This window comes from Schistocerca americana, chromosome X, assembly GCF_021461395.2.
Source record: "Schistocerca americana isolate TAMUIC-IGC-003095 chromosome X, iqSchAmer2.1, whole genome shotgun sequence".
Taxonomy (NCBI): Eukaryota; Metazoa; Arthropoda; class Insecta; order Orthoptera; family Acrididae; genus Schistocerca; species Schistocerca americana.
In genome coordinates, this window is record NC_060130.1 from 432,061,535 (window position 1) to 432,638,250 (window position 576,716).

The 576,716-nt window shown below is 41.7% G+C and overlaps 1 protein-coding gene across 1 annotated transcript; it reads right to left on the reverse strand.

Annotated features, from left to right (window-relative positions):
- Positions 1–55,377: 55,377 nt before the first annotated feature.
- LOC124554693 (membrane-associated guanylate kinase, WW and PDZ domain-containing protein 1) lies at positions 55,378–455,887 on the reverse strand. Its single transcript, XM_047128318.1, has 17 exons — positions 455,217–455,887; positions 184,746–184,979; positions 184,302–184,526; positions 180,571–180,721; positions 173,171–173,382; positions 152,312–152,428; positions 149,455–149,646; positions 148,782–148,970; positions 134,149–135,649; positions 131,709–131,865; positions 124,410–124,602; positions 119,682–119,804; positions 108,844–109,011; positions 94,944–94,978; positions 81,145–81,315; positions 66,836–66,983; positions 55,378–58,020 (listed from the first exon to the last, which is right to left on the reverse strand). Exons 1-17 carry the CDS (start codon positions 455,572–455,574, stop codon positions 57,779–57,781), a joined length of 4,416 nt encoding a protein of 1,471 aa, XP_046984274.1. The 5' UTR covers positions 455,575–455,887; the 3' UTR covers positions 55,378–57,778.
- Positions 455,888–576,716: the final 120,829 nt, after the last annotated feature.

Sequence of the window (576,716 nt, forward strand, 5' to 3'; positions counted from 1 at the left end):
TCAGTTGAATTCAAGAATAGTTGTAACAATTGATTTGATACCTCAGTTTACACTGGATACAAATGTTACACAAAAAAATAACAGAAGAACAGTCAGTTTCATAAAGAACATTTCCATGAGAAATACAGTAAAATGTAATTAGGTTTTACTGGTGAGAGCCTTGAATACTTACACAGTTTGTAGAAAATATTTCAACCAAATATTTTCAGTAATTTTAATAAGACTTATTTGTGTTGATTTAAGAGCAGAACAACTAAAGAAAAATAAAGTTACCCAGCTAGGGTACGAACACAAAACCATAGTGATCTTCCTATCCATTTCACATAATGATAAATATTTTCTGAACTGTCTAGGTCTTTTTTTAAAAAAGAAAAACAAAGAATTAAAAAAAATTCATTATGCCCAGTATTGGTACTGAAAAATAAGGATTTGTAAGACAAAATTTCAGAAACATGAGAAATCTTTAGGTATAATGGAAAATATTTCAGATTTAAGCAACAAAAGAGTAAATATTTTAATAACAATACATGAGAATTCAGTTCTTTTCAATACTATTAGTGCAGTTTTGATATAATAGTTTTCTATAATCATGGAAGTAGAAACATCAAATTATGAAACCGTAGTGTAACATTAGATAAAGTAGTAAGGATAAAAGAATTAAGATCATTAAGCTCAAATAATTTTTTAATATTGCACACAGTAATAATTCTCAGGAATCATGAACATATCTATATTTTTTTCTCATACATGTTTGGACAAAATAATATCACACTTCAGTAAAGTAAGTAATACACTGTACTTAGTTTCATTATTTATACTCTTTTTCACAATAATAATCACACATTTTGTTTTATGCTTTACAGTTGCCCACTTTTTAAGTATTTGCCATTGTGTCCTTAAAATGTCACACAGTTTTAGAGATTTTCTTAAGATGTTAACACTTTATAGTCAGGAATAGTAATATATTTAGCACTTCATACAAGACATTTTATACAAATACCTACTCATCACAAACTTGTTAACTGCAATTCAGATGCTACCCATATGTCAGATCCATTTCACAAACTTCATAAAACTCATCAACAGCACCACAGCAGACCAAAACTATATATCAACATTTCTGCAGTAGGCAAACACAAGCAGTTATAAAGCCCACTCCTTTAATGATTGCAAACATGTACAATACTATTTCTCCACATAGTACAAATGGCACATTAGACAATACAAAGAAAACTGTGTAAAAACATATCACACTTCACTGTTGTGGTCCCTTGTTGTTCATCAATCACTAGCTACTGTAAGTGCTACCAACAGGGAATCTCAAACTGATTCAATATTTCTAGATTTCCAGAAGAATTTTGTCACAGTTCCCCAAAAGAGGCTTTTAATCAAATTGCTTGCCTATGGAGGATCACTTCAATTGTGTGACTGGATTTGTGATTTCCTGTAGAAAGGCTACAGCACATAGTAACTGATAGAAAATCATAGAGTAAAACAAAAGTGATAACCAGCATTCCCCAAGGAAGTGTTAGAGACCCTCCGCCATTCCTAACTTATACAAATGATTTAGGGCACAATCTGAGGAGCCCTCTTAGTTTGTTTCCAGATGCTGCTATTTACCATCTAGTAAACTCATCAGAAGATCAAAACCAATTTTAAAACAGCATAGACATGATATATGTATGGTGCAAAAACTGGCAGTTGTCTCTGAATAAGGAAAACAATGAAGTTATCAACATCAGTACAGAAATAAATCCATTAAATATCAGTTACACAATAAATCACACAAATTTTAAGACTGGCAATTCAGTTAAATACCTACAAATTACAGCTACAAATAACTTAAATTAGAACACTCACAGAGATAATGTTGTGGGGAAGGCAAACCAAAAACTTCATTTTATTGGCAGAGCACTCAGAAGATGTAAGTCTACTAAAGTGACTGTATATACTATGCTTTTCTGTCATTTGCTATTGTTGATTGTGAAAATATTTTATTGTTACCAACCTACATAGGAAGAAATGATGATCACAATGCAATAAGAAAAATCAGAGCTTTTACAAAACGATTTAAGTATTCATTTTTCCAACACACTGTTAGAAAGAGGTATGGTAGAGAAAGAGTCTGAAGGTGCTTCAAAGAGCCCTCTGCCAAGCACTTACAGGCCCATATCATTAACATCGATATGCAGCAGGATTTTGGAACATATATTGTCTGTGATCAGAATGAATTACCTCAAAGAGAACAGTCCATTGGTGCACAGTCTACACGGATTTAGAAAACATTTTTGTGAAAGGTAACTAGCTCTTTAATAACACAAAGTGCTGAATGCTGTTTACAAGGGGTTTCAAATTGATTCCATATTTCTGGATTTCCAGAAGGCTTTTGACCCTGTGCCACACAAGCAACCTGTAGTGAAACTGCATGCTTATGGAATATTGTCTCAGTTACATGATTGGATTCATGTCTGAAAAGTCACAGTTCATAGTTCTTCAGTTTCACAGTAACTGACGGAGCATCATCTAGTAAAACAGAAGTGTTATAGTCCCTCTGCTGTTCCTCATCTATGTATACAATTTAGGAGACAATCTGAGTAGCTGTCTTTGGTTGTTTGCAGATGATGCTGTCATATATCATCTACTAAAGTCATCAAAAGATGAAAAAAATGCAAAACAATTTAGAAAAGACATTTGAACGGTGTGAAAATTGGCAATTGACACTAAATAATGAAAAGTATGACATCATCCACATGAATGCTAAAAGGAATCCATTAAATCAGTCAAATCCAAAGGCCATAAATTCAACTAAATTTGTGGGAATTATAACTATGAACAACTAAAATCAGAAATAACACATAGAAAATGTTGTATGGAAGGCAAACCAAAGACTGCATTTTATAGGCAGAACACACAGAAAATGTAAAAAATCTACTAAAGAGACTGCCTACACTACAACTGTTCATCCTCTTCTGGAGTACTGCTGTACAGTCTGGGACCCTTACCAGATAGAATTAACAGAGTAATCAAGAAAGTCCTCTTTTGAAGTACTGCTGTGTCACCTGGGATCCTTACCAGATAGAATTAACAGAGTACACTCAGAAAGTTCAAAGAAGAGCAGCATGTTTTGTATTATCGAGAAATATGGGAGAGACTGTCACTGATATGATACAGGATTTGGGGTGGACATCATTAAAACAAAGGCGTTTTTCATTGTAGTGTAATCTTCTCACAAAATTTCAGTCACTAACTTTCTCCTCTGAGAGCAAGAATATTTTGTTGTTGCTGACATACATAGGGAGAAATAATCATCATAATAAAATTAGAGAAATTAGAGCTCACACAGAAAGATATAGGTGTTTTTTTTTTTCTGCATGCTGTTTGAGATTGGACTCATAGAGAATTATAGTGAAGGTGGTTTGATAAACCCTCTCCCAGTCACTTAAGTGTGATTTGCAGAGTATCCATGTGGATGTAGATTTATTGCAGAGTAATCATGGAGATGTATATGTATGATTATCTGTGTTAAGGAACAGATTGGGCTGCATTACCTTGATGTACACTGCATCATTTCACCGATGTACCCCTTTGAGAGATTGGTATACTTAAAACAACAGACATTGTACAAAAGAAGTCTAAGCTAACATTATCTTCTATTTTCTCCCCATCTTCCCTCACTAATGAAAGTTGTTGTGTTTCTTGTACAAACATGAAAAAAAGTTTTGCATCACTGTGGTTCCCAGAACTCTTGAAGATAGCCGTTGACTGTGGATATTGTATCACAGACACAGTCCCTTTGACTGTTCAGATGCCACTAAACCCACCCATAGATGTAAACAATCATGCATGAGCAGCACCTATTAGATGGAGGGGGTCCGAAAGCCCATCAGTTCGTCATTCCACCAGGAAGGTGGTACATGGCTTGTGTTGTCTGTAGTTCAGCCATGCCTAGATGGTCAACACCACAGTTCGGTCACATCTGCATTGATACTTTGTGCCAGGAGGGACTCTCAACAAGGGAAGCATCCAGGCATCTCAGAGTGAACCAAAGTGATGTTGTTTGGACATGGAGGAGATACAGAGAGACAGGAACTATCGATGACATGCCTCACCCAGGCCACCCAAGGGCTACTACTGCAGTGGATGACCACTACCTATGGATTATGGTGCAGAGGAACCCAAACAGTAACGCCACCGTGTTGAATAATGCTTTTCATGCACCCACAGTACGTCGTGTTATGACTCAAACTGTGTGAAATAGGCTGCATGATGCGCAACTGCACTCCTGATGTCCATGTGAAGGTCCGTCTTTGCAACCACAACATCATGCAGTGCAGTACAGATGGACCCAACAACATGCTGAATGGACCACTCAGGATTGGCATCATGTTCTCTTCACTGATGAGTGTCGCATATGCCTTCAACCAGACAATTGTCAGAGACGTGTTTGGAGGCAACCTAGTCAGGCTGAACACCTTAGACACACTGTCCAGTGAGTACAGCAAGGTGGAGGTTCCATGATGTTTAAGGGTGACATTACGTGGGGCCGACGTATGCCGCTGGTGGTCATGGAAGGTACCGTAACAACTGTACAATACGTGAATGCCATCCTCCTACCAATAATGCAACCATACCGGCAGCATATTGGTAAGGCATTCGTCTTCATAGATGACAATTCACACCCCCATTGTGCACATCTTGTGAATGCCTGCCTTCCGGATAATGACATCGCTTGACTAGAGTGGCCAGCATGTTCTCCAGACATGAACCCTATTCAACATGCCTGGGATAGATTGAAAAGTGCTGTTTATGGATGACGTGACCCACCAACCACTCTGAGGGATCTACGCTGAATCGCCATTGAGGAGAGGGACACTCTGGACCTACAGTGCTTTGATGAACTTGTGGATAGTATGGCACGAAAAATACAGGCATGCATCAATGCAAGAGGTCATGCTACTGGGTATTAGAGGTACCAGTGTGTACAGCTATCTGGACCCCCACCTATGAAGGTCTCTCCGTATGGTGGTACAACATGCAATGTGTGGTTTTCATCAGCAATAAAAAGGGCGGAAATGATGTTTATGTTGATCTCTATTTCAATTTTCTTTACAGGTTCCGGAACTCTTGGAACCGAGGTGATTCAAAACTTTTTTGATGTGTGTATACTAATTTACTTAATGGGATGTTAAGCGCATGTAATACTTACATACAGGTGCCTGGGAATATTCGACTTTCATATTCATATTCATGTTAATATTGATCTAGCTGAAGACTTTATTTCTGCATCTGTATGCTTTTGTACAATGCCTCATTGCTGAAGAGAACCATTCTATGTAGCTCTCATTTTGTCTCATGACTGATTTTTGTTAGCATGAGTCACTGGAGGAGGATATTATGGCTGCTATGATATCTATAGTAGGAAACCTCTCACCTCTTTGTCAGTTAAATCCTGAAGATAAGATTCATCATTTTGCTATACTTAATTTATTCCATCTATTGCAAAAGAGACCATTCTAATGCCCACTTGTTTCCTTGGTCTAGTTTAAAGTAGTCAACTCAGAGTCTACTGAAGCACTTGGAATGTGTAGCTATTTAGGTGATTTAATTTGCCACATTGTGATGAATCAAGAAGATGCAGCTTATGCCAGTTTTTCACATTTCACAATTCCCAAAGAGACATATGAAATACTTAACTTTGATTTCGAGATTGCTATTCGTAACGCAATAATATGCTGTATTTTATTCTCAAAGCAAAAAAGTTAAATCCAGAGTAATCACTGCTAACTTCTAACATTTCCCAGTCACTATGCTCATATGAGCTGCATGAGTTTCAGCTGATTTTCATGTACCCACCAGCATGGGTATCACCACTGGGGAGAACAGGGAAGAGGGGGGGAGAGGGGGGGAGAGGGGGGGAAGAGAGGGAGGGGGCAATGTGTCCCTCCCTCCCCCCTAATACTTTTTTAAAAGCAAATAAGCAATTAGTTTTTTTTTGAGTCTTAGTTGACAAAAAATGACACTGTTGAATGGACACACCCAAGCTTAACTAAGTACACATACTAAAAAGTAAGAATTAATGGTTTTCAGGATTTGCTAATGTGCTGGTTAATCAAATCCACTAACATTTTCACTAAAAATACAATATTCTAAGTCTTATTGCATTGTGTTGGTACAGCTATGAGTGATGAAGGAGTGGTGTAGACAAGCACAAATCTGCTTGGTTTAGTTATAAACCTGTAGGAGAGGTGGCTAGGAGGCAGACAGCTAACAATTGAATGCCACATGACAATCACTTACAGTCTAGTGTTGTTATAATAATTAAGTAATAGTCAGTGTATGTGTCAAGAGGAATTTCTACGATGGGCATTCAAGACAGTTAATTAATATTGTCTTTTTTTAAGGCAAAGGAATGATGGTTAGTAAATGTTTCTTACAAAACGTATTCCAATTTACTCAGTTTTGCCACTACAATGTACTATAATGCCTAGGTTATAAGAATTTATGAACTGTTTTTTAAACTTCTCTAACTGTTGCATATAGCCTGTTATGTCTATACCTACAGAATCGTTTAGGACATTGAAATGGACACTCCATTAAAGTCTTTAGGCCATTTGAGCAGGTTGGTCAGGTGGCAGGATTCCTTTGGTGAATATTGCCGAACCATCTCTCAAGATATTAGATTTATTAACACAGCCTTTATTACAATAAAGCTTTCATTCCTTGGTACTTAAGACACAAATTAGTAAGACTTCAGTTTAGCAATGACATTCATTTAAAGAAAACATACTAAACCAAATCCCACTAATATCAACAATGATGTAAAAGGCAATAAAATAACCGAAGAAAACTATTAGCCTGCAGCTACCTTTTCCTCTTTTCTTAATAAAAAAAGGACAATTTCTTTTAATTGATTGTACATCATACCACATAAGACATGTTAACATTAAGCAACCATCATGGTACCTCTGATCATAATATGAAATTACTGCCAGAAGTTCAAGCCATTCTCCTAAAATCTTTATCACCAACAAACATCCACACACCATCTTGTGAGACAAGCATCAATCATCTTTTAAGTAATATCTTACTTAAGAGTTTAGAAAACACATAAATATCAGTCTAAAAAGTATATACTAGCATTAATCAAAACTTCTGATCACTAACAAATAGTTCAAATAACATTAAAGAAATATGAAGCAAAAAAAAGTCTTTCAAGAAATTTTAATGCTGGGGAATTTGGGCCCCCCATTATAGAACTGCAGCCAGAAAATGCACCATTCTATTGCCTGCACAAGAGTGATCAAACCCACCCCAGGCTGATCCAATGCACAGAGTATAATCAGGCTTCTACAACAAACAGAAAAGTTAAATTAGTTAACTGAAATGACATACTCTTCCATACCTGCCCTTATTATCAGCTGCAGTGTGCCCAATGGACAATAACACAGGAAACAAGAACAGTCTTATAACTATTTTTACAAATTTAAACTTGGTAGCTAAATATATCCATGCTTCCACAACAGTTTTTTTTTCTGAATTTCATAACTTAGCAAAGAAATGTACCCTTGACTACTTCAACCAGGCATGAGGTGAGATTAACACTAAATTCAAAATTCAGTAGCTGCAGCAAAGGTACTGTATAAAATCTAAACTGAAGCACCAAAGAATCTAGTATAGGAATGCATATGAATATACAGAGATATGTAAACAGGCAGAATACAGCACTACGGTCGGCAGTGCCTGTATATGACAACAAGTGTCTGGCACAGTTGTTGATTGGTTACTGCTGCTATAATGGCGGGTTATCAAGATTTAAGTGAGTCTGAATATGGTGTTACAGTTGGCACATGAGTGATGGGACACAGCATCTTCAAGGTAGCAATGAAGTGGGGATTTTCCCGTACATCCATTTTACAAGTGTACCGTGAATATCAGGAGTCCGGTAAAACATCAAATCTATGACACCGCTATAGCCAGAAAAAGATCCTACAAGAATGGGACCAATGACAACTGAAGAGAATCACTCAACATGGGAGAAGCGCAACCCTTCTGCAAATTACTGCAGATTTCAATGCTCGGCCATCAACAAGTGTCAGTGTGCAAACGTTTCAACAAAACATCATCAATATGGGCTTGTAGAGCCCTTAATGACTGCATGACACAAAGCTTTACACCTTGCCTGCGCCTGTCAACACCAACATTGGACTGTTGATGACTGGAAACATGTTGCGGGGTCGAACGAGTCTCGTTTCAAATTGTATCAAGTGGATGGGCGTGTATGGGTAAAGAGACAGCCTTATGAATCCATTGACCCTGCATGTCAGCAGGGGACTGTTCAAGCTGGTGGAGGCTCTGAAATGGTGTGGGGTGTGACATGTGACATGTACGTAAGCATCCTGTCTGATCACCTGCATCCATTCATGTCCATTGTTCATTATGATGGACTTGGGCAATTCCAGCAGGACAATGTGACACCTCACACATCCAGAATTGCTACAGAGTGGCTCAAGGAACATTTTTCTGCGTTCAAACACTTCTGCTAGCCACTAAACTCCCCAGACATCAACACAATTGAGCATATCTGGGATGCTTTGCAATGTGCTGTTCAGAAGAGATCTCCAACCCCTCACACTCTTACGGATTTATGGACAACCCTGCAAGGTTCATGGTGTCAGTTCCCTCCAGCATTACTTTAGACGTTTGTCAAGTCCATGCCATGTTGTGTTGTGGCACGTCTGTGCACTCGCGGGGGCCCTACATGATATTAGGCAGGTGTACCAGTTTCTTAGGCTCTCCAGTGCATTATGAGCTGCAACCCCAATGCAGTCCCCCACAGTTCGGTGTTCTAACTCACCACATTAACTTTCATCCAAAGGTGTTGCCAAATGTCCCGCATCTCACCTGCATGTCTGCACACTCCATTTCATTAAAATGAGGGTTCTCAATTGGTGCACATTGCTTGCTTAGTGGTTGTATGTTGCACTTACTCCACACTGCCGCAGAGCCGTTGTCAGCACCACAGTCTCCCGTGTCACCTAGCACCTCATTTGCCAACTTCTCCCACATTCTCTGTAGCACACTGCATAAGAAAACTCCACCATGGGGCATCTGTACTCAAGTCACTTACAGTAATGTCGCTGGAATCAATCATGGTCAAGGAAAATCAATTGGGATGCATCAGACATAATATAATATGCACACACTGTTGGTAAACTTAAATGTTAATATTATATAACTTTTTGCAACTTGGTAATCACAACATACATTTTAATTGGTGTGATGTAGAAGTGATATGTGCAATTGAAATACACACATCAAAAAAAGTTTTGCATCACCTCAGTTCCCAGAGCTCCTGAAGATAGATGTTGACTGTGGATATTTTATCACAGACACAGTCCCTTTGACGGTTCAGAGATGTCACTAAACCTGCTGAAAGATGTAAACAACCATGTGTGAGCAGCACCTATTAGACGGAGGGGGTCTGACAGCCCATCAGTCCCAGTCATTCCACCACGAAGGAGGTACACGGCCCATGTTTTCTGTAGTTCAACCATTCCTAGATGGTCAATACCACGATTCAATCGCGTGTGCATTGTTACTTTGTGCCAGGAAGGGCTCTTAACAAGGGAAGTATCCAGGTGTCTCGGAGTTAACCAAAGCGATGTTGTTTGGACATGGAGGAGATGCAGACAGACAGGAACTGTTGATGACGTGCCTCGCTCAGGCCACACGAGGGCTACTACTGCAGTCGATGATTGCTACCTACGGATTATGGCTCAGAGGAACCCTGACAGCAACGCCACCATGTTGAATAATGCTTTCCATGCAGCCACAGGACATCATGTTACAACTCAAACTGTGCACAATAGGCTGCATGAAGCACAACTTCACTCCCAACGTCCATGTTGAGGTCCGTCTTTGCAACCACAACACCATGCAGTGCAGTACAGCTGGGCCCAGCAACATCCTGAATGGACCACTCAGGATTGCCATTACATTCTCTTCGCATATGAGTGTCACATATACCTTCAACCAGACAATTGTCGGAGACATGTTTGGAGGCAACTCAGTCAGGCTGAACGACTTAGGCACACTGTCCAGCGAGTACAGCAAGGTGGAGGTTCCCTGATGTTTTGGGGTGGCATTATGTGGGGCCGATGTATGCCGCATGAAGGCGCCGTAATGACTGAATGATACATGAGTGCCATCCTCCAGCTGATAGTGCAACCATCAGCATATTGGTGAGGCATTCGTCTTTATGGATGACAATTCACACCCCCATTGTGCACATCTTGTGAATGACTTCCTGCAGGATAATAACATCGTTTGACTAGAGTGGCCAGCATGTTCTCCAGACATGAACCCTATCAAACATACCTGGGATAGATTGATTATGGATGACGTGACCCACCAACCACTCTGAGTGATGTACGTCAAATTGCCATTGAGGAGTAGGACAATCTGGACCAACAGTGCCTTGATGAGCTTGTGAATAGTACGCCATGATGAATACAGGCATGCATCAATGCAAATGGATTTGCTACTGGGTATTAGAGGTACCGTTGTGTACAGCAATCCGGACCCCCACCTCTGAAGATCTCTCTGTATGGTGGTACAACATGCAATGTGCAGTTTCCATGAGCAATAAAAAGGGCAGAAATGATGTTTATGTTGATCTCCATTCCAATTTTCTGTACAGGTTCCGGAACTCTTGGAACCAAGGTGATGCAAAACTTTTTTTGATGTGTGTATGTGGTCTGAGATACCCAGAATCCTCCAAGTGATTTTAGCTCCTAATTTTTTTTCAAGGTGATCTCCCATTTAGGCCCGCCCCCCTCCTCCAATAATTTAGTGCTTGTGATGCTGGTGCATACCAGTACCAGCCTAGCAGCTAGTCTACCATGTCTACTGCCTGTGTCGTGTCAACACATCACAACCACTACTTGTCAGAAGGTCAGTCACATAAATGATATTGTTATTGTTTTCATGACCTTCAAGAATATCATGAATGTAACACCATTAAAAAACTTTTCTTTTTCTTTAATCATCCCTCCATTAGTAATAAGCCCAATCAGAGCAAACTCACCACGTCACATTGTAACGAATCTAGTCCCATCAGAACTTCTGTTCAGTTAATGAATTGTATGTTAGCATTTAAAATTTAGGCAGACTTGAGTTGATTTTCCTGTGAAAATTATATATTTCTTATCTGTGGACATCATAGAGTTTTCTGATTGTCAGATACACTTTTTCGATAAACATATTTTTATTATTAATATATCGATATCCTGCATCAATTATACGTCACAAAAATTAGTGGACATTATTAACAACACTTGCTCTGAAAGTAAATCTTTTTCATTTACAGTATTTTTGCTTTTCAGTTTTATATAAAAGCAAACTATCTGTTTCCACTTATATTTTTATTTATTTTAGTAGTGATATGAAATTGATATTTTTAAGTAACAGAAAGTGTGTAATTTTATATTTATAAATTTTGCAACCTTTGTCATTTGATATTACCACTAAAAATCTTTATATAAATATAAATGTAGAGAAAAAATGTGTAATTTAAATCTGTTTGACAGTCTAAAGAATGTAAGTTGTCTGAACAATATTTTGACTTACGGTATGTTGTCAAAGCTTCTGAAACATCTATACATTCTATATTATACTGCTTATGGCACCAAGTGCATCAGATTGTTTTGAGACTTACTTCAGTTCAGGTCAGTTTTGTGACAGATCGTTTACAGACCATTTCAATCAAGAAAATGTCTTTGGAATTCTCATTGAGTTTGGAAGTGTTATGTATGGTGCTTTGGAAAAACTGTGAATGTCCATGAAGGGATTAATAAACTGCAGATGTTACTACAAAGCTATTAATCTCTCAGTCTGTTCATTTAAAAGATGCCTGCACCCTGTAATTGAATGTTATAATGTAATATGTACCCAGACAATGAAGCCATCTTGGAAAGCTGATTACAGTTTCTAAGTTGATATGTAAAGTTGTCTGCCTTTAATGTAGGAAATCATTGCTTACATAATGATGAACATTATTTAACAGAGTTATTATATAGAATACTTATCAGCAGTGAAATCATGGAATATTAAAGACAGGGGCATTATAGCTGTGGTCATCAGCTAGGATAAGCAATATTTATTAGCCATGGGAAATGCATTAAAGGAGGGGCATTACATGTGAGGTCTGATGCTGGGATTAGAGATTGTGTTGGCGAGAGTGTTAATAGTCTTTCTGTTACACAAAAGTGTCATGCAAAACCAAAATCCCAAAAATATTGACTCTGGACTATGAAGGAATATTGATTGGAATTTGAAAGAGGAAAAAGGAACCTTACATATTTGAAGGCCATGAAACGAAAATCAAGGAACAAGCACCAGGAATGAAAGGTAATTGCATCAACCAATAATTAATTACCAAGTTTGACTTATGCATAAGGTCACATTGTGTTAGTCCAAGAACAACACTTATTTCCGAGATAACACTGTGGCAGGGAGGAGGAGGGGGGGGGGGGGGAGGGGAGGGATTCATAGATACAACTCAAGATACTATTTACTTAGGATATAATGGCAACCTTGGCTCTAACAATGTGTTAAGAAAACTTACAATCTATTATTAGAAGTGAAATCAAAAGTAAATGGTTCCATACTAGACACTAAAAGTTCATTAGTATCACCAATTAATTCCAGTTGTGAGCATTTAAATGAACAAATTAGTGACACATTAACAGTAACAAAACATTGTTTTGTTAATATGGTAAAAAGAATCACTTCTAAAGTCCAACCTGTTGTTAATTAAGTGTCTTTAACTGAGACAGACAGTGACTTCTCTGTGGTGTGGGAAACTCATGTGGAGCTAATCTGTGGTCTTACCTGCGGCAGTAAACAAGGCAAGTTGGAACATATTTACAGATATTTTAGAACTAAAAGCAGATGCTTTCATAGAAAGTGTGTACATGGAAAGCAATAGATATAACTTTATGTTGACAATCACCAATAACAACAAACTTGTGACTACAACAAGTCATTGGGAGAACTATGATCAATGAGTGTTCAAGGTATTTTGCAATCTGAAATGTGGGGAAACATGTGTTGGGAGAATTATTAGCAGCACATCATGGTACAGGGTCACAAACAGTCCTCGGGGAAGGAAGCTTAAATGATGTTACAGTTGACGGGAACACTAGTCAGAGTGATGACAAAGTTAAATTTTGCAACTGACATCATCTGTGAAAAAACTGGAATCCAAAAAAGTAAACCATGATAATAGTGTTCTCATTGGGTCACAATTACATTTTGTGACATAGGCTTAGCTAACACAGAACCATGTGCTCTTGCAGTATTTCTTCTCAATTTCCAATTTGTGCACTACATGTTTTCTCCTTCCCACTTTTTTATCTTTTTGTAACTAACTCTTACTATCAAAGTATCTTCTTCTTTTTACTAGTCCAATAAATATGATGCAGTCATATTATGTTCAAATGATCTCACTAAAGCCATTAAATACACTCTAAAGAGAAAGGAAAAAAGATGCACCATGAAGGAATTATACTAATGGGACAGAAATAAGTAAATGTGATGTACAAGTACAGACAAAAAAAATGATCAGAATTTCATAAAAATTGGATGATTTATTCAAGAGAAAGAGCTTCACAAATTGAGTAAGTCAGTAACACATTAGTCTACCCGTGGCCCTTATGCAAGCAGTTATTTAGCTTGTCATTGACTGATAGAGTTGATGTCCTCCTGAGGGATATCATGCCAATTTCTGTCCAATTGAAGTGTTAGATCATCAAAACACTGAGTTGGTTGGTGGGCCCTGCCCAGAATGCTCCAAACATTCTCAACTGGGGAGACACCCGATGACCTTGCTGGCCTAGATAGGGTTTGGCAAACAAAGAGACAAGCAGCAGAAATTTTCGCCATATGGGGGCAGGTGTTATCTTCCAGAAATGTAAGTCCAGGATGGCTTACCATGATGGGCAACAAAATGGGATGTAGAATATAGTTGACATACTGCTGTGCTGTAATGGCTCCACAGATAACAACCAAAGGGATCCTCTTATGGAATGAAATGGCACCTCAGACAATCACTCCTGGCTATTGGGCCATACGGTGTCTCCAGACAGATTTTCACTGGTTATCAGGGTTCAGTTTGAAGTGGAATTTATCACTGAAGAGAATTCTACTGCAGTCAATGAGACTCCAGGCTGAAGACATATCTGGAGATGGCCAGGACAGTGGTGGGATACCAACCTGACTGTTACCAGACATATGGCCTGCTGTTTTGTTGCCCTTTATGGCTTACTTTTCAGCAAGATAATGCCCACACAACATGGCAAGAGTTTCTACTGCTTCTCTCTGTGCTTGGCAAACCCTAACTTGGTCAGAAAGGTTGGCAGATCTCTCCCCAATTCAGAACATTTGGAGCATCATGGGCAGAGCCCTGCAACCAGTTCAGGATTTTGATGATCCAACACTGCAGTTGGACTGAATTTAGTATGATATCTCTCAGGAGGACATCCAACAACTCTGTCAGTCAATGACAAGCCAAATAATTGCTTGCGTAATGGGCAGAGGTGGACTAATGTGTTACTGACTTGCTCAATTTGTGAATCTCTTTCTCTTGAGTAAATTTTTATAAAAATGTAATCATTTGTTTCTGTACATGTACGTCACATGTACCAATTTCCATCCTGTTTGGATAATTCCTTCATGCTGCATCATTTTTTATGTCTTAGAGTGTATAATGAATGGAAAATGTATAAGAGGAATTGAAACAAATATTAGATTTATCAGGTTTACTGTTTACATTAGGAAACTTCTTACATATGAAGAATTATTTGTGCTAAAAGTATCTTCAAAGAGAGAACAACATTACTTCCAAGTAATTTAAAAATATCTGTTGTATTTGATTTTCATTATGTTCATGTAAAAGTATGTTGGGAATATCTTAGCAGATTTGGATTCATTAATTTTACGATGATTTCTGGTCCTGAGAATGAACGGCATCGCAGAGAGGTAATATGATTTACCCATAACTCTGTTGTAGACCTCTGTGATATGAAATGTCCAATAAGCAATGATATCCTGGCTGTTAAAACTTTCTAGACATGTAACTTTATCGAGTTTTGGTCCATGGATGAGGGCCATGGTTATCCAGCCATTACCCTGCTGCAGGGTATCATTGTTGCTAATGGTAAAGTTAGGTACTCCACCAAAGAAAACTGTTGGACCATGCAGAACGACTTGTGCACCTACATAGTTAGAAGTATTAATAGCAATATTGTCTATTGCTTTATGGACTGTAAGGCGGGTATGCCTTGTCCTCATATAATATCTTAGCATGTTCTGTGTGAGCGATCCAATGCTGTTACTCACGCGGCTGCACGAAGACTGACACCTTCTTCCCAGATTCATTACTTATATAGACAAAGCTGTTGCCTCCTTGAGCCCCCGGTTCTCGATGTAAACTTAGCAGTTCTCAGCTGATGCTGTGAATGAGAAATTTTCTAAGTCCTTATCCTGTACGCATGGATCGGCGTTATCCCGTACGTGCACACTAGTAGTTTTGTGTGTGCACGTTGCTGGCGCAGTTGTGTAATGAATAAGGTCAACGCTCACACAGAGTATCTCGCATGTGGCTAACACAATAGGCTAATTAACTATTTTTATTTGTTTAATGTCATATTTTTCTTAAGGATAAAGAAAAGGAAAGAATTTATTTACTTTCTATAATAGCGGGTGAGGTCGCCAATGAGTTTAATATCTTTACGATTGTCAACACCTTTAACCCACACTGACAAGATTCAGATTCATTAATTTTACGATGATTTCTGGTCCTGAGAATGAATGGCATTGCAGAGAGGTAATATGATTTACCCATATCTCTGTTGTAGACCTCTGCGATATGAAATGTCCAATAAGCAATGATGTCCGGGCTGTTAAAACTGAACTATATCGACTTTTGCTCCATAGACAAGGGCCACGGTTATCCAGCCATTATCCTGCTGCAGGGTATCATTGTTGCTATATTGCTTGATGCTTTAAGCACAATTTACTTTTGGTCTGGTTTACTTAAACCATGATATGCTTTATTGAATTACTGCTGTTTTGACTTAGTTGAAGATAAACAGATTGAAATTACTGTAATGTTGGACAACTTATGTGCATTTTGAAAAGAAATTTAAACGTCTACATAAAGGAAAGTCAGACTGAGAAAATTTTACTGTTTATTTGATTATAGTCAGATGGTATTAGTGACAACAAACCATCTGGTGTCTTATATAGTTGAAAATTGTTTAAAAGAAATGAAAATGTTATACGATATGTCAGTTCAGTCATTACTGTGGTGTATTTGTGAGAGGAAGGTATAATGGAGATTGGTGTTTCTCAAACTAACGTAAAGTTAATGGTTATATGAAGTACATAAAAGATCACTTATAATACAATATATATTTTTCTTTGTTTCAAACATATGCTGTACTACACACATCAAAAAAAGTTTTGAATCACCTTGGTTCCAAGAGTTCTGGAACCTGTACAGAAAATTAGAATAGAGACCAACACGAACATCATTTCCGCCCTTTTTATTGCTCATGAAAACCACACATTGCATGTTGTACCACCATACAGAGAGACCTACAGAGGTGGTGGTTCAGATTGCTGAACACACAGGTACCTCTAATACCCAGTAGCATGTCCTCTTGCATTGATGCATGCCTCGATTCATCATGGCATACTACCCACAAGTTCATCACGGCACTGTTGGTCCAGATTGTCCCACCTCTCAACAGCAATTTGGCGTAGATCCCTCAGAGTGGTTGTTGGGTCACATCATCCACATGCAGCCCCTTTCAATCCATCCCAGGCATTTTCGATAGGGTTCATGTCTGGGGAACTTACTGGCCACTCTGGTTGAGTGATGTCATTATCCTGAAGGAAGTCATTTACAAGATGTGCATGATGGGGGCGAGAATTGTCGTCCATGAAGCCGAATGCTTCGCCAGTATGGTTGCACTATCGGTCAGAATATGGCGTCCACATATCATACAGCCCTTACGGCACCTTCCATGACCACCAGTGGCATACGTCGGCCCCACATAATGCCACCGCAAAACAGCAGTGAACCTCATCCTTGCTGCACTTGCTGGACAGTGTGTCTAAGGCATTCAGCCTGACCGGGTTGCCTCCAAACACGTTTCTGACAGTTGTCTGGTTGAAGGCATATGCTACAGTTATTGGTGAAGAGAATGTGATGCCAATCCTGAGCAGTCCATTCAGCATGTTGTTGGGCCCAGATGTACCTCCCTGCATGGTGTCATGGTTGCAAAGATGGACCTCGACCTGGAAGTTGGGAGTGAACTTGCGCATCATGCAGCCTATTGTGCACAATTTCAGTTGTAACATAATTTCCTATGGATGCACAACAAGCATTATTCAACTTGGAGGCATTGCTGTCAGGGTTCCTCCAAGCCATAACCCATAGGTAGCAGTCATCCACTGCAGTAGCAGCGCTCAGGCGGCCTGAGCAAGGCATGCCATCAACAGTTCCTGTCTCTCTGGATCTCCTCCATGCCCAAACAACATTGCTTTCATTCACTCCAAGACACCTGGGCACTTCCCTTGCTGAGAGCCCTTCTCGGCAGAAAGTAACAATGCAGGTGTGATTGAACAGTGGTATTGACCCTCTAGGCATGGTTGAACTACAGACAACATGGGCTGTGTACCTCCTTCCTGGTGTAATGACTGGAACTGATCAGATGTTGGACCCCCTCCATATAATAGGTGCTGCTCATGCATGGTTGTTTACATCTTTGAGTGGGTTTAGTGACATCTCTGAACAGTCAGTGGGACTGTGTCTGTAATACAATATCCAAAGTCAATGTCTATCTTCAGAAGCTCTGGGAACCAAGGTGAGGCAAACCTTTTTTTGATGTGTGTATTATGACTGGAATATAATGACTATATTCAGAGCATTTTTCTCCTTGGGGGTAAACTAGTGAGATTTATGACATTGTGATGATATTATGAAGATGTTTATGGAGATTCTGTGAGACCAATGAAGTTTATGTTGAGATGAAATTTTGTGAAGTATTTTTATCATCGTGTGTATGATGACGATGATGATGATGATGATGAAGTATCTGTAGTTATGATGATGATGTCAGGAAAATGATGTGTTAGGGACTTCTTATGCTCTGTTCTGTAAGTTATTGTACACTTGTTTATGATGACATGATGTGCAAGACTCTGAGGAATAACTAACGGAAATGACAACAAATGGATGCATAATTTTGGTCTGTTGTGTTGTAGTTGATGAGTTTTATGTAGTTTGCAAACTGGATCTCACATATGGGTAGTGCCTCAATTGCAGTAAACAAGTTTGTGATGAGATAGTCATAGTATCAAATGACTTAATATGAAATACTACATATATTACTGTTGCTGACTATAAAATGTTAATATCTTATGAACATTTTTAAAATTCCAGAATGAGATTTTCACTCTGCAGCGGAGTGTGCGCTGATATGAAACTTCCTGGCAGATTAAAACTGTGTGCCCGACCGAGACTCGAACTCGGGACCTTTGCCTTTCGCGGGCAAGTGCTCTACCATCTGAGCTACCGAAGCACGACTCACGCCTGGTACTCACAGCTTTACTTCAGCCAGTATCTCGACTCCTACCTTCCAAACTTTACAGAAGCTCTCCTGCGAACCTTGCAGAACTAGCACTCCTGAAAGAAAGGATATAGCGGAGACATGGCTTAGCCACAGCCTGGGGGATGTCTCCGGAATGAGATTTTCACTCTGCAGCTGGAAAATTTGGAAGGTAGGAGTCGAGATACTGGCAGAAGTAAAGCTGTGAGTACCGGGCGTGTGTCGTGCTGCGGTAGCTCAGACGGTAGAGCACTTGCCCGCAAAAGGCAAAGGTCCCGAGTTCGAGTCTCGGTCGGGCACAAAGTTTTAATCCGCCAGGATGTTTCATTTTTAAAATTGTCTGATGATTTAAGGGCATAGCTGCAAATAATTAAAATATGGGGGATTGTATTATACAAGATAAAACTGTTGGATTACTATTGTGAATAAGGGTATAAATAATGTAACTAAGTCCTACATATTACTGAATTTACCGAAGTGTGAGTGTTTTCTAAGGAGCATTTCTACAGTGGTGACCAAGCTTTGAACAGAAAATGACTCCACAAAGCAACATCTGGGTAAAACAGGAGAACAATGATAATGCTCAGCTCCAACTCTTAGCAGCTGGATCAGGTACATCCGACGGCCTAAAACCGCAACTACAACAGTCTAGAGCACAAGGTAGGATCGCACATCACATGAAATTGCTGTTTGGACATCCAGACCTCAACTTTGGTCCTTGTATGCAGAGAGCACTTTTCAACCAGTAGGACATTTACAGTGACATGGCACAGTTCCACTGCATCATAACACACCTCAGCAAATCAAAAATGATTCTCAGAGAGGAAGTTCTGAACTCTTGTAGTTACGTAGCACTTAATAGCTGCTTAATTAACCATTTCACCCCAACATCCAAAAACAGACTAAAGAGGTTATCACTTGGTGAAGATTTAAGTAACAAACTACCCTTTCGCCTTATGCTTTGGCTTAAAAGACTACCAGAAAATATGAGAAAAATTTTAGCTGCAGACAAAGACATTCCCCTTCAAGTGTTGGTAGAAAACACTGAGGTTATGGTGGCATTCTTAGAATTAAAAGATGGCAGCTCTGTCGAGTGCATCACTTCAGCTGATGGCCCTGAAATGAGCATTTCAGAGACAGACACATGCAACAGCCCCAGAGCAAGCATCAACATGGAAGCATCGGTTCCTACTACTGAGCAGCTACCAGAAACATTCACGTTCTGGCTGCACATGTGGCAGTCCTGCAAAACAAGCAGTGTGCATCACATCCAAAATCCAGCAGTTGACAACAGAAAGGGAACAGACAGTATGACAACAGGCTTTTAAAGGATAAAAGTTACTGGTGCCACTTCCATCAAATGTTCAGACATATGGCATCAAATTGCATGGCTCCATGTTGGTACCCAATTTTGTCAATGACCTCTAAAGGGTGCAGCAGGATATTGGACAAGATTTCTCAGTTGTTCTCCAGTACTGTGGCTACTGTGCTGAATTCAAAGGTGTCATTTGCAAATGATATTTTCTGCAGTGCATGTCTGGACATGCAATGCAAGAAGATCCCCATAGCAGAGATGTCAAATCATCATTCTTCATTCACCCACAACTGTTCAAATGGGTATATGTCCTTGAAGTCAGTGACAATAACACCAGTGGAGAATACTGAATATTGGAGTACATTTAATATGCAGGATACAACACACCGGCTGTGATTCTGTGGTTACAATCCAAAAAAGAATAACTTCAAGCCTGAGGAACAACATCTGAGAGTCAGATTGACAAACATCACAGACCATTCCAAATGACTGTTCATGAGAGATAGGCAGTCAGAAAAAAGGACTTTTTGGTCAACACAGTATTGGATATTAGTGTTTTACTGAGAGACTTAATTCACTCAGGTGGTACGGCAGCAACAGAAGTGTATTGTAAAATGAAGAGCATGTTAGCTCTCCATTTACAAGGGCACTTATCGTGGAATTTTTTGGTTGTGTACATCACTGGGCCCAACCTGGGAGCAGATTTTTTGCATTGTTTTGTCCTTGTCACGGACATCAGGAGAGGTCTACTACAAAAGGCAACAGTAGCGACAACTAGTCACAAAGAAGAATGGTATGACATTCTCAATGAATTCCTAGGCATTTCTTATATCGTAGAGTCTAAAGCAATTATTCAGCGTAACACGCAGCATATCATATGCACCACTCCAGGAACTCTGTTGGCAGCTAAGCTGTGCTGCCTCACCCCCAAGAAGTTTGCAACAGCAAAAAAGGCATAAACAGACAGATAAATGAGGGAGTGACTACGCCTTCACAAAGCCAGTGGGCTTCACCATTGCACATGATACAGAAATGCAACAGCACATGGAGAGTGTGTCAAGATCACTGGGTATTAAATTCAAGGATGACCACAGACTGGTATTCTATGCAACATGTGATAGATGTAAAGAATTCAGTGGCAGGTGCTACAATCTTCTCTGTTACTGGTTGAACACATGCACACACTTAAATTCAGGTAGCAGCATATGATGTAGATAAGATGACAATCACCACATCCTTGGGGTTACTTAAATATTGTTACATGCCACTTGGTTTAAAAGCGTTGCCCAAAAATGCGGCATTTGATTCACCTGATGTTCCATGATCTTGACTGCTTATTCTGTTATATGGATTGTGAATTGTGTTATATTCATCTCATGACGTACATTTGCAATCCATTTGGTTTGTGTACAGGAGACATGTCAAAAATTTATAAAACAATTACAATGATTTTTACATGAATAAATAATAGCACTATAATAAATAATGACACTATAAGGAGAACGCATTGTACCCAGGTCAAATTTCCAGTTTGTCCTGCATGAATTCATCCACGGAGTAATAACACTTCAGTGTCAGTACCTCATATAGCTTTCTTTTAAGTGAACCTAAATTCATCTGCATCAACTTTTTCCCTTTTAATTTATTGCAAATTTTCATTCCCATGTATTGAGGTCCCTGGGCATATAGTCTGAGGCAGTGGGTGGGGAGCATAAAATTTCCTTTGTTTCTGGTATCATGTGAATGGACAAAATGGTTCCCCTCAAATAATTCATGTCTGGTGTACAAAAATATAATAATCTCATATATGTATAAGGATGGCAGAGTTAATATTCTGAGTTTTCTAAATAATGGTCGACATGGTTCTTTGTGATTTGCAGTGCACATATTTTGTATGATGGACAACATCATAGTCTCTTCGCTGTCAAGAGAACAGCACAAAAAACACCTTTGGGGAGTTTTTACAAGCCATTGTCATGGTCAACAAAGACAAACTTGTTTTGCCAACGTGAAATTCCTGGCTTTTTAAGTGTCAGCAGAAGGAATCACACCTCTTGTGGAATGAGTAAAAGACATTCAGAATGTTCCCAGGCCTAAAATATTCAAAGACCTGGGAAGATTCCTAGGTATGTTGAATTACTATTGCTGGCACTTATCCCAGGCTGCAATATTGTTGGCACTACCAACAAATCTGATCAAAGGTAAAGACACAGTGGGATCAAAAAAATGTACCTTTGAATCTGGAACAGGTGACAATGTTTGAGAAAGCGAAGGTATGTGCTGTGGGATCAGTTCTGCTGGCACATCTATGTTCCAGGCACTGTTGGCTGTTATAGTTGATGCATGTAAGGTGGCTGTGGGGGTGGTACTCCAGCAATTTTTTGAAGGCATCTGGCAACCTTTAGCCTTTTTTTTTCCACCTACTCATAGACATGCCGAGTTCTTGGAGTGCTACTGACAGGGAGCTGTAGGCAGCAGTCTGGCACTTCAGGGGTTCAATTGAAGGAACAGCCTTCACGATTTATAAAGACCTCGTGCTGATCACAGTTCTATTCAAGAAAGGATAGCCTAGCAGCTCATTCAGGGTGATTATAGATGTGATCTTCACATCAAAATCCACAACAGATGTGCATTACATAAGCAGCAGCAAGAACATAGCCACCGACTGCCTGTCAAGATGTCGCACAACCATGAAGACTGTACATGTCGCACACGACATGACACACGTTTTTGTACCCAAGTTTTTTCAGCATGGCGTTTTTGAAGCATTCCATAGCCTGGCACAACCAAGAGTATGGGCTACCACACAGCTGCTGACTAAAAAGTTGGTGTAGCCCAGAATCAACAAGTATTCTGTAAATGGGCACAGCAGTACGACTGCTGCCAGAGATGCAAAGTGGGAAGGCACATGTCTGCTCCAGCAGGACCCACAATGCCAACAGTACAGTTCAGACACATCCACAGGGATCTGATCGGGCCGCTATCATATTCCAGCTGCTTCACAGGATGACCAAAGGCTTTCCCATTTGCTGATATCACCACTAAAATCATGGCGAGGACACCACTCAGTGGGTAGATCGCAAGGTTTGGCACACTCTAAGCAATAACTACCAACAAGGGCTGACAATCTGAGGCCCCATTATTCCAGGAGTTGCCTCAACTGTGCAGCTGCAACCACATTCATACAATGAGTTACCACCCATCCAGCAACAGGATAGTGGAAAGATACTACCGCACCCTGAAGACGGTGTTGATATATAAGGAAGTTACATGAACAGAGGCTTTACCAATGGTATCATTAGCAATGCTGTCAGTCTTCCAAGAAAACGTGGACCATTCGCTGGCACAGTTGGTTTATGGTAAAGCATTAGGCCTACCTGCTGAATTAATCGCAGACAAGTCTGTAGATATCCCGTTGATGCAGTCAGTCTTGGGGTTTGGCAGACAGTTCTGCAATACTATGGGCCTCCTTTGACCATCTGCTCCCAAACCTTGTGGACACCAACCCATCTGCGTCAACAAGGGCCTGTTCAGCTCATTGTATGTGTGGTATTGGATGACTCTGTTCAACTCTCACTATCGTCTCCTTACATAGGACCATTGAAAGTGGTGGAAAGGGGGCCACACACACATCTAAGATTCGCTGGAATGTACAAGAGGAAGTCGTGTCTATTGAGTGATTTAAACTGACTCGTCTGGATATGAAGACAGGGGACAGGGCGACTGCCTACCCTTCACCTCAGGTGTGAGTTCTTCTGGGGGTGAGCACACAGCCAAATGTCGATCCACGCGACAGCAGCACATCAGACTCGAGGCTCTGCAGCCAAATAAATAGGGATTTCCACCAATGAAAACATGAGCCAGATGCATGATCAAACATCAGTACCCTGACATTCCTAGAGCTCCAGGATTTTTGTTAAAAAAAAAAGGGGGGGGGGGTTCAGGTGTAGCGGCTATCGATCACCAAATAACAAGTGACTGCCAGTGTCGGATTTACATAAAGGCCCACTAGGCACGGGCCGAGGGGCGGCATCTTAAGGGGGGGCCGCATTTTTTGCTCTGTACTCGTTTTAACCATTTACGTTTTAAAACTGCACTTACAGACGACAACTATTTTTAATATTGTTAAACAACTTGCTAGTTTAAATAAGCCTTAAGAACGAAATTCAACAATACAAGCTTGGAAATATACATAGTTTACTTGGTGACTGAATGGAAATTTAACATTGGGTTTCTGTCTGATATCATCTTCATGATAGTTCAAAATATTTTGAAGTAAACTGTCAGGACAGTAATCTACAGCACAATGTGTGAAACATTATTATTGCGAGAATGTTGTCGGTTTCTGCTTAACCCTACCGTATTTTCCCCGTGAAAATACCGGGACTCCTGAGAAGCTGTGATAAACTAATCAGCAATTTCTTAAATACTGTAACATGTGTGGGCCTCAGTATGTAAAACCCGACTCTACTTCAATTTCCTGTACAAATTATGGGGAAGTATCAAGTCAACTCTACATGACAGTAATTAATGTGAAAGCTCTGTGGTCTTCAATATGTGAGCTTTGATTTAATGACACCTGTTTAACAAAACATGTTGATACTGGGAATGTTTTATATCTTTAAACACATGTATATACGAAAAGAACATAAGCAGAAAATGTAATAATATGTTAAATACACTTCACAACAGTCTAAAAATTTTATTTATTTATTTACTTAGTTACTTTTTTTTACGTAAAAAGAAGAAGAAACCAACTTTCGTTTGTCTCATTTGTGCTGCAGCCTGCACGATATCAAACTTCCCACTCTGTGCAGTCGATTAGTACGTGGCACTGCAAATTTTATATTAAACTTCTTAACTAAGCTTTTTTTCTTCGAGGAAAGGTTATTTTTATTTTATGTTGGAACAAAAGGTGGATTTGTGTGTAGACATAACAGCAGCGTTCACACAAATGACAACACAGCACATTAACTGCCAACAAGACTACTTGAGCTTGTAGTCTGTCTTCTCTGCCCACACAAACCGCTAAAATGTTATAAGAATAAGTGGGATAAGAGTCGATCCAGCACACCTCACTGCAAGAAATTGCAAAAATTATTTGATTTTGAAATTAGAAAGACAGTGACAAGAATATTCAGAACATATTTGCGCCCCAGCTAAAATTCCGGCGACGCGGGAAACAAAAGCTAAAAAATAGACTGTCCTTTTCTTTACGAGACGAACTCTGGCAGGCAGATGTGCTTCTACTGTTCACTGACAACAGAGATACAACGGACAATCAAATTAAATTATTCTGAATTGTCGTTCTTTCGTAGCACAGTTATGTCGAGTAATCCGAGTTGGTCAGTTCATCGCTCAGTGTTTAAAGGAAAAATCTTTGTGCTCGTGTGCCGTGTTTAAAGTAAAAAGCTTTGTGCTCATGTGCGCTGTAGTACGACTGGAACTGGATGCAAGCTTTCTTTCTTTCCTTTTACATTTTTTTCTTTTGTTTTGACTGTTGGTTGACAATTTTGTAAGTAAAATTGAAATTTGTGATAAGGTCTTATGGGACCAAACTGCTGAGGTCATCGGACCCTAACTTTACGCACTACTTAATCTAACTTACGCTAAAGGCAACACACACATCCATGCCCGAGGGAGGACTCAAACCTGTGACGGGTGGTGTCGCGCGGACCGTGCAAGGGGCCTGAGACGACGCGGCTACCGCGCGCGCCTTTTCAAGTGCCTTAACATGAATAACAGTGAAAAAAGCAAACATGCAAAATTTAGTGGGGCGGCATTTCGGAAATTTACGAAGGAAAGGCGAGAACAAGAAGCCAACGTTTTAAAGACGCTTGACAGAGTAGATAAATTTCTCGCAAGAAATGTTGCTGGTTCGACTTCGAGTTCAAGTAGTACGAATGATATTTCTGGCACTGCAGCTGTCGTAAAAGAAGTAAATACAGACGAAACAAAAGTGAAAAACGATGAAAAGCAAATTATTCCTGATTTCGAGTTTCACGAAAAACTAAGTGTCGAGTCAGACATTACAAAAAGAAATAACCTCGTTAGTGATGATCCTGCAGAATGGTGTGACAGTGATTCAACAATCGACATTCTCTTACAACGTGGCATTAATCAAAATGATTTTTCTAACTCAAGATCAACAGACGACGAAACCAGATATTTGAACAAAAACGTATTTTACCGTAAACTTTTAAATGGTGAATCAACTTTGCGTGATTTTCTAGTATACTCCTGTAGTACCGGTGCTGCTTTTTGTGCATCGTTTAAATTGTTCGGAGTTAACGCCGCGATTGCTACTAACGGTATTGCAGATTGGAAAAATATCATCATGAGAATTCACTTGAACACAAAAATTCTGAGTTATCACTCTTACCAAGAAAAAAGTCACTTGGAACAATAGGTAGCCGTTTCGAGTCATATGTTGAGACAGAAAAAATGTACTGGCGCAGTTTGTTGAAAAGGGTGTTTGCAGCAGTGAAGAAGCTAACAAGTCGTGGACTTCCCCTACGTGTACACGTTGAAAGATTCCTTTCATTACATAATGGTCAATTTATTATGTCTCCTGAACTTATAGCCGAGTTTGATCCTTTTCTCGCAGAGCACATTGAACGATATGGAAATCCATGGCAGAGACACACAAGTTATCTTTCCTCAAAAATCTGTGATGGAATAATAGGGCTTCTTTCTGAACGAATAAAAAGAACTATCATAAGTGAAACAAAAGAGGCCAAGTATTTCTCCATAATAGTAGATTCTACTGTGGACATTTCACATATTGATCAATTATCTTTCATATTAAGATATGTTAACGAGATTGGTGAACCTGATAAACGTTTCCTTCTGTTTTTACCAAGCCCGGGACACAAGTCGGAAAACTTAGCCGAGGCCGTACTTAAAGTCATGTCTACAAATTCCATTGATATTACTGACTGTAGAAGCCAGTTATATGAGAACGCAAGCAATATGTCAGGAACCTACATTGGTTTCCAGGCATGCATTGAAGGACGAAATCCGAAAGCGCATTATGTGCCTTGTGCAGCACATACTTTGAATTTAGTCGGCACTAGTGCTGCAAGCTGTTGTCGGGAAGCATGTTCATTTTTCAATGTAGTGCAAAACCTTTATATTTTTTCTCTGTTTTTACAAAGCGCTGGGATAAACTTCTTTCTTTCTTTCATGAAACCAGGAAGCAAAACGGTAAAAAGTTTATCAAAAACACGTCGGTCAGAAAGAGAGGAAGCCTGTATAAGTGCTGGGAGGGCGTTATCAATTCCCTAACACATACTACCAACAATACGCTTGAAAAACCACTTGTGCGAAATGAGGCTTCAGGTTTATTGAATCAACTCAGCAGACTAGAAACAGTATTCATGATGACGGTTTGGAAGCACATACTCCAGAGATTTAATAGTGTAAATCTGAAATTGAAAAGTGTAAATATTGATAGTACATGAATTATATGAATCACTTGTAGGATTTATTGCATCTATTTGTGGCATGTTCGACTGTTATGAAAATAAATTCATAGAGATTGCGGCTGATATAGATTATGAATGCATTTATAAAAGATCACGAAAAAGCAAACATCATGATGACGAAGAAGCGGACTCTGTAGACGTTTTTCTGACTGGGAGGGAAAAATTTAGAGTAGAAACATTTCTTGCAGTACTCGGCAACTTGTACGCTGAATTAGTGAGGAGGAAGGATAGCTATGGAACACTGTTGGACTCCTTCACAGTATCCAGTAACCTTAAGAACAGTTCACCTGACGATATTTCTGAACGTGCAGCAAAACTCCAAGAGTCGTATGACACAGATTAAGAGCCTACCTCCCCTAGTGAATATGTACATTTTGTGGAACTTTTGAAATCTTCTGGGATTAGTGATATATCAGTAGAAATGAATTTTTACGAAAAGAGAGGTTATGGTCCGTGTTTCCGAGTGTTGACATTGCTCTTGGAATATTTCTATGTATGGCAATTACAAATTGTTCAGCAGAACGCTCGTTTTAGGCTCTTAAAAGACTGAAATCGTACCTACGTTCTACGTTGTCTGAGGAGAGATTGAACGCCTTGTCCATTCTTCACATCGAAGCTGACCTCCTAACTGGTAACCGTCTGAACTATGAAGATATGATCAACGAGTTTTCTGCCGTCAAAGCCAGACGCAAACTTTGCTCACTGGTGAGTCTGTTTATTTATTCATACTAGTTTTAAAAATTTAAGATTATAATGTGATTTTCATTATAAATTAGAGCACATTCATTGGATTTAGGAACTGAGTATTAGGGGAGAGTGGGGGAAATACACGCACCTAAGGAAAAATCGATGTGAACCATTCGTTACGTCATTAAAACCTACGAAAATAAGTACATACCATACAATGGACATTTCTCCACATATTCCAATCGTCTGTAAATAGTTATAAACAGTTCCTTAATTTTGAACATTAAAATAAAAAAAAGTGCAAATGCGTGGTAGTCCCCACCCCTGAGGGTAATGACTCGCAAAGTACTGGGTAATAGCACGCAAAACAAACAAACCATAAAAATGTACAATACTTGCTATTTTTATTTGCTTATTAGTTACTACAAATAGTAAACAGTATATTTAAGAACGAAATAATGTAATTCTACAAATATCTTTTATAATTTTCGTTTTTTACATTTTTATTGATGTGAAAAGAGTTCATTTTCTCATACAGCAAAAATCGCACTTGTAACCTTTTGGAGTGTTCCAGCCACTACATTCTACATGACTCCATCTGCTACAAGAAATACATCGATACTATAGATTTCCTTCTTTCCCAAACTCTCCACAAACTAAACAGACATCTTCTGAAATCGCCAATGGATCAATATCATCCATTTCATCGTCATCACAAAAGTCCTGCAAGTCCAGATTTAGGTCATCCTCGCTGCTACTTTCACTTTCTTGGCGATGTTTCTTTTTATATAATGTCTGTTTCTTCTTCGAGACTTTTTTAAGTTGCAGATTTCTCCACTTATCTGCTTTCTCCTTATGATTTCTTTTCTTGCTTCCTTCAGCTTTCTTTTTCATGGCCTCTTTTTATTTCTTTATTGATAAGTCTGTTAGCAGTTTATTCTTCTCTGGAGTTGCTGTAAGGATCACTGACTTTCCCTTAGGCTTTCCCTTGGCTTGTTTCGTCTTAGGAAGAAGTTGGTTTTGTTTTGGAACAGGAGATATGTCAAATACACTAACATGCTTGAAACATGCACTTTTAGTTGATGTTGTTGTGACCTCTTCTAGGCCTACAAGAAGTGGAACATCTTCTGCTGGAGATCCAGGAATCTGTTCTTGACTCATTTTGGCGATATGTGGCTCGTTTGTAGATGCAACCACTTCATTTCCATTTGTTGCATCGGAACCTCTTCATCTTCAAGGACAACATCTCTGAAGATCTCACATTGTTGTAAGTCGTCATGCTGAAATTTGTTTGGATTGAAAGAGCAAATCCGACCTGCCTTAAACCCTGACTGCCCTTTGTCCATGGTAGTGACCTTAATATATGCCTTATTAAAAAGTTCTGCTAACTCACATGGTGTAATTTTTTGATACACCTGTGACTTCATATACACGTCACATTCATGACAGAAGGCTGATTTCAAAGAAGAAAAGAATGGAACATCTAGTGGTTGAGGCTTGTGAGAAGTGTGTGGAGGTATGGTTACCATGACAATAGAACGTTTTTTACAAAATTCAAAAATTTCAAGTGAAATGTGGCTGCTGTGATTATCTAAAATCAGCAGCACAGGGTAATCAATAGTTGATTTTACATTGTTCAGAAAATGTTGGATCCATTTGAAAAATAATGACTCATTGGACCAGCCATTGACGGAACAACCATATATTGTTCCAACTAGTCCACCTTTACTTAAGAGATATGACATCCTCTTCCTGGGGAAGATAAACATAGGGGGGATGTAGGTACCAACAGTACTGAAACAACATATCACAGTCACGTTTTTCCCCCTTTCCCAAGACGTGGCCCCACCTATTAGTTTAACACCTTTAGGAGCCAAAATTCTCTCGGGCTTTTGTACAGTATTTATGCCCGTTTCATCGACGTTGAACACTCTCCCCTCTTTAAATTTATATTTTTCAAAGACATGTTCTAAGTTTTTAAAATATGTATTAACCTCTTCTTCATTAAATGCCTGTATTCTGTTAATGCTAGTTGCTTCAGGTTTTCCCATGCTAATACTTGGGTTTCTTTTTAAAAATAGAGTTAGCCAATCCTTTCCAGCTAACCTAGATGACTTATCAAATTTGTTTGCAATGTTGTTAGCCTCTGCATACTCAAATGCAATCTTTCGCAGCTGGGTGCATGTAGTGCCATAGAGCAGCTTGGCCATTGTAATAAAATGATCCGTAATCTCATTTTCCTGTTCTGTTGAAAATGTTGGGTTTCTTCCAAGTTTGGGACCCCGGTATTTTTAACGTTCATTCTCGTTCACAGAGTAGCTTCATGAATTCTCGAAAGCTCTTGATACTTCTCGTATTTTTCTTCCAGATTTGACGGCATCAAGAGCCTTACAAAGTTCCTCTTGCGTCCATTTTGCTTTCTGAGTTTTTCTTTTGTAATATCGACCCATCTGAAATTAAAAAAAAAAATTAGTATCGAAAATATAACCTGCAAGGGGGAATACCTCGCACTTCAGCATCTGCGTGGCATTACCCCACTGTAAGTTGGATGACTAACCTAAGCATAACTCAGCACCTAATTCAAATAGCGGGACAAATCTACAATGAAATTAAAGGTTTCATCTAGGGTTAGTAGTTGATAAGCAAGAATTACATTAAAGCAACTTATACACACACCGGTGTGTCAGACCCACCATACTTGCTCCGGACACTGCGAGAGGGCTGTACAAGCAATGATCACACGCACGGCACAGCGGACACACCAGGAACCGCGGTGTTGGCCGTCGAATGGCGCTAGCTGCGCAGCATTTGTGCACCGCCGCCGTCAGTGTCAGCCAGTTTGCCGTGGCATACGGAGCTCCATCGCAGTCTTTAACACTGGTAGCATGCCGCGACAGCGTGGACGTGAACCGTATGTGCAGTTGACGGACTGTGAGCGAGGGCGTATAGTGGGCATGCGGGAGGCCGGGTGGACGTACCGCCGAATTGCTCAACACGTGGGGCGTGAGGTCTCCACAGTACATCGATGTTGTCGCCAGTGGTCGGCGGAAGGTGCACGTGCCCGTCGACCTGCGACCGGACCGCAGCGACGCACGGATGCACGCCAAGACCGTAGGATCCTACGCAGTGCCGTAGGGGACCGCACCGCCACTTCCCAGCAAATTAGGGACACTGTTGCTCCTGGGGTATCGGCGAGGACCATTCGCAACCGTCTCCATGAAGCTGGGCTACGGTCCCGCACACCGTTAGGCCGTCTTCCGCTCACGCCCCAACATCGTGCAGCCCGCCTCCAGTGGTGTCGCGACAGGCGTGAATGGAGGGACGAATGGAGACGTGTCGTCTTCAGCGATGAGAGTCGCTTCTGCCTTGGTGCCAATGATGGTCGTATGCGTGTTTGGCGCCGTGCAGGTGAGCGCCACAATCAGGACTGCATACGACCGAGGCACACAGGGCCAACACCCGGCATCATGGTGTGGGGAGCGATCTCCTACACTGGCCGTACACCACTGTTGATCGTCGAGGGGACACTGAATAGTGCACGGTACATCCAAACCGTCATCGAACCCATCGTTCTACCATTCCTAGACCGGCAAGGGAACTTGCTGTTCCAACAGGACAATGCACGTCCGCATGTATCCCGTGCCACCCAACGTGCTCTAGAAGGTGTAAGTCAACTACCCTGGCCAGCAAGATCTCCAGATCTGTCCCCCATTGAGCATGTTTGGGACTGGATGAAGCGTCGTCTCACGCGGTCTGCACGTCCAGCACGAACGCTGGTCCAACTGAGGCGCCAGGTGGAAATGGCATGGCAAGCCGTTCCACAGGACTACATCCATCATCTCTACGATCGTCTCCATGGGAGAATAGCAGCCTGCATTGCTGCGAAAGGTGGATATACACTGTACTAGTGCCGACATTGTGCATGCTCTGTTGCCTGTGTCTATTTGCCTGTGGTTCTGTCAGTGTGATCATGTGATGTATCTGACCCCAGGAATGTGTCAATAAAGTTTCCCCTTCCTGGGACAATGAATTCACGGTGTTCTTATTTCAATTTCCAGGAGTGTAGTAACCCTTACCTTTCAAAATACAGCTGACCAAAATTACATGAGACACGCCGAAAATAAACAATACTTCACTGCTCCAACAATGTCACTGGAAAATGGCTGGCGTAAGCCGTGTAGTAGTTGTTACTCCTGCTGGCAGGGTGTAGCACCAACTGGGAACAGCTTGCGCTATTCAAACTGCGTAAATCAGCCTGCGTGGGATTACCCACATGCGTGTAATTCCCCCACCTTCCCCTACATACTGTAGTATATTACAACTGATGCTCATTCTTGGCGTCTGCGGAAATATACGTTGTCGGAGAGTACGCTCAGATGAAAAAGTGTTAATAAGTAACGTAGTTCAGTTCTGTCGATAAATACGTAAAAGCTTTTCGAATACGGTTAGAAAGAGCTACAGTGAGAGCAGTAGCTGCACTATAAAACTGTTTAGCCCTTACATGGATTAAAGGTATTGTGTAAACTTATTATGCAGCATCTAGCTACACAGACTCTAATGATTTACACGTAACTATTAGAGTATAAAACAAATATGATTTTTCCACACTAGTCTGGAAAATGATGTAATAGCAAATCCAGTTCTGTGTTTGTTCGTCTGTATTTAGTTATTAGTTCGTGCACCGAAATCTGTGTTTCAATTTAATTTCTTACGCTTTCGTATTGATTCACGTATCAATACCGAATGTGTTTTTATAGCTGCTACACATTCAAGTTATTAGATCGGAAAAGCGACAGTTTAATTTTAATTTTGAACGCATCTCTGTAAAGTACATAGGCCTATTAACTTAACTTCTAATGTATGATACGTTCGCTTCAATTTTTAGATCGTAAAAAAAACTTTTTTATTTTCATTTTCAACGGTTTCGTGTAAAAAGGACATATTAAAAGTGAATGTATAACAAAAATCCGTTATCTCCTAGACGCTCTGCTGATTTTTTAGGCCGTAAAAGAAAAGTTATTTTCCTTGTGTTCGTTTCTGTTGTCTTTCGACAGAAGAATGTGTTAACACAATTCAGTTTTAAGTTCGTTTTATACGCTGCTGTACACCAAGTACAGTGCAGGAACCATATTACACTTTGATTGAGAGCGACTAGACCGCTGACGCGTCGTTCAGAACGACGAATAGCAGAGTACGGAAACAGCTCACAGCCTTCCCACCCAAAACGGCAATTGCGAAGAGACCGGGTAATGGTAATTATTTAAAACATGTCTTTTTTTGCGGTGGGGGGGGGGGGGGGAGGAGGAGGGGGCAAAATTTTTAAATCCGCCACTGGTGACGGCAACAGTGGAATGTTTACCTAGTTTTCTTTGTATTGTTTTGTTGCGCCTTTTGTACTGTGTGGTGGATTCATATTTTATGTGTCTGTGTGTGTGTGTGTGTTTTTTTTTTTTTTTATTCTTAGCATAAGTTAGTTTAAGTAGTGCGTAAGTTCTAGGGCCCCATGACCACAGCAGTTTGGGCCCTTAGGAATTTACACACACATTTGAGCATGCCTTCGACTCCCACTCTCGCTTCCTTGGACAGGACCATTTGAAGTGGTGTAAAGGAGGTCACACTCATTTAAGATTCACTGGAACGGAAGAGAGCAGGCGGTGTCTATCAAACGACTTAAACTGGCTCATCTGGACATGGAGACAGAAGACACAGCGACCGCCACTCCCTCATCTCGGGGACAAGTTCTTTCATAGATATGCACAACGCCGAAAGTCGGCTTCTTGTGAATCAAAACCTAGACGTGTTTCACAAGAACGATATTTTTTTGAATCCACGTTGGGTAGTTGGCTATTTGTCAATAAATCGTTTCCTTCAAGGTAATTCATAATTTTCTAACACAGTATACCTTCCAAAATCCTACTGCACATTGATGTTAGTGATGCGGGACTGTAATTCAGAGGATTACTGATATTTTCTTTCTTAAATATTGGTGTGAGTTGTGTGACTTTCCGGTGTTTACGTTCAGGTCTTTCAACAAGCGAATGGTTGTATATGATTGCTGAGTATTGTATCAGCATACTCTGAAACGAACCTAACTAGCATGCAATCTGGAACAGAGGCCTTGCCATTAGTAGGTGATTTCAGCTGCTTTGCTATATCGAGGATATCTACGTTTAAGTTACTCGCTGGCGGTTGTTCTTGATTAAAATTCTAAAATATTTACTTCATCTTCTTTGGTCAAAGGATTTGGCAAAATGTGTTTAGCAATTCTGCTTTAGTGGGACCGTCATCAGTAATATTGCCATTGCTATCACAATGTGAGAGTATTGACTGCATCTTGCCGCTTGTGTACTTTGCATATGATCAGAATCTCTTTGGATTCTCTGTTAGATTTCGAGGTAGATTTTTATTGTGGAAGCTATTAAAGGCACCTAGCATTCAAGTTTGTGCTAAGTTTCGAGCTTCAGTAAAACATTGTCAATCTTGGAGATTTTTTAAATTTGGCGTGCATTTTTCGTTGCTTCTGCAATACTTTTCTGGCCTGCTTTGTGTACAATGGGGAGTCAGTGCCATCTTTTATTAACCTATTGTTGCACTGGCGAGTCTCCCTACAACGACTATGTGCTCACTAATCCCTGCATCCATCATGATGCTCCTTATTTACTAAGTATTATTTGTTGCTGAGGCCAAGTATTTTTTCGCAACCACATACACTTCGAGTGGACTCCTGATCTAATTGCTCAAAATAATTTGTGGAGAAGGCATTTAGTACCATTACTGATGATGTTTTGTACCTATTAGCGGCTTCAAATATGTATTTTCGCCGGCCGGGGTGGCCGAGCGGTTCTAGGTGCTTCAGTCCGGAACCGCGTTTCCTGTATGACCATTTCTCGAGTGTACCGTGAATATCAGGAATCCGGTAAAACTGACTGCACAATAAAAAACCTAACGCCTCGCCAGGGACCATCAACACTGACATGGGACTGTTGATGGCTGGAAACATGTTGCCTGGTCGGACGAGTCTCGTTTCAGATTGTATCGAGTGGATGGATGTGTACGAGTAAGGAGACAACCTAATGAATCCATGGACCCTACACGTCAGCAGGGGCTGTTCAAGCTGGTGGAGGCTCTGTAATGGTGTGGGGCATTTGCAGTTAGTGTGATATGGGACCCCTAATATGTCTAGATACGATTTGGACAAGTGACACGTATGTAAGCATCCTGTCTGGTCAGCAGCATCCATTCATGTCTATTGCGCATAACGATGGACTTAGGCAATTTCAGTAGGACAGTGCAACACCTCACTAGAACTGCTCCAGAGTGGCTCCGGGAACATTCTTCTGAGTTTAAACACTTCCACTGGCCAACAAACTCCCCAGACATGAACATTATTGAGCACATCTAGGATGCCTTGCAATGTGCTGTTCAGAAAAGATATCCACCCCGCCGTACTCTGGGGGATTTACGGACAGCCCTGCAGGATTCATGGTGTCAATTCCCTCCAGCACTATTTCAGACATTAGTCAAGTCCATGCCACGTCACGTTGCAGCACTTCTAAGTGCTCGTAGGGGCCTTACACAGTATTAGGCAGGTGTACCAGTTTCTTTGGCTCTTCAGTGTATGACATGTTATACTGAGTGAAATTTCAGCATTTATCTTAAATAAATTTTCTGCACAAGTCTGGTGCATAACACTTCCTTCATTTATGTTTATCACAGCACTGGCATCCTCATACTTGGGTTGTATATTCTGCTTTGCAAGCAGGTTAATAAGAAATCATCAGACTGAATGTGAACCATAATAATGGGGAACAAAATCTGAAAACCACACACACACACACACACACACACACACACACACGCACACACACACAGACTATAATTAAAGTAAAAATTCAGCTGCCCTTTTTGGAATAACCTTCATGTTATTATGTGTACCACTTGATTAACAGGCATAAAATATTAGTATCTAAGACGCCATCAAACTCTGTCATGTGTCATTGTCCACTTGCCTTCATGCTGTTACGTAGTCTATGCCTCAACAAATGACACTGAGAAGCTAAAATAAATGTTATGGAGGCAACAGTATGTAAGTTCATGCAGTCTTCAGTGTGTTTGGGAGATGGGGAAGAGAGGAGAGTGAAATGTGTGATATATATTGTTAGTATTTGGGATGCATATGGCTTTGTAGCACATTTAACCAGCGATCGGTATTTTTTTTTGAGTTCTACTTAGACTGTAATGTAGTGGGATTATTTACATGAAATGCACTAAATAAATATGTCAAAGCGTAACCAGTAAGCAAAACTGCTCCCTAGCCAACAGGAGTATTTTACTTTTTTTATTTTATTTGCATCCTGATATCTTTGAGGTACATATATTATACCCTAGATGTTGGCCGAAGTTGCACAAATGTAAACATTCTTGCAAGGAAAATAAACATAAAAAAGATGGAAAAAACCAACAAGGAAGCTAGTGGTATAACCTCCAACGTGCGGCAAGTTCAGTATTTTTTGGGACACTTTCAAATGTGCTGGTTTTCTACTAAGCCGTTTTGAAATGCTCTCACAGGAAAAATTTTCCACAATAGACTTGGCAAAATGATAAAGATCCGTATAAAATCCAAACATAGCGGTGGCTGTCCCAGATATCAAAAAATTAGTTCTTATTGGCTGTGAGACTTGCCGTAAAGAAGGAAAACTGATTCTTTATTTTTCTCTTCAAAGATGAAGAGTCCGGTTTATTTGAGGTATATCAAATGCAAACGTTTATGATGTGTCTATACCAAATCCATGACACCTACGAACAGAATCTGAGTATACTAGCAATGTAATGACATTGTAAATGTACAAGGCACTTTACAGACAAAGCTATGGTGTCCCGAGATCAGGTCACCAGGGTGGCTTTGTATTCTGGCAACACAGAATCTGTTTTGTGCATCCAAACATTCACTCCAGAGATATTTGTATCCTATTGTCGCGACGGCTGTCAGGAGGTGGTGGCTCCACGGACATCTGCTCAGGCTGCTGGATTGGTGGTGGCAGCTGTGCAACACCCATCTCCAGCACCACTCTGAATGACACAAACTGCGAAGTGGAGAGGACTGCTTTTGCAGATCCCAGTGGAGTGCTGGATGTGAGGACAAACATTATGTGCCAGAATCACTAACATAAGAGCGCTGCAGCTTATTCAGGTGACGACATTGGTGCCCAGAGGAACCTTGAACGACGTAAGTCTAACAGCAGAATACGTGTGTGATGACACCATGCTCCCGAAGGTGTTTCTTACCAAAAACTTTAAAGAAAACGGCCCTGTGGAACAAACTGGTTCTGCAGCAGCTGCAGAAGATGCATCAGGGCACTGTGACAAAGACCATGTAATAATTCTGCCGGCGACTTTCTGTCACGTGGCAACAAGGAAAAGGAGAAAAGAAAAATCTTTAAGGCTTGCTCCCGTGTGTGAGAAGAATGGCCTTTCTACATGTGCGTTTCGAACGAACCGTTCAGCTTCATTGTTAGATTGAGGATGAAAAGGAACAGTAGTTACATGGTGTATGCCATTATCAGCATAAAACTGGTGAAAATCGGCTGATGTAAACCGTGGTTCATCATCTGAGACAAGGACCTCAGGAAGACCTTTGACACAAAAAATAGAGGACAAAGCTGATATTGCACTAGTAGTAGTGGTGGATGTCATAGGGGCAAGAAATGGAAATTTACTGTATGCGTCTACCACTAACAACCATTGTGTGTTCCAGAATGGAGCCACGAAATCAGTTTGTATGTGTTGAGACGGTCTGGATGGACAGAGTCGGGTGAGTTGCTTTGTTCGAACTACCCCCCAGTGACCTTGGAGCAATAAAGACAAAACTTCCTCAGATGATCAAGTGCTGTGGCCGTACCGTCTGCTTACCAAAACATCAAGTCAGCGTTTGAATGTTAAGCGGTGCGCCTGTACAACATCTCGTACTGATAATTACTAACAGAGCCCAATGTTGCAATTTTTGCGCTTTCCATGGAGGGACAGCTTCGAAGGATTGAACAAAGCCATTAATGGCTGATGACCTGTAATCATATAGAAATGTTTGCTGTACAAGTATTGGTGGAACCTGGTAACACCATAGACAATGGCAAGCGCCTCTTTTTCAAGTTGGCTATAATTGCACTGTTGTTGAAAGTTTACGATGGAAATGCAATCGCCCAATCGGATGAGCCAATTCTATGGGAGAACGCAGCCCTAATCCCATAAGAAGATGCATCCACAGCTAACACAAGAGGCTTAGCTGGATCAAAATGAATCAGACAATGACAACGTTGACAACGCGTCCTTCAACTCCTGAAATCCCTCCTGACATTCTTAAGGCCACACAGAGGGTATAGGCCTACCTTTCTTGTGCATCCAGTTCAGAGGAACAACTATTTGTGCAGCATTAGCAATAAACTTAAATGTAAAAAGAAACAGCTTTGCATTTTATTGTAAATAAAACCAATGTACGTATATGACAACGGGAATATTTATAAAAATGACTTTGAAATTTACTGTAAATAGGTCATTAGAAAAAAATTTATTGTACATTACATTTGTAATTAAAGCCATAAAAATTGTTGATAGACAACAAGAAATTATTGTAATACAATTGTACTGCAAAAAATTGTTATTAATAGACCATACATAAATTTGTTATGTCATTGTTATTATTTCCTGATCCTTTCGCTATTGAACCACAGAAAAAATTATTGCTGGTAACAATTTGTTTAAAACAAACCTGATTCTCTCCCTAGCATGCACAGACATTGAATGAGGAGCCCTATGCAGTTACTTAGTTATAAAGAATGGGGAGGGAGAGGGGCAGCTTGAATCTTATTGGACTAGGATGCAAGCTCCATTTTCCCAATTTCATGTCACACAAGTGCCCAGAGACCATATGACTGGTATCGGATTACGTCATGACTTTTAATGTACTACATAGAGTAGGTTATTTGACTCTTCTCTAGAAATCATCTTAGATAGTTAATTACGTCATTTTATGCTCGTAACATGCTTTCTTCGTTCTTGAACATCAGTATTCTTTTATAAAACGGAAATGAAATTCAAATAATTTGAAAGCCAGCTAAAACGCTCCATTCGAGTCATTTGATGCCTGTGACCTCAACGGCTAGGTTACTCCTCCTATTGTCATAAGGCAAATTCACAGTGATGTCTTGTTTTGGAACTTACATCTCGTAAAATGGATTACAAATTGTGTGTAGTACCACACTGTACAAATACATCCACTAAAAACTCTTGAAAAATTGTTTTTGTGTGTTGCCGAGAAGGTGCGTAAAAATTGGCTGCACTGTACTGGCAAAATGCCACCACATCGATTTCCAAGTTCCCTTACTCACTTAATTAAAAATGTGTTGTACTATGAAGTTAACATTAATTTACCTCCAAGATACACTTTCCCACTGTTAAGCCCATTCTACATGGGATGTATGAGCTTGCAAGATGATGCACCATTTCCGCCAGCACATACCTTGTAGATGAGGCCACTTGCACAATATTCACGCGTACGATCACTGGATGGTGGAACAGGAATGATCTTATTCCCGCACGTATGTAGGCGCTTCATGCATATGCAGACGACCAATTGGGGAGCACACCTGACAAACATCATCAATTTCTACGTGAACTGTGTACCTTGCTCCTGCTCAGCAAAACGCAATACAACAAGTTGTTCATCTCACAAAAGTTAACGTGTGAAATATCTGCAATTTTCAGTAGGTATTATTTGAAGCTTATCTTGGTTACGCAATTCATCAAAAGTTGCTACTGTTCTAAACCATTCCTCTTCAGCTGTTGGAACCTGTATGAAAGTAGAAGTTCTCACTTTTTTTTATTCAGTAATACAGGAAACAAATACCTTCAAATACTTACACCTCAGAGAGTTACGGATTTCACACCATACATCTAATATTGGTAATCTGTCATCATTTACTATAAATTTTAACAAAAGAAGTAACAAAAACAAACAATTTATAGCAAATAATGAACAACAATCAGCTGATATCAACCACAAAAACTACGATGAAACAAAATATGGAGATCTGCCCATGGCCGTGTATTGGGAGGAAATGAGCTTGTGGGTCATGTGATCAGCAATGGATGGATGGCATCGGCCATCAGAACTTTCCTCCAGAGAAACCTTGAAGTGATGTGATGTGGTGTGACGGGACGGGATGACCAGTGTGGATGTTGCCATTTGAAATGCATTGCAGAACGTTTTGACAGGATGGGGCATGACGTGACATGATGGCCATTGTGAATTGGCCTTAATTAGGGCTAAGGCTATGTTAATGGCATAGGCAATGTTTGTCAGATTCCATTGCTACAGGTCACCCAATGACACTGGACAATGGCTTGGTCACAGTGCGTCTGATCTCATTAGCCATCTTTTGGCGGAGCTGACCAGGTTAGGTTAGGTTAGGTTAGAATTTAGTCTGAAGTAGGGTGGATTTTAACCTCCATGCATGAGATGGATAATACCATGATGCCTCTGTGCTCGGAGACGAGTTCTGCAATGCAGCGTTTGCTATTAAATAGATGCCAAATGAGCTCGAAAAGAACAGATCAAATACTGCACAGACTGTCCTCAGTTATTGGAATTATCAGACAAGTTTTACAAAATACCCATGTATTATGAAAATATGTAGCTTCAGTGATACACCGCACTAAGGATCTCTCCAAAACACATTGTTCAGAGTATGGTTTATTACACTACATTGGTGACTATGGTGTATAAAGGTTTTGCAAGTAGTTATGAGCACATAACAGTTAATTTATGTGGTGAAAGTAGATGTTTCTATTATGTGATGAATGGATGAAATTTGTGTGGAGTAAGCAGGTATTATTTAATTAATGAAAAATATATTTGTGGTTTCACAACAGCTCACTTTATTCTAAAAATGGTGTATATTCATGCAATACTGGCAATAGGTATATTCAGATAATCAGATTCTAGTACTGAAAGCTTGACTGTTCTTTGTACACTTCCCCAAGTGGATTTGAGAAAGGATGTAACAAGATTTCTGGAGGCAGTACTATTTCAGATTCAGTGTAGCTTTTAACAAAGAAAATCAACTATTTTACAATGTATTTTAGGACACTTTCACTAAGCATAGCTCCAAAATTCAATATAGAATAAATTAAAAATTTCATAGAACTTGTGGTGCAAGAGTGAAAATATTAGCTTTTAAATTATGCTGACACTATATCGTGGCAGTTTTTCATGGGGAGTGTTTAGAACTATGGTTGTGTAAGTTACCGGTAGAGGTCGGGTGTGAACTACTTCTGCTAACTGCAGTAAACAGTTTCGCTGTAGCCAATACTAAATGCTTTGTGTTCTCCAATTTGCATTATGCGTGCGACTCTCATCACATCAAAAGGAATCAACGATCCTGTTGACCATTATGTCAGTTTTGTTTCTGTGGAAGCACGGAATGCAGACATAGGATGGCAGCCCTTCCAGAGGGAGGCAAAGCTTATTCCCTCGCACCACTTCTGTACCCTCAGGCAGTATAAGTTCTTGTTTGTTTATGGTTGCGGCCGACTGCCATGATACAGAGTCCACATTTAATAGTATTTAGGGCATGGTAAATAAAATCCAACATATCACACAGAAACTTTTAAACCGTAATTTTCAGAACACGGTATAGGCCTAATCATTGGAAAGATGTCATCACTAGATGACGAAGTGTCACTTCTCATTTTACTTGAGCCAGAATTGCATCTTTAAATGAGTACAGTATCAATTTTTTAACAGATCTCAAACCACACCTCTAGACTAGCAGCAGAAATCTGTTTGGCTGAATTTATTTGAAGTTATGCAGACATATGTCAGTTAACCTTCAATTAGTGTCATTCAGCATTTGTGTGAAAGACAAACACTTAGTCTGGAATAGGATACTCTGACAGCCAAAGTACTGTAAAGTGGAAAAGCATACATGCACCACATTTGCAAACCACTTCATGGAACAGAATAACCATCCTAATAGCATAAAAATGCTAGTAAGCGGTAACAGAAATTTGTAGACAACTAATGTCCACCTACCACAACCCAAAAAGATCCACTACAGTAACTTTAATCGTGTGACTATAATCTACACGTAAAATTTTCAATAAAGATTTTGCTACTTGTGGTTTCCAATAAACCAATGGTTTCAGTTCACAGATTCCGAGCTATATCCTGATTATATTTTTCATCCTCAGGATGCCACAAACTACTCCTTTGACTAAAGTTATCAGTTTCCCACAGTCCATGTTTCTTGCCGTGTCGGCCATTATGACGGAAAAAAACTGATTTGAATTTCACCGACTGTCATCCCAAATCTGTCCGTTGGGGTATCAGCTACATTGTGACTGCACATGTAGTGGCGTACTAATTTGAAAAGACTGGATGATGTTGGTTGTTGGTGGAATTCACAGATACCTGTGCCACTGTGACCACTGCCTAGCCGGCCGCGGTGGCCAAGCGGTTCTAGGCGCTACAGTCTGGAACCGCGCGACCGCTACGGTCGCAGGTTCGAATCCTGCCTCGGGCATGGATGTGTGTGATGTCCTTAAGTTAGTTAGGTTTAAGTAGTTCTAAGTTCTAGGGGACTGATGACCTCAGATGTTAAGTCCCATAGTGCTCAGAGCCATTTGAACCACTGCCTAAAGACAAATACTATCTGATGAAAAAAATGCACTAATTCCTTTTATATTTTTCAAAAAAAAAAATCTGTGTCATGCAATAAGTGCTCAATAGTCTGATAAATGGCTTTTACAGCCATTTACAGTAAGCGCTCAAAATAAGCATCCGACATCCGCGAAATTAAAAATAAACACAAAACCAAAGTATAGCACTTCCCTGCGCTATTTCTCATTGCTCCTCTTTTGAAGTTACTTATTTCTGCCATATATTTTTATAAACACATTAGTTTGTGCACCAAGAGAACATTGGTGGAGCTACTGTCTAAATCAGAACGACCACTGTACTTCACGATGCTCAGAAGCAATCTAATCATTTCAGTACCCTTCTCTCCCATTTGGGACTGCAGTGTTTCCAAAAGCATGGCAGTGGCTACACCAGTATGTTAGGTTAGTATTGCCCAAAACTAGGAGATAACTCACACTTTGACACAAGTACATTATTGCAACTGTAGTTAGCACATCTGCTTCGCAAAGGTCCTCTCAGTGCAAACATATTCCCTCAAATCCATTGTGGGTAAAATACCCATTACGAAATTTTTGATTGGGTGCAACTACACACTATACTCATACTAACAGCTGCCCCTGCAAGCAGATACAACGCCAACACCTTGAGGAGAAGACAATACTTCCTCCAGACACTTACGCATCCGACAGTATTGCAAGAGGCGAGGAGATGACCAGACTTAAAATTCTTTGGGGAGACCAGTTTTATTGGCACTTTAACTGAACAACTCTGGCTTAGCCTCTGCAGTGGCTAGGTTTTATGTCTCAAGCTGTGCCTCTCCAACTTCCAAACGCCTGTGTGTAAACGCATGTGTGTACACAAAAGATGTATAATTTAAATGGGCCTGATAAGTATTGTGCTAAAAGACGTTTTAAAGCAAGCCATTAATTCTTGACCAATGAACCTATGAAATAAAGTCCCTAGAAATTAAATTCATCTATCCCATGAAGTAATTATTTAAGATCTCATTGTCATAGAAAGTGACACATTCTTTGCTACCTCCACTTACTTACAGGGATTCCATGGGTCCACGTACTTGTACTGTTTTACTCTTTGTAATAAAACTCAAATTTACGTATGTGTGTAAGAAATGCATAGGTTTCAAGGGTTTTATACAGTTTTCCATAGCAGTTACAGTGTTTCATATTATTAGAAGAGTTTTGGTGGTTACACCCAGGATGCATTATTTTAATTAATATTAATTTGTTAATTTATCAGTAGTGGGCAAGGCCCACAACTACTTTTTGTAACCGTTGTAGATGTAATTGTAAGAAGAAACACTCTACTAATGGTAAAAGTAAGGAATGAAAATTCTTCTCTTCTCATAACGGTGTTTTCCTGATCTCCAGGTGCACACGGGCACACAAATACCATAGGATTTATCAATGTCTCATTGTGGGGTGGCGGGTGGAAAATTACAATTATTATTTTCTTTTGTATTGCTGTTCTCAACACAGACTCTCTAACTACAATGCTGGCAACCAGAAAGTGATTAGCAAAATTGTGAAGCCTGCAATTAAAGTTCACTGTGCCCACTCTGATGGAGGATAAAAGTTACTGATTATTGAAGTTCATTACTCTCAGGATTTAGGATGATGTCTGGGATTCATAGAAAATGCAGTTTACTATAACAATTTTCACTATATTCTAAAAACTATAAGCATAAAATTCCAGACAAATGATTACCCATATCAGCTATTGTGCTATCAGAGCTGTTCAGAGTCTATTGGGCGGATCCTGTTATCCCTAGATAACGAAACTGTTCAATAATCATTATCAATGTAAATGTTCAAAGTGAATGCTCGACAAAATTAGATATTAATACTCATCAAACGCCACGCTAGTAATGGTAGAAAGTCTGTCCTGCAGCAACATGTGAAAATACGACATATGCAAACTGAGACTAAATCACTGGAGTCGTTCCATAATTAACACTTTACCCCTATGCGAACTCATTGTTAAGTGCATATTGAGTTACGTAATATGGCATCCAAGGCTGTTCCTGGCAACTGCACAAACGTGATGTGGCTTCTGACACAGAGTGCACGCTAATATTAATCTAGAAGAGAACTGGGGCCTTACTCTAGCTCCCACGCTTCTATTTATATAGCCACGGTGCAGACCACTGAAGCCGCTGGGGTAGCAAAGCACCACTTCAATTTACTATATAATTAATTGCTTCATTTGCTGAAGGCTAATGAAGCTCTCAATTTAATTGTGCAATAATCACACAGGTAAGTATTTATAATAAAATTCTAATGTGGGTGGGTTAAATACTTTTAGCGAGAGAATTATTTTAGTTGTACTGCATGCAATAGATGAGCTCTGAACTTGCCCTTTGGAGAGATGCTGCAGCTATAGTTTTATAGCTACCTTTTTGAAACTTCTCACATCTTTGTTATTATAGTGTATCTCCATTCTACCTAAATATAAACATCCTAGCTTTATCTAATCACTTACTTAATCTAACTTGCTTCTGAACTTTTAGGACACAAAAACAGATAATCATGAATTTCAACCAAAATATTACTTTGAGAGATCCAGCATGCTGTTCCCATTAAATTACAATGAAAAAGGAATCTGATTATAAATTTTGAAGTTTCTAGCTCCATTCTGTTGTGCCGATGATTTTTACATAAAATGTCCAAATTTTGAAAACTGTTGAAGTTACTAAACTGAAACTTAACACATCATCATTTTAGCATAACTCCTGACATGCTATTAACTTTTCAGATTATTTACTTTATTTTTAAGGTATTGCACAACATTCGTGATGTCATAGCTAGTTACAGCGGACTAGGCTGGCACACAATGGAAAGCATATGAATTTTATATGGCATGAGTAGGCTGCTTCCCTACATTATGTAGCAAAAAAATCATTCACAAAATTAGGCAAGTTACAATGTGATATGTTGACACTGTAACAGAATAAAATTTTAGATTAGACTACCCTCATCATTTTGATAATTCTTGCAATATATTTGACATTACAAAACATCTCTTCCTACTTTTTAAGTCTCCATAAGGGGTAACCCCTAATGAACATGGGACTCGCAGAAGGGAAAGGTTTGTGTGGGATGACTAGCTACTCTGGGTTACTTACTTTAATAATTTATTGACGATCTAAAATTTTCTTTCAGATTTGAAGCTGTGACCAGCTATCAGCGTAAGTTCCCGCAGTGCCTACTACGTGCCTTGTAGAACTGTGGCATTAGTATCATACCACTTTCTCTGGTACTCTGCTGACAAAACCAGCTACATGCACCACCATAGCTAGTTAATAGGAGGCATGAAAAAGGAGTCACATGGCAATTTCTGGCTGCGTTTTGAACTGCGGAATACAAGGTGGTCGATTTCTTGTACTTCAGCTATGATTCAGAGCAGGTGGGTTTATACCATCTGCCTCTGTCTCTCTTCTCTGTTAGCTTTTCTACTGAGTGGATTGCTTAGGACACCTGTCTCTGATTTTGTTCCTCTTGGCCAGCCAACAGTTAACTCAAAACTTTACAGCATTCTCTTCCTCTTCCTGTTACCCTACTCTACAACCACCTAGACTGGCTGACACCCTTACAGTCCAGCCTAGACATGCCCACAAGTATCCCGAATACCCAAAGTATATTCATACTGCGCTTTATTTCTCTCATTTCAAAAACTCCATCCTGATGTTTATCCTCCTCCATGCAGATCAAGCTCCACTTCTGCACCTGTGAAAAACAACCCAGCTTTGTGGGAGCTATTGCATGGTGATATTCTCAAAATTCTCGATGAACAAATTAGCTATGGTTGACGATAAAGGGCACCCTGTCACAACATCACTCGTTTGATCAAAATTGTCTTATTTATTTGTATGGTGGAGACTATGTTAGGGTTTCATTGAACAGCTCCACCACTGTGTTATCCAAGAGTTGGGATAGCAGACAAGAGTGATTCACTGATGGGAACAGACGTAAGTAATAAGACCACATTAAAGGTGACCATCGTATTACTTTTTCCAAGATGCAGAGCCTCAGTTTGGCTGGCAAAGTCTTCCATATTACATGTGTGATGTGTGCAGCACTACACCTGCATAGCCATTCTCATTAGTAAGAAGACACATGCTGGATGTGATATTCATCATATGTGTTCAAGGTATTATGATGACAGACTGTGTCCAGATATAATGAATATAAGCACTTGATAATGGGGATATGAGCTTGAAACTGGCTGAGACTACATAAATAAATAAAATATAACTGTAGAACAGTTATTTTCAGAGACCCCACAACTTAGCTAAAACACCATTGACATTGTTTATATCAAATATGGAGCTGACCAGTGATAACAGTTATTTGTATCAGGAACAATAAGATATTCTCATATAGCAAGCCAAATGGAAATGGTTTCAAGTTTGCAAAGATTTAACATTAAATTTATCCTCGTAAAAAAAAAAAAAAACTGAACAATACCTTTGAGCCATATCAGTGATAAATATGCTACTTTGATCATGATTTGCTTGTTTCTGTGTGTGTGTGTGTGTGTGTGTGTGGTGGAGGGGGGGGGGGGGGGGTTGATATATTTATTACTGGCATGGAAAATACTGTTGGGATAGATTAAATATCACTCCCAAATCATACACTAAACTGAAATGCTGCTTCAAACATTTCACATTGACATTGCTATTGACTATCATCATTTGTGTGTAAGAATACTTATTATGGAGTTATTTAATAAGTTCACCACTCAATGAACTATGAACTGTTCAACATTAATAGCCACAAGTTTAAATACAGATCAATATTAAAAGGACTGTTGCCCTACTACACATGCTTGCTTAAATAATGATATTTTTATTCATCTGAAAAATGTAGATTTACGTAGTTCATTTATACGTACAGAGGAATTAACCTTTCATTTGCTCACAACACAAACATTACTACAACCTCTCCTATAATAAGAGAAAATGATACACAGGAGTAAAAATTCCAACAATGTCCTTTAAGAAATTCGTTGAAATTAGATGTATATTTCATGGATGATGTTAATGACAGTCACAATATAATTACATGTTGGTTAAGTTTATAGAGTGTCTTATGGCTGACATCCATAAATATACAAATGATGAGCAGTAAATATTATATATACTCTACAAACTTCCTTCTATGAAGTTGTAAAAGGTACATTCTGTTGTCAAGGAAAAATGACTTCAATCTGTTTCAAACTTTTTTTTTCCCTCTTAAGGCTGCATTCCCAAAGTACAAATACAACTGAATCTCAGTAGTGGTGTGCGTATAAACAGTCTTGTGGAAGAATTCTCGTCACACATCCTACATAATGATTTTATTTTTAAGTACTTTAAAATTTTGCATAAAACATTACTTACATCCACACATTAAATTTATATCTACACATATTTCTGTGAATCTACATTATTTTTTAAATGCAGGTATACTTAGAATTAAAAAAATCCTGTAATTTCTGAAATAATACAAAATCCAAGTCATCACCATGCCCTTGCGTGTGTGTGTGTGTTTCCAGACAGTCCGTTATTGCAGCTAATAAGTCAGCATGTCTAAAACCATAAGGAGTATCTGTATTCTGTTCCTACTATTACTAAGTAATTTTCCTCACTAGGAGGAGTGGAACACAATTTACTCACAAAAACAATTGAGGAACTATCTGAAACAGAAACAGCATTTCTTGTGTCAAAAGCCGACATTAACAGCCAGAAGGATGGCACACTTAATACGTAAGTCTGAAATATTGTCATCAAGGAAAAAAGAGTAGGCCTTTTGAAAGAAATGTATAAAGCAGGGAAGAATTCTAGAAACCAACACTGTACGTGACTGCCAAAAAAATGTTGTTTCTATTATGTTCGTTATTGCCTTCTGTGGTATATCTATTATTTTACATGTATTTTGTGATTTTTCTTTCGAGAAATATGAGTACATAGCATACAAACTGCCATTGACTGAAACAATTTTCTTCCTCTTGTCGTCCATACTTTTTTACATATAAACTAATTTTGAAGTGCTAAAATGTACTAGAACAAATAAAATGTCTATAAAACAACACACTGTAGAATGTACTTGTGGTGAGACAGTCGCAATTCCTGAAATCCATCGCCCATCGCCTCTGGCCTGCTGAGGAGCACCACAGTCCTGAGTCCATGGATAAACCATGAAAATCCACTGCATTACGCTACACACAGACAGACCCACCTGCAGGCAGGTCAATGAAACTAGATCCGATGGGCAGGGCCTGCACTTTAGTGCCTGCTAGGCTAGTGGCAAAAAGTGGTGGCAGCAGTGACTGCAAGCTGAGGAGAGTGGTAGGAAGGAGAGAAGCAGAAGTAATGAGGGAGTAAGGAAGCAGTCCATGTACTCAGCTGCATTTTTTTTCCAAATTTCCCTGATGTGTTTGAAATTCCCTGATTTCCAGAACCTGTGGCAACCCTGTTCATGTTATGAAAGTGCAAGTACAACTTCTACCGACACAGAATACGATGTAGTTTCATAAATAACCAAACACTGAACCTATTGTTCTGAATGAAAGTCTATGCAAACTACATTTTATTAGGAGATTCTCCAACACTGTTCTCTTTCCACCTTCGACATAACAAGAGTTATGTCTCATATGTACTCACAAAATGCGTGACTTCCAAATCTTCCCACATCATCAGCAGAACCTATTTGAAACTGATTTTGGTATGTGGCCAAACCAGAATTTTAAGACACATTGGTAGTATTCACCACTGATATTCTGTAGCTGAAAACATTCAGATGACATGGACAAATAACAGCACCAATGTTTCTAAACTTTATTCTGCAAGTCCATAATATAGCACTTCAAGTATTAACACAACAGGAAAGACTGTTAGCTAGATGAGAGAAGTCTGTGACTCAGTAACAGACAACCACTGAATTCTTTGTGCATGCTGACAAAAAAAATTGTAAAACAAGTTTGGAAATATGGAACACATGGTGCATTTGACTTACTGCACACTCTTGTAGAATGGGGTTTGTAAAATTGCAAATGAGTGAAATAATCATTTAGTAATGAGAAGCATAAAAAATTAATGTTGATTATTCAAAATGAGGAACACAAAATATCGGATCTCTTCATCAAGAAACTTAACACAATGTATTCATACATTGCTGGGAGGAGAGAGGAACAGTAGTACATCTGAAAAGACAAGGGCAATTTTGATACGTTGATGGCCTATAGCGTAGTGGCATAACTACCAGAGTGTCATCCGTGTCTACCCATTGATAGGGAATGCTCATAACCAGAAGGCTCAGTGTGGCGCAAACGTGTGAAGCAAGCAGACAAACATGCTATGGAGATGCACTTGTGGTCACGTGAACATTCTCACACCTGCCGACGAACTTCTGTCTGTCCATACAGCACAGATGCCCGCCCAGATTGGCATATTGTAAGGGCAGCAGTAGCAGATTGTACAGCTAACACAGCACAGATAAGAAGGCTTGTGAGCCCAGACACATCAACACAAACTGTTGCAAGCTGGTTATTAGCCATGGGATTTAAGGCATGCACATCTCTAGCCCCTCTTCCAGTCACGCCACAGCATCAAAATGCACAGTGCCATAAAAGAGGCTCACCTGGAAGATGGAATGGTGCACTGCAGTTTTCAGTGATGAAACGACATATACCTGGTGAGCACTGTCTCGTAGAGTGCATTCGGCCAAGACACATTGGCCACACCTCAGGTAACCACTCTCATTCACCTTTGTGTGTTTCTGGGGGTGGAGGGAGGGTGAGGGGATACTAACCAGCACTCAGTGCGTGCAGTATGTTGTTACACCTGTTCTTTTGGGATTCTTGCAACAGGAAGGGGATGTGTTGTTTCAACACGATATTGCTCACCGACACACTGCCCATGAAACTCAACATGTTCTGCAAGATGTGCAGCAACTTCCCTGGGCAGCACAGTCTGCAGACTTGTCTGTAATTGAGCATGTGTGGGATATGATAGGATGATGATGAAGATGTTTGGTTTGTGGGGTGCTCAACTGCGCGGTTATCAGTGCCCGTACAAATTCCCAACCTTTGCTCAGTCCAATCTTTCATGAATGATGATGAAATGATGAGGACAATACCCAGTCATCTCAAGGCAGGTGAAAATCCCCAACCCCGCCAGAAATTGAACCCAGGAGCCCGTGCTCAGGAAGCGAGAATGCAACCACGAGCTGCGGACGTGACGGGACAAGAAATCACTCGTGCAACTCGTCAACCGACAACTCTTACAGAACTACGTGATCAGGTCGAGCAGGTGTGGCATAATGTATCCCCATCTGTATAGTTGACTGGACACCAGAGGCAGCACTTGAATTGCTGCCCATGAAGGCTACAACACATGCTAAACTAATATGGGTTTTTCAGAATCGGTCGACACCCGGTACCAGACTGCTTGTGCTATTGATCTGTATATGTAATCATTTCATGTACTCCATCTGCACTGTTGCAACAATAAATCTTGAGTGAATTGGAAACCTCTACAATGATGTACTTATTTCTTTTCTGGCAGTGTATGTAATGGAGAAAACAATTAGTTATTAATGTTACAGTCTAGTTACCAGACACATTTGTAAAAGAACGTGTAGTAGTAAACTACTTTTTCTTCTAGACTGTGAAAGATGCCACCCTGACCTGCCATTATGGTTCACACGCTACAGTGAACACATTAGCAATGTTCTATAATGTATATGGCACACATCATTAATACAGGATGAAAAGTATTTAAACTGACAAACTCTGGGAGGCTGTAGGGTACATCAAAATAAATATTTTTCCCTAATGTCATTTTTTCCTATGAGGAGTATTTAAACCGGTAGAGGAAGATTTCTCTGGCGGCAAATTAATTAAACCAACAAACACTTTTCCATTTTTTTATGACCAATAGGCAACACATTAACACAACCCAATTTCAAGTTTCAAAAATGCCTCCATTGACACGTAAACAAAGGTTACACCGTCGGATCATGTTCTGTCTGACACGGGCGAAAACCCAGGAGTATCCTGAATTGTTCCTGCTGCTGCTACTATCCGGGCAACCAGATCCTCTTCTGATGCAACAGGAGTTGCTGAAATAAGGTTGCGCATCTCTCCCCCCACAAAAAAGTCGAGAGGGGACATATCTGGGGATCGAGCAAGCCATGGTACAGGACAACCTCTGCCAGTCCGTTTCTGGGAACTGTCAGTCCAGGAATCGACGCACACGACTGAAATGTGCCAGCGTCCTGTCGTGTTGGAACCACATGCATTGTCTTGTAGGGAGCAGGACGTCTTCCAGCAATTCTGGCAATGCTCTGGCAAGAAAATTGTAATAGTGCCTGCCATTTAATGGCCTAGGTAGCAGATATGGCCCAATTAAACAGTCCCCACCAACACCGACCCACACATTAATGAAGAACTGCACTTGATGAGCGCTAGTAACTGTGGCATGGGGTTATCCTCACTCCAAACATGCGAATTGTGCTTATTGAAAACTCCATCACACCCGAACGTTGCTTCATCGGTAAACAACACAGAGGATGGAAATGTAGGATGCATTCCACACTGTTCCAGGTACCACTGCGAAAACTGTGCTCTGGATGGATAATCAACTGGTTCCAGGTCGTGGACACACTCTAAGTGAAATGGACATAACAATTGCTCTCAAAGGACTGTTCTTACATTTGTCTGATTCATCCCCATGTTACGTGCAATTGCACGAGTGCTGATTTAAGGATTCCGCAAGACAGCTTCCTCAAATTGCAGCGTTCTTACCATGCGATGGCGTCCCTGTCCAGATAATCTGCTACATGACCCGGTCTCACGCAGACGTTGGTACACAGCAGCAAAGGTCGTATCATGTGGGATACGGCGATTAGGATATTGTTGTTAATAAACCCGCTGTGCAGCTCGTCCGTTGTGGTGTGCTATGTAGTACGCACCAACCATATCAGTGTACTCACTCCAGATGTATCGCTCCATTAGTAAACAGAGACAATGCACCTCTACGCTGGTGGACAGCAGTTGCCTACAATTGAAGAGCGTAATATGCCCTCTAACAATGAAGACCGTAATACGGCCTCCACTGGTTTAAATAATCCTCATAGCAAAAAATGACATCAGGGAAAAATATTTGTTTTGATGTCACCTACAACCTCCCAGAGTTTGTCGGTTTAAATACTTTTCACCCTGTATATACAAACACCAGTAGAGCTTTTTCTCTGTGCTACCTAAAGTCACATATTGGATAGTTTCTTTTTAACAGACTAAATTAAAACATTCGTGTGTCTTTCATAGTTGTCACACACACACACACACACACACACACACACACACACACACACACACACACACTCTCTCTCTCTCTCTGCAATGCTTACTCTCTTGTCGTCTGGTTTTTGTGTAAGTGCATGACTGAAGACATTTGCCAAACTGATAATTACTAAAATATAAAATAATTATCTGAAAATCTTACAATAACTCCTGATTATATGCTGAAATAAACTTTATTTTGCCTGAAAGAATACATAAATGGAGCAAATGTAAACAAAATAATGGCTCACTACAAATAGTTATCATTAACACACACAATATTCAGTGGCACTTACTTATTGTCTTTACTCATGTAACAAGATGAAATTAATGCGCCTTCACAACTAAGATGACTCCTTTATGATAGTGTGTGAGGTTATACTTCGTTTACTATACCTATACTATCCAATCTGCTTATTCAATTTTTTTAGTGTTTCTCGTTGTATAGTCCCTACATTTTGCAGGCAATAGCAGGATACTGTCTAAACAAATTGTAAGGTGAACCAGTACTTCACTGTATTTAAAAAATGGTAGAATGGTAATATACACTTTTAACTGCAATTCTCGTTTGTTGTCTAAATGAAATGATTAAGATACACACAAACAATTTGATGATAATCATTAAGTTTCATGATGCACAGCTGAGTGTGGCTGTTGTTTAAAGAAAGAAATGCCAATGTGAAGTCTCCATGACACCACACAACAGAACACATCAGCATTCTCCTGAAAATGTCCAGTCATTCTTGTAATATCACGAAAGGACAAAATTCTAACAGCATAATTAACAGTATACCTATCTCGCAATGTTACAGGAGCTTACATTGAAATAGTATTACAGACGGGGATAACCAAACATATACTTTTTCGATTTCATTCACTATGTGAAAATTTCAAGAATTAGAAGGGAAAGATAAGCTTCATTGGAGATTTTTTTTATAATAATGTATTACCATAACTGACTGCAAAATTTACTTTTTTCCTTTTCTTTCTTTTTCTGACATTAAAATGCATCTGGCAAAAAAGAAAACTTTCAAGAGTAATAATATGGAATCCAAAGGGAACTACTACATATGCCATATTATTGAATAGAGAAGGCACGTTTACTCAAGGATGTCTACAATTCACATTTTTTTTTTAAAAATATAGCTCTCCATTTAATACTGGAGGATCTCTAACAATTTTAAAGGCACTTCAACTTACTCAAGAATTAATGAATTCTTTCATTTTATTTCAATGACTGAAAAAGACATTTTTAAACACACTTAGCTTCACAGCTCAACACCAACACAATCTCTAATAATGTCAAGTACATCATCAAATCAGTACATTTCAGAACTGCATTGTACCAGACATATGATACAAAACAAATATAAATTATACTTTCAAGTTTTCATACGCAACATCAGTACTGCAATGTCACAGCATCTTTTCTGAAATAAAGCACTCATGCAAGAAACTTGGTGTTTTGTTTTGTATATTCTGTCAAAACTTAGTGTATCGAATAGCAGGATTTCCAAATTTCATGAGAACCGTATATAGAAATACTAAAAGCCTTTAGGGAAAAAAATCATGTGCCATGTTACACAAAATTCACCCAAGTATATTTATAAAAGCCTCCTCATCTGGAAGTCAAGTACTTTGAAATTAATGCCCCACGGACTTTAACTCTTATAGAAGATGGGCTTTAAAGCAGTAAACAATGTTTTGAATTTTGCTCAAGGAGCAAAATATGGTGTTTTAAATATGATAGGTGAAACATTCATTTTCATAATCAGAACTTTCATAAAGAGACAAACTCTTATGCAGTGCAAAAAAAGTTATGAAATAATTCTTTATGCAAGTATCTCCAATGAATGTTAAAGCACAGAAATATTTTAGGATTAAAAGAGACACCTCACCAAATAGCAGAACGCTGAGTTGTCGACAGGCACACACAAAGGAGGAGGATGGGGAGGAAAAAAAAACTCACTAGCTTTCAGAACAAATCCCCAGATTTTATTCCAAAAGATAGCATGTTTTCTCTCTCTTTTGTGTGTGCCTGTCAATGAATCAACATTTCTGCTATTCTTCGAGAGGTTTCCTTTAGTCCTAAATTATTTATATTCTGCCATAACTTTCCTTATAACATTTAAAGCGTATAAATATTCACAGACACAGTACAACAAGTAGAAACAAAAAGTACACTTCATGTTTTATTTATTAATACCTGATGCTTGATTAACAGCCTCAAAGTGAGTCCGGCAAACGTAGCCATAACATCATACTCAGTTATGCAATATTCACTCCACCTGTGAATTTAACAAACAATCTGGAGCTCAAATTATCTTTATCATCAGTAAAGGCTACAATACAATGATTGTTACAGTAGCTGTGGTAGCACATGTGCTCGGCTACAAAATGAATAGTAGTGGGAGGGTGCAGAGGTAACACCCCAAGCTTCCCATTCACTTCAGTGTTTCTGCTCCAAATCATACAGACAGATCCACTCCTCAAACTTTCATAAAATGTACTTATAGATGTAGAATGCAAGAGGATAAGGCAAATATGCAGTTATTTATTCCAAGTCATGGGAATGATTATTGCAATGTTTTTCTGCATTTAAAAAATTGTAACACGTCTACACAAAATACCATTTTAATCCATCATTGAAAACTGTGTGTCACAAACATAATTTGATGTTACCACTAATGTGATGCCTGAACATAAAATGATTCTCCAAATGGTTCCCCACAATGATTAAAGATCTAAGATTGGAAAATAACATAGAAATGCAATGTTCTCTCAGTCTTTCACATGACCCACTTGATTACAACAGAGTCTATAAAATGCAAATAAAGTACTATCCCACAATGTTTAATTTAGAAAATTCAGTATACAGCAGTTAGCACCTACATTATTTGGATTTTCCAGAATCAGATGAAGCAGTCTAGAGGTTTTTAACTGCAATCAAATAAAATTATTTTCACAAACTGGAAAGGAAATGTAGATACTAACAGCAAATCTTTGGAAAATATTTATATGAAAGATGAGGGAAAATACTCTTAAAAACAACTGTTACAATATTTTCTCATAGTGCTGAATTCAAAAATTTTTTGGAACTGTCAAGGGCCACTGCGTGCAAGTGTCATTAAATATCATGGTCCATGAATGACAATCTCAAAGTCCTGCGCAGACTTTGATTGATCTGTGTCAAAAAATACAATATTTTTTTTTAAATAACTAAGGATACACGAGGGAAAAACTAAGATTTTTTGTAATGACATTTCAACAGTATGTCTTCCCACAGCAAAAAACTAAAAATACAATGAATTGCTTTAACAAATGTGAATGATAAAAGACTAGAATATTCTCTCAGTTATGGCAGTCAGCAAACTAATTACTCGCATTTACCATCATTTAAAATGCTATAAAACTCAATAATAACAATGTCACTATGCACCAAACAAAAATCTGAAGAACATAATGCAAAGATTTCACTGTATAAGAAGTAACCTGAACATTAACTAAGTACAACTTACATTTAATGGATTACAACAGACACAAATCACACAATATTTTCAGCATCATTCAGTATAAATTCATAATAATAAAAACCACACAACTTTCACTGGCACCCATCAACCATTCTGTGTACAAAAAGCAGGCAGGCAACTTTTCTGCCCATTGTACTGCAGCTAGTAACTCTATACATGATTGTACAACAAAGATATTAAATTAAAATTTTGAATGTTGGATATACATTAACAGTAGCAGTTTTAATATGTACACATATTTACAGATAACAGTCACAGAGAAATGAAATTGACATACACAGAATTCTCTATTAAATTTTTAAACACTCTGAATAAAAAATAAAAAAAACAAAATCTACAGAAAGCATTTTTCTTACAAACAACAACTTGAGTAAAATTGTAACAAAGTTCACAGAACAAATATACTTAAATTTATTGTAAGTGCTCTTTGAAAAGCCTGGTTCTTTGCCTTACAGGACTTCTTATTCTTTATTACGGTATAATCAGAGTGTACAGCTAAGGCACAGATCTCTAAACAAAAAGAACTGAAATTCCTTTTGAACTTCAGGTACATCCTTTAACACACATCCTCTGCAGATTATTTGATATTTCACAGGCTGCTCTGCTCATTTCTGTAGTAGTCTTACAATCTTTTTACAGCCTCTCTCTTTGTGATATCAGCACAAACAGTACAGTCTGTTTCTTTTGACGCTGCCAGAGAGAGAGTAGCAAAGCACCGAAAGCAGCAGCAGCATGTTTATACAAACTACAGCTACAAAGGCAAACAGCAGATCCTGTCTGCGAACATTTTACGGGCAGAGTATGCTCCTGTTTATTTTAAGAGGAATCTTCTTCTCTCCACAGTCACATGTGAGATTCGATAGCATAAAAATGTGTCCCATCTTAGCATACATGAGATCAACGTGGACAAAAAAAAAAAAGCATCCACAGCTAAGGAAAACATTCACATCTGTAGGTGATCCCTCTTTCAAGGACAAAGAGAAACATAAATGAACTGAATTAGGCACCAAAGCAAAGCAGCTGGCAGTGACATGATCGAATTACTGTCAGCTCTGGTTGTAACGGTGGTCCCAGTAAACTGGGTCCCCATTGCGGCCCCCATTTTGCTGTTGTTGTGGCTGCTGTTGCTGTTGCTGCTGCTGAGAAGGTGGCTGAGATGCTGGTTGTGCTGGTTGTTGTTGCTGCGCCAGTACACTACTTGGCCTCAGACCGGCAGGCTGCCCATGGGTGGGTGGGCATCCAGATGGGGGTGACGCAGCAGCTCCACTACCCAGACCACCTGAAGGCTCTGCACAACACATAAAAGGGCAAATTTGAGTCCTAAGACCACAAATATTTTGCAGCTTTCAGACAGGTACAATGACTTCACAATGTGAAATTAAAATGCAGCTCTAGTTTATACATGAAAATTACATGTGTATATTAACAGAAATAACCCATCTGGTATCTGATTATATTATCTCAATGTACAGGAAAACTGTTAAGATCAAATATACTACTTAAAGTTTCTACAATGTGCACAGATTTTTGGCCACACCTCATTAAATTAATGATATTGTTGATTTACATAAGCCATCTGTACATAAAGATACCTTTCTCCTTAAAGTGGAGGATATTCAAGCTCATGTGAGCTGTTTCTCTCACACTATGATGTAAACAGTGTCAGTAGCATCTGATGAAAAAGTCAAAAAATCTATATAAAAAGCTTTCAACTGAAAGGCATAGGCAATACTATACTGGACCTGATGAAAATGATTACATGAGCACATCCACACAATAAATCAAAGTATAAATTACATTTTGTTAAAGTAAACAATGAGAGTTTTAGATCTGACACAACTTATGTGATTGTTCACAGAAACATTGCTGGGAAAACATCCAGAAATTCTAGAAATGTGAGGTTCCCTTCAAATAAACTGCTGTTTTCACAACAAACACACAAAATCAGTATGAATTTGTATGAAACTGAATCGCATCAAATACAGAATGCACATTCAACTGTTTCTTGACAGAAAAATTCAAGCCTATGTACAAAATGAAGAGGCCATTAGAAAGTCCATAATGACAGCCACAAAATTTATGGGATATGAGAAATAGCTTGGTATCACATTATAAAGTTTATTCTCAACACAAAGGAGGACAGCTAGAAGAAAAGGCAACCAAACATTTAATTGCACTGTATGGCAATAATGACATGGGTATTGGTTCATGTTTGTTACTGATATACAATTCCAAAAGCAAAACCTCATAAAGACACACTAAAATTTTAGCAAATATGTATAGACATAAGTTATTTCAGGAATGATAATCTGGAACTGTAAACCTTTCTAGAGATCTTGAGAAACTGGTGCTCTGCAGTTTGCAAATACTATTTGTTAACTGACAATTTTGAAACACCATGGGCTGCACATAAAATGCTTAGTGTCTAAACTGGTATTTGGGTGTATAGCCCATCATCAGTGGTACATATGCAAAGGACAACAAATAACTGCATGACGTCAATCTCTACAACATAACAGTTGTATTCCTGCATGTACAGCTCTATGTTCATCTAGAAAGCAAAACACCAGGTGGATACCTAGAATACCTAGAATCCAATTATAACCATGTCTGTGTTAATATGATAAGGTATGAAATCTATCCTACCTCACTGTATACAATTTTATGCATCTCTATACTAATGAGATTTGTGTCAATTATAAATTATTTGTATGTACAGCTCTATGTTCATCTAGAAAGCAAAACACCAGGTGGATACCTAGAATCCACTTATAACCTTGTCTGTGTTAATATGATAAGGTATGAAATCTGTCCTACCTCACTGTATACAATTGTCACTTACGTTACAGCTGTCCAATATTAAACAATGACATTTCTTGGTCTCACTGGACACAACTGTTATAAAATGTAAATTCGGAACTGACAGATAGGCCAAAGAGTCTGTATTACACATCTCTTGTTACTTCTGAAATCATATAAATATGCACTGTGACACACATTCATACATGTAAAATTACCATGTTTGGACAGTAAGTATAAAAATGCAAAATGCACTCTAAGACATAATGACGTGCACCACGGATGAATTATCCAAATGGCATGGAAATCGGTAGATGTAATGCATTATGTACAGATGAACAAATGATTACATTTCCAGAAAAATTTGATGATTTATTCAAGAGCAATCATCAAAATCTCAATCTGATTGGAAAGCCCTGCCCACAATGTACCAAACATTCTCGACTGGGGAGATATTGGGTGACCTTGCTGGCCGAGGTAAGATTTGGCAAGCCTGAAGACGAGCAGTAGAAACTCTCACCATCTGCAGTCAGGCTCAGTTCACAAAGGGACTCACCACTGAACAGAATTCTACTCTGGTCAATAAGATTCCAGGGTGAAGATGTGTCTGGAGACATACTGGACAGTGGTGGGATTCGGAAGCCCACCATATAGCCCAACTACCAGGAGTGATGTTCTGGAGTACCATTTCATTTCACAGCAGCAGCCCTTTTGTTGTCATTCACGCCATCCTTACAGCACAGTGGTATGTCGACAGTATTCTTCACCCCATTTTGTTGCCTTTAGTGGCAAGCCATCTGGGGCTTACATTTCAGCAAAATAATGCCCTTACATGTCACGAGTTGCCACAGCTTGTCTTCAATGCTTGCCAAACCTTCTTGTGGCCAGCAAGGCTGCCAGATCTTTCCCCAATTGAGAATATCTGAAACGTTTATGGGGAAGGCCCTCAAACCAGCTTGCAATTTTGATGATCAAATCCGCGAACTGAAAAGAATTTGGCATGATATCCCTCAGGAGGACATCTAATGACTATCAACCAGTGCCAAGCTGAATAAGTGCTTGTATAAAGGTCAGAGGTGGAGCAAGATATCACTGAATTGCTCAATTTGTGAAGCTCTTTCTCTTGAATAAGCCGGCTGTTGTGGCCGAGCGGTTCTAGGCACTTCAGTCCGGAACCGCACTGCTGCTACGGTCGCAGGGTTGAATCCTGCCTCGGGCATGGATGTGTGTGATGTCTTTAGGTTAGTTAGGTTTAAGTAGTTCTAAGTCTAGGTGACTGATGACCTCAGATGTTAAGTCCCATAGTGCTCAGAGCCATTTGAACCATCTCTTGAATAACTCATCATATTTGTCTGAGATTGTAATCATTTGTTTGTCTGTACATGAGCATCAAATCTACCGATACCCATCCCATTTGGATAATTTATTCATGGTGCATTTTTTGTAGTACAGGCTCCATATATATGTTAAATGACAATTGTGTCCAACGTGACCAAGAAATGGTACCATTTAAGATTTGACAGCTGCAACACACACAACTTGTGCACTGTGAGGTAGTATAGATTTCATATTCTATCATAAAACACAGATATGGTTGTAAATGGATTCTAGGTATCTACGTTGTTGTTTGCTTTCTAGGTGAACATTGAACTGAACTACACAAATAATTTACAATTGACATGAATATCACTGATATATGGTTTCATAATGTACATAGACTTATGTTTCAGCTGTTATGTGTACAACTGTTACATTGTAGAGACTGGTGTACAAACAACTGTTTGTTATCATTTGTATCAGTTGCTGCTGACAATGGGTTATATGCCTGAATGCCAGTTTAGCTAGTAAACATTTTAAGTGAAGCTCTGGTGTATAGAAGATGCTCTTTAACAATTAGTCCTCTTTGATAGTACTCCACATGTGTATGAGCAGTGAAATAAATCTCACTGCCCCATTTCCATGCACATGTGAAACACACTGCTGACTTGGCAGTATTCACATGTACTATGTGACAGTGTTATGGAAATCTGAACTTTAGATATTAGGTAATGAGTATCTGCTTTCCCCTGTATATTCGATAGATAAAATGTTGCAAGAAAGTGGAATGTTGCACGTCAGTTAATGTCTTGTGAGCCACCTCTCGACATTGTATAACTTATCTAAAATGTTGCACAGAATTAAACTCAATGTTCAAAACCTCTTAATACTTTCCATTTCACTGCTGAAAATAATAATGTTTGGTGTTTTTGATGCTGTGACATTAGACAGTGTAAAAAGTAGCATATCATTTTACAGAAGTGAGAGATGATTACTCAACAAGAGATGCTCTGATCAATAAAGAAATTTAAATTAAGAATAACAGTTATCAATATTTTATCACAATGGATTTTTCGGCAGAGTCGGACAGCTGGGTCTTTAATAACGATATTGAAATGTGACAGACAAGGTTAAAATACATAAAACAGTTTGAGTAACCTTCCTCAATTCCACAGAGGCATTATCTTACTAAACAGTGACACGTCATTATGCAGGAGAATATCAAATTGTTTGGATCTGTAACCTAAGCAGGCCTTCTTAACTGCTGTAACAGTTTGCTTCTTTACCTGAATTCCAACATACCCTTAGTCCAGCAGCATGATACCTCTTTCCCCTTCATTTGTGCAAAACAAAGAATTCCTGTATGTTTCAAACCATTTTAACTGCTGAGTATACTTCCTGAAGGGCTTTGTGAATAGCAGAAAAGAAACTTCTCAGTTACACCTCATCTGTTCCACTGGCTTCAGAACTGCATATACCTTTGAACTGAGAACTGTATATGCATTAAGAGAAGAATTCTGAAGACAATGTCAAAGGCAGTTAACTTTTTTTCGATCTCTTGGCACATACAAAGTTACGCATGCAGATCTAAATGACTTATAAAACACTTATTTAAGAAGTGTACTATTCACTAAATTAGTTAATTACATTAATAATGGACATTCTTTGCCTGCAATGAATGGATGAAAAGGTCTTGTTGCTAACAGACTGTTGTTGAGAATTCATTCCATTTGAATGCAGGCAGCAGTATTGTATTCTGGTGTCTGAGGTACAGTATACATTTTGCATGCTTGTCACACCATGACCAGCTAATGTTTAATGTAATATGGTGGATAACTTGTCTCAGTACAAAGTTTACAAATAGTACCAGTCCTAAAAGCTGTCATGGTCAGCCTTGTTACCTCGTGCTGGAATGCATCCAGTACCTTCACATATGACAGTCTATTAGATTTGTGCACTGCCAATTTATAATGAAGGTGCTCAGGTACAAAGGCACACTACAGCTGGAAGTCAGCTCATCATCATTCACAGATGACAAATTTTAAAATGCTGAATACTTTTGAAAACGTCTTATGTCCTTCAGATGTGGCAAACACATATGTTCAAGATTGAAAATGAGGCCCATAAACCTCACGGACACCTTAAAATTGAGAACAGCAGACTTCATTCTAACTTCTGGAAAGCCAGAAGAAAGTTCTCAATGTTTTGAATACTTCCCAGGTATTCAGCTGGGTGGTGTCATCCAGAAGTTGCAATATTTTGTCAAGCCGACTACTTGCCATCTTCAGGCATTAATGATGTCTTGATTGTTTTCTGTTGGTGCCACCTCTATAACCAGTCCCCCACCTCCTCTCACCGGCAGCCTCTGCACGTGAACATGGCAGACTGTGTGTGGTGGTGCAGGAAGTGCGACGTCAGGACTCGACCCAGGTTTCTAGTTGCCTCACGGCCAGCACCAGACACTGGCCTCTGTTGGCATGACAAAACACATTCTTGTCTTTTTCAGTTACCGTGAAGGGAGCAGATTTCCACATGGCTTGCCACTGTGCTTTGATCTTGTTCAAGCCTCAGTCCCTGGCTTTGCTTACTTAAAAGCCATTACTTTACTTATTAGTTTGTCATGTAGTTGGATCTCTACAGTCTCATCGAGAATACACTTCCTGAAGGTTTTCAGTTGCTGTACCAACTTGGTGCCATTGTAATTCATGGCAAGTCCATAGAAAATGCAGTGTCTACTACAGAAGACTGTCAGTTGTTTGTTGTCTATGCAGTGTTAAAGCTCAAGTACATCTCTCGTGTCCTGTCTGGATACTTGGGCCTACATAAATTTTCCTGCACTGGAAGGGATGTGGCAGACTCCTTATATCTGAAGTCCTAGGTCATCCTCAACTGTTCCCAACAGTGCTTTCATCTTGAGTAGTGGGCGGCACAAGAACTTGACATTACTTTCCCGGAGTATCCTTCCGAATTTTGCTGATACGTTCCAGACATATGGGACGATTGCCATGAGAACTGGTTTCTCTTCATCCTCAGCAGGCTGTGTTTTCGGCTTCTTACTGCATGCCTCCTGCTGTCATACCCATTCACAACAAGATGTCCTAAGCGCACTAATCCACAGAGAACACAAAATTTCATAACATGGAAGTCTAGCAGCCAAATCGCAGCATCTAGAGGCCATGTTCCTTACAGCAGTCACCACCTACAACAAGCCTTAAGACCAAAGAAGCCAATCGTCAAAAACAATAAACCAGTTCGCATTGCTGGGTACTCTCCTCACTAAATGTCGTTTAATCTCGTGAGTGACAACTCTTAAGGTACCCACAAAGCAGGCTACACAGTAAACATGTGAAGCCTTAGAAATATCTGTGGCTGGATGACATTTGGCCCCTACTACTCCTCTATTTGAAATACCAATCACAAATTTATTTTAATCAAAATACACCCATTTTTACCATTTTAATTTTCTGTGTTATTTTTAACTTATTCTACAGAGAATTTGAAGGTTTCTGATGGTATGCAAGATTTCGAAGGATGCACACATTTTTGCATGTATATGAAAAGCGAGCCCAATTCGGTATGGCATAAAGCTGTTTATTGTTTGTAATGCTGTGATTTGGCATATACCCAGGAAGAAAATTTGTACATGACAATAGCCCCAAAAACCACATGTTACGAAATTTTTGAACAGATTTCTAGAAAATTATTCTGAAAGATGTTGCATGGTATACATGCATCACCATCGTGCATCACATTTTGTATTTGACTACTTATTAGAGTGCAAAATACCAACAATAGGTGTTTGCATGGCTAACAGAAAATATCTTCCTTAATGTACATTTGTCAAACTGAGAATGAGAAAAGAAAAGATGATTTTTGAGAGAAGGGAATATCTGGTCTACATGCTCTCAAAATATATGTTCTGGATTATAATAATCAAAAACTAGAAGTGGATAACTTGAGATCAAATGATTGCTTGCAACAGAAAGCAATTGAAATAGTGGAACAAATTTTACTTTTCATGTTTGTGATGCCTATTACTATTTGTACCTCATAAGGGAACATATTGATGGAAGAATCAAGTATGCCCCCTATGTGGTTTCATGTAGAATACGGGAACTCTTTTGTAACACAAAGGTATGAACATCAATAAATTATTTCTCCTCCATGTCATGGCTTGTTAACAGACTTAGTACCAGCAATTTTGATGGAAAGATACTACCTACTGAGAAAAAATTGCACCTGTCATACATCCAAAAAGTGTGTGCTGATGTATGAGGGTAATCCCAGAAGTAAGGTCTCCTATTTTTTTTTATAAGTACATAGACCTGTTTATTTCTACAATGGTTTACATCAGTTTACAGCTTGAACATTTAGCTATTTTTTGACATAATCACCATTTCCGTTGATGCATTTTTGTAGACGATGTGTCAGTTTTTGTGTGGCTATGTCATACCAGCTCACCGCCAGGCTGTTCAGAAAGTTATGAACCTCTTCTTTCACCTCGCCGTCGGAGCTGAATCGCTTTCCAACCAAATGTTCTTTTAACCTAGGGAACAGGTGATAGTTACTGTATGCCAAGTCAGGAGTATAGGGCGGGTGGGTGATTATGTTCCAATGAAACTGTTGCAGGAGAGCAACGGTGTGCCGAGCAATGTGTGGGCGAGCATTTTCATAGAGAATGTGTACATCCTTGCTCAACATTCCTCTTCTACAGTTCTGAATTGCCCGTTTGAGTTTTTCAGAGTCTCATAGTACCTGTCAGCGTAAATTGTGGTCCCAGTGGGCATAAAGTCGACCAACAGTACCCCTTTCTGATCCCAAAAAACAGCTGTCATGACTTTACTGGCAGACTGTGTTTGTTTGAATTACCGTGGCTTTGGCAAAGAAGGATGCCGCCACTGGCGTGATTGTTGAATGGTCTCAGGTGTAAAGTGGTATGCCCAGGTTTCGACACCTGTGACAATTGAGTCCAGAAAGTTGTCCTGTTCTGCTGAAAGGTGGTGAAGAAATGCGCGGGAAGCATCAACTCATTGCCGCATGTGGTCCTCAGTCCGCATGTGTGGCAACCATCTTGCGCACACCTTACGGTAGTTCAATGTTTCCGCTAAAATTCTGTGAGCAGTGGTTCCGGAAACCTCAGGAACCAACATGCAGAGATCATCCAGGGTGATCCGCTGATCTTCACACATGCTTTGCTCAACCTTCAACACTGTCTCCTCAGAAATGACAGTCTCCCACTCCTTTGTTCATTGTGAATTTCGGTCCAACCAGCTGCAAACTCTGCACCACGTACAAACATTTTTGACATCCATGCATGACTCACAATACACTTCCGTCAATTGGCAATGGATTTCAATCGGCGCGGTGCCCTTTGTGTTAAAAAACCGAATAACTGCGCGCAATTCGCACTTGGCAGTAACATCCAACAGGAGCTCCATTCTCAATGGCTGCCAAGCCAAGACCGAGCGCCTCAGCGCAGTGTGTGCATGTTTACAAACAGCGCGTGAAGCACTCTTCACAACAGTGTGACCAACTGCCACACAAACAGAGTTCTGTACTTATAATAAAATAGGAGACCTTACTTTTGGGATTATCCTCATATGTAAGAGTCTGAAAGGAAAAGTATTAAAAAATACACATCTTGGCAGTGTCTAAATTGTGAAGCTGTTTTTGTATGCTTGATTCAGTACATACCACACTAAAGCAAATTATGTACAAAAATAAATTGCACAAGACTTCCTTTCGAATTAAAACATGACTTGGTAAAACATATCTTCGTATGCCTCTTATTTTAACTTATTATTACAATACCCTGATGAACAAGTAGACAATATTTGCATCTTTCACAGGATACCACATACAAATTTACTGAATTCACTGTTACAAAGCTATCATTTTCAAAAAATATGATAAAATCAGCAGCCCAGGTGTATCTGTCCCAAGTGTTTCAGGTCAATCTTGAATGTTTTAATAGGATAGCAATTTACCTCCAACAGGTGGTGGTGGCGGCACCTTGCCACCACGCCTCACCAGCAGTCTCACTGAAGGTCCTCCATTTCGAATAATTTCTATAGCCTCAGCATGTGTCATATTCTTCGTGTTGATTCCATTGATTTCTATTATTTGATCTCCAATCTGAAACAGAACAAAACAAATAAGAAATTTCATTTCACTTCTCCTCTTCATCCCCCCCCCCCCCCCCCTCTCTCTCTCTCTCTCTCTCTCTCTCTCTCTCTCTCTCTCTCTCTCTCTCTCTCTCATACACACACACACACATTCACTTTACTGAATACTCATACGGCCTGGTGCAATGCAGACAAAGGACTTAACTATGGGTACACTTTCTATATTAAATGAGGAGTACTCAGCGGGTCTGAGCAGATAAAAATTTCACAATATGTATAAATCCCATAGATTTAGTCCCCTCGAGGATGCACACAGCCCTGCAGCAAATATAAATGATTTTAATACAAACAAAGTAGGTAGCTATTGTTCCAAAAGCTAGGAGTGCTCAACGTCATCTGTATGTGGTGAACAGTCGCCTTTCCACACACCAATCGTATATTTTCCATCATATTACTGTATCCACTAATATTTATAAACGTTGGTCGGGGCCGGTGGCCATTGAAGGAATGAAAATGAAGTATAAGGCGCTACATGTACATTATTACTCCACAAACCACCTTATGGTGTCTGATGGAGGTTACTTCTGGTGCCACTCGCCTTCCTCCCTTCATGTTTCATTCGAAAATGATGGATGGGAAGAATAACTGTTAATAAACTGCCATATGAGCTCTAATTTCTTTGAATTCTCTGATTTTCTTGTAGACATTTCACAAGTCATATGTAAGAGGAAGTAACATGTAGCCTGACTCTTCCCAGGATAACCACTCTCAGAACTTCAGCCGTAAACTTCTACATGATGCACAAAGCTTCTCTTACAGCATTTGCCATTGGGGTTTGTCGAGAACCTCTGTAATGCTCCCCTCCTTATGAAACAGTACCAATATGAAATGTACCACTCTTCACTGCATCTCCTCTACATCTTTTATTAAAGAAACCTGGTAAAGATTCCAGACTGAGGAGCAATACTCAAGAATTGGTGTTACAAGTGTCTTGTAAGCCACTTCTTTTATGGATTAATTACATCCCTTTACGATTCCTCCAATGAATCTCCACCTAGCATATGATTTTCCTGCGATTAGTTTTATGTGGTGATTGCACTTAGATAACTCCGGATCATTATTTATAGATACTTCACGGTTGTTAGTGCTTTCAGCAAATTATCATCAATAGTATTACTGAAAAGTAGTGGATCTCGTTCTCTATTTATGTGCAATACATTGCATATACATATGAGATGAACATCAACATCAGCAAAATGAGGATAAATGAATGTAGTTGAATTATATCAGGTGATGTTGAGGGAATCAGATTAGGAAATGAGACACTTAAAGTACTAGATGAGTTTTGCTATTTGGGCAGCAAAATAACTGATTATGGTTTAAATAGAGAGGATATAAAATGTAGACTGACAATGGCAAGAAAAGCATTTCTAAAGAAGAGAAATTTGTTAACAGCAGTGCAGATTTAAGCTTTTCTGAAAGTATTTGAATGGAGTGTAGCTATGTATGGAAGTGAAACATGGACTATAAACAGTTTACACGAGAAGAGAACGGAAGATTCTGAAATGTGGTGCTACAGAAAAATGCTGAAGATTAGATGGGTATATCGTGTAACTAATGAAGAGGTACTGAATAGAATTCGGAAGAAAAGAAATTTGTGGCATAACCTGACTAGAAGAATGATTTTCGACTGTACAACAAAGCACGGAAGTTGACACACATGATGTATAGTGGACCTGATATTATACCATTTTTAGGTTGAAGAAAAAATATGGAATTGTTTCTTATGTGTCTTATCAATCAATCTCAAAAGATCCGATATATTAATACACTGGACAAAATTAAATAGTTATATGGTGACTGCACTTAATGAACAAATGGCTGTGGAAGTGAAAGACATCCTAGTTTCACAACCAAATACTGAGAGATATATCTCTATGAAGTATGAGGTTGTAATGCACTTGTTGCAGTCAGAAGTCAAAAGACTCCAAAAATTGCTTCACAATGAAGAATTTGTTACCACAAACTATCTCCATTACGTTATCTTTGCACAATGGCAGGTTATGAAATTAATGACTATATTTCGTGCAATATATGGCTGACATGGTTTCCTGAGGATGCACAGAAAATACATTTTGCACTGGTGACCTCAAAGTTCTCACTCAAACTGCTGACCAAATAGACAAGATGTATCCACATAAGGGTACCACAACCATTTCCATCAGAACAGAGAATCCTCTGCAAGTGCTGCAGATAAGTAGCTAAACTGTCTAAGCAATTTATGGTCTTAAAAATATGGCGCTCCACCTGTGTGTCACAACATGAATGCTTTTCCAGCAAAATCAAATGTCTGTCCAACAGCGAGAATATCTGCTGGTATCAAAGAAAACTTTGAGCTGCAGCCCATCAGTAGTAACCACTTTGTGTCAAGAAAAATGCTGCCAGAAATCAAGTGGTGGTGGTGACCAATTTTAAACTGGGCAGTTACCGACTGTTCATAAGGGAGCACTCTACCAAGCTATAATTCCCTATTGGTACAGGCGCTGAAGTCTCAATTTACCCTTATTCTCATCTTCTCCATGAAACACTGATGGTAGTTACCTGTACACTGCAAATGGATATTTCATAAAATCCAACAAGCACATAAATTTTCATCTCAACTTCAATCTTCAACATGAATTCATGTGGAGGTTCACTGTAGCTGACATGTTATACCCAATTGGGGGGCAGATATGTTAACATTTTACGGCCTCTTCATCAATCATCACTGTCTGCTTGACTCTACAACATCTTTTTCTATTTGTGGACACCTAAGCCATGCCAACCTTGCTGACATCACAGGGACTCCAGGTGATTCACTATATTATGGCTTACTTTGCTGGTTCCCTGAAGTCAAACATTCATCACCTACTCTAGCAGTAGTAAATATCTCAACAGTATATCACACTGTCAGCAAACCAGAAACACCTGCCCATGCAAGGCCGCATCATCTACCTCCATACAAACTCAAGATTGCAAAGCACGAGTTACCTTTCATGTTAGCACAGCGGATCTGTTGTGCTTCGGATGGTAGCTGGGCCTCGTAACTCCGTATTGTCCCTTATGAGATCAACAGGTGGCATCCTTGTGGCAAAAATCATCAGGTTAACACCAGAACAATACCCAGTCACTAGCCTTTGCCACAAATCAAAGTTTGCTACACACATTCATGGCAAGACAGTTTTCTCCACGATCAACATGTCATCTGTGCTTTCAGTCAGATACCCATTGCACTAGAAGATATACCCAAAACCACTGATTACATGCCTTACGGACTCTCAGAATTACAGCAAATGCCATTTGGATTGTGTAATGCTGGCCAGGCTTGTCAGCACTTCAAGGATGAAATAAGTAGAGACTTAAGAGTTCTGTTACATCTACACTGATGAACTGCTTGTCGTTCGGCAAGTCAAACCATCTAGCCCATCTACAACCATTATCACTAGACCACAAAAAACAGCTCAGTGATTAACCCCTCAAAATGTGTCATTTTTGGAGCAACACAGTAAAATTCTTAGGGTATCTTATCAATGCACAAGGAATCTGCCACCTCAAATCAAAATGGAAGCTACTTCTCAGTTTGCACAGATCACGACAACACGTGAATTACACTGTTTCTTGGACTGGACCAATTTTTATTAACATTTTGTACACAATGATGCATTGTCGGCAGCTCCTCTCTAGGAATTTCTAAAATATTCATTGAAACCTCGCGACATACTGCAGTACACTGATGAAAAGAAAGCATCCATTACTAAAGTGTAAACTGTATTAGCTCATCCTCAGCCTGATGTGCCTTTCGCTGCTATAGTGATGCATCAACAACTATCACTGGAGATGTATTACAACATGAGTGGCAACTTCTAGCTTCCTTCAACACCAAATTACCACCACTACAAGCAAACTGATTAACTTACATCTGTACCCTCCACATCAATCAAAAAGTTTACGCACAAGCTTGAAGGTAAACCATGAACCACCTGCATTCACCTTCTGAAAGAAGTCACACAATGCACTAACACACCAGTTGCAATATTTTGGCATTGTAGGACAATTTACTATGGGTATTCAACATTTTGGTGGTTAGCAGAAAGGATCAACAGATGCTCTCTCTCTGCACTGATGCCATTGTGAAGGAACTTGATTCCATAACACTTGTCAGTCCTATACTGCAACATATCAACATCACAAGTGCTAGTGTTTGTTAATGTGAGACAAGAGGTAAAAAGCAATCTGAGATAAAATCACACTCACTCTCAGCCAGTGTCACCCACGATCACATGCACAATCACACTAGCCCATACCACGGAAAAAAGCGTTAAAATTGTTCAGATGTTGTGAAACTATTAAGTAAAACTAAGTAAGACAAGAGGGAAATGAAAATAAATTCATAGCAATGTGTGACTGGCTGATCAGTTGCCAAAAAACCCCTGATAAGACACTAAAAACGTAACCCTATAATTTTAGGGAACAAGTTGGACACATCACTAAATTTTAAAAGTCGTACCCAATTCATTTGATAGTCAATTAAAATCGAAGGCAAATCTTTCACCAGACGAGCTGCTGCCCTTTCGTCTGAAAATAAAACACAGTCTAGTAAAATGTGGCACAGTGTGATCTGTATGCCACAAGCACCACAAACTGCAGGGTCCTCCTGCATGAGCAAGAAGTCATGCATCATAGCACTGTGGCCTATACAAAGACAAACGAGGAGGACCTCGTCCTATCCGTGTGGCTGGGCGAAGGTATGTCACAGCTGTGTTTTAGACTTTACTAGACATAGCTTATTGTCTGCCACTTCCAGTCACTTTTCTACCCATCTGTGCATGACTTCATACCTCAACTGTGATGCGATAGCAGGCAGGGGGATGGCACAGTGAACGAACTGAGGATCGTAACATGTCTCCTTGGCTCTTACATCCACCCTTTCATTCCTCACAATACTCATGTCCCCTGGCATTCAGCACAATGACACCTCCTTCCCCAGCCTTTGTAGGTGGAGGTGGGCGTCCTGGACAACTTTATCTACTGGGTACAGGCATTGTACGGAGTCAAGAGCACTCAGGGAATTGGGGAATACAAGGAATTTAGCATTTTAAACATGTCTCATCTGCTCTAATGTCCACTAGATTGCATATAATTCTGCGTCAAAGATGGTAAAGTCTTGAGGCAGGCAGATCTTGAGGACACAATCAGGGAGCACAACAGAGCAAACAGCGTTCCCCTGTTTACCTGTAAATACAGCTAGAGTTGTGGTGCTTAGTTAAAATGTCATAAAATAATATATTAAAAATATAAAGTATATGCAGGAGTGCAATCTCTCCTGCACTGCACTAGTTCTAAAATTACTGGAGTAACCAAGGTGGCAGGCAGTTAAAACTGTGGATTTGGAATTGCACTTGCTCCATGGCAAGTGACTCTAGCACATGCAGCACACAGATCCCGAACAGCCTTGTTGCTCAGGGACGATTGGAGAAAAGGCATTCCAGAGACAGACAAGCAACAGTATGGCGTGCTGATAAATTTTGAGCAGCGAGGAACTTACACACCTGATGCACCATGAGGAACTGCTGCCAGATGGTGAGTGGTGGTTCCTCACCCTCAGCACAGAGACTGGGTATGGGGCTGGTCCTATATGCACCAGTGGCCAGCCTAACCCCTCGTGGTGGATAGTGTCAATCATCTTCAGATGAGAAGGTCTCATTGATGCATGCACTGTGCACCCATAGTCTAGCCGCGGTCCCACAAAATCCCTATAAAACTGAAGCAGACATGCCCTATCTGCTTTCCAAGACCTGTGGCTAATACACTTTAGGATGATTCAATGCCTTCTGGCATTCAGATCTCTCAGGTGTGGTAAGCACAATAGTTTGGAAAAGAAAATGAGGCCCAGAAACCACCGGGTCTTTAAAATGTTGAATAGTGTCCCTCATATGCAAGTCAGGTAAATTGAAAATACGACAAGAATGATTAAAATGAACACACACACACACACACACACACACACACACACACACACACAGGCGCGCGCGCGCGCGCATGCCTCTGCACTGTAATTTGCAACTGATGAGTTGCTATTGCAACACTGGAGGAAGAACAGAAATCAGCAAAATCATCCACAAATAAGAAGCACTGTATGGGACTTCTTACAACAGACTTAATATTGTTTATGGCTATGGCAAAGACATTAACACTTAAAACACTGCTGCTCAAAATGATCCAACAGCACATCATCAACTCGGGATAAAAAAAAGTGCTTGGGCAGGAAGGTCTGTATGATGATTAGGAGGAGGCTATGAAAGCCCCATTGGTTGAACAGCTCTAAAATACTGTAGTCTCCATGTAGTGTAATATGTCTTACTCATGTCAAAGAAAATTCTGATACAGTGATGCTTACATAGGAAATCCCGCTTAATACCCGCCTCCAGCAGGGTCAAGTTGTTGACAGTGGATCGAACTGTCCTGAATCCACACTGAGAGCGACTAAGGAGTCGCCATTCATTTCAGTTCAAATGGCTCTGAGCACTATGGGACTCAACTTCTGAGGTCATTAGACCCCTAGAACTTAGAACTAGTTAAACGTAACTAACCTAAGGACATCACACACATCCATGCCCGAGGCAGGATTTGAACCTGCGACTGTAGCGGTCTTGCGGTTCCAGACTGCAGCACCTAGAACAGCATGGCCACTTCGGCAGGCTTCATTTCAGTCTTTTTCTACACAACTTGTTAAGTTAACACTCCAATAACTACTGGGACATGTTTGGTCCTTTCCCGGTTTGAATTGTCACTCACCACAAATTGGGAAAGTAACCTGTCAGCTATATCAAATTAAGACATTTGAGGAGGACTTCCTTAGACAGCTGCTTGCAAATGCTGAAGCATATTGTGCTGGATTTGGTCATGACTGGGTGCAGTATCACGAGGTTCAGAAACCACAGAATCTAGCTCCCACGTAGAAAATTGGCAGTTGTAAGACTTGGAATTTTTGTATCTGAAACCCAGCTGGTCCTTCTCTACAGTCTCATGGTAGTGGCAGAAATCCAGATTCTGACTTGCATTGGCACTAGAAACTGCAAAATGCTCTGCCATCACATGGGCAATGTCCCCAGGTTTTGTTTAAACATGTCCCTATTTTAGCACTGCTGCTATTGGTGAATGACAGTATTTACCAGAAATCATCCTGACAGTTTCCCATACTTTTGCAGAACAAGTGGAATGGTTGATTGAGTCCAAGAATGCTTGTCTTGACCTTTTCTTTTTCTCCTTACTTAATCATTGACCCTTGGCTCTCATGACTCAAAAGGCTGCCAGTTTACCTGCTGTTGGCCATCGTAGAGCTGCGCACCTGTACGGATTGCTGATCTGCACTCATTGGTCCACCAAGGTACACAATGTCTCCTAAGATGACCAGAGGACTTTGGGATGGATATGTCAGCAACAAGATGGATCACTCATGTGAAATGGTCCACCCATTCCTGAACACTGCCTCAGTGATCAAACACAGCCAGCTGGTGGAACAGCATGCAGTTCGCTCTGCTAACCATCCATTTCAGTGGCTTCCTTTCTAGTAATGCTCCACAGTGAGAATTGGTCACTAGAATGAAGATCATTGGTTGCTTCCCTCTGAGCTGAGTCTGCAATGGCTGGAGAGCAGAAACAGAAGTTGATGGCTGAGGACACAACCTGTTATCAGTCAAGTAATGAGGGGGACTGCCTCTGTTGAAGGTACACATCTCTCGAGACATCACAAGGCTCTACAAAACTTGACCCCTACAGTTTGAGCCCCATAATAAATTACGAGACTGAAGTCACTAAATAGGAGAAATGGGTGGAAGAGTTGTTCTATTAGGCCTGTAAGAGCCTCAGAGGCTATCGCATCCTGTGGAGGGAAATACAGTGAGCAGACAGTGACCTTCTGACCCATATGAACTTCAATGGCTACTGCCTGTAGATCAGTAACCAAGGAGAGAGCAGAGGAGTGGTGTGTATCACTGACAAATACTGCAATCTTTCCATTGGCTCTTTTCCCAGTCAGGTTATCCTTGTGGTGGAGGGTATAGCCCCATAGCACAGGGATATCAGTGGCCTTAAAATGTGTTTCTTGCAAACAAAAGGACAAGGGGTGCACCTATGCTAGGAGTTTCAGTTCCTCAACAAGAGACCTAAACCCATTCATGATCCACTGTAGTATGGTCGCTATTTACTGTGGGGTGTTGCACTTTCGCCCTGTCTCTCCACTGGGTGCGGAGCCTGAAATGGGTGGCAGTTAAGTCTTGGGGCGATATAATTGACCCTGGCAGACTTAACATTCCACTGGCTCTGAAGCAGACTCACGATAACCATCAGGCCAAATGATGTCAACGTGATCTGACAGTTTGTTACCTCTTTTTGCCTGAGTTTGAAGCTTCTTGTTTGCTTTTTTTGGTAGGGAAGGCTTTGTAGAAACTTCCACTGCAGCAGTAGAGGCAGTGCTGGACAGTTTACTGGACTCTGCCCTGGCTCTGAAATTACTACAGCTTTACAAGTGCATTGACAAATGCAGGGAGTAGTGCTGACACTAGCAACTTTCATTTGTGTAGAGGTATCAGCTGTTGGAAGAGGCTTTTGAAGAGCTGAAGTGAAATATGTAGTGAATATGGGAGGCTGCATGGCCTTATACAAGTTTTTGGCATCACCATATGGGTGCGCTTTCTTGCTTGAAGCTCCTGTATCTTCCTCTCTTTAAGGTAGATGCTGCAGTCTCAACTCCAGGCAGGGTGATGCCCAGAGCAATATACAGACTTGGGAGTAGATGAACAAATGACATCTTCGTTGGCAGCCTTACCACATTTGCCACAAGTGGTTTCTCCCTTACATCCTAGAGTGGTGTCCTCAAAGTGCTGGCATTTAAAACAGAGCATTAGGTTGGGAACACAGGGCCGCATACTTACGCAAAGCAAACCTGCCTTGATATGCTCTGGGAGTTTTGTGCTATTAAAGGTAAGGGTAAAGGAGTTCGATTTTATCAGATCCCCATTTACACTTTTCACAATATTCTTCATGTTGACAGTACCTTCTTGAGCCCTTCATCTTTCAGTTCTTCTTTGAGAATATCATCAAGCTATCTACTTGACACAATACCTTTGCTGTAGTTCATGGTATTGTGGAGGTCCATTTTGATAGCATATTCCACGAGACATTTAGCTTTCCAGAGGTTCGGCACTTGTTGGGAACTAGAAGTTTCAACCACCAGTGTTCCATTTCACAATCACTTGACTGATTTTAAATTGCCAGCAATGCCCTCTAAATCTTTATGAATATAGAAATGTTAAACTTTCACAACGCTGCCTTTCTTTCCTTTTAACAATCGAAAACACATTCTGACCAGAAGCATACATTCTGTTATAATAAACTGAAGAACTCTGAATAATCCTTGAGTCAGGAAAACTGGCTACACGAGATCACTGGTCAAATTGAGTACTGACACCCACCAGTGGTACACTCATTACTCTGGAAGTTACGAAGTTTAATTTAGAGGGTTCCATTTTGGTCCCACAAGCAGCTAGGAAAATAAGGGTCCACTCAGAGAGAGCCCCGTTTGCCTTAGTGAGCCTTATGCAAGTGAAGTGCTGTAGGTTTTTCAGAGGTTGCCCGCTAATGACTGTTCCACCTCAACAGCCATCTGTCCAACTGGCACAAACAGAGATTCTGATCATCTTCATGATCCAGGAAGATAAGCGAAGATCCCCAGCCCCTGTGACACACAAAAGTCCCTGCTGCACCATATGGTGGTCTCTGAAGCATGCTTCAGAGCTTAATGAATGATTCAAGCATGTCTAGATTAACATCAATGGACTTTTACTACTGCCAAAATAATACCAATATTGCCAGACAGCAACTGACCATTTCTCTCATTGGCCTGTAGTCAACCTAATGAAGGATGCAACAGATATGGGCCAACAAAGTTCGAATAGTTTGCACTGGAGATGGTCACACAGTGACTGACATCGATCTGTAAAATAAAGGATTTCAACCTTTATGACCAATGCTGCCACAGCAGCAACTGTAGCAACAGCCCTCTTTCGTTAGTGGATTCCCTGCTTCAGCATACCCCTATGCATTGCTTCTGACCAGGGCAAACAGTTCAAGTCATACTTCTTTCAGGTACTTTCAACATTGCTTGACACACCAAATTCGTACTGCGACTACTAACCTGCCCCCAATAGCCTCATAGAACGTCTCCATCGACAATTTAATACCTCTCTCAGATGTCATGCCATAGAACACTGGACTGAGCTTTCCTAATGTCCTACTAGGCCTCTAAATGGGTTTGAAAGAAGATCTCAATGTGACAATGGCTCAATTAGTGTATCAACAAAGACTATGTTTGGAGAATTCTTCACTGATACATCAAATAATATTACTGAAGCCTCAGAATTTGCACTAAATCTGCACTCACAAATCTGTAGGCTTCACATGGCTATTACAAAGTAATGTAATATGCTGTGGCTATTCATTTTCTACAAACTGCATTCCTGCAAACAGATTTTTATCTGAAACAATGCCACTCTAAAACCTCTACAACCAGTGTATGACAGTCTATATATGCTACTGGCATACTGTGACAGAACAGTTGATGCTGTCATCAGTGGCTCTTCCACCACAATATCCATCAACAGATTTAAGCCAGTCTTTACCCTAGATGTAACTTGCAGCAGTTCAAAGTCAGCAGCTAACACCAAGATGTTACCTACATGTGATTTCAAGAGGTCACTGGATTACCCCACTCCTCTACTGCAACAGCCTGTGCCTCTGAGTGAAGTTCTAGTCATCATTCATTCTGTTACATTCTATGTACAGTGTAGAGTCTGAGTTTTTATGTTATCTCTGGACTCAGAACAAACTAATGCTATATAGATGTTCTTTGCAGTTTACGATTATGCAATGTAATTAACTATTATATTTTGTGTTGAACAAACTGTATTTCCACATGACAGACACCAAGAGAATCCAGTGAGCCTCTATTACCTAACTCCAGTATGTTACCTACAAGACGTGACCCTATTTATTTGTGGAATCCAGTTTATGGTTTGGTAACTTCCATAGAAAGCTAAGATGTGGAGATATTCCAAACACTTTCTACAAAACATCTAGAAGGACCACATAAGTCATCAACAGAAGGAATATCAAATAAACATTAAATGTCACAGTATTACTGCCTCTGATAAAAGATAATTTCACTCTACTCTCTACTCAAAAAGTGTAGAGGTGACAATTACACCAAGTCTAGATTCCCAAAACACAAAGAAGCATAGCTGAAAGACAACAGCTTTAACATGATCTTAAGTAAGGTATCATCCGGAGTTCACAGTGCCAGCCAAAGTTGGCAATGCAAACCAGTCCCACAGACATTGGCAAGTGCTAGCTACAATCTGCAAAAATCTATCAGGACCATCACAAATTTAAGAGGTAATATAATAGAGATATAATTGTTGAGATGGGGAAAGGATTCCTATGGAATAAAATTCTTAAATTTTAGATAAGTTTCTACTCAGACTTGACTCTTTACATTAGAGGAGGGGATGGGAAAATGTGACAGTGAAGTGAAGATTGCACAACAACCTTTGCAAAGTACTTCAACATACAAGGTAGAAGGTGCACAGGAAAAATTTCATTTCCACTCCAACAATGTCACTAACTTTGACTCTATCCCATGTGTCTAGTGCAATATCAAGCAAATCTTCTCCAGGTCAAGTCAGCAACACAGAATTGTGGAATATACATACGAGGGGCGTTTGAAAAGTCCGTGCAAAAATAAAAACTACTTACGTGTTTGGGGTAAACCTTTTTTATTTTTTGACATACTCTCCTTTTAGACTTAATACACTTTGTCCAATGCTGTTCTAATTTGTTGATCCCTTCTGAATAATAGGAATTGTCAAAGTCTGCAAAATAGCTATTAGTTGCTGCAATCACCTCCTCATTTGAATAAAAGCTTTGTCCCGCCAGCCATTTCTTCAAATTGGCGAACAAATAGTAGTCTGAGGGGGCCAAGTCTGGAGAATAGAGGGGATGTGAAACAAGTTGGAATCCTATTTCCATTAATTTTGCGACCACAAGTGCTGAGGTGTGTGCTGGTGCACTGTCGTGATGGAAAAGGACTTTTTTACTGTCCAGTCGCCGGCATTTTTCTTGCAGCTCGGTTTTCAAATGGTCCAATAACGATGAATAATATTCATCCATAATAGTTTTACCCTTTTCCAGATAGTCGATGAGGATTATACCTTCAGAATCCCAAAAGACAGTTGCCATAAACTATCCGACCAAAGGAATGGTCTTCGCCTATTTTGGTGCAGATTCTCCCTTGGTAACTCATTGTTTAGATTGTTGTTTGGTCTCAGGAGTATAGTAATGTATCCATGTTTCATCCACAGTGACGAAACGATGCTTAAAGTCCTGCGGATTCTTCCTGAATAGCTGCAAACCATCCTTGCAATACTTCACACGATTCCATTTTTGGTCAAGTGTGAACAATCGTGGAACCCATCTTGTGGATAGCTTCCATGTGTCCCAATGTTTATGCATAATATTATTTATACATTCATTTGAGATGCCCACAGCATTAGCAGTCATCCATAACTATAACATGGATTTTACCAATGATTTCTGGAGTCGTAACCTCTACAGCGTGTCCAGAACGTTCAGCATCACTTGCGCCCATACGGCTTCTCCGAAAATTTTGAAACCACTTATAAACTGTTCTAATCGAAGGTGTAGAGTCACCGTAATGTTTATCAAGCTTCTCTTTAGTCTCCTGAGGCATTTTGCCTTTCATAAAGTACTGTTTAATCACAACACGAAATTCTTTTTCGTCCATTTTTTGACAATCACTCACCTTCCTTGATACACACGAATGCCAAACACAAAGAAATAGACCAATATGGCTGAAACTTGGTGTGCGTTCTTTCCAAAGATGCTACTAACTGAACATGACCTCTATACGTGCTGGTGGTGCCATCTCTCGGACTTTGCACGGACTTTTCAAACGCCCCTCGTAAAAAGAGTTAATCTGCAAGATAATATCAAACAGCAGGTTGCAGAAACACTATCACATGATTAGCATGAGCTATCGTTAACGCACTACACAACAAAGAAGACAAATCAGCCCTTAACACCTAAAAAGATCTCCCTACTACTGATAAGACACATCTTTTCTAAGGGATTACTCAAGAGAGTAGAAGCATAATAGGACCAATGCACAGGAGAATAGCAAGCTGGATTTACGAAGTCAGGGTCATACGCATAACAAAAGCCAATGCTCAGAAGTATTCTTATGAAGGTAACCTTAACATTTCACTCTACATTGTAATTTTCATAGGCTTCCAGAACAGCTATGATTCTGTAAACAAGCAACCAGTTCTCAAGATACTCACTGAACTGGTACTTGATAACAAAACACTGAGTCATGTGTGAAACCACTGTAAATAACACCATAGCCAGTACTAATTCCAGGAAGGACTGAAACAGAGCTTTGGGATTATAGCTGATGTTCGATGAGGGGACAGCTTGATTTGTCTGGATCATTTTCTTTGCCCTCACAAAGCAGAGTTTCTGCTAAAACGCCAGTAAATGAAGCATTTAATCTCACATATTTTGCAAGAAGCTGATAAAGCTGAATACTTTATGTTGTATGAAACTATTAAATCTTTCCCGAGAACTTGTAATTTGCATGGAGAAGCCAAAGTAGTAATACCCATTCTTCATTTTTTAAACTGTGTTTTAAACTGCCAAAGTTAAAAGTAACATTATTACTTTATTTACAAAACCATCCTCCATGCCTTACTAGATCCCTTTGGGAGGTGGGGGATAAGGGAAGGGGGTTTCTAACATGCATAAATGACAGAAGTCTTAAGATAATCAGCACTCACTTCTAATTTTGCATGCAGTGGAAAAAAGTATCTAACAAGAAATCCAGCTAACGACAGAGATTTTAAAATACTACATCACTTTCCTGAAATTAGTACTGTGACAGGAAATGCAGGACATTACATCAATATGGCCACATTTTCATAACTCAATATTATGATAAAAATAATGCAATGGTAGATATCATGAACACTGTACCATTCACTATAACACTCACTACTTACTTTTAGTCTATTGTCCAATGCTGCAGGCCCATTTTCAGCAATCTGTAGTACAAACAATGGCATATTCTGGAATTCACGGCCACCTCTGATACTAAAGCCAAACCCTCTAGTTCCTCGGCTGAGCTCCACAGCATGATATTGTTCATCTTCGCCTCCTAGTACATCATCATCCTGCAGCAGTAATAGAACAATAAAAACTAAGTTATCCTTTAAATATTCTGGCAGTTTTGCATTACACAGGAATAAACCAAACAGAAATGACAAAATGAGAACTGTGAATATTTCTATAAACAGCTGACCATTTTTCCTGGTCCTTACAATGTCCATGTATCATATATTGACTGTACCCATTATCCAAAGGCATGCAGAGGTCTGTAGCTCTCTAGTATACGAACATCACCCGTTGTAAAGGGCTGAGGAGATTGGAACTTTCACTTACTTCTCACTCCAGTAGATTGAGGTATGTACACACCACTTTACTACCCATGAAAGAGGGTACTTTGTACCAATGTTCACAACCTCTTGTATTATTTAAATCAGCTATAAAGGGCCAAAATTATGATTGTTGTTTATATGTAACAATATTCATCCTGATTTCTTCTATTATTCTCATTATTGCTATGTGAGATATGCAATAGGACCAAAAGAATTGTCATCCAGACTTCCATGAACATCAGTTCTTTGAATTTACAAAGCAGAGACCTATAAAAATGACAGCACCTTTCTTCTAAGGATTCCCATTTACGAGTGTACTGAATATTACTGGTTTATTTCTGTGTTTTATGGTATTTGTGTTACATTTCTCCACTGAAGAACCAAAGAAACTGGTTCACTTGCCTAATATCTCGTAAGGCACCCGCGAGCATGCAGAAGTGCCACAACATGATGTGGCATGGACTTGAATAATCTCTGACGTAGTGCTGGAGGGAATTGACACCATGAATCCCCCCAGGAAATTCCAAGGCATCCAGACATGCTCAATAATGTTCATGTCTGGAGAGTTTGGTGACCAGTGGAAGTGTTTAAACTCAGAAGAGTGTTCCTGGAGCCACACTGTAGCAATTCTGGACGTGTGGGGTGTCACATTGTCCTGCTGGAATTGCCCAAGTTCGTCGGAATGCACAATGGACATGAATGGATGCTGGTGATCAGACAGAATGCTTATGTTTGTGCCACCTGTCAGAATCATATCTAGATGTATCAGGGGTCCCATATCACTCCAACTGCACACATCCCACACCATTACAGAGCCTCCACCAGCTTGGACCGTCCCCCGCTGACATACAGGGTCCATGTATTCATGATGTTGTCTCCATACCCGCAAATGTCCATCCACTTGATACAATTTGAAACTAGACTCATCCGACTAGGCAACATGTTTCCAGCTATCAACAGTCCAACATCAGTGTTGACAGTCCCAGGCAAGGCATAATGCATTTTGTTGGCAGTCATCAAGGGTACATGAGTGGGCCTTCAGCTCTGAAAGCCCATATTGATGATGTTTTGTTGAATGGTTCACACACTGACACTTGTTGAAAGCCCAGCATTGAACTCTGCAGCAATTTGTGGATGGGTGGCATTTCTGTCATGTTGAACGATTCTCTTTTCGTTGTTGATCCCGTTCTTGCAGGATCTTTTACTAGCCACAGTGTTGTCTGAGATCTGATGTTTTGCAGGATTCCTGATATTCATGGTACACTTGTCAAATGGTCTTACAAGAAAACCCCCACTTCATCACTACCTCGGAGATGTTGTGTCCCATTGTTTGTACACTGACTATAACACCACATTCAAACTCACTTAAATCTTGATAACCTGCCATTGTAGCAGTAATAATTGATCTAAACACTCCGTGAGACACTTGTTGTCTTATAAAGGCACTGCTGACCGTGGTGCCGTATTCTGTCTGTTTACATATATCTGTATTTGAACACGCATGCCTATACCAGTTTCTTTGGTGCTCCAGTGCATATCTTTACAAAGAGTTACCATACATTGCACAAAGGGGGAACTTTGTCAAAGTTATTCTGTATTTCCGTATCATCTAGCATGATTCTTTTCTAAAAATGAGAGCACTGTCAGGCAATCATTTGCTAACGTTGTGGACCCAATTCAATGAATTAAACAGCTGCTCAAAAATTTTGGTTACTATTGTTGTTGTTGTTGTTGTTGTTGCTAGTGCTATTGGTTGTCGTCAGTGCTCTTGTTGAATATTAATGTATGCTTTTTGTGAACTGAATAACAAATTCTTTCACTGGAAGCCATGTTACTGTATGGTGTCACATGGAAATATAAGCACACCAGACAAGAGAAGATTAGTCACTTTAGAAGACATGAGGCTAATAGCAGCTGCCACTGCCTTTAGCCTTAACAGTGGCCTGAATTGCCATACCCAGCTGAAGCCAGTTGTTGTTGACCAGATCCTGTACAGCTACCAGACTGTGGAGATGTTCATTGCTACATTTCATTTCACCAATTATTCCAAACTATCCGGGCATTTTTTACAAGCTTGACATCAGGTGATTCAGTGGACCAGTTGAGGTGCAACATAGCAGCTGAGTGTTCATCAAACTATAAATGTACATATTCAGCCCTGTAAACATGACTGATGTAACATTGAAAGCCTGGAGTATCCGAGAGCATGTTTATAATAAAGATATAGAAAAAAGGGCAACACTTAGTCACTGAGAATTCTGAAATAAACATCTTGGTTCATGATTACAGTGACCTGAATGAGTGGATCCAAGTAATGGTAAAAAATACACCCCCAAAACATCAGTGAATCACCTCCACCCTGAAGTACACGTTCATTAACTGCAGGTTCATTGCCTCATAAAACCAGTGGTGCACTCAGAGCATTGCAGGATTTGGAATGAGGCACAATTTCTACTCGTCAGACCATATTAAAAGCCTCCAGCTAACTATGTCCAGTTTCTGTGTTGTTTGGCACACTGGAGAGGTGCAGCTTTATGTGCAGTTGCAAGCAACAGCATTTTGCAACCTACGTTCACTCAGAAACAGGTTGAAAGGGGCTTGAATTCAATGACAGCAACAATTTCAGTTAGGTTTGAAACTGCTTCCCATTGACAAGGCACGACACGTGTCTCTAGAATATATCAATTAGGACCTTTTCACAATCACTGTTCTTATGCTGTGTTACATAACTGGAAGTAGTACACCATTCCTTGTAGACATGCTGGATAGTATGTGATTATGCACCACAAAATTGTGTAATTTCATTCATAGTGTGGTCATGGCACATTCAAAACTGATAGTTACTTTCTGCCATTCTATCACATCTCCAGATGGTTTTAGCTTACTGTGCTGATGCCATACAACACATTGGTATGTTCTTAGTGCACCAGGTATTAGAAGTTTTCAAAAGTTTTTACTGCAGATACTGGCAAAGTGCCTTTTTTCTGTGCAAGAAGCCTGAGCTCCTTCATGTAAAATCTGAGTCTTTTTATGTTACATTAAATTGTGGGAGCCATTGATCAGTGAGTGTTTCCTTCTTTCCCCTTCCTTTCTGGATTCATGATGCGCAGCAAGTGATGAGGAAAACAGCATTTGGGTTACTTGACTCTTCCGAGGGGAGAATGGTGGACAAAATATTGCCTTCACCATCAGACAGTGACAGTGCTCAATAAAGCAAAGGTCTTTATCTGATTTCCCCCTCCTTCATTTGGTGACTTTTGGCTGAACATTTGTCTCTTCTTCAGGGACAGCCAAGAACTCCATAAGTATGTAGAGCTCTCACATGCGTGCCCATCTCTCTTGCCTGACTCAACACTTCCTGCCCCCCTCCCACCACTACCACCACACACTGTGATACCTGGGCAGGTAGATGGGGAAACTATGAACATACTGCATAAGATGACACTGCAGTCACGCACAAAACACTGAACAGCTTGTACAAGGGTTGTTTCCATATTTCTCAACAACAATGATGATCACAAATAAAACAGATTTTCAGTACTATTTAATTACTTTTGGCTCACTGAAGACATAATAAACTTGATACCTTGTACAAACTGTTGGCGTAAGGACAGATGCAGACAGTTTTGCAGATTTTTGTCACTGAAGTTAGTACATAATCATGAGACTTATCTAGTTTTGTAATCAAGAAATGCCTTTCATACACATATGTTGATCGAAATATTGATATCACATTTGTTGTTACCGGGACATGGAAACTCTTCCTGAGGAAAACTTTATAGAACTCCTGGAGAGTTTACACTGGAATTACAATGCAGTGATCAATTCCATCTGAAAATCCATAGGGTCACTTAATGATGAAACAGCAAATGATCTCGAAACCACCTCAAAAACAGATGTGAGACTGGCAATATCATGAAAACATTTAGAAAACTGTTCTTATAGTTTATTCACCACTACATTGAAGTTTTCAAGATTGTCACTAATGAGTCATGTGAGGTACTGAGAGTGAGCAGTCAGAATTGTTATGATGTACAATGTGCATGCACAGAAGGTCAACTTAATGTTAGCAGAGACACTAAGGAGCAGGAGACTATGTGACTGGTTGCAGAGGAGCTCCTGGAAGAAACAGAGGTCAGGAAGACAGTCTGTGATTGCATGGGAGGCACACCAAATGAGCCTTTCTAACCAGCAGTGCCAGTGCTTCTAGAGATCCCAAACTTATGTCTCCCTCAGATGTTGAATCCGCATTACTCAGACCCTAGGATGGGATGTAGTTTCTCATGGCACTTAGCTGCACATGGCACATACAGGCTTGCACAATATAGGCAGTGTGTAAGAATCTTGTAGGATTCAATAGTAATTTCCTACCCTACACACTCAATGAGTCTCAGTTATTTATCAGAGTTCCTTGTTCTTTTCCCTGTGAGTTTCCTTTCCTGAAAATATTTTCAAATTGTATTCTCAGGCACCACGTCTATGAGTTAGATGAGCCACTTTACAACTGGAAATAGCATCAGCTCCTATCCTGATCCACTCGCAGAACACTACAAGGTTCACCTTGTCTTTAACTCCTATGAGCTTAGGAAAACGGATGACGCTCTATGTACATCATAAATTGTCCCTTCGACATTGTGATTTTCTCTTTAAATGCATCCACTTTCCCTATCAAATCAGAAGAAAGTTGGTTATCACCTTGCAACCCCTTACTGAGGGCAATGTTCAGTCAAGATCACTTAAAATGAAAGGTCAGCAATTCCTTCCAGATCTTCTAATTTTGGTTCTAGCTTTTGTTTTTCCTTTGAAAATTCAATAATAGTGGGTCTTAAAGTAAAAAATAGTTCCAGGCAAACCTCTTCAGTTAACCAACGTACTTTGCAGAAATACATAACGATTCCATATTCTTCATGCAGTTCCATCAAAAACTAGAAACTGAAAGAGCAGCAATGCGTGCAACTTCAGAAAATTTGTATCACCAATTTCATCATGCTCCATGCCTGCGAATTTAGCACAATGTGCATTTTAATGTAGAGAGCAAGGAATCCTCCACAAATCATTTGTTGATCATTGCAACTTTTTGCTCTTTCATTGTAAATATTTTGTGCATCATGTTTGCCTATAGCAGATCTGTAGCAATCATCGATTATTCAATTGCATAATAGACTCTGAGAATTCTCACCCTTATCTTCGAAACAGAACTGTGGTTCCCATTAATTTTTAAAGGCTTGGGATGATAGATCATTAGACAGTCACTGGATCTGTGAACTTCATTTATTCCAAGAGCAAATAGCAAAGGATAGACAGCACTGCCACTACGTTTCTGCCAAACAAAGTCATTCCAAATGAAAAATGCAGCACCAAATGACAGAAGAAACAGAGCTGCATCAGATTGCTAAATGAAATGTCATGTTGACCCGAGTGTTTCTGAAAATGACCAAGGAAATAAAAAACTTAGCAAATAACGGCACACACTGCACGTTGTGGTTGACTCTGCTTTACTTGAATTTGGTGGTGGTGATGGTGGTGGTGGTAGTGGTGGTGACATTTTAAGAATGTCCTTATTTGAAGATCTACTGGCTTTGGAATATTTAAGGGTTCTGAGGAGTTGTTCTTTTGGAGGTACACCTGTAGCTGCAGGTACATGTACTCACATCTAACCAGTTTACATTGAGAAGCTGTATTTGACAGCATGATTTTTATGTATTCTTGCAAAAGATTTAGCGAATGCTGGCAACTGCTTCACTCTGAAGGTGAATTAGCCTCAATATATGGGATTTTTCTTACCATCTCCAGTTCCTGAATCCACCTCATGGCATTAACATGGCAATCCCTGCTCTACAACTAATGACCACTTCAGTAATTTATGCACGTCTGCAGAGGTGTGTGCGATTAATTTGCTTCATATGTCTCTGATGTACATCTGTCACACACAGCTTCACCGTTACAAGCAATACTCATACGTCCAAACTTGTAGCATTAAAAATGTCTTCTAGGGTTTTGTATATGGGGTTTAACTTTTGGGTCAGTGCAGCCATCTGTGTTGTATTTTGGTGATATGTCAAATATTAAAATAAATGACACAGTTTCTTCTACTGAACCATTTATGTTCTTCATAACACTCTTTATAGCTGTGATGTTCACACTTTTCAACTCTTCCTCTGGTTCTTCAGGGGGAATTTCAATCTTATTATGGCAGATAACTAGTCCCTAGCTGAAATTATGGGTGTTATATATTTAATTTACTAAAGGGGGGTTGCCTGGACCCAAAAGCTCAGACAGGTGTTGTGACATAGTTGTCTCTATCATCAGAGTATTATTTCAAAGTCAATTTACTCCTCTGTGAGGTCCAGCTACTGGCTCGAAACCTTTGTGACAATAGAATGGTGAAATTATCTTACAAGATCTCTCCTCTCTTTTGATTACCAGAAATGAATTTTGGCAAACTTATGTACAATCATTCCCTTTAATATAAATCTTACACTGTGCTTCATCAGAGTGACTATCCACCCAAGGTCTCTTTGCTGACTGGGTGTTTCTGCTCCCTGATGGTCCACCCTTTCCACTGGGAACTTGAGCAATTAGAACCATTCTGTTCACATCAGGCACTTGTACAAAAATGCCTAACCAGACAGAGCCCTCCTTACCTGGATAATCCTAATAAAAGTGGGGTGTGGTACGATCCCAAGTGATTGCGTACTCGAGTCTTTTTTTCCCCAACAGTCATCCATGCCACCAATACACAGCTAACTTAAAGCTCAGGGTTATATTATTTTCTATATCATAGTCTGGGCAGTTAAATGAAGAAAGGTAGTACAAAAGACAGCAAACTTGATATTTATGCAGGACACTGTTTCAGATTCCTGTCCATCTGTGTAGGCTTAGGTTTGCCATTGTTTCCCTAAATGAGTTAAAGTCAATCTGGGTATGATTCCTTCCAAAACAAACTGACCAGTTTCCTTCCTCACCATTGCCCATTTGTTCTCTGACCAATGTACTTCCCCATCACTCCCCATTTGTTTTCTATCTCTGAAGACTTCATTGTCAATAGGACATTAAGTCTCAATTTTCCTTCCTTTCTCCCTTGTTCCCACTGGGCAATTAAATCAAGATCGCCACTCTCCAGAACACACAATGTTCCACTGCCACAAATGAGGATGGCTGTTGGCATACACCCTGAGTTTCAATAAAGGAAAATTGGTGGTCATGATCAGCCCATGGCTCAGAACCTCTGGATCTGTTAACTTGTACTCCAAAACCTATGGCTTGGCTCCCATGTATGGAGGGGGAGGGGGAAATATATAGCACAGGTAGAGGTTAGACTTGGAAAATGCATAGGATAATAGCACTGCAAAATTTGGGTGGGGGGGGGGGGGCTGTGTGTAAGAATTACATGCTCACAAAAAGAGTTGTGTGCCCAAGTAGTTGCACCAAAGTGTTTCACCAAGGCAGTAGCAGGTTTCAGCTGGACTGAGCTAGTTTTTTTTTAATCATGAAAGAGTCCAGTCCCTGCACACCTACACCTGCAACTATGTCTACATTTAATATAATGGAAGGAAACATTCCACGTGGGAAAAATTATATATAAAAACAAAGATGAGGTGACTTACCGAACAAAAGCACTGGCAGGTCGATAGACACACAAACAAACACAAACATACACACAAAATTCAAGCTTTCGCAACAAACTGTTGTCTCATCAGGAAAGAGGGAAGGAGAGGGGAAGACGAAAGGAAGTGGGTTTTAAGGGAGAGGGTAAGGAGTCATTCCAATCCCGGGAGCGGAAAGACTTACCTTAGGGGGAAAAAAGGACAGGTATACACTCGCACACACGCACATATCCATCCACACATACAGACACAAGCAGACATATTTAAAGACCTTAAATAGGTAGACACAAGCAGACATATTTAAAGACCTTAAATAGGTCTTTAAATATGTCTGCTTGTGTCTGTATGTGTGGATGGATATGTGCGTGTGTGCGAGTGTATACCTGTCCTTTTTTCCCCCTAAGGTAAGTCTTTCCGCTCCCGGGATTGGAATGACTCCTTACCCTCTCCCTTAAAACCCACTTCCTTTCGTCTTCCCCTCTCCTTCCCTCTTTCCTGATGAGGCAACAGTTTGTTGCGAAAGCTTGAATTTTGTGTGTATGTTTGTGTTTGTTTGTGTGTCTATCGACCTGCCAGCGCTTTTGTTCGGTAAGTCACCTCATCTTTGTTTTTATATGTCTACATTTACATTTACATCTACATGGATACACAGCAAATCACACTTAAGTGCCTAGCAGAGGCTTCATCGAAGCACCTTCATAATAATTCTCTGTTATTCCAATCTCAAACAGCACACAGAAAAAAACCAACACCTATATCTTTCCACATGAGCTCTGATTTCCCTTATTTTATTATGATGATCATTTCTCCCCATGTATTTTTGCATTCGGAGGAGAAAGTTCGTGATCGAAATTTTGTGAAAGGATTCCACCACAATGAAAAATGCCTGTTTTTTAATGATGTCCACCTGAAAGACTGTATCATGTCCATGACATTCTCTCCCCTATGTCAGGATAATACAAAACATGCTGCTCTTCTTTGAACTTTCTCAATGTACCCCTATCTGGTAAGGATCCCAGACAATGTGGCAGTAGTCCAAAAGAGGACTGTCCAGCATAGTGTAGGCAGCCTCTTTAGTAGATCTGTTACATTTTCAAAGTGTTCTGCCAATAAAATTCAATCTTGGGTTTGCCTTCCTTGCTCCATCTTCAATGTGTTCTTTCCAATTTAACTTGTTCGTAATTGTAATTCCTAGGTATTTAGTTGAATTTACGGCCTTTAGATTTGACTGATTTACCGTGTAACCAAAGTTTAATGGATTCCTTTCAGCACACTGATGTGGATGACCTCATACTTTTCATTATTTAGTGTCAATTGCCAATGTTCACACCAAACAGATATCTTAACTAAACCATTTTGCAATTTCTTCTGATCTTCAGATGACTTTACTAGATGATAAACAATAGCATCATCTGCAATCAAGCTAAGACAGCTCTCAGATTGTCTCCTAAATCATTTATATAGATAAGAAACAGCAGAGGGACTATAATACTGCCTTGAGGAACACCACAAATCACTTCTGTTTTACTTGATGACTTTCTGTCAGTTATCACACACTGTGACCTCTCTGACAGGAAATCATGAATCCAGTCACATAACTGAGATGATATTCCATAGGCACGCAATTTCACTACAAGCTGCTTGTGTGGTACAGTGTCAAAAGCTTTTTGGAAATCTAGAAATATGGAATCAATTTGAAATCTCTTGTCAATAGCACTCAACATTTTGTATAAGTAAAGGGCTAGTTGTGTTTCACAAGAATTATGTTTTCTAAATTTGTGTTGACTAATTGTCAACATACTGTTCTCTTTGAGGTAATTCACAATATATATTAAAAAATCCTGCTGCACATTGACATTAACAATATGGGTCTGTAATTTAGTGGCTTAATCTTATTGCTTTTCTTGAATACTGTTGTGACCTGTGCAACTTCCCAGTGTTCGGGTACGGATCTTTCATTCAGTTATATGTGATTGTTAAGTAGGGAGCTATTGCATCAGCATATTCTGCAAGGAACCTAATTGGTATACAGTGTGGGCCAGAAGACTTGCTTCACTACTCTGAGGATATCTACTTCTAAGTTACTCACATTGGCAGCTGTTCTCGATTCAAATTCTGGAATATTTACTTTGTCTTATTTGATGAAGGATTTTCGGAAGGCTGTGTTTAGTAATTCTGCTTTAGCGGCACTGTCATCGATAGTATTTCCATTGCTATCGCAGAGAGAAGGCATTGATTGTGTCTTGCTGCTAGCATACCTTACATGTGATCAGAATCTCTTTGGGTTTTATGCCAGGTTTACTGAAAGTTTCATTATGGAAACTACTACAAGCATCTCACACTGAAATCTGCATTAAATTTTGAGCTCCTGCAAAAGATCACCAACCTTTGACATTTTGTGTTCATATAAATCTGGCATGCTTTTACTGTTGTTTCTGCAACAGTGTTCTGGCCCGTTTTGTGTACCAAGGGGGATCAGCTCAGTCGTTTGTTAATTTATTTGGTGTACATATCTCTATTGCTGTTGATACTATTTCTTGAACTGAAGCAACAGCTGGTCCACACTTACATTGTTAATTTGGAAGGATGGAGATTGACTATCAGGTTGGCGTCAAGTGAATTTTTATCTGTTTTTTTGAATAGGTGTATCTTTCATTTATTCTTGGATTCTGCAGTTTCCCTAAACAAATCTGTCACTGAGCAGTTCATTTCTGAACACGATACCGTGTGATGTCTCTGGTACTAACAAATTCTGTTCCTTTATGCATTATTTCCTCACAGTATTTCAAAACGCAAAATTTAATTTGTGGGTCTGTAAATGGTCAAGTATTTTTCCATGGAAATAACAGTTCCACAGCTAAAATTTTTATTTCTTTGATTGCTACTATTTTCAGGGTCACAAGCCTGTTCTCACTCAAAACAGCCAAATGCTGCAACTTGGCATCAAAGCACTTTCATCCAAATAGATCACATTTGTGTAAGTGAAAATTCCAAAGGCATTACACTGACATGCTCTCCACCATCTGCATTATATCAGAGAACTTTCTAGTTATGCTTATATGAACATTTTTATCTATATTTCTACCAATATTTTCTCTTCAGATTAACAACAACCAAAAGAATGCCCAACATTGCTGAAGATATACATGGTGCTTGCCCTTCATTATCAACAATTAAGAAATGGACGACTGCATTCAAATGTGACTACACCTCTCTGTAAGATGAGCCCCGCAAGAGATGCCCCAAACATGCAAGTACAGTTAAAACATCAAGAAAGTGAACAACACGGTATTGGGTAATCAGGGCTTAAAGATGTATGAAATAGCTAACACTACAGGAACATCAAAATATAAAGTACAGTACATATTACACAAAAAATTAACTATGAGAAAGCTTTGGGATGAATGGGTGCTGCGTTTGTTAAATTCTGAACAAAAGCAAATTTTAAAACTTATTTTTCAGCTATGTCTATACCAGAAACACTGACCTAAGACAAAACTAATTTGAAAAGGAAGTGCATTTTTTGCCATAATGAGAAGTTTTCACTTTGTCCTAGGTTATCAATCAAAGACCTACCAAATCATGATAGAAAAAAATTGAGAACATTTAAGAACAACTATTGATTCCTGGTGTTTTACCTGTACATAAAAAGAACACTATAACGAGGCTCAACAAACTTCAGTAGCAGGCTGTACAACAAAGGCATTACACATCACCTTACAAGTCATCTGTATAACTTCAAAATCCTGTGTTTACACACCTTGCCACTTGAAAAATTTATCTTCATGTGACACCTGTTAAACACACAATGAAGCTATGCCTTAAAGTTGTCTCTGATATCATGCACCAGAAATTGTCTTTTATTCCTCATATTTTACAATTCTGATACAGGAAGAAGTTATTCCTCATCTGAATAAGTCATTTCCATATATATTTCTACCTTACAATACTAAATAGCAATGAAATCACACTATAAGAAAATTAGCACACCCTTTATAGAAAAGCAACCAGACAGGATTGCTCCTACAAAGATACACACTCTATTTGATGTTGCCAAATCATATACTGCCATAACATTCACACTATGATCGTGTATTGCTACCGACTGTAGTTTTGGCCACTTTCACAGCTTTAACATTGTGACAGATAATAAAGCAACAGCACCCACTATCCCTTATAACTCATTTTATCAGTTCCTTATAACTCATTTTATCACATGTAATGAAAATACACTTCCTGAAGAAAAAAATCAAGTTTCCAGAAGACACCGTCGAAACTCTGTGTAATTTTGTACACATAAAGATTATGGGCGGGTATGTAAATCATCAGAGCTGCATTTCTCTGCGACAAGTAGAACGGCCACCAGAGTGCATTACTTTTGTTCATGTTTAGTTTTGTTAGAAAGCCTGGCAGGATATATAAGGAGTACGAACAGTGCCACAAACGGAGCAATCTCTGTGAAGGACACAGAAATGCTGAGTAATTGTGTGTGACAGCATTATCACCACTTGCAGAGATTGAAAGGGGCCCCATTGTGATTCTCCATTTGGCTGGCTGGTTGAATCATGCAAAATCCAGATTTGTGTGTAACTCTGGTCTGATGGTGGTCTGCACGACAATATGAGGGTAGGTATATTTGTTGTTCTGGTCAATTACATCTGGCTGGCACACGGGAGGACCACTGTCTTGTGCATCGAGTACACTGTAGCCCCATCACAGCTGTGCCTGCTATGCGAGAAAAAGTAATAGACTCCTTGCAATGTTTTTTGTTATCCCTCACGATTCATCAGAGACCATCAGCAGCCAGACTAGGGAATTATCACACCATGTGTAGGCTGCCGTTAATACAAAACAAACAGCTGCATTTCAAGTGCTGCCATGACTAGGAAGCATGGACTGCTGACAAATGGCATATCATTGTCTTCAGCAACGAATCGTGATTCTATTCTACTCCTTATGACTATCGTCAGCAAATACGGTGGCAATCTGGGGAGGGGTCTCATTCTTCCAATGTTTTGGAGTGGCACAGCAAGCGTTACTCCTAGTGTCACAGTTTGTGAAGCCATCAGGTGTCACTTTGGGTCGTGACTGTAACTTCCATCCGAGAACAAGTAATGGACAGTACGCAACAATCGTGTCATCCCACACCATTGGCCCCTGATAGAACATGTGTGGCAGCAGTTGGACAGCAAATCCATCCCAGTACCTACATCCAGGATATCATGGACCATTTACAACAGTTGTAGGCCAGCTTGCCTCAGAAAAGGATAGAACAGCTCTATGAAAACCTTCTCAACTGAATCGCTGCATGCATCGTGGCCAGAGAGGGCACAACATCATAGGGATAAGTGGGCTCACACTGCCAAGTTCTTTTTAATTTTGACTCCATTTTGTAATCACTGAAATAAGATCACATACTGTCTCTCAAAACATGAAGTTTCATTTTGTTTCCTCCTCCCCTTCTGGGTGCTCTGCTGTTCTCTGTCAGGCAGTGTATCTGATTTAGGTAGTTTAAAATTACTATCCTGAAGTTACCTGTGCAAATGTAATTGTTGATGTATGGAAGGTCTATTTTTCTATTGTAGCTTAGATACAAAGTATTGTCATATCACCTATACAATATATTAACTTCATAAAAAGAGAGAATGACACAATTTAAACTGCAAATAACTTTACTTTCAAACACACTTTAATGCTTTTTCAAGTAGCTAAATATTAAAACATTTCCATTATGTAATAATGAGCATATTTACTTACTCTTTGTGAAACTGAGGCTGTGCTTGAGGTATCATCTGAAACAAATAAAATATCTACATAAATTCGGTTTTCCCAAAGTAAAAGATATTAACTGAATACTGTTCTCATTATAATTGACTCTGTGACTAAATAGAATAAAAATGTACTGTCTTCTGACTAATTTGGCAAACTTTTTATTACAGATTTCTAAGAAAGAGAAATATTCAATACATATTTTAAGTCACAGTATTACACAGTATGAGAAGTACCAACAATATTGTTGGATACAGAAAATGTACCATCCTTTTTCAATATCTAAAAATTTGTTAAACAGTTAAAGGTTTAAAGATAATTTATATATAAGAAGTGATTTGCCACTCAGGTATAACTTAAACTGTGCCAAAAACCACAAACCAAGTGTTAAATATACACTTCACAGTCATAGATGAACAAGGGGTTGCATTAAAGATGTTACAAATGGTATTCACAAATCTACTCCCAATTCTTCTTACAAAGCTAAGTAGATATATCACTGTGAAGTGGTTAAATTATTGGATTCACATTCAAGAGGAATAAGATTCAAATTCCTGTCCAGACATCTGCATAATTTTACTAAAACAATTAAAGTAAGTGGCACGATGGTATCTTACAATCATCCAAGGGGTAATCCATCTGGAGTTAGTGACATCAGCCAGAAATTGATCAGAACTCCAACAGTATGTAGGAGTGGTAAAACTGAAGCAATTTCTCAAAAAAATAATTGGTATGTTGGATGTCTAGGAATCGTATGGAGATTGTGCAAGTGAGGAGGAGTTGGTACTATTGGAACTGAAGAGGTAAGATCCCCACTTCAGCGAGGAGACTGTCTACGAGGCTATTCTGAAAGTTGTCAGTGGCCTGCTTAACTCCACAATGATGTACTGGGTCCAATAATTTCAAAACTGAAGGTGCCAATGAGCCATAAACATGGCAACCATAATCCAATCGGGATGACATCAGGGCACGCTAAAGAGGGAGTAGAGTAGTGTGACCCACATCCCATGAGGTGTTGGGAAGCAGGGAGCATTTTTTGCATGTAGCTAGTCTTCAGTTGAGATATATGGGAAAACCATGTCAACTTTTTATCAGAACTGTCCCAAAAAATTGTGACTGTGCAACATGATCCAATAGCTATTAGGACAGTGCAACAATATCTAAGTACTGGGTAACCGATTAGAGTTCCGGGTCAGGATGGACAATGGTACAGTGACAGAAATGGACAAGTCGCACTCTTGCAGGAGAAAATTGGAAAACAAGAGAAGAGGTCCAACTGGAGGCCCTCTGTTTGTCTCCTTGGAGCTGGTGTTCAGCCAAGGGTACAAATCAGGAGCTATACTGCATGCAAAAGTTGTCAACATATAACATGGGCATATTCACTGGTCTGACAGAGGTCACCAGCTCATTGATAGTAGTGAAGAATACAATAACACTCAGCACAGAGCCCTGAGAGATGCTGTTCTATTGGATTTTCAGGGAGCTGTGCAGCTTGCCAACGAAGCCGACATGATTGGGAGGAGTGGGGAGGGGAGGGGGCAGGGGGGAGGGGAGGGTGGGGGTGGGGTGGGGGATAAAAACTGACAAAAATCTGTATGGAGCCTTGAAAGGCGCCAAGTCATGGAGGGGAATTAAAATGTGATGGCACCAAATGAAACTGTATGCAGTATGTAGGTAAAAAATGACTGCAATGAAATGTTGGCATTAGAAAAAGCACACTGCCATTTCCAACCTGAACAGATGGTCAGCTGTGGATCCTCCCTTCCAGAAACCACAATGATAGGGGGACAAAAGGTTCCATAGATTAAGAACTAAGCATAAGCACTGAATTACTATCCTTTCAAGCAGTTTGAAGAGCATGTTAGTGAGTCTAACTGGTTGGTAGCTGATGACGAATGTTGGGTTTTTGCCCAGTTTATGGACTGGAACGATGACACTACCTTTCCAATGTAAAGGAAAAACACCTTCTAGCCAAGTCCATTTGGAGACCCTGAGTAGATGGAGTTTACGAGCTGCTATCAGACCATTTGATCATGTAATTATGAATCAAATCAGCTCATGGGGCCATACTGGGAGATAAGTCAAGAGCCCGAAGCAGTTCCCAGTCAATGAAAGGTTCATTATATAATTCATGGTTTGGAGGATAGGGGGATGAAATTAGCTTTTGTGTGTTCCAACAATCGTGAGGTGTTCAGCAAGAACCAATGTACTGGTAAAAATATCAGCATGAAGGAGGAGATACTGATCTTTGGCAACCCAGTAGGTTATGGAGCTTACCCCACACCTACGATAAAGAGGTATATGTTCTCAAAGAGGACACATAGTACTCCCACTATTCCTTTCCTTGCATTTATTTAGGTAGTGAGCCTTTTCAAGGAGCCAATAACATTGATGAGGGTGGTCTGTGAAGGATGTCAGTTGAGGCACTGCATGGCCCTTCAACAGTCCTGAATAGCTGTTGCAATGTCTTTGGTCACCGTTGTACTGGCAGCTGGTGGAGGGGGCACATAGAGAGGGGAAATGTAGTTTCAGTGGTGCCATCTGATGGAGGGGAATCAAAGGTGATAGCAGAGATGTAACTGCCAGTAGGCCCTTCACAGAGCTCAACATGGCAATTAGCCCATCAGGTGGTGTCAAGGAAGTGACACGATCACCGGAAGGTGATCACTGTAACAAAGATCATAATATAGCAACCATTGTAGTGAGGCCACAAGATTGGGGGAAGAAATCACAAAACCAAAAAGATGCCGTGAGCAGCACTTAAGTGGATAGGGATATTGTCATTGAGAAGAAACAGTTCAAAACCAGAAAGAAGTTGGTCAACTGGAAGGTCTCTATGAGATGATATAGTACTCCCCCCACAAATGGTTGCGTGCACTGAAATCCCCAAGTAGTAGCAGAAAGTCGAGGGGGGAAGGGGTGGATTGTCTTCAGATTACAGCAGGTAACTGTCTCAAGATATGGAAGTGCCCTACTTGGGGTTGAAAAAATGTTGGAACTGTGATCACTGGGATTGTTTGCACTGCTTCCCATGTGGTATGGACAGGAATCCACTCATGGACATCTATGTGAAACAATGTACAGACACCTCCAGATACTCTCTCTGTGCCAGTAAGATTCCAGAAAAATTCACAATAACCTTGAAGAGTTGGAGGATGTTCATCTGTGAATGTGTTGCTTGGAGAGCAACACAGATCAAAGACAGGACAACATCAATTCTGGTGGAAGTCACTAATATCCATCGCAATTCCACTGAATTTTCCAGTTAAGAGCACCCTGGCTAGGCGTGGATGGACCAACTTGACAGGTCACATCCCAAGATCACTGTCTGGCACTATTGGGTTGTTAAATAACATTGATCAATATATTTTCAGAGCCCAATGGCATGAAGAAAGCTGACACCTTTGGGGCCACTAGAGAAGCCTTCTCCCAAGAATTCTTCCTTTTCTTCTTAACTACTTTAGAGGGTCATGACTCTTAGGAGGACTTCTTTGTTGCAGGGCTAGGAGCTGTAGAGGTGTAGGCAGCCCTGGGACCCACAGCCCATGGCTCCTTCATCCATTGGCTGGCACTGATTAACTAGTCTGCAGATTTCTGGTGAGAGGTCACTGGTAGATGCTGGAGGAGGATGCTACTTCTCAAGCTGGGTGTGGGGAGCTGCAGTCCCTCAACATCGTGCTGCAGGAATCACAAGGGGGAGGAGCTTGTCTCTACATGGGCCAATTAACTTGAGGGAATGGGGAGAGTAAGTATTCGGCATCTGTCAATGACCTGGCCACTGTCTTTGCAATTTTCACATACAGGTTGTGAGTTTTCATGAACTGACCAACAACAATCTTGAAAAATTGGGTTGTTCATACACCACGACTGAAATATTGGCATTCAAAGCACCACTTCAGAGATGGGAAATATGGCTTCATTTTTCAGAAAGCAAAATCCCCTCAAAAATACGGAAGAATTCTCCAGTGTCAACCTCACTGTCTGGTGGACCTCGATATACACAAGTACGAAGTGAACCCTCTCACTTCTCTAAGTTATTATTTAAGTCCTCATCTGTCTGTAGTGTTATGCGCCATTAAAAAATTAAATCCTTCACCAAGTCCTTATGAGGCATTATGATATCAGGTACATCACCAAGTTTATTTTACAAGAGGGTCATATTTGGGACGGACAGGATTTTCTGTTTTAATTAAGAGGGAACTGAGTAAAGAGAGGTCTCCAAATACATTTTCAATACTCTCCACAAATAATATCAGCTTAGTACATAGAAAGGATCCTACATCAGTCTGAGTGCAAACTGGGAAATAAGAATGAGTAGGTTTCTGCAGTTTGCTTGGTTTTGCTTTCCTTCCACGGCATGGCCAAGGAGGGGAAGTTTTTAGGGTTGTAATGATATGAACTGAAGAATTCAGGTTTTCCTGAAGAGAGTGGTGAAGCTTCACAGCCATCAGCTGTAACTGATCTTCTCATTGTGCCAGATGAACCTGAAAAACCCCACATGGATTTGCTACCCCATTGGGTATTGGGCAACCTTCCTCACACAGCCTGCAGTAATGTAAAGAAGTTTTGAAAAGGTGGAGATCAAACCTACATGTGGGGACCAAACATGAGTTAACTGAGATAAATTGTTTGAAATAAAAATGTGGAAAATGGTGTTATCAATGTCCAGTGAGCAAGCTAGATTGTCAATAGATATTCTGTCCTAGAGACCAAATCTGAAGAGAGATACAGTTGGAGAGTAAAACTGCATCACAGGAAAGGAAGACGTACTGCAATAGCTTAGATCCTCATGTTCGCCGTACAAGTACTCACAAAATAGTGGAGGCCTTTGCGAACACTGATTTGGGCGGACACCTCAGACCATTTCACTTAAGTGTTTTACATAGGGCAAATTCAGTTACCGAATATATCAAAGAAAGGCATTTAGTTTTACCGGAGTCTGTTGACTGAAATAGACCATACTTGTATGAATGTAATAGCGTTACTTTTATTTAGTGGGTATTAGTTTCAGGAATTACTAATTTATAAACCATCTGCAGATCATGTTGTAATGTTGTTTCCATGGTGTCACTTAACATATCTTTGATTTTACGCCCATATAGCAGACATAATGAAACACACTTGTGACTTCTGCACTTTTAAACCACAGAATGTGGCAATTATCTATGGAGTATGAATGATGATAAAAACAGTTTCTCAGTATTAATGTACTGAAAATGGAGAACATTCTTCTTGCAGATACTTCATATGTTTTCCAAAACTCATGTAAAGGAAAATTTCTTACATATATTGAGGATGTATGATGAACTGAGGCAGTCAAGAGCATTATTGAGGGTCATATGAATCTGTGGAAAGGTCATACTCTCCGAAAATGTGTTAAGCCAGCAGAGCAGACTCCACAGCGGAAATCATAAAATCAACTAATTGCCTCTTTGCATGTACTAAGAAACTAATATACCCCGCATTGTAGTTGAAAAAAATATATGATTTTATTTATTTATATTTTTTGTAATGCAACTGCTAGAAGAGAGCACGGCAAAGCTGTTGAAAGTTAAAATGCATTATACAAAGGGGTGAACCAGAAAAATAATAATATGGCACAAGGAAATAATTATATTAAAAGACTGCTTTGCTAAACAGATGCAATTATAGCACTGTCAGATATCTTACACAGAGAACAACTGTCATATGAAGTGAATTACTGATTGCTTGTGTGAGGAGAAAATCTACTAAATTTTTATGAAAATTTGCTTATGATTATAGTAAAATGGGTGTAACTGATACAGTGATAAAATAAAGATATAGTACATTAATACAGTTGAAAAACTTCTGTAGGTTTAAATAATTCATTACAACTGTTTATAACTTACTGTGATGTCTGAATATTTCAGTATGACGTATTAGGTGAACTATTGTTTTCGAGGTTGAAAATTATGTAGTAAGTAGATGTCATGGAAATGTTGTGTATTATAGAAAAATTATGCAGTTTTCTGTAACAACACCCTTATATTTTCTTATTGATTTTACTGGAACTAAATTCATAAGGCAGATAATTTTAATAAGAGTTTGTGGACAGGACTGCAGTTAGGCAACTCTTCCTACAGAGACAGACACTGGTGTTGCAGTACACAGTGGCATCTGTGCGCTGGGGGATAACAGGCACACAGTATGAGGAGAATCTGAAGTTTAATACCCAAAATATTAGACTGTTGTTATGAAACATTAAGCACAAATAATAATGATCACTCACAATGAACAAAGGGAAAGTATAACATTCAATCACTCATGTTGTACTACAATGCAATTGCAGTAAACTTGTTTTTTGAACAACTGCCATTATATCATAACTCAATACCAAGAAACAGCTTCCAAGTGTGTGCAAATACAGACTTAATATTTTTCAGTGTGCCCCCAAGAGTCTGTCGGCACTAAAATCATTTTTAGGTTGAACAATAGAACAATAAGAGCTAACTGTATGATCAGAAATGATAATTCTTTGTTCAAGTATATGATATGGTAATATTTGGGTGATTTGTTTATTTCATCATTTTTTTCACCAGTTCCAGTGAAATTTGCTGCTTCAAATAAACAACATAATACGACATCCTAAATTACTTATTTCATAGTTAGCTATACCTGCACTCCATCAGAATGCCACCTATCTAAAACTAGTTAATTTGCACATTAATTATAAGATAACTAAACTCCGTCTATTTGACTATCAAGAGATCTGTTATCATTACAAAGTGATCTGTTACAGTAAAATTGAGTGACAATTACACATCTGAAGATGGTCATATTGACTTAAACCAGTTATCTTGTAACTGACATGCAACTGTGATGACAAACTGTTGTCACTGTTGTTGTGGTCTTCAGTTCAGAGACTGGTTTGATGCAGCTCTCCATGCCACTCTACCCTGTGCAAGCTTCTTCATTTCCAAGTAACTACTGCACCCTACATCCTGCTGAATCTGTTTAGTGTAGTCATCTCTTGGTCTCCCTCTATGAGTTTTACCCTCCACACTGCCCTCCAATACTAAATTGGTGATCCCCTGATGCCTCAGAACATGTACTACCAACCGATCACTTCTTCTAGTCAAGTTGTGCCAAACAAATTCCTCTTTTCCCCAATTCTATTCAGTACCTCCTCATTAGTCACGTGATCTACCTATCTAATCTTCAGCATTCTTCTGTCACACCACATTTCGAAAGCTTCTGTTCTCTTCTTGTCTCAACTATTTATCGCCCATGTTTCACTTCCATACATGGCTACACTCCATACAAATACTTTCACATAAGACTTCCTGACATTTAAATCTATACTCGATGTTAACAAATTCCTCTTCTTCAGAAACACTTTCCTTGCCATTTCCAGTCTACATTTTATATCCTCTCTACTTCGACCATCATCAGCTATTTTGTTCCCCAAATAGCAAAACTCATCTACTACTTTAAGTGTCACTTCCCAATCTAATTCCCTCAGCATCATCTGATTTAATTCGACTACATTCAATTATACTCGTTTTGCTTTTGTTGGTGTTCATCTTATATCCTCCTTTCAAGACACTGTCCATTCTGTTCAACTGCTCTTCCAGGCCCTTTGCTGTCTCTGACAGAATTACAATGTCACCGGCAAACCTCAAAGTTTTTATTTCTTATCCATGGATTTTAATTCCTACTTCAAATTTTTCTTTTGTTTCCTTTACTGCTTGCTCAATACACAGATTGAATAACAACGGAGACAGGCTACAACCCTGTCTCACTCCCTTCTCAACCACTGCCTCCCTTTCATGCCCCTCGACTCTTATAACCACCATCTGGTTCCTGTACAAATTGTAAACAGCCTTTCGCTCCCTGTATTTGTCCCCTATCACCTTCAGAATTTGAAAGAGAGTATTCCAGTCAACATTTGTCAAAAGCTTTCTCTAAGTCTACAAATGCCAGAAACGAAGGTTTGTCTTTCCTTAATCCATCTTCTAAAAGAAGTTGTAGGGTCAGTATTGCCTCACGTGTTCCAACATTTCTACGAAATCCAAACTGATCTTCCCCGAGATCGGCTTCTACCAGTTTTTCCATTTGTCTATAAAAAATTTGTGTTACGATTTTGCAGCCATGACTAATTTACTGATCATTTGGTCATTTTCACACCTGTCAACACTTGCTTTCTTTGGGATTGGAATTATTGTATTCTTCTTGAAGTCTGAGGGTATTTTGCCTGTCTCATACGTATTGCTCACCAGATGGTAGAGTTTTGTCAGGGCTGGCTCTCCCAAGGATATCCGTAGTTCTAATGGAATACTGTCTACTACCGGGGCCTTGTTTTGACTTAGGACTTTCAGTGCTCTGTCAAAATCTTCATGCAGTATCATATCTCCCATTTCATCTTCATCTACATCTTCTTCCATTTCCATAATATTGCCCTCAACTACATCACCCTTGTATAGACCCTCTATATATTCCTTCCACCTTTCTGCCTTCCCTTCTTTGCTTAGAACTTGTTTCCCATCTGAGCTCTTGATATTCATACAAGTGGTTCTCTTTCCTCCAAAGGTCTACTTAATTTTCCTGTAGACAGTAACTATCTGACCCCTAGTGATATACGCCTCTACATTGTTACATTTGTCCTGTATGCATCCCTGCTTAGCGATTTTGCACTTCCTGTCAATCTCATTTTTGAGATGTTTGTATTCCTTTTTGCCTGCTTCATTTCTGCATTTATATATTTTCTCCTTTCATCAATTAAATTCAATATCTCTTCTTTTACCCAAGGATTTTTTTTTTACCTATTTCATCCTCTGCTGCCTCCATTGTTTCATCTCTCAAAGCTACCCATTCTTCTTCTACTGTATTTCTTTCCCCCATTATTGTCAATTGTTCCCTAATGCTCTCTTTTAAACTCTCTACAACCTCTGGTTCTTTCAGTTTATCCAGGTCCCATCTCCTTAAATTCCCTCCTTTTTGCAGTTTCTTCGGTTTTAATTTACAGCTCATAACCAACAGATTGTGGTCAGAGTCAACATCTGCCCCTGGAAATGTCTTACAATTTAAAACCTGGTACCTAAATCTTTGTCTTACCATTATATAATCTACCTGAAACCTTCCAGCGCCTCCAGGCCTCTTCCACATATATAACCTTCTTCCATGATTCTTGAACGAAGTGTTAGCTATGATTAAGTTATGCTCTGTGCAAAATTCTATCAGGCAGCTTCCTCTTTCATTCCTTACCTCCATTCCTTATTCACCTACTAATTTTCCTTCTCTTCCTTTTCCTAATATCAAATTCCAGTCCTGCATGACTATTAAATTTTCATCTCCCTTCAATATCTGAATAATTTCTTTTATCTCATCATACATTTCTTCAATCTCTTCGTCATCTGCAGAGCTAGTTGGCATATAAACTTGTACTACTGTGGTAGGCGTGGGCTCCATGTCTACCTTTGCTTCAATAATGCGTTCACTATGTTGAACATAGTAGCTTACCTATGCTCCTATTTTTTTTTTTGTTCATTATTAAACCTACTCCTGCATTACCCATATCTGAGTTCGTATTTACACTCCTGGAAATGGAAAAAAGAACACATTGACACCGGTGTGTCAGACCCACCATACTTGCTCCGGACACTGCGAGAGGGCTGTACAAGCAATGATCACACGCACGGCACAGCGGACACACCACGACCCGCGGTGTTGGCCGTCGAATGGCGCTAGCTGCGCAGCATTTGTGCACCGCTGCCGTCAGTGTCAGCCAGTTTGCCGTGGCATACGGAGCTCCATTGCAGTCTTTAACACTGGTAGCATGCCGCGACAGCGTGGACGTGAACCGTATGTGCAGTTGACGGACTTTGAGCGAGGGCGGAAGGTGCACGTGCCCGTCGACCTGGCACCGGACCGCAGCGACGCACGGATGCACGCCAAGACCGTAGGATCCTACGCAGTGCCGTAGGGGACCGCACCGCCACTTCCCAGCAAATTAGGGACACTGTTGCTCCTGGGGTATCGGCGAGGACCATTCGCAACCGTCTCCATGAAGTTGGGCTACGGCCCCGCACACCGTTAGGCCGTCTTCCGCTCACGCCCCAACATCGTGCAGCCCGCCTCCAGTGGTGTCGCGACAGGCGTGAATGGAGGGACGAATGGAGACGTGTCGTCTTCAGCGATGAGAGTCGCTTCTGCCTTGGTGTCAATGATGGTCGTATGCGTGTTTGGCACCGTGCAGGTGAGCGCCACAATCAGGACTGCATACGACCGAGGCACACAGGGCCAACACCCGGCATCATGGTGTGGGGAGCGGTCTCCTACACTGGCCGTACACCACTGGTGATCGTCGAGGGGACACTGAATAGTGCACGGTACATCCAAACCGTCATCGAACCCATCGTTCTACCATTCCTAGACCGGCAAGGGAACTTGCTGTTCCAACAGGACAATGCACGTCCGCATGTATCCCGTGCCACCCAACGTGCTCTAGAAGGTGTAAGTCAACTACCCTGGCCAGCAAGATCTCCGGATCTGTCCCCCATTGAGCATGTTTGGGACTGGATGAAGCGTCGTCTCACGCGGTCTGCACGTCCAGCACGAACGCTGGTCCAACTGAGGTGCCAGGTGGAAATGGCATGGCAAGCCGTTCCACAGGACTACATCCAGCATCTCTACGATCGTCTCCATGGGAGAATAGCAGCCTGCATTGCTGCGAAAGGTGGATATACACTGTACTAGTGCCGACATTGTGCATGCTCTGTTGCCTGTGTCTATGTGCCTGTGGTTCTGTCCGTGTGATCATGTGATGTATCTGACCCCAGGAATGTGTCAATAAAGTTTCCCCTTCCTGGGACAATGAATTCACGGTGTTCTTATTTCAATTTCCAGGAGTGTATAACCCTGTATTCACCTGACCAAAAGTCTTGTTCCTCCTGCCACTGAACTTCACTAATCCCCACTGCATCTAGCTTTAACCTATCCATATCCCTTTTTAAATTTTCTAACCTACCTGCCTGATGAAGGGCTCTGACATTCCACATTCCGATCCCTAGAACACCAGTTTTCTTTCTCTTGATAATGACGTCCTCCTGAGCAGTCCTCACCTGGAGATCTGATTGGGCAGGGGGGGGGGGGGGCTACTGTACCTCCAGAATATTATGTCCAAGAGGATACCATCATCATTTAACCATACAGTAAAGCTGCATGCCCTCGGGAAAAATTACGGCTGCGGTTTCCCATTGCTTTCAGCCATTTGCAATACCAGCACAGCAAGGCCATTTTGGTTGGTGTTACAAGGCCAGATCAGTCAATCATCCAGGCTGTTTCCCCTGCAACTACTGAAAAGGCTGCTGCCCCTTTTCAGGAACCACACGTGTGTCTGGCCTTTCAAGAGATACCCCTCCATTGTGGTTGCACCTACGGTACGGCTATCTGTATCGTTGAGACACGCAAGCCTCCCCACCAATGGCAAGGTCCATGGTTCATGAGAGGAGGGACTAACTGTTACGGGACACAAAAGTATATGACCACTCTGGACAATGTGTGTTCCTTAATTAAGTCACCTACTTCCACCTTATGCTTTGATCACTGCATCCATCTACAGGGACAGGAAAAGAAGAAAGTAATCATCAAGATCACCGAGTCCTGTTTAACACACATTTTAGCGTTGCACACAGCACCCCGTGATGTGTCAGTCACATACAAATTACAACAGTTTAAGCATGGCCTACAGGTATGTGATGGTGTCAAATTTATAACAGCATGGATGGAGTTAGAAAGTATAACTGGTTGCTCTCAAACTTCAGCCTGTTATTCTCCCACTGACACATGGTCTTTCTGGTCCAGTTAGTGTATGCAGACAGAGCACTAGTTTGGATAGGGCAGGAAATCAGCCATCTTATTTTCAGAGAAACCATTGTGACATTTGCCACTGTATGGAAGAAATTAGCACAAAGTTGCAAATTATGTTTTCTACTCAATTTCTAGGCTGTCGAATCATTAAGATTGCAGCTTTGACTCCGGTTTATTGGATCCTCTTAACACAGATTTAGTGTTGTAGATATAATGAATCACTCCACCTGGCAGGTATGTTTCTTGGATGGCATTAAAGCATTGTATAATGTATGAAATTTTACAGCACAATGACATATGTACTATAGCACCCTCACATCATTTACAACTGTGCATTGAAAGCATTTGCAATACACATCTGAAGATTAACAATTTGAGAAATAGATGGGGCAATAAATTGCCCCCCCCCCCCCCCACTCTAACACACGAAGAAGCAAGCACTGAGAAAATGTAGTGTACAGTGCATATTTGTTGATGTGGTTTAATGTCTTTGGCACAAATATTACCTGTAAGGCAAGTCTGGTGATACCATGTGGCAAATGCATGAGGTGCTACTCAAGATGTCTGAGGATTTCATTGTACCGGTAAAACTAGTAGCAGTATGATGTTCCACTGCTAGATGTCTCGAGATACGCATCCAAGCTACTGTGGCACAAAGTTGTGTCATCTTTGGTGCACACAGTCAAGAGTTGTAATGGTGCAAGTCAGGTTTGTGAAATTGATAATGTGAAAGAGCAACACATTTGCATCAAATTCTATTTGAAGGTGAAGAGAGCTGCAGCTGAAACCCACCACATGGTGCCAGAGGCATTTGGTGAAAGTGCATTGAGTTATGCAAGAACTTCTGAGTGGTTCAAGCTCTTCAAGGAAGGCCAAAAATCTGTGAAAGATGACAATCAATCTGGTTGACCATAAGTGTGTGACATGCTTCACAAAGACTGAAGGCAGACAACTAATGATGTTTGTACGAACTCAGGCTGTTGTACGGTACATGTCAATGAATTCTAGCAGATGAACTGAACATGAGATGAATAGCAGTGAAGTTTGTCCCTCGCCTTCCAGCATCGAGCAATGCCACTTCAGCTTCAGACGTGCACTGATCTACAGCAAAGAGTTCACGAGTGTCAAAAATTCTTATCTACAGTAATAACAAGTGATAAATCTTTTGGTTATGACCCTGAAATGAAGCAGCAATCATTACAATGGAAATCATCATCTTCTCTAGGGCCAAAAAAAGCTCGACAAGTTCGCTGCAGCACGAAGTCAATGCTGATAATTTTGTTTCACATTCAGGGAATAGTGCATATGGTGTTTGTTACATCTGGTCAGACGGTCAGCAAGTAGTTTCACTGCGAGGTTTTGATGTGACTGAGGGAAAATGTTCTGAGCAAATGCCCAGAGTTGTGAAAGAAGGAAGACTGGTTGGTGCCCATCACAAGGTACCTGTGCACACCTCACTTATTGTGAAGAAATTCCTGGCCGAAAACAGCATGGCAACAGTCCCGCACCCTCCCTACTCACAAAACCCAGCTCTGTGCAACTTCTACCTGTTCCCAAAGATGAAAATCGTTTTGTAAGGGTGACATTTTGACTCAAATGAAGACAACAAGTGGAATGGCAATGGGTCCTGAACACCCTTCACCCTGCAGATTTCCAGAAGTGCTTCCAAAAATGGGAAAAACACTGGAATCGTACATGCCCCAAGTGACTACTCTGAAAGAGACAGAGAACATTGTGACGTAAGAATAGTTTTATGATTTTTACAGTGAAATTCTCAGATATTTTGGGTATCACGTCATGAGCTGAATTATAAATATGTCTCATCATAATCAGTGTACAGCACAAATGGACACCACAAAAACTGTTTTGCTTAGTAATAGACTAAATGGCAGTGTAACAAGTAAATGAAGTTTCAGGAAACTACGTCACCAACATGTGCCCTAATGAGCATCCCACAAATATTTAATTTCTTCCTAAAAAATTCAAGACAAACTTGATATCATAAAATTCTACTTTTCTGTCAGTACTTGCAAAACAGTAACACACAAAAGTTGCTCACCAACTGGTGGTCCAATAGTTAAGGTGACAGTATAACCAGAATCCTTTATCAGATTTACAATGTCTCCATGATGCATATTCATTATATCAATATGATTCACAGCCAGAATACGATCACCAACGTGTAGTTGTCCACACCTCTCTGCTGGACTGCCTTCAATGATTCGACCTTTAAAGAAAACACACTTCTGTAAATTCAACACTTTTACCACATGTTAGACTACAAGACAGTTACAACATAACAGTAAGCATAATAATAGAACAAACTTGACAAAAATTTATAAAGGTGCCAGAAAATGATGGAATTTTAGCAGCTGGGTGCGTATCACTAGTAATTAGCTTCTGCAGTCACAATCTGGGTGTTATAAATATGGTTTAAACTTGAAAATGCAGAAATGCATATGTGATTCCTGTTAGGAATTATCATTCATTTCATATAATGTGAGCAATTTATTTAATGTTAAGTTTTTGTTAGCAATGTAAGTAATTAAAATGTACCAAGCCATTTCCTGAAAGCTCACAGATTCAAACTGTTAATGCAGTCACAAATAAAAATATGAAGAAAAAAATTTAGAGAGGCTCAACACTATTTTGAGGATTTTGCTTTCTACATCAAACACCTTTTTCTTGCTGCAAGAGTAATATTTAATTTTAAGATGTGGTTTTTTCATGTTAAAGACATCTTGACTTTTCTGTAATAACAGACATTTTTGTTTTTACCCATGTTACTTCTAGATTTGAAACAGTCATCCGATAATTTTTACATCAATAAAAACAAATTGTTAGGTTGGTGACAAACCTGTAAACAAATGAGACAAGTTAAGAAAAGGTCCATTCAGAAGAAATTGTAATGGTTCTTGGGTTACCAGTCGGAAGTAATGCCAGATCATCAGTAAAAGTTTCACGTCATATAATGCATGCAAAACAAAGGTGAAAAACAAGAAATTGGAAAATGTTGACGCAAGCATGTAAATATTTTTTTATCCGAAGTGAAAAGGCATCTGTTATCTTATGAACACATGAGAGAAAATACTGATACTCTCATGTCAATCCAAAAGTAACTGTAAGAAATATTTTATATACATAAAAATTATTGAATTAACTGTTTTAAATGTAAAAGCAACATGTGTAAACAAAACTGTATACTATACCAGAAAAATCCATTGAAAATGGCCTTAATATAAAAGGCAGAACATGTCTGATAGTTATACAGGGTGATTCTTATTAACATTTAAAGATCCCCAAAGTGACATAGATGACACTGAGACAAGTAATTTAATACAAGACACACGGGAGTGAAAATGTTGAGAAATACCCCAAAAGTGGAAGAGAAATGCTGAATACATGTCATCAAGCGACATACCTTGCCACAAGCAGAGCGATTAGGCTTGGACATGAAGGGATGATTCAGCGAAGCAATACTTGCATTCGAGCAAATGGTGCAAATTTTGAACACTTTTGCAATTGTGTTCTGTTGTAAACACAAAAGTTCCAAAATAATTGCCCTTACTGTAATCAAGGAAAAACTGTTATTATTTTATGTGTCTTTTCTTTTGTCCCTTCTTTTTTTGTTTATGGACATTATTTTGTAAAGAAAACATAGGTCATTTACTAGTAAAGATGCAATTAGGAAGCTTACACTCATTTACTTGTGATGCAATATGGTAGGTTTTTGCAATCAGTGAAGACCGTGAGACCAGTGAATAAAATAATAAATCTTACCTCAATGTAAACACACAACTATCTAGCTGAATGGAAAAAAATACTGCCTGTCAGACACAAAACTCAAACCCTGAACCCCATCCGCTGAAGTTGTGCATGTGGGGCTGGAGCCACAATGGCATTAATACTCGACTAGTGTCGAGATGATAAGGTGCGACATACCGATGGATCCAACACTTGCTGGTGGACTGAGGTACATTATCTGGTGACATCACATGTTTGATATTTCTCATCAATTTTTGGGATATTTCCCCTACATCTGTGGCCTCATGTGTCTTATATTGTCTCAGTGTCATCTATATTACTTTAAAGGTTTTTAAATGTTAATAGGAATCACCCTGTATATTACTGATACAGCAAGAAAAGACATGTAATTTATAAAACTAATATTTATACGATTGCTGCAGAAAATGGCCACACTGACAAACTTACCATACGAGGAATATATGGTCGATTGATCACTTAGCTGAGGTGGTCATATGACTTATACTACATTTCCCTTTGGAAATCAGTTTGTTGCCTTCTAGTCACAAAATGACACTAAGTTAAAATACAGCATCTAGATATTACAAGCAATTTACATTGGCGGGTCCTGAACCCACACCCTATCTGCAGGTGTGAGATAAACTTTATATTATTTCAACTGTTAGAAGGCGAAATACTATGCTTGCATCATTGGCTTAAGTGAGCACTGTTTATTTCTCACAATCTTAACCAATTATTCTTCCCACTCGCATATTTTCCTATGCCTCAACAGTGAGGACAGTGAACTGTGTGACAGTGGATCTCATGGACACATCATTAACTGTTCCATCTGCAGCCTCACACCCTTAAATTTCCACATACTCTAGTGTACATAAGAATGACAAACTTTCTTGCTTCTGCAGGCAGAAAATGGAGCACTGCATGGTATAAAATTATCTGCAGCGCAGATGCCCTAGATAGTTTGGACACTTACAGAATCCAAATTAACGAGAGATTTCATAGACTAAATTAGCCTTGTCTGCTCCACGGATCAGGATGCCATATAACTCTGCGTTCACTTCGTAAGCATTTCATTCACACCTCCTGTGTGCCTCTGTGTGAGCTGTTATTTGCCTGATTTTATTTACATGAACTCTGTAGCATGGTGTTCCAACTCTGTTAAATGGGAGCACAGGTGCTCACAGATCAGCCATTGGGCAGGGGCAGGTGCAGGTGATTGCGTATCTGTCAAGTGGGCCTACCGCAAAGCATACACACCTTGTTCTGTCACAAGCACACAGCCTCTCCCATTAGTATTATGAGACATTTAAATAACTTAAATATGACAATTCAACAGGACACTTCAAGTGAAGGGTCAACCATTCATTAACATGTTCAATAAACTAATGCATTGTATGACAAAATGTGTGTATTTAGACAGCAGCTACATATAGGAAACACAACTCTTTCACAATTCTTTCATTGCTATAGTTGCCTCAGGACACACAGTCCATGGTTTATTAGGACATGGTGCAACTTTGTCAGAATTGAGAGACAAAGAATTAGGATCTCCATAATTTAGAAAATTAATTGAAATTATTTAGCACACTGTTTTCTGTTTCTCTATAGAGGGGGTAGACAAAAATATGGAAACATCACAAGAAATGTGCGCTTGAACATACATGCCAATGATAGCCACATCCGCTGGTCCCAACGTTGTAGTTAACCACAAACAGCACCTGTGCAATGTCCTCAATAGGTTGCAAGTGTCAGTCATGGTCAGAAGAGTGTTCTGTGTAGTTGTGAGTGCATTATGTTGGAACTCAGAGCATATGAAAGTGGGTAAACTGTTGGCGCTCTTATGGTGAGTGCTTCCGTAACCAAGGGAGATGAAGTGTTACGTGTTTCAAAGAGGCATTGTATTGAAGATTTATATCGAGCACATGGAAAGCTGAAAAACATGATCCGCTAAATCACATTGCAGATGAAAGTGTATTTTGAGAGATCATGGTGGGCAGACATTGAAAAGGATTGTGATGAAAAACAAGAGTACAATGGCTGCAAAAGTCACTACAGAACTGAATGTCGCACTTGCAAACCCTGTCATTAACAAAAACACGAAAGGAGCTCCAGAATCAGTGAACTGCAAAGTGAGCTGGAATTCCAAAACCACTCATCAGTGATGCAAATGCCCATAAACAGAAAACCTGGTGTCAAAGCCATAACTTCGACTATGGAGCAATGGAAGAAAGTCACTTGGTCAGATGAGTCTTGTTTCACATTATTTCAAACTTCTGGTCATGTTTACATCCCAAGAATGAAATACAGCGGTGGTTCAGTGATGATCAGGGCAGCCGTAACTGGTATTCCTTGGTTACTTTACAAGGTCATGTTGCTGCTAAGGATTATGGGACCTTTGGGTGATCAGATCCATCCCACGGTACAGTGTTTGCTCCCCAGTGGTGATGCTGTGTTCCAAGATGACATGGCCCTTGTTCACACTGCTCACATTGTCCAGGACTGGTTTTGTGAGCACAGGGATGAATTGTCACATCTCCCCTAGTCACCACAGTCACCAGATCTCAGTATTATTGAGTCTTTGTGATCTACTTTGGATAGGGGAGAGTGTGATAGGTATCCATCTCCATTACCTTTACCTGATCTTGCTACTATTTTGCACAAAGACTGGTGTAAGATTTGACTGAAAAACATACAGGACATATATTTTACCCTGAGAAATGTAATTACAAGTAATTTATCTACAACACTCCACCCTGCTAAAGTACAACATGAATTTTTTGAGATGGTATCATGATGTAGATTTAGAAGAATTTCTCAAGCTACACAGAAATGTATTGGACACAAAGTCTATGAGTCAACGTTTTATTGTTAGATTTTTCTCTCATGAAAATTATAAGAACTGCAAACTGCTCCTAACTTCACAGTCCAGCACTGACAAGTATTCTGTCTGCTGTGACAATACATGGTCTGAGATCAGAAATGTCAAACACCACATACTTAATAAAAGTTGTGGTCAACTGACTAGCTGGCTCTGATATGTGCAAGGTATTGACCAACTGCACGCAAGCCATTTGCCCACCTTTGCGCATGGATGCTCGTCTCTCTCTCTCATTGCTCACACATTAGCATTTTCCCCCAACCCTGCCCCCATCTTTCTCTTGGGTACCAAGTTGCCAGTGAGTAGTAACTCCAGCTTAAACAGCTTGCTTTGTGAGGTAGATACATAGGGAGCTGAAGCATAATATTACCATCTGCCCTGAAAGACAGTTCTTGAAGTTTTCTATGCAGGATCTTATAATATATCCACTTCTTTGTTTGAGAGTCAGAAATTTCAAATTTTTCACCATTTCTGTTTTACACTCTCTCTCTCTCTCTCTCTCTCTCTCTCTCTCTCTCTCAACAGTGAAACAAACTTGTGACCATTTACACCGCCATCCTTTGCATTTGCTCGATGACCCCTTTTCAGAGCAACATGATATGGAACCCATATACTTGAACCATATTTAAGTATGGGCTGTACAACTTTCTCCATGCAACCACTTTTGTAGACAAACTGAATTTTCTGTGACCTACCGATGAGTCATGGTCTTCTATTTGCTTTACCTACAATGTACCTATGTGTCCACTGCACTACATATATCTATACATTGCTACTCCCAAATATTTCTATGGCATGAATGACTAGTTGTGACTCACTAATCCTGTAGCCAAATGATACCACACTTTTACATTTTGTGAAGTGTGCAACTTTACATATCCCTATACTAAGAGCTAGTTTGTAGACCTTGAACCAGCCTGATACTTTGTCAGGTTCTAAATTGATTTTACTGCAGTTTTTACATAATAGAATTTCCTCACAAACAGCAGCATCTGTGAAAACCCTGAGGCTGCAACTAATATGATCTGCTGCATTAGCATGTAACGTGAACAGCTATAGTTCCTATTACACTCCCCTGGAGCACAACAGATGTAACTTCAGTGTCTATTGATGACTCACCATTTAGGATAATGTACTGTCCTGAATGTTATAAAATTTTCAGTATAGTCACAAATCTGCATAGCTATGCAATGGCAACGTATTTTGTCTTTTTTGGGGGGAAAAAATTATGTAGTACTGTACCAGACACTTGTCAGGAGTCTAAGAACACAATATCACCGTGGTTTTGTCTCTCTAAGGCACAGAGAATATTGGTATGATGGCTGATCTGAGTCAATAGTTGAACATCCTCAAAGACATTGCATCTCTCTGTAGCCAGAAAGTTTAGAATATTTCTATCATAGGTAAGAAGCCAGACCACTTGTTCTACATTATTTTCTCATAAATCTTTTATAATTATGTCATGGGAAGTTCTCACTTATCTGTTATTTATGAACTAATTTTCTAAATCAATAATGGAGTGATTAAAACCTTCTCTAACTATTATAACATGACTTGGAAACATCTTTAAGTTTATGTTATTTTTGCAGCTCAGCAAGATGGCCAATAGAAGGATCCAAGTACAATTTTTATCCCATTCGTGATTGTTCGTGTTCAAATAACTTCGCATTTTATATCTCAGATGATTTAAGATTCTTGTTTGCTGATACAAAAGAATAAACTCGCATCACTTTCAGTAAATGTTCAAATTTCTTTTTGAAGACTTTGCTACTATCTGTTTCAGCCTTTAACTAACTCTTAGTGCCAAGTATTATGCCAGCCACACTAGTTGTTAATAGCCCTTTAAGCTCCAGCAGTTTTGCAAATACTTCAAAAACTTACCACTATCATCTTGATATTTAGATTATTTGGGGCATTTCTTAATGTCCAAGACAAGTTTTTGGACCCCTCTACAACGATGTTTACCTTCACTGAATGCAGAGTTGCCTTTTCTTAAAAACCGTTGTACGCATTTCACGCACAGGATCTAGATAGCTTTCTGATAATAAAAAATGTATTAAAGTTTCAGACAGAACTTCATATGCTTTTTGGTTAAGGGGGATGAGAGTTTTAGCTCAGAATCTCTGATTGCACCATTTCACCTATATATAGAGTCTGATACGCCATTTACAGTCAAGTGGGACAGGCAAACTGAACACTTGTCTCTTCTTAAGAGGAAACAGCATCCGGAGGAAGCAGATATGGTCACTATAAGACTGCTAAAGCCCCAAGCTACCTCCTAGATGGACGTGGGTGCACACGTCGAATGGTGCTGTGCTCAGTCATGTTGGAAACGAGAAATGGAGGCTTCAAAAGAAGAGATAGCAGAAGGTGTGCATGGAATGGATTTTCATCAAAGAATGACAAGCATACACAAAGCAACACATCTATTTCAAAGGTCAAGGCACGGCACAAGCGATTCAAGGAATGACGGCTGTCGCTGACCAATGACGCAATCTGCAATGCCAGACAGCATTACTGATACCCCTGTCTGGCACATGGGTGTTCTCATTATTGAAGAGCAGCAAGTTACGGTGGCAGCCATTTCCCCAGGGGTCTGATTGAGTGTTGGAACTGCAATAAACATTCAGTGCTCTCTGTGTGCTTGTGCCATTCTTTATGGAATTTCTGTTCCCTGTACATTTTGCTGTAAGGAAATGCACCACACTCAACTTCTCTGTTTCCAGCATTACTGAGTGCGTAGGACAGTCGGCGTGTGCACATGCTCACTCTGTTATCAAATTGGTGTACACCCATGTCTATCTAACAGTGAGTCTGGGGTCTCAGTGTCAGTGCTCTTATAGGGACCACACATTCTTCCATAGGCAATAGCATTATGATACACGCACTTGTAGCAGCTTTCAGCTGTTCAATGGAAAACAAAGCAACTTTCCACTGTGCATGAATTTCAACCAATTCATTCCAAACCTGGAAACAATATTCACAATGCAGTTTCCCTCTAGTTTAGATCAACTAACATATAGTCCATAGTTATACCCATAAAGGAGATTTAAGAGCACACACTGACAAGTGAAATTTTAGGTCTGTGACAACAGCAAATAAAAGTGAAACATTATGACACAAAGTATAATAAAATGCAGATTTTTTTAAAGAATGCTTTAGCTATGGTTTATCCCATTAATAAAAATAAAAAAAAATAAAAAGGAGCAAATCCTCAGTTAACATATAAATAATTCACTGATTTCAGAATGCAGTTTTGATTACAGAACTTTCTGTCACTCAGTGATTCACAATTATTCTGGGCCTCTTCAGAGGCCAGTGCAGCAAACTGCTTGCAAATCTGTGGTGAGGTGAGCCACTAAGCTATGATTTCCATCACTAACAAATACAGCTATGCACCCTGTAAGGCTGGAGAGGTGGGAGGGCAGCATTCTGACTGTAGTGTCACAAAGTTGGGACACAAGCTAGAGATTTTCCTTCCAACAGATACATCTAATTGCAAGAAGATGACCATCACAACAGATTCTGAGCAATGGAACACCCAACACATAAGGTCTGTTCAAAAAATTCTGGAATTTTGTCCACACAATTTTTCTATGCCTTCCTTTTACTTATTGTGCATGGTCTCCTTAAAATACTCTTCTCCACAATTGATACACTGCTCCCAACACCGTTTCCATTTCACTGGCTGAAAATTTTCTTTTACCAAGACTATTGTTGCAAATTGTCATTTTTTCAATGGGATTTTCAACTTTTGCAAATAAAAAAAAAAAAAAAAATCCGCAGGGGCTAGGTCTGGAGAGTACAGAGACTGAGGCAGCACAGTGATTTCGTTTTTCGTGCAATAGACATGCACCAACAGGGATGAATGTGTGGGTACATTATCATGATGCAAGAGCCGTGAACTGTCTCGCCACATTTCAAGCCGTTTCCTTCTGACGTTTTCTCGCAGGCGTCGCAACACATCCCAAATAATACCATCAATTAACAGTTTGTCCCTGTGGCACAAATTCACAATGAACTAATCCCTCTCAGTCAAAGAAAATTATCAACATAGCTTTGACATTTGACCTGACCTGATGAGCTTTTTTTGCTCTTGAAGAACCTTTTCTGACCCACTGTGAAGACTGAAGCTTGGTCTCAACATCATAACAGTAGACACAAGTCTCATCAACAGTTATGATTTTCTTAAGGAACATTTCGTTCTCATTTGCATGATCCAAAAGCTCTTCACAAATTGTGAGGAGACAGTATTTCTGGTCTTGAATCATGAGCTGTGGGACGAACTTGGTAGCAAATACATGCATTCCAAGATGCTATGTCAGAATTTCATGATCTGATCCAACTGAAATGTTACTTTATTCTGCAATCTCCTGGACAGACAGTCTTTGACTGGCACACACAATTTCGTTGACATTCCTGACATGAGCATCATCAGTACACGTCGAAGGGCGTCCTGAACGAGGGTAATCTTTAACGTCCGTCCAGCAATTTTTAAACTGTGTTAACCATTCCTAACACTGAGTCGGCTTAAACACTCATCACTGTAGGCTTTCTGCATCATTTGTTGTGTCTCTGTAAAGTTCTTATTGAGTTTCACGTAAAATTTAATGCAGACATGTCGCTTCTCTAACTCTGCCATCTCAAAATTCACAAACTGTGCGACAACTTTCTACTCAACACAGCACTGAACAATAACTAATAGACATGCAACAATTAAACTTCTGGCAGTTACACATTAAACACAGCGAATGTTCTGGAATTTTCTGAACAGACCTCATATAATCCAAATCCAACTAATCCCTCTTGAAAGTCAAAGTGTTAAGACATCCGTGGTCACTTTCCCTTTACTATAACCCTACTGTAGTACACCATGACATGATATATTAATATGGATTGGTCTTAGGGGAAAATCAGTGAGTGCAGTGGAGAAAAATGGAACACTGTAAAGGTGAGGGCATAAAGACTGAAACTGAAGGATGCAAATGAGTATGTGTCACTTGTAAGGTGTACTCAAAAATTAAAAATGAAGATGCATGTAACAGTATGTAATCCATTAGACAGAAAGAACTGCTATATCCTCTTTTAAAAAACTGATCATGATGCAAATTGGTACAACAAAGTCTTAGAGAAGTAAAAATAATATTATAATTAGTAGTTATTACTACAGATAGTTACAGGTCATTTATTTGAATACATAACGTATTGGTGTACAGTACTTTCACCTTTGCCTTATAGTGGTATCCCATATCTGGTCTGAACTGTTATATTGGCTATTCCATGGTTTCCCTAAGTCATTATGAGTGACTGCTGGCATGCCAACTTTGAAAAGGCAACAGCTTACTTCCTGTATCATATCTATTGAATCTTCACAGGGAGTCCCACAATCACAGGAAATGATTTTTACCAGGGTAAATAAGCAAAGGCTGCACACCAGGAAAAAATTAAGGTGGTGCAAGGAAGTGTCAGCAAAGGCCAGGGCTCTTGTTTACAGTGTATAGTGCTGATCTAAACACATTTTGACCCTCCTGAAGATGGATGTTAAATACCCTTAAGTGGTAAAGGATAATAAAGTTGAATTTCATAACTCAAGTGATGACTGGTTGCTATAAATATTTATATCTGAAACTATCAGAAATGAATTTCTTAGTTTATCTCTCTGGATGCCTTTCTGCCATCCTAATTTCACAAGCTGACAATACAGTCAAGTTGTACTGATATCTCAACCTGCCTGATGGGACTGAGCAATTTTTAGTAACAATTTCACAATGTGCTAATGAGCAATAACCATCCAGAATACCCAGACCAGTAACAGTGCTTTCTCTGTAAAATGCCAAATAATTCACAAAGACTGGCTGAAAAGCAGTTTTATACATGGACTCCCCCTGTCCCCAAGAGTATGATCACACATAGTAGGGTCTTTACAAAATGCATGTGGAATGTTAACAGCTATTTGTGTCCACTCAGCTATCTGTTTTTGAGTGTTTGATGTTGCTATCTGTATCTCACAAAAACTAGCTTAGAAAACATGTACAGTAGTTCCTGAATTCATTCCTTGTAAACACACAAAAAGAATGAAGTTTAATAAAAGACAATAGACTTCTCCAACTGTAGAAGACCTGCCCTGAGTCATTAACAACTACACCATATGAGCAATATATCATACGGTGCTTCTCTCAGAAGTTAGAGGACTAATGAGCTGAAAAAGACAGAAAGCAGCAAAATAACTATTATATCATTTGCAAATGGTTTACCTATAGTTGAACCAGCTTTATTCACTGATGAAATTATAACAAAACCAAAGCCTTCATTTTCTCGTCTTGTAACAGTGACATCGTATGGGTACCCAGCTTCCGGCCTGGAATGAGCAGCAACATCTGAAATTGGAAATAAACTGAATCATGAGTACACTATGAAGAAGTAATCCATCAGACAGAGATTAACTGTTTACTAAATTAAAATGACAAAAAGAAAGGAGGAAAGAAGATTAGAGTTTAATGTCCCATTGACATTGAGGTCATTAAAGAAGAAGCACAAACTCAAACTGTGTCAAGACTGGGGAAAGAAATTGATCATGCCCTTTCAAAGGAACCATCTCAGCATTTGCCTGGAGCAACTTGCCTAAATCACGGAAAACATAAATCCGCATGGCTGGACACAGATTTGAACTGTCATCCTCCTGAATGCAATTCCACTGTGCCACCTTGAGGTGTAGCGCCGTATACCGATCCTGCCTTGGAGGCAGTTAAGTGGGAGATGTGTCTCAGAGATGGATAGTGACAGATGGTGACGCAAGACTGGATGCGCACGTAGTTTATGTATCAGCCGATAGAGGACAGAATTGGATAGGGGACTGTGATTTAGTTTCGATTGTGCCCACTAGAGTGCACTAAAGTAATAGAATGTTTTTCATAAACTGTTCTAATATCTTCATAAAGTGTTATTTTGTCTTTTTGTGTATGTAAAATGTTATAAATGTGTTTTAGCAGTATGAATGATGTGCGAGTGTGGTTTAAGATTAATATGAAGATAATTGTTTAACGAGTTATGTAGTGGGATTTAGTGTGGGAACATTTTGAAGAAGTATGGATGTGGACAAAGGGGATTTTTGTGGAATAGATTTGTCAAGTAAGTTCATGGTAAAGGGAAAGTTAATTCAGGTATAAATAACAACAGTAAATAACTTTATGGATAAACAAAACTTCAGCATATTAGGTAATTACGTCGGTAAAAAGCACAGTCATTAGGTTTACTATTTTGCGAATGCTTATTGATGAAAAGCGTGGACTGATGCGGGAGAGTGTTGTTTTGCTATTGGCTGTTGAGTAAACTGACCAATGGTAAAGCAATATTCTTCGTGCGCCTTTCTCTGCTGGCAGAGAAGACAAAGTATTCTAGAGAAGAGTCGGAGCCTAACCATGAAACAGTTTGGACGTGTGTAGTAGTAGTTCCAATGGAAATGATAAGCTGCCAGATCTAGCAGTGTTTCATACATCGAAAGTGTTGTAAAGTGACGGCATAATTATTCCAATGGGTGTATAGAAATTTCAGAATTTTTAAGTGAATTTTGTGATGAGAAAAGACATAAATTCTGCATGGCGTATAGAGCAGGTCGGTGACTAAAAACTGTGACTGCATTAGGTACTGACAGACTTAATATTTGGCGAGCATTCTCAATCAAAAACAATCCGTATTTTTGTAGCTATTACATTTTCGGGAAATGCGACACCATAAACTTGCTAACGTGAGTGAAAGGGATTGTGAGTGACTGTGTTAAGACTAGCACGGGCTTGGCAGTGATACTTGTTCACCTAAGTTTCAGAGTATATTAATTAAGGACAAAATTTCCAACCTTTCATTTCGTGTGAAAACTTTCTCCCGAAACGTAGATTAGTGACTTTAATTGCAGCCTGGTTCATGTCAAAGTACAGTAGGTTTCACTCGGCTTCCCTACTGATGATCTGCTGAGACAATGTTCACAGGTAGGTGCAGGTTCGTTGTAAAGGGACAGAAGAAACCGCGCCGCCGCAACCTCACTTCATAAAATGACAAAAACACCTCATAACCAGTCACTAAGAGGTGACTGTTTTTGGAATGCTATTACCACTTTAAGAGTTTAACATACAGTCATGGACTTATCCATCAGACATTACTGATGTGTAAAATAAATTGTTTATAACAAAACTTTGAAACATGTTTTTAAAATTACAATGATTTACAGTTTGTATTAGTGTGTGAAACTCCATTTCTCAATACTGAATACGTAGTAAATGAATATATAATATTAAAGAACAATTAAAGTACACACTTTGGAAATCTTCTAAGACTTATATTTTTAGTTTTTGTGCAAAAAGGAAAACAATGGACTACTCTGAAGCTTCTTACACTGCATATTCCCACTCTCAAAAATGTACTTGTGTATAGCATATGTACAGTAGTATACAAATATTCTCCCATCGTAACCACAAGCAAGTTCAAATTCAACAGCAGGGTCTTCACTGAAGTACAAAGCTTAGGAATGACAGCATTTATATTATGGACACCAATGTACAGACATGTCTGTACCCTCCTGGATGGAGGGTCCGGCTATTTATAAGAATACTGAATATTCCAGAATATGCAAATATTACAAACACAAGAAGTTTGAGAACCTTCCAGAAATGATAAATATTAAATAAGAAATATTTGCTAGTGATTGGATTTGAACTGGGTATCCACAGTACAGCACCCAGCAACATTAACTGCTACTCTAACATTACATACAGCACAGCTCACAGCAAAATATTTTTTAATTTAAATTTAGTACATAATTCAGTCAGCTGTTTAAAAATATTGATATTCTAGGAATTCATTCTTCGACGTAGAAAAATTTTTGGAGATTCTACTCTATTGAAGCATGTGTCAAAAGAGATTTGCTTGAAGATTGTAACAGCTTCCAGTCACACTGAAGGGGTGAAAAAATTAAAAACTTTGAAAAGCAGACTTTACTTCAAAAATCAAGACTTTCTGTTCACATTTTTGTTACTTTTTTGATGACAACACACACACACACACACACACACACACACACACACACACACACACACACACACACACACACACGGTGACAACAGCAACGTACACTTCTAGGTGGAAATAGACACGTAGTCCACGATGAAACTCCTGTTAAAACTGCTGTTGGGTTTAACATCGAACACAATGCACATTCATGGGGAAACCTTTCATTTAGCAAACAATGGTTTGTGAATGAAGGGTAATTAGGGTTTAGGATGCCACCAGTGGCAGTAAATGCAGTCCTTACACACAGCTCAGTGATGTAAACATTGATTATTCGCATCTTAATGTGGCTTCAAAATTATGGATGTGATGTAAGAGACTACTTTGACGTATAATTTGGGTAACAACTGATTGGTTGATATGATCCTGTTCCATGGACAGCTCAGTCACCTGATACAATACCAGTGGATTGCTACTTCTGTGACCATGTTAAGATTTTAGGTTATGGGCCTAAAGTCAGCACTCACATGAAGGTAGTTTTTAGGATTTGTTGCGATTATGGCAATCAACAATTTGAACAGGTACTTTAAAGTAGGCCTGTTCACCATGTGACCGTGCAAGCTGGCTCACGCTCACACTTCGGGAGAGAGTAACTGGCCGGCTCACAGTGAGTAATGGTAGTGGAAGGGCAGGGGAGAGGAGGGGAAAAGGAATTGGAACAAGGCAGCTCAACATGAGAAACTCTTTTCAAAATATCTACTCTAGGACTGCTAATGTTGGTTGAATAGAAATGTATTGCTGTACTGTGGCTAATTAATGACCTTTGTGGAAAATTGATTGCCTAAGACTGTTGCATTGATGAGAAATGACAATGGAATGAAACTTACATTTCTTTTAATTGATGAGCCAAAGAACATGGAGCAACTAAGTAAAAGACATGATACTTTGTACGACTGATGCAGCCTTAGCATGAACATAATTTTTAGACAAAGTTTAAATTGACTTCAACTCGTGTGACTATTTTACTCGCATGTTAAATATAAAAACACTGCATGTCAATGAATTCTACTTATTTTGCTTTGCACTAAAGCATTAGCATCTGGTACCACTTTCTGAGTACTGCTAATTCAAAGATGAGCTTTTAAGTTGTTGCCTATGAGTAAGTTTCTGTGGGTAGATTTCGTTCTCTTCATTGTTGAAAAAAGTTGCTCGTACAAGTATGTATGTCCAAACATCGACATAACTGTAGCTGCGGACTAAGTCATAGAAATTTATGAGAGTAAAATATTTATACAAGGCTACAGGACACGTTTTATTATGGAATTTATCATGCAACTTCCTGTCATATTGTAGGTCTTTAAGTTATAACTGTAGCTAGCCATCCTGCATTGACCTTCACGAAGTTCCTAACCCAGTCACAATGCAGATTTAGCTAAGGCTATGGCGGACATAACATATGATCATTCCTGTGAAAACAGGGCACAGTTTGAAACTTCCTGGCACATTAAAACTGTGTGCCAGACTGAGACTCAAACTTGGGACCTTTTCCTTTTGTGGGCAAGTGCTCTTGGAGAGCACATGCCCACAAAAGACAAAAGTCCTGAGTTCGAGTCTCGGTCCGGCATACAATTTTAATCTGCCAGGAAGTTTCATATCAGTGCACACTCCACTGCAGAGTGAAAATTTCATTCAGTACACAGTTTGCACTTCCCCTGCACTACATAGTGACAGTTGACCAGTGCATTACACCACGAGTGCTCACTACCCAAGCAGCAAGTGAGCATGAGCACTTGTACTCATCTAGCCACCTCTGGAACAGGTCTGCTTTAACGAAACTATGAGTTCTATGTTAGAAAAGTGATCAGACTGGCAACACTGTGCATGAATGACAATGCTGTTTGCCTCCCCACAAACAGGGTAGTTAAGTAAAATTGAACCTTTGACTCGGTACCAGTTTTAACATCCTTACTGCAAGCTTTACCCACCTTGTGAAGGTATTCTCCTGCGTATCCCCAAAACAACTCTGCCATTTGCAGCTGCCTTCCCCATAAGCTGTACAACATGATGATGTGATGTACTCAACACAGACTGTGAATCGACACTCACTATCTCATCTCCAGTACACAGCCGTCCGTCAAGATCAGCTGCACCACCAGGAACTATGTGGCCTATAGACACCTGCAAAATTGTCAAAAACTCTTGCAATTATTAATATACAGAATTTAACACATTTCTAATCAACACAAATATCAGAATTCAATCTAATATTTTTCATTGACAAACTGTTATTAAGATGTAATGATACCTTTCACTTTCAGTCTTCAGGAACTATTTTTTATCATTCGTATTATTTTTAAAGTAAAAAAACATAAAGAAGTAACAAACTCCTCAGAGGCCTTACTAGTATTAAGAATGCAGCCTGCCACATGAGTTACTAACATTCAATCAGTTCAGAAATAGACATAACTGCAACTTTAACTTAAAATTTAAGAATATGATGAATTGCTGGGAGGGTATAACTAAAATTCCTCTATATAAAAACTTTTGTACATACATTGAAGAGCATCTGACCAAGATATTTCCCATGTTATAAAAACAGTGCTCATTGCTTTGATGTTTGATAGTTTCATGTTCCATTGATCATTTGCACGATAACATCACAAGCTTTACCCACCTTGTGAAGGTATTCTCCTGCGTATCCCCAAAACAACTCTGCCATTTGCAGCTGCCTTCCCCATAAATTGTAAACATGGCTACATGCTGAACATTTATAAGGATTTTTTTCATTTTTAAAAAATATATACAGATGTGAATAAGTAATTTCTGCCCACCACTTTTTACACATTATAATAATAGAAATTCTTCAACAGAATAGAAGGAATTGTCAAAGAGAAAATTTTTCACTTTTTTTTTTTTTTCAAATTTTGTTTTGCTGTCTGTTTTACTCTGGGCAGGTCAGTATATTTCAGGAACATTATTGCTCACAGAGCATTGCCTCATAACTGCTGCTGTTATGACAGGTGCACTGTCATACTGATATAATCAATAATCATCTCCAAACTGTTCCTCTACTGTGTACAGTACAAAACACTGTAAAATGTGTTTGTATTCTTGCATACTTAGTGTTCTCTTAATTTCAATAGGAGGACCACACACTAATCACAAAAACATCCCCTTACTGTAACACCACCCCTTCCATATTTCATTCCCTATTTCACTGTTGGCACTACACATGATGTCATGTAACATTCTGTAGCCATCTGGAAAATCCAAACCTTTCCATCGGATTGCCAGAGGGTATAGAGTGATTCATCACTCCAAATTATTCATTTCCAGTCATCCACTGTCAAGTGGTGTTGCTCTTTACACCACCTCAAATGTCGCTTAGCATACAGAAATGTGTGGTTTATGACGAGATGCTTGGCCACTGTAACTCATTCTTTTTAACATCCTACACACAGTCAATGTGCTAGCTGGACTGCTGGTAGCACTTTGGAACTTATGAGTGATTACTGCAGCTGATTTCACGTGAATTTTTACAACCATCCTCCACATGCTCAACAGCTTCTGTCTGTCAGTACATGAGGTCTGATTGGTCTTAGTTTGGGTGTGGCTGTTCCTTCACATTTCCATTTCATGATCAGGTCACCAATAGTCAACCTGGGCAGTTTTGGAACTAAAATTACTTTGCGAGTGACATTTCGGTGAGCTGAGTGGTTGGGGCCAGGCATCAGCCAATCGCAGCTGTTTCTCAAGTTCCAGGTGCTTGCTGTTTTGCCTCCTCTGTCTGCACAAGCCTTTCCAGGTGATGTGAACGTGCTTGCAAGTTTGGGAGAAGGCAAAGTATGGCTGGCAGCAAGGGTGAGAGGTGTGGGGAAGCGGTGCCCAGTATGCAGTGATATTCATGTTGTGCCACTATAAAAATATTTTTATGCAGATAAGGCAAAAGTATGTCTGCTGCTGAGGTTAGTCATTGGTAAAGTTTTAGTTTCTGCACAAAACATTGAAAAGCATGATGTCAGGTCAACAAAACTTTATTACATGAACATGCATAAACTATTTGGTTATAACATTGGATTCTTTCGCACCTTATAGTCTGACATTGTAACTTTAGTGGACATAGTTGTTATGATGTTTTGAAATTAAGAAACCTGCAGCACTTAAGTAGGAGAGGTTGCAGTAAGAAATGTGGTTGCTTTACATTCAGTATATTTTTAGGTCATATATTACTATATATGTAATGCAGTCATCAAACCGAAATTGTTTTCAACAGTGGAAGGAGAGCCATATCTCACTGCACTGTGGAGTAAATACAGTTTTTATACTCACTGTACACCACTGCACACCACATCAAAGTTGTCCCTGTACACTACGCTGAATTCATGTTTCGTGTTTCTATTTCTTATGCAATTTATAACATCAGTCACATTCAAAATCTAAGTTGACATTACAGCTTAAGTGTACTTTAACAAGATTAAACGAAACAAAATTGTCTATTTGACACATTAGTATAAAAGCAAAGGACTGGTCTATCAATGGAAATGTTTTGAGTTCAAAGACACAGTCAACCTTATTTTAAGCTTACTGTTATTTTTTGCTATGAAAACAATGTTCTCATTGTTATGTGGTCATAAAATTAATAGCTCTTATTTTAGTTAGTACAGTACTTTTATCATTGTACTAAAATGTTTTGTTATTTTATTTTTACACCCATGAATGCAAAAAGTTGGGAATTTACATAAATCATAATTCCTAAGTTTTAGTCATTGATCGATGCATTATAATGCATGAAGATTTGTCTCGTACTAAATACATACAGAACTGGAATCTGTAAAATTTTCTGTACTTCCTTTTGACATAGAACCATAAAAAACAACTTGAGCAAACCTTCAGTAATAGTCATCAATTAACTATCCTTGGGGGAGGGCAAACAAAAACATTACCATATCAGACGACAGTAGAAAGGGTGAATTAATGAACATTGTGGCTCAGAATAAACCCCTTTACATCATATCACTGCCATTTCAATTCCATTAAACTCATATGGGCCTAACTTAAGGGTAACGTAGCAAGGACCAACAAAAAATGGGTGCTGGTAAAAGTGGAAAGATTGACAAAGGATGTTACAAACCAAACTTTGTCATCAGATTGGCTTAATGTTGTGAGAGAGACGAAAAAAGTAATAATGAAAGCATGGGATAATGAATGTGTCATGGAAAGTAACATAGAACAACTCATTACTTCATTAAATTCTGACAGTAGCTGTAACGACTACACAGAAGATAGTGAAAGCAATTCAGGTATAACTAGAGTGCATCCGTTAGTAGTATGGCATGTTACCAACCATTCAATTGTGTTCAGCTCTTAAAATTTTCTCTGCTTTTTAGATAATTTGTTGCTTTGCAACAAGTGTGTGGCTGAATACTCATCTTATTGCTGTAACTCGACTATGGTTACAGTATCGTAGTGCATCGCTGTACCTACAGAAGCAGTGGTCTCCACTACTGCCCTTCCTGCTATCCACCGAGAGGTTATAAGTTAAGTACAGCTACTCACGGAGGTGGACTGTAATTATCATATGGCAGCGAAACTTGGTAGATATGCTAATGTATTAATGCAAACCAATTTACCCTGGAAAACAGTTTTGTCCCATAGGAACTTACCACAACTCCGGAAAAAATAAGTTCCAATTTTGGCCACCAGGTGCAAATCTGGTGCTGTACAGCATCTCCTCAACATCTCCAGAGTTCATATTGAACAAACTGTGTAAGCAGTGGTTTATAATAAAATCATTATGCCCTTCCCAATTGTTTGACCATTTCTGCCTATGTTCTGTTCCTAATCCATTACACATGGAAACATTTATATATATGCCTTTCTTGGATTCACAGCACCAGATTTGCACCTTGTTGCCAAAATTGGAACTAATTTTTTTGAGCTTAAATTACTTACACATTAACACACTACAATATCTAACAAGTTATCCTGCCATACGTTAATCACAGCCCACACTGGACCTCTGTGAGTAGTTGCACTTTATTCATAACAATCCGGTAGAAAGACATAAGCAACAGTCGGTAAGAAGGCAACTTGTTTCTTTTTTTGTGTGCACTCAGTTATTGACCACATGGGCATGTGGCATGTTGTGTACAAGACAGCAACTGTGCCCCACCTCTGCTGCCATCTGTCAATCACAAAGTAATTTTAATCAGAATATACCTTCTATGTGTGGACCGTAACATCAGACAGACGGAAGTGCAGCAGTCATTCAGAAATTCAATGGTGGGCAACGATAGCATATGACAGGCCATACTACTCACAACAGACACATGATAATGGAATGCTGAAGCCACAACCTTATGCTAGGTCTACTAATCCATATCAAGATAACCATCATCACTGGATGATCATGGAACAGCAAGAGGATGCCTAAGAGGGTTAAATCACATTAAACGTTAATAAAAACCAAAGATCAGATACACAAGGCTATATTTCTTCTTGTTAAAAGGAGACAATCCAGACTTGTGGTATTATCCTGGCATGGTGAACATTTACAATGGATCAGTAACATTCTGTTACAAATCTGTATGTAATGCAGGACACTATTCCTCTCACAACCTTGCTTCCAAATTGTGTGACAGTAGAGCAGTTAAAACTCCACATTTCCTTGGCCTTCTATTTCACATGACCACAACGCTATGATGCATTTCTGGAAATATATCAAAAAGGATGCAAAAATTTTTGACCCACCTTCAATCAATTTCCATGCCTTGTATGCAGTGACGGTGTGACCATGAATCACCATAGCTTCCCAAAACACCTTTGATTTTATTCAAGTTGATGCCACAGTAGGGTCCTCCATAAACATGCCAGATATTTGCAGACATACTGAACAATACAATTGTCAAACCTCTTTAAACAGAAGGTAGTAAGACAGATGTTAATAATTACTGACCAATTTCCCTACTTATCTGCTTCTCAAAGGTACTGAAAAAACTATGTATGCAAGAACTGTAACAAACCTTTCTCAAAATAAAATGCTTAGTCAGTCTCACTTTGGATTTCAAAAGCGTCTCTTCACAGAACATGCTATTTTTCAAGTCACATACCAGATTACACAAAATCTGAATGAAAAAATATTGTCAACTGGTGTCTTCTGAAACTTGTCAAAAGTACCAGACCGTGCAGTTCACAGTATTCACCTACAGATGCTCTTAAAAGATGTTGTTAGTAACAGGTTTTAATCATGTCTGACTAAACTGATGCAGAGTGCTACATTAAGAAACTCAAAGAATTCACACAATGAAACATCCATCTTCAAATGGGGAATAAGCAGTACCGGTTTAGCCTAGGGATTGATTAGGGTCAACTCTGGTTCTTATTATAATAAATCATCTACCATTGTGTATCCAAGATGCAGAAACAGTTCTCTTTGCTGATAATGTAAGTATTATAATGAAGCCTAAAACAGTAGTTTCAACACTTGAAAATCTATAGCACACTGGACTCGCATTCGGGAGGACGACGGTTCAATCCCGTCTCCAGCCATCCTGATTTAGGTTTTCCGTGATTTCCCTAAATCGTTTCAGGCAAATGCCGGGATGGTTCCTTTGAAAGGGCACAGCCGATTTCCTTCCCAATCCTTCCCTACCCCGAGCTTGCGCTCCATCTCTAATGACGGGACGTTAAACACTAACCTAACCTAACCTAACCTTGAAAATCTAAATAATATTGTTTCAAAAATGAATAACTGGTTCTCTGCAAATTGACTGTCACGGAATTTAATTAAAACATAGAACATGTAATTCAGTACTGAACAAGGCCTGACCACACCATTATAAATAAAGCATGAGGGTAAATCAATAAATGAAACACAATATTCTGAATTATTATGGGTTTATATTGATAAAAACCGAACTGAGAGTCACATGTTACAGATCATTGTAAATGTTTTAGCTCTGCATGTTTTGTGTTACGGATAGTATCAGATTTTGTAGACGAAAATGTAAAATAGTTGATTTACTTTTCCTATTTTCATTCACTAATGTCTTACGGCATCATATTCTGGAGTAACTTGTCATTGGGGAGAGAGTATTTCTTGCACAGAAGCATGCAATAAAAATAATGTGTAGTGTCCACTCTAAAACCTCTAGAACATAGCTCTTTGGACAGTTGGGCATACAGGCAATAGCCTCACAGAACATTTATTCCCTAGGGTCTAGAAAAATTTCCACTACCAGTCTAAATAAAAGATTATTTATTCGTCACATGACCGGTTTCGGGCTTGTGCCCATCCTCAGGTGTTTATACATTCATGTACGTGTTTATATTGCTGGAGATCAATAAAGGTGAAGCATTATTATTATAATTTTGACAGTTTTCCCATTTAGTTGCAGATTTGTTATCATATTCACATTCATGTTCCAGTTTTATAAAATTTAGAAGCATATTTCACTCTTGCGACCTGCACTCGTGGCATACACTGCATATAAACACAGTGTATATCATGAGTGCACATTGCAACAGTGAAATATGCTGCTAAATTTTATAAAACTGGAACATGGATGTGAATATAACAACAAATCTGCAACTAAATGGAAAAACTGTCAAAATTATAATAATAATGCTTCACCTTTATTGATCTCCAGCAATATAAACACGTACATGAATGTATAAACACCTGAGGATGGGCACAAGCCCGAAACCGGTCATGTGACGAATAAATAATCTTTTATTTAGACTGGTAGTGAAAATTTTTCCACACATTATAAAGGAACAGCTACAGAGTTCGACATCATCCACTATGGATAAAATCCACTTTATATTTACTCCCTTATTAAGTTTTCTGTCAACAATCAATCACAGTTTGAAAACAGTAGCATTCATAAATATAATTCTAGTTGAAGAGATGATTTACACTATCAATCACTCAGCCTTTGTGTGGCATAGGAAGGAGTAAGGTACTTGGCCATAAAAATCTTTGACCACCTAGCAGTGATACAAAAGACTTCGTGGTCACTTAGTCGCTTAAGAAACCATGGAGAAATGGTCAGTATGTTGCTACATATTCCTTTAAGAACATGTGCTATAAGTGTAAAACTGATTCATTCCATATCAGGTAGTTAAAATTATCCACACAACACGAAAATAACTAATAGGGTGCTATAGCGTGTTACATGTTACTACAAAGGTATGGGTAATTCAGTTGCACACCAGCATATATTAGCAATATGGGAAAGCAGCCAACTTGCTTAATTGTTGCACATTACACTATATATTTATACCTGAGAGCCTTCTTCTGTACCACCAACAATTCTGAATCCAAAACCAGTTTCTTGGCGAACTAAAGTCACCAGTGTTTCCACCCATTCCATATCTGGACCAGCTGGATAGATTCGAACTCCTTGTCCTAAACCTACCCATCTTAAGTCTCTTGGGTATCTAAAGAAGAAAATAAAGAAAATTATCCTAATAACAGCACATGTGGCCTTTGAATGTAACAATGCATTTATGTTTACTGTCTAATGCAATTTTGCAAAATTTTAGTGAAAAATGTATAAAACATATGAAACACTTAAACAAGTCCAGGAACTGTATTTGCTTTCTTTTAAAATTTAAAATAATTCTGAAAACAAAACACTGAGTTTGGCAAGGAATACACACCAAAGATACATAAATAATATAATTATTTTAACATTCATAATCTTCCTCTTCAAATAAATTAAATGTATTCGTAGTTGCAAAATGAACAAATGTCAGCTGTAGAATAGAATGACGCCAATGAAAATTCATACTGGACCGGGACTTGAACCCGGATTTCCCGCTTATTGTGACTGGTGGCCTTACTATTTCGCTATCCATTCATGACTCGTGGCCAGATCCAAATTTTTGTATGTTGTCAATCATGCGTCTACAACCTGTACTCGTACATTCATTGTGTATATTCCCATACAGGTGAGACATTTTACTTGAAAGTCACTTAACCTGTGCAGCAGATAAATACAATATTTCAGTGCCTGTGTTATTCTCAATTAGGATACAAAGTTCCTTTGGACATGTCATCATTCCATTCTACAGCTGAGGGTTTCTCATATATTCGCAATTGCGAATACATTTATTGTTTTTCATAAAGGCTATAGTCACCAGCTTGCATCATAATTCAGAATAAAATAGGCACTGCATATTCGTCTTCAGACTTATAGAAAAATAAAAAACCAGTAAATGTACAAAATTTACATCAGAAATAGTGTCACTATAAATTTTAAATATCTACATAAACAGTGTAAGCTGGAGAAATGGTCATCTTTTCCATATTCTGTAACTCAAATCTCAGTCACACAGGTGGCTACAGCCATTCTATTGACCTATGTGCAAGCACCTCCACACTTGCCATGAAAAGAAATCTGCTAATGATACAGTCCAAGAAAATGTTGTTGTGAGGAATACATTCAAAAGCAGCTACATGCAAAGATGTGAAAAAAGCAAGAGATGTCAACATTTTACTGTAAATTACATCTATGTTCTGGGTAAAGTGAATGTAGATGCTAAGACAAGTCCACAAATACTACCGAGCGAGGTGGCGCAGTGGTTAGACACTGGACTCTCATTCGGGAGGACGACGGTTCAATCCCGCGTCCAGCCATCCTGATTTTGGTTTTCCGTGATTTCCCTAAATCACTCCAGGCAAATGCCGGGATGGTTTTTCTGAAAGGGCACGGCCAACTTCCTTCCCCATCCTTCCCTAATCCGATGAGACCGATGACCTCGCTGTCTGGTCTGTTTCCCCAAACAACCAACCAACCAACCAACCACAAATACTCTATAAATTAATATCCAGACACAAGGCCAGGGAAAAACTGTCTGGATCTCCCACATGGTAATATTCACCTTTCAGTAATGAATACTGCTGTAATTAACATTTATCAATATCTAGAAAAGCACATTCCCTGCCCACAAATTAAATACACTGTAATGGAAATCATAATAGTACTTATAATTATGTTACGTCATTTAGAAAACTAAAAAATAGCTAAGAAATTAAACACACACACAACATTTTACATTAAGTAAGATTATGTCGTGAGGGATGAGGTCTATTTTGGTGAAAGGGTTTAGGTTGGGCTTAGTGTCCTGACACTAAGTCTTGTAGGTCAAAGTACCAAGAAGCTGGTAGATACATGTTGCCAGATAATCAGTTAAGTCACTGTGCTTCATTACAGCACTGTGGAAACTACTGCAGGAAGAAATGTCAGTTCTGAGACTGCAAACAGCTGTTTTTCATCCACCGTTAGATTGACACAATGTGAAAGGACCCAGGGAAGGAAAGCAACGTCAAGTTGGTTGTGCAGATAGGACATTGTGAATAAACAATGGCAGTACCTTGCTGAGCAGAGGTGGTCCACAGACCTTCTGTGCTACGGTTATCTGTTTCTGAGAGACTTTGTTAGTGAACAGGGATTAGCAGAATTTGAAAACCTTGAAAGTCTTTGTGCCAGCGGCAGCAGTAAGAGCAACAGCAACAGTGTAAAAAATAAGATACAATTTACAATTTACAAGTTTTTATTTACATGGCTATACAGCTTTCAGTGCCTTTCCTATATGGTATGCAGTTAACTTTACTTTTTAAACCAATGAAACAACACTTTTGAGTGCAGACATTTTGTTGGGAACATTATGAACTTAATACAACAAGAACATTAACTACAAACACTAATTGTCAATTACCTTGTAACATTGCTAGGATGTGGCTGTTCATGCTCGAAACTGGTGCTCTCCTTTCTCTTGTTGGCAGGGTCAGATGTGTAAAATGCTGGATGGTGTATGGAAGTCCCAGGTATCAGATGCGACTGCGAACTGTAGCCAGACATTTGCTGAGAATATGCAAAGTCTTTGTGTTGAAGGTACGCACTTGTTGTCTGCACTTCCCCATAACCATAACTGTATCCCTGATCGTATTGTCCTCCACTGTACCCATTGTAATATGGGTGTGAAACATAATGTCTCAAGTAGTCAGAAGAGGGCGAGCAGTCGTTCTGTACATCACCGACACTAGAACTAAATACCCCTGGAGAGTGAGGTGAATTCTCTGAATAAGAATCCCCACTGTTTTTGTAATCATAATGTCCATGCAGTTTAGCCCACACCTCTCTCTGCTGAATCTGATCAACATCAATTTCATTCCCAGGACTCCTACTTCGAGAATAATCTCCAGGACGAATTGATCCCGATTCCTGTAGTGTTGTTGAAATGAGGTGATCACTTAAGTTTGTTAAAGGACTCCTAGCAGCTTCATGACGTGGGTCATAATGTTCAGGATATGGGAAAGCAGTTTTATAGTTCTCCTGGAGATAAGGTGTGAGGGGAGATGATGGGCTTTGCACTGAACTGGATAAGTCCACACCATTTTCATCACACTTCCTTTCATTTGTAAACCTGGAATCATCTACATTGTTGGCACTTGGGTCCACAGCACTTCCGTCAGTCTCTGATGGTGACCACGGTCTTCTATCAGTTGGAGTCTTAGGACGGTTCCTTGTGTCAACAAGAGGCGTTTTTGGTCTGTTAGGAATAACTTCTTTTTGCTGAGTACTGTATAATTCAGCTGTTGGAGTCTTGCTACGGTACATACCTCCTACCGTGTCTTTATATACATTTTTCCTGTTGCCTACAGCATCATCTTTTTTCCTGGACTTGTTTTTTGTTGGAGATCCAGGTCCCCCTCTCTGCACAGTCACTGTTGCCTCTTGATTACGAGCACAATCTTTAAGAACCTGCACCACTTCTCCGTGGCTCATGTTGCGAAGATTAATACCATTAATATCCACTAAGATATCCCCTTCCATAAGATTTTTACATCTTTGCCTATCGAGAATCTTTTTCACTTTCTGACCATACGCACTATCTGCAATTGTAAAACCAAACCCCATAGCACCTTTTACAATCATTATAGTAATGTATTCTGGTTTTGTAGAGTTCTCATCAAAATCAGCAACACCATCACCCGACATATCACTCAGGAGCACATCTGTACTGCTTGGTCTCTGGATATTTTTTATTTTTTCAGAGGAACATAAATCTGGCACAGACTTCACAGAACTATTCACAAGGTCTTCAGAACCATTATGGGTATGAGTTATATCTGAAGAAACATCTAAAAAATTGTAACCTTCATTCTTCAAATTGCCATCTTGATCCATATACACACTGGCGTCAACAGCAAATGTATCTGTAAAATACAAAAACCACTCATATTCATTTAACAGCAACTTCCTTGCATGATCATAACATGAATGAAATCTCTCTTAATTTCCCTTCCCCTCAGCATTCTCTTAAACCCCTGTTTACTTAAAACAGAAATGAACTAAAAGTACACAGTATAACCAACTATAAAGTCACAACAAAAGACTTTTTTTCTCTTAGTATAATGACTAGTTTTTGAACATCATATGTATGAATTTTTTTCCTTGTATCTGTCAACTTCAGGCACAGTTAGCTTTCACTGAAATCTTCATAATTGTTAAAGAGATACAACAGAAATAAAAACTGAATAATAACAGTAAAACCAGAGAGCAGAACAAGAGGTAGCATGAAAATTTTCTTCACTTTTTTAATATATAACAATACATCAATGTTTAAATTAGAATTCTCTTTAATAGTGTCACAACAGATGTCATAATATTCATGTGTTATAGCAGCTCAAGGACTGTCAGTAGTACCTTTTGAGCAAATTAGGTGGTTCTTGTGGACAAGAACATTCTACATTCGATAACCTACTCTCTCACACACTAGTTCGAAGAACTGTTATTGCAAAGTAGTAGTGACATATTGGCTGAACGGAGTGAACAGCTCCCTTGCAGAACTGCTACTGTTTGAAGCCTAAAATGTGGTATCTTTTTTGTGTATCTACGCTGGTAATGACAAGAATTGCCTATAAAAAACAATCTTAATATGGAGAAAAAATGAACATAAAATTAATACATAAAATGATCCTTGATGTAACACTATGAACAAAAAATGAAGCAATATAAAATAAGAATAAAGAGGAAACAAGAATTTTTACAACTCTCATAAGTCATATGACACCACAGCTGTGGAACTACAATAAAACAAATATAACCACATCTCATACCTGTTCACAATAGCGAGACGAAATAATGTAACACTGGAAAATATTGACCATCACCAATCATTTTGTACCAGTCAACACTAAAGGGGACAGGCTCAAAGTCAAAGCAACAAAGACATCAGCAGGGGTATCTATGGTCCTATCACTCGCAGTGCTTCTGGCTGGACAGGATCATGTGGTCCAATCAATAAGCAAACACCTAGGATAAGCCTGTCCACTTTGTGAAGCTCTAACACATACTTGCATTTACTGGCACGTACTTCGTGTCTATGCTACCTGGCAGATTTTTGATTATGGCTACTACTATTGAAGTGAACCTGATTGGATGTCATGGTTCAGTCCGTGTTACACCAAGTACACTGCAGCAGTTTTGCAAATCTTAATTGTATGCACTGATTTTTGTGCTTGTGGTTGTCTTGTTATTCATAAATTCACTTATGGTTACTGCTGTTTCTTCTGAACAGAAGCCTTTCACAACAATTGGTGACAAGATTCTACGAACTTGTATTTTCAGAGACTGCAGCAATACTTCCAAGCTTTCAAAGCAAAGTGTCCTTCCAAGCAGCATGCATTATTTTTGTCATGGTCAACCCAGAAAGCAATACAATTGTATTGCATTCACCAGGGATCTACCTCCAAGCAATACATGTGTGTACTGGGGGCTGCCGCCTCTTGGCACTGGTTACACCATCACGAAAGATGCAGGAAACAGCCCGACAAAAACATAAGCACTCCGAGTTGTCAACTGCACCTCCTGCAGCCATTATGGTTACATATGGCATCAGCTTTGTGACTAGCAACTCAAGTAGGAACTCTACCAGTGCAATGTCAGTGACTGTTGGTGGATTGGAGCCCAGTAGTACTTGGTTACGTCCAAATTACTGTTTTGTTGCATCTGTTTATGAGAGTAAATGAAGTTAATTTATTCTTGCTGGAGAACATTAATTGGCAGAGTTCTCTCTTCCACAACACAAAAAAATTGCTTACAAACTTGTGCCCACTAGAGAATCTGGATAAGCTGTGATTTTCATATATGGGTGAAGTGTTGGCTGAAAATTGAAGTCAGAAAATTATTTAGTAACATCTAGTTTAGAAACTGTCCAACATCAGAAGACACACAAGTAGGCCATCATTGGAAGAGATGCAAGAAATCATATCAATAATAGATTACTGATATTTCAAACAAAATTGTCATTGCTAATTTCAGTGGGAAAATCTGCAGGGCCAGCAATCCTATGCAGAATTTCTAATCTTGGATGTAATGATTAGATCAGTCCTGGAAAAAGAGGTTAGATCATAAGTGCTATGTCAACATGATTCTTCACAAGCAGATGTGTTAAGGATAGCTTATAGTTTTGCAGAAAAGCTTCTGGCAAACAGGAAGTATCCACACTGCACACACTGTCATGTCATGTGGGTAAACCCTGACTGCCAATGGGCACAGCAAAGCCAAATATACCGAAAAGTTTCGTCATATTAAGAGGCAGCTATGTTCAATAGACTAGAGTGATGAGCAGCAAGAAAACTTGGTGTTTACAAACTGGCAGCATTCAATAAAAGGAAAGTTGTCCGATTCTTCCTTCTCAGCCCACTTCACAAAGGAACGCGGCAAGATTATGCTCCTGTCCTCAATTTGTGCCAAATATCCACATTTATAAATACAATTTGTTTTCAATGTGAAGCACACAAATACGTCAAAATTTTTTGCATAGATAAAAAGGTAAAGACACAGAAGTGTCAGCATGTAAACAGAATCAGAGCCTAGTAGAACTGAGTGGTAGGCTTTCCACAAAAGCTGTTATTACAGCAAATGACAGGTAAAAATTGAATGTCGTAAGGCAATGTTGGCTGGGATATCCCACAGGATAGGTTCTGGTTCTGCTGTCTGTCGGAAAGGGTGTTCTTCCCCCGTGCACATTGGCCCTTTTCCTTGTGGATATATGAGAGTTGTTTCATGTGTGTATTTGCTGAGTGTAGGTGAATGTAGTGGATGCACATATAGTGAGGTATTACGTTTGTGTTGTATGGTGATGATAGAAGGGAGAGAGTGAAACCTGTTGATGGAACATAGCTTACTCCTGTAGAATAGCACTAAGGGGGCCATCAAGCTTAACATCGCCATCCAATGGATTGATCACTGTCAGCAGTGTCATGTATCATCACTTCATGAGACACTGAAGGGGTCTGGAATTTAATCCATGATAATGGTGGAAAGATTGTTGATCAGGAACTTTATGCCACCACCTCTTCTCCCCTTGTTCGTCAAATACTGACAGTGAAAATTTCATCCACCACCACGATTCCCACAGGCTCCGCGTTGAGTGACACTACACAGGCATGCGTTAGTGACCTCAGCTGTGGTGGTGGGTAACTAATAGGTCATTGCAAGGTGTTTTATGAAGTTGATATAGGTAACTCAGGATCATAGCTTAATTGGAATACATATCTGTCATTAGCATCACAATCATTACCAGCAAATAACAGAGAAATTATGTTCTATGGTGGTAACAGAATTCCAGAAGCAGGTCAGCTCAGAAATTATGTTTCTGAGAAATAATATTACCGGTTGTTGAGGCAGCAAGTCTAGAAAATACATTTGGGGCGTAAACGTTCAAGGCATTGGACTTCACCATACGAGAATCACTGAACACACTATTATCAGAAATCCATTACCAAGCTGAGGAAAATCTGTGGGACTCGTTAACAAAATTGTTTACTCTTAGGTGGCTTCTCCAGTGGTTGGAGCAAAAAACTATTATCTATGGTTAAATTTAGAAGAAGACTCTCAAAAGTTTCTAATGCTTACCACTTCATTTGGACTTGGTCTCTACAAATATGTATGTCTACTTTTCAGTATAGCCTGCATTCCATTGGTGTCTAGAACAATTAATCAGTGTTATTCAATTATGTTGTAATTATATTGACTCCATTACTACTAGGTGTGAAAATACTCAACACAATATTTAGAATCTGAAAAAGGTCAAAGTGCAACCTCAAAAAGTACTAATTCTTTCAAGAATCAGCCCACGTACCTAGGGTTTGTTATAAACAAAAATAGAATACTCCCCACACAGTAGCATATCAAAGCAATCAATGAAATGTCACCCCCAAAATCTTAAAGAAGTCCAAGTGTGAAACGTTAATTATAACAATCATCCCATTGTGAGTGTTGTCCAGATTTCAAAATCATTAAACACATTGTGAGAGAAAGGTGTGGCAATCATGTGGTCTGCAGTGTGTGACAAAGCTTTCATAGGGCTAAAACAGATGCTTTGTTAAGATCATTGCCTCAGCACATATTTCCCAGGGAAACCCCTGGTTTTTGCAATAGTTGCTTTCAATCATGGCGTTAGTGCAGTTCAGTCACATAAAGACCAAAATGGAGCAGAGAATCCCATTCTGAAGAATCAAACTCAGTCCAAGTTAACTACTCATAAAGTGAGCAGGATGTGAATATAGAACAGTGATAAAAATGGTAGTGTGACCTCCAGACCAAGTGTGAGGAAACGCAGATCAGCAAATCGTAAGTAATTACATTTTTACAAAAAATCGCGAAGTGAACTGTTTGATAATCTATAACTAACAAAACTGTATCATTATAGATCCCACTGATGATGCCTTAGAAAAGGAGAACATGAAATGCTATGGGATAACTAGCAGCAGGAAAAGGCAGTTTGATTTGCAAAACAAGTATTTATATGCTTGCTGCGGAGGATGGCCACACAAACAAACTTGTTGAACAGGAGCCATTTAATGATTACATGTACAGTGCACAAGTTCCATACATACTCGTATGGGGGTGAAATTTATTAAAGCAGATGTGTTGTCTGACTCTCCACGAGGTCCAGAAGTTGTGTTTGACAAGCAAAGAGGTTGTGTGTTTTCAGTTAGATGAAGCAGCGAGTCATGCAGAGGCAGTTTTCCATATACACATGTAACGCATACTATGGACCCTCTGCTGTCAGCTGTCCTGCAACTGTACTACCTAGGTTTTGGTAAGAAAATTAACTGTTAACAGTTTTCAATTACAAATTATAAAACTGTTTATTATTTTGGTATGATTGTGCAGTAGTTTTAAAGTGCTGGAAATAATGGATCACTCACACAAAATTGTGTGTATTTTTGAACAGTTCAAGGCTACATTTGTTATAATTCCACTTTACTACATCACATTTTATGTATTAAAAATTGGAACAAGAGGCTTATTTACATGTCCTGTTCCACCCTCGTCTGTGGTACATTTTATGAATTTACACCATGATATTTTTAACAAAAATAGTTTACTGCAAATTATTAATACACTCAACTAAAAATCATATGTTGATACACTCTTGCACCAACTGACATAGGTTGCTTATACTACCAAAGTCTCACACCTAGAACTAATGTTAGTGATAATCTCCCTTGTGTAGTCCTGTTTCTGCAAACCTATTTTATGTTTTGTTCATTAATTTTAAATTGTCGCTCCAGGCTTGTCTGCTGTGTTTTAATGTAGTACAGTGAGGAGAGAACAATTTTTTTTTATCACTCTGCAACAGAGTTGCATGCTGATATCAAACTTCTTGGCAGATTAAAACAATGTGAAGGTAGTAGATGAGGTACTGGTGGAAGTAAAGCTGTGAGGATGAGTTGTGAGTCATGCTTGAGTAGCACAGTCAGTAGAGCACTTGCCTACAAAAGGTAAAGATCTCAGGTACAGGTCCTAGTCTGGCACACAGTTTCAAGCTACCAGGACATTTTACACTTACGTGAATTTTCATGTGTGCTTCAAAGTTAATGATCTGTTGCCCAAGTTATTTTTTCACTTAGATATATAATAATTATATGATAACTTGATTAATATTGGTTTAAATTTTTGACATTGATTTCAGTATAAGATTTGCTTTTGTGGTGGTGGAATATGGTATTTTATGAGTAAGAGCTAATTCCTTAGGAGAGAGTTGAGATTGATGATACAAATTTCTGAGATACAGAGTCTGATGTAGTCATCTTTTTGTGCAAATCTCCTGAGGGTGTTTTATCTAAACAGAATGACTATGGTTACATCTTTGCATGGATACACAGATGCTTAAATCTATATACATATTAGTGTTCTATTGAAATCATGTTCCTTCCCCCTTCCCCCATTGGAATAAAATGTCACTGTCCACCATTGCCTAAATGACTGGGATTAACCACCCGAAAACCATGAAGAGATTGCCCAGCTGAACAAACTTCCAACTTGCACTGACTTGGGGTGAAAGTGAGACAGCGCTCATCTTAATGACATACTTCTATCCTTACCATTTGTGAAATAACTTTTGTTAAATAACTGTCTACATTTTTATAATCTTCATTTCCAATAATGATGAATTTCTTTCATAGATTGATATGGTGTATCTCCCTACTGTTCAAAAAATTCTCATAATACACAATTTTGACTTCCTGCCTGATCAGTTGTTTCGACCTATTTTTACTACGCATCTTGTGAGCCTATGATAACTTGCCATTTGAAAGAGGTTTAGAATTCTAACTTTACATATGATTTCATTATTGTTTGATAAAATATACACTGCCTGATGAAAGAAGTGAAGCACACAGAAGGGAAGGAGTAACCAAAATCAAACATCAAGGGTTGAGAGGATATGAAATGTTATTTCAGTGTCTATAAAATTGAGTCAAACTGACAAAGAGCTTAGAAGGATGAGCCCACTTATCAGTATGACATTGTGCCCCTCTGGCATGAGTCCATACACTGATCTGGTTAGGAATTGTGTTGTAAAGTCATTGTATACTCTCCTAAGGCAAGCTGGCCCACAACTGTTGTACTGGGTCCTTGACATCCCGGATATTGGCACTGGGATGGAATTGACATCTGAGCTGGTCTCACACGTTCTATTGGTGACAGCTCAACCTCATGCAGACAGTTCACAGAGACACATGTCACGTATGGAGAAACACTGACCTACTGAAAAATGGCACCACAATGCTGTCGCATGAGAGGTAACATACGAGGATGCAGGATGTCGGTGATGCAATGTTGTCCCATCACAGTTCCCTCAATCACTACCATACATGATATGGAGTGATATCTGATAGCTAACCATACCATGATGCTGGGAGTAACACTGCTGTGCCTCTCCAAAAGATGGTAACTCTACCCAGATGCCACCACACTCACCGGTGACGGTCATCTGGCACAGAAGAGTACACTATTCGTTGCTGTACACAATGCGATGCCATTCATCGGCTGTCCACAATTTCCACTCATAGCACCACTTGAAGTGTAGCCACTTGCGTTGTGGTGTTAATGGTATTCTACACAAGGCAGTGATATCCTAGTGTGGCTGCTGCTAGTCTCTGACTAATGGTACAAGATGACACAGATTGTTCCAAGGAGTCCATTACTTCTTCTCAGACACCAGGTGCAGGTGTGAAAGAGTTACTACGTGATTGGTGCACAATACAAAGATCCTCACTAGTGGTGGTCAGACAGGCTTGACTGCAGCCTTCACGGTGAGTATACCTCCCCTCACGTTCCCATGCAGTCCACTGCCCCATCTGAATGCCCCACAAACCTAGATATTGCACAATTCGACCAGCCAGCCAAATAGAGACCCATAATGAGGCCCCTTTTAAACCCGGTCAGGTCCTGAGTTATCTCAACACGAGTGTGTGGCAACTCCGTGTCCTTCACTGTGATCATTCAACATCTGATTCTACTCACACCCCTTATATACTCCACCAGGCCTGGTAACAACACTAAGATTGAACAACACTAATGCACTCTGGTGGTCATTCTACCTACCTATCACAGAGAATTGCAACCTTAATCATTTATACATCCACTGACATTGTTCACATGTAGGAAGTTTACATTGACATCCTACCATTTCTTCCAGGTGCTTCACTTTTTTTGTCAGGAAGTGCACTTAATTTTATTTTTAGTTAATTTGGTCTTTCCCAAGTTCATTTTTGGTGTCATTTAGAAGAATGTGTGAATGTAATATCGTTTCCCATTTTTTTTGTTTACAATATAGCCTACTGTTTAATTTCGTCTCTCTTCTGTTCCACTGTAACAAAACACGTGTCCTGTCTAATCCTATTTATGGCAGATCCGGGTTTTTTCTAGTGGAATACAAACACTATACACGCTGAAGTGGCAAAAAAACTGGTATAGGCATGTATAGTCAAGTACAGATATATGTAAACAGGCAGAATACGGAGCTGCAGTCGGCAAAGCCTATGTAAGACAACAAGTGTCCGGCACAGTTGTTGGATCGGTTACTGTTGCTACAATGGCAAGTTATCAAGATTTAAATGAGTTGAACATGGTGTTATAGTTGGCACATGAGCGATGGAACACAGCATCTCTGAGGTGGTGATGAAGTGGGGATTTTCCCTTAATGGCCATTTCATGAGTGTACCACAAATATCAGGAATCTGGCAAAACATCAAATCTCCGACATCGCTGCAGCTGGATAAAGTTCTTGCAAGAATGGAACCAATGACGACTAGAGAGAACTGTTCAACGTGACAGTAGTGGAACCCTTCTGCAAACTGCTGTAGATTTCAATGCTGGGCCATCAACAAGTGTCAGTGTGCGAACCATTCAATGAAACATCATTGATATGGGCTTTTGGAGCCGAAGGCCCACTCGTGTACCCTTGATGACTGCACGACACAAAGCTTTATGCCTTGCCTGTGTCCGTCAACACCGACAATGAACTGTTGATGACTAGGAAACATGTTGCCTGGTCGGACGAGTCTTATTTCAAATTGTATTGAGCAGATGGGCGTGTACAGGTATGGAGACAACCTCATGAATCCATTGATCCTGCATGTCCGTAGGGAACTGTTCAAGCTGGTGGAGGCTCTGTAACAGTGTGGGGTGTGTGCAGCTGGAGTGATACGGGACCCCTGATATGTCTAGCTATGACTCTGACAGGTGACATGTACATCAGCATCCTGTCTGATCACCTGCATGCAGTTGTGTCCACTGCACGTTCCGACAGACTGAGGCAATTCCAGCAGGACAATGTGACACACCACACATCCAGAATTGCTACAGAGTGGCTACAGGAACACTCTTTTGAGTTAAAACACTTCTGCTGGCCACCAAATTCCCTAGACACAAACATTATTGAGCGTATCTTGGATGCCTTGCAACATGCTGGTCAGAAGAGATTTCCACCTCCTCATACTCTTATGGATTTATGGACAGCCCTGCAGGATTCATGGTGTCAATTTCTTCTAGCACTACTTCAGACATTAGTTGAGTCCACGCCATGTCATGTTGTGGCACTTCTGTGTGTTCATGGGGGCCCTACACAATATTAGATCGGTGTACCTGTCTCTTTGGCTCTTCAGTGTATTTAAGGTATACACCACTAGTGAACACTGTACTTCACCTTTCAAAACAATATTCTTCTTCAGAGAATGCAAACAACTTAAATTTAAATTCTGAGCTTCAATGTTCAAATTATTTTTAAGTGTTTATTGAATATGCAAACTGATTCCATATTTTTTACATTTCCAGAACACTTTTGACACCATTGCTCACAAGTGACTTCTAATCACATTGTGTGCCTACAGTGTATCCCATCAGTTGTGTGACTGGATTCGTGATTCCCTTTCAGGAAGGTCACAGTTCATTGTAACTGATGGATAGTCATCAAGTAAAACAGAAGGAATATCTAGCATTCCATGAGAAAGAGTTATAGGCCCTCTGCTGTCCCCGGTTTAAATAAACGATTTAGGAGACAATCGGAGCACTCCTCTTAGATTGTTTGCAGATGATGCTGTCATTTACTGTCTTGTAATGTCATCAGATAACCAAAACCAACTGTAAAATAATTTGGACAAAATTTCTGCATAGTGAAAAATGTGGCAATTATCTCTGAATAACGAGAAGTGTGAGGTCCTGCACAATAACCTTGTCTGACCTCTTCTGCAGTGTAGCTCTGTGATGTGGGATCCACATCAGATATGATTGATGGAGGACATCAAAAAAGTTCAGAGAAGGGCAGCTTGTGTTTCATTATTGTAAAACAAAGAAGGGAGTGTCACAGATATGACATGTGAATTGGGGTTGGGGTGGCAATCATTAAAACGGAGTCTTTTTGTGTTGCAGCAGGCAGGATCTTCTCATAGAATTTCAATTACCAACTTTCTCCCCTGAATGTGAAAATATTTTGTTGGTAACCACCTACATAGGGAGAAATGTTCATGATAATAAAAAAACAGAGAAGAGCACAGATGGAACGATTTAGGTGACTGTTTTTCCCACATGCTGTTCGAAAGTGGAACAGTAGAGAAATAGCTTGAAGGTGATTTCATGAACCCTTTGCCAGGCACTTGACTGTGAACTGCAGAGTAATCATGTACAACATGTAGATGTAGATCCCAAGCCTCGAGCATGCAGTGAATGTTTATCATCTATCCCCTAACAGACAGGCTGTAAGAAAGCAATAAAATATACTTTTTGTGACAAATGACTAAAGAAATAACAAATCATAAACAGAGTACCTTTCAGAGTTCTGATTTAAATAGTAATCTAGGCAAACAATTATATGATTCTAGTTGACTATGAAACAAAACAAGATATAGGTAATTTTATATGTAAAGACAAAAAAATCTATCATAGTTATTACAAGTGCAATCAATACAACTGCCAAGGAAATAACAATAGCCAAGAAAATTGATGAAACAAATATAAACAAGCACCTTGTTGCAATATCTTCCGAAGAAAACCATAGATAGAGGAATGAAAGATGACTTGAACATTCTGCTTCAAGATAAACTTGGTCCTTTCAAAGTGAAGGAACCACAACAATTAGTTGACACAGAGGACATTAAATCTGTTCATGCCTAACTTAATACTGTAAAAAGAAACTAATAATGATATGCAAAATATTCTGAAAACTTCAGCATAAAAAGTAGGAATTTCAATATACGAGGGAGATCAGAAAATGACGCGTAATAATTTTATCATCAAAAAGTTTAATAGGTCACACACAAAAAAAAAAAAAAAATCACAAATAAACTAACATCTTTTACCCACTTTTCCGCATAGTCAATAATGTTCTCAACACATGCTTCCCACTGTGCTACCAGTTTCTACATGCTCTGTTTGTAGAAGTCTATTTGGTTGGAGCACAGCCATCTGTGGACTGCCGATTTCATTTCCACATTTGTCAGAAAACACTGACTAGCCAGAAATTTCTTCATGGGACCGAACATATGAAAGTCAGAAGGTGCAAGGTCTGGACTGTATAGTGGATGTTGGAGCACCTCCCACACAAATCTGGCAATTTCCTCACAAAAAGGAACAGGAATAAGGGGATGAGATTGCCATGAAGAACTTCATCACTTCAGCATTAATGTTGTGGGTCTGTCATGAAGAGCACGATGCAGCTTAACCAAAGTTTTAATGTAGGCTGCAGCATTTACAGTGGTCCTGTGTTCTGCAAACTCCACCAATAACACACCATGTATATCCCAGAACATTGTCACAAACACTTTCCTAGCAGATTGAGTCACACAGGTTTTTTTTTATTTTTATTGTGTGTGTGTGTGTGTGTGTGTGTGTGTGTGTGTGTGTGTGTGTGTGTGTGTGTGTGTTTTGGGGAACCAACATGTTTCCACTCTGCAGAGGCCTGCTTGGTTCTGGGTGTGTAGTGGTATGGCCACAACTCATCACCAGTGATGATTTCTTTCAGAAAGTCATGACCTTCTGTGGCGTAACGTGTTAAGTGATCCAAGCTTTTTGTCATTTGCTGGCCTTTGTGGTTGTCAAGTTCTTAGACACCCAGTGAGCACTAAATTTATGAAATTTCAACATGTTATGAACAATATCATACACCAGACCATACGAGATGTTGAACTGTACAATAAAGTTCACAGTTGCAAATGGTAATCTTTCAAAATTGCTTCCTCAGTGGCTCCGACATTCCGCGAGGTTGCAGCTGTTACCGGCTGCCAGGTGCGTAGTGAATAACTAAAGGTCACACAGCTTTCTTGGAAGAATGTGCACCACCTGGAGACATTGCTATGGTCCACAGATTCGTCCCATACAGTCCCTGTGAATTTGACTCTGTTTATGCCCTTTTTCTCACAAATATCTTCAGAAGACGATAACAATAAGATGCACACCATGTTTGTGTCGTAGTTCGGCTTTTCTCACTAGAACTGCACATGAAAACAAAATAACCTCTACAGTGTAAACTTCAATCTATATCGTCATGAGATTTCAATACTCAAGCTGCAATATCAGGGGAGAAAAAATATTATTGTGCATTACTTTCCAATCCTCCCTTGTAGTTAGAGCAGAATCTTGTCTCACTAAGCATAAGACAAGAGTGAAATAGCATACTACAAATACGACATTTTTATACATCAGTACTGGATGCAAATGATATTAAAAAATAATATTAAGAAACATTCGGGTAAAAAATGCTTTCGTATCATTTGCTGTCAATCACTGATGCATATCAACCAAAATAATTTTTTATTGAAATATAAGAATGTGGGAATAGCCATTTTTTATCGTTATTTGATGACCAGCTCTGTTTAAGAGTTACAAAATTGACCATTGTCTCAAATATGTCTCAAAACAATTGTGAAAAAGTGGATATTTTTAAAGAGGTACTGCATGCCGAGGGACTGTACATTGCTCAGAAGTGAAAAGTGAATTTGGAAATGCCGTAAGAAGCAACTGAAAGATATAGTTATCAATATAACACACAGCATACAAAAACAACTGCCACATACAATGAGCTGCTTGTAAAAGGGATTCCTCCAAAATAGACTACTGACAAATAAAAAAAAAAAATTAAAAATAAAAAAAATAAAAGAAAAACTTCCTTAATTACACAACAATGATTCTGAAGCATACTGTAACGGGACTTCAAAGTACATGGGTCAGCAATAACTGTCATATGTTACAGTTCATAAGGATACTACATGACACATTCTAGTATGAAATTAATTACACTTTTAAGTAAAATCATTTCAGAAAAAATAATTACTTAAAATAGCCAACCCACTTGATGATACTCTAGGTAAGATCCCCGGCACTAGTAAATACTGTGTAAGAATGGGCACACAGGATACAACAGAGGAAACTATTAGAATTAGTATTGAAGGTTTGGAACTTGTCTATCACAAAATGTGTATCAGTATCAAAAGAGTAACATGAAGATATATGATCCAAAGCCAAATGGCATGACATATCCAATATAAACAAACTTACCTGGAGCATTTACAGCAACAGTAGTAACAACTTCTGTGTTAGGATCATTGGGATCAAAAGGCAGAGGGTACCCTCTACAAACTTCCAATGTAACTGTCTCATTTGGAGCAATGGACTGGAAAACACTAACCATATCATGGTGTGTGAAGCCTAGTACACAGGTTTCATTTACATAGACCAGCACATCACCTGTAAGAAACCATTATTAACATAACTTAAGTAAATTTTTAAAAGCTCAAGATTCTAATTCCAATTCTTTCTTCTATATATGTACCAGCACTTGTGGGACAATAAAATAGTCTAAAATGAGTAAATGGCCAAAGTTACCCAAAAAAACTACTACAAAGGTATTAATAAATATTAATGTAAATGTAACATTATTTCATACTATTTTGTGATCTCCAAGCTCCATAAACTGATCTAACAAAATTAACATATTCACTTAACAGAAGCCGGCCGGAGTGGCCAAGCGGTTCTAGGCGCTACAGACTGGAGCCGCACGACCGCTACGGTCGCAGGTTCGAATCCTGCCTCGGGCATGGATGTGTGTGATGTCCTTAGGTTAGTTAGGTTTAAGTAGTTCTAAGTTCTAAGGGACTGATGACCTCAGAAGTTAAGTCCCATAGTGCTCAGAGCCATTTTTTTTTAACTTAACAGAAGCAGTACTCCTTACCTGTTTGTAATTTACCATCAAGCCATGCTGGTCCTTTTGGAACAACAGATTTAATCTGGAGAAATTCTTCTTCAGTGTCATCACCACCAACTATTGTGAAGCCCAGACCGCGAGAAGATTTAATAAGTGTAGTTGTTATCCTTTCTCCTTGAAGTTCATTAGGATTGCGAGTAAAAAATGCTCGTTCAAAATCTGCAAAGAGATACAGAAATATATATATATGTATACTTACATATTTTTATGTTGCCATAAACAAAACTACACCAATATATGGAACAGAGGAAATTTAACTAAAGGAATGCTGAATATGATGTGTCAAATGAAAATCTATGCTTGTCTGGGATTCAAAACCAGATCTGCTCCCATGTCCCGAGTAGTCAGCTATCTGAGCACGCCTCCAAGCTTACTAAAATTTTCATGTTTTTGTATGTCCATCCTTCTCACTGGAGGTTTGAGGGACTTCAGCCGTTTACTTATGTAATAAAATAGAACACCTAAAGCTGTCCTTATGGTGTTATTTATTGTATGGCTACCAGTTTCAATGCTTTAGTGCACCATCTTCAAGCCTTAACTGCTGATGGGGGGAGGGGGGCGGGGGGTTAACTCCAACTGTAGACGTAATTCATCAGTGGTTTCCATGGTTGGAGACACAACATTGTTGTTACAGATAGTCTGTGAAAACCAGTTCATAGATGTTGGCCACTGATGAACTGTGTATGATTTAAGCCCCTCAGTGTCAGTTAAGGCCTGAAGATGGTGCCCTGAAGCACCAAAACTGATGGCCATATAATAAATAATGACATATGGATTGGTATAAGTGTTCCTCTTTATTAAAAAATTTTCAGTGTCATTGATGTTTACTTCTATTACTTCCAAACACTAGAATCAGAGGTTCTCCCTTAGAGTATGTGGCAGTTGCATCATTAGGGTGTGGAGAGGATTTGGGGGATGAAGAAGGCTGGCCCTGACGTTGATATTAAAGACAATAAAAAAGTAATTGTTCTGAATTATACAGGAACATCACATACAAGGCAGAGACCTATCTCCATGTTCCACAGTCCTGAGGGGAAGAAGGAAAAATTGGAATTTTATAACCTCACCTTCATAAGGCAACAAATCTTCAAAAGTCAGCAAACCTTCAAACCCTCAAAAGTCAACAAACAAATCAACTATGCCTACACACTGACAGCATATTAAACACAAAAGTTACACAGTAGAAATGAAACCACAAACAAGATGAAAGGAATGTAAAGTACTCTCATAGATTACAAAACTAGGACAGAAGCATGCACGAATACTAATAAATCAGGAAACTAGCAATTAAGCTATCAGAATTGTAAGAGATGCATTGATCACCTGAACTGTTGACACAGTATACAAATAATACACCAGGACATGGGTGTAAAAAACTGTTCATTTGACTCTAATGGAACTTTTAATGTAAATATATCATCCACCAACAAGTAATATATAAGTAATAATCAGAGCTGATAATAGCACAGACACATCACTTTTCCGGAAAAATATCACACTTAAACAGCAATAGCACCAAGTGAAACCACACACACACCTCATTGTATATGGTGTGAATCAAGTAGGTACAGACACGATTTAAGGAAGCAGAAAAATTAGTACCCAATTATCTGCAGCTTCTTTTAGATTCTGTGTTTAAAGTACACCATTCTAAAATTTTTCTGTTTTCTCTTGTTTAATAACCTCTCCTAGTTGACTAGAACTTCATCTGATGATGAGCAACCAAAGTTGAAACTAGTAATCAATTCCATAAAATGCTTTATTACTATCGTACACCGAGTTTTCCAATAGACTCGATGTTGAAAGTTATTGGAGCAAATAAATTGATTCAGTTTAGTTATTATAATGTTTCATCAAGTAATAAGTAACTGAAATGGAAATTACTGTTCAACAAATGATGGAATAGGTCATCATCCATGATTGTGCAGTTACAGATATGCAGTAAATAAACAGCATCCATATTGTGCTTTCTTATGGTAGGCTAGCTGTACCTGCAGCTGCTCTGGCACATCAGTAGTTTTGTTATGATGAGTGATGGCAGGTAAGTAAACTGTTGTACATGCAATCACGTTAACGTTAGCTGCCCTCACATATTTGCCTGTTCAGGTAAGCACAGCTCATGATGTGCATCCCGCTCTTCACTCCCCCCCCCAAGCTATCCCAATACACGATGAGGCGGCATGCACAGCATCGCTGGTCCGTGCATCGTACTATCAAAGTAGCTATACATTATACAACATATGCATTATGCAACAATTTTAATACTATTTTAACATAGTTTATGTCCACTGATGTAAAAATGATGTTCCATTCCTTACATTAACCTCTCAGGGATCCATTTTTCAATCTTTTTTAAGTAGATGTTCTTCCTCAGGGTTCAATCTATCTCTATATCAAATTTCATCAAAATCGGTTCAATGGTTTAGTCATGAAAGTACAACAGACAGAGTTACTTTCACATTTATAATATTAGTATGGATATGGGTGAAACTTTATGTTATATTATATTTTCTCCATAATCTGATTTTCATGAAATAAAACCTACATGTTGCCCCACGTCATGCTCAAGTTACCTGTGAAACTCTCATGGAAATTCGTCTAGTACTTTTGAAGATTGTGTGTGCAAACAGAAGATAGTTTTACAGTTTTATTATTAGTGTAGATGGTGACTGTATGTTATGTCAGGTACTGTATGTTTCATAAATAAAAGTAATTGGAGAAAGAGAGAGGGGGGGAGGGAAGGGGGAGGAGGGGGGGGGGGGAAGAGAGACAGAGAGAGAGATTTTATTTTAATACATCAATTTTATTAAAATATTTCACTTACTATTTGATCTTTTTGATGTAGAACTGTGACCATTTCCACTTGTTCTAGATGACTGTGAATTCTGAGGCTTCCTATACTGTGAGTAACTGCCATCTTCAACCTCACTCGATCCAGTCACTAGAAAAGAACAATAAAATCATGTTAATCATCAAAGGTAGAAGCTAAACATGCTACAATTAAATGATGGTAAATTGATTGTTCACATCAAATGCTGTGTGTTTAAATACTAAATTATTCTTGGAACACACAGCATCTGATGACATTCCATTAGGACAGCTGGAGTATTCTCCATATGTAACAAAACTGAGCAGCAAATGCTGATGGCTGAAAACTGAACAAGCTGTATTGTCAAGAACACTCAGCTGACGTGCATGTGACCTGGATCATAGAGGGTTACTGACACAGTGAGTGTACACAGATTTTTCATAAAGATCTATGCACATAGTTCACAGCTTTGTTATAAGAGCATTCCTCTAGAATACTTTTAAAAATTTCCCATATGCATGAGAAAAGGTATGAATTAATTAAAAAGTAGCTTAAATCTTTTATAACCATCCTTAACTTTTTAATAGAATAAAGTCGTAGGCAAATTGTATCAGATTCTATAGTTAAAACTGTGTTATAAAAGTAACCTAGGTCAATCATGTAATTGGTCAGCATACAGTCATATTTTTCAGTGAGAAAGTGTACTTTAAAACTGACTCATTCCACATCATAGCAAGATATTGCAATTATGATGCATGGAACATGCAAAAAAACTACCTAGTGACTAACTGTTGATGTGTTTGACGAAGAATATCTTCAGAAACTACTGACTGGGAGGAGGAAACTACACACTTTTCCTGTTTTCTTATACAACACAAGTTAAGTCATGAATCATGAACAAGAAGAAGAAAAAAATGTGCACAGCTACTAAAACGTTTAAGAGAAAAGCAAGCTACAGTACATGTTAAGACATAATTATGAACAAGAAATGCATATCGAATGCCCGTGGCAGTTGTATTCCACTGAACACATTTGGATTGACTGGCCCTTCACTCATAGTTGCTGTAGTCCTGTGAGATTCATTTGTGAGAGAGCATCATTTGAAACATCTTTCATGTAGCATCAAACTATTACTGTATGTACTAAGTAATTTATATATTAGTCACTGATGTGTCAAAGTTGGGGTGCTTGAAGAAACAGGTTGGAAGTATACAGTGTAATGTCTTTATGACATTGGGGTCATTAATGATTAAGCATTACCTTGAGTGGACAAAAATGGGGAACAAAACTGATCATGTCATTGCTGAAAGAACATTCTCAGAATTTGTCTGAAGTGACTTAGGGAAAATACAGAAGTTCTAAACCTGTATAGTCAATCAAAGAATTAAGCCTACCCCCCCCCCCCCCCCCCACCTCAATATGAGGCCAACACCTAATTCACTACTCACTCTTGTCTGGTGGAGAACCATTTGTGACACAATACACCAACTGCATCCTTATGTAAGGACTACTTGTACCTGTACTTGATTGAGAGCTAGTCAGAAATTCCAGACTACAAAATATGTTGATGTCTACAAAGAGAACAAGAAGCTATACTACTGGCCATTAAAATTGCTACACCAAGAAGAAATGCAGATGATAAACGGGTATTCATTGGACAAATATATTATACTAGAACTCACATGTGATTACATTATCACGCAATTTGGGTGCATAGATCCTGAGAAATCAGTAGCCAGAAAAACCACCTCTGGCCGTAATAACGGCCTTGATACGCCTTGGCATTGAGTCAAACAGAGCTTGGATGGCGTGTACAGGTACAGCTGCCCATGCAGCTTGAACACGATACCACAGTTCAGCAAGAGTAGTGACTGGCATATTGTGACAAGCCAGTTGCTCGGCCAACCTTGACCAGACATTTTCAATTGGTGAGCGATCTGGAGAATGTGATGGCCAGGGCAGCAGCCGAACATTTTTTGTATCCAGAAAGGCCAGTACAGGACTTGCAACATGCGGTCGTGCATTATCCTCCTGAAATGTAGGGTTTCGCAGGGATCGAATGAAGGGTAGAGCCACAGGTCGCAACACATCTGAAATGTAACGTTCACTGTTCAAAGTGCCACCAATGCGAACAAGAGGTGACCGAGACATGTAACCAATGGCACCCCATACCATCACGCCGGGTGATACACCAGTATGGCGATGACGAATACACGCTTCCAATGTGCATTCACTGCGATGTCGCCAAACATGGATGCGACCATCATGATGCTGTAAACAGAACCTGGATTCACCCAAAAAAATGACATTTTGCCATTCGTGCACCCAGGTTCGTCATTGAGTACACCATTGCAGGCACTCCTGTCTGTGATGCAACGTGAAGGGTAACCACAACCATGGTCTCCGAGCTGATAGTCCATGCTTCTGCAAACGTCGTCAAACTGTTCGTGCAGGTGGTTGTTGTCTTGCAAACGTCGCCATCTGTTGACTCAGGGATCGTGACGTGGCTGCACGATCCGTTACAGCCATGCGCATAAGATGCCTGTCATCTCAACTGCTAGTGATATGAGGCCGTTGGGATACAGCACGGCATTCCGTGTTACCCTCCTGAACCCAGCGATTCCATATTCTGCTAACAGTCATTGGATCTCGACCAACGCGAGCAGAAATGTCGCGATACGAGAAACTGCAATCACGATAGGCTACAATCCGACCTTTATGAAAGTCTGAAACATGATGGTATGCATTTCTCCTTACACGAGCCATCACAACAACGTTTCACCAGGCAACACCGGTCAACTGCTGTTTGTGTATGAGAAATTGGTTGGAAACTTTCCTCATGTCAGCATGTTGTAGGTGTCGCCACTGGCGCCAAACTTGTGTGAATGCTCTGAAAAGCTAATCATTTGCATATCACAGCATCTTCTTCCTGTCAATTAAATTTCACGTTTGTAGCATGTCATCTTCATGGTTTAGCAATTATAATGGCCAGTAGTGTACATTACGAAGAACGATCAGCTGATGTGACTTGGACCATAGAGGGTTACTGCAAGCAGTCTACTTTTAGCCCTATGCTGAAATAAGCAATTTACAGGTTCTAATGCTGATGTTGCACAGAAAGTTAGCATAATATGGTTTACTAATAGCAGTACTGATTATATGTATGTGATTTTTTTTAATCTTTATTGATTGTATCATAAACCAAACATGTTTACAGACATTGTGCATTTAATCAGAAATAAAACTTCATTTTCCTGAGACAATGAGTTTTTAAATGTATTTATCTGCAAGGAATAAGAGACATGCCAATTATCCAGCCTATATCGAACAGCCCAACAAAATGATTAACATTAACCTTTCTTAGCTTGACATATGTCTTTCAGTAGGCACTAACTTACATGTAGCCCTTGTTACATCCATCAGGAGACCCATGCAAAACTTTCAAACTTTTATAGTTTTCAATAATGACAGCATTTGCAGTAAGTGTTGTTGCTGGGATAAGAATAGCCATGTGAATGAAGACAAAACATTTTTAAAAATGAACCAAATGGTGTGAAATAATAATCATCCTTGTATAAACAACTCTATGTATCCAAAAATGTGTTTTGCATTCGGAATGTTTGGCCCAGCTAGTACAACAGGCAGATATCAGGGACTGTCAGTAGAGCCACATAACCTATAACTTTCACTCGACAATGAGTTTCAATTATATGTGTAGATATCAATCCCACAAGAAATCAATTTATCTAGGAGAATACTGTGATTAACACAGTCAAATCCTTTGGACATGTTCTGGGAAATACCAACTGGTGCTATTTTATAATTTAATGGTTGTAAAACTTGTTGAGTGAACACATAATGTCATTCTCAGTACGGCTATTCTTCTGAAGTCCAAACCGTGATTTGCTGAGAATATAATTGCTGCTTAAGTGAGATACTATTCTAGAATATATCACCTTCTAACAAGCTTTGCAAAATGATGTCAGCAGCAAAACAGATTGGTATAATTATTGTCATCTGTACTATCACCATTCTTAAGAGGCGTTTGACTACAGCATGTTTCAGTGTCTCTGGAAAAAATGCCTTGCATTAGCGACACATTACATATTTCAGGTGAGACAGGACTTATTGCATCAGAATAAATCTTTAGTACTCTATTGGAAACACCATCAATACCAGATGAGTTTTTATTTTTTAGAGTATATATAATTTTCTTAATTTCAGAAGCAGAAGGTGGTGTGCATCCATATGTCTGAGTGTTATGAGACCTGCTTTTTTGGCATACTGCTGTGATTTTCCTCTTGAACTGTTTGCCCCTATACTTCCTACTATACTTAAGAAACAATTATTAAATATCTTTGCTACCATTGACTCATCACTTATACCTCTCCCATTCAGTTCAGTAGTGATGTTATCCTGTTCCATAGCTGGTTGTCCAGTCTCTCATTTCACTACATTCCATACAGCTGTAGTCTGTAGTTGGAATTAATGCTTTCTGACATTATGGGTATGTTCCTTGGCTTTTAATAACTTTGCTAAGCAACTTTGAATAGTTTTGTAGTGTGCAACTACTTCAGGGTGTCTACTTGTTCTTGCCAATGCGTACATTTCCTTTTTCCTTTCATGAGGTACTTTAATCCCTCTAGTGATCTTTGGTTTTTTACATGGCTGTTTAATGTACTGTCTGTTTAGCTTCTGCAGACAGCTACGTTCAAATGATGACACTAATTTATCATGGAATAGATTAAATTTTATGTTAGCATTTGTTCTTTATAAATATCGTCCCACGTCGTTTCTTGAAGACTATTCTTAAAAACATTTGTCCTGGAGTCATTAATATTATTCTAATTGATACCTACTGAGGAGTCTCCCTACTGTAATGCTCTATCTTATTTATCCTAACTAAGTGTGCATCATGATCAGAGAGATCATTTGTTCCTGGATTAACAGTTATTTTCTTGGTCTAAGCTTCACTAAAGGAAACAGTATCAGTTAGGGCGCTACTGGTTTTATCCACCTGTATTGGAAAGTTAATTACCGAGATCAAATTGTAGGATCCAAATCAGGTTTCCAGATGATTTTTCCTATCAGAATCCTTAAGAAAATCTACAACAGTGTCACCACAGATTTTTAACTGCTTGCTGCTGTCTGACAGTAACATATTAACGAAACCCAAATTATTCATAAACAGTTCAAAATTCCCAGTAGGGACCCGTATATAGTTACAATTAAAAGTGAACTATTTTTCAGTATTAATTCAAAATCACACATTACTATGTGCTGATCACTACAAAATCTACTTGTCTCAATATTTTTGAACTAGTGAATTGCCTTAATATATGTAACAGCTCTTCCTTTTTCTGTATTAGTACTGGATGAGTAAGCTGTTAGAGTGTAATCTTTTACATGTAGCTTATCTAACCCCATGGTTATGTGGTGCTCAGACAGGCAAAGGATGTCTACCTTTTCAGAGCTCTCAAATTTTCAAAACAGACAAGAAACTCTTCTACCTTATAACTCAATCCTGTAATATTTTGATGAAGTAAGCAAACTCCAATTTTCTGTCAATTATTTAGCATTTCACGGAGCTCTTCTGTTATTTGATTTCTTTCAAAACAGGGTGCCTGAACCCTGATTCTAGCCTAAAAAAGGTACCTCTCTGACATACATAAACACAAGGATCTTGCTTTGGGTGACGGCAACCACCTGTACATTTTCTGCAAGAAGCTCAGCCAATCTATCATTCATTCTCCTATTCAGGTGCCAGTCATGCCTAGTATATCCCCACCTCCCAATTGTTACAACAGGAATTGCACTCATATAAGATATCATTTCAGTCAGCAGCAATCTGCTCAACTCGCCAGGTCACCCACGGTGCCGTAATTACTGTCCTTAGTCAGGTTGTTCCTTGCTCCTAGGTACTGCCCTTAGCCAGGCTGTTCCTTGGCGCCACTCCATTGATTGCCGTTTTGTTTCAGGTTCGAAGTGATGAACCCATGTTTCATCGCCTGTAACAATCTTTGACAAGAAATTGTCACCCTCAGCCACATGACGAGCAAGCAATTCCGCAGAGATGGTTCTCCTTTGCTCTTTATGGTGTTTGGTTAGACAATGAGGGACCCAGCAGGAACAAACCTTTGAATATCCCAACTGGTGAACAATTGTGACAGCACTACCAACAGAGATGTCAAGTTGAGCACTGAGTTGTTTGATGGTGATCCGTCGATCATCTCGAACGAGTGTGTTCGCACGCTCCGCCATTGCAGGAGTCACAGCTGTGCACGGCCGGCCCGCACGCGGGAGATCAGACAGTCTTGCTTGACCTTGCGGCGATGATGACACACGCTTTGCCCAACGACTCACCATGCTTTTGTCCACTGCCAGATCACCGTAGACATTCTGCAAGCGCCTATGAATATCTGAGATGCCCTGGTTTTTCGCCAAAAGAAACTCGATCACTATCCGTTGTTTGCAACGCACATCCGTTACAGATCCCATTTTAACAGCTCCGTACAGCGCTGCCACCTGTCGGAAGTCAATGAAACTATACGAGGCAAAGTGGGAATGTTTGAAAATATTCCACAAGAAATTTCCGGTTTTTTCAACCAAAATTGGCCGAGAAAAAAAATGTGTTGCATTACTTATTGAACTGCCCTCGTATTACAATATCCCGATCCTCTTTGACAAAAGCTTTGCACAAACTCCCTATGGCCTCTGTCACCTGCCTAAGGCCAGCAACACTTGACCTGGTACCCTGTTACTAATTTGTCCTGGACCATCTGGCCCTACACCCCTCCCATGGCTACTACCTAGCAGCAAGACTCTCTTCTTCCTACTCTCTTTTGATACTGACCTACACTTAGCTTCTTTGAGGCAAGAACACTCTCTACATCATGAACAGCTTGGGACATACCATACTGGATTTTGTTGTTTCCATCTGAAGCCCATACTTGGTGGGTTTCCTGTTATAACTTACGTCCTATGAAAATATGGCATTTTCTGTCACCAGCACATTGAGGAACTCTTCAAAATGCATCATTATTGTTAGTTAGTTAGTTACATGTTCCATTGATCAATCTCATGGTAACCGTCATGATGCAGAATATGTCAAATGCATACAAAATGCATGCATGAATCAAGGTTCCTTTTTTCTTTCTTAAGCTTAAAATTTTTATTACATAACCCTTTTCCTTAAATGGCACAAAATGGATATATTATACCTATAGATTTATTTATTCCTATTCAAGAATTCATCTATGGTACAGCACGAGTTGTCAAGGATATATGATTTCAATTTATTTTTGAAACTATTATTGCATCTGTCAGACTTTTTATTACATCTGGTAATTTATTAAAAAGTTTTACTACAGCATATTTTATTCCTTTCCGTTCAAAAGATAGGTTAAGTAGAGGATAGTAAGTGTACTGTGAGGCTGTTGTAAAAATTCCAAACCCTTTAAACAGATGCCTAAAAGATGTGCAACTATGAGCCCCACACATTATCCTGAACATTTTCTTTTGAGCAGTGAATACTTTTTGCCTAAGTGTTGAGTTACCCCAAAATATTAGTCCATTTGACATCAGAGAGTGGAAGTATGCAAAGTGCAAAGTATGCTAGCTTGCCCACCCGGTTAGTCGTGCGGTCTAACGCACTGCTATACGGGCGGGAAGGCATGCCTGTCCCCAGCACAAATCCGCCCGGCAGATTAGTGTGAAGGTCCGGTGCGCCGGCCAGTCTGTGGATGGTTTTTGAGGTGGTCTTGCATCTGCCTCAGCGAATGCGGGCTGGTTCCCCTTATTCCACCTCAGTTACACTATACCAGCGATTGCTACACAAACACTTTCTCCACGTACGCATTCATAATTATGCTACCGTACAAACATTAGGGTTACACTCGTCTGGTGTGAGACAATCCTGGGGGGTGTGGGGTCCACTGGGGGCTGAACCGCACACCAATAACCCTGGGTTCAGTGTGGGGCAGTGGTGGGGTGAGTGGACTGCTGTAGCCTGTTGTGGGGATGTGTACCACTGTGGGCTGTAGTGGGGACAAAGCCTCTCCATCATTTCTAGGTCCCCAGTTCAATACAATACAGTACAATGCTAACTTACTAATTTCTATATCCTCAAAATTGGCAATTATTCTGATTGCAAAAGTTGCTGAACCTAGTCACTTGAGGAGATCCAAAATATGAATTTTCCAATTAACCCTTTAACTGCTCTGGACGTGTTAACATAGGTGCCTTTGTACCTGTCCCTGTATGCTCTGAACATGTTTATGTGCCCCACCAGTCCTACCTGGTACTCTGAATGTGTGTACGCATTAAGATTCTCATCTATATGTATACCCAAAAACTTAGTATGCTCTACCATGGCTACTGACTTCTGTTGATATGTTATATTTACTGAAGGACCTGCACTCATTGTAGCAGAAAATTGGATGTACTGTTGACTTTTCAAAGTTAAGAGAAAGCCCATTCCCAGAAAACCAATTAAAAACTTTTCCAAAGACATTATTTGTATCATTTTCTATTGGAGTTTCTTTCATTGGCTTCTTATTTCAGATAAGAAGGGAAGTCATTCAAGTATATCAAGAACAGAATGGGACGCATGATCGAACCCTGTAGAGCACCTAATGTAATTTCACCCCTGTCAGATGAAGTGGCAAACTTCCTTAAATCACTTAAACCACATAAAGGAACTTTTTGCTTCCCTTTCTGTAAATATGACTTAAACCACTCATTTGCTGTTCCATTTATACCATAGAAATGTAATTTCTGTTATATAATGTCATGGTTCACACAATCAAATGCTTTGGATAAGTCACAGAAAATTCCTATTGGTGATATTTCACTATTTAAAGACTCTATTATGTGGGCAGTGGAATTGGATTTGCTGCCTCAGTGGAACAGCATTTTTGAAATCCTAACTGTGATTTAGTAAGTATCCCATTACTGTTGAGATGGCTAATCACTCTTGAGTACATTACTTTCGTGACGATTTTTGAAAATGCTGTAAGCAAGGATACTGGCTGGTAATTATTGGCATCTGTGGCACCCCTTTTTTGAGGAGAGGCTTGACAGTGCATATTTTAACATATCTGGGAATATATCTTAAATTATTGATGCATTCCATATGTGACTCACAACATCAGTTGTAACTGCTCCACCTTGTTTTATTATCTTGTTAGAGATGTCATCTACCCCCATAGAACATTTATTTTCCAAACATTTAATTACTGTTAGGTGAAAATTAATCTGACTTAAGATTTCTCAAAACTGACTCTTCCATGTACTGCTTGGCTTTTTCTTTTGAACTATTCTCATCAATTTTTTCACCTACACTTAAGAAATTGTTGTTAAATACATTAGCCACTTGTGTACTGTTGGTTAAGATGGTCTCATTCCCTTTAAAAGTAATACTACCTACCCCATTGGTTACTTTTCCTGTCGCCCTTCTATCAACATTCCATACTGATTTGATTTTATTGCCTGGGTTGTTAATTTCATCTCTAACATACATATTTATTGATTTTGTAACAACTTTTCTCAGTAGGTTACAATAATTTTTATAGTGTAAAATTACTTATGGGTCTTTGCTAATTCTTGCTGTCTCATACAGTTTTCTTTTTATTTCTGAAGAAACTTTAATACCTGCTGTAACCCAAGGTTTCTTTGAAAACGGTTTTGTGTTGCATTTAGTAAATTTTTATAAATTTATTAAGAAATATGTTGCATTTATCATTAGCATTTGGCTCACTATATACATCTGCCCACTTAACATTTCTTAAACTTTCTCTGAAGTGCTCTGTAGATACCAGGTTGAGCGACCTTACACTTTTACTTAATGGTTTCTTAACTGTACACCCTGCTAGGTTTTGTAAGTTAATCAATTGTGCATCATGGTCTGATAATCCATTTATCACAGGGAAAGCACGTGTTAGTTTTACATCCTCTTGCTGTACGAATACATTATGTATTAGAGTACTACAGTCTTGAGCTATACGTGTAGGGAAATTGATCACTGATTCTAAGTTATGTGTCATTAATAACACTTCTAGTTCACTTTTCCTATCAGAATTGCTTAGGAAGTTTACACTGAAATCACCACAGGTTAATAACTTCTTTTTGTCTGACAGACAGCATAACAGGGAGTCAAACTTTTTTATGAATATCTTCCAATCTCCTAATGAGGACCTGCACACTGTTGCAAACGTCAACACTACGTTATCTAGATGTAGTTCACATGCACAAAATTCAAAGTGCTGATTGACACAAAGTTTGCTTGCTTCTACAGTTTTGTATTTATACCCTTGTTTTGCGTAGATGGGAACTACGCCTTTATCCATGCTAGATCTGCAAGTGTAAGATGCTAAATTATACCCATTTATACTGACACTTTCCATCCCCACAGTTATCTGGTGTTCAGACAGACAAAGTATATCGATCTCATTCTTATTTTTGAGATCATCTAAACACACTAACAACTTATCTAATTTATTTTTTATTCCCCTGATATTTTGCTGAAGTAAGTTGATACTTATCCATCACTTTGATTTGCAACTCCTTGTATTGGCCGTGTTTGCAGTTAAAATTGTTGGATGTGAGGTCCGCCAGTTATGCAAAACACAGTTTTTCTCAGTACCCAAACATGTTCACATTGCAGAATAAATAAAAACGAAAACTCACTGATGATGGCACAGTGGTGCCAAAACATGTTTGGGTACTGAGAAAAACGGTGTTTTGCATAACTGGCGGAGCTCACATCCAACAATTTTAATTTGATACTATCCTTAGCTTTATCCCTATTTACTGTACATGAAGCTTCTTTTATTCTATTCTTCTAGATTGCTGTCTGTCTGGACTTTGCCTTTAACCTAAGAAACCTGTCTGCCTTCTCCCATTAACCACAGGGATCATCCCTTGTGTGACTTTGGCCCCCCGTACAATATCTCAGTATGATTTACTGAATAAAATGATGGGGAAATGATTGTACTGGCCGTTAAAGAATTTTCTTATTTGGTTATTCTTGTATCATAAGTTGTGTGTTATGAAGGTATACTGTTTCAAGCAAAAGATGCATTGAAGAATCATCAATAATGCATTGCTCTTGGCATGATTTATTATAATTAAATGACAGTTAATAACATTAAAGCCTCCAAAAGATCATAACATAAAAGATGTGGTTGTGTGTTTCTGAAGTTCAAGCATAGTGAAATGGATAAAGCCATGGAGTTATGAAGTTATGTGTAGTGGCTTGCTATGTCCAACACTTTTTTTATTTACCTTCAGATTTCCTAAAAGGTTCTGGAACTTTCGTATTAATTTAATATAAGTGTGTTCTATATAATATTCAATGTTACATAAATATATGTGAAGTTACTCTCAGAAGGTCATTCACTTCTGTGAACATGCCAAGGAACATGGAGCAACAAATCACGAGATTGCTTTCTCATCACTGCCCGATTCACTTGCAATTCAGCATTTATTTTTTCATCCAAAAATGTTAATGCTGCAGTGAATAAATAATGTTTTGTTTGTTTTTTGCTTTATCTACTATTTGCAGCAGGATATTTTGCACTTTGTTGTTTCAGGCCTTTCCATTTTGCAGTTTCTATAAATTCTGCTACTGAACAGAATCAGTTATCAAGTAAGAATGACCATCGGGTTTTATTAAAAAGCAACAATGATAAAAATAATTTCTGCTTACGTGGAAGAGTATTTCAAATTTTATGGCACTACTTGAAATGGAACTTTCGTTAGTTGATGTTTACTGACTCGACATAGAACTTTCCTTTATGCCGTATAACATGTTCATGGGTATTGAAGTTTTGATTTGTGTATACTACAGTCTGAACAATGCAAGTAGCTTATGGACAAGACAGGAAATGAGCATTTTAATAGGGTTAACACAGGAATTTTAAACCAATCCATTTTTGTAAACAAACTACATGATTTGGTTCTGTGTCTCATGTGGTTGGTTTAGTGTCTGAAGCCACATCAACATTAGGTGTGTCATAAATTACAGCTTCCTGCACCTATGAACAGATTGTAACGTTCAATCATTTCAATATTCTGTATAGCTTCCTTTGGCTGCAATGTAGTATTGAACCATGTTTTAACACAATCAGAGGAGTATTGGATGTTGTTAGGAGGGGGAACAGTTCTATGTTACTTCCATCTATTTTAAAATTTGTTACTGGATATTATTAGTGATGCTGGCAGAGACCAGATGCCACCCCATCATGTCCAAAACATGTTAAATGGGGAGACAGGCCTGCTGACCATGTTGGCAAGGAAGCCGACAAGACACCCTTCAGATTTTTGCAATGAATCTCAACCTTGCATCAACTTTTCTTACCACTAGTTTTATTCGGTGATTACTCTGTCGGTCACTCCAGGTGGTTACTCCCAAATATTTTAGGGTTGTTACCGTTTCCAGTGCTTTGTTGGCCATAGTATAATGGAAGAGTAATACTTATTTTGCTTATTTATCCAGAATATAACACATTTATTTATGATGTAGGTTCACTGCCAGCCCCGGGACCAAATGTCGATCCTTCGCAAGTCTTCTCATATTTTGCAACAACCTTCTAATGTTGTCACTTTCTGTTTACAACAGCATCATCTGCCAATGGCCTCACAGGGATTCCAACAGTACCCACCTAGTTGTTTAAATATTGTAAGCAGTAACAGCTCTGTAACACCCCCTTGGGATACTTCAAATATTAGTGTTAAGAACATGCTGAATTCCACTTGCTAGGAAGTCATAATGCAGTCTTAAAGTTAGTCCATTATTCTATAAGCTTTTTTTTAACTAGGTGAATCACAAGTCTTTGAAAAGCCAATGAGCATGATATCAACCAGGGTGTTATTATCTATTGCTCTCTGCATCTCAAGGATGAACAGAGCAAGCACAGTTTGTAGAAATCGACATGGGTTCTGCAAACAGTGATATTATCAGAGGGAAATTTCATTCTCCAGAAAAGGTCATAACATGTGAACATTAAACATATTCCATAATTCTACAAAAATTATCTACATCATTCCTATGACCATTCTTGGCAATAAGAATGACCTGTTCCTTTTTCTAATAACTTGAAATGCTTTGCTGCTACAGTACTCTACTACAAATTGCTGCTTGAAGGGTGTCAAGTTCTTTCACATAATTTATAAAGAACTGACTTTATGTACGGCCAAAACTCCTACGGACTTTTTTTTTTTTGTCACCCCAGTCAATAAAATTATGAACTCTAATTTACTGAATGCTTCTTGGATTGCTCTTCTTACATCCATCCTGGTGCCTCTTGCTTTTGATTGTCGACAATTGTGACTTGTTTTAAATATGCAACAAATCACTCTGCTTACATAAAAATTTTCTGCAACTATGTGTCTTTCTATCACTAACAACCTTACTAATACATGTATTAAAAAGTGTACTGTACTATACTTTTCAACTTTATCCTGTGATACTTCAAATATTCATCAATCAAGATCAATGTTTGATGTTCAACTGCTAAGATAAATTACAATGTGTTTCTCGTCACTTGCCACACAAAAATATTGTTGTACTTAAACATTTCTTGTTACATCTGTAGTCATTCACGCTCCAATAGATTTATAGTCACCAATGCCCTCCTCCATCGTCAATGAAATGAATACTTTAAGTATGTTAGTTACTATGATGTCTAAAACATTGCTCATCCAAAAGCAGTTCTCCAACTAGCAACTTGAAATCTCCCCTATAACTTTAGCATTATCAGGAACTTTAGCCATGTTCTTCCCGTTTTCTCTGACACATTCTATCACTGTAAAGTAGGTAGTCCACAAAGCATCTGATTAGCATACTTAACCCACAATTGCCACTAACCTATACACAGTTTATTTCAAACTCAGAATCTAATAATCTGACTACATATGATCAAATTCTTTATGGCAATAAACACTCCGCCACAATGGCATCCAACCTATTCTTGTGATACTATTTTCAGGGACCTTACCATCCACATTGCTGCAGTTAACTAATACTACATTAACATTTTCTGATATGGAAGGATGGACGTTCACTGTTTACAATATGGATGACCTACTCCATTGTCTGATAACACCTAGTTCATCATCAAGCCATCACTCTCCAGTTACCCCCCCTCCCCCCCCCCCCACTTTCCCCAATGGACAAAACACACCTAATCTACTACTTGAGCAGCCAGCCACTTTCTGTAAGTAGTGTACACTAGACCCATTTAAAGGGCTTTAAGATTGTCCACTCCATAGTGAATGTTAAAAAAAACTGCATCCGGGGTTGACCACCAGCAGAACCTCGTCAACATCTCACACAAGACCTCCCAGCAAACAAACTGAGATAGCCTTTCATCCTGACCCACCAACTATTTTCCTGAGGTACTCCATCACCCACTCAACACTGGACTTCCGAATGACCAACATCTCCAAACTCTGTACTTGTTCAGAATTTGCTGAAGATTGGCCACGACCCCAGCAGACAAAGCATCCACTGTATCAAAAAAACAAAAGTGTACAATGCAGTATAATCACTGACAGTGAGATTGCTTGTCTACTTTTCTGCAACTTGATAGCAGCAAACCCAAAACTAGCCTCAATTTTTATTAAACTAGTTGAGGTCGGATGCACAGTGATGAGGTGCGAGAGAAAGCATGGCAAAGAGCACCAATGCTCACTCCTGAGTTTCCAGGAAATGATTCCCAATGTTCCTGTTGACACTATGGATGTACAAGGGTGTGCTGAAAAGTAATGCCCTCGAATTTTTTATGTGAAGACTCTTAAAACTTTTTAAATAAAAAAATTTACCAACATTCCACATCTTTATTCTTCATGTCTACCTATTTGCAGCCCTCTGCTGCTACAGGGCTCCAATTACAGTGCGTAACACACGGTGATGAGAAACAGCGTGCTGTAATAGTGTTTCAAATTCGAAGAATTAATCCACAGATGGAGCACCTTCTCCTTCAGCACAATGCCAGATCATATGTGAACGTTGTGACATCAGCAACAATCTGTCACCTCGGATTCACTGTCAACAATCACCCTCTATACAGTCATGATTTGGCCCCATCTGATTTTCATCTATTTCTGAAACTTAAACAACACCTTCGAGAACTTCACTTTGATAATGATGAAGCAGTGCAAGCAGAGGTGTGGTGGTTTCTCTGTCAACGAAGTCAAACATTCTACAGTGATGGTAACAACAAACTAGTCTCATGTTGGGAGAAATGTGTTCATCACCAGGGAGACTGTGTTGAGAAATAAATATGTAGACATGAAGAATAAAGATATAGAATCTTAATAACCTTTGTTTTAGTTAAAAAGCTTGAAGAGTTTTCATGTACAAAATTCTGTGGCATTACTTTTCGACACACCCTTGTAACATCAAATTTAATGTCTGCTGCAACTACCATGTGATCAGAATGATCACTCGTGCAACATAACAGTCCAGGTGTGAATATATATGACGCTGTTGGCCAGAAACATGACATATTATATTAACTTTATCATGTCTACAATGAATAACGGCGCGCTTTCTGGTGCTCAGCCATGTAGTTGGTTCCATTTCACTGCATGATATTTTGATGACTGACCCATCCATCTTCTACATATACTGCAAACAATGTTATTACACCTACTAGCTGCCTGCACTTCAACTAGACCATGAAGCATTGTTGGTGTTGTGCCACTATTTATAGCTAATTTCAACTCCTGGCACTGTGATAATGTGCCTGAAGAGTTCTGTGCTACAGTCATTGACATTTCCCTCAATTTTTTCCAAGGATTCAGAATGTGGAATTCTCCTATGGAAGGAGAGCAGATCAAAGTTCTCCATTATATACATTTACCACAGCCACAAATGACTGAGGTGATGTACAAAGTGGGCAGAGTTGCGAATGTCGTGCTCAAACTTCCCAGCATATTTGCTGACAGTGTGTGTGTGGTGTTATGCTACCTAGTATGTTAATGCACCAATATTACTAAGTATAAGTCTTAAAGAATGCCTTCCTTGTGCATCTTAGGAAGCCTGTAAAGGTTGTGGTGGAATAGTCATTCATGTTCTAACACCCTTAATGATGTTACATGACAAGCCTGATGTAGGTAATTTCATTCAGAAGACTGAAAATCTTTTTGTTGTAGTCCATGAGCAACATCAACATCAGCGTTGTTCTTGTCAGCTAACAAAATTATGTTCACTTTCTTCCTGCAGATTTTCAAATGCTACTCATTTTTTCCTGGCATCTACATCTACATTTACATTTATACTCCTCAAGCCACCCAATGGTGTATGGCGGAGGGCACTTTATGTGCCACTGTCATTACCTCCCTTTCCTGTTCCAATCACGTACGGTTCACGGGAAGAATGACTGCCGGAAAGCCTCCATGCGCGCTCGAATCTCTCTAATTTTACATTCGTGATCTCCTCGGCAGGTGTAAGTAGGGGGAAGCAATATATTCTATACATCATCCAGAAACGAACCCTCTAAAAACCTGGACAGCAAGCTACACCACTATGCAGAGCGCCTCTCTTGCAGAGTCCACCACTTGAGCCTGCTAAACATCTCCGTAATGCTATCACGCTTACCAAATAACCTTGTGACGCAACGTGCCGCTCTTCTTTGGATCTTCTCCATCTCCTCTGTCAACCCGACCTGGTACGGATCCCACACTGATGAGCAATACTCAAGTATAGGTTAAACAAGTGTTTTGTAAGCCACCTCCTTTGTTGATGGACTACATTTTCTAAGGACTCTCCCAATGAATCTCAACCTGGCACCCGCCTTACCAACAATTAATTTTATATGATCATTCCACTTCAAATCATTCCACATGCACACTCCCAGATATTTTACAGAAGTAACTGCTACCAGTTGTATGTTCCACTATAACCATACAATAAAGGATCCTTCTTTCCATGTATCCACAATACATTACATTTGTCTATGTTAAGGGTCAGTTGCCACTCCCTGCACCAAGTGCCTATCCGCTGCAGATCTTCCTGCATTTCGCTGCAATTTTCTAATGCTGCAACTTCTCTGTATACTACAGCATCATCCGCGAAAAGCTGCATGGAACTTCCGACACTATCTACTGGGTCATTTATATATATTGTGAAAAGCAATGGTCCCATAACACTCCCCTGTGGCATGCCAGAGGTTACTTTAACGTCTGTAGACGTCTCTCCCTTTGAGAACAACATGCTGAGTTCTGTTTGCTAAAAACTCTTCAATCCAGCCACACAGCTGGTCTGATATTCTGTAGGCTCTTACTATCAGGCGACAGTGCGGAACTGTATCGAACGCCTTCCAGAAGTCAAGGAAAATGGCATCTACCTGGGAGCCTGTATCTAATATTTTCTGGGTCTCATAAACAAATTAAGCGAATTGGGTCTCACACGATCGCTGTTTCCGGAATCCATGTTGATTCCTACAGAGTAGATTCTGGGTTTCCAGAAATGACATGATACGCGAGCAAAAAACATGTTCTAAAATTCTACAACAGATCGATGTTCGAGATATAGGTCTATAGTTTAGCGCATCTGCTCGACAACCCTTCTTGAAGACTGGGACTACCTGTGCTCTTTTCCAATCATTTGGAACCTTCCGTTCCTCTAGAGACTTGCAGTACATGGCTGTTAGAAGGGGGGCAAGTTCTTTCACGTACTCTGTGTAGAATCGAACTGGTATCCCGTCAGGTCCAGTGGACTTTCCTCTGTTGAGTGATTTCAGTTGCTTTTCTATTCCTTGGACACTTATTTCGATGTCGGCCATTTTTTCGTTTGTGCGAGGATTTAGAGGAGGAACTGCAGTGCGATCTTCCTCTGTGAAACAGCTTTGGAAAAAGGTGTTTAGTATTTCAGCTTTGCGTGTGTCATCCTCTGTTTCAATGCCATCATCATCCCAGAGTGTCTGGATATGCTGTTTCGAGCCACTTACTGATTTAACGTAAGACAAGAACTTCCTAGGATTTTCTGTCAAGTCGGTATATAGAATTTTACTTTCGTATTCACTGAACGCTTCACGCATAGCCCTCCTTACGCTAACTTTGACATCGTTTAGCTTTTGTTTGTCTGAGAGATTTTGGCTGCGTTTAAACTTGCAGTGAAGGTCTCTTTGCTTTTGCAGTAGTTTCCTAACTTTGTTGTTGAACCACGGTGGGTTTTTCCCATCCCTCACAGTTTTACTCGGCACGTACCTGTCTAAAACGCATTTTATGATTGCCTTGAACTTTTTCCATAAACACTGAACATTGTCAGTGTCAGAACAGAAATTTTCGTTTTGATCTGTTAGGTAGTCCGAAATCTGCCTTCTATTACTCTTGCTAAACAGATAAACCTTCATCCCCTTTTTTATATTCCTATTTACTTCCATATTAAGGGATGCTGCAACGGCCTTATGATCACTGATTCCCTGGCACTGTTGGATCTAAGCACTGGCACTTTGGTAAGCTTCCCACAAGTTCAACAGCAGGCCTCTTCTGCTGCTTCCAGTGGGAATCAACTCTCTCTTGTACCAGTCCCAGGCTTGACACATAATGCTATTAGCTACTGGTGTGTTAATATCATGTTTGTTTTGGCAAATGTATGAACAACTTTTCATCTTGACACCTCGTTTGGAAGATCAGTGCACTATCCCACTTTTATATGTTGCTGAATATCTCCTCGCCATAGAGTCAACTGATATGATGTCGTTTCTCAGGTTCTATTGTCCAATGGTGTGTTTTTGCTTGTTCAGTCACTTTGTTGATTCCATTTTTGTGCACAGTATTTCAATAATCAACCCAATTGTCCTCTTCACGTGATGCATTATTATGCACAGTTGCCACCTGGATGCCATCCAGACTGTGAATGTTGGTGATGTGCCACTATTCGTAGCAGAGTTTGACTCCTGATGACGACTATGTCCTTCGATGCCGATTTTTCTTTCTTTTTTTTTTTTTTTTTTTTTTTAGCCCATGCTGTTACTCTGTGAATGGACATTCTCTCAGCAATCTCTAGCCTTGATGAGATGGCTGGAAAGCTCTTAGTAAACTGAATTCTAGATGTGAAACCTTGTTTAAACTGAAAGCATCATACTGGCTTATTAGTTTTACCATCACCTTTATTTTGACAAAATACTTAATTACACTGTCCTAGAGATTCAGCAGTTGCGCCACAATACTGGCCTCCTCATGTTTCATCATTAACTTAAGGCAGTGCTTCGCACCAGTGATTTGCCTGATTATTTAAGTCATGTGTGTTGCTGATGTTCCTTGCAATTCCCTCAACTTTTCTAATAGTTTTCCTCATATAAGACACACCACATTCGCACAGGATGCGGTACACACCCAGCTTTTGGACACTTAGATCATCTTTAACATTACAAGGAAGACATTTTACCTTTGTTGACGGTATTGTACGGAACTGGGAACCTAGAAATGATGGAGAGGCTTCATCCCCGCTGTAACCCTCAGAGGTTCACAACCCCACAACAGGCTACAACAGTCCCCTCACCCCACCACCGCCCAATACCGAACCCAGGGTTATTGTGTGGTTCGGCCTCCAGTGGACACCCCCCCCCCCCCCCTCACCACCCTCCCCCAGGAACGTCTCACACCAGACGAGTGTAACCCCTATGTTTGCGTGGTAGAGTAATTATGGTGTATGCATATGTGGAGGAAGTGTTTGCGCAGCCATCGCCGACATAGTGTAACTGGGCGGAATAACGGTAACCAGCCTGCATTCACTGAGGCAGATGGAAAACCGCCCAGACTGGCCGGCATACCGGACCTCGACATTAATCCATTGGGTGGATTTGTGCCAGGGTCCAGCATGCCTTCCCGCCCGGAAAGCAGAGTGTTAGACCGCATGGCTAACCAGGCGGGCTTTGTTGATGGTAGTGAAATATACTGGATGCCATCTTTCTGGAAGAGTCTACCAATCTTTCCAGAGACTGGGCCAGCATAAGACAGATAAGAGATTCTGGGCTTCTCTTTTTCTTCCTCAGTCTCAACCTTTTCCTCAGGTGTCATTTATTTTGACTGCAATGCTGGCTTAATTTTTCGACCAGAGTAAATGTTCCTTCAGAACAGTATTCATAAGTGTTTTAATTCTTCAACAAGTTTCTCTTTGTCTGACAGCATCTAAGGTCTATAAATCAGACACTTTAGCATGGAATTTCTTTGTGACATATGACGATGGCTCGAGGCGTGGAAATGGAGGTCAGTGTGTGTAGGTTTCCTATATACACTGTGACCCAAGGATTCAACCACTCATCCACTAACTAACACATCACAGAAACGTCATTTGCCCTCTTTTTCATGTTACATAATAAATTTAATAGTAAGATGGAGAGAGTTCAAATGAGCAACAGATGTGCATCAAGGGACATATGGAACACAAGGAGCCAAACTTGTCTGTAAATAGTAGCATGACAAAAACAATACGTAATAGCCTGGTTGGCATCCAAATAACGAGCACTCATAATAACCAGCTCACAATACCTGAGGGAGACAACCAGATCAGTCACCAAAATGGTATCCAAAAAAGTGGGGACAACAACTCGGCTCAACACCCGAAACACATCATCAATTATTCACACCAAGAAAACCTGAAAAATCATGCCTACAATCCTGTTACTCAGTAAAATAAAATTTAGAAAAAAAAATGGACCATTATCTCATCAAGTAAAATACAATTGTTACAAGTCCACTCTTGCTTACACTCTACTCACTCTACTGGTAACCTCAGCCAACAATGTTTCAACTTTACATCTTTAGATGTATTCATTTCCCACCACTGAAACACCCTTAATAAATAGGAGAATTATCTGTAGAGCTGGAGTCCCCATGTTGAACAGAACTCTTTATTTCACTTACCTCCACTGTCTTGAGCTGCCCTTTTTGCCTGTATGACTGGATTCTCATACTGTGTTCTCCTATTCACGTGATCTATGTAGTAGGTACCATAATGGGGATCATCAATTTTCTCCCACCCATATGGCAGCTCATCATCGAGGCATTCTTCAAGTGATTTCTTTTGAAATTTAGACAGGCGAGGATCTAGCCAATGTGAAGTACCAGAGTTATGGCTAGAAACAACAAAAAATTTCATGCAGTGAGTCACTCTTACTGATTCTATAAATTATTTTAAAGGCCTTTTTTATGGATATGCGGAGTAATTTTAGACATGCCAGAGACAAATGATGTTGACAGACACCCGTTTATGTTATTAATGGCGACAAACATTACCCTAAACGCTTAATTATGGCCTTCCTTATACCTAGCTTAATTATTAATCAATTCATGAAATGCAAGAAAACTGAGAGGAGTGCAAAACACAATAAAAATATTTTTAAATGTATTCTAGAACTACAAACCTGGGTTGACATACACTGCCTCACAAAAAAGGTGAAGCACCCAGAAAGGGAACAGGAAACAAAATGAAACTTCATGGGTTGAGAGGGTATGTGACGTTATTCCAGTGATTAAAAAATCCAGTCAGATTTACAAAGAACTGGCAATATGAGCCCACTTATCAATACGATGTTGCACCGCCTTTGGCCACATCTGTTGTAGCTTGTCCTTGATATCCTGGATTCTGGAACCAGGATGGAGTTGATGTCCAAGCAGGTACTATACATTCTATTGGGGGACAGATCTTTCTCCCCATAGGAGTATCTCAACATCACACAAACAGCTCAAAGAGACATGTGTCAAGTATTGATGAGCACTGTCCAGCTGAAAAATGGCACCAAGATACTGTGACATAGAAGCTAACAGATGAGGATGCAGGATGCCTGTGACATACCACTGTGCATTCAGAGTTCCCTCAATCATTACCAGCTGTCATTTGTAGTCATCTCCAATGGCTTCCCATACCACGATGCCAGTATTAGCACTAATGTGCCTTCCTAAAATATTGAAAGAATGGGACCTCTCTCAGTAGGTCACCACCATACTCGTTGACTAAGGTTATCTGGGGCAGTGGAGAACTGTGATTCACTGCTGAACACAGTGTGACACCATTCATCAACAGTCCATGCTTCCCTGTCACAGCACCCTCCCAAACACAGCTGTTTGTGTTGGGGCGTTTCTTTCGTTTTGTTTTGTTTTAGGGTGCTAAAGCAACAAAAGTCATATGTGTCCATGTCAGAACAGAACACTAAGATAAAAAAGGAGTTAAAAGTGACATGTTAAGCCCAACTGATGGAAGAAAAGACAACTAAAAACAAGGACTTCCTCTTGGAGAAAGGTCCACAAAATATGCTGTAGAGACAACAGAGGTCCTGAACTAAAGAGCAAACATCCTTCGCCATATCGCTACGACAGATAAAAAGTAAAACATGGTCAACAGCCCATGCATTGTTCACCAAAACAGCCGGCAACGCAGACGTAAAACATACAGTAGAATGTAGGTGGTTAAAAAAGGGCATTCAGTCATGATATGGTGAACCCTCAAAGGTTGATGACAATGAGCAAAAAGTCATGGCAGATCAGCACTTAACAAATGGTGACAGCTTAAAAGATAATGCCCAATATACTGCTTAGCTAAAATGATCTCCTTGTGGCGAGAGGTGGTCAGCCAAGCAGCTGTGAGAGGTTTAATTCCCGGGAGCTTGTTTCCATGAAGGGAAGGCCTGTGGTGATGCCAAAGTGACACCATCTGCTGACAAATGGCAACTTGTATATCAGCAGAAGGAATGGAAGAACTAGTGGGCCTTTGCAGCAGTGTTAGCAGCCTAATTTCCTACCAGACCAACGTGACCAGGGCCCCACATAAACATCACAGTGGCTCTCTTAAAAGTGGGCAACCAGAAGCTTTCTTGGACCCATTGCACTAAGGGATGGACTGTGTACAGTGCACAGAGGCTCTGAAGGGCACTGAGAGAATCGGAGCAAATGACACAATTGAAAAGCCTGTGTTGCAAGAGGGACATGCCAATACTGGCAGTCAAAGGAGTCATCGAAGAAGGAGGCATAGAATGGGTGGACGGGCACGGCAGACAAACAGCATGTGTATCTGTTGAGGAGAACATCACATCAGTATGACAGGAGTAGTTCGGCAGCTTCTGCATACAGACTCTCAACCGGGCTAGTGTAAAAGGCACCAGTAGTCAAATGGATGCTACAATGGCAGCCTGTATTTAGTCAGCATAAGATGTATGGATGTGCAGATGCATAAACGAAACACCCATAGTCTATTTTCGAACAGACAAGGGAACAGTACAAATGAAGGAGGGTAGTACGATCTGCTTCCCAGGAAGTACCACTTAGGACAAGCAGGACACTGAGGGACCGGTACAGTGGGTGGCCAGGTAAGACATGTGGGAACACAAAGAAAGTTTCATATCAAGCATGAGCCCAAGGAATTTTGTAGTTTCAGCAAACAGAAGAGCAACAGGCCCAAGATGTAAAGACAATGGAAGAAACCCATTGTGATACCAGAAATTCATACAAACAGTTTTGTCAGTGGTAAAGCAAACGCCATTGTCAATTCTCCACAAGTAAAGACGATTGAAACATCACTGAAGACGCCACTCATGGAGACAAGTAGATGAAGAACTACAATAAATTGCAAAATTGTCACCAAAAAAGAAGCTGGAGATGCCCAGCAGGAGACAGGGCACAACAGGGTTAATGGCAATAGCAACAAGGATGACGCTCATGACAGAGCCCTGGGGCACCCCGATCTCCTGGATAAAAGTATCTGACAAAGTAGAAACCACACAGCCCTTGAAAACTCTGTCTTTTAAAAATTATTGAAGAAAACCAGGCAGGTGGCCTGGAAGGCTCCAGGTGTAGAGTGTACAGAGGATACCAGTCCTCCAGCAGGTGCCATAGGCTTTCTCCAGATCAAAAAACATGGTCACAGTCTGGTATTTCTGCAGAAAAACCATTCATGACATGGTTTCACAAAGTGACGAGATGGTCAACTGCAGAACGGCGCACCCACAATCCACATTATGTAATGCTTAGTAAATTGCGAGACTTGAGCCACCGTACCAGCTGGGCACGAATCATACATTCCACCACCTTGCAAACACAGCTGGTGAGAGAAATGGGGCAGTAGCTAGAAGGAAGCAGTTTGTACTTAGTGGGCTTCACTACAGGGATGACAGTGGCTTCACCCCAGCGTCTGGGAAATGTGCCATCTGCACATATGTGATTGTATGTATGAAGCAGGAAGTGCTTGCCCCAACAGAAAGGCACTGCAACATCTGAATATGAACATTGTCCGGACTTGGTGTGGAAGATTGGGATGAACTGAGAGCATGATCTAGCTCCCACATAGTAAAGGTGGCATTGTAGGATTCACGATTCTGAGAGGAGAAGGGTATCACACAAGCCTCCTCCACTCATTTCTGATGGAGGAAGGCAAGGTGCCACTGGGTGGAGTTCGAAATCTCCACAAAATAGTGGCCAAAATGTTGGAGACAGCAATGGGGTCCACTATGACATCATTTTCTATGATCAGACCAGAAACTGAGAAATGGACCTTGTTCCCAGAGAGCCGTCTGAGGTTGACCCACATAATGGAAGAGGGAGTGGAACTGTTAAAGGAACTAGTAACTGAAATCCAGCTAGCTTTTTTGCTATTCCAAGGAATGCGACAACACTGTGCACGCAACTGTTTACAACAAAAGTAGTTGTCCATTGTAGGATGACAGTGAAAAACGCAGGGAGTACGTCCCTGCATGCGAAATGCGTCACAGCAGGCCTCAGTCCACCAAGGGATTTGTTGGAGCACTAACAAATGGTAATTCGCTAGTCCGACTACTACTAGTGTCCAACCTATGGTGCAAATTGACATGGAATGTTGCAAGCAGTCCATTTTATTCTTAGACGGCAGGTGCGGACAAGGTGGATTAACAATGTGTTTGGTGCACCATATGGCAACCCTCCCTTGTGATGTTCAGACGTGGTCAACAGAGCTTTGACACAAGTATGACTGCTCTCGCGTTCCCATGCAGTCCAACAGGATATTGCACTATTCGACCAGCTGACCAAATGGAGACTCACAATGTGAACCCATATGAAAACATGGCATCTACGTGTCCTTCACAGTTATCATTCAACACCTGATACTGTTCTTCATGCCCCTTATATAGCCTACCAGGCTTGGTAACATCAAACATGAGCAATACCAATGCATTGTGGTGGCTGTTCTATCTGTCACAGAGGATTGCAACTCTAATCTTTTATATATCTGTGTATGCAGTTACACTGACATCTGACCATGTCTTGTGGGTGCTTGGTTTCTCTGGAAGTCGGTGTAAAACGTATGATTAAATACATCATCAGGGATACATAGTTTAATATAGCAATCAGTTCTATTGTCTGTCAAATCTAGCATATGAAAACTGTTCAAAAACATATGCAGGTAAAGATTTACAGCTGAAAGTTTGAAAAGGAAATATGAAGACTACGAAAAAGCCACTTTTATTTTGCTAACTGCACATAATAAGATTGCCGTTTATAATACAGTTGTTGAGAAATTAAAATGTGAAGCACATAATTTTGTAACCATTTAATTGTCAGCTTTTGGATATGGTAAGGAAGTATATTAAAACCAGGTGGTATTAATCAGAACTAAAATCATATTTCCAGATAATGGTTTGCACTTCTTAAGCCTGCCATAAATAAAATTGATATCCAATATAAATACACATGCTATAATTAATTCTGCAGTATTTTTACTGTCCACAGCAAGTCAATTGTAACCTAAACAATACCTATACAATATACACAGGGTCTTAAAAAATTATTAAATATACGGAGTCTAATACTTCTGTGTGAGAGACGTCACTCAGATACGGCTTCCAAAACTGCTGATAACCAGTTTTTCAGTACTCCATGACATGTGATCTATCATCATATTGATATTAATCCTTCTGTTATATGTTACACGGTTCTGGGATAGCAGGCTTTGAATCAGTGAGCCTCATCATACACTATTATCAACTCATTTATGATTTCCACTGCTGGCATATATGTTCTACACATTTTTGTACCTAAAATATGAAAATTTAATACAAAACAATGAAGCAGTTTACCGATAAAATGTTGTGTGAATAATCTACTACAGTATAGATCTTTAACTAATACAAATGTTCCTCCGGAAATTATCAAGGGGATATTTAAGAGGGAATGTTCAATTTTCAGATGTACTCCATATGTTAAGTGGACAAATTTTCCTGCTACTACATGACTGTGTGTGTTGTTCAGCATGAAAATAACAGAGTGGCCAGTATAAATCACAAGCACACTGAAGATTCTATACTCCTAAACATGATGTTAAAGGCTCATCTCCCATGAAAGAGAAAACTTTTGCAATCAGTGATATGTCTGCACATTTAAGGTAAACAAGGACAACATTGGGGAGAGGAGAGTCCCTCAGGTAGATACAATATTACTTAGAAACTGAAAGAGAGTATGTATTTAAAAAAAATAGAGTGGGCAACATCTGCATAAATAGAAGTTACAAAACTCCAACCGTCCTAATATTCGGAACAATTTTTGAAAGTCTCTTGAACTGTCATAGCTAACCAGAGTCAAATGTTTATCTACAATCAAGAACCTGATTAAGGTGGTGCAATAGCTTTTTTTAAAAAAAAAAAAAAAACCTTTATATCAATTCTGGAGAAGCAGGACTGAAATCCTCATCTGAATATTCACACTTCGGTTCACTTAACATGAATGCCAGGCTGGTTTACTGCCCAATTGTTGTCCAAACAATGCCTGTCCTCAGTCTCCAATGATCTCATCAACAATTGGACAATAAAATCTATTCTTTTTCCCCTTAGTTTCAATAAATACTTGGCAGTCATCAATGTCTTTCTATTCCGGTGTGAGACCTTCCTTTTTTAATGACCTACATTTTTCTGCATTTTTTCACTATTATGCTTACTTTACAAATCACTATTTATTTATTTCTCTGCAATACTAGCAATTTTTTACTTCCCACCTCCTTGTACAGTCCACTCTGAATTTACCTGCGAACCCCATAACTCACTAATGGTTACTGTAGCAATTCCACACAGGAGTTTGGCATATAATGCAATGCAGCAGCAACCACATTTCTTAATCATTTAATCAGAAATTTCTTGCAACAGTATGCAATGCACAACTCATGTGCAATGAGGTTCGTTATAGATACTTAAAATGAATAGAGTAATTGATGGAAATCAATATGTAACATCAGAGGTTACACATGCATCTCAAGACATGTATTCCTAATGCAAAACAAATGATTAGAAAAATATATGCATAGATGCAAAATGAAACTAGAATTTACTTCATGGTTTGTACGGACAAGTTATTATGCCTTCATTACAGTACCAAACATTTATTCTAGATTCTAAAAGACATGAATGGAGAGCACTCTGCTCAGTCATTTGAAGACAAAATTTATGTACTGATTACAAATTTAAAACAAACAGGTTGTTTGCTGGTTCCCTTCAAGTTCAAATTAATCTTAATTCAAAAGTAAACTAACCTGACTTAGTCACACACACGTTTGCTGTAGCCTCTTAATATGTGTAAAAGCTTACGTGTCCAACAAGGAATAAAACATCCACCCAATCTTTAATCTTCACTGTTCAATAATATTTACAAATCATAAACAATAATTCAAAGTGCAGTTCAACATCAAATTAGCTAAAAGTAACTGAAGCGTCTGTAATTCTCTGTCTCATATGAATGTGCTATATAACACTATTGAATTTGAAATAGCATTATTTGGCTCAAATAATATCTATGAGAAAATGGGCACAATCCACAGCGCCACTATCTAAGATTTCAAATATCAGTAGCCACTGTGGAAAAGCAATTGAATGGTATCTTCAAAAAGTGCCCCAAGGCAATAAATATGTTACATAAAAAAAATCTAAATTATGCATAGCTAAGAACTGCGTACCACTGATAAAATTTAACGCAATTCCCAGCAGTGAACATTAGCTCAGTTTTGGAGTATTACTTCATGAGTTAGCTTCCCCAGTCTTGTAACCTTCAAAATCAGCAATTAACATAAACAAAATTTATGGCATACAAGTCAATAAGAAGAAATAACAACACACAACTGTCAAATTCCATTGGTGAGTAAATGAAAGATTCTGCACAATTATTATTATTACTATTTTCTGTCACTTATTACTCAAAGTACAAATCAAACAACAATCCAAAGTAACAACAAACTGCACATTTGTATCGGTAACACATTCTGTCCCTGTTTCATTAATATGTGAAATTAAAATGAAACAATACTCAATTAAACTTACTCAATGAAATACACTTCACCCCTGTCAGTGTAGGCCTTCTCCCAGTTAGGTGGCAGAGGACCTAGATCTGCGTGAAGAGATTCAGGGCCTTCACCAGAATGGTAGTAACTTGGAGGGTCAGTTGGCACCTGGTCTCCACTACTGTTGTATCCTGGTAACAATTAAATACAAGTCTGTCAAAAAGTATTGTGTGTATAAGAAATTAGCTTTTTACTGCCCACAATAGTGTAACAAAAAAAATGCTGTTTCTCAAAATTTTCTTGCTCACTTATAAAACTTCACCGTCAATCTGTAAGGTTGCAGTATTTTTTGTTAAATACACTCCTGGAAATGGAAAAAAGAACACATTGACACCGGTGTGTCAGACCCACCATACTTGCTCCGGACACTGCGAGAGGGCTGTACAAGCAATGATCACACGCACGGCACAGCGGACACACCAGGAACCGCGGTGTTGGCCGTCGAATGGCGCTAGCTGCGCAGCATTTGTGCACCGCTGCCGTCAGTGTCAGCCAGTTTGCCGTGGCATATGGAGCTCCATCGCAGTCTTTAACACTGGTAGCATGCCGCGACAGCGTGGACGTGAACCGTATGTGCAGTTGACGGACTTTGAGCGAGGGCGTATAGTGGGCATGCGGGAGGCCGGGTGGACGTACCGCCGAATTGCTCAACACGTGGGGCGTGAGATCTCCACAGTACATCGATGTTGTCGCCAGTGGTCGGCGGAAGGTGCACGTGCCCGTCGACCTGGGACCGGACCGCAGCGACGCACGGATGCACGCCAAGACCGTAGGATCCTACGCAGTGCCGTAGGGGACCGCACCGCCACTTCCCAGCAAATTAGGGACACTGTTGCTCCTGGGGTATCGGCGAGGACCATTCGCAACCGTCTCCATGAAGCTGGGCTACGGTCCCGCACGCCGTTAGGCCGTCTTCCGCTCACGCCCCAACATTGTGCAGCCCGCCTCCAGTGGTGTCGCGACAGGCGTGAATGGAGGGACGAATGGAGACGTGTCGTCTTCAGCGATGAGAGTCGCTTCTGCCTTGGTGCCACTGATGGTCGTATGGGTGTTTGGCGCCGTGCAGGTGAGCGCCACAATCAGGACTGCATACGACCGAGGCACACAGGGCCAACACCCGGCATCATGGTGTGGGGAGCAATCTCCTACACTGGCCGTACACCACTGGTGATCGTCGAGGGGACACTGAATAGTGCACGGTACATCCAAACCGTCATCGAACCCATCGTTCTACCATTCCTAGACCGGCAAGGGAACTTGCTGTTCCAACAGGACAATGCACGTCCGCATGTATCCCGTGCCACCCAACGTGCTCTAGAAGGTGTAAGTCAACTACCCTGGCCAGCAAGATCTCCGGATCTGTCCCCCATTGAGCATGTTTGGGACTGGATGAAGCGTCGTCTCACACGGTCTGCACGTCCAGCACGAACACTGGTCCAACTGAGGCGCCAGGTGGAAATGGCATGGCAAGCCGTTCCACAGGACTACATCCAGCATCTCTACGATCGTCTCCATGGGAGAATAGCAGCCTGCATTGCTGCGAAAGGTGGATATACACTGTACTAGTGCCGACATTGTGCATGCTCTGTTGCCCGTGTCTATGTGCCTGTGGTTCCGTCAGTGTGATCATGTGATGTATCTGACCCCAGGAATGTGTCAATAAAGTTTCCCCTTCCTGGGACAATGAATTCACGGTGTTCTTATTTCAATTTCCAGGAGTGTATTTACTTGCTACCAGAATGTGGGGGTTCTTCTTTTGATGACAGAGAAATGAAAGGTTTGGAACAATATACCGATGAAAGGAATTGGCAGGAAAAACCACATAGCATCAATAGAGAGACAACATAATAGAATGAGAGGAAAATTCAAAATCTGTCTGTTACCAGGCTTCTTTTTCTATAGTTATTTAACTGAACAGTCATTTTCAAATTCTGTTTTCTTGACAGATGAAATTTTTGTTACCCACCATGCAAAAGAGTTGGAATAAAAAGGAGTTATCTATGCCCTCAACTTACAGTTGCTATGACTGTCTACATTCCTTCCCTGGATGTCTTAAATCTACAATAAAAATAATTAAAAATGGAATAACCAGCATGGTATGAACATGAAACAAGAAACACTTCTCAGTCACATGTACTGAGAAAGTCTACTAATGCACTGTGAACTATTTTGAATATTAAATAATGCTCTTGAATCAAAACAAAATAATTTCAGCAGAGTAATTCAGTATGTTTAAGAGGCTGCAGCTCAGTTCTGTTTCACGTATTACTGCTGGAGGTGATTCCTATCAGAGAATTTTATAAATCCACAATAATGAGGTAATCCACAAACAGTTAAACGATGGTGTCATCGATTATTTTTAGGTTTCAACATCGATTTTACTATTCATTATCCATCAATGTGCTTCTAAATCCTCCTTCCTCTTTGCTGGATGTTCTCGATATTTGTAAGTAAATGTTTTTATTTTCGCAATAAATTTGGTAGTGACTTAAAGAAAAAAATAAGCTTTATGATTCCAGAGATTTAAAAAAATTGGAGATAATCATTTGCTGTTTTGTGTCAATTTATTAATTTTTTTTTTTTTTTACCATTGTGTAACTGCAAAAAATCTTCAGTTCTTTTTACACTACACAAATACATTTTGTTAATGAATAGGAAATGGCATGACATGTAACTGGTTGTCTGATCATCTTTAGTTACACAAATTACACACACTGTGCATTCATTCAATAACTGTTCTTCAGCAAGGCTGCTAGTGGATGCCTTTACCATCCATAAATAGTATTCTATAGGTGTCTTACAGATATTTGTGCTAACTTCACAATACTCCTAGCACAGAAATGAAGTTTCTTACTGTTCAGCGCACTAGCAATAGTTTGATTTTGTCAAAGTTATGCCCTTGGTAAATATAAGTAGCGATCAAAAAGATTTTGTTTGAATGTTGTACAGTCCAGAATCAGCATGCCGATCAGGCAAAATCACCATGTGCAATAAGGCAAGAATTCCAGCAACATACCAGGCTGATAATGCCTGTTAGTAAAACATCATATCCTGAAGCGTGAAGAAGTCCGTAATTAACTACTGCAAAACATCTCCTGACAGGAATCATTGACCCTTCAAGGCCCCTTTTAAGGGACTGAGGGCATGGTCATTACATGGGGAGAGATCAAGACTATAGGGTGGGTGCTCGAGAGTCTCCCACTTGAGTCGGCACAACTTCTACACAATGACATTTGCGATATGGGCAATTGCATTAACATGAAGCAGCAGCACCCCTTGTCGCAGCTGGTTTTCGACAGACATGCTGCACCATACACATTCTTCATTCTGTAACATATCTCTACTGGTATTTGTTCTTTGGCAACCAAGAAAAGAATAACAGCATGTTGGTCCCATTTGGAGGCATCCAGTAATATTGATGCTATAGTTCACTTTTCTGCATTGGAAACACACAAATACCACACTGATCCCTTGCCTACATATCAGTGGTTATATACCAGCATCCAAGTCATGCTACGTAGCATATATATTGCAGCACCACCCTCAATTAGAAACTTTTTGATTGGCCCTTATACTTGGGACGGTACACTTTTTAGGCTCCCCGACCCCCCTGGAGATACGAAGTACTGTCTAAAACATGATATGTTGTGTATTGCATACTTTTGAGTGTGGTCACCTTCACTGTATGTAATAAAATATTATTTAAATTACCATCAAGTACATTTCCAGCAACAGGTTCAGGTTCCATGTTATTCTTGGCAGCCATTGCCTCCACGTTTGAACGATTTCGTTTGCGTTTTCCTTCAGAACTGGGATGTGCGCCTGGAAAAAGTGTCCCAAAAACTCCTACACTGTTGAGGTTCAAGTTGGAGCCACTGCTCTGTGGAGGCGAAACAGGTGCTTCTTTTGATGGTTTTGGAGTCCCATAGTGATTACCTACACATAAAATGTTATAAAAATAACTAATTTTGAAAATAAAATTTTCAGCAAAAGACAAAAGGCATGTGCATACTGCTTATATTTTCCTATGGCATCATTTATTGTGAAACTATTGTTATACAAATTAGAAATTGGGACCTCAGTTCATCATTACAATTGATTCTGCAGAAAGCAAATACAATGGTCCTTTACATGTAGAAAATTCTGCATCCTTACCTTCATAAATTCCACTTTCCAGGAGGTTTCCACTTCTCTCTAATTCCATGAACTCCTCAGCACTGAGAAATGTGTAGTCCACACCATTAACCTCTCCATCTCTTGGTACACGTGTTGTAACTGGGACAGTGCGCAAGTATAAGTTATCTCTAATTGTATTTTGGAGGTCATGATCCACTGACCCCTTCTGGAATCTTGTGTTCAAGAACTGTCTGAGGTCCTTAGTTATAGATGCTGAAAACAAGATATTGTAAAATTAAATACCTTTCATAAAATTCCAAACAAAGTAAACACAATGAAATTAAATGCAAATAAAAAGCTTTACATAAAATAAAACATTTACAGCTACTCTACATTTGCAATAGTGTTAAGTTTGTCGACTGAAGTATAGAATAAACACAGATTATGTGTAACAAACACACAGCAATTATAATAAATATTGTGACATCCAAATTTACATTATAAGCAGTAACAGAACATCCTAAGAGCCAAAACACCAAGAAATTGAGGTATCACCTACATATCTCAACATGCATCATGACTTAAGTGAGTACAAAAAAGTGCAGTATAGATGAATTAACTAAAGCTAAGAAGCAAAATGACAACTGTTTCTCTGTAGTTCACTTGAAGCAATAGGTATACTTTGCAGACAAAACATTGTAAGTCATTCAAAACACGTGTCAGAAAGTGAACATTACTGATCACATATTATGCTAATAAATTCTAATAGCACTTGCTCCAATTTGGTGAAGTACCATACGTAATCTAGCCATAATATCTCAAAGATTCTCTGTGATCCAATAGTGTAGATGAAACGCATATTTAAAAAAAAATAATAATAAAAATAAAAAATAAAAAAATAAATATTAAAAAAAAGAATGAAAGAAAATATTAAGGGTTTTCAAGCCATTCCAGCACAGAGTTAAAAAGTAATTTTGCTGCAATATGAATGTCACCTTTGTTAATTACTTTGCATTAACTTTAACTTCCTGTTTATACGAGAACCAAAGGCAGTATAAGAAGCTGAAGTCATTTAGCGCAGTAGTAAGAACTGAAATGGACGTAGTCTGTAATTTAGAAATGGAATGGGGCACCATCAAACCTGTATCTTATGATTGCAAGACAGACATATGGGGTTATGGGTATGCTGGATAGATAATGGGGAAACCCTAGGATAATATGCATATGACAAGCACTTCATAAGGCTTCTTACTTTCATATACTTGCAGCTAATTGGTGTCTTATACAAGTACTTGATAATGGCTATTACTTCCAGATATTTGGAAGTGAAGTAGCATGAGTTATATATATCTCTTCAGGTACAGAAAGACAATTTATGGAACGTAGACAACTTTCAAAATGATTTCTCTGTCACTTTTCTCAGATCAACAGTTATTGTTGACAATGATTTTAATGGAGTTATCTCAGTCAGCACAGCAGAGTATAACTGAGATAACTGAGCTGCAATAGTTTCATTAACAGGCCATACTTCCCATCAACAGTTTGGTGGCTGTGCAGTTACTTAAGAATTACAAATCCTAAGGTCCACATTATGATCCCTCATCGGTCTTACATTTTCTATAGGTTTCCTACAATTAATCTCTGACATTGCTTTCTGAATGTGGTAAAAAGCAAACTGTTCTATGGTTGGGTCACCCAATAAACAGTAGGTTCAGTTATAACAAGTTGGTTGACTTGATTCTCAGATTCACAGAAAGAAAGTGCATACAACAATCTACTGGCAACAGGAACATATCTAGTGAAGAACTGCTTTTTAAATCAACTTTTGTGTTGATTACTGCTTATTTTTTTGGAGACAAGATGATTTTTGCTATGGAATTTAATGTGCCTCATTCACAAAAATGACACCTGGGAGTAATAAATTCTACAAGTTCATCAAGAATCTTTTACAGTAAAGTAATACCTGACAGTACATCACAATTTGTCTTTGATCTACATAATGTAGTTGTTGGAGGTCACTCAACATTACTATTACAAACTAAACACAACACAGCTCCCTGAAATTTGCTTCAAAATTTACCAACAATTCCATGGGTAATTGACCTCACTTGTTAGCTGTATCTTACATGTAAAGCCATTGTATATGAACTGTTAGTAGTCCATGGCCACAAGTGGTAATTTTTAATAGAGCTATGACTCTGACTGCTTTATAGTACTGCTTAATCACAGGCACAAACACATTAGTTGTTTTAAGTCTTCCAACTACTGCTAATAAGAACTTCAGAGACATGAAATTAAAGAAACTTATGGCTCAATGCTGGATGTGAAGGCTCAGTCCCATAGAACAGAACCTGGCAAAGGGAGATAACTTTGTATCTTTTCAATTTTGAATAACTGGCATAAACTTCTAAATAATTAATATCAATTTTGTTCCACAATGGTCTCTTCTTATATGAATAAGAAATTTTGTAGAAACAGTGGAAAAGGCTATGAAGAAGAGCAGAATATCCACAAAGAAACCAGCATCCAGTAGTAATAAGGAAAGTGGTGAAATGAAAAAAATTCTCTTGATAGCTCTTCATTGTTAGGTAACAGAAACAAGTATTAACAGAAAAGTGCTGCTTTAAGAGGGAGCTGGAGAAATACACACATTCTTTTTAACTGATTATTGTGCGAAATCTTCTATTTTACAGTCATCCAGACTTAAATAGTGTCTGCTTCTTATGTTGATGACACACACACATCATTAAGGATGTGCAGGTGAGGAAAGAGAAGGAAGTGACCAACATAACATGTACCACTGATTAACAAAATCATGCAGTTTCCCAATAATAATTTTCCCCTCAAACTTTGAAAATTAATTGATGAAAAATACAAAGAAAGTGACATACATAATACTGTCACTATTTTGTCATCGTTACGATGAAATACAACCTGCATGTATGTGTACATTAGCTCAATTTATGGTAGACACTCAGGTCACAGTCCCATATTGCTCAGTACCCAAAAAACTTTAAAACATGGAATTAATGAAAACTCGCATAAATATTTTAGAAACTCTAAAATTACATGACAAAACCCACTGACTGTCCACAAAAAGTGTGTTTTATTTAAATACACACATTAGAAGCACAGCTAGGGGCTCAGCTAACTGTACAGGTAACTTTACAGCCACATTAATGCCTTGGAGGTTCTGTCTGTGGATAGCTATGATGAAATTAAACGGAGAAATGTGCAAAAATAATCTTGGAGGAGTGGGAATATTTTAAAGTCATATAAAGGGTGAATATGAATAAAACTGACACACTTCAGGGACGGATTCCTGACTGGAAATGGAGGAAAAAGGTCCAATGAACATATGTCCGAAAGTGCATTGTTGCCATGGTTGACGGCACTGATGAATGGAAGTTTCTCTGACGACATGCCATGTGTTCCTTGAGTGTCGTATGCTGTGCGATTGTTGCAGCACACTGTTAGCAGCAGAATGGTCTTGTATTGGTGTTGGGAACAAGTTAAGATGGTATTTGTGAACGGCCAAGCAGACGGAAACAGTCGAGCGGCAGCACGGCGATACCAAAACAACTACCCTCACAGACACCAACTGCTCTCACACAACATTCCATGTCCATTTTGGGCGTTTGTGTGATCGTGGGTCCTTCCAGACAGATGAATGTTCAGGGAGGCAGCAGACTGCATGTACACCAGTTTCGGAGGACTGGGTTCTCCCTCTTACCATTTTCATCAGCTTGGCTGTACACAAACACAATCTCAGCTTGTTCCCAACACGAATATCAGCTATTCTGCTGGTTACATTACTTTGCATCAATCACACAGCCTGCAACATACAGCTAACACACGGCACACGGCCAGAGGACTTTTGTTCGTCAGCACCATCTACCGTGGCATCGGTACATTTCTGGACACATGTTCATAGGACCTTTTTTCCTCCATTTCGAGTCAGGAATCTGTCCCTGCAGTTTTTCTGTTTTATTAATGTTCACCCTATATACCTGTGACGTTATTTTGTATATGACATCACATTACATCATGTTACTCACTTTTACTCACTGTAAATATACTATGTGCTTTATATACACATGTTGCAAAGATAAACAAAAATTTCGAATAACTGTAGGTTTTCACAATTTTTAAGAATTTTTCAATCAATGATTTGCTGCTTGGTTCGTGTTCTCAGGCAAAGTGTTACAGGAAAAGGCGAGGTTACACCCTATGTCCCACGGTTTGGCAAGCTTCGACGTGCTTTGTGGCATGAAGCGACTCAAAAGTAGCTACAGAAAAAGGGTTTCAGTCAATATACTTCAGTTTTTCTGAATTACTCTTACGCAACTGATCTAGATACAGCCATCTAGTACCGTGTACTGATAGCAGTGACAATGCATCCTGTCGCTGACTCCAAAAAATAACAAAGCCGTTGGGGAGGCATCTTGTTCCACAAAAGCTCTATCATAACTGACAACTCAGAGACACTGGTCGAAGATAGTGCACCAGGTGTGGTTAACAGACTTCAGGTGCCTGTGCAGTGCCCCTCAGACCAGCGTGACACTATTTAGGAGCCATGCGGTGATCCGATGCCCGGCTAAAGGAGTGCTGTAGGTGAAAAAATGAATGCACAAGTTTGGGCAGCTTCGTTCCGAAATCTTGCGCCGAGGAAAGACGATGGCAGATGTATCGTCCGGTATAAACTCCACCATTGGACAGTACATACCTCCACCGGCCGGCTGGAAGGGCGGAATGCATCACCTACTGTGGTTTCCGGCGTACTCGTAAACTGCCACCGGCGTTTACCGTGACTCACCAGCCCGGACTAACTTGTGTGGCCAGTGGCGTCCGCTAAGCAGAGCTACATGGTAACACTCTGCCGCCAGTGGTATCACACAAATCGAGTCACTAACCCTCGACACGGTGGCGCAATGCCTGCACATCGCAATGAAGACGTGTCCTTATTTACATCTATTTTAACATTTTACAAATGGCTCTGCTCCTTTCAGAGATACACTTGGGCTTTCTCGAAGGCACCGATGGATGTTTCTGTTGTCATAGTCTCGCTATCCTAGTAGTCATTCTAGGAATCGAATTAAAGTAGCAACTCATTAGATCTTCATTCATTCGCGTATGGAGCCGAATAGTATGTTCTGACAACTGCGTCCCGCGAACCGAAGTTCGGTGTTTCCTTACCCGCACCGCGTAGGTCTTCGTTGTCTTATCAAAGAGAAGCGATATTAGTCCAAACGTGGCCGTTAACGACGCCGCAAGCATTCTTGGCGGAACAACCATTCGACAACCTGATCATTCGTTATGAATTTCGCTGTCGTAGGAACATAATCAACATATTTATGGAACAAATGGTATCATTACATTCATCTTCATTTGTATTTCACGGAGTGTCATTTTCTTTTATTGTTAATTTCTTTAATTTTTGAAATCATCATTCATCTTCTGATTTGGTTCAAATGTCTCTGAGCACTATGGCACTTAACTTCTGAGGTCATCAGTCCCCTAGAACTTAGAACTACTTAAACCTAACCAACCTAAGGACATCACACACATCCATGCCCGAGGCAGAATTCGAACCTGCGACCGTAGCAGTCACGCGGTTTCGGACTGAGCGCCTAGAACCGCGAGACCACCGCGGCCGGCCTTCTGATTTGATTTAGTTTTCTCATTACTTATCGGTATTTACTTATACCTCTACATATACTCAACAAGACACTGTACAGTGCATGGTACCGATATAGCGACATACTGTCCTAGTCCACCCGGATACTAGTCGAGGAAAACAACAGTCTTTATCCCGCCGTGCGGTTTTCCGCAAACAGTGTCAAAAGAATTTATTCTTAAGAAACTAATAATTCAGCCCACACAACGTAAAACATATTTGAGTCAAGAAGTTTGTCTCCTTGCTAGTTAATCGCCAAGACCACGCATGTCTGCCGTCGTACTTACACGTCGAACCATCGCATGCGCTGCGGCTTATGACATGAATAAAATACATAAATTGGTAAGAAAACAACATTATTTTTATTTAACTTTCTTCCTCGTACACACACTCACAGTCAACACAGACAATTCTCTGTCAGATTTCTCCTCTTGTAGCCAATCTTTGAACAATACACCAAACATTTTATTATACCAAGATCCCCCTCCTCAAATGCAATTTTTGTTTTCAATAACTCTGTGGCATTGGTTTTACGTTCTTGGTGAATCATACAAAATTTAAATGTTTTTACACTTAAGTTTGCAGAGCATCAACTAAACTATTACATGAAAACGGTTATCACTTAATACATTTCTGAAACAGAATTCACCGAAACAGCATTTCTAAATTTCTCAAACTTTGACCTATGCAGAGCTTTGGTAAGTATGTCTGCCAATTGTTCTTCTGTACTATAATAGTTTATCTTAAACAAACCTATCGCTGATAGATTGGAATTTCAGATAAATGTGCTTATTTCGTTTAACTAACTGTTATGACTTGGTCATTTGAATACCACTTTTAAGTCTTGGGCATAATCGGCATCAAAATACACATTTAAACGAATAGTGTCATCGTCTTCATTTTCTTACAGAAAAAACTATAGTTATTGGAACCTTGAAGATACCGCCAAGTTCTTTCGACATTTTGATGGTCCCTTTTCTTTGGATTTTCTGCGAAGCGGCTCTAACAAATGACTGCGAATCAAAGATCTGGTATGGTTTCACATAACAAATAAAGGAGACTTCTTGCTGCTACACGATAAGGAAATCAGATATACTCATTCTCTTCGCTTCCTTCATTTGCCTTCCCCACTGAAACTAAAGGAGGCCTTACATTGCATCATTCATATTGACTATTGCCAGTACTCTTTTTTTTTTTTTGCATAGTGTTCTTGATGCAGAAATATTCTCTTCTCTGTCCTCAATATCTGTATCCCTAGGTATATACCTAGATTTTCCACCGCAAATATTTCAAAATTCTTCCGACATTTCTTCAGCACGTTTTCAATTTTCTCTAAGACTTTCCCTAGAATAATTCCTTCATCAAAGTGCATTGTCATACACATTTCTTCAGTTTCATTTTTAATTATGCACTACCCTGACTTCAACAGAATTAGCAGTCCTGTTTTTACGAAATCTGTCATACTTTTATTCCATTTGGATGTGGCTTGTCTAAGGCCATACACAGCTTCCTTCAAAACACAAATTTTTCCGCCCTCTTGTTTCCTTCAGGTATCTTTATGAAAATCTTTTCATCAAGTTTTTCATAGAGATAGGCTGTTTTTACATCAAACACTCTCGCATGGAAAATTTTCTCGGTTGCCATTGCAAACGACAATCTTAGTCAACAGACATCTATTACTGGGCTGAATGATTCTTGAAATCTAGGCTATATCCTTTCCTCGTTGAAAACCTTTGACAACCAGCCTGCCTTATGTCGACCATCCTCGTTGACTTTAAATATCCGTGCGCTTGTCGATATCTCTTTCTCTTTTGTCTCATTTTCTTTCACCAACTTCCATGTGTCATTCCGTTCAAGTGATTTCTGTGTCCTTCGTGCACTTTATTGTGTATCTGGACCATTAACTCGTCCTTCATATTATGAAAGTATTACGGTTTCGTTATTTCCATATCTCAAGGACTCTTTAGATTGCCTATATCCCTAAAATTGTAGTTTCTTTTCTTTCCATTACATCCTCTTCCTTCTTTATTTCCTTGGCCTTGAATTTTACCTATTTGATTGTTAGCGTCATTTGTTTCTTCATTAAAAACACGATTTTTCTTCGCCGTTTCTTTTTTCATTCTCTGTTCAAATTCAGCATGTCTTGACACAACAATATTTCTTATTGCTGTATCAGGGTCTGTAGCCAGTTCAAGCAAAGGAAAATGTATGAATTACTTTTTTATCTACGAGGGCTGATCAACAAAGACAAATTGATTTTTCCTTAAGCTTCCATGGTAATTTCCTATCTGTACTATGAATGTTTGAAAAGTGCTGGTTTTTATATATAATGTCCATATGCGACAGCACTCTCAAATCGGTAGGTTGGTAGTAATGATCTATTTTATAGATGCTGTTCGCATTTCGCATACCATTCCTCGCGAGAGGAATACTACGGTGCAATAATAATCTGAAATCGTTTAAACCACACAGCCAATGACACTTATAAAAAGCTACACAAAGTTTACGGTGAAGATGCACTACCTCGCGCAACGTGTTTAGGTGGTCCAAAGACTTCAAAGAAGGCCGGCTTGTCTGTGTTACGCAAAATGGGCCTGGTGTTTTCGACTTCGGCTGTAACTGAAATCTATATCAACACAGCTGCTCTGATTGTCTGTGAGGATCGGCGGACAACATTACGTCACCTCACTGAAGTGTTGAGAATTTCATACGGCACTGTCTTTACAATTATGCATGATCATCTCCACATGAGCCGTGTTTGCACATATTGGGTGCCACGACTGTTGACTACCGAACAAAAGGCTGTGCGAATGGAGACAAGCCATGAGGTGCCGCGTTTCTTTGTTGATGGAGTGAATGCGTTTCTGGAATCGATTATCACCGGTTATGAGTCATGGCCGCATCATTGTGACCCTGAAGGAAAACGAGCCAGCACAGTGTGGAAATCACCAGGTTCTCCAACACGAGAAAAGGCGAACGTTGTTCCCTCTGCTGGGAAAGTCATGGTGATCACATTTTTTGACTATCAGGGAATGATTTACCAGCATGAAGTTCCCCCTCACATTACTGTGTAGCAGCATACTACACCTCAATATTGGCTCAACTTAGAAAGCACATTGCAAGGAAACGACCAGAACTTTTTCGGACTGGGTGGAGACTACATTACGACAATGGGCAACCTCACGTCGCAAATCAAGTCGTCCAGTTTCTGGCTCATTGTAACATTACCTATGTACCGCCCCGATCTTGCACCATGTGTTTTTTTTATTTTTTATTCCCATCACTAAAGGCAAAGCTTTGGGACATTCGACTTGAGAACTCCAAAGCACTGCTCAAGAGAAGTGAGGTGATTCTCAAGGACCTGACATAGAACGGCCTACACCCTGTGTTCGAGGACTGTCAGAGACGCTATGAAAAGTGCATTCAGATAGGAGGGGACTCCTTTGAAAATGCCATGTTAACACTGAAATGGACTAATCAGTGAAAAAAAAAGACTGAGGTCCTTGTTGATCATTCCTTGTAGTTTCTTTGTGTGGCCTTGATTTTTGATGATCCAAAAGTTTGAAGTCTTGGCATAACTTGTGTTCTCCCTAGCCACTTTTATTCAGTTTAACTATGTGATTAATCTGACTTTCACTTTCCAGTACACATTTTCTTACCAAGCTTGCAGCCTCTGAATTATATCGTAACCTATATAGGTTACACAGAGCGGAGCGAAATCACTTAACAATCACGTGGTATCAGTACCTACTACATTTTGGGAAAGCTCTCTCTCTCTCTCTCTCTCTCTCTCTCTCTCTCTCTCTCTCTCTCTCTCTCTCTACACACACACACACACACACACACACACACACACACACACACACACACACACACACAGAGTTCAGTATGAATTAATTCAAGTGCTCCTGTTGCCCACAGTGGAAAATGGTTTTCTTGTTTCCTTAGCTCTCACATAAGCTTCACATACACCCCCTTTTTTTTTTTTTTTACTCCATACAATCCATTTTTTATTTTTGGTCATTCTAAAATGAGGATTTTATCTCTATAAATTTGAACAACATGTTTACTACACACAACTGTGGAACCTCTCTCAGTGATAGCATTTAGATTACTATTCTGTTCAGGAAGACATCCAACGTCCTTGAGAGTACAGTTTTCACCCACAGAGTTTCCTGTTGCTATTAATTTCACTATCCATATCGGCAGGCAACTTTTATAACAGTACCATAGTCTTTCCAAGTTTGTTAACTTTTCCACTTCATTACACATGTCCTGTACATGCAAAATCAATAGACATGGCCATTTTTTCTTTCTTGTTATCTTCTTCTGAAATAATTTTTTGGTTCCGTTCATATGCGACAAACGCAGTGTCTTCTTTGCTGTCTCCTTTCTTTTTTCCTTCAGTGATAGCGTCCCACGTGGCTTAAGCCCACGAAATTCTGAATTTTATTGAGATGTTTTTAAGTATTTTCTTCTTTTCAACGTTTCATACGTGCTAGGATATTTCTCAGTTTATTTCGCGATAATTTTACATTTCTCAGTTTATTTCGCAATAATTTTACGTTGTTCACATGCACTTCGTTTCTTTATTTTTTTTCTCTGGGCCCATAATCCGTTGGGTTTTATTCGGTTGCATAGTTATTTTATTTATCGCACAGTTTTTTTTAAATCACAATCTTCAATAAAATACAAACAGTAGCACATGCAATTTGCGGCAAGATATTTAATTTTTAAACATAATCAATTGCGCCGTTCGTTTCCATCGGGAAATGAAGAAAGTTCCACGATATGCCCAACTAGAACATTCTGTAACAGTGTGACGAACAGCTTCCCTGGCTGCTCGACAATCGCATTTTGGAAATGGAACCCAACCCCACATGTAAAGAGAGTCCGCGCTGCTGCCGTGATTGGTGCGACTTCTGTTAATCGTTGTTCAGCTTCTGCGCGATTTGTCGAAGGCAGGAGGTTTCTTTCTTATGCAAAGCATGTTCTGACAACGCGGAGGACAAGACTCTGTCCAGTCCCGTTCCCAGGAGTCGATTAATTTGAACTGAGACTTATGCTGTTCAATGGCTGTTTTCATGTGTGGTTTTCTTGATCTAAGCCGGTTTCTTTTTAGGATAACAGCGTCTTGGAGGATAGGGAGTTGCGAGTTACCTTGTAGGCGTTCAAACTCACGGAAAAGAGCTGCTTTTCGTCGAAGACAGATGATAGAATGTGGTTCAATATGGGCAGCCATTCAACGGGGGCTGATCTTTGTGTACCAAGTTTTAATTCCTACTGTGTCGTTCAACAGTGCGTCGAGCATTTTTGTGTCAACGCGCTGCTGAACTATACAGGAGAGCCATATTCCGCAATAGACTAGTCCAAGTGCTGAAGTGCGCAGTTTCAATATCGGAGGCCCAGGTACTTCCGCAAAGCTTATTTAGCATGTTATTCCTAGTTCGTATCCTCGTTGCGGTGTTTTCCACACGATTCTTGCAGGACAGTGTCAGATTCAATGTAATCTCTAGATATTTTGAGTGGTGATTGTGGTGACGTAGCTTGTCACCAAAGTAGACCTGGAGCTGCCTATTCGCCGCCCTATTGCTCAAATAGAAGCAGGCTGTCTCTGTCTTGGTGGGGTTTAGTTTCAGTCTCCATTTCTGAATGGACGTGAAACCTTTCTAAGACTAATAATATCTTTATCTAAACATTATATGACTGTAATAAAGCAAACACTGATTAGAGGACAACAGGATTTTTATTTTCGTCCTCGCACGCACTCTCATAGTCACCAGAGGCAACTATCAGTAGGCTTTTTTCACTTCTTGTGAACCTATGAAACATTCATTCACCAAAAATTATATTTTACCATCTGTTCCAAAATCAATCACAGCAGCTCTCTCTAATTCAGTTACTAATGAGCGTACAATTGGGAGTTGCGTCGTCGTGTATTGTTACTGTGCACACGTAAACAACGTGTACCTGCCGACCACTTTCCATTCTCCGTGGAAACCATGTACTTTTTTCTGCTGGTGATCTTCTGCGGGGAAATGTTCAATCAATGATCAATGAAAGTTCATAAAACCATAAGGTTACTAAAACTGGCTTGTGGGGATAAGCAAATAAAGGAATTCTGTTCAAAAAGTTCCGTAAAAGGATGATAAACTTCGAAACAAAAACACAAATAATGTAATCTGCACCTAAAATAGCACACAAGTTGAAGAAATTCGTTGGCTCGCACGACGATCACCAGACCATTGCCCCGATCACAGTCGACAAGATCCTATTGTAGGTGGTACACCCATGCCTTCTTCCGACCATAACTTAACGAAAGAGTCATTGGGGGAAATAGTTTAACACGGACTCCGAACCACGGTCCAGCTTGAATTTTTAACATTTACAAATCACTGCCAGAGATGAAAGGAGAGCTAAGTGACAGGAAAAAAAATCCTAGAAGCAGCCGGGAATCGAACTCCAAATTTTGGTTTTTGTAACAACTGAGCCTCCATAAAATCCAATAAATACTGCCTCGTGATCTGTGACTGTTAGACGAGTTACTTTTGAGCGCCTTCCGCTATAAATGTCGATGGATTTACTTATTTAATTTTCCGTTCATTTGATTGTCCTATGTAGGAAGAAAAACCACTGCGACACGTTTATTTTACTTTTACGGTAGCCATAGAGAGCATTTCTCGTCGCAAGAGGCGCAAATAGTATAGTAGCGGCAAAGAAATGGCGGGGGAAACGAGACGCGGTTGTCGGTGTGAAGCGTGTCCTTGAAAGCCGGCTGCATACTTGGGACGCCGCTGCCGCTGCTCCTGCGGACCAAACCGGACGCTGCCGCCCACCACGCCTGCACTTGCGCCCTCCTTGTTTATTTACTTATTCTGCTCACGGGGCTCCGCGTACGCTCAAAACTCAAACGTTTTCACCATCAACGCTTGCAAATGCGCCTATTAACTGACCCGTACGCTCTAGGCACATCATCGAGGAAGAACGTTTTTCTTTTTGTTCTAGATTTCTACATCTACACGGCTACTCGTCAAATCACACTTCAGTGCCTAGCAGAGGGTTCATGGAACCACTTTTACAATAATTCTCTATTATTACACTCTCGAACAGCGCGCGGAAAAAAACCGAACACCTATATCCTTCCGCGCGAGCTCTGATTTCCCGTATTTTATTACGATGATCGTTTCCCCCTATGTGGATCGGTGATTTCCTCCCCAAATTCTGTATCACGTCCGTGCTTCTCTCTTCCCTACTACTAGATAATTCAAACTGAGCGAAAATATCACTTAATGCATAAAATTCATCGAACTATACATGTTATGATATACTTACATCTAAATGTTCGCAGTCTAACAAAACACTTGGGAATAATATACATTAATATTATACAGTCACAAATGAATGATTGCTGTGAACAACAGAACAACTTATATTTGTGGATTGTCGGTACATATGACAGACTTGGCGGTAATTGGTTGACAGATGTCCGTCTTCTTCAGCTTCTATATAGAAACGCTTCTACGAGTATGTGTACACAGTACTTCTTGCAACCGAAAATAATAAGATCGATATATATCGGCGAATTACTGTCGCAATCTCAGTTATGAGAATCTAACAAATGAATTCTGTGCAGATGGGCTGCGCAGCTACATGATCAAATCTCATCCCAATAATAATGCTGGCGATGCTGAAAGTGTTTAAAGAGACCAAGCAGCTAAGGTCATCAATCTCCTGTTCACCCTGCAGAAAAAAACTAGTGTACCCAATCTGTCTGCATATACAGTAAATTCTGCATATAGAGAAAGGCTGTTTGCAAATGTGAGAAAGCATTCTAAAAGTTTGCGTAGCGCCTGAGGCGGAACATGGGAACCATCCCGATATTCGCCTAGTGGGATGTGGTAAACCGCCTAAAAACCGCATCCAGGCTAGCAGACGCACCGACCCTCGCGTTAATCCACCGGGCGGATTCGATCCAGGGCCGGCATACCACCCTCTTCCGGAAGCAATAGCGTTAACACGCCTGGACACCCATCGGGTCATTAATAGCGGATATTTTCTTTCTACGGCAATTAAAAGAAGCGAACCATGGTTGTGTTGGTACTTTAGGCTGAATATCCGCATAATGCTTACCCCAGAAGAAAGATGTAAAGATTCTTTCTTCTTGACACACAGCACTGGTCTGTCCCTGATATTGAGATTAAATTCTATGAACGGTGGTTCAATACTCAGTAATAATCCTTTGCAATTAGCCTCCTTATCGAGTTCAACGGGTTCGTTCATTACCTTCGATATCAGACTGTGCTTTTATCCGAATGATCACGATTGTTTGGCCTCGCTTAACACATTCATAGTAGATTGTACGGATTTGCCATGTGTGTACCTTTCGTAGCTAATAAACAGAAAACATACGTCTGTTCTTATGTGTCAACCAGTTTAAATTCGTCAGGTCCGCTCTAAAATGATGGTTCCGGCTGGAATTCTGATTTAAGTACACTATTTTTCTTTACATACATCAATCACTTGTTAGTGAATATGGCAGACGATTAAATTTTTTCCCCTATTTGCTGATGAAACAGTGTGAAATACATGAGATGTAATGTATAGGATTTGTCAAATTAAGGAATTGAATAAAATAAGGTTATGGCTTACAGATTGACGCTTAACTGCAACAAACACAGTTCATACAATTTGACACAGAAATCCCGTAAATGCGACGTTGTATTTTCACAAGACGAGCTAATAAACAGGTGAATCAAGTATTTTTAATCACTTACATCAAAGTCCCGTCGACTACGAGATCATTAGAACTGCAACACAAGCGAGGATTGGGAAAGGGTTGACAAGGAAATTGGCTGTGTAACGTCGTCCCGAATGCCAATTAGTATCCTCACACTGTGGCACCTAATTCGGCCCACAGCACTGAAGCTCTTACACAGAAACTGAGCGCCGACACTAGCTATTCTCCACTGTCACAGACATCTCCGGTTTCAATTCGTGACCTTCACACAGACGGTTGCTCAAGTATTACAAAACAACTTTATTTGCTGCCAGAACTGTTAAAATCTGAAATGTTTCACTTGAATCTACTTGTTATGCCCCATAGGACAACAAAGTGCGATAAAAATGGGATAATGACGGCTTACATACTGTATTAGTGTAGGACAGTTCTGCAATTAAACGGAAGCACTGAAAGAGGCCATTTCGTTAACTCACTTCACACTGTACAACCTGGTGATTTTCTATATATGTTTGCTACGTTATGGCATACTACTTTCATATTTATAGAAGAAACTGCGATGTGGTACCTACCGCAACTGACTCACTTGAGAATAATTCTGTAAATTTTTATTTAGTAAAACACGTTTATATAACTTATTGCTTGCCATTTCCAATTGCAGTAAATTCTACAATATTAAAATACTGGAATATATCTTTCACTCCATAGCACATTTTGCTGCTTCTATGAAATAAGCGACAGATTAAATCTGTTGTTTAAAAGGGATTCACGCGGGCAATGCTCCTTCGCGTGTAAGCTTGGGATGTCAGAGGTCAGCTGACTAGTACGCAGCGACAGAATGAAAGCATACCAATACTCGGCAGGTAAGAAAAACATCTGCCGCGTGGACATTAGGCGTCACACATCTAGTTTGTTTGGACGACAGTGGAGTTCTTTTATTGGCTCAGTATGAATTTGTAGTACTGGAATTTGTTAGCCGGTTGGTACGTACTGGTTAAAATAATTTAGTAAGACCATTCTGATTTTGGTTTTACGCTGCTTTCCAAAATCAATCCTGGAGAATTCCATTACGATTCCTTTAACGTAGCTACAAAGCTCTATCTCTAATAACCTCCAGCAGTAAAAGCCGTCTTAAAGGATTGCATACTCTTACTGAATCGCCGTGACTAGTATTCGAGCTCATCCAAGGACACTTGCAACACCAACCGTGTTTGGAATAGAAACATCTGCAGTCATATACGAGCATAGGTCTTCTTTCACGACGAGCATCACACCATCCTGATAGCGACCTAATCTCATGTGTCACATACGAGAGCTTTTTTCAACATCCGACAGCTCGCGAAATTAAAAACAAAGTAAAAATCCGATGAAACCTTGAGCAGATGTGTTGCTCAGTGTCTCTTAGTAAGTCTGTCTATTTCGTCACGCGGCACTTTTCAGTTCCATACGTACAGTGAGCCTGTCAAGATGCCTAGAAAATAGTGTCTCCCGCCAAGTATGAAGTCCTGCTTAGAGGTTTCGCCTGATTTCATCAGCCCAAATAACGTAACTGTCATGCATTTCCTTCATGACAATTGTCGGCCGCATACTGCAGATGCGAAGAGGATGCTCCTGCAGTGTTTTCTGTGGGATGTGTTTCATGAGTTCTGTGGGATGTGTTTCATGAGACACCAGGCATACAGCCTCGATCGGCTCCCTTATTTTCATCTCTTCGCTTACAAGAATCGCTGGCTATGAGGACACCATTTCGGCGCAGACAACGAGCTGCGCAGTAGCGTAGGAGACTGGCGGAAATCACAGGCGGCTGCCTTTTACGACGAGGGCCCTCGTAATAAGTGTCAGTTTCCATAATGATCGCAACTAACCAACAATACAACTGAGAGGCGTTACAAACAAATGTAGTACCTTTCTTGCAATTTATCGTTAGCGATATTCCAGCAAGGAATAAGATGGTGCCAGAGTTGTCCAAATGCTTCTAAGATTCTTTCTCGAACAACACACGACTCAGTATAATCACTTTGCTTGTTTCGTAAGATGTATTCCACTGAACGAGACCTGAACGAGTATTGTTTCTTCCCACCAACAGTCACATATTTTCGCAATACACACCGCCTACATTTTACGCCGATAATAAACTTAATTACAATTGACTGATACGCACTATAAATTTCTTAACTCTATTACTCAATTAGGTTTCAGTTTTAATTGCATGGCACTCTAGGTGGCGCCAGGAGCACAGCACTTTCCGTACCTTAGCGGATTTCCTGTCGGCAGTACCTCTTTCAAAAGTAATCTTCCTTTTTCTTCTGCTTCTCCTGCTTTTAATTTGGCCCACAAACAATTACACAGCAGAATGATCAAGGAAAGGGTTAAATACTAGTATAAGCACAAATTACATATGAATTAGACGTGCAATCAGTAAAACTGTAGGCAAAGAAGTCTATGGTTTTTAACATAGTACGGTAACAAATGAGTTAATACCGTATTGCACATGACATTAGAAATAACATAGGTTGAGGAATATGTTAGGTAATTTGAATGCAAAAATTTCCCTTAGGAAGCTGTACAGTTGGCTCGAGATGCGACGAGGTGCAAAGTCGTTTAGTCGGTTGACGCGAATAAGCCAAAACCGAAACCGTATGTAAAGGAAAAACACTACTCATATGCAAAGATTAATTGCGATGCACGCGAAATTTAGGACGCTTCAACAGGATGTGTGGATTACTCACGCGAGATTGCCTACACTACGCTAGTCCATCCTCTTCTGGAGTAGCTGCAGGGTATGGGAACCTTAACAGATAAGATTGACGGAGAGCATAGAAAAAGTTCAAATAAGGACAGCTTGATTTATATTATCAGAAATAGTGGATATCACAGTTGGAGTAGCAATCACTGACAAAAGGTGTCCTTCGCTGCGGCGAGATCTTGTTACGAAATTACAATCACCAACTTTTTCCTCCGAATCCCAAAACATTATTAAGTGAGCAATGACAATCGTGATAAAATAAGAGATCAGAACTCACATTGAAAGATTTAGAAGTTTATTTTTTCCACATGTTATTAGAGGGCTGAATGCTAGGGAAACAGTCTAAAGGTGTTGCTATGAACCCTCTGTCAAACATGTAAGCGTGAGTTGCAGAGTTGGGGTTTGGTTGTTCGGGGGTGGAGACCACACAGCGAGGTCATCGGTCTCATCGGATTACGGAAGGATGGGGAAGGAAGTCGGTCGTCCCCTTTCATAGGAACCATTCCGGCATTTGTCCGGAGCGATTAAGGGAAATCACGGAAAACCTAAATCAGGATGGCCGGACGGGGGATTGAACCGTCGTCCTTCCGAATGAGTCCAGTGTGCTAACCACTGCGCCACCTCGCTCGATAGTTGCAGAGTAACCGTGTATATGTAGAAATAGATAACTACACTGTATGAAGACACGGAAGAAAAACTCAAGACATACATTTGTAGACACATGTGGCTAGGTAGTTTGTTTACGGAAAACGTACGCTAGTTAAAAATATGTTTAATCAAAATACAAGATGCCTACTGCATGCAACTGCTTCATCCAGTCTGTTTTATCTACATCTACATGGACACCCTGCAAATTTCATTTAAGTTCCTGGCAGAGGGTTCATCGAACCACCTTCACAATTCTCTATTATTCCAATCTCGTGTAGCGCGCGGAAATAATGAGCACCTATATCTTTCCGTACGAGCTCTGATTTCCCTTATTTTATCGTAGTGATCGTTCCTCCATATGTAGATCGGTGTCAACAAAATATTTTCGCATTCGGAGGAGAAAGTTGGTGACTGGAATTTCGTGAGAAGATTCCGTCGCAACGAAAAACGCCTTTCTTTTAATGATGTGCAGCCCTAATCCTGTAGGTCTGTTACATTTTCTAAGTGTCCTGCCAATAAAACGCAGTCTTTATTTAGCCCTCCCCACAACATTTTCTATATCTTCCTTCCAACTTAAGTTGTTCGTTATTGTAATACCTAGGTATTTAGTTGAATTTACGGCTGTTAGATTAGACTGATTTATCGTGTAACCGAAGTTTAATGGATTCCTTTTAGCATTCATGTGGATGACCTCACACTTTTCGTTATTTAGGGTCAACTGCCACTTTTCGCACCATTCAGACATCTTTTCTAAATCGTTTTGCAGTTTGTTTTGATCTTCTGATTACTTTATTAGTCGATAAACGACAGCGTCATCTGCAAACAACCGAAGACGGCTGCTCAGATTGTCTTCCAAATCGTTTACATAGATAAGTAACAGCAAAGGGCCTATAACACTACCTTGAGGAACGTCAAAAATCACTTCTGTTTTACTCGATTACTTTCCGTCAATTACTACGAACTGTGACCTCTCTGACAGGAAATCACGAATCCAGTCACATAACTGAGACGATATTCCATAAGCGCACAATTTCACTACGAGTCGCTTGTGTGGTAGAGTGTCAAAAGCCTTCCGGAATTCCAGAAATACGGAATCGATCTGAAATCCCTTGTCAATAGCACTCAACACTTCATGTGAGTAAAGAGCTAGTTGTGTTTCACACGAACTATGTTTTCTAAACCCATGTTGACTGTGTGTCAATAGACCGTTTTGTTCGAGGTAATTCATAATGTTCGAACACAATATATGTTACAAAATCCTGCTGCATATCGATCTTAACTATATGGGCCTGTAATTTAGTGGATTACTCCTACTACCTTTCTTGAATATTGGTGTAACCTGTGCAACCTTCCTGTCTTTGGGTACGGATCTTTCGTCGAGAGAACGGTTGCATACGATTGTTAAGTATGGTGCTAATGCATCAGCATACTCCGAAAGGAATCTAATTGGTATACAGTCTGGACCAGAAGACTTGCTTTTATTAAGTGGTTTAAGTTGCTTCACTGCTCCGAGGATATTTGCTTCTACGTTACTGTGCAGACACTCAAACATACGGCGCATACGTGCCTTCACTAAAAATTCTTCATTGTACCAGCTGGCTACATCGGCAAACGCGTACGTGACAAGAAGCAGTCATAAAGTACGTGCTGCAGACATCATTCAGTAACCTAAATGGAAAAATTAATCATCTGACACTCGCCCGCAATAGTAAATACGCATAACTGCAGATACTGTAAGACTGGGATGTTGAGGCGATGCTTCAGTTGGAGTCGAATCTGTGGCTCACTCAGTGGGAAGGTAAGAAGCCAGTCCGCAGCTTCAGATCGATATAGGATGCAGCGCTTAGCCGGCACCCCCGGCGACCGCTACGGAGCAGACTCGGCCACTTACTTCACCCTGACACTGTTTAATTTGCATTACGAGAAATTTCGTATTTTCAGAGGTGCCCCTACATTTTTATGGATAAATTTTTGGGACCGCATCGAACAGCGCAGGTGGATGTTGTCTTAGAACGAGAGGATATTTGGGGATGGACTAGCCTGCCCTTTCCTCCGACTTAAATCCCATCGAGCACGTGTGAGGTGTGTTAGGGAGAAGTACTGGAGCCCGTCCACATGCACCAACAACAATCCAACAGTTATCAAGCGCGCTGGTGGGGGAATGGAACGCCCTAACCCAAGAACTCCGTACCAACCTTGCGGCCAGTATGAGAGCACGTTGCAACAAATGCGTTACCATCCGTGGTGATCACAAACGCTATTAAGAACCATGTCCTGCCTTCTGTAATGTCCACTGGACCATCATAAATCGCTGTGATTTCAGTGTAATTAATGCCTTTGAATGAAAGAGTCGTAACAGTTCGTCTCATTGCTTATTTCTGCTGTACCATACAGTAACAGTTATTTTTATGTGTGGGCCAAGTTTCATCAAGCTATGTTACCTGGCAGTGACACACAAGGCGGAAATTACTGTAGTCCTCAAATTTTACACACCAGTGTATATTTATCAGCGGGTACAAGAGCCTAACCACGGGACTGTCTGCTTTACAATACCGCTAGAGCTCCACGAATTGGCCTCCACGACACCAGTAAAAAACAAGTCTTTTCTGCATATATGTTTGTGTCCTTTTTAAAGCATAATCACCGGGCTGGCACTAGTCGACCTAAGTTCCGCCTATGATACAGTAGATCACCGGACACTACTGCATAAAACCTACGAGACCCTGAAAGACTACCACCTAGTCAAGATAATCGAATTCCTGCTCCAAAATAGACAGTTCTTCGTAATGCTTGAGGGGAAAAAGAGTCGATGGCGGAATCAGAAAAATGGGCTCGCCCAAGGGAGCGTGTTGGCGCCAATCCTATTCAACATATATACAAATGACCAACCAACTCCAGACAAAACCAAAACTTTTGTATATGCAGACGACCTGGCAATAACAGTTCAAGGCAACAGGTTTGAAGCCATCGAGGACAAACTAGAAACCGCCCTTTCTACAATGTCAACCTACTACAAAAAGAATTCTTTAAAACCCAATCCCTCCAAAACTCAAGTGAGTGCATTCCATCTGAACTCGAGGCAGGCAGAGTACAGCAGGCTCAATGTTACCTGGGATGGGACACTACCAGAACACACAGATACTCCCACCTACCTTGGCGTCGTGCTGGACAGAACATTGACATACAAATATCATTGCGAAAAAAACACCCAAAAATGTAGAATCACGAAATTCCGTAATAAGAAAGCTGTCCAATAGCAAATGGGGTGCCAAACCTACCGTGGTCAGAACTTCAGCCCAAGCTTTGTGCTTCTCAACTGCAGAATATGCCTGCCCGGTATGGTGCAGATCCGCCCACGCAAAAAAGGTAGATATTAGCTTGAATGAAACATGCAGGATAGTGACAGGCTGCATGAAACCAACCCCCATAGAAAATCTTCACACGGCCGCAGGTTCCACAAACCCTGACTCACGTAGGAAAGCCCATGAACATACCGAGAAGCTAAAACAAACCTTTGATGCCCGTCACTCAATATTTGGCCTAAGAGTGTGGCCCCAGCAGACTCAAATCCAGACGCCGTTTCCTAAGTTGCGCCTTAGATGAGCCTCCCATCTTTTATCCACTAAGAGAGGACCCACCAAGCGGCGTTTCTGGTTATTGGAAAACCTGGAGAATGCTTAACAGCATCAGAACTGGGGTGGCTCCTGTGAAATCTAATCTGATCTGATCAAATGGGGTTTGTTGGACGAAAATGACGATAAATGCGACTGCGGCACTCGACAGGACATGGGACATCTCCTACAATGCCATGCCTGCCCCCACAGATGTACCCTCGACAATCTATGGCTGGCTGAAGAAGAAGCATTGGACATTGCCCAATACTGGGCAAACAAATTGTAGTTTCCGGACACGAAAAAGTAAAGTAAGTTTAAAGCATAAAAGGCACCGAGACATTTCTGGCCCTTGAGATCAAATGGAGGCCTGAAAGGCCAGTGTGTTCAAACAAGAGACCTCCATGGGCAGAGTAATCTCGGTCATACACTGACGGAAAAAAAATCGCAACACTAGGAGGGAATTGTGTGACATAAACGAAAGTTGGTAGGCGTGTTCCTACAGCTGAAAGATGATGTCTTCAAGGTTCCAGCTAGTCGTATAGGAGTGGCGCTAATGCCGCCACTATGAGGATGCAAATAAGGTTTGCTTTAAATGTACGCTACAACGGTGCTGAGCATTAGTCTCTTTTGAGATAGGACGTAATGAGTTAATGTTCGTCAAGAATGCCTTTAAGGCGACTAAGACACCATTATCAACACCGCACTGACTGTGAACGAGGTCGTTTAATAGGGCAACGAGAAGGTGATGCTACTCCCGTGTTACTGCAGAAAGACTTTAGCACGAATGTAGTCACTGTATATGATTGTTGACAGTGGTGGTCATGAGAATGTACGGTAGCAAGAAGGCCCGTCTCCGGACGGCCATGTGGCACTACCAAGAGGGAAGACCATCGTGTTTGGCGTATGTCTCTGGCGCATCGTACAGCATCTCCAGCAGTAACGTGAGCAGTAGTTGGCTCCACAGTGACACACTGAACTGTTACACATAGGACAGCTCCGAGCCAGACGCTCTGTTACATGCATTCCACTGACCCCAAACGACAGCCATATGCGACTTTATTTGTGTAGAACGAGAGCTCATTGGAGGGCAGGGTGGAGGTCTGTTGTGTTTTATGATGAAAGTGGATTCTGCCTCGGTGCCAGGGATGGCCGTGTGTTGGCTAGATGGAGGCCAGTTGAGGGACTGCAACCAACCTGTGTTTGTGCTAGACACACTGGAAGTACACTTGGAGTTATGGTCTGGGATGTGATTTCGTAAGAGAGGAAGAGCACTCTCGTGGTTATGCCACGCACCCTGACTGTAAATCTGAACGTCAACCAGGTGATTCGGCCTGTTGTGCTGCCATTCATGAAGAGCATTCCAGGCGGTGTTTTCCAACAGGATAATGCTCGCCCACATACCGTTGTTGTAACCTATGATGCTCTACGGAGAATCGACATGTTGCTTTGGCCTGCTCGATCACCTGATCTGTCTCCAATCGAGCAATCCGACTGGACACCATCGGACGACAACACAAGCGTCATCCTCAAACAGTTTTTAGTCCCTGTAATGACCGACCACGTGCAACAGGCACGGAACTCCGTCCCACTAACTGACGTCCGGCACCTGTCCAACACAATGCATGCACGTTTGCATGCTTGAATTCAATATTCTGGCGATTACACCGGTTATTAATGTACCACCCTTTCACATATCCAATGACTTATCCAGCGCTTACATTAACCTGTGATCTTGCAATGTTTATCACTTAAATGTGTTACCTAGACAAATGTATTCCGAAATTTCATTACTCTGCATTAATTATTTTTTGGAGTTGCTACTTTTTTCCGTCAGTGTAATTTGGACAGATTTTGGGGTCTGCAATCCGATATCTGCCAATTAGTGTTAGTATTTTCTCTCCACTCAGCATTCCTAAACATCATTTCCCCATACAAACCCCAGCGCCAGACACTTGTATCAGAAGTACTTACCCGCGGAATCATTTGCAGCACCCACTGCTGAAAATTAGTGCACTCCATTTAGCTTGGTTTTGGGTGTGATTTTTTTAGGTTAAAAATACAACTTTTTCTGTCTGGGCGTAGCAGTACTTTTTAATTTCATAACACGTAGTTTCTGGAGCAACAACGTCGTGCGTCTGATCGCTTTGGGACGACGCTCCGTCACATACCGTATGTGGAATGTAGACTTAGATGTTCTTAGTGCGCAGTAGCTCAGCCAGCTTTAGCCACAGTTGGTTCGAATGGTTCAAATGGCTCTTAGCACCATGGGACTTAACTTCTGAGGTCATCACTCCCCTAGAACTTAGAACTACTTAAACCTAACTAACCTAAGGACAGCACACACATCCATGCCCGAGGCAGGATTCGAACCCGCGACCGTAGCGGTCACGGGGTTCCAGACTGTAGCGCCTAGAACCGCTCGGCCACTCCGGCCGGCCCACACTTGGTGCCACGCGTATCTATACCATCAGATCAGACTGCTTTAGATCTTTTTAAGATACGTACTTGGTTAATTATGTCTACTAAAAGTGAAAGATTCTTAGGGATTGTGCCTTCTGTGTGCGCATGAAAAAGGAATTGGCCAAAGTCAGAAAAAACTACTGAAAGCTGCTTTGGCTTCAGACTGCTGCCTTGCACTATGAGCTTAAGGAGCTGCCGCTGTGGCATCTCTCGTGGCGTTGGTGTCGGCTGTGCCCCTAACGTCCCTGCGCCTTCCGATACATTTTTCCTGGGTAATTAGTGCTCGTCCGGCCATGTATGGCGGATGGTGGGCGAGGGTTGATTGCTGTACCAGTCTTACGTATGCTGGTGTCCGTCTTAAAAACAGAAATGAGGCTTTGCCCGTTGCTGCACGTACAACTGATGCTGCAACAGACCATACCTTCTGTTTTTACTGGTGGGCGTTCTTCCAGCTCAGTTCAAGCTTTCAAAGCTGAAAGGGTTTATCGTTATCAGGTTTTAAAATGCTAGGTTGGTGATAAGCCTTTCCGGAAAATAACTGCCAGATCGCGAAGGAATTTCAGTGCCGACTCGTTACTTGCCAAGGAGTTCAGCCGACATGTGGAGGAGGCTCTACAAGAAACAACTTAACGGCTGTATACCGTGGCTCATGTCAGCACCAACGTCGCCTATCGCCTGGGTTCACAGGCCATTCACCGACCGTTTTGGAAATAGCTGAAGTGGCGAAGGCCGCTAACCATGCTCTCGGTGTGAAAGTATAGCTCTCGATTTGTAGCTTCGTTCCCACGACCGATTGTGATCCGTTGGTTTCGAGCTGGGTACAAGGCTTAAATCAGAGGCTCCGTCGATTCTGCGATGGTCTCGGGTGCAGGTTCCTTGACCTTGGTATCGGGTGGAGAACTGTATTTGGTCAGGCGTGTACAACACTCCGGATGCGGCTATTCAGCAAGCACACATGAGGAATTTATTTTAGTTTTATTCATTTTAGTTTAGTTTAGAGAAACCTCTCTGCGTATCGCTTGAGGAGATGTAGCTCGCCATGGGATCAGTAGCGGACGACCTGTCCATATCCATCAAAAGTCAACTGCAGAAGTGTTCAGGATAAGGTCGCAGCTTGACTTTTCCTTCATTAACGACGACAACGCCCAAGTACTAACTGAAGCAGAAAGTTGCCTGAAGCTAGAAAAATGGTTCAAATGGCTCTGAGCACTATGGGACTCAACTGCTGTGGTCATCAGTCCCCTAGAACTTAGAACTACTTAAACCTAACTAACCTAAGGACATCACACACACCCATGCCCGAGGCAGGATTCGAACCTGCGACCGTAGCAGCAGCGCGGCTCCGGACTGGAGCGCCTAGAACCGCACGGCCACCGCGGCCGGCCCTGAAGCTAGATACAAACAACAATGCAATACTAAATGCTGACTTGAACACACACCGCGAGGATGGGACTGTACACTAATGGTGTCACCATGTTAAATCCCGTATAAAGCTTCGTAACGACTGGCGAGAGAAATATTGAGTCAGAATGGGAGAAAATTAGGTGACTATAAGCGTTAAAGGTGGGCCCGAAACAGTAATCGGTTGTTTCTACAGTCCACCCACATCATATATGAGATTGATGAAACATCTCACACAAAACTTGAGTAACACTGCACATAAATACTCCTCTGCTATCTGCACTTAGAACGGAAGAGACGCGCTATTAATCTTGCGACTTTTTACTAAACGTTTTTCCGAAAAATACTTTGACCTGTTGGTTAGAAAACCATTCTACGAGGGAAACGTGTACGATCTGCTGCCAGCAAACATGCCCATACTTTTCGATTGAATGAACTCAGAGAAATAGATCAAAGAGCATAAGGATATTACACCATAACTGATCACTTACGTTAAATGAAAAGGAAGGCAGAAACATTTCTGCTTCACTAGTTCGATATTAAAATGTTTAGAAACTGTCTGAGAAGTCAGCATCAAACGTCCAGTCCTGGTTAGGAGAGCGCAGAAGATCTCTGGCGAAAATTCAGGCCTACCGGAGGCCATTGTGCAGTGGAATACAGTGGGGGGCGGGAAGATCCCATTATTGATGTACACCAGATAGAGCTGAATGGCATATGAAACGAACCCTAATCCCTGTCGATTAGACGCGGAACGAAATCAAATCAAAGATAATGATAACAAGCGTAATGATAGCTAAGCAAGAGGCATTTTTTTGAATGTGAAAGTTTAATCTTGTCTACCGAGTTGTCCAAGAATCGAAAAGTGTTCTGGTCCTACGTAACCTTAAACAATGGAAGCAAGTCAAGTGTCCAGGTGAAGAGGATAAAACGAAGAGTGAAATATTACACCCGAGTGAGGTGGAGATGTGTTAAGTCATTCGGCTCTCATTCAGGAGGACGGTGGTTCAAATACATGTTCGGCCGTTCATATTTACATTTCACGAAATGTTCCTAAGTCGATTAAGGAAAATGCCCGTATGGTTCCTTTGAAAACGATACGGTTTCTCAGTTCTTAAATAATAGAACCCAGCATGTTGTCCTCGACGGCGAGTGTTCATCAGAGACAAGGGTATCGCCAGGAGTGCACCACGGGCGTGTGATAGGAGCGCTATTATTTTCTATATACATAAAGGGCCCGCCGACAGGGTGAGCGATTGTTTGCTGATGATGCAGTGATGTACGGGAACGTGTAATAGTAAAGTGACTGTAAGGGGATACAAGATGACTTAGACAAAATTCATAGTTGGTGAGATGAATGGCAGCTAGCTCTAAACGTAGAAAAATGTAAGTTAATGCGGATAAGTAGGAAAAACAAACCCGTAATGTTCGGATATATCATTAGTAACGTCCTGCTTGACACAGTCACGTCGTTGGAATATCTGGGCGTTACTTTGTAAAGCTATATGAGATTGAACGAAAATGTGAGAATTGTGGTAGGGATGGCAAACCTCTGCTTACTGGGAGAATTTTGGAAAAGTGTGGTTCATCTATAAAGGAGACAGCATACAGGACGCTACTGGGACCTGTTCTTGAGTACTGCTCAAGTATTTTGGATCGGCACAAGGTCGGATTAAAGGAAAACATCGATGTAATTCAAGAGACAGGCCGCTAGATTTGTTACTAGTACAGACGAACAAAACGCAAGTGTTACGGAGACGCTTCCGGAACTCCAGTGGAACTGCCTGGAGGGGCACTACTGAGAAAATTTAGGGAACAGGGCTTTGAAGCTGACTGCAGAGCAATTCACTGCTGTCAACATAAATTTCGCGTAAGGACCACGAACATAAGAGAGGAGAAATTAGGGAACGTACGGAGGCATACGGACAGTCGTTTTCCCTCGCTCTATTAGCAAGTGGAACAGGAAAGGAGATGACTAGTGGCGGTACAGGGTACCCTCCACCACGTACCCTACGGTGGCTTTTGGAGTATGTTCGTAGATAGATGTAGACTTCCAGAAAGCCTTCGACACAGTTCCGCGCAGTCGGTCACTAAAGAAAATACGAGCACAAGGAATATCCGAACAGCTATGTGACTGTCAGGGTTCAGCACGTTGTTCTTAGTGGGGAAATGTTGTCAAAGGCGAAAGTAGCATCCGGCGTACGGCGACAGAACCGCTACTGTTCACAACATGATTAAATAACTTGGAAGATAACCCCTGCAGCTCCCAGAGGCTATTCGTAGACGCCGCAGTTATGTACAGCGAGTCGACAGCATTAGGAAACTGTTAAGAAACGCAGAGAGGCTTGAAGATAATCAGCATGTGGTGAAAAATTGATAGCTGACCTTCAGCATTAATAAATGTAATGTGGTGCAATACCTGTAAACACTACGCGATCGAAAATCAGTCACTGGAATTATTCACACGAGTAATGTATCTAGAAGTGTCTATTCGGGATGACTTCCAAATTGGAACGAATACATCCACTATCAGATCAAAAAGTATCCGAACATTAATACAAGTTGTGTTCATTTTGCCTTTATGACGCCCTGAACTTTCAATGACATGTCTGGATGTCTGTGGAGGAAAGGCAGCCCATTTTTTCTCAAGAGCCAAAGCCGGCGAAGGTAGTGATGTTAGATGCTGGGGTCTGGAGCGAAGTCGAAGTTCTAACTCACCCCAAAGTGGTTCCATTGGATTCAGGTCGGGACTATGCTCATCCAGGCCATTTCAGGAATGTTATCGCCCACCAAACATTGCCTCACAAATCCTACTGTATGCCAGGGTGCTCTGTCATGCTGAAAGATCATCGTCTCCGAACTGTTCCTCTATTGTTCGCAGTACACAAAGCTGTAAGAAATCCTTCAGCATTAGCGTTTTCTTAATCACAATAAGGGGAAGACGCCCTACCCACGACAAACATCCCCATAACGTAAAACCGCCTTCTCCGTACTTCCCTGTTGGCACTACACGTGATGGCAGGTAACGTTCTCCGGGCATTCGCCAAACCCAAAACCTTCCATCTGACTGCCACAGGGAATAACGAGATTCATCATATCACTCGTTTCCAGTCAGCCACTGGCGTCGCACTTCACTCTATCCCAAGCGAGCTTAGTAACGCATACAGAAATGTGATGTTTATGAGGAGCTGCTCGGCCATTGTAAACCACTCTTTTTAACTCCCTATGCACATTCATTTTGCTAGCTGGACTGCTGTATTTTACAACTCATGAGTACTTACTTCCGCTGATGTGATACAATTGTTTACAACCACGCTCATCAACGATCTACGACCCCTGTCCTTCAGTGCATGAGGTCTACCTTGTCTTGGTTTAGCTGTGGTTGTTCCTTCGCGTTTCCACCGCATTACAGAGTCATCCCTAGATACTTTTCATCAGATAATGCAAATGTAGTCGAGAGAAATACAGTGCCAGGCAGATATTTATAAGAAGAATATTGTTGTAATAGTAATAGATGATAATATTGTAGTCTTCAGTTCGGAGACCCAAAAATAGTTCCAATGGCTCTGAGCACTATGGGACTGAACATCTGAGGTCACCAGTCCCCTAGAACTTAGAACTACTTAAACCTAACTAACCTAAGGACATCACACACATCCAAGCCCGAGGCAGAATTCGAACCTGCGACCGTAGAGGTCACACGGTTCCAGACTGAAGCGCCTAGAAACGCTCGGCCACAGCGACCGGCACAGAGACCCAATTTTTTGCATCTCTCCACGTTAGTCTATCCTGTACAAGTCTCTTCATTTCTGTACCTGTAGCCATTTGATCCTGCTTACTTTAAGCAAGGCTTTGTCTCACCCCCCCACACACACACTCTCTTCCCTAAACTGGCAAATTTACGATTCCTTGATGGCTTAAGTTGTGTATTATCAACCGATCCATTCTATAAGTCACTTTGTGCCATAAATATTTTTTCTCATTAATATATATTTTTTCTTCATTATTTATCGATCTACCAATTTCATCTACGGCATTCTCATGCAACATCTTATTCCAGAAGCTTCTATTTTCTTCTTGCCTGAACTGTTTATCGTCCATGTTTCGCTTCCGTATAAGGCTGTACATTGAGCAAACACTAAAGGAAACAAAAAAAAATGTAGTAGGGATTACAATTCGGGGAGTAGAAATAAAAACTTTGAGGTTTTTCGATTACATTGTAATTCTGTCCGAGACATCAAAGGACTTGGAAGAACAGTTGAATGGAATGGACAGTGTCTTGAAAGGAGGATATAAGACGAACACCAACAAAATCAAACCAAGGATAATGGAATATAGTCCAATGATGTCAGGTGATGTTGAGGGAACTAAATTAGTGAACGAGACTCCGAATTGTAGTAGATGAGTTTTGCTATTTGGGTAGCAAAATAACTGATGATGCCTGAAATAGAGAGGATATAAAATGTAGACTGGCAATGGTAAGAAAAGCGTTTGTGAAGAAGAGAAATTTGTTAACACACAATATGGATTTAAGTGTTAAGAAGTCTTTCCTGAAGGTACTTGTCTGGAGTGTAGCTGTCTATGGAAGACAAACACTGACGATGAACAGTTTAGATAAAATAAAATAAAAAGAATAGAAGCTTTCGTAATGTGGTGCTAAAGAAGAATGCTGAAGATTAGATGGATCGATTACGTAACTACTGAAGAAATACTGAATAGAATTAGGGAGACAACAAATTTGTGGCACAACCTGACTAGAAGAAGGGACTCGTTTATAGGACACATTCTGAGAACATTAAGAGATCACGAATTTAGTGCTGGAGGGAGGTTTGGGGGGTAAGAATCGTAGAGAGAGAACAAGAGATGAATACAGTAAGCTGATTCAGAAGGGTGTAGGTTGCAGTAATTATTCGGAGATGAAGAGGCATGCACAGGATAGAATGGCATGGAGAGTAGAATCAAACCAGCCTTTGGACTGAAGATCACAACATCTACAAGGCTAGACTACAGGCAAATAAATACCTTTAGTTAACACCTCCCGAGGAAATGTAATTAACACACGAAAGAGATCGCTCACAAAACCCTCGTTCGGTAAGTTCTTGAGGGGTGTTTGACACTTTGGGAACCTTCGAAGTTGATTTTAATCGAAGAGATACAGAAGAAACAAACGAGATATTCGTTCTTCGTCACGAGTTTGTTTAGTCAGCGAAGGAGTGTCACAGGACTTGCGAACAAATTGCAATTACTCACAAAATTGCGAGTCAAGAAAGACATTACTTCCTCCAAAACGTATCTCGCATAATGATCACGACTATAAACTTAATGAAATTCAGGCTTATATAAAAGACAGAGGGGTGCTAACCATCTTCTTCCCCCATGCACCATCTGCAAACGGAATCGCAAGAAGGCGAAATGAATCTTGCACAGTATGTCCGCACGCACCGCATGGTGGCCTGCGAAGTACAGAAGTCGATTTAAAGATTAAATAGTTCGGCTTATAGACTGTACTCTCAAATTATAAACAACCAATGACCTTTGTAGCTACGTGAAAGCGACGATGCAGCCTGAAGCGGCCTTTACCATTTGTTTCGTCCGAGCGGCGAGGACTTCGACCTCAGGTCCTTGCAGCGGCAGGCGCTGACCTTGGGAGTCGACTTAGGACGCTAAGCCACACGCGGTCGCGTCTTGCCGGGAAGCTGCCTACACGACCCCCACGCACACACACATGAGCTTCAATGGCTAGCTTCACGCGAGCGTGCAGCCAAATCATCTCCACGCATGCCGAGATTCGGATGTACTTCCGAAGAGGAAAGTCAACCGACAACAGTCGTGTTTACAAAATCGAAGAATCTGCGGATGGTAAGATATGGTTGCTTACGGTTCGACGACATGTGCCAGTTCGAAGGTTCGAGAATATTTTTCCACACAAGCGACGTATCATAACAGCGATGAATCCATTTTAGCTTACTCTGTGCCGGACTGTGACGTGAACCGGATTTCCCACTTTCTTCACAGAGAATATCTGTTGTCGCTCCAAACGCCAGCTCCTTGTGTTCCTACGAACTGGGTTAAGCAAAGCAATCGTTTTTAATTTTTCATCCAAGGTTCAATCTCAGCCTAAATAAGTCTCTGATTTTCTTCATCAAACATTTGCCTAGACGCAAACGTTAGTGTAATATTCGCCATGATTAGTACGCATTTATATGGGCTGGGGATTTTGTGTGTTGGTTCAGAACTTCGGATAATGCTTTTTCCAGTCTGAAAATGCTGAGGTATCTGCAAGCGAGAGAGTTTCAGCAATCAAATGTATTGAAGAAAGAAGAAAAACACAGAATAAATGAGCGACACATTGCGGATTTATCTAACGTTAGTCAATTTTCTTTCTTAGTTTGCTGGAGTAAATCTTCTACCTCTCTTATCGGGAGAGAAGTTAACATGAGGTATCTGGAAAATGCCTCTTCATACAAAACGTATTCGTATGTCAGTTATTTTATCTAGCCATTGTCCGTAGTCAGACGGTAAGTTACCAATGTGTGACGCAGGTGAACCTTCCTGCAATATAAAAGGCAATTTTTAAAACGTTAAATAAAATGATAAGCAGTAAATTCCTCTAATAAGCAGGTGAAAAATTAATAATCTACGCACAACTTAAGAGAGTGAGAACATGAAAAATCAAGAAGTCAGTACTTTCTGATCGTTATACAGATGCCTACGCGACGGTGTGGCGTGGAAAAGGAATATATTATCGTATAAATGTATCTTTTTACTCAATACGAGTGCAAAATAATTCCAACAAGTTAATAAAAGTTAGTTTGTCCATCCACAGAATCTTAATATGCTGGTAATCACAAGGCACTGCGCGGAATAGTTCCTTCTGAAAATTTTCACTGGTATAGCAGTCTCTCAATTTTAACCATTCCTTTGGCATAGAGCAAAGTATTCTTACCTTTAATAAGCTAGAGCCAATGCAAGTAGTACACTGAAGTACCGACAGGGATGTGGAGCGATATCGACTCCAGTGCCGTGACCAGCTGCGCTAGATTTCTCGGTTGAGGAGCCTTAGCGCGAACAGCCTGATCGAAGTTGTCCCACAGATTCTCGATTGGGTTTAAATCCGGGGAGGTGGGTAGTCAAAGGAGTACGCGAAACTCATTCTGTCGCTTTTCGAAACACGGATATACACTGCGAGCTGTCCGACACGTTGCATTGTTCTGGCGGTAGAAGCCACATCGCCGAGGAAAAACAAACCGCATGGAGGGGTGGACATAGTCCCCAAGGACGGATGCATACTTGTGTTGATCACTGTACCTTCCAGAATAGCGAGATAACCCAGGAAATGGTACGGAAACATTCCCCAAACCATAACGCTCCCTCCTCCGGCCTGGACCCGGGGCCCGGTTTCAATGCCTGCCCGGGTAGGAGATTTTCTGCGCTCGGGGACTGGGTGTTATGTTGTCCTCAGTTTGTATCGTCATAACTGACATTCCATTATTCAGATGGCAGTGTGAGCACGTCCCGAAAACCTATAAATTAAAAAAGAAAAAAGATGTCCATGCTCTTTTGGACGTCAGATAAATCGCTCCGTTTCTGCATTACGACAACTGCACTGTTTCCTGCGTTCCCCTGGCACGCTTTATGTACCCTGCACTGCTACTGAAACCACCCACCGTATGTGATCGGTTATTGCACGCTGGCGTCAAATAAGGCGGTGTCACACAAATGTGACGGAACCGTGTATGCATTCTGCATCAATAGGTACTTTCACTTGGGAAAAAAAGGTGGAAGGAAAGGGGGGGGAGGGAGGGAGGGAGGGAGGGAGGGAGGGAGGGAGAGAGAGAGAGAGAACCACGGATAAAGCGATGTCACAGCATAAAGAGAACTGTTCATTTAATCGCGTAAGGACTCAGTAACTCAGATTGTAAGTTTGCGTGCTGTTAGCCAATACCCTCAACCAGTAACAGCAATATTGGCGAATAAGATTGATGGTTTGCAGATAATTTATTGCAGGTTGCTCTACGAGTTGCTCATAGGGCGTCAGAACTCGCGATAAATACGGCTTGTGCCCGGAGAAAGGGGTGAGAGACGATTCATCAAATTTCCTACTTTTATTGGTGTGTGATGGCTACATAACTGACAACTTTCGAAAATTTGATGCCGTTTCCATTGGAGATTTTCCTTTTGCTGACAACCTTTGTACGTCACGAAATTCTCCACAGTACTAGGTGGTAGGCTAAAGTATAACATACAGGAGACTTGAAGTCTTGAAAAGGAAAATAAAACTAAGAAACAAGACGTGGATAATTTTATATTCATTACACATGTGATATATTTTCGCTCCTAGTTTTTGCTAATATTTACTTGGTTACTCTAGTTCTCTTTTCGTTAAAGCACATTCAGGCAATTTTGCCTCTTCTCTGAAATACCGACATTGCTGTGCGATAGATAGTCACTGACAATGGCGACAATTCAAACAGAAAACCGACAGGAGGGTGCCGTGTTATGTTGCCTTTTGACAATAGAGTCGCCACAGTGCTGTATAGACAACAGCCTAATAAGATGGTGCTAGCAAGTTTGTTCTGTCAGAGTAATCTGGATATTTTTTCGTCTAATGTGGATATAGTCTCTCAGGACAATTTACCATGTGGAGATTTAGCCTCTGAAAACCAAAGAAAGGATTACATGGTTTCCCACAGACTTCCTTTTCAATATTATCTATCTTCGTTGCGTGACGTATTAACACGGCTCACGATATGCAGCTGTGCCGGAACGTATGACTGTATACCGTTGAATCAGACAGCTCCCTGGAAAGGCCTTGCGGCATTGTTTTAAACACGATGTCTGACGTCAGATCACACAGTTATCACAGTTAGAAAAGACTACTGTCAACGAACACTGTGCCATTTTTTTCACACGAAACATGTGTAAAGCACTATAAACCGTTATTTAGGAATAACGTTGTGCGGCCTGTGTACGTGTGCACGGTGATCATATCCCATATTGATGTCGGGGTACATGCGCAGGAAACAGTGGCGTTTTCTCAACTTATCACCAATACCGTGCACTAACAAATCTGTGTCGTGTGCGTTCCCTATGTACCTATGCTATTGGCGCCTGTTGTGTGGCACCACATTCTGCAATTATCCTTAATGTATGAGCATGAGTGTAGTATGAATCACCTTCATATCGCAGCAGAAAATTTTGCCCCACGATTGAACAGTGCCGGCCGTGGTGGTCTCGCGGTTCTAGGCGCTCAGTCCGGAGCCGCGCGACTGCTACAGTCGCAGGTTCGAATCCTGCCTCGGGCATGGATGTGTGTGATGTCCTTAGGTTAGTTAGGTTTAAGTAGTTCTAAGTTCTAGGGGACTGATGACCACAGATGTTAAGTCCCAAAGTGTTCAGAACCATTTTTGATTGAACAGTGTAACTGTGGCAAAATGAAGGCCTACAATCTTTGTTACACGGCTTGATGGAACAAACAGCTACGTGTGTCCATATACTGTACGCCATATTGCGTAGACCTGAAATACTCCCTTTTTAATCAGAGACCAAAACGACTTCGGAGACTAGAAAAATGGTTCAAATGGCTCTAAGCACTATGGGACTTAACTTCTGAGGTCATCAGTCACCTTTTGCGTACGACAGTCTCAGACGGTCTATACTGAAGGACTGAGCTGTTGTGCTTAATTGCTGTTTAGAAGATGGGTGTAGCCATTTTCAGTGTCCACCTTTGGTATTTGGTGAAAAATGTCGTGATTGATGTCTACAGAAGGCATCGGCCGAAGTAAGCAAGCTGTAATACCTAAATGCTCGCAAGATGACTGAATAATATCCACGCTTTAAACGTCTCAGGATAGTGTCTTTTATTTCGTAAGTGGAAAATATTAAACGGCACGCGAAAATACAGGCTGTTGACTCAGATTTAGAAAAATGAAGCTGGATTGAACACGCATCTTTTTTCCATTACAGGTATCAATAAGGTATTTCCGCTTCTTCCAACTAAAACTTTGCGAAAGGGATTAACAGATCGCGAAGCTTCTCGAAAACGGTTAGGACAAAAGTAAGGCGTTCGGAGCTGCTAATTAAAGTAGTTTTCTGTCCAAGATAAAAATCACACAATCAGTATCTGACCATCATCCTTCCCCAAAAGACATACGGAAACATATAACAAATTGTATGAGCGGTAGTGAATAAGCGCCGAAGGAGACGGAAATAAGCCAAATAAGATGGTGAAGGGCGCTTCCTGTTGCTTTAGTTAACATGATAAACTGAAGATTCCTGTAACAGAAATAGCAACCGACCTACTTGCAAAGGCCTGAGGATAGGCGCGCAAAAACTGATGAACAGCAAGCCCCCTGCTTTGCGGAAACTAGCGACACCGTTACCCCGCGCAGCGCTGGGAGACGGCAAACAGCCGCAGCCGTTTCCGGCGGCGCCTCCTCCTTGTTGCTCAACCGTTGAAAGAAGGGCGAAAGACCGTTTATTTTCTTCCAGACCACAACTGAAGCAGTTCAGTTTCTTGTTACCGAAACCGATTCGGTCTTATGCGAAAATCAGTTATAAAGACACCACTAACAATATTGATCTACCGAATGGCGAAAACGTGCAGTTATATGTCCACATGTCTGCATTACTGTAACTGAATCGATAGTGACACTCGAGGACACAGGAAGAGGACAGGGCGGTTAAAGTTTGTTCATTTCGGCTTTCCCAGAGACAGTCTATACTAGCCAAAGTTGTCAGGTTTCCTGCCGACTGAGTTGGCACAAGAGACGCGACATTTCGATGACATTCCCTATTACCAAATTCGACAGAAGATAATAGGAGAGAATCTCATAGAAACGTCGTGCCTTTTCGATCACCTCAGCTCGGATGTGAAGTCAAGAACTTTATATTAGATAGGAACTTTTTTCATACGCACAGTGGTCACTAGAGAAGGAGAATTACTTCTTACGTTGGATGAACGCGAATGAACCGTAGTGGCCTAGCTAAAGGAATAATCACGATAATCTCATAATGTAATGTGTGCAAAACACGAAGAATTTATTTGAAAATATCTACACAGAAAGTTGCTATTAGTCCATCCCGAGTACGAAAAAATGGCTCTGAGCACTATGGGACTTAACATCTGTGGTCATCAGTCCCCTAGAACTTAGAACTACTTAAACCTAACTAACCTAAGGACATCACACACATCCATGCCCGAGGCAGGATTCGAACCTGCGATCGCAGCAGTCGCGCGGTTCCGGACTGAGCGCCTAGAACCGCGAGACCACCGCGGCCGGCCCGAGTACGAATCCAGAGCTTCAAACTCCGAGTCGCCTCGTTTGCCAACAACGAGGGATTCTATGTAGCGCACTGCGTCGGGCAGTAGAAGGCTACACTGAGTGATTTGTGAAGTAGTGTTCAACCGGTTAATCGGAAGGAAGATTAAGAGGTTTAACTTGACGTCGCCCGCCTCGGTAGCTGCGCGGCGGATTGCTAAGCGAAGGTGCCCGGGTTCGATTCCCGGCCGGGTCGCAGGTTTTCTCCGCTCGGGGACTGGGTGTTGTGTTGTCCTTACTTTAGTATCGTCACAGTTGACATTACTATTGAGATAGTTGAACGGGCATGGCCCGAAAGACAAAAACTAGAAAGAAAACATTACGTAGGCAATGCCATTGTAGAAGGATCGCACACTCGGGCTGGACAATTACAGGCAGCGCCCTTTTTAAAAGAACAATATCGACACTTGCCGAAACTGATTTTTGGAAATCATGGAAAACCAAAATATTGATGGAGGGACGGATACCTTAACGACTGCGCATCCAGTTCTGTTTGTGTAGTTATGGTTACAAAAACTAGTTTCAAGAAACGCAGTACAAATGTAGGCAGGTTGGCGATACTAGAGATGATAACACCTAAACGAAAATGACCAGAACAACGTTAACAGATGGATTCAAGCAATTTCTGCGTGTGTGCCATAAACAAACAAGACCTGTTGCAGAAACCAAGATGAAGGACGTCTCAAATGGTTCAAATGGCTCTGAGCACTATGGGACTTAACTTCTGAGGTCATCAGTCTCCTAGAACTTAGAACTACTTAAACCTAACTAACCTAAGGACATCACACACATCCATGCCCGAGGCAGGATTCGAACCTGCGACCGTAGCGGTCGCATGGTTCCAGACTGTATCGCCTAGAATCGCTCGGTCACCCCGGCCGGCTCCGACATTATCCACCACACCATTTATATGCACCGTGAACAGTAATGGCTCTAGAACATTCCGTTGGAGTGCTTCAGAAATTACTTTCACATCCGACGATTTGGCCACGTAAGCAAGACATGTTGAATTCTTTTTGCTAGGTAGTCCTCTATACAGTCACAGAACTGATTCGATATTCCGCAAAGTTGTAAACTTCACTATCCAACGTTGTAGAACTGTGCCGGATAATTTCGTAAAGTCAAAGAACAGGGTCATCCTGTGCACCGTTGCCTATTGTCCCTGTATGACATGGACGAACAGAACGAGAGAAGTTCCACATCACCACTATTTGTAAAATACCCACAGAAAATAATTTCGTTCTCGAAGGAGGTCACAATACTTGAGCGTAAAAACGGTTCTGTAATTCTACAATAGATTGACCTAAGCGATACGGGCCTATAATAGTTTCAGACGACCACTTGACATGTAATAACCTACGACTTTTTTCAATAATTTGGAACACTTCGTTTCTCCACCGACTTACGATACACCGGTGTTAGAAAGGGAACAGGTTCCTTTGCATTACTTGTAAATAATCGAGCCTATTGCCTCTCCATTTATTTGTCTCCTTTTTATTATTGTACGCTTTAATTATGCTCGTTCAAGATTTGTTCAGTTTTTGCTCGTAAAAATCTTTTTCATTTCATTAAAAATCAGCTACTGAACCACAGCGGGTCTTTACAATTGCTCAAAGCATCGCACGTCGCCTAACATGTGTAAAGCGTATTGTATTCCAAATTTTATCCATTGATACTCTCCGTCTTCGCCCCAGCGATAACTATTTGATGCTGACAGCTCAGATAATTTGTAATCTGTTTCCTGTCACAACTGCTAAGAAAATATTTTTCTGCCTTCCTTAATTTCTATTAACACCCGTAATCATTAATGTTATTATCGTAGCAGTCGTATGGCGACTGATTTTCCCCCTCTACGGAAACTGAAACGTAAAGTTGGTGTTGTTGGCTCCTCGTAAGATGTTCTCACAAACTGGTTCTCTAAACGCTCCAAAATTTTTTAAAGACATTCAGAACTACCTACCATGAATCTCTGCCCCTGACAACTGTTTCAGTCGAGGCACTGTTCCATTCTATAGCTGAATCCTTCCCTTATTACTGCAGCATTACCACGAAATGAATCCTCAGATGTTTTCGAAGTTTTTCTGATGCGTTCCGCCAATGCAGCTGAGACATGCCGTCTACTAAAGTGTCCAATACCATATTTGATAAATCTTTTGACACTCATATTCACTGGGATCATATTACATTTAGAACCTGTGATAATCTCAACAGATGATAGCGAGTTCCTTACGGCAATGTCTGTCACTGCTATGCAACCTACCTCTGCGACACATATTTCAATCTAAATTTAAGATAGTTTTTATTCATTTCCAATTTCTGCCATCTTACTGTTCCCACAACTACGTGGGCGCTGTTATCTAGGTGAGCCCTTCGGATGAGTGTCAGTGATTCTCAACCTCGTTACGCACTTAACATGTTTTCACGATCTAGCAAGCACTTTCTCGCACATTTACGTGACGTCAATAAGTGATGCGAAACAAACAGCATGCCTATTAATGCTGTGATACTTTCCCCTGGGGACGTATTTGCGATAGAATTCCAATAGAGGTACACTATTACTTGCTCTTAAACTCTGATTCCCGGTTGATAGGTGCCCTGACGTCATCGTTTGCTTTTAAAAATGGCAATACCCGATCTGCTTGTACAGACATAAAGGTAAGACAGAAATGGACAGCTGTGTCGGATGTTGTACCCATATGAGTTTCGGAGTGGTTTCTATATTATTCACCACATCCGTTCCACCAGATGATCACTGGATTCTCCCCATCCACCATTGACATAACGTATATCGTCCGAAAATGGAACTATACAGAGTAGAGTAGACCATACACCCCCCCCCCCCCCCCACACACACACACACACACTTCGAGAGAGGGAGGTGAACCAGCGCGCCGTGGAATTGAACACCAGCCTGCCTAAGTGTGCGTTTTAGGCGGTTTTCCACACTGGTTCAGGTGAGTACTGGACTGGTCCCCACAGTCACTCTCAGAGAATACCATAGTAAAATAATTAAATACGGTACCACACAGAATAAAGTTTACATGAGTCCCTCTGGTTACCTTGATGACTGTGGCGCTAGGAAGAGCATCAAGCCACGCAGTTAAAGAATAAAATAAAATTTACCAACTCCTCAAAAAGCGGACCCCTTACTAGTCAGGATAAATGCTACAGACGAGTGGGAGGAGGAGGAGAACAAGAAATGACTTCAGCCAATAAGTACGATAAATGATACTGTGTCAAACTGACACTAGGCAACAGAAACACACGTGAAACTCCTTACGAATAAACGCTCCTTACAAACAACACAGAAATGCAACTGAAGTGACACGCAAACACAAAGGAGTATTCATACAGGTATAGAAACACGGTAATGACAGTCAACTTCTTTTTAGTGAAACAAACGTGTGAAGAAATTAGGAAAAAAATCCATATATTTCGACAGATAAGGCGACCTTCGGATAAGACGAGGTACAAATTTTCGTCAAAGATATATAGTTTTACCGTATGCCCATCCTACAAGACGATCTCCAAACTATGAACGGCCTGTAAATTTATTTAAGAACAGTGATCATCTGGGTAATAATACGCGCAATGGTTCGAGTAATGACCTTTAGTACTTATACAAGCGTCGTATTGGCTACTCAATTTTGCGGACATACCCACTCTGTACTACTAAGCAAATGGGACGGTTGCACACGCCATAAAGCAAAGGCCTCCTTCAGCATGGTTTTGCCTGTAGAAGCACGTCACGAATAACGAACTCATATGTACAGCTAACAACTATTGTTGTAGGTTGTGTCGCGTGTTCAAACAGTTTGTAATGTAAGTATAATCGGCGTAAAATTTGTATAGTGTGTGCCTAAGGATAGAAGCAACACCAAGAAGGAAAGAAGAAGCAACATTCAAGTAAAAGGTCATAAAACAGGCTAAGTAATCGAGCAACTGTGCTGCAGCAAGGGATTTCCATATAACAGATAAAATAGTAAGAGATTGGCGAAAGAATAAAGTTGCTATTTCAAAAATGCCAATGAAAAAGTATTCTATGAGGAGAGGAATAGCCTGCTGGCCAGATTTAGAAAATATCGTTGGAGAATGGGTACAAGAACAGAGGCAGAATTGTTATGTTGTTGCAAGAAATATGATTACGGCATACGCACTTAAGTGGGCACGAGCATGGCAAAGAATTTGAAAAGTACGTTGGTGCAATCCTTTCAAGAACACAAAGAATCTGATAATACGACAGGAAACAAAAATTGCGCAGAAGTTACCGTAAGATCTTGAGCACAAAGTTACTATAAAGGTTGACTCTTACATGGAAGATAACAGCAACCAGCCATTTTTTATAATGCTATTTATTTATTTATTTAAATAGCACCGTTACCGGTTTCGAACCGACAGGTTCATCTTCAGACGGCTAGTTCACATTGAGATACATTTTACATTAGCTTTCGCTTTTTGTTTTCCTAACTGATGAAACTTCCCTCGGGTGGAGGTCCCGACGAAAAATCCGCGATATTACGTTCCACTGCATACTGCTTATAAGCTTGCAGCAGCGCAAACCGTATGATGCACTTTTTATGTATATGTATGTACATAATCTAAAGCACCTATCACATACCAAGAAGTTTCACTACATGAGAATTTTATAATTTTGAGATTAGTGAAGGCCGATCTCTTGTAATTGCTAAAAACCATCCAACAACCAAGATCGCAATAAAATATTGCTTTATTTAGACTGCGCCCTTTCAAAGGAACCATCCCGGCATTTCCTGAAACGATTTAGGGAAATCACGCAAAAACTAAATCAGGATGGCCGGACGCGGGTTTGAACCGTCGTCCCCCCGAATGCGAGTCCAGTGTGCTAACCACTGCGCCACGTCGCACGGTCTAAACAGTGCAAATCCACTTTAAGAACGGTGTATATAGGTACAACTGACAGGTATTATTGCAAAGATAACATTTGTATGATGTGTTGTAGCCACTAGACGGCTCTTCCATCGGAACCTCGTGACAGATCGAAAATGAGGATGTACTTGAAGAGCTGCTTCCTTAGATGATGACTGTAAGGATTTTGTAGCGTTTTAAATTCATTGCTGAGTGATTTTTATTTATTTTATTTTTTATATTTTTTTTTCTTGTCGGTCGGAGTGGCCGTGCGGTTCTAGGCGCTACAGTCTGGAGCCGAGCGACCGCTACGGTCGCAGGTTCTAATCCTGCCTCGGGCATGGATGTGTGTGATGTCCTTAGGTTAGTTAGGTTTAATTAGTTCTAGGCGACTGATGACCTCAGAAGTCGCATAGTGCTCAGAGCCATTTGAACCATTTGATTTTTATTTTAAAATGATTTTAATTTATATAAATTTTAATCTAAGTTTTATGTCTGTTGTATGAAACGAAACCGATTTTGAGTGCTTTTTTTTATGCCTCAACTATCGTATTGACTGCCGAAATACACAGTACTCTAATAACAAAGGCTTTTGTCCTAAGAGGTTGTACGATTCTGAACAGTTCTTCCTCCTGGAGACATAACCTGGAGCAATAACCTCCCATACAGATAGGCTTGTGAGCTTAACCAGACAGCGGTACACCGTTAAGCGCGCTGGCGAAACAGAATAGCACTTGCATCAGTCACGCGGGCGGGCAGGAAGCGGGGGCGGTGACGCAACAGGTGAGCGGCCACACGGAGGCGGCCAGCGCCCACGGTCCTCGCCAGTCACTGGAAAACAAGCACCTCGGTCGCGTGCCGTCCGAGCCTCCAAGACGACAGCTGACGCGATACACGTTCCAACGTATACGCGGCGACTTCTACACTTTTGACGTTAGGAACGACTATTCCAGCACTGTGCCAAGATATACACTGTGTAGAAAATGCAAATGGGAAGAAGGAAAGTTAAGTTCAACGTCCTATCCATTGCATCTACATCTACGCGTACACTGTGCACATCATATGGTGTGTGGCGGAGGGTAAATACGACATCATTATCATTTTCCCCTTCTTCCGATTCAACTCGCGGATTGAACGCGTGAAGAACGATTGTCGGTACAATTATGCATGAGCCCGAATTTCTCTAATTTCAGCGCAGTAATTATTTCGCTAGATATCTGTTGCGTGAAGCAATATTATATTTCTTTGCTGATTTAGGAACGTGGGTTCTCGGAATTTAGTAAGCAAGACTCTCCAGGAAGCACAACGTTTTTCTTGTAAGCTATTCCATCGAAGTTCGTTCAGCATTTCTGTGACATTACTAGACAGACGGATTCCTTTCCTGTTGTATCTGCAAAATACTACAACAAAGCTGCTGTACATATGGTCCTGTGCTGACCTGCTGTTGTTGCTCTCAATTTGTCTTAACGCTTCTCGGCTTAAAAATACAATGGAAACGCAAAAACAATTTAGATTCTACAACTGTCGTCAGATGCATTTCACTGGTGGTTCGCTGTCTACCTCACTGAACGAGGTGGTGCAGTGGAAAGACACTGACATCGCGGTGCAAAGCCCGTTCGATTATCAACATTGAAGTTTCTATGGTTTTCCTAAATCGCTTACGGTAAATGATTGGCTTGTTTGTTACACAAGGATACGACTGTTTGCCTTTCGCAACCAGAGTTAGTGCCCTGAATCGAATGACCTCGTCATTAACGGAACATTAAACCCTGACCACACCTCTCTCCCTCTATTTCTTTCTCCTGTCCACTTGAACTAGCACAATGCGGCATACTAGTACTGACTGATTACCCACAACACAAATCTAGAAAAGTGCTTCCTAAAGCACTCTAGGTTCCGAGCAAACCTTGCCCTAGACATAACGCCCCCCCCCTCCCCCTCCCCCACACACACACGCATACAAAACACATAATATATTATACAACTGGCGTTTTCCTGTATAGCAGCACCATTTACGAACAGCTGCACGGAGCTTCCGACATTATCAAAATGGTTCAAATGGCTCTAAGCACTATGGGACTTAACTTCTGAGGGCATCAGTCCCCTAGAACTTAGAACTACTTAAACCTAACTAACCTAAGGACATCACACACATCCATGCCCGAGGCAGGATTCGAACCTGCGACCGTAGCGGTCGCATGGTTCCAGACTGTATCGCCTAGAACCGCTCGGTCACCCCGGCCGGCTCCGACATTATCCACCACACCATTTATATGCACCGTGAACAGTAATGGCTCTAGAACATTCCGTTGGAGTGCTTCAGAAATTACTTTCACATCCGACGATTTGGCCACGTAAGCAAGACATGTTGAATTCTTTTTGCTAGGTAGTCCTCTATACAGTCACAGAACTGATTCGATATTCCGCAAAGTTGTAAACTTCACTATCCAACGTTGTAGAACTGTGCCGGATAATTTCGTAAAGTCAAAGAACAGGGTCATCCTGTGCACCGTTGCCTATTGTCCCTGTATGACATGGACGAACAGAACGAGAGAAGTTCCACATCACCACTATTTGTAAAATACCCACAGAAAATAATTTCGTTCTCGAAGGAGGTCACAATACTTGAGCGTAAAAACGGTTCTGTAATTCTACAATAGATTGACTTAAGCGATACGGGCCTATAATAGTTTCAGACGACCACTTGACATGTAATAACCTACGACTTTTTTCAATAATTTGGAACACTTCGTTTCTCCACCGACTTACGATACACCGGTGTTAGAAAGGGAACAGGTTCCTTTGCATTACTTGTAAATAATCGAGCCTATTGCCTCTCCATTTATTTGTCTCCTTTTTATTATTGTACGCTTTAATTATGCTCGTTCAAGATTTGTTCAGTTTTTGCTCGTAAAAATCTTTTTCATTTCATTAAAAATCAGCTACTGAACCACAGCGGGTCTTTACAATTGCTCAAAGCATCGCACGTCGCCTAACATGTGTAAAGCGTATTGTATTCCAAATTTTATCCATTGATACTCTCCGTCTTCGCCCCAGCGATAACTATTTGATGCTGACAGCTCAGATAATTTGTAATCTGTTTCCTGTCACAACTGCTAAGAAAATATTTTTCTGCCTTCCTTAATTTCTATTAACACCCGTAATCATTAATGTTATTATCGTAGCAGTCGTATGGCGACTGATTTTCCCCCTCTACGGAAACTGAAACGTAAAGTTGGTGTTGTTGGCTCCTCGTAAGATGTTCTCACAAACTGGTTCTCTAAACGCTCCAAAATTTTTTAAAGACATTCAGAACTACCTACCATGAATCTCTGCCCCTGACAACTGTTTCAGTCGAGGCACTGTTCCATTCTATAGCTGAATCCTTCCCTTATTACTGCAGCATTACCACGAAATGAATCCTCAGATGTTTTCGAAGTTTTTCTGATGCGTTCCGCCAATGCAGCTGAGACATGCCGTCTACTAAAGTGTCCAATACCATATTTGATAAATCTTTTGACACTCATATTCACTGGGATCATATTACATTTAGAACCTGTGATAATCTCAACAGATGATAGCGAGTTCCTTACGGCAATGTCTGTCACTGCTATGCAACCTACCTCTGCGACACATATTTCAATCTAAATTTAAGATAGTTTTTATTCATTTCCAATTTCTGCCATCTTACTGTTCCCACAACTACGTGGGCGCTGTTATCTAGGTGAGCCCTTCGGATGAGTGTCAGTGATTCTCAACCTCGTTACGCACTTAACATGTTTTCACGATCTAGCAAGCACTTTCTCGCACATTTACGTGACGTCAATAAGTGATGCGAAACAAACAGCATGCCTATTAATGCTGTGATACTTTCCCCTGGGGACGTATTTGCGATAGAATTCCAATAGAGGTACACTATTACTTGCTCTTAAACTCTGATTCGCACTGAAAATCGACACGGCATATCTTAAAATGCTCGGGGTTTTCGGCTATGTTTATGGAGAGAGGGATAGAAATGAGTCTGAAGCTTGCTGTCCGCCCCTGGTAGCTGAGTGGTCAGCGCGATGGAATGTCATATCTAACGGCCCCGGTGCGATTCCCGGCTGGGTCGGAGATTTTCTCCGATCAGGGACTGGGTGTTGTGTTGTCCTTATCATCGTCATTTCATCCCCATCGACACGCAAGTCGCCAAAGTGGCGTCATCTCGAAAGACTTGCACCAGGCGAACGGTCTTACCGACAAGAGACCCTAGCCACACGGCATTTCCATTTTGAGCTTGCTGACTGTGAACTCTTGAATGTGTCTTTTAGGTCAGATATTATTGGTAAATATATGTTGGAATTTTTTATCACATTTCTACAGGGAAGAAAAATGCTATTTTTTATTTTATTTTTTTAATTCGTGGTTCCCACATACGTAATTTAGTTCCAAATGCAGACACTTAATTCTACATAGTATTTATTAATGTATCTTTCTATTGGAGACCTACGTTTAGCTCGTTCAAGTGAACTGTTGAATCTACTTGAAAAGCAAAATCACACAAGCCGTAGGATTGGACAAAAATATGGGGACACTGACAAGGGAACCTCCCCATCGCACCCCCCTCAGATTTAGTTATAAGTTGGCACAGTGGATAGGCCTTGAAAAACTGAACACAGATCGATCGAGAGAACAGGAAGAAGTTGTGTGGAACTATAAAAAAATAAGCAAAATATACAAACTGGGTCGTCCATGTGCAATATAAGCAATATTAAGGGCAGTGTAAGACGAGGAGAGCCGTGGTCCCGTGGTTAGCGTGAACAGCTGCGGAACTAGAGGTCTTTGGTTCAAATCTTCCCTCGACCGAAAATTTTAACTTTTTATTTTCAGTTTATGTGACAAACCCTTATGTTTTCATCACTTTTTTTGGAGTGATTATTACATCCACAAGAAAACCTAAATCGGGCAAGGTAGAAGAATCTTTTTACCCATTCGCCAAGTGTAATAGTTAGGTGGGTCGACAACATATTACTGTCATGTGACGCACATGCTGTCACCAGTGTCGTATAGAATATATCAGACGTGTTTTCTGTGGAGGAATCGGTTGACCTATGACCTTGCGATCAAATGTTTTCGGTTCCCATTGGAGAGACACGTCCTTTCGTCAACTAATCGCACGGTTTTGCGGTGCTGTCGCAAAACACAGACACTAAACTTATTACAGTGAACAGAGACGTCAATGAACGAACGGACAGATCATAACTTTGCGAAAATAAAGAAAGCAAAATTTTCAGCCGAGGGCAGATTCGAACTGAAGACCTCTCGTTCCGCAACCGTTCACGCTAACCACGGGACCACGGCGCTCCTCGGCTCACATCGCCCTTAATATTGCCTATCCTAGGCATGGACGACCCAGTTTGTATATTTTGCTTATTTTTTCATAGTTCCACACAACTTCTTCCTGTTTTCTCGATTGATCTGTGTTCAGTTTTTCAAGGCCTATCCACTGTGCCAACTTATAACTAAATCTGAGGGGGGTGCGATGGGGATGTTCCCTTGTGAGAACACAACACATTACCGTACAATACGATGTACACTGAAGAGCCAACGAAACTGGTACACCTGCCTAATATCGTATAGGGCCCCCGCGACGTGGCATGGATTCGACTAATGTCTGAATTAGTGCTGGATGGAATTGACACCACGAATCCTGCAGGGCTGTCTATAAATCCGTAAGAGTACGTGGTGGTGGAGAACGCAGTACGTTGCAAGGCAGCCCACATATGCTCAATAATGTTCATGTCTGCGGAGTTTGGTGGCACGCGGAAGTTTTTTAAACTCAGAAGAGTGTTCCTGGAGCCACTCTGTAGCAATTCTGGACTTGTGGGGTGTCGCATTGTGCTGCTGAAATTGCTCAGGTCCGTCGGAATGCACAACGGACATGAATGGATGGAGGTCATCAGACAGGATGCTTACGTTTGTGTCACCTGTCAGAATCATATCTAGACGTATCAGGGGGCCCATATCACTCCAACTGCACACGCCCCACACCATTACAGAGCCTTACCACCTTGAACAGTCCCCTGCTGACCTGCAGGGTACATGGATTTATGACGTTGTCTCCATACCCGTACACGTCCATCCGCTTGATACAACTTGAAACGAGACTCGTCCGACAAGGCAACATGTTTCTGGTCATCAAACAGTCCAGTGTCGGCGCTGACGGGCCCAGACGAGGCGTAAAGCTGTGTGTCGTGCAATCATCAAGTGGGTCATCGGCTCCGAAAGGCCATATCGATGATGTTTCGTTGAACGGTTCGCACGCTGACACTTGCTGATGGCGCAGCAATAAAATCTGCAGCAATTTGCGGAAGGGTTGCACTCCAGTCGTCGTTGATCACGTTCTTGTAGGATCTTTTCTGGACGCAGTGAGTCGAAGATTTGGTGTTTTGTCGGATTCCTGACATTGAAGGTACACTCGAGAAATGATCGTACGGGAAAATCCCTACTTCACCACTACCTTGCAGATGCTGTGTCCCATCACTCGTGCGCCGACTGGAAGACCACGTTCAAACTCACTATAATTTTGATAACCTGCTATTGTAGCAGCAATAACCGACCTATTAACTGCACCAGGCACTTTCTGTCTTATATAGGCGTTGCCGACCACAGCGCCGCATTCTGCTGTTTACATGTCTCTGTATTCGAATACGCATGCCTATACCAAATTCTTTGGTGCTTCAATGTACGTCGGCCCAACTCCACAATCTTAGGCACCGGTCTGATGACGTCACGAACCTATTGTTGCGTGGATAACAGTCCAGCTTGCTGTGTTTGTTTAATACTGTAAGAGCTTTCTGAGTCGTTGAAGCTTTTGATGCCCCCAGCATTGGAAGACGAAACTTTACCCAGAGAATTATGCCTAATGTCTAGAAAAGAAATATCACCAATCAAACTATCCGTCCCTTAACCCAATTAACACCGTGGTATCATCCACCAATTGTAGAATCTAAGGTTACATTAGAGTGAGAACACACACTACTTTTGCGTTCGCAGGCTACCGAGCATTCAACAACGAACTGAAACATTAAAGACCCAGCTACAGTTGTTGTACATGTCTATGTTGTAGAACATCAGTGTTGGCTACATTTTCTTCCTTCACAATTTAAAGTTCCCAAACACTTGGGTTAGATGCAGTTTTGGATTTCACGAAAAATTTCCTTTATTACTTTTTACGTGCCCAAAAACGATCACGGATTGCAAAAGAGATAGACGAAGGCCGCATGGGGCCCACAACTTCGACACTTTTGCTCTAATTTGGAAAACCCCAAAGTACATAAAACATTTCTACCAGAGCAGCCGCTTCACTTATGTAGTACGCCCCTGATCTATCTAGGACCACCCTAAATCCTCCGCCCAAAAACGGACGTCAAGAACTCTGCATGCGATAACGTCCAGAATAATCTGAGCGTCTTGTTGAAGTTTTCTACTTGGCTCGGACCGTGATTAGTTCTCGGTGCAATATTGCAAATCGCAAGCAGCACTTCCACCCCGCTTGAGGTGCTAGCTGTCAACACCTATTCACCCAGCGGTCTAAAGCAATTGCCTCTGAACCCAGACGGTTGGCATCATTCGTAGCGAAATTAAGATTTGCAGCCAGTTGCACCCAATGCGTTCAATAGTGTCGGCAGAACTTCCTTCACATCTTAAGTGAAACCTATAGGCAAACACACTGGCATTCCTTCCCGATCTGTCGCCTATTTCACAGAAGAAAAACGAGGAGAGTAAGTCTTTATTGACATAAGCCAGTGTTAACTTGTACGTCGCCAAAGTATTTGCGGATGAGCCAGATTGTCGACTCGAATTTCTGTCCCAAGAAACAAGTGACTTTTTCACAAAGTAATACGAGATACTAAAAACATACACGAAAAAGAGAAAAATATATTAGGGACTAACTAGACAATCATTTATAGGAGAAATGGGGTCTCCCTACACTGACACTAAATTTGTTTCGTGAGGAAGTGAGAGAAGAGCCATTTTTAGGATTGTACGATTGACACTTATAACAGGTTCTGTCTGAAACTTTGTATTAAGCAGGGAATTTTCCATGTTTCCGGGAAACATTTTTCCATGCATGCATTCTTACTGCACACAATCTTTCTTTTTGTTTTTCTGGTATCAGAGTTTCAATTGTATGACTAATCAGAATATCAGTAAAGATGCAGATCCTCTTCACAACAACAGTGAACAGTTTTGCACGTCGGCGCATTCTGTTACGAGTACCAAACGACACGACAAATTCACGAGGCCCGAGTCATATTCAGTCGCAAATGGAACACTTCTTAAAGAAATAGTGTGTTAAAGCAATTGCATCTCGATAAAACGCGTCGTTAGTGTGAAGCTCTAAGGAACTTCATTAGGAGCAAACTTAACCTATTGCAAGATACTGTGTAGAAACTCTACCCCTAGCTCCGTCAAATAAACTATCTACTGGGAAAAAATGATCACCGGTCAAGCCCAGTTTGACATCTAATTGCCGCCCGGGGTGGCCGCTCGGTTTGAGGCGCCATGTCACGGACTGCACGGCCCCTCCCGCCGGAGTTTCGAGTCCTCCCTCGGGTACGCGTGAGGTGTGTTGTTCTTAGCGTAAGTTAGTTTAAGTAGTGTGTAAGTCTAGGGACCGATGACTTCAGCAGTTTGGTCCTTTAGGAATTCACACACATTTGAACATTCTGACATCTAATTTCTCAAATATTCTTCTCGTCGTGATCATATTGCGAGAGGTATGCGGGAGAATGTAGTGTTACTTGACTTCTCTTGGAATATAAGTTCTTGAAATTTCACCAACAAACCTCTCAGTGATGCACAACGCCCCTCTCGTTGAGTCTGCTACTTGTGTTTGTGGAGTACCTCTCTCTCTCTCTCTCTCTCTCTCTCTCTCTCTCTCTCTCTCTCTCTCTCTCTCTCTATCCTATTAATCCCACTTGGTAAGGATCCAAGACTGATGGACAATACCCAAGAATCAATCGAACGAGTGTTATGTAAGTCACTGTCTTCGTGGGTAAATTACGTTTACTTAAGATTCTCCCTATGAATCCTAATCTGCCATCTGCTTTTCGTACATACTCTAGTAGGGTAGGCCGCTATCAGGTAGTAGGCGTTTTAGGCGATAGACATTTTAGGTGTCTGCCGGACTCGAAGCGCCAAGGGCAAATTGACCAGGATGAATTGTTCCGAGGAAGGTAGCTAACCAACATCGATAACATTTTTAGACGAGTTTGTTAATAGGGGCGTGCCACAAAGTCAAATATAATGTCATTGTGTTTTCATTCGGTGCACATTTTTGGCGTGCAGACGGAATGCGGTATATAACATTTACGCAACGAGTTCGAATACTGAAATTTCCGGTTTAAAGCCAAGCCATTTACTACAAGAGCACGTTTACATGCGATAAAGGAAATGTCAACCGGAAGACAGTACTTTCCCAAGAAAATTCCGCAGCCTACGTTGTTGACAGCTTGTGCAGATTGGTGGACTGAAATTTCTGATGTCTATCGTTCATGTAGTCTCGACTAGCAGGTAGGTCGGACTTAGTTACTGCATCGGCCACCCAATGCCCAGTTTTGGCGTGCGTCAAAGACTGTGTATGCATTGCCAACAAACCTCCAGAAATACGGAGGGATGGGCAGCAGCGTGGACAGTTGGTGATGCGTGAGGAATAAGCGGCACTTCCGATGAGACGTGAATGCGCACGCGAAGCTTCACAGGTCACAGCACTGGCTTTACTGGCCGCTAGCCCCGCCCCAAGTCGATACGGTCGTCGCTGGGGCGTAAAAAACTCGTCATAACGCTCGCAATCACTCCCGCCCATCGGTGACTGTTCTGTCTGAGCTATTAACAGTACACATCATCAACAGATTGGCCTTCGAGTGCGTCAATAAATTCGTCCCCAGAGACTAACAAAAGAGGAACGGACACATTACAGTTTACGTCGGCAGATTAACAGCTAGGTGACAACAGATGGTATGAAAAGTTGCGAGTTTACTTTTCGCAACATTTACAAGCCTCGGTGTGTACTATAAAAACAAAAAAGTACAGAAGGTACACAAGATGTTTTCGCCTCCCACACTCTTAGCCGTTTCCATGCGCTCTAAATCAAACACATAAATATTTAGAGTTCCTTTAAAAGATATAATATTTGTTTGTTACATCATTCCCCTTTCAAATTAGAAGAATTGTATATCTTATTTACCTTCGCACAACGACCGCTCTTTATTTTTCTATTTTCTTCACTACTAAAAGGCAACCTGTGAGATCTATAACCTGACATGCAAATGTACTCCAACACGCAAGAGAGGCGTTTATGTTGTTCTCCACTCCAGCACAAGTCACGATCCAATACGAGTGGAAGTTATCACCAACTATGAACTCTTATTTATTTATGCTCTCGCAATTACCGCATGTTACCTTGATAATTATAAAGGACCATACAATCCCACACATTTCCATAACAATTGTGTGTGTAGTAATTGTTACTACTTGCTACATACTAATACTGCGAAACATTAAAACAAAAAACAAATGCCTCCTGCTACAATACTGTTATGGACCACTTAATCCTGCGATACACAGACTACGGCCAACCACTGATCTGATGGCGGCCCGCACCTCTTTCAATCCCTCCCGAAATGGAGAGAGCGCGTCCTTGTAGAACGTAGTTGTTTTGAGCCCAGTCTAGCTGGCATTGGGGCAGGTGGATTCCAATTCGGCTCAATAGTTTTGAGCTTGCGGACATTACGTAGACACATTAAGGGGTTTGCGCCCAACGGCACTGACAAGTCTATACACCCCTGATTTAATCCTATACGCAACTACATGTACTACTAATACTACTATGACTACTACACATCTACACCACATCTCTCTTTAGATGTCATTACAAACATTGTTTTCATGCGGAACTAATATATTTAAACTAGTCAGCGGCCGGCGTGTGTGGCCGAGCGGTTCTAGGCGCTACAGTCTGGAACCGCGCGACCGCTACGGTCGCAGGTTCGAATCCTGCCTTGTGCATGGATGTGTGTGTTGTCCTTAGGTTAGTTAGGTTTAAGTAGTTCTAAGTTCTAGGGGACTGATGACCTCAGCAGTTAAGTCCCATAGTGCTCAGAGCCATTTGAACCATTTTTTGAACTAGTCAGCGTTTTTTGTCGCCCATGAGTCAACTCTCAAACAACCCCTGTCAATAACTGTATTGATGACTGCGAATTATTTACGTTCATTTTCTGCATACCTCCTTAATGTCCGTGACGCTGCGGCGTCCATCTAGGTATACGGCTAGACGTTTCCCTACTACGATTCATCTAATCGTTACAACTTTTAATTTTCTCTTATATCTTGATAGGTTACCTTTCGGTAGGAGGAAAAAAGCACCAAGGGCTTTAGAGATGTTCAGTTTAACGCTTTGACACCCCCTCGGGATTATCATCGTCGCTAGAATTTGTGCTGATTGGATGCCCAGTGTTTTATTTATTACACCTTCCGTTAAACTGTCTCGTGCTGGTGAGGGGTCGTGCCGTGCGGTAAGCGGCTACTCCATAGTCTCATAATCTTTTGCGTAACAGAATTACTTACTCAAAATGACCGTCGATAATTCGAATTTCAATGTGTATTTTTAGATATAGGCACCTTCCCCTGCTGGAGACTCGATTTACTGTTCACTCAGGTTCATTTCATTTTTATCAGTTACATTACAATGATATCTGCAGTCATTCTTTATAAGTTGCCACTTCGGTTACGTTGATTGTGTGTGCTAGCGAGCCTGGCAATGCTTCGCAATCGCTCAAATGTATGAGAATTGTATATACGTCGTAATTTCCTTCTTCGCGGATGACCAAGCTGTTTAGCACCCTGCACCATAAATCATCCATCATCATCATCATCATCATCTAATCTTCATCTTCCTCCCTGTACGTCAATTTCCTCCCCTGATCTCACTGTTTATCTCCCCCTTCCCCTCCCCCTTTCTCTCCCCTCTTACTACAAATTCAGATTCCGTAGATGCATTCAAATCTGAAGCCAATAAGCCATAAACACAACTTTCGTGGTGGTGGTAGAAAGTTCCTATGGGACCAAACTGCTGAGAGCATCGGTCCCTGGGCTTACACAGTACCTAACCTAACTTCAACTAACTTAGGCCAAGGACAACACACCATCCGTGCCCGAGGGAGGACTCTAACCTCCGATGGGGGGAGCCGCGCGAACCGTGACAAGGCGCCCAAGACCTCAGGGCTAACCCGCGCGGCAAAACTTTCCTGTTTTCTGTGAAAATCGACTGCGACGAAGAAAATAAAACAGTACATAGTTGCGTAAACAATTCTTGTTTAAAAATGTACATAATGAGAAAGAATACTTATGGGAAAAACAATTTGGCTAATGGTTTACATACTCTGCTGTCGTAAATAAAACGGATTGCGAGAAAGAAAACAAAACCGCACATTTTCACAGCACAGCACTTCCTTTCTCGCAATCGGTTTTAACAGAAAATTTGTTCATGTTACTGTGTAAAATTTTGAAGTTAATTAGTCAAGAACTTTTCAAAATTTTTGGTAACAACGTTAAACAACAACTTGTATTTATATTTAGAATAGATAAATAAAAATATTCACTCTTGTCTACGTGGTTCAAAATGGCTCAAATGGCTCCAAGCACTATGGGACTTAACATCTGAGGTCATCAGTCCCCTAGACTTAGAACTACTTAAACCTAACTAACCTAAGGACATCACACACATCCATGCCCGAGGCAGGATTCGAACCTGTGACCGTAGCAGCAGCGCAGTTCCGGACTGAAGCACCTAGAAGCGCTCGGCCACAGCGGCTGGCTTGTCTACATGACAAACATCACTGTTGAATTAAGGCTAGTATTACATCTGCAGGAACCCCACATGGAGCAAAATATTTTCTTTTTAACGCTTTAACCCATCAGTCTGTCAACGTTGTTTTGCGAAAGAAGTTTATTATTCCTAAAGTCGCTGCACACGCCCCTTCTTTTGAATCGCTAGGCAACAGTGTTCCCACCAACAGTGTAGCCGACTGTTCCCAGATTTCTGTTACTGCATCCTCATTTCGTTTGAGCGTAGACAGAACGGCCTCCAACTCTCGATTTTTGTTCTCCGTACCTCTTCTGTAAAGTGTTGCTCAGCGTATGTGATCAAAAGTATCCGGACACTCCCAAAAACATACGTTTCTCATGTTTTTCATATTAGGTGCATTGTGCTACCACCTACTGCCAGGTACTCCATATCAGCGACCTCAGTAGTCATTAGACATCGTGCAAGAGCAGAATGGAGCGCTCCGCGGAACTCACAGACTTCGAACGTGGGCAAGTGATTGGGTGTCACTTGCGTCATATGTCTGTACGCGAGATTTCCACACTCCTGAACATCCGTAGGTCCACTGTTTCCGCTGTGATAGTGAAGTGCAAACGTGAAGGGACACGTATAGCAGAAAAGTGTACAGGTCGACCTCGTCTGTTGACTGACAGAGACCGCCGACAGTTGAAGAGGGTCGTAATGTGTAATAGGCAGACATCTATCCAGACCGTCACACAGGAATTCCAAACTGCATCAGGATCCAATGCAAGTACTATGACAGTTATGCGGGAGGCGAGAAAACTTGGATTTCATGGTCGAGCGGCTGCTCATAAGCCACACATCACACCGGCAAATGCCAAACGTCGCCTCGCTTGGTGTAAGGAGCGTAAACATTGGACGATTGAACAGTGCAAAAACGTTGTGTGAGTGAAGAATCACAGTACACAATGTGGCGATCCGACGGCTGGGTGTGGGTATGGCGAATGCCCGGAGAACGTCATCTGCCAGCATGTGTAGTGCCAACAGTAAAATTCGGAGGCGGTGGTGTTATGGTGTGGTCGTGTTTTTATGGAGGGGGCTTGTACCCCTTGTTGTTTTGCGTGGCACTGTCACAGCACAGGCCTACATTGATGTTTTAAGCACCTTCTTCCTTCCCACTTTTGAAGAGCAATTTGGGGATGGCGATTGCATCTTTCAACACGATCGAGCACCTGTTCATAATGCACGGCCTGTGGCAGACTGGTTACAAGACAATAACATTACTGTAATGGACTGGCCTGCACAATGTCCTGGCCTGAATCCTACAGAACACCTTTGGGATGTTTTGGAACGCCGACTTTGTGCCAGGCCTCACCGACCGACATCGATACCTCTCCTCAGTGCAGCACTCCGTGAAGAATGGGCTGCCACTCCCCACGAAACCTTCCAGCACCTGATTGAACGTATGTCTGCGAAAATGGAAGCCATCATCAAGGCTAAAGGTGGGTCAACACCATATTGAATTCCAGCATTACCGATGGAGGGCGCAACAAACTTATGTCATTTCAGCCAGGTGTCCGGATACTTTTGATCACATAGTGTATGTAGCTTTCGGATTCTTTCTTCTTACGTCACGGTAATATGGCGAAGTTTTCCGGCTCTCTCTGTTTCAAATTTTAATTTTTGCAGTGCTTCGGCTCAGCAGCGCTTCTCAAAATGGGTATCGATGCTTCTATCATTCTATGTATATCCTCTGCATATTCGTGCACTTTCAAACCTACACTGTAGGCGAGCGATAGACTTTCCGCACATGAAACATTAATTTCATTTCATGTCAGTAACCTTCTATAAGTTTTATTTTTCCTTTGTGCAAACGTTTTCTGTCGTGTTTTCACGTTTCCTTGTCACCGACGGCATCGTATATATGATCTGATCATCCGTTCAGCATTCATCAGTAAGGTGGCTCCACTACAGCATAGATTTCCTGTCTGCATATATGGCACACATGAGGCTTAATTTGTCGTAGGTGATTAGCACCCTCAACCTCGTTTAAATACTATTCAATATCATTGCTGAATTGAAAGAACAGGGAAGTCGGAATGCAACTCTCATTTCTGAGTGTCAGTTCCACACAGATTACAATGCTCTGATACTGTTATCACGGTAATAGCTTTAGTAAATAATGCTATTGATGTCACTGGACCTTGGCCTTGGGCATACTTCGGACATTTCCTGCGTTAGAGCGTGGTTCTTGTACACACAAACAAAGTGAAGTTCTCCATCGAATACAATGTATCACGATGGCGCTTCTCATTGCCTGAAGCTGTCCTAATTTTAACTTTTTTCTTTCCTTTTTTAACATTAAGGGCAGTGGGTATATAGTGGTAACACACTTTGTGGAAAATAAACACTCCCAGCTGTGCCCGCACACCACACAACCTGTAATTCATAAAGCAAGCTGTGGAAGTGTTTGTGAAACACCCCGTAGTTGCTTTTTGTGGTGAAGAGTGGTAGAATGGGGAATTTCGCTGCTTTAAGTTTCGAAGGTAGGAGACGAGATACTGGCAGAAGTAAAGCTGTGAGGACCGGGCGTGAGTCGTGCTTCGGTAGCTCAGATGGTAGAGCACTAGCCCGCGAAAGGCAAAGGTCCCGAGTTCGAGTCTCGGTCGGGCACACAGTTTTAATCTGCCAGGAAGTTTCAGTGGGTATATATTAGCCATTCTGGCCTTGCCCATCAATAATTTGTACTTCTGATACATGTTTAGAATGAGTTAATTGAGTTAAATGAATCATACGCCGGCACGGTAGCTCAGCGTTTTCGGTCGGAGGGCTGCTCGCCCTCTGTAATAAAAAACTGAGTAAAGGAATCAACGATCAACGTGAATGGATGTCTCGTGACGTTCGCGCAGACCAAACGCAACGAACAATACCAGACAAAAAAAAAAAAAAAAAAAAAAAAAGACGGATAGTGCGTCTGCCATGTAAGCAGGAGATCCCGGGTTCGAGTCCCGGTCGGGTCACACATTTTCAACTGTCCCCGTTGCTGTATATCAACGCCCGTCAGTAGCTAATGGTATTGATTTAATTGTAATTTTATACGGTATAGGTTTGGTTCCCCCACACTAGGCATAAAGGAAGATTAGAGTTGACCGGATAGTCGGCGCCAAGATCACTAGAAATAAAGCTCAAGTGCGATCAGACATGAATGGAGGAAGGGCTCGAACGTGGTCTTCTACCGTCATTTGAAGTCATTCGAGAAAAATATCTGAGTCACTGCTGTCAGGTCTGAATTAAAAATCCAATATCTCCTAATTCCGAACTCAATGCACTGGTCGCTTGCACGTCCGACTGAATAAGGCTGCAACACTTTTTTTTTTTTCCCCCGGGAAACCACTCTCAGAAAATCTTCGGTCGCATGTTAAATAAGAGGTACGCGCAGTTACTGGTCTTTTTTCTTTTTAACCATTACCAACAGTTCGGCACTTGTACACGTTTTTACGCCAAGATTCCATGTCCCGCAATAACGAGGAAAGAAAAGCGTACACCGACGCACTGCAAGTGCAGCGAGCTAAGTCGGCGGAGAAATCGGCAGCAGGAAACGGATCCGGCGGAAACTAGCAACAAGGTCAAAAGGCGCGAGCGCGCAGTCTCACGCTTTCTGGCGCAGCGCTGCTGCCACCGTTATACACGGTCCAGTCACATTAATGTTACCACTGCCTATGTTCGACGTCAAGGTGCAATAACCCCTAACAGACGACAGGTGGCAGCAGTAGCAGTGGAGGGTATGAAAACTGTGCAGTCATTGTCGTAATTCGGAAACGGAGCGATTTATCTAACGTTCAAAAGGGCACTATCATAAGCTTTCGGGCCAAGGGCGGAAGCATTTCCGAAACGGCCAAGTTTTTAAACTGTTCGTGCGCCGCCGTGATTGAAGTATTCCGTGGAAGGCAAAATGGCACTACCCGGCCCCGAGGCAATTGTGGTGCACTAAGGCCCATAGACGGCATTTACCACCAGGACAATGCAACGTGTCATATAGATTGCAGTGTACATACGTGGTTCGAAGAGTTGACCGTACTGCCCTCGCCACACAAAACCACGAATTTATACCCAATCGAGAAGGCTGTTCGCGCCCTCAGTGCTCAGCCGACAAATGTACCGCAGCTGGCCAGGGCAGTGGAGTCCGTATGGCTCCATATCCCTCTCGATACTTTCCAGAACCTCTCTCACCATCTTCCGGTACGTCTTGCAACGGTCAACGCTGCAATAGGTGGTTATTGACAGGAGGTCACATTAATGTGAATGGGCAGTATAGTTATATCAGGCATGCTACCGCATCTACTGACGACGCCTTTTTTCTTAGCAACAACTACTTGGACTCGCGTTTGAAATACAGCACACAAAACGTTATTTCTCCTGTGATACAAGCAGTCGCAGTACCTATCACACGGAGTGGATAATCTGGTCAACTATATAACTGTAAGCATATTTTTGGTTAGGTCTTTAATACTAGTTGCCGAGATGTAATATTCTGACAGCGTATTCGTGCAGTTCGTTCCGCCAACGCAACGTATTGCAGAAGTGGTCGTGAGGTAGAGGAAAGTCTGAAGTGCCTTTTTAGGAAATAGCTGAATACTTTAGATAAACAAAAAACAGCGCTCTTATACCTTCCAATAGTTACCTTTACAAATTGCGGTGATTTTTTTTACCGTGTACAAAATCGAGGGATTGATCGCTGAGAAGATACGGAACAAAAAAGGTCTAATGAATTAATGTCCGGAAATGCATGGTTTCCATGCTAGAGACCATTTATTCAGTCATACTTTGTTACAGAGACTGCGGTGGAATATGCCCCGTATCATGCAGCCACATTTACATTTTACATGGTTTCCTCCTAGAGAATGGTACTGTTCCTCGTACGTCATGCCATAGCGCCCTCTCCTGTCATAATATTTGTTAATGTTGTGTCCGAGTCAGTTCTCTAGCTGACTCACCTTGTAGAGGATGTGATACAGCGTTGTACACAATGTTTCCGTATTCGAGCCGAGAGCTTGTCAACATGGTGTTTACTTACGGAAAGGCAAATGGCAGCAAGGTTGTATCAGGAGACCTATCCCCACCAACAACAACCACAGCATTAAATGGCTGCAACAGTGTTTTGCCGTTTGTCTGAGACAGAGTCGATTCAGGAAGTAGGAAATCATGGAGGACGCATTCGAAATGTTCGGACACCAGACTTGAACGCAAATGTCATTAAACACTGTGGAAGGCGACCGCCGTGTCAGTACAGTGCAAGCCAGACGGCCGTGTGGAACATTCTCCATGACAATTGTTGCTACGCTTATCACTTACAGCGTGTACAAGGCTTACTAGCGACGGACTTTCCACATAGGGAGCGGTTTGGTCACTGGTTTCTTCACCAAGCAACCACGATTCCGGGATTTGTGTCATCCTTCCTATTCACAGATGCGGCCACCGTTACGCGGAGTGGTATCTTCAGCTTTCATAAAAGTCATCTGCGGGATAGTATGCGGAATCCTCATGGTATGTGACAGTGAATCATCAGCATCGGTGCAGCCGGAATGTGCGGGCCGGGATAATTGGCGACCGTATTTGGGACCAGTCTTCCTTCCACGTCGCCTAACAGGCCGGAACTATCGGCGTTTCTTGCGAATGACTTTGCCTCCCCTGCTAGAAGTAGTGTCATTGATGATTCGAAAGGTTATGTGGCTGCTGCTCCAGCCCACTTAGCCGGTAACGTCCGGACGCATCTCAATCGTGTCTCTCCTGGTCGATGGATCGGACGAGAGGGTCTACAGTCATGGTCTGCTCGTTCATCGGATGTCAACCCATGGGATTTCTGGTCAAAAGATGTGGAGACAATGGAGCAGCGTATTCATTCTGCCTCTGACACTGTTCGGATACAGCCTGGACGATGTGAACGTGTGGGACGCGTAGACGCATGCGTTGAGTCACATGGAAATCATTTTCAACATATACTGTAACTGTGGCTGCGTGGTACAGCGCGTATTAGACCGCGGTCCCTGTAACAACGTATGATTGAATGAATGGTCTGTAGCATGGAAACCATGCATTTCCGGACGTAAAGTCATTAGATCTTTTTTATTGCGTATCCTCTCATCGATCAAGCATTAACATCTGAGCCTGCGACAAGTATGACAATCATTGTGCAAAAGACGGCATCGTACAAAAGAATGTAATACGCAACACCATCGATTCAACGAAACACAACGTTTCCTTCTGTCAATAATCTGTTTCTTTTTTCCTCTTGAATTTGGTTATTGTTGTGCAACCATCCATCGCAACTAGGAAGAAACATTACTGCTACATATTCTATTACATTTATTATTATTATTATTTACTCCTGCTCGGCTGGAAAATAATGCGAGGAAACTGACCGTGCCCTACTCAAAGGTATCATCTCGGCCTGGTATGATTTAGTGAGACAACAGGAAACGTAAATCTGGCTGACTGCATGGAGATTTGGAATCTTATTCTCCCGAAAACGAGTCCAGTGTGTTAATCACTGAGTCAATTCTGTCGATCTCCTGGGTAGTTTCTTAGGACTCACAATTCGACAGAATACCGTCTGCGACACGATTTTATTGTTAGGCCCAGTAGCGCAAAAACAAAACTTTAGAACAATATTTATTGTTTACTTTATGTATGTGTTCTTCGCTGCATTTAGTTACAGCAACTTAACATTAGCTTGAACCGTAAAGCTTCGTACGTAGTTATTAAGACTTGTTTCACGCACCAGTGACAGTCACAGACGAGAGCAGAAGTTCCCTAAGTTTCTGAGAAACAATTACCCCTGCACGAGAGTAGATACCTCCAAAACAGTTGGACACATAAGTGAACTGTATATTGAAAACGAAACTGAGACCTATATAATTACAGTGACAAATGATAAGTAATACTTAATGTCCAAACAAATGAAACTCATATGTGGTTTTTATTAAACGAAAGAAAATGAATCAATGAAACAGTTGGTACTCTTATTTCTAACAATCCCCATTATCTTTGGCTTGGCATCCAATAATGTAAATTTCAGATTCTTCCTTATCATTGCCACTGTAGCTCAGGGTCTACTTTCACACTTGTAAGTAGATATAAATTAAAGAAAGAGTTACTCTTAAGACTTTTTCCGGTGGTAATGGATACTAGCCGTCCACCATTCGCCATGACAGTTCTGTTTCATCAAAATCTGTTTTAGTGTGTTGCCTTCGAGGGGTCCAAGACCTGCACTTTAGTTGGAATATCATTATCTGAAAATATTCCTTTCTTCATTTAATATGGTCTTCGACTCCAGACATTTACTTATCAATTTACAAAAATCAGTAAAACAGCTTAGTTTACTACTGATGACAAGTAATGAAAACTTCGACTGGATTTTCAGCAAAAGAAATGAAAGTAAACATAAAATTTTCCTGGAGTGCTTTTAGTAAACTAAATTTTGTTTTGCAAAATGAAGTTTCCAATGTATCTGAAACTGAAAATTGACAGTCCATGTATATTAAGAGGTTTTACTAATACGAGTGAGACGAGAATTGTAATGGGGATTATTCGAAATCTGAGAGTTTTTTAGTGATCAGTGGGAAGGTGCATTACTAGGAGACACGGGGAATAAACTGGAGAAGAAATCATTATGATCATAATGAAAACGACATGAACTTGGGTAGGATAAACAGGCGGGCGATTGGAAAAAAAGATGAACCGAGGAAGTTTTTTGCTTGATTCCGAGATATAAGAGGCAACCGTGATGAAGACCTAATGGAAGGATGGTAGGTTATTGATAAGTACACAGCTGGCCACTGAAACCGCACCACCAAGAAGGATAGCAAGTAATTTAACTAAATTTCATTCTGAGTATACAGTATACTATGAATAATACATTGATAAATTTGTAGGTAAGTTGGGGATATGGATGGTGCGAAGTTTAGAGCACAGAGCTGTCATCTGTGGCACCAACAACTGCACTAACAAGCTGGTTATCGAGACGGTTTGAACATAGATGACAGCTACGGGTACGCCATTCCTTGCTGCTTCTGCTCTGTGTCAGAGTTTCCATCAATCGTAGTGGCGTGCCACTCTCTCACAGAGCCACGACCAAATGTTTTCAGTGGATAAGAGAGAGAGGGAACGTGCCGTCCAGGGCAACAGTCCAACATTCTTTGTATGAAGATACATACACTATTGGCAAGATGCGCTGCTATGTTGTCTTAATGAAAGGAAGATGGAAAACGCAATTAAACTTTTAAGTAACAATAGAAAGGAATTTTGTGAACGCTAATAATGGAAGCTTTGCGAAAGTTGATCGTTTATGTTCCACTTATTTAGAGCGGCGATATGTGCGACGAGGGACATTCTTTCCCTGCAACATCATTAAATTCGCTCAAAAATAAGGAATTGTAGGACTTTTGCAAATGGATTCGTATATTACGAGTAGATTGTCAACTATTAATCATGAGCTACGATCCAAAGCACAAAAAGTTATTCCTGAATGCTAATTTCGTGTGTACAAGACAGCAGAGACAGTGCATTTGTCAGGCGTTCCGCGGCGCATACAACAGTAACGCTAGAGGTCATATGTTCGAATCCTGGAAGGGTCATATATTTTTTAAAAGTTTTACACGAAATGCGAAATAGCGTTAGCAAGAACTGACTGTAGCAGTTGTTTCCATTGTGGGATGTATTATATATAGCTTCACATTAGTTTTAGTCTGAGAAACGGACAACAGAGGATAAATGCATTTACTCTGCGAACAAAGAATTCAATTTTTTGGAAAGCATTGCTAGTAGTGAAGCTATAGCCACACCTCCACAGTACAACATGATAAAGGACGATGAGGTTATACGAGGAGATATAAAGCGTGTACTACACGCAGGTGACACAAACGTAAGGGCTGTCATGTTTGTGAGTGTAAACTAACGTTAGCGTCTGATGAAGAATTACTTCATTTTTATATAAGATGATGAAACTGCAAAAATTTAAACAATAAGGATCCCAGCTATACAGTACAAAGACAAAAACATGGGTTTTAATAAAGTAAAAAGTGTGTGGTCACATAACTAGAAAATATATTTTTGAACGTGACGAGTGTGAACAGTGATTGCAAATGTAAGCGCATGTAAACAGCTAGGAAACACAATAATATTCTGTTTATGATCGGTGTGGTGAAGTTTTGTAATGTCGATTTGGTTTTCGTGTGAGAGAACTGTCGTTTTACAAATAAGTGAAAATGTTCTCCCAGGTTGGATTCGAACCAGCGATCTATGGACATCGTCTTACAAAATTCGACGGTCTACCACACCCGAGTACTTAAGCTGTAGTTAGGAAAACGACAATTTTCACTAGGTGTTTAATTTCGTTGAATTACGCTATCCTTCGTTATAACAGTGGGAGAGCATATCTCGAAGATATGTTAGCTACACAGTGTTGTTGTTGTTGTTGTTGTGGTCTTCAGTCCTGAGACTGGTTTGATGCAGCTCTCCATGCTACTCTATCCTGTGCAAGCTTTTTCATCTCCCAGTACCTACTGCAACCTACATCCTTCTGAATCTGCTTAGTGTATTGATCTCTTGGTCTCCCTCTACGATTTTTACCCTCCACGCTGCCCTCCAATACTAAATTGGTGATCCCTTGATGCCTCAGAACATGTCCTACCAACCGATCCCTTCTTCTGGTCAAGTTGTGCCACAAACTTCTCTTCTCCCCAATCTTATTCAATACTTCCTCATTAGTTATGTGATCTACCCATCTAATCTTCAGCATTCTTCTGTAGCACCACATTTCGAAAGCTTCTATTCTCTTCTTGTCCAAACTATTTATCGTCCATGTTTCACTTCCATACATGGCTACACTCCATACGATCACTTTCAGAAATGACTTCCTGACACTTACATCAATACTGGATGTTAACAAATTTCTCTTCTTCAGAAACGCTTTCCTTGCCATTGCCAGCCTACATTTTATATCCTCTCTACTTCGACCATCATCAGTTATTTTGCTCCCCAAATAGCAAAACTCCTTTACTACTTTAAGTGCCTCATTTCCTAATCTAATTCCCACAGCATCACCCGACTTAATTAGACTACATTCCATTATCCTTGTTTTGCTTTTGTTGATGTTCATCTTATATCCTCCTTTCAAGACACTGTCCATTCCATTCAACTGCTCTTCCAAGTCCTTTGCTGTCTCTGACAGAATTACAATGTCATCAGCGAACCTCAAAGTTTTTATTTCTTCTCCAAGAATTTTAATACCTACTCCGAATTTTTCTTTTGTTTCCTTTACTGCTTGCTCAATATACAGATTGAACAACATCGGGGAGAGGCTACAACCCTGTCTCACTCCCTTCCCAACCACTGCTTCCCTTTCATGCCCCTCGACTCATAACTGCCATCTGGTTTCTGTACAAATTGTAAATAGCCTTTCGCTCCCTGTATTTTACCCCTGCCACCTTTAGAATTTGAAAGAGAGTATTCCAGTCAACATTGTCAAAAGCTTTCTCTAAGTCTACAAATGCTAGAAACGTAGGTTTGCCTTTCCTTAATCTTTCTTCTAAGATAAGTCGTAAGGTCAGTATTGCCTCACGTGTTCCAGTGTTTCTACGGAATCCAAACTGATCTTCCCCGAGGTTGGCTTCTACTAGTTTTTCCATTCGTCTGTAAAGAATTCGTGTTAGTATTTTGCAGCTGTGACTTATTAAGCTGATAGTTCGGTAATTTTCACATCTGTCAACACCTGCTTTCTTTGGGATTGGAATTATTATATTCTTCTTGAAGTCTGAGGGTATTTCGCCTGTTTCATACATCTTGCTCACCAGATGGTAGAGTTTTGTCAGGACTGGCTCTCCCACGGCCGTCAGTAGTTCCAATGGAATATTGTCTACTCCGGGGGCCTTGTTTCGACTCAGGTCTTTCAGTGCTCTGTCAAACTCTTCACGCAGTATCATATCTCCCATTTCATCTTCATCTACATCCTCTTCCATTTCCATAATATTGTCCTCAAGTACATCGCCCTTGTATAGACCCTCTATATACTCCTTCCACCTTTCTGCTTTCCCTTCTTTGCTTAGAACTGGGTTTCCATCTGAGCTCTTGATATTCATACAAGTCGTTCTCTTATCTCCAAAGGTCTCTTTAATTTTCCTGTAGGCGGTATCTATCTTACCCCAAGTGAGATAGGCCTCTACATCCTTACATTTGTCCTCTAGCCATCCCTGCTTAGCCATTTTGCACTTCCTGTCGATCTCATTTTTGAGACATTTGTATTCCTTTTTGCCTGTTTCACTTACTGCATTTTTATATTTTCTCCTTTCATCAATTAAATTCAATATTTCTTCTGTTACCCAAGGATTTCTACTAGCCCTCGTCTTTTTACCTACTTGATCCTCTGCTGCTTTCACTACTTCATCCCTCAAAGCTACCCATTCTTCTTCTACTGTATTTATTTCCCCCATTCCTGTCAATTGCTCCCTTATGCTCTCCCTGAATCTCTGTACAACCTCTGGTTCTTTTAGTTTATCCAGGTCCCATCTCCTTAAATTCCTACCTTTTTGCAATTTCTTCAGTTTTAATCTACAGGTCATAACCAATAGATTGTGGTCAGAGTCCACATCTGCCCCTGGAAATGTCTTACAATTTAAAACCTGGTTCCTAAATCTCTGTCTTACCATTATATAATCTATCTGATACCTTTTAGTATCTCCAGGGTTCTTCCATGTATACAACCTTCTTTCATGATTCTTAAACCAAGTGTTAGTTATGATTATGTTGTGCTCTGTGCAAAATTCTACCAGGCGGCTTCCTCTTTCATTTCTGTCCCCCAATCCATATTCACCTACACAGTGTAAGAACTTTTAATTAAGTTAGTGAACTTGTGGGTCGACGTGGTGGCAATTTGCCGCTAAAGTGTAACCACATTTTACACATCTTCTCATTCTCTGGTACACTCAAAAACAAGTTTCAAGAGTTTTTGTGGAGATATTTGTACAGTATGGTTCTAAACACCATTTCTAACCCATTTTCTGGAACGTAAACTCCAAAACAAGAAATAACTGTTGATTAGTATTATGACAGTAAGTTAGCAGCTCGCGGTCTACTGGCCAGCGTTGCTGCCTCCGGATCACAGAGTCCCGGGTTCGATTCCCGGCCGGGTTGGGGATTTTCTCTGCCCGGGAACTGGGTGTTAATGTCGTCGTCGTCGTCGTCGTCGTCATCGTCATCGTCATCTTGCTGACTCACCTTGTAGAGGATGTGATACAGCTTTGTACACAATGGTCCCGTATTCGAGCCGAGAGGTTGCAGACACATCCGTAAGTAAACACCATGTCTGAGACAGGGTCGATTCAGGAAGCAGGAAATCATTGAGGACGTATCCGAAATGTTCGGACACCAGACTTGAACGCAAATGTCATTAAACACTGTGGAAGGCGACCGCCGTGTCAGTACAGTGTTAAGCCAGACGGCCGTGTGGAACATTCTCCATGACAATTGTTGCTACGCTTATCACTTACAGCGTGTGCAAGGCTTACTAGCGACGGACTTTCCATATCGGGACCGGTTTTGTCACTGGTTTCTTCGCCAAGCAACCACGATTCCGGGATTTGAGTCATCCATCCTATTCACAGATGAGGCGGAGTGGTATCTTCAGCTTTCATAAAAGTCATCATCGGCCTATTTCTTTGAATTACAAAATCATAGGTAACTCAATTTTGTCAACAGAAAAAAATGGACATGAGGGGTTTCTCAATATTCTCATTCAAATTTATCTGGCGGGCCGCTTGAATTTGCGCGCGCAACGGCCGTCTGATTGGCTAACTTCAACGCTAATAACTTGGAAACGGCGCAACGTATCGAATTTTTTCAACAATTATTTCTCAGCACTCCTCACCCTGCAACACCCTTGCAAGTTTTTCATACTTTTAAAACTATCCTGTATACAAAATGTAGATGGCGTTACGTCTACGTACTTTGTGCGATTGCGCTAAAACGCTAATCATTTGCGTATCCAACCATATATTACACACACTTCTTGCAATTCGACGTTTGTTGCATGGTGGTGCAATTTTAATGGTCAGTAGTGGACTTGATTCTAACAAAATAGTTGTAATAGAGATTTATTTTTACAGACTACTTACGAGTTGTTATTAAATCTTAATATAACACTTTCTTTTTACTCTTCAGAAAAATTCATTTCGTTCCCCAGGGGGTAATTAAGAGTGTGTAATGTTCTACTGCAAATGTCGATGATTTACGGTATTTGTTGCACTAAAGCAGTTGGAGAGCCGAACGCAGATAGGTCCGCGAGTCAGCAGTAAGGTGAGGAACAAGGAAAAACCGTTGTTCCACATTCTGGGATGTCATCGAGCGGCGCATTAGATTTGTTCGCTGGTTGCAGCGTAGGTACCAGTCAGAGCCTCGACTATCACTTTGAAGCTCACGCTGGCGACTATAGGTGTTCAAAAATGGTTCAAATGGCTCTGAGCACTATGGGACTTAACTTCTGAGGTCATCAGTCCCCTTGAACTTAGCACTACTCAAACCTACCTAACCTAAGGACATCACACACATTCATGCCCGAGGCAGGATTCGAACCTGCGACCGTAGCGGTCGCGCGGTTCCAGTCTGAAGCACCTAGAGCCGCTCGGCCACACCGGCCGGCCACTATAGGTGTAATTTGTCTCTGGTTATTTATGTGCCAGCGAGGCGTTCAATACTAGGAATAAAATCGAAGACATTTTAACAACAGTAAAGAGACTGGTGTCAAAGACACACCCCGTTGAACAGTTACACAAATGAAATGTCTAAAGACGTTCTTGCAGTAGGGTTTCTGAACAAAAATCAACTTCGCTTTCGAGGAGTTGCAGTTACTACCAGTCCAATTTGCAGAGACGAAACGGCGAGGCGTTGTGGTGTTTACGCTTAATGATACCAACGCATGTGTAAACACAATCACGTAACAACCACCCACAATTCAAAACTTGTGGTGCTCGGACGGAGGAAAATCCAAGATGCGAACTGATGTCTCGCTTGCAGACGTGTTCAACGGCTGTCCGACACATGGGACACTATGCGTGCCATCTGCTTTCCAAGCGTCAACTTGTAAAGGGTGTACTATGAGTAGCTCGATTCAGGGAAATCCTCCGCCAGTCAGTTGAGGGCAGCAACGTGTTCCTAACCAGTGTCACCGTCAGTTATCACAGGCTGTTAACACAAGATGGAAAACGCACAGAGCAGTTGATATCCCCATCAGTTCAGTACTACACAACAGCAGCAAGTGATCAGCCACACCATCCTCGAGTCACAGCGCCCCCCTGTGCAGTTCTGTTCACCACACTTCACACAGAACAGAGATTAGCGTGGGTGTCGGAGCAACGCCATCAGACCCCCAATGTGTGGAAAAAATCACATGGGATGGAGTCGCGAATGTGTCTACTACCGTAACCAGCCACGAAAGATCTAGCAAACTGCTGTGGAGCACGTGTACGCGTTTGTTCGACCACAGTAATCGGTGAACAACCTATACCTTCAACGAGACAATGTGTATCCCTATCTCTGCGACTTGTTGGATCAGTATTTTTCCCCAACGCTTTTACGTATTGTCAGATTCATGTAACGACACTTCTCCTCCGACATCACGGCCAAAGAACATGATACACGCTACTACACTGAGTCTCAGACTGAATTGTAAGTGTGTGGCGACTGATGTGCTGTCTCCACACTTTTCGTTAACTGCTGCCTTTGTCAAATGAAACGATTTACCGAAAGGGAGGAGAATTAAGACTTAACGTTTCGACGACGATTACCCCATTACAGATGGAGCAAAAGCTCTGAACGAAGGAACAGTCCGGAAGGTAGTTGGGCGTACGCTTTCGCAGGAACTATCCCACCATTTGTCTTAATCGATTTACGGAATTCACGGAAAACCTAACTCTGGATGACCGGATGGGGATTTGACCCTAATACGAGTCCACTGTATTAGTACTGCGCCACTTCACATGGTCAGTGTTCCAAAAAGGGATAATCGACGACTTTTGTTAACAAGGGAGCAGTATTTCGCTGGTGAGTCTTAAAGGCACCACTGCAATCTACCGTTGTGATAGTTCCGAAACGTTAGGCCCAATTTATGTCCGAAGTGAATGGAGCAACCAGGCTTGTGTTGGTCACAATAGTACAGCGAACTCTGCAGAGTATAGGACTACAGGGTGTACGGGCTGTACCTGCATGCGTACTAACAACTATGAAGTCACAGAAATCATGGGAAAGGCATTCTTTGTCCATTTGGTTAAGACACTACCCTTAGGGATGTCGTTCATCCGTAGGTAATTTTTCCTGCCTGTAGAAAGTGGCATCTTTTAACAAAATAGTGCAGCCCAGATCTTAAGCTATTTTATATGGTTGAAACATCTCGATCGTTGTGATTGATATGTCAATGATAGTGTGGTGGTGGTGACTAGGTAGCACGTTTAGTTACTGTGTTTGCTCAAATGATTGTTACTCTGGTCATTAGAAGAAAAGTACGTCCGGTCTAATCACACATGTGGCTCAGACGCAAATCACTGTAGGATTATTGCGAAACAGTAGATGGTTCAAATGGCTCTGAGCACTATGGGACTTAACTTGTGAGTTCATCAGTCCCCTAGAACGTAGAACTACTTAAACGTAACTAACCTAAGGACATCACACACATCCATGCCCGAGGCAGGATTCGAACCTGCGACCGTGGCAGTCGCGCGTTTCCAGACTGTAGCGCCTAGAACCGCCCGGCCACTCCGGCCGGCGAAACAGTAGATCATTGTATTTAGAATTCAATCAGGCGAAGTACACTTCGCGAAAATGTTCAATATCACATTATAACTGAACACGTTACAATTTGAAACGAGATAGTACCACATGAACAATAGAATTCATTTCAACCAAACAAGTATGAGGACTCCGATATGGAAGCGACATAAGCCCTTTCGTTCGAAAATACTTTCGAAAGATCCACTTAAGTCTCCTTTTCTTATCCACTGACAAACATTAGTACACGACGAAGAAAGCTAGAGCAAGCAACAGAAAACAACTGCCCTAAAAAAAAATAAAAAAAAAAAAACCAACAGACAGAAATATTCTGTGTGCTGTCACTGCATGGAAACGAGACGTAAATTTACCGCATTACGTTGTGCAGCTTGCACTAGATTTCCCAGTGTGTCAGATCGCTTCGTCTTTTCACATGTTGTTTTGGGCCGTGATGAGTTTGCCATCTGTCTGATGAATATGCAATTACATTCGTTCAACACCAGAGCGAGCCGGCCGGAGTGGCCGAGCGGTTCTAGGCGCTATAGTCTGGAACCGCGTGACCACTACGGTCGCAAGTTCGAATCCTGCCTCGGGCATGGATGTGTGTGATGTCCTTTGGTTAGTTACGTTTAAGTAGTTCTAAGTTCTAGGGAACTGATGACATCAGATGTTAAGTCCCATAGTGCTCAGAGCCATTTGAACACGAGAGCGCCTGTTACAGACGGTTTTATACACCAACTCAGGCAAATTCCAGGAGCATTTTCAATAATTGACTCAAATATACAAAATCAACTAGGTCGACAGAACGTCAAAATCACAGAGTTTATTATCTTCAGAAACAATCTGAAACGCGTCACAAAACAGAGCCAGATTTAAATACTCAAACTCTTATAGCGAGAACACAGCCTCTGATGTTCATAAAATTAAATCGACCGGTAATATAGTTATCTACAATCTACAAAAAACCATATTGCTTCGTTTAATACTACAGAGAGAGAGAGAGAGAGAGAGAGAGAGAGAGAGAGAGAGAGAGAGAGAGAGAGATAAGTCAGCAGTCGACACTGCTTGATTCTTTCATCGATACTGCATATCTGTCTCGAATGTTCTGCATAAACGCTCTTATCCAAGACAGCAGTGACTTCTGTTCTACGCAGCCTTGAAAAGACCAGTATGACGCAGCAAACTGCAGCTGTCTAGCTGTATCGCCGCAGGTGAAAAAGCCGTGTCGAAAGAGGAAATGAATCACAATGGTTGCAAATGTTACGTTGCTATTCCTCCTCCGACGTCGGCCGGTCTACTGAGAGCAAATAATACGGATGGCAAGCACTATTAATCTTCAAGCTAATTACGGAATTGGCGAGTGTGTTTGCACACGAAAACTAAAGGGGTCTCAGTTTCGCCAAAACTGTAACAAGGCAATTTTCTTGACACAAAGCAAAACGGGAACAAGAATTATGCAGAGAGGTTAAATAACATTTGTTAGTAGTATTAGTAATCAACAATAAGGTGTGTTTGATGCATTTCTCCATTACTGTCATTTAGCAGTAGTTGTTTCTGTTCTTGGTCTTCAGTCCAAAGACTGGTTTGAGGGAGGTCTCTATGCTAGCCTATACAATGCAACACTCTTTATCTCTGAATAAATACTGTAGCCTATATCCATATGAACCTACTTAATGTATTCTTGCCTACGCTCACTTCTACAATTTACCCCCGCACTCTATCCACTCACAACACCCGCACCCTGTCCACTCACACTCTTCCTTCCATCAGCAAATTGACGGATCCTTGTTGCCCCACGATACGTAATATCAACTGATCACTCCTTTCAATCAAGTTGCGTCATAAATTTTTTTCTCTCCAATTTGATTCAGTGCCTCAATGTTTATTATACGGTCTCCGATGCAATCTTATCGGAATGGCGCGTCTGAGGGTACCGTGCAGCATACGTACGAGCAGTAGCAGCAGCAGCTTGGTTATCGGATGTACCCAGCACCAAAAGCATTTCGACGTATTCATCGTTTGTGTAATCCATCAGGAAGATCCCTACATGAACGTGACAGGACCAGTTATTGTTGTGCACTGCGCGGGTAGTAGACACGTGCATGCAGTTTAATTGATGAAACTGTCATGTGATAGGCTACTGTCATGTGACGAAATGCTGTCCTGCTTATAAACGACTAGAACTAGGGACCGAGCGTCTAAAAAATAAAAAAAGCAACCTGAGAGGGATTCGAACCATAATTCCAAGGGGGATGTGAGTTTGATGTCCAAGCAGTCTACTCAGTGAGCTACGACGGCTGGTATGGTCGTGCATGGTGGTACAAATTCCTCTGTACATTCTGATGCGCTGCACGATGTAACAGTGTTGCCAACTCCTCGATTTAATACATGTGTTTTCAAAATGCAGCCGATCTGATTTGGTTAGATTTGTCTTGAATCGCGATGAGGAATCGCATGCCGACCTCCAAGTGTGGTAAGGTTTCTTCGCCCTCTATTCCTTCCGTCTTTCAACTTTTCGTCCTCTGTTTAGTACTGGTTTGCCATCTGATGTACTGATATCCATACAGCTGCTTCTCTTCTCTCTAAAGGTATCTCTAATTTTCCTATAGGCATCATCTATCCTTACCTAGTCACGTATGTGTTTACAGCCTTGTATTTGTCCTTTAGCCTTTCCTGCTTAGCTAGTTTACATTTTCCGTCAATCTCATTTTTAAGACATATGTATTCCCTTTCACTACTTCACATGCTGCACTTTTATATTGGGTCATTTCGTCAATTCAAATCAATGCCTACTCTGTTCCCCAAGGATTTCTACTGGCCTTGTCTTTTTACCTATCTAATCACTACTTCATATCTAAAGCTACTCTTGCGGTTTCTGTGGTATTCCGTTCCCTATTTCAGTCCACCGTTGCCTAATGCTCAATCTGGAACTTTCAAAAACTTCTGTTTTTTTTTCGATTTATCTAGGGGCCATTTCCTTACATTCATATCTTTTCGCAGTTTCTTCTGTTCTAACCCATAGTTCAAAACTAATAAATTATGGTCAGAGTCCACATCTCCTCCTGGAAATGTCATACAGTTTAAAAATCTCTTTTCGAAATTTCTGTCTTATCATTATAAATCAATTTGGAACCTTCCCGTGTCCCCAGGTCTTTCTCACTTATACAAGCTTCTTAAACCAAATATCAGCAATGATTAAATTAGGGTCTGTGCAAAATTCTTCCATGCTGTTTCTTCTTTCATTACTTTCCCCCCGTCCACGTTCTCCACGTTTTCCTTATCTTTTTTTCCCCTACTATCGAAATCCAGTCACCTATCACAATGACATTTTCATCTAACTACCTGAACAATTTTCTTTATGTCACCATAAATTCTTCCACTCTCATCATACGCGGAGTTAATTGGCATATAAACTTGTACTTCTGTGGCTGGTGTTCGCTTCGTGTCGACTTCGGCTACGATAATTCTTTCACTACGCTGCTCGTACTAGCTTACCCGCAAAATTATTTTCTTATTCATTACTAGGTCTACTTCTGTATGACCCTAACGCTATCTGATGAAGAAAAGTATCTCGACACACCTGTTTAATGCGGAATTCCGTCGTAAAGGCGAAGACAGGACACGCCTCATAGTAATGCCCACTAACATGCTAGGATACTTCTGATCAGATAGTGTATTTGATTTTGTGCTGACAACCCTGTAGTGGCCTAACCAGAAGGAATCTTCTAAATCATACATCATCTGACTTCCACGTATCCATTTCCCATTTTGAATTCTTTAATCTATTTACCCGATTAATGGACCTAACATTCCACGCTCCGACGCACAGAACGCTAGTTTTGTCTTTCCTGATGACGACAGTTCCCGTGTAGAAACAGTTCGAAGATCCGAATGTGGGACTATTTTACCTCCGAAATATTATACCGAAGACGATGCCATACAGTATAGCCGCATACCCTCAGAAAAAAATAAAGGCTGTAGTTTCTCCTTGCTTTCAGCCGCTCGCAGTACCAACACAGCAAGGTCATGCAGGTTAATGTTACAAGGCCAGATCGGTCAATCATCCAGACTGCTGCCCCTGCAACTGCTGAAAAGGCTTTGCTTCCCCTCTTCAGGAACCAAACGCAGTCAACCCCTTCACTACGGCTACCTGTTTCGTTATGATAAACACGCCACTCCACGTCGGCAAAGTTCATGGGGGTAGGTGCCAGTTATCCTATTGATTTCTGCATCCCATATAACACCATTATTTTTCTTTTATCTTTGTTTTGGCTAACATCTAGCACACGTTCCACTTCGTTCTGCATTGGACTAAATTCCTACTCTCTTTCGGCATGTACTACTTTGTCATCATTGAACTACATCATGCTAATTTCCTGTCCGCGACAGCTTCCATATGGAGATAGGCTTTTACTTCCCTAATTACCTCTTCAATATACGAAAATGAGCAATTCTCTGTTACATCATTTCCTGATTTCGTCCCTCTTATCGTTCAGTCAGACGTGGTTACAGCAGTCTGCTTCGCATAAAGACACTTGATTATCCTTATATGCATGTAGTTTGTGCCACACTGTCGAAGCATATAAAACATTTCGTGCCATTCAACATTATCAACAGCTTTCTCCAAAAATACAAATGCTAAGTATGTTTCTATTTGCCACTATTTCTTCTAAAGCTAAACTAATCATCGCTGAAATTACTTTCAATTTTTATCTTTCTTTTTTCGATAAATTGCTCTTGCGAGTATTCTTTGTTGCTAGACTGGCTATATAACAATTTTCACATCCAACCACTCGTTTTCTTCGGATAAACACGCTATTTTCAAAAACACGCTCCGTAGCAGAGGTCGCTAACGCACGGCTGTGTGATGGCGCTCGACTCGGAAGTTCGAATCCTGGTGGTGGGAGTAATTTTTACCAGCTTTATTTGGCCGCCAAGGGAAAGACAGCCGGTGGGAGTGCGTTCTTAATCGCTAGACTTTGCGTTAATGTGCTAGATTAAATTCTAGAACTCTATGCAGCGTCTACCGAAGTGAGGGCATGTGACACTGTCGATGGTGATCGGTCTGACGAATGGGGTCGTTAAGTACGGTGGTGCCACTGGTGCTACTATTTGAAAAGAGCAGACCATGTACCTACACCATGTTTCATCCTCTCTTTTCTGTCATCATCATCAAACACAAACATGCCATCACACCTATGAATGTCACCTACACTCAATAGGCGCACTTAAAACTCCCACACACTTTGTGGAAAGGGACCAGTATGCACGGGGAAAGACATCCTTTCCGATTAGGTAGCTGAACAACCCGTCGGTGTTTTTTCTTTTCAAAATCTGATGGGACTTCCCCAGTTACACTAATTTCATTCACGAGCGTGAATAGTTCTTACCCTACTCTTTGGCCTTATTCCCGGAAGAGTTGTGCTGGTATGTAATCAATATCTTGGCATTTATTCCTTCTGAGTTCATACAACTTTTTTCGAAATTTTCTTCAAAAGTAAGTACTTCTTCTCCCTTATCACCTTCTTGGCCCATATTCCCATTTATCATTTAGCCTTATTTCTTATGGCACACTATAAAGTTGCTCCCCCAAGTACAGTTTCCATATTTCCACCTTATTTTGTGCTACCATTGCTCAATTACCCATTGCATCTCTAAATACTGTGCTAACTGAGTTGTGCTCTTTTGACTGATCGTTTATTATTTTGTGTCCAGTAAGTATGTTGCCCTACGTCTACCTCTACATCTACATGATTACTCTGCAATCCACACTTCAGTGTTTTGCAGTTTTCATAGAACCAGTTTCCGACTATTTCTACAGCGTTCTAGCCTGTAACAGAACGTGGAAAAAACGAACAACTAAATCTTTCTTGCGAGCTCTGATTTCTCTCATTTTATTACGGTGATAATGGAATGCGGGAAAAGTATTGGTTTATGACTGACATCCCAATTTGTGGTTTCTTGAAATCGTCGATGTCCTAACTTTTCTAAGTTCTTTCGCTTTGCCATTAGTACTAGGTTATAGTCACTACAGATATCAGCATCTGCGTAACTCTTTTAGTACTTAACTTTATTCCTGTAGTTTAGTTTACCTAAATACAGTCACAATCCTTCAGGGTTTTTTCGAAAAGCATATTCGCAACGACTAACTCATGTCCAGCATAAAATTCTATTGACCTTCCTCCCCCCTCATTTCCCTTACCAAAGCCCAACCTTCCCTTTATTTTATGTACCCTACCTTCACAAACGACTTCATTCCATTCTCCCATTATGGTTAAATTCTTATTCCTCTGAACATATTTTAAGAGTTCATAAATGTTACCATACATGGCTTCTGTTTCACAATTATTTGGTTGGCATGTCTTCACGGATATAAGATGTGCTCGATCCTATTCATTTTCATCATTACTGTTCTCTTCGTTGCAGATAACCCTTACATTACATTGTCGGTGATCGCTTAGTCCCACTGGCCTCAAAGGCAGTTGTTGTCCTCACCGTAAATATGGCAAGATGTCCTGGCAACGTATTTTCAGTCGCACCAAAGCTATTTTTACGAGGTTCTATTCCTCATCACCCCTCGTTTGTCCTGGCTTGCGGCCACCACAGCCTGTCCTTGAAAAACAGGGATCAGGTTGGCGGATTTATTGAGTAATCAGGGACAGCAGAAATAAAACACGCTTATCAGCATAGATTTCTTTGGGGAAAGATTAAAAGCATTTCTAATTTGCATTCGTAGGTGATATGTACATGACATGTGTATAGCTTTGCCAACGCTTCCGCGCTAACCATTTGTTTATCTGTTTCCACACTAGACTAAAAATTTCATACCCTGACACTTACGAATTCAAACACTTGTTTAATAAACTTCAAAATGCAATCTGTATGACATCTGTACATTGTTTAGTTCTTGTACAATAAATAATTACTAGTGTTCCCGGACTTTATGTACTCCCCGTATAATACGTTTTTCGACCTCTTGTTTTCCACGCTCATAAAAAGCTGCTGCGTTTCGCCACTCTGGCTATTTACTTCATAAGCATCTTAATACAAATGGTTTCAGAGATATTTTCTAGTCTTAAACATCTACGATATGTACATGCTATCCTGGCACAGTGGCTTTGCACAACTTCACGGACTGCCCTAGCACCCCTCTCCCCTCAATCCAAATTCCTGTTCGCGCTTCACTTGGTATTCACCCTAACTCTAAAAGCTTTGTAGAGCCTCCCCAGTTGTATTGGAATAGCACCTCAGCATCGAACTAAACTGGGGTCCTGCCTGAAACCCAGGTATAAGTGCTTTAATCAAATGAATCTAGTCGTAACTGCCTAGTGAGCGGGAAACTCAGGTTCGAATCCTGGCCTCGGTACGTATTTTCAGTCGTCGTTTCAGTCCGCATACAAATCTTAATACAGATAAGTGTGATGTATTTTTTGTGACTTGCGAATATTATCAGTAATTTTGATGAGCTACTGAAAATGAAATACACGGTACCCTCTTCAGCATTACGTTTTTCTGCAGTAAGTAAGTCTGGAGAATAGATGAAAATACCGTAGAACGAAATGCACACTATCCCCGTAATTTACAGTGTTGCCATCTTCAGTGATTTCTACACCACTCGAAAGCTCGAGTGTGCAAGATGACCTGTCTGCCAAGCGAAATGCGACGTGAAGATGTGGCACGACGCGGATCACGTCTTTTAATTTCCTAAAATTATTCTGACAATAATTCACGAGGACGCATTTATGGTCTAAAAACAGCGCGAGCTCTCCGCGGAGCCAGCTTCTCGGAAAATATCTAGGCAAATATTTACGATTCCTCACTGCTGGGATAAGAGCTACACATTCAAATAAACAGCGCTGCGCGACAAAAAGAGGCGGCCTGAGCTGTGCACAAAGCGCTTCCAGCCCGCTGCAGCAGATACGCAGCTCACATCCCACAAAACAGCCTGCACTCAGCTTTTATTCGCGAGGAAGATTTCTTTTATTCTGCAACACAAGTAGTCTTATGCACATGGCCCTGACGCTTTCTTCTGCATACACCACACCTCCCTTCCGATGCTTTTTTGTCTCCACATCATCATGAAAACCGTTGCCAAACTTCAGTAAAAGAACATCGATTTACATCCAAGTCCAGTGAATGTAGCAGTTTTCTATAAAATTTTGTAGTGCCACAGCGGACGTTCTGTTACGTCGCCCTTCTCAGATCACTGCTATGGTTGCTGAGACATGTGCTTGCATTTCACGTCTCGTTTCGACAGTTTAACGATACCGTTAGCATGTAGGTATGACGCCTGGAAACTACAGCTTCTCTAAGAAAGGAAGGAATCGACAACGAGGTCATGAGCCAGAGCACAAGCTCGGATTGTTTCACGGATGGGAAAGGACATCGGCCGTGCCCTTTCAAAGGAACCATCTCGGCATTTGCCTGGAGTGATTTATGGAAATCACGGAGAACCTAAATGTGGATTGCCGGCCGGGGATTTGAACTGTCGTCCCGAATGCGAGTGCGAGTGCTAAACACTGCGCCATCTCGCTCGGTCTCGTAAAAAGATGTACCTTACAAAGCAATTACAGTTTATACTGGAAAAATGTTAAAGAGAACTTGCTGGTGAATTTTAACTACCATTCAGGAGGACGAAGGTTCAAATTCCAGTCCAGTGATCGAGATTTAGGTTTCCCGTTGGTTTGCCCAGATCGCTTTAGCAAATTACAGGGGCTTCAATGAAAAGACAAGATCGATTTCTCTCTCCATTGTCCAATCGGAGCTCGTCATGTCGACGAGACGCAAATCCCTACTCTTTCTCAATTTTACTGCTCCAGTGTGTGAGATTCGTATCAAGCCGGATTAACAAGAGACAATCGAATATGATGAAGGGCAGTGCTTGTTTGATTGGGAAGCAACTGTCCAAGAATTGCTGAACAATCTGTAGACACACTAACAAAGAACCCCAGAAACTAACAATGAATTTCAAAGAACCAATTATCTGGACGAAATCTCGAATGCGTCACTCTGGAGAAAGCATAGAGATGAAATTAGACAAAGAACAGCCCTCACAGAGGGGTATAAACTTTAATTTGGCTCTAGTTTATCGAATCTGACAAAGAAATGGGAAGAAACAGTAATATATGGTACAATTAAACGTCCCACCAGCCATATATTTTATAGTGATTCGTGGAACACAGCTTTAGATAAACCGGTAGAAGTCACTAGGAAGAGTTAAACTGCACGAGGACTGGGAAGAAAACTGATCGCCATTTTACTTAAGGAACCATTGTGGCATTCCTCCGATTTGATTTAGGGAAACCACGGGAAACCTAAATCAGCATGGCATGACGGCACGTGGAACACTCAAAAATGGTTCAAATGGCTCTGAGCACTATGGGACTTAACTTCTAAGGTCATCAGCCCCCTAGAACTTAGAACTACTTAAACCTAACTAACCTAAGGACATCACACACATCCATGCCCGAGGCAGGATTCGAACCTGCGACCGTAGCGGTAGCGCGGTTCCAGACTGTAGCGCCTAGAACCGCTCGGATACCCCGGCCGGCCGTAACACAGTAGCAGTGAAAATGGAAACAGCTAAGCGATATGGATATCATGGCAAAACGTGAGGAAAAAACGTTCGAATGGTTGTTACAGAGATACTCCAAACAAATCGTTGGCTTGGATTCTAAGAAAGCAGCGCTCTACATGATATGTAACATGCAACTTGCAAGATTACCAATACAAGGTAATTGGCATATACTTTTTATTGCCGACAGCTACAACACGGCAAAATTGATCCAGGCAGAAATACACAGAATTTTGAGTTGAAAACTGTCAGTTAATTTTACAGATAACTTGCAGCTCACCACACAACTGTGCTCCAAAACAGATACAGTTATTTATCCGACAAGTTTATAAATCGCCCCCGTATACATTAATCTTCAGATTCTTGGGACTTCGCCCTCTGCAAAGTGAAGTTATACTGTGATAGGAATTAAATGCACTGAAACAAAAAGAATGGATCGATGAAGATGAAATCAATGAAGGAGTAAAGACATGAATTGTCAGTGTAAAGTAATGAGTATGATGTGCCAGAGTGGGACACTCAGAAAGTCGCCTTAACCTTTAGGGTATCTGAGCACGCCTCCAGGCTTGATTCGTACTGATTTTCCCAACTATGGTTTAAAAAGTCCGTATTCGAGACCTGACGAAGCAAAAATATTCAATTGCCACGATATATTCATGGGACTTATAGTCTCTTAATTTATTCCCCTTCACTCTCGTTCAGACGCCTCCTTCCAGTTTTTAAATAACGTTTCAAAGGTACAGATTTTTACTGGACAAACGACATAACTTACAAGAGAAACAACTGCCTCCGCATTCAGAAATGCGTAAGCAGCCAATTGCCAAATTGAGAGTTAGTTTCTTAGTTGAATCCCAAATCTGTCCCTCAAGATGTATGATCACGACTTTTAGAAATAACGTTGAGCACTGACCGACAAAAATTAATACGCTCTCTGGATAAACCGCCGATAGTCTGTCAGTTACCAGTATGTCGTTTTAAATCCATTTTAATGAACGCAAGGCAACTACCCCACGACCGTCTTGCAAACGTAAGATGTAACACAGAAAACGGTTCTTATCTAAGACAGATGGTGCACACCGGCACATTATGAGACTCCTATCAGCCTCCTGTAAGCAGTCAAGGTCAAACCGCGCAAAAGAGATGCCTCAAACGTCCAACCCGTCACTGACAAGAGAGGGATCAAAGAGAAATCGGTACACATTACATCGGTACAATAACCAAACGATATAACTATTACACTGAGCTAATTATCATAGCTTCTAAAATTATAACTTTTGGTAGTCTTTCTGGGCGAACACAAACTGGCAAAATGGACACACAAAAATTTGGTATTTAAACTTAAAAGCAGGAATCATGCTGAATATGTAAGGTATTGTACCCACTGAGTCAATACTGTGTGCTATTTGTTGTGACAAAAGAGAAGCACTGAATTCGAAGCACCGAAAAACTTGTTTTTGTGATGCTAATTAAGATTTCATCTTCGGCTTCTAAATTTTTCCCTATAAATACAGAAAGTTTAAAAAATGTTAAAAACTAGATTTTAGCTCATAATTTGAAAATTATGCATTTCTCGAGTTACAGTATTCGATAACAAATTAAAAATATTCCCCACAATTTTGATTCTACTTATTTCTTTCTGTCCATTGCACCATTTTGCGGCATATGCCCACATACATCAGAGTAGTACATTTGACGCCATACAGCGCTGCTGAATAACTTCTGCGTTTTCTAGGTTCTTCTCTCATTTATACTTTGAGAGTATGCATGTTGTAGGGATGGGAAAAACCAATCGGTTAAAACAGATACCGGTATTTTAGTGTCGAATAACCGGTATTTTTCGGTATTTGTTTGGTCTCTGTTATAACAAGTGTTCTTTTATTTTTTACTAAATAAGTAAAAAATCAAAATACCAATTAGCTGTAGCAGGAGTGCTAAAATCACTCGTTTTTCAATAAACTTATAAGGTACCTTCGCTGTCGTTGTCGGACATTCGTTGTACTGCAGAATGGCCTCAACCCTAGTTTGGAAATATGTTTAGGAAATGACGTAGCAATGGGGTAGAATGCTTCATTTGCATTAAAAATGGTTCAAATGGCTCTGAGCACTATGGGACTTAACATCGGAGGTCATTAGTCCCCTAGAACTTAGAACCTAACTAACCTAAGGACATCACACACATCCATGCCCGAGGCAGGATTCGAACCTGCGACCGTAGCGGTCGCGCGGTTCCAAACTGAAGCGCCTAGAACCGCTCGGCCACTTCGGCCGGCTTGCATTAAAATATTAAAGATTTGTCTGCCATTTTTATGAAATAATAAAAGACGAAGGAAACCGTGGTAACAATAAAAAATTATAAACTTAAAAACACGTAATTCATAGTATACAATATACACAGGAGTAGCTAATCTGCTATTTATATCCACATTATATGCCTTTATCCGCTTGTAGCACTTGGAAATGGGCAAATTAACATGAAAAACAGAGTTCTTCAACCTCAGTTAAAACCCTTTGCACTGACTACTTGTAATGCGCAAACAGTGTTGTGATCCCCGACTACAACAATTTTTTTAACGGAGTTTCAAAAAATTAGAATCAATACGAGAATACTGATGATTTTTTTTTTTAATATACAACCACTTACCACTTTTCGAGACAAGCAGCGAACAGTGGATGGACTAAGTTTTCTTTTATTTGCCTATTTAATATTTTGAGTCTGCGTATCTCTACACTGAGTCAAAGCTTTTCCGTCTTTGTTCGACTTCTATGTTTATTACAGGAAATAATGGGAATGAAGAATCGAAATTAAGTTGTATCAGAAACTGGTTATTTTGAGCGGTTTTAAGTCAGGTTTAACCGACGTGAAAAAAAACCGGTAGAAGCGAAAACTCGTTGTTTCAGCGACAACCGCAATTCCTAGCACGCTGTCACATCGAACAGTGTACACCAGCCGCACTATTCCGTTAACGATTGGAGAGAGCACGCGCTCTATTGAACTGCACTGTGCACCAACAGTATAGACTTACTTTTACCTCCATTACTCAGATGGCTGTACGTCGCTATTTCCTGTGGCCAAAATGAATTTAGAAAGTGATGTGAGAGGGTTTAGTTTTATGCCGTTTGAGTACCGTTGGAATATAGGTGCAAGCGTATGGCACACCTCGCGAATCAGTCGCATAAACCCGTGTCTCCATAGCGAGACTGCAGCATCTGATGATCCTTTCAAGAAAAGTCGAAACACAGCTTTAATGCGTCACAAACGATGAAAAACAAGCAGTCAGATGAGGATAAAGCTGTCTCTCATTCATATACATATTATATTTCGCACACTTACTTGTGTTTTATGTCTTAACACAAAAGCAACGAAGATATATGTGGTTTATTACTTTCACTCACTACTACTACAATTATTCGTGATAATTCATGGATAACGGCAACACATTCATTCATTTGATCAAGATTCCTCCAGATGGGATAATACCTGAAATGATACTTAATATTATCAATCTTTCGTCATAAGACGAAAAGTGAAGGAAGACATTAATGTGCAAAGCTTGAGGACGAAAATAACTTCCACCCTATGTGTCACTGCCCTGTAACGTAACTCGATGAAACTTGGACCACACAGAGAGAGAAATGCTACATTATAGAATACACGGTAACTGAAAGGAACAGGCAATGACACGAACATAAATGACATTTTCATTCGTCAATAATGACACTGAAATCACCGCGATTTGTGGTGGTCCGCTGCACATTGGTTCTTAATAGGGTGTGTGATCACCAGGGACAGCACTGTATGGAAAGCAACATGCTCCCAAACTGGTCAAAAGGTTCAAAAGGAGTTCTTGTGGTAGGGCTATCCATTCCTCCAACAGCGCGGCTGAAGAGTGCTGGGTGGTCGTTGTTGCAATACGTCTCCCCATACACGCCACACGTGTTCGATGGGATATAAGTCGGAGGAATGGGAAAGCCAGCCCATTCGCCGAATATCGTCTCGTTCCACGAACTCCTCCAACTGGTCTCTTAGATGCAGTCGCGCATCGTCATCCAAAAAAATGGAATCAGGGACGAATTCACCCCTGAAATGACGTACATGGTGAAGGAGTACAGCGTAAAGGTTGATTGGCAAGTGTACCGTGTTCAAAGTTTTGGAGGTCAGTAGCCCGCGTAACATTATGTCTTCCCATACCGCAACACCCGGGCCACCAAAAGGATCAATGACAATGTTCCTGGTTGGTTGGTTTGTGGGAGGGGAGCAAACAGCGAGGTCATCGGTCCCATCGGTGAAGGAAAGGACAGGGAAGGAAATCAGCCGCGCACTTTCAAAGGAACCATCCCGGCATTTGCCTGAAGCGACTTACGGAAATCACAGAAAACCTAAATCAGGACGGCCGGACGCGGGGTTTGTACCATTGTCCTCCCAAACGCGAATCCAGTGTGCTAGCCACCTCGCTCGGTGACAATGTTCCTGGGTGCAATGCGTGTTCTTATCTCTCGCCGTATGACAGTTCGTCCAGAATCATCATTAAAAAGAGTGAACCTGCTATGATCCGAGAAGAGCACGCGACCCCACTCCTCGTTGGTCCAGTCCCAAGCAGCACCTGAGCAAACGGTGCCGCCGATGACCGAGTGTCAACACAACGTGCTGGTCGTCAGCCAAAGAGACCACCACAACGAAGCCGCCGGGATTACGTCCCTTGCAGTGCTGTTAAACTGCACCCGCTGTTTTTTGTTCTTGGCTTTTACACAATGTAGCAGTCTTCTGCTGCCGTAGCTGGCCGTGGTCGACCACCTCTTCTTCGGGCAGTCCTGCCTGTGTTTCGTTCGGAACGCTCCAGACGAACGCGGAACAATGCTATGTGCAGTACCAAAACTCCTGAGTTACACTCGTCGCATTTCGTCCTCCTCCGATTTTTCAGACGGTTCTTGCGCTCATGAAGTCATACAGATATTGTCTCTAGACTATTTTGTAATGAAGAACACCACCACAATGCACCGCAACTGTTCGCTGATTGGCATCTATATCAAATCAAATCTGTGTGAAATCTTATGGGACTTAACCGCTAAGGTCATCAGTCCCTAAGCTTACACACTACTTAACCTAAATTATCCTCAGGACAAACACACACACACCCATGCCCGAGGGAGGACTCGAACCTCCGCTGGGACCAGCCGCACAGTCTATGACTGCAGCGCATTAAACCGCTCGGCTAATCCCACGCGGCAGCATCTATATCATTACTCAATTGGCATCTATATCATTACTCTGCAATCCACAATTAAGTGTGTGGCAGAGGATTCATCGAACCACCCTTGAGCAACTACTCTACCGTTACAGCGGGAAAAGACGAACACTTAAATCTTTCCGAGCGAACTCTAATTTCTCTTATTTTATTATGATGATTACTTATCCCTCTGTAGGTGGACGCCAACAAAATATTTCACAAACGGAGGAGAAAGTTCGTGGTGGAAATTTCGTGAGAAGGTCCAGCCGCGACGAAAAATGCCTTTGTTTTAATGACTGACACCCCAATTAGTGTATCATATCCGCAGCACACACTCCCTTATTTCGCGATAATACAAAACGAGTTCCCCTTCTTTGAACTTTTTCAAAGTCATCCATCAGTCCCATCTGGAGCGGATCCCACACCGCAAGCAATACTCCAGAAGACGGTGGACAAGCGTAGTGTAAGCACTCTCTTTTGTAGACCTGTTACATTTTCTAAGTGTTCTACCAGTAAAGCACAGTTTTCAGTTTACTATTATTATGCGCATTGTCTTGCTCAGCTGGGTATCAACAAGCCTTGTATGATGACTGTTCGTCCAAACAGGTGCACAATACTCAGCACTTGAGTACACCAAGCCCAGAGCTGAAGATCGCAGGGTGGTTGCTGAAGATCCCCAGGTAGTTCCACATAGCTTATGGAGGATGTTGTTTCGATTCCTCAACTTTTGAGCTAAGTTAAGAAGGTGTTGTTTGAAGCATAGTGTACGATCCCGGATGACACCAAGATATTTTGGGTTCCAATTATGACGAAGAATTCTGCCTGGTGCAATCAGATCTACTCCAGTTTATTGGCTTCCACTGTTAACCGGTATAATGCCTCCTGATCTACGCAGATGTACTGCCCTTATGAGAGAATCCCACAAGATCTCCAGGAATTCTAACCTACCCGTGCATAGCGACCTGCCACTTTTAAATCGTAAGAGACTGAAATCACGCAATCCAACTCTGTGGGATGCTGCTGACATGGTTGCTAAGGATTTCAAACCTCTTGAAGAATGGAAAGGTCGGTGGGAACCAGTGACAGACTTGCACCTGCATACCATCTTCTCAGGTGCTAAACTTCCAAGTGGATTCGACCTACCACACAAGACCTGGACTACTCTCAACAGAATCCGTACCGACCATGGCCGATGCAGGGATGCTCTCTTTAAGTGGAAGAAGCTGCCTGATCCAGCCTGTGACTGCGGGGCTCCATACCAGACTGTTCACCACATTGTCAGTGAATGCAGGATTCGAGCCTATCATGGCGCCGAAGAGGACTTCCTGCTAGCAACTCCAGATGCAGTGCGCTGGATTGAAGGACTGGATATTCAGTCGTAAAGAAAAACTTAATTTTCTTGTGTGTCAATATGTACATATGTATATGTAACTTAATTCCATCATATGTCTGTATTAGCCATGTGCTAAATAAATAAAAATTTAGTTTGCTTTTCCCACAACATTATCTACGTCATTGTTCCAATTTAAGTTGTTCGTAATTGTAATCCCTTAGATTTTACTCGAGTTTACAGCCTTTAGATTTGTGTGATTTATTGTGTAACTGAAATTCAGCGGATTATTTTCAGTGTCATATGGATGACTTCACACCTTTCACGATTTAGAGTCAATTGTCACTTTTTGCCATACAGATACCTTGTCTAAATCATTTTGCAATTCGTTTTAATCGTCTGATGGTATGACGGCAAATGACAGCATCACCTGCAAATAATCTAAGAGGACTGCTGAAACTGTCTTCTAAGTAATTTATGTAGATCAGGAACGACAGAGGGCCTGTAACACTTCCTTGTCGAACGCCAGATATTACTTCCGTTATACTCGATGACTTTCTGTCATTTATTACGAACTGTGTCCTTTCTGACAGGAAAACACGAATCCAGTCACACAACTGAGACGATATTTCATATGCAAACAATTTAAGTAGAAGACGCTTGGGAAGAACGGTGTCAAAATCCTTCTGGAAATCTAAAACTATGGAAACACTGAGATCCCCTGTCTACAACACTCATTACTTCGTGAGAATAAAGAGCTAGTTGTGTTTCACAAGAACGATATTGTCTGAATCCGTGCTGACTATTTGTCAATAAATCGTTTTCTTCGAAGTAATTCATAATGTTCGGACACAGAACATGTTCCAAAATCCTACTGTAAATCGACGTTAGCGAATGGGTCTGTAATTCAGCGGATTACTCCTATTTCTTTTCTTAGATATTGGTCTGACTTGTGCAAATTTCCAATCCTGGTTACGGATCTTTCTACGAGCGAACGGTTGTGTGTGATTGCTAGGTATGTAGCTATCGTATCAGCATACTCTGAAAAGGAACATGACTGGTATGCAATCTGGACCGGAAGCCTTGCCCTTCGTTAAGTGTTTTAAGCTGCTTCGCTACACCAAGGATATCTACTTCTAAGTTACTCACGTTGGCAGTTGTTGTTGATTCGAATTTTGGAATATTTACTTCGTCTTCTTTCGTGATAATATCACCAATGTTATCGCACAGTGCAGGTGTTGACTTCACCTTGCCACTGTTTACTCCGTTCCTTCAACTGCCTCGTATCGCAGGGCCAGTTACGTTGACCAGACGCCATGTGACGTCCAACTTTCTGCTCATGAATTGGAGATATCTGTGCGACATGTTCCCGCACTCCGATTCACTTCCACCGAGTATTTAACAAATTATATTACTTCAAATTGCTCGTCCTTGAAATTTGCACAGCAGTCTACATACAGTCTTTCGGAAATTTCGGATGAAACCGTCTAGCCGCTCACCTGAGTTTACGATTTGGTAAACGCAATCGATGACATACTGTACTTTGTAAACTGGACATCTCTTTTCAATTGTTAAAAAGGGGGCAATATAGCAATAGCTATAGGACTTTCCTGGCTGTCGATAACAGCAGCCTACTGGATTTTTTCGATCACTCCCAGTTATTCGACATGTCCATATACTGTACTCAGTGGTGTTTTGTCACTCTCCAGTTTGCCTTCCATAAGCAAGTAGTGAAGATGCCGCAAACGCGGTTTGACCCGTGTGCTCTAGAAACTGAAGTAGTACAATACCCCTGAGGGAAACACTTTATCTTTTTAGCCCGGTAACCGCACAGGCCAGTGGCTGGGGACATCGGAGCGCAGCAGCGTTCCTCGGGGCTGGCGTCCCCACGTGGAACATCAACCCCCCACTGCCCGTCAAAGTTTCAAATACTGCAGTCATCCCGCGTCGTAACTTCTACGCTAGCCTCAGAATACGATGCTCGAATAAATAAGTCATAGCTAAGGTTAAGGGAGAGTTCGACTGCCAAGTGGACAGAACGACCCAGCATCCGGCTCTGTCTTTGGAGCACATTTTAACTCTTTTTATTCACGGTATCTACGGTTAAGCGATAATATAACTGAGTAGCATATACTTCAAAAGAAAATGAATGTATTTCGTAAGGAAACCATGACACGATTCGTCCTCTAAATGACTGTATACGCTAATGAAAATCCGCGAATGAAATTAATAAATAATTTGTTTGGAGTACTATCTCTGTTATAGAGCAGTGAGGTTTTTTGTGCCGTACCACGGTTCCACTTCGTTGCCAACGCTCCGCAGTAAGTACGCTGGTACGAGAATAATGGGAAAACATGAGCACTGTTTCAGTCTGTCGAGGAACTTTTACATCAGGCGTAAGTACTACCATCCACAAAAGACACGACGCGAAGGTAAGCATAAATTTGATCGCAAATCATATAAATTGCACCCTCGGAGAAGGTCCGCAGCTAGTGGTCTAGTGGCTAGCGTTGCTGCCTCTGGATCATGGGGTTCCTGGTTCGATTCTCGGCCGGGTTGGGGATTTTCTTTGCCCGGGGATTGGGTGTTTGTGTTGTCCTCATCATTTCATCATCATCATCATCATCATCATCATCATCATCATCATCCGTGACAGTGGCTAGATTAGACTGTGTAAAAAATTGGACTGTGAAAAAATTGGAACTTTGTACGGGCGCTGATGACCGCGCAGTTGAGCGCCCCACAAACCAATCATCACCACCACCTCTCGGAGAACCACCAATGAATCTAATAGAAATAAGAAAATTAACATTTGTGCAATGGTATCAGAGGCGGACTTCCTCTCATACATGAAAGAAAAGTTTTCACATTCCTCCTCGCGTAACGGGGTGCTTCAGTTAACACACTTCTAGATAAATATGGACTAGTCCACAACACCTCTCCGTAAACGGGGCATATCATAAACACTTCAACAGAACTTGTAGAAGGGGAAGTAACTACGGCAAAATGGGCACAACAGATCATGCCATACGTAATGTCGAACCAGCTGAAGACGTACCAAGTACCACGAACCATGTTTTTAGAGGAAAGCAGGTTTTAATAATAACTGTAGTAAGAGTATATTGATAGTTTTAATCTTCCAGCCGATGTTGTCTCAGAAAAAGGCTCAACTATAGTCGACAACACCCAAAGATAAGACGTGGAAGGCAAACAGCCGAGACTGGGGGGACCAGAAGACATTTAGTACGAAAACTGTAAATTTAAAGCACGAAATAGAACGAACAACAACAAGTCACTCGATTTCAATTTTACTTCATTTACCCGGTTTCTTGTCCCTACCGTGGCAACTCTAAGATACTGCTGGCAGGACCAATACTTGTACATGGGAAAAAAGGAGCGCGAGGTTTTATTGCATTTGGTTATCCACTAATGGTAAGAATTTTGTACAGTTCCTCATTCTACGCCGATCTTCTCGCGACTAAAATCGTTGTTAACAATATATGTAGGCAGACTGCATTATACTATAACCTTTGGTTTCACAAGGAAATACACTCCTGGAAATTGAAATAAGAACACCGTGAATTCATTGTCCCAGGAAGGGGAAACTTTATTGACACATTCCTGGGGTCAGATACATCACATGATCACACTGACAGAACCACAGGCACATAGACACAGGCAACAGAGCATGCACAATGTCGGCACTAGTACAGTGTATATCCACCTTTCGCAGCAATGCAGGCTGCTATTCTCCCATGGAGACGATCGTAGAGATGCTGGATGTAGTCCTGTGGAACGGCTTGCCATGCCATTTCCACCTGGCGCCTCAGTTGGACCAGCGTTCGTGCTGGACGTGCAGACCGCGTGAGACGACGCTTCATCCAGTCCCAAACATGCTCAATGGGGGACAGATCCGGAGATCTTGCTGGCCAGGGTAGTTGACTTACACCTTCTAGAGCACGTTGGGTAGCACGGGATACATGCGGACGTGCATTGTCCTGTTGGAACAGCAAGTTCCCTTGCCGGTCTAGGAATGGTAGAACGATGGGTTCGATGACGGCTTGGATGTACCGTGCACTATTCAGTGTCCCCTCGACGATCACCAGTGGTGTACGGCCAGTGTAGGAGATCGCTCCCCACACCATGATGCCGGGTGTTGGCCCTGTGTGCCTCAGTCGTATGCAGTCCTGATTGTGGCGCTCACCTGCACGGTGCCAAACACGCATACGACCATCATTGGCACCAAGGCAGAAGCGACTCTCATCGCTGAAGACGACACGTCTCCATTTGTCCCTCCATTCACGCCTGTCGCGACACCACTGGAGGCGGGCTGCACGATGTTGGGGCGTGAGCGGAAGACGGCCTAACGGTGTGCGGGACCGTAGCCCAGCTTCATGGAGACGGTTGCGAATGGTCCTCGCCGATACTCCAGGAGCAACAGTGTCCCTAATTTGCTGGGAAGTGGCGGTGCGGTCCCCTACGGCACTGCGTAGGATCCTACGGTCTTGGCGTGCATCCGTGCGTCGCTGCGGTCCGGTCCCAGGTCGACGGGCACGTGCACCTTCCGCCGACCACTGGCGACAACATCGATGTACTGTGGAGACCTCACGCCCCACGTGTTGAGCAATTCGGCGGTACGTCCACCCGGCCTCCCGCATGCCCACTATACGCCCTCGCTCAAAGTCCGTCAACTGCACATACGGTTCACGTCCACGCTGTCGCGGCATGCTACCAGTGTTAAAGACTGCGATGGAGCTCCGTATGCCACGGCAAACTGGCTGACACTGACGGCGGCGGTGCACAAATGCTGCGCAGCTAGCGCCATTCGACGGCCAACACCGCGGTTCCTGGTGTGTCCGCTGTGCCGTGCGTGTGATCATTGCTTGTACAGCCCTCTCGCAGTGTCCGGAGCAAGTATGGTGGGTCTGACACACCAGTGTCAATGTGTTCTTTTTTCCATTTCCAGGAGTGTATATTTAAGCCATTATCTACAAGTTTTACTCACTTAACGCGCAGCTGGAACTTTCTATGCGACCTAATCCAATCTCAGTTACCTATCTAACATAGATTCATGTACAACACGGACCATAAATTCCTGGTGGGGGAGAAATATTTCTCGAGAGTTTATATACACTGACACAGATAGCCACACAATTTCTCTATAACGTGATGCACATCCATGTTCCCCATATGAAGACTAATCTGACGTTCTCGCCACGCCGTGAACTCCCTCGTAAAGTGTTACTCTGCACAAGAGCTAAATCAAGTGCTAACCTTAAGCGTCATCACAAATACGAATATGTGGCACCTTCAAAAATCAGCCTGTCTAAACGACTTTCCATTTTTATTTAATGTCATGAACCTGACCACAGTGCAAAGCTACTTGGGCTGCGGTGACGGGAACAGAACGTATACAAGGACAGCAGTCGGACGGCTACTGGGCTTATTATAGTGCACGGGATAGCTCGATGTGGCAGTTGACATAGGGCGGAAAGTCTATTGAAACAGTGGCACGACGGCATGCTGAAAAGTAATGTCTCCGATTTTTTATGTGAAAACTCTGAAAGCTTTTCACATAAAACAAACGTTATTAAATTCTACATCTTTATTCTTCATGTCTACGTGCAGTATCTTTCAACATAGTCATACAGGCAACGAACAAATTTCTTCCAACGAGAGACCAATTTGTAGATACCGTCACTATAGAATGTTTGACTTTGTTGACGGAGCCACCACTTCGCCTCTGCTTGCACCGCCTCATTATTAGCAAAATGAAGTCCTCGAAGCTGATCTATAAGTTCTGGAAACAGATGAAAATGTGATGGGACAAAGTCAGGACTATATGGAGGATGATCGATGACAGTGAACCGAAGGCGTCAGATTGTTGCAGATGTCGCAGCGTTCGTGTGTGGTCTGGCATTGTCATGCTTAAGGAAATGGTGTTCCATTTGTGGACGAACTCTTAGAATTCGAAACTCCATTACACCACGCTATTTCTCACGCACCGACGTAGCTACGTTACACACCGCCCTGTTACACGCTACAATTCGGAGCCCTCTCGCGGCAAAGAGCAGTAAATATGTAGACATTTTTGATGCCTTTTACAACGATCAGAATGCAAAATGGTACGATTAGTGAACCAATTACATTTCCTTCTGCGTACAAAGCAAAACGTAGAACTTAGTGAAAGAGTAGTAGGCCTTCCCCTGGCAGTTTCTGGCTAGGCTGTGGCCAATACCTAAGGTGGAAGCGGCAGACGATGCGCGTGGGCGCGCCAACGGACACGTCGTTGGCAACCGTAACCCTCACCGGTCACACACGACACGACGCCCAGTTTTAACAGTGTAACGACCTCGCCGTCCACGGGACGTCAACCGCTAATAAAGATAACGCCCGCACACTCATCTATATGGAACCCCTTTCAAACAACCCAATACGCAGTTAAAATTGACGATTGTGTGTTCCCTTTAATTCGTCATTTCAAAGCTATATATACCCAAACAAGAACTAATTCGTACTTACAGAGAGACAAAAGACAATCTTTGACAAATATAAGAATTAAAAGCCAGTCTATTCTGCGCTCCTTATGCGGCGAGTCCTGGAATAACTTTCACTCAGTTGTGTCCTGTACGTCAAATCGCTACGATCACTTGGTTTCAAGACCCATTCAGTGCAATGCATGTAGCGAATAACTCTAACAATTGGAAAACTATGGCTCCTAGCGATAATGTTGCCCAGTAGAAAATTAAACTGCATAAAATTTCCAACAAAAAAGGTCCTATTCATTTTTTCTGGATATAAAATGTAGACTGGCAATGGCAAGGAAAGCGTTTCTGAAGAAGAGAAATTTGTTAACATCGAGTATAGATTTAAGTGTCAGGAAGTCGTTTCTGAAAGTATTTGTATGGAGTGAAGCCATGCATGGAATTGAAACGTGGACGATAAATGGTTTAGACAAAAAAAGAATAGAAGCTTTCGAAATGTGGTGCTACAGAAGAATGCTGAAGGTTAGATGGGTAGATCACATAAATAATGAGGAGGTGTTGAATACAATTGGGGAGAAGAGAAATTTGTGGCACAACTTGACTACAAGGAGGGATCGGTTGGTAGGACATATTCTGAGGCATCAAGGGATCACCAATTTAGTACTGGAGGGCAGAGTGGAGGGAGACCAAGAGATGAATACACTAAACAGATTCAGAAGGGTGTAGGTTGCAGTAGGTACTGGGAGATGAAGAAGCTTGCACAGGATGGAGTAGCATGGAGAGCTGCATCAAACCAGTCTCTGGACTGAAGACCACAACAACAACAACAACAACAACAACAACAACAGATATTAAGTAACAGGGTGAATGGGGGTGTATGTGGGGCAGAGTGTGAGGGGAGGTAGGTCGCCGGATTGTGTTCATTTATTTCTCCTCCTTCACTGGTCTGCAAATTGAAGATGGATCAGGTGAGTTCAGACTCTTATCTACCCGACTACGTCACAATAAGCAACTACAGGATGTTTCACGAAGTTAAAACACCCCTTCACAGCGCCTTATTGGCACTGGCGACACAGTGCACAGACAAGCACGTGGGGTGTTTATTTCCCACAAAATGCGTTAACACTACATGGAATGCAGATATGAGTTTTTAACAATACTAAAGTAAGTAACGCATACGGACATAATCTGCGTAAATCTCTGCACACTCTTCTATATTGCCAGGGGGGAAATTGATTCACAGTCATATTCTCCCTGAAAAGTTGACTTCCCCCACCACCAATGCTATTCGATTTTCAGTTTACAGACTATAATTCCCCAGCATTAAGCGAAATTTTATGTAAATACGTTCCTGTAAACAATGGCTGAGGTGTGTTTGATTTGTAAGTGTGATGTTGCCAGGGACCTATGTACTGTTGCAGGGAAAGGGAGCGGATTTGTAAATATGACCCCTTTCTGCTGTCTATCGTTGACGGCACATTGGAAAGCCATTTAAATGTGTTGCAGTCACTTGGTGGTGAATTAGTAAATGATCAAAAAGTTATTGCACTTCTCTCGCCATTAATTGCGGTAATGGTACGTAGCATAATTATTTTTTTTTTTCAGTTCAAGAATTGGTGGCACTCAGAGTTGGCTGCACTGCGTGGAGCCATTTACCACACATCCACAGTATATCCTCCAAGATGTATGTGAATATATCTGATGGAATGAGACTGACCATGTTCACGTCTAGAACAATAATCTGCTGTAATGCATTGCTTGACTTATGTTGAAGCATCTGAAGTTCTGTAACACCAAAGTAATCTACTTCTGTTGCAGAGGAATGCAGTTTAAGCCTCTGGGTGTCTTGAAGTGTAAAGAGAGGTGAGGCTGGGGTGATGCTTTGGATACCCTCTGCTGTGAAAAGTATTCCGGACAGTGGTAGTGGAGAGAATGAAATCAACAATGTTGAATACATACTGACAGAACGTCACACTCACGACAGACTCATCAGTGTGGTAAACAGTTGACAGCTCTGCCTGTTGCGTTTTTTTTTTTTTTTTTTTTCTTCAGAATAGCTCACTTAACAACCGCAAATAAGTACTCATTCAATAAATTGAAAATAACTCTACTATATAACACGAGCTCGGCTAAGTTATCTTGTCTATTCACATATTCAGGAAATAGCGGGGAGGTGTAGTCTGTTAACTGAAAATCGAACAGCGCTCACAGTGCGGGAAGTTGCCTTTCCCGGAAGAACACTACAGTTGTCGTACAGGATAACTAAGAATCAGTTTCCCCTCTAGCAGTGTAGAACAGTGTGCAGATATTTACGTAGGCTTTCTCCATATGCATTCTTGTGTTAGTATTATTATTTTAACTCGTAGTTGCATTCCATGTAGCGTTAACGTATTTTGTGGAAATACCATCCTCCGGGCATGTTGTTCACTGTGTTGCCGGTGGTTCGTAAGGCGCGCTGTGGAGGGTCAGTAAAACTTTGTGAGACACCCCATAGTTGCTTCTTGTGAGGTACTGGGGTTGATGGAGTGGAGAACCTTCTGCTCGCTATTCATTTTGCAGACCTATGAAGGGGGGAAGTGCATGAACACAATCCAGCTACCTATCTACCCCACACATCGCTCCCCTTCCCCCCTGTTGCATCCCTGGAGCACAATGCATCCCTTAATACTGCTCTACTGCAAATAGACGTGGTACACGCATTTAATATTTGTTGTTATCCAACTTTATTTGAAGACAAACATTAATTTTATATCGTTAAAACTTTATTTTCACTAATATGAGATTTTTTAAAAAAGCCTGCAACACGCAAACTGTTACTCATTGAGAAAAAATTAATATAACTTCTTTTTGGAGGAAATTTAATGCAGTTTAATTACATACTGAGAAACATTTTCGCTAGAAGCTACTGTTTTCGAGTGATTCAAGACAAAATATAAAAAATATGCTCACTCACCACCTGTCATGATTTTTAGTATGCTGTTTAGGCCACTCCCTTCTAGCACCGTGCAGAAATTTGCGACCACACGCTTTTATCCCCTAATCGACCTTTTTTGGTCTTCGTTGACAAGATTCTTAATCTTGTCTCCTTGCTGATATCCCTTGAACCGTCCAGGTTGGTTATTTCTTCCCGTCCAGCTCTTTGTTGTCACTTTCCGCCACATCGGCACCTTCAACTCGATTCCTTTCCAATTTACTAAGAGTCCAACTTTCACTTCCAAAAAGCAGTGTATTCCATAGAAATGATTTTGGAAGGACTTTTGAACATCTATGTTAATATGTTTGCTGGTTAAAACGCTTTGCCAATGAAATCCTCTTCACTTCCATTAAGCATCTATTGTCCTCTGTGATTGTCTACAGAGGTGATAAAATTGTTTCACCTGATCAATTATGACCCCATCCATTTTTACATTGGCTTTAATTTCTACCATGGTAGTTGATATTCAGTGATTATGATAAAGTTAATTTGGGAAAGGCAATAACAAAATACAAGGGTCTTTCCAGAAGAGTGTGACGCAGACTTCAATTGCGTCTGAGGCCTCAAACTTTCAACGTAACTAAAAAATAGGTGCTATGTTACTGGTATGCAGACGCGTTGTTTCTCGTAGTGCAGATCGAATAAGCATCGTAGGCGTAAGATTATTTCTTATTCTAATCAGTCGCAGGTGTCAGACTTCAGATGAGCTTAAAATTCACCAACTCCAGTCAATGTATTATAATGGGTCCCAGCGACAGATATCATTTAGTCGACGTTGCCACTGTTTATTAAAAAGCAAAGGTTTAATAGTCTGGCGACTGGTAATATAAACGAAAAGAAGAGACGTCACGGTTTAACCTCTCAACAGTGAGCTCCTTAGAGCAAAGGCACAAGCTCGAGTACCGAAACACCGAATAGGAATTTGACTTTTTTAAGAATCCATCATGGCGTCTGCCTTAAGGAATTTAAGGAAATCAGAGAACACACAAAAACCCTGAGGAGCAGACGGGATCTGAACCCAAATCCTTCGGAATAGGCGTCCAGTGCCTCGCTCGGTCAATCGGTTGCGGACAACTGATATGTGTACGTAGAGACTCGTCACATGTTAATGTGCTTACCTCGCACTATCTATCGAAAGCAGATGAATTGCGGGTGAAACCATTGGGATAAGGTGCTGGATATGACAGTGCCATTGCCAGTGGCGTGGACGTCGGGCATTCGGTTTGGTTAAACTCAGAGCAGAGAAGCCTGTACTCTGGGATGCAAATGACAATAGCGTAGAATGTCGAGAAAGGCGCAAGGTAACTGTTCAACACACACTCTTTAAAATTTGGCTCCTAGCACACAATCGTTAATAGTTTAGTCCGTAACCCAAAGACAGTTACAGTTAGGATAGCAGCATATCTTGAGTGGACCGTGAACCATGGAGTGAGTTAACGTGGACAGAAGCACAAACATGTGTTCCCTGCTTCACATGACGTTTCAAAGTCTATCACCTAAGGTCAGCGTTTTACTACAGTAGTTTGAAGATCATGACATAGAACGATACACGTTTGATTCACGATTTCGCCTGTTATCAACCTTATCAGTCATCATACATGAAAATGTAGGAAGGCTAAAATTTATCATCCCTTACACGTTGAGGTCAACGCAGATTGTGCACCAATTCAGTTAAAAAAATGTGGTGGCCGTCAAGTGCTGTTTTTTTTTAAAGCGCCATCTTCGTATTTGTCTGAAGCGCTTTAGGAAAACCACACAATACCTATGTCAGAAGCAAGAATACGAGTCTAGCGTCTTCGATTAACTCTGGTGCCTGAGCGAGTGACACAATAGACCTTACAATTCTCTCTTCGTAATTCAGACGAAATACGTGATTTGCACTCTGTTATCTGCCTCCCTCTACGTATTTGACTTCTGAAGCCATGCTTCCACCAAATACATTTGTTTTGCGTTCCACATATGGTGTGAAGTGCTATTTGTGGCATAGCTATACTCGGCCAGCTGATCGGAATATTTTCAATAAGATTCCTGTGCACTACGATCAGAAAAAAACTGAGAAGGCAGCGTTGATCGAAAAGATATTCATGGCTCGATTACATGTCACCCCTGTCCCTTCACACGGACTTTACAGATCCTTGTACACTATTTCTTAGACGGTACGGCAAGTGGTGTTCCTTAAAACTCTACTATCCACCAACTGGCCTCATTTAGTTCTTCAAGAGACAGTGCGTGTATACCCCACGCTGCGAACTATGATCGATGTTAATTACCAGTACGGAAATAATCCTTTCTCTATATGTCACCCATATACCAGTTCTGTGTTCTCTGATTCTCAATTGCGTAAAATTTCATCTTGCTGCTGCTCTTTTCTTTCAGCAAACTATATGAGGTCTATCAATGTAATGCAACATGAGATTTATGCTGCAACCTGAAGATCTAAGGCTTGAAACTGGTTATCACGAAATAAACCGTTATGCCAAAGAAATTATGACTGTTTACTGCATTTTTTCTTCATTCTATGTTCAAGTAGCTAAGGAATTGCAAAGCAATAATGGCATAAAAAACCTATAGCTTAACCTTTAGTTGCGCCTTCTCTCTCTCGTGACGCATTAACTTCCACTAGGCAACGACGCGTGAGCTGGATATCAATCCACTATTTCACTGATCTGACAGTGAACTGCAATGCTGTGGAGGTGCTTTGACAATCAGTTACTGTCTACTGCATTTCAACATACATAGATTTTAAACGAACATGAAAGCAGAATTGACAGTAAGCAAAACTGATTAACAATGTTTATAGCCAGAAGGAATACAGCATTTGTTGACTGGTTCCTAACAGGACTGTGAAATAAGTAATTAATGGACAATGGCACAGCGTAGACTTTGATGCCGGTGAGTCTCACACACACTGATTTAAAATACAACCACGCAACTGCTGCACTCTGTACAAATGAACGGGAAGTTAGCGTTAATGTTTCGTCGGGGTCGATGTCATTAGAGACTGAGAATTAGCTTAACTGAATAACGCTAGGCAGCAAATGAGACGCGGTCACTTTTACGCAACCATCCCGCCATCGGCTGCAGGAAATAAATCTGGATGGCCACTCCTCTACAATACAATAATTATTAGGCCACTCGCTCGGCCACAACGCCAATGCAGTGTCTTAGCTCTCGAACAATGAATTATGACGTTAGTACTACGAAATTTAAGCTACTCCAGTGGTAAAAATTCCTTCAGTAAGAAAAACTGTGTTTACACAACCTGCTATTACGAATGTATATTCTTTTTGCCGGTAGGTAAGTTGGAAAAATATATTTTTACCACTCTATCACGCACGGGCGACTGGAAAGCTGTACGTGGATATGACTGTTGACTAGCTCTTCCTTTCCCAGCACACGGTAGCCCCAATGGTACTATCGGGCATCGTGCAGAAACTACATTACGGCAAGCAGCATTCTACTCCAATTAAGCGCCTCGAATAATATTACGTATTTATTCAACTGAAAAAAAACTTTAGGTTTTTCTCCCCGTGCTCAATGATATGGGGGAGTTTAGCGATTAGTGTGTTGTGTTCATGGCACGCAAGCGTCCCACCACTGTGTAGGCCGTCACTGAGGAGCCGTTACGGGTGAATGACTGTGCCGACCAACTAACGTGTGTGTTGCCCTTTAATTCGGTCACACTGAAGGCCAGCGACAAAATGGATGGCCCTATCGACCGATTGTTGAACGTGTTAGTCGCAACGCAATGGAGCTTTCAGGGGTAGTGTGTGGAACATCTTCACGCCTACAGATATGATTCAGAACGGCTATGTTGTACTATACAGACACACGCATTGTGTGAGCATCAATTGCCGCCCGAGCAGCATTCTAACATACGATATAGGCACTGGGAAGCAACTGCTTCGGTAGTAATACTGCCACCTTGTCTCTCACAACTAACCATCACCGAGCGTGAGGTGACGGGTAATCGTCAGAGAGGATAAGGGAATAGCGCTCTATTGTCTTTAATTTCAGCGGCTTCTGCCTATGTGGTCGTGTCCGCCTAGATTCTACAACGTTTTTGGTGTACGCCAGTGGTGCTCAACCCGTTGATCCCGATCGACAGATCGATCGCCATCACTATAGAAGTCGATATTTCAAAACCTTTGTCTGTTTCCATAAGCTGCTTTTGTAAAATAACAGTTTGTGGACAATGAGTGTTTCAAAGGGTATTTATAGGCAGTAAGTCTGTCAACTCTGTCTCCATCTATTTCGTCTGTATCTGCATTCCACCGCTTTTAGTGCTGTCGCCAAGCAACAATCATTCCTCCTGTGTTGTGATGTTACTAGTCGCGAATTGTAATTTGGTGCTTTGTGAGTGGGGACTACGGTGAACGGGCAGATCACTCAGGGTTTTACCGAGCGAAGTGGCGCAGTGGTTAGCACACTGGACTCGCATTCGGGAGGACGACGGTTCAATACCGCGTCCGGCCATCCTGATTTAGGTTTTCCGTGATTTCTATAAATCGCTCCAGGCAAATGCCGGAATGGTTCCTCTGAAAGGGCACGGCCGACTTCCTTCCCTAATCCGATGAGACCGATGACCTCGCTGTTTGGTCTCCTATCCCAAACAACCCCGGCCCCCGCTGTTTAGCACCCAGCAATCTCTCTCTCACTCAAGGTTTGCTGTGGAACTTGACCACTGGATAGCACAGTTTCAGAAATAAAATGTGAAACACTTTCCTTAAATACAGTCAGAACTGTCAGATCAACAGGCATCACTGGATCAAGGAGCTGCAAAGACGTATATGGCAAACGTGACAACAACACTAAAGACAGAATTTGAAAACCGATTTTCAGATTTCAAGGCAATGGAACTTGCTCTAGCTTTCATAGCTCAATTTTTTCAGGAAATGGAGGTGGAAGATATTTCAAGTAAAATCAGTGCTCTTTTAGTGAGACCGAACTTGAAAAGGAAATAATTCGATTTCAAAATTACATTTCCTTAAAGTCAAAACACAATGAAGATAACTTTCGGAAATTATTGAGTATATAAACCTACCAAAACATTGTAAAAGTAGCATCGTATGTTTAATCGTTTTTTGGATCAACTTATCTACGTGAAGCAGCGTTTTCACCGATGAACATACTGAAATCTAACTGTAAAAATAAAATGACTGATCCTCATCTTACACAATCTGAAAGGTCGCCTGTGACAAATTTTTCGCCAGATTATAATAAACCTGACGGTGGTCTGCAAAGTCTCGTATATGAAAAAAAAAAAAAAAAAAATCAACATTTATGAAGCCGTATATTTTTTCACATGCGTAATATCTCGAAAACTGAGCAGTAGGCCTAAAGCTTTTGATGGAGAGAAAATTACCTTTTATCTTTATTGTCTAATTAAAATGGTTAATTTTGGCTTCGGTCTTGTTTTGTGCTTAAGCCTTCACGAATTTTTAAGTTAGTAGGTCTCTAAAAGTAGTCCTGCATGTAGTAGATCTCAGAGCTGAAAAGTTTGAGCATCCATGGTGCACATTATCATCCACAGGGCATTAGCCAGCGATACAAACATACATCTATGTGCCTGTGAGGGTTGAGGGCAGCATCAGTTAACACGCGCAAACTGCTTTAGTGTTCGTGGAATGGGGCAAGGTAACTGGGCGCGAGAAAAGTGCTCGTTAGGTTCATCATCCTTTTAGTCCAATGCTGTACGTATTCCTGCGAGAGGAGGTTTGAGCTGTTTCAGCAGGGCAATGAACGTCTTCTTACGGCTGCTGCCAGGCAAATTCCTCTTCGTGGCGTACAGCTGCCCTGGCCAGTAAGATCTCTCCGATGTTCTGGCCATCGAACACGTATGTGACAACCACTGACTCGTAGCCACGAGTCGTCGGAACCAGTGCTGAATTGAAAGAAAATACGAAATAGGTTTCAGGCAATTTGCCCGCAGGATACCATTCGCCAGCTACACATTCGTCGGCATGCGTGAATACAAGTCCGTATTTGGGCGCGAGACGTGGTGCACTGAAATGAAGTGATACCTCACACTGTGAAATGAATGTCTCCGTTATTTGCATGGGTCCCCCCCCCCTCCCCACACCCACACACACACACACACACACACACACACACACACAAACACACGCGCGCGCTAACTTCACTAAACTAAAACGATCCTTGAATGTGTTGCAGTTTTTTCTGCTAGAGTACCGATATTGTCTATTTCTGTTGAAACGATTGTTTTGGATCGAAAGAGCAGAGCAGAGCAGAGCAGAAACAACAAAAATGTTTCAACAGCGTCGTTAGGATTAACAAATGCGCACGAAGCAGCGCTGTAGTTGTTTTGGGACGACCAGGCGGACAGCGATAACTGTATCGCTGTGGCTGGGCGGTTGCCTTTTATCGGCCACACCGGAAGCGCCTCCGCTTGCGCAGTACGGGCTACCCACGCCTACTGCTCTTCAGCCCGACTGAAGCGCCACCAACTTTAATTCACGCCCTGTTACTTCTGTCCGACGCTACTACTCGTGAAAGTGATTAGAGGTGCTCGTTGTCTCTCCAAACACTTCCCATAACCAACTCAATGATGTAACTGCTTAAATAATGCTTGGGCTGTTTACGAAAATGGTGAATTGTTCTGAAATGGTATTTTTCATGTGGCTCAATTTATCACACAATTCAGTTGATCTAACCAAGACGTGCAATACTGCTACCACACTACTGACTCAGCGTTGTTAAGTATATACACTGAGGTGACAGAAGTCATGGGATAGCGATTGCACATACACAGATGACGGTAGTATCGCGTACACATGATATAAAACGCAGTGCATTGGCGGAGCTGTCATTTGTACTCAGGTAATTCATGTGAAAAGGTTTCCGACGTGATCATGGCCGCATGACGGTAATTAACAGACTTCGAAAGCGGAAAGACAGTAGAAGCTAGACGCATGGGACATTCCATTTCGGAAATCGCTAGGGAATTCAATATTCCGAGATCCACAATATCAAGTGTGTTACGAGGATATCACGAACAACGCACTAGCCGATAGCCTTCACTTAACGACCGAGAGCAGGGTCGTTTCCGTAGAGGTGTCAGTGCTAACAGACAAGCAACACTGCGTGAAATACTCGCCTAATCAGTGTGGGACGTAAGACAAACGTAACCGTTAGGACAGAGCGGCGAATCTGGCGTTAATGGGCTATGGCAGCAGACGATCGAAGCGAGTGCTTTGATAACAGCACGACATTACCAGCAGCGCCTCTCCTGGACTCGTGAACGTACTGGTTGGACTCTAGACGACTGGAAAACCGTGGCCTGGTCAGATAATACCGGATTTCAGTTGGTAAGAGCTGATGGTAGGGTTCGAGTGCGGCGGAAAGCCACGTGGCCATAGACACAAGTTCTCAACAAGCCACTGTGCAAGCTGGTGGTGGCTCCATAATGGTGTAGCCTGTCTTTACATGGAATGGACTGGATCCTCTGGTGCAGCTGAACCGATCATTGACTGGAAATGGTTATGTTCGGCTACTTGACGACCATTTGCAGCCATTCATGGGCTTCATATGCCCAAACAACGATGGAATTTTTATGGATGACGATGCGCCACGTCACCGGGCCACAACTGTTCGCAATAGGTTTCAAGAACACTGTGGACAATTCGAGCGAATGATTTGGCCACCCAGATTGCCCAACATGAATCCCATCGAACATTTATGCTACCAATATTAAGAGGGATCTAATGGACTTTGTAACCTAACTGTATTTCAACACGTTATCTATTTAGTAGCTGTCAAAGGTCTTATGCGCACGTATCGTGAGGAAGGTCAAGAATTGCACTGAGCACTATTTTTTTTTTTTTTTTTTGCACCATAAATGGTACGTACAGGATACACAAATAGAAGTATATCCTTCACATAGAAGCATCACAAAACGCAAAAACGTATTTCATAAGTTCACAATGGTGATACCTATCTACCTCCCGCTGAGTATTCTACTAAGTGAGCAACCTGGTACTTGCAGGACTCTACTGGTGGATCACTGAATGCCAAATGTGGCTGCCCGGATTCCAGCTCAGTTCCGAGACACAGTAGCAAATTGTCACACGTGACCCGCACATGGATAATCACATTCCTAAAATATTTATTGAAATTCTACACTGATTCCGAATCTAGTAAATACGTCTTTAGTTGTATAGATCTGGCACTTGCTCTACAGGTTTTGAAAAAATTCAAAGTGGTTTTTTCCGATAGTCGACAGTTACTGCTGCACTATTTCTTAGATCGGATATAATCAGTAGGTAGAAAACGCTAATCGTGCTGCTGAAGACTCTGTCAACAAAAGGACGGTATCTGCGTGTTTAACGTCCCGCGCACAATGTGGCCAGAGACCACAGCTGTGCAAGACATTGGAAATGACGTGGCCATAATGTAGTTAACAGAACTATTCTGGCATTCTCTTGAAGTTTTGGTTTTTTTTTTTTTTTTTTAATGGAAACCACGAGATGTCTAAAGTCGGGATGGACAACTAGAGACTGATACCAGCTCAGTCAGAAAATTTGTAAATGATTTCACAGACATGGTATTTATGGATAATAAGAGACGGAGAAACAACGCTCAAGCAATGGAAGCGCGCAATAACAGTACCAAAATGTTCGATATGACAGTGCATCCTCTGATCGGCGTAATTAAGTAACTGTTCGAAAGGATTCCCTTTCCCATCACAGAATGTCCACAAAGAATTTTGTTTGTGAAACTACGATCAACCCATTTCTATGCTGCTGTAACATATTTCGAGGAAAGCGGGCGAGACAAACACCACTTTTACATGGCTGCAAAAACGTGGTAGCTAGTGAACATTCGAGACTCGAGTTGGAAATGACATCTATGGAAACATACAGAAAATATATGAAAAATTTGCGTGATTAATTCTGTGGATCTCTTTAAGTACGCCAGGTACTACGCAGACTATACAAGCACGTCCTGAATGAAGAACTGAAACTGGCAAAGGGAAGAGACCCTACAACACAAGTCACTATATTAAAAACGAAATTTGAATGAAAGAAACGACGGCTGCGGGGGGAGTGCGTCAATGGCCGCAGGATATATTTACTCACTCGTCCCAAAATAGACGATTCCTCACAGAAAAGAATAACCACTCAACTTCGGATTTGCCAGACGGCAATAGTACTGCAACATTGCCAATCGCGTAATCGTAAATAAATCTTTATTATAGTACCCTTTTATTGTTTAGTCGTCACTATGTTACTCTCTGTTCTGGAAACTTAATTAAAATCTTAGTTTACCAGCTCAAACATGCAAGATAGTGCTGTTGGGAGAACAGGTAAGGCTTGCATATGTCCAGGGGTGTCTGTGTTTATATGAAGCTAATCAGAAATGCGGTTATTATTTACGATAAATATGAAAATACGGTACTGAAATATATATCAAAATAGAACCAACCAGTACGTTCGTGAATACGATGCTCTGTCAGGCACTTTTGCCAACAAAGCTGCTCCACTCCTACACGGTACACACATATACCAACCGAAGGGAAATCTACGCAATTACATTTTCCTGAAATATTAATCAGCATTATTAGTTTCTACGGGGCAAAAATTTTATTCGATTAAATTACTAGCCATGTCATGTCTGATGAAAAGTTTGTTTCTTCTTGTGAGAACAAACTGTGTTAATTCGACACATAAGTAAATGCGAATTTAGGGCCCTTTATGTACACACCACTTGAAGCTTTCGACAACTCTTTTCTTGGACGCACTTCCGATGTATCTGAAGCAGCATTTTAATTGAACACTTTTTCCGTGAAAGAATGCGAAAACTCTTCAAACACATGAGACAAAAGCGCTCAAACTGAAAATAAAAGCTCCAAATATACTTAGGGCAAACAAAATATGGTTAACTGTACTGCGATGTCGAAATTCGGGAAATCTAAGTTTTCGACGATGAGTGTGCTGTTTTCTACATTAATATCTATCATTGTAGAAAATATATCTATCTTACACTGACGATTAATTCTGAAACAAGGTGGTGAGCCACATCAAGAAGGATATCTAGCTCTGTCTTAACACTGGACCGTCTGGTACACTGATTTAGGAAACTCCTCGATAAACCACAGCATAGATTACATGATACTCGGACAAACTGTATATACGAACGTTCTTCCTGGCATGTGTTAACTAATGCAATGGCACAGCCACCGCAAGTCCCTGCCACATTCTAAAAGTAACGTACACCTCATTAGCGACAAGGTTCAGGATGTAGGAAGAAAAACGGTGGGTACTGGACACTAGTGTGAAAAGAAATTACTATCAATAACGGTATAAACAGTTTTGTACGAACGAAAGTTTGACAGAAGTTTTGGAATATCCCGGCGATCCAAACTGCTCAAAAGAAAATAATAATATACTACGCAGCATTGATCGCCCACGCAGGTAGTCCACATACACTGTGCGCTACCTTGTAGACGAGAAACAAATGAAGATTAGGATTTGATGCCCTGTCAACGTAGCACATGCTCCGATAGGTCACGGTTTAAGAATGAGATCGGTTGTGTTCTTTTCAGAGGAGTCGTACCAGTATCTGAGTAATCCGATTTAGAGAAATGTTAGAAAATCTAAATCTAGACAGCCCGACGGGGATTTCAATCCCGCTCTTCTCGAATGTTAAGTCTAATGTCTCAACCGCTAGGTCACCTCGCTCTGTGAGGATGCAAAGGAATATATTATGCTTTATAATTGGTTTTGTTTTGGACGACTTAATTCGATGCATTTTAAAGTCTGGGAGCTCGTCGTATACAAAGCTCTAACAGGTCGAGTAATGCTTACCCAACGTAGAAAAACGCTGTTCATCAAAAGTTTTAATAATATAGGACGCCATTACACTGCTGTCCTATTGCCTTGCGAATTTCTGACATCTATGAGGAGAAAATACTAAATATTCCACACGTTACACAATGGTGGTATCAATTTACCAGGTAACTGCAATGGCAGCGCCTAATTCCGTACGGAACAGTAACACTTAATTAGAAGTATTTTATCTACTTGGTTTAAGCACAACTCAAGCTAATGAGTATGCAGCAACTAATGAAAATTAGTGCCAGACCGGATCCGACACAGGATTTCGTACTTATCGCTAGGAGTCACCTTTAGGCTACCCGGGTTCAGGTCCAAGCCTGCCACTGTCACTGATGTTTCCACCTAAGATTTCTGAACACAACAATAAGTTCTACAACGGAGTTTGTAGTAACAGTACAGTACTACTGGGGGAACGAATTGGGGGACATATATATAATCCACTGAATTAGAGTCACTGAGATGAATGGATCGATATGATCGATATCGAAATCATATCAGCGAAAACCGATCAGAAATGTCGAGCCTGCAATGTAATGAGTACTGCGTGAGTAATTAAACTTATTGGCAGGTGTAAATGTCAGTGACAATGACAGGGGCCATAAGGTCTGCTCAGATCGCTTAACAGTCAAGGTGATTGCTCGCAAGAAGCAGGAAACCCGGGCTCCCGTCTGGCACAAATTTACCTCCATAGCTTAGTGGTCAGAGTGTCTGACTGCCATGCGAATGACTCGGGTTCAACTCCCGGTACTGCCAGTGATTCTTTTTATTATTATTATTGGGCGGAAGAACGGGCGGGTGTGCACTCAGCCTCGGTAAGGCAACTGACGAGTTGCTCGAGTGACAGCTACCCGGCTGCAAGGTGTGCGAACCGCAACGGCTAGGAGAGCGCTGTGGTCAACCCCAAACGCCTCCATATCGCATACAAGTGATTTCGTTGGGTGTCACAGCGACCGTTCGGTGCTGGATGGCCTGTTGGGACCAGTCTGCGGAGGTTTCCATTTTTTTCATATTCGTTACAGTATTTCTCAACCGGTTCTCACTGCATTCGCTGCATCCCCAACGATTCATTCATTTCAACGGATCAAATTAAACTGTTATTACTCTAGCCGTTTAAAACTCTACAATTACGCAATGCCTTACGATGAGCTAAGATGAGCTTCCACAACCCTAAATGCATCGTAATTTAGTAAAAAAAAAAAATGGTTCAAATGGGTCTGAGCACTATGGGACTCAACAGCTGAGGTCATTAGTCCCCTAGAACTTAGAACTAGTTAAACCTAACTAACCTAAGGACATCACAAACATCCATGCCCGAGGCAGGATTCGAACCTGCGACCGTAGCGGTCTTGCGGTTCCGGACTGCAGCGCCTTTAACCGCACGGCCACTTCGGCCGGCGTAATTTAGTAAATTATAAAAAAAACAGATTTGTTACTGCTAGCGGTTATGCGATTCAAAATATGTTTACAACATTTACAAACGCAGCTGGTTTGTTAACGGAGTGTAAAGTACTTTGTAACTGTCTACCACAGGCTGAACCTCATTATCTGCTAGCTAAGGGCGGAGACGGCAGCCGATTAACTTAGCGACATACTAGCTGTGGCAAGCTGTGAGCGCAGCTGGTCGCTGCTCGCGCTCCACTAAGTACTTTCTCGGCATTTCATCCGCGCCTTTGGCTGCCGTTCCGCTTTCATCTCTACCCAAGTTCCGCCTCCTGACACAGGTGAGGTCGCTCACGTTCTGTTTCTCCCGTACCGAAACATCATAAAGCTGCACTGCCTCACAGACAATTAACACGTCAAATCAGCTCTTTACTCCTAGCACTGATTTTAAGAGCGTAACTACAATGAATTGCACAGTCGACGAATTTACACCGTATAATGCGCAAGTTCTGATGTCAATCACATAATGAAACACGGTAAATCGAATTATTGGTGACATGAGTGACACGCTTCAGGAGAATTTGGAAAATAAATGCCAATGAATAGATCCTTAGCCTGCATCCGTTCCAAAAGAAATGTTTCAGCCACCAGCATCGCATTTGCTGAAATGAACCGGTGTCCGAATTTGAAAATGTGTTATTTACGATTAGACCTCAATCTTTCGCCTTGCGGCGTAAGTCAAACGCCACCTTCACACTACTGCCTCCAAACTCTTACTATCTTACTATAATAGACACAGCACAAAATTACTTCATGATCTGGAGACGAAACACCGATGTGAGGCAGCCATATCAACATACAAAGAATTTGCAATCTGATTACTATACCTTTGTAACAGCTGCACTATTCTGTTTCTTTTTTTGACGTTGTACGAAAAAAAAAATGGCTCTGAGCACTATGGGACTTAACTACTGTGGTCATCAGTCCCCTAGAACTTAGAACTACTTAAACCTAACTAACCTAAGGACATCACACACATCCATGCCCGAGGCAGGATTCGAACCTGCGACCGTAGCAGTCGCGTGGTTCCGGACTGCGCGCCTAGAACCGCTAGACCACCGCGGCCGGCCTGACGTTGTACGGTTCATAAAATACAGTTTGACAGTCCGAAATATAGGCATCGTTCAAATGGACGAAAAACAAGAAAATAAAATACACAGACTCGACGGCGCTTGTATTTATCATCATGAAAACCAGAAGTGAACGGTTTTGAACTGAAAACCACAAAAATAATACCAGTGGAGGGATGCCTGACAAAAACCACAAAGTATGGAGTTATTTCGAAAGATCTCCATCAAAACTGACACCGCTCACCCAGTTATTTTCATATGTTTTTCTAAGAAACATGCACAATGCAGCCGTCCACTCGTAGAGTTTAGCAGATAAAATAGTTTGTTTCGGCAGTACGCGCTAATTACTTTCTTGTACGAAGGAGTAATAAACAGAAATGAGCGATGACAAATATTATTACATTGCGGTGTGTTCGAGGTTCGGCACTGCTCGAAATCGGCACTAAAAGATTGTCGCATTATCGGAATACATTGGATGTTAAAAAAAATATTCATCAGAAAATGAATATTAACACAAAGACGGACGGATGCAAAAATGTATTAACACTTCATAGCTGTTAACAGTCACTCTTCTATTAAAGTGCTCCTCCAATAACAAACTGTATTTTGATTGAATGCGCGAGCAGGATTCTAAGACTTTGTGTATGTAAACCAATATTAATTTACTACCACTATGAAGCCGACTAAATGGGTCAAAAAAATGTTGAAATCTTAGTCAAAAATCGTTCCAGTCAAAAGAATTAAACATTCAACAACCGGTAAATGAAACATTGTGCCCGATACCAAAATGATTAATCCATTTATAATTTTACTCAATCCCTGCTTAAAATGATTAATCCATTTATAATTTTACTCAATCCCTGCTTAAAAAAAGTAAGCTGGCTAAAAAAACTTGTGATACACAATGCGTGTTTCGGAAGTACACTGCACATATCGAGATAGTCTCCCCTGCAATATTCCTAAAAAATTATAATTTGATAAAAACTAGTATTCACGGCAGATCACCTGTAACACATGTGATTACAAGTGGTGTTCCCGTTTGTAAGCAAGACGACTGGGACACAATAACTTCTACCTATGGGTGCCACTTCGTGTTCCCCCCCCCCCCCCCCCCCTTCAGTGTCACTCTACAAAGCGACAAACTTTATCCACGAAACAACCCAAATGTATTATGCTGCATGCGCACAGTATGCCGTAATAAAAGGAATCCAGCGTCTATTCAAATAATCTTCAGTCAGATGTCTTTACTGACCAACCACACCCACGCCACTGCAGATTTCGGACTTAAATGGTAAAAGTGATTACTTTTCTCGGTTGCAGTAGAGAATCAGAAGCAATTACAACTGCGCTAAATCAAATAACTAAGGCCAAAGGAATAGAAGCAATGTTTACCAGATGATTCCGGTGACAAAAAGGTGAACGACCACTTGTTTCACGTATCACGAGCCAAATCTAACAGACGGGCGAGATCACCTGTGCTGCAAGACACTTCTACGGAAACACTCGAAATCTTAAAACTGTATGCACACATTAAACGTATCCGGTCCACGAGATTACGACGTCCTCGAGCAATGGGGGTAAGAATAACAGGTTTGAGTCCCAACGGCTGACGTCGCCGTCTCACTCACAATAAACTCGTTTAACCGAGAAGTATTTTAAACTCCACCGCAGTAACGACGAAAGAAAACGCTGGTGCCGTGCCAAGGTCAGTTCGAGCCTCAGCTACCGACGCCAACATCGGTGGACAGGTTCTTTTCCTCTGGATGCCCCCTCCATTCCTTCCTTCGAGCAAACAGCATTCGTGGGCGATTGTAACTCTCCTCTCAATCATCCGCTCGTCTGCCTTTTACGTAGTTATCTTTTTCCTTTCACTGCACACACTCGTGCACACATAAACAGCCGTACACATGCGCGTCCCGTTAAAATGACAAACTGTGGCGGTGCACGCATTAAAGAACAAACATCGGGGTCACTACGTACGTCTATTCAGCGAGGAGCTCGACGTCTCAGCGTCAGCGAGGAAGTCCGAGGAGGGATCGGCGGTGAAGTGCTTGAGGTGATCGCGCTTGGCGTTGCGCAGGTTGTCGGAAGCCTCCCAACCGGCAGCGGCGCCTGCGCGCTGGCCAGCACTGCACATGGCGCGCGGCGCGGCCGCCATGCTGCTGCAGACTGACTGCGCTCCCCACTCCAACCGTCACAGCAGATGCCACTATCCGGCGTTGCCGGTTGCTACACGAAAGCGGGTCACACCGTCGCCAGTACACATTTTTATGAGTCTGCCGCGTCACTGAGCCCCTCCCCCCGCGACGTCGTTGTTCTGACACCTCGGTAACACGCTTTCGAACACATTTGTCCAACTTTCGAAAACTCTACGATGAATTAAATAACCTCTCCCATCCTAAGCAGTCCACCGGGTTTTCCATGTCATGTGCAGAGTGGATCTCGGCGTAACGTAAACACTGGCGCGGACACACAATAGCAGTGGTCGACCAGAGGGTTGATTTGAACAACGAAGTGTTACACTTGCGCTATCCAACTAGAGTAAAGAGATTACTGCAACAAACTTATTTAAAAAGGCAGCAAAAAAAGTATCCGTTAAGCAACACATTTGTTGCAGAGACGGTTTCCTTAGATATCACAGAGTAGGGGTTTGGTCACAAATGTAACAAAAACAAATAATAATAAAATCTCTCCGTCGTTTCACACATCATTCCCGCACTACATACAATAGTTTCCTCTTTTATTTCTTTTCTAGAAAACGGAACTCTCAAAGTTCTACGATAAAACTAACACCTTATCCTCTTTTGAACTCAACAGCTCACTCATTATAGAGGGCTGCGGACTCGATTTTTCATGTAAGCAAATGGGATGTTGCAGTACACAGAATGGAAACCAAGTTCCAACACTATGGTCTTGATGTCAGCTAACAGTCCGTGTGGAGTGCTACATACTGAAGAGGTAGACGTTATTGAGGAACACTAGTTTCTTAGATAATGAAATAATTTCTTTGCAAAACAGCAGTGTAAACTAAGAACAAACGGAATGAGGTTGCGCTGTTTGTAACAGACTACCTTTGGATTCCAGATGATGGAAGCTTCAATATTCATCCGGCCACCCTGCTTTCGATTTTTCGTGATTTCTCTAACTTACTACACTTGTCCATCCTCTTTTGGAGTACTGCTGCGCTATCTGGGATCAAAAATGGTTCAAATGGCTCTGAGCACTATGGGACTTAACATTTGTGGTCATCAGTCCCCTAGAACTTAGAACTAATTAAACCCAACTAACCTAAGGACATCACACACATCCATGCCCGAGGCAGGATTCGAATCTGCGACCGTAGCGGTCGCGCGGTTCCGGACTCTCTGGGATCCTTACCATATACGATTAACGGAGTACATTGTGAAAGTTCAAAGAAGAGCAGTACGTTTTGTATTATCGCGAAATAGGGGAGAGAGTGTCACGGACAATATACAGGATTTGGAATGGACATCATTAAAACAACGGCGTTTTTCGTTGGGGCGGAATCTTCTCACGAAATTTCAGTCACCAAATTTCTCCCCCGAATGCGAAAATATTTTGTTGACGCCGACCTAGATAGAGATAAACGACAATAATAAAAGAAAGGGAAATCAAGAGCTCGCACAGAAAGATATAGATGTTCGTTTTTTCGGCGCGCTGTTCGAGACTGGAATAAAAGAGAATTAATGTGAAGGTGGTTCGATGAACCCTTTGCCAGGCACTTAAGTGCGATTTGCGGAGTAGCGATGTAGATGTACGCGAATGCCGGTATGTTTCCTCCTATAAAGGCACAGATCACTACCGATCCCATCCTTGTGAAACTAGACCTGCAAACGTGCAAATGCCTTTATATATGAATTAAGTTTTTTTAACTCTAATATCATGTCGTGTCCAACGTCATATCCAGCATCCTCGTAAAAGTGACCTATGGCTACTTGAAACTACTGACGCTATTGGTATGTCACTACTTTCCTCCGAGCTCAGTACTGCCAACGTAGAACACGAACAACGGTGCAGCTTGTCATTTTTCATAAATCCATACAACTGCCGGAGGTTAATTTCCTGCATTGTACCAGAGGAAAAAAATCAGTGCTACCAACGCTCGGACGCATACTGTCTACTTTTCTAGTCTTCCACCGGTAAATTCAAATCAAGTCACATTAACTTCCCTTCGATGCACTCGATAGCATTCTTAGCAATTTGAGACGATTGTGCTTGCTGGTCGACAACATTTGCGCAAGTGTCAACGAAAGTCGAAAAAGTAGTAAGTTCACAGACCAGACGGTACAATGCAGAATGCAGTATTACGCCGGCGACGCGTGGGATTCATATAATTTATTCCTTTAACAAAGGAAAAAATAAGGAAAGCGGGGATAACTCTGAGGTTGTGTGTTAATTATGATAAAATAACTCGTGTAAAACACGTTATATGGCATAAAAAAGCAGAACTTAGTCCGCCCCCGGTAGCTGAGTGGTCAGCGCGACAGACTGTCTATCCTAAGGGTCCGGGTTCGATTCCCGGCTGGGTCGGAGATTTTCTCCGCTCAGAGGCTGGGTGTTGTGTTGTTCTAATCATCATCATTTCATCCCCATCGACGCGCAAGTCGCCGAAGTGGCGTCAAATCGAAAGACTTGCACCAGACGAGCGGTCTACCCGACGGGAGGCCCTCGTCAAACGACATTTCATTTCAGCAGAACTTAGTAGATGACCTTGAATTTATATTCGAAATTAAAACACATTTTAACTGTACGAAATGAATTTGTTAGGTCAATATTCACGTAACGTCAACACGCACTGTGAGTACCGTAGGAATCAAAGCCATAATGTCATTAAAAATTGCGTGAACTAGCTCAATAGGAAGCAAATCTTGTTCTCCTTACAAAGTCGCTCTTCGCACAGAAATGATATGGAGAAGGACTTTACATTAATGCGCCTCCCGAGAGCAATTCATTTTTATTGGGCTTTTCTCGCTAAAAATTACTGCCTTCAGTATCCACAGACAGAGGCAAGTATAGTAAAAACCGAAAATTCTTTCCACTACTGTAACTGTAAAAGCACATTTTTAAAAATTGCACCTTTTTTGCTGAAATAAAAGAGAAGAAAAATGCAATTGTAGATGGACGTGGCTGGCTAATCGCATATAAATGTATGGATGAGGTAGTCACTCTGTGATACACACAAAAAGCCTTCTGAAAGCTAACCCCGGAGTTCAGACAATGTCCAGAATTTTAGGTTTTACAAGTATCGTCTAATTACTAACTAACACGGTGGTCAAATCATGACTTAAGTTTACAGCTACCTGCTAAACAGGATATAAAGCTTACCTCTAATGTGGCATACTGAAATCTGTACATTACAACTAAGGGGTCTTTCTGGATGGAGATGAATACAACTACATCCCACCTCTGTTACTATAAGGAGGAACGAAACAATGGGGATTGTTTCTTTCAATGGCTGGAGTTTGCTATCCCTCACTTCCTGCCGCGCGGCTCTCATTGTTAACAGAGGCAGGCTTTTTGCACTAATCCTAAGAGCCTCATTGTTCGCAAATGGTTATTCAGTCGCTCCATGGTTGGACGAGCAACAGCGTGTTTCACAGGCTCCTATAGTTCCAAGTGTATTTTGTAAACTCGTCGTACCATTGCGAGCTGTCGTCAGATGTGAAATGGCTGGAAATAGAGCTGGTCGTACATCTAGTCTGTTCTCATAAAACATATAAACTTTGATCAACAGACACCTCTCACGTGGGATCCTTCGCAAACAATTATCTAATCTTTTTGTGTAGTCCTTGAAACAAACACTGAAGGAAACATGCAGCTCCTGAGACAGGAGCGTGGAAGTCTAACAAGAGGACCGCACGAACTTCCAGCCATCAATTTGATTCATATTGACAGGATGTGTAGGAAACTACTAGGTCTTCACCATGTCTAAACAGGAAGACGAATCTCTCGACCGCTTTCGAAAAAGTCGAGTTCGAAAATTTTAGGCGCCCCAATACGCCAGGGATGATGATGACGTTTGGTTTGTGGGGCGCTCAACTGCGCGGTCATCAGCGCCCGTACATATTCTCACTCTGTACACAGGCCAATCTAGCCACTTTCATGAACGCTGATGGAATGATGAGGACAATACAAACACCCAGTCCCCGGGCAGGGAAAATCCTCGACCCGGCCGCAAGTGAACCTTGCACACGTGCAGAGCTCTTACGTGCTTGTTTTGTCACCCAAGTACGCACTACACCCACTGCCACGCCATACTGTCCGAGGGGGAAAGAGGTGGGGGGCAGGGCAACTGGCAAGCGCCGCAATTTTCGGTATTATTTTATTATTTTTGTCGCGCTGAAGACGTAATAAAAATTTATATCTGGTACCAACTGTCTCTATACTGACACATGCAGACGATTTCACACATTTTCGACACTACGGCTGCCACGTCATAGTCGAGTATTTAGTTTCACAATTAAAAAACCTTATGAACTTATAACGATTGAAACCTTGAATCATGTTTGGAACCTCACTATGCAAACATGGAAACTCTTCCCGAAGAAAACAATGTAGAACCACTGACAGTTTTAACGTAAAAGAATTTGTCTTTTAAAAGAGACTTGGAAAGCATAACAATCAGTTCCATCTGCATAGACACTAATGTGCAGAAATAAGTTGTTTTTCATCTTGGAACATTTTACTGTGGGTGGTGTCAAGTGTACTTAAAGTGAGAGGTCTGTAATCCGTTCTCAATGTTTCTAATTTTCGTCCCCACTTTCCTTTTTCCTTCAGTTATTCAACAGTTTGTGGATCTTACGTCGAAAAGTCGTTCCTGGCATGACTCTTGACCAAAGCATCCTGCAGTTGTATGTAACGTCTCTATACTCTTCATTCAATTCGATCAAAAACTGTTATAACTGATGACATAATAATGCGAGTGACTTCACAAATTTTCTATCCATACCGTCAATTTGACCACCAGCTCCATGGCAGCAAACGTAGCAGAAAGCGCATCTTGATGTAGAAAACAATGAATACCGTATAAATAGACTGTCGATCTTTCTAAGTTTCCGCTCTTTAATTGTCAACTAAATGTTCAATTTCTTTCTACATGGTATTGTAATATCGTCCCATAGCAAATGTACGGTATCTGTCGATTATGCGACTGCATAATAGACATGAGAATTCCCTCTCCTTCTGTTCTATGATACCTATTAATTTTTAATGACTTGCGACGACAGATCGCTAGCTGCCTCTTTTTGTGCAAACAGCCACTGGACCTGTGAAATTACTTTATACCACGAACAAACAGCGAAGGATAAACAGCGCTGATACCACGATTCTTGCGAACCTAAGAAAGTTGTTCTGATCTAAAGATGCCGCAACAAATGCCGGAAGTTGCCCCTCAGTCTCCAAGATCCACGCGGTCGCAGAGGGTGGGCTTACCGGTAGTTGGGAGCTCCAACGTCAGGCGCGTAATGGGGCCCCTTAGCGATATGGCAGCAAGAGAGGGGAAGAAAACCAATGTGCACTCCGTGTGCAGACCGGGGGGAGTCATTCCAGATGTGGAAAGGGTCCTTCCGGATGCCATGAAGGGTACAGGGTGCACCCATCTGCAGGTGGTCGCTCATGTCGGCACCAATGATGTGTGTCGCTATGGATCGGAGGAAATACTCTCTGGCTTCCGGCGGCTATCTGACTTGATGAAGACTGCCAGTGTCGCTAGCGGGATGAAAGCAGAGCTCACCATCTGCAGCATCGTCGACAGGACTGACTGCGGACCTTTGGTACAGAGCCGAGTGGAGGGTCTGAATCAGAGGCTGAGACGGTTCTGCGAGCGTGTGGGCTGCAGATTCCTTGACTTGCGCCATAGGGTGGTGGGGTTTCGGGTTCCGCTGGATAGGACAGGAGTCCACTACACGCAGCAAGCGGCTACACGGGTAGCAGGTGTTGTGTGGCGTGGACTGGGCGGTTTTTTAGCTTAGATGGCCTCGGGAAAGTACAGAAAGGGCAACAGCCTCAAAGGGTGCGGGGCAAAGTCAGGACATGCGGGGACCAAGCAGCAATCGGTATTGTAATTGTAAACTGTCGAAGCTGCATTGGTAAAGTACCGGAACTTCAAGCGCTGATAGAAAGCACCGAAGCTGAAATCGTTATAGGTACAGAAAGCTGGCTGAAGCCAGAGATAAATTCTGCCGAAATTTTTACAAAGGCACAGACGGTGTTTGGAAAGGATAGACTGCATGCAACCGGTGGTGGCGTGTTTGTCGCTGTTAGTAGTAGTTCATCCTGTAGTAAAGTAGAAGTGGATAGTTCCTGTGAATTATTATGGGTGGAGGTTACACTCAACAACCGAACTAGGTTAATAGTTGGCTCCTTTTACCGACCTCCCGACTCAGCAGCATTAGTGGCAGAACAACTGAGAGAAAATTTGGAATACATTTCACATAAATTTTCTCAGCATGTTATAGTCTTAGGTGGAGATTTCAATTTACCAGATATAGTCTGGGACACTCAGATGTTTAGGACGGGTGGTAGGGACAGAGCATCGAGTGACATTATACTGAGTGCACTATCCGAAAATTACCTCGAGCAATTAAACAGAGAACCGACTCGTGGAGATAACATCTTGGACCTACTGATAACAGACAGACCCGAACTTATCGACTCATTAAGTGTAGAACAGGGAATCAGTGATCATAAGGCCGTTGCAGCATCCCTGAATATGGAAGTAAATAGGAATATAAAAAAAGGGAGGAAGGTTTATCTGTTTAGCAAGAGTAATAGAAGGCAGATTTCAGACAACCTAACAGATCAAAACGAAAATTTCTGTTCCGACACTGACAATGTTGAGTGTTTATGGAAAAAGTTCAAGGCAATCGTAAAATGCGTTTTAGACAGGTACGTGCCGAGTAAAACTGTGAGGGACGGGAACAACCCACCGTGGTTCAACAACAAAGTTAGGAAACAACTGTGAAAGCAAAGAGAGCTTCACTCCAAGTTTAAACGCAGCCAAAACCTCTCAGACAAACAGAAGCTAAACGATGTCAAAGTTAGCGTAAGGAGGGCTATGCGTGAAGCGTTCAGTGAATTCGAAAGTAAAATTCTATGTACCGACTTGACAGAAAATCCTAGGAAGTTCTGGTCTTACGTTAAATCAGTAAGTGGCTCGAAACAGCATATCCAGACACTCCGGGATGATGATGGCATTGAAACAGAGGATGACACGCGTAAAGCTGAAATACTAAACACCTTTTTCCAAAGCTGTTTCACAGAGGAAGATCGCACTGCAGTTCCTTCTCTAAATCCTCGCACAAACGAAAAAATGGCTGACATCGAAATAAGTGTCCAAGGAATAGAAAAGCAACTGGAATCACTCAACAGAGGAATGTCCACTGGACCTGACGGGATACCAATTCGATTCTACACAGAGTACGCAAAAGAACTTGGCCCCCTTGTAACAACCGTGTACCCCAAGTCTCTAGAGTCTAGAGGAACGGAAGGCTCCAAATGATTGGAAAAGAGCACAGGTAGTCCCAGTCTTCAAGAAGGGTCGTCGAGCAGATGTGCAAAACTATAGACCTATATCTCTGACGTCGATCTGTTGTAGGATTTTAGAACATGTTTTTTGCTCGCGTATCATGTCGTTTTTGGAAACCCAGAATCCACTATGTAGGAATCAACATGGATTCCGGAAACAGCGATCGTGTGAGACCCAACTCGCTTTATTTGTTCATGAAACCCACAAAATATTAGATACAGGCTCCCATGTAGATGCTATTTTCCTTGACTTCCGGAAGGCATTCGATACAGTTCCGCACTGTTGCCTGATGAACAAAGTTAAGAGCCTACGGAATATCAGACCAGCTGTGTGGCTGGATTGAAGAGTTTTTAGCAAACAGAACACAGCATGTTGTTATCAATGGAGAGACGTCTACAGACGTTAAGGTAACCTCTAGCGTGCCACAGGGGAGTGTTATGGGACCATTGCTTTTCACAATATAAATAAATGACCTAGTAGATAGTGTCGGAAGTTCCATGCGGCTTTTCGCGGACGATGCTGTAGTATACAGAGAAGTTGCAGCATTAGAAAATTGTAGCGAAATGCAGGAAGATCTGCAGCGGATAGGCACTTGGTGCAGGGAGTGGCAACTGACCCTTAACATAGATAAATGTAATGTATTCCGAATACATAGAAAGAAGGATCCTTTATTGTATGATTATATGATAGTGGAACAAATACTGGTAGCAGTTACTTCTGTAAAATATCTGGGAGTATGCGTGCGGAACGATTTGAAGTGGAATGATTACTTAAAATTAATTGTTGGTAAGGCGGGTACCAGGTTGAGATTCATTGGGAGAGTCCTTAGAAAATGTAGTCCATTAACAAAGGAGGTGGCTTACAAAACACTCGTTCGACCTATACTTGAGTATTTCTCATCAGTGTGGGATCCGTACCAGATCGGGTTGACGGAGGAGATAGAGAAGATCCAAAGAAGAGCGGCGCGTTTCGTCACAGGGTTATTTGGTAACCGTGATAGCGTTACGGAGATGTTTAGCAAACTCAAGCGGCAGACTCTGCAAGAGAGGCGCTCTGCATCGCGGTGTAGCTTGCTCGCCAGGTTTCGAGAGGGTGCGTTTCTGGATGAGGTATCGAATATATTGCTTCCCCCTACTTATACCTCCCGAGGAGATCACGAATGTAAAATTAGAGAGATTCGAGCGCGCACGGAGGCTTTCAGACAGTCGTTCTTCCCGCGAATCATACGCGACTGGAACAGAAAAGGGAGGTAATGACAGTGGCACGTAAAGTGCCCTCCGCCACACACCGTTGGGTGGCTTGCGGAGTATAAATGTAGATGTAGATGTAGAAGAAATAGCGTCGCATAGCACTGTTGAATAAATTGTCGCGCTGTACTAAGCAGTTCCGAGATGTGACGTGAGCGGTCGCTCTCTGGATCGCATGTGCGCAGCACATTGTGCACGCCGTGGCCGACGTTGATGTACCCTTTGTGCGGCCGCCAGCATCCAAGGGGTCCGCAGCTGAGCAAGTAAGTGCTTAGTTTCATATGCGTTATGTCTCTCGATCAGATCTCACTATCTGTACTTTTTTTCGTTCCCACGTAATTCTAACAACAGATTTATTATGACTCTGTAAACTATCAATATTTAATTATTAATTTATTATTTTCATAATATTTATCCTGGAAAAGGGAGGAAAATTTTTTGTCGTAACGAGATTGGAAATTAAAAAATGATATATGAGAACTTTTAATTAAATCAGTATAGTGAACTTATTTACATTACTGTATCAACATTTGTGAGAAGTATGTGGAACCTATGGAACACTGCATGAATCAGGATGATACCGTCTGTAGAAACATGGTAAACAATGATTACTGTGACAAACAGCGCATGTAATGAACGCCGAATTTTTGCATGTGCATACTTTTTAAAATGTGTATGTTGCAAAACTAACACGATTTACATTCATAAATGCTTCTCGGTGGTCATCATGATTCCACGCCATACCACGCATACCGTAGCACATCACCGAAGATTGGTGCAGAAAACTAATGGTGTATGACTGACTGAATTTTTATGTAATCTTCTCTATAAGCTCCCTCTCTAATCTGTTCAGTGATGTAAGTGCAACTCTGTAGTCGTTTTATGAATTTCTTCACCTGCCCGTAAAAAATACACATCGCAAGGCTGCACCAGCAGAGTACATTTTTGATGGAATTATTCTAATACTGCTTACTACACGTTGGCAGATACCTCCCCATCCTGAAATGTTTTGCCGTACGAACCCAGATTAGTTTGCTCTCCCCATGAATCGAGAAGCAAAAGAAATAGTTGTTCTCTCACGAACGGATATCGTAAAAAATGGGCTCATGGTGAATGTATATCAAGGAATACGGTTGTAATAGTCAATTGCTTCCAAAATTTTAGAGAAAAATCAGATTTTTCAGGGTAAAGATTACGAAAGTAATAAATGATTCATTAGATATTGCTGACCTGCACTGTCGTAATAAATTTGTTATTAGGTCTGCGTGGGAATGAGCAGAAAGTAGCAGCAACCAAAAGTCGATCCAGAGGCCTCGCGCTTATGAAACTAAGCGTTTACTCTCTTGGTTCGGGACTCCTTGATTAATGATGGTTCAAATGGCTCTAAGCACTATGGGACTTAACATCTGAGGTCATCAGTCCCCTAGACTTAGAACTACGTAACTAACCTAAGGACATCACACACACACCCATGCCCGAGGCAGGATTCGAACCTGCGACCGTAGCAGCAGTGCGGTTCCGGTCTGAAGCGCCTAGAACCGCTCAACCGCTATGGGCCCGGCGCCTTGATTACTAGCAACCGGAGTATACAAGCGCGCATCAAGTTTTCAAACCCGAATTTCTTGAAAAAGTTTATATATGTTGAAGTTCTAGCCATGCCCTACACGCCATGTCAATATGATCGTGCGACCCCTTTGTACGTTAAACATCTCAGATAGCCGGCCGGAGAGGCCAAGCGGTTCTATGCGCTACAGTCTGGAACCGCGCGACCGCCTCGGGTGTATGACTGACTGATTCCTGCCTCGGGCATGGATGTATGTGATGTCCTTATGTTAGTTAGGTTTAAGTAGTTCTAAGTTCTAGGGGACTGATGACCACAGCAGTTAAGTCCCATAGTGCTCAGAGCCATTTGAACCATCTCAGATACAAAGCTACTTTAAATGAAAAGTGCTATTCTTTTAATTTCTTGATATGGACAGCGCTTTTTAAGTCTAATTTTTACTGGAAAATAAAGTGTTAGAGAAATTACACCTGACTGCATAAAATACGGTCCACCAGTATTTACTTTAATTGCTGTGCAAGATCATGTGAGAAGTTTGGAAAAATTGCCACCCGGACTGGATGGAACATTCTTTGTAGCAGCATTCAACCTACAGCCTCTTACTGTTGTCTCCCGGTATGGATTTTGCTCCTTCTTGTGAAATGGCTTATGCTGCTACTATGTGTCAGTGTCGCTTGCCTATACGAGAAAGGATCGCAATGGCATTCAAGTATTAGTGATTTTGGAATCATAAATTTTCAATACAAATGCGGCGCGTTATGTCGGTGAGATGAGGGCTCACGTCTTATAAAATATCTCGACGCTGTTAATACAGTTATCTCGCATCGGTTAGAAAGTCACATATGTGCGCTATAGCATCGTCAGGTGTAAGCTGCGGAGAGTAACTAATGAGAATCTCAAATGAATTAAAATCTTCACGGTAAATGCCATGTTTGAAATTTTGAATTAGAATCACTGAAATGAAATGTGTGTATGATGGGAATGAAATCCATCAAGATGCAGTGCAGAAATTGGCAGCTAATAGCGATCAGAAGTGCTAAAATCTAAATGTGATGAACATGTGGGGATAAATGCAAATCTGTACCATGCCTAGAACTCATAGGTGGTTACATTATTGATATTGACTTTTAAGCTTCGAGACGTGTTTAGATAGTGTAATCGTTAAGGCAACTGCTAGTGAACAGGACGAAAGCCGTATTCGAGCCCCGGTCTGGCACACATTTTCATTTGTCTCGACATTTTTAGTTAGTTATTTCCATGTTCCAAAGTTCATCTGAACGGTTCTTTTATCGAAATAATATGGAATGAGTCATTTCACAGGATACGTATACACTGTTAGTATTAACATTAATGAACACATTTTTCGTACCACTTAAAAACAAGTTTGGTGTCTTCCATTTTACAAGTACCAGTTTCTAAATAGGAATTCGTCCACAGAATAGAAGGAACTGTCCAGGAGAAATGACTTTTGAGTTAGATTTAAAATGTGATTGGCTACTTGGCAGAAGTTTCATGTTCTTGGGCAAATGATCAAATATTTCTGATGCCGCACACTGAACTCCTTTCTGAGCCACAGCTTTAATAATGAGTAATAACAGCGATTTCTTCTTCTTCTTCTAGTGTTGTAGGTATGTACATGACTTCTTTTCAAACTGTGATGGATTATTTATGACGAATTTTACTAGCGAATATAAAGGAGCCTCGTAAGACGTAACACCCCTTTTATTTCGTGAACAGTTACACACATCGAAACTCGGTTTTAGGTAATGTTAGAACTTCGAGGGGCACATATTTTTCTGTTTGGTTAACGTTTTTAGCGCTGGTATCAACGGATACATTGAATTAAGTACTCTTTTTTTAATGAAACCGTGTACTTTTTATAACTGCACTCGATAGCTCTTGAGATGACAGTTACAGTGATATAGCGTTTGTTAGTGTTGCTGTTGAAACCAATCATAAAAAGAATTCGATAAATGTCCTACAATGTGAGAGCACAGTGACCGGAATCGGCATTAGCGGTGCAAACACCGCCAAGTTGAGCTCTCGTGTTACGCTGTGTCGGAATATCAACACATTTGCCTGTTTACTTGTCTGTACTGCTGGTCGCTCATTTCTGCTACAACATTCGTTGCGAGCAGACATGTATACCAATGAGGAGAGGTTGGATATACTACCTTATATGCTGAAAGTAAAAGAAATGCCGTAGAAACAGTACAACGACGTAGGGCTGTCTATCCGGATCGCCATCGTCCGACGCGCCAGGCAATTGCACGAATTATTAATACGCTAGTGCGCACAGTCGCTTGAACGTCAAAAAGAGAAGAAAGAAGACTGCAACTGACAGAGGACATGAAGAAGCTGTTCTGGCTACGACGCTAATTAACCCGCACAGTGCTACGAGACATACAGTCAAGGAATGTGGTATCAGGCAGACAAGTATCAATCGCATCCTGCATCGATAGGATTTCCATCCCTATCATGTCACTACATAAGATACTCGAAAACCGTGATTTCGAACGTCGTTAAGAATTCTGTCGGTCAGCCCTTCAGCAACTGAGAGACGACCCTACGTTTTTCCGGCGAGTGCTTTTTCCCACTGAAGCAACGTCTATTAACCACGCTAATGTAAATTTGCATTATATGCACTACTGGGCAACCGAAAATCCACACTGGCTTCGTCAGGTGCAACATCAACGTACCTGGAGCGTAAACGTATGGCGTGGCATAATAGGAAGTTCCACTGTGGGACCTTACTTCATTATAGGCGTTCTAAATGGGCATTCGCACGCACACTCTGCCGGGTCTTCTAGAAGAGGTACTATTGGATATTCGACAGTGGCTGCAACACGACGGTTGTCCAGCTCATTCGTCCAGTGTTGCAACGCAGATACTGAATGAGAATTTTCCTGGACGTTGGAGGGGACGAAATTCTGTTGTCAAATGGCCTGTAAGGTCCCCCGATTTGACTCTTGATTTCTTTCTTTGGGGAGCACTCAAAAACACAGTCTATGACGACGCCGCAACTACGCCACACGATATGTGTCGTCGAACCGCCAGTGCATGCTGTACCATATCATCCATCCACTTCGAATGGCGATTGCAACTGTACCTTTCACCCCACGTCAACAGACTGAACACAGGCATAAATAAAGGATAAAGTTATTATATTTTTTATTATTCGGCACTGGGGTCCGAACCGCACAATAACCCTGGGTTCGGTGTGGGGCGTCGGTGGGGTGTGGACTGCTGTAGCCTGTTGTGTGGCTGTGTACCAATGAGGGCTACGGCGGGGACGAAGCCTCTCCGTTGTTCCTAGGTCCCCAGTTCAATACATACATACATACATACATACATACATACATACATCTCTACATACATACATGCTTCCTCAGTTCAAGCTTTCATTAATATGTACGCCCAAACATTCGGGGCATTCTACACTATTTCCTGACTCCTGTTCATATGCTCCATCATGATAATTTTTTGTATAGAACTGAATAGTGGGTGTTTTTTCAAAATTTAGGTAGAGTCCATTTTCAAAAAAACCACTCAATCATTCTTTGAAAAAAAAATCATTAACAATCTCTTGTCTTGCTTTCACTCTAATAGGATTTACTATAAGTTAGTGCAAAGATCTCTCATATTTCAAATCATCATCATCACCAACGACGAAAGAGAGAATACACAACAGCGGTGCTGATAAACTGACGGACACAAAAGTCTGTTATTGTTTAAAAATGCACTAAGTCACGGAATAATGTAGGTCGAGGGTAAAACTTGACACTCATGCCTTACATGACATGGGATTTTACTGAGAAAAAAAAACGAGTGCATAAAACGGCCAACAGATGGTGCTGGACAGCAACGTGTCACTGACGCCGCACACACTCACATCAGCAGAATTTGAGCTACTGAAAATTCTAGATCTGTCGTGGAAACCCCACTGCATTACGAGAAAGGTACGGTGTGGTGTGGATTTACCACATCAGTCGTGATCACATACTTTTTCTTCGAGGAAATGTGCGGTGCAGCTTTTCAAACTGTCGGCGTAACGTGTGCGAGGTACGCTGATATGTTACAGAATCGTATCATCCGTAGCCTGGCTGACAAACACCTGCCAGAAGGTACGACATTTATGCAGGATGGCGCTCTAACCCTCACTGCTACAGGTTTGAAAAATATCTTGCGCACATCGTTTATGGAGGATCGCGTGCTGCGCCGCCACTTCCGTCATGCTTAACCTCTCAGGTTCTCAGACCTAACTGCGCGTGATTGTGTGTCGTAGGGCTACCAGACGTCGTAAGTCTACCGCGATTGTCCGATCTGACCAGTGGTGGTAACAGACAGCATCCGGCGGCAATCTCTCATCATACCTACTGACATGCTGTACAGTGCTGTTCACAATATTGTGTCTCGACTACAGGTATTGCTGATGAATGACGGCCGACATGTTGAGCATTTGTTATAAAGAATATCGTCTTTGCTAAAAATCAATTGTTACGCTAATTATTGCTTTTGTATCATATGAAGCGCCATCTCTTGGTCATTTCGTGGACTTTTTTTCGATTTAATTAAAACTCCGTCACATATCAAGAATTTGCGTCAATTTTTACACCTCTACCTACATTATTCCGTGAAATATTCAGTTTTCAGATGTTAATGGACTTTTGGGCCTCCCTGGACGCAATGGAGCCACGTATTTCCCGAAACTTCAATGAATGGGCAGTGTGTGACATCAGCATGCATATTAGAGGGTATGCAATTGCAAGCATAACGCACCAACATCATATTTTCTATCCGAATGAGTACACAGAGAGGCTCCAAATAGTTCGCCAGGGATGGTTATAGAGGTCAATCGGGTTAGTGACTTTCCTGGGAAATTTCACGTTCACTCATGCCTAGGTTCACTTTATGTATTTTATTGTAACTCAAAACATCTAGATAATCCTACTCCCAATCAGCAGCCTAGCTAACAGGGATCGCTGATTTCCAAAGCCTACTTTATGAATCAGTCATCAGACTTGTTTGTCAGCTGTTACAGAGGGCTGCCATTGCAGCTTGGGTACAGTGTCCAACGACTGGAACTCACAGAGCCCTAGTACCCAAAAGCCACTGACCACAGGAGTGAATTTTCGCCGTCGCGTGGCGTAGTGAAAGTAATGCTGTCATTGCTCTGTGGAGCAGTGAGAGACCATTTTATGACGTGATGGGTGACAAAACACTATTTGGCACTCAGATAGGTGCGTGTAAGCCTAGTGGACGCCTGTTGATTACTATTTAGCTGAATCTGTTTTGGTGAGAGCGCATCTCGATGGTGATATGACAGTTTGAGATTTTCCCAGTTCATTTTGATGTACGAAGAAATACACGCACAAATTCATGTTCAAAATGGCTCTGAGCACTATGGGACTTAACTTCTGAGGTCATCAGTCCCCTAGAACTTAAAACTACTTAAGCCTAACCAACCTAAGGACATCACACACACCCATGCCCGAGGCAGGATTCGAACCTGCGACCGTAGCGGTCCCGCTGTTCCAGACTGTAGCGCCTAGAACCGCTCGGCCACCCTGGCGGGCCCAGTGTATCGGTGTCCAGGGTCACCACTGTTAGCACCTTTGAATGTTCTACTCCTGGGCAATGGTACAGGAGAGTCAAAGTCAATTTTGTGTTATATTTTTACTTGGTTTTCATTTGTTTTCTGACAACTACAGCAAGTGGACGAGTTTGTGATCCTGGGCTCAAAGTCAATGTTATGTTATGCAATTAATAACATTGTGTTTCAGTGAATGGTACACTGTGATATGTTTTTGAATAGGTCTTTAGGAAAGGAAATGAATTATCGAATAAAAAATACAGGGCGCCATTTAAAAACGTCATACCGCTGTTCATATCTTTGTACAATACAAAACTACAACGAAGGCAATCATGCTGACTGATGTCCCTCTGACGGCTAAAGAACATTTGCTTGAAACATATTGTAATTTGCATCTGGACAAACAGTTATTTAGAGTGGTCAAGATAAATGGGACACCCTGTATATATGATTGTTAAAGGACATTTTGAAGTCTTCCACCTCGGCTGTCTTTTACAAGTATTCAGTTTATTATATCTTGCAATTCAATTTCGGCCTTACAGGCCATTTTCAAGCGCCAGTATGTGTCGATGTTTTGTACAACTATCCCTTTATTAAACGGGGGAATAGCCTATATGAAAGCGAGCACCCCCATCTTGAAAGTACTGCAGCCCTAAGCTATTTGGAATTTTAATTTTTTGCGATTTAGTTGTTGCGCAAACAGACGTACAGGGTGAGAAAAAGAAATCTGTGTCACTCGTTGCAGCAGAAGTCGCCACATCTATTGCCGCCACTACAATGAATGTTTATAAGCGTACTCGCAAGTGTGACACGGGGTAAATTGCGTATTAGTGTCATTTCCCCCTTTCTAGTCCAGTCGCGGACAGTGCTGACGAACAAAGAGTTCCGGTATTTGGAATACGTTACGATCATTATGCTTGACTGTTGTGAAACGAAGTAACGTATTTATGGAATCATTTCGAAATTTAATGAGGTCTTAAGGGATGGGAAAGATCAAATGGTTCAAATGGTTCAAATGGCTCTGAGCACTATGGGACTCAACTGCCGAGGTCATTAGTCCCCTAGAACTTAGAACTAGTTAAACCTAACTAACCTAAGGACATCACAAACATCCATGCCCGAGGCAGGATTCGAACCTGCGACCGTAGCGGTCTTGCGGTTCCAGACTGCAGCGCCTTTAACCGCACGGCTACTTCGGCCGGCGGATGGGAAAGATCCACCACGGTTTAATAGCCGTGTTAGAAAACTGCTACGTAAACAAAGAGAACATCACTGATTCAAGAGAAGTAAAAACCTAGCTGACAAACAAAAGCCAAACGAAGCGAAAATGAGCGTAAGGAGAGCAATGAGAGGAGCGTTCAATGACTTTGAAAGTAAAACTTTGTCAACCGATCTGAGTAAAAACCGTTTCGGCCGTATGTAACATCAGTGAGTCAAAATCAGCTGTTCATTCACTCACTGACTATACAGGCACCGAAACGGAAGATTACAGTGAGAAGACCGAAATATTGAATTCGGTCTTTCGAAACTGTTTCACCGCGGAGGATCGTAAAACGGTCCCTCTTTTCCATCCTCGTCGAAATGCCAGATATTGAGACAATCGATCATGGAATAGAAAAACAACTGCAATCGCTTAGTAGAGGAAAGGCGTCAGGACCACATGAGATACCTATAAGATTCTACAAAGATTATGCAAAAGAACTTGCTCCCTTCTAGCAGCAATTTATCGTAGATCGCATGAGCAATGAAGGGTACCTAGCGCAGGTCATTCCCGTTTTTAAAATGGGCCGTAGGACAGATGCACACAGCTGTAGAGCTATATCGTTTACGTCAATCTCTTGTAGAATTATGGAACATGTTTTATGCTCAAGAATTTGGAGAATGAAAATCTCCTCTATAAAAATCAACATGGATTTCGCAAACAGAGATCCTGCCAAACTCAGTTAACTCTGTTCCTCCATGAGATCCACAGCGCCTTAGACAACGACGCTCCGGTTGATGCCGTGTTCCTCGACTTCGGGATGGCATTTGACACAGTCCCACGCTGCCGTTTAGTGACAAAAAATCACGAGCTTATCGAGTTTCTGAGCAGACCTACGGCTGGATTCAAGACTTCCTTGCAGACAGACAGAACGCAACACGGCGCTCTTAACGGAACAAAATCGACGTGTAAAGATAATTTCCGGAGTAATCCAAGGAAGTGCGATAGGACCGTTACTGTTTACAATATATATAAACGATCTCGTAGAAAGCGTCGACTGCTCTTTAAGACTGTTTGCAGATGATGCGGTTGTCTACAAAAAGTAGCAACGCTACAAGATAGTAACAATTTGCAGAATGACGTCTAGAGATTTGATGAATGGTTGCAGGCTCTGGCAGTTGACTCTGAACGTAAATAAAATATAACATATTGCGCATACACAGGAAAAGAAATCCGCGACTGCACAGCTACTCTACTGATGATTGATGACAAACCGCAGTAAACAGTATCCACCGCAAAATATCTAGGAGTAACTAAACAGAGCGACCTTGAGTGGAATGACCACGTAAAACAAATAATGGGAAAAGCACATGCCAGATCCACATTCATAGGAAGTATCTTAAGGAAACATAACTCATCCACGAAGGAAGTGGCTTATAAGGCGCTTGTTCTACTGATTCTTGAGTATTGTTCATGTATCTCGGATCTCTGCCAGACAGGACTGATAGAAGAGAGAGAGAAGATCTAACGTGTTTCGTCACGGGATCGTTTAGTTGGCGCAAGAGCGTTACGGAGATGCTCAACAAATTCCATTGGCAGACGTTACAAGAGAGGCGTTGTACATCACGGAGATTTAATACTGAAAATTCGAGATAGCACTTTTCGGAAAGAGTCGGACAACATATTAATTCTCCCAACATACGTCTCGTATAATCACCAAGAGAAGAAAATTCTAGAAATTTGAGCCAATACAGAGGCTCACCGACAATCATTCTTCCCATGCGCTATTCGCGAGAGGAACAGGAATGGAGGGCTCAGTTAGTGGTACAGAAGTATCCCTCGCCACACACCATCAGGCGGCTTGTAGAGTATGATGTACATGGACAACATTTTGGACACCGTGAAAGATGTAAAAGCTTTCTACCCCGAAATAAGGTTGAAGCAGCAAACATCAAAAGTAGAAATAACTGAATAAAACGAGGAGATAAAGAATTATATCATTTGATAAGCTTTTCGAGGATTTAAAGATTTATAATTCTTACCACCTACTTCTAGCTCGCCTGTCAGCTATACAATGAAATCACATCCGAGTGTGAGCCATATGACCCCAGTCTGTGTGACCAGGAGTCGGATCCCAGATCTTTGGACTGCTAGTCTGGCACTTAACCATTGAGGCTGCTTTGAATTTATGCCAAAGTACAAACGTCTTTCTCAGAGCAGAACACAGTTGAAAAAAACAGGTGTGACGTCACTGAAGGATTCCCCTCTACTGACTGACACAACAAGAGGAGAAATAATAAAAACAAGAAGTGGAACTGAATTTGAATGGTTACGAATGTTCTCCCCCGCACTGTGGTCTCCAAAATTTTGCTTTACCAGTTGAATAAAAACGTCAGGAACTGACAGAACATAGGGATACCATAGGCCTTTAAAAAAATAAAAATGTCCAGCAGTTTAAAGAGAAAAACACTGTATTCATTCATCAAGATTACAGATAAAGGAAAAATAGAATTAGCGCATTAGTTCAGCTACATTTGCAGTACGTACGGTTACTGCTACAAGCGACTTTAAATAAACTTGTCATTCTACATAAAATGGTTCAAATGGCTCTGAGCACTATGGGACTCAACATCTTAAGTCATAAGTCCACTAGAACTTAGAACTACTTAAACCTAACTAACCTAAGGACATCACACACATCCATGCCCAAGGCAGGATTCGAACCTGCGACCGTAGCAGTCCCGCGGTTCCGGACTGCAGCGCCTAGAATTGCACGGCCACCGCGGCCGGCTGTCATTCTACATATTTCCATTCACTAATGTGTTACACAACAATTCTGGTGAAACTGGCTAAGGAGAGAATATTTTCAGAATACAGAAACGTGTTATGAAAATAACAGTTGATGAAAGAATTGACAGAGAGATTAATTACAGGACCGTTCTGGTTCCAGCTTTTGCCTACCACGATTTAGAAAAATTACGACAATGTTAATCTTGGAAGTCAGAACATATCGATCTCTCTCCAACAATGAACAGACTGCGGTAGACCGGTACTTATTACTCCGTTTCGAACTGGGCTGTCTCTTTGGGAATCTCTCCACATTGGTAGCGCCCCACGTTATTAAAGTCATGCCGATTTTCTATAACCAACAACAAACGTTTCCTTTATACCATTTACGATGATTGTTGAGGTATTTCATTACTTTTCTTACTTTATCTGCTTCCTTCAGCGGGTTTGGTTGCTGGTAGGATTTTTCTACAGATCTGGCGAAAAATAAATGGGCTTTTGGTAGTTTCCACAGAGAAAAAGGGCAACATTTTATACACGCACGCACAAAAAACCTACACAAAGAAACACAGGAGCAAACATGTGTCTGTACCTGAAGTTCACGCAGTAAAATCAGGAACACATTTTCATGGCAGACGAAAAAACTGAAAAATAAGTCAAGCTGTCGTTTACGGATATGTCTTCATCTTATCACAACAAACCAGACACCTGAAAAACATCGATTCAAAACAATAATGTAGGTCAGACAGCTTCATAAATGCTACTAAATAGAAGTGATACGAGTCATAAGCACTATCGAGCGGAGATGGTGAGGATACTAGAGGGGTCAGGCCGCAGACTAGAGGCTACAGGCGGGGTCGCTAATCAGGCCGGAAGCAGCCGGCAGAGCATCCGGGCCTCTATTTCAGCGACGCCTGCCGACATCTGCTGTAAACTTGCTCGTCCCAAACTCTCCCCACTCGCATATACACAGTTCCTATGCTTCCACAGCGAGCACGCTCTAAATGGAAAAGGCGTGGCAACTACTTAACGTTGCAAAGCGACACGAAATGGAACGAGCACCTAAGGTCGGTCGGCGGTAGGGAACATCAATGATCAATCTGTGTTTACTGGGAGAATTCTGGGAAAGTGGTGTTCATCTATAAAAGAGATCACGTACAGAACACTTAAGCGATCCATTCGCGAGTAGCGCTCGAGTGTTTGGAATCCCCACCACGTTGGATTAAAGGAAGGAGGAGGAGGTTAGTGTGTAACGTCCCGTCGACAACGAGGTCATTAGAGACGGAGCACAAGCTCGGATTAGGGAAGGATGGGGAAGGATATCGACCGTGCCCTTTCAAAGGAACCATCCCGGCATTTGTCTGAAGCGATGTAGGGAAATCTGGAACATCTAAATCAGGACGGCCAGGCGCGGGTTTGAACCGTCGTCCTTCCGAATGTGAGTCCAGTGTGCTAACCACTGCGCCACCTCGCTCGGTGGATTAAAGGGAGACATCAAAGTAATTCACAAACGTACTGTTAAATTTGTTACAGACAGGTTCGATCAACACGGAACCCCAGGAGGAAGGAGTTGTTTTTAGTTAACAAACTACGGTGTGCACACACTTTATTCAACATGTAAGCGTCACTACTGATATTCAGATTTAGGTTATGACATGTTCGATATGCCTGCCTCACTGGCGATGACGTGACGCAGACGAATAGCGAAATTCTGCACGACCCGCTGAAGTGTCGGAACATTGATGCTGTCGATGACACCCTGAAAGACTCTCTTCAGCTCAGCAATGGTTTTGATGTTATTTCTGTACAACTTGTCTTTAATATAGCCCCCCAAAAAGGAGTCGCATGTATTCAGATCCGGAGAATATGGCGGCCAATCGAGACCATTGCCAGTGGCCTCTGGGTCCCCAAAGTGCTCCTTCAGGACATGAAACAGTCTTCTGCTTCGATGGTGTCGAGCTCCGTCTTGCATGAACCAAATCTTGTCGAAATCAGTGTCACTTTGGATAATGGTGATGAAATCATCTTCCAAAACCTTCACATACCGTTCGACAGTCACCGTGCCATCAAGAAATCACTGATTATTTTGTGACTGGACGTTGCACACCACACAGTCGCCCGTTGAGCGTGAAGAGACTTCTCGATCGCTAAATGCGGATTCTTAGTCCCCCAAATGCGCCAAGTTTGCTTAGTGGCGAACCCATCCAAATCAAAGTGGGCTTCGTCGCTAAACTAAACAACAAGGCGCATACTAATTCCCATCATGCCGTTCAAAAGTTATGGCGTGTTATTTCATATAGTTCAATAATTGCCACCCGGTACATCTCGCGTATCGGGTGCAAAGACAAGACAAGAGAAATCAGGGCTCGTATGGGAGCTTATAGGCAGTCGTTTTCCCCTTGCTCCATCTGCGAGTGGGAAAGGAATGGGAAGGACTTACAGTGGTACACTGTACCTTTTTTTTTACGCTATGCACCGTATGGTCGCTTGCGGACTATGTATGTAGGTGTATTACGATTGCGGGGATGGGGTGCATGGATTCATGTTTACAGATAAAGATATCTGAAAGCCAAAAGCAAGCAAGATTGCACTATAACGACCCATCGACGATGATAACATCAGATATGAAGCAGAAGCTCGAAGAAGATGAGATCATGGAAGAAAAGAAGTCATGCCAGATTTCGAGGTACCATCACGACATTCACCTAAAGCGATTTATGGAGACAACGGATTCGATACTCCCGTATGCGAGTCCAGTGTCTTACCACAGCGAAATACGACAACTGGGTCGTTAGCGCCCACAATGTTCTCTCTGTGATACGTGTATTGTTAAGTAATATAAACTGATACGTATTTGTATATGCATATGTTAGAGAAATGAGTCTTGGTTTAACCTTTTATTTTAAAAAGTCGTAAATAAGAAGTGAGGAATCTTTGACGAGCGGAAGGCACCACGCTATCCTTAACTGTGAGTCATCCACGAACACTGAATTTAATTCGGGCGTCATCCTCTCCCATAGAGCCATGGAATTGTGACAGCACCATGCTTTTTATAGGTAAAGTATAATTCACAAAAGTAACGTAAACTCAAATAGTTATGCTGAATTATTTGTCACTCTGCAGCGGAATGCACGCTGACACGAGACTTGCTGGCAGATTAAAACCGTGCCCCGCGGGGTAGCCGCGCTGTATAGGGCACCTTGTCATGGTTTGCGCGCCTCCCGCCGTCGGTTTTTTAGGGACCGATGACCTCAGCAGTTCGGTCCTACAGACTCTTACCACAAATTTCCAAATTTAAAACTGTGTGCCGAAACCAGGAACCGAAGCTTGGACTTGAAATATTTATATGTTTAAGTACCCAGAGTGTAGAACGCCACCTTATAAGAAATAGTCTGAATTGCATAAAATGGATGCGTCAGTCAGACAAAGCACAAGTACAATGTAACACTGCACATATGACGCAGTAAATGGTGGTATCTATGAGCTCCGTAGGATGTAAATGAAATTATTCTGTACAATCTGCTCTCAGCGCTGCTTCCGGAGAGGACGACTGTGGCAATACCGAACGTGCTCTGTGTTGATCATATTAGAGGATAGAGTTGGCCACTACGAGAGCTGAAGTTTATGCTGGGAACCTGGGGAACGAGCGCTGTTGGCTAATAGGCATTGTTCCGTAAGGACTGAAGTAAGAATCAAGGACGTCATACCTATTGCTCGCTGTCACAGCTCTATCTGGCAAGGTTGGTTGGCTGATTCCAGGGAGGGGACCAAACGGCGAGGTCATCAGCCCCTTCGGATTAGGAAAGGATGGGGAAGAAAACCGGCCGTACATTTTCAGAGGAGCCATCCTGGCATTTACCTGAAGCGATTTAGGGAAACCACACAAAAACCTAAATCAGGATGGTCGGACGCGGGTCTGAACCGTCGTCCTCCCGAATGCGAGTCTTGTGTGCTAACCACTATACCACCTCGCTCGGCCTCTTCCTGGAAAGACGTGAATGTTTGTACACCCACTGAAAGATAATACCATGCCACACGCGTACATTGCCCCGTCCGACAAAACATACCTCTTATGAATGAATGAAGAATGATTAGGATTTGTGATAGTTACACGGTCTTATTTTTGGTAGTATAGCAGCAAATATAGGTTATCGGCGGACGTCGTAGTACTTAGCCGTTCTTATCCGACCTTTTGGATGCATAACCTGTAGTCAGAAACCGTTGCCGCAGTCTATTGACAGGGGAAGGAAGAATATACAATCATTTGACCAGTTTTGAGTTTGACATGCATCCAAACTGTCAATGATCTCCCATGGAAGGGCTTTCAGCAAAATTAGCGTGATACCGGCAATATCAGTTTATCTACAAATAAGACTGACCTACCTGAATTGATACACTGATTGAGTGCACGGCATCCGTATCAGTTTCTATTACGAAGAAATATGAAATCCATACAAAAATGAGAGCGCGAATCGGCAATATCAGTTTATCTACAAATAAGACTGAGCTACCTTAACTGAAACATTGCTTGAGTGCAAGGCATCTGTATCAGTTTCTATTAAGAAGAGACATGAAATCCATACAAAAATATCGGCGAGAATGGTTACACGGTTTTTTTCTCACACACACACACACACACACACACAGAGAGAGAGAGAGAGAGAGAGAGAGAGAGAGAGAGAGAGAGAGAGAGAGAGAGAGAGAGAGGGGGGTGCGGGGTGGGGGGGGGGGGGGGGGAAGGCGGGGAGCGTGGGAGAGGGGGGAGAGTGGGGAAGAGGAATGCTTGACATGACGGAAAGAATGAGAGGAGTGTGTTACGGGAGACTTCTGAAATAGAGAGCTAGTAAAGCTCTGAGAAAGACGCCTTTACTCGTCAATATTTACTTCGACTTTATCAATGTGAGATATTCAAGAATGAATTTCCTACATCGAGGTTCATGCTGTTACCTCGTTGACTACGAGACTATTTCAGTCTAAAATCATTTACTGAAATTTTCGACTTACAATTTCCAGTGGTGAGCTGGCATTTCGTACTCTTCCCAAATTACTTACAGAGTGTTACAAATGCTATTTTTCTAGAAGTGGTGAAAGGCCTCGACACAGTCGCGCATCGTCGTTTGAACATCTGAAATACGTTGACATACCTGGTGACATACGGAGCGGCTGGGGTGGATTAAATTCAGATAACAGCTCTCGGGAATACATTAGAAACGCAAGCTAGAGCTGTCCAACCAGTGAGAGTACTTTGTTGGCACTGTTTCTCTCAGAAGTAAATGTAGATGACATGCCAAGCAACGTATATACGTTGCGCTCTTCACAGGAAACTCACGCCAAATTAAAAAGCGCCTAAATTAATAATTTCTTCCCTTTTCATTCTCACCATGACGTGAAACCTTCTCCAGAAAATCTGAATTAAGTTAGAAGTCACATCAGGTAGAGCAATGGGCATGATAAGCGGAACCCAGCAATTCAGAGGGACCACTGGAAAACTTGCGCGACTGTAAATAACACGTGCGACCGGCTCTAGAGTACTAATTGCGCGTGGGTCCCCTGCCACCGTTAATTGGCAATATCCATAAGTACTGGGAATAGCTGTGCAATAATTTAAAGGCATGTTTACTCACGACTAGAATAGAGGTTCAACGTCGGTGCCTTCACACAAGTTACCAGCAGCAGTCTCAATACACATCGATAATGAAAATTCCGAGATTTTTCAATAACTTCCCTCTATAACTGGAAGTATACTTCAAAGATAACGATATAATTCAAACGAAAACACAAAAAGAAAAACCTCTAGAGCGGAAAGGTACTCTCATATTGCACACTCAATCAATTAACGATATACAGACGACGGAGTGAAGCTTGGACCAGAAGACCCCTGCTATGCATTACAAAGCCACCTGGTGACTACAAACGTCTCAGTTGATTAAATGTATGTGCACTTTTTGAAAGCAACTGAACATCGATCCAAACAGTGGTGCAGTTACAAGCTGAATCATGGTGATCACAGCTACTATAAAAAGTTCCTGACATTGTAATTTACAGTGAATGTAAGAAAGCGTTTCAGAGTGTTGCAAAGGTGCTCAGCCATGAAAAGAACTAACGAACAAAAAGGCTGGGAATTTCTGGCCTTTTTTTGTGTTTACTGTTTACGATGGCAAGATGAGAATGTCCCATAAGGGAATAACGAAAACGAAGATACTAGTGAACTTCGTTTTCGATACGTTAGTATGGGAAAGCTTTAACAGCAATCCCGGAACGTAATGGTGATTTAGGCTTTCAGTGCTTTTTCTGAGCCACAGTTGGCGACCACCAAATAGTAGAAACTAATTCTTTTGCATTTCTACCCGATATGGGTCCATGCGCAGTCCTTAGAGCATAATTCTAGTGCACGGAAAACATAATTAGTAAAGTAATTGATCAGATTTAATAGTGACAAGCCAAGGCATACCAAAAGGGCGACAACAAAAAACCTCAACAAGTCATACACCACTAAATATAATGCAGCTGCCATAAAACAGAAGCCAGACGTCTTTCATGCGCAGATCATAAGCGTCTTGCTGCATCTTGGACTCGTACAGGAAGAGCAGGCATGTTCTCCCACTTCAGGATAAAGAAATTGTGGCATCGTGCGCTATCGATACGACGCCGCACCAGTCCAAATTTAGAAGTTGGCAGCGACCATGCGATCGTGCAGCTAATCCGCGGTCGGCTCCGAGACACAAACTCCTCAGCCAACGCCACCTAAACTATTTAGGTGGTGTTGCCACAGCCGCCACGGAGACGACTTACCCGTGATCACTCGCGGTATGAACATTTTTCTCGCGGGAACTTTAAAAACACTCGGCATTTGTCTACCATGCCTACAGGGTTCTTGGTCGCTCAGTAGCTGAGTTTTATACGACCCTCCACCCACACAAACAGTTGTCGATGTGCCAGTACGCGGGTGTCGCTCGCAGAGGTTAGCTGGTTAAGCCGGTCATCGCCGTGCAGCGTTTAGCTCACCACGCGAGTGTCAATGTATGAATATACACTGAAGAGCCAAAGAAACTAGTACACTTGTCTAATATCGTGTTGGGCCACCGCGAACACGCAGAAGTGCTGCAACATGACGTGGTACGGACTCGACTAATGTCTGAAGTAGTGCTGGAGGGAACTGACACCATGAATCCTGCAGGACTGTCCGTAAATCCGTAAGAGTACGGCAGTTTGGAGATCTCTTCTGAAGAGCACGTTGCAAGGCATCCCAGATACGCTCAATAATGTTCATGTCTGGGGAGTTTGTTGGCCAGCGGAAGTGTTTAAATTCAGAAAAGTGTTCCTGGAGCACCTCTGTACAATTCTGGACGTGAGGGGTGTCGCATTGTCCTGTTGGAATTGCCCAAGCCCATCGGAATGCACAATGGACATGAATGGATGCTGGTGATCAGACAGGATGGTTACGTGCGTGTCAACTGTCAGAGTCGTATCTAGACGTATCAGGGGTCCCATATCACTCCAACTGCACACGCCCCACACCATTACAGAGTGTCCACCACCTTGAACGGTCGTCTACTGACATGCAGGGTCCATGGATTCATGACGTTGTCTCCATACCCGCATGCGTCCATCCGCTCGATACAATCTGAAACGAGACTAGTCCGACCAGGCAACATGTTTACAGTCATCAACAGTCCAAAGTCGGTGTTGACGGGCCCAGGCGAGGCGTAAAGCTTTGTGTCGTGCAATCATCACGAGTATACGAGTGGACCTTCGGCTCCGAAATCCCATGTCGATGATGTTTCGTTGAATTATCCGCAGGCTGACACTTGCTGATGGCCCAGCATTGAAATCTGCAGCTATTTGCGGAAGGGTTGCACTTCTGTCACGTTGAAAGATTCTCTTCAGTCGTCGTTGGTCCCGTTCTGGCAGGATCTTTTTTCGGCCGCTGCGATGTCGGAGATTTGATGTTTTACCAGATTCCTGATATTCACAATACACCCGTGAAATGGTCATCCAGGAAAATCCCCACTTCATCGCTACCTCGGAGATGCTGTGTCCCATCGCTCGTGCGCCGACTATAATACCATGTTCAAATTCACTTAAATCTTGATAACCTGTAGAAGCAGCAACCGATCTAACAACTGCGGCAAACACTTGTCTCATATAGGCGTGGCCGACCGTAGTGTGGTATTCTGCCTGTTTACGTACCTCTCCATTTGAATACCCATGCCTATACCAGTTTCTTTGGCGCTTCAGTGTATTTCGCCATTCGTATTTTGTAAAATGTCGTTTTCTGTGTATTACTCTTGGTTTATTGTGTTTGTTTATTATTTACCTTGGCTAAGCATATATGAAACGAGTAAACTAAAATTGTTTTGTATTTTTATAGATGGATCGCTAAGAAGACAGAATTTTGGTGTAGTTAGAAGATGTTGTGCACAGAAGTACAATCCAAAACTTGACTTATTCTCTACAGCAAGTTATAAAACGCTCACCAATGAAACTGAAGTTTCAGATGCTGAAAACCCCCGTGGTAGATCTCAAGTCTGTCCAACACACAAAAATAGGAAGACAAAAAATGCGTATATTTATTGACAAAAACTTTTGTGTAATGAACATTCTGCAGCATTATGTGATGTGGGCAAAGCTCAGATACATCACAATGATTAAGTCACAAAAGTTAAATAATAAGAAATACTTGTTTCGTTTTTCAAATTTTTTTATTAGTGCCTTAGAAGACGCGATTTTAATTGTCCTTAGATTATGGCCAACAATATATATATGTTTTGTACAGACAATAAATATTTTAAATAGTAAAATACGGGTGTTTTCTTATAGAATAACGAAAAACATAGTAATTTACAGATATTAGGTACATTTTCAGAGTGCTTGCTGAATGTGAGCAAAATGCTTGAGGCGCGACCGATCGCGTAACTTTTAAAGGCATGAGTTCTCACGGGTTAAAGGACGCCGCACCGACCTTAACTGTAATTGTCGGTCTGTCTAGTCGAAGAGTTGTCACTCACTCAGCCCTTGTTACTATAGTGGATATCGGACTCGGCCTATCTTACGAACTTCTATTGTACATTGTTATAGATCTGCATTTGGAAATCAAGTAAAGGAAGTTATTAAATTCTAAGACAATAAAAAAAATCACACCACGAAGGAATTATTCGAATGGGACGGAAATCGGTAGATGTAATGTACATGTACAGCCAAACAAATGATTACTATTTCAGAAAAAGTAGATGATTTATTCAAGAGAAAAAGCATCACAAATTAAGTCAATAAGGCGTTGGTCCACCTCTGTCACTTATGCGAGCAGTTATTCGCCTTGGCTTTGACAGAGTTCTTGGATGTCCTTCTGCGGGATATCGTGCCAAATTCTGTCCAACTAGAGCGTCAGCTCGTCAAAATCCCGAGATGATTGTGGGGTTCTTCCCATAATGCTCCAAATATTCTCAACTGGGGAAGGATCCCGCGACCTTGCTGCCAAGGTAGGGTTTAGCAAGCACGAAAACAAGCAGTAGAAACTCTCGCCGTGTGCGGATGGGCATTATCTTGTTGAAACGTCAGCCCAGGATGACTTGCCATGAAGGGCACATATCGTTGTGCTCTAAGGATGCCGCGTATGACAACCAAAGGGGTTCTGCTATAAAATGCGATGGCATCCCAGACCATCACTCCTGGTTGTCGGACCGTATGGCGGGCTAGTCAGTTTGGTATCCCATCGTTTTCTCCGGGCGTTTCCAGAAACGTCTTCGCTGATCATGGAGGCTCAGTTCGAAGCGGGGCTTGTCGCTGAAGACAATTCTACTCCAGTCAGTGACCCGGTAGGATACGAACCTGACTGTCGCCCGCCACACAGCTCGAAATCCAAGACTGTTGGTCTGAGGTGCCATTTCATTTAACAGCAGTACCTTTTTGGTTCTCATCCGCGGCATCCTTACAGCACAACGGTATGTCGACGATATTCCACGTCCGTTTTATTGCCCTTCGTGGCAAGCCAGCCTGATGTTACACTTCAGCGAGATAATGCCCAACCGCACACGGCGAGAGTTTCGACTGCTTGTCTTTCTGCTTGTCAGATCCTACCTTGGCAGCAAGGTCGCCGGATCCCTCCCAAATTGAGAACGTTTGGAGCGTTATGGACAGGGCCCTCCACTCATCTCGAGATTTTGACGATCTACCGCGCCAGTCAGACAGAATTTGGAACGATATTCTGCAGGAGGACATCCAACAACTATCAATCCATGCCAAGGGGAATAACTGCTCGCTTAAGTGACACAGGTGGACCAACGCGTTATTGACTTAATTTGTGAAGCTCTCTCTCTTGAATAAATCATTCACTTTATTCTGAAATTGTAATCATTTGTTTGACTGTGCGTGTAAATCCCATCTACCGACTTTCGTCTCATCCGGGTATTTCCTTCGTGGTGTTTTCTTTTTACTACCTTTTTTTTTTTTTTTTTTACTTTCGTCTGAGAGTGCACCCACCCAATCTTTACCATCCACCAGCGGGACGACCAAACAGAAATTCAATGCATTCGTTCAAATGGTTCAAATGGCTCTGAGCACTATGGGACTTAACTTCTGAGGTCATCAGTCCCCTAGAACTTAGAACTACTTAAACCTAACTAACCTAAGGACATCACACACATCCATGCCCGAGGCAGGATTCGAACCTGCGACCGTAGCGGTCACGCGGTTACAAACTGAAGCGCTTAGAACCGCACGGCCACACCGGCCGGCTGCATTCGTTACGTGACAAAATATTTAGCAGGTAAAAGTAGCTTTATTCCCACAAAATGTTACATACACCTTCGGCTGGAAATTTCTTGTGCAATACACCAGATGTGGCATCATTCTTCGGTTCATTACCAGACATCATAACACCACGAAAAAAATTGGAATTCTATCATCGGCCAGTAGTCCTGGAGATCATGAAAGACACAGCTTAAGCTCAGCAAGGCAAAAACAGCTGGCGTAGTCGGCATTAACCATCCAAATGAAAACATTCACCTGAAATGATTTATGGAAAGCGCATGGAAGGAACATCACGGTGGTCAGACGGGGATCTGAGGCATCCTCCTGCAGAAGATGATCTCCTTAACCACTCATTCGCCTAGCATGGCGAGAAGGGGGAAGAAAGAGTGAAATAAAGGATACATGTGTTACAGAAACACTTAACTTTGCAAAAGCAGACAAAATCATGAGAACATTGCAATGTAAAAATTTAGTTTCTTAATGTTGCTAAAAAAAAAAAAAAAAAACAACAACATAAGCCGTCATACTTTGAGGTACCTGCAGTTGACAGATGGGTTACAGTGTAATATCCTGTCAACATCTATATCTACACACATACTCAGCACGCTACCATGCGGGGTACCTTGTACCACGACGAGTCACATTCTTTCCCCTTCCACTCGTAAATCGACTATCTACATGCTTCCGTACGAGCCCTGATTTCTCTCGTCTTGTCTTCGCGAGATGTAGGTTGGTGACAGTAGGATTTTTCTGTAGCCAGCCGCAATAGTGGTTCTCATAATTTTCTTAATAGTGTTACTCGAAAACAACCTCTTCTTCCCTCCAGGGGCTCCCATTTGAGTCCACTCATTTGCGTAACATCGAATCTACCGGTAGCAAATCGAGCAGTATGCCTGTAAATTGCTTCGATGTCTTCTTTTAATCTGAGCAGCGGGGATCCCAAACGCTCTAGCATTGCTCATGAATGGATCGCACAAATGTTTTATACGCGGTGTCCTTTACAGATACGCTACACGTTCCTAAACTTCTCCGAATAAATCAAAGCCAACCATTTGGCTTCCCTGTTACCGCCCTTTCCTCTCGTTCAATTTCATATAGCTTTACAACTTTATACCTAGATATTTAACTGACGTGACTGTGTCAAGCAGCACACCACTAATGCTGTATTCAAACATTACAGGATTGTTTGTCATGCGCATTTGCATTTACTTGTATTTTTCCAAATTTGAAGTTAGCTACCATTCATTACACCAAAAAGAAATTCTGTCCACGTCGTCCCGTATCCTCCTACAGTCAATCAACGATGAAACTTTCCAGTACACTACAGCTTCATTAGCAAACGTTCATCCAGCCCACCATCCAGCCCACCAGATCATTTATGTATATGGAGAACAAGAGCGATCCTATCATACTTCCCTGGAATACTCCTAAAGCGGTCATCGTAGGCCTAGCTTCTGCTCAATAGGGCACTGGTCTGATAAGGTGTCGGTTGTGAAATCCTAAGCCAGGGCAGAGTGTGGATTGGAACATTACTGTCCTTCAACAGGAGTCCAGTGACTTAACACCACCTCGCTATGTGTCCAGTTCGGTAACAACTTTTAAAACGGTTTCCTCTGCGTCACAGAATGGGAAGAGCGCTGCAGTGAAAACAGGATTCGTAGTAGAATTCTAACTAGGAGAAAAACAGCTACAATTACTACACTTTGTAAGAAGGCATCTGCACATCATTCTTTCCACGCTTTCTTGCTCTAAGTACGAAGTTCATGAAACACAATATCTGCGTAACTCTAACTAAACTAAAATGATGGCTGTTAAAAGTCAATGATGAACTTAGACTTGTTAATCTCCGAGTGGGTTAAGAGAGGGAAACAACACGGAGCGACTCCGCTACAACGGAGGACACTGAAGTCCTTCACGCATCAAATTGGATTCGTAAGTTGTGGACCCAACCCGCCGTCACCTCGAACCGGTACCACAAGGAGAAGCGGCCAGCGCTGCTAACTACGTTGCGACCTCTAAGACGAATTTCCGCGGAACAGCCAGAACTTCCGAGCGAACTAGCAGGAAGTGGAGCGTGACTACACGGCTCTCAACGAATTAAGGTGCGCCCTTGCTAAGCAGTGAAACTCGGATTCGCTCCCTTTAATGTTGGAATCGAACACACGGCTAGCGCCGCCAAACTACACATATAGATAAAGCTTTCAGGTTCAGCTCAATATCGACGTTCTATGCCATGTAGGAACGCGCGTACACAATCGTCTGACTGTGACCACTGCTGTTAAACAAAACTTTTAACGCTGTGGGCAAGCGAATAGTGGACCATTTGTCGTGTGCCGGACACCTTAGGGTGCGAGAAGAAATTAGGAGGATTACGCTCCACTGACAATAAGAAATTGGGAGAACCATATTGGTACAAACGTGCGGGAAAGACGACTGAGTAGCGAAACACTTTGGGAAGTAACGAAACGGTTCATCCGAGTCCCGTGGGATACTCGGTAGTCAGTAATGAATACGTACCATGTGCGACAGCCCTGCTCCACAGTGCTAGCTCGACGCTGGAGCAGTGCGTCGATTGTTCTATGCCGTATGCTGCGCGCTAGAGTCGGAGCAGGCATGCGATTCCCCTGAGTTCCGTAAAAAATCGCCGAACATAATAGTCAGATCTTGCTCAGGGTGGGAGAGGAGGGAGGATGGATGGCAAACAACAAGGGTAGGACGTTGTGTGGGTAGGTGGGATACTTATTGAGTATTAGGCTGCTATTAGCGGAGGGCAATAAGCGCCGCCACTTGTAACATCACTTCGTATCCCGTTACTGAAGCCTCTGTACGCCGTTTCTTAAATACCGCTACCTCGCTTTCTGGATCTGGACATCGACTTCAAACTCCGTGATACTCTTTTGCTGTTTAAGACGATTCTGACTTTGTTCTTCGGCAATCATTTGAAACCACGTTACTTAACCGTCGTAACGTTAGCTCTTTCTGCGTTGGCAATGACGCACCTTGTGTAATATTATTTGGCCGCAAAACCGATGAAAACTATGGAAATTATAAATATTTTACCAGACTGGGGAATGATGATGTTTGGTTTGTGGGGCGCTCAATTGCGCTGTCATCAGCACCCGTACAAAGTCACAATTTTTACATAGTTCAATTTTTTTTACACAGTCCAATCTAGCCACTATCACGAATGATGATGATGATAACACAAACATCCAGTCCCCAAGCAGAGAAAATCCCCAACCCTGCCGGGAATCGAACCCGGGACCCTGTGATCCAGAAGCAGCAACGCTAGGCAGTAGACCACGTAATGCGGACTCCAGAATGGGGAAGAAAACGGTAAATACAATAATGAAATCCTCCGCCGACCTCGTTCCCCCACTCCTCCCTTCCTGATGTATATCGTAGCGATGAGAAATTGTCTCGCTAGAGAAAAATAGCCAAATTCTCGATAAACTCGTAATGCATCTCTAGCCCTGGAATACTATCGTGGGGTACTGTATTCATCACTTATTTTTGTTTTAAATAGAGGGTAATTATTATAAAGCTTTCGCTACTTGACAGGGCGCCCGTGGATAACGAGTGATCGTAGAAAAATGAAACTGTGGAAAATTTGTAAGGACACGCAGGAGAGAAATAACAAACAGATCATTGAAAGAAACATTTTAATTTCAAAAATGTTTAAATGTGTGTGAAATCTTATGGGACTTAACTGCTAAGGTCATCAGTCCCTAAGCTTACACACTACTTAACCTAAATTATCCTAAGAACACACACACACACACACACACACACACACACACACACACACACACACACACACACACACACACACACACACACAAGCCCGAGGGAGGACTCGAACCTCCGACGGGATCAACCGCACAGACCATGACTGCAGCGCCCCAGATCGCTCGACTAATCCCGCGCGGCTTTTAATTTCCACATGAGAATGTAACATTTGTTAACTGTATACCATGTTTACGTTCCAGGTTACAAACGTTGCTCAGTGTGACGACCATCTGCATTCACGCCAACCTAAAAGTTTGTACGGATACCATTTCACAATTGTTCGCAGTCCTTTCAAACGGTGGACCATGGAATGTCCAGCTGTAGTGACACAGCTCGTGCACTGCTTGAAGATCGCACATTGCGTCCAGCATTCTCTGCCATGGTAACAGCTTCTTCAACTATTATTTGTGGCGCACTTGGCCGCGGGCTTACGAATCATGTTATTCAACCCCGGTACTGAAAGATTACCTCTCCGTATTCCTTTAATGCGCCGATACTCGCGAAGAGCAGCTGCACTATTGCTGTTGTTTTGATAAAACAGCTTTACGAATAAAGCCCTACTCATCTTGTCCAGATCTATGTTGACTGTCTGCAACTGTAATGCAGACTTATGCTTGTGTTTCATCCCTCCGTTGCAGTACCAGTTAACGGATCCTAATGGCAAGTCATGACACTAATGATACCAACAACGCAAATCCTGTAGCGCACAGTCTGAACATCATTTCTATGAAGTTGGGTACCCATATCTATACCAATAACAAAACTGTAAAACTGGCGTGTCTGTCTATTTGAATACATTAATCACCGAAACTGCTAGAAGAATTTTCATAGGCTTTCGCAAGTAACGTCAGCGTAGTTTGGGGTAACGTATCGGCTATATTTCATCAAAATTAGATAAAAAAGATATCATAATTTGAAGTTTTAGGAGTCTGCTCAGTCTAGTTGTTCGTACGTTTATCTTAGTGACGGTATAATACAACGAATCAACTAGTAGTGCTGTTAGGTTTTTATCTCAGCGACAGAAATATTTACGGAAGTTAACGTCAATGACAGATTTAACGGCCGCAATTCTTATATTTACGAAAACAAACTAACATAGAATTTATTTCGCACGGATATGCGTATTTTATTAATTTTGCTTTGAGTATTAAAAACTTAACGCAATTGGTTTGCTTCTTTCCTTAGGTTTCATTTACATTTGACTTCTTGGTTAGAAAAAACGAATTTATTGACAAAGTGATCCTACATGGGTTCCGTTCTCACCCACTGAAGTAAGGAGCCCCAAAAAGCGACGGTATTCAAAGGCCATTCCTCAACTTCTGTTGCGAAAGACGGGCGTATAGCTAAGCTATACTAACATTAAGTAGTCAAACCGTGGTGTGTCTCTGCATGAACACGCTAATCGCCAAAATACTACACCAATTTTCATGGGGTTTCCACAGGTAACTTGAGCGTAGCTTGAGGCAAAGTATAGGCTTTATTTCATCAAAAGCGGGTCACGGGAAAAACACCGTAATTTAAAGTATTAACGCGGGTTGGGAAATCATATTTAGTCTTCGAAAAAGCTGGTTACTCTTCGACGTTTGAGCTGTACCATACTTGTGAAATGCTTTTATTGATTGTTCTACGTAGGCCGAAGAGCATTCTGCATAATGAATGTAATGCTTATACAATCCTCAACGTGTTTAATCGATATTTCCACATTAATATCATTAAATACGAAAGTAAATGTCTGTTACGTTGTCACGACTAGCTGCAGAACCGATTTCGATGAAATTCGGTATAGGGATAACTCGACATTGAGGAAGGAGGCTACTTTAGAAAGTAAGTAAATAAATAAAATCAACCCTTCAGAGCGTGAAGTACGGCATGGAACATCGTTTTTCACGTCAGTGAACATGAACTATGTTAAAAACCTCATCATAACTGTACTGTACGCGAGCGCAGCCGTGGGTAACAGGTAGTGGCAAATAGTGTTTCGTCTACACTGGCTCAGACAGCGAAAGTTTAGTTATAACCACCAAGTATTTCTACGAGATGGCAACTCTCTATTATCTGAGATTCGAGTTAATGTTTGGATACGTAGAGACCTACCCAATAGCAGATCGAAACTTGGATGAAGTGGTTGCGTTTTTCACTAACAGCAATGTTGGATCGCCCCGTACTCCATTATTGTATCATTGCAAGTATTTCCTTCCACATATCTATCTCTATGAAGTTTATATAGGGATATAAAACTGAACTGTGTTAAGTGTTCCAGGAATAGTTGGCCCAATAATTATAAATAATACAAGTCCAATAGGCATCAGATTTTCTTTATTTATGAATGAGATTTGCTGCAAATGGCGAAGAAAAAACCATGGGACGAAGATAATCTCAGGATATTTTACTAATAATATGAAAATGATACTAAAAGAGGTGACAAATATGGGAGCAGTGAAATAGATGAAGATGAGTGCAGTGACGATTATGTTGAAGAGGATGAAATTACATTGAAGAGGGTGTGATTTTTGGGAAAAGAACCTCATTCTATACCCCTATAAACCATCCCAAAAGAGAATAATACTAGAGCAGGACGCTTTTGTGTTTGTCCCGGTGAGTACGACAGATAGCAACGATAAAGTTACAACAGATTTATCTGCAACACATATAAAGCGTCTTTATGTTCTGATTGTACATTATCAACTATAAACTGATTTCACTCTTCACTGGATTGTTATCAATAACTTCATAGCAATAAAACATGGATTTCCACCATTGGAATAGTGAATTTAATTAAATCTGTGAGTTGGAAAAGGTGTCATCATGCCCCAGAATGTAAATTTTTCATGAGAGACATGAAACTGCGTTACTACGAAATGGGTTTAAGCATGGTGTCGTGGGGTTGCAAAGATGCAGGGTGATCAATAATCCAATTTCAATGTCCTAGAGATGACCCTGTTTCGAACCTGATGACGTTGATTAGGCAGTTAGCGTTCTTTTTCAGAAGAAGCATAGTGATATGTGAGTTTACATTAATCAGATTCATTATAGCAACAAAAGACTGTTATGAGCATGCAGGTTTGTTCGTCATGTACTCAGAATACAACCACAATTAAATTATACTGTCCATCCTTAGCTGGCCACTTGTAGATTCTGTTACAAATGGTTTCTGGTCGTCACGTGTATGTGTTGTAGAATTTTCTTTACATCATCTAGTTTCTTCTTTTTCACGGGATGAAATCCACCATGCGCTTATTTATCTGGACATGGCTCCTTCTCTACCTCAATATCCCTTTAACGAGCACTTCTGTTGATGGAATATGACCCCTTGTTACACCAAACGATGCATACAGGTGCCAAGATCAGTTATCGCTGCTAAACGTAATTTGGGAAAAAAAAGTGGACGTGACCCGTTTCCCAACTCACCGATTCAATAATTATTTTGATGTTGGGGTACACAGTTCTCCAGTGCGGAGTTCACGTGTAGTGCGCGTTAGTAATACAGCGATATAAGTGTTTTGCTGACTCTCTTTACCATGTATGCAAATCCAGAACTACTCTCTAGGATTCAGTTATCGAGTTAAGCAAGCCGCGTTCCGCGTGCAGAACAGTCACGCGTAGCGTTGCGCGTATAGACTCGTGGCATCAAAAGGCTGCATTATCTATTCATAATCCAGAACATCTGCTCTAGATTAACACTCAAATAATTAATTTACAAAAATAAATCACAATGAACTAAACCCACTTTGAATCGTATTCAGAAACAAACATTTTATTGTTTTTCTTCGAATAAAATGTATTTACTATTATACTGAATTAGTCTATTACGTGTACTTGTTCTAACCTTTACTCAAAAACTCATTAATCCTTAGTGGGAGATTTACAACGCAAAGATGAACAGAATTTTTTGCTCTATGGCCAGTAAGACCGAATAAAATAAAAGAACAGTTTACTCAGATTTTTGTAAACGACACAATTTTTTTCTGTGTCAGAGATGTTATTTAATTCGTTGATATCCCTTTTATTTCTAGCTTTACACTTGGCACATACAGAGCTGCATCACGAATATATACAGTATTTGCAGCCATAAAGTACACAGGTGAGTCACTGCGTAACAGGAGGGGAGCTGGATTCGGACACCTGCATTCCGGTGACGTAACGATGGGCAACATGAAATGTTATACTGAAGGTAATTATCCATGTGCGCGAAGAAACTAGGTTTGTATTTGAAACAGTGCCGACTGAGTACCTCCAGCCACACACCGTATGGTGGGTTCTGGAGTACAGATGTGTCTGAAAAACAATTGTACCTTTCAGCGCGACACAGTGGTGCCACGCAACCGCCACAAACAGAATGTGGTTCCTGTACATCGCTCCTTTTGGGGCATACACATGCAGACACTCCAGTCCCCAGATTTACGTATGCTGAAAATTTGTCGAGCATCTTGCACCCACGCACTACAAGTAATGACACCGAAAATAAAAGCGACATGATGAAGTCACTCCCAGAAGCCTGGACCAAAATATCGGTAGCGAAGACATCGAAACTGGCGGAACAAATTAATAAATCCCTTCGCAGAGTACTTATGGAGAAGAAACAATACTAACACTTAGTGACTAGTGTGATACAATTTACGCTCTGCGTGTTTTTTCAAGTTTCCTCTCCTACTTTTGTAAATAATAGACAATTTGAAAATTTCTGCCTAGTCTGTATGCTCATACCGTCGCAGTAATTCATCCCCAATGACTTCGTGTCACAACACATTTTATAAGTTTCCAGACGCATCCAATCGATGTTAATACAACAACTTGACCACACGAATTATTAAAAGAAAAAAAAAAAAGAAACACGTACGTTTTCGAATACTTGTTCTGCTTCCAAAATGGGAGACCGATTACAGGTTTATTCCATTTTACGCAGTGTATCATTAATAGCGTACTTCATATGCAAAATATATACTACAGCATCTTCAATCTACGGCGCTTGCTCTTACTGACACTGCGATTCCTCCCCTTAAACAATCTGCAACGCCGAAGTATCTAGATATGCAAAAACGTTATTCCTGCACTAGTGACCTACAAAGAAGAGAAGCTTGATGCTTGACCACAGTGAATTATTGTATGGTTCTTCAAATGGCAAATCGTGTAACTCGTACTTGGGCCTTCTCAAATAATATACTGGGAACAAATACGGCGTTGCACTTTTTTTCTGGAACTCACGTGATATAGCCTCAAGTACATTATTTCCTCTTCGGTACCACCAATATGCACTACAAGTATTGCGTTTAGTACAGCTGTTGCAGCAAACGAATGGTACATGTGAAGTGAAATGACCGATTTCTCTTGTGTTGTTTGGTGTTACAGGTCTACCAGATTGCACGAACACTATTCGCTGTGAACAGAGGGCCACACCTCCGTTGACTAATAAGCCTTTCAGTCCATTCCGCGAGTGCCCAAGCCTATTGTCCTCATACTCAAAGAGTGCCAGCAATGGTGATGTCAGAACCGTGCTTACATTACCGAGTCTCATGAGGCATGCTTTACGAGAACTGCATCGAGAAGTTGTTGAGTGTCTCTCGAGACGTTCGCTCTCATTTCCCAGTTCTAGTATACGGCACACTGAAAACATCCTCTGGTACCTTTTACTGACCAGAATATGCAGCTGGTGTGAAGGATACGGAGCTATGCAGTCCTGCAGAGGCCTACCTCGCTGCGATGTGGCCGATCGGTGTGGCTGTAGGAGGGACGGGCGCAGGTAGCTGTGGAGTTTTCCGCAGCTGCCCCCCCCCCCCCCCCCCCGCCCAACCCATGGATCCAAGTCCTAAGGACGAAGAGGATCTCTCAAGAGTTCACGTAGCATGCATTCCCTGTTTTAAACACGAAACAGTTCTAAACTACCGCACCTGCACAAGGTTTGTGTCGACAGATTCTTACTACAACTTCTTTTCCGTTTGCGTCACCTAAGGACCACGCGCCAATTTCAGTGCTTCCTCCTTTGTTGTTCTTTCTTCCTCCTCCAGTATTCTTTCATCTTCTCACTACGTATCCTTTTTCTCTCCACAGACCATTCTGACCCGGTCTTCTCCTTCCTGCTTCGGAATCGTTCCAGTCTCAACACTTTCTTCTTAAAAATCTCTCTTTCTGTTGCATTTTTTCACTTATGTTGTTTCTTTCCAAATCTTTCCTAACTTCTTGAATCCAGGCTATTGTTGATTTCTTATCCAAAAGATATTTAAATATACGATTGGTTAACCTGTCGCCGTTCATTCTGTATTAATGTTAAAAAATAGTACTCTTCTATAGCATATCAGTTAGGTTTCCTATGTTACGATGTACTATTTAATTACTTCTTAGCTTCCATACCTCTGTATTTAGAAGCGGAGTATTTTTCGAATGATTCTTCTTTCTGGGACTTCAAGTTTGTGTAATCCGTAATTCAATACTAAATATTCACTCGCATAAAGACATTCTGGTTTTACTACTGTGTTGTAGTGCTGTATTTTCAAATTTTTAGACAGAGAACCTTTTATTGTAAATTTTCCTGGTCATCCGACATGCTCTCTCCATTTAGCGCACTCTTTCTTCCGCAGCGAATTTTTGTAAGCCAGTGTCTTTAATTATGTCTCCAAAATATTTAAATTTATTACCCTCCTTATCTGTCCAATATCTGTTGCTAGAATTTCCGGAGCATTTTTTACGTTCGTCAATTTTTTTTTCTTCAGAAAGTCTTTAACTTGCTTTGTTGCCTATTTCTTCTGAAAGACTGATTTGTATTTCTGAATTTGTTAGCTTTTCAGAAAGAATGGCAAAATCATCCACAAATGCTAGACATCTCTTGTTGATGACATCTTATGTTCTATTAGTTTTTGTTTCCATTCTATTACGTTTTTCTCTAGGTCGCAGTTGAAGAGAAGTGGAGACAGGCCGTCACCTTGACTTACACCCGTTTTTATTTTGAATGCCTTAGATATTTCACCCCGAAACTTTACTTTTGATTTGGTGTCTGTGAGCCTTTTATGAATAAGGTTTGCTAGTTCATATTTAATGCCAAATTCTCCGATCACTTTACCTAGTGTTTCCGTATCGACCAAATCAAATGCCTTTTTACAATCTAAAAATGTTACAACTATGTCTTTATAGAGTTTGTAAGTCTGTGACGGATTATGGACTTTAGGTTGAAAATCTGTTCTGTGTAAAATGTGCCCTTTCTAAATCCACTCTGATATTCTCCTAAATGGCTATTAAGTGTTGCTTCTACCTTGTTTCGTAGTATTGTTGAAAATATTTATGACCATCTGGCAACTGGCTACTTCGGATTTCAGAAAGTTCACTTTTCACAAGGTAGGCTCCGAACAAATAGTTGATTCCCGAATGCCTTTTTCACTCTGCAGCGGAGTGTGCGCTGATACGAAACTTCCTGGCAGATTAAAATTGTGTGCCGGACCGAGACTCGAACTCGGGACCTTTGCCTTTCGCGGGCAAGTGCTCTACCAACTGAGCTACCCAAGCACGACTCACGCCCCGTCCTCACAGCTTTACTTCCGCCAGTACCTCGCCTCCCACCTTCCAAACTTTACAGAAGCTCTCCTGCGAACCTTGCAGAACTAGCACTCCTGAAAGAAAGGATATTGCGGAGGCATGGCTTAGCCACAGCCTGGGGGGGCGACTTGATTGTCAGTCTGGCAGAGACTGTGTGATATAAAGTAAGAGCGACGGCTCTCAAAGTCATTTCCCCCTTACTGGACTAATTTCCAGTACAAAAATCTCAGCTTTGTTCCACTACTGTACTCTATTCGGCGTTAAGTTCTACTTTAATATGAATAAAAACATCCTCGATGATTGCACATCGGAAGCAGTCCTGATCCACTGGGCGTTGTACCATTACTAGAAGTAGGCTCTGCTGATGTTTTATGTATGTAATGTGTTCAAAAAATGTTCAAGTGTGTGTGAAATCTTATGGGACTTAACTGCTAAGGTCATCAGTCCCTAAGCTTACACACTACTTAACCTAAATTATCCTAAGGACAAACACACACACCCATGCCTGAGGGAGGACTCGAACCTCCGCCGGGACCAGCTGCACAGTCCATGACTGCAGCGCCCTAGACAGCTCGGCCAATCCCGCGCGGCTGTAATGTGTCTAACGCGAATGTCAGCGACACATACTACTATTTTGCAAGTGCTTGTGTTTTTTGTTACCCCTAGATTACTAAACCTTCGTAAAATTTATGTTTGCGGTTGGTATCTCTTTTCGGTTCCCGCCAATCCGGACACACGAGTGACGCGTGCTCTTTGAGTATCTTCATGGCAAACAATGTTGTTAAGAGCGGCTCAGTTATTTACTGTCTGACTCCTGCGGTTTGCTGACACTGGTGCTCTTGTCGTAACAGTTACGAATGTTTAGTAACGGTGTGCGTGTTTTCTAATAGTCGGGATATTTGTTTGTCGCTTAGAATTTGTCTTAGTGTGGTGAATTAAGTGAATTATCAAGCAGTCACGGTTAGAAGAGTGTTAGTTTATATCACGAGTGCCTCTTCAGTGCTAATATCTTCTTCTGCTATTCAAATTAGAACTGTATGCATGGTGCTGAGTTTGATTTTGATACTAAAGTACTGGGTGATTTGCTCGAAGAAGCTGATAAAGACACAGACAGGGGAATATAGTAAAGAGGAAGTTTTCCTGAAGACCATGTTGTGTGTACAGAAGACAGTGATGTGGACTAACACTTCGAGGCGGCATTACGGAAACCGAGGAATCGGAAGAAGAATCCTTGGCTGACCGTAAAAGAAACGCTGAGCTAGGTCTTGCTTGGATTTTATTAGTTGTGTCTACAGCAGAAGACTATCCATTCTTTGTGTTAAGTACTCTTGGAATTTTAACAATTATAATAATTTGTAGGTAGTGCACAACAGATTATGACCTCTTTTTCCACTATCATTTTGAGCAGGAAAACTGTCATCATAGAGTACAAAACAGGACATTTTGTAGATCCGCCCTCCCCCCCCCCCTCTCTCTCACTCTCTCTCTCTCTCTCTCTCTCTCTCTCTCTCTCTCTCTCTGTGTGTGTGTGTGTGTGTGTGTGTGCGTGCGCGCCGTGTGGGGTGGGGTGTGTCCGTGGGTGTGTCGGTCGCGTCCATGTGGTCCTTCGGAATATGGTGTCAAAATATCCGAAGCTGCTTCATTTTCTGCAGTGAAATAAAGATATGAAAACCGGTTGAAAACGGTCGAGAAACAGATTAATGTTTTCGGGAAGTTTTGAGAAATCATCAGCACTACCGATACGACGTACGATGAAACAGAAAAAGCGACAAAACAGATTACAGAAATAATATAACTTTTTGCCGATATTTCTGTGTCGACAATAAAGCGTGTGAGGAAAGGAAAATAAACACAGGGTTATGAGACACCTGCAAGGGAAAGCAAGCTTGACGCCTGTGCGCCAACCGATGCCCTGAAGATGGTACATACTATCGAAACCTGTAGTCAGTACACAAAAGTGTGATTACAGATTAAAGAAATAATTTTTTTTTAATCCAAGGTATATATCATTTCGGAAATAGCTACGTCGAACTCGTGTCAAAGTCGACAACGCCGGAAACACTACTGAAATCGAAATAGATCAGTGTAGAAGTAGACGCTGAGTCATTAGACAGACAGCTCAAGCTCAAAATGGACGAGGACGGGAAAGGAAACTGACCCTGTCCTTCTCAATGGGATCATGTAAGTATTCAACTCGATCGGTTTAGAGGAATTACGGAAAATCTACATCTGCATGACTGGACCGGTATTAGAACAGTGCTTCTCAAGACTGTGATTCCATTGCCTAATCTACTGCGCAACGCAGGTCGCCACAGGTAATTAATAAAGCGAGTTGAGTACCTGGAGACCATCGTGAACAATTTAATTATGAAATTTTTTCCAACTGGATTTCGACGAAAAAATTCGAAATTTGTATCCCAAAAGTATGAGCCCCACTGATAAGAATAATGTTTCATACCACAACAAAGAGCAAAATAAAGTCTGATCCGTGAATAAAAGCGAAATGACTGAGCGGCTGTTCTAAAACCAAGGTGAACGCTACCGCGTCAACTAGAAAACAACAGTGTTTGACTTATGTATTTACGTAAGACAAAAAGCCAAATGTTTAAAACTGATAACATAGTTGAAGCCATGGGCAGACTGTGTGGTGATTTTCAGCACACAGATGAGATATAAATCCGATTGAATAGACTTCGGTGAAGCTTAAAACGTTCGTCAAAGAAAGAAATATTCTTTGAGGTATGACACTGTCAGTGCAGTTAGTGAAAGAAAGCACAGAGCAATATTCCGATTTTTTTAAAAAATTAAAAACTAGTTTGCAACAATTGAAGAAAAAGTGTATATCGTAGTGATTCTAATTGTTTTATCATACTGTAACTCGATATGGCTGGAATGGATACTGCCTGTATGCTGAAAAATTATAGAGTACTAGCTTAAGGATGGCAAAATTGGAAACATAACACACACATTATTAATGTAGAACAATTCGACGAGACACAGCAACAGCAGCGTCTCACCTGAAGATAATGACCAGCTGGCCGGTCGAAATATTGTGTCAACTTGAGTTAAAGATCCACCTACAAATCAGAGAAGACTATCACAAGTTGTTTCGTCTTGTTAGCTTGCGAAGTCATATTTACTGTTCATGCTTCGGCATCTATGTTTCCGATATCCGTTCCTACATTTCTGCCTTCGATTGAGTAACTGCTATACTAAACTTCTTAAGAGTCAATAAAAGAGCGAATGGCAACAGTCCTGTCTAATGTGAGAAACCAGTTTTAGGACAATTCTGTTTTCAATGACGTAGTGCGGCAATGTTCCCTATCTTATAGATAATCAAACAACACACAATAATGATGTATACTTGCCTCTGCATCTAACCACGAATATAAATATGGGATAATTTTATCTTTGAACTCTTCCATGGGTCCGTGTTTGCATACCTTGTTATTTACACTACCGATCATTAAAATTGCTACGGCCACGAAGATAACGTGCTACAGACGCGAAATTTAACCGACAGGAAGACGATGCTGTGATATTCAAATGATTAGCTTTTCAGAGCATTCACACAAGGTTGGCGCCGGTGGCGACACCTACAACGTGCTCACGTGAGGAAAGTTTCCAACCGATTTCTCATACACAAACAGCAGTTGACCGGCGTTGCCTGGTGAAACGTTGTTGTAATGCCTCGTGTAAGGAGGAGAAATGCGCACCATCACGTTTCCGACTTTGATAAAGGTCGGATTGTAGCCTATCGCGATTGCGGTTTATCGTATCGCGACATTGCTGCTCGCGTTGGTCGAGATCCAATGACTTTTAGCAGAATATGGAATCAGTGGGTTCAGGAGGGTAATACGGAACGCCGTGCTGGATCCAAACGGCCTCGTATCACTAGCAGTCGAGATGACAGGAATCTTATCCGCATGGCCATAACGGATCGTGCAGCCACGTCTCGATCCCTGAGTCAACACATGGGGACGTTTGCAAGACAACAACCATCTGCACGAACAGTTCGACGACGTTTGCAGCAGCATGGACTATCAGCTCGGAGACCATGGCTGCGGTTACCCTTGACGCTGCATCACAGACAGGAGCGCCTGCGATGGTGTACTCAACGACGAACCTGGGTCCACGAATGGCAAAACGTCATTTTTTCGGATGAATCCAGCCACGTTCTGTTTACAGCATCATGATGGTCGCATCCGTGTTTGGCGACATCGCGGTGAACGCACATTGGAAGCGTGTATTCGTCATCGCCATACTGGCGTATCACCCGGCGTGATGGTATGGGGTGCCATTGGTTACACGTCTCGGTCACCTCGTGTTCGCATTGACGGCACTTTGAACAGTGGACGTTACATTTCAGATGTGTTACGACCCGTGGCTCTACCCTTCATTTGATCCCTGCGAAACCCAACATTTCAGGAGGATAATGCACGACGACCGCATGTTGCAGGCCCTGTACAGGCCTTTCTGGATACAGAAAATGTTCGACTGCTGCCCTGGCCAGCACATTCTCCAGATCTCTCACCAACTGAAAACGTCTAGTCAATGGTGGCCGAGCAACTGGCTCGTCACAATACGCCAGTCACTACACTTGATGATCTGTGGTATCGTGTTGAAGCTGCATGGGCAGCTGTACCTGTACACGCCATCCAAGCTCTGTTTGGCTCAATACCCAGGCGTAGCAAGGCCGTTATTACGGCCAGAGGTGGTTGTTCTGGGTACTGATTTCTCAGGATCTATGCACCCAAATGGCGTGAAAATGTAATCACTAGACCGCGGATTTCAGGCAAAAACCTATTTTTTTCCCGAGTTCCTATTTGCATAAAAATTTGTACTTGTGCGTTTCATGACTATTTACACTTAATAGCGTTAATTCTATAGGACCTAAAAAAGCCTATTTCGACGTTAGTGCCTATTTCGGCTTTAATATCCTAAAAAGTGCCTATTTCATCATATAAGACAGTGGCTCCAAGTTTTTCCACACTATAATACACATGGAAAAAAAATATTTTCTGCCCAGCGTCCAGCAAGATGGCTAGTTGATATGATCTCATGCTTCGTATTTGCCTAACACTCCGGTCTTTTTTTTAATTTTTTTATATCGCTATCCCTGTTAATACCAAATACTCTTTATATGTGTTTTATTATTCATATATAAAAAATAGATCACTGATCTTTAGGTTAAAACCTATTTTTTTCCTAAGCTCCAATTTGCATATAAGTTGGTACTTATGCGTTTCATGACTAACTAAACTGAATACCGTTAGTTCTATAGGACCTAAAATTACGTATTTCGACGTTGACACCTAATTTTGCCTATTTCGGCACCAAAATCCTAAAAAGTACCTATTTCGTTAATCTTCTTGGGTTTTCAAAGATTAGAAAAAGGAAGTAAACTTAGGCCTTTACGTCTCGTCGAAGGCGAAGGTCGTTAGAGACTCTTTACAATTCCTTTGCTTGCCTTACTACCAACAGCACTAGGCACGATTGAATGGTCATCCATCCATCCATCCATCCATCCAAGTACGCGCCGAGCGCGGCTATGCTTAACTTCTGTGAGCGAATGGGAACCGGTCAAAGATTTGAGTTACACATTAGAATCGAACGTGGGAGTACTAAATGTTATATTTGAAAATATTTCGTTCGCAGGATTCTGGTCAGCTGTGTATTTTCGCAAAGAAAAGGTTCCATAGGCCTTAAGCTGAGCATGGATTAAAAAATCACAATCTTAGGCCTAATCGTAGACGCCCTCTATAGCTAAATTACTGTCCTTCGCTGCTGTCTACAGGCAGTCCTATCAAACTACTGTTTCGTGAAAGGTATTATACGTGAATTTTCCGGTTCGAAAATAATTTGCCAGTAGTGAGACGTTTTCATCAGAAGCATCGGTAGATTCCATTCGATTGTTCCTAAGGGGCGGCCATCTGTCAGGTGCCATATGTCCAGCAACGAGTACGGTACTTCCCCTACGGCTCCCCTGATCCCGTAAAAAAAAAAAAAAAAAAAGTCATCGTTCACTTTTTCCCTGCGAAAACAAATCAGTACATTGTGTAGCGACCGACGTGTTAAGTGTTACTGACGTTCTAAGTGCTAAATAAATTCTAGTTTCTGTGTGAGAATACTACGCCATGCCGAAAACAGCTAGTTCAAAGTCTGCAAGTCTACTCACATAAGGCAGTGGTTGCAAGATTTTACGCATTATACAACAGATGGGAAAATTATTTTCTGCCAAGCATGCAACAAGGAGGTTAGTTGATGTTTTTCTTAGACATCTTATTTTCCTGTCACTTAGGATTCTTTTTATCGCTATCCTTTAGTAATACGAAATACTCGTTATATGTGATTCTAAACTGCATTTCGCTTTTCTCTCGTATTAGGTTTCGAGTGTTAAGAAATCTCACTAAACTCAGCATGCAGATGTAATCGCACATAAAGCTAATGTTGAACGAAAGTCAAAATTGAAGCAAACTCTTTTAACCAATAAATCTGGTGAAACCTCCGAAAAAAAACAAGTTCTGCAGTGATCTGTGTCATGCACTTGTGGCAGCAAACATCCCCTTTCGGAAACTAGAAAACCCTATTTTCAGAGGTTTTCTTGAGAAGTACTGCCATCAGTCTATTCCTGCAGAGTCAACTTTACGTAAGAATTATGTGGATTCAGCTTACAATGCTAAATTGCACAGAATCCGGGAGGATGTTGGAGAATCTTGTATATGGATTTCTATGGATGAAACTACTGACAGTCTTGGCCGTTACATTGCAAACCTGATTATTGGCAAGCTAGATCCAGATGCTCCATCCAGGGCTCATTTGATTTACTCAAAACAGCTTGCAAAAACTAACCAACAAACAACAGCACAGTTTGTGAACAATGGGCTTAAGGTGCTATACCCAAACGGAGTGGATGAGAATAAGGTGCTTCTGGCCGTCACTGATGCTGCTGCATATATGATAGCAGCGTTTCAACTATTAAAAGTATTCTACCCATTGATGTTGCACATAACTTGTGCATGGGATCAACCGCATAGCAGAGCAAGTAAGGCTACAATTTCCTGAAGTAAATAAAGTAATATCTATGCTGAAGAAAATTTTTGTTAAGGCACCATCAAGAATACAGGCATTTAAAGAACATCTTCCAGATGTCCCATTGCCGCCAGAGCCTGTTGTCACCCGTTGGGGCACGTGGCTGATAGCAGCAGAATACTATAGTACGCATCTCTCAGCTGTCCAGAAGGTGGTTGAAAATATACCGGAGGATGCTGCACCCATAACTGCAGCAATGGAGTTACTCAAAGATTCTTCTTTAAAACGGTATTTATCTTACATTAGGGCCCACTAAACATTTATGGCAAGAATAATTTCAGAATTAGAAGGCTCAGGGAAACCTATCTACGACAATATTTCTTTGCTTGAAGAAGTCAAAATGAAAATTAATCAAGCGCCAGGTGAAGTACGGGAAAAAGTACGGGCAAAAATGCAAACGGTTTTGCAGAACAACACTGGCCTGAAGCAATTGTGTGCAGCTGCCGACATACTTAGTGGAAAATCCAGCACTCCTGACTGCAGCATTCCTGTCCAACATGTGCCGAAAATGAAGTACGCCCCTGTCACATCTGTTGATGTAGAACGTTCCTTTTCAGCGTATAAATTGATTCTGACTGACAAGCGCCACAGGTTTTCAATAGAAAACCTAGAAAAGATTTTGGTTATTTATTGTGAAGCCAACTATGGTCAGAATATGTGAAACTACGAATGTATTAATTAAACCATTGCCACATCTTTTTTACGGAGATCTTTTATCTTGCAGGAACTCAAAAATATTTGGAGTTATGTTCAACATTAATGTTGTAGATTGCTGTGTTCTGTAACTGTGTAAATATTCATTCCCCTTGTTTTAATGACTAATAAGATATTCATACTGTCAACACTGCGTATTTTAATTTATTTTTATTTTCTCTGCATCATTTTTATTAGAGCCTATTTTAGGTTTTATATAGCCTAAATGAACTACTGAAGGAGCCTATTTTAGACGCCTAAAACACACTTTTTTACGACCTAAAAATCCGTGGTCTAGTAATCACATGTCAGTTCTAGTATAATTTATTTGTCCAATGAATACCCGTTTATCATCTGCATTTCTTCTTGGTGTAGCAATTTTAATGGCCAGAACTGTACTTATTTATTCCCCAAACTAGTTTCAGCGATAAATATCGCCATCATCAGTGGGTTCTTTAATTCTGAAACATGTAGAAATAGCATAGTTACAAAACATTGTAAACCATTATTACATATCTACTGTTTGTTTTTCACAAATGATGTTTTCTGTGAATACTTTCATAATACCTGAGTTACTATACGCCACAATATGGTTTTAAGATTGTTGACGCTGTTTGTGGCATATTTTCTGTGTTTTCCTGTTGCTGTTTTTCTGGGCATACATCCTGTCATCTGCAACTATGTGAGCGGCTGTTAGTAAACAAATACAAAAACGTGAACTTACGTATGTCAGAGTTATACAATTGGGATTGCGGTAGTGCTGTGGATACAGTTTTCGTGTGTACTAGGTTGTTACGTAGTTTGTCGTGTACTCACGTTCGCTGGACTGCTTGCAGCTACGTTTATACACAGAAAAACATAACTTCCACTATAGCCTTTTGTACGTAATAATTTTCTTCTATTGTTAGCTGTCGGTATGAACCGTTGCTGTGTTTCAGGATGTGTAGATCACTTCCGATGTTAGTGGGGTTATGGTTTTTGTTCATTACGCGTTCTGCGAAAGTGGTATGTGTGATGTCACTCTTTAGAGCTTTCACTTGCTCTGTGTACCTCGTTTGGAAATTTATGCTTGTTTGTCCAATGTATTGGGCCTCACAGGCGTTACATGTGAGTTGGTATATTCCAGCATTGCTGAATTTATCTGAGGTTCTCTGGGTTTTCAGATCCTTTGGATGTGCTCTTGAGTCGGTGGCCACTATTTTTGTCTTTCACTTTTACCTTGTTGTTGAGCTTGTTTACGATATCTGTTTTGTAGTCGTTTTCAACAGCATTTTGTTTGAGTATATTTAGTCCCTGTGTAAGGTTTTCTGGTTTAATAACACACTCTTTACCGCTCTGAGAGAACTGACACAGGCACAGGACACAGAACAGAAAACACACACCACACACACACACACACACACACACACACACACACACACACACACACACACACACAAACACACAAGAACCACCTTCCATCGTATACAGAAACACAAATAAGGAACACAAGTGGTCAGAACTCTCGCTATAGTTTTCATAGCCTTCTCTCAACAGCCGGCCGGGGTGGCCGAGGGGTTCTAGGCGCTACAGTCTGGAACCGCGCGACCGCTACGGTCGTAGGTTCGAATCCTGCCTCGGGCATGGATGTGTGTGATGTGCTTAGGTTAGTTAGGTTTAAGTAGTTCTAAGTTCTAGGGGACTGATGACCTCAGATGTTAAGTCCCATAGTGCTCAGAGCCATTTGAACCAAAGAACCCCCTGATGATGGCGATATTTGTCGCTGAAGCTAGTTTGAAGAATAAATAAGTAACAAAAGTGTTTTGCATCGAGGTGGACCCACAATTCCCGCAATGTTGTTATAAATCTCGGAGCTGTACAAAGAATACACTCTCTCATTTACTGAGTATGATCTCTACATCTGTACTCCGGATTACATCGACCAGCGGGTGGAGTGCCGCGGGAACTATTCCTATTCCTGTTCCACTCGCGAATGTTGCGCGTGAAGAACGACTGTCTGCAAGCCTCTGTAAGATGTCAAATTTCTCTGTTTCACCGTCATGATCACTTCTTAACATGTTCTTTAGAGGAAATAGTATGTTGTCTAACTTCTAAACACGAACCCTACTGGCATTTCAGCAATGAATCTCACCGTGATGGATACGCTTCTCTTGTAGCGTGTGCCATTGAAGCTGTGTGTGAACTTTCCACTTTAGATAGCGCCGGACGTACATTTCTATATATTCTACGGGTGATGCTGTTTACAATGATTGATCGTCAATCGTATTCCGCCTATTTATGAGCATTAAGTTACATTTGTATTTAGGGCCAACTGTCAGTTTCTGAACCATGTTTCGATCCTCTACAAGTCTTCGCATATATCGTTGTAATTTTTTTTTTTTTTTTTTTCGTTACGAATTTCCTGTACATAGGAGCAGCACCCGTGAACAATCTCACGGATAACAACTTCGTACGACTGGTTTTCACAATCTCGCGAAATTTTGTAAAGGAAAACGTTTGGAAAATGAACCAAAATACTGTATTAATATAAGGCAAACATGTTGTCATTCATACCATCACGGATACTGCGAGATTATCCACCACATCTCACGTAGAGAGCGCGCTGAACAGAGATCCCAGAATATATAGTCTGCGCCAAGTCGATCTCTATTGTCAGTATTGGGATACTTATAGTCCACTTCCATACACTAAGGTATTCTGCAATCGACGCAGAGTATCTAACGCGGAATAGTATTCCTTTAAAATTAACTGTTTCACGCTACGATATGCCGCTCTTTCACACTACCTGTTTCTGGAAAGGTCACACACTCTTCAGCATGTTACCAAGAGACAGGGCTACCTGCTACATGGAGCAAATTAAGCTCCAAGTCACACATGACCAGAGAACAATGTTGATCACGACCTTTTGTAGTTGAACGTCCACATCATGTTAGGTGTTGAAGAATTCACTCCATACGCTAACGTGATATTGGGGAACTTCAAAAATTCTAATTCACGATGTCCTGGTGAGTTTTGAGTTTTTGAAACTCATTCTTTCCGAATGGCATCGTTTGTGGCGGCATATACCAACAAAACTCTCAACACGAGTGGGTTATTTATTAACAACCGACTTTTGGCACATAGTCACAACTCGTTTAGTATGTCAATATTTATGTCGAATTTTAGCGATTAAGTAATTAACATTTGTTGCTGCACACGTCTGAATGACGGCTGATATCTGCATACCGCAGTTGCTTCCAAAGTGCTCCAACGACGCGAAAGCGTTACTGAGATGCTCATCCAACTTCAGCGGCAAAGAGAAGCCTTATTCATCACGATGTGATTCACAATTAAATTTCCAAAAGCGTACGTTTCTAGAATAACCATCCAATATACAGGGAGGCTCAGTTACGCTGTTCACCAGATATTGTCTGAACTGTTTACGGTTCTGTAACTCTGTTGTCACCGAAATGAACTGCGTAAAACTTCTCAATAAATGTTGTACTACCTCCTTCCAGACTTATGCTAATTACAGAAATATCTGAAACAACGAAGAGCTTTCAAACCCGACTACAGTAATTTATGCTACTAGTATCGTAGCTCTAAAAGAGAAGAATTCGACGACGTTTCACTCTTCAGAATCCGGTTAGTTGTTTTTGGAGAAAATACAACATTCATAACCGAGGATATGTTTTGTACACAAGGCCGACTGCTGTTTTATGCGAAAGTTGTTGTTGCTCGGAACAGTCACATCAGGCTGATGGGGTGCTCCATCTTGAGGCAGCTTACAGAGCCTTGAAAGAAACGTGCATATCAAAAACTGAATGGATATGTAAAACAGGGAATTAGGTATAGAGAATGTTAAATAATGACTTCGTATCATGAGTTTAATGTGAAGATACGTAATAAAATTACGTCAGCAACAGCAACAAAAATGTGGTAGAATAATAGTGGCAATCCCTGCTGATCTTGACCTTGAGTATCAGGTTATAGTGATAAAGACATCCAGTGGCAGATTACCTACTTCATCTCCTTGGTGCCCCACCCCCTCTCCCCTGGGGAAACACTGGGACTTGATCAAGGTCACCCAGGGGAACCCCCCCACACAGGAAATTGTGCCATATCACATAAAAACGGCGGTAACCCTGTTTCAGCTAATGGGAGCACAATAAAATGGCGGGAAACCCAGGGGACCAATAGGAATTGAGTTCTCCCCTCCCCTCCCTTTATTGTATTAGGAGTCCAGCAGCTTGAACCCCTCATCATTTGATGTCTGAATTTCAAGTGAAAGGATGATGAAGTGCCAGCAGCAGCACTGACCAGCCAGCTCCCCCATGAGCAAGAGCAACACGTCTGGAAGTGAGAATCTAACAACAATACAATTATTACTGTTATTAACAAATACATATTCTAATATATATGTATGTTTTGTTATTGTTCCAGCAGCGCTTTGCGCCCCTCAACCAGCACTAGCAGAACTACTGGATGAAGACACCCACATATTACTAGCCACAGTGCCGCAACATCAATGGCCCACAGATGGGCTTTCCAATGTATCGAACCTGGTGTCTTTCAGGTATACTGTACCACCATCGCAGCAGCCGCCTTCGTTCAACCATGCTGTGCCACAGCAGCGGGAGCTATGACCACTTCTGGAGCTGCCACAGATCGCAGAACCACAGGCAAATCCCCCATCAAGAGTACGATTGTCCGCAAGCAAATTTAATGTAACTGCGTGCAGATCTAAACGAGTAAATGTGGGTCTGGATCCGGATAATGGCTTTGCCATGGTCACTGAAGTTGAAAGCATACAATGTGTTGATTCTGAAGTTCAATATTCATAGTACAACCGGGAATATATGAGCAGCATGATAGGTTATATAACGAAAAAGGTGACAGACAGCATGATCCTTCTCATACTCCGATTGACATTCAAATGCTAGGCTGTGAAGTCTCCACAGTGGATATGCACAGCGAGGCCCCGTTAGAATTAATTTCCAGGTGCCCGCAAAACGCATAAAATAATCAAGTGCTGCGAAATTAGATGACATTTACTGTGCAATAACGATCGCTATGGAACGACTGTGTTGTTGGAGCTGAGGAACCACTGTGTCGGCAGCCGTATGTAAGAGCTGCTTACTACGAGTTCGTAGACTATTTGAGTAAAAATAGTATAACAACAAACCAAGTGGAGCAGCGTATAAATTCCTGTACAGCCCCTGTGCCAAAGTGTACAACTGTAGAATCTGCAAAGACTGCAGAGGGAGAGTTTTTAGATGAAATTCCTCTGTGGGTAATGCTGTCTACTGGCCAGAACGCCATACAGAAGGAATTTAAGGCCTATGGACGGCAGTTACTTGCAAAGTTTTGTTGCTGTCACTATGTAACGTACCTAAAAGTGAATAAAGAATGATGTATGTAAAGAGTTGTTTTTTCTACCCCCCCCCCCCCCTCAGGTCCACCCATGTCCTATGTGACAACCTATTAAAAGAATATATAGTTTCCTCATACTGGCAGTCGGAATGCCACTCCCAGGCTCTTGCAGCCACCATTGCGCTGCCGTCCCCGGCCCACGGCCACCCATGGAGTTGTTAGTACCTCCCCCCAGAGGTGTTAGTACAGCCACCCGGGACGCCACCACCACCAACCGGCAAGACACTGCCATCAAATCGATACACACTCGAATGAGTGTCAGATATGAAGAGCAGGTACAGCAAGCTATTTATCGTGCCTGTGATAAGAAGCGCCCGCTGTGTGAATAGCTTATATGATTGCCCTTAACGGACAGAGCGAGCGAGCGACAACGAGTTGGGCTTGGTAAACGTTTACAAAATAAGTAGACAATGAGGAAGAAAAAAGATTCATTTGCTGTTTTCGATTTTACAACCAACACAGGGCAGTCTGATGACTGGAGGCCCATCAGTCTAGAGTCAAGCATTTACATCACAATGTTTATAGCAGGGCTCCTGCAGAGAAAAAAAGTTCATCATTTTTAAACACTTGAGGTAGTAAAATCTGTGTGAAATGTCACATAGCTGAGGTATAAGCTGTGTAGGAATCAGGTAATAGTCTGCTGTATTTAGTCCGTTACATCTTCCAGTGAGTTTCCTATAAATGCCTAGAAAGCACTTTTCAAATATTTCTTGAATTCAGCCACTTCAACATGGAACAGGTGGTCACAGTAGCTCGTCCCCTTCCTCTTGAAACCCACAATCCTCCAGCTGAATCGTCATATTTAGGAAGATCCAGAACGTCTAGGTTAAGTAGTGTTTTTGAATACACTAGAGATGTAATGGTCGACACTACAGCAGATCTGACTTGCAGTTATACACACACTGCCCTCACTTAAGTTAACGGCGACCACAGTCGCTCCACAAATGATCATTACTGTGTTCATTCTGGCTGTCAACTGGCTGTAGAGACCAGTGTATCAGTCATTTATACAGTATTTTTTTTAAAAAAAAAGTTGCTCACACTGTTGCAAAAAAAGTATATAAACAGCAATCGATAAACAGCTCATCCAGTTGTGAGAGACCTCGCAAAGGGCTAAGATGTCAAGATGCATAGCAGCAGCAGGCGAGGAGAAGAGGCCCCATGACGTAGTTATCATGTTGTCTGACGTTAGCTTCAGTTTAAGCAATACAGGCTGTAATCAAGTCAGTGTCGGTACGATATCTGACCGAGAGTTCTATACAGTTGTATTTGAAAATCCGCTATTTACGTGATGCTAAAGTGACATTATCTGCAGATGAATTGTACTGACTATAAGGTATATCAATGTATATTTTCATAATGTTCCATGGCAACATTCATTCACTGTCACTAATGTTGGGTGATCACCCTGTCACAGTAGACTTCCCTGGATCAATTAAAATATTCAACAGGGAGTGCATACATAAGTAGGAACAGACGTTTACGAATCTAATGTACATAAGTCATATATGAAGTATGCTACAGTCTGCCGAAAAAGGTGTCAGTCGTATATGTATCGATTCTACGAGACAACATTGTGCTGTAAGCTTTTGGAGTATGCTCGCTGAACTCTGCGTCCATCGGCACAAACCGTCTCTCAATTGCACGAATCATGTTGCGCCAGACTGGAGGTGGAGATGTACGAGCCAAGAATGCCAGATATAGGCATGGAAATGCGCTTGTAAGTAAGTCTGTACATATACCCTGCAACACGCACATGTTTACAAAAAAGTTTAGTGTATGGTCCCTACAAAATGCCCTCTATGCCAATGTGGTCATTTAGCTGTTGTCGCGGCGGAGCGGATGAAACATTTCCTTCACACGAGTCTTGTGGCAACCACCTGGTCCTGCAACGATGATGCTGGAAACTTGAGGGGGAAGAGTACTGAATCATTACTTCCCGATAACATTCGCGCTTTAATCGTGGGTTCTTCAGCGTGTGGAAAAACTAATTTAGCTCTGACAGTGTTAACACATCCTGAAGAGGTCAACTTCGAGCATGTGTATATTTTTTCAAAAATCCTGTTTCAGCCAAAACATCAGCAACTGCAGAAGATATTATAAGCTTTAAGGAGGTGACGTACCAGATGTTCAGCGAAAGCAGCGATATTCCAGCACCTGAAAAAGTTAAGCCAAACAGCATATTCATATTTGAAAATGTCGCGGTGGAAAACCAGAATAAAATCAAAAAAATTTCTGCTTTGGTCGTCATATGCAAATCATATTTAATTTGAGTCAGGCATACTCAAGAATCCCGAAGCAGCTGAACAACGATATGTCTTTCATCGAATTCGTCGCCATATGCTGGGATTGCTGGAGTAACTCTCAGTATGGTTTTCTACTTATCGATAAAATGAAGAAACTGAATGAGGAGCGATACAGACGAAATTTTGATGATATTCTGAATAATAGGAAGTGTACCAAAATATAACCATGTCAGTATGTTGTACGCTAAGGACAAATTGGAAATGAAGGAGTGTGCTCATTCCGATTGGATTAAGCGTAAGCCAAGCATACGTTTATACGTCGACAGAAAAATCGAGACCATCAGTGCAAGATTAACGGAACTGGACAGCGGCGTCAAGGCAGCCGCTGCGAAAGGTGAATCTCAGCTGAATGATAGAATCCGCTCAAGTGAGCAAGCTGTCAACACAAGGTTAGCGAAATTGGAAAGCACTAGTAATGCAGCAGCTACGAAAAGTCGAAGAATTTCATGACAGAATCCAGTGACGTGAGGCATACATAGGTAGAGGGGAAAACTGAAACAACCAATTAAAGTGTCAACGTACGATTAACGGAAATGGATGGGTTGATCAAGGAAACTGATACGCAAACTAAGTTGGAGGATACGAATGAAAGAAGCCATTGACATGAGTCTGAGCTTGAACAGTAAAGAAGGCAAAGACCCCTCACTCCCAGAGTATATAAGATGTGTACTATCTCGAAGTGTGATCAGTATGCAACAGAATGTCGACAAAACGCAAGGTCATAGAGGCACAGAAAGCTATCTGTCGCAAATTGCTACTCTTAAAACTGAAACAGAGGGATTATGACAGTCTCTCTATGAAACGTTAAGACCTGTAACAAAGTAATTAAACAGCTCTCATTGGCGGTACTAGATGGCAGTAGGAGGAGGATACTCTACCTCCGATTTCATCAAATGCCACAGTGCTAGCGAATTACATACTACATATGTGGTCAGTCGAGATCAGCTGCATGTGTTGGGAAAGCTACCTATAAGCTTAATACTCCACGATGGAGACAAGGAGTTTATTGATTGGCGACTCCATGGAGTGTTCTGTGCACCACGACCAGATAATGGATATAATTGGAAGGAGAAACAGTCTTGTCGTATTTTTTTGTTTTATTAACCGCAAAATCGATTTTCGGTCACTTAGTGACCATCCTCAGAGCTGTAAGATACAATTAAAATTGTTAGGCACTGGTACTAACAAGCTTAGAGCGATCACATAAACTAGTTTATGTGATCGGTCTGTCATAAATCATCCAAACCACGTATTACGATTTGTCTGCACTGGAACAACCTGTGAGTGGATCTGTGAAGTTCACAGACCACCGTCTATACTACTACTACTACTACTACTATTACTATTCACTAATGCGACTTTCTCGAAGCTCTGAGATGATTAATATTATTTCATTCATGTGTGCTGTTTTCCCTGCTGCTGATCTCGACTGACTACATAAACTACACTCCTGGAAATGGAAAAAAGAACACATTGACACCGGTGTGTCAGACCCACCATACTTGCTCCGGACACTGCGAGAGGGCTGTACAAGCAATGATCACACGCACGGCACAGCGGACACACCAGGAACCGCGGTGTTGGCCGTCGAATGGCGCTAGCTGCGCAGCATTTGTGCACCGCCGCCGTCAGTGTCAGCCAGTTTGCCGTGGCATACGGAGCTCCATCGCAGTCTTTAACACTGGTAGCATGCCGCGACAGCGTGGACGTGAACCGTATGTGCAGTTGACGGACTTTGAGCGAGGGCGTATAGTGGGCATGCGGGAGGCCGGGTGGACGTACCGCCGAATTGCTCAACACGTGGGGCGTGAGGTCTCCACAGTACATCGATGTTGTCGCCAGTGGTCGGCGGAAGGTGCACGTGCCCGTCGACCTGGGACCGGACCGCAGCAACGCACGGATGCACGCCAAGACCGAAGGATCCTACGCAGTGCCGTAGGGGACCGCACCGCCACTTCCCAGCAAATTAGGGACACTGTTGCTCCTGGGGTATCGGCGAGGACCATTCGCAACCGTCTCCATGAAGCTGGGCTACGGTCCCGCACACCGTTAGGCCGTCTTCCGCTCACGCCCCAACATCGTGCAGCCCGCCTCCAGTGGTGTCGCGACAGGCGTGAATGGAGGGACGAATGGAGACGTGTCGTCTTCAGCGATGAGAGTCGCTTCTGCCTTGGTGCCAATGATGGTCGTATGCGTGTTTGGCGCCGTGCAGGTGAGCGCCACAATCAGGACTGCATACGACCGAGGCACACAGGGCCAACACCCGGCATCATGGTGTGGGGAGCGATCTCCTACACTGGCCGTACACCACTGGTGATCGTCGAGGGGACACTGAATAGTGCACGGTACATCCAAACCGTCATCGAACCCATCGTTCTACCATTCCTAGACCGGCAAGGGAACTTGCTGTTCCAACAGGACAATGCACGTCCGCATGTATCCCGTGCCACCCAACGTGCTCTAGAAGGTGTAAGTCAACTACCCTGGCCAGCAAGATCTCCGGATCTATCCCCCATTGAGCATGTTTGGGACTGGATGAAGCGTCGTCTCACACGGTCTGCACGTCCAGCACGAACGCTGGTCCAACTGAGGCGCCAGGTGGAAATGGCATGGCAAGCCGTTCCACAGGACTACATCCAGCATCTCTACGATCGTCTCCATGGGAGAATAGCAGCCTGCATTGCTGCGAAAGGTGGATATACACTGTACTAGTGCCGACATTGTGCATGCTCTGTTGCCTGTGTCTATGTGCCTGTGGTTCTGTCAGTGTGATCATGTGATGTATCTGACCCCAGGAATGTGTCAATAAAGTTTCCCCTTCCTGGGACAATGAATTCACGGTGTTCTTATTTCAATTTCCAGGAGTGTAGTTTATGTGATCGCTCTAAGCTTGTTGATACCAGTGCCTAACAATTTTAATTGTATCTTACAGCACTGAGGATGGTCACTAGGTGACCGAAAATCGATTTTGCGGATAATAAAACAAAAAAAATACGACCCAGGCTGTTTCTCCTTCCGACAAGGAGTTTGGAGCTAATATTCCTAAAAACATAGGACCCTCAAAAGTATTTGCCTAAAGAGAAGTGGTCATATGCTGAAATACTACATACGACTAATGTACATAGGCGAGTCAGTACTCCAGAAGGACGAATAATAAACAGTAGGAAATACATTAACAGTATCAGATTGGTGTTAAGTGGTGAACTTAACGAAGGACACAGCATTGACATTCAACATAAAAAGCTGAACAGACTACCTCAATCCAAATGAAATCATAGACCGGGTAAGGCTACTGATCACCATCAGCAGCAGCAGCAGCAGCAGCAGCAGCAGCAGCAGCAGCAGGGAATACAGCACACATGAATGAAATAATATTAATCATCTCAGAGCTTCGAGAAAGTCGCATTAGTGAATAATAGTAGTAGTAGTAGTAGTAGTAGTAGTAGTAGTAGTATAGACGGTGGTCTGTGAGCTTCACAGATCCACTCACAGGTTGTTCCAGTGCAGACAAATCGTAATACGCGGTTTGGATGATTTATGACAGACCGATCACATACCTATCGTTGTATGTGACAATGGACTTCTGAATACAGGAGACTGTCATATTAAGATGGTCGATCCATACAAGCAGAAAGTAGGTCATTTGTTGTGTATTTGAGACGTTTTACCTTCCTCGCTGATCAGCAGACAATACAGAGGAAAAACCTGAGAACATACGTCTTAAAGGACATCGACGTTGAACAAATTGCAGGAAGCTTTACACAGAGGAATTACAGAAAAGTTATGAACCGAACGTGTTTCTCATGGAGCATGTCGCGTCGCAGGAACAAGCGAAATGGCTTGGCTTGGCAGAATCACACACGGAGAGGAGAGGTAATCATGGCACGTATTCATTTGAAGCAGCAACATGGGATTAAGGTATAAAAACAACCGACATGCCATCCAGTACTTCACTCGGCAGCAGGAGGACAAGGTGACAACACATCAGAATTACGAGTTCCTCAAATCGATTGGACTGAAACCTCGCAATGGCGTTGTTCAAATTAACACCACCAGTTCAATATGACAAATGAATCGCTTGTCAGGAATTTGTATCAAACAAACCATTTGCTTCGATGGCATTCAGTAATAATGGAGAGATAAGAGTACTGAATTAGTATCAAGATAAGTTAACAATTCCGAGCAGCAGTTTGCTGTACTTAGAAAGTTCATTTATGATGAATGATGGAAGCTCTCCAGCAGAAATTTCGAGATTCGCCGGTAATGCTTTTGTCTTCCTGTTTCAAAAAATACAATTTGAACTTACTGGTCGACAGAACAAGAAACATTGGAATTACATCAATACTCAAAATGTACGTATCCACATCAAATTCGGACCTGAATGTTCTACAAAGAGCAGGATGATTCATTGAAGGATGGATAAGTAATCACTTTAGCACGTGCATCCCTCTCAAAATGCTTATGGGGTTCTTTCAGAATAGTAAGAGTGCCTCCGAGTGCTGAACAGGAACTGACTCTCATTCCAAGTGTACTAGGTAATAATGCGTACATTCACGAAGTGCAAGCAGTGGAAAATAAAATTGTTTTGGATATATTAGTATGGAAAGTATCGCACATTTCAGTATCAGATGAAACCCACCTGAAACTTTTACGTATGCTGAACTCCGGAGCTAAACTACCATTAAGTTCCTATTCGTGGGAAATCTACGAGTATACAGCTCTACCGATAACTTCAAAACATATCTGCTCAATTAAGATGGCTGTTCAAATAGAAACGCCTTGATTCATTATTCTGAGGCTGCAGAGAGACAAGAGAGGGAATATGACTAATGATTCCAGCGTATTCGACAACTGTAGCCTAACCAATGCAAAAGTGTTCCTGGATTCGGTATATTACCCATACGATAATCGACAACTTAACTGGAGCAATGACAATATCACTCTACTGTATGATATGTATTCGAGATTTCCGTCTTCTTACTATAAGGTGAATTCGGATGTAACCGCCCCAGCAGTTTAAAGAATTATCACTAATTGTTGTGACTGATTGCTTGAAGCAAATGAGAGTATCACAGACATCCGCATTGAATATGAATCATCAGCCAATTTCCCATCAAACACAGCGGCATACTCATCGTTGTCGCATGATCGTATTATTAATTACTCACCTCTCATAGAAATTGCGCAGTGAACAGTACAAAATGGGCAGTACTGCTTCACATCAGAGGCACTCCGCAATGGTACTTCAAGTGTGAGCATCTTTGTGGATGTACAGGGCTTTCACGACGAGTGTGGACAATGTGTGTTCAAAGATGTTGCATTCCTTATATTTGAAAATTCTGGAAGAGTGTTGAAAATGTTCTCAACAATCAGTGCTTCACCCAAGCCATTTAGAACAGTGGAGAGTGCCAAGGTTCGCTGGGCAGCGACCTGGTTATTGTTCAGTCACCATGGGAGGCGGTGGGTTGGCAATGATTTACAGTATTTAGAAATAGTGATCACGCTTCACCTTTACAAGCATAAAGACAACATTGTTTACATAACAGGCCATGGAAAAGTTGTGTGGTTTCATGACATTTTCAGAAGTGAGTCAATAAGGGACGTTGAAGGTTGTAAATGCCCAGCTCTTCGGGGACAGAGAAAAAGGAATGGACACATTGGAGACATAAATGACTATATTAGTGCTTCAGAAAATGTATAAATACTTTTAAGTTGGAGATCAATAAATGATACTATCTTTTTTATAAAACTTAGTTTTATTTATTCACATCCTCCTCCTCTTACAAGGTTCAGACAAGTGTTCATTATACGATGTCTTTGTGGCTCACTGGGTACTCGACTTATAATTCTTGAAACATCTTCAATACCTCTCTGGAAGTGCCACCCCTCAACAGCTGCATGCATCCAAGAAGCCACACAAGCCTCTCTGTATACGATAAGTGGCCTATCATCCAATACACGAACTGAGATGCACTCCTCTTGTGGAAAGTGTACCTTCTTCCAAAGCATCACTGCTACGCTGCGTGCGTCGCTTTGCGCTGCGGCCGGTCGCCAAGCAGCAGCAGACAGCAGTAGACAGAATCAAAGTGGCCGCGGGCACTACTGTTCACACAGTTGCCTGCTCTCGGCCAAGGTCCACAGAAGGTCGGTACCAGTCGATGTTATCTGTTCACATGGGTAGGACTCTCCAGATAGCGGTGGCGACTCAGATGCTAACCGCTGTTGGCTCATGACCGCTGCCCGTTTCTTCTTCTTCTACCGTTAATGGGGAAGTCCTGCGATCACTGAAAGCATTACAGTCGCCACAGGATGTGTAGCAGCCCACATATGACCACTAATATAATATGCCACGCACCTTCACTGAAATATAACAGCAGGCTATGCACGCGTCATCTGCTTGATAGTGCTGCCGCAATGTGGCGGATGAATAAACTATTCTTTTGAGCACAATAACCTGTGGCGGGGTCCTGACTCGCCACATCTACGCGCACAGGAATCAACTTGGCTATGCTGCGATAAAAGTTCCTGGATTAGGCGGCGCTCGTGTATATAAAAGGGCGGTTCAGTGCAGCCACTTATTCAAGTCTGATTAGTGACAGGTGTGAGCTTTGAGCTAGTGTGTTAGACTTGCCAAAGCTACTCTTTGGTGCTTCTCTACACGCCTATCCATCACTCTCTACTTAGTAGCCTGGTTCTCAATATCCTTTCATTCATTCCCACTGCTGTTACCCCAATTCTTTTTTTCCCTGCACCTCTGTCGGCACTATCAAGTACCTGCTGACGACGATGGTGTCGCTAATGAACGCCCAGATTGACGTCTGACGTTCGCGTGCACTGCCCCCCCCCCCCTCTCTCTCTCTCTCTCTCTCTCTCTCTCTCTCTCTCTCTCTCTCTCTCTCTGTTGTAGACGTGAGCATCGCATCACCTCTGTTGATCGCCAGTGCACTTGACGATCTGGTGAGGCGCTTGGCACTCCAGTGGATAGCTTCTGAATAAATCCTGACTCTTGTGAAAGTAGCAGTTTCTCTCCCTGTGTCTCCCTCTCCATACGTGTATGTGTTTATTTATCTAACGTTATGCTTCTGTTTCTGACTCTTGTAGAACTATTCAATGAGCTCGAGGATATGGGGATGGATCCAAGTCCAATAACAATAAGATCAATTCCAACTCTCACTACCATCATCATTAGTGATGTGAATGAACACTTACAAGTGATCCCAGATGAGCCAAAGCCACTCTCTGCAGCCAGTTAATGAGGGATTACATCACACATCAAGCAGCTCATACATGAGTAGTAGTTACTTCTTCTTTTAATACCCAGGATGCGTGCGTGCGTGCGCACGCACGCACGCACACACGCAAACACGCACACACGCAAACACGCACACACTAGCTGATGGTCACTGAGGAGTAAATACATGAGTAATAGTTCTCCTTCCCCTCCTTCTTCTAACAAACAACAACTGCATGCATGGAGCACTACTGTGATGTGCTCTCTTGTTTGTTTCTAGATGCACTCGTTGCACAGGTCGAGCTCAACCAGCTTTTGCTAGGCATAGTGGCCAATAAGAACCTCTTGACTCATTCACAGGCAGTTAATTTTGAGCATCAGAAAAACTACCTTTATTTTTAAAAAACATGCATGATACTTATTATAACTCCCTCTTCTGTCTGTGTAGGTATATGGAGGAGACGCTGGGTGGTAAACTTGCAGTTGTAGCAGCCCTGTCGACAATGATGCAGCTGTGGTCAGACATGCAGCATCCCTATGTGCCATGTATGTTTCTGTAGCCCACTCCACTGTCCACGATGATGTGGCCTGGCCCACTGACTAATTTTGAATGTAAGTAAAAACATTACAGACTCCTACATACATCTTTACTTTTCTAAAATTATTCTGTTCCTCCTCCTGTCTCTGCAAGTGATATGGGGGAGATGCTGGGTCGCAGACATGTGCCTCTAGCTGCAAGTGGATACCTATGACAATGCAGCCTGCTCCACAGATGATGATGATGATGATGATGATGATGATGATGCAGCCAGCTCTGTAAATTAATCCTAAGCTAGCAGTACATTAGCAGCCTGACAAATGGATGTATCCACTTTTGGTCATGCAGCAGCAGCCAGGTAAATGGATGCATCCACAGTCATTTATGCAGCAGCAGCACTTTGGCTCATGGCTATACCCACCACCATCCATGACATACCAGCAGCAACTAACCACGCATCAGCAACTGCCCATGAAGTACCCACCACTGTCCATCACGCAGCTCAGCTCGTTGACGTATTTTGAATTTAAGTAGGGTGACTATAGAGCCCTACACACACACACACACACACACACACACACACACACACACACACACACACACACACACACATATATATATATATATATATATATATATATATATATATATATATATATATATATATATATATATCTTAATAATATTCCTCCTTCCATCTGTGCACATGACAAGGTGAAGATACTGGGTAGTAAACTTATGCTTCCAAACAGTAGCCGAAGCAGCAGCAGGTCCTCCCATGGTGGTGACACAGCCTCCCATGTTCTATCCACCACTGACTGCAAAGCATCAGCTCCTTCTATGTCTATGACGATGTACTAGCGACCGACCACAAAACATTAGCAGCAGCAGTGGGCTGCCCCATCAGCAATTGTCGTGCATCCCTATCATTTGACATCCAAGGCAAGCCTGTGACATGGCAGCACGACACTGGTCTGTTTTCCATGGGCTGGGAAGGACTCTCCATGCCCTGGCCCATCTCTTGAGTGTCACCACCACTGTAGATCACCAAGACACTGCATTGGATCTAGCAGCAGCAGCAGCACCCCCATCTGTTCTGTTAGGCGCATTTGGGGACAGGATCTCACTTGCTTGAATTGATAATTCGAATGCAAGCTACCGAGATCCTGCCACTTTCTTCAATGCTTGTGAAGCTGTTTTTCGGAAAGGGAGCTCCCTGGATTCATCAACGACCGGTGAGGCCAGCAGTATCCCCCCCCATCAAGTACAATGTGGAGCTGTACTTTTAACTAACACACTCACCAAAAAGAGGGCAGTGGTGTTGAGGAGATGAGCATCATCAAAATTTGGAGGAGAACTTGTATAATAACAAAGGGGAGTCAATTGCACAGCAGTTCAGAACTTTTACAAAGAGTGTCATACTGGGCCACTTTTCTGAGATGCACAAAAACAGGTCCAGTAATGTGTGTATTCCACCTTGATGTTTACTTGCACAATTCTGATCCACTTATTTGGGGGAAGGGGGGGGGGCACGATCCAGTTTCATCCCACTTCTGGGAGATATACTGCGAAAGCAAGCAATCATTATGGCCAGAATATTCATATGGCATCTGGCTAGTGAAAGAATTATCCTAAAAATTCATGCGATCTGAGCACATACCAAACAGCTGTTGTCTGTGGCCATTGTAATTTCCAAAGTATCGAATTCCCCGTAAAACTCCAAGGTATTCCAAAATTCGAGAGGCAGAACACCAATAACTCAATTCATGTGTAGAACCTGGATCTTGATAGTCCAATGACAATGTTCACACTGTGCAGAAAAAAGAAGTCAAGTAGAAATTAGTTGGACCCCACTATTTTTCCAAGTTAGCCGAAAAATGACCCAAACATGATGACCGCTTCCTGATCCATGAGGGCAATGAACAACACTACATGTGGCTCAAAAACATGTGCTACCATCTTTCCACCCAAATGTCCAATCATCACACTGCTCAGCATTTTTGCCATAAGTATCTCCGATCGTTTACCACAAATGACCATCTTGAAAGACAAAATGGCTCTGAGCACTATGCGACTTAACTTCTGAGGTCATCAGTCGCCTAGAACTTAAAACTAATTAAACCTAACTAACCTAAGGACATAACACACATCCATGCCCGAGGCAGGATTCTAACCTGCGACCATAGCGGTCGCTCGGTTCCAGACTGTAGCGCCTAGAACCGCACGGCCACTCCGGCCGGCCTTGAAAGACACCTCATTGACTTCTCAAACCAGGAACTGGTACGTGTGTAAATGCCTACCAGGACAGAAAGTTCTTAAATTTTAAGAACGCCACAACCAAGAGCAATGCCCCTTCGTCGTTGATGCCGATTTTGAGTGCCTTCTGGCTCCTGTGGTGCATTGTGGAGACGACTCCTCTGCCTACCATACTACCTCCACAGAATGGCATGTACTGTACGCAGCTGCGTATCAAGTTGTGTGCATGTACACTTCCAGTTGAAACAAATTCGAATCTTAAGTCAGAGATAATCCTGCGAGACGGTTCCTTGCTGAGCTCACTCGAAAAACTTGCATGGGAAGTTGATAGTGTTTATAGTGACCAACTTGTTGGAGAATGACGCACTGTACAAGCAGGTAGCTGACTGTCATAATTCTGGGACACTGGACAGAGTAGTGGAAACTCCCAATTGAGACCAATGTCATGTAACAGGGAAGTTCCGCAGTATAGCTAACAATGCATGCAACTCAAAGTACCAACTGTCATTGCACGTATCTACCTTTTTCCATAATTTGAGTGTGTATGACACTTACTTTCTAGTTCAGCACTTGGTGATTTTGGGTTAAGGTCAGGGTCATTCCAGATACCGTTGAGAACTATCTCTCATTTCCAATGAGAATCACACCAAGAATAACGCTCTACTTACTAAATTCACTTCGCTTCATGCACACTTCTCTTCTGAAACCTGTTGAGACGATTTGTCCAGAAGATATGCAATCACCAACGCCGTATATTCCAAAGATGCAAAGTTTCAGCTTGAGATGAAGAAGCAGGTCTCTCCAAGCGAATACCTGTATTTGATGGAGACTCGAAACCACACTGCCCAACATTGCTGCATTCACCATTAAACTAACAGGCACTGTCATAATGGATGCAGAGTATGATCACACAGTGAATGTGTGGTAGGAGTTTGGTATCACTGATTTAGTGAATATGCAAAATTATACATGAATACTGACGTCCACCTGCTTGCAGACAGCTTCGAGAAGATCCAGAGCATATGTCTTGGCACATACATTCTGTATCCTGCCTTCTACTTCATTGCATCTGGGCTTTCACGGGATATAATGTTAAGAAAGAAACTTGTCTACATTGAACAGCTGGCCGATGTTGACATAGTGCTCTTCTTTGAATGTGGGAGTCATGGGGGACTTTGCCATACATGCACAGGTACGAGTAATGCGTGAATGAGTGAGGAGTAATAGTACAGGTCTTCTGATGATTTACGTTACATCCTTTACCTGGATGTAAACAACCTCTATGGGCAACCCATACAACAAAGTCTATCATTTGGAGGATTTCAACGGCTGTCCAACTAAGAAATCGGCAGACTGAAGGAAGAGATCCATGATGTGGCTGAGGATGATGGTGAGGGATGTGTGCAGGAGGTAGATCTGGAATATCCAAACCATCGGCACAATGAACACAGTGACTTACCGCTATGTCCGGAGCACCTAGTCCCGCAAAATGGTTCCAACCCGAAGCTGTTGACGAAACTGGGGAACAAACAACGTTGTATTATCCATGACAGAAACTCCAGTGGTTTCTCAGGTTTGGGATAAAACTTGTTAGTATCACCTGTGGGATCACATTCAAGCAGCGTCCCTGGTTGAAGGACCACATTGATTTAAATACTAAACAGAGGGCTCTCACGACAAGCAATATCGATAAAAACTTTTATAAATTAATGAATTTTTGGAAAAAACCATGGAGAATGTTACAGACTACAACAAAGTTCATTTAGTTAACTGGTGTGATGGGCGTTTTGGTGCAAGAGATTATGTCACCAGAGCAAATTTCAAATGGGTCACCATCTTCAGTGATGGACTAGTCACTGTGGAAATGGTCCAGGTTTCGGTAAAGTTCACGAAATCTATTTATATTGGTATGTGTGTTCTGGACATCTCCAAACGCCATAGGTACCGTTTCACTACAACTTTGCTACGCAAAGCTTCGCAGACCACAAGTGACTTAATACGGATACAGACAGTTTCATCTGCTGGGTGAAAAGCTGTAATCCATATGAAGCAATCAGGCACAATCACGAAGAATTTGACATGTCTGGATATGAAGCCGATAATCCTTTTGGTATAAAACCTCAAAATAAAAAGGTTGTCGGCCTGATGATAGATGAGGCGAATGGTCACAAACTGTGGAGTTTGTGGGGCTCAGATCTGAGATGTACGCCTACCGTATAGATACAGGTGTCATCCAAACGTGGGCTGAGTATGTGAATCATACAGTCCCAAAAGCTCTTACAACTGAAGATGTCTTCTCAAGGGCACTGGCGCAGCTCCACACATGGCGTGCTAGCCAATCTTTGTATCAAGAGGCCATGAGGTACATACTGTACTGCAACTGAAAGTAGGGCTGTCCTGTCATGATGATGCATGCAAGAATGTAGCTATTGTACATGACAGCTGGCAGCGGTGGTCAAGAGAATGTACGGTTGCAAGAAGACTGAGCTCCAGACAGCCATGTGGCAATACCACGAGAGAGGAACAGCATGTTTGGCGTATGGCTCTGGCATATTGTACTACATCTGCAGCATCAGATTGAGCACCAGTTGGCACCACAGTGACACAACGAACTGTTACAGATCAGGTACTTCAAAGACAGTTCCGAGCCAGATGCCCTCTAACATTCATTTCACTGACCCCAAATCACCACTATTTGTGACTACAGTTTTGTCAAGGGAGAGCTCATTGGAGGGCAGGATGGAGCTCTGTTTTTTTTCTGATGAAAGTTGGTCCTGCCTCAGCGCCAGTGATACCTGTGTGTTGGTTAGGAGAAGACCAATTGAAGGCATGCAACCAGCCTGTCTGCATGCTAGACACATTGGAGCTACATCTGGAGTTTCGTATGACAGCAGGAGCACTCTCGTGGTTATTTCATGCATCCTGACTGCAAACTGTACATCAGTCAAATAATTCTTCCCATTTTGCTGCCAGTCATCAATAGGGAGTGTTTTCCAATACGCTAACGCTCGCCTAAATACCGCTGTTGTAACCCAATACACTCCATTGTCAAAATGTTGTCTTGGCTGGGTTGATCTCCAGATCTGCCTCCAATTGGACAGTTGGACAGCTATCGGACATCATTGTATGACAACTCTAGCGTCATCCACAAACAGGATTAACAGTCCCTGTACTGACTGACCCGGTGCAAAATGATTATGATGATGATGATGATGATGATCATGATGATGATGGGTTTGTTGGGCGCTCAACTGCGCAGTTATCAGTGCCCGTACACAGTCCCAATCGTTACACAGTCCGAGCTCGCCACTTTCTCGAATGATGATGAAATGATGAGAACAACACGAACACCCAGTTCTCGGGCAGAGAAAATACCCAACCCGGCCGGAAATCGAACCCGAGACCCAATGATCCAGAGGCAGCAATGCTAGCCACTAGACCACGAGCTGCGGACCCCAGGTGCAACAGGCATGAAACTGCATCCCACAAACTCGACATCCGGCAACTGTAAAACACATTGCATACACATTTGCATGCTTGCAATCAACATTCTGGCGCTTACGCTGGCTACTAATGTACCAGTATTTCACATCTGCAATGGCTTATTTTGTGCTTAGGTTAACCTGTGATCTTGTAATATTAATCAGTTAAATCCCTTACCTTGACGAATGTATTTCGGAAATTTCTTTAGTCTACATTAATTATTTTTTAGTGCTGCCTTTGTTTCCATGAGTGTAGAAAGGAATCATCGACTGGGGATTAAGAAATGTAAATACTGTAATAGAATGATCAGGAAGAAAAATGTAAATATTAAATAATGATGAAACCAATCTGAAAACAAATGTAAACATTATATAAAAGTGTATATAGTAACAAAATGGGAAACATAATATTTAAGTTCTTACATGTTAGTGTAACTGATAGTTACGAGTCTTCAGAAAAAGTATTTTGTAAATAAAGCCAATGTGTGTGTGTATATATGTAACTAAAACAAAAAAGGAAAATTATTCTACATAAGAAACAAAATTTTCGTAAAGAAACCCAGTGTATGTATAAATAGCTTTGTAAGAAATAAATTGCTAATAAACTAGAACAAAAGATTGTAAATAATATATTGTTAATAAATAACAGATTAGTGTCATTAAAGAAAACGGTGTATAACAAATAGCATTGATAATAAAGGATTGTAAATAATATATTGCAAAAAGAAATTGTTGATAATAAACCGTAAGTTACTTTATATCAGAGTTATTATATATAAACCCATTCACTACAGAGTCCAACTGGCTAGGCTCATGCAGTTGAACTGTATAGACAAAATTGTTCCTGATAATTTGCTATTATTTATAACAAACCTGCAACTCTCCCCCATGATGCTCATACCTCAGATGAAGTGGCTCACACACAGTTGAGCTAGTTATAAAAGATGATAAGGGGAAGGAGTATGGGGGGGGGGGTGCTTGATCGTGACTGGTTCCATTGGCGACCCCACCATTTTTTATGGCATGTGATCAGCATAAAGTTCAATTGCATACCATATGGTGTGTGAGTAGGACCACGTGATCACTATCGAGTTATGTCATGACCTCGAGTATAAGTCGTACAATCGCCTGGATGATTCCCCTGGGGGACCTTGATCACTGCCTGGTGGTTCCCCAAGGAGGGAATGAGGATACCAAGGAGCCGAAGTTGGTAACCTGACACCAGATGTGCAACATGACACTGGCTTTGATAAGATCGTTAGCTCAGCCTGTATGCCCACTATTATCTACTAAAGAATGTGATCACATAAAGGTTCCTTAAAATTCCATTTATTTTATCAAGTCTTTCGAAATGCCCATCGCCTACTGATAAACGTTTGTTGTCGCTGGCCAACGATTTTTGGACTAACTGCAGAGATTTTCGGTACCATTGTAGACGCTACAAAAACGCAAGGTTTTAAATCAGGCGGATGTGCATGTAAACCGGTAACGTCTTTCGTCCTTTCCAGTGAGCAGGAAATAGCTGGGTAAGCGCTTTCCCAGCCACAGGCTAATAGTGAGCTGGACACCATCGCGCTGGTACCACTTGCACCTACGTATTTCAAGCGGTACTTCCCCTAGGAGAGCTGGTAGCACAACGGTAAGAAGTTATCCGATAAGGTTATTTCAATGAGATAAAGATCAATCATTTAGTCTCCAATAACCCTGTACCAAACGTTCACACTCCAACGTCTCTGAACCCGCCTCAGTCAGTACGGATTCTCAGCGGCCCGATAATGCATATTTCTTACATTCAGCTTTCCATGCTCTGCAAAGGTAGCTCCATAGGTAAGAGAATTCTTTAAAGAAAGACCCTATTGATCTGGCATTGTATCAGAACCGAGTGACAAAATTCCACGCGTCTTCTGCAGTCCCATTCGTTAATCTGCTAGAGATGTGACACATGGTGCGGATGGACGGTATTTGCGCGCAAAATACGAACAACGCTGGGCTGACTTTTTACAAAGGCACTCGAAATTTCTCTGGAGCTGACAAGAATTATGAGTAACTGCCTGAACACTTTTTCGTTCCTTCTGCTTGTTGTTCACTAGCTCCTTAACCTCTGCTTAGTATTCCAGGGCTCTCCCAGTAAAAATTTTTTGCACACTCACTGAATTGTCATTCTTGTTGGACAATGTCTGTGGGGATACCTTTGTCCGTACAGTTCAATTGTTCACGTTCCTTCTGCTTCAATATACAGGAGTACCATATCTAGTTTATCTTGGTTTGTGAAAGGCACTTCCTTTTTCCAACTAATCAGCACTTAATACACGTGAACGACACAAAATTGAAGTTACATTTCCTCTGTGCCCATTTTATGCCATCTCGGCAGTGCAATACACCGTTTTCTCCTTATCCGATATGAAGTATTTTCTTATTTGAGCATGAAATCACGAATTTATAAGTAAGGCAGCAATTGGTTTCAAATTCCAAACAAGTAAATTCGAAGTTATAAATATTCTAATTACTCCGAAACTATCAATCATATTTTAAACAGTGAAACGCCGTTGCTCTCCTCTCTCTATGAACCACGATACCAGCAGCACAAATTCTAACAACTCCACTTGAAAAAGCAAAGTTTATACCCCCTCACCCTCTCTCTCTCTCTGTATGTGTATGTGTGTGTGTGTGTGTGTGTGTAATAAAGTGTGATGAGAGGCGAAACGTACTTCAGTAAGGACTTCCTCACAATTCATATCGATGAAAGCAGATTTACGACATATTAAAAGGTTCCGGAAATACACTGACGGAATGAAATCGCAACACCAAAACACAATTAATGTGGGGTAATAAAATTTTGGGAAGACATTTGTCCAGGTATCATATTTAAGCGATTAACATTGAAAAATCACAGGGTAATATAAGCGCAATCCATTGCAAATGTGAAATGCTGGTACATTCATAACCAGTGTAAGCGCCACAATGCTGAATGCAAACATGCACAAGTGCTGGATGTCAGTTTGTGGGATGCAGTTATGTGCCTGTTGCACTTCTCGGTTATACAGGGACGGTTAACGTTGTTTGTGGATGACGCTCGAATTGTAGTCTGCTGATATTCCATATGAGCTCGACTGAAGACAGATCTGGTGATTAAGCACGCCAAGGCAACATTTAAACACTCTGTAGAACATGTTGGGTTACAATAGCGGTATTTAGGTGAGCGTTATCCTGATGCAACACACTCCCTGGAATGTTGTTCATGAATGGCAGCAAAACAGGTCGAATCACCGGATAGACGTATAATTTTGCAGTCTGGGTGCGTGAGATAACCACGACAGTGCTCCTGCTGTAGTACGAAATCGACCGATAGACCATAACTCCAGGGGTAGGTCCAGTGTGTCTAGCGCACAGACAAGTTGGCTGCAACATACGGGCATCCGTGACGCCAAGGTAGAACCAACTTTCATCAGGAAAAAAAAGGGGGGGATCCCCAATCTGCCCTCCAATGAGCTTTCGCTTGGCACCACTGAAGCCACAAATGTCGGTGGTTTGAAGTCAGTGGAACGCACGATACAGGGCGTTTGGCTCGGAGCTGTCCTTGAAGTGATCATTTTGTAACAGTTGGTTGTGTCACTGTGGTGCCAACTGCTGCTCACATTGCTGCTGCAGATGCACTACAATACGAGAAGGCCATACGCCAAACACGATGGTCTTCCTTCTCTGTAGTGCCACGAGGCCGCCTGCAGCCCGATCTTCTTACGACCGTACATTCTCTTGACCACCGCTGGCGGCAGTCATGCAGTCGCTACATCCTTGCTAAGTCTTTCTGCAGTATCGCAAAAGGAACATCCAGCTTTTCATCGCCCTATTACACGACCTCGTTCAAAGTCAGTGAGGTGTTCATAATGGCGCCTTTGTCTATTTAAAGGCATTCTTTACTAACATCTACTCACCACGTCCAATCTCAAAGGCGACTAACGCTCAGGACCACTGTAGGGTATATTTAAAGCAAACGTGATTTGAATCTTGGTAGTGACGCTACTAGCGCCGCTCTTGGCCGACTGGCACGAAATCTGAAAAGACATCATCTTTCAGATGTAGAAACACACCTACCAACTTTCATTTATGTCGCACAATTCCTTCTTCGTGTTGCGATATTTTTGTGCCATCAGTGTATTTGAGGGCAACAGTTTTATCCTACGTAATTTAAACTGCGAAAAGACGATGAAGGTAAAATTAAGAGATTCGAACTCACATGGAGGCTTCCCGGTAATTGTTCTTCCTGTGCACCATTCACCACCGGAACAGGAAAGGTGAGGCAGAGAGAACGGCAGCTACACACCATACCCTCTGCCACACACCATAAGCTGGCTTGAGGAGTATACAGGGTGTTACAAAAAGGTACGGCCAAACTTTCAGGAAACATTCCTCACAAACAAATAAAGAAAAGATGTTATGTGGACATGTGTCCGGAAACGCTTAATTTCCATGTTAGAGCTCATTTTAGTTTCGTCAGTATGTACTGTACTTCCTCGATTCACCGCCAGTTGGCCCAATTGAAGGAAGGTAATGTTGACTTCGGTGCTTGTGTTGACATGCGACTCATTGCTCTACAGTACTAGCATCAAGCACATCAGTACGTAACATCAACAGGTAAGTGTTCATCACGAACGTGGTTTTGCAGTCAGTGCAATGTTTGCAAATGCGGAGTTGGCAGATGCCCATTTGATGTATGGATTAGCACGGGGCAATAGCCGTGGCGCGGTACGTTTGTATCGAGACAGATTTCCAGAACGCAGGAGTTCCGACAGGAAGATGTTCCAAGCAATTGATCGGCGTCTTAGGGAGCACGGAACATTCCAGCCTATGACTCGCGACTGGGGAAGACCTAGAAAGACGAGGACACCTGCAATAGACGAGGCAATTCTTCGTGCAGTTGACGATAACCCTAATGTCAGCGTCAGAGAAGTTGCTGCTGTACAAGGTAAAGTTGACCACGTCACTGTATGGAGAGTGCTACGGGAGAACCAGTTGTTTCCGTACCATGTACAGCGTGTGCAGGCACTATCAGCAGCTGATTGGCCTCCACGGGTACACTTCTGCGAATGGTTCATCCAACAATGTGTCAATCCTCATTTGAGTGCAAATGTTCTCTTTACGGATGAGGCTTCATTCCAACGTGATCAAATTGCAAATTTTCACAATCAACATGTGTGGGCTGACGAGAATCCGCACGCAGTTGTGCAATCACGTCATCAACACAGATTTTCTGTGAACGTTTGGGCAGGCATTGTTGGTGATGTCTTGTCTGGGCCCCATGTTCTTCCACCTACGCTCAATGGAGCACGTTATCATGATTTCATACGGGATACTCTACCTGTGCTGCTAGAAAATGTGCCTTTACAAGTACGACACAACATGTGGTTCGTGCACGATGGAGATAGTGCACATTTCAGTCGAAGTGTTCGTACGCTTCTCAACAACAGATTCGGTGACCGATGGATTGGTAGAGGCGGACCAATTCCATGGCCTCCACGGTCTCCTGACCTCAACCCTCTTGACTTTCATTTATGGGGACATTTGAAAGCTCTTGTCTACGCAACCCCGGTACCAAATGTAGAGACTCTTCGTGCTCGTATTGTGGGCGGCTGTGATACAATACGCCACTCTCCAGGGCTGCATCACCGCATCAGGGATTCCATGCGACGGAGGGTGGATGCACGTATCCTCGCTAACGGAGGACATTTTGAACATTTCCTGTAACAAAGTGTTTGAAGTCACGCTGGTACGTTCTTTTGCTGTGTGTTTCCATTCCACGATTAATGTGATTTGAAGAGAAGTAATAAAATGAGCTCTAACACGGAAAGTAAGCGTTTCCGGACACATGTCCACATAACATATTTTCTTTCTTTGTGTGTGAGGAATGTTTCCTGAAAGTTTGGCCGTACCTTTTTTTAACACTCTGTATATACAGACGTTATGTGAACCGTATGACATTCAAGGAAAACATTATTTAAGTTGATATCCTGCTGTGCACAGAAGTCTTAATTTATCTTACCTGGATATGCGTCGTAAATGTTGATGTACTGAATAAATTGTGACTGAACTGTTATCTCGGTGTTTTAGTATAATTAAATACTTAGTGGTCATCCTGTTATGCACCTTCCTGGAATATGGAGTAAGATGACTCAGGAATAGGAAAGCTTTTGTAGATCTATAAGATTCACATGGATGCTGTACTCATTGAAGCAACCAAGTGCTAACGATTTTGTTTCTCCACAGTCTGGAAATATGTCTGAAAAGTGACTACCAACAAACAATAAAAAGCAGGTAGTGTTTGGCAGGTTAACGACTTCCTAGCGTAACAAGCAAGGAATAAGCACGATCACATGTGGCAGTCATAATTCTTATGCTTCACCTGTGATTGATGGCTGAATCACATTGGATTTATGTAACTGTCTTGTTAGTGCTTTCAGAATAATGAATGAACAGCATACGGAAGTCCCTTTACTCGAACGCCCAATGGTTTTCCCTTGTGTTGCTGCCGTCCCTTCAGCTTCAGTTTCAGAGCACATCGCAACAACAGAGAGAAAAACTGGCCTACGGGAACGACTGAACAACTACACTCACAACCACTTTTGTGTTCTCCATATCAATATAAGGAGGGAAGTAGGTAGGTAGTTCCAGTTCTGACGTTATTAGGTCATCCATGATGTCATCGATGAGACATCTGATATCCCCACCTTCCAACCCTCTGACGAAAGTCCTACTTACAAAATGGCGGTAAAATTCAAACTTGGTAGGAAATTCAAAAATTGGCAGCATTTCTCCTACTCCTATGACGTCACTGTGGAAGTAGGGTAGTTGTCCTAATGATAAATTGCCAGGAAATTCAAAAATTCCAAGATGGTGCATTGTTATGCTGATGGAAGTAGATCACTTTTTCTAAATATAGAATTCAAAATAGCCCTGGGTTTTTCTGCGCTGTCACTCTGGAAGTAGTGCTATTGTTCTAAGTACAGAATCCCCTACAATACTGGTACAGACTTTATGACATCGGAATCCAAGATGCTAGTACGAAGGGAAGTATCCAGTCTTCTCACCTACTCAACATGTTTTCCCCTAGCTGTAATTCGCTCTGATGTGTCTGGCTATTTATAACATTCAGGTCAGTTTAAAATTCACGATGTCCATTGGCGTCATACAGATACAACTTCTTCCAAGTTTAAAGTTCAATTGTCCTAAGTTTGGATCTGACCACTTGTGCCATACCAGCAGGTCACGTGTTCTAAATACAGAATACATTATGTCACACATGCTACTTGTCTTAAGTGAAACAATTGCCCCTCTGACATTACAGTTTAAACAATTATCATCCTACGTTGTTCTGGAACTGACTTTTCCTAACTTGAGAACTGTATAGGTGTCACTAACATGTGTAGTAGGAATACGACAGGAACAATTGTCTCTTTATTTATTTAAGGAAACAGCACACTGGAGAAAGAGTCCGGCTGCTTAGCTGAGTGGTAACGTGCTTACCTACCATGCTGCAGCTGCGGGTTCGATTCCCGTCGGGTTTGGAGATTTTCTTCGTTCGTGGACTGGGGAACGTGTTGTCGTCATCATCGCCGACACGCAAGTCGCCCAATGTGGCGTCGACTGAAATAAGACTTGCAGCTCGGCGGCCGAACTTCCCCGGATGAGACCTCCCGGACATCAATCCCACACGTTAATTTCCTTCTTTAGTGGAGAAAGAGCCTCAACGTTCCACCTCCACATCATCGCGAGCCTCGCACTTGCTGTATCGCACCGCTGGCCGCGAATCGCAGAGAGCAGGCTGCGCCAGGCACATTACTGCCGCTGCCAGTGTCACATCACGTCCTTTGCCGCTAAACGTAGAGGAAAGTTCACATTTAAAAGCAGTTTCACGCTTGTTTTTAGTATATTATTATAGCTTCCAACGGTGGTGCTGTTTCGCTCAGTGAACTTGGGGGTGTTTGCTCTTGTCTTAGTGCCCGGCCTGGACGCCCATCAACATAGTAAGCTGCTGTGCGGTTCTAAACTTACAGTAGGGTGAGTTCTGAATCATGTAACCCGCTGTGGCGCGGTATTCAGCCCTTATCGACAACAGGAGACTGACAAAATCTGCCCGCTTTCTGAACTGGCTAACTGGCCAGTTCAGACTTCTATCGTTTAGCTGAAAGTGGCTTACTACACGGGACGAAGTGGCCCACTGGAGCATCTAGCAGTCAATTGCAAGTACAGCATGGGCAGTGTAACTGTCTGAGGCTCACGGCATAGGACTCAGTCTCTCGGCGGCAAAGGGCGTAAAGTGACACTAGCGGCGGCAGAAATATGCCTGGTCCAGCCTGCTCTTTACGGCGATTCGTGGCCGGCGGTGCGCCACATTAACTGCGGAAGCTCGTGATGGTGGTGATAGAGGTGGCGTGAGGCTCTTCCTCCAGCGAGCTGTTTCTTTAAATAAATAAAGACGCAATTGTTCCTGTCCTATTCCTGCTACACATGATGGTGACTCCTATACAGTTCTAAAGTTAGCACAAATCAGCTCCAAAACAATGTAGGGTGATAATTGTTTAAACTATGACGTTGGAGGGACAATTCGTTTCACTGACGACAAGGAGTTTGTGTGATATCAGGAATTCTGCACGTGACCTCTCAGTATAAAACAAGTGATCAGATGCAAACTGGACTTTTAACTTAGGAGGAGCAGTATCCGTGTGACGTCAGTAACCGTTCTGAATTCTACAAGTGACCTGACTGCTATAAATGGCCAAACACGTCAGAGTGAATAATAGCTTGTGGAAAAGGTCAGCAGACTGATTACTTCCCTTTCTCCTAGTATCTTAGATTCTGACATCACAGAGCCTGTTCCAGTATCCCATCCTTACTTAATCAGTGACAACACAGCAGTGGGGGGGAAACCCTGTCTATTATTGAATACCCCACTAAGTTTGAATTTCCAGCCATTTTATACATAGGGAAACTGGTCTTTGTCAAGGGGTGGAGGGGCTGGGGTGGGGAAATCTGGTGACTCATCAGCACGCCAGACTGGGTTCTACATACCGAGGCACATGTCAGATTGCATTTTATACAAGGCTGTTTCTTATGTTCCTTCTCTCTAAAACCACGAAGCAGCGACATGAGACAATCTCCCTCGATACACTAGCTGTGTATAATGTTACGAATACAACATCTAGCTGGCTCGGTGGTTGATTTGGGGGCATATCCATGGATTCTGGGCCGTCAGTGTAAAAAATGATGGCACCAGAAACTCCTCAAGACCTGAAACGACCAGACGCTGACGGTTCATAGGGGTGACTGAAACTGTAGGACCTTGAAATAGGTCGGTTATAATTTGTGGCCTGGGTGCAAACCAAGGGAGGGTGGGGGTTTTGGTGGGCGTGAAGGCACGGAAAAACAGCTAATTCCAACTGAGAGTGAGTGACGGGGGGATAAATGCCCCTCATATGCAAAAAAAATAGAATATGTTGTGTGATGAGGAAATGGTTGAATGACCAAGAGTTGGTACCAACTGAACAGCGGAACTAAAGAGGGAAAGATCCTCACTCTGGCAAGGAGACTATCTCCATGATAAAGTCTGGATGGCACCAGGGCCAGTCAAACTCCACACTGATGGACTGGGTCTACTGATTGCAAAGCTGAAGGCACCAGTGAACCATTAACCTGATAACCATAAACACACTTTAAGAAAATAAATACTGAGAGCCATAATTTAATGAATTATTTCATTTGACTACCAGTTTCAGTCTCATTGGCACCATCTTCAGGCCCCTATACAGCCTGTGCTATCATGGTGATCACTAATTTCAACTGGCTACCGTAGATTTCTGAAACTTCTCCATAGATGTGGACTCACCACACTTCGTTAGAGGTGTTCTCTCCCGAAGCTCTGCTACGTCATGTGGTAGAGGCGGTACATACAACAGATCTTTAATGTGTCCCCACACAAAAAAGTCACACGAAGTGAGATTTGGTGATCGGGGAGGCCATTTCATGAACTCCAACACACAGGAAGCTCGCTCCGCACCTGAACTCGCCATGCTTGCGACTAGCACTGACTATCGGCAAATTACAAAACTACGCTGTGGTAGTACACACGGAAGAAAAAAAAAACCACTTTCAGGGTTTCTCTTCAAAATGAGATATGTATGATATCTGTAAAAAGTTTGGTTCTTGTGCAATAAATAATTGAAAGTGTTCCTAGACTTTATGTACACCCTGTACTAACTTCATTCCACACTTTAGGTCCACCGTGAAGTGGAATTGCATACGACCAAAGCATACGCACCGGAAACACCTAATGGATGGTGGGATGTAAGATTTTACATCACAACTACACACCATGTCTACCTTTTTCTAGGAGAACATTCCCTTCAATGGCTAAAATGAAAGCGTCTATACCTGTTCCACTGTCCTTAGGATCTTATTATACACGCTAAACAGAATATACACCTCACCATTCCAGGTCCATAGCTACTCATTTGTCCTGGAGCACACTGTCTTGGACCATATTCAAAGTATTATATGGGGCAATGGTCACTGATAGGTCAGCCATTCCTGTATGAATATTTGTAGATTGTGCAGAAGATGAAGTTTTAATCAGTATTGATCCTTGGCGCATTTTACCCTATGACTCCACGTCTCCAAATATTATTCTCAATGCGTTCCACAAAGAACAATGGTTTCGTTGCAATATCAGTATTTCCGTCTGTTCCAGTACATACCTGGTATTAAGTTGTTTCATTCCCAATCGTCTGGATTGTTCCTCTTACCACAGGGTAGCCAGGGTAGGGAAAGCAGTTACTTGCAACTCTCCATACTGAAATTCCTGATGAGATGGCTAGGTCAAAATGGCCATAGTTTTGGTTTAATTTGGTACATTTCATGTGCAGAACGTCTCTCTTGATGCAACTCACTCCGATCAATGGCTCCCCCACAGGCGCCAGCCAGCCTCAGCAAAGATCATCTGTTGTGGTCACTGCTGGGAGTCCTGATGCCCCAGGAAGATGGCCATCTACTCCTTGGCGTGCATGGGGGTCTAGCAGTTTGGATATCAGCAGCGTGAGCCCTGTGTTGTCAGCAGCTCTACCGAAAGGATACATAACAACCCCTCTATGTCGGATTGCTGACCAAATTGGCTATTAAGCACGCATATGGTACTACGCAGTTGTGGCACTAAAAGGCGCGTTCTCCCCAATTGGTCCACAGTACAGAAAAAAAAAAATCTTGATAATGATAGTCATACTCAAAAGGGGGATGATGTAAAGTAAATGAACGAATATGTCGAGAAAGGAATGAAGAACCAAGTAAATAGCTGGGTCAACATCAAAGACTGGCATAATGAGAAAGTAAACAAGCGAAGGAAGGAGAGCTGGAAATGAAAGATTTGCAGCACGAGAAAGGAAGCAGGTGCTCCAATAGCTTGGGACGCGCATGTTCTCCATGCACGTACTCACCAAAGAGTCGCAAGCTCCCTGAGGGTTGCAGCCTTGAATAAAATAGGGTGCACCATCTACTACGCGAAGCGAAATGAAGCAGTAAAGACAAGGTGTTTCCTCAGAGTCTGGATAGTGATGCAGACTATTTTTCTATATATAAAGATATGAGCTGTGCTTAACTTCGTTGAAAATACAGGGTGACAATTGTTGAACTATATGTAAAAAAACGTAAATTAGTAACAAACTATGGCGTGCACACACTTTATTCAACATGTGTCACTACAGATATTCGGATTTAGCTTATGACATATTTGATATGCCTACCATCACTGGCGATGATACGGCGCAGACGAATAGCGATATTCTGTATGATCCACTGAAGGGTCGGAACATCGATGCTGTCGATGAATTGCTGAATGGCTGTTTTCAGCTCAGCAATGGTTTTAGGATTTTTGCTGTAGAGCCTTATCTTTAATACAGCCCCACATAAAGGAGTCGCATGTGTTCAGATCCGGAGAATATGGCGGCTAATCGAGGCCCATGCCAGTAGCCTCTTGGTACCCCAGAGACAGAATGCGGTCCCCAAAGTGCTCCTCCAGTATATCAAACACTCTCCTGCTTCGCTGGGGTATAGCCCTGCATTGCATGAACCACAGCTTGTCGAAATCAGGGTCACTTTGGATAACGGGGATGAAATCATCTACCAAAACCTTCATGTACCATTAGGTAGTCACCGTGCCATCAAGGAATATCGAACCGATTATTGCTTGACTGGACACTGCACACCACACAGTCACATGTTGAGGGTAGAGAGCCTTCTCGATCGCGAAATGCGGATTCTCAGTTCCCCAAATGCGCCAATTCTGTTTATTGACGAACCCATCCAAATGAAAGTGGGCTTCATCGCTAGACCAAACAAAGCACATACTAATTCCCATCATACCCCGTGGCCAACCGTGCAGTTTGAACCTGCTAACGCAAACCGTTCAGATGTTATGACGATTTTATTTGACATAGATCAATAATTTTCACTCGGTATTAACATACCATAGGAAAACCAGATTGAGTATATAATGATATTACATGCAACAACTACTATTTTCTACTACACAGAGGCAAACCGTACTGATACACCCAGTCTGTGAGAGTTGGGAAATAATGTGTCTTGGGACATAGTCTCGGAAAGAAAATGATAGAAGGACTGCTAGTCTGATTGGACAGTGTTTCGTTCCTCCTTATCCAGTCAAGTTCCATCATATAGCATTCTTCCCGCCAAGCGACTGGACAAGGAAGAGTAATCTAACAGACCACCCAACCAGCCAACGGAAACCAAAGAGAACTTTATTTCGAGAAGTCAGGTTGGGTTTTGACGCAGTTCTCTCTGAATGCTTGTCAAGCATCTCTACATTTGCACCACCTCACTCAAGAGATATAAGACGAGACTATTTCGGATCCCCTTTTTTGACCGTTCTCCCTGGCCTGTTATTTACACAATGTTCTTAGTTTATACTCGACAGCATGACAAATACTGGAGTTTTCTTCTACTTCGTGAAGCGCACAGAAAAATTGTTCAAGTATGTTTTACAACAACGTTGACAAAAAGCTTTTTGTTGATAGCAGCTTTCCTCTCATAGCTCCGAACTTCATGCGCTCTATCCAAAACGACCCTTTACTTTGCATCTTCGAGGGGTGTTCGCCACATCAGAACTAGCAGTTTTCTTTTACAAGCATCACTCTCCATGCGTAGGCAGTTAGTTTCGTCAGTACGCTATTATTTGGCAAAACATTCACCAAAACCAATACCACGTGATAAACTCTATAACAACTTGTGTTTGGCGCAGTGCGCTAGACGTAACTGACATGAGTGTTCTACATAGTAAACGAGATGTCACTGGACAAAAGATCATCATAGTCAATGACATGTATACTGGCAACAACATTACAGCGAACCTGTTTATCATGTCATATTAGTGCACCGCTATTTTTAACACAATACTTGTGTCCTAACTCCGTGAGAAGTTTCACCTTAAATCGATCATCTCAAAGGCAGTGGACATGTTGTTTACTACAGCCATGTTCTTGTGTTCTGCTGGAACCCATGTTCGCAATAATATTTACATAGTCCACTCCTATCATGATGCCTTTGACTACAACCACAGGTCTTATGAAAGCCCAGCTGCTGTACTTCATGATATAATACTGACCCCACCAGCCAACATCCATGCCACGGTGCAGGTTTCAAACATCCGTTCGTCTGAATGATGGCATAGCTGGACACGACCGTCAACCTGATGAAACGAGAAATGTGATTCATCAGACCTGGCGGCACGTTTTCACTGATTCACGATCCAATATTGCTGATCCCATATCCACTGAAATCGTAATTAACGATATTGGGTCAACATGGGAATACATAGGGCTCTTCTGCTGTGGAGCCCCGTGTACCATTTTTTGCTGAACAGTGCGCTGCGAAACACTTGTGACTGCACCAACACTGCATTATGTTGGCATATATATCACATATCACCACCCATTCCGCTTTACAGATCGTAGAAGCCTCTTATTTGACAGTCTGTGTCCGAAAACTTCTCGTCTACTTGTTTCACCGTCCTTCAACCACTTTTCATAGATGTTCACGACAGTAGCACGCGAACAATCGACCAGCTTCGCCATTTACGAGATGCTTAAGGCAGGGCTATATCAATTTGCCCTTTGTCAAAGTCTCTTACGAGGACTTCCCCACTGGTGGCTAGAATGATTTTCTTAGCGAAGGTCATGTGTTGATCTTTCCACACAGCTGAGAACTGAAGACATAAAATGTGATGGCCAAACATTTCAGCACATCATCATTTGGTTAACTGAGAAAATACATACACTGACGTACGAAAACATTATAACCATTGCCCACTGAGTGATTAAATTCCGCCTTGGGGCATTACGGGCACATGAAACGGCAAGGAAAGTACAGGGTGATCAAAAAGTCAGTATAAATTTGAAAACTGAGTAAATCACGGAATAATGTAGATATAGAGGTACAAATTGACACACATGCTTGGAATGACATGGGGTTTTATTACAACCAAAAAAATACAAACGTTCAAAAACTGTCCGACAGATGGCGCTTCATCTGATCAGAATAGCAATAATTAGCATAACAAAGTAAGACAAGGTAAAGATGATGTTCTTTACTGGAAATGCTCAATATGTCCACCGTCATTCGTCAACAATATCTGTAGTCTAGGAATAATGTTGTGAACAGCACTGTAAAGCATGTCCGGAGTTATGGCGAGCCATTGGCGTCGGATGTTGTCTTTCAGCATCCCTAGAGATGTCGGTCGATCACGATACACTTGCGACTTCAGGTAACCCCAAAGCCAATAATCGCACGGACTGAAGTCTGGGGACCTGGGAGGCCAAGCATGACGAAAGTGGCGGCTGAGCACACGATCATCACCAAACGACGCGCGCAAGAGACGTTTCACGCGTCTAGCAATATGGGGTGGAGCGCCATCCTGCATAAACATCGTACGTTCCAGCAAGTGTTTATCAGCCAGGCTGGGGATGATGCGATTCTGCAACATATCGGCGTACCTCTCACCCGTCACGGTAGCAGTTTTGCTGTCCAGCGCCATCTGTCGGACATTTTGTGAACTTTGTTTTTTTTTGTTCTAATAAAACCCCATGTCATCCCAAGCATGTGTGTCAATTTTTACCTCTCTATCTACTTTATTCAGTGGTTTATTAAGTTTTCAAATTTATACTGACTTTTTGATCACCCTGTACTTTCCTCGCTGCGTCATGTGACAGTAATGCTCCACGGCGGAATTTAATCACGCAGTGGGCAATGGTTATAATGTTTTCGTACGTCAGTGTACGTATTTTCTCAACTAACCAAATGATGATGTGCTGAAATGTTGGACATCACATTTTATGTCTTCAGTTCTCAGCCGTGTGGAAAAATCACCACATGAGCTTCGCTAAGAAAATCCGTTACGAATTTTACTTTGGCCATGAACAGAACCTACTATTATCGATAGCGGCTTTAGTTATGTCCGTAGCGATTCATTTACCGCAATATCTGTGTAATTACGTACACGACAACTTTTTGTTATACTGTATTTCAAACTTTCACAATTCATTACTGGGCTAAGCCAAGTGATGTTGTGTTGATGTTCCGCCTAATGTGAACACACCGCCATTTGACGATGACGTCCTCTTTCGCTGCGCTGACGTTCAGTTTGTATTGACCTTTAGTCACGTTTGTTTTTTGTTGCGTCTCGTGCATTCCATCTGCTGGCAGAGGGTAAACGGCTAAACAGTAATTCGCTCGTCCACTGCCACTGAACGGATCAATATTCACGGGACTTGCCAGCCTAACGACACAGTTCAAAGTCGGAAAATCGTCGGATACAAATATGCCACGGCATATTAGTTTGCAGATAAGCGAGCACATAATTTTTTGTAAAACCGCAGTTTTCCGATTGACACGGAAGGGCAACATATGAACACAAACTACCAAACTTTCTGTTTCTGAATATTGTAATATAAAAGTAATCGGAAACAGAACGAACAAAACACACATTTGATATATTTGTCTAACACAGTATGTTACATTAAGACTACAAAGTAAGCAAATACACATTTATGCGACAAAGTTGAATGTACACACACATTTGATGCAAAGTTATTCTGCAATGAGCAATGGCGAACGACTATAGGCTGAGTCTGTTATCTACCAGTGCGAAAAAAATATCGGTTATTTGATCGATTAAATTTCTTGCGTGCAGCTGCAAACACTATTTCACTCACTGACACACTTAGGAGACAAGTCGTGGGATAGCGACACGAATATATACAGATGGCGGTAGTATCGCGCAAACAAGGTACAAAAGGTCAGTGCATTGACTGTGCTGCCATTTGTACTCAGGTGGTTCATGTGAAAACGTATCCGACGTTATTACGATCACAAGACTGGGATTAAAGGATTCTGAACGCAGAATGGTCGTCGGAGCTAGACGCATATGACATTCCATCATTAGGAAATGCAATACTCCGAGATCCACAGTGTCAAGAGTGTGCCGAGTACACCAAATATCAGGCATTACCTCCCACCAGGGGCAACACAATGGCCGACGGCCTTCACGTTTGCGTAGAGTTGTCAGTGTTAGCAGACAAGCAACATTGCGCGAAACAACCGCAGAAGTCAATGTGGGACGTACAAAGAGCGTATCCGTTAGGACAGAGCGGCTAAATTTGGCGTTAATGGGCTATGGCAGCAGACGACCAACGCGAGTGTCTTTGCTAACAGCACGACATCGCCTGCAGCGCCTCTCCCGGATTTGTCACCACATCGGTTGAATTTTGGTGACTCGAAAACCGTGGCCAGGTCAGATGAGCCCCGATATCAGTTGGTAAGAGCTGACAGTAGGGTTTGGGTGTGGCGCAGACCCCACGAAACCGTGGACCCAGATTATCAACAAGGCTAAGTACATCTGTTTAAAGAAGCAGATAAAAATTCACTTGACGCATTTCTAATAGCCAGTTTCCACTAATTCCGATCTGACTATGCAAGCGTAGACAAGCTGTGGTATGAATTCGAAGAAATAGTATCCATGGCAATTGAGATATACATCACATAAATTAGTAAGAGATGATACTGATCCCACATGATACACAAAACGGGTCAGAACACTGCTGCAGGTGCAACGGAGAAAGCATCCCAAGTTTAAAAGAACGCACAAACCCTAAGACAGGTAAATTTTTACAGAAGCTCGAAATTTAGTGCGAACTTAATGCGAGATGATTTTTACTGTTTCCATAACGAAACTCTGTCTGCAAATCTGGCAGAAAACCCAAACAGATTCTGGTTATATGTGAAGTACACCAGTGACAAGTCGCAATCAATGCCTTCACTGCGCGATAACGGTGATGTAACGATTACCGCGCCACTACAGCAGGTTACTAAACGCTGTTTTCCGAAAGTAGCAAAGATCTGTACCTAGTCTGAGAAGTTGTGCAAGTCACACCAATACCCAAGAAAAGAAACTGAGTTATCCGATGAATTACAGACCCATTCACTAAAGGCGATTTGCAGTAGGAGTTTGGAACAGATACTTTGTTTGAACCTTGTGAATGACCTCGAAGAAAACGATTTAGTGACTGACAGCACGGATTCAGAGAATATCGTTCTAGTAAAACACAACTAGCTCTTTATTCTCACGAATGTCAAACTGATTCCATAGTTTTACCTTTCCATAAGACTATCGAAACCGTTTCTCACAAGCGCCTTCTAATCGAATTGCGTGCCTAAGGAGTATTGCGTCAGTTGTGCGAGTGGATTCGTGATTTTCTGTCAGAATGATCACAGTTCGTAGTAAGGGACGGAAAGTCATTTAAATAAACGACACAGAAGACAATCTGAGCAGCCTCTTACACTGTTTGCAGATGATGCAGGCATTTACCATATTGTAAAGTCATCAAACCATCAAAATCAATTGCAAAATTATTTAGACAATATATTTGTATGGTACGAAAAGTTGAAATGGACTCTAAATAATGAAAAGTGTGAAGTCATCCACATGAGCAGTAAAACAAATCCGCTTAATTTCGGTTACACGATAAGCCACACAAATGTAAAGGCTGTAAATTCAACTAAATACTTAGGCATTACAATTACGAATAACTTAAAATGGAACGATCACACAGATAATGTTGTGGGTAAAACAAACCAAAGACTGCGATTTATTGACAGCTCACTTAGAAAGTGCAACAGGTCTACTAAAGAGGCTGCTTACACAATGCTTTTCCGCCCTCTTTTGGAGTATCGCTGCGCGGTGTGGGATCCACATCAGTTGGGATTGACGGAGGACATCGAGGAAGTTCAAGGAAGGGATGCTCTTTTTGTACTGTCGCGAAATATGTGAGAAGAGCCACGGGCATGATGGCAATCATTAAAACAAAGGCGTTTTTCGTTGCGGCCGGGTCTTCTCGAGAAATTTCGATCACCAACTTTTTCATCCAATTTCGATAGGAAGAAATGATCATCAGGATAAAAAGACAAATCAAAGCCCGCACAGAAAAATTTAAGTGCTCGTTTTTCCCGCGCGCCGTTCGAGAGTGGGTCGATGAACCCTCCGCCAGGCACTTAATTATGAATGGAAGAGTAATCATGTAGACGTAGATGTAGGTACTGTGCAAGGTGGTGGTGGCTCCATAATGGTGTGGGATGTGTTTACACTGATTGGAAAGGGTCCTCTGGTCCAATTGAGCCGATGTGTGGCTACTTTGAGACCATATACAGCCATTGATAGACTTTCTGTTCCCAAACAACTATGGAATTTTTATGGATGACAATGCGCCATGTCACATTCTGGACAATTCGAGCGAATGATTTGACCACACAGATAGCCCGACATGAATCCCATCGAACATTTATTGAACATAACCGATATGTCTGTTCGTGCAAGAAATCCTGAACTGGCAACACTCTCGCAATTATTGATGGCTGCAGAGGAAGCATGGCTCAACCAATATTTCTGCAGGGAACTTCCAGCGACTTGCCGAGTCCATGCACGTCGAGGTGCTACACTATGCCGGGGCAAAAGGAGGTCCGGCACGATATTAGGAGGTATCCCACGGCTTTTGCCACCTCAGCTTGTTTCAGCCGTATACCTTGCGGCGATCTTTCGACAGAGCCGATTCGCTTGGGGGATGGCGAGAAAGTACACCGTCGAAATATCAGCGGAAGAAGTGGAGTTTCTATAAATGGTCGGCCCGAAATTTAACGTTTCTTTCGCAGAAAACGCGCCGGGACAACATGAAGATGCATAGCGGCAATCTGTTGTAAAAATAACGCCCTTTACACACTGACCACAAACCCGCGACGGAAAGGACTTTCTCGTTGGTCATAGAATTCTGGTGTCAATATTCATCTGCGAAGTACAATTTCTTCATTTATTCCCCCTCGCGTGTTATCAGAGTGCCGATAAATTTTAAACCTACTATTAGACAGTCCAGTCACACCGCCTATGTTCAAAGTCAACCCGCAATAACCACTCACAGGCAGCAGATGGCAGCAGTGGCAGTGAAGGGCATATGAAGCGTATTAAACTGATCAAGTACCGCCATGGTTAAAGTACGGGGTGTTCAAGAAGTCTCTCCGCAGTGTCGTATGATTGTTAGCCGCGCGTGCCGTATGCCGCAGTGAATATACCGAAATGAAACTCAGTGAAATACAAGTTGTTAATTTATTGAATATTCATTTTTACTGAGATAAACGAAAGAGTGGAATGTTGGGAGAGTCCACTTGAAGGGAAGTAGCCCAGGCAGGCGAACAATCATACGGCACGCGCGGCTAACAGTCATACGGCACTGCGGAGAGACTTTCTGAACACCCTGTATATCGTGTATGACAAAAAGCAGATATCAAAAACCGGCTGCAGGCAACTGTGGTGCACCACGGGCCACAGATGACAGGGGTGAAAGATGGCTGCAGAGTTATGTATGGGCATACTGAAGTGCAGCTGTTGAGCAGATGACCGCCCAGATGAACCAAGCGGCGACCACAATATCTCCTCAACGGCTGTTCCGCGAACGCTACTGCTTGTGGGCCTCCGCCGCAGGCGCCTGGTTCATGCACCCACGCTGACTGCTACACGTCAGCGACGAAGGCTGGAATTTACGCCATACTGAAATGGGCGGCCACTGAGTGGCAAAACGTGGTCTCTTCAGACGAATCACGTTGTATGCTATATCGGACTGAAAGTAAACACCCTCCAACAATCGTTGGAAGGGTCCAGGGCAGACGAGGGAGCGTTATGATCTGGGGAATGTGTTCGTGACATTGCGTAGGTGATCTCGCCGTTCTCAAAGGCACACTGGATCAACGCAAGTATGCGTCTACCCTCTGGGACCATGTCCACCCCTACGTACAGGTTGTTCTTCCTCGGCACAATGGCATCTAATAGTTGGACAATGCAACGTGTCACACAGCTCACAGTGTATGTGCGTAGTTTGAAGAGTTCCAGGGTGAGTTTACCGTACTCCCCGGATATAAAGTCAATCAAGAATCTGTGGGACCACCTCGATCGGACTGTTCGCGCCGTGGGATTTTCAACCAAGAAGCCTAGCGTAGCTGGCCACGTCACTGGATGATGATGATTGGTTTGTAGGGCGCTCAACTGCGCGGCCATCAGCGCCTGGACGAAGTCCAATTTTTCCACAGTCCAATCCAGCCACTGCTACAAATGATGATAATGATGATGAGGAGGAGGAGGAGGAGGAGGAGGACAACACATACACCCAGTCCCCGGACGGCACTGGAGTCGGCATAGCTCGAAATCCCTATCGATAACTTCCAGTACCTCACTGACTCTTCCTGCATGTCACGCAGCGGTCCGCGTTGCAAAAGACGGTTATTCAGGCTTCTGACATTAATGAGCCTGGACAGTGTATATCCAGCCTTTCGCCTGCCCCTACAGCTGCCGACGCCAACAGCCGCAACCAGCGGGTGGCCGCGTCTCAGTACCGCAATCATCTTCCACCAGTCAGCACACATGCCAGCAATCCAAAAACGAGCGCGCGTGCAGAGGCACACCGTGTGTACGGGAATATTACAGATGGCAACATAAGCACGCCTCTTGACAAGCCAATCTCTAGCAGGAGCCAACAGCAGCGCGTGCATCGACGACAGAGGCACAGCAATCGCGGGCGCCATATTGCATCGCCGAGTCAAGTGCTTAACGATGGCTGCGGTGATATCCTTCTGCCTACTGTACATTTAAGACGCTGCCCGACCGCTAGCAGGTAGCTCATGGTCAGTTGACGTCGCCGCGCCCTGTGGCTCCGCCCAATCGAGCCCTACTTCTATATCTGCACCGCACCACGACGCCGCTCCTGCTGCCACCACGAATGATACTCCACAGTAACAACACCGAGTAGCCAGCCATCACTCTCGGATCCTCCACCTCTTCAGACACTGGCCTTCGCCGGACGCGGCGTCCCTGGGTTTGTATTTTTCTGTGTAACTAGACTGTGAACCTGTGCCTAGTAGCTATCGTCATGACATATGTCACGGCGGACTTTGACTTTGTCACACTCTTATGATACACGGAGGATCTTTTAGTTTGTAACCGCGCGACCGCTACGGTTGCAGGTTCGAATCCTGCCTCGGGCATGGATGTGTGTGATGTCCTTAGGTTAGTGAAGTTTAAGTAGTTCTAAGTTCTAGGGGACTGATGACCTCAGATGTTAAGTCACATAGTGATCAGAGCCATTTGAACCATTTTAGTTTGTGTGTATCAGAATCTATATTATGTTGAACCTTGCTCTTTATGTGTTATGGTAATAAAGTATTGATAGTGTACTACCTGGGAACCAGTAATTATTGCATGTATGCTACCTCTACAGGATCCAAAACCTTGTTGCGGCTAACAAGGCACGATTATCCTAACCGTAAAATTGAACTTGGCTGCTTTTATTTTCAAAATCTTTATTTGTTTGCCGCACCCCCCCCCCCCCCCCCCCCCATTTTACACTATTTACGGCAGTTTTGTGACGCTTCACGAAGAACTGTTTAGGCAAAGGCGAGAAATAATTCACGGAAATCATTACAGCTCTCACACTAGGATGATCGTTACTAGTCTCTTCTTTCGTATGTTCAAACTCTGTTCTCTGTGTGATTCTGACATGTACCAAAACACAGGAAGTTTACATTTCCAGCTGAAAATACGCGACATCAACATCCACGATGACGGGTATTCGCCGGCAATTGTGCAAGGGACGGTGTGAGGAATATGGATTTAGTGAACAATTGAAAGGGCTGTGTCTCAGCACAGAGCACAAGTTCGGATAGGACAGAGGCAGGGAATGAAATAGGCTGTGATCCGAGTCAAAAGAAGGTTCGCGTTGATCCACTACAGAAAGTACAATGAAACGTAGATAAGTATGGCTGCTCCTCCCAAATACGATTCCAGAGCCGTAACTACCATACCTCCTCAACCGGTTCCGGTATACGAATCAAAGGGAAAACTCTGGCACTGAAACATGTTTTTTGCACAAACAACGCGTAATATCTTCAACAGCGGCTCCTTTTAGGTTAATAAACTTCAGTGAGTAAACTCCATGCCTTTGTGCGATACTGCAAGTTCTGCACAGGGCCAATATAAAGGCTGCCATAACATTTTTACTGAACACAAAAGGTCTTCCAATCACCCATTTCTTTAGACGCGGGAATACCTGAATATTAAAGGGCATCAAATCCGCTAAATACGATCGATATTCTAACGCTTTGTACTTGAAATGCTTCAGTTTTCCAAGTGTCAAACACCAATCATTATCCAAATGAAAGCTGCTTTTCTCTCATATTTCAACATTTGCATCCAGTTTTACTCTTTTCAAGACAGCGGCAGCAACCACCACTCTGTAATCTTACTGGCAGATGAAATCACTGCATCAGCTTCCACACACAACTTTGTTGCTGTTTCGCTTCGTACCCACGTCTTACCCGCAGAAAAAAAAAAAAAAATCGGATGGGTTGTTTTAAAGCAGTGAAACACCTGATGACGATCTTGTTCGGCATTTGCTTTTAGATCTCGTTCAAATAAATGAGGCACTCCTTTTGCACGAAATTTCCTTAGGTCAGATCTTTACTTAAACACGCCATAAACTTCGAACGATCATCCAATACGATTAATAATTTTATCCGCATTAAGTTCTGGGACGTCTTTCGCGTAGAGGGAAGTACTGCTGCATTATATTCAACGCCCATTTCAGTGTAACACGAGCAGCGCCACTCGCTGAAAGCCTTTACCAACTGTGCTTAAATTTCCATTGGAGATGCACCATTATACACAAAGATTTTTATGACTGCACGGCATCCCAATTTATCGATTGAGTCCACTTGTAGCTGCTAATCCTCGTTTATTGTGGAATCAAGGTGCAACCGGTTTCGCGATAATGAATCGCATCTTCGGGTTAAATTTTGCTGGATTACATTAAGCCATTAACCCAATACGATCTCCAAACATTCTACAAGGCACACATCCTAGCATCAAATCCAAAAGGTATTGAAAGATACATCAATAATATTATATAATTACGGGTATCACTGAGGGACATACTCATTTGGATCAGTGTTGAACTCCTGATAATACTTAGAAAAACAGCTAGCTCGGCTGCGGGGGCGAAATGATAACACTGTGTGCAGACGCAGCCGCTAGTAAGTCGTAGTGCCACGACCTGTTGGTGATTATGCTGCTTTTCGAATTCACTATCGGTCATTGTATCATCCCCGTGCAACGTATCTGCTGTTACATTTGCCGCATTTTTGAAATGTATCTGTGTCATCGTATCATTAGAAGATACACTAGACTTCATCACAACCAAGCAGGTCAATGCATCGATACTAGGTCTCTTCGGAGTCGTGGATTCTGAACGAGTTGCAGTATTAAGATTTATAACAATTTACTAGCAACCAGTCACTCAGTGATAAATAGTTCCATAGCGCAGTATTAATTTCTCACTTGTGATCACCGCCAGATAAAGTTACATGCAGGAATTATTACGCAAAAAGACAAACTATATTCTCGACAGTATGAGAACTCGGTTATGCTTCCGTACAAAGTAGTGTATTTGTTGCCCCGTAATACAAGTACGGATATTTCACGGAAAATGTCTCCGCGGAGAGGTGCGACGACTTCTGAGGACCACTGGATTCTGTCAAATACTTCCAATATCACCTTAATTTAGAAGCGGCCTAGAACTTGTCACACCCGCTAAATGCTGCAACGACACAAATAAATACAAAGTATGTGAAACCTACTTAGAATGTATTGAGTAATGTCAAACGTGGTATTCATTTGAATAAAGCTCAATCTGGTATGAAGAAGTACGAATGCACTGATGAATTACCCTTATGAGGCTCCTCGTAGAATTTACTCGGATTATCAAACAACTAGACTTTACTAACTGACAAGAAGAACGGAATCTTACATTATCTTTCATGCATATGGAGTACGCTAATAATCATCATACAACCCCATAAGCCATGGCTCGTTCAATTAACGGCACCGGAAGCGACATCCATTGTATGAAATTCATCTATAGAGAATACCAAACCCATTTGTTCAGAATTAATTTATTCGATTACTCAAAGGCGACTGTGACGACGATCCTCCTGAAGAAATTACACTGTTTTTGTTTGCAGGAAGTGCAGTGGGCTCAGAATTATTTCTATGAAAACTGGCGGAGAGATTTATGTCCCTCAAGAGACGCCCGTTACGTGGTTCCTAGGCAGCAAATTCCTAAACAAACATTTTCTACACACACATACACACACAGTCTTACTACGAACATTAAGCTCTTACTGCGTCATTTTTATCCGCAAGATTGAATGTGTTTTATGTTCTATAAGATACTGCGACTCACATTTACTTTATAAATACTGACGTATTGCATGTTTACGTTTGTCTCAGGATATCCAGTAGACGTTTATTAACTATTTTTCTGACGTTTCGCCAGGACGAGAGTCAGGTACTATCAACCCCCCCCCCCCCCACCCTAAAAGCCCCATTATACACTCAGTTGACAAGTCACGGGATAGCGATACGAACACACACAGATAGCGGTAGTATCGCGTACATAAGGTATGAAAGGACAGTGCATTGGCGGAGCTGTCATCTGTACTCAGAATGGGAATTAACAGACTTTCAACGGGGAACGGCAGTTAAACCTAGAAGCATCGGACATTCCATTTCGGTAATCGTCAGGGAATTCAATATTCCGAGATCTACAGTGTCAAGAGTGTGGTGAGAATACCAAATTTCAGGCGTTATCTCTCACCACAGACAACGCAGTGGCCGACAGCCTCTACTTAACGACGAGAGCTGCGCCGATTTCGTAGACTTGTCAGTGACAACAGACAAGCAACGCTGCACGAAACAACCGCAGAAGTCAATGTGGGGCGTACGACGAACGTATCTGTTAGCACAGTACGACGAAATTTGGCGTTACGGGTTACGGCAGCAGATGACCGACGCGAGTGCCTTTGCTAGCAGCACGACAACGCCTGCAGCGCCTCTCCTGGGCTAGTGACCATATCGACTGGACCCTAGATTACTGGAAAACCGTGGCCTGGTCAGATGAGTCCGTATTTCAGTTGGTAAGAGCTAATGATACAGTTCGTGTGTGGCGCAGACTCCACGAAGCCATGGAGCTGTCAACAAGCCACTGTGCAATCTGGTGATGGCTCCACAATGGTGTGGGCTGTGTTTACATGGAATCGGCTGGGTCCTCTGTTCCAACTGAACCGATCATTGACTGTAAATGGTTATGTTCGGCTACTTGGAAACCATTTGCAGCCATTCATGAACTTCGTGTTCCCAAATAAGAATGGAATTTTTATGGCTGACAAAGCACCATGCCACCAGGCCACAACTGTTCGTGATTGGTTTGAAAAACACTCTGGACAATTCAAGCGAGTGGTTTGACCACCCAAATCGTTCAACATGAGTCACATTTAACGTATATGGGACATAACTGAGGGGTCAGTTCGTGCACAAAATTCTGCATCGTCAACACTCCCGCAATTATGGAAGGCTATAGAGGCAGCATGGCTCAATATTTTTGCAGGGGCTTCCAACGATCTGAGTCCATGTCACATCGAGTTGCCAGGCAAAAGGAGGTCCGACATGATATTAGGAGGTAACCGCACTGTACATGTACATTTGACAGCCAAAAAGTGGTCCACTGCTGAGTGCAGCAAACATAACGTAGCTTTCTCGCAGGTCCTCTAAATGACGAAACCCTGTGGGGTACATTCTTTCGACTATACACAATTGTTACCACAAGAGAATGCTATATGTTATGGCAGTCAGTCCACATGTAAACTAATACCGCGATACAACAAATATTAGACAGCCCAGCGGGAAGTCATGCCGATCCCTGGCACGAATCCGCCCAGTGGATTAGTGTCGAGGTCCGGTGTGCCGGCCAGCCTGTGGATAGTTTTCAAGACGGATTTCCATCTTCCTCGGCGAATGCAGGCTGGTTCCCCTTATTCCGCCTCGGATACACTATCTCGACGATTCCTGAGCAGAAACTGTCTCCATGTACGCGTACACCATAATTACTCTACCATGCAAACATTTGAGGTTGCACTCGTCTGGTATGAGAGTTCCCGCGGGGAGGGGGTCCACTGGGGGCTGAACTGCACAATAACCCAGGATTCGGTGCGGGGCGGCGGTGGCATGGGTGGACACTGCCCGGCCTGTTGTGTATCACTGAGGGCTACGGCGGGACGAAGCCTCTCCGTCGTTTCTAGGTCCCCGGTTTAATATATATAGAAACATGTTATTACGAGGTGCATTCAAGTTCCAAGGCCTCCGATTTTTTTCCTAATAAACTAGTCATCCGAAATCGATGAAACTGGCGTTAGTTCTCGACATAATCGCCCTGCAGACATACACATTTTTCACAACGCTGACGCCATGATTCCATGGCAGCGGCGAAGGCTTCTTTAGGAGTCTGTTTTGACCACTGGAAAATCGCTGAGGCAATAGCAGCACGGCTGGTGAATGTGCGGCCATGGAGAGTGTCTTTCATTTTTGAAAAAAGCCAAAAGTCACTAGGAGCCAGGTCAGGTGAGTAGGGAGCATGAGGAATCACTTCAAAGTTGTTATCACGAAGAAACTGTTGCGTAACGTTAGCTCGATGAGCGGGTGCGTTGTCTTGGTGAAACAGCACACGTGCAGCCCTTCCCGAACGTTTTTGTTGCAGTGCAGGAAGGAATTTGTTCTTCAAAACATTTTCGTAGGATGCACCTGTTACCGTAGTGCCCTTTGGAACGCAATGGGTAAGGATTACGCCCTCGCTGTCCCAGAACATGGACACCATCATTTTTTCAGCACTGGCGGTTACCCGAAATTTTTTTGGTGGCGGTGAATCTGTGTGCTTCCATTGAGCTGACTGGCGCTTTGTTTCTGGATTGAAAAATGGCATCCACGTCTCATCTATTGTCACAACCGACGAAAAGAAAGTCCCATTCGTGCTGTCGTTGCGCGTCAACATTGCTCGGCAACAGGCCACACAGGCAGCCGTGTGGTCGTCCGTCAGCATTCGTGGCACCCACCTGGATGACACTTTTCGCATTTTCAGGTCGTCAAGCAGGATTGTGTGCACAGAAACCACAAAAATGCCAACTCTGGAGGCGATCTGTTCAACAGTCATTCGGCGATCCCCCAAAACAATTCTCTCCACTTTCTCGATCGTGTCGTCAGACCGGCTTGTGCGAGCCCAAGGTTGTTTCGGTTTCTTGTCACACGATGTTCTGCCTTCATTAAACTGTCGCACCCACGAACGCACTTTCGACACATCCATAACTCCATCACCACATGTCTCCTTCAACTGTCGATGAATTTCAATTGGTTTCACACCACGCAAATTCAGAAAACGGATGATTGCACGCTGTTCAAGTAAGGAAAACGTCGCCATTTTAAGTATTTAAAACAGTTCTCATTCTCGCCGCTGGCGGTAAAATTCCATCTTCCGTACGGTGCTGCTATCTCTGGGATGTATTGACAATGAACGCGGCCTCAATTTAAAACAATGCGCATGTTTCCATCTCTTTTCAGTCCGGAGAAAAAAAATCGGAGGCCTTAGAACTTGAATGCACCTCGTAGATATGAGGCAGTCCTGAACACTTGTACATTAAACTTCATTACAGTCAGTGACACTTCAGAACTCTTATCAAAATGGTTCAAATGGCTCTCAGCACTATGGGACTTAACATCTGAGGTCATCAGTCCCCTAGAAATTAGAACTACTTAAACCTAACTAACCTAAGGACATCCCACACAACCATGCCCGAGGCAGGATTCGAACCTGCGAACGTAGCGGTCTCGAGGTTCCAGACTGAAGCACCTAGAACCGCTCGGCCACACCGGCCGGCTAGAACTCTTATCACACTCATTAAATGACATGACAAGTTGTTTGTGATCCGAATTTGAACCCACTGTTAACCAAACAAAGCTTGCGTTTCTGATCGAGACTCGACTGGGCATACAGAGACGTAAAATATCGAAGTGTTCACCAGTATAGTTTACAAGGCGGAATGTCCGAACCTGGAAATAAATGACGATGGGTTTAGCACTGCACCGGGAACCCCAACAACCTCCTAATATTAGGTCGGAACTCCTTCTGCCCGGCGTCCATTCAGGAGTCCATCTATCCCCTGGAATGTTCCCATCGTTTAGTGGAGTCTGTGTGGACCCCAGGACACGTCGGAATCACAGGAAACGAACTTGCCGACAGGCTGGCCAAACAGGCTACGCAGAAACCGTTTCTGGAGATGGGCATCTCTGAAACTGACCTGCATTCTGTCATACGCCGCATCTTTCTCCTCCGAATGCAAAAAGTTTTTGTTGACACCATCGTACAAAGGATGACTGTACTGTAATAACGTAAGAGAAGTTAGAACTCGCACGTAAAAATTTTCTCGAGCTTCGTACGTGAGTGGAACGGTCGAGAAATTGAAGCGATTCTGCCAGTCCTTAACTGTGACATACAGAGTAATCCTGTCTTTTTGCGTTTTAAATGAGGTGCCTCAGCAGAACGTAATCTGCGACGTGAACCACGGATTGTTTCAGAGACATTGAGTACACTTTATAAGTGCTCAAAATGTGAATGATGTACTATGTGTAAACAATTATTTGACAAGGTTTCCACCAAAACTGTTTACTTGTAAAATCCACTTAGTTATCTTGATATCGTCATTTATTTCCAGGTTAGAACATTCGGCCTTGTAAACTGATACTTGCGAACACGTCGATGTTTCACGTCACTTTATGTCTAGTCGAGTCCCGATCATACACGCAAGCTTTCATTGGTTAACAGTGGGTTCAAATTCGGATCACGAACGACGATTTGTCATGTCATTTAATGTGTGTGATAAGACTACTGCAGTGTCACTTACTGCAATGAAGTTTAATTTAGAAGCGTTAAAGACTGTCTCATGTCCAATAACGTGTTTTCTAATGTTTGTTGTATGGCGGCATTAGTTCACACGTGGAGTGACTGCCATAATGAGCATTGTTCTCTATCAGTCTCTAGTCGTAACCACTGTGTACAGCCAAACGACTCTACTGCAGAGGGCTTAGAGGACCTGCGACACAGCTATGCTATGTTGGTTGCATACAGTCATGTGGAGCCTACACATTGTAATTCAGCGGCGGCCCACTTTCTGTGCTGTCTAGTGTACGTGGCGTGAGATGTACACATAATCTCCGGTCAGGGGCTCGATTCCAGTTCGCCACCAGCAACGTAGAGTGAACGTACGAAAATGCCAGGAACTCGTACTGGCGAAGCGTCAGATAAATCGTTAAGCAAATGCCGATCGTAGATACCAAGACAAAAGTCAACAAGCAATACGCCAATAAGTGGCCACTAAAGCCTCAAGGGAGGGGGTTGGGGGGGGGGGGGGGGAAGAAAAGAATTGAAACAAGAACACAAAGGCTACGGCTGGCTCTGGTATTCACACAGCCTCCTCTTTAAATTCCCCCGTTTACGCAAAACATCACAAAAGAAGAAAACAAAATACATTGTATAGTTACACATATAGCATTAAGCACATGCAAAACGAAGACAAGGGTCTGGCATTTTCATCAGCAACTCGCCTAAAATTGTAAAGTGACATTTCTGCAATGTCCCAGAGCTTAGTAATGAGTACTGAATCCTGTCTTAACTACTTCCTTATTACACTACACGAATATTGAAATTGTTCGACTTGAATGTCGATGGCACTGCCCTTCCGTAAGAACTGCACAAAAACGCTGACTATGAGAACTAGCCCATGTCAGCAGGTGCTACAAAATTTATAAATCAGTTATAACTGTCAGTGTTAACGCCCAAAGCGACAAATGCCTGGAAGTGTTATAAGCCAGACTTCTTTGAAAAATACAATAAAATTATTATATCAATCATTTTCACGAACCTCTGGTAAACATAAACCTTACATTACTAATCGAGTTTTAGTAACTTATCGCAATTTTAGCACGAGAAAATATGACACTGTCACCGGAGACTGCAATATTTCCAACACGAACAGCGGAATCTGACCGTTCAGAGCATCCCGTAACATTTAGCTACACTGAGTTCATAAGCAGCAATATTGTGTCGAGCGAGGTACTTGTTTGAACTGACTGCCGTCGCACAGTGGTTAGAACGATGCACACTAATTCGGGAAGTGCGGATATAAAATGCCCATGTAACTACCATAATTAAGGTTCCCTAAATCGATTTAGCTGAATGCCGGAACTGGTCTTAAGAAAGACGAAGGCCTCTGAGCACTAGCCTATCGCTATAGATGATTTACCCTCCATATTTTAGATTTTAACCTTCTCCCCTTCAGTACTTACCTCGGATCAATTATTACGTCTCTGCACAACGGCCGTCACCATCGATAACTCTTCGTCCTCCTTGGTGCTAATTTCCCGAACGTGTAGAGCCACATGTTCAATATATCGCAATCTGAACTACGCATACTCCCCATGTAAGAATACAGGAAAGTACAATCGTGGTTGAACAATGGTCTCTGTTCTGTTATCTGTTACGCATATTTATGTGGCTTGTACACAGTGAGGCAGACGTGATTTTAAATACTAGAACGTTGTTAAAGGGCAATTATTTGCAGCAAATGTGATGTCAGCCGAGATCATAAATGGCCAACGAGGTGACACCATAGGCGACCCTTGGCAAGACGTAAGTGGAGAGGCTACAATGAACTCCCAAATTTTAGCTTGACAGAGAAGAGAACGACAAAGCGGTAGCACTTACTGCAACTGACAGTAACAATTCCCCCACAGACAAGAATTATAGCTGCAAAGGAAAGAGACACTCCTCGACAAGGAAAAGAGGATTTTTGTAACAAAAAATATATCAGTCGTGGTTGTGAAAAGAGTGTAGTCTCTTCGAGACGTTTACTGTGTAATGTCACAAAGACGTCATTTAGACTTAGCTTTGCAAGGTTGGATCCATCTACGCCAAGGAATTGGTCAGAGACAGGCCGCAGTCTCTCTTGAATGAGCCACGAAATGTTGTTTCAAGTTTTTAACGCCGGTTTCGAGGTACAGCAATTGTACGTTTTCCAACAGTACGAAGTCGATCAAAAGTGGCCTGCCACAACAGAAGTGATATCTAACCTTTCACGTATCACCATGTCAGCAAGTAAACTGTATGTAGAGCTTACATCTGTTGTTTCCCTACTAACAGTATATCGCATGCTCAACGCAGTAGTCCGAGGGACCTGGTTAAATGGTTTTGGCACTAAACGCGCATTCGAGAGCAGCAGGGTTCAAAACCACGCCATAATTTGGGTTTGTTTACATCGCTGAATTCTGGGTTAGATCCTTTTGAAATACTCAACGCTCATTTCCTGTCACATTCTTCTCGAGTCCGAGTTTGTGTTCAGTCTCTTAATTTCTGTGGCCGGAGCGTTAACACTTACGAGCAGCTTTTATATTTATCGTGTCAGAAGCAAACTAAAAAAAAAAAAAAAAATTTATTAGATACATTACTACATACATTATGGTTTATAAATTAAACTAGTCAAGAATGAAATAAATGATTAGACACAGATTGTGTGGTCAAATTTAAGGTGATTTTAATCTATACAGTGGATGCCCAAAAATTTGCAACGTCCAGTGCACTTTGTGTAGCGTTTACGATGTCCTCCATGGTGCACACAGTTGGAGGTAATGTGCATTATAGTAGATGTGTTGATGTCTACACGGCAGCTCCGCAGTCACACTGGAGAGAGTCCACCTGGAAGCCCCACCTCTCCAGATTACTCTTGGATCTTGTGACAGAAGAACGCAGGCGGTTGAGTGATTTCCATGTGGACCATTTCTCTGTGTGGCCTGGGGGAAGAACTTCTTGCGCGATCAGCCAATGCTCCAGATGCTGGCATCTGACCTGCCATCTCTTCTCCCGGTGTTGATGTGGAGTGTCAGCGAGTGGTTCTGTACTGTGAAGGAAGCTCTTTCTAGACACGAGTCTTTGCTGTGCCGGCTGGTGGCCATGTAGTGGGTGGGCTTTGGATGTTAATGCCTTCTTCATTTCACTCCGTGCTGCTGTATCTCTTCGGATGTCCTGGGGGGGGGGGGGGGGGGGCTATGCCGGATAAGCAGTACAGTTTTTCCACAGGTGGACCAGAAGCAAACAAACATACGAGCAGCTGGTCTGTATGTTATACATGAGGCAGTGTTTGTGCGCCTTACGGCAGTCCATACACGGAACGACTATTGCAAAGTCAACAACATCGATATTGGTGGGTGGTGGGTGGGTGGATGGATGGATGATGAAAAGAGAGTGTGATTTTCACAGATGAGTCCCGTTTCAGTCTGCAGAATGAAACGCGTCGCACATAAGTTTGGAGGGCATCTGGTAGCTGGTGAAATGAAATGTCGTGTGACTAGGGCCTCCCGTCGGATAGACCGGTCGCCTGGAGCAAGACTTTTGAGTTGATGCCACTTCGGCGACTTGCGTGTCGATGCGGATTATATGACGACGATGAAGACAACACAACACCCAGGCCCTGAGCGCAGAAAATCTCCAACCAGCTGGGAATCGAATCCGGGCCCCTTTGCATGGCATTCCGTCGCGCTGGCCACTCACCGATCGAAGCGGACAGTGGTAGCTGGTCAGATCGCGTAAACTTCGTGCAAAGATACACACTTTGTGGTGTCTTGGGTCTAGTGCAGGTAGGATTAATGTTGAATGGACTTCTCCGACATGAGAGCCCAGAGGAACCTATGTGAATTTCTGCAACCACGCGCGCCACTTTTTGGACCCGCAATTACTCCAGATTTCCTCTTCATGAACGATAATGGCCATCCGCTTCTAGTTGATCGAACATTTGGATACCTTACGCCTGACAAAATCCATCGCCACAGAGTGTTGCTACGAAGCACCCAGGAGACTGCCGCTATCAAAATATACTTCCACATTTCTGCACAGTTCCCTCTCAGGGATAGTACCGACTGCTAATAAAATTCTTGAACTACCTTACAGAGAGAAGGCCATGTCGCTGCTAAGCATTTGGGCCAGTGGGGGCAAACAAATCTCATATAAACTGTTATTATGCGTGGTACAGATTTTGTAAGTTTTACTGAAATATGTGCTTTATCACTTTTTTCTCAGTTACGTTCTGAAGACTTTGCAAATTTCTTCTGATTAAGCATCACCTAGTTCCGTAACCACATCTTGTGGTCAGCGGATATGCGTAACTTTATAACACAAATTTAGTGAATGGAAACAAGCCTTCGCCGGCCGAAGTGGCCGTGCGGTTAAAGGCGCTGGAGTCTGGAACCGCAAGACCGCTACGGTCGCAGGTTCGAATCCTGCCTCGGGCATGGATGTTTGTGATGTCCTTAGGTTTAACTAGTTCTAAGTTCTAGGGGACTAATGACCTCAGCAGTTGAGTCCCATAGTGCTCAGAGCCATTTTTGAAACAAGCCTTCATTTGTTGCGCGAGAAGGAGTGGAAGGGGGGGGGGGGGGGAGGACGATCAGTGGAGGGGCGGGTACGAGGAGGAGGAGGAGGAGGAGGAGGAGGAGGAGGAGGAGGTAGTAACATACTACCGACATTCAGATAATTTAGAAGCATGACGACTTCTGACAATGCAATCGAACAAGTAAGAGACTACGAGAATCGTAATAAGAACACACCATAAGTTGATTTCAATCACGAAACGCAAGCAGATTTGAATGCTCGAACGAGGAAAACAACCCTAGCTTTCTAATATCCAGTTTCTTCTGTACTGTTGCGAAGATGGGTACACAGATACTTGCAGTGTTCTTGCAAAGTTATCTACCTGTGGAGCCGCAGAGCTGGAGACGTGAGGTAAGAAAGCCGAGGGGAACCCGTACAAAGGCCTCTCCCACCCTCCCCCGCGGGATTTGCTCGCGTCCATGGCAGCGGGCGGTGGTAATTCTGGTACTTTGCATTCGACAGGTCTCGCCAAGATATTCTCTTACAGCCGCGTGTCTTTTCAGTGCGGCCCCTACAATCATCATACAGACACAATGTGACCACACTGCAGGAGGGCTGTCACCATCCAGTAATCGCTAACATTACCTATTCGCGAGAGTGAATAATGCGCTCTCCACATAGTTTCAATTGTTTTTCCATCAATTTAGCTTCTCCATATGCTTTGTTGTTCGCGAAACCAAAAGATCTGAACCCTTATATCTACAGATGTTACCGAGCGTGTCGGAAGGTACTACTCTCCGTATATCCCCCACCCCCTTTTCTTCGTTCCATCACGATTATGTGTGCAGGAAGGAGCCAAACCTGTGTCTGGGCTCGAACTTTTCTGATTTCACCGACATCGTCATTTCACGAGATCCATACGGGGAATTAGGTCAACTGCGCCATAGTTTTTAAAACTGGTGTAAAGCATTATCTATATAACTAACCTGCATTAAATTTCATGGGAAGTCTAGGTTACATGTTTTCTTTACACTGACGTGTTCAAGGGCTCTGTATTACATTTAATTATAATTAAACCTGAACCAATTACGGTAACGCATTCGCAAAGTGACCATTTAACCTAACCGATAAGGTTAACTGAACCCGCTAGCGAAACCAGTGTAAATACGTTAAATAAATCGAATTCTAGCTTCAAAATACAGTAAAAGTGGACTGTAACAATATTTAGTTGTTAGTCTATGATTACCAAATGTAACTGATTAAAGTTTTAAATAAACTTAGCAAAGACTGTATTCATACAGATCTACAATGATATGAATCACGTCCTCAAATACCTGACTTAAATATTTATGGGGAGAATGAGGTCTTGTAATAATATCAGCAGTGGCAACAAAATCATTTCCACCGTAATGAAAAATCTATATGAGAGAATGTGCCGCTTCCAGAAAGTCTCTTTAATGCCAGAACAAAGCGACTCTTTCACAACAGCTATAAAATGGCAATCAAGTTTTTTTACCTCCACGCACTTTAACTATTATGAAGTCACTGGTTTCAGTTTCTGAAAAATTTTCAGGTTTTCAAATTCTTTATCTCAAGAACAATCAGAGTTTTTTAATACCAAGTTAATGCTTTCATCTGACAATGAATGCGTGTCTTGTACAGCAAGTTGTTCTATTTTTCTTTGGTTCTCTGACAGAGGCTGCTTCTTCAAAGCAGGCCTTCACAGGTGAACTTTTAAGATACGAGATTCTCCTTTATTTCGGTCATGAGTATTTCTTTTTCGAGAATCTCCTGACAGCACGGCTTCAGGATGCAGAAATAATTCAACCTGGATCTCTTGTTCAGGAAGACATGATGGAATGAGATTACTAATGGTGTTACTAGAAGTTGAAAGAACTGCATCAGTAGAAGATGCGGGAGAAAATGGACAAAGTGGACCAGAAACTGTAGTAGGAATATTATTTTCTACAACAACTCTTTCATTCTCAGTTGGCTGAAATGGCCGGTCTGTCTAAGATGAACAAAGAAAATCTGCTTCACCTAATGTTTGATCGTTATTGCCCATAGCACGATTTTTTAAATTAAAAAGACCTGTAAATTACGAAGGTAAATAATTATGAAGTGTTTAACTGGACCGATCTATATAACCTAACTGGCTTGGTGTCCAGTTAACTTAACCACACTTTTTATTCCTTTCTAAGTTACTAAAACTACATATAAACTAGGATTAATCGAAAGAAAACAAACTACTGTAAAGAACAGGTACCCAGAATTATTATGGTGCACATGGCTTCTCCAAAACTCTTCTCTAAGTAACAAACGAAATAACCAGAAAAAATTTCTCACTTCAGGAAAAAAAGGGCCATAATCAAAACAGTGGCTTCTTGCTTTTCAACTAACAGCTTAAGTTGTTAGACCTGAGGAGTTTCTTGAAACATCTGGTAGAGGACACATGAAAGAACTCCTGCTAGAAATTAAAAGCAAGGTCCAGTTCATCTGCCCTGCCCTTTTCAGTTAACCTAACTCTCCCCTATTTGAGGGGGAAATGTATTGCCCTGACTCTTTGCAGAATTTTATCAATAAACCTCTCGCCCTACGCACAACGTCTCTTTTGCAGCAATCGAGCGAGATGGCACAATGGCAAGGCACCGGATTGGCATACGGAACAACGACTGTTTCATATCCACGTCCGACCAGACAGAGAGATTTTCCATGGTCTCCTTAAATCCCTGAAGGCAAATGTTGGCTGGTTCCTTTAAAAAAGAAACCCACCCGGTTTCCTCCCTAATCCGGACTTGATCTCCGTCCGGACTTTGAACTCCGTGTCCGGTGACTACGTCGTTGACGGGACGTTCCACTAAAATCTTCCCTCTCCCTTTATTTCGTAGTGTCTGCTACTGGAGTTCGATGGACGTCTCAGTAACGCGCTCTCTCTTATTAAACAAACCCGTGACGAACTGTGCCCCCTTCTCCGGATGTTCTCAACGTTCTCGACTGATACTTATTTGTATCACGTAACTGAAGAACAACACTCAAGAATCGATAGAACGTGAGTGTACGGTTTGGGAGGTTTCTAGTCATTCGTCGCCTATCGTGTACTCGAACGATAATGCGTCTTTCTACTTATTTATGCGCAACATGTCACATTTGTTTAAGTTGTATTTCAACAGCCATTCCTGAATCAAGCATAGAGCCTTTGTAGGATCTCTACATTTCTGTACCATCTTCTGCCATTGCAACTTCCCTATCTCACGGAGCTCCACGACGACATTCAGCAGATGAATTATACAGTAAAGACCGCGTAATACTTCCTTGGGGGTAGGCCTACATCCGAAGCTGCTTTCTCATCTGGCTACTTCTTCAGACGCGCGTTTTATGTCAGTTTAACTCAGAAGGGACCATTCATTTCCAAGCCGGCCGGGGTGGCCGAGCGGTTAAAGGCGCTACAGTCTGGAACCGCACGACCGCTACGGTCGCAGGTTCGAATCCTGCCTCGGGCATGGATGTGTGTGATGTCCTTAGGTTAGTTAGGTTTAAGTAGTTCTAAGTTCTAGGGGACTTATGACCACAGCAGTTGAGTCCCATAGTGCTCAGAGCCATTTGAACAATTTTGAACCATTCAGTTCCAAGTTTTGGTAGTCCACCAGACACATTTTGAAGATGTTTTCGTGTGCTGGTGTTCATTATTATCGATGTTACTGTAAAGTGGAAATGCCAGAAAAACACTAGTCAGTCTCCGTCCTAGAATATTTCAGAAATTAACGGACAGGCACGCGGAACTGTACTGACCTATCGTCCGACGCCATTTGAACCGTCTTCGTTGGCTAATCCGCCATCACTATCATCATTGTCTGCAGACGAACGAACGACCACAATTTCTTCGTTAGAAACAATACTGTAGCCAGCGTCATTGTGCAGCCGGTCACTTATAAACATCTGTGTTTCAGTAGCGTGTGTGTCCATGGACACTACCACCGCCCTTCTATTCACGAGTATGTCCCTTATTTTCCGACTCCAATATTTTTGAGTCTTCACCATCCAGTATTGTCTGAATGTCTCTAAAACATATCTGTACAAATTTTTGTTGCTATCGAGGCACTGTAACCCGTGCCGACTTGAGCGCGAACTCGCATGAGGAACATGATCTTTCACTCCGCTCGCAGAGGTCGCGCTGACGTCACCGCAGCTTATCAGTGTGTGCACGTTCTATACAGTCATTTGTTTATATGTTACCGATCGTGCCGCACTATTTTCCATTCGCTATCTAAGATGTCACATCAATTACGCAGTGCCAAAGAAAATGTGTTTTTAATAGCAGATTACGAACCAACACATTATTGGGCGTAAATTACCATTAAGCAGACAAGTGTTGCAAGTTTTATTTTATAACACACGGGAAGTAAAATTAACCGTTAGCGAAATTGCTAAACTTGCGATTCGGAATGCATTATATTTTGAGAGGAAGCAGGAATTTCGACAAGAGCTGTTCAGTATTCTTCACACGAACTTAATAACTAGCATTTGGAGAACAGAAAATAAAAAAATTTAAAAAGCACAAACACGTGCAAAGCAGTGTTTAAGCGCCGTGAAGAGAAGTTTACAAATTTGGGCAGTTTATTTGATATCGCACATTCCAATGCTCTAGAAACAATCAACTGGGAAGAAGACAGGAAGTTTTTCTTTCGGCAGAATGAGCTAGGCGTAATGGTTACCTTGCGGGATGCGGGATTTCACCGAATACTTGCGGATACAGAAGTAAGGGCGCGTCAGAGTAAACTGGAAAAAAAAAAAAAAAAAAAAAACGCAGAGCATCTACTTCTACATCTTCTTTTGTATTTCCTTCATCATTATCTGCAGAATCAGATAAGGAATTTTCAAGTTGAGATGAAATTAACGTTTAGAGTGTACTTTGAGAGTAGTTCATTGGCGAATGCTACAAGGCGAGCTGCCAAAGATTTAATTAATGAAAAATTAGCGGAGGAGGAGGAGCTTAATGTTTAACGTCCCGTCGACAACGAGGTCATTAGAGACGGAGCACAAGCTCGGATTAGGGAAGGATGGGGAAGGAAATCGGCCGTGCCCTTTCTAAGGAACCATCCCGGCATTTGCACGAAGCGATTTAGGGAAATCACAGAAAACCTAAATCAGGATGGCCGGACGCGGGATTGAACCGTCGTCCTCCCGAATGCGAAAAATTAGCTGTTGCCTTGAATGGAAGTCAGCTGAGTGTACGAGATTCTGTATATATTCTTCAGGGGACACGAGAGGCACTGGGCCATAATCCTGAAGAGCTCCGTAGTAATAAATCATCTTCTCTTTATAGAATCTGATAGGAGAACATTGCAGCAGTTGAAGCCATCGTGAAGGAAAACAATAAAATCCGCTTTGAAGAATGATATCCCCGCAGTTCTTACTGTTCATTGGGATGGTAAACCGCTGCCAGCAGTAAATGTCAGGGAACCAAAAGAAGGATTAGTTCCCATCATTGTTACATTTGACGACAGTAACAGCTCATAGGCGTTCCAAAATTACAGAATGGTTCTGGTAAAGTAAGTCTGTAATGCATTATCTTATTGTGGTACTGAAGACAATGTACAAATTCTCTGCAGCGACACAGCTGCCTCAAACAATGACCACCTTCATCGGTAATGCGTCTTAGTTGAACTCATCATGGACAGGGAGTTGTATTTCCCATGCAGTCGTCACATATATGAAAGTATTTTAAAAAGTTTATTTGAATGTAAAGTACGAGGGTGAGTCAATTGAAAACCTTAAATTTGTAATAACAAATCGAAATTTCGCGCCGTTATCCTGTAAGTTGGTAAGCGTGCTAAAAACAGCGTGCAGAATGGCCTGTAGGTAGCAGCATAGTGCAGATGCACACATACCGTCACAGTATCAGTATAAAGATGGCCGCCCCACTTGCGACTTGCACCAGGGAAGAACAGCGTTCTGTTATTCGGTTTTTGCGTAGTGAACCTGTGAAACCGATTGAAATTCATCGACGAATGAAGGTTCAGTACGGTGATGCATGTTTGTCACAGCAACAAGTCTACGAATGGAGTAGGAAGTTCGCAAATGATGTGACTTCAGAGGAAGGTGCTCCTCGTCCAGGTCAGGCACAACGAGTTATGACTCCACAGAACATTGCAGCAGTTGAAGCCATCGTGAAGGAAAACCGCCGAGTGACACTGAATGACATTGCAGCATGTTTACAGATTAGCCATGGGTCAGCACACCGCATTGTGCATGATCTGCTCCAGTTTCACAAAGTGTCTGCAAATGGGTGCCACGGCAGCTGAATCCTGAAATGAGAGCATGACGTGTTGATGCTTGTGAAGAACTTCTTCGGCGCTTTGAACGAGAAGGTGATGGCTTCCTTGCAAGAACCGTTACTAGGGACGAAACTTGGGTTCACTTCCACCAACCGGAAACGTAGAGAGCGAGCAAGGAATGGCGCCATTCCTCATCACCGAAACCAAAGAAGTTTCAAACAGAACCATCAGCAGGGAAGGTTATGCTGGCTCTCTTTTGGGACGAAAAAGGCGTCATTTTGAAGCATTACATGCCTAGAGGGACCACTGTCACCAGTGCAACATACACAGATCTCCTAAAAAAATCATCTGCGGCCTGCAATGAAATCAAAGCGACGTGGATTGCTGTCAGCAGGTGTCCTTTTGCAAAATGACAATGCAAGTCCCCACACTGCCCGTACAACCGTTGCAACCATCACAGATTTGTATTTTGAGTGTCTTCCTCATCCACCATACACACCAGACCTTGCCCCCAAGTGATTTCCATATGTTTGGACCACTCAAAGACCCAACGGGAGGAAAGAAGTTCCGTTCTGATGAAGAGGTACGTCACGCGGTGCATGAGTGGTTACGCGGACTACCAAAAGATTTTTTTCTAAAGGAATTTATGTACTTTGTAAGCGCTGGAGGACGTGCATTGAGCGTGGGGGAGATTACGTTAAAAAGTGATACAGCTTTGTATCACTTCTGCACAATAAATAATATTTAAAAAAATATTTAAGGTTTTCATTTTACTCACCCTCGTACATGGTGTAACAAGCAGTCCTGACACACCAGTTTTTGAACATTTGGGAGAAAGTATCAACGTCAGTAATTTTCACACTCAGCAAAAATATTGTGGCTTTGAAACTTCGTGGCAGATTAAAATTGTGTGACGTACCGAGACTCGAATTTGGGACCTTTTTCTTTCGGGGGCAAGTGCTCTACCAATAGAGCTATCCAAGCACGACTCACGACCCGTCCTCATAGCTACATCTCCGCCAATACCTAATCTCCTACCTTCTAAACTTCACAGAAGCCCTCCTGCGAAAACTTGAAAGACTAGCACTCTTGGAAGATAGGATATTTACGGAGATATGGCTTAGCCATACCCAGGGGGTGTTTCCAGACTGAAATTTTCACTCTACAGCGGAGCGTACGCTGATATGAAACTTACTGGCAGGTTAAAACTCTACAATGCAAGTTTTCGCAGGAGAGCACTTGCCTGCGAAAGGCAAAGATCCCGAGTTCGAATCTCGGCCCGGAACACTGTTTTAATCTGCCAGGAAGTTTCGTATCAGCGCACACTCCACTGCAGAGTGAAAATTGCATTCTAGATGGTGGCTTTGTTTTTACTGGGTCAGAAATTAAGAAGATATTAGAATTTTATGGAAGTGAATTATATAAACCGACAGTGAAAGGTGATTACGTGAACGCTTAGAGCTCTGTATAATATTTCTAGAAGAAGACGTTGGTAAAAACTAAAAATATAGCCTCCTGGAGCAATGAATCAAGGAAGACGGATGGCAAGAACAATTCGGGGCTTAAACATGTTTCTGCAAACATCATAACTTTGAACTATCGATTGAAAATAAAAATGCGTTGAGATATCTCTCTCCTTTCATTGTGGGTGTACACTGTGATGCACAGGGAGACCAGTTTCAGGCTACGACCATTTCAAACCAACCTAAAGTCAAAATTACAATATATCCAAAACCATGTTTACATTAAAAACGAGTGCAAAGCATAAATCGATAGTATATAATAACCAGTAAATACTAATGTTTGCGAAGTACAATGTCCGTCAAAATAGCGTAAACAAAGTGCGTACATATGCGTGTGGTCCCAACTAATTAAATGAACATACATTTTAATGGTAACCCTGGCTGTCTTTTTGCATCACAGTCTAAAAAATTAGTTGCTGCCCTACTATACCCAGCGCGCGAGAGTAACGCAAGTAAGTGTATATGTCAAGCCGTGACTTCAGTGCAGAAGTATTGTAAAAGCTCTTTATCTGGGTCTCTGCTTCTGGAAAGACCTGAACTAATTGCCTCTCTTACCGTTCTTTGATGACAAAGTAGACACACAAACCACAATCAAAATTGTAACAAATTTGCACACAGAGAATCTAGAAATGGAAAAGAGATGTATTCCTTTTTGTGGAGAATTGGATGGATCTTTATAAGATTAGTATTATTCTAATTACCGTTTATTATTGGTTTTAATTCGTTTATTCACATCTCTTAAATCACTCTCACCATCACTCCAGAGAAATATATCCACGAACTTAATTGTGAATTGCAGAGTAATCATGTAGATGAAACCGTTAGCCGACTCCATGTTAAGCAAGAGGACAGATCTCTTTCCTGAAGGTTATGGGCAGTATTTATATTCAAGAATACCCTTGGACATGAACGAACGGCACTTCATATTGAAACGCTGAGGAAATCAAAGCTGTTAATGACTAAGGGAAGATGTGTTACATTAATACAAGATTTTGAAGGGTTAATGAGCGTAGATGAGGGGGAAACAGAATTTGTATGGCATTGTGTAGAACATCGTTGACTATACCCGGACTTCAAGAAAGAAACACTGAAAAGAAAGTATTCTCAAGAATACTAAACTCGTCCTAAAAAGCAAGAAGGTATTTAATTTTGATTTTATACAGCCATCAATAACTTTTACGCTGACTAAAAACTACAAAACCTACAACGCCAAATACTAAAATTTGTCGCTCTAGTCGGCACGGGTTAATTTTTTTTTCCCGAGCAAATCGAACCAAATAGAAACCACTTAAGAAGTGAGTGTTCAATTTTTCGGAAAAAATTGTGCAAAATAAGGCACTTCCTCATATATATATATATATATATATATATATATATATATATATACCTTTCAGCACGCCCTTGCACATGAAATGTGTTCTATCTCGGAAACCAGTCTGAATAGGTTTTGCTTCAAATGGTCGTTCCTGTCATATTGGCTATTTCTTCTAGGATATATATATATATATATATATATATATATATATATATATATATATATATATATATATATATATAGAAGAAATAGCCAATATTCGGGTATATGACAGGAACGACCATTTGAAGCAAAAAACTTAATATGGACGTATGCCCTATTCAGACTGGTTTCCGAGATAGAACACATTTCATGTGCAAGGGCGTGCTGAAAGGTAATGCCTTCGAATTTTTTATGTGAAAACTCTTCAAGCTTTTTAAATAAAACAAACGTTATTAACATGTCTACATATTTACTTCTCAACGTAATCACCCTGGCGACGAACACCTTTCTCCCAACGAGAGACCTGTTTGTTGATACCGTCACTGCAGAGTGTGTGTCTGTTGACCGAGCCACAACCTCACCTCTCCTTGCACCACTTCATCACTATCAAAATTATCGAAGGTGTTGTTCAAATTTCGGAAACAGATGAAAATCAGACGAAGCCAAGTCTGGACTATAGCAAGGATGTTCGAAGACTGCGAACACAAGGACGTGAAATGCATTCGCAGGTGCGAATTTGAACCACCTCCAACTATATACTCGAATGACGACAACGAAGATTTGTGCCGGACCGGGGCTTGAACCCAGACTTCCCACTTAACGCGAACTGTAGCCTTAACCGCTTCGGATATCCAAGCATGACTCACCGACAGACCCAAACTTCCATTTGTCGTCGTTCATGTGTCAGACCCGTCTCGTACACTTCATTAATGCTATTTTCGTACAGGGGGCACATTTTATTTGTAAGTCGCTGGCCCAGTACAGGCCGATAAATACGAAATTGCAGTGGCCGTGTGAAGCGCAGCTGTAGTCGCCGCAGTGCCCACATGCATGTCCGAAGGAACATTGCGTCGTACTTCTTGACAACACAGGCACTGCAAGGCGTCGGATTGTTACTGATGCTGCAACGTTCTTGTGTGGTGATGCAGAGGGTGCTCCACGTGTGTGCGAACTCTTCGAATTCGAAACTCGATTATAGCACGCTGTTTCTCACGCACCGATATAGCTGGTTTACACACCGTCATGCTACACGTTACAATTCAGAGCCCTCTCGCGACATAGGGCTGCAAATACGTAGATATGAAGAAGAGAGATGTGGAATGTTAATAACGTTTGTTTTATTTAAAAAGCTTTAATAGTTTTCACACAAAAAATCGGAGGCATTACTTTTCAGCACACCCTCATACATTAATTTGTTTTTGGGTTGGTTGTGCGCACTTGTAATATGTATCTTACCCACCCAATCCAGCCGAACCTACCTCGTTGCTTTCGGCCTCTTTGCTCGGGCTGTCTTTCTGCCATTAAACTAGCCCGTTGAGGGCTCAGTTGCCCATGGTGTGTTGTGAGTGATGTAGTGCGAGGGACTGAGAGTGTATCGGAGAGAAGCTGTGTTTGTACACGCACTGCCTAAAATGTCAAACATCTACACTAACGAAGAATATGCAGATATGGTGTATGTTTACGGCTTCTGCGATGGTTGTGATTCTGCTGCTGTCGCACAATACCGTCGGCGCTTCCCGACATGTCGAATTCCTGATCGTAGAGTGTTTACCATCGTTTTAAGCACACTGTGTGAAACAGATATTCTTCCAGGTTCCAATTTTTTTCTGAACGTGCAATGCAACAACTTGTTCAAGAATAGCAACACAGTGTCGAAATGGTGCAGCGTAGTCCTATTACCAGCACACGGATACTTTTTGCACTTATCAATATCCTGCGAGCACGTGTATGGCAAACATTATATGCGGAAAACTTGTACCAATTCTACATAGAATGTGTCCATAGTCTTCAAATTAGCGATAATGCCACACGACTTGAATTTTGTCACGGGTTACATGACCACTGTCATTTGCTTCCATTAATACTATTCACTGATGAAGCCACGTTTACACGGAATGGACACAAAACCACACGTGATAACCATCGCTGGTCGCAGGCAAATCTGCACCCTACAGTGGGAACCAATTTGCAAGTCACCCTGTATAAAGAAAGTCACCCTATATAAAGAAACCGACCGGGGCGAACAAGGGATCCGGCTTAATGAAGGCCAGATAAACAAGTTATCTGAATGTGTTTCTTTTATTTGTGGCATACGCTACAGGAATACGACGATTGTTACCATTGCATAAAAGAACTGATCTAAGCCTTTTCCTCGAAGCGTGAATGTACAATGGCTTTTTATCAAGATTGCAGATCATATTCAGTGCATCTATCACGCAAGTTGTGTCTTTGTAGTATTTGCGATCACCTTAAGTTCTTTAGAACTGCTCCAAATCTTTAGTTCTACTGCGGGACTTGCACGTAGTCTTGTAAATACTTCCACTGTTTTAAACTTGTAGCCAAAAGTACCGTTATGTTCAGAAAGTCTGACGTCCCCGATGAGGTGGCTGAGCTCCCATGAGTCATCTTGTAAATCGATGAGGATGTGCTTGGAGCTAAGTTTGGATCTCTCGAACTGTAACGCTTTTCATTTTCAACCAAGGATTCCTCAGAGCTCACATAAACCTTTTCTCGTGTCGTGTGTACAGAGCGCGTATTAGGGTAAATAATTGTTGAGCTTTTCTTCTTGGAGATTTCTTTGTTCTAGGGAGAACTAAACAGAAGTAACAGTCGTTAACGTGGTTGGTGGGGCGACTTCCAAATCATGAGATACGATATCCTTCTCCATTCATTCACGCATTTAGAGGCAAACACGTTGTACAGCATACGCGTGGTGCTCATTTCTTGTCTTAGTCTCCTACTTGCAGCTAAAATAGAAGAAACATGAATTTTTCTAGAAGGTGTAATTCAACAATTCCTCAAACAAAACGACATTTCATCGCAAAAAAGAAGAATTACCTGCATTGGCTCTGAGCACTATGGGACTTAACTTCTAAGGTCATCAGTCCCCTAGAGCTTAGAACTACTTAAACCTAACTAACCTAAGGACATCACACACATCCATGCCTGAGGCAGGATTCGAATTACCTGCATTATTAACACATTTACGAGACGTCGTTTAACAAGTCGGTTTAAAATAAAGTGCCAGCTAGAAGTACATCACAACACAATTCTCTCGGAAGAATTTCGAGAAGCAATAAAACACGACTACTTTATTAAGAACTGAAAGCTGTTATCTGGATACAACGCTACTGATCACGTGATGAACATGTGCAAGCATGGAATGATAGATAACGTGTAGTGAGGACTACATCACGGTCAGTATGTGCTGCCAACTGCTTACCGCCACAATATTTTTTGAAGAGAGATTAATTAACTTAATGGCTGCAATTTGAAAACTAGACCTACTACGTGGATTTTAACGTGTTTCGAAATTAGTGGCACTGAATTAAAGTTCAGCTTATACCACTACCACCACATTATGTGAAGTGGGCAGTGTTATCCTCTCTGCCGTCATACCAACTTGGTAAGGGTCGCAGATAGTCGAATATCACTCAAAAAATTGGTCTAACGAGGATTTTGTAAGCGACCTCTGTCGTATGTAAATGACAATTCCTTAGGATTGTTGCAATAAATCGGAGTCTAGCAACTGTCTTCCCACGGCTATATCTACGAGGTCGCTCCACCTTGATGGTTAAGATTGGATAGTAGTGACTGTTGGCCGATCTTGTAGTACAATAAGGTAACAAAAGTCTTAGGATAGCGATTTGTACATATTCAGATGGCGGTGGTATCGTGTACACAAGGCATACAAGGGTAGTGAATGGCGGAGTTGTCATCTGTACTCAGGTGATTCATGTGAGAAGGTATCCGACGTGATTAAGACCGCACGACGGGAGTTAACGGAATGGTAGTTGCAGCTAGACGCATGGGACATTTCATTTCGAAAATCATTAGGGAATTCAATATTCCGAGATTCACAGTATCAAGATTGTGTCCAGAATACCAAATTTCAGGCATTGCGTCTCACCACATACAATGCAATCGCCGACGCACCGGCGTTTGCGTGGAGTTGTCAGTGCTAACAGACAAGCAACACTGCGTGAAATAACCGCAAAAATCAATGTGGGACATACGGCGAACGTATCTGTTAGGACAATGCGGCGCAATCTGGCTTTAAAGGGTTACGGCAGCAGATGACCGACGCGTATGCCTTTGCTACCAGCACATCGTCCGCAGTGCCTCTCCTGGGCTCGTGACCATGTCGGTTGGACCCTAGACGACTGGAAACCTTAGCCTGGTCTTTGTTTTTATTTCTTTTAGGGCGCAAAAACAACTAAGGTCATACGTGCCCATGTCAGAACCGTAGAACACGGAGACAAAGACAGGAGTTAAAAACGATTACACGTTAAGCTCAATCGACGGAAGGAAAGACAGCTAAAGACAGGGACGTGGAGAAAGGTCTATAAAATACGCCTGAACTAGGGACTGAATATCCATCGCCATATTCCTACGACGGATAAAAAGTAAAACGCAGTCGAAAGATCGCGCGCCGTTCGCTATAACTTAACAAATGGCGATGGGTAAAAATACAGTGCTCAATACGTAACGTAGCTAAAATGATCTCCTCGCGGCGAGAGGGCCGAGAGGAGGTCGTCCAAGCCGCTGGGAGAGGCTTAATTCCCCGGAGCTTGTTACCCTGAAGCGAGGACCAGTGGTTATGCCAAAGTCCTGGCCTGGTTAAATGAGTTCTGATATCAGTTGATAAGAGCTGGTGGTAGGATTTGAGTGTGGCGCAGCCACCACGAGGCTATGGACCCAAGTAGTCAACGAGGCACTGTGCAAGCTGGTGATGGCTCCGCAATGGTGTGGGCTGTGTATACATGGAATGGACTAGGTCCTCTGGTCCAACTGAACGAATCACTGACTGGAAATGGTTATGTTCGACTACATGGAGACCATCTGCAGCGAAACAACGATGGAATTTTTACGGGTGACAGTGCACCATATGATTGGTCCACAACTGTTCGTGACTGGCTTCAAGAACGTTCTAGACAATTCAAGCGAATGATTTGGTAACCCGGATTGCCCGGTATGAATCCCATAGAACATTTATGGGACATAATCGAGAGGTCAGTTCATGTACTACATCCTGCACCGAAAACACTTTCGCAAATATGGAAGTGTGTAGAGGCAGTCAAGGCTCAACATGTGTGCAGGGGACTTCCAACGACTCGTTGTGTCCAGGCCAGGACGGGTTGCTGCACTACGCCGGGTAAAAGGAGGTCCGACACGATACTGAGAAGTTTCCCTTGACTTTTGTCACCTCATTCTAAAACGGTATCGGGACTTTTGTCTTGCCACTCATCACACTATATTTAATTATGTTGACGGTCAGCATGTTCCCCTTAACAGCTAGACCCTCTGCATATCGTAACAGTATCCTAAAGAATTCGACTCACTGCACACAACTGCGTGAGAAAGCTACAGACAAAATGTGTCAGGTCATATACAGGGTGTTACAAAAAGGTACGGCCAAACTTTCAGGAAACATTCCTCACAAACAAATAAAGAAAAGATGTTATGTGGACACGTGTCCTGAAACGCTTAATTTCCATGTTAGAGCTCATTTTAGTTTCGTCAGTATGTACTGTACTTCCTCGATTCACCGCCAGTTGGCCCAATTGAAGGAAGGTAATGTTGACTTCGGTGCTTGTGTTGACATGCGACTCATTGCTCTACAGTACTAGCATCAAGCACATCAGTACGTAACATCAACAGGTTAGTGTTCATCACGAACGTGGTTTTGCAGTCAGTGCAATGTTTACAAATGCGGAGTTAGCAGATGCCCATTTGATGCATGGATTAGCACGGGGCAATAGCAGTGGCGCGGTACGTTTGTATCGAGACAGATTTCCAGAACGAAGGTGTCCCGACAGCAAGACGTTCGAAGCAATTGATCGGCGTCTCAGGGAGCACGGAACATTCCAGCCTATGACTCGCGACTGGGGAAGACCTAGAACGACGAGGACACCTGCAATGGAAGATGCAATTCTTCGTGCAGTTGACGATAACCCCAATGTCAGCGTCAGAGAAGTTGCTGCTGTACAAGGTAACGTTGACCACGTCACTGTATGGAGAGTGCTACGGGAGAACCAGTTGTTTCCGTACCATGTACAGCGTGTGCAGGCACTATCAGCAGCTGATTGGCCTCCACGGGTACACTTCTGCGAATGGTTCATCCAACAATGTGTCAATCCTCATTTGAGTGCAAATGTTCTCTTTACGGATGAGGCTTCATTCCAACGTGATCAAATTGTAAATTTTCACAATCAACTTGTGTGGGCTGACGAGAATCCGCACGCAATTATGCAATCACGTCATCAACACAGATTTTCTGTGAACGTTTGGGCAGGCATTGCTGTTGATGTCTTGATTGGGCCCCATGTTCTTCCACCTATGCTCAATGGAGCACGTTATCACGATTTCGTACGGGATACTCTACCTGTGCTGCTAGAACATGTGCCTTTACAGGTACGACACAAAATGTGGTTCATGCACGATGGAGCTCCTGCACATTTCAGTCGAAATGTTCGTACGCTTCTCAACAACAGGTTCGGTGACCGATGGATTGGTAGAGGCGGACCAATTCCATGGCCTCCACGCTCTCCTGACCTCAACCCTCTTGACTTTTATTTATGGGGGCATTTGAAAGCTCTTGTCTACGCAACCCCGGTACCAAATGTAGAGACTCTTCGTGCTCGTATTGTGGACGGCTGTGATACAATACGCCATTCTCCAGGGCTGCATCACCGCATCAGGGATTCCATGCGACGGAGGGTGGATGCATGTATCCTCGCTAACGGAGGACATTTTGAACATTTCCTGTAACAAAGTGTTTGAAGTCACGCTGGTACGTTCTGTTGCTCTGTGTTTCCATTCCATGATTAATGTGATTTGAAGAGAAGTAATAAAATGATCTCTAACATGAAAAGTAAGCGTTTCCGGGCACATGTCCACACAACATTTTTCTTTTTTTGTGTGTGAGGAATGTTTCCTGTAAGTTTGGCCGTACCTTTTTGTAACACCCTGTATACCACACTATCTGATCAGAGGTATCTGGAAAGCCCCCTATGTAGCGCCGAACTTAGCGCTGGATGTCGCGTGAGGCGGATCTGCCAGTATAAAGGGAGGCGGAGAATATTGTCAGTAGAGAAGCAGTAACAGCACAACAGGTCGATCAGAAGAGCTGAGTGACTTCGAACGTGAACTACTCATTGGATGTCACCTGAGTAACAAGTCCGTCAGTGCCGTTTCTGCCCGTCTAAAGATGCCCAAGTAGACTGGTGAAAAATAAAGAAGATTACATTTTAACGTCCCGTCGACAGCGTGTCCACCGTTGCTAGTGTAAAGTAATATTCCTGAGCTTGTAGCCGGACGCTACGTACTTAATATGCTTTTCGACTATCACCGATTGTTTATATTAAGTCCAGAACCCTTGTGTCTGGAGAGCAGTTGGTTTTTAACTGAGATACATCAAACGTAAAATACTGGAAAAAAATAATACAAAGTAATAAGACTAGAAATTAATAATGTTGAAAAATATTTATCTACAGAAATGTTATTAAAAATTTTCATACTTTTATCTGTATCCGTCACAATCGGTAAACAACATTACTTTATTGCCTCTAAGGCCCTCTCCGGTGAAGGGATGTTAGATCCTAAAAGAAAAAAAAAGTAGCTTTAACATTTTCTCAGGGGTACAGTCATTAAGTCAATGGGCATAAGTCAAAGAGTTTAAGCAGTTTATTCTCTATGTACAGGACGTTTTGAAACAAAACTGACTAATATGTTATGATAGGGATAAAAATACATTTCATAGTGTTGCAAAATGAACAATTCCGAAATCTAATAAAAGTAGAGTATGTACATGGTAGCTACACGCATTATATATTAGTATTGGTTGACAACCTGCGACGTTGAGAAATTAATAATGCCTCATGTAAGATGGGAAATAAATAATAAATTTAGCCACGAATAATTCATAAATAACAGGTAGCTTCATAGAATATCTAAATAAATAGTTCAAGATGATGATGACGATGACAGTAAATATAAAGTAGCTCAACTATGTAGTTATTAGTCTGTTGATCCTCTCTTGGAAGCTGTAGGTACGAGCCTTTCTTTCCCTCTCTTGCTTTATTGGTAATGTAGCTATCATTATTTCATCCGAGATACTTGAATGAGTAAGTAGTCCACTAAAATTCAACTGTCGAAAGTAAAACTAAGGTCATGCCGTGAATGTTAAAATGTCAATCTAGTACATGCAGTTAATACCCTATGTTCAGAGACAGAAAACAAGATGTTTCGTCGTCCATGGTGGGCTCAGGTGCGAAGAACGGATTGGGTGGCGCCTCAGGGCTAAACCGGCGGCGGGAGGCTTCACCCTCGCATCTCCGTCCCATAAGCCCACATATAGCGGGATTTTCTTTAAATCTTGTAATGCCAACTCCTTGGTATGAAGTATAGCAAAAGCTTATAGCAGTTCAAGCATCCGCTAGAGAGTCTGATAGCGGTGTCCTAGGAGCATTCAGCGTCGCAGGTCTCGGGCAGCTGCTCAATCTTCGAGAATGTGCGAACTGTAGCTGTTTCTCTACAGACGCACTGCGGGGGTTCTTCTCTTCGTAGTGGAAATTCATGAGTTATTTTGGTACGTCCAATTACGAGATAGTCTGCCAGAACTTGGAGGTGTGTCTAACGGTTCTTAGTTTACTGGACCGTGTACTATATTATCACAGCCTTTCCATTTCAGAATGTGTGTCCTTACGTCTGAGCTTGGAATATCTAGCTCCAGTGTCTCTATCATCGTTGCTTCTTTGGGCGGTTAGCCGGCCGGTGTGGCCGTGCGGTTAAAGGCGCTTCAGTCTGGAACCGCGTGACCGCTACGGTCGCAGGTTCGAATCCTGCTTCGGGCATGGATGTGTGTGATGTCCTTAGGTTAGTTAGGTTTAATTAGTTCTAAGTTCTAGGCGACTGATGACCTCAGAAGTTAAGTCGCATAGTGCTCAGAGGCATTTGAACCATTTTGGGCGGTTAGTTAGCCATCTTATTAACTAGAATGCCGACGAGACGTGGCGTCCAGAGCAAAACGGTGGACATCCTCGTACTGCAGAGGGCATACAGTTGGCCATAAACGGCAGACATCAAACAGTGCTTTAGATGCACATATCTATTGTTCACAATACACTAAAGGAGTCGCTGCATATAATCAAACTCCGTCGAGGGAAATTATTATATTCTGTAGTGGTCTATGTACGGCTAATACCTCTGCAGTATAAATACTGCATTCTCTTGGTAGAGAACATTGTTCTCTATTCTGGTTGTTAATTATCTTTGGTGCCGTCTGTGTAAAGGAGATTAAAATGTGGATACTCTTGGATGACGGAGTATAATGCACAGTAATAAAAACTGGGAGTTATTTTGTCTTTGGTGTCATAGGTCCATCCTTACTAGTGGTTGTGGAACATACCATGGATGCATTCTCGACAGAGTGTTTCATACTGCTGCTAGTCGTCCTGTTAGAAGTCGGTTATGTGTAACCGGGTCGTTGGATTGTGAAATAAAAGGGATGGCACGGGTGGTTTGGCATTCGATTAATCGAGATTGAACGGTGCTATTGATTCATAAATAACGCTTCTATAGTCCAAACGGAATGAAATGGGCGACTTATAAAAGTTAATAAAACTGGTCGATTCATACCCCACGAACTGTTACCGAGGAAACTATGGCTACTGAATTTCTTCATGCACGAAGTCTTGACTTGTATATGTGGTAAAAATGTAAGTTTATTGTAAAAAAAAAAAAAAAAAAAAGAAGTCCTAGAAAACGGGACAGCTTCAATACTTCCAGAAGTTGGGTTTGGAGGTATAGATGTGTATGAGGGTGGGCAGACCGTATTCTATGAAAGTGCATGACGCGTGATTCAGTTGGTGAGAAACAGTATCCATTGCTTTGGGCCCTTTTTGTATCTTCTATACGGCTGTTTGCAGTTGGCATTCTGCTTTACACGACGATACCGAAGACGTGCTTTGTGACGTCCCAGACAAACTGACTGTCGCTCACCATACGGCCCGGCAAGCAGATGATCTGAGGTGCCATTTCTTTTGATAGCAGGACTCATTTGGTTGCCATTAGCGGCACCCTTAGACCATAGCAGTACGTCGAAGAAATTCTACGTCTCGTTTTGCTGCCCTTCATGGCAAGACATCCTGGGCTCACATTTCAGCAAGATAATGCCCGCCAGCACACGGCGAGAGTTTTTACTGCTTGTCCTCTTGCTTTACAAACCCAAACTTGGCAAGAAAGATCGACGGATCTCTCCCCAACTGAGAACGTTTGTAGCGTTATGGACAGGGCACCCTAACCAGCTCGAGACTTCAACGATCTAACTCGCCAACGGACAGAATTTGACAGGATGTCCTCAGGAGCACATCCAACAACTCTATCTACAACAACCAATGCCAACTCGAATAACTGCTTGCATAAGGTCCAGAGGTGGACCAACGTGTTAGTGACTTGCTCAATTTGTGAATGTCTTTATCTTGAATAAATCACCAAATATTTCCGAACTTGTTAACACTCGTTTGTCTATACATGTACATCACATCTACTGATTTCCGTCCCATTCAGATAATTTCTTCGTGGTTTTTTTTGGCTTTTTGTCTTGGAGAATATGTTGATCTGTAGAGTTTTCCAATGCCTCATGTATTGTTGGCGTGCTGTACACAGATTATTCTGTAGTCAAGGAGGGTTCTTGATAAAATTTTCTCGGGCTTCCAGCCGCGTCCAGTGTTTTAAAATTCACGAGCTTTCTGTCGAGTACTCCTCGGCCATTGCCGAGGAGGGATCTTCTTCAGTCAAAATCAACGAATTAGTGCTTTGCTTTGTTCTTTCCTTGTCTTTTTTTCTCTTTTTGCTGTTTCCCTTCGCGTAATTTTTCAGGTTGCAGGTTCGGGTAAGAAGAAAATCAGATATCACTTCGGCCCATCATCTTAGTCTCTTCTAACCACTGACTAGTATTTGACGATACATTGTTATACTATGGGAGGAAGAAGCTCAGGAGAGGATATTCTCTTATGTTGTCGGAGTGATACGAGGTGTCTCCTGTTGTATTCGCTGGGAGACCCCTATGGGTGGAGAGCTCTCTTGAACATAATTTCTCTTTTCGATTAAATATTCTTGGGTTATAGCAATTGGCAGATTTGGTTTTCAAGAAGTTGAGGTAGGTGAAATGATAGCTGCGACTTTTGCAAAATTTGCCACCATGCCGACTGAATTCATGCGTTCTTATTTTTTCCTTTTCTCGATATTTGAGAGGCGGTCCATCGTTTTATATTCTTGTATTTTCTTTCGAAAATACTGGGCAAACCGTTGAACACGAAGATGGTGTTCGGCACAATTTACTCTAAAGATGTCTTTTCACAAGGACGACCTCCGTGAAGTGACCTTCAAGAGTTTCCGCATTTTGTGACTGCAGATAGTGGGATGACATGTATAAAAAATGCAAGAATCAAAAGCATATCATGGGCAGTGGAACATAAGCTTTCATGTCACACCTATATACCATAAAAATGGTTCAAATGGCTCTGAGCACTATGGGACTCAACTGCTGAGGTCATTAGTCCCCTAGAACTTAGAACTAGTTAAACCTAACTAACCTAAGGACATCACAAACATCCATGCCCGAGGCAGGATTCGAACCTGCGACCGTAGCGGTCTTGCGGTTCCAGACTGCAGCGCCTTTAACCACACGGCCACTTCGGCCGGCCTATATACCACAACATCAACTTTTTGTGGGAAGACGTTACCTTCAAAAGATAAGATAAAAACACCTGTATCTAATTCGTTTATTTTTTCGAAATTTCTGTACCCGCTGGACAAAATATACAGCTCGCCGTACCACATTAAGTCCTAGTTCCTCGTCTGACGTGTAAGGTCCCTGCGAATGATAACTCCTACTACCATATTTCAAGTTTTCTGTGGAGTAATAGCCACTGGTATGTCACCCAGTTTTTCACATGTCTAAAGTGCTTGAGATTGTGCACGAGACAAGGCTTTACTCACTAGTGACCCAAATCGCACTTTCTCCAGATCGTCTACTTCTTGAAATTTATCTTCTATTTGTTCCACGTTAAACAATGGTTTTGTTGCTGTGTAAGGATTTTCATCTCTTCCAGTTGTTTCGTTCCCAGTCTCCTGGCTTTTCCCTCTTCCTATGGGGTAGCCGGGATAGGGAAAGCAGTTGGATTGGAGATGTCTGCATTGAAATAGCTACACCTGTCCGCTGCAGTTGGATCAGTACAGCCATTATGTTAGTTCAGTTTGATTCGTTTCATGTGCAAAATGCTCGCCATGATACCCTCTACCCCAATGAAGGGCTCTAGCACAGGCGCCACCCAGCTACAGCAAAGGTCATCTGGCACAATGGCCGCTGCCTGGAGTCCTAGATGACGGGCATTCATTCCTCAGTATGAATGGGGAGTAGGCAGTTCAGGCATCAGAAGTATGATCCCTGTGTTTTCAGGGGTCTCCACCGAAAGGGTACACAACTATCCCACAACGTTGTTGTTATTGCGTTGTCTTTTAAGTGCATATGTAAATCTACGTAGTTACTGTGTGGAGTCTTTCACGCGGTAGGCAGGTGACACTGCACTAAAGTGTCACTCCCCTATCAGTACACAATACAACAAAAAATTTGGGAAAAATGGAGGTCAAACCCAAAAAGGGAAAAGTTACTTCAGCTGAAAAACTTGATGAATAGTAAATGGAAACAGATTTTAAGAAAATAAAGTAGAACCTAGAGACATAGCTGGGTCAACATCAAAGACTGCCACCATGGGTTAGAAAGTAACAGAAGTAAGTATAGTCAGAGGTTGGAAATTGCAACACATGAGAGGAACAAGGTGAGGCAAACTACTTGGTGCTCAGTACATGCCAAACATGGACTTATGAAAGAGTGAGGATTCCCCTGATCGGTAAACTGTTCAAAACAAAACATAAGCCACCATTATTTAATAATGATAGTAGGAGAGCAAAGCTGATACGAGCACAGTTTGCATTTTTGCCAAGTTTCCTCCCCCTCCCCCAGCCTGGTACAGGGTTGTAGTGGTAGATGGGACAATGTCAGAATTTAATTACAAAAAATAACCAATTTCATTACGCAAATTAACACTGCCCCACCAGTTCTATTGGCAAGAAATTAAAAATTGGTAGCAATTTCAAAAATGGCGGGAATTTCTTTGTACCAAGGCTTTGCTGACTCCCCCCCCCCCCCCCCCCCCCCAGGGAACTGGATTGGCAGGAAATTCAAAATGGAGGTGCTCCTTCTGTGACTTGAACCCCAGTCCTTCTGGGTTGAAAGCCCTATATAGGGAAACAGTCTCTGTCCAGCTGCAAGAAAGGCACATTAGGTTAGTGTACTTTATTTATTTTGGGCAAGAAACTGAAGTAAAGATCTGTCCTAATTACGTAATTAACCATAAAGATTGGGCCTTATTGCACATTTATATGCATAGCGCTACAAAAGGGGCGCCTAAAATCGCAAAACAGCTCAATTATTGACGATGTCAAAGAGCTGGTGTTATCCGGCTGGGAAAAAAATTCACAATACCATTCGAAACTTGTGGTAAAAGTTAAAATAAATAGTAACTCTGCACAGGATGATCTCTTTACCTACAAGTTGAAATAAATATCTCTGCTCCACTTGTGAACTGATGGGGAAGAGGCTGCGGTGGAAGGTACTATCTTTAGTTTTGCCGGGAAATGTGTTCAACTGACGGGATGTGGCTGTTGAACAGAGAGGAGTTTAATAAGTGTATTACATGAAAGCGTACAGCTTAGGACTGTTGTCTATAGCTTCCTACACGATGAATGGAAGGAGGTGATAATGGAAAGCTGTAGGAGGAATACCTTTCAGCAAATAACGGTGATGCAGCAGGATGGATTGAAGATGCATTTCGCAACTCAGAGACTCTTGCTTGCGCTTGAGTTGTTCGTGTTTCTAAAATGGCCGGTCAATCTACAATGCAAGAGACGACTTCGTGTGCCCACTGTCCATCCCCTTTTACCGACTGCGTGTGTGTCTTTCTGTCTGACGTTGGAGTTCACTACAGATGCCTCCTGCTGCTACATTTTCGACAATCACCCTGTAGCCCTGTCACTCGAAATTCAAACAAACGACGCTCACTTTATTTCTCGACAACTTCGTCCCCAAGAGGTCACTTTGGTATAGCTGCTGAGTAACTTGCACACTGATTCATAGTTAGAAAGGATAGGGCAGCAAACCATCACTGAAGTGTAGGAAGGCCTATACACGCTACTATAACTAATCGAAAATGCTCCAATGTTTTAATTACACACCTAAACTGTTGTGAAAAAACCAGCACTCGTAAGCAACAGTTCATAATGCAACACGTGTACTGGGAATTGAGAAAAGTCATTGTAATAACACAACTACCACAAAAACCAACCCCAAAAGATCGCATCAGGAGAGAGGGGTGGCAGCTGCATGTTTGTGCAGTCACGGACTAACCGGCTTACAGCCAGTGTTACCTCCCTTCGTACCGTTCCTCACCCCTCCGCCTCCTTACCGTAGGTGGGGATTCAGGCCTGTTCTATCCTGCCGCTGATGGTCCACAAAGAGATCCATCTGCTGGCAGTGATATACTGTCTCCAGTCTGCAGAAATCAGTGAAAGATAGACAAAAGACTCAAGAACAGAATGCTTCCCGCAAGCCGTTAAGCTTATTTCTCAGAAAGACTGCCCCCTCCCCCAGAAAGACAACGAAATTCTGGAGAACCATCCAGAAAGCTTATCCTGAAGTCAGCTGGTCGCGGGCAGTTGACACTTGCCTATGCTTGCCGCAACCCTTGCCATGCCTCTGAGCAAAGTCTTCGGCCAGCCGCAGTCGGAGACACCATGTCCGGCCGAGCAAGTGGCTGGGGGCGGCCACCACTATCGATGCCAACAAAAGCAACACATACACAATCGGCCGGACTCCAGAGGACCACACATCAAAGCGAGATAAATTACGACTGTGCCAACCACATGTTGTTTGTCTAAAAGTGCAGCTGCGGTTGCCTAGGAGTTTTAAAATCTGTACCGTTTTTTACGTTCGACTACAGAATACAGTTTACAAGCTCTAACTCACTCCCCCGCATCTCATTCTTCTGCGACATACAACAATATGGGGGAAAAAAAGCAGTGCCGCCAATTACAGATGAGCAAACGGCAGAGGTCGGAGCTCTACAGCGATACATCTGACAGATGTATCGCCACCATGTGTAAAATCGAAAAAAACTTCCACTATTTTTCTGTGAAAACTACCGATCAGTGCAGAGTGTCCTTGTTATTCCAAAATTTTCACCGGAGTAAAGAAACAGCGAGAATTTTAACTCCGAAGAAAAAAAAATCGTACATTCCAACGAAACATCTATGTTAAGCGATTTCTTTCAATTTGATGGACAAAATTAAATGGTTTCAAAGCGTCACTGGCATTCAAATCAGTGTCCGCAAATAAATTGTCAGGTATGCGTGTATTACAAACATTACAGCCTTTCACGCTATCTGCTCACATATCGTAAAAAAAACAATCATTTTACATTCGGCAACAACAAGCTGTAATTCAAGAGGACGTTGTTGTTTTGTAAACTATGGCAGGTCCCATTTTACCAATCTAATGGTATACTGTGCTGGCATTTCCGAAACATAAAAATACGTATTGTGAATTTTTCCCCCCAGCAGGATTGCACCAGTTCTATGACATCGTCGATTTTTGAGCTGTATTGCGGTTTTAGGCACTCCTTGTGTAGCGCTATGCGTATTGACGTGTAATTGGGCCCAATCTTTATGATTAATTACGTAATTAGGACGCCTCTTTAGTTCGGTTTCCACCCAAAATAAAGTATACTAACCTGACCTTCCTATCCTGCAGCTGGACAGAGACTGGCCATTTCCCTGTGTAATGGGGGCGGGGTACACTTGGGCTTTCCGCCCAGAAGGACTGGGGTTCAAGTCCCAGAAAGGGCACCCTCCATTTTGAATTTCCTACCTATTTCCAGGTGGGGGTGGGAAGTCCGCAAAGACTAGGTACAAAGAAATTCCTGCCATTTTCGAAATTCCCACCAGTTTTTGAATCTCCCGCAAAACTTTGGAATTCCCACCAGCACGGCCGGTTGGGGAGGGGCTAATCTGCAAAATTAAATTGCTTATTCTGCATAATTAAATTGCAACATTGCCACCACTAAAACCCTGTACCAAGCTAGGGGAGGGGAAGAAAATATGGCAACAGTACAAACTGTACTAATATTGGCCTTGCCCTCCTACTAATCATAACTGGGAATAATTAACAGGTATAACAGTCTCAAGGTTTCAACCTGCTTTAGCTTCGCTAAAAACCAGACAGTTGTTTTTGCACTTCCACAATCCCTGACATGCAGTCTCTGACAATAAACTTGGTCTCCAGGCAGCGCAAAACTAAACCCGAGCTTTTACTGACGGTAAAAATACTCGGCCTTCCTCAGGAGCCATCTGCAGAAACTGGCAACACTAGTTAATATGAAATTATCTAGAGGAACTGTTGTCTTCCGATCGAGGTTTTATATTACTATTTCTGGTCATAGCCTAGTGGCCAGCAACTTAAATTGGAAAGAATACACAGAAAACGTTGTGGTTGCAGAACACTTAGAAGATAAAAAAAAATGTCGTGTGACTAGGGCCTCCTGTCGGGTAGACCGTTCGCCGGGTGCAAATCTTTCGAATTGACGCCACTTCGGCGATTTGCGCGCCGATGGGGATGAAATGATGACGATTAGGACAACACAACACCCAGTCCCTGAGCGGAGAAAATCTCCGACCCAGCCGGGTCGCGCTGACCACTCAGCTACCGGGGGCGGACACTTAGAAGATGCAACAGATCTACTAAAGACACTGCTTACACTAGGCTTGTCCTTCCCTTTTTGGAGTATTGCTGATGGTGTGGGATTCTTACCACGTAGGATTAACGGACTACATTGAGACAGTTCACAGAAGGGCAGCACGATTTGTATTATCAAGAAATAGGGGAGGTAGTGTCACCGACATAATACAGGATTTGGGATGGACATCACTAGAACTAGGGAGTTTCTCCTTGCGGTGGGATCTTCTCACGAAATTGCAATCGTCAATTTTCTCCTCGGAATGCGTAAATATTTTGCTGAGGCCGACCTACACAGGGAGAAACGATCATCATAATAAAGTCAGGGAAATCAGAGTTCACACGGAAAGATATACGTGTTCGTTTTTTCCGCGCTCTGTTCGAAAGTGGAGTAATAGAGAATTATTGTGAAGGTGGTTCGATGAACCCTCTGCCAGGCACTTAAGTGTGATTTGCAGTGTGTCCATGTAGATGTTGATGTAGCGGCAAATAGCGCACAATGTAAATGCAAAACCGAACATTCGATGTCACTGCTTACTTAATGTTTTTTGCCTTATATTAGTTCAATTGGCAGGTACATTTAACCTTAGAAAAGGTCCGAATTTAATGAAATTTTGGTATTTTGAATATCGGTAGTAGGTAGCGTAGAATCCAACTTTTCAACCTGGAGAATACCAACCCAATTTGATGACAGACGAAAAACCGCGAAGTTTTGGTAATTTTTTCAGTGTTTTCTCTATAATTTTTTTCCCTCGAGTTCTACGCCAAAAAACACTTAGATCTTTCTTTTAGAGCATTAAAATTCCTGCAAGTTGCACTTTTTGGACGTGTTTTTACACAATATGCTTACAAAGATAACGAGATTGGAAGAAGCCTTGCCCGTCACGACGAGGCTGAGCTCGCGTTTGTTTCGGCACCTGAGTGTACCAATGCTGAACTGATCTCATGACCTAGCTGTTCTAATACGGAAGATGAGCTGCGTGGGTTTCTAGCGGAGTTCTTTATTTGGAAGGCTACCTTAATTCAGCATAAGATACAATACGTCAATAATTATTCCAGAATTCGCAGCGCCCCCTACTACAAGTACAAATCCAGCCTCATAGTTCTGATGGACCTATGTGAGAAGATAGCGACATTTCGAGTGGCACAAAACGATACAGTGTAAAGCTGAAACTTTTCGTCAACAGCTATTATCATTTTTCAAGTCCCTCAATTTGAAGAAGTTACTTACATTTGACTCTATTAATGTCTCTACATTCAAAACGCACTCTGCATTCAAGCCCTTCCGCAACCCCCAAACAAGAAATATCAGGTGCGTCCCAAGTTACCTCCAGAGTTTCGCATTTCGACAAGAGCAAGATAGAGGAGTTACTGATTAATTATGTGAAACATTAAGGAGACATGGGCCTTACCGCCGCCACCTCTCTTGTATCTCTCTGGACGTAGCATCCAGGTTCTCCTCTATCAGGCATGTATCTAAATTAGGGGTGTCCAACCCGCGGCACGCATGCGTCCCACAGCAAGTGTCCAAGCGGTCCAAGAAGTGAGCATCTAACGCACGATCAGAAAAGGTCCATAAAATTCCGTTGATATAAAGTTAGGATAAACTGAATATTTTCAATTTGAAACTCACACCACACGATGCTGTCCTCTCATTGGTCCATTCTTTTCTCCCCCTCAGCTGTTATTGTTAAGTGTTCAGTATATTGTACCGCCCAGAAATACTAGTCTTGTTCCAATGTGGCCCAGGAAAGCTAAAAGGCTGGAAACCAGTGAACTAAACAGTAGTCGTTTTCCATGGTGCCTGTTTAGTTTTGTGAGACGTGAGCTATGCCAGTTACAGCATATATTTGACAAGAAATGCCTGAACGGAGATTATACATATTATACAAGCTTCTACCCTTTCTCGTCCCTATTCACAGAAAACTAAATTCACAGTAAATTTACGCTTGAGAACTACGAAAGACCAGTTCTCTGCGTGGCGTTTAATTTTTGTGTGTGTGTTTCCCTGGGTATTGTAAGGAAGGCCCATTGATAGAATTTGATGTAAACCCCCGTACAACTGGCCTGATCTACGCTTTCCGAGCCTCCGTAAATCACTCCAGGTATATTTTGCGATTGTTCCCCAACAAAGCCGTGTCCAACTTCTTTTCCGTTCTTTGTCAAAACGGAGCTAGTTCTCCAGCGCTAATTACCTCGCAGTCAGCATTTATTCTGTATCTGAGAAGAAAATTAGAAACAAAGCAAGAGTTTGCTGAATAAATGTTCACAATTTAAAAAAGAACAAAAAATAGAAGCCGGTTGGTGCAAAAACGGTCATGTATCCACCCTGTGGCATATACAGAGAAACCCCTCGTGCATTACGATGGTTGGTTAGAACAAGCTAACAGAGTTTCGCGGTGCCTGTGACAAAGTGTTGCTATCTAGTATGTTACCGCTATTAGATTTATCTCAACATTAAAATCAGTGTCGCGATCCTTACGCATGTCTATACCGGAAACTGAATATTCGACAAGTATGGCAGGTATCAGCTCCTCTCTTATTGGCGTCACCATGGAAGAGAAATTTATGGGCGCAAACCTGAAAACTTGCTAAGAACGATATACTTGTTTCTGTAAGGCGTACGCACGTAGCAGCAGTACGAATTACAAAGCTAAGCGTATTAAAATGTCTTCTTCTTAGCAGGTACCACAGCAATGAATTTATTAAAAGAAGATAACATGTTCCAACATGTAATAATGGAAAATGCCACCTTCTTTTAACATTAAAAACACTTAAAATAAAAAATAACACTACAATTTGTCGGTTACAACGAGACTAAACGATTTTAGTCAACTTATAAGCAAACGTTAGTAGTTAGCAAAAGCCTTCATTTTGCTTGCCAATTAACAGCAAACCATTTCGGGAAATTTATGTGGTACACGTTTCCTACACGTGCAGACATTGATGTTCGATCAAAATCAAAATTAAAAAAGTACAGAAGTCTGTGTCACCACAGGATACAAAAGCCATTTCTTATTGGAAAAAAAGCCGGCCGGTGTGGCCGTGCGGTTAAAGGCGCTTCAGTCTGGAACCGCGTGACCGCTCCGGTCGCAGGTTCGAATCCTGCCTCGGGCATGGATGTGTGTGATGTCCTTAGGTCAGTTAGGTTTAAGTAGTTCTAAGTTCTAGGGGACTGATGACCACAGATGTTAAGTCCCATAGTGCTCAGAGCCATTTGAACCATTTTTTACTGGAGAAAATATATGGTACTATGAAAAACCACAGCACTCCGTGATTGCAAAGTAACGAGAACTGACCACTGACTGCCATCTCAGTTACTATATTTTACTACCGACAATAATATGACGATATTAGCAATGTAATGCCACCAACAGGTGTCAGGTATTTCCATATATATGTGCCTTTTCATGAACGGGAAGAAAAAGCATCACATGACAAACACACGTCACGATTGCTTAGTAAGTGAAATAGTGTCACAAATAGCAAATTTATATTTTATCCCATGTATAAATCAAGCCATGAACTAGTCAAAATTTCCATTCATGTCACGGAGAAAATATGAATAATGCATGGGTTATACAGGGCGATTCAGCTGGCCCTACCGCTGTCATTTTATGCAAACCGCAATGTTGTATCTGGCGTTAAAAAACCACGCGCCAGTTTTTCATACGCTCTCGCTCGCTAAGAGCGAACTGTTAGTCCGGCCGTAGATTTCGAGTTATTCAAGAAAAACGCACAAAAGTGATGTTCAAACGCATCCCCACTCCCACACTCAACCCACACCGGTCACGATTTCTAGTATGTCTTTCATCACACTCCCTTCTACCACTGAACAAAAATGTGTGACTTCACGAATTATTTCCCAAATTCGACCGTTTTTGGTCTTCACTGACCTGCCTTATTACGTCACCGGTTTTGGGCGAGCACTTCCAAATTGTAAAATTTACATTGTAAATTTTACCTAACAATTTTGTGAATTTTAACAGCATAAAATAAACTATTACAGCGTTGTATTCGGCTGGCCTAACAACGACGAAACCGCGCTTGTAAGTGTTAATTTTGGACCGAATTGTCGTCATAATTACTTTTAGCGTAAGTTTACAAAAGTAGTTTCTCTCTAATTACTCTCATGGACACGTTTGAATTAATAAAGTTAACGAAATAGCCGACTATGTGGTGGCATAGTAGTCCAATCAATAGAGCCCAAAAAAGTTCAAATATCGGAAACAGTTGATGCAGTCGGAAATTTTGTACAGCGATAGGAGGGTGTGCCACGGACAACACACTAGAAATCCTCAATGGTGACGGATGAGTGTGGCGGTGGCGGTGCATTTGAAGGTCACTTTTGTCAGTTCTTCTTGAATAACTCGAAAACCGAGGCCTCCAGCAAAAACTTATCTCGGTACAGAATTTAACTGCATGAAATGTCCTACAGAAAAGGCGCTGTTAATTTTTTCTGTAGAACTAATAGTTTGCGCATAGCGAGCGAGAGAATATGAAAATCTCTCGAGTGGTTTTCAAGGTCAGATAAAACATTGTGGGTTGCATAAAAGATAGCGGTAGCGACACCTGAATCACCCTGTACTGCACTAAAATGTCGACAAACTAATACCCAAATAACTATTGATTCGCCTAGTAGCTGCACTGGTGAAAGATGGTATACCAATAAATTTCGTATAATTGGAAATTTCTGTCTACATTTTCATGTGTTAGGAACAACAACGAATGTTAACCGTTGACAGCTTGCTGAGGTATCTATATAATGCCCAAACGTGCAAGCGAATGAGTCTTTTATAAGAGAAACGAGGAACCTTCAAGCTCGCCCTCCACAGAATGTACAGCGGTTACAAGCGTGAAGCGGTATCACTGCGTAATACGTATCTACTATAACCTTAATCAGTCACTGTGAAACATAAAAATAAATCAAGTCACACCGATTTATAACATACTTTTGGAGAACAAACGTAAAAGACGTATTTGTGTTTGTGACGGGAAGAGGGACACCAGGATAGAGAGTGGACATGAGACACCGGGGGCAAGGCGAGGCTGTGCTGGCACCGGTGACCAGCAACCAGGGCAGGGGCCAAGCCGCATTCCTCCGCTCCTCGCTCCGATCGCGTTCGCCAAACAAACAATATCCCAAAAGTCTTCGTTTCTTCGACGCACATGTGAAACATGAAAAACAGCAACTGGCGTATTTCTTTCTATCCTGACATAAGCGTTCCGTCTGTAGAAAATATCGTAACCGTCAGCGTCACCTTGAAGAATAAATTGACCGATCCTGGACGCCTCAGGTATCACGACATTACTCATTCATGTAGTAAATTTTTTCAACAAAACACCTTGCCTTACCTGGTCCACTTAACACCGCTTCGTTTCATATTCTGCCTGTCTATTTTACTTTTAGTTTTCTTCGCCAACAACGCAATATTAATAATCTTGTCACACATTCTTATCTCTCATAGGACAAGCACACGCATAATAAATCGACATTTTACTCATTTGATAAGTATATGCTAACCAAAAAGTCTATCGAGAGAGACATCAAGCCGACCGCTGTGGCCGAACGGTTCAAGCCGTTTCAGTCCGGAACCGCGCTGCTGCTACGGTCGCAGGTTCGAATCCTGCCTCGGGCATGGATGTGTATGATGTCCCTGGATTAGTTAGGTTTAAGTAGTTATAAGTTCTAGGGGACTGATGACCTCAGATGTCAAGTCCCATAGTGCTCAGAACCATTTGACCATTTGAGTGACATCAAATAAAGGACTGTGGTGCACACTTAAGCTTAATTTGGAAGACAGGTGGCTCAATTTAAGTTATTAGACATAATATTATTCTAGGCATGTGAGGTCATAGTTCCTCACCCAATATAAGGTTTGTTTCTTTCCTGGTGGTGGTGGTGGTGGATAGTGTTTAACGTCCCGTCGACAACGAGGTCATTAGAGACGAAGCGCAAGCTCGGGTTAGGGAAGGATTGGAAAGGAAATCGGCCGTGCCCTTTCAAAGGAACCATCTCGGCATTCGCCTGAAACGATTTAGGGAAATCACGGAAAACCTAAATCAGGATGGCCGGAGACGGGATTGAACCGTCGTCCTCCCGAATGCGAGTCCAGTGTGCTAACCACTGCGCCACCTCGCTCGGTGTGTTTCTTTCCTGAAGAAATGACAACCAGCGAACAAAAAACGAAGACATGTGGAGGTGGAGAGGAAAAAGAAATTTAAAATGGAAGATCAGATTAAAATTTGTGTGCTGCTAAATCACTGCGTAACCGATTTAAGGAAAATGACATGTACAAATGATGTCGTGATTAATACAAATGAGTATCGGTTGAGAGAAAAACACGGAAAATACATAAACAAGGAGTCCCAGGAGGAATGTTAAATATTCAGGGATATGGCAGAAGCAATCATTCGAAGCAAAAAAGCCTAGTAGACATGAGCTCGAAAGTGCATACAGTAACAGCTATGGACGACTGTTCATCTTCTACCGAGTAAGTGCTCGTAGATTTATGGTATGGGTTTTAGAGCCCATGTTTGCTAGACTTTTTTGCTTCGAATCATCGTTCGCGTTATCTCCCTGAATACTGACCATTCTTCCTGGGACACCATGTATAATCATGAATGAAAACCATAGATGATGTAGACAAAAATGGAAAGAAGAAAGAAAGTTACATCAGGGAAGAAAAGAAAGAGAAATCAAAACCAATGTTGTCATCTGAAACTGACATATCTATCCGTATAGCTTCTGGTATCACTACGTTAACGTGAGGGCTACTGGAGATCGGGAAGTGGCTCATTTTGCAAAGATTGATGGAAGATATCAGGCGTGGCGTGTCTCTGGAAGTATCCCGGTATTCGAGTAACATTTTTTACAGTAAAAGTAAAATAGTATAACTATACGGGGATTTGAGCACAGTTTCTACCAAATACGAGCAAAATGACTTAATAGTTAAGGCAGCACACACAGCGCGCTGTTAACCTTCTAGATTATTTAATAAAAAGATCATAGCAAACGATGAAATTTTTTTTTGTTATTTACTGAAAATCGAGAGCGTACTGCACATACCAACATTGGATTTTCTTCCGTCCACAATACCACTGCTCATAATCAAACCGGTGAGAAGGATCGCGGGCAGCTGCTGTTCAAAATAACTCGGATATCTAAAAACTCAACATCAAATTTGAATCTCTACCATCGATCCAGTTATTATAATTGCATATAATGTCTGACAGAACAGACACTACTCAAAGATATACATTTCTGTAAGAGGGCGAACTTTTGTTACAGTGCGGATGCACTAATATCGTCCGAACTTCTCCGGGAATCAATAACTTGCGAGTAGGGGTTAATGGCCTAAAGACGCTGCATTGCAGCGTGCGATAAGTTGGAAACTTAAGTCGGTCAAGGACCATGTCCGGATGGGCGAAGTTGTTAAGGAAACCGCTCACGAGAAGCGGTAAATCCGGGTTCGAGTCCTCTGAATCTGCTTAGTGTATTCATCTCTCGGTCTCCCTCTACGATTTTTACCCTCCACGCTGCCCTCCAATACTAAATTGGTGATCCCTTGATGCCTTAGAACATGTCCTACCAACCGATCCCTTCTTCTGGTCAAGTTGTGCCACAAACTTCTCTTCTCCCCTATCCTATTCAATACTTCCTCATTAGTTATGTGATCTACCCATCTAATCTTCAGCATTCTTCTGTAGCACCACATTTCGAAAGCTTCTATTCTCTTCTTGTCCAAACTATTTATCGTCCATGTTTCACTTCCATACATGGCTACACTCCATACGAATACTTTCAGAAATGACTTCCGGACACTTAAATCAATACTGGATGTTAACAAATTTCTCTTCTTCAGAAACGCTTTCCTTGCCATTGCCAGCCTACATTTTATATCCTCTCTACTTCGACCATCATCAGTTATTTTGCTCCCCAAATAGCAAAACTCCTTTACTACTTTAAGTGCCTCATTTCCCAATCTAATTCCCTCAGCATCACCCGACTTAATAAGACTACATTCCATTATCCTTGTTTTGCTTTTGTTGATGTTCATCTTATATCCTCCTTTCAAGACACTGTCCATTTCATTCAACTGCTCTTGCAAGTCCTTTGCTGTCTCTGACAGAATTACAATGTCATCGGCGAACCTCAAAGTTTTTATTTCTTCTCCATGAATTTTAATACCTACTCCGAATTTTTCTTTTGTTTCCTTTACTGCTTGCTCAATATACAGATTGAACAACATCGGGGAGAGGCTACAACCCTGTCTTACTCCCTTCCCAACCACTGCTTCCCTTTCATGTCCCTCGACTCTTATAACTGCCATCTGGTTTCTGTACAAATTGTAAATAGCCTTTCGCTCCCTGTATTTTATACCTGCCACCTTTAGAATTTGAAAGAGAGTATTCCAGTCAACATTGTCAAAAGCTTTCTCTACGTCTACAAACGCTAGAAACGTAGGTTTGCCTTTCCTTAATCTTTCTTCTAAGATAAGTCGTAAGATCAGTATTGCCTCACGTGTTCCAGTGTTTCTACGGAATCCAAACTGATCTTCCCCGAGGTTGGCATCTACTAGTTTTTCCATTCGTCTGTAAAGAATTCGTGTTAGTATTTTGCAGCTGTGACTTATTAAGCTGATAGTTCGGTAATTTTCACATCTGTCAACACCTGCTTTCTTTGGGATTGGAATTATTATATTCTTCTTGAAGTCTGAGGGTATTTCGCCTGTTTCATACATCTTGCTCACCAGATGGTAGAGTTTTGTCAGGACTGGCTCTCCCACGGCCGTCAGTAGTTCCAATGGAATATTGTCTACTCCGGGGGCCTTGTTTCGACTCAGGTCTTTCAGTGCTCTGTCAAACTCTTCACGCAGTATCATGTCTCCCATTTCATCTTCATCTACATCCTCTTCCATTTCCGTAATATTGTCCTCAAGTACATCGCCCTTGTATAGACCCTCTATATACTCCTTCCACCTTTCTGCTTTCCCTTCTTTGGTTAGAACTGGGTTTCCATTTGAGCTCTTGATATTCATACAAGTTGTTCTCTTATCTCCAAAGGTCTCTTTAATTTTCCTGTAGGCGGTATCTATCTTACCCCTAGTGAGATAGGCCTCTACATCCTTACATTTGTGCTCTAGCCATCCCTGCTTAGCCATTTTGCACTTCCTGTCGATCTCATTTTTGAGACGTTTGTATTCCTTTTTGCCTGTTTCACTTACTGCATTTTTATATTTTCTCCTTTCATCAATTAAATTCAATATTTCTTCTGTTACCCAAGGATTTCTACTAGCCCTCGTCTTTTTACCTACTTGATCCTCTGCTGCCTTCACTACTTCATCCCTCAAAGCTACCCATTCTTCTTCTACTGTATTTATTTCCCCCATTCCTGTCAATTGCTCCCTTATGCTCTCCCTGAATCTCTGTACAACCTCTGGTTCTTTTAGTTTATCCAGGTCCCATCTCCTTAAATTCCCACCTTTTTGCAGTTTCTTCAGTTTTAATCTACAGGTCATAACCAATAGATTGTGGTCAGAGTCCACATCTGCCCCTGGAAATGTCTTACAATTTAAAACCTGGTTCCTAAATCTCTGTCTTACCATTATATAATCTATCTGAAACCTTTTAGTATCTCCAGGGTTCTTCCATGTATACAACCTTCTTTCATGATTCTTAAACCAAGTGTTAGTTATGATTATGTTGTGCTCTGTGCAAAATTCGACCAGGCGGCTTCCTCTTTCATTTCTGTCCCTCAATCCATATTCACCTACTATGTTTCCTTCTCTCCCTTTTCCTACACTCGAATTCCAGTCACCCATGACTATTAAATTTTCGTCTCCCTTCACAATCTGAATAATTTCTTTTATTTCATCATACATTTCTTCAATTTCTTCGTCATCTGCAGAGCTAGTTGGCATATAAACTTGTACTACTGTAGTAGGCGTGGGCTTCGTATCTATCTTGGCCACAATAATGCGTTCACTATGCTGTTTGTAGCAGCTTACCCGCATTCCTATTTTCCTATTCATTATTAAACCTACTCCTGCATTACCCCTATTTGATTTTGTGTTTATAACCCTGTAGTCACCTGACCAGAAGTCTTGTTCCTCCTGCCACCGAACTTCACTAATTCCCACTATATCTAACTTCAACCTATCTATTTCCCTTTTTAAATTTTCTAACCTACCTGCCCGATTACGGGATCTGACATTCCACGCTCCGATCCGTAGAACGCCAGTTTTCTTTCTCCTGATAACGACATCCTCTTGAGTAGTCCCCGCCCGGAGATCCGAATGGGGGACTATTTTACCTCCGGAATATTTTACCCAAGAGGACGCCATCATCATGTAATCATACAGTAAAGCTGCATGCCCTCGGGAAAAATTACGGCTGTAGTTTCCCCTTGCTTTCAGCCGTTCGCAGTACCAGCACAGCAAGGCCGTTTTGGTTATTGTTACAAGGCCAGATCAGTCAATCATCCAGACTGTTGCCCTTGCAACTACTGAAAAGGCTGCTGCCCCTCTTCAGGAACCACACGTTTGTCTGGCCTCGCAACAGATACCCCTCCGTTGTGGTTGCACCTACGGTACGGCTATCTGTATCGCTGAGGCACGCAAGCCTCCCCACCAACGGCAAGGTCCATGGTTCATGGGGGGGCTACTTCATATAAATCGACATAATTGTTAATATTTACCGAAAAATATTGTTCACAATTTTACAGCCTAAGGTCTGACTAATTATGCATATTGTAACAAGTATCAAACACAATTGTATTACAGCTTTGCGTCCCTTCTCTGGAGTTCTACACGCCGATCCGAAGTTTTGGTGCATGTGGTGGTATTTCCTGAAGTTTGTACTGTATTTCCATTCAAGAGCAAGTTAGACACGGCGCTCGTTCATTGCGGTCTGATGGCGGCGGCGCGTCATGGCACGAATTCCACGCTTCATCTTGAATGCCGTCGACGACTAACTACTGACAACCCTTACCTAACTGCCCTCCGTACTTCGCATCGCGGAACTACAGTGCCCGTTTTCGTCGACGATGTAGCCTACAATTACATCCACGAGCAACTTCATTACTGCCTGAACCAGAACTCTGCCAATCAAATTTCGGAGATTGTTCTGTGATATGTTTTGAGTATTTTGCTACAAGAGAGCCGTGGTTTGCGGTGGCTCGTTACAAAGAAATTGCATTTCGATTAATTTCTTGCTCCCAATTTATCTTTGTATCTTCATTGCATTGCAAAATTCTGCACTAAAGCGCAAAGGTGGACGGTATGCGCTGTGTGTTCCATTCACTCATAAAACACTAATGATCATAAAACAGTAATGCCGACTTTTCTCTGCGCCCAAAAGCCTGCACATTTACTATAGCTCATTTCTGTCTCTAGATTGTTTTTCCCGCAATGTTACTTGTAGGTTAACAGTAATACACAGCACTATGGATAGCTTTACTGTTAAACAATATCTGTAAGCGACCAGTTTTGCATTTCTTACGTATTGTACTGAATACTGACGCAACAGACTGAAAACGTACGTGTTTCGTTCGACCAATGCTGGATTACTCTGTTTTGTGTTGTAAGTTTTGGTAACAGCATATTACAGGCTTTTCACTGCTGCGGAGGAATTTTAAAAGAAACACACGTAACTGGAGTAACAAACGGAATTTAACTATAATTACAGTAGCACTCTGTAACGAGCCACCAGATGCTAAAACACTCAGAAAACACCCCCGAACAACAGGCGGAGTTCTGATTCACCATGTATAGCAGCGTGTAGCGCCGCCGTACGCCCCGATAATGACGGCGACGAGTAATGCCCAGTATTCCTCGAGACACCTGCAATGTCGGGGAGACATGCTCAACCGTTCGCAACAAGTCGCGGGGTTCCTCACAGTCACTGCTTATGTTAAGATAGCCGGCAAGGAACTATAGGCGAAAAAACGGATATACACGATCGAACAGGCCACTGCATCGTGCGCCCACGAGAATTTTATTTCATGCAAATATCCGCCACGTGACAGTAGCTCTTCCATCAGCCTCCACAGTGCGTTTTTACAGGCGGGACGCATCTATTCCTGTGATGTTCGACTTGTCCTCGCCCTGTTATCGGCGTATACTCCTCAATCAACGCGACCTTTTTCCATATTTCAAGCACCCCATGGCATTGTTCTTGCGACCATGCTACTTTTTGTGCCCTGCGACGTGCGCTAAAGAGAGGTACACGAACGGGGTGACGATCTCTGCGCTCCGCAGTGAAAAGACAGTTCTGGCTGAAACTGCTGCTCATCAGTTGCTAACCAACACTGACCTGGTAGGTCGTTTACTGTTGAGAGGAAGGCAGATCAAATCATCATCTGGCCATCCAGATTTAGGTTTTCTGAGGTTTCCCTAAATAGCTTACACCAAATGCCAGGAGGATTCCTTCGCGCAAGGCACGACCGATATCCTATCCCGTTCTACAACCAATCGATCTTGTGCTCCCTCTCTAATACTGTTGTCATCGGCGGGACGTTACAGCCTAATCTTCCTTCCTTCGTTTGCAGCACTGGCCTATATGCTCTTACAATCGATAATAGGCAACAGCCGATCTCTATCTTCAATGCGTTGGTGTCCAAGTCTGTCGACCCTGGCGGCAGCAAAATGGTTCAAATGGCTCTGAGCACTATGGGACTTAACTTCTGAGGTCATCAGTCGCCCAGAACTTAGAACTACCTAAACCTAACTAACCTAAGGACATCACACACATCCATACCCGAGGCAGGATTCGAACCTGCGACCGTAGCGGTCGCTCGGCTCCAGACTGTAGCGCCCAGAACCGCACGGCCACTCCGGACGGCCAAATTTAATTCTGTTGCTCTGGAGTGCAGACAGACCCCTATAATACACGTACAGGAAAACTGTCATAGACCAAGTATTCAAGACTAAATAACAATAGTAAAAGTGATCATTCCCAGAGTGTGCCTGAGACTCGTGAGAACATTTTCCTTGATGATCCAGTGCAATTCACTGACTGTAGTTTAGATACGTAAAGTAGTCCCGGTAACGTGGTTTCCTATTTCAATCACAGAATATTCTAAGAAAATTAAAAAGAACGCAAAGAAAATCCTCCATGCGGAAATTTACTAGCAGCATCTCATTTAATTTCACTTTGCATATGTGTCCTTAGCAACTTGATTAAACTGCTGAAACACGATAAGCTGTATAGGTTATGTATCGCCACAAGTCAATAAGGTCAGAGACAATTGTGCCTTAATGGCCACATGATACCGTGAGGGCTCCGGTAGGTCATAGTTCCCACAGACAACAGGTAACATTACATACTAAACACATGAGCCACCGATTACATGCTCGACTTATCCACCATTTCTCTTGTAGAAAACATTGCGACATACTATCCCGGCGAATGGCTACTGTGCTTCCATAACTACGGCTGCCTAGATGCAGATGTTGTTAGGCTTTGATGATATTTTCGGATATGTTCTGTTGTCCCACAGGATTCGGTAAACAGATAAAGGAGTTAGCTTGTTCTCTGGATGTATGAGTAACTAGATCCATCAATAGCATACAAAGAAAGTGATATGTCTCAGATTCTTATTAAGAACTACAGGCATAATATTTAGGTAACACCCTTTGCCATCCCAAAGTCTTTAGCTGCGGTGGCTGCCATCGGCACCACAGCTCTCCCAGTTTCCGTGTGTTATTGTCGAAATACCACGTCGAAGGAGCGCAATGTGTCGAATTTATTGTGGGTGTTGTTCACGTCCATTCACTGATGACAAGCTGCGTGAGTCGAGGTCCCAGAAGAGATCGACTGCTGACTTACAGAATGCACCATCATGACATTCAGTGCAGTATTTAAGGGACATCACAGCAAATATTAAACCAGTGGTCTCGTCTTTACGATAAACAAGGCTCAACTCCCCTTCCGCTCACACTGATTTAGATGTTCCGTGGCTTTCTTAAATCATTTTAAAAGACCGGTATGTTTGTTTCAAAATGCCAACTTTTCCTGTGTGTCGGAGCCAGATACTAATTCTGAGGACCTCTACGTCGACGAAAGGGAGACTTCTTTTAACATATCGAGAACATGATATGAATGAACAGCATAGTGCGCAAACAGCATTCTTCTGCTTTAGAACGTGACAAAATTATGCAACAGCGCATGACTGCTTCCCATCTGTCACAACATCGCGCTACTGACACACCTAGCTAGGCTGTTTCAGAAACAGTGAAACTTCGTATCAGATCAGCCACACTATACATCCAATAGTAGCTGTAAATGTGCCTTGGTGGTTATCGTTGTTTTCGTTTGATACAGCTCTCCACGCTGGTGTCTCCTGCCCAAGCCTCTTCATCTCTGCGTAAGTACTGTAACATACATCCGGTTGAACTGCTTGCTGTTTTCACCCCTTGCCGTGTCTCAATTTTTTATCCTCCACACTCCCCTCCAGCATCAAACTGACGATTCCTTGATGCCTAAGCATGTGACCCATCAACCGATGTCTTCTTTCATTCAAGTAATGCTATAAATTTCTTTTCTCCCCATTTCGATTTGGTACCTCCTCATTAATTACGCGACCTAACCACCTAATCTTCAGCAGTATTCTATAGCACCACATTTTAAACCTCTCTATTCTCTTATTGTCTGAATTGCTTATCGTCCACGTTCCACTTCCGTAGGCTACACTCCAGACAAATACTCTCTTAACACTTACATTTATATTCGGTGTCAACAACTTCCTCTCTTCCAGAATGCTTTCCTTGCTACAGCCAGTCTGCATTTTATATTCTTTCTACTTCGCGTCATGGTATGCGATATATAAAAATAAATAAATAAAAATAATATCTCATTCACCACGACGTAAATTACCACAAATTGTGAGAGTGAATAACGCCTTCGTCCTCCTCTGGCCCTTACGCAAGTAGTTATTCGGCTTATCATTGATTGATAAGAGTTGTTGGATGTCCCCCTGAAGGACATCACGCCACATTCTGTCCATTTGGCGTGACAGATCGTCAAAATCCCGACCTAGTTGGAGGGCCTTGCCCGTAGTGCTTCAAACGTTCTCAATTAGCGAGAGATCCAGCGAACTTGCGGGCCAAAGCAGGGTTTAGCGACCATGAAGACAAGCAGTAGGATCTCTCGCCGTATGTGGGCGGGCATTATTTTGCTAAAATGTAAGCCCCGGATGGCTTGCCATGAAGGGCAACAAAACGGGGCGTAGAATATCGCCGATGTACAGCTATGCTATAAGGGTGCCGCGGATACACCCAAAGGGGTCCTGGCATGAAAGAAATGGCAATCCAGAGCATTAAAACTCCTGGTTGTCGGGCCATATGGCTGGCGACAGTTCAGTTGGTATCCCACCGTTGTCCGGTGTTTTTACAGACATATCTTTCCTGGTCATCGGAGCTCAATTCGAAGCGGAACTCACCATTGAAGACAAGTCTTCTCCAGCCAGTGCGACTCCAGGCAGATGATGCTTCTGGGGACGCCCTCTTTTCATAGCAGGACCCCTTTGGTTGTCATCCGCAGCACCTTTGCAGCACAGCAGTACGTCGACACCCCGTTTTGCTGCCCTCCATGGCAACCCATTCTGGGCTTAAGATTTCAACAAGATAATGCTCACACACACACGGTTAGTTTGTATTGCTTGTCTTTGTGCTTCCCAAATCCTACCTTGGGCAGCAAGGTCAGCGGATCTCTCCCCAATTAAGAACGTTTGGGGCATTATGGGCAGGGCCCTCCAAACCTCTCGGGATTTTGACGATCTAATGCACCAATTGGACAAAATTTGGCACGATATCCCTCAAGATGGCCTCCAAATATGCCATCAATCGATGCCAAACCGAATAACTGCTTGCATAAGAATCGGAGGAGAGCGAATGAATTATTAACTTGCACAATTTGTGAAGTTTTTTCTCTCTAATAAATAATTCAATGTTTCTGAAATTGTAATCTTTTATATCACATCTATTGATTTCCGTCCCATTTGGGTAATTCCTTCGTGGTGTTTTTTTTTTTTTTTTTTTTTTTTTTTTTTTTTTTTTTTTTTTTTTAATGCATATTATCACAAGATATAGTGCTACAGTTCATACTTGTCATACCACTGATCATGATTGCATTACCGAGTATAAACAGGTCCGAAACGATGGAACACGCCTCGATATTCTTTCTAGCATAATAATAATAATAATAATAATCATTATTATCATTATTTTGATATCACGTATGGTCTGCAAACAGTAACACGGTTTTAATGTTATCAATGTGTTACCCGAGGATTTTTCTTCACATTTCAAGTTAAGTGTTTGAGTGATGTTTGTCAGTTTAGAGTTAATAGACAAATACTTCATAATGATAATGTGGTCGAATCTGGCAATGGGTTATTCGTAATTTGTCTTCCGCATGTCCCTACAAATGTTTCCATCGCTCTATGATCACTCGCTTTCATGGGGGCCTTCTCAGGTAGACAAAGTTTAATTATAACCACCCTGCAGAACATGTTAGGCACAACAGGAATTAACAAAAAAAATCAAGTTTCAGATATTTGTTCCAAGTTTCATTGTTTCGGAAACTGAGCGAAATTATTTTCACTGATTTGAACTACATACTTTTTATGAACTGGACCAAATTTAACTAAAAGGAAGGTCCTAATCAATGAATGACACACATATTGAAGACGATGATGATCAACACATGACTAGCGAAATTACTACCAAATTCTGTTGATTTTGCTGTGGCGCGAAAGTACCGGTCCCGTTTCGTACAGAACCACACTTCAATGCATTTGTGCAGAACAACAAAAACCTTGTACTTCTGACGAACGATTTATGATACTTCACACGATGTTAGGATCTGATGATTCGGAAACGGGTCTGCGAAGCATTTACTATGAATGAATTTATCCAGAAGTTGCTAGCGTGCCACACGCAAAGGTCGTAGAACACGTGAAGCAACACTACGCCTCCACTGATACCAGAAGAACGGTAGAGCTTAAATTAATAACAACACCAGTAACGACGATGAAGCCTGGCTGAGACACTAACGCCGCGTCATTTCGTGTCTTCCCGTGAAAACTGTATCGGATAGTAAACGTATAACTGGAAGGTCGTACACGTACTATAACAATTAAAGCTCCCCATTACAGTTTCAAAACACATCGAGAGAAAATCATTAATTATTATACAAAAAGTTTTTTAAATTCTGAAAGACGAAAATTTAATCTATTCGCACGGGCAGCAACAACTTAATGCAATTTTTTTTCTTTATTTGTATTGAAATACACCAGATTGTTAAAATGTGTTTATTATTACCGGAACAGCAGATACAGGCAAAACAAGTGAAAAGCACAACAAAATAGTACAAAGACCTGCAAGTATTAAGGAAAGGTTTCACTAAAATATCTCAGAATGTATCCGATAATAAACGATGGCGGTGAAGAGAAGAGGAACTAGAACAAAGTCTACTCAAAGCCAAATCAGAAGACTATCATCCATCATCAGAAGACAGGGCATACCTGCTACCTGCGATACGTATGACCAAATACCTAATTTTTGCTGTGTAAAACCGAAGTGTACAAAGCCATACCCCATTTAATCTGGTGACTAAAATTGCTCAAAATTAAAGACATTGTATTAGCTTATGATATTAACACTGTATACACTATAAAGCACAATGAGTGGCCAAAAAAAGTTCATATGCCATTACATTGTGCGCTAATACATCATGAAGTGAAAAGTGACAGTGGTATTCACAGTGGTATTTACAATAGAGTTTTATATAGCAGTTTTATGGCAGCTCTGTCATTTACAAGCAGAAAACTGTGAGTTGTTTGAGTGGTTGTTAGCCAGTGAGAGGATCAGTTAAATACGAATGATATATGCTGTCAGGCACATCTATGGTGAAATAATTGACGATGTGATGTAGCAATTGTTAAAAGCTCTCTGTTAACTGACTTCAGTAGTACTATAGGCAACAAATTATTTCAACACACTAAACTCCCACTTACGCCATGTGTACATAACCTGAAGAGTATCACATACTCAATTCCACACAAAATGTCCAATGCAGTGCATATTTCACAAAAAAGTAAAACCATTACAGCTCAGTAACAATGTAGAGGCAGTAGTCATGTCAAAGTTTTCTTTTAGTACCATTGTCCCTTGGAGTCTAATCCCACACTATGGAGCGAAAGCATTCGTGGAATTTAAAAGACTGAGGAACAATTAGTCATATGGTGAGGCTATGAATCTACCTGTGAGATGTACACAATGACTGAATTGGACAAAAACTGCCCACAGAAATGCAAGGCTCCTGTTATGAGCTTTAACTATAAACAAATGTTGAAGGTAATTGTTTTTGTCATCATCTTTAATCTGAAGGCTGGTTTCATGCAGCTTGCCGTACTAGTCTATCCAGAGCAAGCCTCTTCATCTCTGCATATGTACTGCAGCCTACATCCATTAGAAACTGCTTACTGTATTCAATCCTTGGTATCCATCTACAATTTTTCAGAAGCAGCTACTTCCTTTCATTACCACATTAATAATACCTTGATGCCTTGGGATGTCTCTCGTCAGCTGAGCCCTTCCTTTAGCAAGTTGTGGCAGAATTTTTTTTTATTTTCCAATTCAGTACAGTACCTCCTCATTAATTATTCAGTCTATTCTCTTCTTGTCTCAACTGCTTATTGGCCATGTTTTACTCCCAGACAAGGGCTCCACTCCATACAAATTACCTTCACATGGCTGAACGTATTTGTCTAAGTGTAGACTTGCACAGAAGTGGAAACGTGGACAATAAGTAGTTTAGAAGAGAATTTCTCTTTTTAAGAAATTCTTTCCTTGCTACTGCAGTCTAATCTAATTCCTTCAGAATCACTAAGGGGTGGAAATATATCTTCTTTGTCAAAGAATAAATAATATATTTAGACAAAAGAATGAAGAGCATTGGAGAAGTTATTTGATGTAACTCTTATATTTGGATGATACTTTCTGCAAACATAAATAGCTGTGGAATGTTGGAAGATATACCAATTACACAAGTAGGGATTGCATACAAACAGAAATCCATACCAAAGAAAGATGGCATTACATGAATATTATAATGGAAAATCCTGGGGTTAGTCAGAACAATTGGTATTTCATGAAGCCAACTTTGATAACTAATAACAGTGTACATGAGCTGTTAAACTGGCATAGAATTGAAAAGTTCAATACAACAGGTCCACTTTTCCACACTGCAGACAAGTCTTTTGGTTACAGTGGGATGAAGTCTTTACTATAAGTGCAGACTAAGTTGACATTTGGTGCAGTGGCTGATGAGAGCAACTGTAAATGGGAAATGCCTTTACGGTTGCTCCCACCGGCCACTGCACAGAGTGTCTACTTTGTTTGCGCATATAATACTCATACTACTTCTTGACAAAGTATAATCAAATACATGGGACATGAGCTGCTGTTTCAGTATTTAGCCAGTCTTGTCTTCCATGATTAATGGCATAATTCATTTCAGTTCAGGCTGGGAGGGGGATTACTGTTTCACTCATGATTTTAGGGAAAATTTTTAAAATGCTGTATCCCTGGAATGGTACCAGATATTTTGTTGCTTTTCATTTGAAATACAATAACTTTATGATTAAAATAACATGCTTAGTTTGGAAATATGTCTCTTGCTGTAGCCTTCCGGAATTTTTTTTTTTTTTTTTCTCAACAATGCCAATCTTAGATAATTTAATGTTTTACTGTTGATCAATAAAAGGAGATCTTCCACTTTTCAGTTTAATAGGTTTCATAAATAATGCTTGTTTATATTTTCATGACTAATGTCTTTACGGCACATGTTTATTGATAATTTCCTTGTTTCAGTGTTTATTGCTAATTTATTTTTTGCTGCTTTTCATTGCTAATTTCTTTATCCCAGAGCTTTGAAGAAAATATGATAATCTAGATAATTATGTGTTTCGCCTAGCATATAAAAGGAAAGACATTTAACTTGACAGTTCAGTCATTAACAAGCAAATGAAGAGAGCTGTTGACCAAATTTGTGGTCCAACAGTAACTATATGCTTTTGCGATGGTGAAGTGTGCTGGCTATTTATATATCAATAAAAGGGTGATGGATAGGACTAGAAAAGAAATAGACTTTCTTCATGTTCAGAATAAGAGTGCTTATTTCAAAAGACTATTTCAAAGTCTATATGTTTCCAGTGATGACTTTCCATGTTCTAAATGCTTTGACAGAATGTCAACAATGGGAATAAAATCACATTTCCTGAATCAGACAACTAAATATGTAGGTGTTAGTCGCACTAAGAAACCATATCAGTGAATTCGAGCCGTAACCTGTATGCGTCAAGAAAGCTCAGAGAAATTACTGAAGCTGTGGTGAGTACACCAAAGCAGCACTGACCATACTCTTCAAACAAGAAATTCCATCTTCAGAAGAAGATGAATCAAAGGAAATTTGCCCAACTTGCCAGTTCATGTAAAACATCAATTCAACTGTTGAATTGGGTGCATCCCACACTGAAAAGGTGCAAGTCCTATAAATTATCCCAGACTACTTTTCAAAGCAAAAGAATTTGCACCATATCCCATCCACATTAAAATACATGGTGGACAACACAAAATATGCAAGGTCTGTAAAAGGAGTGTTTGGAAGTCCAGGTGCTAATAAGCATACTGTGAATGACGCACATGTTCATATTGCACAGTCATTTTATCTGGAAGATAATTGGGGCTGTCCTTGCCAGAGTGAAAAAAGCCACTATCACTGTAACAGCTAAAGGACAAAAAGTGTTGAAAGTGAAAAGATACATGACCCTCAGTATTAAAGAAACATTCGCCATATACAAAAAGGAATATACAATATTCACACTGCATGACAAAAATTTTATGTACCACATCGTAAGTGGGTGGTTCCAAACCCACATGAGACATCTGTTTGTATGTGTGGTACCTTTGAAGAACTTACTTCAACACATGACATATGACACCTTGGTTGGATGTGTCACGTCATACGTCATCTGTTATATCAAGCGAGAGACCTATTTGTTACAGGAATATGGTGACTGCCCTGGAAAAGACTGACTCACTTTACTGACACTTGGTCTGGGAAACATAGAGAATAGCTCTTCAGTAGTTATACAGGGTGTTACAAAAAGGTACGGCCAAACCTTCAGGAAACATTCCTCACACACAAATAAAGAAAACATGTTATGTGGACATGTGTCCGGAAACACTTAATTTCCATGTTAGAGCTCATTTTAGTTTCGTCAGTATGTACTGTACTTCCTCGATTCACCGCCATGATTTCATATGGGATACTCTACCTGTGCTGCTTGAACATGTGCCTTTACAAGTACGACACAACATGTGGTTCAGCACATTTCAGTAAAAGTGTTCGTACGCTTCTCAACAACAGATTCAGTGACCGATGGATTGGTAGAGGCGGACCAATTCCATGGCCTATACGCTCTCCTGACCTCAACCCTCTTGACTTTCATTTATGGGGGCATTTGAAAGCTTTTGTCTACACAACCCCGGTACCAAATGTAGAGACTCTGCGTGCTCGTATTGTGGACGGCTGTGATACAATACGTCATTCTCCAGGGCTGCATCACCGCATCAGGGATTACATGCGACGGAGGGTGGATGCATGTATCCTCACTAACGGAGGACATTTTGAACATTTCCTTTAACAAATTGTTTGAAGTCACACTGGTACGTTCTGTTGCTGTGTGTTTCCATTCCATGATTAATGTGATTTGAATAGAAGTATTAAAATGAGGTCTAACATGGAAAGTAAGCGTTTCCGGACACATGTCCACATAATATATTTTCTTTCTTTGTGTGTGAGGAATGTTTCCTGAAAGTTTGGCTGTATCTTTTTGTAACACCCTGTATAGCAACAAGGGAGGAAAACAAACTCACTAAGAAAACTGCTGTGACTGACAACTTCTTTGATGAATGAGGAAAATGGACAGTGAAAGCAATAACACACCAACATCTGATGAAATTGCAACAACACCAACAACTACAACGCACTGCAGAAGTGAAAGGACATGTACAAATTGAATAACTATGTTTAGTGTTTCACTGTAATTTTGCTGAGAATGGGCATTTGATTCTGCACAAGAAGTACAAGGGTATCATAGGAGGTCATGACTAAGTTTTACAGGAGCAATATATTTTCAAAACAAGATAAGAAGCATTCCAGCTATAAGTGATGACAGAGGATATGATTCAGCAAATGCATTGTTGGAAATGTGCAAAATTTGTCAACACATGCAATCACAGGCAGAAAATACCATCCTAGGCACTTCAAGACCCCGTTACCAACTGTTTTAATCGACTGAATCGTTTGTGCCTGTGGAGTACATTTACACTGTTACTGGTCACAGGAAGGGCCTCCTGAAGGTGTAGACAGCCTGCTCAAGAACCACGCTATATAACAATATTTCCACCCCAAGGAACACCACAATTCAGAATGCAACGGATTGTACAAGAGTGGGAAAGTTGTCTGGAGATGAAGTTAAGAATTCCACCAGACGAAAAGAAAGAAGGAAGAAATTTAATTTGTTCACCACAAATCTCAGAAATGGCAGAACAAGCAGATTCACAACCAGGGATGTTTGTGGCCTGTGTATACGACTGTAACTGGAGAATTGCAGAGGTTGCAGACATCAGTTATGCATTAACTACTACCATTATAAACATTATGCTACCACATGGACCATTAACTGGATATAATTTTCCAGCTGCAAGGCAGCAACACAACCATTTGTGCTCAGTTCTGGTTCCAATGTTTTAAAGACTGTAGGTGCCACAGTTCTACTGATTCAATAGGAAGGGATCACTCAATATCAAAGGAGGATACAGATGCAGCTGAACACATTTTTTTAAGTATTGACTTGCAATTTTCAGTTCTAAGCAAAGAGCACAAGATGTTGTGTGCTTTGGAACCTGTCCACATATATTTTGGAATGATTTAATGTTTAAGAATGCAATGTTTATTCATAATCTTTGAGGAGAAATAAAACTCCATGTCAAATAAGACTAGCTTCTGATTTCATGAGGCCAATATGCCATAGGCTAATGTGGTAACGGAAACTGGTTTAATGTAAAGCAGAATTTTCAGTTGTTAATAAAAGCTGTTACACCAATGAGCAGAGGTTCTTCTTTTCATGGAATGTAGTACTACTGATTGATACCCACCAATAGATTATGATGATTGGCTTGCAGGGCGCTCAACTGCGCAGTCATCAGCGCCTGTACAAAGTACCAATTTTTTCGCAGTCCTGTTTTGACACAATCCAATTTAGCCACTGTCACAAATGATGATGAAATGATGAGGACAAAAAACACCAAGTCCCCGGGCAGAGAAAATCCCCAACCTGGCCAGCAATCGAACCCGAGACCCCGTGATCCAGAGGTATCAATGCTAGTCACTAGACCACAAGCTGTGGATCCCACCAACAGAACAGGGGGAAAAGGGCATATAATAAATACAAATAATAATATAATTTTCAAAAATTCAGTAGGCTACAGCACGAGAATGTAGAAACATATTTCCAAACTAAGGCTGCCATTGTAATTATGAAGTTATTATCTTTTAAATAATAATAAAAAGTATCTAGAACCGTTCTGCAAAGATAAAGATTTTTAAAACTTTTCCCAAAATCTGCACGTGTGAAATGGCAACCAAGGTGTCATCTTTTACCGCTCATACCTCGGGCCAGGAAATTCTTTGGAGAAAATGAAGAAATTGGGTTTCTTACTGGGACGTGAATTATAACATATGTTATATTCAACAACATCTGAAACAATGGAGGTAAGATTCGTTCTTAGCCTGCCTGAGTTGATATACACTATACCTAACACATATACCAATAACTTTGTAAACACGAAATATGACACAAAGTGTTCCCATGTAGGTTAGATTCTGATAGTGTCCCCTGCTGATAACCTTAGCTGTCATGAACAAACTGCTCAAATTTGTAACCTGAGGTCTAAAGTGGATTCGAAGGAGGCAATTTGGTTGAGTGCAGATGAAGCAAACAGATGTAAATACATAATAAAGGTTGCGGCAACAGACAGATCTGCAGTGTAGCCAGAGGTCTACATTAATTTCACATTTAATGCACTTCTCATAATAAATATTAACTAAAAGTGAATGATACATTCATAAAAGCTATAGCACATAATAGATAAATCTGCAGTACTTTACTGCATACTAGGTATGGTCTATGTATATTGTACAACAACTATGAAAAATTCAAGTGGATGGGCTACTACATTACTTTCACTACATATGTTCATTAATCGTAATTCAAGGAACACAAATGATACTTACATTCCTTATAAGTTGCATTATGAAGTACAGATGAACTTCCATATACACTAATTTTGTAGAGAAAAACAATAAAACAAACTATGGAGAGAAGAACCTATCACGGAATACCAATTTGAGATGACGTATGTTGACAATAAAAAATACCATGTTATCTGCAACAGGGATTGCTACTTCAGACAAGATAGGCTATTTCCAGCTGCAGGAGGAGGAACAAGAGATCTTGAAAGACATCTAGTTTTGGAGATACAGACCAAGATAGGATTTGAAGGAGAGTCTAGAACTATTCACTCAACTCTGGCATGTGATTTCACTCCTCAGCTGTGAGCCATGTCATCATGTGTTTACAATGTGAAGGATGAAAGAAGCAGATTATTATGTGTCATCTGTGCTTGTCTTTGTAACTGGTGCAAGAAGCTGTTCCAATTTGCATTATCTGTGTATCAGTTGTATGCTTAAAAGGAAGCAACTGGATGAAAGAAGTCAGAATGAGTGAAAAATGTCTTCGCACAGCAGGATATGATAGGTGATGCTACAGGAAAACAAAACCACGGCAGTGCGCGTTGGGTATCTGCGTGGTTTGTTGGGTGTCTGCATGGTAATGTTGTTTTCTGTTATGTGTTAGGCCTACTGTGTTCCACCATCAATCCACTATACATGAATTTTATATTACGAAGATGTGATAAAATAAAAAAAATTACACATTCATAGCAAAACTTAACACACCCGGATTAAGTAACAGAAGAAAAACATAACAAATACAAAAAGCATCACAACAGCTATCACTTGAAATATAAACAGAGGAATGAACACAAAACCAGAAGTAAAAAATCATACACAACGAAAGACATTTGTGATACCAATTATCAATCTGAAAATGTCAATTCATAGACTGGTTTGAAAAAAAAAAAAAAAACAGTTTACTTGACATGGCTTCCTTGTCTCATCGGGCTGACCTACATTTTCATGTGTAAGCACAATGGTGTAATGTGGCATACAAAAAGCACTATAAAAGTGACATCCATATTAAGTGCCAAAAGATAAGACTAACCTTATTTTACTACAAAGTTGAGAGGATGTTACCTCTTAACAACTTGCACATAATAAAACAACACGAATGTAAACAACTTACAGGTGTTTATACATGACTTGTTTAATGTTTATAGCCCAATGAAATATTTTCTGTCACACAGATGTAGGTGGTATAATAAATGACAAACATTGTCGGAAGACATCAAACTGAAACACTCATAGGACTACTGGGAAATGACAGTAACCTAATGGCAGAAATACACGGCCAAAAACATACTGAACATTAATGAAGAAAAATCTACCTCTGAAAGAGATTTTTGACTAGAATCAAGTACACTGGAAATTTCTTGCATATAACACTATTTTACTTCAAATACCACTAGGAGTCTGAAAGGACTAAGCCATAATATTCCTTTGGATTCACTGCAAACTGCACAAGCGACTGGATATGAAAGCAAGAAAGAACAGAGTTTATGACAGTGGTGCTTCGAGCTTCCAACAGAGACGATTATGTTACATGCATATTTTTTTTAGGTATGTCCACAGCTTTTCACAGTGTTGATCATAAAATACTGCTAAATGAATTAATATGACTATGAATAAGAGGAATAGCTTATGAGTGGTTCCAGTCATACTTGAAAAATATGGTGTAAAAGTGGATCAATCATCAAACCCAGAACATTAACATGCAATACTGACTAAAAGTAGTAGTTGGTCTAGTTGCAAAGACATATTCAAAAAGTTGTGTTTTCATAATGTGCCAAATCAATTCATCTACCAATCCACTGCGGACATCAGGAAAAATATTAGTAAGGATGACACAAATAGCTCCAGACATGCTCATGGAACAAAAGCCAGTTTGAACTTACATCTACCAAGGAATAACAAATAAAAGAATTAAATGAGGATTTGCTGTCAGGGATTAAAATAGTGCAATAATCTGCCCAAGGACAAAAAAAAAAAAAGAGACAATTAGAATAAATTTATTTAAAGGCAGTTAAAGCATACTTCTATAAGTAATGCTCTCTACATGAAAATTTTACTTCCAAGATCGATAGTGTATCCTTTTCTCACAATTTTTCTGAGTTCAACATGTCAATCATGAGAGCGGATACAGGATTAGACAGGCAGAAAGGAAGATATGAAGATGTATGAGAGACTTTGTACTATAGTAATCTACAAGTGTCTGTAGTGTGCATAACGAGAAGATCACGAGACAAAATTAACAGCATATAACAGTTTCTTACATTGCCAAGTTCACGTGTTCCAAGTATGTGCAAACATAAGAGAACTGTCCAGTAGGTACACGCAAACAAGGTAGTGCATTTGTCACCACAGAGGCCTCAAATTTGTGCCAGACTGATTTAAGTTTTCCTTGGTTTTTCTAAACCACTGTAGGCAAATGCCATTGCTGAACACCTGTCTCCACTCCTTTAATACATGTGTATATTCTATGTCTGTCTGTATGGCTTATGTTTTCCATGTATTAAGCTGACATGGCCTACTTCATTATAAATGTTCTTTGGACAAATAAGTTACTAAGACTAGCTGCTATCTGAAATCAAAAGACCACAGATCAAATGTCTGAAAGCCTGAAAACATCCAGAACCATACCTGCAGTTGTAGTTTTGAACAATTTTCAGTGAAACTGCTTTGGTCCTTCACAGGCCTGCAGGTACCACTTAGTCAAACTGGTAGCAATTTACGTCTGTAAAGTGAGTGAATGTATAAGAATTTGTTTTTATTGCAGAAGAGTGTAGATGGGAAAGTATAACAGGAAGGATTTATATGTTTACCAGTATGAAAAGTAAAGGGCCACACACCTACTTCTGCACAACAAGATTAACTCTACCTTCTAATTTAAAACACTGAAGTATCACATAGCATTAACATTTATGCAATCAAAGAAATGTGACAATATTTTTGAGTTGTTCACTGCTCCACCACAAAGCACGACTGCCACAGTTGTTTATCTCAAATAACGTTACATTCCCAAAACATTTTAATGTGGAGAAAAACAACATCATGTAATATAAAACAAAAACAATTACTGAAATCTGCACCGCTACACAACCTACAATCATTTCCTTCTGAAGGCAACAGAAGACAAATAACAAACATAGAACTTTGCCTGAATGAAATCAAACTGTTTTTATGGGGGACCACAGGAATCATGTATCTCAAATTAATTGTGGTTTTTTGGATGAAAACAAATAGTCACAGACTAATTATCTTGGTATTACACTAAGCACAATAACAGTAATACCAACGTTTTAAGACTAAGGAGACCGACTTCTACTGTCCCTCTGTGCTCTGAACCTTGTTCGTTCATTAATTTCACAAGTGTAAGAGTAACGTTAGTAATACCAGGGAAAAATCTTCTATATTTTCCCTCAACAGACTTGTGTGTCTTAACAACTGAAGCTACGAATATACTTATCAGTACTTCATTTTATATATTCCAAGAACCACAAGTACAAAACTTGAAAATATACAATATTCTGCTTTTATGAAACGTTTCTATCCCTTGTACACTGCTAGGATCAATCACTCGATACATTCTGTAAACAACGTACGGTGTACTTACAGCTGAATTTCCTATTGCAACAGGAGGTGAAAGGTACATCCAACGTAGGTTAATGATATAACCAATGCAACGTAGCAATGTAGCTACGCGACATTAATGAAGTAAACATGTACATGTGAAAATGATGCACAAAAGCCTGCTGGGAAAGAAGCTTTGTAGCAACCTCACATTTTAAAATCTACGTTTAACGTCTTACTACTGAAGCTACGAGAAGTGTATTTTTTAGATGTTTCCTGCCTTATATGCACTTGCCATGCGTGATACCATGTAACTTAACCTATACACTTCCACCAAGGGAACACCTATACGAGGGAACAGCTGCAATTTGTCACACTTACCAGCATCTATTGTCTTCAGTGTCACTGGATTTCCGTTTCTACAGCAGTGATTCAGCCACGCCACAACATCCCTTTGAGTGTAACCGGCAACTTTCTGTCCCTGGATCTCTAACACAACATCGCCTTCATTCAAATTTCCACTAACATAATTCACTTTATTTTGCACAATATCACTCACATAAGCAAATTCACCATTATCTGAACCGCCATGTATGGAAAAATTTAAACTACCATCGGGCCTGGCAGTAAGAACAGTTTCACGAACACCTTGTCTCCAGTGATCTGCAGATTCGGGAGAACCAATAGCTGATCTCGTCTTGTTCGGAGTTGTAGGCCTCTTCTGGCCAGATTTCAGCATTATGACATACTTTGCAACATCAGGTCAATTTGTCCAGTAAACTTTATAACACAGGTCACTGCCTACATTGCAATAACATCGATACGTTCTCATGCATTAGTCACAACTTTACAAGACAAGAAGCCATGTTGATTGTTTTTCTCTTCTGGCTGTTATTCACTCAAGTTGCTTCCATATCAACACCAAATTCCTTCATTATTATTAGTATTCGTTCACATATGCACACGTGCACATTATCCGTTACTGTAAACAAACATGTATTTGACACATATCACACCTGCTACCAACTCCAACGATATACATCTGTCAAACATTTCCTTTTGAATTGTGACCTAGTTACTGTTTCAAACACGCATGCGCAGATACCATATATACTAAAGGTCGACATAACGTAACCGTTCACCTCATGAATGTCTACTTTATTGATAATATTGTAAACATTTATGAAAAAATTTGTTTTACCAAAGTTGACGAAAACCATTACGAATTTACTGATCAGTGGTTTCATGAACTTTTAACTTCGATATAATCGTCATAGATATTATTTCAAATTTGTATTCTTCAAACGCATTTGCACATTACGTTGATAAAGAGCGATATAGCCACGAAAGTAGGCCGCACCTTTTACTTTGAACAGAGAGAAAAGAAAGAAACTCAGAGGAGGACAATTTATGTGACATTAACGATTTACAAAAACTGCTCACAATATAACCGCACCTAATAACTTCTTTATGTGTGTTTTCTAGTTTTTCTTTTTATTCTTCACTGTTTTTAGAGTCATCAGACCTCTAACTGGTTTGATGTGGCCGCTACGAATTCCTCTCCTGCACTAACCACTTCCTCTGAGAGTAGCACTTTTACCCTACGTCCTCAATTATTTGTCGGATGTATTTCAGTCTCTGTCTTCCCCAACAGTTTTTACTCTCTACAGATCCCTCTGTACCATGGAGGTTATTCCCTGACGTCTTAACACACGTTCTGTCATCCTATCTCTTCTTTTTGTCAGTCTTTTTCCATATGTTCCTTTCTTCAGTGAATATGCAGAGAACCTTGTCATTCCTTTTCCACATAATTTTCAGCGTTCTTCCGCAGCACCAGCACGTCTCAAAAGTTTCGATTCTCTTCTACTCCAGTTTTTCTATTTTGTTTATTATTTATTCGTATGGCTCAAATTCAGTTTAAAAATACAGGTATATAACAGTAGTATATGTATATAACATGAATATTCTTGTTATAACGCTAAATGAGCTAGCTAATCGGCAGCCAGACCGGATATTGGATTTCCTGGTTACAAACATCCAGACTAATCAAAATCAAAAAGCCTTAAAAACGCACCTTTTCAGGACCAACTGATTAAAAGATTTGGCCCTTCTATCCGAGTATGCCATCCAGACATAGAAGGCATTATCTGAGCTAAAACCGAGTTTTTCCATTGTCCATGATTCACAACCACACAATTCTGTGCTCCAAACGTATATTCCCAGAAATTTCTCTCTCAAATTAAAGCCATGTTTGATACTAGTGCTAGTCTGCTGTTTCTGTCCAGCTTTATCTGTTATTGGTTATTTTGCTTCCTGGGTACTACACTGATAGCAAATTATGCTGGAACATCCATACAGAAAAGCTTCTCAGTAAATTGGCAAGAATTTTATATCTCTTAAGAAAACTGAAGGATTGTGTGAGTAAAGAGCTCATCTTTATGGCATACTATGCCTTTTTCCATACACACTTGCATTATGGGATACCTCTTTGGGGAAACTCTGCTGGGGCAAAAGAGTTGTTTGTCTGGCAGAAAAAAAAAACCATCATATGTACACTGATCAGCCAGAACGTTATGACCACCTACCAACAGCTGGTATGTCCACCTTTTGCACGGATAACAGCGGCGAAGTGTCGTAGCATGGAAGCAATAGGGCCTTGGCAAGTCGCTGGAGGGAGTTCACGACATCTGCACACACTAGTCACCTAATTCCCATAAATACCAGAAGTGTTCAATCGGGTTCAGATCTGTCAAGTTAGGGGCCAGCACACCAACTGGGTATTCCCACTGTGTTCCTTGAACCACTCCATCACACTCCTGGCCTTGTGACACGGAGCATGATCTTGTTGAAAAATGCCACTGCTGTCAGGAAACATGATGGTCATAAAGGGGTGTACGTGGTCTGCAACCAACGTATGATACCTCTTGGCCGTCATGGTGCCTTGCACAAGATCCACTGGACCCATGGATGCCCAAGTGAATGTTTCCCAGAGGATCTATATCTACATCTATACTCTGCAAACCAGCGTGAGGTGCATGGCAGACAGTATGTCCCATTGTACCAGTTATTAGGGCTTCTTCTTGTTTCATTCATGTATGGAGCCCAGGAAGAATGACTGAATGGCTCTGTGCATGCAGCAGTTATTCTTATCTTCTTCACATGGTACCTGTGTGAGCAATATGTAGGGGGTTGTAGTATATTCATAGTCATCACTTAAAGCTGGTTCTTGAAACTTTATTGATAGACTTTCTTTGGATAGTTTACATCTATCTTCAAGAGTCTTCTAGTTCAGTTCCCTCAGTCTCTCTGTGACATTCTCCCACGGATTAAACAAACCTGTGACCATTTCGTGCTGCCCTTCTATGTATATGTTCAATATCTCCTGTTAGTCCTATCTGACGCAGGTCCCACACACTTCAGCAATATTCTAGAACTGACACTACAAGTGATTTGTAAGAAACCTCCTTTGTAGACTGATTGCATTTCCCCAGTATTCTACCAATAAACGGAAGTCTACTACCTACTATACCTACGACTGAACCTATGCCATCATTTCATTTCACATCCCTACAAAGTGTTACACCCAGGCACGTGTATGAGTTGGCCAATTCCAACAGTGACTAATCGATATTATTGTCATATGATACTACGTTTGTTTGTTTTGTGAAATGCAAAAGTTACAGTTTTGAACATTTAGAGCAAGCTGGCAATCTCAGCACCACGTTCAAATCTTATCAAGATATCACTGAATATTTATTCAGCTTCTTTCAGATAGTACTTCATTATAGAAAAGTGCATCATTTGCAAAAATCCTGATTTTACTATTAATATTGTCTGCAAGGTCATTAATATACAATATGAACAGCAAGAATCCCATCACAATTCCCTGGGGCACACCAAAAGTTACTTCTACATCTGACAATGACTCTATATCCAAGACAAAATGCTGTGTCCTCCCTGCCAAAAAGTCCTCAATCGAGTCACAAAGTTCGCTTCATACGCCATACGATCATACTTTTGACAATAAGTGTAGGTGTGGTACTGAGTCAAATGCTGTTCAGCAGTCAGGAAATACTGCATCTGCCTGTTTGCATTGATCCAAAGCTTTCAGTATGTCACGTGAGAAAAATGTGAGTTGGGTTTGACATGATCGAGGTTTTCGAAATCGAAGCTGGGTGGCGTTAAGGAGGTCATTCTGTTCAAGATACCTGATAATGTTTGAGCTCAGAATATGTTATAAGATTCTACAACAAATCGATGTCAATGATATTGGACGGTAGTTTTGTGGATCACTTCTATTACCCTTCTTGTAGACTGTAGACTAGTGTGACCTGTACCTTTTTGCAAGAACTGTGTACGGTAGTAGTGGGACAAGGGGGGTTCAGGCACACTCTGCATTGTTGCCAGATGTATCCAAGATGGCGGCGATGACGTCATCGAAGATGGCATTGTCTAGACTTGGCAACAGTCATGACGGAATCCAAGATGGCGGCGATAACCTCATTCAAGATGGCCGATTTTGGCGGGAAGTTTGCATTTTGGTGGGACATTTCCATGCCCCCTCATACAGAAAAATGGTGGGAACTTCAAATCCTAGCAGGATAATGCATCACACCCCAGCTATCTCTACATAGCAAAGAAAATCGCTGGAAGATAGCTCACTTGGCCTACCTCCACTAACCTAAGTCACCCAACCACCACCTCTTCCTACGAACTGGCACCAAGTTTAAATTTTGGCGGTAAGCAAAGGTCAATTCGCATATCTCTACTAATCTAAGAAAACGGTGAGAAAGAAAGAACGCTTGTACTAACCTCAGTCACCCGATTGCCACCTCCTCCTAAGGATTTGTGGGAAAAAAGGATTTGGACATAAGTATTTATTTAACCAATTTCATGCAGTTGAGTTCACCACAAGATCGAGAGCCCAACAGCCTTAGTACACATCGCCACCACCAGAAGGTGCTCTCATCTATGACGTAATCCAATATGGCGTCATCCAGTGTGTTCAACACATGGTCTGGACTCCAACTGACTTAGTACATATCATCAAAGCCAGAGGGTGCTACCATGACATCAGGTGATGACGCAAGTACAGTTATCCAAGATGACATCAAACAGCGTGTCCACCACAAGGTTCAAATGGCTCTGAGCACTATGGGACTCAACTGCTGAGGTCATTAGCCCCCTAGAACTTAGAACTAGTTAAACCTAACTAACCTAAGGACATCACACACATCCATGCCCAAGGCAGGATTCGAACCTGAGACCATAACGGTCGCGCGGTTCCAGACTGTAGCACCTAGAAACGCTCAGCCACTCCGGCCAGTCTCACCATGAGGTCTGCAGCTAGTACTCAATACCACCAGCAGAGGGCACTGTTGTCCATCTCGTGACATAGTTCAAGATGGTGGGAAGGGAAAATGGCGGGAAAACGACTCTTGACACAAGTTTTTATTTTGAAGGCAGTGTCTCCACCACGAGACCTAGACTCCAACTAACCTAGTGCACAATACTGCCACCAGAGGGTGCCATCATCCATCCTATGACATAATCCAAGATGGTGGGGGGGGGGGGCAAATGGCGGGAAAACGACTCTGGACACAAGTCTTTATTTTGCAGGCAGCCTCTCCACCACCAGATCTTGAGTCCAGCTGACCTAGTGCACAGCACTGCCAACTGATGTTGCTGTCTTCTCTCATGTGACCTAAACCAAGGTGGTGGTCTGGAGGGGGAAAATGGTGCGAAAATTACTCAGCATTCTCTGGGCTGCTGTATAGAGTAAGGAAGGAGTGCACTCTACTCATTTTGAACAATTTATTTAGGGATGTAGTATATTTATCACACTGACACAAAACACGTGCTCTGACATGCTTGGGGCCATCTCACACAGACCACAGACATGTGAACTACTACTAAATAATGATCTACAGACACGCAAACAGGTCCGCAGCTCGTGGTCCTGCAGTAGCGTTCTCGCTTCCCACGCCCGGGTTCCCGGGTTCGATTCCCGGCGGGGTCAGGGATTTTCTCTGCTTGATGATGACTGGGTGTTGTGTGCTGTCCTTAGGTTAGTTAGGTTTAAGTAGTTCTAAGTTCTAGGGGACTGATGACCATAGCTGTTAAGTCCCATAGTGCTCAGAGCCATTTGAACCAACACGCAAACAGCTCCTAATTTACCGAAATAATTTCAGTACACACATGCACACTCGTCCCAAATAATGCAGCACAGTGATGTGTAGACACGCTCAGTACTCGTAAACTGTCCAAATAACACATAGTACAGCTTACAGACCTGCTCACAAAATAATGCAATCACCGTATGCAAGCACCCTCCGCCACCCCCCGTCCAGTAGATTGCACAGGCAACCCCAACGAAGTGACTGTCAAACCACGCACAGGCCGCCACTTGGGTCCCGCAAGCATGCGGCAGCGACATCTCATTCATACTTGGTACCTGAGAAATTCCTATTTAAATACGTGTTCACCTAAACATTACGGCCGACGTGAAAGTGTGGGAGCGCAGACGCTCCAGGGGGCGCGCACAGCCGCGGTGCCACCGAACGCATGTGAAAGTTGCCTGCCTCTATTTTTGGGTATACAGTCACGGTTACACTGACGTCACAGAATTCCAACGTGCGCTCACACGAGACACCTCCGAGCAGCACATGTCTTTACCGCAGACGATAGAATAGCACAGGGCCCATTGCTTCTAGCATGACATGGCACACGCGTGACCGTAACTACCCAGCGTGACTCTAGCCTCACCGCGATATGTCTGCGTGGCGACTTGCAATCCAAAATGTTCTCAATGTTATTCTTACGTCACATGGGTTTGTAAAAAAAATAAGACACGAGTTGACCTCTAGGGAATTGTAAAGTGTCCCAGAAATAGTTAATGCTCGCTTTCTAGATATCTCAGCTTGTATGCACGGAAATTCATGCCCTAACAGAACTTGGTTGTCAAAATAACATCAAATGCACTCATCCCAGCGCCCCTAACATGATACCGTTCCTGCTCTCAACATAAGCAAGCGTTCCCTCCACTATGTAGAGGGTCCTATATCCCAGCACAAACGGTGTGAATGAATCGAGTATTCTGATTGACTCTTATCGAATTTGCCCGCCAAATTACTCATGCCGCCGGTATCGAAGCACCATCCACCTTTTCTTCCTGGGGTTTTCAGAGGTAAAACTATTTTCCACAGATCACTAAATTGCATTGACAGTTTGCGATATAGATCTCTGGAAAGCTGTATTGTACTCATTTCACACAGAGCCAATGTTTTTTGGAAGTAGTTTTCTCGTTTTACGGTTCAATAACATAGTTTATCATAGAGAAACCGGGAAGAAAGATGTATGTCCTGCACCTGAAATATATTTCTTACATTGGAATATTAACAGTACTACATTCCATACGCCTGATAGGTTGGAAATGCAAGCAATCTAACATTATAGCCCATTTTAAGTGCAGAACGTTGTAGCCTTAGGAGAGCATGTGTTTATGTTCTCTCTTACTAATACCTTCCAGGTACCGATCCTAGACTCTAGAACAATACTTTAGAGTTGATAGCTTGGTTGATTTACGTAAAAATGCGTCGAACTCCATCCGTTTGTAGCTCCATCGCACATAAAAATCATTCGTTTCTTATTCTTCTTAACCGTCTGCTATTACGGTACATCACGAAACTTTGAAATCCGTTACTATACATGGATAAGGAGTGCTAAGCTCCTCGAGATGGGTGCATCTCCAGAAATCTCGTATACTTGGATGGGTGATGGTTTGGAAAGCTCTATTCATTCACGAGACGTGGAGTGTATCGGTCTACTTCTGATCGGCTGCAGATTAATTCGGTAATGGTGCTGCAGGGCGGGTTGGTCAATGACAGTGTGAGGATGGTCTTTCACACTTTAATTTTACCCTAAGACAGCCTGAATGCTCTGTGACTCTCATAAACAGAGAGATGGATCGTAAATTAAGCATTATGCTCGAGGTGTTAGAAATATGTAGAGCGCTGTCTGGTATACTTACGACATAATGATTGACTGACAACGCTTGTTTGAGTTGGGGAATGAGTTTTGTTTATGGGTGACAACTGGGGGTTGCTAGCAGCAAAACAGTGATCGCGTACATGAGTACAATATGAGGAATCAGTCGAAAGGGAACGCAGAGCCATCAGCTATTCTGTCAGTGAGAGAGACGAGTCTAAATGTAGAGCTCGTGAATCACCTTCGGACTGTAGTTTGGGAACCTATGCCAACGCCGTAAAACGCTTCCAGTTTGCTTATGTTGTAAGTGTCTTTTATTAAAAAATGAACCGATGTGTGGTGTGTTATGCTATCCGCCATAAGAATATGATTTACACCATGCACGGCCTAGTTTTCTGCGAAATCCCATGGATCAGAACTTCTTATATCAGTTTAGAACTTGACACAGGCCTCGAATTGGTGGCAGATAAAGGAAATGTTTGGCATTGTACAAAGGCGTGTTAGAAAACGGTGTTTAAAGTAACTAAACAGGAGCAGAGGGAGCGTCTCATGCGATTTAGTATACTCTGTGGGATGCAATTATTCGCTTAGTGTATAGGTGATCAAACTTTAAAGTGGCCTCCGTGGTGTTTGTATATTTAATAGGATCATGTCATACAGGCAACAGCAGTAGCGGCAGCAGTCTGATGTGTAAGTTCGGTGACGGACGTTGTATACCATTAGGAATGCTTGGATGGCTGCATGCTATACTATTCTGGGAAGTATAGGGAAATCTCTTTCTCCGCACTAGAGGCCCAACCGCAGCTTTGCATCATTGCGCCCGCATTGGTGCCTAGGTGACTTCTAATTCGTATAAGCTTTTATAGTTCGTAATTATTCTCTGTTGGGGGGTAGAGAATAACGATGATAGCTTGTTGGGCTGATTGGTGTGAGTGTATCTAGTTTGGGGATGTACCACACTGCGTGCATTTCCGCCGAATGGTCAAAACACGGTGCTATTGCAGTAACTCAGGTCATTCTGTTTCTACTCGGGTTGCAGAAGGTGTTGGATGTGTCTTTCTCCGACTTCTACTCAGTTCTGACTTAAATTGGAACGATCACATGTGGAAAGCTGTAGAAATGGGATCAGTTGCAAGATGCGTAGGGGGTTAGTAAAACCACGTTGGAATTTTACTGTAGCAGCTAGGCTCGGGAAAGGTGACTCGTTTCGAGAAATGTGAGAGCGAGAAATATAATTCACTTGTGGGTGTGATCCGATGCAGGTATGTTCTTGAATGGAGAGATCTGATCCCAAATCACAGACATCATTTCTAGCGGATAGCGTAACATTAGAGACCTGAGAAGCTAGTGTATATTTTTCTTGTTACGACCTCAATCAACACATCATCTACTACTACTGTTTGTGTTCTTTCTCAATCAGTCATCGCCTATAACTCAGTCGATATATCACAGAACCTCTGAAATGGTATCGAAAGAGAATGGGCTACAAATATTACAGAATTATCTAGTTGGGGCAGTGTGAGGGAGTCGCAAATACTGCTTACATAACACCTTCCTTAGCCAAATCACTTTCAAAGTTCAGTGATTTTATCACGAGGTTGCATGGTGGGCGGATAACCCGCATTCGTACGATCACCGTCACGGTATTTGTCCAAAAAAACCTACCTCATTCAGAGGTCATGTTGTACCTCGATTTGTAAAGTGGGTATTGCTTTTAATATGGATACTTGTGTGCACCTATAGAACCAAGACCGCTTGTGACAGTAACATGCAGTAGTTGCTGCGATCGGTTTCTTCTTTAACATCTCGCTGATTACGTCTCTCTTTCTAGGAAAAGGTGGTAGGACTGGCAAACAAAACCTAAGAGGCATGCACACCCATCGTTGATTTTCGGTCAATATTAATTCGTATAATGGGCAACCAGTTATTGACGGAGTATTATACTTAGCAGTAAGTGATGTGTCATATGTTCGCATTTGAGCATCAGGTTTTATAAAGTATGTGTTTGCGGAAAGGAAATGACTATGTCCTGTCTTACGGAGGGTATGGGTTTGACTTGGAGTACTGTGATACCAAAGGGACGAGTATATCAAGTGATAAGAAAGGTAGTGATATTTCTATTTCCAGAGCCACTGCCGACAACAGGGTGTATTTCCGATACTTCACTCATTGTCAAATGCCATTCAATTGAGACCGCTATCGTAACATTTAATGGTAAGTATAAAGATAAAACATATATGTGACTGGTTTTCTGGAATGATTCTGTGTCGGCGTTGCCTGTGGTGGGAATGATTCTCGTTTCTCGTCAACGACTGCAGCCATCCGAATGCATAGGCTTGTTGGAGTTTAGGAATGTATCTGAGTTAACTTTACCATCCTATAGAAGACCGAATAGCGAACTAATACTTAGTATGTGCTGGGTGACTTTCGTGATCAAGTGGAAATTTGAGAAGATTGTGTATAGAGGTGCGTTTCTGCTGGACTGTTGTTCCCTCCCATGTAAATTGTTCGGTTGACTGCTTCTGCACATTTCGAGCCGTTGTTTAATTGAGAGAAGATCGATTGTGGTATGTGCATCTAGCATGTGGAAGACACGTTTGCCTGTTCTCTAGACATGGGAAAGACCTTAGTTGGCTTGTAAATTATAGGGATGATTTGGCATCTGTTACATCAGTGATATCGGTATTCGAGAGTGGAAATATCCGTTTCCCCTATTTGTTTCTAGTTGCTCAGTGGTTTACAGCCTGCTGCACCACGCTAAATGTGGTGTCACCGCCAGACACCACACTTGCTAGGTGGTAGCCTTTAAATCGGCCGCGGTCCTCTAGTATACGTCGGACCCGCGTGTCGCCACTATCAGTGATTGCAGACCGAGCGCCGCCACACGGCAGGTCTAGAGAGACTTCCTAGCACTCGCCCCAGTTGTACAGCCGACTTTACTAGCGATGGTTCACTGACAAATTACGTTCTCATTTGCCGAGACGATAGTTAGCATAGCCTTCAACTACGTCATTTGCTACGACCTAGCATTGCGCCATTATCAATTGTTATTTATCTTGTGATGCATGTACCGTCACGAGCGATGTTCACCAATTGTGGATTAAAGTTAAGTATTCCAGCAGCTACGTACGTTATTGGCTATATTAATTACCTTGTCCTGTTCCAGACCTCACGCCAGCCTGCGTGAGCTTAAACGCGTGCCTTTCGGCTTCCTCATAGTGGCTTGGCTGTCTTGCCAAGCCACAACACTAACGTTTGTAGTTTGTAGAGAAATAATTCCCATTCCATATCTTGGGAATTATGTTGCGCTAGCGATCGGTAGGATGCTGCATAGTGCTTGATGTCGATGAGAAGTACCGTGAAAATCGTATAATATTATGGCGTAAATACATGTGTCCTTGTAATCCCTGAGTCTGGAGATGTGCATAGAAAAGCGAGCAAGCAAGAAAGCAGAAACAGTAACACGTTTGTGCCTAGAGGAAACGATCCCGAATTAGAACAGTTCTGAGGTACTGTGGACACCTGTTGGGCGCAGATGCCCTGGTGCTGAGAAGAGTATATATATGGTACTGTCCGTCTTTGCGGTATGTGTAGGAATGATGAAAAAGGGATGATTTTGTATGGCAGAGGATATGAATTGTATGTTTACTACATCGACATGGCAGGCGGTGATATATTCCCTGGTTGGAGATCAGTTTCGCAGACTAATATTCAAGTTCTTGTCCTCGGTATGATAACAGTGTAAATGAGTAAGAGTTTTCCCGTATTTGAAGATATGTATGGCATTTTGGGAGGTTTAGTTGTCGGTGTAATATGGCGATCAGTGTAGAAAGAAAGAAAAGGCTGACTGTGCTTCCCTAGGACTGGGGAGCATCGTGACGTATAGCCAGTGTGAGTGTAAGCATACCATAATTTTTTCGGTTGCCGTACAGATATAAAAGATGACTGCACTGTTTGTGTAAAATGAGTATATATTATATTGTAAAGTTATTGTGGCTTACATTGTGTAAAATGTGTATATATGGCATTGTGAAGTTAGTATTGTTTACGTTATGGCATGACTAGAGAGGATGACTGTGTGTCCTATCGTGAGGGACATATAGATTCAGCACATCGATAACCGCGAGGGTATGAGAGAGATTTTTTATGTGGGAAATTATATGGACTATAGTTATTGAGGTTGGTTCCAGAAGCAGAGTCGTCAAGACGAGACATTACCTGTACATTTATCGGTGTCAGACTGTAGCAACAATCGTAATATTTAATTGTAGTTACACTGGTACATATCTTACTGGCTTCCATATTCTTGTGAATCTCGTATGTATTTGATAATATGTAGACAACTTTGCAGGTTTAACTGCCAATGCAATTAAGCGATCTGTGCAAAATAATTTTACCTCCGGAATTAAGTGTTTCAGCATTTGCTTTGTTACCTTAAATTTCAGTTCCTGTCTCATTCGTTAGGGACTGGACACTAACTTTGGTTCCACTAACAGCCTTTACATATGACCAGGATTTCTTTGGGTTCTGTGAAAGATCACTTGACAATATTCTGCTACGGTAGTCACTTAAGGCATCATAAATTGCCCTCTTGACAGTCAAACGTGTTTCATTCAGCTTTCTCTCTATCTCTAGCCCTAGGCTTTGTTTTACACATATCATGCAGTAATCTCTATTTTTTTAGCAGTTTCTTTACAGTGACTGACTGTATATCATGGAGGTTCCCTCCCATTATGAACTATTCTACTGGGTACGTATCTATCGAGTGCATGGTCAACTATTCTTTTAAACTTGAGCCAGAGTTCCTCTACATGCTCCTGCCCTGTGCTGGAAGTTTAAATTTCCTTACTGAGATATGTCAGGACTGATTTTTTATTGAGTTTACTGAACATATATATCTTTCTTCTTGCTTTAGTTGTCCTTTGTACTTTGGTAATCGTTGTTGCCGCTACCGCGTCATGGCCACTGATATCAGTTTCGATGTGGACATCCTCAAAGAGGTCAGGGTTATTTCTTGCCATTATATCCAATATATTTCCATCATGGGTGGGGTTCCTATCTGTTCCAGATAGTTTTCAGAGAAGGCATTTAGTTAAGTTTCACATGATGTCTTATCATTCCCGCCACTAACGAAACTGTAATTTTCCCTATTAACTTATTAATTGTTGGATGATTAAAGTCTCCATTGATGATTACTGTATGATTGGGAACTTACGTACAACTGAACTGAGGTTTTCTCTAAAGTTTTCAGTTACATCAGGAGATGAGTCTGGTGAGTGATAGAAGGATCCAATTATCATTTTATGCTCACCCCTGATGCTAAGTCTTACCCAAACAACCTCACATGCAGATTCAATTTCTACCTCGGTGGATTTGAGTTTCTTGTCCACTGCAACAAATACACCTCCTCCATTTCCCATTTGCCTAGCATTCCGATACACACTTAAACTTTCCCCAAAAATCTCACTGCTATCAATTTCAGTTTTCAACCATCATTCTGTACCTAGTATTACGCGAGTTTCACTGCTTCTCATGAGCACTTCAAACTCTGGCACTTTGTTGCGAATGCTTCGGCAATTTGCCAATAGGATTTTAATTTTTCATCTGTGGGAGGCATTTCTTTCGATGTTACATTGTTACTTCTGGTTTTCCTACAGCTATCGTTATCTGGATTGGATGGAGATCCGCCTAATCTAAAAATACCCCTTGTGTGCACCCCACACACAGACAGCTACCTGAGTAGCAGCTTCTGATGTGTAGTGCAAACCTGACCTATTTAGGGGGACCCTAATGTTGTCAGCCCTATGGTACAAGTCCAGGAAGTAGCAACCTAGCTTGTCGCACAACCTTCGAAGTTTCTGGTTCAGTCCTTCCACTCAACTCAGAACCAAAGGGCCTCGATCAGTTCTGGGCACAATGTTGCAAATTGTGAACTTCGTTGAAACTCTACGCGCAAGACTAGTCCTTTCAATCTTTTCTGCCAGTCGCTGGAATGACTCAAGAATGACCTCAGAGCCCAGACGACACGCAGCATTTGTTCCAACATGCGCTACAAACTGCAGTCGGTTGCACCCTGTTCTCTCAATGGCTGCCGGAATAGCCTCTTCAGCATGCTGAATGATGGCCTCAGGCATCTGGGGTTCAGGGCTGGCTGCCCAACCCCACCACATCTGGACGTGGTTTCTTCGCCACGTGCTGGAGACACTCACAACAGCACTCCTCGAACATCCAACAAGTCGTGCAGTTTCCTAAATGCTCGTGCCGAGTCTATGGGCTATCACAATCTGTACTGTGTCAAATTCAGATAGATCGCACATCTTCCCATTCTACAAACGGCCAGTACACTAACTGATACTACATGGACCGTGCGTGTGACTGACTAGCAGTCATTCCTCTCCAGGTGACGCTGCTATCGCCTGGGCTGGTTTATATCCGTAGTAGGTCGGTGGTCGTATTGTTCTGCCTTGTAAACAATACTTTGTTGAAAGTAATCGGGGCACTTAATGTTTTAAACAGAACATCCATGAGTATGAAAGTAGGTCAGATGTGCACTTATATGGCACCAGAAATAGGAATTTACAAGACATTCCTCGGACTCAATTAAGTAACGTCAAAAATAATTTTTTTTCTGGCAAAACATATTACAACAGTATATCTTACAGCACAAATGAATTACGTGAACATAAATTTACAATGGTGGCCGAAACATAACTGAAAGAAAAATCATTTAATAATACAAATGAATTTATATGTACTGAAAAAAGATGAACTTTTATTAAAGTGACTGTTAATACAACCTTATATGTAACACAACATGTGATAATCTGAATTTAATTACGTGATAATCAATATCATGTAGTGTTATTTATATATGTTAACATTTTTATAATTATGTATATAATGATGTTGCTTCATACAACATCACAGTTGTCCACAGGCAAATAAATAGATTTCAATTTGCAGAATACCTTAACTTCGTCTAGTTCGTGATCACCAATTCTGACGTTAAGTTCCTCTCTGTTCTTATTTCTGTTACTTTTTATTACTTTTGTCTTTTCCCAGTTTACTCTTAATCCATTTATTCTGCATTCATTAGGCCGTTCATTCTGTTCAAAGGATCCTGTAATTCTTCTTCACTTTCACTGAGGATAGCAATGTCATCAGCGAATGTTAGCATTGATATCTTTTCAGTCTGAATTTTAACCCCACTCTAGAAACTTTCTTTAATTTTAGTCATTGCTTTTTCGAAGTATAGATTGAAGAGTAGGGTCGAAAGACTACCATACATCCCTTTTATCTGAGCACTTCGTTTTTGGTCTTCCAATCTTTTTTCTTGCTTCTTGGTTCTTGAAGGTATTCTACTTGTATATTACTCGTATCTCTCTATAGCTTACTCTTATTTTCTTCAGAATTTCGAACATCTTACATCATTTTCCATTGGTGAACGCTTTTTCTAGGCCGACAATTCCTATTAGCGTGTGTCGATTTTTCTTCAGTCTTGTTTCCGGTATCAAGCACAATGTCAGAACTATCTCTCCCTTTATCTTCCCTGAAACCAAACTGATCGTTAGCTAAAGGATCCTCAGTTGTCTTTTCCATTTTTCTGTTTATGCTCTCGTCAGTAGGTTGGCCTCCAGAGTACGCTTTCCACCTTTCTGCACTCTCCTCTGCGTTTAACAGTGGAATTCCCATTGCACTCTTAACGTTACCACACTTGCTTTTAATTTTATCAAAGGTTGTTTTGACTTTTCTATAGGCTGAGCCAATGCTCCTGACGGTAATTTCTTTTTTCAAATTCTTCATGTCTTTCCTACAGCCATTTTGAGTTGGCTGACCTTCACTTGCTATTTCATTCCTAGGCGATTTACCGAGCGGGGTGGCGCAGTGGTTAGCACACTGGACTCGCATTCGGGAGGACGACGGTTTAATCCCGCGTCCGGCCATCCTGATTTAGGTTTCCCGTGATTTCCCTAAATCGCTCCAGGAAAATAACGGGATGGTTCCTTTGAAAGGGCACGGCCGACTTCCTTCCCCGTCCTTCCCAATCCGATGAGACCGATGACCTCGCTCTTTGGTCTCTTTCCCCAAACAACCCAACCCAACCCTCCTAGGCGATTTATACTGCTATATTCCTGTCTTTACCTGAACATTTTTGTACTTCTTTCGTCGATCAATTGAAGTATTTCACCATCTGTTATTGAAGGTTCGCAATTACGTTTCTTGTACCTATATTTGTCTGTACAACATCTGTGACTCCATTTTTTAGATATGTTAACTCCTCTTCAGCTGAACTGCCTACTCTGGTATTCCTTATCGCAGTGTCCACATCCTTAGCGAACTTCAAATGCATCTCATCATTCCTCACTACTTCACCATCCCACTTCCTTACATATTGATTCATCCAGGCGGTTCTCTTGCGAAACCCCATGCACCGGGTGATCAAAAAGTCAGTATAAATTTGATAACTTAATAAACCACGGAATAATGTAGACAGAGAGGTAAAAATTGATACACATGCTTGGAATGACATGGGGTTTTATTAGAACAAAAAAAAAAAAAGTTCACAAAATGTCCGACAGATGGCACTGGACAGCAAAACTGCTACCGTGACGGGTGGGACGTACGCCGATATGTTACAGAATCGCATCATCCCCAGCCTGGCTGATAAACACCTGTTGGAACGTACGACGTTAATGCAGGATGGCCCTCCACCCCATATTGCTAGAAGCGTGAAAGATCTCTTGCGCGCGTCATTTGGTGATGATCGTGTGCTCAGTTTCCACTTTCGTCATGCTTGGCCTCCCAGGTCCCCAGACTTCAGTCCGTGCGATTATTGGCTTTGGGGTTACCTGAAGTCACAAGTGTATCGTGATCAACCGACATCTCTAGGGATGCTGAAAGACAACATCCGACGCCAATGCCTCACCATAACTCCGGACATGCTTTACAGTGGTGTTCACAACATTATTCCTCGACTACTGTTGAGGAATGATGGTGGAATATTGAGCATTTCCTGTAAAGAACATCATCTTTGCTTTGTCTTACTTTGTCATGCTAATCATTGGTATTCTGATTAGATGAAGCGCCATCTGTCGGACATTTTTGAACTTTTGTATTTTTTTGGTTGTAATAAAACCCCATGTCATTCCAAGCACGTGTGTCAATTTGTACCTCTCTATCTACATTATTCCGTGATTTATTCAATTTTCAAATTTATACTGACTTTTTGATCATCTGGTATGTGTGAGTGAAGCTAACTGTATTAGAACTAATCGTGATGCAGACACAGCCTTAAGACCCAATGCTGAAATAAAAGTACGCAACGGAATGGTTAACATTATGAAAGATCATGACCCTAGCGGTGAAACGTAGGTTGGGAATACACATTTTATTATTGAAAAATGTTAAATATGATCACGGAGATCAACTGCAAAAACGTCATGAAATTTTGAAAATTGCAACCGTAGAATATTAATTGTGAGAAGTAGGTAAGTGAACTATCGGTTGGCAAAGTTACTTGGTGGGGGTCGGAATTAGCTCATGGTATACACTTGGGTTTGTGAAGTGTTAACTTGACCTGTCTATACATCAGTTACAGTGATTATTTGTCTGACCGGAGAAGCGAAGAATCCCATGCAAATAAGAATACATTGAAGAACGCGGGAAAGTCAACTGGAACATTGTTCCGAATTTCTAGTTTGCGATGATCCTAACATGCTGAAGCTGCAAATTATGCTCACCATTGTTGTCAGTGCAGTACGAGGACATCTGTGACACTGTGTCTGCTCGCGCAAGTGTATCATTAAAACTACTCTGCCGAAGAATCGAACATTGGATCCCACTCGGATAATGGAGTCTGCTTATCCCCTTGAGAAAAACCTTGTGGTATGCCGATATGTTCAGCGCCATGTTCAGAAACAAAGTTCCTAATTTCTAGCCAGTAAAGAACTGACTGCACACTTATTCCCACCAAGAATCTTGGCAACAAATCCTCTTAAAGTTATATCAGTCTGCCAATGGTGTCATTGTTTTCTTGTAACAAAATCACCCACCAGCGGAGGTGAAAGGTTAAAAACCAGTAATCTCAATTTCCTCCTCACTTTTGCTAAAATCTTTGCACTACGTGTTACGTACTCTTCACATCACATCGATTACACTAAATGGTGCCCTCTCACACAGTAGCTACCCTCATATCACAGACCTTGGGAAAAGCTGAAAAACCGTTTCTTCTGAACATGTAACGTGTCAGAGCTGTTTTGTAATGTTTTTTTGGACCACAGGGAAATTTTTATCAGCTGAATGTATTTTTTTAGCATGGACTGCATGCTTACCTCCTACGAGCAGAGCCCCGTAGCCTGGAACGCATATTTTCAGTTCAGTTGTCCAAAGTGGATACGTGAAATAAGGACTGGGTGCCTGTATGATGCTAGCTGAGGTGACTTCACTTCGAGAAAACGCGAGGGCAGCTCCACCTATCGATCCCCCTGCTAGCAGTTCTGTAAAGGACGTGTTCCCTCAACCTACTGGAGGTCAGTTTCAGCATGCCACTCTTATGACTCTCCTGTCTCCTATCCTCAGCGCACCTCAGTTCTAAAGCTCACCGAGAAAAGCAAATGAAATAGCCAGTACTATTTTAATTACAGAATATGAAAAAGAGGAGATGAAATCGATACACACAACCACTGTGATCGCATTAATCAGTATCAAAATTTATATTATCAAACCTTGTCTAGCTCATTTCATGTACGATCGAATTATTTATCAAATATGAATGAAAAGAGACTAGCCGAATGGCTTACCACTTTGCACTCTTAAGGTTCAGCCTATTCTTCACCATTACTAAACTATGATCTGAGTCTATACCTGCTCCTGGTTTTTGTGTTATAATGTAAATAAGTTGCACAGTAGTAGTAAATAGCCTTATAATCACAGTCTTCTTTTCACTTGTGTCACTGATAACCTCAATAACGTTATTTGTTTCATAACTGTCATTACTCTCTGCTCCAAAAGTACGTTGTCCAAGGAACTGGGCATGTAACACTTCTTGAACCTCTTGATAATAGTTGTTGTTGTGGTCTTCAGTTTGAAAACAGATTTTATGTAGCTCTTAACGCCAGTCTCTTCATCTCTGCATAGCCAGTGCAACTTACAACTGTTTCAATATAATTACTGTAGTCGAACGTTGGTCTCCTTCCACAGAAACACCCGTCCACCCACCCCCAACACCCACACACACTTCCCTCCATTACCAAAGTGATGAACCTTAGATACCTCAGGATGTGCCCTATCAACTGATACCTTCTTTTAGTTAGGTTGAGTAGTAAATTGCTAGTCTCTTAAATTTGATCCATTCCCTCCTCATTAGCTATTCAGCATTCTTCCGTTGTACATTTTAAAGCTTCCGTTTTTTTATTTTTTCTTTCTTGTATCAACTATTCATAGCCCACATGGCTCTTACAGCACTCTTCACTAATGCCTTCAGAAAAACTTTCTAACACTTAAATTTATGTTAGGTATTAACAGATTCTTATTTTTCAGAAATGCTTTTCTTGCTATTGCCAATCTACTTTTATGTTCTACCCACTTCTGCCATCATCAGCTAATTTGTGGCCTAAATGGAAATTTTCATCAAGTACTTTTAATGTCTCATTTCCTAATCTAATTCCTTCACCATCACCGGATTTCATTCGACTATATCCTATTACCCTTGTTTTAGCTTTGTTGGTACTCGTCTTATAATCGCTTTTCAAGACACTATCCGTTCCATTCAACTGCTCTTCCAAGACCTTTACCCTCTGTGACAGAATAATAGCGTCGTTATTAAACCTCAACGTTTTAATTTCTTCTCACTGGACTGTAATTACCTTTCCAAGTTTTTCCTTGGTTTCCTTAACAGCCTGATCAATGTACAGATTGAATACCATCAGGGGTAGGCTACAATCCTGTCTCACTCCCTTCTCAATCACTGCTTCCCTTTCATGTTCTTTGATTCTTATGACTGCCGTCTGGTTTTGGTACCATTTGTGAATAACTAGCTTTTTGCTCCGTGTATTTTATACCTACAGCCTTTAGAATGTCGAAGAGTGGATTCCAGTCAACACTCTCGAAAGCTTTCTCTCAGTCTGAAAATGCTGTTTCTGTAGGTTTGCCTTTATTCTACGTATCTTCTAAGATGAACTACGTGATGAGTGTTGTTTCTCGTGTTCCTACAGTTTTCCAGGATCCAAATTGATCTTCTCCAGTGTCCACCTCGACCAGTGTCTCCATTCTTCTGTAGATAATTCTTGTCAATATTTGGCAACCATGACTTATTAAACTGATAGTATGATAATATTAACATTTGTCAGCATTTGCCTTTTTTGGAATTGGAATTAATACATTCTTCTTGAAGTCTGAGGGTGTTTCAACTGTCTATTGTATATTGCACACCAGGACGAATAACTTTGTCATGGATAGCTTACTCCCCCCCCCCCCCCCCCCCCCCATGAATCATGGACCTTGCCGTTGGTGGGGAGGCTTGCGTGCCTCAGAGATACAGATGGCCGTACCGTAGGTACAACCACAACGGAGGGGTATCTGTTGAGAGGCCAGACAAACGTATGGTTCCTGAAGAGGGGCAGCAGCCTTAGCCTTTTCAGTAGTTGCAGGGGCAACAGTCTGGATGATTGATTGATCTGGCCTTGTAACAATAACCAAAACGGCCTTGCTGTGCTGGTACTGCGAACGGCTGAAAGCAAGGGGAAACCTCAGCCGTAATTTTTCCCGAGGGCATGCAGCTTTACTGTATGGTTAAATGATGATGGTGTCCTCTTGGGTAAAATATTCCGGAGGTAATATAGTCCCCCATTCGGATCTCCGGGCGGGGACTACTCAAGAGGACGTTGTTATCAGGAGAAAGACAACTGGCGTTCTGCGGATCGGAGCGTGGAATGTCAGATCCCTTAATCGAGCAGCTAGGTTAGAAAATTTAAAAAGGGAAATGGATAGGTTAAAGTTAGATATAGTGGGAATTAGTGAAGTTCGGTGGCAGGAGGAACAAGACTTTTGGTCAGGTGAATACAGGGTTATAAATACAAAATCAAATAGAGGTAATGCAGGAGTAGGCATAATAATGAATGAAAAAGTAGGCGTGCGGGTAAGCTACTACAAACAACATAGTGAACGCATTATTGTGGCCAAGATAGACACGAAGCCCACGTCTACTACAGTAGTACAAGTTTATATGCCAACTAGCTCTGCAGATGATGAAGAAATTGATGAAATGTATGATGAGATAAAAGAAATTATTCAGATAGTGAAGGGAGACGAAAATTTAATAGTCATGGGTGACTGGAATTCGAGTGTAGGAAAAGGGAAAGAAGGAAACATAGTAGGTGAATATGGATTGGGGCTAAGAAATGAAAGAGGAAGCCGTCTGGTAGAATTTTGCACAGAGCATAACTTAATCATAGGTAACACTTGGCTCAAAAATCATAAAAGAAGGTTGTATACATGGAAGAATCCCAGAGATACTAAAAGGTATCAGATAGATTACATAATGGTAAGACAGAGATTTAGGAATGAGGTTTTAAATTGTAAGACATTTCCAGGGGCAGACGTGGACTCTGACCACAATCTATTGGTTATGAACTGCAGATTAAAATTGAAGAAACTGCAAAAAGGTGGGAATTAAAGGAGATGGGACCTGGATAAGCTGACTAAACCAGAGGTTGTACAGAGTTTCAGGGAGAACATAAGGGAACAATTGACAGCAGTGGGGGAAAGAAGTACAATAGAAGAAGAATGGGTAGCTCTGAGGGATGAAGTAGTGAAGGCAGCAGAGGATCAAGTAGGTAAAAAGACGAGGGCTAGTAGAAAGCCTTGGGTAACAGAAGAAATATTGAATTTAATTGATGAAAGGAGAAAATATAAAAATGCAGTTAATGAAGCAGGCAAAAAGGAATATAAACGTCTCAAAAATGAGATCGACAGGAAGTGCAAAATGGCTAAGCAGGGATGGCTAGAGGACAAACGTAAGGATGTAGAGGCTTATCTCACTAGGGGTAAGATAGATACTGCCAACAGGAAAATTAAAGAGACCTTTGGAGAAAAGAGAACCACTTGTATGAATATCAAGAGCTCAGATGGAAACCCAGTTCTAACCAAAGAAGGGAAAGCAGGAAGATGGGAGGAGTATATAGAGGGTCTATACAAGGGCGATGTACTTGAGGACAATATTATAGAAATGGAAGAGAATGTAGATGAAGATGAAATGGGAGATGCGATACTGCGTGAAGAGTTTGACAGAGCATTGAAAGACCTGAGCCGAAACAAGGCCCCGGGAGTAGTCAACATTCCATTAGAACGACTGACGGCCTTGGGAGAGCCAGTCCTGACAAAACTCTACCATCTGGTGAGGAAGATGTATGAGACAGGCGAAGTACCCTCAGACTTCAAGAAGAATATAATAATTCCAATCCCAAAGGAAGCAGGTGTTGACAGATGTGAAAATTACCGAACTATCAGTTTAATAAGTCACAGCTGCAAAATACTAACGCGAATTCTGTACAGAAGAATGGAAAAACTGGTAGAAGCGGACCTCGGGGAAGATCAGTTTGGATTCCGTAGAAATACTGGAACACGTGAGGCAATACTGACCTTACGACTTATCTTAGAAGACAGATTAAGAAAAGGGAAACTTATGTTTCTAGCATTTGTAGACTTAGAGAAAGCTTTTGACAATGTTGACTGGAACACTCTCTTTCAAATTCTAAAGGTGGCAGGGGGAAAATACAGGGAGCGAAAGGCTATTAACAATTTGTACAGAAACCAGATGGCAGTTATAAGAGTCGAGGGACATGAAAGGGATGCAGTGGTTGGGAAGGGAGTGAGACAGGGTTGTAGCCTCTCCCCAATGTTATTCAATCTGTATATTGAGCAAGCAGTAAAGGAAACAAAAGAAAAATTCGGAGTAGGTATTAAAACCCATGGAGAAGAAATAAAAACGTCGAGGTTCGCCGATGACATTGTAATTCTGTCAGAGACAGCAAAGGACTTGGAAGGGCAGTTGAACGGAATGGACAGTGTCTTGAAAGGAGGACATAAGATGAACATCAACAAAAGCAAAACGAGGATAATGGAATGTAGTCGAATTAAGTCGGGTGATGCTGAGGGAATTAGATTAGGAAATGAGACACTTAAAGTAGTAAAGGAGTTTTGCTATTTGGGGACCAAAATAACTGATGATGGTCGAAGTAGAGAGGATATTAAATAAAGACTGGCAATGGCAAGGAAAGCGTTTCTGAAGAAGAGAAATTTGTTAACATCGAGTATAGATTTAAGTGTCAGGAAGTCGTTTCTGAAAGTATTTGTATGGAGTGTATGGAGTGTATGGAAGTGAAACATGGACGATAAATAGTTTGGACAGGAAGAGAATAGAAGCTTTCGAAATGTGGTGCTACAGAAGAATGCTGAAGATTAGATGGGTAGATCACATGACTAATGAGGAGGTATTGAATAAAATTGAGGAGAAGAGGAGTTTGTGGCACAACTTGACGAGAAGTAGGGACCGGTTGGTAGGACATGTTCTGAGGCATCAAGGGATCACAAATTTAGCATTGGAGGGCAGCGTGGAGGGTAAAAATAGCAGAGGGAGACCAAGAGATGAATACACTAAGCAGATTCAGAAGGATGTAGGTTGCAGTAGGTACTAGGAGATGAAGAAACTTGCACAGGATAGGGTAGCATGGAGAGCTGCATCAAACCAGTCTCAGGACTGAAGACCACAACAACAACAGCTTACTCAAGGGTCTCAATTTTTCTGAGGAAATGTAGTCGACTCCAGGGGTCTCGTCTCTACACAGATCTGTGAATACTCTGTTAAATTCTTTTCGCTGTATCATATCTTCCATCTTATCTTAATTTACTTCCTACTCCTTTTCTTTTATATTGTCTTCCAGACCATTTCCCTTGCATAACAATTGTATGTGTTAAGTCACTGTAAGTCCATATTTATACATTGTTGTTGCGGGACCTGGGCTGTGCAATATAAAATGTCGAATCAGAAACCCCTCCAGTTGTCTATATTTCCAATTTTAATTTATTTTTGCTACCAGTTTCGGCGTTACACTACGCCCAGACAGAAGTGTAGGAAGAATCCTACCTTTTGTACAATTGAAACAGCGGCCAGCATACAGTTAAAAAGACGAGATGAAATCGTATTCAAAATGGGTAAGCCAAGTTAAAAAGGATTTACAGGAAGCTGAAATTTTATTTGATGACATTCAGGATGGAGAAGTTTTCACAGAAAAAGTCAAAATTACTAAAAACCTTATTTCGCTTACTACGCCAGTCCCACGTCCTGCCTGCAAATGGTCAAAACAGAGGAAAGAAGCACAGTCAGCCAAAATGAAAATCTACTGGCAAAACTGGCAAAAGAGGGAAACACAATCAGGGAAGAGATAAAAATCATCGTGGTCCATAGCAGACCGAAACGATAGCAGTTTTCCCCCTTCCGCAGTAGCTGCTAACATCACTGTAATCTTTTTTTATTTTGTTTCCATTTGTTCTTAATGGGATACGTTTTGTAGCTTTAGAGTTGACTGCAGTACTACGCAGCGTGTCCCAAAAGACTGGAGTCTCGATTTGTTGTAGAGTTTAAGAGTACTACTGCCGTTTGTTGAACACGTTCCTCTGGAAGTTGAAGTGTTTCTCAGTAAAATATTCCGGCAGTCTCTGTGCTAGTGAAGTACTTCATCAGATAAAGACGTCACTTCTACTTGTGGCGCCAGTTGATACTATAACGGAATTCTATCTGTGGAGTGTGAATGTTCAAATGTTCAAATGTGTGTGAAATCTTATGGGACTTAACTGCTAAGGTCATCAGTCCCTAAGCTTACACACTACTTAACCTAAATTATCCTAAGGACAAACGCACACACCCATGCCCGAGGGAGGACTCGAACCTCCGCCGGGACCAGCCACGCAGTCCATGACTGCAGCGCCTGAGACCGCTCGGCTAATCCCACGCGGCTGGAGTGTGAATGATCTTCACAGTTTCAACGGCTTTAAATAATTTATTTATCGGGAAATAGGTATCCCATATTGTATTTTGTGTTTTACAAAGGAAAGAACCCTAGCTTCAATTTGAAGATATTTTCCAGATTTTTGCTCTGTGCAGGATGTTCTTGATAATACGGCAGTTTGCAACTTATTCTCAAGCGCAACTCAACGCTGCCGGTTAAATTCGTCCATACCATACTTTTTGCCAGCTTCTCTATGAGATGTCCTCTTTATAACGAATAACTGCGAGTGTGAAATCTATACCATAACTGCGCCGAATTCTTATATTTGTTCATAGTTTTATTCCGACGATACCACTCACTGGTGAAAAATAACCTTACTCTTTAGTTAAAAAAAAACTGTGCTCGTCCTGTCGTGTAAAATAACTAAATTGTGAGCATGATAACAGTCACAACTGATGAAACGCCCAGACTCAGTGACGGTTACATTGTAACCTCATATACTGTACAATGATTAATTTTCAAACCCTAGTGGTAGGTACTGTTGTTCAATTTCGTACTAAAGAATGAATACATTTGAAGTTTCCATGATGAGTAAGTATCCCTGTATTTGTAGGGTCGTGCATATACGAATTTTGGTATCCGTTTGGGATTATTCGTTCTACACCGTTTCTCTTAGTGCTACTACCAGTACTTACCTTGAAATAGGTTTATGTTAAAAGAAACCAATCGGATGGAAGGTAATTTGTTATATTCTAGCAGACAGGCGCAGAGAAAAAACATAATTTGTGACCAGTAGGTGCAGGTCATAACGAACGCACGATAAATTCCATCAACCTCACTCGAAGACATGCGATTTAGTTAAAAACGTAACGTCAGGGAATAGAGCACATTTTTTACAGTTTCACGGCAGTGACTTCTGTGATTTCGGAATTCTAATTCGCGAAGAAATTCCGTGAAGAATGAACATTAATATGTTTGTCTTAAGACAATGGACGGAACTCCTCAACGCTCTACGAGTCACGGTTCTGTTTGTTCGAGGTGGTATACTCTCTTCCTCGGCCTGGAGAACTTAACTCACCCAGATAGCTACAGGCAGACCTACAGTTTATTCGGCAAATCGAAGCAAGCAAGGTAAAGACTTGCATTTCCCACATCCAAGAAACATGACTAGAGATGAACGTTACGTTACAAACGACGAGGTTTGTACAATTCGTTCTTTTGGTTACAGTACATCTTAAGTTTACTTATTTGTTCATCCAAAAATCTGTCAAGACTGTGGGATTTGTCATTCATTTGTAAATACTGCATGAATACACACACACTCACTCACTCACACGCGCACACGTGGGCACACGCATAAACATACACAGTTGCTGCTACAGAAAATTTAACAGTAATATCAGGTTGGTGTTGTTGTTCCTGAAGCTGCAAAAGTGTACCTGCAGGCTACTGTTTCGACTTTTATCCAGTAATAAAATGAAAATATATTGAAATAGGATGGAATACAGCAGCAATTATTCCACGATGATTACGAGGGAATGCTGATGTTTCGAAATACAGCTACCAGGGAACTGTCGAATTGTGCTATGCAATGGTGGGGGACTGCTAGTTGTGTCACGAGGCACAATAGAGTTGAAATTTTGTGGAATGACAGAAGTTGCCTCTCTTGAGTGATGCCACTGAAAACTACACTCCGGGAAATTGAAATAAGAACACCGTGAATTCATTGTCCCAGGAAGGGGAAACTTTATTGACACATTCCTGGGGTCAGATACATCACATGATCACACTGACAGAACCACAGGCACATAGACACAGGCAACAGAGCATGCACAATGTCGGCACTAGTACAGTGTATATCCACCTTTCGCAGCAATGCAGGCTGCTATTCTCCCATGGAGACGATCGTAGAGATGCTGGATGTTAGTCCTGTGGAACGGCTTGCCATGCCATTTCCACCTGGCGCCTCAGTTGGACCAGCGTTCGTGCTGGACGTGCAGACCGCGTGAGACGACGCTTCATCCACTCCCAAACATGCTCAATGGGGGACAGATCCGGAGATCTTGCTGGCCAGGGTAGTTGACTTACGCCTTCTACAGCACGTTGGGTGGCACGGGATACATGCGGACGTGCATTGTCCTGTTGGAAAAGCAAGTTCCCTTGCCGGTCTAGGAATGGTAGAACGATGGGTTCGATGACGGTTTGGATGTACCGTGCACTATTCAGTGTCCCCTCGACGATCACCAGTGGTGTACGGCCAGTGTAGGAGATCGCTCCCCACACCATGATGCCGGGTGTTGGCCCTGTGTGCCTCGGTCGTATGCAGTCCTGATTGTGGCGCTCACCTGCACGGCGCCAAACACGCATACGGCCATCATTGGCACCAAGGCAGAAGCGACTCTCATCGCTGAAGACGACACGTCTCCATTCGTCCCTCCATTCACGCCTGTCGCGACACCACTGGAGGCGGGCTGAACGATGTTGGGGCGTGAGCGGAAGACGGCCTAACGGTGTGCGGGACCGTAGCCCAGCTTCATGGAGACGGTTGCGAATGGTCCTCGCCGATACCCCAGGAGCAACAGTGTCCCTAATTTGCTGGGAAGTGGCGGTGCGGTCCCCTACGGCACTGCGTAGGATCCTACGGTCTTGGCGTGCATCCGTGCGTCGCTGCGGTCCGGTCCCAGGTCGACGGGCACGTGCACCTTCCGCCGACCACTGGCGACAACATCGATGTACTGTGGAGACCTCACGCCCCACGTGTTGAGCAATTCGGCGGTACGTCCACCCGGCCTCCCGCATGCCCACTATACGCCCTCGCTCAAAGTCCGTCAACTGCACATACGGTTCACGTCCACGCTGTCGCGGCATGCTACCAGTGTTAAAGACTGCGATGGAGCTCCGTATGCCACGGCAAACTGGCTGACACTGACGGCGGCGGTGCACAAATGCTGCGCAGCTAGCGCCATTCGACGGCCAACACCGCGGTTCCTGGTGTGTCCGCTGTGCCGTGCGTGTGATCATTGCTTGTACAGCCCTCTCGCAGTGTCCGGAGCAACTATGGTGGGTCTGACACACCGGTGTCAATGTGTTCTTTTTTCCATTTCCAGGAGTGTATATGTACGCATACACGACTGTAGTACCACTGCAGTATGCCACCAGCCGTGGCGTCACTTTACTTGCGTTTGCGGACATGGTTTTAAGGCATGCATTTAGAGCTCGTGTCCACTAGACATTTTTTTCCTTGTTGTGGCATACTACGCAGTCTGAAAATTTGTCGGTGGATTTCTGATGCACCAAATTTGTCCTATAGGACACGACTTCTGAATCGCCCTGTGTAGCTGCTGTTGCTGTTGTAGTAGAATCGACCGAGAACAACCTTCCATATATGTCAACGATTTAAAATCCGCTGACAGTGGTTCTATAACAGGCAAGGTGGTAACTGGAATTGTATTTTAATAAATTTATAGCTGTCCTTGGCACCCGACATGAAACAAATTTGCTGTCTCTGGCATACATGTTAGAACAAGAATAATATTTTTTTTGTGTTATAATTACTAATTTTTGTGATTATTTAAGGTCATATTATCATTTACAGGATGCACCGTAGGTGTGGCTCCACCATTCTAAAACAAAAAGAGATGCAAAAACAGAAATTTAAAGCCATCTAGTATGAGATGGGAGAGGGATAAATCTTCGACGCTATACCATCTTATACGCAGCTCGTAATTTTCGAACGTAATGGGATCATGTGATACATCAAATAGCTATGATTTCACATGAGCAGAGCTTTTTTCGTTCTCGAGCTATGACTGATGTTTCCTCCTTAAAGTTGACGCGAAAGCTGATGACGCTAACACAAGACGAATGGATTGAGATCGGCCTGATAACAGGACAGAGAAACGCCCGTGTTATCGTAGATGATTTCAGGCAATGCACCTAGACAGACTACACTGCAGTAATAAAGCTACTCGCAGACAAACAGAAAGTTGGACTATAGAAACCGGCAACTCATCAAACAACATTAACCGTTGTTCTGGCGCACTACATTACTTTAAGTGTCTCTTTATCTGCCTCTTGTTGTTTTAGAAGGATGGTTCCACAATTATGGAACACGCTTTACTCTTATAATGAAGGACATTATTATTCATTTTGAAAGGCCGTAGACTATTTGAACTAGTTTCATTAAAGAGTACGTATATTGTGGCCACAAAATTAAAAAGTGTATGTTTTTAAAGAGACGTCTACGTGACTACCGTGGAGAAGCATTGCACGATATTTATATGACACACTTTATTGCAGCAACAATTTTCATTTCAAGAGATGAAATTCCCTAGACGTTACGTCATATGGTGTCACAGAATGAAAACAGGCAAAATATTTGTTGAACTGTCTTACCCCTAGACTTGCTACGATGTGAAGTGCAAACGTAAGTGAACATACTGATTTAAAAAGAGTCAGAATTCACTTATTTTTATTTTGACTAGCTTTAGGTGGTCTTTTGCTTCAAGGGTGTTCCTTTGGAGGAGGGAGGGAGGGGCGTTCGCTATGTTTTTAGAATTGTTTTGTGTTGACAATGCATTCCAAATTACCATGAGACGACCGCTTACTTCTTAATAATGTTTATAAAAAAAGGAGCTCCCATCAGCAGAGTCTTAAACCCATAACTCCAGTGAATACAATAGTCTTATGGTCGTTGGTTAGACTACTGGTTCTTTCTAGGTATTAGGTGATTATATATTTATAAATAAAAAACAAAAACTTTGCATAACATTTGTTTATTATTGCTGAATACAAAACGAAAACACAATATTCCATTACCCCCGGCGTTGTCAGTGTCGTCTCCATACTGTTTAATAGAATCGAATCATTAAAGTTGTAAGTAGACTGTTTATGTTTTCTTATTGGCAACGTTACGTAGCGCTCTGTATGAAAATCACTGGCTGTGCTGTGTGCAGTCTGTGGCTAGTTTGCATTGTTGTCTGCCATTGTAGTGTTGGGCAGCTGGATGTGAACAGCGTGTAGCGTTGCGCAGTTGGAGGTGAGCCGCCAGCAGTGGTGGATGTGGGGCGAGAAATGGCGGAGTTTTGAAATTTGTAAGACTGGATGTCATGAACTGCTATGTATATTATGATTTTTCAGCACTATTAAGGTAAATACGTTGTTTGTTCTCTATTAAAATCTTTCATTTGCTAGCTATGCCTATCACTAGTTAGGGCCTTCCGTAGTTCGAATCTTTTATTTAGCTGGCAGTAGTGGCGCTCGCTGTATTGCAGTAGTTCGAGTAACGAAGATTTTTGTGAGGTAAGTGATTTGTGAAAGGTATAGGTTAATGTTAGTCAGGGCCATTCTTTTGCAGGGATTATTGAAAGTCAGATTGCTTTGCGCTAAAAATATTGTGTGTCAGTTTAAGGACAGTCATGCATAATTTTTCTAAGGGGACGTTTCAAAGTAACAGGTCTAACGAACAGAACTAGCTGACCACTATCCAGAACTGTCTACAACCGCCCAACTTCAGCTGAGGCAACTTCTTTTCTTACGGTGGCATAACCCAGATGTTTTTTCTTTGTTACCGATACGAATCAACAACTAAACAGTGTTTGATTATGTAGACTAATGCTGTTGTTGTGAGCATATAGAATTATGATTCTGAGACCTTTACTGCAACTACAGAGGGTGCATAAGCATTGGACTAAAAACCTGATTCTAGAGCGTAGATATTATTTTATCAAATTTTTTACTAACTTATTATTATTTTATATTCGTATTTTTATATATTTCTATTGTATATTTTTTATATTTTTAAATTTATATTTTATATTAATTATTTTTATTATTGAAACTTCCTGGCAGATTAAAACTGTGTGCCCGACCGAGACTCTAGCTCGGGACCTTTGCCTTTCACGGGCAAGTGCTCTATTTTTATTATTACTATTTTACTATTTATTATTTTATCAAAATACACATCTTAGTTCTACTGGAAATGATATCAAAGTCGTCCATGCTAGGGTGGCATTATCACATTCTTCCATGCAGTTGTCGGGTTCGGTCTGTGATTTTCCCTTGCGACTAGCATCCCACGTTTTTTATAGACATCAGGGACGGTAACTTAACAATAAATATACAACACAAAGTATGCGTTTTTGGTGTGCAGAGTAGCACTATGCATAAAAGTGAAACACATGCATGTTGATTGTCGTATTGGCCCCATGCCCAATTCCATGGCCGTGAGGAATACTCGTCGCAGCATACACAAAATAGTGTAGCTGGATTGCAAGTCCAGTCACATTTAGAAGGTATGATAAAAAGATCACTTGACTGGTAGTGTTGTCATCATGATCTTTGCCCTAAGGTTTTTGCTATTAATATGAATAACTATCATCAGTGAAGAAAGCATTTGCTGCTGGTGGCCATCCTGATCATACTGCTATGCTAAGACGCAGTCCAGTTTTTGTGCCACGGATTTACAGTTGCTAAGACAGACTGACGTGGGATCCAAACCAGCATCTTCCGAAAAAAATTAAATAAAATACTATTGACTCATGTGAATATGCACACATTTTAGGAAATCAGGACCGATAATTGGCTATAAATCTATGCTCTGTATATGTATAGTTTTAATTATTTAACCTGGAAATTGATTACACGAACTAACAGCCAGTGAGGCTGACAGTTCTACTGTGGATTGGCGCTTGGTAGATGACTGTCTGTTCGTCGTAACCAAATGGGTATGGTTTGCAAATGCATTACAAGACTGCTGTTTTAATGGAGGTTTTGCTAATGGTGGAAGAGTGTGTAGTAAGACACTAATCATTTGTCAGTCAAGTTATCGGTGTCGGATACACCCCATAGGATCAAGACTGGGAATCATGTTAGTTATTTGCGGTTACTTTGGCTGACAAAAGCACCACCTTCTCCAGAGGTTTTTTTTGTTTTTGCTAATGTTTTAAGAATATAGAAAACACTACTGACAGTAATTCTGATAATGAAAATTATAGTCCTGACTCTCTAGCTGGTAACGATATACACTATAATGGTGAGATAGAGATTTCGGAACCGGATTTTAAATTGTAAGACATTTCCAGGGGCAAATGTGGACTCTGACCACAATTTATTGGTTATGAACTGTAGACTGAAACTGAAAAAATTTGCAAAAAGGTAGGAAATTGAGGAGATGGGCCTTGGATAAGCTGAAGAACGAATGGTTGTAGAGAGTTTCAGAGGGAGCATTAAGGAACGATTGACAAGAAAGGAGGGAAAGAATGCAGTAGAAGAAGCATGGTTAGCTTTGAAAGATGAAATAATGAATGCAGCAGAGAAGCAAATAGGTAAAAAGACAAGTCCTAGAAGAAATTCTTGGATGACACAAGATACAATGAATTTAATTGATGAAAGTGGGAAATACAAAAATGCAGCAAATGAAGCAGGCGGAAGGGAATACAGACGTTTAAAAAATGAGATTGACAGGAAGTGCAAAATGGCTCAGTAGGGACGGCTAGATAACAAATATAAGGATTTAGAAGCATGTTTCACTAGGGGAAAGTTAGATACTGACTACAGGAAAATTAGAGGCTTTTGGGGAAAACAGAAGCAGCTCTATGAATATCGATCAAGAGCTCAGGTGAAAAACCAGTTCTAACCAAAGAAGGGAGAGCTGAAAGGTGGAAGGAGTATAGAGAGGATTCATACAAGGGAGATGAACTTGAAGGCAATATTTTAGAAAGGGAAGTGGACGAAGATGAAGAAGAGATGAGAGATATGATACTGTGAGAAGAATTTGACAGAGCTCTGAAAGATCTAAGTCGAAACAAGGTCCCAGGAGTAGATGACATTCTGTCAGAACTATTGATAGCCTTGGGAGGGCCAGTCGTGACAAAACTCTTTCATCTGATATGCAAGGTGTATGAGATAGACGAAATACCCCCAGACTCCAAGAAGAACGTAATAATTCCAATTCCAAAGAAAGCAGTTTCTGATAGGTTTGAAAATTACCGAACTATCAGTTTAATAAGTCATAGCTGCAAAATACTAACACGAATTCTTCGTAGAGAAATGGGAAAACTGGTAGAAGCCAACCTCAGGGAAGATTACTTTGGATTCCGGAGAAATGTAGGAACACGCGATGCAATACTGACCCTATGACTTATCTTAGAAGATAGGATAAGGACAGGCAAAGCTACCTTTATACCTTTTGTTGGCCTAGCGAAAGCTTTCGACAATGTTGACTGGAATACTCTCTTTCAAATTCTAGTGGTTGCAGGGATAAAATACAGTGAGCGAAAGGCTATTAACAATTTGTACAGGATCCAGACAGCAGTTATAGCAGTCGAGGGTCATGAAAGGGTAGCAGTGGTTGAGAAGGGAGTGAGACAGGGTTGTAGCCTATCCCCGATGTTAATCAGTCTGTACATTGAACAAGCAGCAAAGAAAACAAAAGAAAAAATTGGAGTGGGAATTAAAGTCCAGAGAGAAGAAATAAGACCGTTGGGGTTTGCCGATGATATTGTAATTGTCTCAGAGACAGCAAAGGACTTGGAAGGGCAGTTGAACGGAATGGACAGTGGCGTGGAAGGAGGACGTAAGATGAACATCAACAAAAGCAAAAGAAGCATTGCATTGTATTGAACTGGGGACTTAGAATCGACGGAGAGGCGTCGTCCCCGCCGTAGCCCTCAGTGGTTCACAACCCCACAACAGGCTAAGGCAGTCCAATCATACCACCGCCGCCCCACACGGAACCCAGAGTTATTCTGCAGTTCGGCCCCCAGTGGACCCCTCTGGGAACGTCTCACACCAGACGAGTGTAGCCCCAAATGTTTGCGCGGCAATCGCAACCATAGTGTAACTAAGGCGGAGTAAGGGGAACCAGCCCGCATTCACCGAAGCAAATGGAAGACCGCCTTAAAAACCATCCACAGACTGGTCGGCACACCGGACCTCGACACTAATCCGCCGAGAAGATTCGCGCCGGGGACCGGCACGCCTTCCCGCCCGGAAAGTGCGTTAGACTGCACAGCTAAACGGGCGGACAAAAGAAGCATAATGGGATGTAGTCAAATTTAATCAAGTGATGTTGAGGGAATTAGATTAGGAAACTGTACATTTAAAGTAGTAGGTGAGTTTTACTATTTGTGCAGCAAAATAACTGATGGTGGTCGAAGTAGAGAGGATATAAAATGTAGACTGGTAGTGGCAAGAAAAGAGTTCATGAAGAAGAGAAATTTGTGAACATCGAGTGTAGGTTTATGTTTCAGGGAGTCTTCTCTGAAAATATTTGCATAGAGTGTAGCCATGTATGGAAGTGAAACATGGACGGTAAACAGTTTAGAGAAGTGAATAGAAGGTTTTGAAATGTGGTGCTACAGAAGTATGTTGAAGATTAGATGGAGAGATCATGTAACTAATGACGGGGCACTGAATAGAATGGGGAGAAAGAAATTTGTTGCACAACCTGACTAGAAAAAAGGATCCGTTGACAGGACATATTCTGAGGCATCAAGGGATCGCCAATTCAGTACTAGACGGAAGGTTGAGGGGGTGTTGGTTGTGTGTGGGGGGGAGGGGGAAGGGGGGGGGGGGAATTTCCACGTGTGTGGCATCAGAGGGCTGATGGCATCATGAATTAGTGCATTATGATCAAATTCGGTCGTGTGATGAATCCTCCACCACATTTAGGGCTGCCTTAGTTGAAGGAAACCATCGTCTTCATGTGGCTAAGAAAAATTAAACCACAAAGAAAAAATTAATTATTGTTCCCTCAAATAAGAAATGATTTATTGACCCTCAAATGTTATAAGTTGAAAACTGTATTAAGCAACTATTTAAATACCTTCAGCGCATCAACTCGAAACTTAAAACTAGCCCTAGTTCTCCTGTGTTATCACATAACATCACTACAACTGCACAAGCAGAACATGAAAAAGAAAGTAAGACAATCTACAACTTTTTTTTATTACTCACAGCAGTACGGTACATTACGAAATATTTAAAGTCTGTGGGAAAATACTGAACACGGCGATAGAGCATCAATAAGGGAATTTAGCAATGGAATGATGAAAGTTCAAACAGTAATGAGTATCAGAACATCATCCAACAGACGTTAACTTAGAACGGTAGTGGCGAAATTCTCCCAAATTGGAGTATGTCATGGAGTGAACCAACAGATGATAAAAATTCGTGTATAGATGTGGGCTCATGTAAATGAATCTGCATCTTTGGACAACTAATTGAGCAGTATACTTAACTGTATATCATACAGTTATGGTGACACCGGTTAACATTTGTTGTAATAGACTTCTACAAATGGTATATAATCGCATTATAACAGAGGATCCACGCCAACAGAAAGTCAGTGTAGGTAATAATGTGTGTATATTTAAATACGATGTTGCATTCAAAAAATCATATCAATGAAACTGGTCAACAGAAATATTCTCGACAAACAAAACGCAGCAGACTAATCCAAGAGCTTAAGGTCTAAAAGATAACAAAGACAATTAAGTCTTCAAAAGTTTCTATGCTGAAGAATTACAATATGGAAGTGGACCAGATGTATTTATCATTGAAAATGTTTTGATATGCTGTATGCCTAGATTTTTTATTGCCGTCAACAGATAGGTGGATACTAAGGACGTCAATAGATATGCAATCCACAAGCTGTCCATCATAGCATGTGGAGCATGAAAAATATCGTATGTGGTAATGGTTCAATAATACTCTACTAGTAGATCTACACATTTCGTCTTATAATGATTGTCGTTTGGAAATAAAATTAGAAGGAAAAGTCTGGCATGTGACGATACGGGAATTAATACGTTGGACAATTCCTGAAAAGAGCAAAATATTAAGTAGACACCAAGTGCTTGCAGAACTTCACGCTGCTAACTGAACACTAGCTGACCAAGCAAAAAATATACACAGAAGAAGAGACGTAGACATAGGGCATGTATTACAGCGTTTGCTGCTGTTAAAATTATGTGTTACGAATTTTCGACAAGTTATAAATGCATCTATTTGGTCTTCGTAGTCAGCCACCAAGAGTGTTATGAAGCAGAAAAGAATAAGAAAAAAGTTGAAGATTGTGACATGTTTAAAATCTGACTTGGGAATATAATCTCTTGCACTATAACACTCACCCCAACTAGTGACTAAATGAACTTCGCTATGGTCGCCAACATTGTCCATAGTTTTGCCGAAAACTGCATTATTAATAAGTTTATAAAAGTCTTTCTCAAATACTTATCATGGAAGGTCTCTTTTTCATATCTACATTCATGTTTTCCTCCAGCCAGAGATGCTGCTTGAAGTAAATAGCGCAGGTGACTCTGTCTAGTTTCAACACCAACTTGAGACATTGATGGAGATTCTCACAATGCATAATGTACCTTGCTTTTGCCTCCAGCTTTGTCAATAGCTTGGAGTAGGAACAGTTTCATGGAACTCGGAGTTCTGGACATAACAGAACATTGTTGCGCACATCATACAAACTATCACCATAAGTTAAATCTGTCTCCTAAACGTATCCCTTTTCAGAATCTGCCGCCACAGATGATCAATTATCCAATCCAACGATATCTTCATTAGACAGCCATTGAAATTCTCCGATATGTAGGGACTGTTGCATCGCACATCAAGTACAACCAAACACATGATGTAACTGAAATCGTCGGATGTTTTGTCGAACTGTTCACCCCTTTGCCAGGTTATTTGCCTTGATGGACACACTGGTAAAGTCCCACGTGAAACTGTCGCTCGAAAAAAAAAAAAAAATGCGTGTCAACGTTGATTAAGAGGTTGAGGATGGTGTCCCACGAAAGTCCTGGCATGAGGTAGTAGACTGCAGCGTTTTTCCATGTATACACTCTGGAACTGTTCGAAATTGTCTGAAGGTAAGCATGCATCAGTATCCGTAAGACTTGCATACCCCCCTAAATTAGATATGACAGACACCTGCCAGACACTCACTGCACGCCCATATTCTATACCCATTATGGAAGTGTCTCAAGTTTACTAAAGAATGCAGTTATGTCGAGCAGCGTGGTTTTGTTGGACTTATTCATCGAATCCAGATAGCCATATGAGAAGATCCCCTTCTTCATTGAAAACAAACTTCACATCATCAGGACACAGAGCTTGAGTGAGAAGCAAATCCTCCTGACTCATGGTTTCAGTAGTTTTCTGAAAAGGTGCCTGCATGATTCTTACCGAGTCCAGGAGTGCAGCGTAATTCTATTTGAAAACGAAATATATTTCTCTGTTCTGTCAGATAGGACATTAACCTGATCTTTGCACAGAACGAAATCAGCCTAGGTCTCATTACCAATAGGGATGTGTAAACTTGAATGTCAAATTTGTGATGCAGTATACATAGGCATGACATGAAGGAAATTTAAAACACGGTAAAAGAACATATCAGGTGTTAGAAGTACGAAACAAACCATTTCACATTTGTGGAACATTTAAAAGACCGTAGCCACCATACTTCAAACATGGAACATGAAATGAAAATAATGTGAATAAGCAACCATGACAAATATCTTATACAAATGCAAGAAAAGTTCCACAGTCAAAAAGCATCGCTGAAAACAAACATGTGATAAATGAGCAAATATACATCAGTATAGGCTCCCTACTACACTTAATAAAAGAATGATAAGATAAAAATCGCCCCTGTCACACAAGCAGCAAACAAAAAAAAAAAAAAAGATTCCCCTCTCTTCGCCTTCTGGACACACACACACACACACATACACACACACACACAAAATCTCACCAATATAAATATTACTTCACACCAAAACACACACATACACACACATGCATACACAAACTGATCAATGATATTTCAAAAATTGCACTCGAAAGTTGGCAATAACATTAGATCTTTGGCAGTAACATCCGACAGTCGGCAAACACAAAACAAAACATTGCATCAAAATAAGTGTTCAGTTCCTAGTGCTGTGAAATGTGGAAAAAACCCCAAGTGGCAATTGAGGAACGGCGCCAAAAATGGAACAGAAACGTAATATATAGAAAATTGTCCACGCAACCTGTAAGTAGAATTTAAAACATTACTACAATGTAGCAAAAACCAACCACGAGAACTATTTGGAACCTATAGGTACATTGTCCCAAAATGTAAACTAAATAGTAAAAATATGTACATATTCCAGGTTACTGAAGATGCCTTGCGGAGAATAAAGGCGAAACGTGAATGGCACGAAAATAGTGTTTCATTCAGTTGCAGTCAGACGACCCAAAAAGTAAAAATTATCAGTATAACTACATACTTGCTGAACTACCTAATTTAAGTGTAACAAATCAAAGTCATGACTACTATACAAGAACCTGTACTTCTCTGCTGTTGCCACAAAATAGATAAGCTAAAACTAACATTAGTCATAAGTGTATGGCAATATATAACAAATTGTCTAAGAATCCGTCAATCAAGCCTGACAAATTATTTAAAGAAAATGTACATAACTTCTTGTTGACTAATCCATTCTATTCATTAGAAGCATTTTTAGAAATGCCCAATATCAACTTAAATAGGTAAAAATTTATTTCGTAAAATTAATAGGTTAAGTGAACTGACGAAGTCTATTGCATGTAATAATGCTGAATGACCAATAAAGAATCTGAATCTCTATACCGTAATATTACACGCAACTGAGGGAGACAGGACTACAAAAAGTCGAAAATGTTCAGTGGTCAGATTTCCCTTGCTCGTCTTTTTTTCGTTGGGCAGAAAACAAGGGCTAGAACTTACTTAATATTTGCGGAACTTCAGGCGACATGGCACTCAGGAGCATGTAGACAATGTTAACTACTACACTTGTTCAACAGGAAGCTGGCAACTAAGAAAACGAAAGTTCGATTCATCAAATAATGAACTGCCGATTTTTACATAGTTATTTTTGTTGTCCTTAAGTTGTGTTTTCAAGACATGTCCAACTTACTCGTAAAAGTAATCTGTTGTTTGTTGTTGTGGTCTTCAATCCAAAGACTGGTTTGATGCAACACTCCATGGTACTCTGTCCTGTGCAAGACTTCATGTCAGGGAGGACGACGGCTCATCTGAGTTGTTTCTGCCTTGACGCTACCGTAGGTCACTAGATCAGTAAGGAACGTGCTGAAATGACAGAAGATAACATAATCAGAAATAGATCTAGGAAATATTTGTCTGCATCTACAGCTACATCAATGCCTGAAAGACAATTGACGGTGTGTGGCGGAGGGTATTTCTGGTATCACTAACTGATAACCCCTTCGCTCTTCCATTCGCGAATAGCGCGTGGCAAGAATGATTGACGGTAAACCTCTGTATTAGCTCTAATTTTCTCGTTGTGGTAATTTCGCGAGACGTATGTGGAGGAAATAATATGCTGTCCGACGCTACCCGGAAAGTACTCTTTCGAAATTTCTGTAGTAAACCTCTCCATGATGCACAACGCCTATCATGTAGCATCTGCCACTGGAGTTTGTTGGGCACCTCTGGAACGCTGTCGCACCGATTAAACGATCCAGTGACGAAACGCGCCGCTCTTCGTTGGATCTACTCTGTTTCTTCTATGGAACCTGCCAGGCAAGGGTCCCACACTGATGAACAGTAGTCAAGAATCGGTCGAAAAATCGCCCTGTAAGCCACTTATTTAGTGGACGAATTACATTTCCTTATGATGCTTCTTATGAATCTCACTCTCGCATTTGCTTTTCCTACTACTTGTTTTATGTGGTCTTTCCAGTTATGGTAGCTCCTGATAGATAATCCCAAATATTTTACCGTCGTTACTGTTTCCAGCAATTTATCATCAATAGTGTTGTTGTACAGTAGTGGATTTCTTTCCTATGTATGCGCAGTATGTTAAACTTTTTTACGTTCGGGGTCAACAGCGAGTCCCTGCACCATTGATCAATCCTCTGTAGGCTCTTCTGCAAGTCGTTGCTATCTACTGGCGTTGCTACCTTGTTATAGACAACTGCATCATCTGCGAACAACTTTAAAGAGCTTTCGACGCATTCTACTAGATCATTTATATATAATGTAAACAGTAATCGTCCTGTCACACTTCCTTGGGCTACCCCCGAAATTACCGTTACATCTGCCGATTTTGTTCCGTTGAGAGCGAGGTGTTGAGTTCCATCTGCAAGGAAGTCTTGAATCCAGCCGCAGATCTGGTTCAAATGGCTCTGAGCACTATGGGACTTAACTTCTGAGGTCATCAGTCCCCTAGAACATAGAATTACTTAAACCTAACGAACCTAATGACATCACACACATCCATGCCCGACGCAGGATTCGAACCTGCGACCATAGCGGTCGCGCAGTTCCAGACTGAAGCGCCTAGAACCGCTCGGCTACTCCTGCCGGCCGCAGATCTGGTTCACTACTTGGTAAGCTCATAATTTTTTTCACTAAACAGCAGTGCGGTACAGTGTGAAATTTCATCCTGAAGTTGATGAGTACGGCATCACTGAGTGCTGATGTCTGCAGCGCTGTGGGTCTCATGGATGAACAAAGAGAACTCTGTGGGAGCCATGTTGATTTCTATAGAGGAGGTTTTCATTCTCCAAGAAGGTGGTAATACACGAGCATAAAACATGTTCCATAATTCTACAACAGATACGTCAACAATATAGGCCTATAATTATGTGCATCTGTCCTAAGACTTTTCTTGAAAATGGGAATGAGCTTCCCTTTTTTGTAGTTGCTACGTGCCGTCCGTTGCTCGGCCACCTACGATAAACTGCTGCTAGAAGGAGAACGTTAAACCCCTGTAGAATCTTACAGGCATCTCCTATGGTTCTGATGCTTTTCCACTACAAAGCGCGTGTAGTTGTTTTTCTATTCCGCTATTAGCTATTTTGATACTTACCATTTCGATGTTAGTACGACGTTTGAAAAGAGGGACAGTGTAGCGATCTTCCGGGGTGAAACAGTTTCGGAAGACCGAATTCAGTATTTGGGCCTCCGGTCTGCTATTTTCCGTGTCGGCGGCATTATAATTAATGAGTGACTGAATAAATGCTTTCGAACCGCTTACTGGTTTCATATAAGACTCAAACCTCTTATGGTTTTTACGAAGGCGTGCTGAAAAGTAATGCCTTCGAATTTTTTATGTGAAAACTCTCAAGGCTTTTTAAATAAAATAAACGTTATTAACATTCTGCATCTTTATTCTTCATGTCTACATAGTTATTTCTCAACACCCTGGCGACGAACACATTTCTCTCAAGGAGAGACCAGTTTGTTGACACTGTCACTGGAGAACGTCTGACTTCATTGACGGAGCCACAACCTCACCTCTGCTTGGACCGCTTCATCACTATCAAAGAGAAGCCCTCGAAGGCGTTAAGTTTTGAAAACAGATGAAAATCGTGTGGTGCCCAGTCAGGACTGTACGGAGGATGCTCGATGAGAGTAAACCCAAGGTGTCGGATTGTTGCAGATGTCGCAACATTCGTATGTGGTCTAGCATTGTCATGCTGAAGGAGAGGGGATGAACTCTTCGAATACGAAACTCGACTGCAGCATGTTGTTTCTTCGGCACTGACATAGTTACGTTACTCGCTGTTATGTTACGGCTATAATTCGGAGTCCTCTAGCGGCAGAGAACTGAAAATATGTAGATATCGAGAATAAAGATGTAAAATGTTATTAATGTTTGTTAATAAAATTTAGTGAGACAAACGTGATAGCTAGGACCTTACATTATTATACCCGCATGTATAGAGAAGCTGTAGACATCTACAAGCACGAAAATAATTTTAATAAAAAAGAAGGATTAAAACTAGACAAGATATGGCAGTCGACTCTGTGCCAACGAAGTGACTATCGATTACCTATAACCGAGAGAGATGGAACTAGCCAGAGTTAGTTTTTAAGTCGAAAGCACGTGATGAGTGGCGGCACCATCTAAGCGCTCTATATAAGCGGGACCTCCAGCGCCTAGCAGCCAGTCGCCGACTCACCCCAGAAGATATTGCCCGCAGTAGGCAACGAAACGTCAGGGAGGAGAAGCAGTTTTATATATGGACCACGGCAATTCAGCCCGGAAGTTTTAATTAATGAATGTTTGTTGTATTCAAAAAGCTTTAAGAGTTTTCACATAAAAGTTCAAAGGCCTTACATTTCAACACGCCCTCGTAGAAAGATGGATTGACAAAATTTTAATTTTTATATAGCTGAGCGCTTCTCTCATTGCTCTCCTTAAACTCATTTTCATTTGGTTCGGCTTTTGTTTGTGAGCTAGGTTTTGACTTCCCTTGAATCTGTGATGAAGCTCTCTTTGTTAACGTAATAGTCTTGTAACACGGCTGTTAAATCACGGTGGGTCTTTCCCATCCAGTAAGACGCTACTCGGAACATATTTGTCAAAAGTATACTGAACGATCTTTTGATTTTTTTCCATTTGTGCTCCATATCTTCGCCCTCAGAACTGAACATTCGATTTTGACTACTCAGATACTCTTCAACTTGTATCGTGTCACTCTCGCAAATCCGAAATACTTTCCTACCTTTCTTGACACTCCTTGTAATACACGTAATCGTAGTTGCTATAATAGCCTTATGATCTTTGATTCTTACCTCTACGTTAACTGATACGTTAAGTTCAGCCTGCTGTTGGTAAGGGGCCTAATATGTTATCTCCAAGACTTGGTTCTCTAACTAATTGCTCGAAGTAAATTGTGGACAAGACATTCAGAATATTGTCACACGAATCCCTGTGTGTAACACCAGTTTTGATAATGGGACTCTCCAAATCTATACTTGGCCAGTTGAAGTCAGCCCCTATTACAACAGCATAATCAGGTAAATTATTCATTAAATTCTGCAAGTTGTCCCTGAAGCACTCCTGACGCAGTTGGTCTGTAAAAACATCTGATTACCAGTTTGACACACCTTTGATGCTTAACTTCACCCAAATTAATTTAAACTGGGAATCTGTGATAACCTCGCTGTACATTACTGAATTCTTTACTGCAATGAATACGTCGCCACCATTAAGATTTCGTTGCTGTTCACTTCTGGTTTCAGTCAACGTTCTGTTCCTAATACTATATAGCCATTATAGCGACGACCATTCTCTGAGAATAATGTGACTGATGTATCTTCGATTTCAGCAGGCATAGCATCTCTGATCCCAATGGAGGTTCCTCTAACATATAAAAACCTCATTTGCACGTCACAATTGCTCCGGTATCCCACTAGCCGCTTCATGCGTGTAGTGCACGCCTCATCTATTAAGGAGAACCCTAAACTCTCCACCTCATAGAGGAGGTCGAGGAATTCGAATCTGACATCGTCGCAGAATCATATGAACCTCTGGTCTAGGCCTTCCACTATGCTCCAAACCTGGATACGGTGCTACAAACAGCGAAATTAACTTCCACCCCGTGTTCGATGCTAGCTGTCTTCACTAAATCAGCAATCCACTTGTAGGAACCGAGAATGGCCTCAGGATCCGAGCGGTAGGCGTCATTCGTTCCGACATGGGGCACGATTGGTACTTAAAGAATAATTTATGACTCAATCACCATGTCGCGAACGAATTTAGCCTAATTACAATTCAGCTCATATCGCATATTTTTGTTTTGTTCCCAAAGAACAGACTTTGGAAACGTTGTACTGAATTTTGAAATCTTACATCAAAAAATTGGAAACGTTGTTGTTGCCTCTTGCACAAACATTTGGAGGAAGAAACTGCTTGGAAGTACGTACAGTTTTATAAAGCATTTCATGTTATCTATTGCAGCAGATGGTTTGAAAGTAAAGGTGGAGAAGAGTAAGCGGGAGAGAAGATGTATGAAGTGTACTGAGTGATTCTGATTCTTTACTAGTAAGTACTGGATTGTTAATTTTCGCTTGTTCTTGTGAAAAGTATAGTGCACCAACACGTTCTCAGTGAGAAAGACTAGTACTAAGCAGTTTGTACTTTAGCAAGACTGTTGGCCGAAATTTCGTTCCCTCAGTTAAGGCTCCTAGCGGGGACGTTGCCATCAAGCCTAAGAAGCCCTGAGCGGATTACCAGCCTCTTCGCATTTCGGAAGTTTGTGCGCTTAGGAAGCCCCGCTGACGTGGAACTAGGGAGCATGCTCTGGCACTCCTTATTATAGTAGTACGACACACTTTTCTATGCACTTCAAATGCGTTAAAATAGTTCTCCAGTTCCGCGTGACTACCCTTGATCATTATTAAGCAGTGACATGAAGAGAGTAAATTATTTCTTACTTGAGATTGCTCCTAGATGGAACTAATTGAACACGGCTCGAAGATAGAGGTCTCAAGGCTTTACCTGTGTTAACCCGATATTCACATGAGACATCTTAGTAAACACTAAATTATGACTTTTTTAGTTATTCGCCATTAACGATCGTAATTATGCGAAACAGTACCGTACATTATTCGTATAACTTTTGGCTTACTTGATAATTTTCTGCGAGTTTAAACTGTTTTACGCTACGTGAAAAGAGTTTTTGGCTACATTCAGATGTAAACGTACTCAATAGTTGTTTTGCCCATGGTTCTGTACGGTTTTCATATGTTTTCTGCCATTGTAAATAATTCATCTCCACTGTACTGGGACAAAGATGAATGAGCGCGCTGCCGTAGTAGTGGTTCAAAATGGTTCAAATGGCTCTGAGCACTATGGGACTTAACATCTGTCGTCATCAGTCCCCTAGAACTTAGAACTAATTAAACATAACTAACCTAAAGACATCACACACATCCATGCCCGAGGCAGGATTCGAACCTGCGACCGTAGCAGTCGCGCGGCTCCGAACTGAGCGCCTAGAACCGCGAGACCACCGCGGCCGGCCGTAGTTGTGAATAAAGACTTTGTGTTGAATGTAATCTGTGGTGAGCTTGGTCGCCAGTCAGTTGTGCAGCGCTTGGGCATTCTTATTTGAGGCATAGTAACGAGCAGTTGAGATTTTAGAAATGAGATGTGATATTTGCGAGTCTGGGAGAAATTATCTGTATTACTAGGTTAAGGAGATGAAAACTTCTTTTTAATCATGTGTTACTGATCTTACTGACGGGGAAGATTTTTTGAAGGAATTTTTCAAGGTAACTAGTGCATGAGTAAGTATGAAATGTTTGTTTGTCAGAACTATTAATTGAAGGAAATCTATGTCCCTCAGATAACAGTTCGTAGTCAGAACTATCAGGTGTTGCGCTAAGCAAGCAGATTAATTTACCGTGAACAATATAGGTAATCTCAAACAGTTATTTTTCTTCTGAGTAGTGCAGTATTTTATTTTTGAGGGTATTTCGAGTCATAAGTTGCACTTCATGTCACGCACCTTTCGTAGTGTAATTCAGTATTGAGTTTCAGTTAAATAGTTTTCACTGAGTACTCAGTTACTTTGGCATCAATTAGATTAGTTTTCATTATTTCAAATTATGTGTTTCAATAAGTTTAAAGTTTTATTTCACGACACTGTTCACATGCGCAACACAGGGTGAACCAACAGACAGTATTGCTCAGCAGTTGAATACGATACCTGAAACATATGTTATGTGAGGAGAAAATTTTTGAAAAAAGAATATTCAGTATATTTATTGATACATAAATTTTTATAGAAAGCTTACAGTTTTCATGTGGCAATGATCGTATCCGCAACTGCCGAATTTTACCGTACTAACGGAACGGGACCAGTTGCTTGAAATGATTTATTAATGACTGGAAAGCCGTTTCAGTTAGAACACTAATCATCTATAGGTGACCTTGAACAGTATGAAAACATACCCAAGAGCCAAAATAATAATCGAATAATTTTTTACCAAAGGTAATCTGCATAAATATTGAGACAATTTTTCCTATGAGTGACCTAATGGACGGTATTTTCATCGCCGAACTCTGTAACCATTAACGGAGAGACTATCGTGCACCGTCGCTTACGTAAAAACAGGCTAGCATAAAATCTCCCGTCGACACAAATAACATGAGCGATGGACTCGTCACTCATGCTGTGTACACCATACTGAAAGGTCGATCATCACGAAGTGTCAGCAGAGACACGTAACCTCCAGATACAATTAAGAAAAGAACTGACTTACACAGTTGAAGGTAAGTATTATTAACGTTTTTTTCACTCATTGCCCATTATTTTATTATTAGTATTATTAATACACTCCTGGAAATTGAAATAAGAACACCGTGAATTCATAGTCCCAGGAAGGGGAAACTTTATTGACACATTCCTGGGGTCAGATACATCACATGATCACACTGACAGAACCACAGGCACATAGGCACAGGCAACAGAGCATGCACAATGTCGGCACTAGTACAGTGTATATCCACCTTTCGCAGCAATGCAGGCTGCTATTCTCCCATGGAGACGATCGTAGAGATGCTGGATGTAATCCTGTGGAACGGCTTGCCATGCCATTTCCACCTGCCGCCTCAGTTGGACCAGCGTTCGTGCTGGACGTGCAGACCGCGTGAGACGAGGCTTCATCCAGTCCCAAACATGCTCAATGGGGGACAGATCCGGAGATCTTGCTGGCCAGGGTAGTTGACTTACACCTTCTAGAGCACGTTGGGTGGCACGGGATACATGCGGACGTGCATTGTCCTGTTGGAACAGCAAGTTCCCTTGCCGGTCTAGGAATGGTAGAACGATGGGTTCGATGACGGTTTGGATGTACCGTGCACTATTCAGTGTCCCCTCGACGATCACCAGTGGTGTACGGGCAGTGTAGGAGATCGCTCCCCACACCATGATGCCGGGTGTTGGCCCTGCGTGCCTCGGTCGTATGCAGTCCTGATTGTGGCGCTCACCTGCACGGCGCCAAACACGCATACGGCCATCATTGGCACCAAGGCAGAAGCGACTCTCATCGCTGAAGACGACACGTCTCCATTCGTCCCTCCATTCACGCCTGTCGAGACACCGCTGGAGGCGGGCTGCACGATGTTGGGGCGTGAGCGGCAGACGGCCTAACGGTGTGCAGGACCGTAGCCCAGCTTCATGGAGACGGTTGCGAATGGTCCTCGCCGATACCCCAGGAGCAACAGTGTCCCTAATTTGCTGGGAAGTGGCGGTGCGGTCCCCTACGGCACTGCGTAGGATCCTACGGTCTTGGCGTGCATCCGTGCGTCGCTGCGGTCCGGTCCCAGGTCGACGGGCACGTGCACCTTCCGCCGACCACTGGCGACAACATCGATGTACTGTGGAGACCTCACGCCCCACGTGTTGAGCAATTCGGCGGTACGTCCACCCGGCCTCCCGCATGCCCACTATACGCCCTCGCTCAAAGTCCGTCAACTGCACATACGGTTCACGTCCACGCTGTCGCGGCATGCTACCAGTGTTAAAGACTGCGATGGAGCTCCGTATGCCACGGCAAACTGGCTGACACTGACGGCGGCGGTGCACAAATGCTGCGCAGCTAGCGCCATTCGACAGCCAACACCGCGGTTCCTGGTGTGTCCGCTGTGCCGTGCGTGTGATCATTGCTTGTACAGCCCTCTCGCAGTGTCCGGAGCAAGTATGGTGGGTCTGACACACCGGTGTCAATGTGTTCTTTTTTCCATTTCCAGGAGTATATTATTCAATGTTTATATGTATTTTCATTTATTTGGGCCCGCATCTCGTGGTCGTGCGAAATGCCTGTTCAATTCCCGTGTGGTTAAAGGCGCTGCAGTCTGGAACCGCCCTGTGGGGTAGCGTTCTCGCATCCCACGCCCGAGTTCCAGGGTTCGATTCCCGGCGGGGTCAGGGATTTTCTCTGCCTCGTGATGGCTGGGTGTTGTGTGCTGTCCTTAGGTTAGTTAGGTTTAAGTAGTTCTAAGTTCTAGGGGACTTATGACCTCAGATGTTAAGTCCCATAGTGCTCAGAGCCATTTGAACCATTTGAAGTAATTCGGTACAGTGAAAGTCGAGGCAAAAAGCTCATAGATTATGGAGTTTGTGGGGCGTAGATAAAAAATGTATGGATACTGTATAGGTGCACATGCCGCCCAAAGAAGGGTGTCCATTGTGTGGCCTCACAGACTCATACAATCAAGAAGTATAAAGAATGCCTGTACAGTGGTCATGCATCTCTGCATGTAGTGCACAAAGTAGTTTTTCGATCACGAGGTCATAATGTGCATAGTGCACTGCAACTGCAGCTTGGTCTGTTGTGCCACGAGGACGAATGTGTGGATGGGCTCCGGACCCTTCAATTTTCACACTATTCACTCGAGAATGATTGAGGTGTGTGTGCGTGTGTATAACAGATAGATGAAGCGTTTGTCATAGTTGTGTGTATGTGTGTGTGCATGTGAATCACGCACACTATGTGTGTGTGCAAATTGTATATACCATTATTCTGTGTACTATATGTTGTGTAAATGCAAGTACGCGTGGTCTCTGCTTCTTCACCTGCAGCTGTTAGTTCCCGTACAAAATAAATACTGTGTACAAAGAAATCCATTATAGTAGGATTAGTGTGATGTATTTTAGCAGCAAGTAGCTGTTGTGTAAATATTGTATATAAAAACACTCACCTGCTCTCTCAGTATTAGCATGATGTATTTTTGCGTACAAACAATCACATGTATAAAAATGAATTGTGTTATTGTGACATATTTCTTCATATAACAATCTCTTTTTGAAAAAAAGAATAATTATTAAAATAGCATTGTAAATAATTTTGATAAAATTGTATTGTTAATGATAACAAACCGTAAGTTAATTTGTTGTATCAGTGTTATCATTTATAAAAAAAACCATAATCCTTTCACCATTAAATTTATTGTAGTGTGGTGTTACGTGACCAGTCTTCTTTGAAACTGTCCCCCGACATGAGATTCACTACATGCAGTGACCGTTCTTTTATTCCTTTCTGCTTCCTTCTTCTTTTTAGTGCAGTGGAGGAACTGCTGAGTTGGGAGCCTAAGTGCTGGCTAGCAATAGTTAAGAATCGTTTTAAGAAGAGATGGCCACCATAAAAATGTTCCAAAGCCGAGGCGAAGTCGCAGTCGCAGGTAAACGAACAAGCATTCAGTTTCTTCACTCAACACCCTCCAGGCAGGATTTGGGACAGTCGCCTTCTATCGAAAAAACCACAATCTTGGCAGAACCCTTGTAGCAAGATAAGACAATCTCTAGCCAGGTGTTGCTTCCCAGAGGACCACGTGAATTTTCGTTGCGTTGCCTCGACTTAAAGTTCCGTTTAAACTTTGAGAATGGAGCGCCCTCTTTGGGTCTTATTTTGTTTTTTCATAGAGCATGCAGTTTCTCAGCCTTGCTGATATGTGAGGCTCCTTACATGCCACGTAGTGGGAGAGATTCTCTGCCTTCCTCCCTCACCTCAGAGCACTATTGGTTGAAATTATAAAAAATCCGAAAGAGTAGGAGATTGTTTGACATCTTTACTTGAGTCTGATTGGACGGAACTCGCAATCTTTGTCATTATTTGCCAGTGAGTTCCTGCTCTGGCGGAAGGCAGTAGCCGGCCGCTGTGGCCGAGCCATTCTAGGCGCTTCAGTCCGGAACCTCGCTGTTGCTACGGTCGCAGGTTCGAATCCTGTCTCGGGCATGGATGTGTGTGATGTCCTAGGGGACTGCTGACCTCAGATGTTAAGTCCCATAGTGCTTAGAGCCATTTGAACCATTTTTGAGCGGAAGGCAACCAAGTTACAGAGCACTGAGAAAGAGGACACTTCGCGCTAAGTGATGGAAGGGTGATGACTTCATGTTAGGAGTTTGAACAGTAATTCCAGAGGTTGATGTGTGACTGATGAGCTGAGCCTTGCAGCTGCAGAGAACGATGTCTTCGCCTGAGTACCGGGGCCCACAAGAAATACGGGCTCCGCAACGAACTTGTGATGTTACACTGGTCAGCTTGTCCGCCACACTTCACAGATGTTCGGCTCCGTGTAGGGCCTACGGGAATTGAACAGGCATCCACTGTAGGTCTTAACTTTGTCATCTGCTGTCTAGAGCCTGCATGCATTTAAACACGCAGCCAAGAATTATTAAACTCATCTGAAATCGTTACTCGCTCCCAAGCAGAGACAACTGCTGGCACTCGAAAGACCTGCAGTGTACGTGATGATAGACGCGCCACGGGCTGTTTTCCTCGCGGGCCTTACTGAGCACTGAGGGCAGAAAGAGAGCTGAACTGTGAACAGTTAGCTGCAACTGCCACTGTCTTCCGCATTACACTAGGAGTATGGAAAGATGCACCATTTTTGCAATCGTCAGTTCCAAAGGGACACGATATTAATTCACTCCTTTCAGAGCTAGTTCTTTCACTTTAATACTTTGCAGACAGCTAGTTCGCTTTTAATATGCAGTTTGGCGACCTCACCGTTGTTTGACCCTATTTTTCTGTGCTCTTCCTGTAATTTAGTAACCATGCTTACAGTCACTGGTCGTATTAGTGTATCATCACCATCACTTTGCACTTATCGTGTCCACACAGCTGTGCCAAAATTGCAGTTAACCGTTAGAAACCCCTTGTCCAATTATTCAGTGTTCAGTTGTTTATACCCATGGGTAACTAATGTGTTTTACTTTACGATAATAAATGTGGTTCTTGCTCCTGTTATAGATTAGATGATACTTCTCTCATTAATATATCTCTGTGCATGGTGGTGTATCCATGTTGCCAATCTGATTGAGCCACTCCCGTCAATTTCCATTCAGTAAGCCGTTCCCATTGTACGGCATTATTATTTCCTTTAGTTAATTTGCATGGTAAAATAGAATGCTTTCTATCATTGTAGGTCACTCGAAATCGGACTTGAGCGTCGTAGCGGTATGCAAAACAGCCCTCAAGTGGAAACAAATAAAAACAATTATTTTTGTAGAAAATATTTTATTTGCACACACACACACACACCCACCCACCCACCCACACACACACACACACACACACACACACACACAGTCACTCACTTTTTCAGTACTGTACAAACTTATGTGTCTGAATAGTATTCAGACTGAAGGTGCAATTACGTACATAGACCTACCATCAGCAAATTCAGGCTCCACAGATTTTATGCTTATAGGGCTTTCAGATACATATTTTGGTGTTGGATGAACACAGACATTTATACACTGTTCTAATTGATCTACACTTACACTATACCCACACAAGTAGTTAATAAAGTCACAGTATGCAGCCTACTGTAAGGACACCAGTAGCTTGGTCCGTCTGCCGGAATCAGTAAAACGTTATACAGTTTGTTCAAATTTTAATGTATAAGACTGCACCTTCAGGTTTTAATTCAGGCACTGCTACTCCGTACGTATCGACACTTGACACCTCACCATTTAACATGCTAGTATTAGTAGGAATATGTAATGGGTTATATTCAGTCATAATCTTTCTATCTATGAACTCTATCGTACTACTCATGTAGTCCCATTTGCACCACGTGTACTTCACTCTGGTACCATGACGCTAAATGCTCTCAATCTCAATCACCACACTAAATTCGCTGTGGGATGCTACGCCTACATTCACATGTTTAGATCAATTTGCACACAAATTGTATGTATTGGTGAATATCAGTATTCTGCTAGTACACTCAGGTTCCGGTGGCTGCTGCGGCTGTGCTACGCCATAGTCAAATGACACCAGGTTGGGAAGACATATTGTGTGCATTGACTGTTGTTGCTGCTGCTGCTGTGGCTCAGGCAGGAATGTCAGTGTGTCCTCATCTGCAACAATAATAACAAATCCATAAGTATAACAAAACACATACATAATAATAATCATAATTAAAGGTGGATGGACAAAACACCTACTGGTAGCCTTCTCGTTTCCAGCTGATAACTGCTGCTGGCGACTTTTCATACTGGACAAAGTACATACAGCAAATGACGATACTCTCGCAATCGAATTATAAAAATTGAAATCGCTTGAAGGATAGGCGTCCAAGCTTGCACACAATTGACAGACAGCACGATGACGTCTGTGAGCTGGGGCAGAGGTTGCAGAGGCAGGTTCGCGGTGGGCAGGGGGTGTGGGAAGCAGTGGGCGCAGTTTGGGGATGGCCTTCACAGGCTAATAACAGGATGATATCAAAATTCCAGGAGCGATGATGTCATGTCCTTGGCTCAATTGTCTGAATGCGATGTCAGAATTCCTGGAACGCTGTCAGTGATTTGAGCCACAACCAGCAGTGATCCTCTACTGTTGCTGCATGTAGACGTTTCGCAACACATCTTCCCGACGCATCCCACACCAGCTCGAGGGCCTTTAAGCCAGCCGGACAGGCACGCCAGTCCATTTCGTTTAAAGAGCTCCTCCTGCTGCATAGTTCTATGACGTCGCGCATTGTCAAAATGAAGTCGGGTTCAATACTTTAGACAATGGCGCTCAGCTTGGGGCCATGTTCCTTGATTTCAGGAAGGTATTTGACACTGTCTCGCACTGACCTTTAGTGAAAAAAATGCGAGCTTATCGAGTATCGCACCAGATTTCCGACTGGATTCAAGACTTCCTTGCAAATATAACTCAACTTGTAGCTCTTAATGGAACAAAATCTACAGATGTAAAGGTAATTTCCGGAGTACCCTAAGAAAGTGTGATAGCACCGTTACTGTTTACAATGTGTGTAAATGATCAAGTAGAAAGGGTTGGATGCCCTTTTAGACTGCTCGCAGACGATGCGGTTGCCCATAACAAAGTAACAACGCCAGATGACAATACTGATTTGCAGAACGGCGTGCACAGGACTGATGAATGATGCAGGCTCTGGCAGTTGTCCCTGAAGGCAAATGAATGTAAAATATTCCGCCTACATGGGAAAAGAGAACCCACTACTGTACAACTACACTACTGATCAGAAACTCCTTGAAAAAGTATCTGCCGTAAAGTATCTGGGGGTAAATATCCAGAGCAACCTTGAGTGGAATGACTATATAAAACAAGCGATAGGAGAAGCAGGTGCCAGACTGCGAGCCATAGGAAGACTCGTAAGGAAATGTAACCCATCCGCGAAGGAAGTGGTTCATTAGGCGCTTTTTCGACCGATTCTTGAGTGCTGTTCATCAATGTGGGATTCTTACTGGGTAGGACTGATAGAAAAGATAGCGAAGATACAACGAAGAGCGGCGCGTTTCGTCACGGGATCATTTCGTCGGCGCGAGATCGTTACCGAGACACTGAATAAACTCCATTAGCAGATGCTACAAGAGAGGCGTTGCGCATCACCGAGAGGGTTACTATTGGAATTTCGAGAGAGCGCTTTCCAGGATGAGTCGGAAAACACATTCTTTCTGTCACATACATCTCGCGTAATGACCACGACGAGAAAATTCTAGAAATTAGAGCCTGTACAGAGGCTTACTGACAATCATTCTACGCAGGTGCCATTCGCTAGTGAAAAAGGGTGTAGCGGGTATCAGTTAGTTGTACCAGAATTGCCCTCCACCATACACCATTAGGTAGCTTTCGGGATACGTAATTTGTGAGAATATGTCTCTTGGAGAACAGCAGTTTTTTTATTACTTAGGAATGAACGTGAACAGTCACAACCGCAAATAACTTCTCTTTTTTATGAGGTTTACGTTTCGGGCCGGCCAGAGTGACCGAGCGGTTTTCGGCGCTACAGTCTGGAACCGGGCGACCGCTACGGTCACAGGTTCGAATTCTGTCTCGGGCATGGATGAGTGTGATGTCCTTAGGTTAGTTAGGTTTAAGTAGTTTTAAGTTCTAAGGGACTGATGACCTCAGAAGTTAAGTCCCATAGTGCTCAGAGCCATTTGAACCTTTTTTTTACCGTTTCGGTCTGTTTTAGACCATCTTCAGACCTACCACCAAGATGTCTCCACGAACGCTAGCGTGAAGACATAGCGCCTGCTCCTTTCACCACCACCGTCTATCAACATGGTGGTAGGTCTAAAGATGGTCTAAAACAGACTGAAACGGCAACCTCATAAAAAAGAAATTTTTTGCGGTTGTGACTGTTCGTGTTCATTCTTTCGGGATATGATATAGAAAGATACATAGACACATAGATAGGATGCACCCCTGAAAAGACGTCTATGAGGAAGCAGTACAGTGTTACAATAACGTTGACCGGTGGGTATACCGTGTACATGGACTTGGTGGTCAATATTGCGAAGGCAGCATTATGCCTCCCCACATCACAACATCTGGACCACCGAAACGATCATGTTCGTCGATGTTCTTGGGTGCATTACGGTTTCCTACCTCTCTCAGACTGAATCTGCTTTCATCCGAGAAGAGCACGTGAAGCCACTGCTTGTTGATCCAGTCCCTATGCTCTTGGCACCAGCTCAAAAGGTTCCGACGATGTGCAGGTGTCAACAGAAAAAGTATTGGTCGTCAGTCAAAGAAACCACCCCCTTGCAGATGCTGTGCTACTGTGGAGCGCGAGATTGCGTGCCTTGCAGTACAGTTGAATGTGGTTTGCAATCGCACCCGCTGTTTCACGTGGTTCCCTTTTTGCCTGTTGTACAATATCGCGATGATCTGCTGCTATAGCTGACTGTGGTCGATTGTCTTCTCTCCGTCGGGCAAAAGCGCCTGTGGTTCGGAAGGCTCCCCGTGCACATGAAACAATGCTGGGAGCAATACCAAACCCCTGGATCACGCTCGTCACACGTCATCCTTCATCAAGCTTCCCGATGATTCTTCTCCGTGTGAAGACATCGAATTGTTGCCTCCAGGCTACGTTGTAATGAAGAACACCACCACGATGCACCATAACTGTTCGATGATTGACACACACTTGTCTTTTGACACTATAGTCACGCTGACCTCACTCCATGTTACATCCAGCTCTCTGTGCACGACTGGGAGACCTGTAGCAACATACTCTTGCACTTTCATTCATTCCCACCGAGTTATTAATATGTTATGTTACTTTATCTATCTCGACCTTAAATTATGCACACCAGCGTAGTCTGCACGCAAAATACCCGCGTATGTCGGCGATGCTGCTGCTTGTAACTGAAAATTAATGTATAGTAATGAAATTTCTGTTCAAATGGTGCAAATGGCTCTAAGCACTATGGTTCAAATGGTTCTGAGCACTATGGGACTTAAATCTGAGGTCATCAGTCCCCTAGAACTTAGAACTACTTAAACATAACCAACCTAAGGACATCACACACATTCATGCCCGAGGCAGGATTCGAACCTGCGACCGTAGCAGTCGTGCGGTTCCGGACTGAAGCGCCTAGAACCGCTCTGTTACAGCGGCCGGCTGAAATTTCCGGAGTAGATTTCTCTAGCTAACATATTTAAGTGATTAACATTGCAAGACCATAGGTTAATGTAAGCCATTGGAAATGAAATGACCGTTTGGCGTCATTGGCCGGGAGGCCCCTTGAGGGGCAGATCCGGCTCCATTGGTACAGGTCTTACTACGTTCGACGCCACGTTGGGCGACCTGCGCGCCAGATGGGAATGAAATGATGATGACGATAACACAACATCCAGTCACTGAGCGGAGAAAATCTTCGACCCAGCCGGGAATCGAACCCGGGCCCGTAGGACGGCAATTCGTCACTCTGACCACTCAGCTCTCGGGGCGGACATTTGAGTCATTGCAAATGTGAAATGCCGGTATATTAATAATCGGTGTAACCGGCAGAATGTTGAACGCAAGCGTGCAAACGTGCATGCATTGTGTCGTACAGGTGCAGGATGACAGTTTGTGGGATGGAGTTCGATGCCTGTTGCTCTTGTTCGGTCAATACAGGGATAGTTCATGCTGCATGTGGATGACGCTGGAGTTGTGATGTTCCACATGTGCTCGATTGGAGGTAGATATGGTGATCGAGCAGGCCAAGGCAACATGTCAGCACTCTGTAGAGCATGTTGAGTTACAACTACAAACTACAGTATGTGGGCGAACCTTTTTCTGTTGGAAAACACCCTCAGGAATACTATTCATGACTGGCAGCCCAACACGTCGAATCACCATATTGACGTACTGTTTTGCAGTCAGGGTACGTGGCATAACCACAAGAGTGCTTCTGCTCTAGTACGAAATCGCAATCCAGACCGTAACTCCAGTTGTAGGACCAGTGTGTCTAGCACGCAGACAGATTGGCTGGAGGTCCTCAACTGGCCTCCTTCTAACCATACAGGGCCATCTTTGCACTGAGGCAGAAACATCTTTCATCAGAAATCACAACATACCTCTCGCTTGCTGGACCCACATACGGGAGGACGACGGTTCAAACCCGCGTCGGGCCTTCCTGATTTAGGTTTTCCGTGATTTCCCTGGATCGCTTCAGGTAAAAACCAGGATGGTTCCTTTGAAAAGGCATTTGCCAATTTCCTTCTCCATCCTTCCCTAATCCGAGCTTCTGTCCCGTCGCTAATGACTAGATGTTAAGCACTAATCTCCTCCCCTCCGCCCCTCAACTGGAATGTACGTCACAGGCCGTCTGGCTCGGAGCTGTCCTTCAAGTAAACGATTTGTTACAGTTCTTTGTGTCACTGTGGCGCCAACTGCTTCTCAAGCTGCTGCCGAAGATGCAGTTCGATGCTCGTAAGCCATACACCAAGCACGATGGTCGTCCCTCTCCATAGTGCCACGTGGCCGTCCGGAGCCCGGTCACCTTGGTACCGTACATTCTCGTGAACACCACTGCCAGCAGTCATGCACAGTGGCTACACTCCTGCCAAGTCTTTCTGTAGTATCGCAGAGCGGACATATAGCTTCTCGAAGCCCCAATTACACAACCTCGTTCAGACTCAGTGAGGTGTTGATAATGGCTTCTTTGTCGCCTTACAGGAATTCTTGATTAACATCAGCTCACCACGTCCGATTTCAAAGGTAACTAACACTCACGACAGTTATAGCGACTATTTAAAAACTACTTTTAAAAAAATGGATTTCAGCTGCCAGTCGTCCTTTTTCAACTTTATTGGCAGATCTAGATTTCAGCTAGAAACTAGCCATTCTCAATGAACTATCATTTTTGATCAGTGCATGTAATGCCTGTTGATCCATCTTGATAGTGGCGCAACTCTTACGCGACCGGCGCGAAATTTGAATAGACGCATCTTCCCGTTGCAAAAACACGCCTACCAACTATCGTTTACTTTGTGATTTTTTTCCGTCAGTGTAGAACGACTGAAAAACCACTGTATGTATGCCTCCGTACGACCCTAAATTCTCTTATCTTATATTTTTGGACCTCACGCGAAATGTGCGTTGAGGGCAGCAGAATCGTTCCCTAGTCAACTTCAAACGTCGATTCTCTAAATTTTCTGAGTAGTGTTCCTCGAAATGTGTTCTCCAAGCATTTCCGTAACACCTATCTGTTGTTCGAAACTAGCAACACCAAATCTAGCAGTCTACCTCTGAATTGCTTCATGTCTTCCTTCACTCCGACCTGGTGCGAATCCCAAGCACTCGAGCAGTATTCAAGAATAGGTCGCACTAGTTGCCTATATGCGGTCTCCTTTACGGTGAGCCACAGTTTCCTAAAATTCTGCCAATTCCGAAGTCGACTAGTCGCTTTCCCTATTACAATTCTAACATGCACTTTCCATTTCATATCTATTTGCTACGTTATACCTTGATATTTAATCGACGTGACTGTGTCAAACAGGATACTACTAATGCTGTATTCGAAAATTACGGGTTTGTTTTCCCTACTCATCCTCATTAACTTACATTTTTCTACATTTAGATTGTCATTGATCTCACCAACTAGAAATTTTGTCTAAGTCATCTTGTATCCTTCTACAGCCACTCAACGACGGCACATTTCCGGTCGCTACAGCCTCATCAGGAAACATTCGGAGATTGCTGCTGTTCACCCTGTCCGCCAGACAATTTATGTAGACAGAAAATAACAGTGGTTCTATTACACTTCCCTGGAGCATTCCTGACGATAGCTTTGTCTCAGATGAACACTCGCCGTCGAGGGCAACGTACTAGGTTCTGTTACTTATGAAGTCTTCGAACCACTCATATATCTTTGAACCTATTCCGTATGCTCATAACTGTCTGCAGTGGAACACCGAGTTGAGGTAGTGAAGGCAGCATATAGGTATATGGAGACGTCTTTAAAAATTCTGAAAACAGGAATGGCAATAAAATACATTAAAGAGTGGAAGGGGAGAAGTGTGTTGCCTAAGTTTGTGAAGGAATTCGTCAACTACAAACGGTCTTATGAGGCGTCTAACATAAGAACTAAAATGGAGAATTTGGTTCTAGAGAGTAGAATAGCTGAGTTACATATCGTTAAAGATCGTTTGAATGAAGCTTCATACAATTTGTATTTGTCACTAACGAAAGCTTTCAAGGAAGTGTATAATTTTCAAATAGTATAGTGTATAGTTTCTGGCCTTTTGTTAATGAATGGCTGCAGAATCGTAAGGAGGAAATCGCGATTAGGCATGAGAAAAAACTGGCTCAGTTGGTTAGTAGAGAGAAACCTAGGAAGCCATGTCATGTACAGAGGAGTGAGATAAAGTTCTACGAAAGGGTTGTTAATAAAACAGAAATCACGTTTTCTTCCACAGAAAAGAACTTGTTAAACAATGGGCTTAAATATAATGTTACACCTAAGTTTGATGACGATCGGACGATAGAAAATTTAGTGGTCGATTTGAAGATCGGACTAGATTGTGCGAAAGTTGAGAAAAGTAAGCAGGTGAGTATTGCACATGAATGTTCAAAATTAATAGAAAAAGAACGTAAGAAGGTTAGCAAAAATAATGAAGAATATAGGATTATAAGGGATATTAATATGAAGTTGAAGCAACATGAGGCCATTATCACCAAGGCTGACAAGGGAAACTCAGTTATTGTAGCGTATTTTAACGAGTATATTGACAAGACCATGAAATTTTTCAATGTGAATAAAATTGTACAACTCGAGGTAGACCCCACAAATAGTTTGCAAAAAGGCATCAGGGATGCTCTTAGTAACACAAAATGCCTTATGGGCGAACACAAAAAGAAGACATTAATGAACATGAATCCGAAGCCACCTGAGTTACGTAGCCAATTTAAGGTTCATAAAAAGGACCATCCGATTCGTCCGATTGTCGACAGTTCCCATAGTGCTCATCATAAATTAGCTGGTTTTCTGCAAAATAAGTTAAAGGAAGTGTGTGTGTGTTCGAACATGATTACTCGATAAAAAATTCCTGGGAGTTAGTAGAGAGGCTTAGAACTATCTCATGCTCTTCTATGACTAAGTTAGTGTCGTTCGACATAGTTAATTTATATTCCAATGTCCCAGTTGACATCACTCTCGATATCATAGAACGAAACCTACCGTATCATAAAAAAAATAACAGCGCAGGAAACCACTGAGATGATGACGTTGCTACGTATAACGCTCAAGTACAATTATTTTGAAATTAATGGGAAGATTGATGAGCAACCGTATGGCCTGGCCATGGGCTGCCCGCTTGCTGGGATTACGGCCGACATTTTTATTAATTCAAAAGAAACCAGTTTTTTCAACACCGTTATGGACGTTTAAGATAACATTAGATTCTATGCACGATATGTTGATGATTTGTTGTTTGTGGTCACATAAGGAACTAGAGCAGTTACATACTCATTTCCATTCGATGAATGAAAAAATGAAATTCACAATGGAACTAGAGAATAATAATAGAGAGAGTAATTACTTGGATTTGACGTCATCGGTTGTCAACGATGGGAGAGAGTTTAATATTTATCGAAAGCCTACGTTTGCGGATTGCGTCATTCCCAACGGGTCGTCGCATCCGTGGGAGCAGAAAACGGCTTTTTTCAATTCGAGTGTACACAGGGCAGTAAATTTACCTCTTACCCAGGATAACTTTCGAAAAGAAGTGTTTACCCTAAAAGAGATTGCCGGTAATAACGGTTATAGCCCCAACATAGTCGATCATATAACTGAGCGCAAAACGAGAATGACAGTTTCCACGTTGAGGCGATCCGTAAGCAACAGGGATGAACGTAAGAGATTTATAGCTATTCCGTTTCTATGTAACATATCGTATAAAATGCAACGTTTGCTCCAAAAACACGACTGTAGAGTAGCATTTTCCACCAAGAATAGCTTGAAACGGAATTTTGTATGTTGTAGCAATAACAATTATAATAAGCTATTGCAGTCAGGAGTTTATAAATTGAAATCTAATGATTGGCCGGGGTATTACATAGGGCAGACGGGTAGATCTATAGCCATAAGATATAAAGAACATATGCCGTTGAGGATGGGTAGGAATAAATGGGTTAACATTTGCCGAACACATCACTGAAGAGAGACATACACCCCAACCTGTTAATGACACCGAGCTATTGTGTAAAGAAGCCAAGGGTATGATATTAGATTCACTGGAGGAGGTGCAGATATATAAGCACAAAATGTGTGACAATAGGAATTTACTGAATGATCAGTGTTATTTGAAAAGTTCCAGCTTTCTTGAAGGTTTTCAGGCCATATTGGGCATAGCAGATAGGCACTAGTGGTGACTCGATTGTGCAATATTATTATATGATTATTTGAGATAAACTACTGTTTTAGGACAATGCTCCAATAAGAAATTGTCGTAAAGAGCCATGAGCTGTTATTATATTAACAGTAGTTTGTGTCTTTCATTGTCTTGTGCCATGTTACCACACTTATGCACTAGACTGCTATTCGTAGAATTATCGTCATTCATTAGTAGTGTACCTATGTACAACGACTAAGGTCGGCTGGTAGAATTATCCCTATAAGCTGTTAGAGCGTATAATGTAAGCTGGAGTTTTATTTGCATATAATAGACCCGTTTTTGAATGATGCTTCAAATAGTGATGCAAACTTTGTTATATGAATTTGTCAATGTTTGACCACTTTAATGATCGTATGCAACAGCATTTTAACTGTTGGACAGTCATAAGTATACAGTCCTTCAGTTGCAAAAAAATGTACAAATGTGTGTGAAATCTTATGGGACTTAACTACTAAGGTCATCAGTCCCTAAGCTGACACACTACTTAACCTAAATTATCCTAAGGACACACACACACACCAATGCCCGAGGGAGGACTCGAACCTCCACCGGGATCAGCCGCACAGTCCATGACTGCAGCGCCTTAGATCGCTCGGCTAACCTTCAGTTGCACTTGTAGGCTTGTTATTAATATTTTATCGTAGATATCAACTAGTTTCCTGATAAACGGTACGTTGTAGCTCAATGTGGGGAGCGCCACATATGGCGCGCAGGATGTAGCACATTTGACGACCGTGCGCCTAGTATAACAGAAGTAGTGGCGGAGGACATACGGTGCCACATGTAATTTTACTCATGATGGAAACAGGCTTATGTCTGTTGAAGTTATTTTATTTTATTGATCTTGACGCAGCCGCTGGGCTAAGACATTTTTCAATTTTAAAAGGTTATGTAAGTAATATGTTATCACATACGTAATTTTAGAAGTTTATGTGTAGATTGTATTACTGGTCTAGATGTTACACTACTGGCCATTAAAATTGCTACACCACGAAGATGACGTGCTACAGACGCGAAATTTAACCGACAAGAAGAAGATGCTGTGATATTTAAATGATTAGCTTTTGAAGTATTCACACAAGGTTGGGGCCGGTGGCGACACGTACAACGTGCTGACATGAGGAAAGTTTCCAACCGGTTTCTCATACACAAACAGCAGTTGACCGGCGTTGCCTGGTGAAACGTTATTGTGATGCCTCGTGTAAGGATGATAAATGCTTACCATCACGTTTCCGACTTTGATTCAAATGGTTCAAATGGCTCTGAGCACTATGCGACTTAACTTCTGAGGTCATCAGTCGCCTAGAACTTAGAACTAATTAAACCTAACTAACCTAAGGACATCACATACATCCATGCCCGAGGCAGGATTCGAACCTGCGACCGTAGCGGTCACGCCGTTCCAGACTGAAGCGCCTTTAACCGCACGGCCACACCGGCCGGCCGACTCTGATAAAGGCCGGATTGTAGCCTATCGCGATTGCGGTTTATCGTAACGCGACATTGCTGCTCGCGTTGGTCAAGATCCAATGACTGTTAGCAGAATATGGAATCGGTGGGTTCAGGAGGGTAATACGGAACGCCGTGCTGGATCCCAACGGCATCGTATCGCTAGCAGTCGAGATGACAGGCATCTTATCCGCATGGCTGTAACGAATCGTGCAGCCACGTCTCGATCCCTAAGTAAACAGACGGGGACGTTTGCAAAACAACAACCATCTGCACGAACAGTTCGACGACGTTTGCAGCAGCATGGACTATCAGCTCGGAGACCATGGCTGCGGTTCCTTTGACGCTGCATCACAGCATCACAGACAGGAGCGCCTGCGATGGTGTACTCAACGACGAACCTGGGTGCACGAATGGCAAAACGTCATTTTTTCGGATGAATCTAGGTTCTGTTTACAGCATCATGATGGTCGCATCCGTGTTTGGCGACATCGCGGTGAACGCTCATTGGAAGCGTGTATTCGTCATCGCCATACTGGCGTATCAGCCGGCTTGATACTATGGGGTGCCATTGGTTACACGTCTCGGTCACCTCTTGTTCGCATTGACGGCACTTTGAACAGTGGACGTTACATTTCAGATGTGTTACGACCCGTGGCTCTACCCTTCATTCGATCCCTGCGAAACCGTACATTTCAGCAGAATAATGCACGACCGCATGTTGCAGGTCCTATACGGGTCTTTATGGATACAGAAAATGTTCGACTGCTGCCCTGGACAGCACATTCTCCAGATCTCTCACCAACTGAAAACATCTGGTCAATGATGGCCGAGCAACTGGCTCGTCACAATACGCCGGTCACTACTCTTGATGAACTGTGGTATCGTGTTGAAGCTGGATGGGCAGTTGTACCTGTACACACCATCCAAGTTCTGTTTGACTCAATGCCCAGGCGTATCAAGAACGTTATTACGGCCAGAGGTGGTTGTTCTGGGTACTGATTTCTCACGATCTATCCACCCAAATGGCGTGAAAATGTAATCACATGTCAGTTCTAGTATAATATATTCGTCCACTGAATACCCGTTTATCATCTGCATTTCTTCTTGGTGTAGCAATTTTAATGGCCAGTAGTGTATTTTGATCACTTTTTAGGATTTCTGAAGAAGGCTGTATTATTATAGCAGAAACCATGGTCAAGGTTTAGAATAAACGTAATTAGTACAACTGTGGGCTGTTTTTCATTCGAGACAATTTCGTAACGGTTCCTGGTGTTGCTGTCATGATGAAAATAATAGCGAGTCAAATGCTTTTCAGAAATCTAGAAATATGGAATCTGCCTGTTGCCCTTCATCCATGGTTCGCAGGATATCACGCGACAAAAGGGCAAGTTGAAGCAAGCTGAGTTTCGCACGAGCTATGCTTCCTATAACTGTGCAGATTCGTGGACGGAAGCTTTTGCGTCTCAAGTTAATTTATTAGATTTGAACTGAGAATATGTTCAAGAATTCTACAGCAAACCAATCTGGAGAATATTAGTTTGTAATTTTACGGATCCGTTATTTTATCCTTCTTATTTACAGGAGTCACCTGCGCTTTTTTCCAGTCGCTTGGGACTTTGCGCTGGGTGAGAGATTCGCGATAAAATCAATCTAAGGCACTGAGGAAAGGTTTACAATTTAGTTCAACATATTTGCGTAACTACATCTCGATGAAGTCTGTTGATCATGAACTCCAGGGCATACCCTCTCTTTCCTTTCTTGTACAGCTTGCGTTGGCGAAAATCTCTTGCTGTAGCGGGCTTCAAACCGACTAACTCTAGGTCTATCACCAGCGTACTTGCGTCCGTTACCTGTATTGGCTACGATAGATTTTTAACTTAGTGCGATGCAGAGAGAAAGAAACTTCAAAATAGATTAGTTTCTATTGATTCAGTGAGGATATAACGATAATATACAATCCATTTGATTAGCTTCAAAGAGAGAGAAATAGAGAAATATTAGCCGCGGAGGGGGAAGGGGGGGGGGGGTGAACATACATAGTCCTTTCGTAAACGTGTATGAAAAGAGAAGTGAGATGAATATAATGTACCGTAGCAATATTTGCTCTGGTCGGAATCGGTACACATGCAACAGCACACGCCACCAATATGATCCAAAACGCCATCCATAAAAAGTTTTTTTTTCTGGGACTCATACCTCGTGTTCTGCTGGGGATAGAAAAGTAGGTTCACGTGTTTTCAATAGCCCTTGGGCTAGAAACCATTTGTATATCTAACAGAAGGATCGTCATGCGGTAACTACCCTACAGTACAGTATTACATGCTTCTTCCAACTTAGGCAAATGGAGCCCATCTCTTTGTTCTTTTTGCATTAGACGCGGTCTACCATGCTCCTTAAGGAGTTTATGTAGGCACCACTTATTTCATGGGTGGTTCCTGAGAAAACGCGAAAGAAGCGTTTTTCAACATTTTTTTCGCCGTCAACAGCGGATAGCTTAACAACTAACCGAAGCAAATTGATAAAATTTTAACGGTGTATTCTCTAGGCACTTATCTAGAAGTAACATCTCCCCGTTTTTAAAAATCTCTATCCGTTATCAATAAACACCCCAAAAACTTGCTTTTGGGGTACTAAAATCTATCCGTGGACTTCAAGGCGGCTATGCACAGCAAATGGCTGTAATGTTTGCAATATATGCTTAAGATCCCGATCTTGAACATCCTCGAAACCTTTCTTGATGTCGTTATCCGTTTCCAAAGTACAGATTTTCAAAGTTACACAATTTGTGCACGTAAAATCCGGTGTGAAGCGAAAAACGTAGTTTATAAAGTGAAACATGCTGTAAAGTGTCTCCGTTACCATCATAAGGGCTCTGTTAACCCCATGTTGTAGTACTGAAGCAAATACAAAGCTTTTGTGCGGCCAAAATCCGATGTGAGGTGTAAAGTTAATTTTGCGTTTTTTCAATTTCACAGAAATAAACTATCAAAATTTTACTTTCTCATGAAATCCTTTTCTTATGAGTGACACGACCTGCTGTAACAGGGAAAAGAAGGGAATCAGCGGAAAAATGCTCCTATCGGAGCACAAAAGAGGCGAATATGCTTCTATTTAAAAGACTCTGACTGAAAAATAGGGTACCAGCTGCCTCATTCTAACTTCGTCAGCACCTTTAAAATTTTTCCCAAAAATTTTGGCATGCGTACACATTCGCGCTTTTTTATGCTGAGAGAGAAGGGGTCAGGGGCAGTGGTAAAGGGGCGGTAAGGTCACGCTGCTCTACTCGAACCCTGGGAATGACTTGTGTTAGCCTGACTGCTTATGTGGTGCTGGCTTCTGTTTTGTGGGCAGCGAGCTACTTCCAGCGGCAGGTGGATTCACGAAATGGAGTAGATGCGGCGAAGAAAGCTGCTTTCCCCGGCGGAGGCGCTATGTGTGTCAGTCACTTACCAAGCCAGACTCCCGCGTGTCGCGTGCTCCTTGTGGCCCCTGCCATCAGATACTTTACATAAGTCATTCCGAGAGTGGAAGGAATTCGTCTTCTTTCTCAGCGCATCACAGCATCGAGCAAATTGTGCTGCAGTTTTCTTTCGCCGTAGCTGACAGCACGCAATCTGATTTTTTTTTTCCATGCAGTAGTTTAGATTGATCGGCGATGTTGTTACCTGTGAGGAGGGTGAGAAACATAGTATGATACAGCGTTCTCAACTGCGCGGCCTCGAAACGAGCAGCGACTATACTACCTTCTGTCCAGACCGTGCCTAAAGCACCGAATTCATCTCCTACAACAGACGCGGTTTGAACTTGTCTTCTCAATTAAGGACGGAGAGAGATAGCACAATTCTACGTACATGAAAGATCTCAGACTCAATTAAATATATGTAATTTCATAAAGATCCACAAACATATCAACAATGGAGCTCACGGATTGAACAGGTAAAAAAAACACTGAAATAGTGACAAAAATGCCTGGATAGAAGAACGTTGTTACTGGGCCGGTAGGCAAAGCTCTGTCAATAAAAAAACCACAAATGTAATCAGAGGTCACAAACTGAAGAAACAAAACACGTAACTGAGGGCGAGCAGTCGAGATACAGTCTAATAATGGCACGTGGCAGTAGAATATGGCAGATTACCTCAGCGGCAATGATGAGTCTGGAAACGATCGTAATTATGAGTTACCATCGTGAATTAACGATGATCTGATTGTCGCAACCAGCGAGCATCAAGATCCTTAACTGTTCTTCTCACTAACTGGTAATCTCTTCTCGACACTTCTGGTGCCTGTAGAGCTCATTTAAACCGTTTCAACATGGCGCCTAAACGGTACGACTATGTGGTATGGAGATTCTTGACAGTAGAAGAACTGCAGTTCCATTGAGGCTTATTTCTTGCTGTGGGTGCTACTTAATACCTTGAGTTTTGAAGAAAACGGCCGCGTGCGTAGAGGGAACTATTTGTCATAGTTTAGTTTTGGCAGGTTGCTTAGTTCTTCTAACGGCCAGAATTCGCTTCTCTGTTGACTCTGGTGTTTTCTAGCGTGAAGGACAATTCAAACTTAGCATAAATCGCCCATTACAACGGAAAACACCATCTCTGCAAAAAATGGCTAACTTCTGAATTCATTGCCATTGCGACCAGCAAAAATTATAGACAACTGCTATATACCGGGAATCATCACTACGTATTTGGTATCTCTCGTTCACCCTCACAACTCACATAAAATCACAAATCAATTGACAGTCAAAATTAATTAATATAATTGCTAGTCTTAAGGGCTTCTTAATCTCTAATTTCCCTAATTATGATGTGGCGATAACAGTTCGCCACTTCTGAAGAGTGTGGCATCCCAAGTGGTGGCGCTTGTGGGGATTGCAGAGTACCACTACTGCTCGTAGAAACTTACTACAGTGCAAGTTTCCCCTTCGCAGTCGACTTATCGGTCAACACGAGTGTTGTAACATTGTTACTATCGGCCAAGATGCTTGGGCGCATGTGCAAATCAGTGTGCTCTCGCGACAAGATGGGGAGTTCGTAATCACTTCAATAAAGTTACTCTGGGATATTACTAGAGCATCAAGCCTCATCCTAATGCTTATATGAGAAGGACCTTTTTCAGGTCATAGCAGTCACTGTCAGCATGTTAAAAAGAAAACAACTACACAACTGGCGTGGTTTCAACGGTACAGATATGTGTCGAAGAGTTTGTGATGTACTCACCAGTTTAAGGGAATGATTGAAGCATATCAGTTACAGTCGTTAGATAACGATCCTTATAACTCAGCTGCTGTCCGTGCTCACTGCAAGATACCTCTAGAAAGACTGTGAGAAAGTTGTGATTGCGAGGAAATGCTCTCAACAGAATATGTCATCTGCTGTCGTATATTTGAAATAATTAAGCCCTCTCACACGGATCTGCGAGTTGCCCCTCACAAATCATGCGTGTGCTTAAGACACTTGCACGTATGGCACTAATAGTTTCCGATTCTGAGAGTTTGCCTAAGGAGATCGCTTATCTAAGAGCAGTCCTCAGGGAAAATCGATATTCCAACCGAGCAATCAACAAGGTATTATCAGTTAAAGGGGAGAAAAAAAAGCCATCAGCCGGCAAGAAGGTAAGTACGCCGGCAAAACCAATAGCTTTTCTTTAGTTTATTGCAAAAGTCTCGTTCAAGACAGGAAGGATCCTTCGTAAAATTACAGTGGTTTACTGCTGAGATGGCAAGCATTCCTGGATAGATAAAGGTTGGTTTATTACTGCGGAACGCTAGAGTATATAATATTAGTTGCCAACGTGGTATGGCTCATATACATTTATACATATATATGTATATATATTATATATACTGAACAAGTGTGCATAATTCTTAAACTATACATTTTAGAGCCCAATTTATTGGACACTTTTTCTCTTGTTTTGGCCCATACAGCATCCTCCAAAAATATGGAAGCCAAAGAGCTTGCAGTGGGGAGATATGTTTTATAGTACTGCAGATGAACAAGTGCTCATATCTCTTAAGATATGCATTTTAGAACCCATATTTACTACACATTTTTTACTTGTTTGGTCCATACTACCACCTCTCAAAGTTGCCTACCCTACAATCTTAGCAACATTACCGGTGTATCCAGAATGAGATTTTCATTCTGCAGGGGAATGTGCGCTGATACGAAACTTCCTGGCAGATTAAAACTGTGTGCCGGACCGAGACTCGAACTCGGGACCTTTGCCTATCGCGGACAAGTGCTCTACCGACTGAGTAGAGCACGGGTAGAGCACTTGCCCTCGAAATTCAAAGGTTCCGAGTTCGAGTCTCGGTCCGGCACACAGTTTTAATCTGCCAGGAAGTTTCTTTACCGGTGTATGAGCCGGCCGAAGTGGCCGTGCGGTTAAAGGCGCTGCAGCCTGGAACCGCAAGACCGCTACGGTCGCAGGTTCGAATCCTCCCTCGGGCATGGATGTTTGTGATGTCCTTAGGTTAGTTAGGTTTAACTAGTTCTAAGTTCTAGGGGACTAATGACCTCAGCAGTTGAGTCCCATAGTGCTCAGAGCCATTTGAACCATTTGAACCGGTGTATGTACTCCACTGTCAGAGGTATCAGAACAGTTTTCTTTTATAACTTTCGACCCGGTCGTTTCCGGACCAGAGTCCCTCACCTCAAACTGATACATTTATACCTTTCTCCATCAACCCTGAAAGTTTGTGTCATGGAGTCACCATGTAGGTCAGACTACACGCATCGTGGAAGAACTTTCCATAGGTTATCAACGCTGTACTCGCCTTTTGCAAAAAAATGGTTAAATGGCTCTGAGCACTATGGGACTTAACATCTATGGTCATCAGTCCCCTAGAACTTAGAACTACTTCAACCTAACTAACCTAAGGACATCACACAACACCCAGTCATCACGAGGCAGAGAAAATCCCTGACCCCGCCGGGAATCGAACCCGGGCGTGGGATGCGAGAACGCTACCGCACGATCACGTGCTGCGGACCACCTTTTGCAACCCACAAAATTTGCCATCGCTGAACATTGCTTAACCACCAGGCATATAGTGGAATACGACAAAACGACAATTTTGGTTACTGCCAATTCATATTGGGATTCCATTATTAAATATTCCAGAATAGCGGTTATTATTTGGCAATGCATAGAATGCCATTATTTCCACGATTTGCGAAGACGTAAGAGTATGCCGAGGGCCACAACAAGCGAGAGCGCGCCAGACAGCAGAGTTACGCATTTCCGCCAACTACGGCGCTGTATGCTGGCAGTGTGGTCGATCGTGCAGTTACGATCATGAAAACAAGTGCGAAACGCATACAAGCGCGTTAATAAATTGCGCGACGTTACTAGCCGATATCCTGATCACGACGTAGGTACACTTCACATGTCGAGAAAGTCTTCAACTTTAATCTGAGTGCCCACGAACAAATACGATTTCACGTACACTAGGATTTCATTTTTTGCCTGTCATGCTCTCACAGAATTAAATTAAAACTAATTTCCACTCCCTGGCGGCTCGCCCGAACTCGGCAGCTTCTACCTGCTCGTGGCGGACCAACTGCACAAACTCGGCAAACTTTTCCAACTCTGAACGAAGCGACGGCCGTGTGGCCGCGCGGTTCTAGGCGCTTCAGTCTGGAACCGCGCGACCGCTACGGTCGCAGGTTTGAGTCCTGCCTCGGGCCTGGATGTGTGTAATGTCCTTAGGTTAGTTAGGTCTAAGTAGTTCTAAGTTCTAGGGGACTGATGACTTCAGATGTTAAGTCCCATAATGCTCAGAGCCATTTGAACCATTTTTTTCTGAACGAAGCAAGTGCACCATATCAGCCACCATCTACAATGCTCTCACAGAATATTGTAAATACTGGACCAATGAGTAACGTATAAAAGGAAACAAATTCGACATAAACGCGAATATTGTATTAAAAATTTCATATACAAAAATACACTCCTGGAAATTGAAATAAGAACACCGTGAATTCATTGTCCCAGGAAGGGGAAACTTTATTGACACATTCCTGGGGTCAGATACATCACATGATCACACTGACAGAACCACAGGCACATAGGCACAGGCAACAGAGCATGCACAATGTCGGCACTAGTACAGTGTATATCCACCTTTCGCAGCAATGCAGGCTGCTATTCTCCCATGGAGACGATCGTAGAGATGCTGGATGTAGTCCTGTGGAACGGCTTGCCATGCCATTTCCACCTGGCGCCTCAGTTGGACCAGCGTTCGTGCTGGACGTGCAGACTGCGTGAGACGACGCTTCATCCAGTCCCAAACATGCTCAATGGGGGACAGATCCGTAGATCTTGCTGGCCAGGGTAGTTGACTTACGCCTTCTAGAGCACGTTGGGTGGCACGGGATACATGCGGGCGTGCATTGTCCTGTTGGAACAGCAAGTTCCCTTGCCGGTCTAGGAATGGTAGAACGATGGGTTCGATGACGGTTTGGATGTACCGTGCACTATTCAGTGTCCCCTCGACGATCACCAGTGGTGTACGGCCAGTGTAGGAGATCGCTCCCCACACCATGATGCCGGGTGTTGGCCCTGTGTGCCTCGGTCGTATGCAGTCCTGATTGTGGCGCTCACCTGCACGGCGCCAAACACGCATACGACCATCATTGGCACCAAGGCAGAAGCGACTCTCATCGCTGAAGACGACACGTCTCCATTCGTCCCTCCATTCACGCCTGTCGCGACACCACTGGAGGCGGGCTGCACGATGTTGGGGCATGAGCGGAAGACGGCCTAACGGTGTGCGGGACCGTATCCCAGCTTCATGGAGACGGTTGCGAATGGTCCTCGCCGATACCCCAGGAGCAACAGTGTCCCTAATTTGCTGGGAAGTGGCGGTGCGGTCCCCTACGGCACTGCGTAGGATCCTACGGTCTTGGCGTGCATCCGTGCGTCGCTGCGGTCCGGTCCCAGGTCGACGGGCACGTGCACCTTCCGCCGACCACTGGCGACAACATCGATGTACTGTGGAGACCTCACGCCCCACGTGTTGAGCAATTCGGCGGTACGTCCACGCGGCCTCCCGCATGCCCACTATACGCCCTCGCTCAAAGTCCGTCAACTGCACATACGGTTCACGTCCACGCTGTCGCGGCATGCTACCAGTGTTAAAGACTGCGATGGAGCTCCGTATGCCACGGCAAACTGGCTGACACTGACGGCGGCGGTGCACAAATGCTGCGCAGCTAGCGCCATTCGACGGCCAACACCGCGGTTCCTGGTGTGTCCGCTGTGCCGTGCGTGTGATCATTGCTTGTACAGCCCTCTCGCAGTGTCCGGAGCAAGTATGGTGGGTCTGACACACCGGTGTCAATGTGTTCTTTTTTCCATTTCCAGGAGTGTATTTCCTGAAAACAACTGCATTTCTTTTATCTTATATTCTGCTCACAGCCGCTTTGCATGAAACGCTCTTTACAAAATCTAATGTGCCTTTTTCACCATCTGTGAGTAAATCTAATCTCTGTTGTAGGAAAAATTGCCTGTTCCTTGTTTTTGAGTCCTTTTTGGTGATGTGGCCATTTTTCTCAAAGTTAATTCTTATGTAGATAACTGTTTGTTCATGCTTCACACTTTTAACAAACTTGAAGTTGGTTGGGGGAGAGAAGATTACACAAAACACTGAAAGCTTTACAAGCGTTACTCGTTCTCCATAAGTAAGTGTAATCTGCTGTCCATCCGTGCGGAACAAATATCGCATCTTCTTCGTCATCAGTGTAATTTTCAGTTACATAATCTGTGAATCTGCTGAGTTTTTGGTCTTGTTGCTGTATGCTGACAAGGTCAGCAAAAACATCTGGAACATTTAGTGGATTTAAATAACTGAGTTCAAAGATGTAATACAGCCAGTGGCCTTTTCCACTTTTCTGGTTTTTGTATATCGAAGCCAAACAAAGTGTCCGTATTTTTCGTCACCTGAAACGTGTAGAAAAAATAATGTTTGCGGACATTTAAAAGGCAAAAGTTTCTTGAGGTCTGCGATTTAATCGATGTACGCAGTCCTTGGTAGCATGAATGATGTATGGCTAATTTTAGGAACAACGTCATTTCCGGAATAACTGTATTCTACTGTGTTTTAAAGAAGGTAAATAATATTCTGTACCAGTTATGGCCTTTTATCGTTCTACAGTAATACAGTTTTCTTAAAATAACGATTACAACTACTCGCATATTTACCAAGGCTGAGCTAGATGAAAGCGACAACAAGAAATCTCGACTGATGGGAAGGCAACCTTGATACTGTCATGGATGGACTGTACGAAGTCAGTCAGAAGTTTTTGGATTAAAACACTTCTTTTTCTATATTCATCTTGAATACACTGTACAATTTTCAAATATGTTCCCTTCTTATTATCTATTATATGGCTGAACACTAATGGTATGTAAGAACCTCTGGAGTAACTGAGAACAGTGAATAACTGGGGAAAGTCATTCGCTGCATACTGAAAAGTACCATCTGTCAATATAACTTCCTTCTGGTGTAGGTATCGTAAACTGGAGTCGGTTGAGAGAACAACATGACCATTTTCCATATCATTATTAAGAACAATAAAGGCTTCATTTTTTGTGGTTCTCACTTTCGTCTGTGATAAGGCAATCTGAATTTCCATCGAGGATTTTGGCAGTTTCGGCATATGAGTAATATTATTGCGAATATACCTGGCGTCTTCTCGCTTCCCGCGCCCGAGTTCCCGGGTTCGATTCCCGGCGGGGTCAGGGATTTTCTCTGCATCGTGATGACTGGGTGTTGTGTGATGTCCTTAGGTTAGTTAGGTTTAAGTAGTTCTAAGTTCTAGGGGACTGATGATCATAGATGTTAAGTCCCATAGTGCTCAGAGCCATACCTGGCGTCCTTCCTTATTTCTGAACTCACGGTGATCGGATTGTCATCTACTTCTTTGCCTATATCTTCAATTATCTTTATCCAAAGCATCACCATTTGTTTTAACAAAACTCGATAACATTCTCCTGTTTAAATAGTGTTCTGGAACCGGTACGTGGTCACGAGTGCGTTAGAAACGCGAAAAGAAGTTTTCGCTGCCTGCTGTAAATAATTTTAACAGAATGCCACAAATTTCTATCACAGTAGCGCCATCTATGTTCCTGAGTTGCAAGAAGTCTTCTATAAGGTTTGAATTTATAACCATCGCAGGTTAAATGTATATTACTATGATCACTAAAAGTAGGTTATAAAGCGTGACTTTCTGCTATATTTTTTGCTTCGATGGCTAACTTGAACTAAACAAAGAGACTCTGTGTCATTCTGCTCAGATGTACCGAGTTGCTGTCGTTCACAGGACTAATGAGTTCGGTTATGGCGAGGAACAGCACCGCCTGTTGACTCATACCTAGGATCGGTCCCGCGTGCTACCTCCCTACAGAGTTGCTGAATTCGAATGTGGGATTAACTGACCCTCTCACAAGGTCCTTCTTGTGGTCATTAAAAGTTGCTGAGTTCGAGTCTGATCCTCCCTGGTTCTGACCAAAGTTTTGGGAGGTTTCCATTGGTTGTTAGGCCAATGGCGTGTAATAAATTCTTGGAGACGGCTTGGTCACAGACAGATTTATTCATTGTGACATTAATATCAAATATCGCTAAGCAATATTGTTTCAGTTTCTGCCAGTGTTTCGTGGTTATTTTATTGAAAGTAATGAATAGTTGCGTACCTTAAAAATGGGTGAAATCGTCAGTCAAATGTATTTGCCCAGCGTTCCAGCCTACTCAACCTATCACAAAAAAAAAAAGCCCACCGGCTGTCAGCCTTAAACGGATCACCAAAAGATGTCTAGCAGGTGCTCAGATGAAATATCGTGTGTGGTCGTAAATGACGACCAACCGCATTCCTTGAACATCATTAAGCCACATTTTGGTTCGTTGTTGTGTCCCTAAATCACTTAAGATGAATTGGAAAGCTCTAAACATTCTGCGTGGTGACTGTTTGTCCTATATCGTGTCTCCCTACCACTTTCGCGCAACGACGCTCTGAGCGTGTTTTTTAGGGAATTGATTAGTTTGAACCTGGGACCTGTTGCTGGTAAGGAGGCGTCAGACCACACATGACATGTAGAATTCAGAAGAGTTCATTGAGACTAGCGATGATATAACCAAATACTTAATGATTTCAGCGTCAGCTCCACTGCACTCCCTGTAAAGGAATCTTAATACTAACTAAATTTAGTGGAAGGGGTTCAAGGCTTTCCTACTTTTAGTTAGCTGGTAAAATAATGTCGAAAAAGCAGTTAAGTTAACCATTGGAAATTTTATTCTACTCACAAAACATCGTTTATAAATTGCACTATTGATAAAAGGAAATGTTTTAATACAGGATGGTAAAAACCAACTGCGTTCAACAAAATGTGAACGAATATTCCCTGAATGGGTTTCCAAGTTCTACAATGGATCGAAGGATGACCTATGCCATATCACATCTATAATCTAGGTTTAAATTAAGTTTCACAAGAGAGAAAACTATCAAAATGGTCTACAGTGACCCTCAATTATCTATAATTACTTGCCTAACATGTCGTAAATTACAGTGGCTTATGTGGCTTCTCAATAACTATATAACAGAAAAATCATCGCGTTTCAGATTTTTACTTCAAGTGGCAAATGTGAACACCATGAGCTTTAATTGACGATCGACACTAGTATTACGTAAAGGGGATGTAACAGATGAGACTTCTGCAGTTCTGAGTGAAGCCTTATGCGCTCAAAAATGCGGCATCGCGTGCGTTCATTACCCTGTCGGTGTTCGTCAGGGGGCGTCGGTCAGCACAGCTCCGCTCACCTCGCTGCCTCGGAAGCAACTCAACTCTAACTTCTCCTTACTACAATTTACCGAAGTTGGTTTAAAAAAAAAACTATCTGGCTGTGTTTTCATCTGACCAATCAGGGTCTCAATGTTAACCTTAAGCTCCGCCTACAAAAATTCTGTCTATCCAATGAGAAACGTTATACTTTTCGTGGTGGGGCAATGTTTTTAAAGTTTGCAACGTAACAGAGACGTGAAAAAGTCTCACGCTAAAACTTGCAGCTGGTGTGGTCCTTTTAGCGTTATCGTAAGATCTATACTGTTCTTCTGGAGGGCTCTATCTTTTAACATGGGCTGGGGGGTGGTCCTAACGTAACAGAGACGCGAAAAAGTCTCACGCTAAAACTTGCGGGTGGTGTAGCCCTTTTTGTGTTATCGTAAGATCTATACTGTTCTTCTGGAGGGCTCTAGCTTTTAACATTGGCTGGGGGGTGCTCTTGACGTAAAAGAGACGCGAAAAAGTCTAACGCTAAAACTTGCGGGTGGTGCGGTCCTAGCAGTTAGCTGGCGACGTGGGTGTCCGTCCGTCCCTTATCGTAGGGCCTTCCATCTTAACACGGTTCTGCTCTCGGCTTCTCGTTTCTCCCCTCGGAACTGCGTCTGTCTCACGGTGGGAAGGTATGACATGCATTTAGGCATTCTTGTGTTAGTCTGGTGTATTCCATTTGCTCACTCGTTACTCGTATTACTTTGGTTAATTTAATGTCACGATTCATTCGGAGCTATGTGACATACTACTGGATTTGCTTATCATGTAAGGGTTTTCATGGAAGGTGTTGGATTTGCCAGACACCTTACAAAGCAGTTTCTTAAACATGGCCACAGCCCATTTCCCCAACTCCCTCATCCAGTCATCCAGTGTAATTGTAATTATTAAGCACATTTTAGGACTAGGTGTAGACATTAAAGGTGGAGCATTAATTGTTATACATAGCAAGATACAGTTATGACATTACTGTCATACATCGCTAAACAATATTATTTCGTTTTCTGCCACAATGTCATTGTTATTTTGTTGAGAGTACTGAATATGTAGGCTTGGGAAGAAGGCTGTGCGTTTTTCGGGCTGGGAAGGTGCACTTTCGATGCGGTCTATTGTCGGTAGAAGGCAGTCAGTGAGTCTCATAAAGAGAGGCGAGCCTTCCCATGGAGACGGGCAGTTTTGACGGAGCTGAGGCTGTAGCCTGCTTCGTGCATTTGTGGGCAGAGCCAGCGCTTGGCCTAGCTGACCGCAGAAAGTGGTGTGCCGCCGCTGCCGTCCCCAGAGAATAATTGAGTATGACATTTTTGCCTTTTCTGCACGAACATCGAAAGTCGAGATATCGTGGCACCGCCAGCCCAGTGTGAGAGACATGGTAGCTTTCGCTAAAAAATTTTGGTCATACAATTGAATTGAGTCAGCCTGCCACTGTGCTTGGCCCGAAGAGGCCTGCCAATCGAGGAGACGTTGCTGTCGGCCAATACCAGCCTCAAGTTTGTTAATCTGCATTTTGGACGCTAAGAGTGTGAAATTCTGCTTCGCTCCCCAGTTTTTTCATGAAAAAAGCGATATTCTCGCCCATCACACTGGCAACAACATTGAGTCATCTCCTCCATGTAGAGTTTTTTGAAAGCAAAGAGCTGAAGACTAAGTTTGTGCATTCGTGTTGTTGCCACCGTGTGGTTGGTCACCCGGCCGTTGCTTGGCGCTGATGGACGCATGCTTTGCTGATTTTGGAGAAAAGTAAGTTATGAAATTTGATACAGTGCGATCTTTACTCTGTGCAGCTCGTTACTTACTTGTTCCGGCACGCAGCTTGAGTTGCCAATGAGATTTTAATTTGTGATTTCGTCTCACTGATATTGAATTCGCGAGCTGGCCAGATAAAGACAACTTGCTTCGTTTTGTCCACTCTGTCTTCCATACTTACAATTTGGTACCTCCCAACAGTGTTAGCTACATTTTGTGTGAGTTAAATCCAGGTTTTTAGAAAATTTTGTTCTTTGTTGACTACTTGTGAATGGCATTAAATGAATTCGCAACAGCGCATCAACTGTAGAATGGAATGACGAAAACGAAAATTCGTGCCGCAGCGAGACTGGAACCCAGATTTCCCGCTTATCGCGAGCGGTCGCCTTACCCTTTGGTCATCCGTGCACGACTCACAGTCTGACCGAAGCATCCATTTCTCGGCAACCATGTATCTACAGCCTGTACTCGTACACCCATTATGTATATTCCCGTGCAGGTCAGACGCTGTACTGGAAAATCGCTTGCACGGTATCGCCAGATAAATAAGATTACGCAGTGCCTGTGTTATTCTGATTACGATGCAAAATTCCTTTGAACATGCATGTCAGGGCAAGCGACTTTCCAGTACAACGCCTGACCTGTACTGGAATATACATAAAGGATGTACGAGCACAGGTTGTAGACGCCTGCTTGACGACATCTGCAAGGTTGGTTGTGGTCGTCAGTCGTGTACGGATAGTCACATTGAAAGGTGACCGCTCGCGATTTGCGGGAAATCCGGGTTCGAGTCCCAGTCCGGCACAAGTTTTCATTATCGTCATTCCATTCTACGGCTCATGGTTTTCCATATTCGCAATTCCGAATTCATTTAATGTATTTCATAGCGGCTGTAGTCGCCGCAGAGCCTTTTCTTTTGTGCATGCACGCATATCCAAAGGAACTTTGCATAGTAATCAGAATAACACAGACACTGCAATATCGTATATATCGTATCGCATCGTACTTGTGAATGGTGTCCAATAATCAGAGCAAATAAAATATATTCACACTTGATTTAAATTACAAGATCCTTTAAACTGTTTTAAAAGTTTTCCAAAGTTACGCGGCCCGCTAATAATAAATATAATCTGTTGCATACCTAAGGTTGTTGTCCTCACAGTGAAAGTGTTACCGCTGTGCATAGTGGCCAAACTCAACGAAAAATGGTTCAAATGGCCCTGAGCACTATGGGACTTAACATCTGAGGTTATCAGTCCCCTAGAACTTAGAACTTCTTAAACCTGACTAACCTAAGGACATCACACACATCCATGCCCGAAGCAGGATTCGAACCTGCGACCGTAGCGGTCGCCCGGTTCCAGACTGTAGCGCCCAGAACCGCTCGGCCAGTCTGGCCGGCCGCCAAACTCAACGATTGTTCCCGTATTGTACAGTGAAGGTAACGAGCATTGCACTTTTCGTCTTGTTTGCTTGTAAGTTTGCTAATTGACTAGGGTTAAATGTTTGCTGTATGTTGTTTCATGATTGGCTAACGACCTTGCAGTATTCAGACGTAATAAGCAACAACATTTTGAAGCAACCTTAAAGAATAACGCAGGTGTAAGATTAATTACCTTACAAACAGGTCACACTTTCACGGTGTATTAACTACATGCCTTCATTCCACGACCTTTACAGGGAACAGTAGGCTAGACACTCAAGGTTCACAAAACGAAATATGTGTCTGGGATCACGACAGCATTGTGCAGTCTCTGATTCGGTAAGAAAGAAATTGAAAACCGTTCGTGTGCTCAGGGTGAATGAAAACTAGCAAAAAGTATTACATTTCTCACTGTCGTCATGTGTTGAAACGTAATGCAAAAAAACTAAAAGAATCGCCCTGGGCATCGTGTAACTGAAGAGATTTGAAATGGACAATGTTATTCAGGGCACAACCTTCGCTTCTGAGGGTTATATTCAGCCTAATGATGAATTATTGATGACGATCTGCTTCGCTTGTTAAGGATTATCATATGACTCCCGTGGCCTCGTTGTATGATTACTTAGTGTAATGGATACGTCCAGTTAGAGCAAGTGCGACTCATATTTTCTTTTGAAATTTTAAACCTACTTCATCACTCGCTATAGGTTATAATTAGGTGCACTCTCACCAACGAAGAGATTGCCAAGCAAAGTTATGAGGGGTGGGAAAGACAGGACGTGGCTCGACAGCCGTATTAGAAAGGTGGTCCACAAGAAAAGAGAGTTTCATAGCAGATTTAAGCTTTGCCAAAGCCACGTAGACACACAGAAACTGAACGCAAACTAAAAGAACGTAAGGAAAGCTGTACCTGAAGTGTTCAACGAATTCGAAAGTAAAATTCTATCTTAAACTTCCTGGCACGTGAAAACTGTATGTCGCACCGACACTCGAACTCGGGACCTTAGCCTTTCGCGGGCAAGTGCTCTACCAAAGCACGACTCACAACCGTTCCTTACAGCTTCAGTTCTGCCAGTACCTCGTCTCCTACCTTCCAAACTTCACATAAGCTGTTCTGCAGAAGTTTGGAAGGTGGGAGACGAGGTACTGGCAGAATTGAAACTGTAAGGAGCGGTCGTGAGTTGTGCTTTGGTAGCTCAGAGGGTATCCGGCCACCTTCTGACACTAACACCACAAATCCATAATAACAAGGCCGACCCCGCACTGAAGTGGGACAAAGGCCCAAAGCAAATGATGTATGATTGGATGAAAATGTTGTCTGTTCTTTCGGAAAGAAGAGACGCTGTATATGTATTTAGCTTGTACTAGTGCGTATGTGATGATTCCATTCTCTTCAGTACAGACGCATGTAGCGGCCGTACTGGCGTTTTCTGTCCCCCTTCCCCTCCCCTCCCTGCATTCCTCACTCTCCTCTCTCTCTCTCTCTCTCTCTCTCTCTCTCTCTCTCCATCTCTCTGTCTCTCATTCACAAACACCGCGAATCGTCTCGAAGGATTTTGTTACTTCACTGTCTATGTTTTACCGTCCAGTACTATATAAACCCGAAGACTACAGTTCCCACTCGAGTTTACGATTGCAACGCGCGGCCCAGTTCAGCACGGCGAATCCGCACACCACTCTCAGACCGCAGTATATTCGATTCATGTCTGTTATTGATTACAGTTGTATAATTCAATATCTTGTCGCTACATTATCCTATGTTTGTCATGTTGTACAATAAAACAGTTGATTTAAAAAAAAATAGAAACGTGCGTTGACTTAAAAGACCTTGCACAATGTCTTACATCGAACGTACAAGGCTGGATCGCCCGGAAAATGCATCAACTTCAAAGATTTCCAATCGAGACTATGAGATTCAAGATGGTGGTGTACGATTTCAGCTTCATGGTTTCAAGCAGCAAGCTATCTAACGACTCACTAAATGTAAACAAAATGAAGTATGACAAATATTACATCAGGTGTGGATTTGATGATTCTAACGGCTCATTTCTTTGCATGTTATGTAGGAAGCTATTTCCGAATAGTTCCATAGTAAATGCTAAGATGCGCCGACATTTATGAACTATACACTTCGGCTGCAAAGACAAGAATGAAGAATTTCTTATACGGAATAAAGAAAAACTCTTAAGAAATCAAAACACTATGAAGTATGCGACCCAAATTTTTAATGAGAAAGCCACGGAGACATCGTATTTGGTCAGCTATCGCACTGCACAATTGGGAGAAGTGCACATTATCGCTGAGAATGTAATTAAACCATGTGTGGCGGGCCGGCCGCTGTGACCGAGCAGTTCTAGGCGCTACAGTCCGGAACCGATCGACCGCTGCTGTCGCAGGTTCGAATCCTGCCTCGGGCATGGATGTGTGTGATGTCCTTAGTTAGGTTAGTTAGGTTTACTTAGTTCAAAGTTCTAGGGGACTGATGACCTTAGAAGTTAAGTCCCATAGTGCTCAGAGCCAAGACTTGGTTATATACGCGTTACTGCCAACTGGCAGTACCAGAAAAGAAATTTTTAACGCGATTAACAATTTTATTAAATAAATCATCTCCATTGGAACGATTTATCGATATTTGTACAGATGGGTCCAAGGCAACGACTGCTAAAACAGCAGGAACGGTGTCACTAATAAAAGGTAAAGCGCCAAACTGTAGTTCCGGTCATTCTATCCTGCATAGACAAACACCTGCGATTAAGAAGATGCCGTAAGATCTAAAATTGATTCTTGATAAAGCAGTAAAAATAATCAATTATGTTAAATCACGCACTCTTCGCCGCCGTTTGCTTTCAATATTGTGTGTGGATTATATGAGCTAAAATAAAACAGTACTGCTCTACACCAGGGTTAGATGGATATCTTAACAATATTATTCCAATTAAGAGCTGAATAGAAGCAATTATAAATGACATTCCTTCTAAGTTAAAAGACAATTTGACTAATGTGTCTTGGTTCTTCAGAGTAGCTTTTTGGCTGATATGTTTGGAAAAATTAATGAATTAAATCTATCTTTACAAGGAGAACAGACAACAGTTTCCAATACTAATAACAAAATTACCGCCGTAGAAACGATATTTTTGGATTGTTTGTGTTGGCAAGAGACAACTAGAATACTTTTTAACGCTAAATGTGTTTGTTGGTGAGACATCAGAATTGCAATATGAAAGACTTTAAGAATTGGTCCAATATCTCCTTGATACGCACGCATCTCTTGAGATCTATTTTACTACAGAGCACAATACAAAATTGAAAATGGGTACGGAATTATTTTGTACCGAATTTACAGAAGCCAGAACATATGTCAAACGAAACCTATGAACCCTTTCAGAAATGACATCAGATTCGAGCATAGAATAATTGATGAAAACAAATGTCACTTGATGATTTTTGGCGCAGGGTTCGTGATGAATATCCACAACTTGCCACACAGGCTCTGTCTGTTCCTCTCTCGTTCCCAATAACATACTTGTGTGACATGGGGTTCTCAGCATATACGGCTACAAAGACGAGATACAGCAATAAACAGAGTGCTCAACCTGACATGCGTCTTCAACTCTTTTCTGTCAAGCCGGACAATAAACTGCTTCATACCACCCACTAAAGGGGAAAAAAAATATCATTTTACAGTGAAATCAACACAGCGTAATTTTGTGTGTTGTGTTACTGTATGTTGTTTTGTATGTTTTTGTAGAAGTCAGTAGTGTACCCCGTATAATCTACCTATTTCTGTGTGATTTTCATTAAATGATTATAATTAAGGGATGGACATAAAACAACGTTTTGCTTATTTTAGGGCTCCGTAAAATATTTTGCATTTCAAAAAGGTTCCGTTGCCAAAAATATTTGTGAACCGCTGATATAGAGTGTCCCCCATTAAAAGTCGTCAGGCGCTTTTTATTTCATGATTCAACAGATATTTGTAATTTCGTTTTTTCAGTCTGTAACTGGAGTCAGCCTAGACAAATACTGCTAGTGATGTCTGTTACACGACGCCTAGAATCGACGGAAAACATCTGTTTGTTTTACGTTACAAACAAAATGATTTTTATAATGTAATTTTACACGACCATGCAATAAGCGATCCCAAGTTAGTCTAGTACGATAATAATTTTATCTATGTGTGTTAATAGGGACAGCAAAACAAGAAACATACACTACGTGATAAAAAGTCTCCGGATACCCACAAAAACATTCGTTTTTCATATTTGGTGCACTGTGCTGCCACCTCCTTGTGTAATAGGCAGACATCTATACAGACCATCACTCAGGAATTCCTAACTGCACCAGGATCCACTGCGAGTACTATGACAGTTAGGTGTGGGTGAGAAAACTTGGATTTCATGGTCGAGCAGCTGCTCATAAGCCACACATTTCTTCGGTAAATCACAAACGACGACTCGCTTTATGTAAGGAGCGTAAACATTGGACGATTGAACAGTGGAAAAACATTCTGTGGAGCGACAAATCAGGGCATACAATTTGGCGATCCGATGGCAGGGTGTGGGTATAGCGAATGCCCGGTGAACGTCATCTGCCAGCGTGTGTAGAGCCAACAGTAAAAGTCGGAGGCGATGGTGTTATGGTGTGGTTGTGTTTTTCATGGAGGGGGCTTGCACCCCTTGTTGTTTCGCGTGGCACTATGACAGCACAAACCTACATTGATGTTTTAAGCAGTTTCTTGTTTCCCACTGTTGAAGAGCAATTCGGGGATGGCGATTGCATCTTTCAACACGATTGAGCACCTGTTCATAATGCACGGCCTGTGGTGGAGTGGTTACACGACATTAACATCCCTGTAATGGACTGGCCTGCACCCGAGAAGAATGGATTGCCATTCCCCAAGAAACCTTCCAGCACCTGTTTGAACGTATGCCTTCGAGAATGGAAGCTGCCATCAAGGCTAAGGGTGGGCCAACATCATGTCGAATCCCAGCATTACCGATGGAGGTCATTTTCAGCCTGGTGTCCGGATACTTTTGATTACATAGTGTAGCAAGTATTCTAGGAATGACAGCGCCGCTGTGTCCCGCACTGACTACTACCGCAATCCAGCAAAGCTGCTCAGTTGCTGCTGTAGTATCAGTTACTCTTCACGTTCTACTGCACATGTTAATAAATATGGGTAAAATAAATATCGCGCTAGGATAAATTGGGACCGCTAAATCGAATGGGCACGTACACTACGTGATCAAAAGTATACGGACACCTGGCTGAAAATGACTTACAAGTCCGTGGCGCCCTCCATCGGTAATGCTGGAGTTGTAACCTCTCTGCACGTAATATTGTTAAATAAAAATGCAAAATGGAGCCAAGTGTAACCTCCTCACACAAAAATTAATGAATGAAAATTGACCATGAACCCACAATAATATTAATTAGATAATGAACCATGAACCAAATGTAACCTCTCAACAGAAATAATAATACCTGGTAAATTTTATAAGGGCAGCAGCGCTGACCTTCGGCCCTGTATTCTGAATAAAAAAGCAAAAATTCTTACCTCAATAAAAACTGCATCTGTATCTGCTCTTAATTATACATTCTTCGACACAGCTTCGTGCAATGCTGGCGTATGTATACAGGGTGTTTCAAATATGACCGGTATGTTTGAAACGGCAATAAAAACTAAACGAGCAGCGATAGAAATACACCGTTTGTTGCAATATGCTTGCGACAACAGTACATTTTCAGGCAGACAAACTTTCGAAATTACAGTAGTTACAATTTTCAACAACAGATGGCGCTGCGGTCTGGGAAACTCTATAGTACGATATTTTCCACATATCCACCATGCGTAGCAATAATATGGCGTAGTCTCTGAATGAAATTACCCGAAACCTTTGAGAACGTGTCTGGCGGAATGGCTTCACATGCAGATGAGATGTACTGCTTCTGTTGTTCAATTGTTTCTGGATTCTGGCGGTACACCTGGTCTTTCAAGTGTCCCCACAGAAAGAAGTCACAGGGGTTCATGTCTGGCGAATAGGGAGGCCACTCCACGCCGCCTCCTGTGTTTCGGATAGCCCAAAGCAATCACACGATCATCGAAATATTCATTCAGGAAATTAAAGACGTCGGCCGTGCGATGTGGCCAGGCACCATCTTGCATAAACCACGAGGTGTTCGCGGTGTCGTCTAAGGCAGTTTGTACCGCCACAAATTCACGAAGAATGTCCAGATAGCGTGATGCAGTAATCGTTTCGGATCTGAAAAATGGGCCAATGATTCCTTTGGAAGAAATGGCGGCCCAGACCAGTACTTTTTGAGGATGCAGGGACGATGGGACTGCAACATGGGGCTTTTCGGTTCCCCATATGCGCCAGTTCTGTTTATTGACGAAGCCGTCCAGGTAAAAATAAGCTTCATCAGTAAACCAAATGCTGCCCACATGCATATCGCCGTCATCAATCCTGTGCACTATATCGTTAGCGAATGTCTCTCGTGCAGCAATGGTAGCGGCGCTGAGGGGTTGCTGCGTTTGAATTTTGTATGGATAGAGGTGTAAACTCTGGCGCATGAGACGATACGTGGACGTTGGCGTCATTTGGACCGCAGCTGCAACACGGCGAACGGAAACCCGAGGCCGCTGTTGGATCACCTGCTGCACTAGCTGCGCATTGCCCTCTGTGGTTGCCGTACGCGGTCGCCCTACCTTTCCAGCACGTTCATCCGTCACGTTCCCAGTCCGTTGAAATTTTTCAAACAGATCCTTTATTGTATCGCTTTTCGGTCCTTTGGTTACATTAAACCTCCGTTGAAAACTTCGTCTTGTTGCAACAACACTGTGTTCTAGGCGGTGGAATTCCAACACCAGAAAAATCCTCTGTTCTAAGGAATAAACCATGTTGTCTACAGCACACTTGCACGTTGTGAACAGCACACGCTTACAGCAGAAAGACGACGTACAGAATGGCGCACCCACAGACTGCGTTGTCTTCTATATCTTTCACATGACTTGCAGCGCCATCTGTTGTTGAAAATTGTAACTACTGTAATTTCGAAAGTTCGTCCGCCTGAAAATGTACTGTTGTCCCAAGCATATTGCAACAAACGGTGTATTTCTATCGCTGCTCGTTTAGTTTTTATTGCCGTTTCAAATATACTGGTCATTTTTGAAACACCTTGTATATATATATATATATATATATATTTGATTCTTGGAGGGAATGCATAGGAAATATTCTTTAAATTGAAATGAATGTTTTTCTTTAAAAGAGTTACTTTATAAAAAAAAATATTATTGGGGCATTTTTTGAACAAATTAATTACAATTAACATACATTATTAGATATGCGCAATGCTGCTTCTTTACCTTCTACAACAATACTCATCCTCCAGAGTCCTGACCAGAGTCGCGACCAGAGCACACAGCCGACGCATGCCGACCCCCGCAGACTACTACTGTCCACTCGCTACTAAAGCCGACCGACTACCACTGCAGACTGACTACAACTGACGACTCCCTTCTACTGTATCCGACTCGCGCAGACTAGCGCAGACTCGCGACAAGCAACAACTAACAATAAACTACTCTCTGGTCAGAGATTCTGTCATGCCTCGCCCATCGCCAGTGAAGCACACACCTTACATAACCCTCCACTGGGGGGGGGGGGGGGCAAAAATTTGGCAGCGATGGTGATTGGTGATTCAATTGGACTTGCCATGAGCAACAAATTTTTCATAATTAACTAAGTTTACAATCACAGAATATTTACAGATATATAAATGCAGAACATGAAATAAAACATAGTGCACACGCACTGAGTACAGAACGTATCAGGCAATGACAAAATGTATACACAATGAGTACAAAATATATTAACAAATGGCAAAAATGCACATGCACTGTAAAACTCTTTAGCATTTTTACAACAAATAAACATAATGAGTACAAATCATATTGACGAATGACAAAAGTGCACACGCACTGCAGTTCAGAACATATCAGGTAATCACAAAAATGTATATGCAATGAATACAAATCATGTTAAAAAAATGACGAAAGTGCACACGCACTGTAGTACAGAACATATCAGGAAATCACAAATGTATACGCAATGAGTACAAATCATATTAACAAATGGCATAGAGTGCACACGCACTGTAAATCTCTCTAGCATTTTTTTACAACAAATAAACATATCAAGGAGTGAGATGAAGTGCACATGCACTATAGAAGTCTTTAGTATTTTTAGAACAACTGATCTTGTTAACAAATGAAAGGAAGTGCACACGCACTGTATATGTCTTTATCATTTTACAAGAATTAGGAAAGGAATGGGAAGGATTGCGTCATGGTTGTAGCACTTTAGGTTGCACGCAGCTGCACTGAAAGTCCATATTTTTCTACAGAAGCACAACACCAAGTGAGACAATCTGAAGCTCTTTTCCTTAAAGTATTAATCAGTGTAGCCAAGACACTGAAATGTCGTAATAATATTCCATGCTATCATTTTGATAGTACACTAGGTACACCAAACAGTGGGACCATAATAACATCTCCATCGCTCAAGGTGGTGGACAGCATGTCGTGTCAACACCATGTTCTTGTAAAGTAGACCAACCTAGAATTAGTGCAAAAACCAAATATAGTGCTCCATGATCATGAGGATAGACAGGACAAATGGATATTGCAGTAATTTCTGGTAATTAGGTCAGAAGGTGAAGGACATTAAGTCACATAGTAGTCTTCATTGAGAATTACACTAGTCTAACAACTGATTTGAGTAATTGGTGGCACTCATCGCCCAGTTACTGAACATTTCTGTACCATGTATGTAGTATTACAGAATAATGTTCATAAATTATCTGAATATAGTAATTATTGGCACTCATTGCCCAGTTACAAACCATCAGAAGTCATCATTCAAAATGAGTTAATTATTGGCATAGCATTTATACATAATTAATCTAATTATAGTAATCATTGGCATCATACGTCATCTTATTACAATAATCAGTGGCATTCATTGGCCAGTTACAAAGCATTTTTTTTTGTATTCTTCTGAAGTCATTATTCAAAATGAGTTAATTATTGGCATAGCATTTATACATAATTAATCTAATTATAGTAATCATTGGCATCATAGGTCATTTTATTACAATAATCAGTGGCATTCATTGGCCAGTTACAAAGCATTTTTTTTTATTCTTCTGAAGTCATTATTCAAAATGAGTTAATTATTGGCATAGCATTTATACATAATTAATCTAATTATAGTAATCATTGGCATCATAGGTCATTTTATTACAATAATCAGTGGCATTCATTGGCCAGTTACAAAGCATTTTTTTTTTGTATTCTTCAGAAGTCATTATTGAAGTGACATACTATTCAGAGCTGATAAGTATTACTCAGAACTCTCTTAAACTAGTAGCATTATTTGGGACTGGTAATTCCTTTGTTTGTTTTTGAGTTATTGCTGCAAATGAAGATGTGTAACGTCATTCATCATGAGTCAGCTGTAGCAAGGTTATGAAACAAGTAGAGTATATGTGATCACATTCATAAACGACATAGGTTTAATAAACAACTATTTATACCACATTAATTTCATGAATAATTTCTCCTGCAAAAAATACAGAAATGGATTATGAAACGGAAAGGAGAAACGCATATTATGCTGAAAAGTAGTGAACTTCGAATTAACAGGTAGTGAAATGTGTATAAAAATATATATGTTCTCTAGCTGTCCTTTCCAAAACCTTCAGTCATCATACCATGCGATATAAGACATACTGTCAAAATGAACTGCAACAAATAAATAACTACATAGCATCACTTAACTAGCAGCAAATATATAAACTTCATCATTATTTTCGTTTGCAAAGAAAAACTTCATTATACATATCACCATAACTCCATTATTATCATCACCTGTAAAGAAAAACTTCATTATCCATAGTAACACATTCTTCATCATTGTTCATCACCATTCATTATCATCTGCAAAAAAGTCACTTCATTATTCATTATACAACTATTCCTTATTTCTAGCATATTTCATCACTAAAACTAAGATGTGTAGTTCTGTCTGACAGCCTGCATCAATCGCCTCGTATTCTGAAAGAAAAAATTAGTCAAGACTGCTATCATACGATGTGTATAGTATATTCTTGTTAATGCTTGTTAATTCTGATCCATTTACTCTTCATCACGAAGTATTGCATCTTCCTTGGTTCATTCCGAAGGTGAAATTCCCATTTCTGTTTAATTTATTTCGTTTACACGTTATTTCTTTCTGAAAATGATGAACAAAGATTAATGTCTTGCATTTAATTCATATACCCATTAGATAAAAACTGGTTTATAGTAACATAATTGAGCATACAGCATAGCATGACAGAAAACGTAATATGTCAAAAACATCGACAGTGTTCAGAAGCAAAAATGTACACAGTGTATCACAATGTAGCAGCAAAAAAAAAAAAAAAGTAAAGTAGTCACGATGTTGAGATATCATAAGACAAAATGATAAAGTCAACTGGTGTTTGTTATATCTTAACTTTTTCATAGTGCATACAAACAAAACAGGAAAACAATCATACATACATAAAAAATGGAAAATATGCACGGTCTGATGTGTAACAACAACAAAAGCGACCTGCCAATCTTACCTTGCCGGGCACTTGCCAAGAAAAATACGGCAATCATCAGTAAGTAGTCACATAAATACAATTGCATAAGTGGTCGTTCATCTGGAAAAATATGCACGGTCTGATGTGTAACGACAAGAAGAGCGACCTGCTAACCTTACCTTGCCGGGCACGTGTCAAGAAAAATTACGATAATCAGTAGGTGTTCATGTGAATATAATTGCATAAGCCGTCATAAAAAAATTTGGAAATCGCATTACAGTGTGATAAATGATAAAGTATCTTCATTCAATAAAAGGTTTGATGTTGGATATGTGGTGGTTCCCTTTGGTTTTTCTGGTTCTCAAAGTTTCGACGTGTACTACATTGGGGTGACGAACGCTGCGAATCCGATATGGACCTGCGTATAGAAGTTCAAATTTACTGCACCTACCTTTTCCTCTATTGGATAAATAGTGTGTACTTACTAATATCTTCTGTCTAATGTGAAAGTCACGGCGTGTACAAACCTGTTTTTGCTGTCTTCTCCGGCGCTCTGCGGCACGTTTGATGTTGTTCAGCGCAATGTCAATTATTTCATGGTGTCGTAGTCGACGAGATGTAGGAAATGTTACTAATTCTTTAATTTTGTTAGGAGGTTCAACATTTTTCTGTATAATAGACGGAGATAGCATAGTAGATTCATTCGGTACGGAATTAATTACATCTTGGAATGATAGTATGTGTGTGTCCCAATCAATATGTTTTTTATAGCAGTATATTCTACACAGTTTACCAATTTCTTTCATTATTCGTTCACAAGGGTTCGAAGAAGCATGGTACCTGGATATATAGATCGGAGAAATGTTTCTAGCTCGTAACATACGTGTCCATATAGCAGATAGAAACTGTGATCCATTGTCGGAAATTACTTTCAACACATGTCTTACATGAAATAAAAAATGTTTTACAAATGCTTTCGAAACAGTTTTAGCAGTAGCATTGCGTAACGGAGTGAAGGTAACAAATTTTGAAGTGAGTTCAACAGCGACAAAGATGTACCAAAAACCTCTATTAGTTCTGGGAATTGGACCAAAAATGTCTACAGCGGCCATGTGTCTTAATTTAACAGGTACAATGGGATGTAACGGAGGAATATGTGAAGTCGTATCTGATTTAGCTTTCTGGCAGATTTTACATGACACTAAAACTCGTCGTATACGTTTCTCCATGTTGGTAAAATAACAGTTCTGTCTCAGTATAAGAAAACATTTTCTGGCTCCGTAATGTATGTAACTTAAATGAGTATACCAGATTAATTTGTTAACAAGTTCGTCAGGAATACATAATAACCAATTGTTGCTGTCAGGATGAGAGCGGCGAAACAGAATGTCATTGCGTACAGTGTAATGATTTCTAATGGTAACATTATTCCTATCTTGCCAAAGGTGTTTAATCTCTTTCCATACGTTGTCTTTACTCTGCTCTTGTGCTATGTCTTGTAATGACGACGAAATGAAATTTTCAAATGCAACTTGTTGAATGTACATGACGCTGGAATTTGCTTTGCAGAAGTTGGTTGCGATGTCTTGCTGATTGTTGCTGAGAGAACGGGATAGTGCGTCTGCTACAATATTTTGTGTACCAGGAATGTGAACAATTGTAAAATTAAATTCCTGTAGATAAAGTTTCCATCTGCTTAATCTGCCGTGTGTAAATTTAGCCGAACGTAAAAATTGTATCGCTCTATGGTCTGTATAAACGGTAGTGTGTCTTCCATAAAGAAAATGCCTAAATCTGGTAAAAGCCCATACAACATATAATGTTTCAAGTTCTGTAACAGAATAATTGCGTTCAGCAGGTGACAGAATGCGACTCGCAAAGGCTATATTTTTTATTACTGTAGTGCCATCTTCTTCAATTTCCTGAAAAATGTGTACGCCTAAAGCGGTGTTAGAACTGTCGGTTGCAATGGAAAAATTTCTAGTAAGATCTGGGTGCAACAAAAGTGGTGCATTCAAGAAAGCTTGTTTCAGGTTCACAAATTCAGAATGTGCTTGCCTATCCCTGGACCAAATAGTGTTTTTACCCGTCAATTGACATAATCTAGGGGTGTCTAAAGCAGAGTAATGAATAAATTTACGAAAAAAGTTAATTAAACCCAAAAAACTGCGTAGTTGTTTCTTCGTCGTAGGAACAGTAATGTCACGTAAAGCTTGAAGTTTTTCCGGGTCAGGCGTAATGACCTCTGCTGAAATTACATGTCCAAGAAATTTTATAGAAGTTTTACCAAAGTGCGATTTACTGAGATTAACTGTGAGCCCTTGTGCACGAAAAGTTTGCAACAGTCGTTCAAGAATCAGATAGTGTTCAGACCAGTTAGCTTCTGCAATAAGAATGTCGTCTACGTACGTTGTGATTCTGTCTTTAAGTTCTGTCGGAAGTATTGTATTCAAACCGCGAATAAAAGCTGCTGAAGAAATTGTTAAACCGAACGGTAATTTACAAAATTGAGAACAGTCACCAAAACAGAGAAATGCTGTGTATTTTCTGCAGTTCGGATGGAGCTGAATTTGCCAAAATCCCGATTTCAAATCTAATGTGGAATAAATAGCAGTACCATGAAATTTCTGTAGAAGTTCTTCTAGTGTCTGTGGGCGATCTGTTTCATTAATAATGATGTCATTGATGTGACGCGAATCAAGTACGAGGCGAAGTGAGCCATCCTTTTTCTTAACAATATGGAGCGGGTTTATGTACGGACTAACTGCCGGTTCAATAATTCGTTGATCAAGCTTAGCTTGCAATTCTTTCTTAACTTGTTCTCTATGAATATACGGAATGGGATAATGCTTGGCTTTAAAGGTGTCGTGCTGTTCAACTTGAAATTCATACATAAAACCGGACATAGTACCAGGAACGTCGTCAAAAACTGGAGCTTGCTGTAAAAGAATATTGTGTAGTTACGTGTGTTCGTCGTCTGTATTTGCACTGCTCTGTTTAACTTTATCAGAAATTATCTGTATAACGTCATTGTCGGCTTCGTCAGGAGTACTATAGTTGCGTACGCTGGTACTGCGAACGGCTGAAAGCAAGGGGAAACTACAGCCGTAATTTTTCCCGAGGACATGCAGCTTTACTGTATGATTAAGATGAACATCAACAAAAGCAAAACGAGGATAATGGAATGTAGTCAAATTAAGTCGGGTGATGCTGAGGGAATTAGATTAGGAAATGAGACACTTAAAGTAGTAAAGAAGTTTTGCTATTTAGGGAGTAAAATAACTGATGATGGTCGAAGTAGAAAGGATATAAAATGTAGACTGGCAATGGCAAGGAAAGCGTTTCTCAAGAAGAGAAATTTGTTAACATCGAGTATAGATTTAAGTGTCAGGAAGTCGTTTCTGAAAGTATTTGTATGGAGTGTAGCCATGTATGGAAGTGAAACATGGACGATAACTAGTTTGGACAAGAAGAGAATAGAAGCTTTCGAAATGTGGTGCTACAGAAGAATGCTGAAGATAAGGTGGGTAGATCACGTAACTAATGAGGAGGTATTGAATAGGATTGGGGAGAAGAGAAGTTTGTGGCACAACTTGACTAGAAGAAGGGATCGGTTGGTAGGACATGTTTTGAGGCATCAAGGGATCACAAATTTAGCATTGGAGGGCAACGTGGAGGGTAAAAATCGTAGAGGGAGACCAAGAGATGAATACACTAAGCAGATTCAGAAGGATGTAGGTTGCAGTTGGTACTGGGAGATGAACAAGCTTGCACAGGATAGAGTAGCACGGAGAGCTGCATCAAACCAGTCTCAGGACTTAAGACCACAACAACAACAACAACGTACGTATCTGTGAACAATGTGGAATTACAGTCTATGTTACGCGATGTGGAAATGACCTCCGTACGATTAATTGTTTGTTCTTCTGCAGATAAAGAGTGCTAAAATTCTAAAGCTAGTTGTACATTTTCATCCTTCAACATTAAATAAGAATTTTGAAAGTCAATAATGGCATCGTGTTGTACCAGAAAATTCGTATCTAAAATAATGTCTGTCGTCAATAAGGGAACAATCCAAAAATTTGAGTGAAATGTATGACCTGCAATACAAAATGATAAATGTCGGTAATTTTACATCTACTCCTTTACCAGATACTGCTCCTTTTACTTTCGTTTTGCCTAATGATAACGTAGGATAGGTATTCTCTTTGTTACACTCGTTGAAAGTTTCTTCATTTATAAATGACATAGGTGATCCAGAATCGATTACTGCTGAAAATGTCGATGATCCAATTTTAATTTCGATGACAGGTTGTGAAATGGTTTTTTGAACGACTGGTCTTTCCTGTAAAAGAGTGTCTCGGATGTCGTCGAAAGTAATAACATTTTCGTGAATAAGATTCTGTGTATTTGAAGTATTGCTTATGTTGCTGGAAGATGTAACTTGTACTGTATCTAGTCAAATTCTATCTGACGTGTTACTATTTTCAGGAGGATGCTGTGGCATTTCGACTATTTGAATTGTTCTGTTATTTCTTCCTGACGTATTACGTTCGGGATGATATCTACTGTCTGGTTCATTCATGATAATATGTTGTTGATGTTCTTGCTGCTGATAAGATCGACTGTTATTAAATGCACGCTGAAAATTGTGCTCATTATTTTTACGTCTATCGTGATAGTCATTTCTATACGGCGCATTGCGATAGGAATTGAAATAGTGTGTTTTCTGTACATACTGATTTCATTGTTGCTGTGCATTACTATTTGTTGGGGCCGATGCTATACGCGTACGCGGCGAAACATTAAAGCCTAGTTGACCTTGTACATTACATTGTTGGTTAGGTATGCTAACCGGTTGGTTTTGTTGCTGGTGTTGGGAAAAACGTCTATTGTTACCAAAATGTAGTTCCTCTTGCTGATAATTTTGTCGATACTGATAATTAAAATTTTGTCTGTTATTAAAGTTCTGGTGGTTGTCGTTCCTAAAGCATCTATTACCTTTGCTATTGAAATTACGTGGCTGATCATAATTGCTGTATGTTTGTTGACCTTGGTTATTATGTGAAAAATATTTGTTTATAAAGGAATAATCCGATTGCTGCACTTCCAAAAGCTGTAGCAGATCTCTGGATGCCGAAATATTTTCTTTCTGCTGACCCGTTAAAAGTGATACTCTTAATGACCGTGGTAATTTAGAAATGCATAATTGAATAAGTGCAGATTCACTGTATGGTTCACTTAAGTACTGGTTTTGTTGGATCATGTGCTCAAAAAATTGCGTGACACTGGAAAAATTTGAGTTCTCATAATTCGGTAAACTAATTAGTTGATCTTTAATTCCGCGCTGTGTCGTCTTCGACCAATACGCTGACAGAAAAGCATTCTGAAATTCTTCTACCGAATAGCATTGCCTCGCGATCGGTCTCATATGAGTTACCGGTTCGCCTTCCAAAAAACTGCAAATAAATTCAAGTTTGTGCGTTACAGGCCAAGTCGGTGGAAAAGCAAAGCTAAATTGTTGTATCCAATCCAATGGGTGAATCTGTGTTCTGTCATTTTTAAATACTTTAAATTTTCTCACTGATAGAAAATGTTTGTAATCAAAATTATCGTCTCTGTATGTCTGAACAGGTTCAGGATTGTATGAGAATCTATTTGTCTGTGACTGTTCGGAATCTAAGTCACGTACTCTGTGTAAATTACCTAAATTATACTGGCTGTATGAGCGTGGCAAATGTTCGGAATGTGCCGTATGCTGTGACGTGTTATTGACTGAGACATTTTTCATCTCTGTCACTTCTTGCTGTAAAGTTGACAATTTCCTACGTAATGTATTATTAGACGAATCTATCTCATTGATTGTCTGCTGTAAACTTTGGAATTCAGGCGTTTGATTAAACGAAATCGGTGAAGTATCGTCTGATTTGCTGTCATTATTACTTTCAATAACGTCAATACGACTGGCCAATTCATCATATTTTTCAGTCAGTATTTTTACCTGATCATCGTTTTTAGTGTCACAAGCATTAATTTGTTTTTGTATTTTATGTGTGGTTTCGTTCAATTTTTTAACGTCAGCTTTGATGACATCAGGATCCTGAATTAGTTCTAATTGCTCAAGTCTGTCGGTCACTGTCTGAAAGTCTAGTGTGTGTGTATCTGTTCTTGATTTAAGATCGGAAATTTCATCACGCAATTCGGTGTTCAACTGTTTGATTGTATTAATTTCGTCTGATACAGTAGCAATATTGTTGTCTACGTATGTTTTTGCTTTCGTAAACAATTTGCGTTTAATATGAAACTTCCTGGCAGATTAAAACTGTGTGCCCGACCGAGACTCGAACTCGGGACCTTTGCCTTTCGCGGGCAAGTGCTCTACCAACTGAGCTACCGAAGCACGACTCACGCCCGGTACTCACAGCCTTACTTCTGCCAGTACCTCGTCTCCTACCTTCCAAACTTTACAGAAGCTCTTCTGGTTCGCAGGAGAGCTTCTGTAAAGGCAAAGGTCCCGAGTTCGAGTCTCGGTCGGGCACACAGTTTTAATCTCCCAGGAAGTTTCATATCAGCGCACACTCCGCTGCAGAGTGAAAATCTCATTCTGGAATTTGCGTTTATCTTCCTGTCTCTGTGCGGTAATTGTTTCCATAACTTGTCGCTTTACTTTATTCTGATCCAGTATAAATTTACGGAAACACGTTTCACTGTTTTGTAGGTGATGATTAAAACGTTCGTCAATGTGAATGTTCTGTTGGTCGAATTTCGCGTCTACTTTTGCATCCAGTGTACGCGAAAGTTCTGCTGACATTAATTTAAACTCGTCGCGTAACTGTGTTGCTTTTTCAGAGCATTGTTTACCGACTGCACTGATTTCGTCTTTAAGTGATTCTGTTGCAGCTGTTTGCATATCCCTTAATTCTTGGGCAACAGATCTAATTTCTTCACTACTTTTCCTAGCGCAAGCCTCAATTTCCTCCCGCAATTGTTCTTTAGTATCATGACACTGCGCGGCAACGGCTGTAATCTGTTCACTAAGCTGTCTGGAATTGTTGTCTAATTTTTCATTCAACTGTTTGGAATTGTTGTCTAGTTTTTCATTAATTTGTTTGACATTTTCATTAGTTTCATTAAGTTGTTTGAAATTTTCACTATATTGCAGCAATATTGCCATAATTTGATCCAAGCCAAAATTACCTACGCTATTCTCTGTGCTGTTTGATGGCGTATCTGCAATTGTCAGGTTTTCTGTAACCATTTGGTTATTCTGTGATTCTTGAAAATGTTTGCTAATCAGATGTGCACTGTTAGTCACTACACCGGAATTAAATAAATCTGTCGTACTCTGATTACACTGTTCATTTTCATTAGAAAAATTTGTCTGTTCGTCACGTAAATCCTGCAAACCGGGTGTGTCAAGCTGGGCAGCGCTCATTGCAACAGAACGTCCCGCGTCATCAATTGTCGTTAAATTAACAGAGGACACAATTGAATTTATTTGTTCATCATTATGATCAAAATCATTATTAATAATCCGCACACTCTGATTGTCTGTAAATAGACGACTGTCATTAAGACACTGAGTGTCGCAAGTACTATCGGTCAAATTATTTGAGTCGGCTATTTCACTCATTACACATCGCGATGTACTGTTAACAGTTTTTCGCGGCATTTTTCACAAATCAAAAGAAAAATCAAAATTATTCACAAATGAAACAAACACAATGCAAAAATGCAACAAAGACAAATACAACAAAGAGCAAAAAATTGCCGATGATCTGTGAAAGAAAGAGCGACAAATTAGTAAATGCGTTGCGCCAGATACAAACTACGTTTAAGTAATTAAGAGCAGATATATGACTACCTCTCAGAAGATTCACAAAGAAATACGATCCTGGCCGGATGTCGCCAAGCCAAGTGTAACCTCTCCACACGTAATATTGTTAAATAAAAATGCAAAATGGAGCCAAGTGTAACCTCCTCACACTAAAATTAATGAATGAAAATTGACCATGAACCCACAATAATATTAATTAAATAATGAACCATGAACCAAATGTAACCTCTCAACAGAAATAATAATATCTGGTAAATTTTATAAGGGCAGCAGCGCTGACCTTCGGCCCTGTATTCTGAATAAAAAAGCAAAAATTCTTACCTCAATAAAAACTGCATCTATATCTGCTCTTAATTATACATTCTTCGACACAGCTTCGTGCAATCCTGGCGTATATATATATATATATATATATATATATATATATATATATATATATATATATATATATATTTTTTTTTGATTCTTTGAGGGAATGCATAGGAAATATTCTTTAAATTGAAATGAATGTTTTTCTTTAAAAGAGTTACTTTACAAAAAAAAATATTATTGGGGCATTTTTTGAACAAATTAATTACAATTAACATACATTATTAGACATGCGCAATGCTGCTTCTTTACCTTCTACAACAATACTCATCCTCCAGAGTCCCGACCAGAGTCGCGACCAGAGCACGCAGCCGACGCATGCCGACCCCCGCAGACTACTACTGTCCACTCGCTACTAAAGCCGACCGACTACCACTGCAGACTGACTACAACTGACGACTCCCTTCTACTGTATCCGACTCGCGCAGACTATCGCAGACTCTCGACAAGCAACAACTAACAATAAACTACTCTCTGGTCAGAGATTCTATCATGCCTCGCCCATCGCCGGCGAAGCATACAACTTACAGAGTTCAATATGGTGTTGGCCCGCCCTTAGCCTTGATGACAGCTTCAACTCGCGCAGGCATGCGTTCAATTAGGTGAGGGAAGGTTTCTTCACGGAGTGCTGCACCGAGGAGAGGTATCGATGTCGGTCGGTGAGGCCTGGCACGAAGTCGGCGTTCCAAAACACCCCAAAGATAGGATTCAGGTCAGGACTCTGTGCAGGCCAGTCCATTACGGGGATGTTATTTTCGTGTAACCACTCCGCCACAGGCCGTGCATTATGAACAGGTGCTCAATCGTGTTGAAAGATGCAATCGCCATCCCCGAATTGTTCTTAAACAGTGGGAAACAAGAAACTGCTTAAAACATTAATGTAGGTCTGTGCTGTGATAGTGCCACGCGAAACAACAAGGGGTGCAATCCCCCTCCATGAAAAACACAACCACACCGTAACACCATCGCCTCCGACTTTTACTGTTGGCTCTACACACGGTGGCAGATGACGTTCACCGGGCATTCGCTATACCCTCATCCTGCCATCAGATCGCCACATTGTATACCGTGATTCGTCACTCCGCACAATGTTTTTCAATTGTTCAATCGTTCAATGTTTAAGCTCTTTACACCAAGCGAGGCGTCGTTTGGCATTTACCGGCGTGATGTGTGGCTTATGAGCAGCGCTCGACCATAAAATCCAAGTATTCTCACCTCCCGCCTACCTATCATATTACCTGCAGTGGATCCTGATGCAGTTTGTAATTCCTGTGTCGTGCTCGGGATAGATGTCTGCCTATTACACATTACGACCCTTTTCAACTATCGGCGGTCTCTGTCAGCCAACAGACGAGAACGGCCTGTACGCTTTTGTGCCGTACGTGCTCCTTCACGTTTGCACTTCACTTTCGCATCGGAAACAGTGGACCTAGGGATGCTTAGGAGTGTGGAAATCTCGCGTACAGACATATGACACAAGTGACACCCAATCACCTGACCACGTTCGAAGTCTGTGAGTTCCGCAGAGCCCCATTCTGCTCTCTCACGATGTCTAATAACTACTGAGGTCGCTGATATGGAGTACCTGGCAGTAGGTGGCAGCACAATGCACCTAATATGAAAAGCGTATGTTTTTGTGGGTGTCCGGATACTTTTGATCACATAGTGTACAATTCCGCTTCAAAAATAATTTTATTTGTAACAGGAAACAAACCGACTCTTTCCGTCTAGTGCGTTGTTGCATGAAACACGTGATAAGCAGTAATGGTTTGGGCTATCTCCAGCGACACATTACAAAAACTAAATTACAAATGCCTGCCGAAACATAAGAGAAAATGCGTCTGACGACTCTAAGGAGGGAATGTATATATATTACGCAATGAATAGCTTCGGAATCTCCATGAAGCTGCTTGCGGATGCTGCTGTCGGATACAGAGAAGTCGCAACGCCAGAAACTGCAGAGATGAGACGTTTGATGCAGGGATTGGCAGTTCACCCTCTACAATCTACTTAATCAAATATATCGTATTGTGCGTAGCAGGCGGGGGTATCCGTTATTGTATGATTAAACGATTGCTGAACGGTAACTGGAAGCAGTCACGTTCATTAAACTTATTTTAATATACACAGACGGAACGCACGTAAGTTGTTTATTTTTGTTTTCAGATGACCGGTTTCGATCTTCTAAGAGATTACATTCAGATCTCAGATTCGTTGATGACCATAGGAACCGCTGGAGCAGGACCATCTGTGTAGGCGTGGGGAACACTGCTGAGCAGAGACAGCGGCTCTCCCTAGGCAACATTCACGGCTGGAACACGGCTCTAGGGAAGTGACAGTGGTGTACAAACTACCCTTCGCCACACACCATAACGTGGCTTGCGGAATATAGATGTAGATGTATATGTCGCAGTCGCGAGGTGACGCTGTTATTAGCACACTGGACTCGCCTTCGGGAGGATGACGGTTCAAATCAGCGTCCGGCCATCCAGATTTAGCTTCTGTGATTTCCTTAAAGCACTCCAGGCAAATGCCGGGCTGATTACTTTGAGTGGGCTCCTCCGATTTCCTTTCGTCTCCTTTCGTAATCCGAGCTTGTGCTCAGTCTCTAATGCCCTCGCTGTCGGCGGGACGTTAAAGTCTTGTCTTTCTTCCTTCCATTTTTTTGTTTGTAGATATATAGCTCAGAGCGCAACTGAAAAGTGAACTGAAGAGAAACTGCGTAGGATATCTGACGCTAGTGATGACGAGGAACACATTTCTTCTGATGAGTCTATTGCGGATTCCATTTCGAGAACATGCATCTCAAAAGAGGAAGGAAGATGTCATTAATGTTGCTTTTGTAGAGGCAAATGAAGAGAGGCGTCTGACGAATCACTCAGAAGCAGAATTTAAAAGGTGGAGAAATGTTGTTTAACATCCCTTTGACTATTAGGCCATTAGGCACCAAATATAGGCCCAGAAGAGGGAAGGAAATGGGCAGTATCCGTTTCAAGTGGTCATTACCGGTTTTTTCCTTAATCTACTTAAGGAAACAATAGAAAACCTAAATCTGGCAGCCTGGAAATGGTTTGGAACGCGTCGGTCGTCTACTGCCATAGCCCGTTAATGCCAAATTTCGCCTCTGTCCTCATAGATAAAGTTCGTCGTACATCCCACATTGATTCCTGCCATTATTTCACACAATGTTGCTTGTCTGTTATCACTGACAACTCTATCCAAACGCCACTGCTCTCGGTTGTTAAGTGAAAGCCATCGGCCACTGTGTTATTCGTGATGAAAAATTCGGAAATATGCGGTAAGGTCTTGTGGGACCAAACTGCTGAGGTCATAGGTCCCTAAGCTTACACACTACTTAATCTAACTTAAACTAACTTACGCTAAGGACAAAACACACACCTGTGTCCGACGGGGGGGGGGGGGGGGGGGAACCGCCCGGACCGTGACAAGACGCCTCAGAACGCGCGGCTGTCCTTGATGAGATGTAATGGCTGAAATGTGGTATTCTTGGCACACTCTTAACTCTGTGGATGTCGGAATATTGAATTCCCTAACGATTTCCGAACTGGAATGTCCCATGCGTCTAGCTCCAACTACCATTCTGCTTTCAAAGTCTGTTAATTCCCATCGTGTGGCCATAATGACGTAGGAAAGCTTTTCACATGACTCATCTGAGTACAGATGACTGCTCCGCCATTGCACTGCCCTTTTATACCTTGTGTACGCGATACTACCGCCATTTGTATTTATGCATATCGCTATCTCACGACTTTTGTCGCCTCATTGTACTCTTTTGTTCAAAGACTGGTTTGATGCAGCTCTCCACGCTACTGCATCCTGCGCAAGGCTTTTCATCTCTGCAGAATTACCGCAACCTACATCCATTTCAAACCTTGTCTCCACCTACAGTTTTTACCTCTACAATTCCCTCCATTACCAAGTGGATGATTCCTTAGTGCCTTAGTCAACATGTCCCGTAAATTATCTTTTTCTCCAATTAGATTTAGTTCCACCTCATTTAGTTATTCGATCTACCCATCTAAACTTCAACATTCTTGCGTAACGCCATATTTCAAAAGCTTCTGCTTTCTCATCTGTACTGCTCATTGTCCACATTTCACATCCATTTAAGACCATATTTCAGCCAAATTTTTTTTCAGGAACATTTTATTTTCAATGGTAACATGAGTTTCTGTTTTAGAAAAAACTTTTTATACCGCCATTTTGCATTTAAATGCGCTTTAATCCTGTCCTCATTAGTTATTTTGCTACCCAAATAGCAAAACTCATATATATTACCTCCAGTGTCTCATTTTCTAATCTACTAGCGTCAACTAGCTTATTTCGACTAACTCGATTACCCTCGTTTCACTTTTATCGGTGTCAATCTTGCACTCTCTCTTCATAACACTATCCACTCCATTCAACTGATCTTCGAAGTACTTTATCGCATCTGACACAATTACAGTGTCATCAGCAAACCGTAAATTTTTATTTCTTCTTGCTGGACTTTAATTCTCATTCTCATTCTCATTATCTCGTTCGCTTCCTTTACTGCTTGTTCAATGTGCAGATTTAATGACCCTGGGGATATGCTCCATATCTGTTTCACTCCCTCTTCAATTACTGCGCTCCTTTCATGGCAGCCAGGGGCGTATCGACTTTGACAACTGCCGCCTGGTTTTTGCACAAGCTGTGAATATCCATTCGCTCTCTGTATATTATACCTGCTACTTTCAGAACTTCAAAGAGTGTATTCCAGTTATCACTGTCAAGATTTTTTAAAATCTACAACTGCAGCATTATTTGCCATTACAATCGGAACACCAGGAAAGAAAGCAAATAATGACATTTTACTAATTGTCCGTACAAAGCACAGCAGGAAGAATGCGAGGGGCAGTCAATAAGTAATGCAACACATTTTTTTCTGAAAGCTTGTTGGTTTTATTCAGGATTCCAATACACCATATTACTCCCTATTCTTTTGGCTGTAAAACCCTATTTTTCAACATAATCTTTGTTCAATTCGATGGCCTTACGCCTCCTTATTAGGAGGGCCTGTGTGACCGTATGGTACCTCTCTACTGATAGACGTCGGAGCCAACGGCTTCCTGCAGAGTTCATCTTTCATTGGACCAAACAGATGAAAGTCGGGAGGTGCGGGATCCAGGCAGTAGGGTGGATGAAGCAGAACACTCCAACGAAGTTATGTGTGTTCCTACCGGGTATGCAGACTTGTGTGAGGCCTTGCGTAGTCATGAAGAAGGAGACGTTCGTTTGCATTTGTGGCGACGAACACGCTGAAGTCGTTTCTTCAATTTTCTGAGGGTAGCACGTTCCAAGATTGTAGGAGTCACAGCTGTGTACGGCTGGCCGGTACGCGGGACGTCGGACAAGTTTGAGCGACCTTGTTGCGATGACGACAGACGCCTCGCCAACGGTTCACCGTGGTTTTGTTCACTGTCAGATCTCCGTAGAAATTCTGCAAGCGCCTATGAAGATATGCGATGCTCTAGTTTTCCACCAAAAGAAACTCAATGTCAGCTCTCTGCTTCGTATTATGTTCGAGTATAGTGACTTTTCTGGAGACTAGATATCTACTCTGTAGGAACCAGCATGTGTTACGAAAAAGACGATCGTGTGAAACCCAGCTCGCGCTATTCGTCCACGAGACTCAGCGGGCCATAGACACGGGTTCCCAGGTAGATGCCGTGTTTCTTGACTTCTGCAAGACGTTTGATACAGTTCCGCACAGTCGTTTAACGAACAAAGTAAGAGCATATGGACTATCAGACCAATTGTGTGATTGGATTGAAGAGTTCCTAGATAACAGAACGCAGCATGTCATTCTCAATGGAGAGAAGTCTTCCGAAGTAAGACTGATTTCAGGTGTGCCGCAGGGGAGTGTCGTAGGACCGTTGCTATTCACGATATACATAAATGACCTTGTGGATAACATCGGAAGTTCACTGAGGCTTTTTGCGGATAATGCTGTAGTATATCGAGAGGTTGTAACAATGGAAAATTGTACTGAAATGGAGGAGGATCTGCAACGAAAACGCATGATGCAGAGAATGGCAATTGAATCTCAATATAGGCAAGTGTAATGTGCTGCGAATGCATAGAAAGAAAGATCCTTTATCATTTAGCGACAATATAGCACGTCAGCAACTGGAAGCAGTTAATTCCACAAATTATCTGGGAGTAGGCATTAGGAGTGATTTAAAATGGAATGACCATATAAAATTAACCGTTGGTAAAGCAGATGCCAGACTGGAAGAATCCTAAGGAAATGCAATCCGAAAACAAAGGAAGTAGGTTACAGTACACTTGTTCGCCCACTGCTTGAATGCTGCTCACCGGTGTGGGATCCGTACCAGGCAGGGTTGATAGAAGAGAAAGAGTTGATCCAACGGAGGGCAGCGCGCTTCGTTACAGGATCATTTAGTAATCGCGAAAGCGTTACGGAGATGATAGATAAACTCCAGTGGAAGACTCTGCAAGAGAGACGCTCAGTAGCTCGTTACAGGCTTTTGTTGAAGTTTCGAGAACATACCTTCACCGAGGAGTCAAGCAGTATATTGCTCCCGCCTACGTATATCTGGCGAAGAGACCAAGAGGATAAAGTCAGAGAGATTAGGGCCCACACAGAGGCATACCGACAATCTTTCTTTCCACGAACGCCCGCATCTCGTGGTCGTGCGGTAGCGTTCTCGCTTCCCACGCCCGGGTTCCCGGGTTCGATTCCCGACGGGGTCAGGGATTTTCTCTGCCTCGTGATGGCTGGGTGTTGTGTGATGTCCTTAGGTTAGTTAGGTTTAAGTAGTTCTAAGTTCTAGGGGACTGATGACCATAGATGTTAAGTCCCATAGTGCTCAGAGCCATTTGAACCATTTTTTTCCACGAACAATACGAGACTGGAATAGAAGGGAGAACTGATAGAGGTACTCAAAGTACCCTGCGCCACACACCGTCAGGTGGCTTGCCGAGTATGGATGTAGATGTAGAATGCACCTGCGTTACAGGATCCATTTTGAAGGGTAGCCGGCCGGAGTGGCCGAGCGGTTATAGGCACTTCAGTCTGGAACCGCGCGACCGCTACGGTCGGTCGCAGGTTCGACTCCTGCCTCGGGCATTGATGTGTGTGATGTCCTTAGGTTAGTTAGGTTTAAGTAGTTCTAAGTTCTAGGGGACTGATGACCTCAGATGTTAAGTCCCATAGTGCTCAGAGCCATTTTGTAGGCTACATATAGCGCCACCACCCATCGGAACTTCATGAAACTATAGGGGCTAAAGCGGGAATATTCCACGATGTCCCACAACAAATTCAGTATCTTACAGAACGGCCCTCGTACATGATTAAATTAGCAGGCGATCTAGAGGATCACTGGTTTCGAATTCCAGTACGCAGAGATGCACCTATGGTAAAAACAACGGTTCTAACCCAGCTGGACATCAAGTCGAACTGAGCTTGGACGATAGACAGAGCCGCCATTCCATGCTGCTTCAACTCTATGCTAGAGTTCATCAAGAGTTATGACTGGTGAGTGGTGGCGTGTCAGTTTGTAAGCAACCCGCGACAGATGTTTTCCATCCGTGAGAGATCTGAAGAACACTCCAGTCAGAGCAACAGTTGAACACCTTCTGTGTCGAGGTACACCACTACAGCCTAGGTAACATGCAGTCTTGCATTATCTTGTTGAAAGATAACGCCACGTATATCTTAAAAATAGAGCACAGCCGCCAGCTTTAACACGCCAGAAATGCAACAGCTGCAGTCCAAACTACCGGCTGTCTCAGCCAGAGGTGATCGTGTTGTATATAAAATGGCACACCGTACTATCATGCCAGGTGCTGGGTCCGGTATGACGATGAGGAATGCACAGTGGGAACATTCATCCTCCTCGGAGCCTCCACACACGGATAACCTGACGTTATATGCAGAACCGTCTGGAAAGTGACGCGCTGCCTCTCTTGTGACCGACGTTGTTTGGTGCACCACTGTCGGCGAACCTCTCTCTGCTGTCGCGTCAGTGGAAGACGAAACACTGGTAGCCGTCCTGACAGTCCGTTGTGCACCACACATCTTCCCACTGTTTGAGTGGATGCTTGGTGTAAACTAGCCCATTTCTTGATGTAAGGTATTACCAGTGAAGGCGAAGTGGTACAGCGGCTGTAGCAGGTACTATCTTGGTCACGTGAGTAGGTGCAGACTCACTACGACTCAAGTAGTACAAGCATGGAAGGTGAGCGCGGAGAACGTCTTCGTGGGCAGACGCAACGACTTCCGGTTAACGTGATTTAATTTGTTGTCGATGAGGAAGAGAAGGAATTTATCGTACTAGCGGAGAAGGCGATGAAACGTGCTGCCAAAATGTTAAAGTTGAACAAGAATTTGTAAACCAATTACGGAAGGACGTACACGAAGCCGAGGGGAGCGAAATTCAGAATTCTACGCCAAAGAATAAGAAGAAAAGTGTTTCATAAAAAGTATGCCATTGACTATACGGGAAAATGTATTGTCGGGCAGAAATTTCTACGCTATTACGAACAATATAAGGAAATACCAACTTTGCGAAAACTACACAGCTTTTGTAGCACAGAACTGAACTTCAATGATAACAAAGTAACTCTTAGAAAAATTGTTCTGCCTGTGGAATTTAGTTTTAAAAGGAGAAAAAATATACGTGTTGTTATGTGCGAACGAGAGGTCATAGTTGCAATAAGGGCGTACTTTATTAAGTATTTAAGGAAGAATGAAGCATGATCCAGTGGTTTACTTGCACGGAACACTTATTCACACACATTACACCCTAAATAAAAGTTGGCAAAGTTACAGTGTGCGGCGGGCGTTGTCTAATGAAATGACGGGTCGGCGTGTAGTTGTTGTGCATGCAGGCGATGATATGAATTTCATTAAAGATTCACTTCCGAAGAGGTCGTACTATCACTCAGTAATGGACGTTAAAGTATTTTCTTTGTTTGTTTGGGGAGAATAATATTTTATCTTTCTTTGACGAAGCAAGACAGAAAAATACAAAATATTTTCTAAATTAACAAAACAAAACTAATTGTCAACAACCGTATTAACCTTTGTAGCAGGCTAATTTGTAAACTGTCATATCCAGTTTCTCTTACTGGCAAACTTTATCGTCTGCAATCATTTGCTGGTAACAAATTACCCGGCGATCTCACTTTGGGAGTGGTGGGATTGACTTTTTGAAACCATCTATAAGATGGTGAGCAAATGAAAATGTTGATAATATGATTAATATTACGCGTGAAGATATTAGAAATAAAAAAATTGAATTGATTAAATAAAAATATTGAATGAAGTCATTTTGACACAGAATTACAAGTTAAAATTTCAAAGTACTTGTAAGAATTCACAACCGACAACCTCAGCCTTCTCACAAATATATCTTAACCCGCTATTAAACACCACTGCTTGGGACAACACCACTCATTTTAATGCTCTAGAGCGCCACGCGAAATTTCTGTCAATTACTCGCGATGTCTTCTCACATTCGAAATATTTCTAGACATTTTAAGTGTTTTATTACAATAATGTTCACCCTCTGATCACTTCGCAATTATTTTCAATAATACGCGTGTTCTGGAGGGAGTAATAAAACAGTCTCGCGTGGATAAGTCTTTTAAACACCTCTTCTTGAACAACCTCTTCTCACTATTAAATAAAAAAACTACAAAGGCCTGATAGTCTCACTTCACAGAGTTAACTAAATTTTAACAGCAGATTTACATAATCCATTCGTATTAGACAAGCGATACTTGAAAACCGGTATTTGGTGATAGGCAAGCGGGGTGTGACAGCGCCCAACTCGTAAGAATACTGGAGTGTACGTCAGTATTACACCTCTCTTCATGTTTCTCGGGTGTAACCACGACGGTGCTGCCACCGTGGCGAGATTATGATTTCGCCTGCCGTGTAATAAGTGACGTGTGTGCGCAATCCTCCACGGTCTAGCGAACAATACGTATGTTGTCTCACGCGCTAGTCATACGGGGCCCCTGAGATCCTGCCTCGCGGGGAGTATGGTGCTTCAAAATCCATCGATTCCATATTCGCATGGCAGTCGTCCGATCCCGACCACGGCGAGCAGTAATATCACGAACGTTAAACCGCAGTCTCTGACGCTTGATGGTAGACGTTTCTCCTTAAGGTGTGATTCCAATGCGGCGGCTGTGACCGTGCGCTGTCCAACGGCGCCCCTTTAAGGTTACTGAATGCGAGCCTATCCTCTGGGGCATCTGCAGTCGCGCCACAGCAAACACCAAAGCGATGTCACCACAGCCGCCGCATTGGAATCGCACCGTAACACGAGACAAAATACGATCTTATCACAAACACAAAACATTAATGATTTGATTTACTGTCTGTGCTTGGCGGAACACGAGAATAATACTAAAAAGGGAAAACACTTTTTAATGTTTTGCAAAATTATATTTATTTGGCTACGTACCGGCTTTTGGCTTCTCAGGCTACCTTCATTTGACAACTGATGTCGCAAACAAAAGGAAAACATGATGTGCGACTCACACAGATATTATTTGTACTGTAGGTACAAGACTGATAGAGCGTTTAAATAGGAAAACATTACATTTCTTTGTCACACAGAAATAATTAAATTAACAGAAAAAGTGAGTTAACGAAGTTCTTATGTGGAGGTACATTTAACAACAGATGAGAAATAATATCAATTTACAATCTGAATCTAATATTTGTATCGAAAACTTAATTTCACAAAGGGGGAAATGAAAACTGAGTCCCATCACTTGAAGTCCATGTCAAATTGTTATAATAGATATTTTTACTCTGTGAAGGTGCTCCATGATGTGTTATAAGAGAGTATAGTGTGTATCATGCATTTCTTCAGGTGATGAAAGAGGACTTTACCTTCAGGACGCTATACAAAAAATTAGCCTTCATGTTATGAACAGGCTTCTCAACCCTCTTAATTCTTCTGATATCACACATGTGCGGCAACAAATATAGAGATCACACTCGCAAATTCGAAAGTCAGAGACCACATTGCAAACTGGAACTTGTTGTTGTTGTGGTCTTCAGTCCAGAGACTGGTGTGATGCAGCTCTCCATGCTACTCTAAACTGTGCAAGCTGCTTCATCTCCCAGTACCTACTGCAGCCTACATCCTTCCAAATCTGCTTATTGTATTTATCTCTTGGTCTCCTTCTACAAATTTTACCCTCCATGCTGCCCTCTGTGGTGTTACCACCAGACACCACACTTGCTAGGTGGTAGCCTTTAAATCGGCCGCGATTCGGTAGTATACGTCGGACCCGCGTGTCGCCACTGTCAGTGATTGCAGACCGAGCGCCGCCACACGGCAGGTCTAGAGAGACTTCCTAGCACTCACCCCAGTTGTACAGCCGACTTTGCTAGCGATGGTTCACTGACAAATTACGCTCTCATTTGCCGAGACGATAGTTAGCATAGCCTTCAGCTACGTCATTTGCTACGACCTAGCAAGGAGCCATTATCATTTGCTATTTATCTTGTGATGCATGTACCGTCAGACCGATGTTCACCAATTATGGATTAAAGTTAAGTTTTCCAACAGATACGTACTATTTTTGCTAGTCTCATATCCCTGACCTGTTCCAGACCGCACGCCAGCCTGCGTGACCTCAAACGCGTGCCTTTCGGCTTCCTCTCATAGTGACTTGGCTGTCTTGCCAAGACACAACACCCTCCAATACTAAATTGGTCATCCCTTGTTGCCTCAGAACACGTCCTACCAACCGATCTCTTCTTCTAGTCAAGGTGTGCCACAAATTTCTCTTCTCTCCAATTCTGTTCAATACCTCCTCATTAGTTATGTGATCTACCTATCTAATCTTCAGCATTCTTCTGTAGCACCACATTTCGAAAGCTTCTATTCTCTTCTTGTCTAAACTATTTATTGTCCATGTTTCACTTCCATACATGGCTACGCTCCATACAAATATTTTCAGAAACGAGTTCCTGACGTTTAAATCTATACTCGATGTCAACAAATTTCTCTTCTTCAGAAACGCTTTCCTTGCCATTGCCAGTCTACGTTTTATATCCTCTCTACTTCGACCATTTTATTTTGCTCCCCAAATAGCAAAACTCATTTACTACTTTAAGTGTTTCATTTCCTAATCTAATTCCCTCAGCATCACCCGATTTAATTCGACTACATTCCATTATCCTCGTTTTGCTTTTGTTGATGTTCATCTTATATTCTCCTTCCAAGCCGCTGTCCATTCCGTTGAACTGCTCTTCCAAGTCCGTTGCAGTCTTTGAGAGAATTACAATGTCATTGGCAAACCCCAAAGTTTTTATTTCTTCTCCATGGATTTTAATTCCTATTCCGAAGTTTTCTTTTGTTTCCTTTACTGCTTGCTCAATATACAGATTGGATAACGTCGGGGATAGGCTGCAACCATGTCTCACTCAATTCCCAAGCACTGCTTCCCTTTCACGCCCCTCGACTCTTATAACTGCCATCTGGTTTCTGTACAAATTGTAAATAGTCTTCCGCTCCCTGTATTTGACCCCTTCCACCTTCAGAATTTGAAAGAGAATATTCTAGTCAACATTGTCAAAGGCTTTCTCTAAGCCCACAAGTGCTAGAAGCGTAGGTTTGTCTTTCCTTAATCTATCTTCTAAGATAAGTCGAAGGGTCAGTATTGCCTCACGTGTTCCAACATTTCTACGAAATCCAAACTGATCTTCCACGAGGTCGGCTTTACCAGTTTTTCCATTCGTCTGTAAAGAATTCGTGTTAGTATTTTGCAGCCGTGACTTGTTAAACTGGTAGTTCGGTAACTTTCACACCTGTCAACACCTGCTTTCTTTGGGATTGGAATTATTATATTCTTCTAGGAGTCTGAGGGTATTTCGCCTGTCTCATACATCATGCTCGCCAGACAGTAAGAGTTTTGTCACGGCTGTCTATCCCAAGGCTATCAGTAGTTCTAATTGAATGTTGTCTACTCCCCGGGCCTTGTTTCGACTTAGGCCTTTCAATGCTCTGTCAAACTCTTCACGCCAGTATCATATCTCCCATTTCATCTTCATCTACATCCTCTTCCATTTCCATAATATTGTTCTCAAGTATTTCACCCTTGTATAGACCCTCTATATACTCCTTCCACCTTTCTGCTTTCCCTTCTTTGCTTAGAACTGGGTTTCCATCTGAGCTCTTGATATTCATACAAGTTGTTCTCTTTTCTCCAAAGGTCTCTTTAATTTTCCTGTAGGCAGTATCTATGTTACCCCTAGTGATATATGCCTCAACATCCTTACATTTGTCGTCTAGCCATTCCTGCTTAGCCATTCTCCGCTTCCTGTCGATCTCATTTTTGAGACGTTTGTATTCCTTTTTGCCTGCTTCACTTGCTTCATTTCTGTATTTTCTCCTTTCATCATTTAAATTCAGTATCTCGTCTGCTAGCAAAGGATTCCTACTAGCCCTCGTCTTTTTATACGCTTGATCCTCTGCTGGCTTCACTATTTCATCTCTCAAAACTACCCATTCTCCTTCTACTGTATTTCTTTCCCCGTCCTTGTCAATCGTTCCCTAATGCTCTCCCTGAAACTCTCTACAACCTCTGGTTCTTTTAGTTTATCCAGGTACCATCTCCTTAAAGTCCCACCTTATTGCAGTTTCTTCAGTTTTAATCTACGGTTCAAAACCGATAGATTGTGGTCAGAGTCCACATCTGCCCATAGAAATGTCTTACAAATTAAAACCTGGTTCCTAAATCTCTGTCTTACCATTATATAATGTATCTGAAACCTTCCGGTGTCCCCAGGCCTCTTCCATGTATACAGCCTTCTTCTATGATTCTTGAGCCAAGTGTTACCTATGATTGAGTTATGTTCTGTGCAAAATTCTACCAGGCGGTTTCCTCTTTCATTCCTTACCCCCATTCCATATTCACCCACTACTTTTCCTTCTCTTCCTTTTCCTGCTACCGAATTCCAGTCACTCATGATTATGAAACTTTCGTCTCCCTTCACTATCTGAATGATTTCTTTTATCTCATCTTGCATTTCATCAATCTCTTCTTATCTGCGGAGCTAGTTAGCATATAAACTCGTATTACTGTGATTGGTGTGGGCTTCGTGTCTATCTTGGCTACAATAATGCATTCACTATGCTATTCGTACTAGCTTACCCGCACTCCTATTTTTTTATTCATTATTAAACCTAGTCCTGCATTACCCCTTTTTCATTTTGTATTTATAACCGTGTATTCACCTGACCTTCATTTGAACAGCCAAACCACAATGTAAAGAACTACTACACCAAACTAGAGAAGAAAAATGGCAGACTTACTTTAAGGACCAAATGATAACAATGTTTGGCGATTTACATACAAACTTACAACAAATAGTGGGTGATCCCACTGTATTATCAACCCTGAAACAATCCCATGGCATGATGAAAACACACTGGAAGACATCAGTGTAGTACCAACTCAGGACTTTGATGCCGGACGATACGAAGATGGAAGACACACAGTGGTATCAGTAACTCCCTTCTGAATTACAAGAGCTGCATATGAATAACCGTGTTGTGATTCCATTTGCTCAGGAGGAAGCGAGGATGGCAATACTGAAGCTAAAGGAGAAGAAAGGACCAGAGCCTGACAGAATTATGGCAGAAGTGTTGTATTATCTGGAGGACTGAATTATTCCATATACACTGAAGAGCCGAAAAAAATGGTATACCTGCCTAATATCGTGTAGGGCCTCCGTAAGTACTTCAACACGACGTGCCATGGACTCAACTAATGTCTGAAGTAGTGCTGGAGGAAAATGATATCATGAATTCTGCAGGGCTGTCCATAAATCCGTAGGAGTACGAGGGGGGGGGGGGGGGGCATCCCACATATCCTCAATAATGTTCATGTCTGGGGAGTTTGGTAGCCAGTGGAAGTGTTTACACTCAGAAGAGTGTTCCTGGGGCCACTCTGTAGCAATTATTGTCCTACTGGAATTGAACAAATCCGTCGGAATGCACAATGGACATGAATGGATGCAAGTGATCGGACGAGATGCTTACATCTGTGTCACCTGTCAGACTCATATCTAGATGTATCAGGGCTCCCATACCACTCCAACTGCACACGCCACACACCATTATAGAGCCTCCATCAGTTTGAAAAATCCACTGCTGACATACAGGGTCGATGGATTCATGAGGCTGTCTCCATAACCGTAAACGTCCAACCGCCCAGTGCAATTTGAAACGCGACTCGTCCGACCAGGCAACATACACTCCTGGAAATTGAAATAAGAACACCGTGAATTCATTGTCCCAGGAAGGGGAAACTTTATTGACACATTCCTGGGGTCAGATACATCACATGATCACACTGACAGAACCACAGGCACATAGACACAGGCAACAGAGCATGCACAATGTCGGCACTAGTACAGTGTATATCCACCTTTCGCAGCAATGCAGGCTGCTATTCTCCCATGGAGACGATCGTAGAGATGCTGGATGTAGTCCTGTGGAACGGCTTGCCATGCCATTTCCACCTGGCGCCTCAGTTGGACCAGCGTTCGTGCTGGACGTGCAGACCGCGTGAGACGACGCTTCATCCAGTCCCAAACATGCTCAATGGGGGACAGATCCGGAGATCTTGCTGGCCAGGGTAGTTGACTTACACCTTCTAGAGCACGTTGGGTGGCACGGGATACATGCGGACGTGCATTGTCCTGTTGGAACAGCAAGTTCCCTTGCCGGTCTAGGAATGGTAGAACGATGGGTTCGATGACGGTTTGGATGTACCGTGCACTATTCAGTGTCCCCTCGACGATCACCAGTGGTGTACGGCCAGTGTAGGAGATCGCTCCCTACACCATGATGCCGGGTGTTGGCTCTGTGTGCCTCGGTCGTATGCAGTCCTGATTGTGGCGCTCACCTGCACGGCGCCAAACACGCATACGACCATCATTGGCACCAAGGCAGAAGCGACTCTCATCGCTGAAGACGACACGTCTCCATTCGTCCCTCCATTCACGCCTGTCGCGACACCACTGGAGGCGGGCTGCACGATGTTGGGGCGTGAGCGGAAGACGGCCTAACGGTGTGCGGGACCGTAGCCCAGCTTCATGGAGACGGTTGCGAATGGTCCTCGCCGATACCCCAGGAGCAACAGTGTCCCTAATTTGCTGGGAAGTGGCGGTGCGGTCCCCTACGGCACTGCGTAGGATCCTACGGTCTTGGCGTGCATCCGTGCGTCGCTGCGGTCCGGTCCCAGGTCGACGGGCACGTGCACCTTCCGCCGACCACTGGCGACAACATCGATGTACTGTGGGGACCTCACGCCCCACGTGTTGAGCAATTCGGCGGTACGTCCACCCGGCCTCCCGCATGCCCACTATACGCCCTCGCTCAAAGTCCGTCAACTGCACATACGGTTCACGTCCACGCTGTCGCGGCATGCTACCAGTGTTAAAGACTGCGATGGAGCTCCGTATGCCACGGCAAACTGGCTGACACTGACGGCGGCGGTGCACAAATGCTGCGCAGCTAGCGCCATTCGACGGCCAACACCGCGGTTCCTGGTGTGTCCGCTGTGCCGTGCGTGTGATCATTGCTTGTACAGCCCTCTCGCAGTGTCCGGAGCAAGTATGGTGGGTCTGACACACCGGTGTCAATGTGTTCTTTTTTCCATTTCCAGGAGTGTATTTGCAGTCATCAATAGTCCAATGTCGGTGTTGACAGACCCAGGCGAGGCGTAAAGCATTGTGTTTTGCAGTCATCAAGGATACTCGAGTGGGCCTTCGGCTCCAAAAGCCCATATCGATTATGTTTCGTTGAATGGTTCGCACGCTGACACTTGCTGATGGCCCAGTATTGAAATCTGCAGCAATTTGCGGAAAGGCTGCACTTCTGTCACGGTGAACGATCCTCTTCAGTCGTCGTTGGTCCCTTCCTTGTAGGAACTTTTTCCGGCCGCAGCGATGTCTGAGTTTTGGCCGGCCGCGGTGGTCTAGCGGTTCTAGGCGCGCAGTCCGGAACCGCGCGACTGCTACGGTCGCAGGTTCGAGTCCTGCCTCGGGCATGGATGTGTGTGATGTCCTTAGGTTAGTTAGGTTTAATTAGTTCTAAGTTCTAGGCGACTGATGACTTCAGCCGTTAAGTCGCATAGTGCTCAGAGCCATTTTTTGATGTCGGAGTTTTGATGTTTTATCGGATTCCTGAAATTCACGGTACACTCGTGAAACACTCCTGAAATGATCGTACGGGAAAATACTCACTTCATTGCTACCTTGGAGATGCTGTGTCCCATCACTCGTGCGCCGACTGTAACACCACATTAAAACTCACTTAAATCTTGATAACCTGCCATTGTAGCAGCAGTAATCGATCTAACAACTGCGTCAGACACTTGTCTTGCACAGGCGTTGCCGACCGCAGCGCCCTATTCTTCTTTTTTTACATATCTCTGTATTTGAATACGCATGTATATACCAGTTTGTTTGGCGTTTCAATGTAATACTAGGCTGGCTTTCTGTGCAACATGTTTTTTGATTTCCAGTATTTCCAGTAAGGTATCTTTATTTCTTCTTCTTCTTTCTTAACAGAATGTAAAACTTCATATACCATTACATATAAATGGTTTTTTGTTCCAAATGTCTCAATAATTTTCAGAGAATGCGTCTGCTCCAGGCTCCATGTTTCTACTTGGATTTTTCAGTGCTCTGCCAAATTCGTTTCGCAGTATCGCATCATCCGTCTCATCTTCATCGCTTCTTCTTCCCTTTCTATGATATTGTCTCCAAGTGTCTTTTCTTTAAACTCTGTAAGTCTTTCAACTAGCCGGCCGGGGTGGCCGAGCGGTTCTAGGCGCTACAGTCTGGAACCGCGCGACCGCTACTGTCGCAGGTTCGAATCCCGCCTCGGGCATGGATGTGTGTGATGTTCTTAGGTTAGTTAGGTTTAAGTAGTTCTAAGTTCTAGTGGACTGATGACCTCAGATATTAAGTCCCATAGTGCTCCTTGCCATTTGAACCATCTTTCACCTATTAGCCTTCCCTTCTTCGGTTAGTTCGGGCTTGTCAACTCAGCTCTAGATATTCATAAAACTGTTTCTCTTTTTTCCACATATTTTTTAAACAATATTTGTTATATGTGGAATCTATGTTCCCACAGTCAAATATGCTTCTACGGCTTTGCTTTCTGCTCTTGCTTCTCCTGCTTTGCCATTTTGCTCTTCCTTTCAGTAACATTTCTGTGATGCCTATATTCCCTTTTGCCCTATTCATTTGCTGCATCTTTTGTTTTCTCTCCTCATACATTTACTAAAAATTATCTTGCGTTTGCCAAACATTTATTTTGGGCTCTGTTTTTCACTTAGTTACTCCTCTGCCGCCTTCTCTGTTTCACCTCTCCAAGTCACGCATTGATCGTCTATTGTATTTTTTACGCGTATTTCAATAGCATAATGCGCCTGTCAAAAACTCTTCAACCTTTACTTACTTCCAGCGTGCTAGACGCTGACTGCAGCACAGTATGGTCGATTGGTAGATAAAATGTTGCACTCAGCCACACACACGCGCTATGTGGTCAGTGTTTACACGTAATTGATGTTGTCGTATGACTTATGCGGATGATTTGAAAATGGAATGTAAATATTCGAAACTAGTCATCAGTTAATAAAGACAAAGTTCTATGAAACACTGACGGTATTTTACAATTTTGTTGACTCAACAGTCTTGATTGTTCCAGTTCATCCTGATAATTCCCTACTTTCCTGCACTTTCTAAAGTTTTAATCAGCATTTCAAAATTATCAGCCCGCATCTCGTGGTCGTGCGGTAGCGTTCTCGCTTCCCACGCCCGGGTTCCCGGGTTCGATTCCCGGCGGGGTCAGGGATTTTCTCTGCCTCGTGATGGCTGGGTGTTGTGTGCTGTCCTTAGGTTAGTTAGGTTTAAGTAGTTCTAAGTTCTAGGGGACTGATGACCATAGATGTTAAGTCCCATAGTGCTCAGAGCCATTTGAACCATTTGAAAACTATCAGTTATGGCCAGAGTCATCAACTGCTTCTGGAAATGTTTTACAATTTGAAAGTTACTTTCTAGATAGCTATCTAGCCACTATTTAATCTATTTGAAACCTTCTAGTGTCTCGATGTTTCTTCCTTTATACAACATTATTTAATTTTGAATAAAGCCCTTTTGAGTGTTATGCCACGTTATAATGAAATGCTAAAACAGCTGTAAAACCGACGTTTCGACCGCCAATAGTCCTTTTCAGTGCGACTGAACTACTGCTAAAAACCTAGAAACAAATTTCTGTGGGAGCGCCTTTAAAAACAGCAGCGGAAAAATTCGACGGCACTGATAATGCCTGTTATCTACGCTTTCATTCAAGAACGGATTAAAGCTGTGACGAGAGTGTATGACAGACATTTACTTTCACGACTCTTAGGATTAGAACTACGACCAGAGCGCGGGCAGAGCGAGCACAATACGATGTGCTTTAAACTCTTGCTAAGTGGAACCACATGCGAGAGAATTATATTTGGGTTATTGTTATTTTTAGGATGTTTTGTAATGTTTGGAAATCAGTATAAAGCCATTTACTTCTGCAGGTCACGTTGCTACATCGCTATAACGCGTTCTGGCAGACGAACTTTTTATGGACTGAGGCCACCTTTCACTGGATATGCTTTTAGTAAGGGAGGCATGAGGAGGTTTCGGGTGGCTCCGTTGTTAAAAGCATTTCCTAGGAAAGCCATAGAATTAATCCAGCTCTCATGTTGGCAAGCTCAGTGGCGGTACTTATTTTGGGCATTGTCTTTCGCGTAGTTACTCCTCTGCCGCCTTTCCTGTATCACCTCTTAAAGTCACGCATTCATCGTCTATTGTATTTTTTACGCCTATTTCAGTAGCAGTGGGTGGAGGAATACACATTGCTATTCCATTCACGTACTGAACGAGGGAAAAACTACTATCAGTGTGCCTCTGCACACGCTCTTATCTCTATTATCTTAAACTCGTGATCTCTATGTGATATATACGATGCTGGCAACATAATGGTTGCACAGTATTTCCCGAATACTGGTGCTTCAGATTCTCGCACCATGATTTCGCCAGAACTATGGCTTATTTCTTCAAAGATTTCCATTTCAGTTTTCCGAGCATTTCTATTAGACTGTCGTATGGGCTCCACCTACCTGTTACGATCCTAGCAGCGCGTCTCTGAATTCGTTGGATGTCTGTTGCTGAGGACACGAAAACACTGGAACAGTACTTTAGAACTGGTCGCACTAGGGTCTTACACTTAAGAGATAAAGAAACTGGGACACTAGCCTATTATCACGTAGGGCCCCTGCGAGCACGCAGAAGTGCCGCAACACGACGTGGCATGGATTTGGCTAATGTCTGAAGTAGTGCTGGAGAGCATTGACACAATGAAACCTCCAGGGTTGTCCATAAATTCGTAAGACTACAAACAGTGGATTCATGAGGTTGTCTGCATACCCGTAAACGTCCATCCGCTCAATACAATATGAAACGAGACTCGTCCGACCAGGGAACATCTTTCCAGTTATCAATAGTCCAAATTCGGTGTTGACGGACCCAGGCGAGGCGTAAAGCTTTGTGTCGTGCAATCATCAAGGATACTCGAGTGGGCCTTTGGCTCCAAAAGCCCATATCGATGATGTTTCGTTGAATGGTTCGCTCGGTGACACTTTTTGATGGCCCAGTACTGAAATCTGCAGCTATTTGCGGAAGGGCTGCGCTTCTGCCACGGTGAACGATTCTCTTCAGTCGTCGTTGGTCCCCTCCTTGCAGAATCTTTTTCCGGTAGCAGCGATGTCGGAGATTTGATGTTTTACCGGATTCCTGATATTCACGGTACACTCGTGAAATGATCGTACGGGAAAATCCTCACTTCATCACTACATTGGAGATACTGTACCGTCGCTCATGCGCCAACTATAACACCACATTAAAACTCACTTAAATCTTGATAACCTGCCATTGTAGCAGCAGTAACCGATCTAACAACTACGTCAGACACTTGTCTTGTACACGCGTTGCCGACCGCAGCGCCGTATTCTTCTTTTTTACATATCTCTGTATTTGAATACGCATGCCTATACCAGTGTCTTTGGATCTTTAGTGTATTTTGGAAATCCTACACAGATGCACTGTATTTTCCAGGATCTGTCCAACAAAACTAAGTGTTTCATTTGCCCTCTCTACTACTGATATTACCTTGTCATCCAGTTTCATTTCGCTTCTTGCTATTATCCGCATATACTTATACGTTGTAAAGTGCACAAAATGCTTACCAGTAATAATTTGATCATATGCTATCGGCTCTTTCTCTTTGTGATAGGCTTTGTCTCAAATTTATCCAGATTTAAAGGAGCTGTCATTCATTACAGCAAGTGGAATTTTTGCCCAAGTCTGCCTGCAATTCACTACCGTCATCCAACGACGATACTTTGCTGTACACACTTATATCGTCAGCGAACATTCTTATAGTGTTGCTGATGTTGTTGTTGTTGTTGTGGTCTTCAGTCCTGAGACTGGTTTGATGCAGCTCTCCATGCTACTCTATCCTGTGCAAGCTTCTTCATCTCCCAGTACCTACTGCAGCCTACATCCTTCTGAATCTGCTTAGTGTATTCATCTCTTGGTCACCCTCTTCGATTTTAACCCTCCACGCTGCTCTCCAATACAAAATTGGTGATCCCTCGATGTCTCAGAACATGTCCTACCAACCGATCCCTTCTTCTAGTCAAGTTGTGCCACAAACTCCTCTTCTCCCCAATTCTATTCAATACCTCCTCATTAGTTATGTGATCTACCCATCTAAACTTCAGCATTCTTCTGTAGCACCATATTTCGAAAGCTTCTATTCTCTTCTTGTCTAAACTATTTATCGTCCACGTTTCACTTCCATACATGCCTACACTCCATACAAATACTTTCAGAAACGACTTCCTGACACTTAAATCTATACTCGATGTTAACAAATTTGTCTTTTTCAGAAACTCTTTCCTTGCCATTGCCAGTCTACGTTTTATATCCTCTCTACTTCGACCATTTTATTTTGCTCCCCAAATAGCAAAACTCATTTACTACTTTAAGTGTTTCATTTCCTAATCTAATTCCCTCAGCATCACCCGATTTAATTCGGCTACATTCCATTATCCTCGTTTTGCTTTTGTTGATGTTCATCTTATATTCTCCTTCCAAGCCGCTGTCCATTCCGTTGAACTGCTCTTCCAAGTCCGTTGCAGTCTCTGAGAGAATTACAATGTCATTGGCAAACCCCAAAGTTTTTATTTCTTCTCCATGGATTTTAATTCCTACTCCGAAGTTTTCTTTTGTTTCCTTTACTGCTTGCTCAATATACAGATTGAATAACATCGGGGATAGGCTACAACCTTGTCTTACTCCCTTCCCAACCACTGCTTCTGTTTCATACCCCTCGACTCTTATAACTGCCATCTGCTTTCTGTACAAATTGTGTGTTGCTGATAATGCCTGAGAAATCGTTTACAATGGAAACATTAGAGGTCCTATTACTCTTCCTTCGGGCACATCCGAAGTTACTTTTGTTTGTTTGGAACATCAATATGAGGCACTTGTTTCTTTTAGTCAGATATCCCGCGAACCAGTCACATTTTTGCAAAGATACTACGTTTGATACTGTCGTGGGTAGTAGGCGACGATGTGAGTCTTCGCAAATCTAGGAAGGCGGTGTCTACCTGTTCACCTGCGCCTATAGTTCGTAAAATGTCTAAGTTTACAAGGAGAGTATGTTGCAAAGAAAAATAAATTTCTCGCTGACACAAGCAGCTCTGATATCTCTATCCCAGTTTGCGACTCGTACCTCACCGTCCTTGTCTGAGTTTAAGATACCTTTAATTTTCCAGTAGTCCTCACTTGCAGCTTGCCCCGTGAACGATAGCTCGACGCTGTTTCACCAAGTTTCCTATGACAGTCGTCTTCACCCATCATCGTAACACCAACAGCCGTATTCACAAAAACGCTGTTGTCTGATACATTCACATGACCCTTGTGGGTTACAGCTTGTCTGGTTTGTGTGCGGTGTCTTAATTCAGTACGACTGTGGTAACAAAATTCTACAATTTGTGATCAAATGTCTAATAATTCCCCCGTGATGTTGTTGTCTGTATTGGCTCCTGATGATGCTAGATCATACTGTACGGGTGTCCTCGACATATCTTTATCCGTTTTTTTCTTAAACAGGTGACGATACCAACCAGGCTCCATTCTCAAATGGTGTTAGGATCCGACTGTTTGCTAACTGGCGTCTTCGTCCACAGCGGGCGTTCTGTATTGATTTGACCCACACCATTTCCTCGGTAACGCGAGAGATATCTGTCTGGCGAGGTGCGCGACTAATTGGATTGCCTCCTTGTCGTAATACGACCCCACCCAGTCCTGCTAATCGACCCGAGCAACTTTTAACAGATTTTTATTCTCACACGTATGCAAGCTACACTAACTATCCGCTTCCGTAATGTGTATTTGTTTTACACACAATATAAATGGCAAAGGTTGCGTACATGACTAAATGTTTTAATCTGTAACGTGTGGTTGTGAATTCTTCTATACCTCGTAAAGAGAACAGGAGTGTAACTCACAATATGATTTCTAGTCGAAGTTGGTTTTTAACGTTCCTTCAACATTACAGATGGCCCTCTAGTTCAGCTGGTTAAGAATGGAGGTGGGAATGGTTTGCATCTTAATTTAAGGTATTTGTCTCAAGTGAGACAGGGAAACCGCAGGAAACTGAATCAGGAAGGCCGGACGGTAATTAAATCGCTCTTCCTTCTAAATGCGATTCCAGCGTCTTAACCACAACCATCACTCGACGAAATATCGGCAGTTTCGACAAAGAAGGACGAACTTTTTAATCTGTGAAGCAATTTCAATCGAAAAAGTCGGGTATCAGTGCAATTTTTTTCGCAGAAATCACTGTACACATATATACGTTTTGATTTTTGAGATATAACATCGTACATTATAAATGCTATTCCTAATATAATTAGCATCGCTGCGCTTAGCGTTTTCAAGTTGTGAGCCATATAGGTCACATAAGCCCTTACCAAGGAGAGACACGGTAACGATCAAAATAAGGAAAACTTATTTATGAATCTGATATCTTTATATGCAGTTTTAAGGTACACTCAACAGAAAAAAAGAAAAGAAAACTGGGCCACTGCAGACGAAACAGTAGAAGAATCGGACCGTTTAGCAATAGCAGCATAAAAACCAGGCTAGGGCGTGACGTCAGGCAGAGGAAGCGGGTCATTGATTGAGGAATTGCGACACAGATTGTGGACCTTACTGAATGTTCGAATCGAAGAGACAGGATCTGGATACGAACAAATATGAGGCACAGAGGCGATACAAGTTTTAAGAATGCGGTTATAATAGCTCACTATCTTCCGTTCAGGCTTAGCTAAAAGTGAAAGACAATTTTTACAAATTAATTTTTTCTCCGTAATCTCTGATATTCGTCTGTTGCAAGTTCAAATGATAACTCCGTACGTTTTGGAATGAAGATAAAAGCCACAAAATTATCTTTGACGAGCATATGGACACAAGTGTTCAAAGAGGCTGCTCTGACGTCTGTGTCTCGTGGCGTAATGATTAGATAAGTGAACTAGTAATCTGAAAGTACAGAATTCAAAGCTTCATGTTCTCGTTTTCTTATGGCTTATAGGAATTTAGTAAAACGAAAAAGATGAAGAAATTTCGGACAATGTTTACCCAAATTATGACTGTTGGATCTTCCTTGCTTTGAACATGGTATTGAGAATTTTTCTTTGTTCAGATTTCTGATGACATTGCAGTATTTTAGTTTGGTGTTGAGTGGGGTCAGCAGCGATGTATGTTTCAGACTCAGTGGGAGGAATTTGGAACTTAAGGTAATGTAGCGAACGATATGGTGCCTTATGTCAGAGAAATATTCAACCACAAAGGAAACTTTTGGAAAGCTGTAGTCAAAAGATAGAAACTAAAATGAAACCAATACTATTCAGCGTAAGAAATATTACAAATTTGTACATCTAAACCTAACAGTCATTACCCCTAACTGTTTAGAAGCAGTAATTACATTGCCC

Coding starts and splice junctions, on each gene's coding strand:
- LOC124554693 (XM_047128318.1), bottom strand. CDS start 455,574: ATGCTGAAATCTGGCCAGAAGAGGCCTACAACTCCGAACAAGACGAGA. Junction 135,650..148,781: donor TGTTGCTGTAAATGCTCCAG/GTAAGTTTGTTT, acceptor TGTATTTTACAG/ATACATTTGCTGTTGACGCC. Junction 109,012..119,681: donor TAAAGCTGGTTCAACTATAG/GTAAACCATTTG, acceptor TTTTCTTTAAAG/GTCGAATCATTGAAGGCAGT.